The sequence below is a fragment of the Cavia porcellus genome, unplaced genomic scaffold, assembly GCF_034190915.1.
Source record: "Cavia porcellus strain 051 isolate PalLab524CR breed Dunkin Hartley unplaced genomic scaffold, mCavPor4.1 scaffold_7, whole genome shotgun sequence".
NCBI classification, from domain to species: Eukaryota; Metazoa; Chordata; class Mammalia; order Rodentia; family Caviidae; genus Cavia; species Cavia porcellus.
Window position 1 is genome coordinate 36,005,381 of NW_026947490.1, and position 548,915 is coordinate 36,554,295.

Here is a 548,915-nt window from a genome sequence, read left to right on the forward strand (position 1 = left end):
AGGTTCTCCAGTAGGTTTAGGTTAAACCTTCTCATAATAGACCCAATACATAAATAGACATTGACCAAACTTTGAGTGTCCTGCACTGAAACCCAAAATGGCAAGGATAAAGACATTTTGGGACAGGAACAGTGACCCATAAAAATCACAAAGAAAGCTTCCAAAATCTCGACAGGTGCAAGAAAGTTTTCCCCCAGAGAACACTGGAGAACCCTCCACTCTGAAGTCCCTTGGCTTGTGCAGAGAAATAAACTACAAATCCCCTGAGGCCAGGGATGCCCAGGTAGCTCTTGACTCAGTAGCCCCCTACACACATATTCCACTTGTGCAACTTCCCAGGGAGGTGGGACACAAAGCTTAAGTGTATTACTGTGTATTGAGCCGTTAAGTTTGTCCCTGTGCCCCAGAATAATTGGGACATGCTATAATTGTGTGTGTTTGCAATCCTGTTTGTGCCTGTGTGCCTTTATGAATGTCTATGTTTTCATGCCTATTACTCGCAGGTAGCACACGTTATCTGGTTGACCCAGCCTATTCTCCCTGATCTGTGGGGTGAGCACTGTCCATAAACTATTAAAAATCTTTAGTTTGAACACTAACTTAGGCTTTGACTTTTTTTTTTTTTAAAGGAGATCTCACTCTGTAGCCTAGGCTGGCCTCTAATTTGCAGCAATCCTCCTGCTTCAGCATCCCATGTGTTGGGATCATAGGTGTGTATCACCAAACTTGACTGCTGTTTTTGGAATCCTAGTCTACTACAGCGGTTAGGAATTTCTCCTGCTCTGTATTTGACAGTCTGGGGCCAGAATCTCATCTCAGCCACTTCCTAGCTCCGTGACCACAGGCTGGTCTCTGTCTTGACCTCCTGGAGCAGTAGAGATGGCATAGAAGAGCCATCAGGTGCCTCCACATGCCACTTGACAAAACCATCTCCTGTCCTCTTGTTGATAGTAAAGGTCCACTGGCTTCAGTGGCCTCCGTTTCCTCTGTACTCTAACAGCAGAATCATAGCACTTAGCGTGAGAACTGAGGACCTTCTCCTGCTGGTAAAAACAACCTCACAGAGATAAGAAGACAGCATTGCCTCTTCTCTGTGCTGCCACAAAAACAAAAACCCAAACGATTGCCAAGATGGTTCCCACTCTGGAGAACTGAGAACAGCTCCTGTTGGCACACAGAATCAGCCAAGAGTAGGATGAGCTGGTTTCGTTACTTCACAATGGTCCCCAGAAAAGTCCCTGGCCCAAAGGAACAGTTTAAATTTAGGAGGGAATTCTATCTTTAGAAGCATCCATGACTGGGCTGCTTGTGGCTGTCAGGACACTAAAACTGGGTCCCCACACAGGGACAGGAAGGAGGCTTTGACATAATTAGTCTTCCTAAGAATGGCACCATTCCAATCCTCACCTCCCGCTAGGGAACAGAAAGAAGCCTTCTCCCAAGGCAGAGACAGAGCCACCATGATCACAGCAAAGGGACTGGATCTGTGTGTAAAACACTTTTTCCAACGTGGGCCCAGGGGTGCACAGATGTAATCTCGGCACTCAGGAGGCTGAGACAAGAGGATCATTCCAAGTTTTCCTTTGTTTTTTGAGAGAGGGTCTTGCTACATAGTTCACGGTGGCCTTGAAGTCACAGCAACCCTCCTGCCTCAGCCTCCTAAGTGCTGAAATTCTAGGTGTGCCACCATACCTGGCTTATATTTTTACTATTATTGTACTTTTCCCATTTCCTTACCACTGTGGATTTAGGGCACACTGAGAAGTTGTCTTGGTTTTGGTATGTAGGTAGGGCGGTACACCATCCAGAGACACAGCCAAGTGTGCATAACAGGTCTGCCCTGACCACCCTCCAAGCTCCAAGGACGCAGAGTAACTGTGCTTAGGGCGGGCTGGGTGAGTCCTGTTTGCAGGGCCTGGGTCCCTTTGGCGAGTGTAATGGGTGGCAACTGCAGCCTCTAGGCTCCCGGCTACTTCTCTTCCCTCAATAACAGAGCCCTGGCTTTACTGGGGACAGAAAAGCACGAGCCAGCTAAGGACCAGGACAGCAACCCAGTCTCCTCCACAGTAAGCGGAAGCCAGTGAGCCGGCTTTGTCGGGGAACCGGTTCCGCTGAAGGCGCACATTTCCGGTCCTCCTGCCTTCTGCAGTCTTTCTTCCTGCAAGCAGATGTGACTGCTGGAGCTCCAGCACTCATACTGCAAGAGGAGCTACCCAGACCAGACAGAGAAGTGGTGGTTTCGGTGACAGGCCTCAGAGACTGCCCAGGCAGTGGAACCCTGACATCTCTGCGTGTGTGTGTGTGTGTGTGTGTGTGTGTGTGTGTGTCTTTTGGTTTGGTTTGGTTTTGCCTGTTTGAGACAGGGTTTCGTCATGCAGCCCAGGCTGGCCTTGAACTCACAGCGATCTTCCTGCCTCAGCCTCTCGTGTGCTTAGATTACAGGTGTACACCACTGTACACAAGCTATAGCCACTTGTGGTGGTCACCTTGCCATGAGCAGCCAGCTGAGTACTAATAACGACATCAGAGCACATAGCAGGTGTCTCAGGGGGACGTTTATTTCAAGCTACAGATGAGACAGATCTGATAGCTCCCAGTCCTGAGGGGATCACATCTTGGCATCCTCACTTCCAGCGACCTCCGACACGGCCCTTTCCTGCGCCTTTCCGGCTAGGGGAGGACAGGGTGTCAGGAGGGGCCCAGGAAGGTGCCCTCCCCTTCCCCATGGAAGAGGTGGCAAAGCCCTGAGGGTGGCCTTGCCAGACAGAGGGAGGAATAGGCTGGGCTGCTGGCTATGGGGCAGGACGTGAGGGGCTGAAAAGCATCGTGAGGAAGGGGAGGAGGGCACTGATGTAGGGGGACTCAAGTGTGGGGGACATTGTGCAGGAGAGCCCGAAAGCTGAGGGGCAGGGCCCAGGGCTGCGCTGCTGCCCATGGAAGATTGTCGTTCAGCCCCAAGAGGCCCCACTGCTAGATGCCAGCACCTCCCCTTCTGCTATGACAGCCAGAACTGTCCCAGGGCACCAGACATCACCAGGGACCAAGACCCCTACACCCACCCCAAGAACCAGGGATTTGGAGGGGCCCTGGTAGGGGATGGGGTGTGCTCCGGGGCACACTTACAACTTCTGGGCGTGGCTGATGCGGTTGTACAGCACATTGATCTGGGGACAGAGGGACAGGCTGGAACAGCCCTGGAGGGCAGTGCCCACCCCACCCCACCCCACTGCCCCACAGAGGCGGCTCCCACCTCGTATTTCTGCTGCTTCAGTTTGGCCATCAGATCAAACTTCTCAGACTCTAGCTGGTGGATCCAGTCTGACAGCTCTTGGGCCTTCTCCCTGGAAGGTGGGGGCAGTGACAGAGGACAGGTGGGGGCTGGGGATCTGGGGGGCTGGGAGCCTGGGGGCTGGGATGAGGGGAGGGACCGAGTCCTGTGCTGCACCTCCTCCACTTTCTCTTGGTGGGGCTGAGACAGGGATTGAACCCGAGCCTCAGCACGGAGCTTTCAGCCTTGTTTTTACCATTGCACAGGCTGGGCCGGGACTTGAGGTCCCGCTGCCTCAGCCTCTCAGAGCACTGGGATCACAAGAATGCATCAACATCTCTACAGGCGCCACACCACAGTCCCTAAATGAGAGACCTCTGCCAGAGCCCACAGGAGGAGGCCTTCCTGGCCCCAGGACAGGGAGGTGACCACGGGAGCTGGAAAACGCTCACCAGACTGCAGCTCTGACTCAGACCCAAGACGGAGCCCCAACTGCAGCCACAGCTCTGCACTAAGGAACAGTCCTCTGCCTGTGGGGGCCACACCTGTGTCCCCAGTGACACCGCTCACACAGACAGCCGGTCCACAGTCACCCAGGTCCGTTCCCCACCACCTCTCTGGAGAGGATCCCCGGCTGGGCTGCCCCAGCAGGACGCTGACCTGAGCTGCTCCTCTCCCATGTGGTCGATGTTCAGGGGCTTCTTCCGCTCTGACAGGACCCGCAGCTTCATCTCTCGCCCGGTCTGCCGCTTGCCCCGCTTCTGCTCCGCCTGAGGTGGGGTGGGCGGGGGACTGAGCCTCCAGAGCAACCGTTGGCACCCTCCAGGTATTCGTGCGAGCAGGCAGTGCCCCTAGATGCCTGCACCCCAGCCTCCCCACTCAGACCCAGGGTCCAGCCAGGCCTCCTCCACCCAGAACCCACGACCCCGGCTTCCCTCATCCCCGCCCTGAAACAGAGACTTCCCAACTCACCTTGACCAGGTAACCCCCGAAATGTGCTCCCATGTTGGACAGCACCTTCTTCTTTTTGGCGTCGTCCTCTGCGCGCTTCTTGGCCTCCTCCTCCTCCTTCCTCATCTTCTCCTCCTGCGGGAACAGAGGCTCAGCCCTGGTGCCTCTGGGAGGCCAGAGCCTGGCGATGCAGGGGTGCAGCAGCCAGGTCCAGTGTGGCTCCTTGCAAACACGGAGCTCTCTGGTCTCAGTCTCCCTCGGTGCAGTGAGATGGTGACACCGGCCCTCAGAGGCCCAGAGGCACCTGCCCCAGGCTGCAGGGCCTGGCTGGGCCCAGCCCCACGGGAGGACAGAGAGGTGGGGGCACAGTACCCTGCCCACCCAGCACCCCTGTTTTAAGTAGTTTCCCATCGTCACTGTAACTTGCACCTTTAGTGGTCAAAGACAATGCGATTTTCTTCCTTTGGTGCTGGGGGTGGGCACTAAACCCAGGGCCTTCACACTGAGCTACACCCTGGTCCTTTTTTGTTTTGACACAGGTGTCACCTGTAGTCCTCCTGCCTCAGCCTCCTAGAGTGCCAGGATGATTCACTGTTCTGCATGCTGGATCGGGGCTCCAGGCTCACACTGGGTGGGAACAGCCTGGCTCCTCCTGAACTAGAAGAAGTGCCTCTGCCCTTCTGGCTCCAGAGGCTTCCTTCCCCACCCTCCGGCCTCAAATCTCTTCAGCTCTGACCCTCCCACCTCCCTCTCAGGAGGGCCTTGTGACGATCCTGGGGTGGCCCAGATGATGCAGGGCCATCACCCCATCTCCCGTTTCCAGGCCTTCACTGGCTTGGTGACCAGGAGGGTCACACCAGTGACCCTAGCACCCTGGGAGGCTGAGACAGGAGATGGGAAGTTTTAGCCCAGCCTGGGAGGCTTACTTAGTGAGACCCAGTCTGAAAAAAAGAACTGAAATGGGCCTGAGGATGGAGCTCAGTATAAAGGCCCTGGTTCAGTCCTCAGAACACATACATACCAACACACACACACACACACACACACACACACACACACACGTACACGCATGCATGCACACAGGACCCTGAACTCACCGGACCTGCAAGGTCCCCTTTGCCGTGTGAGCAGCACACTCACATCCTGAGACTGAGGCGTGGACACCTAACGGGCCACAGCTGTGCCACCCTCACCCCCCCCCCGCCCAGTGCGGGGAGTGGGGACTCCCTCAGGCTCTGAGTGCCAAGCCAGGCATCCCAAGGCCTGAAACAATGGAGCCCCCAGGCGGCTCCCCTCACCCCACAAGGCCAGCACTTGGTCTGAAGCCTCCCAGGTCTGCACAGAGAACATTGTAAAGGCTGTTCTAGGTGGCCCCCGTAGAACCCCTGGATGTTCTGGGCTAAACCTGGGAAAGCCCCAGGCAAAGCAGGAGGACCTGATCAGCCTTCGATTACATAAACAAGGGCCAGACCAGGAGAAAAGCAGTTCCTGTGCCATCATGAGTCCTGATCCAGCCACGCCTGACGCCAGCCCTCACTTCCCACATGAGGCAAGAGTTCACCGTGCTGTAGACACCTGGGTTTCTAGCCCTTCCAACAGAAAGGTCCTTAAGTCAACAGCAGAGGGGCTTCCTTGGAAGCACAGAGGATATCAGGAAAAGAGATATAGCACCCAAAGAACAAGTAACCCCAGGGAGGAGTGGCACCCACCGCCAGTTTGGCCTGCCGCTCACGCTCTTTCTCGGTCCTGAAGCGCTGCTGCTCAGCCCTCTCTGCCCGGCGCCGCTCCTGGAGGGGAAAACGGGAGATTGAGGGGGGCAGAGCCCACCACCCGGCCAGCCCACCCTTTCTGGGTGGGTCACAAAGAAAACAGCGGGCCATGGTGGCACAGGCCTGTGACTCCAGCATTTAGGAGGCTGAGGCAAAAGAACCCCAAGTTTGAGCCCAGCTTAGGCAGTTAAACGATTTATTGAGACCTTGTCTCAAAATAAAAAATAAAAAGGGCTGGGTGTGCAGCTAGTGCAAAGGCCCTGGGTTCAATCCCCAGTACCACCAAGCACCAGGAAACAGCCCAGCGCACAGAGAAGGGGGACCCTGGGCACTCCTACTCACGATGCGATCCTTCAGTGCCACCAGCTCCTCCTCTTCCTTCTTGCGCTGCTCAAAGTGTACATCGATGAGCGTCTGCAGCTCTAGGAGGTCCTTCTCCATGCGCTTCCGGTGGATGTCCTGGGGACAGGGCAGGGACAGGCCTGTGACAAGCGCCCAGCAGAGGCAGCCAGCTTCCAAGGGCCAGTGGGGCAGGGCCTTCCCAGGACCGCCCTTCCCAGACCTGCGGCCTGTCACTGCCTGCTACTTACATCGAAGTCCACGCGCTCCCCCTCTGGGATCTTTGGGGGGATCAAGGGAGGCACTACTGGACGGCTGTGTAGACCGAAAGGGTAGAGCCCATGAAGGGAGGACCCCTGGGGGGAAATCTTCCCCACATGGGCCCTGCTCAGCGCACATGCTGTGTACACACACACACACACACACACACACACACACAGAGCATGTGCTGGTGCCCCAAGCTTTCACACCCCGGGCCTTCGGTGTCACCCAGAGCCTAGCTGCGGTCTGTCTCCTGTGTCTCCAAGCCCTGTCCCCAGCACCTCACATCAGAATGCCCAGGGACTCCTGTCCCCTGCCTGCCCTCACTCAGCCCACAATGGCCTTTCCACCCCCACCAGCTGTCATCTGCTCGCTGCCAGACTCAGCACCCTGGCTCGTCTGGGGCTCACACGGGGTGGCTCTCCCCCGGTCACAGGGAGGCCCTGGAGGCTGCAGGGGTCTCCTGACTGCACCCCCGCACCCCTTTTCCGCATCCTGTCTAGGGAGTAGGGATACTGAGGAGGATGTGATGGAGTCCCTCCGCCCCAGGCTCTCACCTGGGTTTGGGGCGCTCCTCTTCTGTTGGTGAGGGGAATAAAAGAGATCATTAGCAAAAGTCTAGGGTGCAGCCCCCTAGCCCCAGGAGCCAGGGAAAGACCCCCCAGAGCAGTTCTGGGGAAGGACACAGGGAAGTCAGGGGGTACAGACGGGAGGAGATGGGTCACACGCATCATATATACATTCAGCAGCGGTATGGGGACCCTTCTTTTTGACCCCAAGCGTCTAGGCGGCCAGACCCATCCCCATGTGCAGGGCAGAGCCCTCTGCTCCAGACTCAGTGGTGAGAGGCACCGGGCCCCTGGCTTGGTCCCGCCCGCCCCCTGGACCCGGCCCCCGTTGTCCCCAACCTTTGAATGTATATGGCGGAGGGCGCGGGGTGGCGCGTCCGCAAACGCCCAAGCCTGGCGGGGGCCGCGGGCGGGGGAGGCTTGGGCGTCGGTCCCTTTAGGAAGGGAAAGGCCGAGCCACGGCCGTTTCCCTTCGCGGCCGCCAGGGGACGCAGCGCCCGGGGCTAAAGGGCCGGCGGGAGCGGGTCGCGGAGCCAGCGGGGACCGGGCCGGGCCTACGTCGCTCCCGGAGACAAGCGCGCCGTCACCTCGCTCTGCCTCGGGCTCCGGCTGCTCGGGGGCTGGCGGGGAGAAGCGGGCGGGAGCGGGCGCCAGGCGGGAAGGAGAGAGTGACAGCGTCAGGGCACAGCCGCCGGGACCCCGCCGCCGCCCGCCGCCCGCGGCTCACCTTCCTCCTCTTCCTCGGCGGGCTCCTCCTCTGCGGACGGGCGGCGGGTGGGGGCGTCAGGGCAGGACCGGGCTAAGCCGGGGTCCCGGTGGGGGAGGGGGGAGGGAGCGGGCGGGAACCCGCGGCTGGACGGGATGGGGCGGGGTCTGTGGCAAGGGGCGGGGGTAGTGGGCGTGGCCTTTTGTCTGGATGGGCGGGGCCGGAGCCCCTGGGTCGGACTGAGAGCGGAGTCAGGTTCAGGGGCGGGACTGAGGGCCGGGGCCAGACGCTGGTTGGGGTCAGGACTGGGGTGGGGCAGAGGATGGGTCGGGGTGGGACGGGGCTGGTCCGTAATTTGAGGTGGGGGCAGAGGGTGGGGCCAGGGACCTGGGGCGGGATTGGGGGGTGGGGCCAGGACTGGAGACGTAGAATGGGGCGGGAATGGGGGCGGGGCAAAGGACCTGGGGCGGGACTAGGACCGGGGTCGTGGCATGGGGCGGGGCCTGGCTTGGGGACGAGTTTTGAGGCGGGACTGAGGGCGGGGCTTGGGAACCAGTGGAGGGCCCAGGAGAGAGTGGGCACCAAGCAGCTGTCCTGGGTCAAGACTCACTAGCAAGGGGGGGGGTCTGGGGCGGGGCCAGATACTCTGGGGCGGGGCCGAGAGCTGAGCAAGGTACCCGGGTGGAGAAGAGGTGTTCTGGTGCCCGCCCAGCGGCCAGTGTCATCCCGCCCTGGCCCGGCGTCAGATGCGTGGGCAACTTCCCCCAGCCTGACCTGCCACTCACCTTCCGCCTGCTCCCTAGGGACCAGGAGAGAGCAGAGGTCAGTTAGCCATGGAGGGGTGACAGGGACTCCACTACCCACCCCAGCCCTGTGGAAGACCGCTCACTCCTCATATTCCTGCTCCTCGGTGTCCGACATCCTGCTGGGACCTGAGGGTGACAGAGAAGAAGGGGCTGAGTGCTGGACACGGACCATGGGTCTAAGGGTGGAGGCCGGGCTCAGACCCCGAGTCTGGGGGAGGAGGCTGGAGTCACAGAGTCCTAAGCCACTCTTGACAGGGAGCTGCGCTTCTGGCCAGACACAGGCTCCCCGCCCCCTCGGCACAGCTGTCCCCCTTTGTCCTGTGACAGGTCTGTGGGAACCTGATCCTGGGGATTAGGAGTATGGATGGGGCCGTGGCCTGCAGACAATAGCTGCCCCACCCTGGTGCTATTTCTGGGCGATGTCATAGACGTGGAGCATAGGACACTTCCTAAGAAGGAACAGAAGGGGGGGGTCCTCTGGAACAGTGTTCACCGACCTGCTTTCCAGCATCCACTGCCATCCCCATGGCTGCTTAGCCTCCCTAGCTCCCCTCTTTCACCTTCACCCCTATCTGTGGACAGGTGAGCACCCTGGAAAGCAGGCTCCTTCCACAGACCTCATCCTGAACCCTCAATTTTTAGACCACAATCTCTGTAACCCCAGACCCCACAATGCCCAGGTTAACCAAACCCCAAAACCCAGTAAGCAAAGACCGTGACCATCGGCCATGTCACCACAGCTCCAGATTGTGAGCCCTAACCGGTGATAGCTCGGGATCCCGGTATCCTCATCCCCAGGTCTTAGACCCCCCCCCTTTAACTGTAAACCTCACGTTAGGAAACTCCAGTGAACCCTCTAGATACCCAAGCTTAAGCTCAGAGGCCCAACCCCTAAAACCCTGTTCTCTGAGCCCCTGGTTCTGATATGCTGAGTCTGAGCCTCCAAATCCTAACATTCAGACTGTTTGACTCCAAACCCTGATGTCTGCGACTGCCCAGACTCTGAGACCTCTGCAGTCCTAAAGACAGGCACCCCCAAATCCACGACCCACAAACCCTACAGAGAGCCCAGTACCATTACCTAAGGCTGCGTCTGCGGAGCTGGAGGGAAGACTGCCTGGCACTGGGCACTAAGCTTCCCGGACTTTATAGTGGATGCAGTCCCGCCCCGGGAAGGGAAGGGAGGGGAAGAGAGGAGAAGAGAGGGGAGAGAAGAGGGGAGGGGAGGGAATGGGAAGGGGAGGGGAGAGAAAAGGAAGGGAAGGGAGAAGAGGGGAGAGGAAAAAAGGGGAGGGGAGGGGAAAGGATTCTTCGACCAGCTCCGGATGCCTGGCTCTCCAGCCCAGATTCCCTCTCCAAGCCCCCTCCTCACCATGCCGGTGCCACCCTGGAGCCCAGGCAGACTCAGCCACCACCAGAATCATTCCTAGTGCATGGCTTTCTGTGCTGGAGCCCCTGGTTGGAAACACAGTGGGTCCTGGGACAATGCTTGGTGACCAAAGAGGCACAAGGGACGCTTCCTGCCTCCCTTTCTCTCTGTCTCCTCCTCCCGAGTCCCTCTGGCCACCTTCTCTCCTTCTCAGACCCAGCTTCTGAGCTCAGCGCTCAGGCTGCTCATCTCCTGCACGTTCCCTACCTTAAGTCCTTCCTTACCTCCTGCCTCCTCTCTCTGTACACCTCTCCAGCCCCCCTCCATACCCCCACCCCTTTGTCTGCCACCAGATTCCACCTTGGTGACAACAGGCACTAAAGTGGGGCAGCAGGTGTGGCAGGCAGGGGAGGGGGTGACCGTTAGGCTCCCCACCCCCACCCCATCTGACTCTGCTCTTGTTTGGTATCTTCCTCCCCCCAGTCCAGCCGCGACCTTCAATTCAAGGATCACAGCCCCAGAGAGGGCCCTGGCCTCAGGCCTCACCCTCCTCACACTCGGCTGCCGGCCACCGGCCTTCTTTGAACCTTGCTCTAGGCCTCATCTCTGTCACTGTTTCTGCCTCTTTTTGCCTCTGTGCCCCTGTGCCTGTCTTAGCTCTCCTACTTTTTGTTTTTTTCAGAGTTCTGGCTGTGTTTTCCAGGCTGGCCTTGAACTCCAGGTGATGCTTCTGCCTCAGCCTCCTGAGTGTGGAGGATTACAGGCCTGTGACCCTGCACTCTCGGACTCCCTGGTCCTCCTGGGGTGTCTCTCCCTGGCTGGGTGTCTTCTCAGGGGTCTCCATCATTTGTGTTCTGCCCCTTCTCTCTCTCCCACTGTTTGCCCTTCTTCCCCCACGCTAGTTCTTTCCTTTCCTTGCTCTTTGGCCTCTGCCTCAGTTTCCCCATCTCTGCCTTCCCCTCTTTTTCAGCCTTGGATGCATTGCACTGTCTGCAAATGACCAGGAACTGCCTGAGCCCTGTGTCCCCCCCGACCTTAGCCTGAGACCCAGGGAGAGAACACACAATCACATCCAGCATGAACAGTTTTTAGTTCTCAGGGTTTTGATTTCCTGGACGGGGGAAGGTAGGCTCAGCCCTCGAACTTCTTCTTCCGGCCCTCCATGCCGCTCAGGGCATCGATGTTCTTGCGCCAGTCACCAACCTCCCGGTTCTCCTGGGGAGGAAGGTCAGAGATCAGCACTCTTCCAGGCTCTGTGCCTCTGCTCACTCTCTAGCTGGCTGGGTGACAGTGCTCTGGGCGCCTGCCCAAGAATCTATTGCATGTGCCCTGAGACAAGGCCCAGTAATGGGCACCTTTGCAGTCACCCTTTGCTTGTCCTGAAGTAGTGAGGTTGGAGGAAGTACAGGTAGCCAGGTGTGGTAGCACACACCTGCAATCCCAGCACTTGAGAGGCTGAGGCAGGAGGATGGCAGTGTTCGAGCCTAGCCTGGGGAATTTAGAACTTAGTGAGACCTTGACTCAGAATAAAATAAAATAAAACAGGGCTGGGGATGCTCAGCTAAGTGGCACAAGCACCTGCCTGACAAGTGCGAAGTTGTGAGTTCAATCCTGGGTACAAAAAAAAAGGAAAACAGAAAATCATTCAGGGTCCTTCGGTGCACCCTCACAGTGCCGCCATGCTTTGCAAGTGGCCAAGCTGACCTTGCACTAGGGCAAGGCTCTGTGGCCACTTGAGTAGCATCCATTTCTTATTCTCCCTCCTTTTCTTTCTTTTTTTTTTTTTTTTTTTTTTTTGTCTTTTTCTTTTTTATCGGTACTGGGGACTCCCTCCCTTTCTAACAGTGCTGATGATAAATCTGCCTGGGCCTCACAGAGATGCACCCGAAGATTCTTTTCCTGAGCTGGGGATTTAGCTCAACAGCATAAGAGCCTGCTTGGTAAGTGCGAGGTTGTGAGTTTGATCCCTGGTGCCGGGCAGGAAAAAAAAAGAGCTTTCCCATGATGGGAGTCACGAATCAACTTAGGGTCCCCATCACCTCTTTGGGGGACCCCCTTAGATCTGCCCAGTGATAGAAGGCTCCAGTCCTTGTCTTGCACAATTCCCAGGATATGACCAGCAACCATACCACAGTCTACCATGCACATGGGACCCCTCCATGCTTCACTTTTGTTCTTTCCCGGCAAAATCCTAAAGAGGCTGACTTTTCAGTAGGACTGCACTGAAAGAAACCCCTTTCCTGACTCTGTCTCTTTCGCTTTCTGCTAACTGGACCTGTAAGAGTGGGTGGCTGAATCATGTTGTTGGGACTCCTAGACTCAGGCCTATGGCCTAGGATTCCCATAACATCCCGACAGTTCTCCTTATGCAATATTTCCTGATTCCTTCATCAATCTCTTGTCTTCTTCAAGAATTTTCTGTCTCTCTCAAGCACTTCCTGTCTCCCTTATACATTTCCTGACTTCTTTGATATTCTTCCTTTCCCTTTTACTCTTCCTCTTCCTGCATCCCTTATATACTTCCTGTCTTCTTCACATGATTCCTGTTTCCCTCATACATCCTGGTATCTCGCATATACTTCTTGTCTCTCATAAGTTACTGTCCCCCTCATGCACTTCCTGTCTCCCTCATGCACTTCCTGTCTCCTCATGCACTTCCTGTCTCCCTCATGCACTTCCTGTCTCCTTCATGCACTTCCTGTCTCCCTTATGTACTTCTTGTCTCCCTCACATATTTCTTAGGTTTCCTTTCTTGCCTCCCTCATGTACTTCTTTTCTCCATCATGGACTTCATGTAGCCCTCAGGTTTCTCTACGCTCTTTTCTTCTTCTTCCCTCCCCAAGGCACTGTCTTTCCCAGTGTTTTATTTTATTTTTTTTTGTTTTGTTTTGTTATTGTTTTGATTTGTTTTCAGTTTTTTGAGATAGGGTTTCACTATGCAATTCAGGCTGGCCTTGAACTCATGCTGACCCTCTTGCCTCAGCCTCCTGAGTGCTGGGATTACTGGTGTGTGCCACCACACCTGCCTTTCCAGTCTTTTTCAATTAAGGTGCTGGGAATTAAATCCAGGGCCTGACACATGCTAGACAAACACTGTACTCAGAGCTGTATCTCCATCCCTGGCTTCCCCTCCCACTTCCTCTCTTCCATTAGCTTGTGCTATTCCCCCTAATTCTCACTGAGGACTCCTTCCAGGCTCTCCTCTCTAAGGACAAGCTGCCTCAGGCTAGGCCTCATGTCCCTGTCAGCCCTCCCCTGAGTACCCCCTGTCCTGGCCCTGCCCCACACTCACCTTCTCGGTGTCTTCCTTCTTCACTTGCTTGAGGTGGGCCCGCAGGTCCAAGGTCTCCTTGGCCCGGGTTCCCAGCAGGGCCTGCATCATGGCATCTGCAGAGATCCTCACCCTCCGCAGCGTGGGCCGCTTAAACTTGCCACGGAGGTCAAAGATCTTCTGGTTCAGATCTGCGATCTGGGGGCGGCCGCATGGGCAGTGGACACCACCCCCACCTCTTCCTCCCTCTTCTAGCTCCCTGCCCGACACACCGAGCCTGGTGCCCGCTCCCCACTGCCTGAAGCTCCTGACAGCCCAGCCCGTCTCTCAGAACCTCCGACCCGTGCTCTCCAGCAACCTGTGAGCCACAGCTCCTATCTCCCCAGACGCCTCTTCCAAGGCTCCTGTTCCAGCACCCCTGCCGCCCAAGCGTGCATCTCGCGCTTCCTGCTCTGGCCTGGCCTGACCTGGCCTTCTCTTTTGTGGGAAACCGCATCAAGGACTCATCCTTCTGACCCGCCCCCTCAGACAGTGCCCTTGGGCTTCAGTGCTCCAAACCCAGGCTGGCCCTTCACACTCTGTGAGGGCGCCCAGCCAAGTGCCCTGGGCTCCCACCTCTGTGATATTCTTGGTAACTTTAGCCTCTATGTCGTATCTCTCTTCGTCCACCTTGTCCACCCGGGTATGGAGTTGTCGGCATAAGTCCTGGTGGAGAAGCCCGATGTGTGCTGTGGGGGAAGGGCTGGAGTCTGGACCCCAAGGTCCGAAGGAGGAGGCCGGTCAGGGACCTCAGGGTCTGAGGGAGAGGGCTGAGGCGCTAAGATCTGGCGCTGAACTAGTAGAGTCCACGTGGACTCCAGAGAACAGCACGGAAGGGTGGGTGGCATCCAGGAGTCCTGAAATCTGGCAGCTCTGGGTCTGGAGGACCTGCGCCTGGGTCTGGCTGTGGTGCCTACCTGGACACTTTGCATTCCCCAGGCTAAGGGCTGCCATACTGGACCCTAGGTGCTCATGAGCCCAAGCAAGGCAAGGACGCCGATAGGCGGGACCGCCTACGTCGGTACCTGCAGCTCCCCGGAGCCCAGGCCAGCCAGCTCCAGGGGCTGGCACCGTGTACTCAGCACGCGCCCCTTCTCTCCGCGCCGCTCCTCCGCCTCGCGCTCCAGCTCCTGCTTCGCGATCTGCAGCATAAGAGTCTGCAGGGCGGTGAGAAGCGTCGAGCACCAGAGATCAGAGATAAAGCCCTGTCCTGGAGACCTGAACCACCATCACTTCAAAGCTCTGCCCTGCCCTCCGAGGGGCGCCCAGAGCAAAGCTCTACCCCGACCACGCCCACCTCCCGAAAGCCCCGCCCTCTCCGCTTCACCTTCAGCTGTAGCTTTCTGGAGGCGGAGATCTTACACTTTTTCTGCCAGGATGCATAGAGAAAGAAAAAAATCCAGAAGGGGAATGCAAGAGTCTGGGAATGCTTTCAACTCGACCCGTGAATGCAGGGAAAGCCACGCCCCTCGTCCTCTTCCACCAATCTCGGGCCCTGACTCCAGCTAGGCCCCGCCCACCATCCCCTAAGCAACAGCGGGAACAGAGCTCCGCCCACAGGCAGCCCTCACCAATCATAAGCTGATCCTTTCTGAAGCCCCGCCCAGCATAAGCCCTGCTCCTCCCCGCCCTTGTCCCCAACCTTGGCGTGCGGCTCCGTGGCGTAGGCGCGGTAGTTGGCCGAGGAGCGACGACGCACGGGGGCCGGTGCGGGGCGTGGCTCCCCCGCCTGGGGAGGAGGGGCGGCCGCGTCACCACCGAGACCCCGTCCTTCCCAGTCACCTCTCTAAGGCTGCATCCTCTGCTCCACCCTGCCCTGCTGCGCCACCCCGGCTCGGGGATCCCAGTCCGCGCCTCTGAGCGAGCATTCTCACCGCATTGCTGCTCCTGCGGGGAGAGAAGCCGAGGAGAGCATTAATAGTAGGCCTGTGTCCTGGCTGACCTCTAGGAGACTAGAGGATGGGGTCATCAGCTGCCCCTGCTAAGGTCCCAGGAGTCTGATCCCACATTCTTTATATTTTACTGTGAGACAGGGTCTCCATAAATCAAGTTGCTGAGGCTGGGCTCAAACTTTGGGAGCCTCCTGCCTTCAGCCTCCAATTTGATTTCCAAATTCTTACCTCATTTCCACCCAGGATTCCTACACTACCTCTTTCTTCGGACCAGTGTCCAGCTCCAACCTTCGGGGGAACCCTGGACCCCCTCCGGGCCTCAGATATCAGGGCCACCAAGATGCACTCACCCATCCGCCATAGGAGAGACTAGGGCTGGGATGTGAGAGATAGAGAGCAGACAGAGGCTCCTGGAGGTCCGTGAGGGGCGCGAGGGTGACCTTGGAGGTCTCAAGCCCTTGGGGTTCCACTGTGCTGCTCTGGCTTCACTAGGACACTGAGATAAAGGGCAAGGACAGGGACTAAATATATTGCGGTCCCCTCCTCCAGGACCAGGACAGAGATAACTCGCATGAGGGGCGGGGCGGCTGGCTCCCTGATCACCAGGTCACCTTGGCATTCAGGGATCAGACCCTTCCTCCCTCTGGCCTGGAGTGCTATAGCCCTCCACCTTCAGAACAGAAACAGGCCAGGCACGGGGACCCTCTCCTCTCAGACCTGGGTCGGCCTGGTCTCCTCCCTCACACCGGGGGTCCAGGCCTAGGTTCCAGGAGTTTAGGCCTCCTACCCCTTTACGAGTTTTAATTCTGCATGAAGGTTAGGACTTTATCTTTCTCGCTGCATAGAGTTAGCTTCAGCACCCAAAGTGTGAGCTGCTGGATGCATATTATTTTTATATTTTATTTATTTATTATAGAGACAGGATCTCCATAGGTAGCCCAAGTTGGCCTCAAGCTCTAGATAACCTTCTTGCCCTAGCCTCTGCTCATTACACCGGGCTATTTCACATTACTTAAACTGAGGCTCAGGTTTGGGCCTCTGCCCTAGGGCCACAGCATGGGAACAGCCACCCAGAGCCTACTTGCAAACCTAGAAGTCTGTTTCCAGCCTTCTGGACCCTTCCCACCCCCATGGGTGGAGCCAAACGAGGATAGAGGACATGGACACAGGGACACGCAGAAAAGGACACAAGATTTTACTGAGCTGCTTGGTGCCTCCCCAATCCCAGCTGAGAACAGAGGGCAGGAGGCTGGGAGGGACTGGAGGCTGGGGCCTCAGCCCAGGTGGATCTCATCTGGGATAAGTCTTGGGTGTGGCAGGGGGTGAGAGACACTGTATAACTTGGAATGGCACACAGAGCCCCAGGGAGGGCATGGGAAGGCTCAGTCTGCAGGGCTCTGGGGCTGAGTGCAATGCCGGGTGGGAACCTCGAGAAGCCCCAAGTGGGTCAAAATCCTGTAGGTGGCTCCTAATCTCCGGAGTCCCCGTTAGAAGTCAGAGAGGGGCACTTGGGCTCCAGGTCGGCTCCCACTCTGACGTGTGAGGCGGGTTTGCTGTGAGTGTGGTCAGATCTTGGGGTGGAGTCCCCAGCACTGGAAGCATGGGATGTGCACCCGAGACTGGAGGCATCAAGAGAGGGGCTCCGGGGCACGTGTCCAGATCCTGAGCCTTCGGCCATCAGCTTGGTGAAGCGAGAGAAGGTCTCCACAGGCCCAGTCGTAGTGCGTGGGGTGAAACCAGCCACTCCAGCCAGCTCCCCGACCCGGTTGTTGAAGTCCTGAAGCTGCTCAGAGCGCAGGTCCACCAGGAACCTGGGCAGAGCGGCAGTGAGACCCGAGTGTGCGTGCATGGACCACCCCAGCCACCTCAACCCACCCCGCGCCACACGGGCTCACCGGGCGGACTCCACCACCAGGTGCCCTCCAGGGGCCACGCAGGCAGCGAGCTCAGGGCCAAGCAGGTGCACCATGCTGCAGAGAGAGAGAGAGTGGTGAGCGGCGGCAGGGGGCGCATGACCCAGATCTGCCCGCGCAACCACGTTCCTCACCCGCAGGCGATGTAGAGGAGCTGGAAGTGGCCCTGGTAGCAGCCTTTGTGGTGCAGCAAGTGCGCGGATCCGAGGGGAAGAAAGTGAAGCGTGAAGGATTCTCGGGCCAGGTCTCCTGGGGAGGGCGGCAGGGCGTCACCTCTCCACAGGACAGCCACCAGAAACAGGCAGAGCAGTGAGGCCCTGGGCGTGGAGAGGGTGAGCCCGGGCCTCCTCTGGGCCTGCCTGCACCTCCTCTGGATTCGTGCAAGAGGCTGGAGAGTCGCCCGGCAAGCAGAGAAGCAGTTTACGGTGGGGGGGAGAGGGGGGCCCAGGGCTAAAGAGCCGAACCCGTGCAAAGGGACAGACACCGAGGAGCAACAGGGCAGGTCAGAGGACAGGGCCAAACTCCAGGTGGGAGCTGAAAGCTCCCAGTGATAACGAATTTCTGAAGGGCCAGGTGACTGCAGCCTGGGCAGCCCAGCGAGACCCGGGCCATAATAATAAACAAAACGGGCCTGGAGACGTAGCTCAGTGAGGATGGCCCTGGGTTCGAACCCCGGCTCGGAGGGGGTGAGGAGAGGTTGTTTTCGGCCAGCCAAGGCCTTCACGGAATCCTGAGGACGGGGTCAGGATTCAGGACAGGGAGACCGGAAGAGATGAGGAGGCAGAATCTGAAAGCCCGGTCCCTGCCTTGGCACTGCAAACCCGCGCATCCACGCTGGGATTCGAAATCCGTGGGGCCCGAAGACGGGCTTACCAGGGTCCACGCCGACCCGAGTCCACAGTTGATGTGAGCCCACGCTTACCTGCGGAATCCCCTCACCTAGGGTCTTCTGCTCCGAGTTGTCCTCCGGCTCCAGCCGCTCCCCCTCGGGGTTCCCCTGCGCGGCTCTCGGGCGCCCCCAGGCGGCCAACTCTCGAAGCACCTCGGTCAGATTGTGCTGGGCGATCTCTCCCGCAGTCTGTGAAAGAGCGAGCGGGTGGGGTTGGACGCCAAGGCTAACAGCGCTGTGGGGGCTGGTCTTAGCCCATGGGGCGGGGCTTAGCTGTCGGGGCGGAGCTTGTCCTTCGAGGGCGGGGCTTAGCCAGCGGGGCGGGGCCTGGTCCTGATCCCAGCACCAGCTTCCCCAGGCCTCACACCTTGACGGGCTGCCCGTTCCTGGTCTGCAGGAGGCTCTGGTCGTCCGCCTCGATGCCAAAGGCCACGAAGGGCCCCGTGGCGATGTCCCCCCAGTACCCGCGCGCCACCACGCGCTCCCCGTGCTGGGAAAACAGGAGAGAGGAGGCAAGTGAGGCTGATGTGGGCCGGGACTTAAGGACTGGGCAGGGAGTGATACCCACGTGGATCAAGAGGCGGCCAGACGCCAGGGTCCGGTTGGGCTCCTGGTAGGCGCTAGAGTCTCTGAGTTCAAAGGCGACACCTGTGTCCCTCCAGCGACGGAATTCCTGGGTATGGATGACTCGGGCCTGGGTGGCCGGAGGGAGGAAGTCAGGTCTAGGTGAGCTCCACCCTCGGACCCAGGCTCTAAGGACGGCCTCCGCCCCTGCCCCCCAGCCTCACCCCGCGGTCGTGCAGCTTCATGCGCAGGTCCCAGTCGCTGACCCCGCGCCGGGCGTCGTAGCGGGAGCCCAGGTAGTGGCGCACGCGCGCATCCCACAGGCGACCCACGGGGAAGGCCTCAGGGCCCCGCTCCCCTCCAGACCAGAAGCGGAGCACGGCCTCCAGCGCGTCGCGCTCTCGGAACTGCAGCCACGCGTGTGGGAGAGCAAGGCCCAGGATGCACAGGCGCGCCCCGCCAGCTCTCCTTGACTCCGGGCCCAGCTCAGGGGAGACACTGAGGCCCCGGGAGCCAAAGCCCCTGCTCAACGCCCACGGGGCAATCAGAGCAGGATACCCGCACCCGTAGCCCGGTCACTGTCAATCTGCCCGTCCTCCCTGCACCACTGCCTGGGACGCGGACCCCGCGCGTAGGACACCTTGAGCGCGCAGAGGCGGAGCCAGGGCAGCTCCCGCGCCAGGCGGTCGGGCTCCGGGACCAGAGGCGCCAGGCGGGCTGCCTGCGAGCGCACGAAGGCGGCCACCGGGGCCCGCAGCAACGTGTTCCCCCACACCTCCAGGAAGGTCTCGCTCCGCTCTGGGGGAGGGGAAGGGAGCGATGGGAAGGAGGAGCCCCAAGAACAACTCCCTCCTAACCCTGGTCACCCTTGCTCCTGTCCCTCGGGGAGCTCCCACCGAGTCGCATGTTTAAAACCTCCCCGTCTTTAAAATGGCAAATAGGACCTCGACCAGAGAGACAGAGAGATGCACCTTTGTAAATGTTATAGCATTAAAATGCTTGATTTTGCTTTTGGTTGTGATTTTGTCTTTGTGGTGCTGGGAATGCACCAGGGCCTTTGCACTGAGCTGCGTCTGCAGCCCTTATGCAGTTTTATTTATATACTTCAAGTTAGGGTTTTGCTAAGTTGCTCTGGCTGAGTTCCAACTTGCCCTCCTCCTGCCTCGAGTTTCAGAATGCTGGGACTACAGGCACGCGCTGCCATAGTGCTCTAGCTTTTTAACAATCTTGTGGGAGAACATACATATACATGTAATAGCATGCATGTGGATTGTGAGAGATGAGACATGTATGAAGATTTCAGCTGAGTTCAGAACTATCTGGGTTTAGTTAAATAGATTAACTTAGTCTAAAAACCGCAAGGAAGGTGCATTATGCAATACATTGTGAATGCCCAGGGCAATGGCCACCGGTTCTCCTGATAAAATGCAAAAATTGCTCAAATATATGGTGCTGACATCATATACCACAGTGCTATGAATCATCAGGGGAATTCTACTGGGGGAGGAACTTTTTATTTCCTTACCACACAGAGGATTAAGCCCAGGGCCTTCACACTGAGCTACATTTCCAGCCCCTTTTTAAAAAGAATTATTTTGAGATAGGGTCTTACTAAGTTGCCCAGGCTGGGCTCAAACTTGTGGTCCTCCTGCCTCTGCCTCCACTTCTGCATCCCATAGTGCTTGGATCAGGACCTGTACCACCACAACCTGCTGTGGGAACTTTAATGAGGCCCAGAAAGGGGTAGGTTCCTACTCCAGGCCACACAGCAAGCAAAGCAGGATGCCAGCTGCTGCCGGTGTGAGTTCGAGGCTTTGCTCTAGGCACAAGCTGGAACTGCTCCCCACCCCGCACTTGTGGAACCACTTGTGGAACCCCGGCTCTGCTGCACACAATGAGGGGGCGTGACAGCCCTGGGGACCCTGCTGAGCCCTGCACCAGCCTCTCCACAGCGACCTCACAGCATTCATTTGGTGTCCTCCTGTTCTGAGATGTCCTGTGGGTTTTCTCCTAGAATTAATTATCTGTGGTTCTAGGAGGGATGACATGAGATCTCATTTTGCAGGTGGGAAAAGCTGAGGCTGGCTATGAAACTGGGGAGCCAGGCCCAATAGTGCATGCCTGTGAACCCAGCACTCTGGGAGGCTGAGGTAGGAAGATGGGAAGTTTGAGTCTAGCTTGGGAAACTGACAGACTGAGTGAGACCCTGTCTCAAAATAAAACATTCAGCCATGCATGGAGGTGGTGCATACCTGTAATCCCAGCACTTGGGAGACTGAGGCAGGAGGAGTGCTACGAGTTTGAGGCCGGCCTGGGCTACACAGTGAGTTCAAGACCAGCCTGAACTAGGGAATGAGACCCCATCTCGAAAATAAATGTTAATAAACTAATTAATTAATAAGGGGTGGGAATGTAGCTCAGTGCAAAGGCCCTGGATTCAATCCCCAGTATTGGGGGGACAAGGGAGGAAAGAGAGAAAAAAGAAACAGAACAAGAAGAGGGGAAATAATGAACTTTTTTTGATTTCTTTCGTTTTGTTTTTGACTTTGAGGCAGGATCTCCCTATGTACTTCAGGCTCACCTTGAACCCAACACAGAGCCCAGGCTGTTCTCACACTCTGGGCGATCCTTTCTGCCTCAGCCTCCCTACTGCTGGGATTACAGGGTGTGCACCACCACACCCAGAGATCAAAACTTCTAATGTTACCACTGAAAGACGAGAGAGAACCCCGTAGGGAGACTGGGGGGGGTGTGGAATGCCTGGACTGTCCCCACTGACCTTGTAGCCCCATCTTCTCGGGGTCCTCCAGAGCAAGGCTGAAGAGAAGCATATGTCGGGCAACAGCCTCTAAGTTGTGCTCTAGCATATAGAACTGGAAGGATGAGGTGAGGAGCGTCCTGAAACTTGCACCCCTGGCCCTCACCTGCCAGGTCCCCTCCTCCACGTAGAGCTTGGGCGCGCAGAGCCCTCCTCCCCGATGCTCCTGGGGTCCCGAGACTTAGCAGGACCTCAGGTTCTTCCTTCCCAGGACTTCTTCCTACCCTGGCATCCAGCCCCTTTCTCCCAGGCCCCACAGGTGTAGAATCCCACCCCGCTCCCGGCAAAAGTTCGGCGGCCAGGGTCCTCCTCTGCCCCACCCCCTCACATTGAGCCTCCTGCGTGGCCAGTGAGCCGCCCGGGCCAGGGTGCGCAGCAGATGGCGCCCGTCCACCGAGCCCAGCAGCAGCACATTGAGCTCGTCGTTGTCCGCGACCGCGTCCGAGTCCGCGTGCACTTCAGGGCCTGGTGAGACCACAAGGGCTGGGCTGCGTCGCCGCAGCGCCCTCTGCCGTCGACGCGTGCAGCGCTACGGCCCGGCCGGCGGGGGTTGGGTGAGGCACAGGGACACCGGGAGACTCACTCTCCTCCTGCAAGTCCAGCGCCGGGGACAGGCCCCACCAGGATACCGAGCCGAAGCCCGCACCCGAGCCCGCCGGGGTGGTCATCCCTGCGGGACAGACACCTTGGGAACCCCACACTTGTGCATCCCCGTCGCCGCTCATCATTCCTTACTTCTTGGCCTTTCTCCTCCACGCAACCCTCCTCACCTTTATCCTCCAAATACCCGGGATGGCCGGCGTCTCGCTCCCACTCAAGGCTGAGTTGCTGTCCGGTGCCCCCAACCCTGCTCAGCTGCTGCCCAGAAACCCGCCCCCTTTGAAAAAACCAGCCAATGAGAACGCAGAGGATTGCCCCGCCCAGCTCAACTGACCAACAAATGTGAAGTACAACCTCCCTCTGTGAACTTTCGACCAATAGGAGCACTGAGGGACGCCTCTGGACTTGCCCGAGGGGAGGCTGTGCGGACGCGTTGTCAGAACAACCGTTGGGAGAAGGGGGTGCCTAACTAGGCTGGCTTAGCAGAGGCAAGAGGATTGGCCGAGTTCCAGGCCGCCTGGGCTACTTGACGAGTTCAAGACCAGCTTGAATGACACAGACTCCTTCGAGAGAGATAGAAAGATAGATGGATAGATAGATAGATAGAATTAAGACAGGACAGAATGGAACCTTGATGAATCCAAATTAAAGTGAGGTAGCCCAGGCTACACACCTCTGAGTCCGCTTTCCGGTCACGGCCTTTAGCTGCGCACAAGGGGCGCTCTCGCTTCTTCTGGCGGTTGTATGGTTCCGCACAGTCATTACTTAAAATTGAAGTTTTTTTGTGCACAGCGTTAAACACCTGTAATCCCAGCTATTCGAGAGGCTGAGGAAGGGTAATAGCAACTTTGAGTCCAGCCTGGGCAACTTAGTGAAACCTTGTTTCAAAAAATAAAAAGGCCTGGCATAGGGGCTGGAGATTTAGCTCAGCGGCATAAGCACCTGCCTTGCAAGCAGGCTGTCGTGAGTTCGATCCCTGGTACCGAAAAAAGACAAAAAAAAAAAAAAAAAAAAAAAAGGCCTGGCATATATATCAATGTGAAGCCCTGGGGTCTATCCCCAATATGGGGGAGGAACCCTATAAATATACAATTAAATACAATTACCTATACAACTAAATAGATCAAAATAAAAGTAAAATATTCCAAACTCTTCATTTCCCATTTTACTTATTTTATTACTACTAATCCACTTGAGGCTATTTGTATGGGGTTTTTTTGGTATCAAGAATTGAACTCATGATCTTGCACTTGCCAGGCAAGCACTTTGCTGTTGAGCTAAATCCCCAGCCCAAGGTTTTGTTTTGTTAACTTTTAGTATTTTATCCATTGTAGTGTTTGTTTGTATCAGGAGTTGAACTCATGACCTCATACTTTCCAGGCAGGCACTGCACTGCTGAGCTAAATCCCTGGCCCCACTGTAGATTTTTATGATTAATTTTTTAATGTTGTGCTGAAAAAAATATTGCACTGAAGCAGTACTGATTGCTGAGCTCTGTGTGGCTTTACCTTAAACTCTGGACCCTGCTCGGGCCCTGGGACTGCCAAGACCAGATGCTGTGCTAGTTGGCAGGCCTCTCTTCTTCACTCAGTATCAGTGTCTGAGTTACCACCTCATTGCTGGGACAAAATGCCCAACACCCACAAACAGAGGGAAGGAAGGTTTATTTCAGCTCTCAGTCCATCCTCTGCAGGCCCCAAGGCAGAGAGGGCTCAAGGGAAGAGGAAGAAGACCCTTCCAGGGATCACCATCTCCCCTCAGGCCTCACCTCCTAGCATCACCCCCAGCTATAACTCATCCTCCAGCTATAACTCATCCTCCAGCTAATGTAGAACCACATTTTCCAAAAATAAGACCTAGCTGAAAAATAATTAGTCTTGAAATCGAGACCGGTTGTTTTCCAGCTGGGCCTTATTTTTGGGGAAAGGCACTACCACACACCCATGATCGAATCACCTCTCAAAGCCCCACAGAGGAGCACATGAGACTTTGGGGGGCTTTAGCTATAAACCATAACATTCCATGACTTTAGCTATAAACCATAACATTCCATGACTTTGTGTCTGTCTCATGATGTCAGCCCTGACGGAGATATTTACAGGGTGGGAAGAGGTGAACCAGGCCCCTGGGTGCAGAAGTGGGCTCACTATGGGCGCTGTGGCCTTTGCCTTCTACGATCAGCATTGCCCTCCAGCAGTGCACGGCCTCATCCTCCCCTGGGAAAGTCCTGCTCAGTCATCCAACCCCACTGGGGAGCTCCTGCTCTGAGCCCTGTTGTGAACGACCACAGCTTGCTACCCACTGTTCTGTTTTTGGGGGCCCGGACATCAGCATCCCTGGGTACTCAGGCTCGGTGTTGGGTGCCCTTGGGCTTGTGTGGTGTGGTGCAGTGCGGTGCTTGCCAAGCATCCCCTGGGCCACACAAGCTCCCATGGCAGCCCTTAGCTGCCGGCCTCACCCAAGGTCCTCACCCTGCTTACAGCCTGTGAGGGGACAGCAGTCTGCAGGCACGGCTCACCCTCCACCCCTTCTTCAGACCCCAGAATGGCAACTACTCACCTTGGGGGCACAGCAAGGGGTCCCCCCATAGGTGGGTGTCCTTAAGCATGCACAAGATACTTTAAAATAGTAAATTACAGAGAAAACTTGGAAGAAGGTGCTTAAGAAAAATTATGAAAGCACAGTGAAAGCTGTTCAGGGAGACTTTGTCTCATTTTTGTTTTTCCAAGTTATAAGGAGTTAAATGTCTCTGGGGAAAGGATTCACCCTCTATCAAAGCAAGCTATTAGACCTGTTCATTTTACTTACTAGCAAAATGCAAAACTGCCCAATCAGAAATGAATAAAATGAGCACCGCAAATATTTATTTTGCAAATATTTGAGTTATTTCTTTTTTTTCCCATTACCATCCTGGGGATTAAATCCTCAGTACTGAGCTATAATCCTACATTTTTTTTTTTTTTTAAATTTTGAGACAGGGTTTCACTAATTTGCCCAGGGTAGGCTAAAACTTTCGGTCCTCCTGCCTCAGCCTTCCACAGTGCTGGGATTGCTGGGCGACTCAGCATTCAGACTTTCTTCCTTCTAAATGAAGCCAGCCCTCAGGCATTGGCTGCCTCCCCCCACCCCCTTTTGAACCAGCCTCATGCTCCCTTCCCTGTCTGCTTTCTGGGTACCATGGAGGACATAGGACCCAGGCACCATCATCTCAAGTGGAGCAGGTTTTTTTTTACAATTTTTTTTTTTTTGTCTTTTTTCGTTTTTATCGGTACCAGGGATTAAACTCATGACTGCCTGCTTGCAAGGCAGGCGCTTATGCCGCTGAGCTAAATCCCCAGCCCCAAGTGGAGCAGTTTTAACCCCAGGCTTAGACACAAACTTCTTAGCTATGCCATCTTGGGCAGATCAAGTGAGGTCACTCCCTTATTTGCCAACTAGGAAAATAATTGTGTTTTTATGTATTTTGTTGTTGTTGTTGTTGTTTTGAGGCAGGATCTCACTACTGACTGGCCTTGAATTCACTATGTAGCCCAAGCTGGCTTCAAACTCATGGCAATCCTGCCTCAGCCTCCTGAGTGCTGGGATAACAGGTATTCACCACACACCGAGTTTAATAACTGAATTTCCTTAATTAGATTGTGGTGAGGATTATTTTGTTCATTTTTTTTGAGACCGAGTCTCACTATGTGGTACAGACTGGTCTGGAATTCATAGCAATCCTTCTGCCCCAGCCTCCTGACTCCTGGAATTAAAGGGCCCACCCCAGCCCATAGTGAGGATTACTGGCAGTGGCAGTAATCGTAACAGTACGTGGTGCTGTCCTCACAGCTCTCCATACACACAAATTACTGCATTCCTTTGGGGAAATTTTTAAAAATCTCATAAATGTCGTAACCAACATAACTGATGTGATTCCCTTTTCTGCTGGTTCCCAGGAAGCTCAGGCTGAACCAGAACTCCACTGCCCCCACCCAGCACTCAGCCCATTCCCCACTTACTCCACCTGACACAGCTCACAGACCTTCGCCCACCACCCCAAGGCCTGCCTGGGATGAGATGGGGCCAGTGAAACAGTGGAGGGACAAACGAGCAGGTGATGCTTGTGGAGAGCATGCTGAGGGGAACGTGGGCCCCTGGCTTCCTCCTGAGACTGTGCCCTGCCTCCCAGACCCTGGGATTTCAACCAACGGTTCCAGAATCCAGTCTCCTCCATGAGAGTGGGCAGCTTGGGCTAAGCTCTGGGTTTGCATTTATTCTGGCTCCACAACACCCAACTGAACCCTAGCACACAAGGAATTTGGAGTGGACGCTGAAGAGTGAAGTGGGAGAAGCATGGGGTGTGGTGGTGCATACCTGTGACCCCAGCACTTGGGATGCCAAGCAGGAGGATCACTGTGAGTTTGAGGACAGCCTGGGCCACATAAGTGAGTGCAAGGCCAGCCTGAACTGCACAGTGAGACCCTGTCTCAAAAAGGAAGAAAAAAGAGGGGGTGGAAAGAAGGAAGGAGGGAGATAGAAGAGGAGGAGAGATGCAAACTGAGTATGGAATCCTATGTGTACATCTGTGATCGCAGCTCTCAAGAGGCTGAGGCAGAAAAAGCCCAAGTTCTAGGCCAGCCGGGGCCACTTAGGAGACACTGTCTTAAACCATAATGTGTGGAGGGCTGGGTAACGGCTTAGTGGTACAGCGCTGGCCTAGAATCCAGCTGAAAGAGCGAAGCTGCGTGAAAAGAGAGCTTTTGTGTGAGTGGGAGGTGGGGGAACGTACGAATAAGGAGGGCACTCTCCTTGACCCCTGCAGCCACAGCGCAGGCCCGTTATTATTCCAGGAAAGGAGGTGCGGGGATAAGTCAGCACATGGCAGGAGGCTCCTGGAGCTCACGGGCCGGCAACCCTCCCGTCCCATCCAGGCGCAGGCCAGGCCAGGCTGTGGAGCATTTATTTGGCTGGAGTAGTATGGGCTGTGAGGGAGGAGGGCTGATTGTCCAAGCAAAGGGAGACCTTGGGTCAGGCAGGGGCCAGACTGCTTCCCCAGGAGCTGGGACTTCGGGGTGTGGGCAGGGTTGCCACAGCGATGCAATGGACACGGTGAGAGGGGATGGCTCTGGGGCAGAGGTCAGGGCGCAGGTGGTGGCCTCACGTGGTCAGGGGGCCGCAGTGAGTGCCACTGGGCGATGGGCCGCCGGGGGTTGGCCAACATGTCTGCCCAGTGCCGCAGGCCAGCCCCACCAGTGGCCGTGCCCACTGCCACCCGCCCGATGGCCTCATTCTTGCCCAGCTTGTCGTAGTCCAGCACGGTCAGCTCCACCTGCACCTTCTGGAGGCGGGGGAAGAGGGCCATAAGGGAGGGGGCCAGGGGACTGGCAGTGGTACTGCTATGGCCACACTCTGCCAGCAGGGCTGGGGACACAGCCCTGGGGTGAGAAGCTACTCCAAAGATTTTCTTCCTTCAAAGGCAGACTTCTTTCTTTTTGGCAGGGTAAAGGCTCGAACCCCCCAAGGCCCAGTGAACACTGGGCAGGCACCCTGTGCTGGACTCCATCCCCAGGCCCAAACTGCAGATTTCTGAGGAGACAGCCCCTCGAGACAGCTGTGGCTGGTCAGGGACCCTCAGGTCGGAGCTGCTGCCCGGCTGGGTCCTGTCCACAGAGGGCCCAGGAGGCCTCTTTCTCTTAGAAACGCCCAAGGATCACATCACACCTGGCTTCCCAAGCCCGGTGGTTAAAGGGCCCCTTCTTGCAGGGGGCTGGCCTGTGACTCCCCAGGAGAGAGCAGAGGGAGGGGTGGCTGGCAGCTCACCTGGACTTGGTCAGAGGGCACCTCGAAGCTGAAGGCCTCATTGTAGTAGGGGTTCAGCGTGTTCTTCTTGATGGTGGTTTTCTTCTTGCGCACCTTTTTGCCGCCCTGCAGCAGGTGGACCTTCACGTAGGGATCTGGGTGGGAGAGGGTGGTGTCTCAGAGCCCCTTCAGGAGCCTAGAGGAGGCGGGAGAGGGGCAAGTGTGGTCTGCACGGCCGTGGAAATCCCCCACGTACTTTCTGCCTCTCTAGGCGTGCGACAGAATCTGTACCCTCTCACCGAGGCCCGGGCCACCCTCTGCACCAAAAGGCCCCAAGTCCCAGGCCAGAGCCCCAACCGCCCCCAAGCCACCTAGCTTCACACACCCGACAGTCCGCCTACATCCATCTTCTTCAGGTTTTTGGCCTCCAGGACAATGACTGTGAGCTTTCCTGCCGTGGGGACGTAGCGGAGAGAGAAGCAGATGTCCCCCAGTTTCTCCAGCTAAAACGACAGCAGGAGCCATGACCAGAGCCCGCTCTGTCTACTCCTTCCTATCCTTGACTTGAAATAGAAGTGTCCAAACTCAAGCACTCAGGTGTCAATCTAGTCCCAGGAACTGGCCCTTGGCATAGCTGCTAGAGATCTGATTGGTCCAGGGTAAGGATGGGTGGGGCTTCAAGTAGAAATGGGCGGGGCCCTAGATAGGGGTGGATGGAGCCTCGGGCAGGGATGATGGGGGCTGCACCTGCTCACCTCCTCCCTTGGAGCAGCCTGCAGTTCGCGCCAGTCCTGCACGGGCCGCCCCAAGTCCACCGAGCTCATGGGGACCCGCACCTCCCCAATGGCATCGTTGCGGGAAAAGCGGTCGAAGTCGTACACCGCCATCACCAGCACTCTGCCCCCCAGCTCCACATAGGGGACCTGTGTAAGGGGCACCGGGAGAATGAATACAAAGCAGAGGGCAGAAAATCAGTGGGGAGGCACAGGATACAGTAGGTTCGGGTAAGAGGTGTGAGTGGGTGGTGAGGGTCCAGGGAAATCAGTGGGAAATCGGGAACCCACCCACGGGGGTCAGCGGAATCCTAATGGGACCGCGCAGGGCCTAGGAGTCAGTAGTGCCCCAGGGTGCTGCAGCTCCTCCAGGGAAAACAGGTGGGGCACTCACCTTGAAGGCAAAGGTCTCCCCAAAGTGAGGGTTCAGTGTCTGCCGATGCACCTTCGTCTCATGTCGCCTGCGCTTGTCTGGCAGCAGGTAAACGCGCACATATGGGTCCGAGGAGCCACCCAGGTCCAGGGCTGCCAGCCCCTCCGCTCGCAGGATGCCCACCAACAGCTGCAGGTGCTCAGGTTCAGTTGCAGGGACCCCGATCTTAGCCTCTCTTTTAGGGCTGTCCTGGGAACACACCCCTCCTCACACCCACCTGACCACTCTGGAAGTCATAGTCCAGCGAGTACTGCAGTCGTCCTAGATCATGCTTCTCTGCTACTTGCTGCCCAGGCCCGGCTGGCATGGGCTCCAGCTCCTCTACTTCTGGCTGCACCTTAGGGAGCCAGGGGCAAGGGCAGGTGAAGTCTTCCAGATAGCAGCATCCTCCAGGTTCAAAATCATGGAGGCTCCCAGATCCCTTGAGCTATACATGGTCACTTGGAGGCCAAGCAGAGTCATGGTTTGATTAGTGATGTCTGCTCCTCAACTAGGCATGAGTGCGTAAGTTTTGTCAGTGTTTGATTAGTGCTGTCTACCACAAACAGGAACTAGACAATGCACACAGGTGCAGGACATTTCTCAGTATTTGATTAGTGATGGCTGCTATGGGCAGGGAATTGGTATAGTGGAACAAACAGTGTTTTCATGCTTAGACTAGAACAAGTGTCCATGGGAAAGATGTCAAAGGCTATTTTGCATGCTAATGGACATACTGGGGTAGCAATCCAAATTGCCACATTGGTTGGTGATCATCCCACCATAAAATGGGGAAAAGAAATGACATAGTTACTGTGTCCTTCACAGTCTAAAGCAAAACAAGAGTACCAGAAAGCTTCTCTGAGCCCAGGCCATCAATTCTCAAGATTCATTGTGAATTGGAATTCCTGAGTCTTGTGGTAAAATGTGGGGTCACTTCTTAAGGAAGTTCTGATTTGGCAGATCTGTATGACATTCCACCCTGAATTAACATGCAACAACTACTGCAGAAGACCTGATGCAGACAGACACTAGGTGCTTAGGGACACAGAGGGGACCATCCCTCTTGCTCAAAACCTTTCCTAAACTCCCGATTGCCCTCATTACATGGCTGCAGCTAAGCTGACCAGGTGTCCCACCCTAGTACTCAGCAATTTGTACTCTGCTCCCAGCCATTGTGAAAAATGACTCTTTGGTCCCCAAATGAAGTCAGGCCCAGGTATATCCCTCTCTTTGATTTGAATGCCTCTCCTTCCATGTTTTTTGTTTTTTTTTAAGACAAGGTCTTTTTATGTAGTGGAGGCTGGCCTTGAGCTCACTTTGTAGCCCGGGCTGGACTCAAGCTCATGGTGATCCTCCTGCCTCATCCTCCTGAGTGATGGGATGATAGGCGTGCACCACCATGCCTGGAAAATTGTCCTCTTTGGTCTGGGCTAACTCTGTCCCTTGTTCTCATAAAAGAAGCCACCTCTGCCAGGAAGCCTCTTATGACCCTCTAGGGCAGTGGTGGTGAATCTGTGGCACATACACTGCAATAGGTAGTTTGTTATCATTGAAAGCTCTGAAAGGCTCGCCGTCCCTGCTGTAGGCTGTCAGGTGCCCTCTCCCATCCTGCAATGCCCTGTTTTGGCCCTCATGGGACACACACCAGCCTGCATTGTGAGCCTCTGACACTCCTACCACACTCTGGTGCTCTTGTGAACAGCACCTAGATCTGGCCCATCTTCAGGCTCTGAGCTCTCAGCTGGACACACGGAAATAGAGGGACACACTGGGGTCTGGGGGAAGGTGCAAGGACTGGGACCCGCTGGGCCACCCAGAGTGCAGGGTGTACACAGGGAGGGTGCGCAGGCCCGGCCAGGCCGCACCTTGTCTATGTAACTCCGGCCCAGCTCCTTTACTTCCTGAAGGTGGACCTGGGCTTGTGCCTGGCTCTTCTTTCCCATCCGCTTCCGACAACGCTTCCGGCAGAGACAGAAACCACAACTGAAGAGCAGGAGGCCAGAGACCAGCAGGATGGTGGCCAAGGCCCAGGGCGGCACTGCGGGACGGAGGGGACTTGCATTGGTGTCCTGGGAGGCCGAAGACCAGCTCAGCTGGGACTCCGGGGAAAGCTGCAGCCCTAGCCCTGTTGACCCCTGCCACCGCCACCTTCTACATGACCTTACCTGGAAAGCCAGTAGGTGCCTCACCCAAGGCTGATGCTACTTTGCTTATGTGTTAGGCCCATACCCTTCCCACCCTAATTCTGCTCCACACCTGACATTCTTAGAAGAAGCCCTACCCCTTCCTGGACCTCAGTTTTTCTGTATGTAAAATAAAAGAGAGGACCATCCCATTCATGGACCCCAGATTCCATTCCATGCTGCACCCCGATCCCATTCTGGTCCTAACCTATTCCATCCTTTCCCTATTTCTTTCAAATTCCAGCAGAAGAACTCCCAGCTTTATCCCCAGGGGTCCGCAGCCCCGTGGAGTCAGCTCACCTGCACCACGGCCAAGGCGGCTGGAGTCGGGGGGCGCGTCGGCAGCTGGAGGCCCCGGGCTCGAGGGCTCCGGGAACATGGCGGTAGGGTTCCGCACACCTTGATGCTGAGACACGCGAGTTCCCTAGGCCCTCACTCCCACCCCGGCATCCAACGAGTTCTCCACTGCGAAGACGGCCGACCGCATGGCTTTTAGGGCCTGCTGGGAGTTGCAGTCTCAGCCTTCCCGCGATGCCAAGGAGGGCAGGGCTTTGGGATCCAAGTTCCACCCCACGGGACGCCTCCTCTCCAAGGCATCCCTGGCATTGCAAAGTCTTCTGCCTCTTCCAGGCCTGAGCCGGAAGTGGGCAAAAGGCGGGCGTGGGAACCAACAGGGCAACCACCTGGCTCTGCACCGGCTCCTCCCCGACCAGTGCGAGTACGTCTGGTTGCCAGGCAACTGTCTGTTGCCAGGACAACGGGCGGAGCTGACGCACGCAAGTGGAGTCGGGGCGGGGCCGGCTGACTCCCAGTGCTGTGCAAGCCTAGGACCCCAGCCCTGGGACCCAGACCCAGACCCCCAGCCCAGTGAGGCAGGCGAGCAGCGAGCGCCCGCCCTCTCCGTATCTGACCCTCCCCCGTTCCTGCTGGGGGTGGATTGGGGTTCCAGCTGCCTCTGCTGCGTCCCCATGTTCTCTTTGTCTGTGGGTCTCTCCCTCCCGTGCACCTCGAACCCTTGTCTTCGCACCTGCTCTCGCCACCCTCAGTTTCGTCCCTCTTGACCCAAATAGGTGTGGCCCGTCTCCCTCCTCTCCGGATCCAGTATTCCTGCCCTGCCTGTGGTCTGGCCTGGCATCTGCGGGGTGCTCCCCTCCCCCCCCCCCCAGCTCTTTGTCTCCAGCCCGGGTCTGCACGGTCTGCAGGGTTCAAGCTCCCTCTCCCATGTCCTCCCCCGCTTCTTCCCACTGTCCCCCACCCGCCCCGCGCACCTGCCCTTTTGGGATGGATGTGCCGAAGACGGGTTTGGCAGGATCCGCCGCTCCTACCTGCTTGCTGGGCGCCCGGGCAGGACTTCCGAGCTGCCTTGGCTCCCGACCCCTCCGCACGTGGGCGGCGCTGTCCCGGGTGCTGAGCGCCAGGCGGAGGGGGGGGGACCGCTCCGCCCCTCGGCCCAACCCACCCGGGAACCACAACGCTGATTCCCGCCCAGCCAGCACGGCTCCAGGGCTCCCCAACGCACAGGAGCCACACGCCTCCCACCTGGGGCTGGGACTCACGAGAATCCCTTCTGGAGATCCTGTGTCCGGCCCGCTACCACCCTGCTCTGACACAGCCCAGGAGGCGCTGACACACACACACACACACACACACACACACACACACCCGCCTCACATGCGCATGCACTCCACATGTGCGCTAGTGCCCACAGCCCAGCCCTTGGACGTAGAGGCCCTCCCTAGGCTTCAGCCGCCTATGCCTGCCAGTCTCAGGCAAAGACCCCGACCCCTCCTCTGGGACACCTGCTCCAGAGCCCAGGGCAGGAACCCGCCATCCCTCCCCCCACCCCCAGTGTCCTCTCTGGGCCCAGAAATCACTGGAGCAGCCTCTGGGGACATCCATGATTTAATAAATTAGGGTATAGCAGGAAAACAAGTGTGGTAAGGAGACCACAGGCAGGGAATCGACTTGGGCCACAGATCCTGGAAGCCTGCCTTGGCTTCCAGGAAAGGCAGAGAGGTCCGCTTGCCCATGCGCAGAGACCTTTCTGAGAGCCCTGGTGCACCCTCAGGCCACAGTGCTCTTCCAGGAGCCACCTCCCCTCGGCCTCTGCCCGGGGCCAGAGGCCGGACGTGCCGGTGCCCGGCACAGGAGGAGCCCGTGCTGCGGCCTCCCCACAGGGCCTCCCCACAGGGCCGGGAAGCCAGGGTCCAGGAACCCAGGCCCGGGACCCAGAGCTGGGGCGTGACGAGGCTGCAGGCCTGGCCCCAGGCTTAGACCTGCAGTTCGTAGGCCCCTATGGCGTTCACATTCTCGTAGATGACGTTGGCCACGTTTTCGTACTCCACCTCCTGGGTCAGCGCTTTGGCCGACAGCTCCACGTGGCGCAGAACACACTGGTGCAGGAACACGTACTGCGCCTGGGAGCAAGCAGGCGCGGGAATGAGTGCTGCTCCCGGAGCCTGTAGCCCATTGCCCATCGCCCATCGCCCATCGCCCACCGCCCACCGCCAGCCCTGGCCCGCAGCCCGGAGGGCCACCCTCACCTCCGTCTGCACCATCAGCGGCCGGCTCCGCCTCATCTTCCTCACAAAGTCGAAGGGCCCCACGAGGCCCTCACCCTCCAGCTGCCGCAGCAGGACGTCCAGAGCAATGAAGGTACCCGTGCGGCCCACGCCAGCGCTGGGCATGACAAGGTGAGGGTTAGGCGGGGTGTGCCGGGCACGCCCAGGGATCGGGGTACTCATGAGGGCCCGGAAATGGGGGTCGCCTAGCTCAGCAGAGAGCAATGACACAGCCTCCCCTGCGGCTTGGCCCCACTAAGCGCCCCACGGCTGCCTGCCCCTCGCCGGCCTGAGAAGAGGTCTGTTAGCTGGACCTGTGCTGATGCCAGGGCGGGGCTCAGACGCAGGAAGAGGAGCTCCTGGATGAGGGCTTGCAAATCTTTTTAAACCACTTTAATGGATAAATCCAGTGGTATTTTGTACATTTACAATGCTGTGCAAAACACTTCCATTGCCCCAAGAGGAGACCCTGCACTCATGAAGCAGTTACTCCTGTTCCCCTTCTCCCTCCAGCCCCCGGAAATCTGTCTTCTGTCTCTGAGGAGTTAGCTGTTCTGGATATCACATTAGTACAACTGGGCACTATGTGTTTTTCATTCTGTTTGGTTTCTTTCACTGACATAGTCTCCTCTTCTTTTCTTTTCTTTTCTTTTCTTTTCTTTTCTTTTCTTTTCTTTTCTTGAAACAGCCTCACTGTCTAGTCCAGGTTGGCCTAGAGCATGTCCTCCTGTCTCAGCCTCCCTAGTGCTGTGACTACAGGCGTGCACCGCCATGCGTGGCTTCAAATAATGTTTTCAATCTTTCCTTTTCTTTGAGACAGGTTGTCAATAAATTGCCGAGACTGGCCTTGAACTTGCAATCTTCCTGCCTTAATTTCCCAGAGTGCTGGGATCATAGGTATCACACCACCTTGTTTGGTGTGATAATCACCTTAATTAACTATTCCCTAACTGGATTAGGGAGAAAGAACCGCAGGGTGCAGGGGCTCTCTCCAGAGGGTTCCCCTGGGGATGGGGCCAGAGCCACAACCCAGCACAGCCCACAGCCACCTTGGACACCAGGCAGGAGCCACTCCAGCTTGGTTGCTTGCTGCAGGCTTTGAACCTGAGAACCCAAACTTCCTGATCTGGTTTCTTCTAAAATGGGAGGAAAGCCCTTTGTCCTGAGGGTGCTAAGGACCAGTAGACTGCTGTGTGAATTCCCTAAGCATTGCTTAAGACTGAAACCGCACCCCAGTTTCAGGGGCCAGCACCTAGGAGACGCCCCCTCCTCATCCTGACCCCGGAAGGCTGAAAGGAAGCCTTGGCAGGGAGGCACCCTGGGCTGCAGCTCCTGCTCCCTGAGCTCTGCTCCCCTGCTCCTCATCCAGGTTCTGCCCCCACCTTCCGACTCCCCTTCTGTCCTCCCTGTCCGTCCTCCACCCTCGGTGGGTGGCACTGTGCTCTTTCTCATCTGTGGCCTGATCTCCATGGCTCACCTGCCTCTCCCCTTCCTCCTTTGTAGTTCCAGGGACCCAGGGCTGTCATTCACATTTCCCAGGGCGGCAGGCAGACTCCAGACTGACTCACCTGCAGTGCACAATGGGTGGGCCCCCTGCCGGGGTCTGGTCCAGCCACTGCCTCACCATCTTCCAGAAAGCCAGCAAGGGGTCTGGGGAGGGTGGCACACCATGGTCTGGCCAAGCCAGGTAGTGGAAGTGTCGCACATGAAGGGTCTTCCGCTCCTCTATCTGGAAGGAAAGAGTTCATGGGCCCAGAACACCTGGGGGATCCCCTGGAGACCTAGGAGACCCCTGGAGACCTGAGCAGACCCTAGGAGACCTGGGTGGCCTCTTGGAGATCTGAGTGGACCCCTGGAGACCTGAGTGACACCCTGAAGACCCAGAAAGCCCCCTGGAGCACTGTGAGGAGCCAGAACTCACGTGGAGCAGCTTCAGGTCCCGCACCGCCCAGTTCTCTGTCACCTCATCACCCACCAGGGCCACCTGAAGGTTCCCGTGGGTGCAGGGCTGGCTGTCCACAGGCCAGTACTGCTCACACTTCACCTGCAGAGGACACAGCTGTCAAGAAGCAGTTCACAGGTCTCCTGCTTTGGTTGGCAAAGACTCTGCCCTGGCACTGGGGAGGAACCTGTGGGTGGAGGGGCCCAGACTCATGCCAGTTGCAAAGACCCTGCCATCCTGAGTGTGACCAGCTCACCCCCTGCTGTGGCTGTGTCCCCTGAAGTCCATGTGCTGGAAATGTCATCCCCAAAGTCCCATGTTAATTGCACCTGGAGGTGGGGCTTTGGGGAGTGGCTGGGATTCCATGAGGTGATGAGGGGGGCCCGTGGTGGAATCTGTGGCTTTCTGAGAAGAGGAAGAGAGCCCTGAGCCTGCAGCTGGTTCTGTCTCGAGGGTGATGCCTCTGCCACAGAGTGACACAGACTGCTATCCCTGGCCAACACCCTGACATCCACTTCTCAGCCTGGGAGGGTCAGTATCCCTGGCGGGGGTAGGGCCAGGTGACAGCGCCAGGACAGGACAGGCCCCACGCTCACCCGGCTGGACTCCAGGCAGTTGGTGAGCATCACAATGGTGTGACTCTGCTGCTCCCATACCAGGCGCCAGAAGTCAGGTACAGTCTGTGGCAGGGGGCCCTGGGTTGCGATGAAATCCTGGGGACTCTGGAGACCCTGGGGGAGGAAGGCAGGCAGGGGCGGGGCATGAGCCGGCTCCTCTGGCCCATGTCCACAGGTTCCCATTCCCCCAAGCCAAACCCCAACCTTACAGGCACAAAGCTGGCATTGATGTAGTTGGAGCCTGGCTGGTCCTCGAGGGGCTGCAGGGGCACCCGTGACCAGTCATCTGGGAGCAGGCACAGAGAGGGTGAGGGATGGGTCAGACCCAGGGGAGGTCATGGCCACAGGCAGAGGGACACAGGGCTGACCAGAAAGACTGAAATCTGCGCTGGGACCGGAGAAAGTTGCAGGGTGCAGGGCGAGGGCTCGGGGCATGGGGTGTGGGCACTGGTGGGCAGGAAGCCAGGACTCACAGGGCAGCACATTTCTGTAGCGGTTCTTGGCCTTGTTCTCCAGGGCCGAGGCCGTTGTCTGCGACTGGCCCTCGCCCTCCTGGCACAGTCGCTGTGGGAGAGCAGAGCAGTGTGTGTGGGCTTTCTCCATGGGCCCAAGTACGCCCTCTGCAGCACCCACAGAGACACCTGGCTGCTACTCCAGAGAGCAGCCGAGGGCACAGGGGCCTGCTGCGGATGTCAAGCGAGCAGGGCCGGGAGGCCCCACAGGCAGACCACTGCCTTGGGGAACCAGAGCAAGCGCGGGGCTGTGCTTGACCGGAAGGAAGGGTGAGGGGAAGCCGCCTCACCTGGTACTCCTCTGAGAAGCCCCGGTTACTGTCCTTCTCGTTTCTCCTGACATGGTCAGCGAAGTCCTTGGCCAGAATGTCCCCTGGGAAGAAGCTGTAGAGGGAGAAGGGGAGAGAAGTTCAGAACTCCCTTCTCCTGTGCTTTTGGGGTAAATAAAAAGGGGATTCTGATCTAGCAATGCCACTTTGGGGTAAACATCCCAAAGAAATGAAAGAGGGGATCAGTGAGGTGCTTGTGCCCCTGTGGTCTTCATAGCATTATTCACAGCAGCCCAAGGGGGAAGCAGTCCCAGCCCCATCACAGATGAGCGCATAAAGAAAACATGGCCCATCTATGCCGTGGAGTATTACTCAGCCACAAAAAGGACAGGAATGCTGACACGCACTAAATGAATTAAGCTAGTCCACACACACATACACACACACACACACACACACACACACGCGCGCGCGCACTCATGTATATACCACACACACACACAAGATGATGTTCCACTCATTTGAGGGACTTCTGGGAATCAAACTTAAGAGACACAAAGAGAATTGGTGGTTGCCAGGAGCAAGGGGCTCATCACCTAATGGACATGGAGTTTTGCAAGAGGAAACAGTCCTGGAGATGAGCAGTAGTGGTGGCCACACAGCTATGTGCTTAACCTTGCTGCATGGCAAACTCTAAAATGGTCAAGGTGCCAGGCTTGAACCTGTGATCCTCCCACCTCGGCCTCCTTTGTAACTGGGATTACAGGTGTGTGCCACCACATTCAGTTGTAATTTGAAAGATACTCTCTCCTCTCCCTCTGCCTTCAGTGTGGAGGTGTGCTGGCTCCCTTGGCCAGGCCCCAGGCACACTGAGTCGTCAATACCGTTGAGGCCTGAGCCTATGCTCCATGTTTGCTCCGCAGTAGCCTGGAGAAGCCTTGGCCCACAGCTCCACCCCACCTCCTCCTCCTGCCCAGCCCTTGGGGCTTCCCTGCCCGGTGCCTCAGGGTGGGCTGCGGCCATTGCCTCAGGGTGGGCTGCGGTGTGACCAACCCAGGCACCTCGCACTGGCATCAAACTCACAATGATCTTCCTGCCTCAGCCTCTCAACTGCTGAGATTATGTCCTGGGCTTTTGTCCTTGGCTGTAGTTTTGTTTTCTCTCGACAGAATATCACCAATTCCTACACCCAGGTCACCTGAACTTTGAAGCCATTTTCCCACCCACAGCCTAGGTGTCCTGGGAGGTCCTTGTGCTGACAGGCAAACATTCTTTGTTGGAGAGAGAACTAGGGATTGCACCAAGGGCCTTTCCACTGAGCTGCATCCTCAACCTTGGCTCTTGGGTTGTGTTTTTTGTTTTGGGGTTTTTTATCTTTTTGTGACAGGGTCTTGCTATGCAGTTCAGGCTGGTCTTGAACTTACTCTGTAGTCCAGGCTGGCTTCGAACTTATGATGATCTTCCTGCCTCAGCCTCTTGAGTGGTGAGACTACAGGTGTGCGCATCACCACACCCAGCACCCAATCTCTTTTAAAAATTGTTGTTGTTGTTTTACAACAGAGTCTTCCTAAATCACTAAGTTGCCCAGGCTGGGCTCAAATTTGTGATCCTTCTGCCCCGCCTCCCAGAGTTCTGGAGTTATACACATGCACCACCACAAGGATTCAAACACATGTACTGAAGTTGTGGGTAGCAAGTGTTCAACGGAGTGGGGTCAACTCTGTGCAGTAGGATGTGGCTGATGCTGCCCACGGCCCAAGGCCCAGGACTCCCTGGGGACCCAGTGAGGGTCCCAGCTTTCATGGTAAAGAAGAAACAGGACCCACTTCTGCCCACACCCGTGCGTACTGCTGTGCACATCCACAACCCAAGCCCACATCTTGGTCTTTAGCTCGTCCTGTGGTTGCCTGGGCTCCCCACCCCTCCTCCTCCACCTAACGTAGGGGTCTGGGCCTGAGTTACCAAGGAACCTGCTCTCCATGCCACTGGCTCCCCGGGCCACAGAGGCGCGTCCAGCTCACACTCTCCCAAGGCCGCATGCTCCCCAGCTCTGGCCTCCTCAACAGCTAGCTGGCACGTGGGACTGCCCCTACCCTGCCCTGTGGCCTTGCTGATCCCGGAGTCACCCCTGAGCCACCCACCCAACAGTCCCCCACTGCCCCATCTCCAGCAGAAGCTCTCTGAAATCCAGCCACCTCAGCCCCCAGCTGGCCACTGTCACACTCCCACCTCTGTCTCTTCTTCACCATGGTGGGTTGTGTCACTGGTCTCCCCCAAACCTCCAAGTCTCCATGTCAGAATATGCCTTTGCCCCTTGCTTCCACCCACAGGCTCTGCCTGACCTGGCCACATCTGGTCCCCTAGGGTCCCTTCCTCAGGGCCTCCCTCCCCCTGCTCATGCCTTGCGTGGCTGGCCTCTTTCCCAACGCCTTCCCCGGGTGTCAGGACTCCTCTCCTCACTGCCTCTGGGGCAAGTCTCCTCTTAGGCCTCTCATTTGATTGACTGATGCTTGAGTTTTGTGAGACAGGGCCTCGTGACGTAGCTTAGGCTGGCTTCAAACTCAAAATCTTCCTGCCTCAGCCTCCAGATGGTGGGATTACAGGACCTTGTTATAATGTTCCTCTACATCCTGTCCTTTGCTCTTGCTTTGCCAACAAACATAGTTCCTAATCCAAATTATTCTGCCTAGTAATGTCTTCTCTTGGTGGAATATAAACATCACAAGGGCAAGCCTCTTTAACTTACTGTTTCCTGGCAGAGTGCCCGATAGACTTTAGTGCTCAGTGGAAAGCTGATGAATAGAGGAATGAGTGAAGGAATGAGTGGAAGGCCTTGCTGGTGAGACAGGAACTGACTCTAGGCACCAGCTCAGGGCAGTGGGTGCGGAGCGGCCCCGTCCTCTGCCCTGTCAGAGAGCAGCAAACACAAAGACTGCCGGAAGCCACTAGCTTCCTAGGCCTCTGCTCACCTGAATGCCAAGTCCTGGGGCGTTTCCTGCTTCTGGTGCTTCCTGTTCCTGGGAAGGATAGTGGGGCAGCGGAAGGTGAGGCACAGGCTGCAGGCTTCCTTGCAGGCCTGCGGTCTCTCAGCGGCCAGCCCCACACCACATGGAGTCTCACCTCTTCTTCAGGAACAAAACCAGCAGGCCCACGAGGATGAGGATCAGGAGCACACCCACAACCACTCCAGCGATGACACCTGGGGAGGAGCCGGGGAGCCCTTAGAGCCCAGCCCTGGCCTCCTGATCTCCTGCCCCAGCCTCCCCAGCTCTGCATAGTAAAGACATTGAGGCAGAGAGGGACAGGAAACACTCTAGACAAAGCCCTGGCTCCCTCACTTTCCCTCTGCAGGTCCCCCAGGCCTGATCAAAACAATAAGGGTGAGGGGTGCATTGCAGCCGCTCCCCCGTCCTTGGCCTGGACAGAGGTTCTTGGTCCCTGGCTGTAGGGTAGACTGGCGCCCACGGCCCAGGTCCATCTCTGCACAGGCCCAGGCCGCTCGACAGTCCCCAGCAGCGCCCAAGGCCTGCTCATCCTCTTGTCCTCATCTTCTCATGGCCAGTCCTATACCCCCAAAAGAGAAGACGGTCCCCTTGGAACCTGGGCCTAAGAGACTGAGCTGCCCCAGGCCACGGAGCCTGGCGAGGTGCACTGGAAAGCACCCACTTATCCTTGCCACGGCCTCCCCCAGTCTCTCCACCCTGGACACCCAGTGTTCCAAGAGGCTCTGCCTCCAGGGAAGGGATGAACAGGACAAAGTGAGGTCTGCAGCCAAGGCACATGGTCAGAACTTTCCAAATTCAAGCTCCACACCTCTTCAGGCATCCCACTGATAAATGGTATGGCCACATTTGGTAAAAATCTGGCAAACAGCCAGCTACCATACAACCCAGCAATTCTACTCTTGGGTATATGCCCCCCAAAAATAATACATTCACACAAAAACTTGTGCACAAATGTTCGTATCAGCCTTAATTCACAACAGCCCCAAAATGGAAATTAACCTCTAATTTGTTAACCTATAAGTGGATAAATAAAATGTGGTACATCCACACAATGGAATATTACTCTGCAGTAAAAAGGAAGGAAGGAATTATTCATGAAATCATGGGCTGACCAGGGCAGGGTGATGGGAATAGTGAATTAAGAGCGATGGTGAAAGGGGTGAGTTTTCTTTCTGGAGTAATGAAATGCTCTAAAACTAGCAGTGTTGATGGCTGCACAATGTTGCTAGTATACTAAATGTTATGGTTTATGTCTAGATGTCCCCCCAAAACCTCATGCAGTTATAGCCCAATGCTGGGATCAGAGTGTGAGTGCTACACTGGCCCTGGTGGGTGGCCTGCATATAATATAAAGGAGGGAAAGAGGCTTGCTCCTCCCTCTTACCCCTTTTCCTCTTGCTGCTTTTGGTGTCTTCTGCCACCATGAATTGTTGCCCTTGTGCCATGTGCCACTCCACCTTGGAGACAGCTGATTATGAAATGAAACCTCCATAAAATGTGAGCTAAATAAACCTTTCCTTCCTTCATCTTGGGCATTGGGTATTTTGTCTCAGCAATGAGAGAAAAGAAACCCACACACTAAATATCACTGTGTTGCATCATCAGTGTGTCTGTGTACTCCCAAGCTGAATTAATCACCATGAGCAGTATGTGTGTAAAGTGCTGCGTGGTACACCCTCAGGAAGTTGTCTCACAGCAAAAAGGCCCCCAAAGGCCCCCGGGGACTCCCTCCCACGAGGGCTCCCAGTGCCCCCCCTGCTCACCTGCACTCTCAGTTTGGCAGGTCACCGAGGCAGATTTAGCTCTCAGACCGTGCCAGAGGGTTACCACGGTGGCTGTGTAGGACTGAGCTGGCCCAAAGCCCAACAGATGCACGTGGTTCCCGCATGAAGAGTTGTCCTGGGTGCTCCGCTGCATGCCCACCTCCAGCTCAAAGCCTTCATACCCTCCAGAGGGACAGGACCAGTTCAGGAGGAGCCCATAGCCCCCCGAGGTGCTGACGCAGGAGACCAAGGTGACCGAGTTGGGAGCTGAGAAGGAAAGGTGGAGTGTAAAGGTGGATGTCCTAAATACTCTACAATGCTTTCATCTACTTGAATGGTGTTACACTGTCTTGATATGTTTGATGCTGTAGCATATGAAGTTATACTCAAATATTTCAAGGAAAAAGACACTATGGTAACTACTATTAAGTCGGGTTATTTGGTGGTGAAGCACTAGGTTGCTGAAAGTGTCATGCTTTAACCTGTATTGTTATGTTGTTATGCCCCCTTTTATCTCAACCTCTCCCTTATTCATTAAAAATTTATTTAATTTTTTAAATTTCTTTTTTAAACTAAGGGGAAAAATAAAAAAAACTAGCAGGATATATTATAGTAACTTTTTTGATTTCCTATTAACTTGAAGTCCTGTAATACCCCCATTATCTTGTTTTGACTGATTAGACTCTATTCTGCTCTGTATTAAAGTATCAAGTATCAGAGTATAGGTAACTACTTTAAAGGCAATAAGATTCACTATGATGCCCATTCTGGTTTGACTAGTATCCTCTTTTGAGGTTCTGTAAGATTTACAATGTTTAGGTTTTATTGGTCTTGTTCTCTACTGTTTTGTTCAACTTTATAATACCTAATGAGATAGACAATTCTTCTTAAGGAAGCAAGAGGCATTATGGTAACCATTGTTGATAACCTTGTACTCTGTTTTTACATCATGTGCTATGTCTATCCTTGGTTTTGACTGACAACTTTGTTTTATCATGCTTGATTTTATTCTCTTACAAAAAAAAGTAATAAGATCTAAGGGAGCAATAAAACCCAAAATGTGTAAATTTTGTTGTAATAAAGAGAGGGAAAAAAAGTGCCCTAAAGGATACAACAGCAAGGGTGTTTAGGTGTGTTAAATAGAAGACCATATTAATATTTTTGATTGGATTACTGAACACAACTATTTGCAGTCTCACTGTTTGAATGTTCACTTTGTATGCTTTGATCCTGTGACCTGAAACATCGTTTCTAAGATGATAGCGTGTAATCTATTAACTGGTGATAGCTTACTGGGTTTTTTTTTTTTTTTGTAGTTCTGAATTACTTGTACCCTTACACTGTTTTGTTTTGTTCTGCTTTTTTTCTATTTTTCCTTTTAAATTAAAAAAAAAAAAGGTGGATGTCCTCAGAGGGTCTGCTCTTCCCAGCAATGCCAAGTGGCCTGGCCATCCCAGGCCCTGGCAGATGGGACGAAGCCACAAAGAACCTAGAAACTCAAGACCTGGCAAGGACCAGCACCGTCTGAGCTCTCTCTGACCCCCGAGCCTCACCTACCACCTTCCTGTTCTCGCACAGTAGACACATGTTCCCTCCCACTGCAGTCCGAGGGAGCCCTCTGTTTCTACATTCTTGCAGCCTGTGCAGTTCTGAGACCCAGACGTTGCATTACTTGAAGTGCACTTACCTCCCAGCCCACAGAGCCTGGTCTGTCTCTGGCCCCTCCCATCCCATTCCTAGATACACTGTGTCGCTAGAGCGGCTTCCCACTTGAGTCTGCTTGGCCAAGAAGGCCAAGAGAGATGCCCAGGGCCCATGTGCCCACAGTGAAACCAGTCTCTGGAGCAATTCTGATTCTGCTGGTACCTGGAACCCGCACGTGTGGGCTAAGAGATGACTTAGTGGAATCACCTGCTGACCAGGGTCCAGTGAGTGAGGCGGTCAGTCCCTGGCAGGTGGTAGTAACTCTCCTCCCTGACCCCAAATGGACCCAGGGTTTGGGACCCAGAGAGAGCCCCATGGTTTGGAAATCCCTGCCTGCTAAAGAATGACAGCTCCCAGAAGCAGCACATACCATCCAAACTCTAGGGGGATCATCAGGGTCCCCAAGCTCTCTCATTCCCAGCAATCTCCTAAAGCCCCCGATTCTTTCCCACTGCCATCCTAGTCAGACTGCATCACGCTGGGGCCTTGCTGAGCGTGCACTGGCACCACCCCGGCTGTGCCTCTTAGTCCCGCCTGCAGCACCCACAGCGTCTGTAGAGCTTTGGGTCCCAGTGGCAAAACTGCCCCTTGACGCGTGAGGTCCCATAGGTGCACAGGGAAGACTGGAGCACAGTGGAGCTGTCCTGCCCAGAGTGATGGAGCCATCAGGTTGGTGCTACAGCCCAAGGCTGGTTACAGCATTAGGGGACTGGTAAAGGGAGTAGGGTCAGGACCTCCAGGACACTGTGATGGACCCTGCTTCATGCAGCCTGGTCCCCGAAGCTTCTTAGGAACAGAATCCTGCAGTCACGGTCTGGCAGCAGCACAGACCGCCTTTCCTCTTCAGGGCACAATCACCCACTCCATGTGTGTGGCTCCCCCAGAGGGAGGAAGCTGTGTATTAAACAGCCAGCTCCTACCACACATAAGCCCATACTAGGCAACTTGGTGACTAGCAAGATCCTGGCTCACAATGAAAAGTAAAAGGGGCTGGGGAAGATGTAGATCAGTGCAAAGGCCCTAGGTTCCATCCCCACCACCCTAAATAAAAGTGCCCTTTGCCTTCCCATGAGTGGGAAGAGCTGAGAGCCAGCAAGGAAAACCAGAAGAGTGGAACAGCTTCAGGAAGCACGCAGGGTTTCGGAAAAGCTCGAATGCACAACAGACAGGCAAAGCAAGGAAAGGTGAAAAGTGTCAGTGCTGCCTCTCCAAGGACACAGAGAGGATGGGACCAGGGCTGGCTTTGAGAAGAAACCCACTGTGGCCTCCACATAACTGGGGTTGGAGGCAGAGCCAGGGCCACTGTGCTGGGGCTCGCTGTTGGGGCTCAGCCACCCCAGGCCTCAGCAGCCCTGGCATAGCCTCTCTTTGTTGTGGCCGGCTGGGAGACAGTACCGGAGGGCAGAGTTGGTGGTGAAGCCTCTGGGAACGCAGGTAGTACTAGGTAGTACTAGGGTGCAGAGGGCAGGTACAGATAGCGCCTACCCTGCAAGGATGAGGCCCCTCCTGCGAGGTTCTCTGAAGGGTTGGGTCTGAAAGTGCCGATGAGCCTAGGGTACTGCTGGGCTGTAGTCTCTGAGCCCTTCAGCCCAGAACTAGCAGTCTCTGCCATTTGTTCAGGGTTACACCTCTGCTTGGATGTTTGCCCCATCCAGCGGCAGGGCACAGGGCCCTGTAGAGCAACCAGGCACCTCACCAGCTCCTGAGCCACCCAGGCAGCTCAGGACAGCAGAGGCTGGGGGCAGGGGCAGAAGGAAATAAACAAATGATCAAGAGGTGTGGAGGGAACACAGCCCTGAGGTGACAGCATACCACAGACCAGCCTGGCCCACCAGAAAGGTGGGGCCCGTCAGGAGAGCATGGGCAGGCACACACAGGCACAGCGTGAATCCCGAGTGACCCCTTGGCTGGAGATTTCAGGATTACGGGTTGGGGAAGAAACCATCAGCCCAGAGGAAGTCTTTTTACTCATCTTTCTTTCTTTCTTTCTTTCTATGTGTTGTTTCTTCCTCTTTTGTCTAATTTTATTTACTTTTTATTTGGATTTATTTCTCACTCTTTGTGCCTCCTCTTTCTCATCTTCCTTTTCTTTGTTAAGCTCTTGGATTTTCTTCCATTTTTCCTTTCCCTACCCCTTTCACTTTTATTATTATTACTTTAACATTATTGCTTTTCCCTTTCTCAATTTTTAGTCTTTTAGTTTATACTTCTATTATTACTGCCCTTTCTCTTCTATTATTAACAGGGATATAGTTGTTGCTTTCAACTAGTTTTTATTATATTTCAGTATCTGGCTTGTCTTTGCGTCACTGTTTTTTCTACTCTGAGTGGCACTGGAGATCCAGGCCTCAAAGGAAGGTGGGTAATTAAGAATACCTTCACAAAAAAGTAGAAGAGATATCCACCCCAACAGAAGCACCAATCACAGCAGAGAAATACAAGACATCCAAAACCCAGGCAACATGATTCCTCCAAACCCCATAACTCATCAGTACCTGAATGCAAAGATACTGAAATGGACAAAATGCCAGACAAGAATTCAAAAGACTATTTTTAAAATAACCTATGACTCCACAGAGAATACAAACAAACATTTAAATGAATTCAAGAAGACAATATAAGCTATGAAGGAGCAATTCAACAGAGATGGAGATTCTGAAAAAGAACCAAACAGAAACCTTGGAAATCAGCTCAATAAGTCAAATCAAAAACCTAGTGGAAAGCTTCACCAATAGACTGGATCGAGCAGGTGATAGAATTTCAGAGGTTAAAGAAAAGGGTGATGAATTATTATTACTCTCTAAGAGTAATAAAAAATCATATACCAAATATTCACAAACTCTAGGACACAATAGACCAAGCATGAATTTTTGGTATAGAACAGGGTACTGAGGTACAGGTGAAATGCATAGAAAATGTATTTAGTAAAATAATAACCAAAAATCTCCCAAATCTCAGGAAAGATTTGAACATCCAGGTACAGGAAGCATTTAGAACCCCAAATAGGTTATGACCAGAGAAGAACCTTCTCCTGTTGCATTACAATTAAAATGCCAAAAGTACAGAACAAGGAAAGAATATTAAAAGCAGCAAGAAAAAAAATGGCAAAAACATCATTATAAAGGCAAAGACTTTAGAATAATTGTAGATTTTTTAGCAAAAATTCTAAAGGCCAGGAGGCTTTGGAATGATGTATTTCCAACCTGATAGGAAATGTCAACCTAGATTACTATCTCCAGGCAAGCTATCTTCAAAATCAAATGACAAATACATATCTTCCAAGATAACCATAAACTAAAGGAACTCAGAACTACTAAGCCAATACTGAAGAAGAAGCGTGAAGGAATAATGCACATGGAAGACAGAGTAGACAAGAAAATGAGAATTAGAAAAGGACCAAACAGTACAAAAACAAAATGGCAGGAATTAAGACATACTTTTTATAATAATTCTGTATGTAAATGATCTTAATTCTCCAACTGAAAGATAGACTCGCAGAGTGGATTTAAAAATTTAAAAAGCGACCCAACTGTTTGCTAGCTATAAGAAACACATCACCAATAAAGACACATGTACAACGACTGAAAGTATAAGGGTGAGAAAACAGTATTCCATGCAAATGGAATCTAAGCAAGCAGGAGCAGCTATACTCACGTCCAACAAAACAGACTCAAGCCCAAATTTTGCCAGAGGAAAGAAAGGCCACCATATACTGACAAAGAGAACAGTTCACCCAGGAGATACAATTGGATTGTGACCTTATTTTTCTAGATGCCAGGAAGTAAGGATGTCCATCAGTTAACTCCTCCCCCCCCCTTTTTTTTTCTGTACCAGGGATCAAACCCATGACCTTAGGGTTGCCAGGGAGGCGCTTATGCCACTGAACTAAATCCCCGGGCCCAGGAGATATAATTGTAAATATATCAAGCTGATTTCATTGCACTAGAGTTCATAAACAAACACCACTCCTCGTGAAGGGACAGGAAACCTCAATACAGCTGTAGTGGGGTCAACTCAATATATCACTCTTGCTTCTGCTGCAGCAACTATTGAAGTGCAGCAGCCATGGCTCTGCGCTAGCCCATGGCCATGGGCCTCAACAAGGGGACAAGGTGACCAAGAATGTGAGCAAACTGAGGCACAGTCCCTGCGGTGGATGTCTCACCAAGCACACCGAGTTCATGCGGGTCATGACCCAGGAGGTATGCGGCTTTGCCCTCTGCGAGCTGTGCACCTTGGAGCTGCTCAAGGTCTCCAAGGACAAGTGGGTCCTCAAGCTCATCAAGAAAAGGGTTGGGATGCACATTTGTGCCCAGAGGAAGCAGGAGAAGCTAAGTAACAAGGTGACCACTGAGGAAGGCAGCTGCAAAAAGGACTGCACCATGTTGAGTAAAACTTTGCAGGAAAAAAATAAAAAATAATAGATCACTCACACCAACTCAGACCTTCACTCCTAAAATCAATAAACAGATATTAAAGTTAAACTGTATAATCACTCAAATGAACACAGCAGAGAGCTACAGAACATTTCACTCAGCAACTGCAGAATATACATGGTTGCAAGAGCACATGAACTTTCCACAAAATAAATCATATTTTAAACCATAGAATCAATCCCGGGGCTGAGGATACAGCTCAGAGACACAGTGCCTACCTGGCAAGTGTGAAGTCCTATGTTTGACTCCCCTTACTTCCTCCCAATAATTCAGTATTAACAAATACAAAAAATGGAAATAATTTCTTACATCTTTTCAGATCATAATGTAACGAAACTAGAAATAAATAGAAAGAGAAACCTCAGAAACTGCACAAACACATAGAGATTGAACAATGCATTTTGAATGGCCAATAGAGCATTAAAGAAATCAAGGGGGAAATTTAAAAATTCATAGAATCGAATGAAAGCATTGGGTATAATTCAGTACTTATTCATGATAACAGCCCTAAGAAACTAGGTGTAGAAGTATTGCACCTCAACATGATAAAGCCATATATCACAAAATGACAGCTAACTGATACTGAATGGGGAAAAACTGAAAACATTTTCTCTAAAATCAAGAATAAGATAATAACACACATTGTAACTACTCTCATTCAATATAGTGCATGAAATTCTAGCCATAGCAATTAGATAAGAGAAGGAAATAAAAAGAAAAAGTAGGATACATTATTCTTATTTGTAGACGATACAGCTTGCACTTAGAAAACTGTACATATGCCGGGAGAACATGGCGGACAGATAACAGCAACTACCGGAGGCTCTCTGAAAAACTAGGCTCAGAAGCCAGGTATGGTGCGGACTAAAGAGACATAAGCAGGTGGAGTTATGCTCTGCTGACTCAGGAATGAACTCGGCTGAGAGAAACCAACTTGGAATGCAGTCCTGGTGCTAAAACAGGAACAGAAAAGCCTCGCTGCTGAGGCTGGACCCCGCGCCATTGGAAGCCGCGATTTGGGTTACCCGCTGCGCAGTGGCTGGCTGCCTCCACAGCGGCTCGGCAAGGAGAGAGACACACGGAAACTCTGAGAACGGGAGTCTGCGAACGGAGTCGAAAACAGGACAGGCAGGGAGGCATGTACTGACTTGTGGCAAGGTGAGTGAGAGAAACTGACACTCCACCACAGTTTGACTCCAGCGGACTTTCTGGGCCCGAGCAGTCCTGCAGGAGCAGGGCGCGGTGGCGACTCCAGCCACACATCCCCCTCTCGGGCGGGATTGCTGAAAAGTGCCTGGCCTGTGTGACGCCGCTGCCGGCGGCCCCGTAGGCTGGCCCAACCCAGATCCCAGAGCCTGACGGAGGCTGGGAGGGGCGGGCCCCGCCTAGGCTGCCTGGTGTGCAGCGTTGAGTGGGAACTCCTAACCGGCGCAATTCGATCAGGCTGTGGCTGACAGGGAGAGAAGCTGGGCCTCTCATATAAGCTTGCATATATAAGGAACAGAGAATATGGGAAGAGGCAGCAACAAGAAAGGCTCCTCGGCCCCCAATTCTGAGAAACAGGCAATAGTGGACACCGCACCAATACACATAAGGCGCCATATAGAGAGCCTCATAGACCAATTCAGGAATGAAGTTATCAACGACCTGAAGCTAGAAGTATGCAAAATACTTAGAGAAATGCTAAGCACCACCCAAGAAAAAACAGATGGTGGAATGGAAGAACAGAAAAAGAGGGGAGAATTGTTTGATGGAGAAAACAGGGAAAGCATAGAATACGTGAAGCAGGTTCAAAGGGACTACCAAGAAACTAAGAAGTCTATCGAAGACTGGCATAACAGCTTGAAAGAAACTAAGGACAGACTATCTGAACTGGAGGGCAGAATTGTAATATGGGAGAATGAAATGAAAAACTTCTTAAAAATAACAAAGAAACAAACAGCAATAATACAAAGACAAGAAGATGATAAGAGGATCCATAACTTAAGGATTAAGAACATAAAAGAAGAAGTAGGGACACAAACAAATGAACTACAAAAGCTACTCACAGAAATAATCCAGGAGAATTTTCCTAATTTAGCAAAAGGTAAAGATACTCAGATGTATGAGGCATACAGGACCCCAGCCACCTACAACCCAAACAGAGCAACACCCAGGCATATAATAATAAAAATTCCAGAAATTCAATACAAGAACAGAATATTAAAAGCTGTCAGAGACAAGAAACAGACCACTTACAAGGGAGCACCCATCAGAATTACAGCAGATTTCTCTGCACAAACCATCAAATCACAAAGAGCATGGGGGGAAATAACTCAAGCTTTAAAAGATAATAATCTCCAGCCAAGATTGAGATATCCTGCGCAACTGTCCCTGGAAATTGATGGAAAAACAAGGTGCTTCCAGGATAAAGAGGAACTGGGGGAATTTGCAACCACCAATTCAACTCTACAGAGAGTATTGCAGGATATTCTAAAAAAAGAAAAATACAAAGAATCCAGAAATAGTGGAGGCCACAACGAATGGAGCAGAGAACAAAATGAAGAAGACAAACTGACAGCTACTGACAGAATAAGAGCTCAACAGAAATGAGGCAGAGAAGATTGGATGATAGGAACAGCTATTTTGGAGAAAATGACATCTTAATAGGTAATACTGATTTAGTATCATCTTGTTTTGAAGTCTCATCTAGCTTTTGTCCTGTCTCCAATGGTCTAAATAGGCTGTATCTTACTGGATTTTATTATGTACGATAGTATAAGCAAAAAACCTTTTAAAGACAAGGAGATTATACAGAAACCATTGTTCATTTTCTGTTAGTCGATTCTAAATACTCTGTAATGCTGTCATTCTCTTAAATGGTTTTACATTGTTTTGATATACTTAATGCTACAGTATACGAAGTTATACTCAAGGATTTCAAGGAAAGAGACAATATGGTAACTACTTTTAGGTCAGGATTATCTGGTAGTGAAACACTATTCTGCTTAAATGGTTATGTTTTGATCTGTGCTATTTCGTTGTTATGCCATCTTTTATCTCAATCTCCACTCCATTATTTACTTTTTTATTTTTATCCTTTTAATTAAAGGAAAAAAATAGCAGGATATATTATAGTAACCCACTTTGACTTTCCATTACCTCGATTTAAAGCCCTGTATTACTCTTACCATCTGGTTTTTAACTGATGTTCCCCTATTCTGTTTTGCTGGATAGTATCAGGTTCGAAAATTTAGGCATCAGCTGTGAAGATAATGAGATTCATTATAACGCCCATTCTCGTTGACTTTTATCTACTTTTGAAGACCTACAATGTCTCCAATGTTTTGGTTTTGTCGGTTTTATTCTTTACTGTTTTGTTCAATTGTATTATAACTAACGATATAAGCAATTCTATTAGAGATAGCGGGAGGCATTATGGTAACCATTGTTGATCACCCTGTATTATGTTTTCACATTATCTATTATGTCCACCCTTTTGACTTGACCGATTCTGTTCTGTTATGTCACATTTGGTTTTACTCTCTTCCAAAAAAGTAATAAGAACCGTGGGAGCAATGAAACCCAAAATGTGTAATAGTCATTGTACAAAAGAGAGGAAAAGAAAGTGCTCTAAACTATATAACTGCATGTATATTTAAGTGTATAAGATAGAAAATGATATCACAGTTTTATTGGATCATTGAACAGAACTGTTTGCAGTATCATTGATGGAATGTCCACTTTACAAGCTTTAATTTTGTGACTTGAACAATTATTTCTAAGATGACAATATGTAATCCATTAACTAGTGATTTCCTACTGTTCAATTTTTTCTGCAAATCTGTATAACTTGTACCCTTTCTCTGCTTTTTTTTTTTCTTTTCTCCTTAAATAAAATTAAAAAAAAAAAAGAATCTAAAAAAAAGAAAACTGTACATATGCCACAAAAAGATTTCTAGATTTGATAAACTGATTCAGAAAAGTGTCGTGATACAAAATCAACATTAAAAATAAATAGATTTTCTGGGCATGGTGGCACGCCCCTGTAATATTAGCTTGGAGGAGGCTAAGCCTAGAGGATTGCTTTAAGTTTGACTCCAGCATGGGTGTGATAATAAGCTCAAGGCCAGGCTGAACTACATAGCAAGACCCTATCTAAAAATGAAAAAAAAAAAGGTTTTTATACACCCATAATGAATGCAGCTTAAGACCATACTCAAAAGAAAAATACATGAAACTCACATGGAAAAATAGAGAAGAGTTACCCTAGTGTAACAAATGCAAAGAATACATGAAATAATGTGGTAATCATGATTCCCCATTACATTCCTTTCAAATCTTAAGATGCTTTCATTCCTTCAATGGAATGATTTCATTCTGGGCTGTTTGATTTTGTTGTTTGTGATGATATCAACAGTTATTTTGAAGAAAACAAAACATTATAATGCCCAGTGCTGATTTACTATGATCTTGTTTTGACATCCTAACAAGTTTTGTGCTTCTGTCTTCCCTGGTTTTATCATGATGTAACTTATTGGATTTTATTATATGTGATAGTATAAACAAAATTTTTTATAGACAAGGAAATAATACAGTAACCATTGTTGCTCTTTTGTTAGTTGGTTATGAATACCCTGTGATACTTTCATTCTCATGAGGGGTTTTCCACTGTCTAATTATGTTTGATACTATAGTATTTAAAGGTATATTAAAATATTTCAAGGAAACAGACAGTATAGTAGCTACTGTAATGTCAGGTTATCCTGTGGTGACACACTATGTTCCTTAAATTGTTCTGTTCTGACCTGTGTGGTCATGTCTTCATTTATCTTAATCTTTCTTCAAATAAAATAAAACATAAAAAACAAGCTAGGACCACAAAGCCTCATTCATGCTTTCGCTTTCTATGTAAATTACAGGTTGAAAGGGAACTGCTTCACATTGTCACACTCCATCATACATGCTGTGGTGATTCACTTTGGCTCATTTTCGTTTTCCACATTTTTGTGTGGCTCACAGAAAGCTGAAGTTTCTGTGTGTGTTTTTTGTGTATTTCTATTGAATCACCATACTTGCCACTTTCTCCTGTCTGTTCTCAAGCACTCAGTACCAATCCATACAAAAGGAGGGCCCAACAGCCAAGTGTCCTGTTGTATCCCCAACCCCAGAATCTAGGAGGCTGGGAAAGGAGGATCTCAATTCAATTTGTGCTGGGGAAATTGAGCAAAACATTTCCTTAAAACAAGCAAACAAACACAAACACGATGCAGAGAAAAGATCGGTGTGAAGATTCATCAGTGAATCTCCAGTACCATGGAACTGAGGAGCTTAAAATACTGGCTGCTAGGTTTCAGCTAGATTTAGGGGAAAAGGACACAGTGGTAGGCAGCAGACAAAGACCCTCTCTGAGTCTCGCTGTGCAGACACTGGAAGATACCTATGACAGGAAGAAATGAAACAGGGAAGTTGTCCCCTGGACCCAGGAAAGATCTGAAGCAAGATTTGAAGACCATGGTTTGAGGCAACAGAGAAACTTCAACAAAGAAGAAGCGAGTAGTGGGCTACCCTTTCTCCTAGTGTTGCATCTCATTGTGTGAAAAGAGCTGTACTAATTTAGAGACACACAGGGACTGTCGGGAACCCCAGAGGCCTCCACACAGATATGCAGCAATGGGACGAAGCATTAGAGGCCAAGAACTGTACTAGCTGCCGTGACTGCTTCTCCTGTGGGCCTGGATGCCCCACGGGGGACAGTGATTGGCTGTGACCCGTCTTGGACAGGGGCCAAATGAGCTTCAAATGCAGAACAGCCCTTGGCCCCATTTAGCAGCTTCAGCTCAGTCAAGCATTTAGAAGACCCCTGATTTCTAAAGGGGCAGGCTTGCTGAGATTATCCACTACCTGGCCATGAATCCACTGCAGGGTTGCTGGGATAAGTCAGCACACTGCTGGACTTTGTCTCCACACATTATCTACCAGTGACAGCAGAGAGAAACCCGCAAGTGATTTTTTTCAATCTGTCTTCTCTTATTGCTTTGTTTTACTCTTAATGGTTTGATCTTATTTTTATGTGAATGTGAGTGTAGTTTTTAGTCTTTCTCTGGCTGTTGTTCTAGGGTTCTTTTCTTTGCTTGTTTGTTTTGGTACTGGGAACCAAACTTACAAGAGCAGCCTGAAAGTCCGGCAGTTATGGTGCTGAGCTAAGTCCCCGGCCTGTTTTTTTTTTTTTCTTTTCTTCCTTTTCTCTTTCCGTCCTATCTTCTGCACAAATCCCCCAAGGTATTGCATGATCTACCTTTACCCTCCAGCCTTGCTTCTAATCTTTTACTCTTCTTCAATTTCTATGCTTTTTCCAAAATAACATTTTAATTTTTCTCCTCTGAGAGTAAAATTTACATAAGGTAGGCTTTTGCTTATTGGCTACAGTTTTCCAATTTGGGTTAGATTTTGTTACTACAATTCTGCTTCTTAAAGCTAAAGGTGGCACATTAGTGATTACCTCAGTTTGCAGTTTTCTGTGCTTGTTTCATGCTACAGTTACTGCTAATTGTACCACTTCAGCCAAAGTGACATAACTGTTCCAACCAACTGTTCTTCCAGGTGTAAAGCAGGACTGAGGTTGCCTAAGGGCCATACAAAACACTGTGGGCCGGTAACAAAGAACCAAGTGCTCGACCAACCAGGCAGCAATTTCTTATCCCCAATAAACTGAAGTGTTGGATCTTGAAACACTCACAATCTAAGAGCCAGCTCCACCTGCATGATGTCCCTGACAAAGTCATTTTCTAAGGGTTCTAAATACAACCAATAAAACTGTACCCAATATGCAACTGAAAAACATCAACCTAGTAATTCAATTGAAAAACTAAGAAAATGAGGCACAAACCATTCAGGACCCCTCCTCCTGGCTCTCAGGAGCTCTTCCTATTCCAATTCTAATTCCCCAATACATTTTCTGACTCTTAAGAAAGAAGAAAACAGAACATGAGAAAATGCGTAAAGAAAATGCAATCCCAGTCATCCAGTGCACCAAAGACAAACCCAGGGGACAAAGAGGTGGGACGACCTGAAATCCAACCCCCCCCCCACTCCCAGGCTCTCGGAAGTCATAAAACAAAGCAAATGAATGAAGTTCTAGAAAAAGTCAACTCAGAAATAAGTTCTCACATAACTACAGAGATGGTGACCATGGTGAAAAATATGCTGAGTAACTCTAGAGCAGATACAGACAAAACATAAAATTTTTAGAAATGATGGAAATCAGGACTGCCCCAAATAGGAAAGAAACACAATCCATAAAATGAATTTGAGCCTACATCCAGGACAGTAAAACTTATACTGAAAGTATCTGTAGTAGAATATCCCAACATGAGGACAGAATCTCAGACACAAAAGACAGGCTTCATGTACTGATCATAAGAAAATCTTCATGTGGCACAGTACCATGAGATATCAATCCAGCAGATTCTAGGTCATGTAAACAATTGATTGCGAAGCCGGGCATACAGTTCAGTGGCAGAAGCAACCATCCGGCAAACCTGAGGTCATCAGTTCAATTCCCACCAACGAAAAAAAAAAAAGAATAAAAAAACTGATTGGAGAAACTGAAAAAGCAGGAGGTGCTATGCATGATACAAAAATCCATTCACAGACAGAAAGGCAAAACACTTCCCGGACGGGGAAATAACACTCGGAAACCCAGATAAGTAAGGGATATAAAACATGATCAAAAAAATCTACAACCAAGCACATCATAATCAAGATTCCAGAAATTCATCACAAGAACAGAATACTAAAACCCACCAGAGAAATAAATAAATCATCTATAAAGAATTGGCCATTCAGAAACACAGCTGACTGTTGGGAGCCACCACATTGCCGAGCCGCCTCATATAGCGATCATGCGGCCTGTGGTAAAGAGTAAAGCCTGAGTTAGATTACCCCTCCCATCGAGCACGTTAGTTTCCTGCTTACCGCGTAAACAACCCGCTCAATAATATGTTAGCCAATCAGCTTGCCTTGCTTACTTTAACATGATTGGACACTGTATCCGTATATATACTGGTGCCACCCCTGGGGGAAAGTAGAAGCCCAAAAGGAGCCGCAGAGAGCGGACCGGTAGAGGCTTCAGAGAGAAGCCCAAAAGGAGCCGCGGAGAGCGGACCGGTAGAGGCTTCGGAGCGAAGCACGAAAGGAGCCGCGGGGAGCGGACCAGAGGAGGCTTCGGCTGGGAGCGATCCCAGGACAGGCTGTACAGAGAGAAAATAAAAAAAAAGGTTGTCCACTGCCAGACTTTGTCGTGTGTCCTTCCTGCCGGCCGGGAGCGACATCGACATTTGGTGGCCCGTACGGGGAACAACTGATCACCCCCGAGACGTGGTAGTGGACAACGTTCCTTGATACAGCACTGCGAGACAGGTGAGTAGGGGATAAACCTGGGCCCTGGGTGGTGCGCACCTACAGGGTTTTTAGACTCCCCTCAGGCTCACGCGTAAGTGGCGGATTTTTGGGCCTCACGCGGTGAGTAACATATTAAATATGGGTAACGTACCGAGTAACGACACCCAGCCCTTGGTACAGGTCCTCCGGAAGCTCTTAAAGTCCAGAGACCTCAAGGTGGGACACAAAACGCTGGAGAGCTTTTTTGAGGAGATTGATAGTTTCGCTCCCTGGTTCTTGCCCACAGGGCACTTAAACCTGCCCTCGTGGGAGAAGTTGAGCAGGGATCTTTCTCTAGCGGAAAGGGAGGGCGGGGCTTCGGTCTTCGCTCGGCCACTGTGGGAAATGATATATGCATGCTTAAAGAGCGAGGGTGGTTGCAGGGAAGGCTCTCAAGAGCTCATTAAAGTGCGTAGGGCATTCAAACAGGCCCAGTCAGGGAGCTCCCGGGAGGGGTCCGTCAAAGGAGACAAAGATATAAAGGAGGAAGACGGGGCTCAGGCCTCGGAGTCGTCTGACTCCGAGAACGAAAAAGGCTTAGACAACGATGAGACCAAGGAGCCTAGATGCCAAGAGGATAGGCCGCTCGATAAGGAGTCGCAGGGTTCTTTCCCAGCGTTGCGCCGTGAATTGCGCTCCGCTCAACTTGGTCTGCGGAGGAGTAGAGAGCTCCTGAGCGCCCCCTGGCGCGAGAGGGAGGCGAAGCCTTCCGCCCCACCTTGGGGACTGTTCCCGGAAGCGATCCCTCGCCACGAGGCGGCCACGTGGGAGCTCCCTCCCCTTTCGCCAAAACAGGAAGTGATGCACGGGCCCCCATTTTCCGCCCAATCACGGCCGCCGTCTTATGCTCCGCCGCCGGCGGGTCGGTATTTTTACAGGCGGCTTTGGCAGGGGGGACGTTTGTCTCATGAGGTACATCCACCACCTGGGATAGATAGTGGCCCCTACGGGATATTTCCTGTACAAGTAGCTATGGGCCAGGGACGTAATACATGAGAGCCTTTTGAGATAAAACAGATTAAAAAACTTAAAAATGCAGTTACAACCTTTGGGCCGACTGCGCCTTACACCATTGCCATGCTGGAGAACCTGTCTTCTGGGCCCCTCACCCCCGCGGACTGGATTCAGCTGGCAAAGGCGTGTCTGCCCTCGGGTAGTTACCTAGATTGGCGAGCCTGGTACACAAAGTTCTCTGCCGAGCAGGCTAAAAAAAACGCCGGTCGAGGAAATGGGGGCTGGGGATTTAGCTCAGCGGCATAAGCGCCTGCCTTGTAAGCAGGCAATCGCCAGTTCGATCCCTGGTACCAATAAAAAAAAAAAAAAAAAAAAAGATAAAAATAAAAAATAAAAAATAAAAAACAAAAAGGGGGAGTAAGCCAAGGCCTGCCTCCAAAGGCGCGGTTATCTATGGCATGACAATGGATGGGCCCGGATCCGGTAATCAGCTGGAACCGAGGCGCGGTTTGTGTTTTTCTGCAGGAATCGGGACGAGAACCACTGTGGGTACCGGAGAGACTGACACGGTCGACAAAGCCCTCGACTAAAGATCAGACCTGCCCTACCGGAGATCCATCACAGACCAACCAACAAGATAAATAAAAATAGCGGTAGCCCAAAATAGACAAAAAGATCCTCAGGCATATGCATGGCTCGCTCGCCTAGCCTACAACGGAGTCTAGGGACGGTGAGCTTCCCACACTCCTCCTCTAAAAAATTATGATATAGCAGGGTAGATGAGTCAATGACGGATAAGAGCATGCCTCCCCAGCATGACTCAACCTAAGACAGGCCCTACCCCATACCGCACAAAAGCCGCTAAATTACTAGGTTCCGCCCAAACCAAATGTCGCCCCGGGGGGATCATGCGGAGCGACATGAGTATATGCCTGTGTGCATCCAGGTTCCGTCCGGTTCCTTCCTGGCCCTGGAAAAAGGACGAGGGCCTCGGGGCCTCGGCAGACTCGGGGACGGCCGACCCGGGCCGACGCCGAGAGCCCTTGGTGGGCCTCCTATCAGGGCATAGGCCTCTACACTCAATTCAGGACGGGCTGCGATGCATAGACTTATTTAAAATAAAAAAGGGGGAGATGTTGGGAGCCACCACATTGCCGAGCCGCCGCATATAGCGATCATGCGGCCTGTGGTAAAGAGTAAAGCCTGAGTTAGATTACCCCTCCCATCGAGCACGTTAGTTTCCTGCTTACCGCGTAAACAACCCGCTCAATAATATGTTAGCCAATCAGCTTGCCTTGCTTACTTTAACATGATTGGACACTGTATCCGTATATATACTGGTGCCACCCCTGGGGGAAAGTAGAAGCCCAAAAGGAGCCGCAGAGAGCGGACCGGTAGAGGCTTCAGAGAGAAGCCCAAAAGGAGCCGCGGAGAGCGGACCGGTAGAGGCTTCGGAGCGAAGCACGAAAGGAGCCGCGGGGAGCGGACCAGAGGAGGCTTCAGCTGGGAGCGATCCCAGGACAGGCTGTACAGAGAGAAAATAAAAAAAAAGGTTGTCCACTGCCAGACTTTGTCGTGTGTCCTTCCTGCCGGCCGGGAGCGACATCGACAGCTGACTTCTCAACACAAGTCAAGATCCTGGAGAGAAGCATTTCAAGTCCCACAAGAAAACAACCTCCAACCCAGAGTGATGTACTCCACAAAACTATCTTTCAGAACTGATTGAGAAATAAGACCCTGCTATGTGAATGAACACCTGAGGAAATTCATGAGCACCAGTCCAGCACTCTAAAATATTCTGAAGGACACTCTAGGAAGAGATACCAAAGACGACAGTTCCATCAATCCCAGCACAATGAATCCACCAGGGAGGCAAACAGTGACATAGGACTTGAGAGAGACAAGGCAGTGAAAAAACAGGAAAATTACATGACAAGGATGAGTCAATACTATCACTTATAATCATCCAGGTGAATGCTCTCAATTCACCAATCAAAACAAACAGACTGGCAGAATGCATCAAGAAGCAAGATTCAACAACATGCTGCATGCAAGAAACACACTGACCTCTAAGGAAATTCACAGACTGAAAGTCAAGGCTGGAGAACAACCCTCTATGTGACAAGAACCTGGAAAAAGAAGGGTAGTTGCTCTACTTGCAGACAAAGTGGATTTCAAGCCAAGATTAAGTGACAAAGAAGGTTACTACAGCTGGGAAACGGAATAATCCAAAAGGGAGAGAGGGCAATCAAAAATACATATGCACCAAACACCAATGCATTCAGCTAAATGAGACCAATATTAAAGGACATGAAAAATCAATTAAGCACTAATACAGTTGTACTGGGGGACCTCAATACCCCACATTCCTAAACACACAAAACTAACAGAAAATCAACAATGAAATATTAGAATGGAACCCAACTTTGGAGCAAATGAGCTACGCAGATGTCTACACAGCGATCTCCTCTCAACCTTTACAATATGCATTGTTCTTAGCTGCAAATAGGATGCTCTAGAAAATAGACGACTTACCAGCACATAGAACATGCTTATTCAAATTCAAAGAAATTGAAATTCTCCTGTGCATACATTATCAGACCACAGTGCGATGAGATTGGAAAGCGATGGCAAAAGAAATGAAAAGAATTTCGTAAGTGCACAGAAATTAAATAGCATCCTCCTAAAATCCTTGCTGCCCTCACCTGTAGTAGCATTGAGAGTCTCCCTGGTGCTGTTGACTCCGTCTTTTTCCACCCACACAGAAAACTCATATGAAGTCCCAGAACGCAGTTCCTCCACGGTGACACAGGTGTCTGTGGTCCTCTGGGTCTCAATTGTGTTGCTGTCTCCAGTCCACTGCACATAGTAGGTGAGGTTCTGGGAGTCTGACTCCTCGGGCCGCTCCCAGCACAGTCTGATGGACCTGTTGGTCTGACTTTCCACTCGCAGGCTGCTCACTGGGTTGGGGGCTGAGCACAGGGACAGAAGGAAAATCAGGTTCATTTTCCCAGTCCTCACATTTGCCTGCCCTCTACTCGTGGACTTGGAAGACTTGAGAAGCTCAGACCTGCACCGAAGAACAGGACAGCACAGGGCCCGAGGGACTCAGGAGCTCTGTGACAGGCTCCTGCCAGGTGCACAGTGAGGACGCGGGAGGTTGGCACAGTCAGTATAAAGCTGGGACCACAAATTTTATACACTGGAGTACTACTCAGCTATAAAGAATGATCACATTGAGATATTTATAAATAAATGGACTCAGATTAACAGAATACTCATAAGTGAAATAAATCAAACTCACATGGAAAAATACACAAGAGTTTCCCTAGGGTAACAAATGCAAAGAATACATGAAATTATGTGGTAATCGTGATTCCCCATTACATTCCTTTCAAACCTTATAATGCTTTCATTTATTAGTTGGAATGATTTTATTCTGGGTTCTTTGATTTTGTTGTTTGTGATGATATCAACAGTTATTTTGAAGAAAACAAAACATTATAACGCCTAGTGCTGATTTACTATCGTCTTGTTTTGACATCCAACCAAGCTTCTGTGCTTCTGTCTTCCCTGGTTTTACCATGCTGTATCTTATTGGATTTTATTATATGTGATAGTATAAACAAAATTTTTTATAGACAAGGAAATAATACAGTAACCATTGTTGCTCTTTTGTTAGTTGGTTATGAATACCCTGTGATACTTTCATTCTCATGAGGGGTTTTCTACTGTCTTATTATGTTTGATACTATAGTATTTAAAGGTATATTGAAACATTTCAAGGAAACACACACTGTGGTGGTTACTGTTACGTCAGGTCATCTGGTGGTGACACACTATGTTCCTTAAATTGTTCTGTTGTATCCTGTGTTGTGATGTCCTCATTTATCTTAATCTTTTTTCAAATAAAATAAAACATAAAAAACAAGCTAGGACCACAAAGCCTCATTCATGCTTTCGCTTTCTATGTAAATTACAGGTTGAAACGGAACTGCTTCACATTGTCACACTCCATCATACATGCTGTGGTGATTCACTTTGGCTCATTTTCGTTTTCCACATTTTTGTGTGGCTCACAGAAAGCTGAAGTTTCTGTGTGTGTTTTTTGTGTATTTCTATTGAATCACCATACTTGCCACTTTCTCCTGACCTTTCTCAAGCACGCAGTACCAATCCATACAAAAGGAGAGCCCAACAGCCAAGTGTCTTGTTGTATCCCCAACCCCAGAATCTAGGAGGCTGGGAAAGGAGGATCTCAATTCAATTTGTGCTGGGGAAATTGAGCAAAACATTTCCTTAAAACAAGCAAACAAACACAAACACGATGCAGAGAAAAGATCGGTGTGAAGATTCATCAGTGAATCTCCAGTACCATGGAACTGAGGAGCTTAAAATACTGGCTGCCAGGTTTCAGCTAGATTTAGGGGAAAAGGACACAGTGGTAGGCAGCAGACAAAGACCCTCTCTGAGTCTCGCTGTGCACACACTGGAAGATACCTATGACAGGAAGAAATGAAACAGGGAAGTTGTCCCCTGGACCCAGGAAAGATCTGAAGCAAGATTTGAAGACCATGGTTTGAGGCAACAGAGAAACTTCAACAAAGAAGAAGCGAGTAGTGGGCTACCCTTTCTCCTAGTGTTGCATCTCATTGTGTGAAAAGAGCTGTACTAATTTAGAGACACACAGGGACTGTCGAGAACCCCAGAGGCCTCCACACAGACATGCAGCAATGGGAGGAAGCATTAGAGGCCAAGAAGTGCACTAGCTGCCGTGACTGCTTCTCCTGTGGGACTGGATGCCCCACGGGGGACAGTGATTGGCTGTGACCCGTCTTGGACAGGGGCCAAATGAGCTTCAAATGCAGAATAGCCCTTGGCCCCATTTAGCAGCTTCAGCTCAGTTCAAGCATTTAGAAGACCCCTGATTTCTAAAGGGGCAGGCTTGCTGAGATTATCCACTACCTGGCCATGAATCCACTGCAGGGTTCCTGGGATAAGTCAGCACACTGCTGGACTTTGTCTCCACACATTATCTACCAGTGACAGCAGAGAGAAACCCGCAAGTGATTTTTTTCAATCTGTCTTCTCTTATTGCTTTGTTTTACTCTTAATGGTTTGATCTTATTTTTATGTGAATGTGAGTGTAGTTTTTAGTCTTACTCTGGCTGTTGTTCTAGGGTTCTTTTGTTTGCTTGTTTGTTTTGGTACTGGGGACGAAACTTACAAGAGCAGCCTGAAAGTCCGGCAGTTATGGTGCTGAGCTAAGTCCCCAGCCTGTTTTTTGTTTTATTTCCTCCTTTTCTCTTTCCGTCCTATCTTCTGCACAAATCCCCCAAGGTATTGCATGATCTACCTTTACCCTCTAGCCTTGCTTCTAATCCTTTACTCTTCTTCAATTTCTATGCTTTTTCCAAAATAACATTTTAATTTTTCTCCTCTGAGAGTAAAATTTACATAAGGTAGTCTTTTGCTTATTGGCTACAGTTTTCCAATTTGGGTTAGATTTTGTTACTACAATTCTGCTTCTTAAAGCTAAAGGTGGCACATTAGTGATTACCTCAGTTTGCAGTTTTCTGTGTTTGTTTCATGCTACAGTTACTGCTAATTGTACCACTTCAGCCAAAGTGACATAACTGTTCCAACCAACTGTTCTTCCAGGTGTAAAGCAGGACTGAGGTTGCCTAAGGGCCATACAAAACACTGTGGGCCGATAACAAAGAACCAAGTGCTCGACCAACCAGGCAGCAATTTCTTATCCCCAATAAACTGAAGTGTTGGATCTTGAAACACTCACAATCTAAGAGCCAGCTCCACCTGCATGATGTCCCTGACAAAGTCATTTTCTAAGGGTTCTAAATACAACCAATAAAACTGTACCCAATATGCAACTGAAAAACATCAACCTAGTAATTCAATTGAAAAACTAAGAAAATGAGGCACAAACCATTCAGGACCCCTCCTCCTGGCTCTCAGGAGCTCTTCCTATTCCAATTCTAATTCCCCAATACATTTTCTGACTCTTAAGAAAGAAGAAAACAGAACATGAGAAAATGCGTAAAGAAAATGCAATCCCAGTCATCCAGTGCACCAAAGACAAACCCACGGGACAAAGAGGTGGGACGACCTGAAATCCAACCCCCCCCCCCACTCCCAGGCTCTCGGAAGTCATAAAACAAAGCAAATGAATGAAGTTCTAGAAAAAGTCAACTCAGAAATAAGTTCTCACATAACTACAGAGATGGTGACCATGGTGAAAAATATGCTGAGTAACTCTAGAGCAGATACAGACAAAACATAAAATTTTTAGAAATGATGGAAATCAGGACTGCCCCAAATAGGAAAGAAACACAATCCATAAAATGAATTTGAGCCTACATCCAGGACAGTAAAACTTATACTGAAAGTATCTGTAGTAGAATATCCCAACATGAGGACAGAATCTCAGACACAAAAGACAGGCTTCATGTACTGATCATAAGAAAATCTTCATGTGGCACAGTACCATGAGATATCAATCCAGCAGATTCTAGGTCATGTAAACAATTGATTGCAAAGCCGGGCATACAGTTCAGTGGCAGAAGCAACCATCCGGCAAACCTGAGGTCATCAGTTCAATTCCCACCAACGAAAAAAAAAAAAGAATAAAAAAAAATGATTGGAGAAACTGAAAAAGCAGGAGGTGCTATGCATGATACAAAAATCCATTCACAGACAGAAAGGCAAAACACTTCCCGGACGGGGAAATAACACTCGGAAACCCAGATAAGTAAGGGATATAAAACATGATCAAAAAAATCTACAACCAAGCACATCATAATCAAGATTCCAGAAATTCATCACAAGAACAGAATACTAAAACCCACCAGAGAAATAAATAAATCATCTATAAAGAATTGGCCATTCAGAAACACAGCTGACTGTTGGGAGCCACCACATTGCCGAGCCGCCTCATATAGCGATCATGCGGCCTGTGGTAAAGAGTAAAGCCTGAGTTAGATTACCCCTCCCATCGAGCACGTTAGTTTCCTGCTTACCGCATAAACAACCCGCTCAATAATATGTTAGCCAATCAGCTTGCCTTGCTTACTTTAACATGATTGGACACTGTATCCGTATATATACTGGTGCCACCCCTGGGGGAAAGTAGAAGCCCAAAAGGAGCCGCAGAGAGCGGACCGGTAGAGGCTTCAGAGAGAAGCCCAAAAGGAGCCGCGGAGAGCGGACCGGTAGAGGCTTCGGAGCGAAGCACGAAAGGAGCCGCGGGGAGCGGACCAGAGGAGGCTTCGGCTGGGAGCGATCCCAGGACAGGCTGTACAGAGAGAAAATAAAAAAAAAGGTTGTCCACTGCCAGACTTTGTCGTGTGTCCTTCCTGCCGGCCGGGAGCGACATCGACATTTGGTGGCCCGTACGGGGAACAACTGATCACCCCCGAGACGTGGTAGTGGACAACGTTCCTTGATACAGCACTGCGAGACAGGTGAGTAGGGGATAAACCTGGGCCCTGGGTGGTGCGCACCTACAGGGTTTTTAGACTCCCCTCAGGCTCACGCGTAAGTGGCGGATTTTTGGGCCTCACGCGGTGAGTAACATATTAAATATGGGTAACGTACCGAGTAACGACACCCAGCCCTTGGTACAGGTCCTCCGGAAGCTCTTAAAGTCCAGAGACCTCAAGGTGGGACACAAAACGCTGGAGAGCTTTTTTGAGGAGATTGATAGTTTCGCTCCCTGGTTCTTGCCCACAGGGCACTTAAACCTGCCCTCGTGGGAGAAGTTGGGCAGGGATCTTTCTCTAGCGGAAAGGGAGGGCGGGGCTTCGGTCTTCGCTCGGCCACTGTGGGAAATGATATATGCATGCTTAAAGAGCGAGGGTGGTTGCAGGGAAGGCTCTCAAGAGCTCATTAAAGTGCGTAGGGCATTCAAACAGGCCCAGTCAGGGAGCTCCCGGGAGGGGTCCGTCAAAGGAGACAAAGATATAAAGGAGGAAGACGGGGCTCAGGCCTCGGAGTCGTCTGACTCCGAGAACGAAAAAGGCTTAGACAACGATGAGACCAAGGAGCCTAGATGCCAAGAGGATAGGCCGCTCGATAAGGAGTCGCAGGGTTCTTTCCCAGCGTTGCGCCGCGAATTGCGCTCCGCTCAACTTGGTCTGCGGAGGAGTAGAGAGCTCCTGAGCGCCCCCTGGCGCGAGAGGGAGGCGAAGCCTTCCGCCCCACCTTGGGGGCTGTTCCCGGAAGCGATCCCTCGCCACGAGGCGGCCGCGTGGGAGCTCCCTCCCCTTTCGCCAAAACAGGAAGTGATGCACGGGCCCCCATTTTCCGCCCAATCACGGCCGCCGTCTTATGCTCCGCCGCCGGCGGGTCGGTATTTTTACAGGCGGCTTTGGCAGGGGGGACGTTTGTCTCATGAGGTACATCCACCACCTGGGATAGATAGTGGCCCCTACGGGATATTTCCTGTACAAGTAGCTATGGGCCAGGGACGTAATACATGAGAGCCTTTTGAGATAAAACAGATTAAAAAACTTAAAAATGCAGTTACAACCTTTGGGCCGACTGCGCCTTACACCATTGCCATGCTGGAGAACCTGTCTTCTGGGCCCCTCACCCCCGCGGACTGGATTCAGCTGGCAAAGGCGTGTCTGCCCTCGGGTAGTTACCTAGATTGGCGAGCCTGGTACACAAAGTTCTCTGCCGAGCAGGCTAAAAAAAACGCCGGTCGAGGAAATGGGGGCTGGGGATTTAGCTCAGCGGCATAAGCGCCTGCCTTGTAAGCAGGCAATCGCCAGTTCGATCCCTGGTACCAATAAAAAAAAAAAAAAAAAAAAAAAAAAGATAAAAATAAAAAATAAAAAATAAAAAACAAAAAGGGGGAGTAAGCCAAGGCCTGCCTCCAAAGGCGCGGTTATCTATGGCATGACAATGGATGGGCCCGGATCCGGTAATCAGCTGGAACCGAGGCGCGGTTTGTGTTTTTCTGCAGGAATCGGGACGAGAACCACTGTGGGTACCGGAGAGACTGACACGGTCGACAAAGCCCTCGACTAAAGATCAGACCTGCCCTACCGGAGATCCATCACAGACCAACCAACAAGATAAATAAAAATAGCGGTAGCCCAAAATAGACAAAAAGATCCTCAGGCATATGCATGGCTCGCTCGCCTAGCCTACAACGGAGTCTAGGGACGGTGAGCTTCCCACACTCCTCCTCTAAAAAATTATGATATAGCAGGGTAGATGAGTCAATGACGGATAAGAGCATGCCTCCCCAGCATGACTCAACCTAAGACAGGCCCTACCCCATACCGCACAAAAGCCGCTAAATTACTAGGTTCCGCCCAAACCAAATGTCGCCCCGGGGGGATCATGCGGAGCGACATGAGTATATGCCTGTGTGCATCCAGGTTCCGTCCGGTTCCTTCCTGGCCCTGGAAAAAGGACGAGGGCCTCGGGGCCTCGGCAGACTCGGGGACGGCCGACCCGGGCCGACGCCGAGAGCCCTTGGTGGGCCTCCTATCAGGGCATAGGCCTCTACACTCAATTCAGGACGGGCTGCGATGCGTAGACTTATTTAAAATAAAAAAGGGGGAGATGTTGGGAGCCACCACATTGCCGAGCCGCCGCATATAGCGATCATGCGGCCTGTGGTAAAGAGTAAAGCCTGAGTTAGATTACCCCTCCCATCGAGCACGTTAGTTTCCTGCTTACCGCGTAAACAACCCGCTCAATAATATGTTAGCCAATCAGCTTACCTTGCTTACTTTAACATGATTGGACACTGTATCCGTATATATACTGGTGCCACCCCTGGGGGAAAGTAGAAGCCCAAAAGGAGCCGCAGAGAGCGGACCGGTAGAGGCTTCAGAGAGAAGCCCAAAAGGAGCCGCGGAGAGCGGACCGGTAGAGGCTTCGGAGCGAAGCACGAAAGGAGCCGCGGGGAGCGGACCAGAGGAGGCTTCGGCTGGGAGCGATCCCAGGACAGGCTGTACAGAGAGAAAATAAAAAAACAGGTTGTCCACTGCCAGACTTTGTCGTGTGTCCTTCCTGCCGGCCGGGAGCGACATCGACAGCTGACTTCTCAACACAAGTCAAGATCCTGGAGAGAAGCATTTCAAGTCCCACAAGAAAACAACCTCCAACCCAGAGTGATGTACTCCACAAAACTATCTTTCAGAACTGATTGAGAAATAAGACCCTGCTATGTGAATGAACACCTGAGGAAATTCATGAGCACCAGTCCAGCACTCTAAAATATTCTGAAGGACACTCTAGGAAGAGATACCAAAGACGACAGTTCCATCAATCCCAGCACAATGAATCCACCAGGGAGGCAAACAGTGACATAGGACTTGAGAGAGACAAGGCAGTGAAAAAACAGGAAAATTACATGACAAGGATGAGTCAATACTATCACTTATAATCATCCAGGTGAATGCTCTCAATTCACCAATCAAAACAAACAGACTGGCAGAATGCATCAAGAAGCAAGATTCAACAACATGCTGCATGCAAGAAACACACTGACCTCTAAGGAAATTCACAGACTGAAAGTCAAGGCTGGAGAACAACCCTCTATGTGACAAGAACCTGGAAAAAGAAGGGTAGTTGCTCTACTTGCAGACAAAGTGGATTTCAAGCCAAGATTAAGTGACAAAGAAGGTTACTACAGCTGGGAAACGGAATAATCCAAAAGGGAGAGAGGGCAATCAAAAATACATATGCACCAAACACCAATGCATTCAGCTAAATGAGACCAATATTAAAGGACATGAAAAATCAATTAAGCACTAATACAGTTGTACTGGGGGACCTCAATACCCCACATTCCTAAACACACAAAACTAACAGAAAATCAACAATGAAATATTAGAATGGAACCCAACTTTGGAGCAAATGAGCTACGCAGATGTCTACACAGCGATCTCCTCTCAACCTTTACAATATGCATTGTTCTTAGCTGCAAATAGGATGCTCTAGAAAATAGACGACTTACCAGCACATAGAACATGCTTATTCAAATTCAAAGAAATTGAAATTCTCCTGTGCATACATTATCAGACCACAGTGCGATGAGATTGGAAAGCGATGGCAAAAGAAATGAAAAGAATTTCGTAAGTGCACAGAAATTAAATAGCATCCTCCTAAAATCCTTGCTGCCCTCACCTGTAGTAGCATTGAGAGTCTCCCTGGTGCTGTTGACTCCGTCTTTTTCCACCCACACAGAAAACTCATATGAAGTCCCAGAACGCAGTTCCTCCACGGTGACACAGGTGTCTGTGGTCCTCTGGGTCTCAATTGTGTTGCTGTCTCCAGTCCACTGCACATAGTAGGTGAGGTTCTGGGAGTCTGACTCCTCGGGCCGCTCCCAGCACAGTCTGATGGACCTGTTGGTCTGACTTTCCACTCGCAGGCTGCTCACTGGGTTGGGGGCTGAGCACAGGGACAGAAGGAAAATCAGGTTCATTTTCCCAGTCCTCACATTTGCCTGCCCTCTACTCGTGGACTTGGAAGACTTGAGAAGCTCAGACCTGCACCGAAGAACAGGACAGCACAGGGCCCGAGGGACTCAGGAGCTCTGTGACAGGCTCCTGCCAGGTGCACAGTGAGGACGCGGGAGGTTGGCACAGTCAGTATAAAGCTGGGACCACAAATTTTATACACTGGAGTACTACTCAGCTATAAAGAATGATCACATTGAGATATTTATAAATAAATGGACTCAGATTAACAGAATACTCAAAAGTGAAATAAATCAAACTCACATGGAAAAATACACAAGAGTTTCCCTAGGGTAACAAATGCAAAGAATACATGAAATTATGTGGTAATCGTGATTCCCCATTACATTCCTTTCAAACCTTATAATGCTTTCATTTATTAGTTGGAATGATTTTATTCTGGGTTCTTTGATTTTGTTGTTTGTGATGATATCAACAGTTATTTTGAAGAAAACAAAACATTATAACGCCTAGTGCTGATTTACTATCGTCTTGTTTTGACATCCAACCAAGCTTCTGTGCTTCTGTCTTCCCTGGTTTTACCATGCTGTATCTTATTGGATTTTATTATATGTGATAGTATAAACAAAATTTTTTATAGACAAGGAAATAATACAGTAACCATTGTTGCTCTTTTGTTAGTTGGTTATGAATACCCTGTGATACTTTCATTCTCATGAGGGGTTTTCTACTGTCTTATTATGTTTGATACTATAGTATTTAAAGGTATATTGAAACATTTCAAGGAAACACACACTGTGGTGGCTACTGTTACGTCAGGTCATCTGGTGGTGACACACTATGTTCCTTAAATTGTTCTGTTGTATCCTGTGTTGTGATGTCCTCATTTATCTTAATCTTTTTTCAAATAAAATAAAACATAAAAAACAAGCTAGGACCACAAAGCCTCATTCATGCTTTCGCTTTCTATGTAAATTACAGGTTGAAACGGAACTGCTTCACATTGTCACACTCCATCATACATGCTGTGGTGATTCACTTTGGCTCATTTTCGTTTTCCACATTTTTGTGTGGCTCACAGAAAGCTGAAGTTTCTGTGTGTGTTTTTTGTGTATTTCTATTGAATCACCATACTTGCCACTTTCTCCTGACCTTTCTCAAGCACGCAGTACCAATCCATACAAAAGGAGAGCCCAACAGCCAAGTGTCTTGTTGTATCCCCAACCCCAGAATCTAGGAGGCTGGGAAAGGAGGATCTCAATTCAATTTGTGCTGGGGAAATTGAGCAAAACATTTCCTTAAAACAAGCAAACAAACACAAACACGATGCAGAGAAAAGATCGGTGTGAAGATTCATCAGTGAATCTCCAGTACCATGGAACTGAGGAGCTTAAAATACTGGCTGCCAGGTTTCAGCTAGATTTAGGGGAAAAGGACACAGTGGTAGGCAGCAGACAAAGACCCTCTCTGAGTCTCGCTGTGCACACACTGGAAGATACCTATGACAGGAAGAAATGAAACAGGGAAGTTGTCCCCTGGACCCAGGAAAGATCTGAAGCAAGATTTGAAGACCATGGTTTGAGGCAACAGAGAAACTTCAACAAAGAAGAAGCGAGTAGTGGGCTACCCTTTCTCCTAGTGTTGCATCTCATTGTGTGAAAAGAGCTGTACTAATTTAGAGACACACAGGGACTGTCGAGAACCCCAGAGGCCTCCACACAGACATGCAGCAATGGGAGGAAGCATTAGAGGCCAAGAAGTGCACTAGCTGCCGTGACTGCTTCTCCTGTGGGACTGGATGCCCCACGGGGGACAGTGATTGGCTGTGACCCGTCTTGGACAGGGGCCAAATGAGCTTCAAATGCAGAATAGCCCTTGGCCCCATTTAGCAGCTTCAGCTCAGTTCAAGCATTTAGAAGACCCCTGATTTCTAAAGGGGCAGGCTTGCTGAGATTATCCACTACCTGGCCATGAATCCACTGCAGGGTTCCTGGGATAAGTCAGCACACTGCTGGACTTTGTCTCCACACATTATCTACCAGTGACAGCAGAGAGAAACCCGCAAGTGATTTTTTTCAATCTGTCTTCTCTTATTGCTTTGTTTTACTCTTAATGGTTTGATCTTATTTTTATGTGAATGTGAGTGTAGTTTTTAGTCTTACTCTGGCTGTTGTTCTAGGGTTCTTTTGTTTGCTTGTTTGTTTTGGTACTGGGGACGAAACTTACAAGAGCAGCCTGAAAGTCCGGCAGTTATGGTGCTGAGCTAAGTCCCCAGCCTGTTTTTTGTTTTATTTCCTCCTTTTCTCTTTCCGTCCTATCTTCTGCACAAATCCCCCAAGGTATTGCATGATCTACCTTTACCCTCTAGCCTTGCTTCTAATCCTTTACTCTTCTTCAATTTCTATGCTTTTTCCAAAATAACATTTTAATTTTTCTCCTCTGAGAGTAAAATTTACATAAGGTAGTCTTTTGCTTATTGGCTACAGTTTTCCAATTTGGGTTAGATTTTGTTACTACAATTCTGCTTCTTAAAGCTAAAGGTGGCACATTAGTGATTACCTCAGTTTGCAGTTTTCTGTGTTTGTTTCATGCTACAGTTACTGCTAATTGTACCACTTCAGCCAAAGTGACATAACTGTTCCAACCAACTGTTCTTCCAGGTGTAAAGCAGGACTGAGGTTGCCTAAGGGCCATACAAAACACTGTGGGCCGATAACAAAGAACCAAGTGCTCGACCAACCAGGCAGCAATTTCTTATCCCCAATAAACTGAAGTGTTGGATCTTGAAACACTCACAATCTAAGAGCCAGCTCCACCTGCATGATGTCCCTGACAAAGTCATTTTCTAAGGGTTCTAAATACAACCAATAAAACTGTACCCAATATGCAACTGAAAAACATCAACCTAGTAATTCAATTGAAAAACTAAGAAAATGAGGCACAAACCATTCAGGACCCCTCCTCCTGGCTCTCAGGAGCTCTTCCTATTCCAATTCTAATTCCCCAATACATTTTCTGACTCTTAAGAAAGAAGAAAACAGAACATGAGAAAATGCGTAAAGAAAATGCAATCCCAGTCATCCAGTGCACCAAAGACAAACCCACGGGACAAAGAGGTGGGACGACCTGAAATCCAACCCCCCCCCCACTCCCAGGCTCTCGGAAGTCATAAAACAAAGCAAATGAATGAAGTTCTAGAAAAAGTCAACTCAGAAATAAGTTCTCACATAACTACAGAGATGGTGACCATGGTGAAAAATATGCTGAGTAACTCTAGAGCAGATACAGACAAAACATAAAATTTTTAGAAATGATGGAAATCAGGACTGCCCCAAATAGGAAAGAAACACAATCCATAAAATGAATTTGAGCCTACATCCAGGACAGTAAAACTTATACTGAAAGTATCTGTAGTAGAATATCCCAACATGAGGACAGAATCTCAGACACAAAAGACAGGCTTCATGTACTGATCATAAGAAAATCTTCATGTGGCACAGTACCATGAGATATCAATCCAGCAGATTCTAGGTCATGTAAACAATTGATTGCGAAGCCGGGCATACAGTTCAGTGGCAGAAGCAACCATCCGGCAAACCTGAGGTCATCAGTTCAATTCCCACCAACGAAAAAAAAAAAAGAATAAAAAAAAATGATTGGAGAAACTGAAAAAGCAGGAGGTGCTATGCATGATACAAAAATCCATTCACAGACAGAAAGGCAAAACACTTCCCGGACGGGGAAATAACACTCGGAAACCCAGATAAGTAAGGGATATAAAACATGATCAAAAAAATCTACAACCAAGCACATCATAATCAAGATTCCAGAAATTCATCACAAGAACAGAATACTAAAACCCACCAGAGAAATAAATAAATCATCTATAAAGAATTGGCCATTCAGAAACACAGCTGACTGTTGGGAGCCACCACATTGCCGAGCCGCCTCATATAGCGATCATGCGGCCTGTGGTAAAGAGTAAAGCCTGAGTTAGATTACCCCTCCCATCGAGCACGTTAGTTTCCTGCTTACCGCATAAACAACCCGCTCAATAATATGTTAGCCAATCAGCTTGCCTTGCTTACTTTAACATGATTGGACACTGTATCCGTATATATACTGGTGCCACCCCTGGGGGAAAGTAGAAGCCCAAAAGGAGCCGCAGAGAGCGGACCGGTAGAGGCTTCAGAGAGAAGCCCAAAAGGAGCCGCGGAGAGCGGACCGGTAGAGGCTTCGGAGCGAAGCACGAAAGGAGCCGCGGGGAGCGGACCAGAGGAGGCTTCGGCTGGGAGCGATCCCAGGACAGGCTGTACAGAGAGAAAATAAAAAAAAAGGTTGTCCACTGCCAGACTTTGTCGTGTGTCCTTCCTGCCGGCCGGGAGCGACATCGACATTTGGTGGCCCGTACGGGGAACAACTGATCACCCCCGAGACGTGGTAGTGGACAACGTTCCTTGATACAGCACTGCGAGACAGGTGAGTAGGGGATAAACCTGGGCCCTGGGTGGTGCGCACCTACAGGGTTTTTAGACTCCCCTCAGGCTCACGCGTAAGTGGCGGATTTTTGGGCCTCACGCGGTGAGTAACATATTAAATATGGGTAACGTACCGAGTAACGACACCCAGCCCTTGGTACAGGTCCTCCGGAAGCTCTTAAAGTCCAGAGACCTCAAGGTGGGACACAAAACGCTGGAGAGCTTTTTTGAGGAGATTGATAGTTTCGCTCCCTGGTTCTTGCCCACAGGGCACTTAAACCTGCCCTCGTGGGAGAAGTTGGGCAGGGATCTTTCTCTAGCGGAAAGGGAGGGCGGGGCTTCGGTCTTCGCTCGGCCACTGTGGGAAATGATATATGCATGCTTAAAGAGCGAGGGTGGTTGCAGGGAAGGCTCTCAAGAGCTCATTAAAGTGCGTAGGGCATTCAAACAGGCCCAGTCAGGGAGCTCCCGGGAGGGGTCCGTCAAAGGAGACAAAGATATAAAGGAGGAAGACGGGGCTCAGGCCTCGGAGTCGTCTGACTCCGAGAACGAAAAAGGCTTAGACAACGATGAGACCAAGGAGCCTAGATGCCAAGAGGATAGGCCGCTCGATAAGGAGTCGCAGGGTTCTTTCCCAGCGTTGCGCCGCGAATTGCGCTCCGCTCAACTTGGTCTGCGGAGGAGTAGAGAGCTCCTGAGCGCCCCCTGGCGCGAGAGGGAGGCGAAGCCTTCCGCCCCACCTTGGGGGCTGTTCCCGGAAGCGATCCCTCGCCACGAGGCGGCCGCGTGGGAGCTCCCTCCCCTTTCGCCAAAACAGGAAGTGATGCACGGGCCCCCATTTTCCGCCCAATCACGGCCGCCGTCTTATGCTCCGCCGCCGGCGGGTCGGTATTTTTACAGGCGGCTTTGGCAGGGGGGACGTTTGTCTCATGAGGTACATCCACCACCTGGGATAGATAGTGGCCCCTACGGGATATTTCCTGTACAAGTAGCTATGGGCCAGGGACGTAATACATGAGAGCCTTTTGAGATAAAACAGATTAAAAAACTTAAAAATGCAGTTACAACCTTTGGGCCGACTGCGCCTTACACCATTGCCATGCTGGAGAACCTGTCTTCTGGGCCCCTCACCCCCGCGGACTGGATTCAGCTGGCAAAGGCGTGTCTGCCCTCGGGTAGTTACCTAGATTGGCGAGCCTGGTACACAAAGTTCTCTGCCGAGCAGGCTAAAAAAAACGCCGGTCGAGGAAATGGGGGCTGGGGATTTAGCTCAGCGGCATAAGCGCCTGCCTTGTAAGCAGGCAATCGCCAGTTCGATCCCTGGTACCAATAAAAAAAAAAAAAAAAAAAAAAAAAGATAAAAATAAAAAATAAAAAATAAAAAACAAAAAGGGGGAGTAAGCCAAGGCCTGCCTCCAAAGGCGCGGTTATCTATGGCATGACAATGGATGGGCCCGGATCCGGTAATCAGCTGGAACCGAGGCGCGGTTTGTGTTTTTCTGCAGGAATCGGGACGAGAACCACTGTGGGTACCGGAGAGACTGACACGGTCGACAAAGCCCTCGACTAAAGATCAGACCTGCCCTACCGGAGATCCATCACAGACCAACCAACAAGATAAATAAAAATAGCGGTAGCCCAAAATAGACAAAAAGATCCTCAGGCATATGCATGGCTCGCTCGCCTAGCCTACAACGGAGTCTAGGGACGGTGAGCTTCCCACACTCCTCCTCTAAAAAATTATGATATAGCAGGGTAGATGAGTCAATGACGGATAAGAGCATGCCTCCCCAGCATGACTCAACCTAAGACAGGCCCTACCCCATACCGCACAAAAGCCGCTAAATTACTAGGTTCCGCCCAAACCAAATGTCGCCCCGGGGGGATCATGCGGAGCGACATGAGTATATGCCTGTGTGCATCCAGGTTCCGTCCGGTTCCTTCCTGGCCCTGGAAAAAGGACGAGGGCCTCGGGGCCTCGGCAGACTCGGGGACGGCCGACCCGGGCCGACGCCGAGAGCCCTTGGTGGGCCTCCTATCAGGGCATAGGCCTCTACACTCAATTCAGGACGGGCTGCGATGCGTAGACTTATTTAAAATAAAAAAGGGGGAGATGTTGGGAGCCACCACATTGCCGAGCCGCCGCATATAGCGATCATGCGGCCTGTGGTAAAGAGTAAAGCCTGAGTTAGATTACCCCTCCCATCGAGCACGTTAGTTTCCTGCTTACCGCGTAAACAACCCGCTCAATAATATGTTAGCCAATCAGCTTACCTTGCTTACTTTAACATGATTGGACACTGTATCCGTATATATACTGGTGCCACCCCTGGGGGAAAGTAGAAGCCCAAAAGGAGCCGCAGAGAGCGGACCGGTAGAGGCTTCAGAGAGAAGCCCAAAAGGAGCCGCGGAGAGCGGACCGGTAGAGGCTTCGGAGCGAAGCACGAAAGGAGCCGCGGGGAGCGGACCAGAGGAGGCTTCGGCTGGGAGCGATCCCAGGACAGGCTGTACAGAGAGAAAATAAAAAAACAGGTTGTCCACTGCCAGACTTTGTCGTGTGTCCTTCCTGCCGGCCGGGAGCGACATCGACAGCTGACTTCTCAACACAAGTCAAGATCCTGGAGAGAAGCATTTCAAGTCCCACAAGAAAACAACCTCCAACCCAGAGTGATGTACTCCACAAAACTATCTTTCAGAACTGATTGAGAAATAAGACCCTGCTATGTGAATGAACACCTGAGGAAATTCATGAGCACCAGTCCAGCACTCTAAAATATTCTGAAGGACACTCTAGGAAGAGATACCAAAGACGACAGTTCCATCAATCCCAGCACAATGAATCCACCAGGGAGGCAAACAGTGACATAGGACTTGAGAGAGACAAGGCAGTGAAAAAACAGGAAAATTACATGACAAGGATGAGTCAATACTATCACTTATAATCATCCAGGTGAATGCTCTCAATTCACCAATCAAAACAAACAGACTGGCAGAATGCATCAAGAAGCAAGATTCAACAACATGCTGCATGCAAGAAACACACTGACCTCTAAGGAAATTCACAGACTGAAAGTCAAGGCTGGAGAACAACCCTCTATGTGACAAGAACCTGGAAAAAGAAGGGTAGTTGCTCTACTTGCAGACAAAGTGGATTTCAAGCCAAGATTAAGTGACAAAGAAGGTTACTACAGCTGGGAAACGGAATAATCCAAAAGGGAGAGAGGGCAATCAAAAATACATATGCACCAAACACCAATGCATTCAGCTAAATGAGACCAATATTAAAGGACATGAAAAATCAATTAAGCACTAATACAGTTGTACTGGGGGACCTCAATACCCCACATTCCTAAACACACAAAACTAACAGAAAATCAACAATGAAATATTAGAATGGAACCCAACTTTGGAGCAAATGAGCTACGCAGATGTCTACACAGCGATCTCCTCTCAACCTTTACAATATGCATTGTTCTTAGCTGCAAATAGGATGCTCTAGAAAATAGACGACTTACCAGCACATAGAACATGCTTATTCAAATTCAAAGAAATTGAAATTCTCCTGTGCATACATTATCAGACCACAGTGCGATGAGATTGGAAAGCGATGGCAAAAGAAATGAAAAGAATTTCGTAAGTGCACAGAAATTAAATAGCATCCTCCTAAAATCCTTGCTGCCCTCACCTGTAGTAGCATTGAGAGTCTCCCTGGTGCTGTTGACTCCGTCTTTTTCCACCCACACAGAAAACTCATATGAAGTCCCAGAACGCAGTTCCTCCACGGTGACACAGGTGTCTGTGGTCCTCTGGGTCTCAATTGTGTTGCTGTCTCCAGTCCACTGCACATAGTAGGTGAGGTTCTGGGAGTCTGACTCCTCGGGCCGCTCCCAGCACAGTCTGATGGACCTGTTGGTCTGACTTTCCACTCGCAGGCTGCTCACTGGGTTGGGGGCTGAGCACAGGGACAGAAGGAAAATCAGGTTCATTTTCCCAGTCCTCACATTTGCCTGCCCTCTACTCGTGGACTTGGAAGACTTGAGAAGCTCAGACCTGCACCGAAGAACAGGACAGCACAGGGCCCGAGGGACTCAGGAGCTCTGTGACAGGCTCCTGCCAGGTGCACAGTGAGGACGCGGGAGGTTGGCACAGTCAGTATAAAGCTGGGACCACAAATTTTATACACTGGAGTACTACTCAGCTATAAAGAATGATCACATTGAGATATTTATAAATAAATGGACTCAGATTAACAGAATACTCAAAAGTGAAATAAATCAAACTCACATGGAAAAATACACAAGAGTTTCCCTAGGGTAACAAATGCAAAGAATACATGAAATTATGTGGTAATCGTGATTCCCCATTACATTCCTTTCAAACCTTATAATGCTTTCATTTATTAGTTGGAATGATTTTATTCTGGGTTCTTTGATTTTGTTGTTTGTGATGATATCAACAGTTATTTTGAAGAAAACAAAACATTATAACGCCTAGTGCTGATTTACTATCGTCTTGTTTTGACATCCAACCAAGCTTCTGTGCTTCTGTCTTCCCTGGTTTTACCATGCTGTATCTTATTGGATTTTATTATATGTGATAGTATAAACAAAATTTTTTATAGACAAGGAAATAATACAGTAACCATTGTTGCTCTTTTGTTAGTTGGTTATGAATACCCTGTGATACTTTCATTCTCATGAGGGGTTTTCTACTGTCTTATTATGTTTGATACTATAGTATTTAAAGGTATATTGAAACATTTCAAGGAAACACACACTGTGGTGGCTACTGTTACGTCAGGTCATCTGGTGGTGACACACTATGTTCCTTAAATTGTTCTGTTGTATCCTGTGTTGTGATGTCCTCATTTATCTTAATCTTTTTTCAAATAAAATAAAACATAAAAAACAAGCTAGGACCACAAAGCCTCATTCATGCTTTCGCTTTCTATGTAAATTACAGGTTGAAACGGAACTGCTTCACATTGTCACACTCCATCATACATGCTGTGGTGATTCACTTTGGCTCATTTTCGTTTTCCACATTTTTGTGTGGCTCACAGAAAGCTGAAGTTTCTGTGTGTGTTTTTTGTGTATTTCTATTGAATCACCATACTTGCCACTTTCTCCTGACCTTTCTCAAGCACGCAGTACCAATCCATACAAAAGGAGAGCCCAACAGCCAAGTGTCTTGTTGTATCCCCAACCCCAGAATCTAGGAGGCTGGGAAAGGAGGATCTCAATTCAATTTGTGCTGGGGAAATTGAGCAAAACATTTCCTTAAAACAAGCAAACAAACACAAACACGATGCAGAGAAAAGATCGGTGTGAAGATTCATCAGTGAATCTCCAGTACCATGGAACTGAGGAGCTTAAAATACTGGCTGCCAGGTTTCAGCTAGATTTAGGGGAAAAGGACACAGTGGTAGGCAGCAGACAAAGACCCTCTCTGAGTCTCGCTGTGCACACACTGGAAGATACCTATGACAGGAAGAAATGAAACAGGGAAGTTGTCCCCTGGACCCAGGAAAGATCTGAAGCAAGATTTGAAGACCATGGTTTGAGGCAACAGAGAAACTTCAACAAAGAAGAAGCGAGTAGTGGGCTACCCTTTCTCCTAGTGTTGCATCTCATTGTGTGAAAAGAGCTGTACTAATTTAGAGACACACAGGGACTGTCGAGAACCCCAGAGGCCTCCACACAGACATGCAGCAATGGGAGGAAGCATTAGAGGCCAAGAAGTGCACTAGCTGCCGTGACTGCTTCTCCTGTGGGACTGGATGCCCCACGGGGGACAGTGATTGGCTGTGACCCGTCTTGGACAGGGGCCAAATGAGCTTCAAATGCAGAATAGCCCTTGGCCCCATTTAGCAGCTTCAGCTCAGTTCAAGCATTTAGAAGACCCCTGATTTCTAAAGGGGCAGGCTTGCTGAGATTATCCACTACCTGGCCATGAATCCACTGCAGGGTTCCTGGGATAAGTCAGCACACTGCTGGACTTTGTCTCCACACATTATCTACCAGTGACAGCAGAGAGAAACCCGCAAGTGATTTTTTTCAATCTGTCTTCTCTTATTGCTTTGTTTTACTCTTAATGGTTTGATCTTATTTTTATGTGAATGTGAGTGTAGTTTTTAGTCTTACTCTGGCTGTTGTTCTAGGGTTCTTTTGTTTGCTTGTTTGTTTTGGTACTGGGGACGAAACTTACAAGAGCAGCCTGAAAGTCCGGCAGTTATGGTGCTGAGCTAAGTCCCCAGCCTGTTTTTTGTTTTATTTCCTCCTTTTCTCTTTCCGTCCTATCTTCTGCACAAATCCCCCAAGGTATTGCATGATCTACCTTTACCCTCTAGCCTTGCTTCTAATCCTTTACTCTTCTTCAATTTCTATGCTTTTTCCAAAATAACATTTTAATTTTTCTCCTCTGAGAGTAAAATTTACATAAGGTAGTCTTTTGCTTATTGGCTACAGTTTTCCAATTTGGGTTAGATTTTGTTACTACAATTCTGCTTCTTAAAGCTAAAGGTGGCACATTAGTGATTACCTCAGTTTGCAGTTTTCTGTGTTTGTTTCATGCTACAGTTACTGCTAATTGTACCACTTCAGCCAAAGTGACATAACTGTTCCAACCAACTGTTCTTCCAGGTGTAAAGCAGGACTGAGGTTGCCTAAGGGCCATACAAAACACTGTGGGCCGATAACAAAGAACCAAGTGCTCGACCAACCAGGCAGCAATTTCTTATCCCCAATAAACTGAAGTGTTGGATCTTGAAACACTCACAATCTAAGAGCCAGCTCCACCTGCATGATGTCCCTGACAAAGTCATTTTCTAAGGGTTCTAAATACAACCAATAAAACTGTACCCAATATGCAACTGAAAAACATCAACCTAGTAATTCAATTGAAAAACTAAGAAAATGAGGCACAAACCATTCAGGACCCCTCCTCCTGGCTCTCAGGAGCTCTTCCTATTCCAATTCTAATTCCCCAATACATTTTCTGACTCTTAAGAAAGAAGAAAACAGAACATGAGAAAATGCGTAAAGAAAATGCAATCCCAGTCATCCAGTGCACCAAAGACAAACCCACGGGACAAAGAGGTGGGACGACCTGAAATCCAACCCCCCCCCCACTCCCAGGCTCTCGGAAGTCATAAAACAAAGCAAATGAATGAAGTTCTAGAAAAAGTCAACTCAGAAATAAGTTCTCACATAACTACAGAGATGGTGACCATGGTGAAAAATATGCTGAGTAACTCTAGAGCAGATACAGACAAAACATAAAATTTTTAGAAATGATGGAAATCAGGACTGCCCCAAATAGGAAAGAAACACAATCCATAAAATGAATTTGAGCCTACATCCAGGACAGTAAAACTTATACTGAAAGTATCTGTAGTAGAATATCCCAACATGAGGACAGAATCTCAGACACAAAAGACAGGCTTCATGTACTGATCATAAGAAAATCTTCATGTGGCACAGTACCATGAGATATCAATCCAGCAGATTCTAGGTCATGTAAACAATTGATTGCGAAGCCGGGCATACAGTTCAGTGGCAGAAGCAACCATCCGGCAAACCTGAGGTCATCAGTTCAATTCCCACCAACGAAAAAAAAAAAAGAATAAAAAAAAATGATTGGAGAAACTGAAAAAGCAGGAGGTGCTATGCATGATACAAAAATCCATTCACAGACAGAAAGGCAAAACACTTCCCGGACGGGGAAATAACACTCGGAAACCCAGATAAGTAAGGGATATAAAACATGATCAAAAAAATCTACAACCAAGCACATCATAATCAAGATTCCAGAAATTCATCACAAGAACAGAATACTAAAACCCACCAGAGAAATAAATAAATCATCTATAAAGAATTGGCCATTCAGAAACACAGCTGACTGTTGGGAGCCACCACATTGCCGAGCCGCCTCATATAGCGATCATGCGGCCTGTGGTAAAGAGTAAAGCCTGAGTTAGATTACCCCTCCCATCGAGCACGTTAGTTTCCTGCTTACCGCATAAACAACCCGCTCAATAATATGTTAGCCAATCAGCTTGCCTTGCTTACTTTAACATGATTGGACACTGTATCCGTATATATACTGGTGCCACCCCTGGGGGAAAGTAGAAGCCCAAAAGGAGCCGCAGAGAGCGGACCGGTAGAGGCTTCAGAGAGAAGCCCAAAAGGAGCCGCGGAGAGCGGACCGGTAGAGGCTTCGGAGCGAAGCACGAAAGGAGCCGCGGGGAGCGGACCAGAGGAGGCTTCGGCTGGGAGCGATCCCAGGACAGGCTGTACAGAGAGAAAATAAAAAAAAAAGGTTGTCCACTGCCAGACTTTGTCGTGTGTCCTTCCTGCCGGCCGGGAGCGACATCGACATTTGGTGGCCCGTACGGGGAACAACTGATCACCCCCGAGACGTGGTAGTGGACAACGTTCCTTGATACAGCACTGCGAGACAGGTGAGTAGGGGATAAACCTGGGCCCTGGGTGGTGCGCACCTACAGGGTTTTTAGACTCCCCTCAGGCTCACGCGTAAGTGGCGGATTTTTGGGCCTCACGCGGTGAGTAACATATTAAATATGGGTAACGTACCGAGTAACGACACCCAGCCCTTGGTACAGGTCCTCCGGAAGCTCTTAAAGTCCAGAGACCTCAAGGTGGGACACAAAACGCTGGAGAGCTTTTTTGAGGAGATTGATAGTTTCGCTCCCTGGTTCTTGCCCACAGGGCACTTAAACCTGCCCTCGTGGGAGAAGTTGGGCAGGGATCTTTCTCTAGCGGAAAGGGAGGGCGGGGCTTCGGTCTTCGCTCGGCCACTGTGGGAAATGATATATGCATGCTTAAAGAGCGAGGGTGGTTGCAGGGAAGGCTCTCAAGAGCTCATTAAAGTGCGTAGGGCATTCAAACAGGCCCAGTCAGGGAGCTCCCGGGAGGGGTCCGTCAAAGGAGACAAAGATATAAAGGAGGAAGACGGGGCTCAGGCCTCGGAGTCGTCTGACTCCGAGAACGAAAAAGGCTTAGACAACGATGAGACCAAGGAGCCTAGATGCCAAGAGGATAGGCCGCTCGATAAGGAGTCGCAGGGTTCTTTCCCAGCGTTGCGCCGCGAATTGCGCTCCGCTCAACTTGGTCTGCGGAGGAGTAGAGAGCTCCTGAGCGCCCCCTGGCGCGAGAGGGAGGCGAAGCCTTCCGCCCCACCTTGGGGGCTGTTCCCGGAAGCGATCCCTCGCCACGAGGCGGCTGCGTGGGAGCTCCCTCCCCTTTCGCCAAAACAGGAAGTGATGCACGGGCCCCCATTTTCCGCCCAATCACGGCCGCCGTCTTATGCTCCGCCGCCGGCGGGTCGGTATTTTTACAGGCGGCTTTGGCAGGGGGGACGTTTGTCTCATGAGGTACATCCACCACCTGGGATAGATAGTGGCCCCTACGGGATATTTCCTGTACAAGTAGCTATGGGCCAGGGACGTAATACATGAGAGCCTTTTGAGATAAAACAGATTAAAAAACTTAAAAATGCAGTTACAACCTTTGGGCCGACTGCGCCTTACACCATTGCCATGCTGGAGAACCTGTCTTCTGGGCCCCTCACCCCCGCGGACTGGATTCAGCTGGCAAAGGCGTGTCTGCCCTCGGGTAGTTACCTAGATTGGCGAGCCTGGTACACAAAGTTCTCTGCCGAGCAGGCTAAAAAAAACGCCGGTCGAGGAAATGGGGGCTGGGGATTTAGCTCAGCGGCATAAGCGCCTGCCTTGTAAGCAGGCAATCGCCAGTTCGATCCCTGGTACCAATAAAAAAAAAAAAAAAAAAAAAAAAAGATAAAAATAAAAAATAAAAAATAAAAAACAAAAAGGGGGAGTAAGCCAAGGCCTGCCTCCAAAGGCGCGGTTATCTATGGCATGACAATGGATGGGCCCGGATCCGGTAATCAGCTGGAACCGAGGCGCGGTTTGTGTTTTTCTGCAGGAATCGGGACGAGAACCACTGTGGGTACCGGAGAGACTGACACGGTCGACAAAGCCCTCGACTAAAGATCAGACCTGCCCTACCGGAGATCCATCACAGACCAACCAACAAGATAAATAAAAATAGCGGTAGCCCAAAATAGACAAAAAGATCCTCAGGCATATGCATGGCTCGCTCGCCTAGCCTACAACGGAGTCTAGGGACGGTGAGCTTCCCACACTCCTCCTCTAAAAAATTATGATATAGCAGGGTAGATGAGTCAATGACGGATAAGAGCATGCCTCCCCAGCATGACTCAACCTAAGACAGGCCCTACCCCATACCGCACAAAAGCCGCTAAATTACTAGGTTCCGCCCAAACCAAATGTCGCCCCGGGGGGATCATGCGGAGCGACATGAGTATATGCCTGTGTGCATCCAGGTTCCGTCCGGTTCCTTCCTGGCCCTGGAAAAAGGACGAGGGCCTCGGGGCCTCGGCAGACTCGGGGACGGCCGACCCGGGCCGACGCCGAGAGCCCTTGGTGGGCCTCCTATCAGGGCATAGGCCTCTACACTCAATTCAGGACGGGCTGCGATGCGTAGACTTATTTAAAATAAAAAAGGGGGAGATGTTGGGAGCCACCACATTGCCGAGCCGCCGCATATAGCGATCATGCGGCCTGTGGTAAAGAGTAAAGCCTGAGTTAGATTACCCCTCCCATCGAGCACGTTAGTTTCCTGCTTACCGCGTAAACAACCCGCTCAATAATATGTTAGCCAATCAGCTTACCTTGCTTACTTTAACATGATTGGACACTGTATCCGTATATATACTGGTGCCACCCCTGGGGGAAAGTAGAAGCCCAAAAGGAGCCGCAGAGAGCGGACCGGTAGAGGCTTCAGAGAGAAGCCCAAAAGGAGCCGCGGAGAGCGGACCGGTAGAGGCTTCGGAGCGAAGCACGAAAGGAGCCGCGGGGAGCGGACCAGAGGAGGCTTCGGCTGGGAGCGATCCCAGGACAGGCTGTACAGAGAGAAAATAAAAAAACAGGTTGTCCACTGCCAGACTTTGTCGTGTGTCCTTCCTGCCGGCCGGGAGCGACATCGACAGCTGACTTCTCAACACAAGTCAAGATCCTGGAGAGAAGCATTTCAAGTCCCACAAGAAAACAACCTCCAACCCAGAGTGATGTACTCCACAAAACTATCTTTCAGAACTGATTGAGAAATAAGACCCTGCTATGTGAATGAACACCTGAGGAAATTCATGAGCACCAGTCCAGCACTCTAAAATATTCTGAAGGACACTCTAGGAAGAGATACCAAAGACGACAGTTCCATCAATCCCAGCACAATGAATCCACCAGGGAGGCAAACAGTGACATAGGACTTGAGAGAGACAAGGCAGTGAAAAAACAGGAAAATTACATGACAAGGATGAGTCAATACTATCACTTATAATCATCCAGGTGAATGCTCTCAATTCACCAATCAAAACAAACAGACTGGCAGAATGCATCAAGAAGCAAGATTCAACAACATGCTGCATGCAAGAAACACACTGACCTCTAAGGAAATTCACAGACTGAAAGTCAAGGCTGGAGAACAACCCTCTATGTGACAAGAACCTGGAAAAAGAAGGGTAGTTGCTCTACTTGCAGACAAAGTGGATTTCAAGCCAAGATTAAGTGACAAAGAAGGTTACTACAGCTGGGAAACGGAATAATCCAAAAGGGAGAGAGGGCAATCAAAAATACATATGCACCAAACACCAATGCATTCAGCTAAATGAGACCAATATTAAAGGACATGAAAAATCAATTAAGCACTAATACAGTTGTACTGGGGGACCTCAATACCCCACATTCCTAAACACACAAAACTAACAGAAAATCAACAATGAAATATTAGAATGGAACCCAACTTTGGAGCAAATGAGCTACGCAGATGTCTACACAGCGATCTCCTCTCAACCTTTACAATATGCATTGTTCTTAGCTGCAAATAGGATGCTCTAGAAAATAGACGACTTACCAGCACATAGAACATGCTTATTCAAATTCAAAGAAATTGAAATTCTCCTGTGCATACATTATCAGACCACAGTGCGATGAGATTGGAAAGCGATGGCAAAAGAAATGAAAAGAATTTCGTAAGTGCACAGAAATTAAATAGCATCCTCCTAAAATCCTTGCTGCCCTCACCTGTAGTAGCATTGAGAGTCTCCCTGGTGCTGTTGACTCCGTCTTTTTCCACCCACACAGAAAACTCATATGAAGTCCCAGAACGCAGTTCCTCCACGGTGACACAGGTGTCTGTGGTCCTCTGGGTCTCAATTGTGTTGCTGTCTCCAGTCCACTGCACATAGTAGGTGAGGTTCTGGGAGTCTGACTCCTCGGGCCGCTCCCAGCACAGTCTGATGGACCTGTTGGTCTGACTTTCCACTCGCAGGCTGCTCACTGGGTTGGGGGCTGAGCACAGGGACAGAAGGAAAATCAGGTTCATTTTCCCAGTCCTCACATTTGCCTGCCCTCTACTCGTGGACTTGGAAGACTTGAGAAGCTCAGACCTGCACCGAAGAACAGGACAGCACAGGGCCCGAGGGACTCAGGAGCTCTGTGACAGGCTCCTGCCAGGTGCACAGTGAGGACGCGGGAGGTTGGCACAGTCAGTATAAAGCTGGGACCACAAATTTTATACACTGGAGTACTACTCAGCTATAAAGAATGATCACATTGAGATATTTATAAATAAATGGACTCAGATTAACAGAATACTCAAAAGTGAAATAAATCAAACTCACATGGAAAAATACACAAGAGTTTCCCTAGGGTAACAAATGCAAAGAATACATGAAATTATGTGGTAATCGTGATTCCCCATTACATTCCTTTCAAACCTTATAATGCTTTCATTTATTAGTTGGAATGATTTTATTCTGGGTTCTTTGATTTTGTTGTTTGTGATGATATCAACAGTTATTTTGAAGAAAACAAAACATTATAACGCCTAGTGCTGATTTACTATCGTCTTGTTTTGACATCCAACCAAGCTTCTGTGCTTCTGTCTTCCCTGGTTTTACCATGCTGTATCTTATTGGATTTTATTATATGTGATAGTATAAACAAAATTTTTTATAGACAAGGAAATAATACAGTAACCATTGTTGCTCTTTTGTTAGTTGGTTATGAATACCCTGTGATACTTTCATTCTCATGAGGGGTTTTCTACTGTCTTATTATGTTTGATACTATAGTATTTAAAGGTATATTGAAACATTTCAAGGAAACACACACTGTGGTGGCTACTGTTACGTCAGGTCATCTGGTGGTGACACACTATGTTCCTTAAATTGTTCTGTTGTATCCTGTGTTGTGATGTCCTCATTTATCTTAATCTTTTTTCAAATAAAATAAAACATAAAAAACAAGCTAGGACCACAAAGCCTCATTCATGCTTTCGCTTTCTATGTAAATTACAGGTTGAAACGGAACTGCTTCACATTGTCACACTCCATCATACATGCTGTGGTGATTCACTTTGGCTCATTTTCGTTTTCCACATTTTTGTGTGGCTCACAGAAAGCTGAAGTTTCTGTGTGTGTTTTTTGTGTATTTCTATTGAATCACCATACTTGCCACTTTCTCCTGACTTTTCTCAAGCACGCAGTACCAATCCATACAAAAGGAGAGCCCAACAGCCAAGTGTCTTGTTGTATCCCCAACCCCAGAATCTAGGAGGCTGGGAAAGGAGGATCTCAATTCAATTTGTGCTGGGGAAATTGAGCAAAACATTTCCTTAAAACAAGCAAACAAACACAAACACGATGCAGAGAAAAGATCGGTGTGAAGATTCATCAGTGAATCTCCAGTACCATGGAACTGAGGAGCTTAAAATACTGGCTGCCAGGTTTCAGCTAGATTTAGGGGAAAAGGACACAGTGGTAGGCAGCAGACAAAGACCCTCTCTGAGTCTCGCTGTGCACACACTGGAAGATACCTATGACAGGAAGAAATGAAACAGGGAAGTTGTCCCCTGGACCCAGGAAAGATCTGAAGCAAGATTTGAAGACCATGGTTTGAGGCAACAGAGAAACTTCAACAAAGAAGAAGCGAGTAGTGGGCTACCCTTTCTCCTAGTGTTGCATCTCATTGTGTGAAAAGAGCTGTACTAATTTAGAGACACACAGGGACTGTCGAGAACCCCAGAGGCCTCCACACAGACATGCAGCAATGGGAGGAAGCATTAGAGGCCAAGAAGTGCACTAGCTGCCGTGACTGCTTCTCCTGTGGGACTGGATGCCCCACGGGGGACAGTGATTGGCTGTGACCCGTCTTGGACAGGGGCCAAATGAGCTTCAAATGCAGAATAGCCCTTGGCCCCATTTAGCAGCTTCAGCTCAGTTCAAGCATTTAGAAGACCCCTGATTTCTAAAGGGGCAGGCTTGCTGAGATTATCCACTACCTGGCCATGAATCCACTGCAGGGTTCCTGGGATAAGTCAGCACACTGCTGGACTTTGTCTCCACACATTATCTACCAGTGACAGCAGAGAGAAACCCGCAAGTGATTTTTTTCAATCTGTCTTCTCTTATTGCTTTGTTTTACTCTTAATGGTTTGATCTTATTTTTATGTGAATGTGAGTGTAGTTTTTAGTCTTACTCTGGCTGTTGTTCTAGGGTTCTTTTGTTTGCTTGTTTGTTTTGGTACTGGGGACGAAACTTACAAGAGCAGCCTGAAAGTCCGGCAGTTATGGTGCTGAGCTAAGTCCCCAGCCTGTTTTTTGTTTTATTTCCTCCTTTTCTCTTTCCGTCCTATCTTCTGCACAAATCCCCCAAGGTATTGCATGATCTACCTTTACCCTCTAGCCTTGCTTCTAATCCTTTACTCTTCTTCAATTTCTATGCTTTTTCCAAAATAACATTTTAATTTTTCTCCTCTGAGAGTAAAATTTACATAAGGTAGTCTTTTGCTTATTGGCTACAGTTTTCCAATTTGGGTTAGATTTTGTTACTACAATTCTGCTTCTTAAAGCTAAAGGTGGCACATTAGTGATTACCTCAGTTTGCAGTTTTCTGTGTTTGTTTCATGCTACAGTTACTGCTAATTGTACCACTTCAGCCAAAGTGACATAACTGTTCCAACCAACTGTTCTTCCAGGTGTAAAGCAGGACTGAGGTTGCCTAAGGGCCATACAAAACACTGTGGGCCGATAACAAAGAACCAAGTGCTCGACCAACCAGGCAGCAATTTCTTATCCCCAATAAACTGAAGTGTTGGATCTTGAAACACTCACAATCTAAGAGCCAGCTCCACCTGCATGATGTCCCTGACAAAGTCATTTTCTAAGAGTTCTAAATACAACCAATAAAACTGTACCCAATATGCAACTGAAAAACATCAACCTAGTAATTCAATTGAAAAACTAAGAAAATGAGGCACAAACCATTCAGGACCCCTCCTCCTGGCTCTCAGGAGCTCTTCCTATTCCAATTCTAATTCCCCAATACATTTTCTGACTCTTAAGAAAGAAGAAAACAGAACATGAGAAAATGCGTAAAGAAAATGCAATCCCAGTCATCCAGTGCACCAAAGACAAACCCACGGGACAAAGAGGTGGGACGACCTGAAATCCAACCCCCCCCCCACTCCCAGGCTCTCGGAAGTCATAAAACAAAGCAAATGAATGAAGTTCTAGAAAAAGTCAACTCAGAAATAAGTTCTCACATAACTACAGAGATGGTGACCATGGTGAAAAATATGCTGAGTAACTCTAGAGCAGATACAGACAAAACATAAAATTTTTAGAAATGATGGAAATCAGGACTGCCCCAAATAGGAAAGAAACACAATCCATAAAATGAATTTGAGCCTACATCCAGGACAGTAAAACTTATACTGAAAGTATCTGTAGTAGAATATCCCAACATGAGGACAGAATCTCAGACACAAAAGACAGGCTTCATGTACTGATCATAAGAAAATCTTCATGTGGCACAGTACCATGAGATATCAATCCAGCAGATTCTAGGTCATGTAAACAATTGATTGCGAAGCCGGGCATACAGTTCAGTGGCAGAAGCAACCATCCGGCAAACCTGAGGTCATCAGTTCAATTCCCACCAACGAAAAAAAAAAAAGAATAAAAAAAAATGATTGGAGAAACTGAAAAAGCAGGAGGTGCTATGCATGATACAAAAATCCATTCACAGACAGAAAGGCAAAACACTTCCCGGACGGGGAAATAACACTCGGAAACCCAGATAAGTAAGGGATATAAAACATGATCAAAAAAATCTACAACCAAGCACATCATAATCAAGATTCCAGAAATTCATCACAAGAACAGAATACTAAAACCCACCAGAGAAATAAATAAATCATCTATAAAGAATTGGCCATTCAGAAACACAGCTGACTGTTGGGAGCCACCACATTGCCGAGCCGCCTCATATAGCGATCATGCGGCCTGTGGTAAAGAGTAAAGCCTGAGTTAGATTACCCCTCCCATCGAGCACGTTAGTTTCCTGCTTACCGCATAAACAACCCGCTCAATAATATGTTAGCCAATCAGCTTGCCTTGCTTACTTTAACATGATTGGACACTGTATCCGTATATATACTGGTGCCACCCCTGGGGGAAAGTAGAAGCCCAAAAGGAGCCGCAGAGAGCGGACCGGTAGAGGCTTCAGAGAGAAGCCCAAAAGGAGCCGCGGAGAGCGGACCGGTAGAGGCTTCGGAGCGAAGCACGAAAGGAGCCGCGGGGAGCGGACCAGAGGAGGCTTCGGCTGGGAGCGATCCCAGGACAGGCTGTACAGAGAGAAAATAAAAAAAAAGGTTGTCCACTGCCAGACTTTGTCGTGTGTCCTTCCTGCCGGCCGGGAGCGACATCGACATTTGGTGGCCCGTACGGGGAACAACTGATCACCCCCGAGACGTGGTAGTGGACAACGTTCCTTGATACAGCACTGCGAGACAGGTGAGTAGGGGATAAACCTGGGCCCTGGGTGGTGCGCACCTACAGGGTTTTTAGACTCCCCTCAGGCTCACGCGTAAGTGGCGGATTTTTGGGCCTCACGCGGTGAGTAACATATTAAATATGGGTAACGTACCGAGTAACGACACCCAGCCCTTGGTACAGGTCCTCCGGAAGCTCTTAAAGTCCAGAGACCTCAAGGTGGGACACAAAACGCTGGAGAGCTTTTTTGAGGAGATTGATAGTTTCGCTCCCTGGTTCTTGCCCACAGGGCACTTAAACCTGCCCTCGTGGGAGAAGTTGGGCAGGGATCTTTCTCTAGCGGAAAGGGAGGGCGGGGCTTCGGTCTTCGCTCGGCCACTGTGGGAAATGATATATGCATGCTTAAAGAGCGAGGGTGGTTGCAGGGAAGGCTCTCAAGAGCTCATTAAAGTGCGTAGGGCATTCAAACAGGCCCAGTCAGGGAGCTCCCGGGAGGGGTCCGTCAAAGGAGACAAAGATATAAAGGAGGAAGACGGGGCTCAGGCCTCGGAGTCGTCTGACTCCGAGAACGAAAAAGGCTTAGACAACGATGAGACCAAGGAGCCTAGATGCCAAGAGGATAGGCCGCTCGATAAGGAGTCGCAGGGTTCTTTCCCAGCGTTGCGCCGCGAATTGCGCTCCGCTCAACTTGGTCTGCGGAGGAGTAGAGAGCTCCTGAGCGCCCCCTGGCGCGAGAGGGAGGCGAAGCCTTCCGCCCCACCTTGGGGGCTGTTCCCGGAAGCGATCCCTCGCCACGAGGCGGCCGCGTGGGAGCTCCCTCCCCTTTCGCCAAAACAGGAAGTGATGCACGGGCCCCCATTTTCCGCCCAATCACGGCCGCCGTCTTATGCTCCGCCGCCGGCGGGTCGGTATTTTTACAGGCGGCTTTGGCAGGGGGGACGTTTGTCTCATGAGGTACATCCACCACCTGGGATAGATAGTGGCCCCTACGGGATATTTCCTGTACAAGTAGCTATGGGCCAGGGACGTAATACATGAGAGCCTTTTGAGATAAAACAGATTAAAAAACTTAAAAATGCAGTTACAACCTTTGGGCCGACTGCGCCTTACACCATTGCCATGCTGGAGAACCTGTCTTCTGGGCCCCTCACCCCCGCGGACTGGATTCAGCTGGCAAAGGCGTGTCTGCCCTCGGGTAGTTACCTAGATTGGCGAGCCTGGTACACAAAGTTCTCTGCCGAGCAGGCTAAAAAAAACGCCGGTCGAGGAAATGGGGGCTGGGGATTTAGCTCAGCGGCATAAGCGCCTGCCTTGTAAGCAGGCAATCGCCAGTTCGATCCCTGGTACCAATAAAAAAAAAAAAAAAAAAAAAAAAAAAAGATAAAAATAAAAAATAAAAAATAAAAAACAAAAAGGGGGAGTAAGCCAAGGCCTGCCTCCAAAGGCGCGGTTATCTATGGCATGACAATGGATGGGCCCGGATCCGGTAATCAGCTGGAACCGAGGCGCGGTTTGTGTTTTTCTGCAGGAATCGGGACGAGAACCACTGTGGGTACCGGAGAGACTGACACGGTCGACAAAGCCCTCGACTAAAGATCAGACCTGCCCTACCGGAGATCCATCACAGACCAACCAACAAGATAAATAAAAATAGCGGTAGCCCAAAATAGACAAAAAGATCCTCAGGCATATGCATGGCTCGCTCGCCTAGCCTACAACGGAGTCTAGGGACGGTGAGCTTCCCACACTCCTCCTCTAAAAAATTATGATATAGCAGGGTAGATGAGTCAATGACGGATAAGAGCATGCCTCCCCAGCATGACTCAACCTAAGACAGGCCCTACCCCATACCGCACAAAAGCCGCTAAATTACTAGGTTCCGCCCAAACCAAATGTCGCCCCGGGGGGATCATGCGGAGCGACATGAGTATATGCCTGTGTGCATCCAGGTTCCGTCCGGTTCCTTCCTGGCCCTGGAAAAAGGACGAGGGCCTCGGGGCCTCGGCAGACTCGGGGACGGCCGACCCGGGCCGACGCCGAGAGCCCTTGGTGGGCCTCCTATCAGGGCATAGGCCTCTACACTCAATTCAGGACGGGCTGCGATGCGTAGACTTATTTAAAATAAAAAAGGGGGAGATGTTGGGAGCCACCACATTGCCGAGCCGCCGCATATAGCGATCATGCGGCCTGTGGTAAAGAGTAAAGCCTGAGTTAGATTACCCCTCCCATCGAGCACGTTAGTTTCCTGCTTACCGCGTAAACAACCCGCTCAATAATATGTTAGCCAATCAGCTTACCTTGCTTACTTTAACATGATTGGACACTGTATCCGTATATATACTGGTGCCACCCCTGGGGGAAAGTAGAAGCCCAAAAGGAGCCGCAGAGAGCGGACCGGTAGAGGCTTCAGAGAGAAGCCCAAAAGGAGCCGCGGAGAGCGGACCGGTAGAGGCTTCGGAGCGAAGCACGAAAGGAGCCGCGGGGAGCGGACCAGAGGAGGCTTCGGCTGGGAGCGATCCCAGGACAGGCTGTACAGAGAGAAAATAAAAAAACAGGTTGTCCACTGCCAGACTTTGTCGTGTGTCCTTCCTGCCGGCCGGGAGCGACATCGACAGCTGACTTCTCAACACAAGTCAAGATCCTGGAGAGAAGCATTTCAAGTCCCACAAGAAAACAACCTCCAACCCAGAGTGATGTACTCCACAAAACTATCTTTCAGAACTGATTGAGAAATAAGACCCTGCTATGTGAATGAACACCTGAGGAAATTCATGAGCACCAGTCCAGCACTCTAAAATATTCTGAAGGACACTCTAGGAAGAGATACCAAAGACGACAGTTCCATCAATCCCAGCACAATGAATCCACCAGGGAGGCAAACAGTGACATAGGACTTGAGAGAGACAAGGCAGTGAAAAAACAGGAAAATTACATGACAAGGATGAGTCAATACTATCACTTATAATCATCCAGGTGAATGCTCTCAATTCACCAATCAAAACAAACAGACTGGCAGAATGCATCAAGAAGCAAGATTCAACAACATGCTGCATGCAAGAAACACACTGACCTCTAAGGAAATTCACAGACTGAAAGTCAAGGCTGGAGAACAACCCTCTATGTGACAAGAACCTGGAAAAAGAAGGGTAGTTGCTCTACTTGCAGACAAAGTGGATTTCAAGCCAAGATTAAGTGACAAAGAAGGTTACTACAGCTGGGAAACGGAATAATCCAAAAGGGAGAGAGGGCAATCAAAAATACATATGCACCAAACACCAATGCATTCAGCTAAATGAGACCAATATTAAAGGACATGAAAAATCAATTAAGCACTAATACAGTTGTACTGGGGGACCTCAATACCCCACATTCCTAAACACACAAAACTAACAGAAAATCAACAATGAAATATTAGAATGGAACCCAACTTTGGAGCAAATGAGCTACGCAGATGTCTACACAGCGATCTCCTCTCAACCTTTACAATATGCATTGTTCTTAGCTGCAAATAGGATGCTCTAGAAAATAGACGACTTACCAGCACATAGAACATGCTTATTCAAATTCAAAGAAATTGAAATTCTCCTGTGCATACATTATCAGACCACAGTGCGATGAGATTGGAAAGCGATGGCAAAAGAAATGAAAAGAATTTCGTAAGTGCACAGAAATTAAATAGCATCCTCCTAAAATCCTTGCTGCCCTCACCTGTAGTAGCATTGAGAGTCTCCCTGGTGCTGTTGACTCCGTCTTTTTCCACCCACACAGAAAACTCATATGAAGTCCCAGAACGCAGTTCCTCCACGGTGACACAGGTGTCTGTGGTCCTCTGGGTCTCAATTGTGTTGCTGTCTCCAGTCCACTGCACATAGTAGGTGAGGTTCTGGGAGTCTGACTCCTCGGGCCGCTCCCAGCACAGTCTGATGGACCTGTTGGTCTGACTTTCCACTCGCAGGCTGCTCACTGGGTTGGGGGCTGAGCACAGGGACAGAAGGAAAATCAGGTTCATTTTCCCAGTCCTCACATTTGCCTGCCCTCTACTCGTGGACTTGGAAGACTTGAGAAGCTCAGACCTGCACCGAAGAACAGGACAGCACAGGGCCCGAGGGACTCAGGAGCTCTGTGACAGGCTCCTGCCAGGTGCACAGTGAGGACGCGGGAGGTTGGCACAGTCAGTATAAAGCTGGGACCACAAATTTTATACACTGGAGTACTACTCAGCTATAAAGAATGATCACATTGAGATATTTATAAATAAATGGACTCAGATTAACAGAATACTCAAAAGTGAAATAAATCAAACTCACATGGAAAAATACACAAGAGTTTCCCTAGGGTAACAAATGCAAAGAATACATGAAATTATGTGGTAATCGTGATTCCCCATTACATTCCTTTCAAACCTTATAATGCTTTCATTTATTAGTTGGAATGATTTTATTCTGGGTTCTTTGATTTTGTTGTTTGTGATGATATCAACAGTTATTTTGAAGAAAACAAAACATTATAACGCCTAGTGCTGATTTACTATCGTCTTGTTTTGACATCCAACCAAGCTTCTGTGCTTCTGTCTTCCCTGGTTTTACCATGCTGTATCTTATTGGATTTTATTATATGTGATAGTATAAACAAAATTTTTTATAGACAAGGAAATAATACAGTAACCATTGTTGCTCTTTTGTTAGTTGGTTATGAATACCCTGTGATACTTTCATTCTCATGAGGGGTTTTCTACTGTCTTATTATGTTTGATACTATAGTATTTAAAGGTATATTGAAACATTTCAAGGAAACACACACTGTGGTGGCTACTGTTACGTCAGGTCATCTGGTGGTGACACACTATGTTCCTTAAATTGTTCTGTTGTATCCTGTGTTGTGATGTCCTCATTTATCTTAATCTTTTTTCAAATAAAATAAAACATAAAAAACAAGCTAGGACCACAAAGCCTCATTCATGCTTTCGCTTTCTATGTAAATTACAGGTTGAAACGGAACTGCTTCACATTGTCACACTCCATCATACATGCTGTGGTGATTCACTTTGGCTCATTTTCGTTTTCCACATTTTTGTGTGGCTCACAGAAAGCTGAAGTTTCTGTGTGTGTTTTTTGTGTATTTCTATTGAATCACCATACTTGCCACTTTCTCCTGACCTTTCTCAAGCACGCAGTACCAATCCATACAAAAGGAGAGCCCAACAGCCAAGTGTCTTGTTGTATCCCCAACCCCAGAATCTAGGAGGCTGGGAAAGGAGGATCTCAATTCAATTTGTGCTGGGGAAATTGAGCAAAACATTTCCTTAAAACAAGCAAACAAACACAAACACGATGCAGAGAAAAGATCGGTGTGAAGATTCATCAGTGAATCTCCAGTACCATGGAACTGAGGAGCTTAAAATACTGGCTGCCAGGTTTCAGCTAGATTTAGGGGAAAAGGACACAGTGGTAGGCAGCAGACAAAGACCCTCTCTGAGTCTCGCTGTGCACACACTGGAAGATACCTATGACAGGAAGAAATGAAACAGGGAAGTTGTCCCCTGGACCCAGGAAAGATCTGAAGCAAGATTTGAAGACCATGGTTTGAGGCAACAGAGAAACTTCAACAAAGAAGAAGCGAGTAGTGGGCTACCCTTTCTCCTAGTGTTGCATCTCATTGTGTGAAAAGAGCTGTACTAATTTAGAGACACACAGGGACTGTCGAGAACCCCAGAGGCCTCCACACAGACATGCAGCAATGGGAGGAAGCATTAGAGGCCAAGAAGTGCACTAGCTGCCGTGACTGCTTCTCCTGTGGGACTGGATGCCCCACGGGGGACAGTGATTGGCTGTGACCCGTCTTGGACAGGGGCCAAATGAGCTTCAAATGCAGAATAGCCCTTGGCCCCATTTAGCAGGTCAGCTCAGTTCAAGCATTTAGAAGACCCCTGATTTCTAAAGGGGCAGGCTTGCTGAGATTATCCACTACCTGGCCATGAATCCACTGCAGGGTTGCTGGGATAAGTCAGCACACTGCTGGACTTTGTCTCCACACATTATCTACCAGTGACAGCAGAGAGAAACCCGCAAGTGATTTTTTTCAATCTGTCTTCTCTTATTGCTTTGTTTTACTCTTAATGGTTTGATCTTATTTTTATGTGAATGTGAGTGTAGTTTTTAGTCTTTCTCTGGCTGTTGTTCTAGGGTTCTTTTGTTTGCTTGTTTGTTTTGGTACTGGGGACGAAACTTACAAGAGCAGCCTGAAAGTCCGGCAGTTATGGTGCTGAGCTAAGTCCCCAGCCTGTTTTTTGTTTTATTTCCTCCTTTTCTCTTTCCGTCCTATCTTCTGCACAAATCCCCCAAGGTATTGCATGATCTACCTTTACCCTCTAGCCTTGCTTCTAATCCTTTACTCTTCTTCAATTTCTATGCTTTTTCCAAAATAACATTTTAATTTTTCTCCTCTGAGAGTAAAATTTACATAAGGTAGTCTTTTGCTTATTGGCTACAGTTTTCCAATTTGGGTTAGATTTTGTTACTACAATTCTGCTTCTTAAAGCTAAAGGTGGCACATTAGTGATTACCTCAGTTTGCAGTTTTCTGTGTTTGTTTCATGCTACAGTTACTGCTAATTGTACCACTTCAGCCAAAGTGACATAACTGTTCCAACCAACTGTTCTTCCAGGTGTAAAGCAGGACTGAGGTTGCCTAAGGGCCATACAAAACACTGTGGGCCGGTAACAAAGAACCAAGTGCTCGACCAACCAGGCAGCAATTTCTTATCCCCAATAAACTGAAGTGTTGGATCTTGAAACACTCACAATCTAAGAGCCAGCTCCACCTGCATGATGTCCCTGACAAAGTCATTTTCTAAGGGTTCTAAATACAACCAATAAAACTGTACCCAATATGCAACTGAAAAACATCAACCTAGTAATTCAATTGAAAAACTAAGAAAATGAGGCACAAACCATTCAGGACCCCTCCTCCTGGCTCTCAGGAGCTCTTCCTATTCCAATTCTAATTCCCCAATACATTTTCTGACTCTTAAGAAAGAAGAAAACAGAACATGAGAAAATGCGTAAAGAAAATGCAATCCCAGTCATCCAGTGCACCAAAGACAAACCCAGGGGACAAAGAGGTGGGACGACCTGAAATCCAACCCCCCCCCACTCCCAGGCTCTCGGAAGTCATAAAACAAAGCAAATGAATGAAGTTCTAGAAAAAGTCAACTCAGAAATAAGTTCTCACATAACTACAGAGATGGTGACCATGGTGAAAAATATGCTGAGTAACTCTAGAGCAGATACAGACAAAACATAACATTTTTAGAAATGATGCAAATCAGGACTGCCCCAAATAGGAAAGAAACACAATCCATAAAATGAATTTGAGCCTACATCCAGGACAGTAAAACTTATACTGAAAGTATCTGTAGTAGAATATCCCAACATGAGGACAGAATCTCAGACACAAAAGACAGGCTTCATGTACTGATCATAAGAAAATCTTCATGTGGCACAGTACCATGAGATATCAATCCAGCAGATTCTAGGTCATGTAAACAATTGATTGGGAAGCCGGGCATACAGTTCAGTGGCAGAAGCAACCATCCGGCAAACCTGAGGTCATCAGTTCAATTCCCACCAACGAAAAAAAAAAAAGAATAAAAAAACTGATTGGAGAAACTGAAAAAGCAGGAGGTGCTATGCATGATACAAAAATCCATTCACAGACAGAAAGGCAAAACACTTCCCGGACGGGGAAATAACACTCGGAAACCCAGATAAGTAAGGGATATAAAACATGATCAAAAAAATCTACAACCAAGCACATCATAATCAAGATTCCAGAAATTCATCACAAGAACAGAATACTAAAACCCACCAGAGAAATAAATAAATCATCTATAAAGAATTGGCCATTCAGAAACACAGCTGACTGTTGGGAGCCACCACATTGCCGAGCCGCCTCATATAGCGATCATGCGGCCTGTGGTAAAGAGTAAAGCCTGAGTTAGATTACCCCTCCCATCGAGCACGTTAGTTTCCTGCTTACCGCGTAAACAACCCGCTCAATAATATGTTAGCCAATCAGCTTGCCTTGCTTACTTTAACATGATTGGACACTGTATCCGTATATATACTGGTGCCACCCCTGGGGGAAAGTAGAAGCCCAAAAGGAGCCGCGGAGAGCGGACCGGTAGAGGCTTCGGAGCGAAGCACGAAAGGAGCCGCGGGGAGCGGACCAGAGGAGGCTTCGGCTGGGAGCGATCCCAGGACAGGCTGTACAGAGAGAAAATAAAAAAAAAGGTTGTCCACTGCCAGACTTTGTCGTGTGTCCTTCCTGCCGGCCGGGAGCGACATCGACATTTGGTGGCCCGTACGGGGAACAACTGATCATCCCCGAGACGTGGTAGTGGACAACGTTCCTTGATACAGCACTGCGAGACAGGTGAGTAGGGGATAAACCTGGGCCCTGGGTGGTGCGCACCTACAGGGTTTTTAGACTCCCCTCAGGCTCACGCGTAAGTGGCGGATTTTTGGGCCTCACGCGGTGAGTAACATATTAAATATGGGTAACGTACCGAGTAACGACACCCAGCCCTTGGTACAGGTCCTCCGGAAGCTCTTAAAGTCCAGAGACCTCAAGGTGGGACACAAAACGCTGGAGAGCTTTTTTGAGGAGATTGATAGTTTCGCTCCCTGGTTCTTGCCCACAGGGCACTTAAACCTGCCCTCGTGGGAGAAGTTGGGCAGGGATCTTTCTCTAGCGGAAAGGGAGGGCGGGGCTTCGGTCTTCGCTCGGCCACTGTGGGAAATGATATATGCATGCTTAAAGAGCGAGGGTGGTTGCAGGGAAGGCTCTCAAGAGCTCATTAAAGTGCGTAGGGCATTCAAACAGGCCCAGTCAGGGAGCTCCCGGGAGGGGTCCGTCAAAGGAGACAAAGATATAAAGGAGGAAGACGGGGCTCAGGCCTCGGAGTCGTCTGACTCCGAGAACGAAAAAGGCTTAGACAACGATGAGACCAAGGAGCCTAGATGCCAAGAGGATAGGCCGCTCGATAAGGAGTCGCAGGGTTCTTTCCCAGCGTTGCGCCGCGAATTGCGCTCCGCTCAACTTGGTCTGCGGAGGAGTAGAGAGCTCCTGAGCGCCCCCTGGCGCGAGAGGGAGGCGAAGCCTTCCGCCCCACCTTGGGGGCTGTTCCCGGAAGCGATCCCTCGCCACGAGGCGGCCGCGTGGGAGCTCCCTCCCCTTTCGCCAAAACAGGAAGTGATGCACGGGCCCCCATTTTCCGCCCAATCACGGCCGCCGTCTTATGCTCCGCCGCCGGCGGGTCGGTATTTTTACAGGCGGCTTTGGCAGGGGGGACGTTTGTCTCATGAGGTACATCCACCACCTGGGATAGATAGTGGCCCCTACGGGATATTTCCTGTACAAGTAGCTATGGGCCAGGGACGTAATACATGAGAGCCTTTTGAGATAAAACAGATTAAAAAACTTAAAAATGCAGTTACAACCTTTGGGCCGACTGCGCCTTACACCATTGCCATGCTGGAGAACCTGTCTTCTGGGCCCCTCACCCCCGCGGACTGGATTCAGCTGGCAAAGGCGTGTCTGCCCTCGGGTAGTTACCTAGATTGGCGAGCCTGGTACACAAAGTTCTCTGCCGAGCAGGCTAAAAAAAACGCCGGTCGAGGAAATGGGGGCTGGGGATTTAGCTCAGCGGCATAAGCGCCTGCCTTGTAAGCAGGCAATCGCCAGTTCGATCCCTGGTACCAATAAAAAAAAAAAAAAAAAAAAAAAGATAAAAATAAAAAATAAAAAATAAAAAACAAAAAGGGGGAGTAAGCCAAGGCCTGCCTCCAAAGGCGCGGTTATCTATGGCATGACAATGGATGGGCCCGGATCCGGTAATCAGCTGGAACCGAGGCGCGGTTTGTGTTTTTCTGCAGGAATCGGGACGAGAACCACTGTGGGTACCGGAGAGACTGACACGGTCGACAAAGCCCTCGACTAAAGATCAGACCTGCCCTACCGGAGATCCATCACAGACCAACCAACAAGATAAATAAAAATAGCGGTAGCCCAAAATAGACAAAAAGATCCTCAGGCATATGCATGGCTCGCTCGCCTAGCCTACAACGGAGTCTAGGGACGGTGAGCTTCCCACACTCCTCCTCTAAAAAATTATGATATAGCAGGGTAGATGAGTCAATGACGGATAAGAGCATGCCTCCCCAGCATGACTCAACCTAAGACAGGCCCTACCCCATACCGCACAAAAGCCGCTAAATTACTAGGTTCCGCCCAAACCAAATGTCGCCCCGGGGGGATCATGCGGAGCGACATGAGTATATGCCTGTGTGCATCCAGGTTCCGTCCGGTTCCTTCCTGGCCCTGGAAAAAGGACGAGGGCCTCGGGGCCTCGGCAGACTCGGGGACGGCCGACCCGGGCCGACGCCGAGAGCCCTTGGTGGGCCTCCTATCAGGGCATAGGCCTCTACACTCAATTCAGGACGGGCTGCGATGCGTAGACTTATTTAAAATAAAAAAGGGGGAGATGTTGGGAGCCACCACATTGCCGAGCCGCCGCATATAGCGATCATGCGGCCTGTGGTAAAGAGTAAAGCCTGAGTTAGATTACCCCTCCCATCGAGCACGTTAGTTTCCTGCTTACCGCGTAAACAACCCGCTCAATAATATGTTAGCCAATCAGCTTACCTTGCTTACTTTAACATGATTGGACACTGTATCCGTATATATACTGGTGCCACCCCTGGGGGAAAGTAGAAGCCCAAAAGGAGCCGCAGAGAGCGGACCGGTAGAGGCTTCAGAGAGAAGCCCAAAAGGAGCCGCGGAGAGCGGACCGGTAGAGGCTTCGGAGCGAAGCACGAAAGGAGCCGCGGGGAGCGGACCAGAGGAGGCTTCGGCTGGGAGCGATCCCAGGACAGGCTGTACAGAGAGAAAATAAAAAAAAAGGTTGTCCACTGCCAGACTTTGTCGTGTGTCCTTCCTGCCGGCCGGGAGCGACATCGACAGCTGACTTCTCAACACAAGTCAAGATCCTGGAGAGAAGCATTTCAAGTCCCACAAGAAAACAACCTCCAACCCAGAGTGATGTACTCCACAAAACTATCTTTCAGAACTGATTGAGAAATAAGACCCTGCTATGTGAATGAACACCTGAGGAAATTCATGAGCACCAGTCCAGCACTCTAAAATATTCTGAAGGACACTCTAGGAAGAGATACCAAAGACGACAGTTCCATCAATCCCAGCACAATGAATCCACCAGGGAGGCAAACAGTGACATAGGACTTGAGAGAGACAAGGCAGTGAAAAAACAGGAAAATTACATGACAAGGATGAGTCAATACTATCACTTATAATCATCCAGGTGAATGCTCTCAATTCACCAATCAAAACAAACAGACTGGCAGAATGCATCAAGAAGCAAGATTCAACAACATGCTGCATGCAAGAAACACACTGACCTCTAAGGAAATTCACAGACTGAAAGTCAAGGCTGGAGAACAACCCTCTATGTGACAAGAACCTGGAAAAAGAAGGGTAGTTGCTCTACTTGCAGACAAAGTGGATTTCAAGCCAAGATTAAGTGACAAAGAAGGTTACTACAGCTGGGAAACGGAATAATCCAAAAGGGAGAGAGGGCAATCAAAAATACATATGCACCAAACACCAATGCATTCAGCTAAATGAGACCAATATTAAAGGACATGAAAAATCAATTAAGCACTAATACAGTTGTACTGGGGGACCTCAATACCCCACATTCCTAAACACACAAAACTAACAGAAAATCAACAATGAAATATTAGAATGGAACCCAACTTTGGAGCAAATGAGCTACGCAGATGTCTACACAGCGATCTCCTCTCAACCTTTACAATATGCATTGTTCTTAGCTGCAAATAGGATGCTCTAGAAAATAGACGACTTACCAGCGCATAGAACATGCTTATTCAAATTCAAAAGAATTGAAATTCTCCTGTGCATACATTATCAGACCACAGTGCGATGAAATTGGAAAGCGATGGCAAAAGAAATGAAAAGAATTTCATAAGTGCACAGAAATTAAATAGCATCCTCCTAAAATCCTTGCTGCCCTCACCTGTAGTAGCATTGAGAGTCTCCGTGGTGCTGTTGACTCCGTCTTTTTCCACCCACACAGAAAACTCATATGAAGTCCCAGAACGCAGTTCCTCCACGGTGACACAGGTGTCTGTGGTCCTCTGGGTCTCAATTGTGTTGCTGTCTCCAGTCCACTGCACATAGGAGGTGAGGTTCTGGGAGTCTGACTCCTCGGGCCGCTCCCAGCACAGTCTGATGGAACTGTTGGTCTGACTTTCCACTCGCAGGCTGCTCACTGGGTTGGGGGCTGAGCACAGGGACAGAAGGAAAATCAGGTTCATTTTCCCAGTCCTCACATTTGCCTGCCCTCTACTCGTGGACTTGGAAGACTTGAGAAGCTCAGACCTGCACCGAAGAACAGGACAGCACAGGGCCCGAGGGACTCAGGAGCTCTGTGACAGGCTCCTGCCAGGTGCACAGTGAGGACGCGAGAGGTGGCACAGTCAGTATAAAGCTGGGACCACAAATTTTATACACTGGAGTACTACTCAGCTATAAAGAATGATCACATTGAGATATTTATAAATAAATGGACTCAGATTAACAGAATACTCATAAGTGAAATAAATCAAACTCACATGGAAAAATACACAAGAGTTTCCCTAGGGTAACAAATGCAAAGAATACATGAAATTATATGGTAATCGTGATTCCCCATTACATTCCTTTCAAACCTTATAATGCTTTCATTTATTGGTTGGAATGATTTTATTCTGGGTTCTTTGATTTTGTTGTTTGTGATGATATCAACAGTTATTTTGAAGAAAACAAAACATTATAACGCCTAGTGCTGATTTACTATCGTCTTGTTTTGACATCCAACCAAGCTTCTGTGCTTCTGTCTTCCCTGGTTTTAATATTCTGTATCTTATTGGATTTTATTACATGTGATAGTATAAACAAAATTTTTTATAGACAAGGAAATAATACAGTAACCATTGTTGCTCTTTTGTTAGTTGGTTATGAATACCCTGTGATACTTTCATTCTCATGAGGGGTTTTCTACTGTCTTATTATGTTTGATACTATAGTATTTAAAGGTATATTGAAACATTTCAAGGAAACACACACTGTGGTGGCTACTGTTACGTCAGGTCATCTGGTGGTGACACACTATGTTCCTTAAATTGTTCTGTTCTGACCTGTGTTGTGATGTCCTCATTTATCTTAATCCTTTTTGAAATAAAATAAAACATAAAAAAACAAAGCCTTATTCATGCTTTCGCTTTCTATGTAAATTACAGGTTGAAACGGAACTGCTTCACATTGTCACACTCCATCATACATGCTGTGGTGATTCACTTTGGCTCATTTTCATTTACCACATTATTGTGTGGCTCACAGAAAGCTGAAGTTTCTGTGTGTGTTTTTTGTGTATTTCTATTGAATCACCATACTTGCCACTTTCTCCTGTCTGTTCTCAAGCACTCAGTACCAATCCATACAAAAGGAGGGCCCAACAGCCAAGTGTCCTGTTGTATCCCCAACCCCAGAATCTAGGAGGCTGGGAAAGGAGGATCTCAATTCAATTTGTGCTGGGGAAATTGAGCAAAACATTTCCTTAAAACAAGCAAACAAACACAAACACGATGCAGAGAAAAGATCGGTGTGAAGATTCATCAGTGAATCTCCAGTACCATGGAACTGAGGAGCTTAAAATACTGGCTGCCAGGTTTCAGCTAGATTTAGGGGAAAAGGACACAGTGGTAGGCAGCAGACAAAGACCCTCTCTGAGTCTCGCTGTGCACACACTGGAAGATACCTATGACAGGAAGAAATGAAACAGGGAAGTTGTCCCCTGGACCCAGGAAAGATCTGAAGCAAGATTTGAAGACCATGGTTTGAGGCAACAGAGAAACTTCAACAAAGAAGAAGCGAGTAGTGGGCTACCCTTTCTCCTAGTGTTGCATCTCATTGTGTGAAAAGAGCTGTACTAATTTAGAGACACACAGGGACTGTCGGGAACCCCAGAGGCCTCCACACAGACATGCAGCAATGGGAGGAAGCATTAGAGGCCAAGAAGTGCACTAGCTGCCGTGACTGCTTCTCCTGTGGGACTGGATGCCCCACGGGGGACAGTGATTGGCTGTGACCCGTCTTGGACAGGGGCCAAATGAGCTTCAAATGCAGAATAGCCCTTGGCCCCATTTAGCAGCTTCAGCTCAGTTCAAGCATTTTGAAGACCCCTGATTTCTAAAGGGGCAGGCTTGCTGAGATTATCCACTACCTGGCCATGAATCCACTGCAGGGTTGCTGGCATAAGTCAGCACACTGCTGGACTTTGTCTCCATACATTATCTACCAGTGACAGCAGAGAGAAACCCGCAAGTGATTTTTTTCAATCTGTCTTCTCTTCTTGCTTTGTTTTACTCTTAATGGTTTGATCTTATTTTTATGTGAATGTGAGTGTAGTTTTTAGTCTTTCTCTGGCTGTTGTTCTAGGGTTCTTTTCTTTGCTTGTTTGTTTTGGTACTGGGGACCAAACTTACAAGAGCAGCCTGAAAGTCCGGCAGTTATGGTGCTGAGCTAAGTCCCCGGCCTGTTTTTTTTTTTCTTTTCTTCCTTTTCTCTTTCCGTCCTATCTTCTGCACAAATCCCCCAAGGTATTGCATGATCTACCATTACCCTCCAGCCTTGCTTCTAATCTTTTACTCTTCTTCAATTTCTATGCTTTTTCCAAAATAACATTTTAATTTTTCTCCTCTGAGAGTAAAATTTACATAAGGTAGTCTTTTGCTTATTGGCTACAGTTTTCCAATTTGGGTTAGATTTTGTTACTACAATTCTGCTACTTAAAGCTAAAGGTGGCACATTAGTGATTACCTCAGTTTGCAGTTTTCTGTGCTTGTTTCATGCTACAGTTACTGCTAATTGTACCACTTCAGCCAAAGTGACATAACTGTTCCAACCAACTGTTCTTCCAGGTGTAAAGCAGGACTGAGGTTGCCTAAGGGCCATACAAAACACTGTGGGCCGGTAACAAAGAACCAAGTGCTGGACCAACCAGGCAGCAATTTCTTATCCCCAATAAATTGAAGTGTTGGATCTTGAAACACTCACAATCTAAGAGCCAGCTCCACCTGGATGATGTCCCTGACAAAGTCATTTTCTAAGGGTTCTAAATACAACCAATAAAACTGTACCCAATATGCAACTGAAAAACATCAGCCTAGTAATTCAATTGAAAAACTAAGAAAATGAGGCACAAACCATTCAGGACCCCTCCTCCTGGCTCTCAGGAGCTCTTCCTATTCCAATTCTAATTCCCCAATACATTTTCTGACTCTTAAGAAAGAAGAAAACAGAACATGAGAAAATGCGTAAAGAAAATGCAATCCCAGTCATCCAGTGCACCAAAGACAAACCCAGGGGACAAAGAGGGGGGACGACCTGAAATCCAACCCCCCCCACTCCCAGGCTCTCGGAAGTCATAAAACAAAGCAAATGAATGAAGTTCTAGAAAAAGTCAACTCAGAAATAAGTTCTCACATAACTACAGAGATGGTGACCATGGTGAAAAATATGCTGAGTAACTCTAGAGCAGATACAGACAAAACATAACATTTTTAGAAATGATGCAAATCAGGACTGCCCCAAATAGGAAAGAAACACAATCCATAAAATGAATTTGATCCTACATCCAGGACAGTAAAACTTATACTGAAAGTATCTGTAGTAGAATATCCCAACATGAGGACAGAATCTCAGACGCAAAAGACAGGCTTCATGTACTGATCATAAGAAAATCTTCATGTGGCACAGTACCATGAGATATCAATCCAGCAGATTCTAGGTCATGTAAACAATTGATTGGGAAGCCGGGCATACAGTTCAGTGGCAGAAGCAACCATCCGGCAAACCTGAGGTCATCAGTTCAATTCCCACCAACGAAAAAAAGAAAGAATAAAAAACTGATTGGAGAAACTGAAAAAGCAGGAGGTGCTATGCATGATACAAAAATCCATTCACAGACAGAAAGGCAAAACACTTCCCGGACGGGGAAATAACACTCGGACACCCAGATAAGTAAGGGATATAAAACATGATCAAAAAAGTCTACAACCAAGCACATCATAATCAAGATTCCAGAAATTCATCACAAGAACAGAATACTAAAACCCACCAGAGAAAATAAATAAATCATCTATAAAGAATTGGCCATTCAGAAACACAGCTGACTTCTCAACACAAGTCAAGATCTTGGAGAGAAGCATTTCAAGTCCCACAAGAAAACAACCTCCAACCCAGAGTGATGTACTCCACAAAACTATCTTTCAGAACTGATTGAGAAATAAGACCCTGCTATGTGAATGAACACCTGAGGAAATTCATGAGCACCAGTCCAGCACTCTAAAATATTCTGAAGGACACTCTAGGAAGAGATACCAAAGACGACAGTTCCATCAATCCCAGCACAATGAATCCACCAGGGAGGCAAACAGTGACATAGGACTTGAGAGAGACAAGGCAGTGAAAAAACAGGAAAATTACATGACAAGGATGAGTCAATACTATCACTTATAATCATCCAGGTGAATGCTCTCAATTCACCAATCAAAACAAACAGACTGGCAGAATGCATCAAGAAGCAAGATTCAACAACATGCTGCATGCAAGAAACACACTGACCTCTAAGGAAATTCACAGACTGAAAGTCAAGGCTGGAGAACAACCCTCTATGTGACAAGAACCTGGAAAAAGAAGGGTAGTTGCTCTACTTGCAGACAAAGTGGATTTCAAGCCAAGATTAAGTGACAAAGAAGGTTACTACAGCTGGGAAACGGAATAATCCAAAAGGGAGAGAGGGCAATCAAAAATACATATGCACCAAACACCAATGCATTCAGCTAAATGAGACCAATATTAAAGGACATGAAAAATCAATTAAGCACTAATACAGTTGTATTGGGGGACCTCAATACCCCACATTCCTAAACACACAAAACTAACAGAAAATCAACAATGAAATATTAGAATGGAACCCAAATTTGGAGCAAATGAGCTACGTAGATGTCTACACAGCGATCTCCTCTCAACCTTTACAATATGCATTGTTCTTAGCTGCAAATAGGATGCTCTAGAAAATAGACGACTTACCAGCGCATAGAACATGCTTATTCAAATTCAAAAGAATTGAAATTCTCCTGTGCATACATTATCAGACCACAGTGCGATGAAATTGGAAAGCGATGGCAAAAGAAATGAAAAGAATTTCGTAAGTGCACAGAAATTAAATAGCATCCTCCTAAAATCCTTGCTGCCCTCACCTGTAGTAGCATTGAGAGTCTCCCTGGTGCTGTTGACTCCGTCTTTTTCCACCCACACAGAAAACTCATATGAAGTCCCAGAACGCAGTTCCTCCACGGTGACACAGGTGTCTGTGGTCCTCTGGGTCTCAATTGTGTTGCTGTCTCCAGTCCACTGCACATAGGAGGTGAGGTTCTGGGAGTCTGACTCCTCGGGCCGCTCCCAGCACAGTCTGATGGAACTGTTGGTCTGACTTTCCACTCGCAGGCTGCTCACTGGGTTGGGGGCTGAGCACAGGGACAGAAGGAAAATCAGGTTCATTTTCCCAGTCCTCACATTTGCCTGCCCTCTACTCGTGGACTTGGAAGACTTGAGAAGCTCAGACCTGCACCGAAGAACAGGACAGCACAGGGCCCGAGGGACTCAGGAGCTCTGTGACAGGCTCCTGCCAGGTGCACAGTGAGGACGCGAGAGGTGGCACAGTCAGTATAAAGCTGGGACCACAAATTTTATACACTGGAGTACTACTCAGCTATAAAGAATGATCACATTGAGATATTTATAAATAAATGGACTCAGATTAACAGAATACTCATAAGTGACATAAATCAAACTCACATGGAAAAATACACAAGAGTTTCCCTAGGGTAACAAATGCAAAGAATACATGAAATTATATGGTAATCGTGATTCCCCATTACATTCCTTTCAAAACTTATAATGCTTTCATTTATTGGTTGGAATGATTTTATTCTGGATTGTTTGATTTTGTTGTTTGTGATGATATCAACAGTTATTTTGAAGAAAACAAAACATTATAACGCCTAGTGCTGATTTACTATCGTCTTGTTTTGACATCCAACCAAGCTTCTGTACTTCTGTCTTCCCTGGTTTTACCATGCTGTATCTTATTGGATTTTATTACATGTGATAGTATAAACAAAATTTTTTATAGACAAGGAAATAATACAGTAACCATTGTTGCTCTTTTGTTAGTTGGTTATGAATACCCTGTGATACTTTCATTCTCATGAGGGGTTTTCTACTGTCTTATTATGTTTGATACTATAGTATTTAAAGGTATATTGAAACATTTCAAGGAAACACACACTGTGGTGGCTACTGTTACGTCAGGTCATCTGGTGGTGACACACTGTGTTCCTTAAATTGTTCTGTTCTGACCTGTGTTGTGATGTCCTCATTTATCTTAATCTTTTTTCAAATAAAATAAAACATAAAAAAACAAAGCCTCATTCATGCTTTCGCTTTCTATGTAAATTACAGGTTGAAACGGAACTGCTTCACATTGTCACACTCCATCATACATGCTGTGGTGATTCACTTTGGCTCATTTTCGTTTTCCACATTTTTGTGTGGCTCACAGAAAGCTGAAGTTTCTGTGTGTGTTTTTTGTGTATTTCTATTGAATCACCATACTTGCCACTTTCTCCTGTCTGTTCTCAAGCACTCAGTACCAATCCATACAAAAGGAGGGCCCAACAGCCAAGTGTCCTGTTGTATCCCCAACCCCAGAATCTAGGAGGCTGGGAAAGGAGGATCTCAATTCAATTTGTGCTGGGGAAATTGAGCAAAACATTTCCTTAAAACAAGCAAACAAACACAAACACGATGCAGAGAAAAGATCGGTGTGAAGATTCATCAGTGAATCTCCAGTACCATGGAACTGAGGAGCTTAAAATACTGGCTGCCAGGTTTCAGCTAGATTTAGGGGAAAAGGACACAGTGGTAGGCAGCAGACAAAGACCCTCTCTGAGTCTCGCTGTGCACACACTGGAAGATACCTATGACAGGAAGAAATGAAACAGGGAAGTTGTCCCCTGGACCCAGGAAAGATCTGAAGCAAGATTTGAAGACCATGGTTTGAGGCAACAGAGAAACTTCAACAAAGAAGAAGCGAGTAGTGGGCTACCCTTTCTCCTAGTGTTGCATCTCATTGTGTGAAAAGAGCTGTACTAGTTTAGAGACACACAGGGACTGTCGGGAACCCCAGAGGCCTCCACACAGACATGCAGCAATGGGAGGAAGCATTAGAGGCCAAGAAGTGCACTAGCTGCCGTGACTGCTTCTCCTGTGGGACTGGATGCCCCACGGGGGACAGTGATTGGCTGTGACCCGTCTTGGACAGGGGCCAAATGAGCTTCAAATGCAGAACAGCCCTTGGCCCCATTTAGCAGCTTCAGCTCAGTTCAAGCATTTAGAAGACCCCTGATTTCTAAAGGGGCAGGCTTGCTGAGATTATCCACTACCTGGCCATGAATCCACTGCAGGGTTGCTGGGATAAGTCAGCACACTGCTGGACTTTGTCTCCACACATTATCTACCAGTGACAGCAGAGAGAAACCCGCAAGTGATTTTTTTCAATCTGTCTTCTCTTATTGCTTTGTTTTACTCTTAATGGTTTGATCTTATTTTTATGTGAATGTGAGTGTAGTTTTTAGTCTTTCTCTGGCTGTTGTTCTAGGGTTCTTTTCTTTGCTTGTTTGTTTTGGTACTGGGAACCAAACTTACAAGAGCAGCCTGAAAGTCCGGCAGTTATGGTGCTGAGCTAAGTCCCCGGCCTGTTTTTTTTTTTCTTTTCTTCCTTTTCTCTTTCCGTCCTATCTTCTGCACAAATCCCCCAAGGTATTGCATGATCTACCATTACCCTCCAGCCTTGCTTCTAATCTTTTACTCTTCTTCAATTTCTATGCTTTTTCCAAAATAACATTTTAATTTTTCTCCTCTGAGAGTAAAATTTACATAAGGTAGTCTTTTGCTTATTGGCTACAGTTTTCCAATTTGGGTTAGATTTTGTTACTACAATTCTGCTACTTAAAGCTAAAGGTGGCACATTAGTGATTACCTCAGTTTGCAGTTTTCTGTGCTTGTTTCATGCTACAGTTACTGCTAATTGTACCACTTCAGCCAAAGTGACATAACTGTTCCAACCAACTGTTCTTCCAGGTGTAAAGCAGGACTGAGGTTGCCTAAGGGCCATACAAAACACTGTGGGCCGGTAACAAAGAACCAAGTGCTGGACCAACCAGGCAGCAATTTCTTATCCCCAATAAATTGAAGTGTTGGATCTTGAAACACTCACAATCTAAGAGCCAGCTCCACCTGGATGATGTCCCTGACAAAGTCATTTTCTAAGGGTTCTACATACAACCAATAAAACTGTACCCAATATGCAACTGAAAAACATCAGCCTAGTAATTCAATTGAAAAACTAAGAAAATGAGGCACAAACCATTCAGGACCCCTCCTCCTGGCTCTCAGGAGCTCTTCCTATTCCAATTCTAATTCCCCAATACATTTTCTGACTCTTAAGAAAGAAGAAAACAGAACATGAGAAAATGCGTAAAGAAAATGCAATCCCAGTCATCCAGTGCACCAAAGACAAACCCAGGGGACAAAGAGGGGGGACGACCTGAAATCCAACCCCCCCCACTCCCAGGCTCTCGGAAGTCATAAAACAAAGCAAATGAATGAAGTTCTAGAAAAAGTCAACTCAGAAATAAGTTCTCACATAACTACAGAGATGGTGACCATGGTGAAAAATATGCTGAGTAACTCTAGAGCAGATACAGACAAAACATAACATTTTTAGAAATGATGCAAATCAGGACTGCCCCAAATAGGAAAGAAACACAATCCATAAAATGAATTTGATCCTACATCCAGGACAGTAAAACTTATACTGAAAGTATCTGTAGTAGAATATCCCAACATGAGGACAGAATCTCAGATACAAAAGACAGGCTTCATGTACTGATCATAAGAAAATCTTCATGTGGCACAGTACCATGAGATATCAATCCAGCAGATTCTAGGTCATGTAAACAATTGATTGGGAAGCCGGGCATACAGTTCAGTGGCAGAAGCAACCATCCGGCAAACCTGAGGTCATCAGTTCAATTCCCACCAACGAAAAAAAGAAAGAATAAAAAAACTGATTGGAGAAACTGAAAAAGCAGGAGGTGCTATCCATGATACAAAAATCCATTCACAGACAGAAAGGCAAAACACTTCCCGGACGGGGAAATAACACTCGGACACCCAGATAAGTAAGGGATATAAAACATGATCAAAAAAGTCTACAACCAAGCACATCATAATCAAGATTCCAGAAATTCATCACAAGAACAGAATACTAAAACCCACCAGAGAAAATAAATAAATCATCTATAAAGAATTGGCCATTCAGAAACACAGCTGACTTCTCAACACAAGTCAAGATCTTGGAGAGAAGCATTTCAAGTCCCACAAGAAAACAACCTCCAACCCAGAGTGATGTACTCCACAAAACTATCTTTCAGAACTGATTGAGAAATAAGACCCTGCTATGTGAATGAACACCTGAGGAAATTCATGAGCACCAGTCCGGCACTCTAAAATATTCTGAAGGACACTCTAGGAAGAGATACCAAAGACGACAGTTCCATCAATCCCAGCACAATGAATCCACCAGGGAGGCAAACAGTGACATAGGACTTGAGAGAGACAAGGCAGTGAAAAAACAGGAAAATTACATGACAAGGATGAGTCAATACTATCACTTATAATCATCCAGGTGAATGCTCTCAATTCACCAATCAAAACAAACAGACTGGCAGAATGCATCAAGAAGCAAGATTCAACAACATGCTGCATGCAAGAAACACACTGACCTCTAAGGAAATTCACAGACTGAAAGTCAAGGCTGGAGAACAACCCTCTATGTGACAAGAACCTGGAAAAAGAAGGGTAGTTGCTCTACTTGCAGACAAAGTGGATTTCAAGCCAAGATTAAGTGACAAAGAAGGTTACTACAGCTGGGAAACGGAATAATCCAAAAGGGAGAGAGGGCAATCAAAAATACATATGCACCAAACACCAATGCATTCAGCTAAATGAGACCAATATTAAAGGACATGAAAAATCAATTAAGCACTAATACAGTTGTATTGGGGGACCTCAATACCCCACATTCCTAAACACACAAAACTAACAGAAAATCAACAATGAAATATTAGAATGGAACCCAACTTTGGAGCAAATGAGCTACGCAGATGTCTACACAGCGATCTCCTCTCAACCTTTACAATATGCATTGTTCTTAGCTGCAAATAGGATGCTCTAGAAAATAGACGACTTACCAGCACATAGAACATGCTTATTCAAATTCAAAAAAATTGAAATTCTCCTGTGCATACATTATCAGACCACAGTGCGATGAAATTGGAAAGCGATGGCAAAAGAAATGAAAAGAATTTCGTAAGTGCACAGAAATTAAATAGCATCCTCCTAAAATCCTTGCTGCCCTCACCTGTAGTAGCATTGAGAGTCTCCCTGGTGCTGTTGACTCCGTCTTTTTCCACCCACACAGAAAACTCATATGAAGTCCCAGAACGCAGTTCCTCCACGGTGACACAGGTGTCTGTGGTCCTCTGGGTCTCAATTGTGTTGCTGTCTCCAGTCCACTGCACATAGTAGGTGAGGTTCTGGGAGTCTGACTCCTCGGGCCGCTCCCAGCACAGTCTGATGGAACTGTTGGTCTGACTTTCCACTCGCAGGCTGCTCACTGGGTTGGGGGCTGAGCACAGGGACAGAAGGAAAATCAGGTTCATTTTCCCAGTCCTCACATTTGCCTGCCCTCTACTCGTGGACTTGGAAGACTTGAGAAGCTCAGACCTGCACCGAAGAACAGGACAGCACAGGGCCCGAGGGACTCAGGAGCTCTGTGACAGGCTCCTGCCAGGTGCACAGTGAGGACGCGAGAGGTGGCACAGTCAGTATAAAGCTGGGACCACAAATTTTATACACTGGAGTACTACTCAGCTATAAAGAATGATCACATTGAGATATTTATAAATAAATGGACTCAGATTAACAGAATACTCATAAGTGAAATAAATCAAACTCACATGGAAAAATACACAAGAGTTTCCCTAGGGTAACAAATGCAAAGAATACATGAAATTATATGGTAATCGTGATTCCCCATTACATTCCTTTCAAAACTTATAATGCTTTCATTTATTGGTTGGAATGATTTTATTCTGGATTGTTTGATTTTGTTGTTTGTGATGATATCAACAGTTATTTTGAAGAAAACAAAACATTATAACGCCTAGTGCTGATTTACTATCGTCTTGTTTTGACATCCAACCAAGCTTCTGTACTTCTGTCTTCCCTGGTTTTACCATGCTGTATCTTATTGGATTTTATTACATGTGATAGCATAAACAAAATTTTTTATAGACAAGGAAATAATACAGTAACCATTGTTGCTCTTTTGTTAGTTGGTTATGAATACCCTGTGATACTTTCATTCTCATGAGGGGTTTTCTACTGTCTTATTATGTTTGATACTATAGTATTTAAAGGTATATTGAAACATTTCAAGGAAACACACACTGTGGTGGCTACTGTTACGTCAGGTCATCTGGTGGTGACACACTGTGTTCCTTAAATTGTTCTGTTCTGACCTGTGTTGTGATGTCCTCATTTATCTTAATCTTTTTTCAAATAAAATAAAACATAAAAAAACAAAGCCTCATTCATGCTTTCGCTTTCTATGTAAATTACAGGTTGAAACGGAACTGCTTCACATTGTCACACTCCATCATACATGCTGTGGTGATTCACTTTGGCTCATTTTCGTTTTCCACATTTTTGTGTGGCTCACAGAAAGCTGAAGTTTCTGTGTGTGTTTTTTGTGTATTTCTATTGAATCACCATACTTGCCACTTTCTCCTGTCTGTTCTCAAGCACTCAGTACCAATCCATACAAAAGGAGGGCCCAACAGCCAAGTGTCCTGTTGTATCCCCAACCCCAGAATCTAGGAGGCTGGGAAAGGAGGATCTCAATTCAATTTGTGCTGGGGAAATTGAGCAAAACATTTCCTTAAAACAAGCAAACAAACACAAACACGATGCAGAGAAAAGATCGGTGTGAAGATTCATCAGTGAATCTCCAGTACCATGGAACTGAGGAGCTTAAAATACTGGCTGCCAGGTTTCAGCTAGATTTAGGGGAAAAGGACACAGTGGTAGGCAGCAGACAAAGACCCTCTCTGAGTCTCGCTGTGCACACACTGGAAGATACCTATGACAGGAAGAAATGAAACAGGGAAGTTGTCCCCTGGACCCAGGAAAGATCTGAAGCAAGATTTGAAGACCATGGTTTGAGGCAACAGAGAAACTTCAACAAAGAAGAAGCGAGTAGTGGGCTACCCTTTCTCCTAGTGTTGCATCTCATTGTGTGAAAAGAGCTGTACTAGTTTAGAGACACACAGGGACTGTCGGGAACCCCAGAGGCCTCCACACAGATATGCAGCAATGGGAGGAAGCATTAGAGGCCAAGAAGTGCACTAGCTGCCGTGACTGCTTCTCCTGTGGGACTGGATGCCCCACGGGGGACAGTGATTGGCTGTGACCCGTCTTGGACAGGGGCCAAATGAGCTTCAAATGCAGAACAGCCCTTGGCCCCATTTAGCAGCTTCAGCTCAGTTCAAGCATTTAGAAGACCCCTGATTTCTAAAGGGGCAGGCTTGCTGAGATTATCCACTACCTGGCCATGAATCCACTGCAGGGTTGCTGGGATAAGTCAGCACACTGCTGGACTTTGTCTCCACACATTATCTACCAGTGACAGCAGAGAGAAACCCGCAAGTGATTTTTTTCAATCTGTCTTCTCTTATTGCTTTGTTTTACTCTTAATGGTTTGATCTTATTTTTATGTGAATGTGAGTGTAGTTTTTAGTCTTTCTCTGGCTGTTGTTCTAGGGTTCTTTTCTTTGCTTGTTTGTTTTGGTACTGGGAACCAAACTTACAAGAGCAGCCTGAAAGTCCGGCAGTTATGGTGCTGAGCTAAGTCCCCGGCCTGTTTTTTTTTTTTTTTCTTTTCTTCCTTTTCTCTTTCCTTCCTATCTCCTGCACAAATCCCCCAACGTATTGCATGATCTACCTTTACCCTCCAGCCTTGCTTCTAATCTTTTACTCTTCTTCAATTTCTATGCTTTTTCCAAAATAACATTTTAATTTTTCTCCTCTGAGAGTAAAATTTACATAAGGTAGGCTTTTGCTTATTGGATACAGTTTTCCAATTTGGGTTAGATTTTGTTACTACAATTCTGCTTCTTAAAGCTAAAGGTGGCACATTAGTGATTACCTCAGTTTTCAGTTTTCTGTGCTTGTTTCATGCTACAGTTACTGCTAATTGTACCACTTCAGCCAAAGTGACATAACTGTTCCAACCAACTGTTCTTCCAGGTGTAAAGCAGGACTGAGGTTGCCTAAGGGCCATACAAAACACTGTGGGCCGGTAACAAAGAACCAAGTGCTGGACCAACCAGGCAGCAATTTCTTATCCCCAATAAATTGAAGTGTTGGATCTTGAAACACTCACAATCTAAGAGCCAGCTCCACCTGCATGATGTCCCTGACAAAGTCATTTTCTAAGGGTTCTAAATACAACCAATAAAACTGTACCCAATATGCAACTGAAAAACATCAGCCTAGTAATTCAATTGAAAAACTAAGAAAATGAGGCACAAACCATTCAGGACCCCTCCTCCTGGCTCTCAGGAGCTCTTCCTATTCCAATTCTAATTCCCCAATACATTTTCTGACTCTTAAGAAAGAAGAAAACAGAACATGAGAAAATGCGTAAAGAAAATGCAATCCCAGTCATCCAGTGCACCAAAGACAAACCCAGGGGACAAAGAGGGGGGACGACCTGAAATCCAACCCCCCCCACTCCCAGGCTCTCGGAAGTCATAAAACAAAGCAAATGAATGAAGTTCTAGAAAAAGTCAACTCAGAAATAAGTTCTCACATAACTACAGAGATGGTGACCATGGTGAAAAATATGCTGAGTAACTCTAGAGCAGATACAGACAAAACATAACATTTTTAGAAATGATGCAAATCAGGACTGCCCCAAATAGGAAAGAAACACAATCCATAAAATGAATTTGATCCTACATCCAGGACAGTAAAACTTATACTGAAAGTATCTGTAGTAGAATATCCCAACATGAGGACAGAATCTCAGATACAAAAGACAGGCTTCATGTACTGATCATAAGAAAATCTTCATGTGGCACAGTACCATGAGATATCAATCCAGCAGATTCTAGGTCATGTAAACAATTGATTGGGAAGCCGGGCATACAGTTCAGTGGCAGAAGCAACCATCCGGCAAACCTGAGGTCATCAGTTCAATTCCCACCAACGAAAAAAAGAAAGAATAAAAAAACTGATTGGAGAAACTGAAAAAGCAGGAGGTGCTATCCATGATACAAAAATCCATTCACAGACAGAAAGGCAAAACACTTCCCAGACGGGGAAATAACACTCGGACACCCAGATAAGTAAGGGATATAAAACATGATCAAAAAAGTCTACAACCAAGCACATCATAATCAAGATTCCAGAAATTCATCACAAGAACAGAATACTAAAACCCACCAGAGAAAATAAATAAATCATCTATAAAGAATTGGCCATTCAGAAACACAGCTGACTTCTCAACACAAGTCAAGATCTTGGAGAGAAGCATTTCAAGTCCCACAAGAAAACAACCTCCAACCCAGAGTGATGTACTCCACAAAACTATCTTTCAGAACTGATTGAGAAATAAGACCCTGCTATGTGAATGAACACCTGAGGAAATTCATGAGCACCAGTCCGGCACTCTAAAATATTCTGAAGGACACTCTAGGAAGAGATACCAAAGACGACAGTTCCATCAATCCCAGCACAATGAATCCACCAGGGAGGCAAACAGTGACATAGGACTTGAGAGAGACAAGGCAGTGAAAAAACAGGAAAATTACATGACAAGGATGAGTCAATACTATCACTTATAATCATCCAGGTGAATGCTCTCAATTCACCAATCAAAACAAACAGACTGGCAGAATGCATCAAGAAGCAAGATTCAACAACATGCTGCATGCAAGAAACACACTGACCTCTAAGGAAATTCACAGACTGAAAGTCAAGGCTGGAGAACAACCCTCTATGTGACAAGAACCTGGAAAAAGAAGGGTAGTTGCTCTACTTGCAGACAAAGTGGATTTCAAGCCAAGATTAAGTGACAAAGAAGGTTACTACAGCTGGGAAACGGAATAATCCAAAAGGGAGAGAGGGCAATCAAAAATACATATGCACCAAACACCAATGCATTCAGCTAAATGAGACCAATATTAAAGGACATGAAAAATCAATTAAGCACTAATACAGTTGTATTGGGGGACCTCAATACCCCACATTCCTAAACACACAAAACTAACAGAAAATCAACAATGAAATATTAGAATGGAACCCAACTTTGGAGCAAATGAGCTACGCAGATGTCTACACAGCGATCTCCTCTCAACCTTTACAATATGCATTGTTCTTAGCTGCAAATAGGATGCTCTAGAAAATAGACGACTTACCAGCACATAGAACATGCTTATTCAAATTCAAAAAAATTGAAATTCTCCTGTGCATACATTATCAGACCACAGTGCGATGAAATTGGAAAGCGATGGCAAAAGAAATGAAAAGAATTTCGTAAGTGCACAGAAATTAAATAGCATCCTCCTAAAATCCTTGCTGCCCTCACCTGTAGTAGCATTGAGAGTCTCCCTGGTGCTGTTGACTCCGTCTTTTTCCACCCACACAGAAAACTCATATGAAGTCCCAGAACGCAGTTCCTCCACGGTGACACAGGTGTCTGTGGTCCTCTGGGTCTCAATTGTGTTGCTGTCTCCAGTCCACTGCACATAGTAGGTGAGGTTCTGGGAGTCTGACTCCTCGGGCCGCTCCCAGCACAGTCTGATGGAACTGTTGGTCTGACTTTCCACTCGCAGGCTGCTCACTGGGTTGGGGGCTGAGCACAGGGACAGAAGGAAAATCAGGTTCATTTTCCCAGTCCTCACATTTGCCTGCCCTCTACTCGTGGACTTGGAAGACTTGAGAAGCTCAGACCTGCACCGAAGAACAGGACAGCACAGGGCCCGAGGGACTCAGGAGCTCTGTGACAGGCTCCTGCCAGGTGCACAGTGAGGACGCGAGAGGTGGCACAGTCAGTATAAAGCTGGGACCACAAATTTTATACACTGGAGTACTACTCAGCTATAAAGAATGATCACATTGAGATATTTATAAATAAATGGACTCAGATTAACAGAATACTCATAAGTGAAATAAATCAAACTCACATGGAAAAATACACAAGAGTTTCCCTAGGGTAACAAATGCAAAGAATACATGAAATTATATGGTAATCGTGATTCCCCATTACATTCCTTTCAAAACTTATAATGCTTTCATTTATTGGTTGGAATGATTTTATTCTGGATTGTTTGATTTTGTTGTTTGTGATGATATCAACAGTTATTTTGAAGAAAACAAAACATTATAACGCCTAGTGCTGATTTACTATCGTCTTGTTTTGACATCCAACCAAGCTTCTGTACTTCTGTCTTCCCTGGTTTTACCATGCTGTATCTTATTGGATTTTATTACATGTGATAGTATAAACAAAATTTTTTATAGACAAGGAAATAATACAGTAACCATTGTTGCTCTTTTGTTAGTTGGTTATGAATACCCTGTGATACTTTCATTCTCATGAGGGGTTTTCTACTGTCTTATTATGTTTGATACTATAGTATTTAAAGGTATATTGAAACATTTCAAGGAAACACACACTGTGGTGGCTACTGTTACGTCAGGTCATCTGGTGGTGACACACTATGTTCCTTAAATTGTTCTGTTCTGACCTGTGTTGTGATGTCCTCATTTATCTTAATCTTTTTTCAAATAAAATAAAACATAAAAAACAAGCTAGGACCACAAAGCCTCATTCATGCTTTCGCTTTCTATGTAAATTACAGGTTGAAACGGAACTGCTTCACATTGTCACACTCCATCATACATGCTGTGGTGATTCACTTTGGCTCATTTTCGTTTTCCACATTTTTGTGTGGCTCACAGAAAGCTGAAGTTTCTGTGTGTGTTTTTTGTGTATTTCTATTGAATCACCATACTTGCCACTTTCTCCTGTCTGTTCTCAAGCACTCAGTACCAATCCATACAAAAGGAGGGCCCAACAGCCAAGTGTCCTGTTGTATCCCCAACCCCAGAATCTAGGAGGCTGGGAAAGGAGGATCTCAATTCAATTTGTGCTGGGGAAATTGAGCAAAACATTTCCTTAAAACAAGCAAACAAACACAAACACGATGCAGAGAAAAGATCGGTGTGAAGATTCATCAGTGAATCTCCAGTACCATGGAACTGAGGAGCTTAAAATACTGGCTGCCAGGTTTCAGCTAGATTTAGGGGAAAAGGACACAGTGGTAGGCAGCAGACAAAGACCCTCTCTGAGTCTCGCTGTGCACACACTGGAAGATACCTATGACAGGAAGAAATGAAACAGGGAAGTTGTCCCCTGGACCCAGGAAAGATCTGAAGCAAGATTTGAAGACCATGGTTTGAGGCAACAGAGAAACTTCAACAAAGAAGAAGCGAGTAGTGGGCTACCCTTTCTCCTAGTGTTGCATCTCATTGTGTGAAAAGAGCTGTACTAGTTTAGAGACACACAGGGACTGTCGGGAACCCCAGAGGCCTCCACACAGATATGCAGCAATGGGAGGAAGCATTAGAGGCCAAGAAGTGCACTAGCTGCCGTGACTGCTTCTCCTGTGGGACTGGATGCCCCACGGGGGACAGTGATTGGCTGTGACCCGTCTTGGACAGGGGCCAAATGAGCTTCAAATGCAGAACAGCCCTTGGCCCCATTTAGCAGCTTCAGCTCAGTTCAAGCATTTAGAAGACCCCTGATTTCTAAAGGGGCAGGCTTGCTGAGATTATCCACTACCTGGCCATGAATCCACTGCAGGGTTGCTGGGATAAGTCAGCACACTGCTGGACTTTGTCTCCACACATTATCTACCAGTGACAGCAGAGAGAAACCCGCAAGTGATTTTTTTCAATCTGTCTTCTCTTATTGCTTTGTTTTACTCTTAATGGTTTGATCTTATTTTTATGTGAATGTGAGTGTAGTTTTTAGTCTTTCTCTGGCTGTTGTTCTAGGGTTCTTTTCTTTGCTTGTTTGTTTTGGTACTGGGAACCAAACTTACAAGAGCAGCCTGAAAGTCCGGCAGTTATGGTGCTGAGCTAAGTCCCCGGCCTGTTTTTTTTTTTTTTCTTTTCTTTCTTTTCTCTTTCCGTCCTATCTTCTGCACAAATCCCCCAAGGTATTGCATGATCTACCTTTACCCTCCAGCCTTGCTTCTAATCTTTTACTCTTCTTCAATTTCTATGCTTTTTCCAAAATAACATTTTAATTTTTCTCCTCTGAGAGTAAAATTTACATAAGGTAGGCTTTTGCTTATTGGATACAGTTTTCCAATTTGGGTTAGATTTTGTTACTACAATTCTGCTTCTTAAAGCTAAAGGTGGCACATTAGTGATTACCTCAGTTTGCAGTTTTCTGTGCTTGTTTCATGCTACAGTTACTGCTAATTGTACCACTTCAGCCAAAGTGACATAACTGTTCCAACCAACTGTTCTTCCAGGTGTAAAGCAGGACTGAGGTTGCCTAAGGGCCATACAAAACACTGTGGGCCGGTAACAAAGAACCAAGTGCTGGACCAACCAGGCAGCAATTTCTTATCCCCAATAAATTGAAGTGTTGGATCTTGAAACACTCACAATCTAAGAGCCAGCTCCACCTGGATGATGTCCCTGACAAAGTCATTTTCTAAGGGTTCTACATACAACCAATAAAACTGTACCCAATATGCAATTGAAAAACTTCAACCTAGTAATTCAATTGAAAAACTAAGAAAATGAGGCACAAACCATTCAGGACCCCTCCTCCTGGCTCTCAGGAGCTCTTCCTATTCCAATTCTAATTCCCCAATACATTTTCTGACTCTTAAGAAAGAAGAAAACAGAACATGAGAAAATGCGTAAAGAAAATGCAATCCCAGTCATCCAGTGCACCAAAGACAAACCCAGGGGACAAAGAGGGGGGATGACCTGAAATCCAACCCCCCCCCACTCCCAGGCTCTCGGAAGTCATAAAACAAAGCAAATGAATGAAGTTCTAGAAAAAGTCAACTCAGAAATAAGTTCTCACATAACTACAGAGATGGTGACCATGGTGAAAAATATGCTGAGTAACTCTAGAGCAGATACAGACAAAACATAACATTTTTAGAAATGATGCAAATCAGGACTGCCCCAAATAGGAAAGAAACACAATCCATAAAATGAATTTGAGCCTACATCCAGGACAGTAAAACTTATACTGAAAGTATCTGTAGTAGAATATCCCAACATGAGGACAGAATCTCAGATACAAAAGACAGGCTTCATGTACTGATCATAAGAAAATCTTCATGTGGCACAGTACCATGAGATATCAATCCAGCAGATTCTAGGTCATGTAAACAATTGATTGGGAAGCCAGGCATACAGTTCAGTGGCAGAAGCAACCATCCGGCAAACCTGAGGTCATCAGTTCAATTCCCACCAACGAAAAAAAGAAAGAATAAAAAAACTGATTGGAGAAACTGAAAAAGCAGGAGGTGCTATGCATGATACAAAAATCCATTCACAGACAGAAAGGCAAAACACTTCCCGGACGGGGAAATAACACTCGGACACCCAGATAAGTAAGGGATATAAAACATGATCAAAAAATTCTACAACCAAGCACATCATAATCAAGATTCCAGAAATTCATCACAAGAACAGAATACTAAAACCAACCAGAGAAAATAAATAAATCATCTATAAAGAATTGGCCATTCAGAAACACAGCTGACTTCTCAACACAAGTCAAGATCTTGGAGAGAAGCATTTCAAGTCCCACAAGAAAACAACCTCCAACCCAGAGTGATGTACTCCACAAAACTATCTTTCAGAACTGATTGAGAAATAAGGCCCTGCTATGTGAATGAACACCTGAGGAAATTCATGAGCACCAGTCCGGCACTCTAAAATATTCTGAAGGACCCTCTAGGAAGAGATACCAAAGACGACAGTTCCATCAATCCCAGCACAATGAATCCACCAGGGAGGCAAACAGTGACATAGGACTTGAGAGAGACAAGGCAGTGAAAAAACAGGAAAATTACATGACAAGGATGAGTCCATACTATCACTTATAATCATCCAGGTGAATGCTCTCAATTCACCAATCAAAACAAACAGACTGGCAGAATGCATCAAGAAGCAAGATTCAACAACATGCTGCATGCAAGAAACACACTGACCTCTAAGGAAATTCACAGACTGAAAGTCAAGGCTGGAGAACAACCCTCTATGTGACAAGAACCTGAAAAAAGAAGGGTAGTTGCTCTACTTGCAGACAAAGTGGATTTCAAGCCAAGATTAAGTGACAAAGAAGGTTACTACAGCTGGGAAACGGAATAATCCAAAAGGGAGAGAGGGCAATCAAAAATACATATGCACCAAACACCAATGCATTCAGCTAAATGAGACCAATATTAAAGGACATGAAAAATCAATTAAGCACTAATACAGTTGTATTGGGGGACCTCAATACCCCACATTCCTAAACACACAAAACTAACAGAAAATCAACAATGAAATATTAGAATGGAACCCAACTTTGGAGCAAATGAGCTACGTAGATGTCTACACAGCGATCTCCTCTCAACCTTTACAATATGCATTGTTCTTAGCTGCAAATAGGATGCTCTAGAAAATAGACGACTTACCAGCACATAGAACATGCTTATTCAAATTCAAAAAAATTGAAATTCTCCTGTGCATACATTATCAGACCACAGTGCGATGAAATTGGAAAGCGATGGCAAAAGAAATGAAAAGAATTTCGTAAGTGCACAGAAATTAAATAGCATCCTCCTAAAATCCTTGCTGCCCTCACCTGTAGTAGCATTGAGAGTCTCCCTGGTGCTGTTGACTCCGTCTTTTTCCACCCACACAGAAAACTCATATGAAGTCCCAGAACGCAGTTCCTCCACGGTGACACAGGTGTCTGTGGTCCTCTGGGTCTCAATTGTGTTGCTGTCTCCAGTCCACTGCACATAGTAGGTGAGGTTCTGGGAGTCTGACTCCTCGGGCCGCTCCCAGCACAATCTGATGGAACTGTTGGTCTGACTTTCCACTCGCAGGCTGCTCACTGGGTTGGGGGCTGAGCACAGGGACAGAAGGAAAATCAGGTTCATTTTCCCAGTCCTCACCTTTGCCTGCCCTCTACTCGTGGACTTGGAAGACTTGAGAAGCTCAGACCTGCACCGAAGAACAGGACAGCACAGGGCCCGAGGGACTCAGGAGCTCTGTGACAGGCTCCTGCCAGGTGCACAGTGAGGACGCGAGAGGTGGCACAGTCAGTATAAAGCTGGGACCACAAATTTTATACACTGGAGTACTACTCAGCTATAAAGAATGATCACATTGAGATATTTATAAATAAATGGACTCAGATTAACAGAATACTCATAAGTGAAATAAATCAAACTCACATGGAAAAATACACAAGAGTTTCCCTAGGGTAACAAATGCAAAGAATACATGAAATTATATGGTAATCGTGATTCCCCATTACATTCCTTTCAAACCTTATAATGCTTTCATTTATTGGTTGGAATGATTTTATTCTGGGTTGTTTGATTTTGTTGTTTGTGATGATATCAACAGTTATTTTGAAGAAAACAAAACATTATAACGCCTAGTGCTGATTTACTATCGTCTTGTTTTGACATCCAACCAAGCTTCTGTACTTCTGTCTTCCCTGGTTTTACCATGCTGTATCTTATTGGATTTTATTATATGTGATAGTATAAACAAAATTTTTTATAGACAAGGAAATAATACAATAACCATTGTTGCTCTTTTGTTAGTTGGTTATGAATACCCTGTGATACTTTCATTCTCATGAGGGGTTTTCTACTGTCTTATTATGTTTGATACTATAGTATTTAAAGGTATATTGAAACATTTCAAGGAAACACACACTGTGGTGGCTACTGTTACGTCAGGTCATCTGGTGGTGACACACTATGTTCCTTAAATTGTTCTGTTCTGACCTGTGTTGTGATGTCCTCATTTATCTTAATCTTTTTTCAAATAAAATAAAACATAAAAAAACAAAGCCTCATTCATGCTTTCGCTTTCTATGTAAATTACAGGTTGAAACGGAACTGCTTCACATTGTCACACTCCATCATACATGCTGTGGTGATTCACTTTGGCTCATTTTCGTTTTCCACATTTTTGTGTGGCTCACAGAAAGCTGAAGTTTCTGTGTGTGTTTTTTGTGTATTTCTATTGAATCACCATACTTGCCACTTTCTCCTGTCTGTTCTCAAGCACTCAGTACCAATCCATACAAAAGGAGGGCCCAACAGCCAAGTGTCCTGTTGTATCCCCAACCCCAGAATCTAGGAGGCTGGGAAAGGAGGATCTCAATTCAATTTGTGCTGGGGAAATTGAGCAAAACATTTCCTTAAAACAAGCAAACAAACACAAACACGATGCAGAGAAAAGATCGGTGTGAAGATTCATCAGTGAATCTCCAGTACCATGGAACTGAGGAGATTAAAGTACTGGCTGCCAGGTTTCAGCTAGATTTAGGGGAAAAGGACACAGTGGTAGGCAGCAGACAAAGACCCTCTCTGAGTCTCGCTGTGCACACACTGGAAGATACCTATGACAGGAAGAAATGAAACAGGGAAGTTGTCCCCTGGACCCAGGAAAGATCTGAAGCAAGATTGAAGACCATGGTTTGAGGCAACAGAGAAACTTCAACAAAGAAGAAGCGAGTAGTGGGCTACCCTTTCTCCTAGTGTTGCGTCTCATTGTGTGAAAAGAGCTGTACTAATACACAGATACACAGGGACTGTTGGGAACCCCAGAGGCCTCCACACAGACATGCAGCAATGGGAGGAAGCATTAGAGGCCAAGAACTGCACTAGCTGCCGTGACTGCTTCTCCTGTGGGCCTGGATGCCCCACGGGGGACAGTGATTGGCTGTGACCCGTCTTGGACAGGGGCCAAATGAGCTTCAAATGCAGAACAGCCCTTGGCCCCATTTAGCAGCTTCAGCTCAGTCAAGCATTTAGAAGACCCCTGATTTCTAAAGGTGCAGGCTTGCTGAGATTATCCACTACCTGGCCATGAATCCACTGCAGGGTTGCTGGGATAAGTCAGTACACTGCTGGACTTTGTCTCCACACATTATCTACCAGTGACAGCAGAGAGAAACCCTCAAGTGATTTTTTTCAATCTGTCTTCTCTTATTGCTTTGTTTTTCTCTTAATGGTTTGATCTTATTTTTATGTGAATGTGAGTGTAGTTTGTAGTCTTTTTCTGGCTGTTTTTCTAGGGTTCTTTTGTTTGCTTGTTTGTTTTGGTACTGGGAACCAAACTTACAAGAGCAGCCTGAAAGTCCGGCAGTTATGGTGCTGAGCTAAGTCCCCAGCCTGTTTTTTTTTTTTTTTCTTTTCTTCCTTTTCTCTTTCCGTCCTATCTTCTGCACAAATCCCCCAAGGTATTGCATGATCTACCTTTACCCTCCAGCCTTGCTTCTAATCCTTTACTCTTCTTCAATTTCTATGCTTTTTCCAAAATAACATTTTAATTTTTCTCCTCTGAGAGTAAAATTTACATAAGGTAGGCTTTTGCTTATTGGATACAGTTTTCCAATTTGGGTTAGATTTTGTTACTACAATTCTGCTTCTTAAAGCTAAAGGTGGCAGATCTGGGGTGCCCTCACTGGCCTCTCTGCGTGTCTGGAGGACTCTGGATATCTGCGCCCAGACTGCTGGAGTTCCCTCAGGCTTCCAGGTGCAGTGAAGGAGAGAGGTGGGTTTGAGGTTTCCACATCAGGCTTCCCATTCCGGCTTCATTTGGAGACCTGCTGAGCTCCCGATAGGTGGGCTGGCCCACACTACCAGCCTAGCCCAGCCTGTTTAGCTGCCGCGCCTGGCCATTGGTCTGCAGAGGAGGAGCTGGGCAGATTTGGGGTGCCTGCATCGGCCTCTCCATGTGTCTGGAGGACTGTGGATATCTCTGCAACCAGGGAGGGTCCACAGGTTCCTGAAGCACTGCGGCCTGTGGTGAGTACCCTAACCCGGCTGCGATTGAAGAACTGTGGAGCTTCCAAGGGGCAGGTGGGCGCACAGTGTCCCTGAGGCCCAGCTTGTCTGGAACTGTGGAGTTCTGAGCAGGCAGAGGAGGGCCACTGGTTCTGTAGGCCTAATGGCTTGGGGTAGCGCGGCGCCAGAGTCTCAGTAGCTCCAAACATAGAAGGGGATTCTCAACAGATCCTGAGGAAGCTTTCAAATAACACTTGAAACACAGAAATATAGGAAAATGACAAAACGAAAGACCAAATTACAACCTCAAACCTCCAGCCCATCTCAAGAAACCCTAGGAGCGATGTATATAGAAGAAAATATATCCCATCCACCTCATATATCAGACACAATAGCCACTGAAATTGACAAGCAACTCCGGGAAGCTTTAAAGAAATTCAAACTCGAAATAATCTCCCAGATAAAAGAAGAAATGATAAAAGAAATGAAAGAGATTCTAAGTATATCTAAAGAAAACACAGATAAAAAATTGGAGGAACTAAACAAAAAGATAGAATCCCTAGACGAGCAATATAAGAAACAAACAGAATACATAATGCAGATGCACAGAGATATACAGGAAATAAAAAACTCCACTGAAAGTTGTAAAAACCGCCTTAATGAAAGTGAAGATAGAATTTCAGACCTTGAAGACAGGATTGCAGCTAGTGAACAGGAAAGGAAAGATCTTTTGAAAATAACAAGGAACCAGGAAACAACAATTCAACAACTGCAAGACGATGCAAAGAAGAATAACATAAGAATGATAGGGATTAATGAAAGAGAGGGAGACAACATGAAGGATGTCAGGAGGATATTTAGAGAAGTAATAGCTGAAAATTTCCCAAGCATGAGATCAGAAACTGACATCAGGATCAGTGAAGCACATAGAACTCCAAACAGTCATAACCAAAATAAAACTACACCCAGACATATAATAATCACCATCCCAGAAATCCAACACAAGAATAGATTATTAAAAGCTGTCAGAGAGAAAAGACAAATCATTATAAAGGAAAACCTATCAGAATCACAGCAGACTTCTCAGCACAAATGATAAAGTCAAGAAGAGCATGGAGTGAAGTATTCCAGATCCTAAAGCAAAATGATTTCCAACCTAGACTGATATATCCTGCAAAACTATCATTCAAAATAGATGGTGCAATACGATACTTCCATGACAAAGAACAGCTGAAGAACTTCATGAACACCAAACCAACCCTGCAAAAAATATTGAAAGACAGTTTAGATACACAAAGGAAAAAACCACTAAGCAAACAAATAATTAAACAGAACCGAAAGATAAAGATGCAACAGCAGAGAGATAACATTCCTACAATTAACCAGCATTTAACAGTAGTAACCATTAATGTAAATGGTCTCAATGCACCAATCAAAAGAAACAGACTAGCAGAATGGATCAAGAAACAAAATCCAACCATATGCTGTTTACAGGAAACCCATCTAACCCAGAAAGATACTCACAGACTGAAAGTCAAAGGATGGAAAACAATTCTTCATGCAGCAGGAATCCAAAAAAAGGCAGGAGTAGCCATTCTGTTTGCAGACAACGTGAACTTTAAACCAACAATGACCATAAAGGACAAAGAAGGTCACTACATACTCGTAAGGGGAAAACTCCAAGAGGAAGAGATAACTATCTTAAATATACACGCACCAAACTCCAGAGCACCCAGTTATATAAAACAATTATTAACAGAAATGAAAACTCAAATTATCAGTAACACAATTGTAACAGGAGACCTTAATACACCACTGACACCAAGGGACAGATCAACCAGACAGAAAATGAGCAAAGAAATAACAGAACTGAATCACACCTGTGAACAAATGGGTTTGATAGACATATACAGAATGTTCCACCCAACAACATCAGAATACACATTCTTCTCAGCAGTACATGGATCATTTTCTAAAATAGACCATATATTAGCTCACAGAACATATTTAAGCAAATGCAAAAGAGTTGAAATCATCCCTTGCATATTATCGGATCATAGCGCTCTGAAATTAGAAATTAATGACAAAGGATACTGCAAAAATTCCGCAAACACATGGAAACTAAATAACACACTCTTGAGTAATCAGTGGGTCACAGAAGAAATTAAAGAAGAAATTAAACAATACCTAAAAGAAAATGAAAATGCAGATACAACTTACCGGAATCTGTGGGATGCAATGAAAGCCGTTCTGAGAGGAAAATTTATTGCACTGAGTTCCCACATCAGGAAAACAGAACGAATACAAATAAATAACTTGATGCTACACCTCAAACAGCTAGAAAAAGAAGAGCAAGTCAAGCCCAAAGCCAAAAGAAGAGAGGAAATTATAAAAATCAGAGCAGAAATCAATGCAATAGAGACTAAGAAAACAATCCAAAGAATCAACGAATCAAAGAGTTGGTTCTTTGAAAGAATAAATAAAATCGATAAGCCCCTAGCCAACCTTATTAAAAAAAGGAAAGAAAAAGCTCAAATTCATGCAATAAGAAATGAAAAAGGAGAAATCACTACAGACCCAATAGAAATACAGAGGATCATCAACACCTATTTCGAAAACCTCTACTCTCAAAAGTTTGATAACACAGAAGAAATAGACAGATTCTTAGAAGCATATGAAGTACCAAAGCTAGATCAAGAGGATATAAAACTGTTGAATAACCCAATCTCTGCTAATGAAATTGAGAATGTAATTGGGTCCTTGCCCACCAAGAAGAGCCCAGGCCCAGATGGATTCACTGCAGAATTCTACAAAAAATATAAAGAAGACCTAATGCCAACACTCCTCAAACTATTCAATGAAATTGAAAGGGAAGCAATCCTTCCTAAGTCATTCCTGGAAGCAAATATTACTCTAGTACCAAAACCTGAGAAAGACCCAACTATAAAAGAGAACTATAGACCGATCTCCCTAATGAACACAGATGCAAAAATCCTCAATAAAATATTGGCAAATAGGATCCAGCGAATCATCAAGAAGATTATACACCATGACCAAGTGGGATTCATCCCAGGAATGCAAGGATGGTTCAACATACGCAAATCAATAAATGTAATCCACCATATCAATAAAGCCAAAAATAAGAATCACATGATCATCTCTATAGATGCAGAAAAAGCCTTTGATAAGGTCCAACACTTATTCATGATAAGAACTTTACAGAAAATTGGAATAAATGGTCTTTACCTCAATATAATAAAGGCCATTTATGACAAACCAACAGCCAGCATCATACTAAATGGCCAAAAATTGAAAGCCTTTACTTTAAAATCGGGTACAAGACAAGGATGTCCTTTATCACCACTCCTATTTAATATAGTACTGGAAGTACTAGCCAGAGCAATTAGGCAAGAAAGAGAAATAAAAGGGGTAAAGATAGGAAAAGAAGAAGTTAAATTATCATTGTTTGCAGATGACATGATACTCTACATAGAAGACCCCCTAAACTCCATTGAAATACTCTTAGATACAATAAATAAATTCAGTAATGTGGCTGGATACAAAATCAATACTCAGAAATCAATAGCATTCCTATACACGAACAACAAAATTACAGAGAGGGAAATAAGAGAAACTGGACTATTCACATTAGCAAGCAAAAAAATGAAATATTTAGGAATTACTCTTACGAAAGAAGTGAAAGACTTATACAGTGAAAATTATAATACACTGAAAAAGGAAATTGAAGATGATCTCAGAAAATGGAAAGACATCCCTTGCTCATGGATAGGAAGAACAAACATTGTGAAAATGGCCATTCTCCCAAAACTGTTATACAGATTCAATGCAATCCCAATAGAAATACCATCAACATACCTTATAGATCTAGAGAAATCACTCCTAAATTTCATCTGGAACCAGAAGAGACCTAGAATCGCAAAGGCAATTCTAAGCAGCAAAGACAAAGCAGGAGGCATCACAATCCCTGACTTGAAGTTATACTACAAAGCAACAGTAGTAAAATCAACATGGTATTGGAATCAAAACAGAGCTGAAGATCAGTGGAATAGATTAGAAGATACAACCACAACTACGAACACACTCAACCACCTTATTTTTGATAAAGGAGCCAAGCAGGTTCACTGGAAGAACGACAGTCTCTTTAATAAATGGTGCTGGAAAAACTGGCTCTCCATTTGCCGAAAACTAAAGCTAGACCCATGTCTATCACCATGTACTAAATTAAAATCTAAATGGGTCAAAGATCTGAATATTAAAACAGAAACACTAAATCTATTGGAAGACAAAATAGGTAGAAACCTTGGAGACATAGGAGTAGGTAAAGAATTCATGAACAGGACTCAAACCGCACGGGAAATACTTCCCAGAATCAATAACTGGGACCACTTCTTATTAAAAAGTTTCTGCATGTCAAAAGAAATCTCCAGCATAGTGAAAAGAAAACCCACAAACTGGGAAAAGATTTTAGTGAACTCTCTCTCAGACAAGGGCCTCTTGTCTAAAACATATAAAGAATTAAAGAAACTCAGACCTCCGAAATTCAAAGATCCAATCCAAAAATGGGCATCTGAGATGAATATGCAATTCTCAGATGAAGAAATGCAAATGGCAAATAAATACATGAAAAAATGCTCATCATCATTGGTCATTAGAGAAATGCAAATTAAAACCACACTGAGATACCATCTCACTCCTGAAAGAATGGCCAGGATCAAGAAAACCGACAACAAATGCTGGAGAGGCTGTGGGGAAAAAGGAACTCTCCTGCACTGCTGGTGGGAGTGTAGACTGGTACAGCCTTTGTGGAGATCTGTCTGGAGATTTCTCAAAAAGTTGGGACTGGAAATCCCATTTATTCCAGCTATTCCACTTCTAGGCATATTCCCAGAAGAACTGAAAGCATCATACCACAGTGATATATGTGCACCTATGTTTATAGCAGCACAATTTGTAATCGCCAGATCTTGGAAACAACCCAAGTGCCCATCAACTGAGGAATGGATAAAAAAGTTGTGGTATTTCTATACAATGGAGTATTATTCAGCTATAAAGAAGGATCACATTGAGATATTTATCAATAAATGGGCGCAGCTTGAGACCATACTCATTAGTGAAATAAATCAATCTCGCATGTGTGAATACCGAATAGTTTCCCTAATGTAAATAATGATTCAAATATATAAAAGTATGTGGTAATCATGATTCCCCATTAGGTGGCCTTGAAGCCTTATAAAGTTTTCACTCATTAATTAGAAAGGCTTTATTCTGGGCTTCTTGATATGAAAATATTTGAAGCTAGAGTATATGAAGTTTTATCCAAATATTTCAAGGAAAATGACACTATGGTAACTACTATTAAATCAGGTTATAAGGTGGTGAAGTACTAGGTTGTTGAAACAGTCATGCTGTGACCTCTATTATTATATTGTTATGTCCTGTTTTATCTCAATCTCCCCCTTATTGTTTCAAAAAAAATTATTTAGTCATTTCTTATGTTTGTCTTAATTAAAGAAAAAAATTCAAAAAAAATTAGGATATATAAATAGTAACTCTTTTCGATTTCCTATTAACTTGTTTTGAAGTCCTATAGTACTCCCACGATCTTGTTTTGACTGATTAGACTCTGTTCCATTCTATATGATAGTATCAAGTTTGAAGACATAGGCAACTACTTTGAAGACAATAAGATTCACTAAGATACCCATTCTGGTTTGACTATTGTCTTCTTTGGAAGTCCTGTAATGTTTACAATGCCTAAGTTTTATTGGTCTTGTTCTCTACTGTTTTGTCCAACTTTATAATATCTAATAAGATAGACAATTCTTTTTAAGGAAACAAGGGACAACGTTGATAACCATTGTTGATAAACTTGTACTCTGTTCTACACCATGTGCTATGTCTATTCTTGGTATTGACTGACAGCTTTGTTTTGCCATATTTGACTGTATTCTTCCCCCCCCCCAAAGAAAGTAATAAGCACTAAGGAGTAATAAAATCCAAGATGTGTAAATTTTGTTGTAAAAAAGAGAGGGAAAAAAAAAAAAGAAAAAGAGCTCTAACGGATATAACAGCAAGTGTGTTTGGGGGTGTTAAATAGCTGACTTTATCAATGTTTTTGGAACATTGAACACAGCTGTTTGCAGTCTCCCTGTTTGAATGTCCACCTTGTGTTCTTTGATACTGTGATTTGAGGAACTATTTTCAAGAAGATAGTGTGTAATCTACTAGCAGGTAATTTCTTACTGTTATGTTTTTTTGTTTTGTTTTGTTTTGTTTTGTAGTTCTGTATTGCGTGTACCCTTACGCCGCTTTGGTTTGTTTTGTGTTTTTCTCTTTTTCCTCTTAAATTAAAAAAAAAAAAAAAAAAAAAAAAGCTAAAGGTGGCACATTAGTGATTACCTCAGTTTGCAGTTTTCTGTGCTTGTTTCATGCTACAGTTACTGCTAATTGTACCACTTCAGCCAAAGTGACATAACTGTTCCAACCAACTGTTCTTCCAGGTGTAAAGCAGGACTGAGGTTGCCTAAGGGCCATACAAAACACTGTGGGCCAGTAACAAAGAACCAAGTGCTGGACCAAGCAGGCAGCAATTTCTTATCCCCAATAAATTGAAGTGTTGGATCTTGAAACACTCACAATCTAAGAGCCAGCTCCACCTGGATGATGTCCCTGACAAAGTCATTTTCTAAGGGTTCTACATACAACCAATAAAACTGTACCCAATATGCAATTGAAAAACTTCAACCTAGTAATTCAATTGAAAAACTAAGAAAATGAGGCACAAACCATTCAGGACCCCTCCTCCTGGCTCTCAGGAGCTCTTCCTATTCCAATTCTAATTCCCCAATACATTTTCTGACTCTTAAGAAAGAAGAAAACAGAACATGAGAAAATGCGTAAAGAAAATGCAATCCCAGTCATCCAGTGCACCAAAGACAAACCCAGGGGACAAAGAGGGGGGACGACCTGAAATCCAACCCCCCCCCACTCCCAGGCTCTCGGAAGTCATAAAACAAAGCAAATGAATGAAGTTCTAGAAAAAGTCAACTCAGAAATAAGTTCTCACATAACTACAGAGATGGTGACCATGGTGAAAAATATGCTGAGTAACTCTAGAGCAGATACAGACAAAACATAACATTTTTAGAAATGATGCAAATCAGGACTGCCCCAAATAGGAAAGAAACACAATCCATAAAATGAATTTGAGCCTACATCCAGGACAGTAAAACTTATACTGAAAGTATCTGTAGTAGAATATCCCAACATGAGGACAGAATCTCAGATACAAAAGACAGGCTTCATGTACTGATCATAAGAAAATCTTCATGTGGCACAGTACCATGAGATATCAATCCAGCAGATTCTAGGTCATGTAAACAATTGATTGGGAAGCCAGGCATACAGTTCAGTGGCAGAAGCAACCATCCGGCAAACCTGAGGTCATCAGTTCAATTCCCACCAACGAAAAAAAGAAAGAATAAAAAAACTGATTGGAGAAACTGAAAAAGCAGGAGGTGCTATGCATGATACAAAAATCCATTCACAGACAGAAAGGCAAAACACTTCCCGGACGGGGAAATAACACTCGGACACCCAGATAAGTAAGGGATATAAAACATGATCAAAAAATTCTACAACCAAGCACATCATAATTAAGATTCCAGAAATTCATCACAAGAACAGAATACTAAAACCCACCAGAGAAAATAAATAAATCATCTATAAAGAATTGGCCATTCAGAAACACAGCTGACTTCTCAACACAAGTCAAGATCTTGGAGAGAAGCATTTCAAGTCCCACAAGAAAACAACCTCCAACCCAGAGTGATGTACTCCACAAAACTATCTTTCAGAACTGATTGAGAAATAAGACCCTGCTATGTGAATGAACACCTGAGGAAATTCATGAGCACCAGTCCGGCACTCTAAAATATTCTGAAGGACACTCTAGGAAGAGATACCAAAGACGACAGTTCCATCAATCCCAGCACAATGAATCCACCAGGGAGGCAAACAGTGACATAGGACTTGAGAGAGACAAGGCAGTGAAAAAACAGGAAAATTACATGACAAGGATGAGTTCATACTATCACTTATAATCATCCAGGTGAATGCTCTCAATTCACCAATCAAAACAAACAGACTGGCAGAATGCATCAAGAAGCAAGATTCAACAACATGCTGCATGCAAGAAACACACTGACCTCTAAGGAAATTCACAGACTGAAAGTCAAGGCTGGAGAACAACCCTCTATGTGACAAGAACCTGAAAAAAGAAGGGTAGTTGCTCTACTTGCAGACAAAGTGGATTTCAAGCCAAGATTAAGTGACAAAGAAGGTTACTACAGCTGGGAAACGGAATAATCCAAAAGGGAGAGAGGGCAATCAAAAATACATATGCACCAAACACCAATGCATTCAGCTAAATGAGACCAATATTAAAGGACATGAAAAATCAATTAAGCACTAATACAGTTGTATTGGGGGACCTCAATACCCCACATTCCTAAACACACAAAACTAACAGAAAATCAACAATGAAATATTAGAATAGAACCCAACTTTGGAGCAAATGAGCTACGTAGATGTCTACACAGTGATCTCCTCTCAACCTTTACAATATGCATTGTTCTTAGCTGCAAATAGGATGCTCTAGAAAATAGACGACTTACCAGCACATAGAACATGCTTATTCAAATTCAAAGAAATTGAAATTCTCCTGTGCATACATTATCAGACCACAGTGCGATGAAATTGGAAAGCAATGGCAAAAGAAATGAAAAGAATTTCATAAGTGCACAGAAATTAAATAGCATCCTCCTAAAATCCTTGCTGCCCTCACCTGTAGTAGCATTGAGAGTCTCCCTGGTGCTGTTGACTCGGTCTTTTTCCACCCACACAGAAAACTCATATGAAGTCCCAGAACGCAGTTCCTCCACGGTGACACAGGTGTCTGTGGTCCTCTGGGTCTCAATTGTGTTGCTGTCTCCAGTCCACTGCACACAGTAGGTGAGGTTCTGGGAGCCTGACTCCTTGGGCCGCTCCCAGCACAATCTGATGGAACTGTTGGTCTGACTTTCCACTCGCAGGCTGCTCACTGGGTTGGGGGCTGAGCACAGGGACAGAAGGAAAATCAGGTTCATTTTCCCAGTCCTCACCTTTGCCTGCCCTCTACTCGTGGACTTGGAAGACTTGAGAAGCTCAGACCTGCACCAAAGAACAGGACAGCACCAGGCCCGAGGGACTCAGGAGCTCTGTCCTGAGGGACAGGCTCCTGCCAGGTGCACAGTGAGGACGCGGGAGGTGGCACAGTCAGTATAAAGCTGGGACCACAAATTTTATACACTGGAGTACTACTCAGCTATAAAGAATGATCACATTGAGATATTTATAAATAAATGGACGCAGATTAACAGAATACTCATAAGTGACATAAATCAAACTCACATGAAAAAATACACAAGAGTTTCCCTAGGGTAACAAATGCAAAGAATACATGAAATTATGTGGTAATCATGATTCCCCATTACATTCCTTTCAAACCTTATAATGCTTTCATTTATTAGTTGGAATGATTTTATTCTGGGTTGTTTGATTTTGTTGTTTGTGATGATATCAACAGTTATTCTGAAGAAAACAAAACATTATAACGCCTAGTGCTGATTTACTATCATCTTGTTTTGACATCCTACCAAGCTTCTGTGCTTCTGTCTTCCCTGGTTTTACCATGCTGTATCTTATTGGATTTTATTATATGTGATAGTATAAACAAAATTTTTTATAGACAAGGAAATAATACAGTAACCATTGTTGCTCTTTTGTTAGTTGGTTATGAATACCCTGTGATACTTTCATTCTCATGAGGGGTTTTCTACTGTCTTATTATGTTTGATACTATAGTATTTAAAGGTATATTGAAACATTTCAAGGAAACACACACTGTGGTGGCTACTGTTACGTCAGGTTATCTGTTGGTGACACACTATGTTCCTTAAATCATTCTGTTCTGACCTGTGTGATGTCCTCATTTATCTTAATCTTTTTTCAAATAAAATAAAACATATAAAACAAGCTAGGACCACAAAGCCTCATTCATGCTTTCGCTTTCTATGTAAATTACAGGTTGAAACGGAACTGCTTCACATTGTCACACTCCATCATACATGCTGTGGTGATTCACTTTGGCTCATTTTCGTTTTCCACATTTTTGTGTGGCTCACAGAAAGCTGAAATTTCTGTGTGTGTTTTTTGTGTATTTCTATTGAATCACCATACTTGCCACTTTCTCCTGTCTGTTCTCAAGCACTCAGTACCAATCCATACAAAAGGAGAGCCCAACAGCCAAGTGTCCTGTTGTATCCCCAACCCCAGAATCTAGGAGGCTGGGAAAGGAGGATCTCAATTCAATTTGTGCTGGGGAAATTGAGCAAAAAATTTCCTTAAAACAAGCAAACAAAAACAATCAAGATGTAAGGATTGGTATGAAGATTCATCAGTGAATCTCCAGTACCATGGAACTGAGAACCTTAAAGTACTGGCTGCCAGGTTTCAGCTAGATTTAGGGGAAAAGGACACAGTGGTAGGCAGCAGACAAAGACCCTCTCTGAGTCTCGCTGTGCACACACTGGAAGATACCTATGACAGGAAGAAATGAAACAGGGAAGTTGTCCCCTGGACCCAGGAAAGATCTGAAGCAAGATTTGAAGACCATGGTTTGAGGCAACAGAGAAACTTCAACAAAGAAGATGCGGGTAGTGGGCTACCCTTTCTCCTAGTGTTGCGTCTCATTGTGTGAAAAGAGCTGTACTAATGTGCAGACACACAGGGACTGTCAGGAACCCCAGAGGCCTCCACACCCACATGCAGCAATGAAAGAAAGCATTAGAGGCGAAGGACTAACTGGTGGTGACTGCTTCTCCTGTGGGACTGGATGCCCCACGGGAGACGGTAATTACCTGTGACCTGTCTTGGACAGCAGCCAGCTTAGCTTGGAACTCAGAACAAGTCCTGCCTCCAATTTATCAGCTCCAACTCAATTCAACCTTTTTTTTTTTTTTTTTTTTTTTTTTGTCTTTCTTTTTTTATCTGTACCGGGGATTGAACTCAGAACCACACACTTGCAAGGCAGGTACTTATGCCACTGAGCTAAATCCCCAGTCCCTCAATTCAACCTCTTAGAGTGTCTCTGATTTCTGCAGGCTGTAGCTCTCTGGTCCCAGGTTCGAGGCCACAAACCAGCCTAAACATCAGGGAATGTCAAGGTGCAGGCTTGCTGAGATTTTCCACTGGCTCACCATAAATCTATTGCAGGCTTACTGTGCCTGCAACCCAGTTCTGGACTGTGTCTCCACACATTATCTACCCATGATAGCAGAAAATCCCTTAGGTGAACTTTTTTAAATCTCTCTTTTCTTACTGTTTAATTTTTCTCTTAATTGTTTGCTCACCTTTGTATATGAGTGTGAATGTGCTCTTTAGTCTTTTTACAGTTGTTGCTCTGTTCTGTACTTTCTCTTATTTCTTCCTGTTATCTTTCCCTCCTATCTTGTACTCAAGTTCCCCAAAGTTTGCATGGTCCCCCCCCTTTGCCCTCTAGCCTTGATTCTAATCTCTTTCTCTTCAGTTTCTCTGCTTTTTCCCCTAGCACATTTTAACTTTTCTCCTCTGATAGTAAAATTTACATAATGAGGGGTTATTTCTTGCATACCATTTTCTGGTTTGTTTTATATCTTTTTATAAAACCACAAATCCGACTCTTAAAAGTTAAAGGTGGCACCTTAGTGTTTACCATAGTTTGCAATTTTCTATGCTTATTTGAAGCTATGTTTACTGTTAATTGTACCACTTCAGCCAAGGTGACTTAACTGTTCCAACCAACTATTCTTTTTTTTTTTTTTTTTTTTTTTTTTTTTTTGCTTTTTGCTTTTTTCCGGTACCGGGGATCGAACTCACGACCGCCTGCTTACGAAACAGGTGCTTATGCCGCTGAGCTAAATCCCCAGCCCCACCAACCAACTATTCTTGATGTTATACCAAGACTGAGATTGCTTAGGAGCCATACAAAATATCCTGGTCCACCAACAAAGAACCAGGGCTTGGGCCAAACAGGCAGAAATTTCTCGTCCCAAATAAAGGGAGTGGGTAGAATCCTGCAACAGACTCCAAAATCCAAAAAAGAGCTATATATGGAAGATGATTCTGAGAAATAGTCATTTTCTAAGGATTCTAAATACTACCAATAAAACTACACACTATATGCAATTGAAAAACATCAACCTAAGAATTCAAAAAATAAGAAAATCTATTCAGGACCCCTCCTCCTCCTCTCTCAGGAACTCCTCCTATTCTAATTCTTCCTCCCCAATACATTTTGTGACTCTTAAAAAAACAAAACAGTGGGGCTGTTATCTCTCGGGGATTTAGCTCAGTGGCTTAAGTGCCTGCCTGGCAAGTACGAGGTCATGAGTTTGATCCCTGGCACCAAAAAATAAAAAAATTAAAAAGAACAAAACAGAAAGTGAGAAAAATGCTTACAGAAAATGCAACCCCAGTCATCCAGTGCACCAAAGACAAACCCAGGGGACAAAGAGGTGGGACAACTGAAAGCTTTCACCCACCTGGCCTCTCTGAACTCATAAAACAAAGCAAATGAGTGAAGCTCTAGGAAAAGTCAATTCAGAAATAATTTCCCACATAACTACAGAGATGGTGACCGGAGTAAAAAGCATACTTAGTAACTCCAGAGCAGATATAGACAAAACATGGAATTTAAGAAAATGATGGATATCATGACTGTGCCACATAGGAAACAAACACAATCCCTAAAATGAGTTTGATCATATATCCAAAAGACTAAAAACTTATACACCAAAAGTATCTGTAGCTGAATGGGCCAATGTGAGGACAGAATCTCACATACAAAAGACACGCTTCATTTAATGATCATGAAAAAAACCTCTTAAGAATTGCAAAGGACTATGTGAAATCAGTCCAGCAGCTGCTAGGTAATGCAAAGAATTGATTGGGAAGACGGAGATACAGCTCAGTGGCAGAAGCAACCATCTGGCAAGCATGAGGTCATGAGTTCAATTCCTAGCAACAAAAAAGAAAAAAGAAAAGAATTGATTGGAGTCAATGAAAAAGCAGGAGGTATTATGGATGATACAAAAATCTGTTCACAGGCTGAATAGCAGAAAACTTCCCTAGCAGGGAAAAAAGAATTTGACACCCAAATAAGTGAGGCATATATCACTCAAATTACCCATGATTAAAAAAAAATGTGTAACAAGGCACATCATGATCAAGATTCCAGAAATTCAACACAAGAACAGAATACTCAAAGCTACCAGAGGAAATCAATCAATCAGTCATCTATAAAGAAAAGCCCATTAGAATCACAGCTGACTTCTTCACACAAACTCTCAAGTCAAGGAGATTTTAGAGTCAAGTATTTCAAGTCCTACAAGAAAACAGCCTCCGAGCCCCAAGCCGGGCTTGGTGGCTTATGCCTGTAATCCCAGCACTCGGGAGGCTGAGGCAGGAGGATCGTTGTGAGTTTGAGACCAGCCTGAACTACAAAGTGAGCTCAAGGCCAGCCTGAACTGCACAGGGAGACCCTGTCTCAAAAAGACAAAAAAAAAAAAAAAAAAAAAAAAACAGCTTCCGTTAAGTGCCTGCCTGGCAAGCGCGAGGTCATGAGTTTGATCCCTGGCACCAAAAAAAAAAAAAAAAAAAAGAAAACAGCCTCCAACCCACACTGATGTGCCCTATAAAACTGTTTCAAAATTGATGGAGAAATAAGACACCTTCTATGACAAAGACCACCTGAAGAAATTTATGAGCACCAAACCAGCAATGCAAAATGTTCTGAAGGACATGCTAGAAAGGGTTAACTAGGAGTACAGCTCCAAGCATCCCCAAGAGAAGGAATTCACCAAGCCAGGCAAACAATTTTATAGGAGGTGGGAGAGGCAAGGCAGCCACAAACAGGAAAATCGCAAGACAAGCATAAATCAATACACGTCAGTTATAATCATCCAGGTGAATGGCCTCAATTCACCAATCAAAAGAAACAGACTGGCAGAATGCATCCAGAAGCAAGATTCAGCAACATGCTGCATACAAGAAACACACTGAACTCTAAGGAAATTCACAGACTGAAAGTCTAAGGATGGAGAACAACCCTCCATGTGACAGGAACCTGAAAAGGCAAGGTAGCTTCTCTATTTGCAGACAAAGTGGATTTCAAGCCAAGATTAAAAGAGACAAAGAAAGTTACTACAGCTGGGAAAGGGAACAATCCAAAAGGGAGAGAGGGCAATCAGAAATACATATGCAGCAAATGCCAGTGCACTCAACTAAATAAAACCAATATTAAAGGACATGAAAAATCAAAAAAGCACTAATCCAGTTGTATTGGGGATTTCAATACCCTGCAGTCACAAACAGACAGATCAAGTGACACAAAATCAACAATGAAATATTAGAACTAAACTCAATTTTTGAATAAATGGGCAATGTAGATGTCTACACAGTGTTCCACCCTCAGCAACAGGGTAAGTATTCTCACCTGCAAATAGGATGTTTTTCAAAATAGACTAGCTCATACTAGCTCATAGAACATGCTTAATCAAAGGAGTTGAAATTATTCTGTGCATATTATCATACCATAGTGCAAGAAATTGGAAGTCAATGGCAAAAGAAACCAAAAGAAATTCGTACCTGCATAGAAATTAAATCACACTCTCCTAAAATACTGGCTGCCCTCACCTGTAGTAGCACTGACAGTCTCTCTGTTGACTCTGTCTTCCCCCCCTCCTACAGAAAACACATGTGAAGTCCCAGGACGCAGTCCCTCCACAGTGACATTGGTGTCTGTGGTCCTCAGGGTCTCACTTGAGTTGCCGTCTCCAGTCCACTGGATCAAGTAGGTGAGGTTCTGGGAGTCAGAGTCCACAAGCCACTCCCAGGGCAGGCTGATGGAGCTGCTGTTCTGAGCATCCACTGGCAGGCTCCTTGCTCCTTGGGGGTTGGGATGAGGGTCCCCATCATCAGCACTCACCATTCTTCTCCCTCCCAGCCCTCCCTGGTCACCACGCCAAGTGTACCCTGCCCCACTCCCCTGTCCTGGATGGAGAGGCCTTCATGGAGAAGCTAGAGGTTCCAGGGTGTGAGGCCCACAGTCCTAGGGGTCACTCACCAGCTGCCCTGCCCACTGTCCAGCTGCACAGACCCTGGAAAGAACCAGGCAAGTTGTTAGAGACTGGTGGTGCTGCCCAGGACATTGCTAACCCTGCCTGACAGCCACCCTGGGCTAGAGTAGCTCAGGGCTGAGCCGTGATAAAGGTCACCCCTGTATCCGCGTTCTTCCAGCAAGGAACAAGGTTAAGTAGGGTAGGGGTGGGGTTTCAGGGACACTGAAGCTGACATTGTCTCTACTGATAAGGCCTAGATAAATGGTTTCAAATTTTTAAAACTACAGGCTTGCATTGCTGGGGGTAGGGAAGTCATAAAAATCAGTAGATAGAAGGAAAATGAAACTGGAGGCTGGATCCTGATATCAGGATCAGAAAGAAGGGCCAGGCCTGGACCCCTAGGTGTAAGGGAGGAAGCCTGAACCCCGTGTCTGAGGGAGGACCCTGGGCCTGGACCCATGGGTATAAGGGAGGATACTAAGCCTGGATCCCTGGTCTGAGGGAGGAGGCCATGGCCCCCCATCTGAGGGAGGAAGTCAGGACCCTGGGCCTGAGGGAGGAGGTTTGGACCCTAAATCTGAGGGAGGACCCTGGGCCTAGACCAGGATACTAAGCCTGGATCCCTGGTCTGAGGGAGGAGGCTGGGACCAGACTTCCTCCAGGGGAGAAGGCACTAATAATGGGTCTATGTCTTGTCTGAAGGACTGTTCCCGTCCTACTGTGTCATTGTGCTAAGTCTGGGTATGGACTCTCTAGTCTTCTCAAACTAAGATACCCTTGTCATCTCCAGGGCATAACCAACCCCTCCTCCCTCCGGGTCGGTCAGGGAGCCCCATCCCTCATCCTCTGACAGTGGAGTCTAAGCCCCAGCCCCCACTCCCTGGGGCCCAGATGCCCCGGGGCAGGGGAGGACTCACCAGTAGCACCAGGCTCCCCCAGATCCCGACACCCATGGTAGCTTGAGCCATACGTTCTGTTCCAGTGAGGAACACAGGAGTCCCAGCCTGGTCCTTCCACCTGCTGGACTTTATACTCAAGAATTTCCCCTTGCTAGTCCATCTGTGTGACCCAAGCCCAGGCAGGAAGGGGAGGAGGAGGAAGTGCAGGTCCAGCGTGAGAGCTGCTGCGTCCCTGCCCTGTCCCTTGCACTTCTTCCTCACCTCCGCTTCTGCCCGACACCGCCCAGCCCTCTGGTCTCCTGGGCCCACCTAGAGGCCTCAGCCCCAGCTCACTCTGCTTCCTAGTGAATCCTGGAGATACTCAGGGCTGCTGTGCCAATGGCCACATGACTCTGAGGCACAGAGTGGGGACAGCTGGTGACAGCCTGGGGGCCCTCTGCATTCTAGGCCCACAGGGAGGAGACCAGCCTGGCATCAGTGGGCTCCTGTCTGCAGCAGGTCTAGGGCGGTCATAGACAGGAGGCCTGCTATCTTCAGGCCTCTGCGTGTACCGTCTCCCCACCAGGTGCGCCTGCCTTGCACCCCACAGCCTCCTCCTCCTTCAGGACTGGGCTCCAATGTCACGCACCCTGGGCTGATCCCTTACCCTCACTCCTGTGTTTGTATTTATATAGCCACTTGGCCACCATTGTGACCCCAGGCAACTCAAACTCAGGGTGACCCAGCTGAGTCTTCTGGAAAGCAGGGTGACAACCCCTGGAAAAGGCAGTGAGGGATGACACAGCCGCAGTGCAGTGCAAGGCCTAGCCTGTGTGAGTCTGCAGGAGCCTCGGCAGCAGTTCCACCATTCAGAGGGCCTCCCATGACGACTCAGGGTCCTCTGCAGATATCCTGACCACCTGCCTGTGAGCCAGGCACCTGGCCCCAGTTGGTCTCCTGGCTTCGGTTTTCAGCTCCTTTGCTTTGGTCTGGTGTGGAACTGAGCTCAGAGCCCAAGGCCTTCACACTGAGCACTTTCAGTAAATTTCTGGGACTGGATCTTGCTTGGCTGGGCTCCAGATGGTAATTGTCCCCCCTCATCCTTGCAGACTGCTAGGTCTGTACTGCTGTGCCTGCTCATCTCCTGGTTCTTAAAGTAAATTTCAAGCACTGTTGACCTAAGAAACAAAGAAGTGACCCACTTTTGCTGGCTCCAGAGCCGTGGGTACTGCAGAACCCCTGGGGTGGACAAAGGGGTGGCCCAGAGGTCAGCTCAGTGGTGTTGGTGGAAGACCAGGTGTGTCTCTGGAGTCCTGCGCTTCTGTGTTTGAGCGTCCCAGAAATATTTTCCCAATTGATGAGCAATAACTCTGGCTATGAGATTATTACATTATTAATAAAGATCAAAAGAAGAGAGGAAGTACCAGCTACGAAGCTCAGCCGGAGCCACGCTGAGGACCATGTACTCAGAAACTGTTGTCTGTGGCTGCACACAGGGCAGCTTCAGCAGTAACACACATGCCTCACCCCTGAGGTTCTACTGCTGGGAGCCCTAGGGGATGCACCCATGGCAGGGCGCCCCTATGCCTGGCGTATCCCTCCCAGCAGAGGTGTTGCTGGCGATTTGAGTGCTCTCCTTTGCCAGGAGGGAGAGTGCAGAGAGGAAGTAAGCCTTTCGGGCCATCTTGCAGGAAGTGAACCCACAGGCAGGCACCCACTGCTGCCTTCTAGATGTCCACCCCACCCCAGAAACCCCGAGACGGAGAGGAAATACACTGACTGCGCTCAGGGCTGTGGGACCTTTAGCACAGTCCCTGAGTCATGAGAGGAAGCACAGTCCCTGGGGCTGTGACCCCAGGGCTGGGCTCCACTTCCCCTGCTCCTCTGGCACACACCCTGGGGTGTGGGTTCCCTGGTCCTTGCACACTTCACCCCGGGGCGTCCCTGAACATCTTCAATGGAATAGTAGACATTTTTTTTTTTTTTTTTTTTTGGTACCAGGGATCAAACTCATGCCATTGAGCTAAATCCCCAACCCAGAATGACACACATTTTTAAAACAAGTCCTCACTATATAGCCCAAACCGACCTTGAATTCACAGGGATCTCCCTACCTCAGCAATACCTCAGCTATTACGCCCAGCCTTGGGGCCTCACTTTTCCCATCTGTACAAATTAAGATTTAGACTGAGTATGGGGGTACACCCCTGTAATCCTAGCATTCAGGAAGCTGAGGCAGGAGGATCACAAGATCAAGGCCAGCCTAGACCACACACTGGTGGGAGCCCAGGCTGGCACAACCCCCAAGTCACCTCCCTGTCACCTGCTCTCAGAAGCATGGAAAGACAGCTCCTCTAGCCTGTGGGCAAAGACCAAATGTCAGTGACCATAACAGACCCTCAGTGCCTGAGAGCAGAGGCTCAGACGGTTCCGACACTGGGGCGGGGGAGGAGGGCTGGTGTGGGTTGCATTTATGAGAAACAGCCTGGGGCAGTGCCATGGGCCAGGAGGAGGAGCAAAGCAAGGACATGACCATTGTGTCACAGATCTCTGTCCCTGGCTCCCCCAGGGTGTGTTCCTGGGCCTTCCTGCTGGGACATTTTTCAGGTTGGCCACCAGCAATTCTCTGATCAGGCATCTCTGAGCAGCCAGCACCCTGGGAGCCCAGTTGAGTGCTCTGTGCCCAAGGAGGGGTTCTGCATGGTGCATCGGGCAGCCACCATGCAGCTGCACCAGAGAACAGCCTAAGCCTGGACCTCCCATCCTGAGTCTGTCCTAGCGGTCAATTTCCAGGGTAACGGGATTAGGAGAGGAGAATGTGGGTTTGCTAACCATGGCTCTGATCCATATAATGGAGTCATCTTTGGGGACACAGGTCCCTGTGCCCTGGTCCTCTGGGACAGTCGAGCCTGTCACCTTGTGGGTTGAGCTGGGCACTCTGGGAGACTGGTTAGAAGGGCCGCAAGTTCCAGGCCAGCCTGGTTAACTCACAAAGGGTAAGATGGAACATGGTGTGAAGGCCTTGAGTCCATCCCCAGTACCACAGAGAATTTCAGAAAAGAACCCTGCATGCGTCTCGCTTCCCACACCAAGTGTACAGAGGGAAACCACGCCAGAGGTGATTCCCTGATCTTCAGTGGAAGGATCCTGATGGTGTCAAGGACAAATGGAAGTCCCTGGCTACTCTGCCTACTCCAAGTAGTCAATGCAAGGGGGGAAAGCAAGAGACTAGCAGCCCGTGAGCCTAACTGGAGCACAAAATAACCTGAAGCCCAGTGTGGTGCACACTGCGTTCCCAGGACTCAGGGAGGCTGAAGCAGGAGAATCACAAGTTTGAACTTAGCTGGGAAACCCAGCCAGTTAGTGAGACCCTGCCCCAGCATAAAATATAAAAAGGAGCTGAGGACTTGGCTCACGGAGAAGGCCCTGGGTTCAATCCCCAGCCCAAGAAAAAGAAAAACTGCAGAGGACTCTGAAAGGGCTGGGAGAGGGTGCCCCCTGGTGGAGCGCGCTGTGCTTGGAGTGCGGTCTTTCCCAGCTTCCGGAGGTTGCACCTGGACAGACAGGCAGGGGAAGGACGGAGGCAGGACGGGCTCCCTAAGGACGAGGCCTTGTGGTCTCGCCAGCTCAGTGCTCCTGGGCCGGGGAGGAAGGCAGGCTGAGCGTTGGGGTCACAGCGGGCAGCAAGGAAGGGGCTTTTGGGCAGCCGTCTAGAAAGCAGCTAGCGTTAACCCGGGACCAATCAGACACCCGGCTCAGCGCTGTCCTCAGTGCTGACGGGTCTGCTGGTGGGACCAGTGTGTGGCACCTATGTTGGAAAGGCCGCTGAGGGGAAGATGCCCGGCAATCCAGGGCTCCGAGGAGGGCAGCTGGGGGCTCTGCAGGGCCGTGGGCGGGTAGACCATGTCCATAACACCCTCCACCTCAGACCCAGGATCCATGCCTGGCCTCCACCTTCCCTGGACCGGGGTCCATGCCCGGCCTCTTCCCTTCCCCAGGCCCAGGGCCTCCACCCTCAGACCCAGAATTTCAGCCCTCTGCCCTCTTCAAAACAATGGTTCCCCATCCACTGTGTGGGCCCTGGCAGGCAGCTCTCACCCACAGCACCGGCCTCCCCCTAGGTCTGCGAGCCACAGTCAGCTCTGCGTGACATCTTCCTTGCCCACACTCTTTTGTTTCCTGCCTGCCAGCTCAAGTGCAGGCAGAGAACGGGAAGCCTGCTCATCCCTGCTCCCAGGAAGTCGAGGCAGGACAGCAAATCAGAGGCCAGCCTGAGCAACTTAGTGAGACCTTGTCTCAGAAAATAAGCAAAAACATCTTTCTGGTCTTCAATGCTGTACACCTGTCCACTGGATAGAGGTTGTCAGGCCCCGAAGGTATCAGGTAGCTCAGGGGACCAGCTCCTTCCCTGGTCCCCTCCCAAAACACTGGCAGCACTGATGTCTCCACAGCCACTTTACTTAGCTCAAGCAAGCAGACTGATGAGGGCAGGGGTTTGGGGAAGTAGCCTGGGTGGGGTGCGCTATTGCAGTGGGGAGAGGGGACCTGGCCAGCTGGTCAGTCTCAGTCGGCCTTGTTCCTGGGGCTCCTAAGCACAGACAGGGTAAAGAGAGCCTGCGCTGCGTAGTAAGTGATCATGGTCACCAGGCGGCCATGAGGCAGGGGCCACACAAAGCTGTCCCAGGCCAGCACCGCGTCAGACATTGTGAAGAGCAGCGCACCGCGGCCAGCACTCCCACCGTGAGCCAGGCCACGCCACAGCATGGCAGCCAGGAGTAGCGCATAGACCACCACAGGGCCAGCCACGGCGTGCTGCAGGTGTGGCAGCAAGAGGCTGAGGTAGGTTGCAGTGGCCAGGATCACGAGCAGCAGCAGGCCGGGCCGCAGAGGAGAGAGGCCAAAGACCCGCAGGTAGAGAAGGTGGGCGGTGGCGAAGGCAGCCACACCTGTGGGAAGGAGGGTCGAGACTGGCCTGCACCTGCCACTCTTCCTATGTAGTCATACCCTCAGCCCAAGAGCTACCCACCTGCTGTCACCCGAACATGCGTGCACTGGGCACCCTGACTGCACCCTCCCTTGGCCTTCCCCCTCCTCCTCCTCCAGGGCCCCACACTTGGGTCCCCACTCACCGTGCAGGAAGGTCTCAGGCCACACAAGGCAGGCATCCCCCATAGCCGAGCACAAGAGGGCACCCTGCAAGAGCTGGGTGCAGACCCCGGAAGAGGGCACAGTCCCCAGGAACAGCACCAGGCAGAGCACAGGCAGGCACTTGAGCAGGGCCTCGGGCCAGGATGGCTGGGGATCAGGCACCCAGAGGAAGTAGACGGAGCAGGTGAGCAGGAAGGGGCTCAGCCACCTGCCAGCCCCTGGGGGCTACAGAAAAGGGTGCTGAGCACCAGGGACAGCCCCACCCTAAGCACCCTGCTGACCCAAGCTCTGGCTCCCACCCTCCCTGCCACTTCGACCTAAGCTGTGCAGGCAGGGCCCTGTCAGGGACAGGGACAGGACCTTCAGCCTCCTAGGTGACCTATCTACAAGGGGCAGGATCTCAGCCCCACAGGGCCCACTTCTGGGAGCACTGGGACTCCAGAACCCCAGGCTGCCTGGTTTCCCAAGTGCTGAGCCCCAGCCCCACAGGCTCACTTGGCTGGAAAGCGTCTTCAGGGGCATACCCTCCTTCCTGGGGTCCATGCTGGCCTCAAAAACAGGTGGCCAACATGCAGAGCTGGTGGACTACGGGTGGAGAGGGCTCGTTATACATTAACCTGGAGTGTCCTGTGGACTCTAGGGCTGATAAGAGGCCCCAGATATGGCCTTGCCTGCCATCCCCTCCCAAGGTACCCACAGCAGCAAGGGGTCCCTCAACCTCCAGATCTCCTGCCTGGCAAACCATAGCCTGGCCAACTCCTTAGCCTACAGTGGAAGCCAATGAGGGCGCCTCCCAGAGGGCAGCATGGAACTACTCCGGTAGTCAGGGTCGCTGGGACAGGACAGGCACAGGTGGACTCCTGCCCCTACTCTGCCTGGGCGAGGGAGGCCTGTGCCAACCCGCTGGGAGCCAGGTACTTGCCTTACCCCCAGGCTGTTATGGGGGGGTCATTGGACACCCAGCCCCACCATGAGGCAGGGACTCCGGCCTCCCATCTTGGGCAGGAACCAAGCCTCTGAAGGCCATGGGCTCCCAAATTCCCCAGATTCACAGCCACCGGGCGCGAGCAGAGGATGCATCCTAACCCATGCCTGCAAAGGCAGAAGGGGGTGTGAGTCAATACCTCCCTTCCATGTGGAAGTCCCGGCCCCATCTGAACCTAACCCCCATGCCACAAGGGTTGAGGCTCAGAGGGGAGCTGCCCCACCTGAGGGTCCAAATACAAGGTCTGACCAGTGGGAACCATAAACTGTCTTCCTTTATTTATATATGCAATATGAAACAGAAGCTCGGCACAAACACACACACACTCACGCCTTTGTGGGGGAGGGAGCTGGGACAAGGCCACTTGGCAGGAGGGCTGGAGCCCCAGGCCCAGGAGAGCTGGAGGGCCCCTCTCACCGCTCCCCAGGGCTGGGCACCAGCTGAGTGCAGGTTTGGGCGAGGGTACCGCCCCTGGCCCCATTGCCCACCCGCGGTGGACCTGAGCAGAAGACTGGGCGCAAGACAGGAAGGCAGCAGCCTGGGACCGGTACTGCCCTCCCGAAGAGCCAGAGGCTGTGCTTTGGCCCACACAGCCCCCTCGGTACACGTGACACATAGCGTGCGGCTCTCTCCTCTTTCCATGTGACTCTTTATTCCAGGAGGCAAGCTCCTAATCTCTTCTCAGTGCAAACGGGGCAGGGCGGGGCCTCTCCCTGGCACAGCCTCTGGGAGTCCAGAGGAGCACGTGGGGACAGGTGCTGGGAGCAAGGGACCCACAAGGGACCGACCCTGCCCCGCCAGAGTCCATGGGGAGGACAGAGGATTGAGCCACCACAACCGCTGGGCGGCTACCTGGAACGGAAGAGGGTCAGTGAGAGTCCAGCAGCCCCAGCACCCTGGATACCACCGCCCCAGGTTGCAGCCGCACTCACTGGGAGCCTGGGGAGAGGAGTGCTACTGGGGCTGACCCATTGGGCATTAGAGGCGGCTCCAGGGCCTGGGCACTGTCAGGGGAGAGGGCACCCAGCGGTCACTCTCTGCCCCTCCAGGCCCCCACCTGAGACTGACCCACTGCTTACCTCTGGCTCGGGAGGAGCCGCAAGGGCTCTGGGCTCTTCTCCCCCTCCTTGGTCTGGGGGGGCTGAGGGGCCCCAGAGGCTGGGACAGAGGTAGAGGGGTCTCTGGTTGCACTGCGGGGAAGGGCAGTGTAGCTGAGCGTTGGCTGCCCTCCCCTGCCACCTGCAGAAGCCTTGTGGCCATCCCACCCCAAGCTGCCCAGAAAGGGGCTCCAGGGACTGAGCAGATGCTGAGCAGCTAAATGGATACCCAAGAACATGCAGATGGCAGAGCACACAGGACCACGCAGCAGGTCAGGGGTGTGTGTGTGTACCAGCAGTGAGCTACGCCCCTCATGTCTGACTCCAGAAACCATCCCCAGGGCAGGAGACACTCGCAGCCCACAGTGCCGGGTGTCCCCTTCTGCAAGTCTCTGCCCTCCGGCCACAGGGCCTTGTACACTCCCACCCCACAGACACACTTATACAAAGGGCCTACAGGCAGGGGCCATGGGGCACTCCACACATGATGGCAGCATCCCAAGGCAAACAGGAACCCGGAAGGGAGCAACAGCTCACCTGTCCACTGAGCTGGGGGCAGAGCGTATCCCATGCAGGGTGGTCTGGAGGGCCTCAACACTAACCAGGGCCTGGCAGGGGGCTGTGAAGAGGGGGGACAGGCCGCACCTCAGCCATCAGCTTCCTGCAAACTTAGACGCCCAAACCGCCAACCCGTGCCATCACCCAAGGATGGCCCTTGGCGGGCAGGTGCATGGGGCTCACCAGAGGGCTCTGCTGCTTTGCTGCCACCTTGTGGCTTGCTGCCATCTGCAGCCATCTGAGGTGCTGAAGGGGGAACAGGCTCCCGAGATCTGGGTGACAAGAGAACCCAAAGGTGTGGCTAGGTCACCACCCCAGCCTGAGAGGCCCAGAACTTAGGACCCCACCCCACCCATCCCACCTGAGCTGCAGGGCATCCGGGGTCTGAGGGCTGGATGGGTGCTGAGCAGGGGGCAGCAGCTCCTCTGCCCTGGAGTCACAGGTGCCTGGCAGAGTATCCACAGGCATAGGTGAGAAGGTGGCAGTCCAGCTCGGGCCTGGGCAGCAGTGTGGGGACAAAGGGTGAGCACAGGACAGGCCGGCACCAGGCCCTGTCCAGTATCCACACTCACCAGGAGGTGGAGGCCCAGGGCCAGGGCCAGAGGCGCCGCCGCCCTCCTCTTCCTCTTCCTCCTCGTCCTCCTCATCCTCACTGTCGGTGCTGCCTGCACTCCTGCCCCAGACAGCACCTTGTCAGGCATCCAAGCGGGGACAGCCACCGACCCACTACAGCCCAGGGCCAGGCAAAGAGACAGTGGTGCGAAGAGACAGGGACAGACTCGGGGGCCAAGAGCAAGGGAGTATGTGGGGAGAGGCCAGGTGGTAAGACTAACTGCCGTCTCCACAGCAGGACAGCCCCTCAAGGAATGTGCAGGGACTTGATCACAGACAGACAGACCCCAGCCCTGAGTCACTTGTGCCCATCACCAGCATCATCTCTCCCACAGCCTTCCTCCCAGGTCCATCCTCAGAACCCAAGGGTTTACTTTATTTACTCTTTCTCCAGGTACAAACTCCACGAAGTAGAGACACATGATTTTTGTCACCCGCACATTCTTGGCCATGAGAATAACAACTGGCACCATAGCTGCTCCAGAAACACTAGCTGAACTTCTGTGTTTGGTTTTTGAGATGGGACCTCATTATGTAGTCCCGGGGGGCTAAAGCCAAGGTGATCCTCCTGTATGAGGTCTCCAAGTGCTGAGATCACAGGCGAGCACCACCACACCTTCGACTACCTGAATGGTAACACACAACCCGTGATGGTGGAGAAAACCCTCACACCACTGACGGGAACAATTCAGCCAACAATCACCCTCAGTACACACAGGAAATGCAGGGAGCAGAATCCTTTGGACACCAAAATTCCTTCTATAAAACAGTGCAGGATCTGCATAGAACCTGTACTTTCTCCCCAACACTCAACCATCCACTCAGAGCAGCAAATGCAACGTCAAGAGTAGTTACACTGTGTTCCTTAGTGCATAACCACAAGGAAAAACCTGCACACAGGTTTAAAGCAAGGGGGCTTTTTCCCAAGCCTCTCCGAGCCACATGGGCAGATGTGAAACCCAGAAACGGGGTGGGGCCGACCACACTACCACACGCCGTTTCGACCTGGTACAATGAACTGGAAAGAAGTCCACTTGCATGCAGTCCACAGCACAACTGCAGTGTTCAACAGCTGAACAAAGAAGGGACTCCTCAGCCTGCACAGAACTGGCATGTGCCCCAACTGCAGACCACAAGCAGACTTCAATCACGCAGCGCAAGGTCAAGACCTGCTGCTCTTGACGCTTATGGTTCCAGCCAGGGCACTTACAGAAGAAAAGGAAACACAAGCACCTGCCCTGGGAAGAAGTCAAATCATCTATGCACAGAGGACATGATCTTCTGCCTTTTTTTTCCTGAGATGGAGTCTTTGCTACCCAGGCTGGCCTTGAACTTGCAATCATGCTACTTCAGCTTCCCCTCAGCTGGGCTTATAGGTATACACCACTCTGCCCCACCTACAGGACACTGTATATAAAAAAAAAACCAAAGACTGCCACTAAAACTATTAATATGTGGGTTTAGAAGGTTGCTGGAAACAAGTTTAATATACAAAAAAAAAGCTACTACTTTTCCACACACTTGGGATAATCTCAGAATGATTTCAGAACAGTTCCATTTAGAATAACATCAAACAGAATAAACTACTTAGGAATAAATTTACAAGAAAAGCAAACCTTACACTCTAAATCAAAGCACTGCAAAAAAGCATTAAAGACCAAAGTGCACCCTATGCTCATGGACCTGGAATGAAAATGTGCTATAAAACAGCAGTACTACATAAACTGCCCACCCTAGTCATTGCCCACATTTGTACTAGAACAGTAGCTGTTGATATTGATGGGCTAACGATAAAATTCAGGAATCCCAAGTCAAGACAATCTTGGAAATGAAAAACAAGGGGTCCAGCTCATTATTTCCTAACTTCAAAACTTACTACAAAGATACTGTGATACTGGTATAAGACAGCCTAGCAGAACAGAGCCAGAGCAATAAGAAACCCTCACACATGTGACCAAGGGATGTTTCAGAAGGGTGCCAAGACTGTTGAAGGGATAGTATCTTGGACACCTGGTACTGAGCATGCTGACTGCCCACACACAAAGGGTGACGCTGCCACTTACACAGCATGTAAAGATGAGCCCAACACAGAATACAACCCAAGAACCCCTCCAGTCTGTCCACTACAAAGCCAGGAAAGCCACAGGCCAGTCACAGAATGGGGCACCTGCCACAAGGTAACACAAGTGAAGTCCAGCCACCAACCAAGAGACAGATCTCTGAGTGGGTGTGGACAAAACGGTCACAAAAGGAGATACAGGACAAGTATCCCTTCTTTGAAGGTCCCAAGCACTGCAGGACCACTCCGCCTGCACTACATAGGGCAGTGTCAGGACAGCAGCCAGCAGAGGGCGCCATGAGCACTGCACACTTGCACTCCTGAGCTGGGGTGCTGCACCAGGAGGCAACAGTCTGCATTGCAAACCACAAGCAGGTACTCAAATCAGCAAATGTACACAGCATGAATGCCTTTACACACAGGCACTAGGAAGCAGAAAAACAAAAACAATGTTCTTACAAGCTGATGACAGCCCACCTCAAGGAGGGCAACATGCTTCCCCTGGAAGCCCATGGCCTGTGGGGAAGTCCACAGGAGTGCCTGGCAGAGTAGCAGCGGAGCACTGGCAGAGGAGCCCCACTTCCCAGGTTGTCTTCTGCTTTTGCAGGTTTCCATCACTGAAAACTGGGAGCTGGAGCTTCCCACTGTATACACACACACCAATCCACCTTTCTGGTTTGCTCCCTCACTTCAGTCTAGAGTCCCTACAACCCCTACCTGTGCCAGGGCAGCTTACAGAGGAGAGGCTGGGGGACTCACCGGATCCCGGGGGGCTGGCCCGAGCGAGCTGCCCTGGTCAGTTGGTTGCCCTGCCAGGCACCGTACTCTCCATCCGATTCCCCAGAGCCATGGCCCTCCTCGTCCTCTTCCTCCTCATCGTCATCGAATTGCTGGATGCGGTCCTTGTAGCATATCTCCAGCAGGTTGGCATTGGGCTGCAGGTGCAGGGTGGCAGGATGGCTGTGCTGCTACGGTCCCCATGACCCTCCACCCACCAGGACGAGGACAGCAGCACTCACGTTTTCGTCATCAGCATTGAGGGAGAAGGTGATATTGGCCGTCTTGTCGAAAGGTGCACTAAGAGAGCGGGTGCATGTGCAGTGAGCGCGTCCCTCACTCTGCACATAGCTGAGCCTTGCACGCGGAAACCCATGTGCAAGCTCTCCTCCTCCCCAGCCCCAATGCTCACAGCGCCCTGCAGCCACCTGGGGGGGGCAGACAAGACCCAGACACCCCTCCCAGCAGAAGCTGAGTCACCCTGCCATCCCAGACTTGCACCAGATACTGCACTACACACAGGACAGTCGCATCCTCCACTCGGGTTGCACCACCCCCAAGGGCAGGGGCAGGATCACCCCCAAGTCAGAGACAGAGAGGAGCTGACACCTAGGCCCAAGGTATGGCCAGCATCGTGTAGGGCGTCACCTCCTAGCTGCCTGGCATCCCCTGCATGCCAGGGCCTGCTGGGCAAAGGCTGCACACCTGCCACCACGCAGTCACAGTTCCCCCACAGGCTGGGTTCTAGACTGCTCACTTTCCCTCTTGAAGGATTCCTTGTCCCAGACACGCAGGCCTTGGAGACCAGCCCTGTGCAAGGCCTGGGGCCGGGTAGAGGCACAGTGGCCAGCAGCCCATCTCCACGCCCCACCCAGTCCCATGCCACCCCCTGCTGACTAGCTCCATCCTCCTCAACCTCCCTGAGGTAAACAGCCCCAACTCGAGCACTGGTCACGGGCACAAAGACAAAACCATATGATGGCACCTGAGAGACTCTGGCTGCTGGCTGTGTCCCTGTTCCCCTTTGGTCTGGCTTCAGGCCCCATGGCCTGCCTCTGGTGGCAATGTCTTTTTGGCTCAGTGATGCCAGGCTCACTCACAAACACTCCCTGGGCATTGCCCTTCTTTGGGCACTACCCTTCACTGTCTGCACCTTCCCAAGGCCGAGACCTAGTCTCTGTCCCTGGAACAGAATGGGACACTTGTGCCCACCCTCAAGGCCTTCCATGGGATGAGGGGTTTGCAGAGCTGGGGCTCAGTCTAACCCAGGCAGTGAGCATCCAAGGCCACACTCAATTGTGCCCCAGAGATGTCCTCACAGGGCAACAGTAACTACCCTCACACAGGGACACTCACTTCACGCTTTCTTCCTGCTCCCCAAACTCCTCGTCGTTAAAGCCAAAGTGGTCGATGAAGGCCGAGGTCATGCGCTGCATCTGGAAGTCCATGAAGGCCTGCAGCAGGCAGAGGTGGAGCTAGCAGGGAGCTGGGCAGGAAGGGCTCGCACACCTTATGCACCCCAACATGGCCCACCCACCTGCTGCAGCACAGCCTCCTCGGGGAAGTTGAACTCCTTGAGCCGGTCATCCTCGTCATCGCTGGAGGAGTGCAGGTGATGGGTGCTCACCTGGACCAGGACAGACAGGGGTCAGGGCCAGCTGCAGGCCACAGTAAGGCCAAGGCAGGTAGCTACTCGAGGGTGATAGGGCTCCCTCTGGGACAGCAGGCCTCACCAGGTCCACAGTGTTCCTCTTGTTGGTCTCAGTCAAGGGTCCCGACACAAACACTTCCCACCGCTCCAGCTGTTCCCCCGGCAGCTCTGCACATGGGAGGGCAGGGGGAGACAGGAGTGAAGTACCCGCCCAACCCGACCACCCTGCCAGCCCTCATTGCTCTGTGCCTCACCCTTCAGCAGCTGCCCCAGCTGCTCGGCATTTGGCCCCTGCTCCGAGTTCTGCACCAAGGCATTGGCCACCCGGGTCAAGTGGCCCATGTAGCCCTTCCTTGGGCCACCCCCGGACCTGTGTGAGAGCAAAGCCACAGGTGGTACCAGGCTGGATGCCAAGGCTGCCCCAGCCCAGATCTGTCTTCCTGGATCGATCCCCCCAGCACGAAGGTAGCAGGCACTCACTGGACACGATCATTCTCCTCCCAGGATGTGAGGATCCGCTCCACCAGGCGGCAGTGCTGCAGCAGCTGTAGAGGCAAGGCAGGGTCGGCCAGGCCGCACACCAGGGCAGCGAGGCCAGCCCCTCACTCAGCAAGCACCGGAGACTGGCCGGATAGGGCCTGCTGCACTCAGGTCCAGCTTCACACAGAGCACAGCCCCTCAGCCTCCTCCTCCCCACCATCCCAGCCCTTCTCCCCAGCCCAGAGCCAGCAGTAGTGCCAGATGGAAGGGGTGGTCTGCAGGGGACAGCGCTCACGTGTTTCAGCACAGGGTTCCCGCCCGGTGTCTCAGAGCTGCTGTTGGGCGGGGGGGCCAAGCTCAACATGGCACTCATGCACACCTCCACTTGTGCGTGCAGGAAGTTGTTGAAGACGTAATGGAAGAACAGATCCTGGGAAGGGGCATGGGCTGGCACCAGAGACACACAGCGCCTGCTGCCTGCTCCCCAAGCCCTGCGTCCCACACCCCTATACCAGCATGGTGTTGGGCACGTCCAGTGCCAGGAGCTCCTGGGTCAGGGAAGCATCATTGGCACTCAAGGCACTGGCCAGGAGCTTGACCACGTGCAGTCGTGTATTCCCCAGAGGTGGGGCCAGGCTGCCCCACGTCATCTGCAGTGGCTCCAGCTGCAGCGGACAGGGCATGCTCAGTTCTCAAAGGCCACCTTCCCGGCCACCCCACCTCCCTCAGAAACAGCAACCCCCAGGACTACTTACTACCTGGAGAGGCTCAAGCAGGAGCTGGTGGAAGTGGGCAAGCCGTGGGCGAAGGGCGTGCAGGGCCCCTGTGCTAGACCCAGCGCTGTCCAGGGCCCCCTGGGCCAGGAGCTCCAGCTGCCCATCCACACTGCTGAAGAAGTTGTTCATGGTCATGGACTCCGACCTGCAGCAGCCCAGATAGAGCAGTGAACCCAGGGCCTGCAGCCAGTGCCAGGTGTGCTCAGGACTCATCTTGAGCAGAGCCAGTAGTGCAGGTAAGGTGTGAGGTGAGGGTGGGCCCTGAATCTGACGCCATCAAATGTCCCCCTGCTATCCTCCAACCTCCAGCAGGGGTGCTCAATGTTCAAGGCAACAGGAGACTGGGTCTCAGTGCCACCCTGACTGGCAGGAGTTGAGTGGCAGGAAATGGGTGCTGTCCCCAACAACAGCCTCACCTGGGCCGCCGGGGCTCCAACAGAGTGAGCAGCACCTGGATCCCGCTGACAAGGACAGACTGGCTCAGCTCCCCCTCAAACATGTTGCTCAGCAGCTGCTCAATGGTTTCCTGCCTGGGGCAAGGCAGTGCAATCCGGGGTCAGGTTCCCAACACAGACACCCCTCCCCTTTCTCCCCCACCTTCAGCCAGCCCGCAGACCCACTTCTCCAGAGTGGCCAGCAACTGGTCCGGCTCCAGGCTGTCCTGGCCTTGCATCATCTGCTCCCGGCTCAGGCGGATGATGTCGCACAGAGACTGAGATGCATTGGAATGTTGCTGGGGAGGAGGAGACACGTCAGGATCCCCCGGAGAGAGACAAAAGGGCAGCCACACAGGCAGGGACATGTGTTGCCAGGACAGCACACAGAGGCACCGAAGGCTTTTAGAAGAGACATCATACACACATGACACGTGCACGACCACCAGGTGCCCGTAACCAGTGCCTGGAAGGTAAAGCATAGTCTGCCCACACTAGGGAGTATTACTGAGCCAGGGAAAGTAATGAGCCACTGCCCCTGCTACCTGAGGGTAAACCTTTTCCCTCTGGAGCTTGGGACCAAGCCCTGGCTTTAGGTAAGCATTTTCCCTCTCAGCTACATCTCCCGTCTGAGGGTGGAATGAGGAATGTCATGCCAAGGGAAGAGACCAGGCACAGACGAGGCAGCAGCTGGCTCCATTTATACAAGGTATGCAGAGGCTCACCAGAGTGACACTTCTGGCTGCTTGCAGGCCACAAGCAGCTTAGCGTGTAAGGAAGGTCATGAACATGCACATTCAGGCTCAGGGCATCCAAACGCATGTGTGGGGCAGAAACCAGGGCAAGCGCGATCTTCTAAAGAATGAGGAAGGAACAGCTGCAGAAGTGGGAGGCACTCACATTGTCATCCTTCGACGGGTGGATCTGATCTATCAGCCGCTGGACAATCTTCTCCTCATTGAGCCACTGGGGACAGAAACGCAGGGGCTCTATCAAGTGCCCAGCCCGTGCCCACCTACCCAGCCCTCCGGTGAAGGCCCAGCTCACAGTGAAGACATCCTGCCGCAGCTGGGGCCGCTCCACACAGGTGAGCAGGCGCAGCAGGAGGTCCATGATGGCCGAGGTGCCGATGTGCCGCAGCAGCAGATCCACAAAGTCATCCTTCTTTCGCAGGAAAGACACGAGCTGGGGACAGAGGGTCACGTCATACACAGGCCGGGCCCCAGCTCCATGCCCACTCCTGGCGGGGAAGGCCACACACCTGTTCTGTCTTGCGGTTGATGAGGATGCCCATGACCTTGCTGAAGAAGCTGGCCAGCAGTGGGTTGAGGCTGTCACTGCTCTGCAGGAAGCCGTAGAGCCGGTTCAGGAGGGACTCATCTGCACCCAAGGCATCATTGATCTGGGGCACATCTGAGGTGAGGATCTCACAGGCCACACTGGGGTACCTAGCAGGACAGTGCTGGTAGGGGGCTCACGGAGAACAGGACTGTTTACCCAGCCCCGCTCCTCTCCTGCGCCCTCCCCAGCCTCCCTAAGAACCCTCAAGCACTTCTTAGCACACTAAAACATCTGACCTCACCTGGTCTCTAGTTTCAATTTCCTGACCCCTTCCCCTGTTGTCTCTCCCAGTGTCTGCCCCATGCACTGGGTCACCATCTAAGCTCCCTGTCCCCAAGGCAACTTTCCTAAACCTCCCCACCTCACGTCCTTTCTGCAAACATAAGGTGTTCAGCAACCCAAGGACAAGAGCCTCTGTGCCCAGGGTGCCCTGTGAGACCACAGAGTCCGCTCTGGGTTTAAACCACAAACTCTCGAAGGCACCACAGTTACCCCTCCCTTCAAAGTAGACTCCTTGGGGAGGGGCAGGGCAGGGCCCGATGGGGGCAGCCAGGTTGCAGTGCACACTTGTAATCCCAGCTACCTGGAAGACTGAGGGTGGAGGATTCCAAGTGCAAGGCTACCCTGGGCAACTTAGCAAGCCTCACTTCAAACGCAAAGGGCCAGACTAAAGCTCAGTGGTGGGGTGCTCACCTAGCACATTCCTATCCCACTACTGTAAAGGAAAGACAGAGGGCACCTTGATGCCCACACTGTCAGAGCCCAGCCCCAGGCCACTGAACAAGTGTGACCTACGCCCTGGACAGAAAGGGTCAGGAGGTAGGAGGACCTCTGTCAAACAGGAGGCATGGGAGCACTGCTGGCCTGCAGTCTGCAGTGAAGCGCCCCCGTGACCACAAGCTTGGGGGGGCACCTGAGCCTAGGGGAGCCTCACCACACTCCCAGCCTCCAGGCAGACAGAGGCAGGGAGCCAGGCCCAAGCCACCTGCCATGGCCAGTGCCCAGACCACACCCTTCCTCTCACCTGAGAAGCACAGTGCAGGCTGCACAGCAGCTAATGTAATGGAGAATGACAGAGGAGAGACACAGCCACCACAGGGCTCCCATGGTGAGCATGGGACCTGGCCAGGAGCCGCCCTGCCAGAGCCTCGAAGAAGAAAGACAGCTGCCTTCCCCTCTGCGGCTGGAATTAGTCTCCAGAGAATTACACTGGGAAAAAGCCACTCCCTAAAGGTCCCCACTGCAAGATGCATTTTGTAACACTGTTCAAATGACAGAATCATACAAGTAGGGCTGAGGTGAGACTATCTGCCTAGAATGTGTGACACTGAGTTCATTTCCCAGGGCCAAAAAACAAAAGACAAAAAACACTGTACAAATGGGGACATGACTGCTAAAGTCAGAGGCGAGCTGGAAGGAAGGTGGGTGTGGCCATAAGCAGTGGTGACAGCATGGATGCAGAAGCCTCTGAAAAGCGAGTCACAGAAAATAGGGACTTCATCCTTCTGTAATTCTGCAAAATGTCACTACTGGAGGGGACTGGGCAGCAAGGGCTCAGGATCTACTGTTTCCTACACCTGTATTAGATTGTACAATCACCCTGACAAAGATTGCAGCTGGGAAAAAAGGAAAAACCAGTATGACGGTACGCATCTGCAATCTGAGTATACAGCAGACTGAGGTAGGACTGTCAATCTGAAGTCCCGTCTGAAAAAACGACAAACCAAAGAAACAAAAAACACACTAGGAAAAAAAGTAGGGAGGCGACTGACAAGTGAAACGATACTGGGGAGATTCAGCTTGGCAGGGGCTGCACCAGGTTTTGCCTGGAGAGCCCCGCCCAACAGAGCTTTCTACAGAACCAAGATTTGGAGCACAGTGGGATCTGCATCCAGCCCTGCAGGACTCCAGGAGGGCTCCATCCTCCCCGTCTCAGCTCCCAAGTGTGTGGAGTGTGAAGGACTCACTTGTAGCGCAGCCGCTCCTCACCACTGGCTGGAGGCTCCTGGGTGACCCAGGCCACCATGGCCTGTAGGTGCGGTGGCTGCAGCAGGAAGTCCAGCAGCTTGCGGTTGACGACCTTGCACTCCTGCAGCACGTCCTCCTCGTCCAGCAGCTCAGGCAGGCTCAGGTCCTCCCGTTCCAGCAACGTGTCCAGGTGCGAGCTCGTGTGTAGGTCAAACTTCCAAAACATGGCGCCCTGCAAACACAGGGCATCTTACATGTCACCCTCGACTCCGAGGTACCCTGTGGGGGTGCCTAGGTCACACAAGCTGGACACACCCACCAAGCTCCAAGGACCTTCACCCCACCGTCTCAGCCTTCAAGCCATCGCCTGAGGGCCTCATCCAGGGTCACTGTCCCATCTGCCCTCGCCCCATGCCTGGTGAAGTCCTTGATATGAACCATGCAGAGTCCAAAAGGAGAGGCCAGCCACTGTGAAAAGTGACCTTAGCCCCATCCCCACCAGCCTATGTCTACTGGCCCGTAATGACAGGGACATTCCAGAGACACAGCCTGAACTCCTGGCCTCAGACTCACTTCAACTTGTATTTGCTGAACAAATTCAAATGCCCCATGACCTCCAGTGCACAGCTGCTGCCTGGCCCAGCGTGTCACCCATGGCCACTGTGGGTGTGAGGCAACGGCAGGGGGAAGAGAGGAAGTCTGTGTGTCTTGAGGCCACAGCCGTTGCCTGGACACCACACACACAAACACACCCCAACCACCCTCTCAGCGCCACGAACCCAAGCCAGGCTAGAGCGGCTCCCAGAACAGCCTTAGGCCAGCACCCAAAGGAGGCAGGAAAGCGCTGTTGGCCTGGAGGAGAGCACAGCGAGCTGCGTGCACAGCACTGACAGAGGCTGGACAGTGCTGCCCTGAGCTGCAGCCACACTGCTGCACCTCCTCAAGCAACCCTGCCTGGGCCTGGTGGCCACACCTGTGACCCCAGCACTCGGGAGGCTGCAGCACGAGACTGCTAGTTCAAGGCCATATTGGGCCACACAGAGTTTGAGGACAGTCTGGGCAAAAAGACAGAGACAGAGACAGATTCACAAGACTTCTAAACCCATCAACAGCAGGCCTGACCTGTGCTCGTGGCTGCCTGCTCAACACCACGCCCTGTGCACAGCCCCACTGGAGCAGTCATCACGGCCACCTGTCCCCAGAGACAGGAAAGGCCCTGACCCCGTCTCTGCTCTTCACCTGCCTCCCAAGGGTCTCACACCCATGAGGCAGAGACCATCACTGCCCCAGGAGGCTGGGGTATCTGTTCCTGGGTCTTCGAATGCAAGTCCCCTTCTCTCAGCACCCTGAGGACCCTTCCCACTCTTGTCCTTCGGGTCCACCCTTCCCTCTGCACAGCCTCCATGGTTTTTCCCCCAGGCCCTGGCCTATGACCAGAGCAACTGCCACCCCCAGGTACGAGAGGTGGCCCCACTGTGGGCCAGGAGGTCCTGGCTGCCTCCCATTCCCACATCGCCAGGCCAGCACCAACACCACAGGGAGACTCCCTCACTCCTGCATCTGCCCATGCCAAGGGGACCACTCAGACTCTGCTCCAATCTCATTTCCAGGCAGCGCCCTCACTTTGGGAACCACAACCATGAAGGGATCCACTGTCCAGCCCCCAACGCAGTGGAGGGAAGCAGCCTTGGGCTCCCTGGAGAGCCACCTCTACCAGGGTCCCAGGTCCTAATCCACTGCACCAGGGATTCAGCCCTCAGCCCCTATGCCAGGCTGCCTTTCCAGTAACCACTCTGAAGCACACAGCCCATGCCCTGGCCTGACTGAGACCTCAGGCATAGCCCAAGGGCTCATCCTACACACACCCTTCTCAGAGACAGCAACATCCCCCCAAGTCCCACACCAGGCTCCCACGCCCTGCTGGCCTCTTCGGAGCGCAGGGCCAAGCTTCTACCATCCCCAGAGCTCCATGTCCTGCACCATGAGAGCCAAGCTAGGGTCAACCCCTTCCCCCCAGCAGCTCCCAGACCCCATTCTCCCCTCTCAGGCTGTCTCCTTCAGTAGTCCCCAGGCCCAGGTGGTACCAGCACCCCTTCAGTAGCCCCCAAGCCCAAGTAGGCAACAGAGAGCCTTAGGGTCTTTGTGAAGGGACACAATGACAAAATGGACCACCGCACACAGCTCCTCCAACACACCACCATTCTGAGGGATTCTCAGCCACCACCTCTCACATGACTGCTCCCAAGGAAGAACTGGGTCCGCAACTGGTAGCAGTGGCTCACCCACAAAGTGAACTATGGGTGTAGTTATCATGTCAGCACAGGGCTTCTGGAGCAGATGGATGAGGAGAGGAGACGGGGGCACTAGCCAGCACCTCTGACCCAGCTCTCTCACCAAGGGGCTGCTCCTTGCCAGGATGGCCTTCCTGGCCTTCAGGGCCCTTGGCACCCAGCACTTCTTCAATGCCTTCTGGGAGGAGGGTAGAAGGCCACGGGCTCAGGAACCTCACGGTGCAGCTGAAAGATCACGACCTGCCCCTGCCCACCCCAGAAACCCTACCATTCTCCAACTGGTACCAGCACCATTCAGGCACTGCTGTCCTTCCTGAGCCCACCCACACCTTGATGCACTCTCCAGCCACGCCCCTCCACATCCTCCTGCACCCAGCACCACCTAAAAGCAACCCTAGCCATGCTCACACTGGCACCAGCCATATCGGCCTTCTTGCTCCTCCTAGAGCAATAAAAGCCCAGGCACCCTCAGTGCTTGTCTCCATGCTGGCTTCTTCTCATCCTCTGGGTCCGCTGCACAGCGCTCTGCAGGGCAGCTTCCCGTCCCTGTCTACCGCCTTGTGGTGGCTCTGTGGGGTGTGACAGGGACAGCCACACTTCCTGCTGTCTGGAGCTCCTCTACCACTCAGCCAGGTTGTTGCTCCCCAGTATCTAACACGGACTTAAGGCTGCACTTCGCCAAATTCTTCCTTGCTAGGCTCCCCTGGGAGCCTGCAGGCAGCACCAGGCACAGAACTCCAACTGGGCATGAACTGCACCCAAGTGTGAGCTGGAGGACACACTCATCTCCAAACCATGCTGTTACAAGGTTCTGGCTCTCTAGGGTCTGAGAATCAAGTGAAACCCCTTCCAGCCCAGTAGCCTGTTCCCTCCCAGTCACAGGAAGGAGGCTGGGCAAGGAGGTATGAGATCACCCAGGGATAGCCTGTCCCCGGGGAAGGCAGGCCCTGGCAGACACAGCACTGGCACAAGGAAGAAACACATGTGTTGTACAAAGAACTCCCAGATCTGCCTGGCATCAGATCTCCTCCGGGACCCTTCCTTACTTCCTTAACCCACCTGGTGATGAGGACCAGGCACCCAGGTCACAGATGAGAAAACTGAGCTCCAGCCAAGCTGACTCAGTGACCCAACTCAAAGCACTCTGACAGTGGGGACGGGGCAGGGATGGGTTTCCTGGCCTGAGTGTACCTGGGACCAGAGTAATCTCAAGGGGCAACCACCAAATTAGTCATGACTGCTGACTTCCACCCGAAGCCCAGGCATCGGGAAGCACCAAGAAATGGCTGAGTGTGGCTAATGCAAGCCTCCTCCTATACAGCAGACGGCAGTCAGACAGTGGCCCTAGCCTAGGACAGAGCCAGGCACACAGAGGCCCAGCTGTGTGGGCCCACATGTATGACCTGTCAGCAGGCAAATCCACAGATACAAAGCAGAAGTTTTCAGGAACTTGGAGAACAAGAGAGTGACTGCTAATGAGGATGGTTTTTTCTTCTTTTCTTTGTTTTAAACGTGAAAAGCAAAAGATTTATACAGACTGCTAGCCAGTCTTTTCAGAGTCCCTTCTCTAAAGAGACACAAGAATTTTTTTTTTTTAAATACCAGGTATGAAACTCACGCCAGGCAGGCACTTACGCGACTGAGTTAAACCCCCAGCCTCAAGAAACAAGAATTTTTGTTGTTGTTAATGCTCTAAAGTGTGTGAGGGGCAGGGGATACAGCTCAGCAGCACAGCGCCTGCCTGGCATGAGGTCATGAGTTCTATCCCTGATTTTAAAAAAAAAAAAAAAAGTGTGCGAAAGAAGAATAAATAAATTGAACGTGGCAACAGCTCCAGAAAGTTGTAAATATACTACAAACCAGTAAACTGTGTACTTTGTAAAGGGATAAATTCTGTGGCACATGAATTGTATCTTAAGTAAAACTCTTACCAAAGAAACAAAGGCTGCCCACAGCCACCATTCTGAGGTCAGGCCCAGGCCCTGCACTCCATCCCAGCCACCCCAGTGCTGCCAAGGCGCCAGCCGGGCTAGCAGGGCTGAGGCCCAGGAGGCTCAGCTCTGGGAGCTTACACAGGTCACCTCTTCCTGCCCCATACTATCAATACCTGAGACAGAGCCCAGCCCATGCACAGCTTGGAGAGCCATGTCATGCCATGGACAGGTCACAGACACACTAGGCCCATGCCTGTGGAAAGCCCAGGGACCCATACTTGCAGCACCCCATCTCCCCTCCACGTCAGGACAAGAGCAAGAATTCTGAATACTTGGGGCTGGGGATTTGGCTCAGCAGCATAAGCGCCTGCCTTGCAAGCAGGCAGTCATAGGTTCGATCCCCAGTACCAATAAAAAGGAAAAAGACAAAAAAAAAAAAAAAAAAATTCTGAGTACTCGCATTTGACAACAGAGTTCCTCTTGGAAGAGGAACCAGCATGCAGATCCCAGAGGCAGAGCTAGGGCTCTGCACCTTCTGCACTGTACCCTGGTCCTGTGGCCCTATGTGCCCAACTCAACTCCGCAGCTCAAAGCACCCTGGGCACCCACAAGAGGGAGGCTGCACCTTCACTTGCTCTCTGAGCTGAAGAACCTGACTGGGCACCTGGCTCCCCCAAGTCTCCTTCCTCAGCTGTGAAAAAGCTGAGTGAAGGCAGGTGGTTCCGATTCAGCAGTGCCCTTCAGACTGTCCCTAGCCCTAGGCCAACAGCACTCAAAAAGCAAACAGCAGACGCCTGATGCCTGATGTTCACCCAAGTGACTCTGGTACTTTTCCTCAGACCATTGAAACATGCAGGCAGGCACACACACCTCGCCACCCCCACCCTTACAACTTTCAGCAACTTCAAGAAAACGGAAGTGGCTGCCACTGGTTTTTAGAGACTTTGAAAACCATGACTCTGGCTGCAAAAGGAAGGGGAAATTATAAGTGAGAAAGACAGCCATTAAAAACGCATACTACCCCTGCCTCTCCTGCCAGCCCTACTTTCTTGCTCTGGTATATTGTTCCAGACCTTTGACACCAGCTGCCCCCTCAGGGGCTGCCAGTCCCGGCCCAGGCCCTTCTGCCACCACGGAACTGTACCACGGCTTCCCCTGACCCTTCCCACTGCTGTCCGGTCCCTCCAAACACGGCTCTGCCTGCCAGGGAATTCATAGGTTGCTGCTATACTTGCCAACCCTCTTAATATCCACTGGCTTCCAAGCACCAAGAAATGGAGTGAAGGCACAGGGACCCTGGCAGAGCCTCCAGGGGCAGCCAGCCGAGCTACCCCAAGGCTCAGCACCTCAGGCTGGCCAGCAGTCCTGAGAGGGAGACCCAGTTACCAGCAGCAGGCCTCAAACCACCCAGATCCTTAAAGGCTGGGTGGCTCAGAGTCAGCAAAACCTTGTCCCATCAACTTCTCCCAATACCAGGCCAGCTCTCTGCCGCTGGTGGTAAGCATTCCTTTCTAAGAAGGGGGTGGTACACCAACAACTCTGCCACCCCTGAGCCCAGCACACTCAGCTACAAAACCAGATGCCACTGACAGGCCAGGAGCTGAGCATACACTTCTGGGAGACAAGGCTACTAAGAGGGGGCTGAGCCAAGGACACAGGCCCAACAGGCTGGCGATGGATCTCCAGCAGTCAGAAAGCACACAAGGTGCCTGTGCTGACCCCAAAATCACTCTCCCAAGTGGGGTGTCAGCTCTGGCCCAAATCCAGGGGATGAAGTAACTAGGAACCAGAGACCCCAAAGACACAGGCCAAGGACTGGGGAGGGGACTAGAAGGTTCACACTGGGGAGGGGACTGGAAGGCTCACAATAGGATTCACCACCTGGACTGGTCACAGGATTAGAGGAAAAAAAGGAAAAGACCAGCAAACATACCCCTTGGAAAACAGAGAGCAAAGTATCAGTGTGATCTGAGGTCCAGCCCTGGGCTCAAGTCTTTTTTTAACTTGATATGGGGGTGAAGCCCAGGGTCTTCCCACTGAGTTACAGCCTTAACTCTCCATTTACTTGCTTACTTTTTAACTGGAAGACAGAATCTCAGTCATAAAGTTGCCCAAACTTGGCTTGACTTTGTAATTTTCCTGCCTCAACCTCCCAGAGTACCAGATTACAGGATGGGTTCAAATCTTACCTCTCCAAACAGAAATCTCTAGACCAAAAACTTAACTGCTAATGAGCTCAGGCCTTCTCATCTGGAAAAACTCACAGATGGGTTACTGTAGAGCTGCACTCCCTAGTACGTGAACAAAACCCTCAGCCAGCATATGAAGGGAGCCCAAACCAGGCAACTTGGGCTGACGTCCCAGTTTTACCAGATCACCTAGGCTGCCCCGTGTCCTGCTGCAAGTCACACTCAGACTTGCACCCTCCTGATGGCCCTTGGCCTCAGCTACACTGTCTCTCCAACCTCCCACAGCTCTCTGGATCCGACCACCTCCTCCCAGTCCTCCAGGAAGCCTCCACGTGTCCTCCCATAGCATCCCCTAAGTCACCTTAGGGCAGCGTCTGAGCCTCAGCTCTGTGACAGGATCTGCCTGTTCAGGCATCTGCCTCTCCCCGGATGATGCCAGTTTCTCAGAATTTAGCATACAGCCAGGCCCAGAGCTCAAGCACTTGTTGGATAAGTGAAAACTGAAGCCAGTAGGGGAAGGTGATCTGGGGAGGTCACTTGGCCATGCGTCCTGAGGGGAGAAAAAAAAGGGAAGGGCAGATGAGCAGGTTCATAACGCTACATGATGCAAAGAAAGTGGATGGATAAGAAAAACCAAACACACAGCAGGCCACCCAACACCAGCTGCAACAAGCAATAAAGCACAATGTCCCTCCAACAGCAATGTGACATTTGGGACTGGTAGGTAGTACTTGTAGTGAGGGGACTGTCCCATGCATTTGAAGACACGAGTTGACATTCCTTGTTGGCAGTCGCCATGTCCACTCTGAGCACACTGAGTGTGTCCCTTCCCCAGCTGTGAAATGCCCCAGCTGAAAACTAACACAGTAGACACCCCAAACCAAACAGTACTCCTAAGAGTTACTGTCTGTCTGTCTGTCTGTCTGTCTGTCTCTCTCTCTCTCTCTCTCACACTCACACACACACACACACACACACACACAGGCCTCCTGTTCTGCCATAGAAATCTACAAACACTGCACTCACCCCCAGAACCACCCTCTATGGACAGCACTCCTGCCATTCCCACTTGGAGGCCAAAAGAGGCAGCACTTGCTATCTTGTGCAAGGCCCCTCCACTTGGAAAGACAGAATCAGGACTCAAACCTGGGTCTTTCTGACAACCTAAGTCACTCAAACCAGAGTCTCACTGCTTCCTCATCATCACAATCCCAAACCTAGCTCCTGAATGTAAGCAAAATGATACACAATGGACACATTCAAACATAACAAAATGAAAAACAAAAAAGGCATGGGATAGGGCTGTAAAGGCTCAGTGGTAAATCACTGGTAAATTACCAGCCTAGCATGTACAAGGACTGGGTACCATTCCCAGCACTGCAAAAGAAGAAAACAAAAAACCAAAAAAAGCACAGCTTTTTTTTCTGGTCTTTTGAAACACAGACAGGGTCTCCCTACACAGTTCAGCCCAGCCTTGAGTTCACTTTGTAACCCAGGCTGGTCTCGAACTCACTACAATTCTCCAGCCTCAGCTTTCTAAGTGCTGGGATTACAGGCGTGCGCCACCATGCCCAGCAAACACAGCACTTTAAACAGTACAAACCAACTCCAACCACCATTCCACTCTATAACCCATGCGGCAGTGGGGGCAAGCATTCCGCCGCGCGGGAAGTGTGTACAAACTACTTGAATGTGTTCTTCAGGTAACCTCAGGTCTGGACAGCCACCCAGAATAGAACTTCACCGCCAGGTGGGAAGCCAGCCCACTGTAGTTTTTTCACAACTCTGAGGCCAGCACCACATCTGACACCAACACAGCTTACTTTCCAGAAAGGTCCTGCCTCTCAGTCCAGCAGTACGGGAAAGCCCGCATCCTCAGTAAGGGCGTACAGGTGTGTTAGAGAGGTCACACCAGAGGTCACACTCAAGGCCCTGACAGGCGCCCAGTCTCGCCTGGATGTCCCGTCCCCGTCCCCCCCCCCCCCGCCCCCGCGCCTTCTCAAGACTTCCGCACTCCATGGCTCGACCTGCGGCCCTCCCAGATCCCACCTTCATGCCCTCGCACGTGCTGTTCCTCCCACCGGGAAGACCTTCCTTCCCACTCTCCATCTGTCAATCCCACTCATCCCTCTGAGACAGAGGGAGCCACCCGCCCGGCTGTCTTCCAGTGTCTCCCCGCCTTGGCGCACCCTGGTGCTCCCCACGGCGCAGTGATTGTGACCGGCCGCCCCTCCGCTACGGCTCTGCCCAGCAGCGCATCACTCTGGGAAGGTAAGCGATGCGGCCGCAGGCCGGCAAGGAGAGGGGGGTTTGAGCTGAAGACGAGGCCCTCAAAGGGAGGAAGACGGAGGGTGCGAGGGGCCAGAAGAGGAGTGACAGAAGTCCCGGCGGGCTCCGACCGGGGGATGTGAGCTGGAGAACCCGGAGAGACTGTGGTCCCGACAAAGATGGGGGCCAGGCAGAGACTCGAGGGGAAGCCGGGGCACCGAGGGAGCCTGGGGGGCAGGGAGTGGGCCCGAGCGGGAGGAACCCGGACGGCGGGTGCGCCGCTCACCTGCGCGGGGGGGCGGCGGTTCCTCGCACTCGGGGCTCATCGGGGCGCCCCCCCCCCGCGCCCCGCCGCCGGCGGCTTGGCCCCTCCGCGGGCCCGGACAGTGGGGCGGGGGCGGCGGGGCGGCACAGGCCGGGCCGGGCGGTGGCCTGGCCGGGGAGCGGCGAAAGTGGGGAGGGTGCGCCGGCGCGGCGGGGTGAAACGACCTCGAGGCCGCGCAGGCGCCTCCGCGGGCAGGGACAAGGAAGTTGCCCGGGGTTCCCCAGCCGAGCGGCGTCCACCGGCCGGGAAAACGTCCGCCTCCTCAGCCCTCCCGGCACGCAGAGCTGCGTAGCGACCGACCGAGGCCAAGGCCCGCTCCTCAGCCGCTGCCTTCCCCGAAGTACCCGGCTCTGCGGCCCCGAAGTCCGCCTCAGGGCCCGACGCCCTGCTTGCTCCGCCACTATCCCACAATACCCCGAGCGCGGGAGGACGCGGAAGCTCCGCCCTCCAGGCCTGTCTTGGTGCGCAGGTGCACCGCCAGCGACGCGCAGCAGCCCTGCAGTGCGCGTGCGCGCTGGTGCCCGGTAACACCCGACCCCCCCAACACAACGCCGCGGGCTCCAGATGCTGGCAGCCGTTGGTACCAACGGTCTCCCTGAATAAACCCAGACGGACCTGTGCGCAGGCGCCGCCGCACCCAAGGCTCCGCCACTCAGGCACTTCCTCAGCCGAAGTTCCTTGCCGGCTGCGGGATTCGGGTCGCGCTTTCGCTCCCACAGTCCCCTCCTGCTTGTGCTCTGGGTTCGAGCTCAAGACCCCATCCCGGCTTTCGCCTCGCCTGTCGGCGGAGCTTTGGTTCCACCCAGGTCCGTCGCGAGGTCACATCGGCCCTACCTCGGGTGATCTCAGTCCCCCGCCCCGCGCGCCAGTGTGTCGCTGTCGCCAGTTGCTGCGCAAAGACTCCGCGAGCAGCGTCACTGACAGGGTTCTCCTGAACCTTGTTATTCAGCCCACAGGGTTCCAGCCTGTTTTCCCGCCCTTCCTTCACAGCCTCCTCGCTGCTCCGTGCCGAGGTACGCGGTGAGAACTGGATGAGTAAATGCGTGCGCGGAGATTTCCTAACCTGCAGATCTCAGGGACCCTGTGTGGACCCATGTTTGAGTACACTGTTCTAGTTATTTGTACCCCTACCCTACCCCATACCGGGAATTGAACTCTGGGCCTTTGCACGGAGCTAGATGCCCAGCCTTCTTTTGAGATAGGGTCTCCCTAACTCGCTAAGTGGCTCACATTGGACTCAAGCTTGGAATCCCACTGTCTCAGCCTGCCAGAGTGTTGGGATTATGAGTGTGCGCCAGCCTGCCCAGCTTCTTCCATAGTTCAGGACGCCGATTAGCGTTTATCTTTCACCTCTTTTTTAGCTTCTCTTTAGCAGCCCTAATCGTTGTCCATTCCAGTTGCAGCCACTGATCCACACCTAGTAATATGGGGGTCAGAGGCAGAGTGGAAGGGCGGCAACATTCACTTCACAGCCTAATTTGCCAGGGTCCATACCTCCCTGCCGGGGTTTGCCTGTCTTCCCTGATAATCTTGAGGTCTCATCACAAAGACTCAGGCTTCACATGATTTACAGCTTGAGGTTTCTCCGAAGACACAGAACCAACAGGACATCCCCAAAGGTACACAAAGTGATTATGAGGAATCAGTCTATATGATCTGGAACTATGAAGGCCCACAGGGCCCAGTAAGGCCGGTGATGCAGTCCAGCCACACCTGAAGGGCAGCAAATCGGAGACCCAGAGGCCCTAGAATGGGTGCAGAGGTCCAAGGTAGATGGGTGGTCCCCAAAGAGTAAGTCTGCTCTCCTTCCTGTTCTGTGGTCACCCACACTGATGCCCACCCACACGGATGAGGACACATCTTCACTTGGTTTACTAATCAAATACTAATCTCTTCCAAAAACACCCTCACAGACATGTGTAGAAATTGCACTTTATGAACCCTCCGGGTATCGCTAGCCAATTGTATGGACACCCAAAATTAAACATCACTGTGATGTATGGCTTATTTGGGGACCATCTGTCTTCTATGCACTTGGTTTTCTGTGTTGTCCCACACTATAGGATAGCATTACTGCCACACTGGTTTTTGTTTCATTTGGATGTTAGTGGAGATTGAACCAAGGCCTTTCCACTAAGCTACATCCCCCACCTTTTTGGGGGGTGGGTACTGGGAATTGAATTCATGACCTTGCACTTGCTAGGCAGGTACTTATGCCGATGAGCTATATCCTATACCCCCCCCCCTTTTATTTGAGTGTATCCCTAAGTCTAAATTGCCTAGGCTGGGCTTGAACTTGTGATCTTCCTGCCTCAGCCTCTCAGAATGCTGGGATGACAGTCATGCACCACCAGCACTCCCATCTTACCACACTGTCTGAACCCAGTCTCAGGAGCAGAGAGGCAGAAGGGTGGTCATCCTCAACCATCAAATGGAACCTGAGAAGGAAAAGTTCCCTAGGATATGGTATGGCTGACAGGTGCATCTCTACCCTGAGAGATCACACAGATGCTGCTGTTGTCACTAATTAAAATTGGAACTTTTTAAAAGTGCAGGTGGAGAGCTCAGGGATTTAGCTCAGCAGCATAAACACCTGCCTGGCAAGCAGGTCATGAGTTCAATCCCTGTACCAAAAAAAAGTGGAAGTGGAGCTGGGCATAGGGTCACATGCCTGTATCTTCAGGAGGCTGACTCCTCCTGAACTCCAGACAGTATTACTGCCTCAGCCTCCTAAGTGCTGTGATGAACTTTGTAGTTCAAAACCAGCCTGAACTACATAGTGAGACCTTGTCTCAGAAACAAAAACGTGCAGCATGAGAAGACTCTTCCCACACTGCATATTTCCACTAAAAGGAAATTCTAATTCTCTTTCCTGAACTCTCTGCCTTTCCCAGGTGACTGAATGATCGTTTCTGCTCAGTAAGGCTGAAACCATTCTTTGCCAGTGCTAACCTTCATAAAAGTGCATTTGATCTCAAGTCTTAGATCCTACAGCTGCTTCTCAGTGGGCCCTGAATCTGGGACTGAAAAATGCCAGGTGTCTAGGAGTTGGGAACCCACAGAAGAGAGATATGCCTGACCCCTGGTGGAGCCCAGGGTACAGAGAGAGAAGCACAGCTTTGGACCAGCCCAGGGCTGAATCTCAGAGATTGGACTTGGCCAGAGATTAACCAATGAGTTCGGCTTACTCTGGATAAGACTATGGCAGGCAGCTTAAAGACTTAGCAAGACTTGTCTCGAAAAGGCCAACGCGGTAACTCAGTGCAATGGCCCTGGGTTCAAAACAAAATAAACCCTGGGTCTATCAGAATTCTTGGTTACAAGTGACAAAACTGCCTTTAAAAAGGGAAGGAATTGGGGCTGGGGGTTTAGCTTAGTGGCATAAGTGCCTGCCTGGCAAGTGCAAGGTTGTTTGATCCCTAGTACCAAAAAAAAAAAAAAAAAAAAAAGTGTGGGGAAAGAACATGGTGACACATATCTGTCATCCCAGCACTCAGGAGGCTGAGGCAGGAATATTGCCTGGAATTCAAGGACAGCCTGGATTAACAGCCTGGATTACATAGCAAGACCCTGATTTGGGGGGAAAAAAAAAGGAACTGAGCCAGGCATGGTAATTCCAGCACTCAGAAGGCTTTAGTGGAATGATCCTCCACTTCAAGGCCATCTCAAAAAAAAAAAAGTTTATTAAGGGGATGTGTCAGGCCCCCCAAGTCTCAGAGGGTTTCAGAGTAGGACTGACACTCTGCAATCAGAATCAAGCCCATACCCAACCATCAGCCTGCTCTTGGAACACAATGGTAACCATGAGTGGCACGCAAGCCAGAACTTGTGCCCACCCCCTCTCGAAGACAGGTGCGTGGGCTCCCGGTCTGGCCAGACACACCCAAAGTACAGCGGCCTCCATCAGCAGCCCCAGCCAGACTTACCCCTGGGCTGATTAGCAGAGCTGAAGTCACATGGGTGCCCCACTGCAAGGGATGCTGGGAAAGAAAACGGCTTCTACCTGAGGATTCCCCCAATCAAACTTTGAGAAGCTAGGGATGCTGTGTAGTCAAAAAGAACAGATGCTCCCCACATTCTCAAGAGTCTGGAGATGGAAGAGACAACAGCTTTGCGGATGATAAAGAGAACACTTTTATTACCTCTGTAAATCTATGCCTCACCCTCCCCAAGGCACCCTCTGGAGGAGGTGACAAAGGTAGCAGTGGAGGGAAGAAGAGAAACACCTTTATTGGGAGAACAGTTAAGACACAGGTTGGGGGATGAGTGAGAGCACAGGAGGGGATCCCAGGAACCAGCACCATCCTCAGGGTCCCCTCCAGGGGGGTGCCCGGAGATGGGTGGGCGCCCCAGGCCCAGGCCCGAGCAAGGCCCTGTGATCCCTTGGGAGAGGGCATGGAGGCAGAGAAGAAGGCAGGAGGCCTGGGGTTTCACAGAGAATGCAAGAGGCCACCTGGCTTCACCGATCCATGCTGTCATCCGTGGGACTGGAGAAGCAGGTCTGCAGCAGCTTCTCACAGAACTCTAGCTCCTCCTGGGGTAAGGCAAGGGTGTCCTGAGCGAGGTCCCAGCTACAGGCGCAGAGCCCCCACCCACCCAAGCGCCGCCTGCCTCGCCAGCCCTGTGGGGACCCAGGTGCTTCCCCTTCACACGGTTGCCAAGTGCTCTGTGGGAACTGGAGGCTCCCACACTGAGTGCTGGCAGCACCCAAGGCCCTTCCTCATTCCCAGATACACCTCTCATCACTCCCAACCCCAGACTCCTTCCGCAGGTACAAACCCTAAAGCCAGGAGAGGACAGACTTACACGGAAAACACTTCCATGGAGAAAGCTCCAGAGACAAAATGAACGAAAAACAAGCTAGAGGGGGAAAAAAACCCAGCCGGGGCTAGTGGTTTGGTCAGGAGGGTGGGGCAGGAGGATTACCTGTGCTCAGGTGTCAAGAGAGCCTGGGCAAAGGAGCAAACCACACCTCAAAAACCCAACGCCAGGGGCTGAGGATTTAGCTCAGCGGCATAAGCACCTGCCTTGCAAGCAAGCGGTCGTGAGTTCGATCCCAGGTACCAATAAAAAAAATTTAAAAACTACCACCAGCCACCCACCCACACACACACACACAGACACACAATAAGCGGGCACAGGACAGGAAGGAAGAGCGCACGGGGAAAACATGGCCCCCCGGGCATGGTGGCATACACCTGTGATGTCACACAGGATGGGCACGTTAACCTGCTGCGGCTGAGGAGCCTCTGGAAAACAGCTTGGCAGCTGCTCACAAAAAAGCCCTGAATGCTTTAGCTTTCACCTTTCCCATAATTTCCCCCACAGGCCCTTCTTGAAATGTGTTCTGCACAGATACATGTTCCATTAGGTGCCTGACTCACTGATGGACTGGGCACTGGGATTAAACCCAGGACCGGCTCGCACACGGCAAGGGCTCTACCACTGGTCTGCACGCCTAGCACTTTCCACTAGTCTTGAGACAGGATCTCATGGAGTTGCCCAGTTTGGGCTCAAACTTGTGATTCAACTGCCTCGGCTCCCTAATTATAGATATATGCCGTAGCGCCCAACAGAAAAGCTTGTTTTCTTTGTCACACTTTTTTTCAAGCCCATAGGTATTGGACCCAGGGCCTTCCCATTGAGCTACAGCCTCGGCCTGGCCCCCTTTTGAGCCATCCACTGTTTGTTTTTTGTTTTATTCACAGCCAAGGTTCAGGTTGGCCTTGAACTCACTGTGAAACCCAGGCTGGTCAAATTCACAGCAATCCTCCTGCTCAGGCTCCCAACTGCTGGGATTACAGAAATTGCCACCACGCTTGGCTCCCTTTTATTTTTTGAGACAGAGTCTCACTAAAGTCCCTAAATTGTCAAGGCTGGGTATAAACTTTGGATCCTCCCACCTCAGCCTCTCAGAGTACTGGGATGACAGACATGGGTCACCACGACACTCTGCTGAAATAAACAACCATGAATCTGTAAGTAACTGTGAGGGACCCACTTGCAATCTACCTATCTGAAAAGTTAAAACCTATCCACTTAACTAGATATGCATTATTGTCACCTGCTATGCATTCCCTAACCCATGAAATCACTGCCATTTACTATCAGTTCAGTGCACCTGAATGAAATCTTCCCCTGCCCCCTGCTGCCCTCCTGTACCAACCCCGCCAGAGCGAAAGGTGGGAGCCTGCGCCTGCGCACCTGGTACTCCTCACGCTGCTGCAGCAGCTGGCAGCGGTGACGCAGCAGCTCCTCCAGGCCCAGCTCTGGCTCCCGGCACTCACGCACGCCCTGGGGGAAGTCTGTCACCAGGCTGCAGGGGACAGGGGCTGCCTCAGGGACCCCTCTGCCACAGACCCCGGCCAGGTTCCCTGCCCCACCCTGCAGCTCCATGGCAGCTCGAACATGTCGCCATCCTATACTGGGCCTCAGTTTCCCCACCTGCAACATGGACCTCAGACGGCCCCACGTGGCCCCAGGGATCAGGATGAGACTGGGGACAGGCATGTGGTGCAGTGCCTAGCACAGGGTCACCCTCCAGACCCACTTGCTCCATGGCTCCATTCTGCTCTTCTTTTTCTGACAGTGTCTCACTATTCAGCCCAGGTTGGCCTTGAGGTTATAGTGATCCTCCTGCCTCAGCCTTCCAAGTGCTGGGATGCCAGGTGTACACAGCATGGAGGGCTACTCTACTATTTTCTAGAAACACTAATGTGATCATAATGGTGGCGGGAGCATAGACCTCCCTCTCCTGGGGTCCTAGGCTGGCCACATGAACTGCACAGGTAAGGAACCGAGGCCCTGTGACCCCTGTGTTCTTGGACTTCTCCCCAGCCCCACAGGGAGGCCCCACACACCTGCACAGGGCTCCAAGCACGTGCTCGTGGAAGGGGCTGTGTTCAGTTCGCACCAGGGCCACCAGCTGCTGGACCATCCCCATGGAGCACAGGGTCCCTAGGGAGGGCCACAGGTCAGAGGGCAGTCCTCCCCGTCCCTGGACTCGCCTGCCCCACTGCACCCTGTGCCCCTCACAGAGGTCGCCCCACCTTTGTGCTCGGGGTGGCCCACCAGCAGGTTCTGCAGCAGGAACGCCGACTTCACCTTGAGCTTCTGCACCTGCTGCTGCATGGCACGCATCAGCACCGAGAAGCCGTCCAGGCGGAGGAACTGCAGCAGCCCGGCCTCCTGCTCCCGCACAAGGCCTGCGGGAGGGGCAGCCCTTGAGGTCATGGTCAGGACTGCCATCACTGCTGTCACTACCATCATCCTAAGTACCACCATGTCTACCATCACCATGGCCACAACCATCGTCTCCACCATCACTGTCACCTCCACCATCCCACAATCATCGCTACCATCACCTTCATCAGCGCCACCATCCTCACAATCATCATCACTATCAGCATCATGACAACCACCATCACTGTTGTCCTGTACACCACCATCAGCATCAGCATCACAACCAATGTCGCCCTCAAGGTCACTGTCAAATACTGACACTTGCTAGGTAAGCCCTGTAATGCTAAGCTATATCCCCAGCCAGCATTATGCCTTTTAATGCTCCCAACTATCCCAGGGGTTAGTGACCTTACAGATGAGGAAGTCCACTGTCACTCAAGCCATTACCACCCATTTTACAGAAGAGAAAACTGAGGCCAAGAGCCAGGCTATGGGGCATGCAGGATCTTTATCCCAGAAGGCCTTTGTGAAGGCTTTGGCTGTGCTGCCAGGACAGATGGGTACCACTGGGACCTGACACACAGCAAGCATGTTGTTCCAGTGTGATTCACTTAACCCTAAAGACAAAACCCTGAAGAAGGGTGAGGTGTTTCCCACTAAACACAACTTTGTTGTTTGGTACAATTACACTTTACACTGACCCTTGAGAATCCTGCATCTGAGCGAAGATGTGCTCTAAGTGTGAACTAAAACTCAGATCCTGAAGATTTCGCAGGACCAAAAGACAGAAGGTATCTCATCAATATTTTATATTAATTATGCATTGAAATTGTAACAGTTTAGAGATATTAAACTAAAAATGTTATTGTAAAAAAGTAAAAGAGCCTAGCATAGTGGTACATGCCTGTCATTTCAGCACCCTGAAGGCTGAGGCAAGAGGATCACAAGTTTGAGCCCAGCCTGGGCAATTTAGACTTAGGGAGACCCCACCTTAAGATGAAAAAAGATTAAACCAGACATGGTGGTGCACACCTGTCATCCCAGCACCTGGGAAGCTGAGGCAGGAGAATCCCAGCAAGTTTGAGACCCAGCCTCGGCTACACAGCGAGACCCTGTCTGCAAACAGAACGATGCTCACTCCTCTCCACCTCGCCTCTCTCCTAGGGTATCATTGTCAGCTCTGCCCACCTCCCCCCAGTAAGGCAGAGTCACAGTCATCACCTCGGCCATGCTTCCCTTTAAGTAGGTTTTGCTCATTCAGTGTGGAAAATTGAGCTCTCATGTCACACGGCACAGAGAGGGCCCTCAAATGGCATCACTAGGACAGCAGACAAGGTTGCATGCGACAGGCTCCAGAGTCAGGCAGTGTGGGCAGAGGAGGGATCAGGGGTGAGGGCCAGGCGGAGCTCTGTGTGCTGCTATCTCGGCGGGCAGACGTGTGTCACCAGACACCTGTCCCAGACACTATGCCATGCAAGCATGAGCCCTACTGTGAGCTACATGGGCATCCATGCAAGCTCTCCAACTGGAACATATGGCCGTAATCCCTACCTGGGATGCAGAGGGCTGCAAGTTTGAGGCCAGCCTGGACTATGCATCAAGACCCTGTCTCGTAACAGCAAACAAAAACCACTTCATTCCAGTGGGTTACTTCTATCCTTAATCTCCTTAAATCTCCAAACCTACTCCTCAATTTTGCTGTGAACCTTAAAACTGCTGCTCTAAAAAAAGTCTTTAGAAAATCCTAAAACACAAGATACCTGGAGTCAGGTGAACAGAGCTTCAGTGTCTCCGCATCCTTCCCTAGGCGCTCCTGGCCCCAGCCACCTACACCCCAGAGTGACCTTGCATGTGCCCCCCACATACCCCCTCTTCGAGTCTTTCTGAATCCCCTTCTCTGTGGACACAAAGAGCCACTCAGCAGCAGAGCAGCCAGGGCATCGAGCCACTGCCTTGCAGGCAGGGAGCAGGCACATCAGAGCCCTGGGCCAGGGCTCAGCCCAAGCTTGCCCAAAGTGCAGACTCCCTGGGGACAGCCCAGCCACACCATGGCTCAGCCCAGAAGGGCACAGGGGCACACACAAAGAGCAGCTGTGGCATCTCACTGCCAAGGGAGTGGCTGGCACACCACACATCTAATACCCCACGCTCCCCACACACACCCATGCTCCATACACACTCCCCATCTTGCACACCACGCCATAGTACACACACACACACACACACACACACACTAAACACATGCACCAGGTCCACAACACTGCCACCCAGGAGCCACACCATACATGCCACACATACCCCACACCCCTCACACATTTGTGGCTCCACATCTAGTAAAATCTCGGCAGGCAGAAATGTAATGGATTGGTTCCTCTCAGAAAAGGGCCAAGTGGCTCAGGGTCACTGTCCCCGCATTCTTTGTGTTCTTTGGTTTTGGGGGTTTATTTGTTTTGGTCTTTTTTGAGACAGAGTCTCACTATGCAGTTCAGGCTGGCCTTGAACTCACTCTGTAGCCCAAGCTGGTCTAGAACTCGCCATAATCTTCCTGCCTCAGCCTCCCAAGTGCTGGGGTCACAGGTGTGTGCCCCATGCCCGGCCTCCCACCTGTCTCCACATTCTTTTGTACCTGTTGTCCTGTGAGCAATGTGACCATCTTACACTGCATTTATTTCATAAAAGTTGCTACTAGAAGGAAACACTGCTGGATCCACGCCCTGCTCTGGCTCCTGCAGAGCTGGGCCCCAAGTCCCTCTCCGTGCATGTGGTGCTGCGCACTGCTCCACCCTCCCTCAGGCTGCTCCTAACTCCTTCCTGGCCCCTCCCAGGCTTCTGTACCCCACCTGACAAGGAAAGGCCATTGGAGAGTGGGCACAGGATTAGGCTTGGAGCAGAGGAAGGGGTGTCACCATGTCACAGGGCCAGGGAAACGGAAGCCTCCACCTCACCCTGCACGCAGTTCCCAGCCTGCACAGAGCAGCAAGTGCTGCAAGAACCAAGGTGTCCAGTCACAGGGGGAAGGATGATAAATAGAATGTGTGGTGTCCACACAGTGCAAGGCTGCACAGCCATTAAAAGGGACGAGGTCCCGACATGTGCTACACAAGGATGAGTCTGAGCCCTGTGAGGAAATCCGGACGCCACGAGGGCCCCACCGTTCACACGGAACATCTAGGACTGGCACATCCAGGACTGGCACATCCGAGAGTAGCACAAACTGGGGCCGAGGGGACCAGGCAGGGCAAGGTAAGGAGGCTGGTTCCTGCGTACAAGGGCCCATGTGGGGACCAAGGAGAAGCTCTGGAAGTGGACTAAGAGGTACTAAGCTGTAAGGCTGAGTCTGGGGCTTGCGAATTTCATCTCAAAGCAGCTGTTCCAAATCACAGCACTGGAAAGGCTGAGGCAGGAAGACTGCCACAAATTCAAGGCTGGCCTGGCTACACAGTGGGACCAGCTCTCAGAAGAAGAGGGGAGCTGGGCATGGTGGCTCATGCCTGTAATCTCAGCACTCGGGTGGCTCAGGCAGGAGGATCACTAAGAGTTTGAGACCAGCCTGGGCTACAAAGTGAGCTCAAGGCCAGCCTGAACTGCATAGAGAGACCCTGTCTCAAAAAGACAAAAAAAAAAAAAAAAAAAAAAAGAGGGAAAAAGTTGCTCAGGGCACCACTCTATGCGTCCTGGTGGAGCTTCCCAGCCTGGCACCCACTGTGTGGAGGGGACATAATGGTCCCGACCTCAGTGTGCGTGTGAGGACAGGACAGGCACTCAGGGACACTGGCTCCTGGCTGCACGGGGGTTGGGGGAAGGCCACCATACAGCCCCAACCAACCCAGGTCTCTATCCTAGCTCCATCTCCAGAGGCAGATGATGAAAACGGTCACCCTCCCCCAGGCCTGTTGGAGAAGCACATTCATACAGAACCCTGGCGGCTCCAACCAAGGGGCTTTGATGTGTGATCTCTGGTCATCCTGACAGTGCAACAGGGTCCACAGTGAGTGGAGGCCAGGGACAGCTCAGCATCTCACAGGACCTAGACTGTCCCAGGCTGAGAAGGAATTGGCCCTAAGAGGGACAGAGCCAGAAGTTAGGCATGGTGGAGCACGCCTATCATCCCAGCACTCAGGAGGCTGAGGCAGGAGGCTTGCCATGAGTTCTCAGCCAGTTTGGGCTATCTAGGAGTTCAAGGCCAGCCTGAAGTACAAAGTGAGACCCTGTCTTGGGAAACAATAGGCAGGGTGCTGAGGCAAGACCACAGCAGCATCTGACATACTGTCCCACCTCACTCCCAGCTCCCCACACCCAGTGCCCGGCGCAGAGCCCCTCAAGAAATGTAGGGCTGAATGAGGGCAGGACCCAATGTAGGGACACCCTTGGCCTAGCCCTCCCGGGCCCAGGGACACTCACAGGAGATGGCAAAGAGTGCCTTGACGCGCACTGTGTCGCAGGAGTCGCGGTCCAGGAGCCGAAGCAGCTTGCGCAGGGCGCCGAGGCCCAGCACCTGCTCCTGGATGGCTGCCACGTTCTGACTGCACGTGCCGATGAGCTGGGCCGCACGCCACCGCAGCCCCGAGGCGCCTGCCTCCAGGTAGCGCCCCACCAGCAGGTGCATGCCGGACAGTTGGCAGAAATCTGCACCAGGCATGTATGGGGAGAGGGGTGAGGTCAGGGCTGTGCTTTGCCCCGCTGCAACCCCCCTGACCGCTGTTGTCCTAATGTCCAGGCCCCCAAGAGTAGAGGGGAGAAGGGGTAGTGGGCACAGGGTCCCATGGAGGGTAGCAGAGCTCTGGGCATAGATGAGAGGCAATGGCTGTGCAATAGGGGGAATAAAAGGGGCTGGGGACTTAGCTCAGCGGCATAAGTGCCTGCCTTGTTAGCAGGCAGTCGTGAGTTCGATCCCCCGTACCGATAAAAAGGAAAAAGACAAAAAAAAAAAAAACAGAAATAGGGGGAATAAACCAAATACCACAGGGCTGTCCACTCGGGAACAGTTAGCTCGATGTTCCAGGAGGGTTACCTCAATAAACCATAGCTGGGGTGACTCATGTCCCCGAACCCCATATTCACCAGCACTGTGCTAAGAAAAATGATAAACCTGGGGTGCTAGCACACGCCTGTAATCCCAGCATTTGGGAGGCTGAGGCAGGAGGATCGTTGTGAGTTCAAGACCAGCCTGGGCTACAAAGTGAGCTCAAGGCCACCCTGAACTGCATAGAGAGACCCTGTCTCAAAAAGACAAAATAAAATAAAAATAAGAGACCCTGTCTGAGAATAAAAAGTAGAAAGACATGTGGAAGGAGCTCTGTGCAAAGGCCTGGTTCACTCTCCAATACTGCAAAAGTAAACTAAAACTGAAATCTGCGGAGAACTGGACTGGAAGAGTCTGAGGGCACCCAGTCCCCAGGGAACCCGGGCTCTGAGCATGCTCGGCCCCACCTCTGGAGCTGTGCAGGGGGAAATACTCAAGGCCCTGACATCTCAGCCTCACTGCCCACAGAAACAGGAGGCAACCGGGGACGAGAAGCAGCAGCTTGGTCCAGACTGGGCACCACAGAAGTGACCCCTGCTCTCCCAGTAGAAGTGGGGTCCCATGGGTCCCTCTGTACAGTGTGGTCTCCAGAGCTCTCTGTCATTTTATATCCCTGGGAAGCTCCTCTGGGCTGCCAGGGCCTTCCTGCCATTTGTTTCACCTTGAGACCCCATGCTGCCCCTTCCTGATGCGGCAAAGTGTGCTCTTGAGAGGATCTCACAACTCCACCTCCACCCCAGGTCTCTAATCAAGTGCCACTCCTTGCCCCTCAGGAGACCCTCCCTGGCCACCTCTGCCTTCATACACCAGGGAATGGCATAGAATGCCGGTGGCCTAAGGGGGAAATGATCAGCCAAGGCTCACTGGGAAGGGGTAGACCACAGGGATCATCATGGGTTCAAGGGCCTTGGTTCTGGTGGCAACATGGGACAGGTTGGAGGCTGGGAGGGCTGGAAATGTCCTTAAGAGAACAGAGGGGACGGGACCAGGGAATACCTGCGGCATTGTCCATGTTCTCACACAGGTCAGCCAGCAGTTCCAGGGCCCCCTCTCGCTCCTGCTGGTCAGCAGCCAATTCGGTCTCCCCGGCCGCAGCAGGTGTGGGCTGGGACAGCACCCGGAGGCAGCTCTTCATCTGCTCCACCTCCTCCCGCTGGCCCCGGAAGGCAGCCGACATGGCTTCCTGCAGCCACTGCCGCCTCTGGGGATGAGGGTGGGAAAGAAGGTAGGCAACAATAATTCATTAATGAATAATAAATGACAGCTATAGCATGGTAAGGCACACCTATCATCCCAGCACTCAGGAGGCCGAGGCAAGAGGGTCACAGAGAGTTTGAGGCCAGCCTAGGCTACAGAATGAGTTCAAGGCCCATCTGAACCACACTTGACCCGTCTCAAAACAAAAACAATCACAGTGATGATGATGACAGCCGATGTGAGGGCTCACTCTTCTTTCCACCAAAAAATATCTCCAGATCACCTTTGTTATTCAGCATCTTCTAGGTACTAGGACCTCTGCCCTGAGCCAGTCGAGCCCAGTGTGGTGAGAGCTCCCGTACTGGAATGAGAGCAGATGACAGGGACAAGAACAGGTTAGCCAGAGTGGAGGACAGGGACAACTGAGGTGGGCTGCAGGACTTCATGGTGTTTGAGGGACATGTGAGTAAAGAAATACATATGTGGGGAACTGGAAGTGGTGGTATGCACCTGTATTCCAGCTACTGGGGAGACCTTGTCTCAACAGATAAAACAAAAAGGGAAAGTGGAGCTCAGTGGTAGGAGTCTTGTTGGGTTCGATCCCTAATACCACCACCACAAAACTCTATATAATAAAGTTTGCTATCAGCCTTCAAAAGGGCTCATTGTTCACAGATAAAAAAACAGGCACGGAAAAGTTGTGCTCCTGCCCAAAGCAAGATCAGAGTCAGCAATTGGCAAAGCCTAAAGTCAAACAGATATGTGTACCCTACGTGTGCAGCCCTGCTGAACTAGAACCTCAGAAGCACCCCATGAAATACTGCCATCACTATTCTTATCCTGATCCTTTTGCAGATGAATGAAGAATTTGTGGTTCTGATGAATTAAAACACCAAGGTCACACTGCTGATATTGCTGAATCCAGCTATGGAGAGCTTTTTTTACTTTATTTTTTTAAACCACAAGACTCTTCTGCCTTCCAGAATAGTGCTAGGATCCAGGAATCTGTACCCTTAGACACCTGAGACTTGACCTTTAGTCTTTAATGAGCTCCCATCCAGCACAAATACAGCCTAGCCCCCCTCCACATCTGGGCTCCGCCCACCAGGCCCCAGTCTCAAGCCACACTTTCCAAGACAGCTCTGTCCCCAAGCCCCTCAGCCCTGCTTCTTGATCTCCATACTTTATTTACCTCCTCACTCATAGGTTCTGGAGGGGGGTCTGGCTCCACCGAGCCTGCCGTGATGGCCATCTGCAGCAGGCCTTGCAGGTTGCGTGGGGGCCGGGGGTTGCCAGAGTTCTCGGCCGAGGAGCCGCTGCTGCCTCCCGAGGAGCAACCCTGGGAGGCTGGGGGCAGCGCCAGGGGGAGGCGACTCCCCCCCGAGCCTTTGTCTGCCATGGATAGGTTGTGAAGGGAAGAACGTGTTGAGGGGTAGACAGGGGAAGGTGGTCAACGCTGAGGCAGCTGTGGCGTCCTGATGGGTCAGCTCCTGGGGCTCTGCTGAGAAGGTGGCGTTTTAAGGAAGCTCTGTACCCGCCATGACCCCAAAGTATTCTTCCCGCACCCCCTCTTAAACACAGCCCTCATTCTTTCCCCTGTACCAACAGGACTCTTCTCCAAAGCCATAGATCCATCTTCCGCCCTAGGAACAGGCTCCACCCACTTTCCCTGGCAATAAGCCCTCTCCCCATCCCCACAGAGTGCGTCTCCGTTTCTTAGCAACCCGACTGCCCCGCCTCCTTTGAAATAAATCCGCCCTTCTATCTCCTTAACAACAAGTCCGCTGCCTCCTCTCCGAAGAGGAGCGCCTCAAAGAGGCTGATCTCACCTTCCGGGGCTCCGAGATGCCTTCCCACCTAGAAACAGGATCTCTAGCACCTGACTGCGCTGGGCGTCGCCATCTTGACCGGAAATGCGTACAACCTCTCCCGGAAGTCCCTGACTCACTCCTCCCCCAACTTCGCATGGTAATTACGCTGAAGCAGCAGTCCCCTTTTAAAACCTTCTTTCCGGCGGTAGCCCGCACTCCCACGCAGGCCCCACCTCCATTTGCCCCGCCCCTCACACTCAAAGTCCTGGTCTAGGTCCCGCCCCTCCGGCTGGGTTTGCTCACCTTAGCGAGCCCAGCCTCCCTGTTCTTCTTGCAGGCTCCACCCCCTGCCCCCGCGGAGAGCCCATTCACACCTTCTAGTCTCCGCCCCTGTTCTAGGCCTTTCGACCTCTCCCAGTTAAGTCCCGCCTTCCAAGAAGCCGCGCCCCTCCCAGGCCACACCCCCTTTGGTGCTTCAGGTCTGGCTAGTTCCTGCTTTCTAGCAGATTGGGCGCGTCTTCGTAGTATCTACCTTGACTTCTACTTTATGTGGAGCCCTGACGCCTCACTCAACGGCTGACCTATGCTGTTTTAGGCCCAGCTCCACCTCGCTCCCGGCCTCAGTTTCACCATTCGTTATATGGCGCTATAGTGGAGTCGTTTCCTATGTATTCTTCCTTGGCTCCGGGCGGAGAGGGGGCGATTTTGGAGGCCGAAGCCAGGAAGAGCAGAGCCTGAGTCGGGGCTCAGAGCACCACAAGTCCAAGACTGCTGGGATACCCCAGGTAGACGGAGAAAAGCAGTTCTGAATGTGGAGGGGATAGGGCCGTCAAGGAGGCACGGAGCACCGCGTGGCCCTGGCTGTGCAGGTCACGGCTTGCACAGGGTGGGCCCGGGACCGGGGTGCTGTGGAAAGGGGGGGGGGCAGTGGGAACGCTGCCATTCATTTCCTGTTGCTGCTGTTAAGGAACTACCAAAACGCCGCAGCTTACAACAACACACATTTATTATCTTGCCGTGCTGGAGAAAGAAGTCCTAAGTAGTTGTCCCTGGGCAACACCTCGCCATCAGGGTTTTCTCTGCCTTTTACAGCTGTCACAAGCCACTCTGATTCCTCAGCTTGCAGCCACATCGCTGACCTCTGCTTCATCTCCTCACCTCCGTCTGTCACTGTGACTGTTTGTTTTTGGTTTTTTTGGTGCCGGGAATTGAACTAAGGACCTTGCACTTGCCAGGCAGGCATTTGTGCCGCTGAGCTATATCCCTGCCCGGGACTGTGACTCTGATCCCTCTGAGCCTCTTGAAAGGGTCTTAAAAGACTTGGGCCTACCCGGAAATCAGGCTGGTCTCCCATCTCAGGGCCTGTAATCAAGTTAACAAAATCTGGGAAATTAGAACATGGGCATCTGCTACAATCTATGTAATTATGTTTCTCATTGTGTGATACAATGTGCCATTGTATGATACATTTCTTATATGTGAATACATAAATAATACACTGGTGGCCTTGATGAACTCACCCATGTACCTTGGAAAAGCCATCAACCAGGGCTGGGGATATAGCTCAGTGGCACAGAGGCTGCCTGGCAAACACAAGATTGTGAGTTCATCCTTGATAGAAACCAAAAAAAGCTGTCAACTTTACAATGACTTGTAAAAAGTGTGACTGTAAAACTTCTCATCTGCAGTGAGACATTCAGAGCAAAAGGCAGTTCCATTAATAATCACACAAGCCAGGCATGGTAGCTCATGTCTGCAATCCCAGGCACTTGAGAGGCTGAGGCAGGAGGGTCATAAGTTTGAGGCCAGCCTGGGCAATTCAGCAAGAAAAAACAAAAGTGGCTTAGTGATAGAACACTTACCTATCATGTGCAATGCCCTGGGTTCAATTCCTGACATTGCCAATAAACAGAGTCCTGTGATGAGTGTGGTTGGATAGACGTGGACAGATCAAGAAGCCAAGGCTCATGGGGTACGCTCCACAGGGGCTAGGGATTACAGAGGTGCCGACCACCTTTGGGCCCTGGCAGAGAGGAGCTTGTACCTACAACCTATGTGCGAATCTAGTGGGGGCCCAAGGGTTACCCATGGCTCAGCACATGTGAACCCTTGGGGACCCGTGGATTATACCAGCGCCTGCACAAAGATTTCAGGGCCTGTTCAGAAGCACTGAGCACATAAGGGTGTAGAGGAATAGACTGGCTCTCGGGGAACCCTGGAGGTGTGTGCAAGAGACTCCCACACCCCTGGGCCCTGGTGCTGACGGGGACACAAACCTTGCCCGAGGAGCCCAGAGTGGGTGAGCTTGGGGGATGTGGACAAAGAGGTGAATCTGGGCCAGCAAGTCCAAAATCTTCCCTTCTTTGCCTCCACCTGGACAACATGCCCCCAGTTTTCCTCTAAGTCCTCAGCAAGATTGTACCCCCCCCTTCCAGCCTACCTCCACTGCACTGCACTGCCTCTGTCCCTCTCAGCATCTCTCTCCTGCTGTGCCATGTTCTTCTGCTCCCATCTCTGCCCGGCTGTGACTGCCAGATCTGCATCCCATTCCACAGTCTCCCTTTCTGTATCCTATTGTCTTTCATATTGCTCAAATTAATTAGATTTTTTTTTTTTTTTTTTGGTCTTTTTGAGACAGAGTCTCACTATGTGGTTCAGACTGGCCTGTGGTTAAGCTCCCTTTGTAGCCCAGGATGGTCTCAAATTCATAGCAATCCTCCTGCCTCAGCCTCCCAAGTGCTGGGATTACAGGCATGCACCTGGCTTAAATTATTTAGAAATTTATTAAGATATTAAAAACATATTACTTTTAGCCTGGTAATTTCACTTCTGGAAATTTATCATATAATTATATCTACACATCTGTGGAATTATATATAAATTAAAAATATAATCCTTGTAATAGTAAAAGATTGAAAATGATGTAAATACATACCTATAAGTGGCTAGTACTACATAGTACAGTATCTCTAGCTACACAATGGAAAAATAGGCAGACAACTGGGCATGGTGGTGCACGCCTGTAATCCCAGCACTGGGGACGCTGAGGTAAGAGGATCACTGTGAGTTTGAGACCAGCCTGGGCTACAAAGTAAGCTCAAGGCCAGCCTGCACTGCTTAGTGAGATACTGTCACAAAAAGACCAAAAAGAAAGAAAACAAAGAGAAAAAATAGGCAGACATTAAAAAGAAAGAGGGAACTTGGAAAGCTCTCCAAGATGTAGCGTTAGATTCCAAACTATAGAACATAAGACGGTATACAGTAAGCTACCATTATAAGTAAGAGAAAGAGAAAATGTATGTGTGTGTTTGTATACACACATGCACGCGCACACACTATGTACTATGTAAGGTACAGAGTATTATACACTTTTTTCTGATGAAACTGGAGCTTGGGAAAACTAACTTTTTAACTATAGGGCAGTTAACAGAGAGCACTGAGTGAGAATCCAAGAAATCTAACCGAGGAACCCCTACTCTTTACTAACCCATGTGGCTTCTGAAGAGCAGGGACTGAACTGGCAATCTGACTTAGTGATGGTGCAAAAAATTGCACACACTCAGTAGAAACCCCTACTTTTGAGTCTTGGACTTTGCTCTTTTCCCAAGCTCATGACACACACTTGATGTCTCTCATACAGCCATGCAGCCCTGAGCCTGAGGAACTGGACTCCATGGTGCAGTGCCCCTCCATCACCTCTGCCCATCAGTAGGCTCCAGCCTGCCCTGTGTTCTGCCCTCTCCCTCTCCCTGCACCCCTCCTTGCCCTGCACCCTCCCTCCTCTCTTCCCTACACCCTTCCTTCCCCCTGCATCCCTCCCTCCTCCTGCACCCGTCTTCCCTGCACCCTCCCTTCCTCCTCCTGCATCCCTCTCTTGCCCTGCTCCCCACCATCCTCCACCACCTCTCCCGCATCCTCCCAGCGTCTTCCTAGCATCTCTCCACCCCTCCAGTTCCTAGCACCGCCCCTCCTGGGCCCCGCTCCTGGTGCCCCCTCCCCCTCCCCCTCTGAAAGGGTTAACTTTGGGGAAGGGCCCGGAGTCCCCGGATGGTGATGTCAGCGTGCCGAAGAGAAAGGACGAGGTGGCGGGGGGGAGGAGGAGAGGAGGAGGAGGCGGAGGAGAGAGGGTGCGTGGGGGGGCGGGGGACCTTGGCCTGCAGCATCCGCCGGCCTGCAGCTCAGACCACCCCCCCGCCGGGGGAGGCGCAGGAAGGGGGGGTCCGGCCAGGGACGGGCTGGGGAGGGGGGGCCCGCGCAGCCCCCCTGGGCCATGCTGACTCCCGGGGCCTGACCCCCCCCCGGGACAGCCCCCCCTCCCCCAGCTCCGCGGCCCGCCGCCGGGGGGCCCAGTGAGTCCCCCTGGGGACCCCCGGAGAGGTGGGGAGCAGCCGGGGGGGCCGGGACGGGCCTGTCGCCGGCCCCCACCGGAGGAACGGGGCGCCTGGCCGTAGGGGGGCCGGCCGGGGCGCCGGGCGGGCTGGGACCAAGGGCACCATGTCGTCCGGGGCCAAGGAGAGCGGCGGGGGCTCCCCTGCCTACCATCTCCCGCACCCCCACGCGCACCCCCCGCAGCACGCCCAATATGTGGGCCCCTACCGGCTGGAGAAGACGCTGGGCAAGGGGCAGACAGGTGAGCGGGCTCAGGAGGCGGGGACGCGGGGCGGGGGGGGGGGGCAGCCCAGGCTGAGGCGGGGGCGCCGGTCTGCAACCCGGCGTGAGAGGAGAGGCCGCGGGCTCCCGGGTGTGGGGGCGCTGGCCACCCCGGGGCGCGGGCGCCTGTCCCTGTCCGATGGGGACGGCAATGGGGAGGTGGCGTGACGCTGCGGTGCGGCAGGGGCTAGGCCGGGCAGAGGGGCCGCAGGGCCTGGCCACCCTCTGCCCCCGGGCCAAGGAGGAGTGACTGGCGGCGGCTGCTGCACGGAGCTCGGCATGCACCGGGCGGGCTAGGGCCGCAGCCTCCGCGGCGCAGAGAGGTTGCTGCCCACAGCCTTCTGCGGGCCCAGGCACGCGGGCATGAGGAGCCTGAGCCGGCACCTGAGGGCCAGGGTCCCTGCCAAGCTGAGGTCAAGGACCCGAGCTCAGGGCCCAGATCCCCACAAGAGCGGGAGGGTATTGATGACCTGATTCCTGCTGGGGGAGGGGGGAGAAAGGGTCAAGAACCTGGACCCTGCGTGCAAGGGAGCGCCGGGGCCCCCGGGTCAGTGGGACTGTGACTCTCGGGACCGCTGTCTTGGAGCTGGGGCTCCTGAGAGGCTGGGCTGGGACCCAGTGCCCTGGGCAACTGCAGCTTCCTACTACAACTGCTGTTAAAGGTCGGGAGACACGAGCTGATTTGTTCACTCAAGGAAGTGATGGGCTGAAGGGCGGACTGGGGAGACTGGGGAGCAGAGGGGCTGTGGAGAGGTGGGGAGAGGAAAGCTAGGCCTGCAAGCCCTAGGAGGGCACAGGGACTTGGGGAGGCTGCAGTGGAGGCGCTGGGCAAACAGGGATGGAGTTTGTGGCTGCCTGAGATCACAGTTAGGCAGCCTTCAGGGGAGAGAGATGGAATCAGGGTGGCCCCAGGCACTTCACTGCTGGGGAGGGAGGTGCTCCTGGAGAGCACCCCACATTTTCCACCCACCCACTCCCCCAGGGCTGGTTAAACTTGGGGTCCACTGCATCACGGGTCAGAAGGTTGCCATCAAGATTGTGAACCGGGAGAAGCTATCTGAGTCGGTGCTGATGAAGGTGTGTGTGCTGGGCCCGTGGTGGGGGTCCTTCCTTCAGGCTGAGGGCAGGGTGGGTGAGGAGCCCCAAGCACTGAACTTGTGCCGCTCCACTGCACCCTCAGGTGGAGCGGGAGATTGCCATCCTGAAGCTCATCGAACACCCGCACGTGCTCAAGCTCCACGATGTCTATGAAAACAAGAAATATTTGTAGGTATTTATAGATGCCCAGCCCTCCTACCTCGTGTCCCTTCCCAATGACTAGGGGAGACCTGTGCTCTGAGCTCCCCACAGTCACACACGCAGCCTCTGGCTGCTGTGCTAACTCAGCCTCCTGTTAGCAGCAGGACAGCAGGCCCAGGCCATCCAGAGTGGGAACCGAGACTGAACCTTCCACTGACTCCCCAGCCCTAACTCCCCAATATGCTTCGGGGAACACTTCCTCCTGGATACTCTGGATGCCCTCAGCCAAAGCCAGTCTACCAAGGCATGAGGCCTAGCAGAGCTCAAAGGGTCTTTCCATCGGAGGACCCCTGTCCTCCCCTGGATCACTCCAGGTGCCTCGGCTGGACACCCCAGCCATGGGCCTCCTTAGGGTTCTGAGCCAGTATCTCAAAGTCAGTGAACCCCCAGGAAGAAGGAAGGCAGGGTCCAGCTGTCCGAGCTTCAGAGAATGGACCTTTGTCCAGCCTGGTAGCCCAAAGGACAGCTAGGCTAGGCAGCAGGAGAGGGGACAGACCTTCTGTCCTCCACCCAGTCCCCAAAATGAATCAACTTCCACAGCCATCAGATGCTTGGGTAGGTTTCTCCAGGCAGGAAGCTGGTGCTAGTTGCTCCAGTGCTAGGTGCTCATGAGAACTGTACTTCTCAGACTTCCCCAGGTATGGACTTGGGAAGGGGCCATTGTCTCAATAAGTAAAATTGTCATCACTCCACTACCATAGTTGGGAGGGAAGACTCATGAGAATTTGTGCTTCCTATGGGGATTTTTGCTATTGAAGAGCTTACTGAGGTGGAGCTTTTGTTTTCCATGGGCTGATGGGGATTTATATGAACCTCCCAGACCCTAATGGGATTTGAAGTCTTTAGGATCCAGGTGGCTGATGGGAATTGGGACTCTTATGTCCCAGAAGGTTATGGGGGAACTAGGTTGTTGTAGTTTTGAGACAAGGTCTCACCATGTAGTTCTGACTGCTCTTGAACTCACTACGTAACCCAGGATGTCCTCAAATTTGCAGCAACCCTCCTGCCCTAGCCTTCCTAGTGCGGGGATTACAGGTGTACAATGCCACACCCAGCAAGAGCTAGGAGTTTTTGCTAATTTAGGGCTAAAGGGAGTTGTCATCTCCCATTGGTGCACATTGCATTTATTACTGCCCAAGAATGAATGAGAATTTGGGTTTCTTCATCTGGGACTCATGAGAATTAGAAGCCAGTGGAGTTGCCTGATCTCCCTGAATAACCGGCAGGCAGTCCTCTTGAGGTTGACACAGGGGTGTCTACTGCCCAGGGCTAACGGATTTGAGTCTTGGCTTTGTAGACACTGGGGGAAATTGAGTCACCTTCTCCCAGAATCCACAGGAATCGCCATGCCTCAGAGGGCCTAGAGCAGAGGGAGCCCAAGCCCTCCGGCCCTCCATGTGCCCCTTCCAGCCCTCTGCACCCTCGTGCCCTGCAGGTATCTGGTCCTGGAACACGTCTCTGGCGGGGAGCTCTTCGACTACCTAGTGAAGAAGGGCAGACTGACGCCCAAGGAGGCCCGGAAGTTCTTCCGCCAGATCGTGTCAGCCCTGGACTTCTGCCACAGCTACTCCATCTGGTGAGGGGCAGTGCGATGGGCGGGCAGTGGGGTTGGCACCAGAACTAACCTTTGTGTTTGATCTTAATTCTTGAGGTAATGACTCAAAACATACAAATCACCCTTCTTATTTTATTATTTATTTTTGAGGTCCTGAGCATTGAACCCAGGGCCTTTGCACTGAGCTACATCCTAAGTGTTCCCCCCCCCCTCACTTTTCATCTTCAGTTTTGAGACAGAATCTCCTTAAGTTGCTGAATTGCCTAACCTGGGTTTAAAGTTACAGTCCTCCTGCCACAGCTTCCTAAGTGGTAGATGGCAGGGGTTTAAAGTGTACAGTTCAACTTTTTTTTCCATGTATTGGCAGCATTGCACATCACTGCTGTGCACTTTTAGAACAGTGTACCCCTTTTACCACTTTGTACCCCTTAAACACTCATCCCCCATTCCTCTCTGCTCCCCAACCCTGGCGGCCATGCATCTGCGTGTATCTGATGGGTTTCCTGTTGCGAACATTTCTTAGAAGTAGAATCCTACAAGTGTGGGGCATTCCTGTCTGGCTCTTTCTGCTTAGCAGAATGCCCTTCACGCTGTCCCCTCCTCTAGCATGTGGCAGTGCTCCGGGCCTGGTCGCGGCTGGATAATGTTCGACTGTGCGGAATTTCCTTATTCATTCATCCATTGATGGAGTTTTTTGTTCCCTCTTCCTGTCTTATGAACTCTGGTGTGTACATGTTTGCATGTACCTCTCTGTTCAGTCTCTTGACTACGTGCCTAGGGGTATTGCCGCTGGATTCTAGGGTCACTAGACTGTCTCAGACCTTAAGAGGGGCTACCTGACTGGTTTCCTAAGTGGCTTCAGTTTGCCCCACAGGAGCAATGATTTGTGGCGTAGGGCATCTTACTACATGTTCACTGGTCATTTGTATATCTTCTTTGGGAAAATGCCTCTTCAGATTCTTTGCTCATTTTTGAGTTATTTTTAAAAATTTTTATCAACCCAGCTGTGGTGATGCATGCCTGTAATCCCAGCTCTTGGGAAGCTGAGGCAGGAGGGTCACTGTGAGTTCAAGGCCAGTTTGAACTACCTAATGAGACACTGTCTCAAAAAACAAACAGAAAAAATGGTCTATTTACAATGGACTTGTAACAGTTGTTTAATCTGAGAAGAAGCTTGACTCCAGGAGTAACTCTTTAGAATCCTCTATTCTTGGAACATCTCCCAGTCTAGATACGTTTTTTACATTTTTACAGCAATGTCTTGAAAAAAGCAATATTTTTAATATTTGGTGAACTCAAGTTGTTTGTTTTGCTGTTGCACTTCATGTTTTTTCCTACCCTTTTTAAAAAATCTTTGCCAGACCCCAGGCCTCTCCAAGCCACTGATGCTAGAAGTTTCTACAAATTAGGTAGGCTGAGTGCTTGTGCCTGGCTCCGCTTGGCTGCATTTGGAGCTACTAGACATGTGGTGCACTCGTTGGAGCTTATTTTTTGTCGTCTGAGTGTACATGTGGAGATATTATCTTTTCCTGATTGCTTTGCCTCGGCCCCCCAAACTGGGTGTTTATTGGGGAGCATTTTTATGATTACCTGAAGTGCAAAACGGCTTTCCCGGCGTCACCACCTGGGTGCGCATGCGTCTGCGTCTGGGCCGCGTGTTAAAGAGTCCGGATGGGGATCAGATGGGAGGAACCCCCCCAGCCCCGCGTGCGCCCACGAGGTGAATCTTGGCGTTGAAAAGCAGGGCCTTCAAATTTTCAACACCTCCTCATTGACAAGACCTTGTCATAACCCTGACTTTGACCTCTGGCCTCTAGGGGGCACTGGAGCGCTATGCAACATTTAATGCTCAGCGTGATCCAGTTACCGACCACACCAGTTAGTCCGCAGCGCCACCTCCGCCCAGGCCTTGGCCTTAGGGGTTTTTTTGGGGGGTGCGGGGGTGGGGGCGGGGATGAGGGGCGGTGCTGAGGATGTAACCCAGAGCCTTGCGTGTGCTTGGCAAGCCTTCTATCACCGAGTTGCTTCCCCAGCCAGAGTTTGTTTTTATTTTGGTGCGTTTTGTTCTGCTTTGGTTTTGGTTTGGGACAGGGTCTTGCTATGTAGCCCAGGCTGGCCTCGAACTAGTGGCTATCCTTCCTCAGCCTCCTGAATGCTGGGACTATAGGCCTGCACCACTATGCCCAGCCCAGAAATGGCTGTTGTATTTTGTAAAGTCTTGTGTAAAACAAAACAAGGAAAACCCAGCATGGTGGTGCGTGCCTATAATCCCAGCACTCAGGAAGCTGAGAGAGAAGGATCCTTGCAAGTTTGTTTTAAGACCAGCCTGAATGCAGTGAGCCCTTGTATCAAAAATATATATATTGGGCCAGAGATTTAGCTCAGCAGCAAAAGTGCGGGGCTGGCAGGCGTGAGGTTGTAAGTTTGATTTTCAGTACCCCCCCCAAAATTATATATATATTATATATATATATATAATATATATTATATGTATTATATATTTATTATATATATATTATATATATACACACATTTGTATGTATGTAACTGGAAAATGATTTTATGATAACATTATTCTTTTTTTCAATTTTTTATTAGTATATTCAATACATAGTATGGAAACTTTTTTTTTTTTTTTTTTTGGTACTAGGGGTCAAATTCATCATCTCGTGCATGCCGGCCAGACACTTCCACTGTTGAGCTAAATCTCTGGTCCTTTGGAAATATTTTGATATTTATTAAAAACAGTTCATATTAGTTCTGCAGACCTCAAAAGATTCTATTTTAGCCAGGGCACAGTTGTGCTCCCCTCTCGTCCCAGTACTCTGGGTGGCTGAGGCAGGTGAATCATAAATTCAAGTCTAGCCTGGGCCACTTAGTAACTTAGTGAGACCTTGTCTCAAAATGAAAGATAAATAAAAAGAGGACTGGAGATGTAGCTCGGTATAAAAGTCCTAGGTTCAGCCAGGCGTGGTGATGCGCGCCTATAACCCCAGCACTTGGGAGGCTAAGGCAGGAGGATTGCTGCAAGTTCAAGACCAACCTGGGCTACAAAGTGAGCTCAAGGCCAGCCCAAACTGCATAGTGAGACTCCAACGAAAAAAAAGAAAAGAGAGAGAAAAAAAAACTAAAAGCCCTAGGTTCAATCTCTAGTACCACCAAAAAAGCCCTGCCTCCTCCTCAGTGCCCCAACCCGCAGGGAGGGTCCCAGCCCCGGTGGCTGAGCTGACCCCGCCTGCCCATCTCAGCCACAGGGACCTGAAGCCCGAGAACCTGCTGCTGGACGAGAAGAACAACATCCGCATTGCGGACTTCGGCATGGCGTCCCTGCAGGTGGGGGACAGCCTCCTGGAGACCAGTTGCGGGTGAGTGCAGCCAGCGCGGGGCGGGGTGGGGGCGTGGCTGCAGCTCACGTGCTGTGTCTCCCTCAGGTCTCCCCACTACGCATGTCCAGAGGTGATCAAGGTGAGTGGGCCAGGAGCCCCGGGCAGGTAGGCGGAGGCAGCTGGCCGAGCCGCCCTCGCCATGGTCCTGGTCCTTCTAGGGGGAAAAGTACGATGGCCGCCGAGCAGACATGTGGAGCTGCGGGGTCATCCTCTTCGCCCTGCTTGTGGTAGGTCCCCCCTTGCCCGGTTGATGGGGAGCACAGAGGGAACCCCGTCACCTCTAGGATTGGCTCTCCCAGTTGTTGTTGTTCTGGTTTTTAAGACAGGGTCTTGCTGTATAGTTCAGGCTGGCCTTGATCTCACTCTGTAGTCCAGGCTGGATCCTCCTGCCTCAGCCTCCCAGAGTATAGGGATCACAGGTGTGCATCGCCACAGCCAGCTCAACCTTGGCTCTCTTAAGTGCTGGGCCAAGTGACTGGCATGAGGAGAAAGAGGCAGCCAGGTGGGCATTGCCTTCCTGGGCTCAGAGCCCATGGTGGAGTCAGTTGAGGTCATCCTGACCTTGGCCTTCTGTGGTCACCATGAAAAGGCTGGGTCAGGTCTCTGCTCACTCACCGTGGGTCAGCCAGTCACCTCCTCCATTCGGGCCTCAGTTTCCTCATCTCCTCAGGTTTTTCTGTAGTACCTACAGTGTGGGGGCTTAGAGCAGATGTGGCATGCTAAGCCCTTGGAAGAACTCTCAGGAAATGAACCCAGGGCTTCTGCGCTGAGCCACATCCCCAGCCCTTCTGTGGTATTTATTTTGAGATAAAGTCTTATTAATGTGTCCAGGCTGGGCTCAAGTTTTTTGACTCCCCTGCCTCAGCCTCCCTGAGTGTACCACCACACCTAACTTCTTATGTCCATTTGAGGAGAGGAAATGGAGCCTCAGGCTCTAGAGTCAAAGTCAGGCTTCCTGTCCACAAGCCTCAGATCTCAGGTGATTTGCACAGCGTGGGTGTGGTCGATTGCTGAATGCATACAGTGGCACAGGCATGCAGCGCTCCCCCAGAGGCCGCCTGCACCACGCCAGCCCACTCTGCCACGGGGCTATCAAGGGGGCATCACTACCGTTTTTGTTTCCAGAGAAGTGCTGTGACCTGCCAGGGCCACGCAGCCATCATCAGCAGAGCAGGGCACCTGCTGGTCTGAGACGAGACACCGCAGCCACATGGCCAGAGTCAGACATTACCATCTGGGCCCTGGTCTCTGTCCCCCTGTCTCTGCCTGTGGCTCCTGCCTGCAGCTGCATGCTCCAGACTCTGCCTCCATCATCACATGACTGCCTCCGATGCAGTGTCCTCTCGCTGAGGAGGACACTGCCCCAACCTAGGGCTTGACACACTCGGGCTCTGCTGTTCTCTGCAGCCCACCTGACACCCCTGAGGTGTGCAAACCCAGTGGTACACACCTTCCTGTGGAATCAACAAGGGTCAGCCCCTCCCCTGGTGCTTCTGCCAGGCGGCTGGGCAAACTACTGGACTTCACTGGGTACGGTGGCCCACGACTATAACCCCAGCACTCTGGGAGGCTGAGGCGGAGGCTGAGTTTAAACCCAGTCTGAGCCACTTAGCAAGCCCTTGTCTCCAAAGTAAAAATAAAACAGGGCTAGGACATTAGGATATAGCTCACAGTAGGTCACCCTGGGTTCAAGCCACAATACCACAAGAGAAAAAAAAACTGCAGGGCCTCTCTGTGCTTCAGTTTCCCCACCTAGTAAAAGGGGACGAGAGGCCGGAATCTAACCCCAGCTGAGTCAAGAGGTCTGGCTACTTTTTGTGCACACAGGGGGCTCTGCCCTTTGATGACGACAACCTCCGCCAACTGCTGGAGAAGGTGAAGCGGGGCGTCTTCCACATGCCCCACTTTATCCCTCCTGACTGCCAGAGCCTACTGCGCGGGATGATCGAGGTGGAGCCCGAAAAGAGGCTCAGTGTGAGTTGAGGGGACTGGCAGAGGCCGCTGTAGGAGGTGAGGAAAGAGCCCTCAGGGGAGGGCTGGGGAGGGATTTCAGTTCCAGTCCTCTGATGAGCAGCAGGCCCAGGTCCTCCCAAACCTGCTGCTCCAAAACAGCACCAGATTGAACCCGGAAGGCCTAGGAGTGAAGGGGCGCATGCGCAACTCCCCCTTTACCGCCACCCTCCACCCCGCCACTGCGCCTGCGAGAAGTTATTGCCTCGGGTCCTGAATGGTGGGACCACGAGAGGGCGTTGCTCATTTATCCTGCTTTTTGAGGGAGAAACTGATGGCTAGGGAACTCCCAAAGGTGAGCCCACCCCATCAAGTCTAATAGCGTGCCTATGATGTGTGTATAGCCTCATTTCTGCTTCTCTACACCCTCCCCACAGCTGGAGCAAATTCAGAAACATCCTTGGTACCTGTGAGTAAGGGGCACTTGGACTTTTGGGTTCCTAGGGGAGGAAGAGGTAGAAAGAAGCCAAGGGAGGATGCCTGGGTTCCTGCAAGGCAACGCCCTGGGGGCTTGGCTTCCGTGTCCTGGGGAAGGAGGCTGGACCTAGACCCCAAGTCTGAGGGAGCCGGCTGGGCCCAAGACCCCGAATCTGGATGAACTATCATCCCCACTCCAGGGGCGGAAAGCATGAGCCGGACCCCTGTTTGGAGCCAGCCCCCGGCCGCAGGGTAGCCATGCGGAGCCTGCCTTCCAATGGAGAGCTGGATCCTGATGTCCTGGAGAGCATGGCATCGCTGGGCTGCTTCAGAGATCGAGAGAGGCTGCACCGTGAGCTGCGCAGTGAGGAGTAAGACCCGGGTCCCCAACTCCAGCCCAGTCCTGGCACACACACCACCCCATCGGCACAGGGAGGCCTCTGCACCGCAGCTCCCACACTCGCCGGCAGGGGACGCCCCACGCCCACTTAGACCAAATAGCCGAGGAGATCTGGTTTCCAGATCCCTCTTGGGTGTGTTGGGATCTACCCGGAAAAAATGCAGAGATGGTCCCCAACCCCACACCCGTACTGAAGATTAGACCAGGGATCTTTACGTTGAGCTGGATCCTCGGCTCTTTTTATTTCTGGAGGTCATGGGGATTGAACCCAAAGCCTTTGCACAGACACGGACATACACACATACACACGCACACATACATGTACACCTTTATATTTTGAAACAGGGTCACTCTAAATTGCTGAATTTGCAAGTAGAACTCGACTGGCAGTCCTCCTGCCCCAGCTTCCCAGTGTTGAGATCACAAGCATTCATTACCACACCCAATTCCCACCCCTTCTTTAATTTATTTTGAAGCAGTCTCACCAAGTTGCTCAGTCTGGGTCGAATTTGGAATCCTCCTGCTTCAGCCTCCCACAGTTACAGGCCTGGGCCACCGCACATCAGAGATGCTGAGGCAGGCTTGGACAGTACCTTCCTCATGAAGTACATAGAGTATTTAGTAAGAACCCAAGTATGACACATTTATTGAGTAAAGCAAAATCATGAAATGCTCTAACCCATAAGAAACTAAACATCTGGTAGCTAGAAAATATCCCTGAGTCAGAGCTACTGAGTGGGCCTGAAGCCTAGAGAGGCTGAGTCGCCAGGAGGGGTGAGACCTTTGGCTAGCCCTCACTTAGCTGATCCCTGTGCCCATCTCAGGGAGAACCAAGAAAAGATGATCTATTACCTGCTTTTGGACCGGAAGGAGCGGTATCCCAGCTGTGAAGACCAGGACCTGCCTCCCCGGAACGATGTGGGTGAGAAACCTAGACCCAGGATGCTGGGCAGAGGAAGAACAGCACGGTTGGCCCGGTTCACCCCGGAATTAGCCAGCTGGGGATTCATCAAATCCTGTCTTGCTCTGGGCCTCAGTTTTCCCTCTGTGTAGTCTGTGAGGCAGCTGAGTAGCTCCGTGTGCAATGGGGCACATTGTCCCCTAACCAAGTGGAACTCCTGGCCCTTAGACCCACCTCGGAAGCGGGTAGACTCCCCCATGCTGAGCCGGCACGGGAAACGGCGGCCGGAGCGCAAGTCCATGGAAGTTCTGAGCATCACGGACGCTGGGGGTGGTGGCTCCCCGGTGCCCACCCGCCGGGCCTTGGAGATGGCCCAGCACAGCCAAAGGTGAGTGCCCGACCCTTGGGAGTCCTTGGTGCCCAGGAGTGCAGGGAGGAACAACATCAGTCCCTGCCCAACCTCGGATGCACTGTTTGGGGTGAGTCGCTTCCCCTCTCTGGGCCCCGGTTCCTCATCCTGAAGACTTTTGAAGCCCTCCCGATTTTTAAAACTCTCTCCCGGAAACAGGTCCCGCAGCGTCAGTGGCGCCTCCACCGGCCTATCCTCCAGCCCTCTAAGCAGCCCAAGGGTAAGGCAGGCTCCTCGGAGAATTTAGAGGGCAGGGAGCTTGGGATTGTAGCTCAAGGGTAAAGCACTTGAATAGGTTGCATGAAGCCCTAGCACTGAAAAAAGAAGCTCATTAAAAGCTGGGCGTGATGGCACACTCCTGTAATCCTAGCACTTAGGAGACTGAGGCAGGAGAATCCAAGTTCGAGACCAGCCTGGGCTACAAAGTGAGCCCAAGGCCAGCCTGAACCGTGTGGCGTGACCCTGTCTCACAAAAAAAAAAAAAAAAGAAGAAGAAAAAGCCTGTTGGCCATCTACTGTGTACCATTCCACTCAGCTGCAGTTACATATCCCGGGTGCAAACTTTGGCTAAAAGGGGATTGACTACACTACAAGTTCCAGTGTGCCTCAGGGGGGGCCCTCGAGGGCGTGTGCGGGAGTCATGCGCAGGGCCTCCTGGGAGTTGTAGTCCGGCCTCATCTTGCCCGCTCCTCCGCAGAGTCCGGTGTTTTCCTTCTCGCCCGAACCGGGGGCTGTAGATGAGGCCCGAGGCGGGGGATCCCCGACATCTAAAACACAGACGCTACCTTCTCGAGGCCCCAGAGGCGGGGGCGCCGGGGAGCAGCCCCCGCCCCCCAGCGCCCGCTCCACACCCCTGCCCGGACCCCCAGGCTCCCCGCGCTCCTCTGGAGGGACTCCCTTGCACTCGCCCCTGCACACGCCCCGAGCCAGCCCCACCGGGACTCCGGGGACTACGCCGCCCCCCAGCCCCGGCGGTGGTGTCGGGGGAGCTGCCTGGAGGAGTCGGCTCAACTCCATCCGCAACAGCTTCCTGGGCTCCCCTCGCTTCCACCGGCGCAAGATGCAGGGTACGGATTATGGGGTTCCGGGTGTAAGAGCTTCTAAGTCCAAACCTGGGGAAAACGCTCCATTTCTGGATCCAGGGAATCCCTGCAGCGACTTCAGATAGGAGATTGGCTGGCTTCCCACATCCTAAGAGAAAAAGAAGCGCAGGGTGGGTGCTGGGCACAGCAGCAGGTGCCAGGGAGGGAAGAGCTGAGCCTCACACTCTAAAGGAGAAGCCCACCCGAGGCCCCGCCCCCATTGCACTCTAAGCCTCCTCCCCATTGGACCATAATGCCGCAGGGGTGTGGCCTAAGAGGTCTGCCCTAAGGATGGGGTCAGGAACCTAGAGAAGGAGATGGCTCCTAGCCTGCAGGACGATGGAGAGAGGTGTTGACCGCGTTCTCTTTCCTCCCCAACCCAGTCCCCACCGCGGAGGAGATGTCCAGTTTGACACCAGAGTCCTCTCCAGAGTGAGTGGCATTGAAAGGGAAGAGGAGGAATTGGGGGTCACCCCACACACACATCCCCCTGACATACCACTGTCCCTCCCTCTCAGACTGGCCAAACGCTCCTGGTTTGGGAACTTCATCTCCCTGGACAAAGAAGAACAAATATTTCTCGTGCTCAAGGACAAACCGCTCAGCAGCATCAAAGCGGACATTGTCCACGCCTTCCTGTCGGTGAGGAACCTGTGACCCCACTGGGAGCTGCAAAGCTCAGCGCCTTGGGCTGAGCCACAGTGGCCTGGCCGGGCTTCCTTTTGGGGTTCATAAGCTGTGTGGTTTTCTAGTCCATGTTGGGGCAAGGAAGAAAAAAAGGGTTATTTTTCCTCAGGGCTAGGGGGTGGGGATCCCCAGTGAGTTTCCCAGGTATAAATGAAGGATGGATGAGTTGCGATTTTCCTGTTTTGCTTACCTGACACAGGGTAGGAAGGAAAGGTTCATTTAGTTCACTGTTTGTGGAGGGTTCAGTTCATAATCAGCTGGCTCCAAGGCAGGGTGGCATGGTACCAGGACAAGGTTGACTTCAAGGCAGCAGCCAACAAAAGCCCTGAAAACGAAGTGGGGAGAGCAGACCTCTTCTCCTCCCTTATATTGTAAGCAGGCTACCACCCCATAGGGTGCTTGTAGCACTCAAAAAATCTCTGTGCCCTCCTCTTGCACAGGCTGAGGATATTTACAAAGCAAGGACTCTGGCTCCCTGCTGAGTTCTTAGTTAAATTTCTAAACTTCTCAAGTTGACACAATGTATCACCCATAACACCCAAGGTCAGAGATGGCAGAAGGAGCTGCTTTTCCAGCAGGCTTTAGGGACTGCCTATAGCTGGCCCTATGCTGCTTTGGTGTGGGACTAAAGGAAACATGGTGGCTGGGACCTGTGGCTGTAGATGGGACTAGAAGAGGTGTCCTGTGGTCCTGGAGCCTGGTGCTATCAGAGTCCTCTTGAAATTGAGATTCAAATGTTCAACCACTCTTTTGATCCCTTGTCCATGTTGTAGGGCAGAAAAAACAAGTCGTCAGAATCTCCCAAGGCCTTCTCTCATGCTTTGCCCCAGTGGCTGATGGGGTTTGGAGTTCCCTGGGTAGAACCAGTTGTAGGTTGGTCATGTGTTCCACCCTACAGTCCTTCACTGAATCCCATGTCCCCACCTTTCAGATCCCCAGCCTGAGTCACAGTGTGCTGTCACAGACCAGCTTCAGGGCCGAATACAAAGCCAGTGGCGGCCCCTCCGTCTTCCAGAAACCTGTCCGCTTCCAGGTGGACATCAGCTCCTCAGAGGGCCCTGAGCCTTCCCCCCGCCGGGACGGCAGCAGTGGAGGCGGCATCTATTCCGTCACCTTTACTCTCATCTCTGGTGAGTCTGCTGACTACACTGTCCCCCAGTGCAGTGACCAGGATGTCAGAGGCCCCCAGGAGGCCAGCCAGGCCAGAGAGAGGCTACTCTGCTTTGTGAGCCCCTTCCTCACACAGAACCCAAACATCCCATCCTTCCCCAATCTTCAGTGGGTATTTATCATATAAATAGTGTTACTCCAAGCCGCCTCTGAGGTGTGGATGATCCACTTGACACACACACACACACACACACACACACACACACACACACATATATAAAAACAACTGAGACCTGGAGAGGCAGATGGGCTTGATGACAGTCACACAGTAAACCATGACAAAATTAGGATCAACCTAGGCTTCTTGCCCTCACAGGGGACACTGGAGCTCTGCCTTCTATGTTCACTTCCCCTTAGATCAAAAGGGGAAAGATAAGCACAGCGTGTGGTCCTCAAATATGACACCCCTACTCAGAACAGATATCACCAATCAATTACAGTGCTTCTTCCTGCTGAGCTATGCTATCTCAGCCACTTTTCACATCAGACAACCACAACCAATCGATAGCTGGCACAAGAGATGAGAACCACAGGAGTAACTTGCTTCGATTCTGCTGGGTTTCTGGGTCCTACTGATGGGCCTTTGGATAACAAAGAACAGCTCTGTCTTTGCCCATGTCACCCCCAGGAGATGAGCTTGTTCTGAGGGTTTCTACATCAGGTGGCAGTGAAACAGTGGGGTGTTCCTTCACTCAAATAAATTAGAGCCCTTTTTATTCTCCCCTTTAAGACTAAGTGAAGACTTTGCTTTCTCTTTTTGTGGGGGCAGTACAGGAGACTGAGCCCAGGGCCTTTGCACTGAGTGACATTCCCCAGCCAGTTTTATTTTGATCCAGGAGCTCACTAAGTTGCCTCAGCGGGGTTTGAACTCATGCCTCAGCCTCACAGAGCAGGCCTTTCTCCACCTCAAGATGGTTTTTTCTTTCACCGTTTTTTTTTTTTTTTTTTTTTTTTTTTTTTAACATCTCTGGCTTTTCACAGCCTCAACTAGAGAGGCAAAGCAGCAGCTTCTGTATAAACAGAGGCCAGTACCTGTTGTTAAAGTTGAAGGCATCTGAGTTTCAGGGTGTTTCTTTTTCTTTCTTTCTTTTTTTTAATATTCAGTTTGCATGCCTGTGGGGAGTGGTGCTAGGGATCCAATCCCAGGGCCTTGTGTGTGCAAGGCAAGACCTCTACAGTCCATTCATCTTTTGCTTCTAAACAGCATCTCACTGTACTTCAGGTCAGCCTTGTACTCACTTAAGTAGCCCAGTTGGCCTTAAATTCACAGCAGTCCTCCTGCCTCAGCTTCCTGAGTGCCTGTATTACAAGTGTGCATCACCACATTCAGCTAAGGTGTTTCCTACAGAGCAATAGGGAGATCCATTTCTAAACCGTAGATTGATGTCTGCTCCACCAGCACTGGGGAAACTTGAGTCCCAGAGGAGGAGACTCTTCACTTGGAGGAGCTGGGCTCTGCAGGCTGATGGCCTCAGCTGGCCATCAGTGTGTTTCTTGCCCGCTGTCCCCCAGGTCCCAGCCGTCGGTTCAAGCGTGTGGTGGAGACCATCCAGGCACAGCTGCTGAGCACACACGACCAGCCATCCGTGCAGGCCCTGGCAGGTGGGTGGGGCTGTGGGTGGTGGGTGGCATCCAGGCCCTGACGGGCTCCCCATGGATCTGCAGACCAGACTATAGAGATCTCTGTGAGGACTGCGGCCCCTGCTCGGGGGCAGCAGGATATCCTGCCACAGAGGTCCCAGGCCTACGCTCTGGAGTGGGTTGATGGACCAGCCCCATCCACCTGGATTCAGGACATTTGGTCTAAAGATGAGACACATTGATCACCCCCTTTGCAGGACTTAGATGTTCTTGGTACCCAAGAACTCAGGCTCCAGCAGGGCCTGTTGCTAAGGCCTATTGTCCATAGCAACCAAGGGGCAAAGCAGGGGCCAGGCCATGGCCACATTTGTCGCCAAAGTGTCTCAATCTACTCTGGCCACCGTAGGAACACAATATAAACCCAGTGGCTTACAAACAACAGAAAAGCATCACTCATCCACCGTTCACAGGCTGGAAGTCCAATGTGGAGGAGGCACCTTCTTGCTGGGCTCTGGCAGGAACATATGCAGGGAGCTCACGCAGCAGGTCATCACACATATGTATTCTGGGAATTGAGTCCAGCACCTTCACTCTGAGCTACCTCCCCAGCCCTTGTTTTATTTATTTATTTATTTATTTATATTTGTCTTTTTGAGACAGGGTCTCACTGTGCAATTCAGGCTGGCCTTGAGCTCACTTTGTAGCCTAGGCTGGTCTTGAACTCGCAAGGATCCTCCTGCCTCAGCCTCCCGAGTACTGGAATTACAGGCGTGAGCCACCACACCCAGCCCTTGTTTTTTTTTTTTATTCTGAGACAGTTTGTAAGTTGTCTAGACTGGGTTTGAACCTGCGATCCTTCTATCTCAGCCTCTGAGATCCCGAGATTACAAGGGTGTGCCAGCATACCCAGCTCTGAGGTCTCTTTCACAAGGGCACCAATTCCATCCATGAGGGCTCCATCCTTGTGAGTAATTACCTCCCAAAGGTCCTCTTTCCTAACACGACAATCTTGGGGCCGGGGGTTCAGCACGTGGATTTTGGGGGAACAACATGCCCATAATACAGCCAGAGACACAGCAGCTTCTCCTGAACAGGCCCGTGGAGTACATGAGTGCAGGTGTGAGGGCCATGGATCCCACAGGGTCTGCCATCCGCTCTGGGGCTTTTCCAGGGCCACCCAGGGGCTGTCTCCCTCCCCGTGAGAGGGCACCAGCAGAGGAGCTGGAGCCACAGCAGCCTTGTCACTGAGGACTGCTACTCAGCAGGGCAAGTTACTGCACACCTGTAATCCTCGAACCTGCGTAGGAGGCTGAGGCAGGAGGATTGCTGAGTTTGAGGGCAGCTGGGCTGCACAGGGAGATCCTGTGTCAAAAAACAAAATAAAGAATGCCATCCCAGGGTCACCCTTGGGTTAGTTCCCTGTAGCCGCCATAAACAAAAGGCCATGAACCTGGTGGCTGGAACAACACAGATTGTCATCCTTTGAGTCCTAGAAATCTGAAGGCCCTTGTGAGTCTCATGAGCAGGCCTGGTGGTATCTGAGCCTCCAACAGCAGCTGGAGACCACACATTATTCCTTTTCCTGTGGCCTCTTCCGGGCCTGAGCTTGAGACACTGACCTTAACTGGGAAAGATTCTTTTTCCCATTTTCCTGTCCCGGAGGTTAAACACAAGACCTTTGCACTGAACTATGTTCCATACCCTTCTTTAAAGAATTAAGCTAAGGTATTGTAAGTCTCCCAGGCTATGCTCTGACTTTGCCATCCCCCTGCCTCAGCCTCCCCAAGTGCTGGGATTACAGGTGAGAACCACATTACCTGGCTGGGAAAGGTTTCCCAAGGTCTCATAAGACTAAATTGGACATACCTAAGTAATCCACAATAGCTTTCCTGGCCAAAGTCCTTAATCCTAGTCACCATGCAAGCAGTCTTCATTCCCACAAATTATGTATTCACAGCTCCCCGGCATGAAGAGTGAGCTTAGGGTGAGTGACAGGACAAAGCAAGATAAAGCCAGTCATGGTGCCTCATGCCTGTAAACCCAGCACTTGGGGAGGCTGAGACAGGAGGATCTCTGTGAGTTTGAGGGCAGCCTAATGAGACCCTGTCTCAAAAAAAAGAAAGAAAGAAAAAGAGAAAAGGTAAGTACAGGCTGGAGGAGGCAGGGCAGGCTGTGATGAGGAAAGCCAGCATAGCTTCCCTGGTGGTCTTAGCCGAGGATAGCAGAAGGATTCCGTAGCATCTTATGGACAGTGGTCAGGGAAGCCATGAGAGACCCTGTAACTCACAGGACACCCCTTACCACAAAGGGTCACCCAGGCCCCAGATGTCAGCAGCAACCGTGACACCCTGCCTTCCCTTTTTGGTTGTTACGGGCAACCAAAAAGCAAATTAGGCCGACTGGGTCCCCTTGCCTCAGCAACCAGGGATCCCAAAAGGGTCCACCCTCAAAGATGCAGTACCAATAGGCAGGCCCCCTGGGGCACTTGTCTCATACTGATAATGTGGCTATAATGCCAGCACTTTTCGAGGCTGAGGCAGAAGGATCCCAGTTCGAGCCCAGCCTGAGCAAGGTACCAAAACCCTAAGGGCTGAGGATGGAGCTCAGGATGAAGGCCCTGGATTCAATTCTCCAATACTGGGGGTAAGAAACCACGGTGGGGTGGTCTGGAAGCAGGGAGCCTTTTTGGTTGCTCTTGCAACAGGCCAGCATGGCTCCTGCCCAGCACTCAGTGTCTCCAAGCAGCTGGGCCTGCAGACCTCAGGTGTCACATGGTCCCCTGGAGCTGCCCCCTGAAGGAGCCACTGCAGGTGGCCCTGTAGGGGAAGTCGGACCCACAGGAACACAGCCAGGTTAGGGAGGTTCAGCCAGGAGGGCCTGTGACCCCTAAGCCACACCCTAAAAGCTGTACCCAGCAGCCTAGCAGTAAACTCAGGGTCACTGGCCCCCAGCTGTCCCCGGGGTCCTCTGAAGTTGGGCCTGAGTCTCACCCACACTAATTTGGCCCAATTTCTGGTGCCATACAGGTTCCAAGGCTCCCATGCAGCTCCCACGAGGGAGAGCCCATCTGTGGGTGACCTGTGTCCTTTGGGTGCCCCTTCGGGGTGTGAGTACCTCGGATCGAGGCCTCAACCACCCTGGCATCCCAAGATCCATGAGAGGCACCGCAGCCTACACTAAATTCTTCCTCCTCCACAGACGAGAAGAACGGGGCACAGCCCCGGCCCACTGGCACCCCGCCCCGAAGCCTGCAGCCTCCACCCAGCCGCCCAGACCCTGAGCTGAGCGGCTCTCCCCGCCGAGGCCCGCCCAAGGACAAGAAGCTCCTGGCCACCAACGGGACCCCGCTGCCCTGACCCCAGGGGTCAGGGAAGGACGGGGTCCCTCCATCCCCCTTCCCTGTCCCCTAACTGTGAATCTGTAAATAAGGCCCAAGAAGTACATTGGGAGGGGGGGGACCCAGAAACTGGCCTGCCCCACAGCGATTGGACTCCGGGCCATGCCCAAGGGGGGAGGCGCAGGGGATGGGGGCAGGGAGCCATTTCTATTTTATTTATTGATTAATTTATTGTTTTATTTATTGATCAATCTCTGTGGGTGGGGTGGGGGAGGGACGGGAGCTGGTTGGGGTGGCTTAGCAGATCCGGACAGGGCCCTGTCCCTGTGTCGTCCCAACTCCCCTTCCTGGGCCCCTCCTCCCCTGCCTCCCACAACCTTCTGTACGGATTTGCTCTCCCGGAAGGAATTCTGGTTTCGCGTGATCCTGCCTGTGTCCATGTCTCTGATTCTGCCGGCGGCAACAACAAAAAAATAATAAATAGCCTCGATCAGGGACAAGCACTGGACTCGGCCTCTGGCTTCCTGGACGCCCCCACTGCAGAGACAGGGACAGGCGGGTGTGGGCGCAGCCTCCGCACGTGCATCCTCCAGGCTCTGAGAGTTCCTGTCCAGCCGGTTGGCTGGGGAGTCCCTGCTGGCTCATCTCGGAGGCCTCCCAGGTGGCTCTGGCCCGCTTCCTGCACAGGGAGGGAGGTGGGAGCTGAGCCCCTGCGATAACTAGACTTGCGAGGGCGCAGGGGAGCCCGGCAGGGCTGGGAGCCCTGGCTGAGGCCTCAGGCACAGGGTGCAGCCGTCCAGCTCCGAGAAGTCCACGGTGAAGAGGCCAAAGAGCATGAAGAGCAGCATGGCCAAGGCCCACTCACAGGCAGCGGCGGCCGAGCGCAGCTGCAGAAAGTGCAGGACAATCACTGGATGCCAAGGTCAAGGGCCACCTGCTTTCGGAAAGGGCCTGGAGCCCCCCTTAGGTGCCCTGGGACAGATACCCATCCTTAGCACCTGTTCCTAACCTGTGCTCAGGGGTGTTGGCCCTTGTCATCCCAGTGACCTGTCTCCATCTGTCACCAGGGATCTGTCCTGTATAGGTGTCGTTAACAGTGTAGTCCTAATAGTGCAAAACATTGTTTCTTTCCTTTTTGTTTTTTGTTTGGTCTTTTTGAGACAGAATCTCACTATGCAGTTCAGGCTGGCCTTGAGTTCACTTTGTAACCCAGGCTGGTATAGGAACTCCCAATGATCCTCCTGCCTCAGCCTCCTGAGTGCTGGGATTACAGGTGTGAGCCACCACGCCCGGCTTGTTTGATGTTTCTGAGATAGGGTCTCACTATGCAGTTCAGGCTGGCCTTGGGTGTTGGGAGCCGCGGCCGACACCGGTCGCCTTACTTGGCGGACGTAGGGCCTGTGGGTGGGAGCGGAGCCTGAGCTAGATTGCCCCTCCCATCGAGTGAGCCAAGTTGGCGCCTGCTTCCTGCCCCCTGATTGCGCTGGCGACTTAAACAACCCGCTCTGTAAGATAGTCTGCCTAGCAACAACTGATGTTAGCCAGTCAGCCCGCATCGCGCGTTTTGAACTGATTGGCTACTGTCACCCTATAAAAGTGAATGCCTCTCCCGCCACGAGAGAGGAAGCACAGAGAGAGATAGAGAAAGTCCACCGGCGAGAAAGGGCTGGTGACAGAGCGGAGGCCTCGCGGGGCCCACGCGGAGACAAATAAAGGCAAGGTTGCACACCGCCAGACTTTGTCGTGTGTCTTTCCTGCTGGCCGGGAGCGACCCCGACACTTGGGCTCACTTTGTTTGAGACCAGGCTGGTCTCAAACTCACAGCAATCCTTCTGCCTCAGCCTCCCTAGTGCAGGGATTACAGGCCTGCGCCACCACAGAGGGCTCCAAAATACTACTTGTCCAGCTGAGCTTTCCCAGTCCTCTGGTAGCTCCAGCACATCCCTCAGGACACCACTGCCACTGTTACTAGTCACAGTTCCTAAATCTGTCTCCCATGCCCTCCCAAGTCTGTCCCTCTTTCTGGTGTCCACACCACCAAGGCAGTGCCACCATCCCTTTGGTGTCAAGGCAGACCCTTAGGAGTCCCCTCACCCTCCTGTGTGCCCAGCTGGCCTCCTATTGCCCTTGTCTGATTCCATTTCATTGCCCCGTCCTTTCCCTGACTCCCCAGATATTCTAAATCTATTTCTGGGCTCACCTGGCAGCACACACCTGTGAGGTGGCAGCACCTCAGGGCCGGGAGCAGAAAGATGGAGTTCAAGGCCAGCCTGGACTACAAAGAAAGATGGTACCTCAAAAGGCAAAACCAGAAGTGGGTGTGGTGATGCCAGTATAGCAGGAGGCTGAGACAGGAAAATTGCTGTATGAGTTCCAGGCCAGCCTGGAATATACAGCGAGGCCCTGTCTCAAAACAAAACACAGAAAACCCATTTCCTACCCCTCCACTGCCTGTGTCCTCTGAGTTCTGCGACCTCGGGGCAGGCCAAAGCTGTCTGTGGGCCTCATGGGACAACTTACTCCTCAGACTTCTCCCTGGAGCATCCTCCTCCCTCCTCTGCTGCGGTCTCCATCCAGCTCGCCCTTCCCAGTCCAGCTTAGACACTGTTTCATTCATTTGAGGATTTCTAAAGTCCCTGTGTGCCAGCCATTAGGGACAAGTGGCCAACAAGACTGGCACCGCCCATGGCCCCAGCCCATGGGTCTTACAGCTCGGGAGAGGGATGAGCCCTGAGTCAGGCTCAAGCCCTTCCTGTCTCTGAAGACCTCACAGCCCCCATGAGGAGCCCAGGCCCTCTCCCTTCCTCTTGGAGAGCTCAGCACCAGCCCTTGCTTGCTTCCACCTTGTGCACAGGCCTGGCCCACTGTGTCCCAGCCTGGTCCACGGCAGCACCCACGGCGGCAGCAGGCTCCCACCAGCTCTCTGTGGGATTCTGGCCCCTGCTTAGCCCACTCGTCTGTGCAGCTCCCTGTCACCAAACCGCTTGTCAGCACAGCTGATTTGGAGGCATCTTGGGCACCAGCTGCATCTCACCACCCACTGGCCAGCTGGAAGGGACAGGCCGGTTCCACAGGCTGGGATCACTGACCACCCCTGCTGGAGGAATTAGGCTCGTCATCCTCATTCTGCCTGCAGCTGAGCCCTTTGGGTTGCCCTCAGCCTCCCTCGGCCCCAGCTTCTCTCTTCACAAATGGGAGAGGCTGCCAAGCCTGACCTACACAGAAGCAGCTTCTCCGCTCCCCTCTGCCTACCAGAGTTAGTCACTCTTGGGACCAAGGCAACTCTGTCTCACAGATGTGGAGACTGAGGCTCAAGACTCATTGAGCAGGCCGAGGGTGCCCTACGCTGGTGGAAGACACCCCAACTCTGGCAGACACTGGGCAGCTGGCTCTGGTTGGCAGCTGCTGTCAGAGGTCCTGGTGCAGACACTGCCAGATCACCTCTGTGAACAGGGACCTGGAAATTCTGTACCTCAGCTCCTCACAAGCCACCTATAGGCCACCGCTAAGCCCACCAGGACACTGGCTGGGTATAAATAAGAAGGGTGGACTGGTGGGGCTGGTCCTGCCTGTGCCCTTACATACACCCAGCATGGGGCAGCACCCCAAAATTGCTGTAAACGGATCCTGCATTGGCACCTGCTAGGCCAGGCAGAGGGCAGAACCCTTCCTGCTCACCATCCGATTTACTCTGCACAGCCTTGCCCTTGGTAAGAGGGGAAACTGAGGCACAAGAATTTAACAACCAATGAAGCACACCCCAACTAATATGGGGAAACAGGGCTCCACCCCAGAGATGCAGCCTCAGTGTGAGAACTTGCCAAGAGGCAGCTACGGCCCCATGTGGAGCCCCAGAGACGAAAGGGAAATCCACAGTGATACACCGCAAGGGCGCAGGACACTTCAACACCCGTGAGGAGCCAGCCTGACCCCTGGCAGCCCCAAGAGGATACTGGCCATGATGAGGAGGGTGCACAGGCCACATAGGCCCAGGCGCAGCGGTCGGATCCAGGGCTCCCCAGGCTGGCGTAGGCTGCTCATCCTCCAGGACTGTAGGAACTGTAGCCAGAAGTAGATGTTGCCCGGGATGAAGGCAAGGAAGGCCCCCACCAGGTGCGTGGGCTTCTGGTTCTTTTCCTGGGCAGAGGAGAGAGAGTTGAAAGGGAGATACCCAGGAAAGCAGCACAGAATAAACCTTTGGGTCCCGAAGTGGAAACAGATCCTGCCCCAGAGGGGATAGACACATCAGACAGCACAGTGGTGTTGGCCCAGAGTATCAGTTAAAGTGTTTCAATATTAAGCCTTTGCAGGGGACACTTTTGGGGGGATGAAAGTGATCACGGAAATGTCTACACACAGCTCCTCAGGGAAGCACTGTCACAGCAAGGTCAAGCTTCAGGAGTGAGGAGCATGGGAATAAACACCTGAGCAGATGGAGTGCTGTGCAAATAAGAAGGGGCAGCCTCTGAGCCCAGCATCCTGGGGGCTTCTCCAGCTCTTATTCCAGCAAGAGAGCCTCGGTGTCAGTGATGTGACAACAGAATAAAATAGCAAATAAATCGCTAAGATTCCCGTCATCATTTGGTTCATTCTACGGACAACTCAAGGTTTCTAGGGTCCAAGGATCTGAGTTGCTCTCTGACATCAGTGGACAGGGACTCTGGAACCTGCGAGGGGACAGCCCCCAGAGTGCTGGTGAAGGGATCCACAGTGTCAAGCCTGACTCCCATAAGGAAACACGCTCACAGCCAGCTTGGGGGGGGGGGGGAATCACGGTGATTTCATCGTTACATGAGAATGGGAAGGAGGCTGGGGCGAAAGCCTCCTAGCCTCTTTGGGCTCCACAAGGTCCAATGGACAAAGGGCCTCCTAAAGGACACTCGTCCCAGGAGCCAGCTTGGCAGCACTGTGGCAGCAAGTCACTAGAGGACTACAAATCCCAAAAGGCAGTGCGAGTCGGGCCCATAGAATGAGCACGCTTCGGTCGCGGGGCACACAGGGAGTTGTAGTCCACTGTGCCCTGTCCACTGTGTCTCACCTGAAAGTTGCCTACTATCGAGGTCCCCAGAGCACAGATGAGCCCGGACCACAGGGTCAGCTGGTTAAAACACGTCCCGACGCCCCAGTCCCGGAGCTGGTGATAACGCACAATGCATATCCAGGCGGCTGGGAAGAGAGGGAAGTGGGCAGCACCTGGAGCCAGCAAGGTGCTCAGCAAAGATTAAGGGAGGACAAGGACTGGGGTCCTGGACCCCGGGTTTGAGAATGGAGACCAGGACCCTTGGGTGGTGGAGGGCTGGACTCCTGGTGCCGGCACGCTCCACTTTGTTGGTTTAGGGTAGCAGTACTTGGAAAAGGATGGGAATCCTTACCCAGGGCAGCACCCATATTGAGAACCTGACTGAAAATACAGCTCTGAGGTGGGTAGGATCCGCAGATGCTGAGGAAGACAGAGGAATAACTGTCATCCTGTGGCACCTGCAAGCCAGGACCCACCACTTCCTCCTGTGGGCACCCACACACCCCAGCTACCTGATGTAGGGGAACCCTTGGCTGAGGTTCACAGTCCTGTTGGCCACAGCAATCCCGAAACTAAGGTGGGAGGAACATAGGAGAGTGAGCATGGGAGGTTCAAGGTCTTTCCCTTAACCAAACTTATACTTCATTGTGTAAACAAAACAAAACCTAGACTTCCGGCTCCCTCCTCCCTCACACCCTGGGGTCTGGGCCCAGCCCCTTCCCTCACACCCTGGCATCATCCCGCCACTGACACTTACACAATCCAAACACCAGCGATAGCCCAGAGTGCCAGGAAGATGGGCAGAAGGGTCAAGTAGCCCCACATACCGGGCAGGCAGGAGAGCAGAGGGCGGGGGCAGTCTCTGGGCCTGCAGGGAAGGAGCCAGCGCTCAGCTGTGAGGAATCTCAGCTTCCACCCAGCCTCCTGCTGCACTGGCTCCAGGCAGAAGCAATTTTCGGGATTCTGACAAGCAGACCTGCCCTTGCTGGAGGCGCTTTCCCTTTTCCCTTGGTCCTGCTACCCTCCAATTTCATCCTCTGGCCTGGACCATCACCTTCAGTGGTTTCCTTGCTTGAGGCCTGGGTGTCAGCGTGCTGGAAGGTTTGCTGGGTGCGGTGGGTGGAGAAACAGGTGGCTGTCCCGGTGCCCACAGAGGCAAAGTCCAGGTACTAGGAAAGGCAGTGGTGCTCTGCTCAGCCTTGGGTCTGACTGGCCACTTGCCACGGACCTCACCCCAAACCACCACTTCCTGTCTCCCACGAACCCAGTAGGCCACAGTTCAACTTCAGGGAGTCCCTAACTTCCTCTCCCCAACTTCGTGCAGTCAGCATGCAAACCCCTATCTCTTCTTCTCCCCAGGGCCCAGAAATCTGAGTCACTGGTGCTCTGTATTATCTAGACCCCCAGCCTGTTCCCCCCACCCATGGGGACTGAACCCAGGACCTTCCCACTGAGCTACAAACCGAGCCCTTTTTCATTTGTATGTTTTTTTTTTTTTTTTTTTTGGTCTTTTTCCTTTTTATTGGTACCGGGGATCAAAGCCACGACTGCCTGCTTGCAAGGCAGGCGCTTATGCCGCTGAGCTAAATCTCCAGCCCCCATTTATATGTTATTTTGAGACAGAGTCTTGCCAAGTTGCCCAGGTTGGGTTCTAACTCATAATCCTCCTGCCTCAGCCTCCAAGAAGCTGCCCCTCCCCCTCCCAGGAGGCCAGGGCTCCTGTGGGTGGACAGTCCTTTGAGGAGTACAACTATTATTCAGCCCACTGTGTCTAAGCCCCTTACCCACTCAGGGACAGAGTCCAGGTTCCCCCGTTCCAGATTCCTGCTTTCAGGGTGCAGTTTCGGTTCCTGCTGCTGACTTCCTCTTCCTCTTGCTCTTCCCTTCCTATTTCTGCCCCTAGCTGATTTGTGTTGGTGGAAGAGAGCCTCAGCCTCCAAAGGACATGTGTCCCCTTTCACAGCCAGAGCTGCCTCTGGATTCTGCCCGCAACAAGGCCACGCCAGATGTGGCCCCTTGACCTCAGAGTGGGACTGGGAGCCAAAGTGAACCACTTCCTGCTGAATTATCTCCAACTTGGGAGGGAACCTGGGCTGGACCCATGTTGTAGTATGCCTCTGTGCTTTGCTCCTTTCCGTGGCTGAATAACAGTCCTCTGATGTCTAGGAGGCCCTAACTTGTGAGTAATCTCTGGAGTCCCTGTGGGGAGGACTTTAGACTCCCAGGTCCTCAGAGAGGAAGATGAAAAAGTGAGAGGGACATAAACATTTGCCACTAGACACCCAGAAATGGGTGGTGGGGGAAAAAATCAAAATCCAAAGGTTTCCAATGCCATGAAGGACTTGGATATTATCCAGGGGTAATGGGGAGTCATGGAAGGTTCTTGAGCAGGGAGGAGTGAGAAGAGATGGCATTGGTGATGTGCAGAGAGGAAGGAGATAATGACCTCGAACACCCCGTGGTGCCAGGCCCTGTCCTGTGCTCTCCATAGGTTCTTGCTAATTCTCCCCAGTCCCAGGTGAGATTCACTGGCTTCTTCACTTAGCTGTAGGTCCCTGTGGGGAAGTGACTGGGGTAATCCCAAATTCCTCAGGGTCAGGATTTGAGGTGCTAGATATGCTGGTGCACGCCTGTAATCCCACCACTTGGGAGGTTGAGGAAGGGGGGTTGTAAACTTGAGTCCAGCCTAGGCAAAACAGCAACTTGTGGAGAACCAGTCTCACAATAAAAAATTTAAAAAGGGCTTAGGGTGGAGCACAATGTGGAGGCGCTGGGTTCCATCCCCAGTGCTGAAAAAAAAAAGTCAAAACCAGAGAGGAAGGCACACAGCCTGTGAAGGCTGTGTCAACTGAGCATTTTTGGCACCCTGCTGATAGACACCTTAGTACTTGGTTGGTTGGTTGGTTTTGTTTTTGGTACTGGATCTCCCTAAATTGCCCAGGCTGGCCTTAGACTCCATCCTCCTGCCTCAGCCTCCACGTGGCAGGAAGTACAGCTGTGCACCACATGTCTAGCCACTGTCCTGGGATTACAACCAGGGGCTACCATGCCCAGCTTGTTTGGTTTTTGGGAACAAGGCTTCACTTTGTGGTTTAGGACAGCACTGAGCTCACTGTGCAACCCAAGCTGGCCTCAAACTCACAGCAATGCTTCTGCCTCAGGCTCCTGAGTGCTGAGATTACAGTTGTGCAGCACCATGCCCAGCACCTTCTGTCTGGGGTAGGTGGCCTGTTCTCTCTCATCAGATTTTTCCAAAGCAGCTGCTTTGAGTGCTGGTAGCTGGAGCCCAGGAAAAGAGCCTGGTGGTGGTGGTATGTGTGTGTGAGGGGTGGGGGTGCTCCAGGGAGCAAAGTTAGAAATGCAAGACTGAGATGTGTTATATGCATGTACCAACACCCTACAGCAAGAGCAATCATTTATGCTGCAAGTGTAGACATAAAAGTCAAAAAATGCAAGAACTGAGACAGAGGAGAAAAAAATAATGGCAGGAATGGGGTAGCCCTGGGACCTGAGTCATACAGCTTTCCTTCAGGCAAATCCTGGGAAGGGGGAAAGCAGGTGAGTGGTTTCTGGAGGACAAGGGAGGGGGACTATAGACAGGAGAGTGTTCAGAGCTCAGAGAAGTGACGGCTGCATTGTGTCGGAATGGGCTGGGCTCCACCAATGGTCCACTTGAAGGTGGTTACAGCAGCGAATCTTGTATGATGTGAAATCTGCTTCAACAAGTCAAGCTAGGTGTGGTGGTGCACTCCTGTAATCCCAGAACTCAGGAGGCTGAGGCAGAAGGATCATTGCAAGTTGGACACCAGCCTGGGTTGCAAAGTGAGTTCAAGGCGGGCGTGAATTACATAGCAAGACCCTGTCTCAAAAAGACAAAAAAATTTTTATCTTTTTTTTTTTTTTTTTTTGAGACGGGGTCTCACTATGCAGTTCAGGCTGGCCTTGAGCTCACTTTGTAGCCCAGGCTGGTCTCGAACTTGAAACAATCCTCCTCCTCAGCCTCCCAAGTGCTGGGATTACAGACGAGAGCCACCATGCCCAGCCATAGCTCTCATTAGTTATTGAATAACCCACCAGGGCTTAGCCAGTGACGGGACAGCTTTTACAAGGCATCTGTTTCTCTGTTTCTTTTTTTTTTTTTTTTTTCATTTTTATCGGTACCGGGGATCGAACTCACGACCACCTGCTTGCAAGGCAGGCCCTTATGCCGCTGAGCTAAATCCCCAGCCCCTCTCTGTTTCTTTATTGTGAGTAAAGGCCATCCAAAAAGCCTTTCCAAAGTACTGAAGCCTAGGATTTGAGATGTATTTCTCACACTGGTAAATGCTAGCACTAGTGCTAGTACATTGGGGCCATCGCAGGTAGACTTCCCAGACCATTTTGCAAAAATGTCTCTCATGGGTCCCTTTCGTTTTCTCTCTTTTTTCCCAATGATTGTGGCCTCCATGTACAGTGAAGGTGATAGAGAGTGCCCGGTGCTTGTGAAAGAGGGCTCATTGTCACTTTCTCTGTTCTTAGGGACATCCAAACCTGGGGATGATTTCTAAGACCAAAACTGTCACCACCTCTTGTGCAGGTACCTCTCTGCAGCAGAAGGTACCTGCTCAGACCAATAGTTACTGGAGTCCCTTGCTCTTGGGCAGATGGGTCAAATCAAGATGTCAGTCTTTTCCAGGGTATTTACCAGGTCTCTGCTGAGCTGGGAAGGCCGTGGTCTGGTTAAGAGACTCATTCTTTTGGCCAAGCTCACATGGCCTATCTGTCAAATTGTCTAAGAGAGTCCCTGTCCTGTGAATAACTTTGGTGGGTCTTGTCCCTGCCCTAGTGAAAGCTTTGATGTAAAAAATAATTTCCCATTGACTAGCACCAGGAAGGAACATTCTGTCACCATCTGATGGTAATTATCCTGATGACAGGAATTGACCCAGGGAGAAAGCCCATTTGATTGCTGACTGAGAATGTTTAAGTCAAGTATGATCCACAGACCCTTCCCAGGTCAGGGTGCCATAAGGAGGAAGCCCTCCAGCAGCTTCTTTGAAAGCTTTTTCAGCCGGTTGGTTACCCTGAGATATTTCATGGACTCCTTTTTGGTGCCTTTTGCAGTGAATTGCTGCCACTTAGGGAGGCAAACAGAGGGATGGCAGAAGGTCTATCTCCGTATGATACTTGATGGGAGAGCTATTGACTATTAGACTGTTATAACTCGGGCCCCGGTATAAAATCCAAGGAAGCAAGAGACCGAAAATTTAGGTAGCAAAGGCTTTATTTCCAGGCCTGGCGATGAGTCTCTGGGAGCCAATTTGGAGACTGTCCCCCAAAGACTGAAGGGAGGACTTTAAAAAGAGGCTGGAGGAAACGGCGGGGACAAGGAAACCTGCAGAGCCATCAAACTTGTTGACCCGAGTCTGGAAACTGTATTGCTGTCCACTTAGCTCTGACAATCTTGGGAGTTCCTGGTGTTTCTCAAATTACTCCCATCCTACAGACTGACATTATCTCAGAGTGGCACATCTGCAGCAATATTTGGAGAAGAAAGTGGAGAGTTAATTATCCCAGGACAGCTCATTTTCGCTAGTGTGTGCAAAGGGGTCAAGAGTTACAAGAAGCTGAAACTTAAGTTTTACAAAGATCTGATATCTAACTCATTTGATGCATACAGAACAAAAGGAAAGCACCGATTGGGGTTTGGGCCATAGTATTTCCCGGTGATTTCTTTGAAGCTAAACAGTTCTTAAAATTGGGGCAGGCTCATTTTATGACAGATCATCACCGGGTCGGGAAGAGGTCACCAGAAACAAATTCTTTATGGCCTAGATAGATAGGTGAGGGGAGAGGGAGGCAATAAGGTGCCATACAGAACAGAAAACGGCGGTTATGTGTCAAGGTCAGGTAAAGGGTTAAACTCATACACAAATCTCTCTGCACACAAGCAAGTTATTTCAAACAAGTGTAAATTAGTGGGCCATCCTAGTTTTCTTTAGCTCTTTAGTGGAGAATAGAGGCGCCTAACAGTGATTAACAACCCTTGTTAGCTTGTTTTAGCACAACTTCTGTAGTTTGTAGAGGGCAACAATGGTTAACATATCAATTAGGTGAGATTCTTGTAATTCTTTACAGAGGAGAGTATTGCTCAACATATCAATTAGGTCACTTAACATATCAGTTAGGGAAAAAAGGATTTAAAAAAAACACATTTAGTAAGCCACGTTGCAGGTTTGCTATAATACACAAAATAATGAAGGTACTTTCTTAGAGTACAACAAGACAACTCCTGTCTTTCCATGTGACTACACGAGCATGCAACACTAAGAAAGCATGGTTTGAATCACTATAAATATCGACTTTTATTTTTTCAAAGTCATTTTATTTCAATGAGGAAAAAATTGAAAACATGTTAATCTGGGGGCAACAGTGGTACACACACTGGGCACTGTCATCCCTAAGCCATTCATGCAGAGCACAGGACATCTGCATTCAATTGTCCCAACAGTGTCTACACAAATCTTTCTCCTCAGTAAACTCAGAGAAGTCAGCATTACAGCGATCTTAACTTAAATATTGATCCAGTCCTTCCCTAAGTTGCAAAGCCCCTGGTCAGGGCTGTGAGTTTCGCTAGTCCCAGGGGTGAGTGAGGAACTTCCAAGTGTCTCTTGCAGTCATTACTCGGTACCCTGCCTTCCTTGCCCCATTTTCCAGGAAGGAGCTGCCAGCAAAGAAGAGGGTCAGGAAGGGTCAGGTCCTCCCTGGGTGGTCACCTGCTGCAGTCTTGTCTTTCAGTCCTAGTCTCCTCCTTTTCTGGTAGACAGGTGGCCGAGTTTAAGGAGGAGCATGTGGTTATTTGGATGGCTGGTCCTTCTAGGCAGAGCCTGGTGTTTAAGAAGGAGGTTGTCTGTCGGGTATGTAGCTCAGTGGCATAAGCGGTGTTGTACTCTAAGAAAAATAGCTTCATTATATTTGTATTATAGCAAATTACCATATATATGTTTTCCTTCTCCCTCTGGGTGACCTAATTGATATGTTAATCAATGATCTCCTCTGTAAAGAATTGCAAAATCTTACCTAATTGATATGTTAACCATTGTTACCCTCTACAAATAACAGATGTGGTGCTAAAATAAGGTAACAAAAGGTTGTTAATTACTGTTAGACTTCTCTATTCTCTGCTGAGGAAACCAGGATGTTTTCCTAATTTAAACTTGTTTAAAGGGTAATTTGCTTGTATGCAGGGAGACTTGCTTGTTAGCACAACCCTTACCTGATCTTGTTCTTCTCCCCCCCAAAAAAATGTAATCTCGCCATATTTCTGTTCTGTAATGCGCCTCCTCTTGTTCTGTATGCGCCAAAAGTGTTAAGTTTCAAATCCTTGTAAAAACTTAAGTTTCAGCTTCTTATAACTTTCGACCTCCTCTCACATGTTAGTGCTAACGAGCTGTCCCGAGATAATTAATCACCTCCCTCCAAGCTGTCCCAAAATAATTAACTTTCTACTTTCTTCTCTGAATGTTATTGCAGATGTGCTATTCTGAAATAATGCTTATCTGTAGACTGGGAGTAACTTGAAAGGCACCAAAGGCTTCTGATGTTATCAGAACTAAGTGGACAGATTTACAGTTTCCAGACTTAAGTCAACAGCTTAACAGCTCTGCGGGGTTTTTGGTTTTTTTCCCCCCTCTCCTGCTTTTAAAATCCCTTTCCTCAGTCTCTGGGGTGCGCAGTCTCCAAATTGGCTACTGGAGGCTGTGTCACCAGGCCTGGCCTAAAATAAAGCCTTTGCTCCCCAAATTTTAATTTCTTGCTTCCTTGGGTTTTATTCTGGGGTCCGAGCTATCACAGCGGCTGCCTGGCAAATGCAAAGCTGTGAGTTCAATCTCCTGTACCAAAAAAAAAAAAAGTGGGTTGTTTGATAGTCACTAACTTCCCTGGGAAGAAAGAAGTCATGCCACACCGTGAAGACTTTGCCTAGGGTCAGCTTGGATGCCTCTGGTACCAGAAGAGCCAAGGGGGCCACAGCCCTAAGGCCCACAGGCCATCCTTTTGTTATAGCATGCATTTCATGACTCAGATACCCTCAGATATAGGCTGTTGGGGGACTCCTGGATCCCGTAAGCTCTACCAGGACTCGCAAAGCCAGGCTTTACCTCTCACTGACACAACAATCCAAACAGTGTCCAGTCAGCAGGCTCAGTGCTGAGCATGCGGAGGCTTCTAGAATGCAGCTTGAGAATCAGGTTCCCAGGTTAACATTTGGGCATCTGCTTCCTAGGCTTCCTTTATAATCTGATAGAGGGGTCCTGCAATCTCACTAGGTCCTGCTAATCTAAAGTTGTAATTCCTAGGATTCCCCTAAGCATTTTAGGGTCTTGGGCTGCTGGAATGAATGTATTGGTTTAACTCTTCCTTCAGCCTTTGAGCTCCCTTAGGTATGACAAGGCTCAAATTTTTTTTTAATTTTTTTTTGTCTTTTTCTTTTTTATCAGTACCAGGGATCAAACTCACAACTGCCTGCTTGCAAGGCAGGTGCTTATGCCGCTGAGCTAAATCCCCAGCCCCAAGGCTCAAATATTTTACCTCAGGGCCTAAACCTTAGACCCAGAAATCCTGTAACCCCTGTCTGCTGGAAAATTCAGCAGGGTAAGTGCTCTGGATGGAGTGCCCTTCTGAGGAGCACAAAGCAGAACAACATATACACACTGCAGGATGGCAGCCTGGGAAAATTCAGAACAGGCCAAGTCGTGGAAAAGCACCTGTCCAGAAAGATGAGGGCTGTCTCTGAACCCTTGGGGAAGTACAGGCCATGTCAGCACGAGGCCTGGTCCAGAAGATTTTTCTTTTCTTTTCTTTTCTTTTCTTTTTTTCTTTCTTTTCTCTTTCTTTCTTTCTTTTTTAGTCAGGGTCTTGCTCTGTTTGCTATGGAGTTCAGGTTAGCCTTGGGCTCACTTTGTAGCCCAGGCTGGTCAAGAATTTGTAAGGATAAGGGCTGGAGGTTTAGCTCAGCGGCATAAGCACCTGCCTTGCAAGCAGGCGGTCATGAGTTCAATCCCTGGTACCAATAAAAAAAAGGAAAAAGACAAAAAAAAAAAAAAAAAAAAGAATTTGTAAGGATCCTCCTGGCTCAGTCTCCCAATGCTGAAATTATAGGTGTGGGACACCACAGCCAGCTCTGTTTGTTATATTTTTCAGACAGGGTCTCATGTATATTTTATGCTGACCTTGAACTCACTATATAGGCCAGGCCGGCCTTGAACTCACTATAGAGGCCAGGCTGGCCTCAAAATCAGGGCATCCCTCCCACCTCAGAAATTTGTCTTTAATCTGTCCTTCTACCAAATCAGGAGCCAGAAATGATAACTTTATCAAGGTGTCTATGAACAGTATAACAAGGTAGAGGGTTTCCTCATCATTTTCCTGATTCATAGTTGACAGTTTTGGGGGATTTTTTTTTTTTGTACCAGAGATCAAACTCATGATTTGTCGCTTGCCAGGCAGGCGCTCACACCACTGAGCTAAATCCCCAACAATAGTTGACAGTTTAAAACAAATAAGTGAAGTCTTAGTTATCATCCTCCTCAGGCCTTCAAGGCTATGTGTTTGAAAATATTTCCTATTCCAGCCTCCTGTCTGGTTTGTAGGCCAATGCAGACCTTGCATAGGGACTGCCTGGGCTCCAGTGCGAACTGGCCATTGGCCTTGGTGTCTTTCCTCTGTCCTTTAAAGTTCATGATAAATATTCATCTCCAAATGTCATAGCAGCCTGTAATGCCACCCACTACTCACTAGAAGTCAGTGTTTGACCTGAAAGCAGTGTTAATGCCTTTCCAGCCCAGTTCACAGGTCTGAGCCAGTCCCCTAAAAATCTCAGTGTGCTTATCAGGATCATCTGGAAACATCCTCAGGTCTTGGTTGAGATCACAGAGAGTAAGGACACAGCAGCTATACGGGTAGGGCTGAAATCTCCACGCACCTCCTGTAAGGAGCTCGTTGGGGAGCCTGAACAAAATCAGGTAGAAGTGAACACAGCCCACAGAGGCTTCAGACAGAGTTGGCTCGGGAGCCTCGTCCTTAGAGTTCAGAGGTCAATGGGAGGGAGTCGAGCTCAGGAATGGTAAATGCATCAGACTTACCAGCCCAACTATTCAAATACAGGAGGACTAAATATTGCCTATTTTTTGTTAATTTTTATGAGAAAGCAGGAAATATAGAATGACAATTTATTTTTTTATTTTTTTTAAATAGGTACTGAGGATCAAACTCACAACCATGTGCTTGCAAGGCAGGTGCTTATGCCGCTGAGCTAAATCCCCAGCCCCCTAGAATGAAAATTTATGAAATTTTTTCAGTACAAGAATTGACTGGTTGAAATGACACTGGCCAGAGGAATGCTCAAGAGAGTCCTTTCGATGCCCAGTGCCTGAGTGAAGCTGGGGCAAACTGTTAAGTAGGTCATGACCAGAGGTATTTGGTTTCCCAGTGACTTACAGCTGGCTACACTTTGGTCTTTTTGAGACAAGGTTTCACCATGCAATTCAGGCTTACCTTAAGCTCCGGCTGGCCTTGAACTTGCAGAATCCTCCTGCCTCAGTCTCCTGAGTGTTGGGATTACAGGTGTGAGCCACCATGCCTGGCCTTATAGCTATACTTTGAACCCAAATCAGGCTTGTCTCTCAGTACAAAGCAAGTCCAAACATAAGACACTTCTGACCATTTTCCCTCTTTCTTTTCTACAACTCTTGATTGTAAAACAGTGTTATAATCAATATCTCTGAGAGATAGGCAGGCCATGTATGGGTACAGAAGAATAGTATAGGGCTCTCCCCTCTTGTTTTTTATATGCCTTCAGGACGTCCTCTGAGGTTGTCCTGCTCCAGAGCAGGTGGCTGCTACCTGGAGAGTGACCAGAAGGTAGGTCGGGGTGGACCGACAGTCACCTTTACCAAAGCGCACACCTGCTTCCTCTGAACACTCACATTCCCTCACCAGAGGGAGCTTCTATGTAAGTGTGAGTCTCACCTAATTCCTGCTATCACAGTCCTGTTCAAGGAGGGAGGCAGCACCAGCAACCATCAGGAGACCTGAACAACTCTCAGGGCTGGGAAGAGGGGAGGAAGTCAGGGCAGGTTGAAAGAGCTCCAGCTATGTAAAAGCCCCGCCTGGGCACTAAGTTGGCTGAGACCCTCACGTGTGCCTTCTTGGATGAGCACAAATTTCGATTCACTCCTAACTCAAGCACAGGGCTTATACAGTCTATAAAGGACTGCCTATCTTCGGTGCCCTTAGAGACCAGCAACCCCTTTCCAGGGGTTCAGGAGCTGCCAATTAAAAGGAAAAAACAGTTTCGGGATTACAAAGAGAAGCATTTTTAATGACAGTGATAGCAAGTATCGTAACAGGTAAACTGCCAAAACCCGTCCCTGAGCCTCGGACATACCCAAAAGTGTGAGCTGCCAAGCAATTAGAAATTCAGGAAGCCCTTTTGAAGAGCTGCCTAAAATAAGACAACAGGCTGTCTTGTATCTGCCAAACAAGTCAAAAAAGAAATACAAGTAAATTGAGCAACCTGTGTAGAAGTCTCAGTCCAGCATATGCAAAACAGGAGTACAAGGCTTGCAAAAACAATCTCATTAAACAAAGCTAAATATGAAGACATAACAATCTTCCCATGCACTCACTTTAAATCTACCATTGTTTTTTTTTTTTTTTCACTGCCCTTGTCATCTGAGATAAATCTACCATTGTTTTTAAAAAGACAAGGCATAGTGTCAGGCATGGTGGCTCACGCCTGTAATCCCAGCACTCAGAAGGCAAAGGCAGGAGGATCACTGCAAGTTTGAGACCAGCCTGGGTTACAAAGTGAGCTCAAGGCTGGCCTGAACTGCACAGTGAGACTCTGCCTCAAAGAAAAAAGAAAGAAACCTCCCAACCTGCTAGGTGTCAGATGTGTTGAATTTCTGTCCCCAAATCAAAGAATGAATTCCTAGGAACAAGGCAAGCAAGTTAAGAGTAAGAAGGGTGCCAGGTGTGGTGGCACATGCTTATACTACCTGTACTGGGGAGGCTGAAGCAGGAAGATTGCTGAAAGTTCAAGGTCACCCCGGGCTGCATAGTGAGGTCAAGACTAGCCTGAACTATATAGCGAGACTGGTTAAAAAAAAAAAAAAAAGACTAGGAACAGTTTATTGAGAGGTGGCTCCTAAGAGACAGGAGAGGTCTCCAAAATGGATTGCCACAGAGGTCACTTCTCGAAGAATGTTTTATAGAGCAAAATCACAAAGTGAGTACAATGGAGTCAAACTATGATTATAGCCAATAGGAGAACAAGTATAGCCTCTTAGCTGACATTGATCCAATAGGAAAGCAAGCTATGTAGCAAGGGTACAGGGCAAGAACAAAGGCATTTTGGGAAGGGATGGGGCCAGACACTGTGGTCAACCACCAGGGTGATTGATGTCTATCTGGATTTACTGGACCAGGTGGTGCTTGTTACAGTTATAATCTCAAATTACTGTTTATCTGGGGCTTTGCGTTAGATATTCTTCCAGCTGGTGAAGTCTGGGAAGATCTCAGGGGGAGGTGACATTTGAGGCAAAACCTAGAGGAGGAGGGTGCAGAGGGGGATCTCCCAGATAGGTAAGCTTGTGTCCAGCCTGCTGTGCAGAAAGAACAGGCCCAGAGTGAGTTTTGGGGCTGGTGAAAAGTCACAGTTGAGTCATGGGGGAAAGATGACAGAGGTAACAGCCAAACACAGAGGTAACAGCCAAATGTGGGTTTAGGGAACCACTGTAAGCAAATAAGATTTTAATCTAGATATGCGTGACACTCCCCCACCCTGCAGTGACACAGAACTCAGCAACACTCCCCAGCCCACATAGTTGCTGTGGGGCAGGAATTGGGAATTGGGCAGCATTGTGGGCCTGGTTTGGGTTTCTCAAGAGTTCACAATCAAGATAATGCACCAGGGCTGGGCATGGTGGCCCACCCTATAATCCCAGAACTATAGGTTGCAGAAGCAGGAGGGTCACAAGTTTGAGTCCAGAGAGTCTGAAATTGAAAAATAAAGGGCTGTGGATGTAGCTCAGAGTGAAGGCCCTGGTTCATTTGCCAGTATAAAACAAACAAACAACAACAAAACACCGTTAGAGTATTCTAATGCAATAGAGAAGCAAAAGTACAAAATGAACAGGTTTGTTGAGTTGAGGATGTGGAAAAGAGCACACAACCCATGGTGGCTGGGCTGTCTCCTTTGACAGAGAGGCAGAGGGTTATACAACCTCTGATTGGAAGGGGCATATGGGGTGGATATTGATGATGTGTGAGGAACCAATTGGAATTCTCTGTGCATGCAAACAGGAAGGGGAGTTGCAATTAGGGCTGAAGAAGAAGCAGGAAGTGGTAGGCGTTCCCACTTTGGCCTTTGGCCACATGGGACCACCACCATGTTTGTACAGTAATTTATACCAGGGCGAGAACCTTTCATTCCCGTCTTTGTATTATTAGGAAAAGGGCAAAGACTCTCTCTTACTACTTCTTCTTGAACAGGGGCATCATGTTAGGGTCTAGGGGGTTGATGGGATGACAGTTGATGCCCATGTAGAAGCTGGTACCAGGTGTTTCAGCCAGGACAACTTTATCATTGGTAAATGCTCGCATGCTAGATTGGAAAATAAAACCATAAGGTGCTATGAGGAGGTAAGCCACTATCATGTTTAAAAGACCCAGGAGAGGTAGAAGGAAAGGTGCCCCTGATCCAAATGTGTCATTCCATCAGGGTCATAGTGAGGTAGAATCTGAAAAATAAGTGTGGGCTTGGGAGGGGTGGAATTATGAGATGTAACAATTCCCCCATTGAAAGGCTAAAAGTAAAAGTATAGGCAGTTAGGACTTGCATTTGGTCCAAGAGTTGAACTGGAAAGAATAAGAAGCATGAGAAATGTACAGCCTGGCATTGAGTCATGTTTGGAAATTATAGAGTAGGGGTGGGGAGGGCCATGGCTGTGTCTCGATAAGTGACATGAGATCTAAGACCTACAGAAATCTCATGTTTAACTAAATAGCTGAGGACAGAAAGAACTAAGATAGTTATAGTGAAAAAATTAACTAATACAATGTAAGGAATTAGGAACCAAATAGGATAACAAAACATGATCTAGCCTGAAAATTGTGGCTGTGGGGTCTTGGTGAGATGGAGATCGGAGATAGGAGATGAGATGACCTCTCAGAATGTTTAGAGTCAGGCAAGTTAGGGTTAGGAGGGCACTGCTTAGCTTGATGATGTGGAACCAGGATGGTAGTCCAGTGATTTTGACCACTATTGAAGCTCCAAGGAAGACCAGGTAGGGGCCCTCCATTTTGGTTGTAGTCCTATTGAGAGATCTGAAAAATAAAGCCTGAACCATTATCTGACTAGATACTCAGAGGTAGACCAAACCTGGAATGATTTCTTGTAATGGGACTTTAGTAACTATATCAGCAATCTCCCTGGTTATGGGAAAGGCTTTTATCCATCTTAAAAAAAAGTACAGACAAAGGTGAGGAGATATTTGAGAGATTTGTGGCAGGGCATGTGTGTAAAATCTACCTGCCAGTCCTGATCGGAGGTGTGTCTGCAAAATTTATGAGTAGGAAAGGAAAGGGGAGGTATGTGTCCCTGAGGAGAGGTTCTAATATAGAAATGACAGGTGTAAGCTGTTGAGTCCTGAGAGTGTCTGGGTCAGTCTACATAAACACCAAGGAATCCCGACAATCAGGGTGAAGGGGAATGGTTAAAAAAAAAAAAAAAAAAGACATCTTTAGGACTATGAAGTGAGTGGTGGACTCAGCGTCATTGATTACCCTAAGGTCATGTATCAGATGTAGGATCCATCAGGCTTGAGTACTGGGAGAATGAGAGTATTGTAGGGTGAATGGGTGATTTAAGAAAACCATTGTCTAAAGGGCACTTGATTATAGGTTTAAGTCCCTGTAAATGTTTGGGAGCTATAGGATATTGGGGAACATGAAGAAAATTGAAGGATTCCTGAGACAAATTAAAACAGGCATAGATAACATGGGCAGCACTAGTAGGGTTGGAGGTGTCCCAAACTGTGTGTTTGAGAAGAAGGAAGGGGAGGAGATGGCTTTGTGGTGCACTGTGAGGGTGGCTGGAGGATAAGAGCTGTGGGGAGGAAGAAGGTAAAGGAAAAGTTAAGCTTTTGGAGAACCCTACCTAAAAGGGATGCAGGACATGTTGGAATTATTAGAAAGCTATGGGTAAAGGAGAGAATTTGGGACCTGCATGGAATGAGCCCTGTTTGTAGAGGCTGTGTAAGTTGGCTGTCAACACCCACTACAAAGACTGAGGATTTAATATAATGGCCTGAAAACTCAGGAAGAACACTATACATGGTGTCTATGTCTACGGGTACAGAGAATGTCTTACCTGAGACCTCCTGTGAGATTTGGGGCTCTGAGAAGGACACCTTAATGGGGGCTGTGGGCCCCAAGCCCCATCAGTCTTCAGCAGCAATCCAAGCAGATCAGCCAGTGATGAATCCAGTGGTGACGAGATCTCCTGTGAGGGCAAGGAGTTAGAGGATGGCTTACCTGCTCTCTGGAGGCTGGGACAATCGCTCTTCCAATAGCCCTTAAGATTGCAAAGGGTAGGGGGGCTGGCGGTTTAGCTCAGCGGCATAAGCATGGTCCAGGAAAGCCTCGGGAAACTCTGCCTTGTCTCAATTTACCTGTCTCAGAGTTCCAAGTGTCACGGCTAAAAGATCAGATTGTTATTTTTCCTCCTTTAGATTTTTATCTCTGTTGAAAACATGAAAGCCCAAATTAAGAAGGTCTTCCCGTGGGGTTTGAAGGCCAAGTTTAGCCTTTTGTCTTGGGATCTGGCCCACAGCAGGAGGTGTCTGTCTCCTCCATGGTCCCAAGACATCTGGTCCTCTGTGCTGGCTCCTTTGAGGCCCTAACCCTGTGTGACTGCCTATAATATTTTTAACTGACTTAGCTGCCTGTAGCATTTTTCCTCTAAAGAAGTAACCCAAACTGCCATGAGGGATAATGGGCGATCCCTGATCTGCCTTCTTCAGGCTGAAGGGGGTTGAAATTGTTGAACAGCAGTCAGGGATACTCTGCAGAGCTTTTAACTAGTGGCCCTCAGTAGATACCAGGCATTTTTATCTTGGGTAGGTGTATAATTTTAAATCTAGAGGAGACAAAGGCAAAGAATCAATTAAGTATGTAGGAATAAAATAATAGAATCAACAGGGTACTTATGAATATAATGTTAGTAATGGTTTCCTATAAGGAGGATAAGGATAAGGTCCAGGGAATCTTAGAAAATGACATGTCATTCATTTGTCATACACACATTTAAGTCTTATATATATTTTTTTTTTTTTTGGTCTTTGTTTTGTTTTTATCGGTACCAGAGATCGAGCTCATGACCACCTGCTTACAAGGCAGGTGCTTATGCCGCTGAGCTAAATCCCCAGCCCCAGCACACATTTAAGTTTTACAATTGTATAAGTACCTCCTGTGCTGTTAGAATGTCTAATGCCATTTAATTTTGGAGGATGGTTTGTTTTATTAATTTTACATTTTTATTTAGGAGAGAGATCAACAGTGGTGTCATTTAAGGCCAGGTTAGTATAGTTAATTATGGCACGAATATGTGTCATAAAACTTTTTTCTGGAAAAGATCTGGTGGATCCCAGTAAAAGGAATCTAAAAGGAATTTATAATTATCTTTTACTTTTAGTTGTTGAACATCCAGAAGATTGATAACAGTACAGTTAGTAAAGGCAGTAAGCTCAATATAGAACATTAAATGGAACTACTAGTTTGTATTAACATGGGTTTTATAACATTTGAGCACTGAAGAAATTTGTGATATTGGACTACTCAGTATTTGAGTATCTCTAAGTACAACATATACATTGTTTGTTTAAAAATTATTATTTGACTGGTGACCTCATGTTGATTTGACTTCAATCTCCTGGCTGGAACACAAGCAAAAGGCAGATGTCTGGATTTGAAAGAAAATATTTGTCATCATCAACAATCCTAATTTTATATTTGAAGGTGTGAATATAGCATCAGACCAGCAACAATGAATTGTCTTAGCCATATGAACTTTAGTTGGGGTGATCCCATAAGGCTATGGAGATTATTGGGGCCTCCAATTAATGAAGAAGAGCTGGTTAAAGTTACCAGAAATCTACTTTCTTATTCATCAATTGAAGTTGTCGATGTCCGCTCCCGGCCGGCAGGAAGGACACACGACAAAGTCTGGTAGTGGACAACCTTTTCTTTTTATTTTCCTTCTCCGTACAGCCTGCCCTGGGTTCTCCCAGCTGAAGCCTCCTTTGGTCTGCTCCCCGCGGCTCCTTTTGTGCTTCAGCCTGCCCCAAAGCCTCTACCGGTCCGCTCTCCGCGGCTCCTTTTGGGCTTCTACTTCCGGGCTTCTATCTGGCTTCTTCTTCCGCCCAGGGGTGGCACCGGTATATATACGGGTACAGTGTCCAATCATGTTAAAGTAAGCAAGGCAAGCTGATTGGCTAACATCATCAGTTGCCAGGCAGACTATATTGTTGAGCGGGTTGTTTACGCGGTAAGCAGGAAACTAACGTATTCGATGGGAGGGGTAATCTACCTCAGGCCTCACTCTTTACTACAGGCCTCACGTCCGCCAAGTGAGGCGACCGGGCTCGGGGCTGCGGCTCCCAACATCTCCCCCTTTTTTATTTTTTATGAATGTGCGCATCGTAGCCCTTCCTGGACTGGGTGCAGAGGCTTATGCCCTATGCGTAGGCCCACCGTAGGTCCTTGGCTTAGACCCTGGTCGGCCGTCCCATGGTCTGCCAAGGCCCTGAGGCCCTCGTCCTTTTTCTAGGGCCAGGCACAAACTGGACGGAACCTGGATGCACACAAGCTTGCACTCATTTCCTCTCCGTAAAGAAATCCCCTCGGAGAGAAATTTAGACCTGGGCAGCATCTAACAGTCCAGCGGCTTACGTGCAGGATGGGGTAGGGCCTGGCTTAGGTCGAGTCATGCTGGGGAGGCACGCTCTTACCCGTCATTGACTCATCTACCCTGCTATATCATAATTTTTTAGAGGAGGAGTGTGGGAAGCTCACCGTCCCTAGACTCGGTCGTAGGCTAGGCGAGCGAGCCATGCATATGCCTGAGGATCTTCTTGTCCATTTCGGGCTACCGCTATTTCTATTCATCTTGTTGGTTGGTCTGTGATGGATCTCCAGTAGGGCAGGTCTGATCTTCAGTCGAGGGCTTTGTTGCCCGTGTCAGTCTCTCCGGTATCCACAGTGGTTCTCGTCCCGGTTCCTGTGGGAAAACACAAACCGCGCCTCGGTTCCAGCTGATTACCGGATCCGGGCCCATCCATTGTCCTGTCAGGACATCTTTCCACTTCACCCACCCTTTATGGTTGGGGGAAGGGTTGCAGTGCTCCACAGCTGGGGAGCGATTATCATTATTTAAATTTAAAAAATTGTGTGTGAATAGTGCCATGGATAATCGTGCCTTTGGGGCCAGGCCTTGGCCTACTCCCCCTTTTTGTTTTTGTAAAATTTCTTTGAGGCTTCTATGAGCCCTCTCAATGATTCCTTGACCTTGGGGATTGTATGGGATACCATGTTTTAATTGAACCTCCATCATTTTGCAGAACTCATTGAAGGCTTTGCCTATATAGGCTGGTCCATTATCAGTTTTTAATATTTTTGGTTTGCCCCATGCGGCCCAAGCCGCCAGGCAATGATTGATCACATTAGACACTTTTTCACCTGTTTCTGCTGTTGCAAATATGACGCGAGAACAGGTGTCTGTGGAAACATGAACATATTTAAGAGTCCCAAACTCCTGTATATGTGTGATGTCCATCTGCCAAACATCACCAGGGATCAAACCTCGAGGGTTTACTCCCATCGGTATGGCAGGTTTGTATGTGGCACAGGAGTCACATAGTCGCACGATATCTCGTGCATCTGCTCTAGAAACATGGAAATGGTTTGCTAGTGTCCTGGCATTAACATGAAATTTATCATGGAAGGCACGGGCTCGCTCGATTGGTGTTAGTAAGGTAAAAATCCATAACGGGCGAGTGGCAGTGTCAGCAGCCGCATTCCCCTGTGCCATAGGCCCTGGCAGGGATGTATGTGCTCTTATGTGGGTGGTGAAGACCTTATGGTGTCTGTTTTGAAGCAATGTCTGGATAGACAGGAACAGTCCAGCCACTGTGGAAGTGGATCTAATTAAACCGGCAGTCTCAAGCACTTGCATAGCATTGACCACATACCTAGAATCGGAGACAATGTTAATGGCCTCTGAGAACCGTTCAAGAATCATTTTAACGATCTGCAGTTCCACCACCTGAGGCTGATCTGGTTCAAATTGTATGGTAACCGGGGGCTTGCCTAGGATCACATAGGCGCCTATCCCCGTCTTAGAGCCATCTGTGTATATTGTAGTTGCTGGGACTAATGGCTCAGAGGCAGTAACCTTTGGAAAAATTATAGGGTGCTGAGTGACAAATGACAAGATAGGGTCTTTAGGGTATTGATTGTTTATATCCCCATGGAAAACACATCTCAGAATGGCCCAAGTATCTATGCAGGCAGCCAGGGTCTTGATCTGGCTGGCGGTATAGGGTACTCGGATGGCTTGTGGTCCTGAGCCAAAATGTTGGACAGCTCTATCATGCGCTTCAAGGGCCAATGAAGCGACTGCCTCCGGGTAATGCTCTATGACTTTTGCAGGTGAGACCTTAGGGTGTATCCACAGTAGTGGTCCTTTCTGCCAAATCACCGCTGTAGGCTGTAGACTAGTCTGTAGCAAACAGACATCAAAGGGTCGCCCTGGTTCAATTCTGTGTAAGGTAGCCCCACCTAAGGCTTCCTCTACTCTCTGTAAGGCAGCTCTTGCCTCAGGAGTGAGCCTCCTGTGGGAGGCTATATCTGGGTCTCCCTTCAGAAGGTCGAACAGGGGTTTGAGATCTGAATTTGGTATATGTAAATATGGCCTAATCCAATTAATGTCTCCCAATAGCTTTTGCATGTCATTTAGGGTCCTAACGCCATCCGTCCTAATGGTGACCTTCTGCGGAGAGACTAGCATAGGGGAGATTCTCGCGCCTAAGTAGGTCACCATTTCTCCTCCCTGAATCTTGTCGGGGGCAACATGTAGATTAGCTTGTCTCAGGGCCTCGACCAACTGGCTGAGCATATTATTTAGCATGTCTGGGTCCCTGCCGCTGAGCAAAAGGTCGTCCATGTAATGCATACATCTTATCTTGGGAAAGGATTTTCGTAGGGGGGCCAGTAGGGAATCAAGGTAAATCTGACACATAGTGGGACTGTTGGCCATGCCTTGGGGCAACGTTACCCACTCGTATCTGAGATCAGGGCTTTCTTGGTTAATGGTGGGCAAAGTAAAGGCAAACCTATGAGTGTCCTCTGGGTGCAGGGGAATTGAGAAGAAACAGTCTCTAAGGTCTATAACATAAACTGGCCAGGACTGAGGGATGGCTGAGAGAGCTGGCAGCCCCCTCTGGACCGCCCCCAGGGACTGCATCTGCGCGTTGACCGCCCTTAGATCATGGAGCAGCCTCCACTTGCCAGACTTTTTCTTAATTATAAAAATGGGGGTGTTCCATGGGGAGGTTGATGGCTTAATATGTCCTAATCTGAGTTGTGTACTGACTATTTCTGACAAGGCTAATAGCTTCTCCTTAGGCAGGGGCCACTGAGGTACCCAAACCGGATCATTTGATTTCCAGGTGATTTTGATCGAAGTGGGTAGGAGAGCTTCTTCAGCGGCCCCTAAGAAAAACCCAATCCTTGCCTACCTTTTTTGTTTTCTACTGGTATTGGGGATGTCCGACCCTGTAGGGCATTGCCCAAGCCTTTGCCGGGGGTATATCCCTGGTTCCTGAGTATATCCTTAGCCTGGGGGGAGCAGTTTGACGTAAGCGTGACATCCATCTGAGTGAGGATGTCCCTTCCCCATAGAGACACTGGCAACTGCAACACAAACGGTTGGAAATGGCCCTGATGACCCTCCTCATCGCACCAGAGCAGGGTTGAAGCACTAACCTGAGGAGCTGACACCATCCCCAGGCCCTGCAGCGTGTTATCTGCAGTGTTGGTGGGCCAGTTGGAAGGCCAATCCTTTCTGGAGATAATGGAACGGTCAGCTCCTGTGTCTAGGAGCCCTGTTATATTCTTGCCATTGACCTTAAGTGAGAGCATGGGCCTTTTATCAAGTGTCATATGGAGTCCCTCAAAGACTTCCCCTGAGGAACCGAAACCTTGACTTTCTCTAATTTTCTGCTTTGAGGGAAATCTCTTGTGGAGACTGGGGAGCAGCAAGAGCTGCGCTATCTTGTCTCCTTTATTAATTACCATAGTACCCACAAGAGATTGAACCATAATTTTAATATGTCCTGTGTAGTCTGAGTCTATGACCCCCGGGACTACTGTGAGACCCCGAAGGGCCGTGGAGGATCTCCCGATCACCAGACCCACGGAATTTTCGGGTAACGGTCCCTTAAAGGTGGTTTCAACCACTTGAACACCCATATCAGGCACTAATATAAGTCCTGAGGCGACACTGAGGTCCACACCTGCTGACCCAGGGGTGGCCCTTGTTGAAGGCTGCCACCCTGAGCTGTCCTGTCTCTGGGGCGGGGGCCCGCCTTCGAAGGGGGCCCCCTCTGGCCGTTTTTTGGCTCTCTAGCATCTTGTCCACAAATACGGTTGCCCTGAGCATCAAAGACCGACCTACACTCCTCAGCTTTGTGTGATCCCTTCTTGCATCGCCCACAAACATATGGTTCTTCATTCCTAGGGCGAGGCCTAGCATCTGCATTGTTTGGGCAGTGACGTTTAATGTGTCCTGGCTCCCCGCAGGCAAAACACCCTTTAGCCTTACATTCCCCTTCTAACCCGCGAGGTCCCCTCTGCTGTACAGCCGCGGCCAGGAGAGCAGCCACTCCCGAGTTGGAGAGCGGCCCCCCTATCTCTCTACATATCCTAATCCAGGCATTGAGGTCCTTGTTCTTATGAGGAGCTATCGCTGCCTTGCACTCCTTTGTACATTGCTCAAAAATCAGCTGTCTTACCAGCGGTTGAGCCACTCCCGGATCAGAAAATATCTTATCGGCAGCATCTTGCATTCGGGCCACAAAGTCAACAAATGGCTCTGTGGTACCCTGAATTATTTTTGAAAGACACAAGGAGGCTGTTCCAGCACCACTTACTTGCTTCCAGGCGCGGAGTCCTATGGCATTGATTTGCTCATAGACAGCGCCGGGGAACTGGGTCTGGTCATCAGCGTGCCGACCTTCTCCCATAAGCATTTCCTTGTTCCACCCCCGGTTTCCTCGATTGGCGTTTTTCTCAGCCTGCTCGGCAGAGAACTCTGCATACCAGGCTCGCCAATCCAGGTAACTGCCCGAGGGCAGACAGGCCTTTGCCAGCTGAATCCAGTCCGCGGGGGTGAGGGGCCCAGAAGACAGATTCTCCAGCATGGCAATGGTGTAAGGCGCAGTCGGCCCAAAGGTTGTAACTGCATTTTTAAGTTCTCTAATCTGCTTTATCTCAAAAGGCTCCCATACATTGCGTCCCTGGCCCATAGCTACTTGTACAGGAAATATCTCGTAGGGGCCACTATCTATCCCAGGTGGATGTACCTCATGAGACAAGCGTCCCCCCTGCCAAAGCCGCCTGTAAAAATACCGACCTGCCGGCGGCGGAGCATAAGACAGCGGCCGTGATTGGGCGGAAAATGGGGGCCCGTGCATCACTTCCTGTTCTGGCGAAGAGGAAGGGAGCTCCCGGGCGGCCGCCCCGCGGCGAGGGATCGCCTCCGGAAACGGCCCCCAAGGTGGGGCGGAAGGCTTCGCCTCCCTCTCGCGCCGGGGAGCGCTCAGGAGCTCTCTACTCCTCCGCAGACCAGGTTGAGCAGAGCGCAATTCGCGGGGCAACGCTGGAAAAGAACCCTGCGACTCCTTATTGAGCGATTTAGGCTCCTGACAGCTGGTCTCTTTGGCCTCCTTGCCATTCAACTTTCCCTCGTCCTCGGAGTCAGACGACTCCGAGGCTAGAGCCCCGTCCTCCTCCTTAGCATCCTTGTTCCCCTTGACAAACACCTCTCGGGAGCTCCCTGACTGGGCCTGCTCAGATACCCTGCGTACTTTTGTAAGCTCTTGAGAGCTTTCTCCACAACCACCCTCGCTCTTAGTGCCGCTACCTAACATGTTTCCCATTTTTTAATATGTTACTCACCGCGTGAGGCCCAAGGAATCCGCCACTTACGCGTGAGCCTGAGGGGAGTCTAAAAGCCCTGTAGGTGCGCGCCACCCAGAGCCCAGGCTTATCCCCAACTCACCTGTCTCGCAGCTCTGTACTGGAGCGTTGTCCACTTCCACGTCGCGGGGGTGATCAGTCCCCGGGCGGGCCTCCAAATGTCGATGTCCGCTCCCGGCCGGCAGGAAGGACACACGACAAAGTCTGGTAGTGGACAACCTTTTCTTTTTATTTTCCTTCTCCGTACAGCCTGCCCTGGGTTCTCCCAGCTGAAGCCTCCTTTGGTCTGCTCCCCGCGGCTCCTTTTGTGCTTCAGCCTGCCCCAAAGCCTCTACCGGTCCGCTCTCCGCGGCTCCTTTTGGGCTTCTACTTCCGGGCTTCTATCTGGCTTCTTCTTCCGCCCAGGGGTGGCACCGGTATATATACGGGTACAGTGTCCAATCATGTTAAAGTAAGCAAGGCAAGCTGATTGGCTAACATCATCAGTTGCCAGGCAGACTATATTGTTGAGCGGGTTGTTTACGCGGTAAGCAGGAAACTAACGTATTCGATGGGAGGGGTAATCTACCTCAGGCCTCACTCTTTACTACAGGCCTCACGTCCGCCAAGTGAGGCGACCGGGCTCGGGGCTGCGGCTCCCAACATGAAGTCTTGTCCAATCTCTCCTCACCCCAAGGGATTTTTTTTTTTTTTTTTTTTGGTCTTTTTTCCTTTTTATCGGTACCGGGGATCGAACTCATGACTGCCTGCTTGCAAGGCAGGCACTTATGCCGCTGAGGTAAAACCCCCAGCCCCTACCCCAAGGGATTTTGTTTAACCAGTTTTAGCATCATTTTGACCAGATGGCAACCTAAGTGGAAGCATGACTTTTAAATCTATAACCCAAATAAACCTTGATTAAATGATCTGAAAATGCAAAAGAAAAAAGAAAAAAGATTGTTGAGCTCAAATAAAAAGGAACAGCTATTTACAGAGCAGACAAATGGACAAGATGGACAGATGACCTGTAGAATACAAACATACTGGACAAACAGACAATAGATATACAGACTGACAAACATTTTACAAAATCAGAACTCAAATATATTTGGCCAATTTGAACTATAATAAATAGACTAGTGTGAATGTTTCTGTAGATTAATTAATAGAGAGCTCTTGGAATAAGAATAGCAGAAAAGGAACGATAAGTCATCAAGGGGAAATGAATATGAACTAGTCCCTTAGGACCTGCCTATTCCTGAAGGGGGAATAGGGACTGAGGCTGAGAAGGCTGTGGAGTGAGAGGTATAGATGGCCACTGAGCAGCCAATGCCCAGCAGGAGTCTGTGAGCAATTACCAGGTGATGGAACACCATGGGGCACGGAAGCACAAGATGGCAACTGATTACCGTGAGACCCACAACAAGATGGCTGCTGCTGGTCCCATAATGAGGGACTGCAAGATGGGGGTTGTTTACCCTGTGACCTGTTATAAAATGGTGCCACACTGTCACCTAGAGGACCACAAGATGGTGGCTGAGCTCCATAGGAGCTGCAGCAAGGTGGCTGCTGAAGACCATGTGGTTTGGGATCACAAGATGGCGGTCAAACACCACGTGGTCTGCTAGGTGGCTGAAATGCACAAGACCAAGTATGGTGAGTTGGTGGAGAAAATGGTGATGCAGAAGTAGGGGACAAAGAAGGAGAGCCATCCAATGGAATAGATGGCTTAGGTGGAGGAGATCAAGAAATCTGAGAGAGAGGAGAGAAACTAAGGGAAGAATAAGAGGTCACTGGGGGTGAAAAAGGGGGAGAGGATGATGCAGGGGGCTCAGAAACCTCTGGCTAACAGAGATATGGGATTTGGTCTTGGAGATGTGGGGGAGGAGCCGTAAAGACAGGAGACAGAAGGGGGCATGGATTTAGCTCAGTGCCATAAGTGCCTGCCTGGCAAGCGTGAGGTCATGAGTTCAATCCCCAATACCAGAAGACAAAAAAAAGTACCAAGACAGGGGACACATCATCTAAGGGATTGGTGGGGAGTGGGAGAGATTCTGGTGGAGCAGAGTAAGCCAGAAGTATTTAGGCCATTATTGAACAGAATAAGAGAAGGACTCGTCCTCAAAGTGAAAAAGGCCTAAAAATGAGAGTTTTCTGCCAACTTGCCACCATTCTGACAAAAGTAAAATAAAATACCTGCTTTTTGATTTTTATAGCCTTCTTGAGGCCAGGAGCACCTGAAAGGGTTTTGGCCCAGACAGGACACTGTAGCCAGGAAAGCCTCAACCGGAAGTAAGAAGTCCCTATCTCCCCTGCCCCTAGGAAGTTACCTGTGACGCCATCTTCCCACCCCTGGAAATTTACATATGGCGCCAAACCTAGGACCAATGGGCTACCTGTGCATCCCTAATGCCTGCCTTAGGTTCCACCCCAAACCGAGGCTATTTACTTACCCCCACGCCACGTGTCTGCTGGCGAGATCGCTGGACACCAGCTATGGGGGGAGCCGGTCATCTCTCTCTGTGTTCTCAGAATAAAGGCCGCTTTTTATTTTATATTTCTCATCTTTTGGAAATAATCCTAGCAGCACCAAGGTTATGAACAAGGCACCCAAGAAGTGTGGTTTTTGGGGAACAAGAAATGGTCCCCATGACCCAATTATAAGTGAGCTGAGAGAACAACTTCACCTCGGGATGTAAGGGCTTTAGCTCCCCCCAAGGAACGTGGAAGCTGACCTGGGTCACAACTATCAAAAGAAGTTGTCACCCATTTTGAAAGTGTGCCATGTCCAATCTGTTCTCATCAGCCATTACTGATCAGTGTGGGGTGGAGCCCCAGAGAACAAGATGGTAACAGTTTTGCCTCGGGTTGTCCTGTCCAAAGAATGTAAAACTGCTAGTCTGTCCAGGGACAGCAGGGATAGGTTTTCTGATGCAAGCTTGTGAATTTTAGGAACAGAAACAAAACCCCAGTCAGCAGCTTCCCTGTGATGAGTGAGGTACCGATAAAAAGAGAAAAAGAAAAAAAATTAAAAAAAAAAAAAAGTACACCACAGTCGCGTTAATGAAGTGTGCTGCATAATATAATGGTTGTTGTTACCTCGTTTCAGAACTCGCTCATCTTCAAAGAGCTGCTGTGCTGCTGATGGCCGCTGAGATCTTTCAGTTTGTCACCCTACAGCACTGTGATGAGGATTCTTGTGCTTAGCTCTTCTCTCTGTGTGAAAGTTCATGTACGCTTGCCCCAAGAAGAAAGGCTGGACTTGGGGGTTTTTTCCTTTTTGATACTGGGGATTGAATCCAGCCAATATGTGAAACTAACAGCAATTTATGCCAACTGATAAGTAAACGTGATACATGCATACAACAGGGTATTTACTCAGCCATACAAAGTCCTTTGTGGTAATAGGCATTGAATTTTGAGGTTCTGCACCGAGCTACATCACCAGCCCTTTTTTTTTTTTTTTTTTTTTTTTTTACCTTGAATTGTTTTCTTTTCTTTTTTTTTGTATCAGAGTCTGAACTCACGACCTTGTGCTTGCTAGGCTTTTACACTACTTAGCTAAACCCTCTGCCCTACCTTTAATTTTTAAAATGGGTTCTTGCTACTTAGTAAACTGCCCAGGCTGGGCTACAATTTGTGATCCTCCTGCCTCAGACTCCCAAGTATTGGGATTACAGGCATGCACCACCACCACGCCCGACCAGGGTTGTCTTTCTAAGTGTCAGCCAGGTTGCTGCGACTTTAGTGCCAGCCTAACTCTTCCCAAGTCTCTTCTGCCTGGGTAAAGCTGCTTTTTTTCTCTGGAGTTGACTGCCGGTCTCTCCCAGACTGGGGTCACCTTGTCACCTCATCTAAGTCCCCCTCTGCCAGCACTAGAACCTGCTGCAGTGATGGCTGCAGGGCGACTACATAGCCCCGGCATTGTGGTCGCCCTGGGCTGTTCTGCAGGGATTAGGGACGCGACCATGGCAGTCCTGGGGTGCTCTTTGTTTGCTAGATGGAAGCTTGAAGCACAGAGATGGAAAGCCACTTCCCCAAGGTCACAGAGTAGCACAGGAACTGTCAGCCCTTTCCCCATTGGCTGATCACTCGACTGACGCAGGCATTTTAATAAAACGCCTGCAGCGCACTGGGCTTCAGAACACCGAATGTACACCTGGATAAAAACGAAAGCAAAGACCGTCTGCTCTGAGCGTGGAGCATGTTGTGCTAATGCTGACGAGGAAGCAGGAACATGATCTTAATGGGGGAGGGCTGCAGCGAGCGCCCCTTAAGTCAGGGCTTCTCTCCTAAGTCAGGGCTTCTCTCCTAAGCCCCTGTTCCCAGGCTCTTCTCCTTCCGATCGGGTTATATGACAAAAAAGCCTCACAGAGTCCCCGTGTATACGTTTTTCCAAAATGAAACGTGGTAACGGTAGAGGGAGAGAAGGCGAAGCCGTTTGTAGCTAGGAAGGACTGTTAATAAAGTTTTGTCGACTTGGTAACCGCAGGCCACAAGGGAAAGGAGAGAAGGAGGTGCACTCAAAGCCACTCAACCGCCTCCGGCCCGCAGCCCTGGATTTCTCTGCCCTGTGTCTGGGGGGGGGGGAATGAGGAGGTCGCAACTATAATGACCGACAGAGATGTAGCCAATGGAAAGATAGCCCGTTTCAGCCAATCACATAAGAATTCTGGAGGGAACGGGACCCGCCCTCTTCTATTTGGACCTAGATAACCTGACCCAACCAGTATTTGCTAGGAGAGACGACGCTTTCGTCCAATGAGGGAGTAGACGTCAGGTATTAGTAGGGGAGAGGCGGGGCAATCCCCATGGTAGCGGTTGACGGAAATCTACGTGAGCCAATGACATTAGCTCACGGTCTTGCTGGCAGTGTGGGCGTGGCGGGGTTTTGTAAGGGCACAGACAAACTGGAGGGGAGGGTAAGAGTAGTGAGACTAGGTCAACAGGAATGCGGTGAACTTCATAGCAACTGAAGAATGGCGGCAGGCTTGGCCAATAGAATTTCGCAGCAGCAGTGGTAAGGCGGGGCCCGCGAGACAGAGGGGAGGTGCGACGATTCGGTCCCGCGAGAGCTAGAAGAGGCTGTGGGAGGTGGTGGCGGCTGCAGCGCGGGAGCCTGAGGAGGAGGAGGCGGAGGAGGAGAAGCAGCGGGTGAGGGGCGGCGCGGGGCCCGATCTCTGAGCCCCCTTTCGGCCCCCGCCTCGCGCCGCCTGGGCTCCCAGCCGCCCCCGCCCCTGCTGTTCCTGCCCCCGGCCCTGCCTAGCGCCTGGGTGCCCGGTCTCCCCGCTCCTCACTTCGGCCAACCCTGAGCCCCTAAGCCTCCCTGCACCCCGGAGCCTCTCCCCCACCTCTCTCTAAACCTCGAGAGCCTTTTCCGGTCCTTCTCAACGCCCAGGCCTGTCCTGCACCCCAGATCCTCACCCCCAGGCCTCTCCGTGTACCCCGAGGCCGCCCCTGACCTCGCCCCTAGCCTTCCACCTCCTGAGCCTTGGGCCGCTTTCCCTTGGGCTCCCGCTTCCTATCCACTGCCTCCTGGTATCCCGGCTTTTCTCTGCTCCTTTTTCCGTTCCCTGAGCTTCCTCTAGGTTCTCCGACCCAAGGGCCGGGGCCTTCCCTGAGCCCTTCCCTGGACCCTAGCCTTAAGGCCTCCGGCACCCCCGAACCCCTCCCTGTACCCAGGCACCCCCCAACCCCTCCCTGCGCCTAGCCCCGCGGTGCTGTGTCCCCGCCCACACGCTCTGGCCTCGCTGTTGCTCTCCATGGCACCCCCTCTGTATTTGTCGCCAGCCCTCTGGCTCCTCCAGACCCCTCTCTGGGTGATGTAGCCTATCCTGATGTCTCTGCCGCTCCCCCTTCTTGCCGGGCCCCATCCACCCTTCAGCCGGGCTCAGAGGGGCCTAAAGCACCATGATATGGGTACAGGACAGGCCCTCCCACGCTCGCTTGTATTTGGTCTCCTTTTTCTTAACCGTTTGATTTTTCTATCTTGCTCTTCATTTTCCATTTCACCTGTTCTATCTCTCCATGCCGTCCTCTCCTCTCACCTCGCCCACTTTTGTCCTCAGAGCCCCGCTCTGCACTCCTCGGAGCTGGAGCAGGTGCTGGGGTCTCTCCCGACGGACCTCTTCCTCATCCCTTGCAGGCTGTCTGATGCTCCTGGCCACTCCCTGGGGCTTTGGGGTGGAGAGGCCAAGTGGGGTGGGTACCCTGGGGCCTTCTGGCAAGTACCAACTTCCCTTCGGGACATAGCTCTTGTGTACGACCCAGAGGGTGAGCCCTTTAGGGTTGTCTCCAGCAACAGAGAATTTGCTTCCTGGACCGTGCAGGGGTGAGGGAGGTGCTGGGGCGCTGCAGGACTGGGATTTGGAGGTGCTCCACCCACACAGGCACCCTTGCAGAAGCACTTGTTGATCTCCCTGGGAGCACTGGGCTGTCAATTCACCTCCCCCTTCCTGTCTGCAGATGTGTAGACCACAGGGCCCACCTGAGTGCCACCTGGCTTCTAGGAGCCTCCTGGCCTATGCCCAGCTGTGCCCCCAGGCTGCCTGCTGTCTATGGGAGACAGCATGGTTCACAGAACAGCATGGGGCCCGACAGAGTGACAGCCCGAGAACTGTGTGAGAACGATGACCTGGCCACCAGTCTGGTCCTTGACCCCTACCTCGGCTTCCGCACCCATAAGATGAATGTCAGGTGAGCAGCCTGGGGGGCAAAGGCAGCACTCTGGGATCTCTTTCCTTGCACCTTGCCCTTCAGCCCAGCCCCCCTGAAGCTCCAGATGGGGGTTGGCAGGGCCCAGAAGGCCCTGGGACCCAGGCATGCCCTCTCTTCTAGCCCCGTGCCCACCCTGCGGCGACAACAGCACCTGCGCTCGGCTCTAGAGGCCTTTCTAAGGCAGCGGGACCTGGAGGCTGCATACCGGGCCCTGACACTGGGAGGCTGGATGGACCACTACTTTCAGAGCCGGGGCTCGAGGCAGGAGGCTGCCCTGAAGACCCACGTGAGGGACCCCTTCTTGTGCACGTCCAGCTCCTGACCACAGCCCAGGGGGCCCAAAGACAGGAGAGAAGGGGCCTGCATAGGCCCCGAGAGGGAGAACAAGGCACAGACCACACACCCAGAGTGTCCTGAAGAGGGGTCCCCTACAGCCTGCTTGCCCACGCCTTACCCCAGCCTTTACCCCACAGGTGTTTCGCTACCTCCGTGCCTTCCTGCCTGAGAGTGGCTTCACTATCCTGCCCTGTACCCGTTACTCCATGGAGACTAATGGGGCTAAGATCGTGTCCACCCGTGCTTGGTAAAGGGGACCTCCTCTGTGGCGGGGGGTGGGGGGTGGGGGGGTGGGAGGGGTGCAGAAAGGGGCTCCGGGGAGAGCACTGGGTGTGGGGACAGCCGCGGTGTCGCTCACAGTGGCCCCTGGCATTGAGCCCTGGAGGCCCTGGCAGGAAGAAGAACGAGAAGCTGGAGCTGCTGGTGGGCTGCATTGCGGAGTTGCGGGAGGCTGACGAGGACCTACTGCGGGCCGGCGAGAACGACTTCAGCATCATGTACTCCACGCGCAAGCGCAGCATGCAGCTGTGGCTGGGCCCTGCCGCCTTCATCAACCACGGTGAGGCGGGGTGTCATCCATCCCTGGGCCTGTCCCCATTCCCGTCCCTGGCTCCATCCCTTGTCCTCTGGCCCCTAACCCATGTCTCCTGTCACCATCCTTTGCTGTGCTCACTGTGTGTCTTCTGTCTCCCACCTGCTGCCCACAGACTGCAAACCGAACTGCAAGGTGAGCCCCGTGGGTTCGGGCAGAGTGGGAAGGGAGGGGTCCAGGTGGGAGGGCTGTCTGGGACAGTGAAGAGCACTCTCTGGTCCTGTAGCCCCCAGCAGCTGTTGGCCTGGGAGGGGCAGTATACAGCCTGGGCTGGGCTGGGCCCTAGAACACAGGGTGCTGTTTGAAGGAGCCGTGGTATAGCTGGGTGACAGAGTGGCAGCCGGAGTCTCCCACCAGAGCCTGGCCTTAGCTGCTGTGAGGCAGACGTAGAGGAGCAACCAGGGACCCCTTAGATTCTCTGGCAGGGGCCTGGAAGAGGAGGAGAGGAAGAGCTGTTGACATAGAACAGCAGGGAAGGGATGGGGCAGGGCGCTTCTGCTCTACTTCTCCCAGTCTCTGTGGGCACTTTATCTGGGGTAGCAGGGAGGGTGACAGAGCTGAGCATAGGCTTCAGGAGCAGACCCAGGTTTGCAAGTACTGGCCACACCGACCTGCCTGGGGCTTCTACTTCACCAACTTGGTGAGACCCCACCCCAAGTCCAGTGTAAATTGGTTTCCTGTGTGGGAGGGCCTGGAGTAAGCTTCACAACTTCTGCCACAGCTTCTGCCTCGAGGTTGGGCCATGCACAGATGCCGAGTGGCACAGAGTGCAGACAGCGGTGCACAGGGCTGCTGAAGAGGTGGCAGCCGAGTGCTGAAAGCAGGAGATAGCCGGGCAATGTGGCTCATGCCTGTAATCCCAGCACTCGGGAGGCTGAAGTGGGAGGATCGTTGTGAGTTCAAGACCAGCCTGGGTTTTGAAGAAGGTTGCAGTCAGAAAAAAAAAAAAAAGACCAGCCTGGGCTACAAAGTGAGCTCAAGGCCAGCCTGAACTGCATAGTGAGATCCCATCTCAAAAAGAAAAAAAAAAAAAACAGAAGGAGCAAGCTGTCGTCCTGGAAGCAAAGGGTGGCGCAGTCAGCCTGTCCTTGCCAGGGAGCATGGAGGAGTTGTTTCTAGGCAGCCACCAACAGCTGGTGCAGGCTGAAGCGGGGTGTGAGAGCTAGCTCTAGGTAGGGTGGCGAGGAGGAGGACATTGGTGCAGGAGGGGCATGCTAGGGAGTGGCTGGCCTGTCAGCCTGTGGGTCATCAGGTAGGCTGGCATCCAGGGCTGCTTCGGGGGATTGTCAGGTGTGCATGCAAGGGTGGGCTAATGGACAGAAGTGGTCACACCCCCGCTGGAACAGGGGCTGTGGATTAGGTGCAGGCACAGAGCAGCTATGGGAGACGTCCTCCCAGAGGCAGCACCAAGGTCTATTCCGCAGGGGCAGGCAGGTGGCCCGAGGTGTTTGGCTCTGGGTTTCTGGGGGGTAGATTTGGCCCAGCTGTGGAGGAAGGAGCTGGCATTGCCCGCTGCTGGGAGGTCAGGCGGGGACCCGTCATGGGGCACACGGAGTGCAGGCCTGGCCAGTGTGGCTGCTGCAGTGGATGGTGCTAGGAGCCAGGGGTAGAGCAGCCCCTGCTCCAGGCCCGCTGCTGAGTGGGCCTGGCCCCAGTTTGTGCCCGCAGATGGGAACGCGGCCTGTGTGAAGGCGCTGCGGGACATCGAGCCAGGGGACGAGGTGACATGCTATTACGGCGACGGCTTCTTTGGCGAGAAGAATGAGCACTGTGAATGCTACACCTGTGAGAGGTGGGCCGGGTAGTGGGGTGAGGTGACGGGGAGGGAGATAGGGGCAGAGCCGGCCCGCAGGCCCTGTGCCCAGTCTAAGCTCTCGATCTGCCGGCTCCAGGAAGGGGGAAGGCGCTTTCAGCTTGAAGCCCAGGGACCCTGAGATGCCGCCCTCGCAGACACCTGACAAGTATGCATTCCGGGAAACCAAGTGTCGGCTGCAGCGAGGCCAGGACAGCGGCAGGCAAAGCCTGCTGGGCCCGAGGGCCTGCACCCACTTGTTCCCCCTACGCTGGGACCCGTTCTGCGGTGAGCACTGGGTGGGGACCCTCGGCTGGGAACCCACCAGGTGGGAACCCTCCCGCCTTCCGCAGCCTCCATGCACCTTGCCCAGGGTGATGCCTCTCCTCCTGTCTTCCACAGCTGTCTGCCAGCCCCTGCGCCTGCTGCCCAGCATCTCCCCTCTGGACAGCCTGCCGCTCTGGCTCCAGTGGCTGCCGCAGCCCCAGCCCCGAGCACGGCCCCGGAAGCGTCGGCGCCCCCGGCCCCAGCAGGCTTTTGCGCTTCCTGTGCTCCGTGAGGCCCAGGTCTCCCTGCACCCCTGGGGAGGCTGCGGCCCCCACTGCCGCTTGCGGGGAGAGGCTCTGGTTGCCCTGGGGCTGCCCCATAGCGCCCGCTGGGCCCCCCAACAGGACTGGCACTGGGCCCGCCATTACGGGCTGCCCTCTGTGGTGCGCGTGGACCTCAGCCGCCTGGACCCACTTCCCGCCCCTGCCACTGCCCCTGCCCTGGTTACACCAGCTGCTTCTGCCCACTCCGGCAACCCCGGCTCCATCCCGGCTTCTGTCCCTGTCCCCAAGCAGGCCCTCGCCTTTGCATCCTTCTCCCCTCGCAGGCGCCTGCGGCTCGTGGTGAGCCATGGCTCTATTGACCTGGATGTCAACAGCGACGAGTTGTGATGGGCAGGGCCCAGGAGGGGTTGCCTACACATCCCTGGGGGTCTGACCCTTGACACTCTGTGATTGCTGTTCCCTGAGCCACCCTACACAACAGGGAGCCCTGCTGCCTCTTCCCCACCTCAAGACTACAGGAGCCCCCTCTCCCCTCACCCCTTCCTCCCCAGGGAGCAAAGCCATAAGAGGGTGAGGCCACCCCATGGCTGTCCCCAGAAGCCAAGCCTCAGGAGGAGGTGGAACCAAGGTTGGCTTTCGGGGACCACCTCCAGGATGGGAAGTGGGGTTTGCTCTGCTCTGCAGCTGTCTGAGGTGGGACACAGTAGGGGTGTTGGGGGTGTTGGGGTCGTAGCCCCTCACTGCCTGTGGGTCTCAGGGAGGCTGGGTGTGACCTCATCTTTCTATGGTGCTATCCCTGGTGCTACTAGGGTATGGGGGGCTCCCTCCCCTTGCCACACCAGAATGGGGTATGTTGGAGGATTGAAACCACTTGAACTTTTTATTTTATTAAAACCTTGTTATAAACAGCGCCCTTGGGACTTCTCTCTTCTGGTTCACGTCTTACAGGCAGCACAGGCCTAGCCCTGAACACTACTGTGAGAGGCTTTGAGAGGGTGAAGAGCAGTGGGTTCTGAGGACTACAGGGCATGAGGTGGAAGCTTTCTGCAAGAATACCGGCACTCTAGGAGGCTGGGCAGGAGGATCCCAAGTATGAGTGCAACCACCAGAGGAATTAAGTGACTTAGCAAGACTGTCTCAAAAAAACAGGACTGGGGATATAGTCCAGTACAAAGGCCCTGGCTGAATCCCTGTCAATGCCCAAACTGGGCTGTAGATTCTCAGCCACGTACACCTCAGCTGGGAGACTGGGACGCACCTGTCTTCCTGTCCAGTCCATGCCCTGATCTGCACCCTTCTCTCAGCAGTCGGAGAGCCTGGCTTTAAGGGAGGAAGGAAAAAGCTGGCAGGCACCTTCAGGCCCTGGTTCCCCATTCAGCATCACACAGGCAGTTTTCAGGTCACCTGTGGGTGCCCAGGGGCTTGGACGTGGTCACCCTGGAGTGAGGAGGGCAAGGCCACCAGACAGCAGAGGCGGCTTTGTAACACACAGGTGCAGATGGTCTAGAGTGGCCCCTCGGTGCTGAAAGCAAAAGGGATGATAAGGGAGAGCTGAGAGCAGGTAACCTTTTATAGTAAATTCATTTGCGTGTGCTGGTGAGCATACCCACTTCATTCCCCCAGTGAGAAAATCCCTTTCTTCAATGCTGTTCCTACAAAGCCCTGTTTGGTTTTCTGTTCCATATGAAAAATGAAGGGGCCACAGGTCTTCCCAGCAGCAATGAAGACAGGCCTCAGAGGTTCAGTGTGCCCAGGACTGTCACCTGTGGACTGCAACCCTTGGCTATGCATGGCAGGGCCCACCCTGCTGCCTGGGGTTCCCACGTTGACCGCTGGGTACAGTGGGGAAGCTCCAGGAATTGACATTGGCACTGGCCAGCCGGTGGGGCCTGGGGGACATTACTCTAGAGTCCAGGCTTGGCATCATGAGTTTACCAGGTGGCTCAGGTCTCTAGAGAGGAAGTGACCCTCAAGGAGACAGGGATTATCCTGGGCAAAACAGGAAAGTGGGGAGGAATAGGGAGATTAGCAGCCACAGGGGACCATGGGCAGAGGCAGAAGAGATTTAAAATGGGAAAGTGAGCCAGGTGTGGTGGCATGCCCCTGTAATCCCAGCACTTGGGAGACTGAGGCAGGAGGATCACTGCAAATGCAAGCCCAGCCCTGACTACAAGTAAACCCAAAGCCAGCCTAAACTGCATAATGAGACCCTGTCTCAAAAAGACCAAAAAAAAAAAAAAAAAAAGTGACTGCCTGTGTGGAAACTGCTAATGCATGCCAGGCAGGAGTGCTGTTCTCAGATGAGCACAAGTTAGGGGGCCCCTCCCCAGGAAGGCCCAGAACCTATTTCTCCCATTCAGGTGCTCTCTGACCTCTATACTGAGCACAGGTAGACCAGATGGGGTCACCCCCAGTCCCTCAGGGCCCAGCATAAAAGCTGCCAGCTGTTTCTGTAGACAAACTGCACAAGCTGGCAAGTGCCTTCCTGCAGTCACCTCTTCTCACAGAACTAGGAAACAGGTGTGTTCCCCACTGGACGTGAACCAGTGAGCCAGCCTGGTACCCAGCAGGGGAACTGTCCCAGCCCTGTGGGCTGCAGCTGGGCCTTGCCCAGGAGGCTGCTGAGAGACAGGTTGGTGCTGGGGCCTCTGAGGTGAGGCGCTGGCTGCAGAAGAGGTCCCCAGGCAGGAGGCAGAGCAGGAAGGGCAGGTACATGAAACTGTGCACACATGACAGTGGTGGGAGGGTTATGGGCCCAAGGAAGAGGGATGAAGAAAGGTCACCGGCCATGAGGAGAAAATAAATTCCAGGCACTGGACTTGGGAGAGCAAGAGACCATGGTTGGGCAGGGGTGGGCACAACAGTGTCCTGGGCTCTGGACATTGCCTGTGTGGCCTTAGGGACTCCTCAGCCAGGCTTTGGGTCCTGCTGGCTTCCTTCCCCCCAGCAATGCCATTTCTGGGGCTCTGGAGATACTGAGTAGCCTCATATTGTCCCTCTCTACATCTGTGCCCTCCCACCCCCTGCCTTTCTGCTCAGGGTCAGAGACAGAGCTAGGAAACAGGGCTTGGGGGTGGAGCCTTCCCTGGGGACAGCCTGCTTGTGCTGTGCTGCGTCCTGGCTGGCTGGGTGAGGTGGGTGACATGGGCAGTGATGGCCAGGTCATCACAGAGCAGGGGAAGAACAGAGCCTTCCTCCTGGTCACCACGCCTCCAGCCTTGTTTCCCCTGATATGGAGACTCCAAGCTATTTTGGTTTACCCCTGGGGAAACTGAGGCTTGTGCAGCACCCCGGTGAGTTGTCATGATTCATCTCTGAACCCTAGGGTTGCAAGGAGCTCAGGAGGTGGCCTGGGTGGCCTAGGGTTCTGGTGGGTGGAGCTGGGAGGCCAGCCTTGGGCAGCAGGTCCCTGGCTTTGGCCGGTTGGCCTGGGAGAGGCAACACTTCAAGGAACACCTGTGACCAGAGTGACAAGGTTGGTGGACCGGAACGAGCAAGGAATGGGTCAGATGGGGCTCAGAGTCTAAAGGACGCAGGCAGAGACAGATGGCAGTGAGTGGGGGGACTATAGGTACTGAAAGACAAGAATCCGAGGATTCCCTTTGGGACGAGGGAGGAAAATGGGGTGGGGTGGGCGTGTGGATAGCAGAGGCGGTGTCAGAGTCCGGATGGGAGGTCAGGTGGACACTGGGCAGAAAGGAGACGCTGGGCCACAAATACAGACAGGGGCGACAGGCAGGTGTAGGGGCTGCAGCGTGGGACCCCAAGCTCTGCGATTGCGGTTGGGTCCGCGGATGCCCAGTCAGTGCCTACCTTACTGCCTACAGCCCTAGCATCCCAAAGAGCGCGGTCATCCGCCCACCTCCCACCCCATCCTACTTCCCCGTTATCAGAAAGAGCACTGTGGGGCAGATGCATAGGACCCACCCTGCCCCGCCCTGTGAATCACCTGCCCAGCTGCGAGACGCACAAGCAACACACGATTTTATTTGTGCCTAATGACGAGCGTGAGGCTGATGGCCCAGGCCAGGACTCCAGGAGCCGAGGAGATGACGAACGCAGGGCCGCCTTCCTCGAAGGAGGCACCGCGCTAGGCGGCCAGATTTTGCCTGCAAAGGTCTGGTGGTGGATCTGCTGTTCCCAGCGCTGCACCTGGGGAGACAGGCCAGGAGGGGGCGCGGCTCAGCCTCAGTCCTCGCCTTCGCCCTCGCCCTTGGTGTGGCGCGCCAGGGCCCGGGATCCCGCTCACCCAGCTGATGGGGCACAGTGAGTGGTACACGCGGAAATAGTACTCGCAGGGCTGCGTGCTCTTGCCGCGGCGGGCTCATTTCCTTCACGCAGAGGTGGAAGTCTGTGGAGAGCGGGGGCGGAGCCAGGGAGACGGCGCCCACTTCAGAACAGGCCCCGCCCTCAGGGGCTTGGCCCCGCTCAGGCTCCCTCGCCCTGCCCATTTTAAGGTTGGCCCCCTCCCTTGCACATAGGGCTCCTCCCATTCTGCCTTAGGCCCGGCCTCCCCAAGGCTGAGCCCCCCCAGTAGCCAAACCAGGCCCCTCCCCTCCTCCCGGTCTCACCCGATCCAGACACAACACCCTGTCCCTTCAAGACTCGGCCCCGCCCACGGCTCTGGCCCCCACAGTGGTCCCGGGGGTCTGGCGGTGCTCCGCTTCCCGCCTCACGACCCTTGCCCTGCGCCCAGGTTGTCACCCAGGAACTTCTGGTAGCAGTTACGGGTCTGGTTCTGGTTGGGGAAGCGAGGGTCTAAGGGCGGCGGGGTCCATTTCCCCTGGGGGGCTTCTGGACTTCGCAATTCAACATCCTCAGAGACAGCCGCTCTGAGGGCGAGAGGAGGCTCGGTGGACCGGGGTGTCCCCCAATGCGCCCCCACCCTGCCCCGAGGCCCCCCCCGGGCCCCGCCCTCACCAGGCCGAGGTCCTCGCGTCGCAGATCAGAGGCTGTGCATTTCTGGGGTGCTGACTGCAGAGTCTGGGGTCCCCTCCTCCCAGGGAGAACATGACCTTCGCGCCAGATTGGCTGGGAGCCCAGGCACCGCGGCCAATGGGCGCCGCCGGACCGAGCGCCCATCCACCCCCATATTCCCTCCCACTCCAACCCCCCCCCCCCTCCCGCCAGCCGGGGCAACGCGCAGGCACTGAGGCTCCTCCAGGGCATGGAGTCCCATACTCAGGTCTTTAATTGCTACTCGGGGGCGCTCCCCGTGCGCTATATATAAATGCACACACAGGTCTGGCTTGTCGCGGGGAAGGACCCCACCAGCCTTGCCAGCCCTCCGAGGAAGGGCGCATAGCGCCCTGGGCCCGCTGGGCCTGTGGGAAGAAAAGGCCACATGAGGCCTGGCCCCTCTAGGCAGCCAAGACAGGTCCCAGGGTCTCAGGGGTACCTGGACCCGCAGGGCTCCTCCACCTCCCGCCGCCGAGCTGCACTTCCCTGTGACCCGCTACTGAGAGCTCTGGGAACGCAGCAGCCTGCAGGGAGAGAAACCTAAAGCTGTCAGGGCACTGGCATCGTGGAGGAGAATGTGCCAGCGACCTTTCACACCGGTGCACCTCGACTCATTCTGGGTCCCTGCTGCGTTCAGTGTCCAGCGACAGAGGATGGTGTGCTGGCCCTAAGGATCACCCTGCCGTGGCCTGCCATCACCCTCTCCACCTGCCCTCTGGAGCCTTAGTCTCCCACATGTCACCTCCCAGCAGGTGACCCTGTAGGTCCCAGCAGGCCAAGGCTGGGGAGGTCCCTTCTCTGTTCCCTTTCCCTAACCACCATGGCCGGCCTCATTCTCCCCACTCTGCTGACCTCCTCTTGGGTAAGAGTCACCCTGCTGCACAACCGGAGTCCCCAGATTGTGTCTCCTTAGCTCCAGATGCCTCTCTCCAGCTGTTCCCAGAATCCAGAAGTGCAAAAGGGAGCTACAGATTGCCCGAAACTTACTCCACTCAGCACAGCCTCTGAGTGTCTCAGATCTGGGACCTCTCTGCCTGCCTCAGACATCCCACGCCAACCCATAAAGCCATCTCACAGCTCACCCCACAGAGAAATGGGGGAACCTGGGGAAACCTCCACATCCTTTCATCTCCACACCTGCCCATGCCACTGGCACCTCCAGCTGCCACCCTTGCCCAGCCCCCGAGCTCTGTTGACCAATTCTGCCCCTCTGCCCAAGTCCTGCAGCTCATTGACCCCTGCACTGGGCCATCAACCCAGCACCACTGAGGTCTCTCCTTCAGGTCTTGACACAAATACTCCAGCTCCTTGGCCTTTGCTAGTGGTGTGGGACCTGCCCTGTGCTGTGCGGGTATCCCTGCCCACTAGGTGCCAGCAGTACTGCCCACCCTGGAGCCTGCATTGTTGAGTCTGTACTGTCAGGAACAACACGGCCAACTGCAAGACAAACTGAAACCACCCACCTGTCCAGAAGTCAGTCAGGTTACAGGACAGAGGTGGAGGGAATGGACCAGGTGAGATACTGACCCTCTCCACCCTCAGATGCCTAACATAGCTGACAGTGGATGGGCGCCACACACCTGGCCACAGGAAGGTGATGGAATCCCAGGTTCCCCTTTGTAATCTGTGCCGAGGTGGCTGCGTCCCTCACACTCTGGACTTCCAGGGGCACCTGCAGGATGCCTTTTGAGGATGACTCCGTGGTGGCTGGAGGGTGCTTCCTGGGCACACTCGGGGGCCGAGGCTGGGGCGCACTTCCCAGGACTTTGGCCCTCAAGCTGGAGGCTGGTGGTGGCGGGGGAGGTTGTGGCAAGTCCTCCCAACATGAGGCAGGCAGGGGGATGGAAACCACAGGGCCTGGGGACACCACTGGACTGATGGAGCCAGGCCCAGAGCACAGTGGCCCCTGGGCAGGTTGCTCGGAGCCCCACTGCATTTTCTCCTTCACCCAGGAGTCGTACTCTTGTGGCCCCCTGACCACCACTCCTGTCCCCTCCAGTAAGAACAGCCAGCTGGGGCTCAGGGGCAATGGGGCCTGGCTGTCCGCTAACACGGCTGCTGCCTGGGAAGTCGCTGAGAGCCCAGAGGGCCTGGATGCCCCAGATGGCCCTGGGCACCACTCCCTAGAGTTGGCCATGATCATTGGCTTGGCCATCATGAGCCCCTCCACAGAGAAGGCCCTGCTGAGCTCCCTGCCCAGTGCCTCCACGGCCTCCTGCTGGGTCCTCACCCATCTCTGCTCCACCTCCTTGGACCTCACAAGGGGCAGGTCCAGTGACACCTCCTCCCGCCTCCTGTGGGCCACGTCCTCCAACTTTGCCTGGCCCTGCTGCCCTGCCACAGTGACCACCTGGGTTTGGCTGAGTAGCACCCCCTTAGACTCCTTGGTGATAGTAGTGAAGGGCAGGTCCAGGGACACCTCCGGGGTGTTCCTCTCTATCACATTCCTCTCCTGGGTGCCCACCAACACCCCAGGCACCACTGTCCCCTCAGACTTGCTTTTCCTGGTTACATCTGCTTGAGGAGGTCCTGCCAGTGCCATGGGGAGCTGGGCTAGGGGCTTCCCCCAGGAGACAGGAGGGCTGACGGCTGCCTGGGGACAGGGGGGCTGGGCAGGCATCTGCTGGGACGGGGTTGGCAGGAGCAGAGGCTCCTTCTCTGGGGCAGAAGGACACTCAGCCTTCTGGGGACCCATGCATGTAGGTGGAGCTGTCCAAGCCTGAGATGGTAGCCTGTGAGGTGGAAAGAAGACAACTGGGGCCTTCTGGGATGGGCAGGGGGTGGCAGAGACAGCTGAGGTCTTCTGGGATGGGGCCAGAATAGCTAGCACCTTCTGTGACTGCCCCATGATGACTGGTGCCCCCCACTGCAGGCGACCTCCAGACCAGGCTTTCTGGGAGGGAGGTGTCCGCTGGCCCAGCTGTGGGTTCCCACACCTGGCCTTGTCCTGGGGGTTGGGGAAAGAGGGACAGGATGGACAGAGGTACATGGCAGGAGAGTGCGGAGTTGTGTCCAAGAAGGAAGGGGACAGGGTGCTGGCTTCTGTGTCCAGGAAGTCCTCAATGTCCTGCTGCCTCAGGAGCAGCTCCACAGAGTTGCCGGACCCCTTAGGTGGGTAGGCACAGTTGTCCCCAGAGACACAGTGGGAAGGGCTTTCGATCTGAGCCTCCAGGCCCGGAGCCTCTTCAGAATCAGGTGGGCAGTCCTGGTGCTGGGAGAGGGGTACAGAGTCAGCGCCAGAGCAGAGCCCCCCCGCTCGCCTGCAGACCTGAGCCAGCCCTGCCTCCACCCTCGACCCCAGCTGATCTGGCCATGGTGTTGCTTGCCTGCAGGACCGTCCTGGAGACCACGCTGAAGATGGTGCGAATGGTGATGCTGGCTGTGCCTGGTGGGGAGAGCACAGCCCAAACCCTCTGAGGACCTGAGCCTTGGGTCCGTGCTACCACAGAGGGATGGGGCTGCTCTCACCAGGACTGTGGGTTTGGATGGCATATCTGTCAGGGTTGGTACCGGGAGTGGACCTGTGGAAGCAGCACGGTGGGACTCAGTGGTGTCAAGGTCAGGGTCTCCACCTGCCTCCTGACCCCCACCAGCAGCAAGAGCTCTGGGCCACCTCTTTTCTGTGGATTTCACTCCCAGGGCATCATGCTTCTGCTGTGACAAGATGAGAGGTATGGAGTCGCCAACAGCCCGGGACTTGAACCTGCGCTGGAGGCCGGGTAGGAGTGGGGCAGTCAGGGCGGGGTGGCCCAAGTCCACCCTGGCCCCACCTGGGCCGCCTGCCCGCCTCACTTTGGCTGCCTTCTGCTTCCTTCCAGCCGGCATCATAGAAGGAAAGGTGGGCTTCGTCAGGGCGGCTAACAGAAGGGAGAGAGGAGGATCAGGGGCATAGGGACAGGGGAGAACCACGGGAGGAGGCTGAGTATTGGGGCTCTGGCCACTCCATCAGGAGAGAGTCTGAGGGGGACAAACTCGCTTACCTGTGCAGCTGCGGTGGGCCAAGTCCTGTGGACAGGCAGAGGCAGTCAGCAGGGACCCCTACCCCAGGGTCTACCTTCCATCACCCACGTGGGCAGCAGGCCGAGCTCAGCTTTCAGCCCTCACCCTTGGGCCAGCCCCACCCCTGGGGACCTTGTCCCTGTGGAATGGGCACTGTTACCTCCTATGCTCTGCTACCCTAAAGCCTGTGTGTCAGGGTCCCACCTGCAGGTGCCAAGTGGAGGCGGGCACCTTGGCCAAGGAACCTTGACCAGATGGGTGCAGGGGCCGGGAGGTCCTGGCAGTCGTGGGCTCCTGGAGCATGTGGGCCAGGCGCACCCAGCAGTCGAATAGGAAGCCTACTTCAAGGTCCGGAGCCTCCAGAGCCAGGTAGTAGCAGCGGCCAGTGATCAGCCGCAACTTCAGGCGCCGGGCAGACGAGTTGTGGACATAGAGGTGCACGAAGTCCAGGGGGATCATCCTGGGGGACAGCAGACGGTGGTGGCTAGACCCAGATGGGGGGTGGGGGAGTGGGGGCGGGGGCAGATGGGCACCTGGTCAGCTGCAGGTGGGAGCCGTCCCTGGCCTGGGGGCGAGCGATGAGCAGGATGTCTGGAAGCACCAGGCCAGGCAGAGAGGCGGCCACACCCAGGGTCAGCCGGTTAGCTCGCTGATGCAGGAACACAGGGCTCCCCACGGCTGTTACCTGGGGCGGCCAGGGACCAGGGCTGGGACCACCTGTCTCTGGCTGCCTGCAGCACCCAGCCCAAACCCCCTCAGGCCCACCTTCCAGCCCCTCCTAGCCCCCCACCCTGTGTCCTGCCCTCACCCCCCCCCCCAGGGCACAGGCAGCTGGGGACCTGCACAAAGTTACTCTCGAACATGGGCATTGGACGCAGGGGCAGGTACTCGCCCTTCTGGAGGGTCTGCTGAAGCTTGCCCAGAACAGGGACCCACTTCTGGGGGCCCCGGTGTGGCTGGGCTGGCCGGGTGTTCCAAAACCACTTCATGACCCCCATAGGGGTTCACTACATGGGGTCCCCCCACCCCACCCCAGGCTGTTGATCTTGGTCCCTGGAGCTCAACTTCCCCAGGGCTGGGGGATGACTCGGGCTGTGGCCATGGTCCTGGGGGGTGCACAGCATTGGCCTAGGGGAGGAGCCCAGAGGGGGCTTTGTGACCTCAGCTGACACACAGGGACTCATCCCAGGGGCACTCCTGGCGCCCTGAGAGCCAGAGTGGGAGAATCAGGACCCAGACCAAGGGCAGCACCTCTGCCCCCGGACTCAACTTCAGACTGCATGCCCCCCTACCCTCGGGGGGGGGGTCTGCATTGTTGTAAGTGGATAATTAATCAAAGGGCTTGAGTCACATTCCCAGCTCTGCCACTGATCCTTCCCTGGACCCTGGGTAAGACTGGAACCCATACCCAGCTTCAATGTCCTGACACCAGTTTTCAGGTGAGGCCCAACCAGAGCAGAATCTCAATTTTGCCAGGTACAGGGCCACATACCTACGAGTAATCCCAGCTACTTGGGAGGCTGAGGCAGGAGGATTGCAAATTTGGGGCCAGATTGGGCAATATCACAAGACCCTGTCTTAGAATAATGAACAAAGATGGGCCCAGCAATATAGTTCAGTGGGCAAGCACCTACCCAGCACGTGTGACACCACGGGTTCAATTCACAGTGTCAACAAGAAAGAAGGGCTGGGGACTCAGCTGAGTGGTGAGTGCTTGCCTAGCATGCCTGAGGCCCTGCATACCATCCCCTCCTCCTCCAGCAGCAAAAAAATGGAAGTAGAAGAGAATCACTATTCCATCTGTTCCCAGCTGTGTAACCTTGGGTAGCAGAGACACTGCTCTGGCTGTCTGGATGCCAGGTTCTTGGCCAGGAAAATGGGCATATTTGAGAACTCAAGAAAATTCTGGAAGTTCAAACATGTGGTGATCCTCCTGCCTCAGCCTCCTGAATGCTGGGATTGCAGGCCTGTGGCACCATACCCAGTTGGTGGGATCTCTCATTCATTTCCAAGAGTTCTTTTCAGGGGGAGGGGAAGGAAGGGCAATATTTTGTCATTCTAAAAATAGTGTTTATTGTTATTTTTAAATGTCATGCAAAATACAGTCATGGTAGAAATTCTGGAAGATACAAGTGCAAATGATATGTCACTCTGAACCCCTCCTCTCGCCTCAGCCCTCAGCCAGCCAGCAAAGTCTTGGTGTCTTTCCCTCCAGGATTTAAAAAGTCATATTTGTAGTAAGGGATGCATAGCACTGGATGAAACGGCGGCTGGGCAGCCTGTTTTTTTTTTTTTTTTTTGGTACCAGGATTCGAACTCAGGACCTCGCACTTGCCAGGCAGGCACTGTAGTAATGAGCTACGCCCCTGGCCTTGGCCTGCTGCTGGCCGTACCAGGACAGCATGTGATGCTGGGCTGTCTTCTCGCCCCCCCCCCTGGGTCTGGCAGCATGGAGACTCCGGGGATTGGCAATAGTGAACTGTTCCCACCACTGGACACCAGGTTCCTTCCCACTTGACATCGGGGAAGGCGCCAGAACCACAACCTTGAGCCCCCTGCTTAGTCCCTGCAGGTACCATCCATGGCAGGGTGACCTTCTGAAACCCTCTGCCTGTGAGGTGCCAGCTCTTGGCCCCCGGCACACAGGTCCTGGTAGAGCACAAGTACAATTCCTGCCTCTCTCTGGAGGCTTCCTCACAATTCTGTACCCGAAGCCCACCCCACCTTACAAAGTAATCCTTTAATAAATAATAATATTATGCTCCGCCCCAGCCGGGGAGAGGCTCTTTAAGAGCCTCTGGGGACCAGAGTCACCTGCTTCCCCCTCTGGTCCTTAAATAAATAAGTATAAATAAGGCACAGGTGCCCCCTCGCCCGAGTCTGTCTAACCAGGGCATGAGGAGGGGCGTCCCCTGACCATGGCACCCAGGACTGAAATAAATAAATAAATAAGACAAGGCTTGGGAGGGCAGCCGTGGTGTTGGGTCCTGGGTCACAGCCGGGTCTTCAGCAGCAGCAGGCCCCGCACAGCCCAGTCCAGGGTGAGGTGCAGCCCCCCGAGGATGGCGTGGGCCGCCCGGATGCCCCCCCAGGCCGAGGCAGGGGGTGCCAGGGGTGGGGCCGGCGGTTCCGGGGGGACCTGGGGCAAGGCCAGGCCAGACATCTGTCAGGAAAGGGCACAGGTTAGCAGTGGTGGGGGTGGGGCACAGGCCTGGCAGAGGTTTTAGGCACTTCTGTCTTGGAAGGTAGACCATGTGTCAGGGCAGGGGTCTGAGGTCTGGGGTCCAAGTCCGAGCTAGCCCTTGGGTGTAGGTTCTGGGGCTTTGGCATTGTGGAGAGATCTCAATGGTGGGGTCATTCTTGCAGCTTGGGGTTAGGGCCTGGGCCTCAAGAGAGTTTGAGCTTGTCATTGTTTGAGGGTCATGGCCTCCAAGTCTTTGGGGGGAGGATTTGGGTTCTCGAGGCACAGGGCCTCAGGACAGGGAGCTCAGGTCTCAGGCAGGGACTGGAGCTGTGGCACCTCACAGTCTCAGGCACACAAGGCTGGAACCATGGGGTGCCAGGGACACGAGGAGACAGTCTGGTCTTTTGGGGCCAGATTGTGGGGTCTAAGACCTCAGTCAGTCACAGGGCCATGGCGACTTGGGCATCTCAGGTTTGGGATCTCAGAACAGGGTTCCGAGCTGGGCTCTGGGTCTCCAGAATGACTCTGGGATGCCGGGGGCCCCGGGTTCAAGGTCTCAGGCACCAGGGTGGCAGGTGATGGGGTGCAGATAGGGCAAGACTAGTGAGGTCTGGGACCCAGGCATACCAGGAGCTGCAGCCGGCGCAGCAGCCGGTCCAGTCGGGCCTGCAGGGCACCCAGCTCGGGCTCCAGGGTCTTCAGTGAAGGGCCGCCCGCCCGGCGTAGCCACTGCACATGTCGAAGGTAGGACAGCAGGTCGGCTCGAAGCCGGGTAAGCACACCGGGCAGCTGCAGAGGGGACAGGGCATCAGGAGACCCTGCCCCGATGCCCTCCACCACCAGCTTGCACACACTTGAACATCCGGCCTGGCCCAGCCCATACCTGCAGGGCGCCAAGCGCGCCAGCGCTCATGGCCGGCGTGGGAAGGGAGTCCAGGCTGTGGTCCCCGTCCACTGGGAACTTGTCTCTCTGGAGAAGAAGAGTTGTGAGGGAGACCCCAACCCCAGCCCGGACTGGCACCAGGGTGCCCTCTCTGGGTTCTGCCCTCCAGCTGAGGCGGTGAAGACCCCTGTGGACTCCGGCCCCAGTGCCCTCTCCCTCTCCTACCAGCTGTGCGGCCAGCTGCCTCGTGTCCACCAGGAGGGAGCGGGTCAGGAGGACTGCGCTGTCCAGCTCCGCCCGGGGGTCTGGGGTTGCTCGCGAGGGACCAGGAGGCGGTCCGCGGGCAGCAGCTCTCTCTGGCCAGAGGCTCAGCACCACCAGGACCAGGTGGCAAACACCTGGGGGTACGAGGATACGGAGACCTTAGGCGGGCCCCGGGTCTGAGGGAGGAGGCCCGGCCCCAGGGAGGGCGGGGTGGCTGGGCGCGCCCAGGGCAGGTCGCCGGCCTCCCTCCAGGCGCCCCGCCCGCCGGCGCAGACGGGCCTAGGGTGGGCAGACGGGCCGGGCGTCTCCCGTCCGCCGTCCGCCCCCGGACGCCGGAATCTGGGCCCCGGGGCGGGGCGGCAGGGGGAGCGCAGGCCAGGACCTGCCCCCTCCGACCCGGAGCCCCGCAGGCCTGGGCGCGAGAGCAGAGCCGGCCGGGCCGGGACCCAGACACCTGGACCCTGCGGAGCCCCAGGTCCGCTTGGCGCCCCCCCATGGGGGCGGGGCCCTCACTCAGGTCAGGGACCGGCGCGCCCCGCCCACTGCGCGCGTCAGCCAATCAGCGGCCCCGCCCGCACGCTTTCCCCCTCCACGCCCCCGGCCCGCCCCCCGGCCCGCGTGCCTCCCGCGTCCAGCTGCACAGGCTGCTCGCAGCCCAGCCCGGCCTGCACCTTGCCGCCCTCTGTCCCGGCTAGCACCGGCCCTCCTGGGCGCGCTTCCCTCTATGGAGGCCCTGCCTCAGTTTCCCTCCCTTGCCTGTCTGCCTATCCCCATAACACCAAAAGCCCTCTTCTCAGCATCTGCCTCTGCTCCCTGGCCTCTGGTCTCGCCCTGCCCATCTGTCCTGGCCCGGACTCTGCTGCTACCGTCTTTGGACGCTGCCCTCCGCCGTGGCCCCAGCACTCCCTGCCTTCTGTGCCGTCCTGGCCCTGTCCTTGCCTGCCTCCTGCACCGTCCTCCACCCCAGGCGCTGGGACCCACTTACAGTTCATGTCCCCACAGGCAGGGGTTCCCCAGGGCAGGGGCAGGGAGCCACGGGCCTTTAACCCTTCCCTGTCCGCTGCCAGCCGGGGACCCCACAGCCCCGGGGTCAGCTGGGCCGCGGCCTGGGGAGGGGAGGCATGTGCGTGCGAGCAGCAGGCGCAATGAGGCAGTACGGGCGCCCGGGGGGTTATATAGGGGGCCGGGGCAGGCGGGCGGGGGGCAGGCGGCCGGGGAGGGCGCCTGACACATCCTGACTCACCCTCCCTCCTGCCTTTTCCATTCAGACGAGCCGGCTGCCTCTCAGGACTCACGCCGACTCGCTCAGAGGAGGGCACAGCAGGAAAAGTTGGAAAAGTTGAAAAGTGAAGAGGGGGTGGTCGGAGAGGGGCTGGTGAGGTCATTGGCGTCCCCTCCCTCCACCTCCACTGCAGGGGCAGACACAGGCAGCCCGCAGCCTGAGCTGAGCCCTGTGCTAGCTGGGTGGGGGTCTGGCCGCTGGGACAGGCAGAGCAATGTGGGGGTCCGGGGACAGAGCTGGGAGTGCAGCAGCGGACAGGCAGGGAGCACAAGTTCTGGGTCCACATCAGAACAAGGTGAAGGGGTTCATGGGGACACCCAGGGACCCATGTAGAGGGAGACAGGGACCCCCTCCCAGACCCAGAGAGGAGGCAGGCTGCAGGCTGTAAGGGCCAGCACCCTGAGCCAGGCCTAGAGCAGTGATGGAGTCCAGGCTGGATGGGGGGCCACACTAGGTGGGAATGCTGGTGGCTGACACTGAACACTGAGGTATGGAAGGCAGAGGCAGGCAGAGATATGAAGGTGGCAGAGGACCAAGACAGACACCGGGGAGTCAGAGAGGGGGCCATCAAGACACTCCCCTAGCTGGGCATGGGGGTACACACCCCAAATCTCGGTACTTTGGGAGGCTGAGGCAGGAGGATCTGAAGTTTGAACCCAGCCTGGGCATTAGTGACTTGGCCTCTGTAAGAAGGGAAGAAAGGCAGGGGATGTAACTCAGTGCAGAGATCCTGGGCTCAATCCTCAGTATCACAGGTCATGGCAGAGAGTGACCAAGACAATCTCTAGAGAGGAGGGGACTCAGCACCTGAGGCTGCCCCCATGCATCAGTTTCCCCATCTGTGAAATGACAGTAATAAGGACCAGCCTTGCCCCATACAACGCAGTGAAGGTAACTCAAGTTCACCTGGGAAGTATGACCAAGTCATGGGTGGTCATCAGCATGCCCCTTTATTAACCCCGGGAAAGATGGGGAGAGACAGAGACCAGCAGAGGCCCGGGATGCGAGCCCAGTGAGGGAGGAACTCGGTGGTAGTGATTCCAGGAGTGCTTCCCTGGAGGAGTTGGCAGAGAGCACTAGGACGGATGGAGGACGGGCAGGGGGCTCCAGAGGTCTCTGCAGACCCCAAGTGGGGCCTCTCCTGAGCTTGTGTGGGCAGGGTCTCCTCCTCCCTGCGGCACACTGCACACTGGGGAGGCCGGGGCTCAGGTCCCCAGGGAGGTGAGGTCACAGCCCCCCCTGGTGGGAGATGACTTCATCACCTCAGGTAAGAAGAACAACCCTCGTCGGTCGGCCACCCCTTTGGGGGGCCCCAGGAGCCTCCCCAGCCCTCACTCTGCTGGGACCCAGGCCTCTGACCACTGGGTCCCCACCCCTCAGGGGGCCTGTTTCCGGCTGAGTCAGTGTGGGGGGCCCTGGGCTGCGTCAGTGAGGGGAGAGCTGACGTAGCCCCCCCCCAGACCGGCAGGGCCAGCCAAGGTGACTCAGGCCACCAGCCTGGGGATGGACTGGCCTGAGGGGATGGGAGACAGGGCCTGGGGCCAGCCGAGAGCACCAAGGGATCAAGAAAGGCCAGCCACTTCCACGAGGGGACCGGCAATCCTGTCCCCACCCGCATTCCACTATGACCCCCCCCCACGGTGGGTCCAAACACAGCCTCTTCCCTCAGCCTCTTCCCCCAGCCTCTTCCCTCCATCATTTGGAGGTGACAGAAGATAACAAGGGGAGCTCCCCCCATACTCAGCGGGGGGGGGGGCTGTCTGCATGCAGAAGGTCACTGATCTGGGTCAAATGGGGGGGCACTTTTGGCCCTGTGTTGGTCCCTGCAGTGGACTCAGACTTCTCCCCTTCACTGGGGCTGCGGGAGGTCCTGGAGAGTTGGGGGCTCCCTGGTGCTCCCCCCTGCCTGGATGGAGGACAGTGGATCACTTCTCATGTGAGAGACAGAGAGGGGATATAAAAAAGACCAAGGACGCAGGGTCAGGGTTGAGGGATCCCAAGAAAATGACAATGACAGAGGAGGGCAGCAGTGCAGCCGCAGAACGAGGAAGCAGACACAAGGCTAAGTGGGCTTCAGGGAGAGCGGTTGGGGTCCCGGGCAGGGCCACCAGGCCCTCAGGGTGCTCACAGACTCCAGATGTGTACCCGGGGCCCTCAGGGCCATCAGGGGTCCCCGGTGGCTGCAGTGCTGGCCCCTGGGGAGATGTGCTGGCCACATGTGTGTCAGCAAATCCCCGGCAGTGTGTGTCCGTCTGTCTGTCCCTGGGGGGTCCCGTCTGGCCTCAGGGGGGTGACGAGGCAGGCCAGCCGCAGAGGCACTTCAAACCTGTCATTAGCGGTGAGGGCCGTGAAGGTGGCCCCCCCCCCAGTCCCAAGCCGCAGTCCAGGGAGAGGGAGCCCCGCCCCCCACCCCCTCCTTGATCCCTAAGGAATCCCGGGAATTGGGAAGTGGGTCCAGATGGTGTTGACACAGGAAATGGTCAGCAGCTGCCTGCCCTCAGCCCCACAACTCCACTGACCCCCACTCCGCGCCCCCCACCAGGCTCCCTCTGACCAGTGTCATCTCTGACGGAGGTAGCCCAGGGCCAGCTCAGCACCCACCAGGATGTTTACAAGAGACAAGGGTAGGACCAGGAGTCAGCCCTAGGCTTGGGAAATAGCTGGCTCTGACCCTTGCCCTCACACCCAGGGCCCAGGGCCTGGCTTCCCCTCTCCGACCCGGGGTCCTGGCCTGGCCTCTTTCCCCGGCCCCGGGGCTCTAGGTCCAGCCTTTCTCCTCAGATCAGTAACCCCTGGCCAAAGCCCAGGAACCCATTCTGGTCTGGAATGCTCACTCCTAGAGCTCAGTGGCGGCTGGGACTGGGTGATCTAGGTGCCAGGTGCCAGCCCAGCCCTGCTCTGGGTCCCTTCCTTTGGTGCCACACCCTTGTCAACTATGGGGAAACCAAAGGAAATAAACAAGAAGCTCTGGAGTGCAGCCCTCCTTTTCAGAGGGCTCAGTCTTGGGTGGCCCTGGCAGCAGTCATCTTCGACACCTGTGCCTCACATCCTAGGCCACCTGCCTCTGCCAGACCTGCACTGGCTCATGGTTCCCAGAGAGGAGGCCTGGTGTGGCCTTGTTGGGTGACAAGTGTGCTGGGGCACCAGGGCTTGGCCTCCAGGTCCCATCCTCCTCCAGGTCTCCTGGTTGCTGGGCAACAGTTCCTCACAATGGGGCTCAGTGAGACCCCTGGGTCCTGGCCCTTCCTCCAAGTTGCTAAGGGGAAAAACTCCCTAGCAGAAAGGGTTCTCCTTGGCCACCTGAGGCCACCTCTGCAGATATGGGGTTAGGAGCAAAGGGTCCTTGGGTGAGGAGGTCTTCGCAACGGATCCACCCATTCTGGGTTCCCAGTGATGAGAGGGAGCTGGCCCAGCCTAGGCTCTTCCTCAGCTTCTTCTTCCCTCTCTTCAGAGGCTGAAGGCGTCCCCTAAAGCCTGAGGCCCCTGACACAGATCCTTACATCTGGGCACTACAGGAACCACTTCCCAGCTGGGCACGCTGGCTTGGGCCTGTAATCCTAACACTCTGGTAGGCTGAGGCAGGAGGATCCTAAGTTCAAGCCACACTTGGTAACTGAGCAACTTAGTGAGACCCTGTCTGAAAATAAAAAACTGAAAAAGAGCCGAAGATATAGCTCAGTGCAAAGGCTCTGGGTTCAATCCTCAGTACTGCAAGGGGAGAATAAAAGTCATTTCCTAGGCCAGACATGACCAAGCCAGGAGGACCCTGCTGGCTGAGCCCGTGCTAAGGGGACCAGCAACAGAACTCAGAATTCTGGGGCTTGGGGTGGGCGGGGCCCAGCGTTGCTGGGGTGATGTCCCTAAGGCCTATCCCCACAGAGGGACCAGTGTCTGGGGAGGCAACATGGTGGGCTCAGGGATCTCAGCGTTGGGCCTGCTCCTGCTGGTGCAGGGCTCAGTCGGTGAGGGCATTGGTGGGGAGGAGGCACAGGGTCACAGAGTGGGCTGCCCAGTCCTCTGTATGGTCTCCATTATGACCTCCTTTCTCTCACAGAAGGGATCGGAATCCACGGATTCTTCTACCCATGGAGTGAGCAGAAGCTGAAACTGTGGGGACTCAGGGAGGGGACACTCTGATTAGACTATGGGGCCTCCAGGGCAGAGGCTGGGACCCTCTGTCTGAGTAGGGAGGTCGGGTCTGGGGTCCATGGGTCTGGGGAAGACTGGCCTGGTCCCTAGGTCTGGCAGTGGGGGCAGGCCAGGCTGGTCCCTGGGTGGGTGGGGACCGGGCCTGGCCCCTGGGTTGGGGGGGCAGACCTGATCCCTAGGTCTGGGGAGGGAGATACCGGGCCTGGTCCCCAGGTCTGCAGCGGGGGCAGGGAGGCTGGCCCAGGATCCCAGGTCTAAGGATGGAGGCCATGTCAGGACCCTTGAGTCTTGCATGCAGTAACTACCAGCTGAATTCCCAAAGTGTGGCCACAGGGGCCCCGAAGTGCAGGGCCAGCTGTGACCATCTGCTGGTGGCCCCCAGGCTGTGAGGGTGATGTGTGGGACCGGGAGAGCTGTGGGGGTCAGGCGGCCATCGAGAGCCCCAACCTCTGCCTGCGCCTACGCTGCTGCTACCGAGATGGGGTCTGCTACCACCAGCGGCCAGACGGTGAGGGGCTGGCCTGGATGCCATGGGGAGCGGGCAGGGGTATGGCCTGACCCGTGCAGAGCCTCCAACCCTCCCTGTGCGTGCAGAAAACATGCGTAAGAAGCACATGTGGGCCCTGGGCTGGACCTGTGGAGGCCTCCTCCTCCTCATCTGCAGCATCTGCATCTTCTGGTGAGCCGGTGCACCCGGGCCTGGCTGGGTGAGGGACAGGGGCGCAGGCTGAGCGAGGCTCCTTCTTGTTCCCACAGGTGGGCCCAGCGCCGGGACATGCTCCACTTCCCGGGCTTCTTGCGGGGCACGTGCAGCCTGTCCAGGACAGTGTCACTGCTGTCCAAGGATCGGGGGACAGGCGAGAAGACCCCTTCCACCAGCCAAGTACCCGCTACGCCCTCTGGGGTGGAAGGGGCCAGGAGTGAAGAGATGAAAGAGGGCGAGGAAACAGAAGGCGGTGAAGAGTAGGGCTGTCTGAGGAACCCCTCAATACAGACATGGCACAGGGATGCATTGTTCTTTCTGAGAGCCTGGGTATCCTGGGCCAGGTGTGAGTGCACATGTGGGGCTCAGAGACCTTTACTGAGGATCATGGGAAGCTGGGCTCCAGCAACCCCCGGACGCAAGGACGCACCCTCATCCCACCCTACGCCTGCACAGCCTGGCTAAGCACAGATGAACAGAGTGAGAGGGCAGAGCTGTTTATCCGGGGAGGGCAGCAGGGCTGAGGACATCCTGTGGCCGTCGAGATGGGGCAGCTGCAGGTCTCAGTCAGGTCCCGATCGGTGGGGCCATGTGGCAGTCTGTGGGATCGAGGGTGGGGTTAGCGGTGCTCATGCTTGGGTCACCCCCATTGTGTCTCCCACCCACTGGTGGGTCTCATATTCACAAGCATGGGTCCCTAACACTCCCTGGGATCCTTGGGTGGGAGGTAAGGAAAGGCAGAGGCAGGACAGCAGCACAGAGACGAGAAGGCAGCGGAGAAAGTGGACTCAGGAAGCCACCAGGCATAGTGGTGCAAACCCGGAATCCCAGCATTCTTAGAGGGTGGGGCAGGAGGATTCCACATTTAAACTCATCTAAGCTGGACAGCTCTCTCCTTCAAAACCCTGCTCTCCACCTTCCTGCCCTGACATCCTGACCAGCACACCCAGGCCCAAATGAGTCCTATTTAACAGACTCCTTTCTTTCCGAGAGCCCAGACTTTGGTACTTGGCTCCAGGCTCCAGCAGGTGGTCGCAGCCATGGTCACCCAGGCCGGGAGATGTGTGGGGAATGGCAAGGATTTTTCCCGGGTAACTGTAAATAGAGATGGCTGTTTTCACACGGATATGCCCAATCTCATACTAGCTCAGGCTTTACCTATGCACACAGTTACTCATCCTGTCTTAGACCTGTTTCTTTCTTAGCCACAGAACATAGAATATGGTGGAAGTGACTTCTCTTTTTCAGACCTCACAAAGAATAGCAGATCGTTCCTATCATTCTGGATGCATAGGAGAAAAGTTGACTTGTCGTGCATAGATGATGTTTTTGGCTTTTTTTTTTTTTTTTTTTTTTTGGTGGCGGTGGTACAGGGCTTTGAATCCAGGAACTTTGCATTGAGTTATGCTCCCGAGCCGCCTTTTTTATTTTTTATTTTGAGACAGGGTCTTCATAAATCGCTAAGTTGCCCAGGCCGGGCTCGACCTTGTTATCCCCCTGCCTGAAGCTAGGATAGCAGGCGTGCACCACCAGGCCCGGCTAAAAGCTGCGCCATCCTGGGCCTCGGATATCCCCACTGTGGAACGCGGGCGCAGAGGCCCAGAGCACATCGACCGAATGGGTTGGCTGCCAGGTCCCCCAGCGTGCATCCCTGTCCCCGCCCCCTCCCGGGCGCGCTCACCTGGGGCTCGCCAGCCGCACGCGCCGACGCACCGGGTCCGGCCTCCAGCGTGGCGAGCTGCAGGCGCACGCGGCGCGCTCCAGGCGGCGGGGGCGCGCGGGGGTCCGTGCGCGCTCCGCGGGGTCCGTGCGCGCGGGCGCCGGCGGCTGGCGCCGACCAGCGGCGGGACAGTTTGCGCGCCAGGCGGGCGAGCGCCGAGGGCCGCAGGCCGTAGTCGCGCTCCAGCTCCTGGCGCGAGATCTCGATGTTGCCGGTGTACCAGAGGATCCAGCCGAGCAGGCTCAGGAAGACAAGCAGGGCGCCTGAGTAGATGAGCAGGTCGCCGAAGTCGCGACCGCGCACCTGCAGCTGCGCGAATACGCCGGTCAGCAGCGCCGCCATGCCTGCCACGTCCAGCGCCACGGCTAGCAGCAGCGCCACGCGGCAGCGGCCCAGGCCCGCCGCGGCGGGGGACACGGGCGGCGCGGGTGCAGGCTGGCACGCGGGCCCCGGCGGGGCGCTTTGCAAGGCGTTGGCCGCCGCCATGGCCTGGGATCCGGGGTGCGGCGGGCTCCCGGGGCGGGGTCAGGGACGGCGCCAGGTGTGCCTGGCGTCCGTGGTCACCTGAACTGGGCCGGGCACCTGGCGGTCCCGGGCGGGGCTGCCCCTCCTGGCCCAACTTGAGGATGTAACCCCAGCACTTTGGGAGGTGGAACCAGGAGAATCGCAGGTTTCAGTCCCACCTGGGTAACTTAGGGCCTGGAGATACAGCACAGTAGTACAGCAACCCTGGGTTTGGTCCCTGGACACACACACACACACAGAGCCCTCAGGATTCCGCGAGGAGGCAGCCAGGCATCGTTTCTGTTTGGTGCCAGCTTCCCCAGACCCCAGGGGTGGGCGCAGGTGGGCCCAGAAACCACGACCAGTCAGGGTGGACATGGGAGGCTGGGGCAGGAGAATCACAAATTTGAGTTCAGCCTGGGTACCTTAGCGAGAGCCCGTGTCAAAATGACAAGGGCTGGGGACCTAGTTGAGCACGAAAGCCCTGCTTCAGTCCCCAGCACCGCAGGGAGGCGCGCCAGCTGTTTGGCAGGGTCGCCTGCCTGGGCTGGCGAGGCCCTGCTCCCCCAGGATGGCCCTGACGACAGACCACAAACTAACAGGAAGCTTTGGGGGTGACTGAGGACCTCAGGGCGGAAGGCAGCAAAGGCCTGGGAAAATCTGGACGAAAGGGAACTAGGAGCATTCAGCTCAAAGCTCTGCTCCCAACAGCTGGCCCACGCTCTCGGGGCGAAGTCGTCCAACGCAGCTCCGTCTGGATTGTCCCCAGACCTGACTTTAGCGTTTAAGGCCCAGAGGAGCACAAACTGCTAAGGGCTTATGGCCTTAGCCAAAGGATTCGTATTGCCGAGTGGGGTCCGAGTGTTTCCGAACAGACCCAAACTACACATACACCAATAGGGCAGGGTGGCTGATTGCACCTGGCAGGTTTCCAGGAAGTTCCAAAAATGTCCCAGCAGGCAAAAACCGAGGGCTTACGAAGAAAACCGGAAGTACCCGAGCTCGTTGGGGGGCTATGATTAAATGATCCTTGCATTCACACACTCATTCAAAAAACAAGTGCTTATTTACACTCATCGTGTGCCAAGGACAGTGCCAGAGGTTGGTTAAGCAATATAGGACCCAGGGTGCTGGGAAAGGTCTCGGTACTTCCGGTATGGACCCATTCGGAAATCTATCCGACGAATTCCGAAAACTTCCGAACGGCGCACGAAACGTCAGCGTTCCACGGACCGCAATTGCTGAACGTTTTCTAAGGCGCTCAGCAAGACAGAAATTGCCGAATATTACCGAGCATCCTCCGAGGGTGAGCCGAAATGAAGGCGGAGGCTCGGCTAGTTACTTCCGGCGCGCGCGCGAAGAGGAAGCGGAAATACGTTACTATACTAAAGGCGGTGCCCCGCCCCGTCCCTCCTCTTTCCGTCTTCGGCCGCAGTGAGAGGAGGTGAGTGTGCGACCCGCGTGGCTGTTGGCGTGAGCATGGCGCAGGGACCCTGAGCCACCGTATTTGGCTTTTATTCTCGACCCGCAAGCGTCTTTAGCGTCCCCCTCTCCTACGCCTAAAGTTGTAGCATCTCGCATTCCCCTGGCCCTGTCCCACCGTCTCCGCCGCCTCAGGTCGCGGTCCCTCGGGGGCGCCTCCGGCCCTTCACTGACCCCTTTGCTGGCCGGGCGCGCCTCCGGTCTACTGCTCTGATACCCTCCTCTTGCCGCCGCCCTGCAGTCGCCGCCATGTCCGCGCATCTGCAGTGGATGGTGGTGCGGAACTGCTCCAGCTTCCTGATCAAGCGGAACAAGCAGACGTACAGCACGGTGAGCCGCCCCGATGCACGGCCCTGTGGGAGAGGGCCCCAGGGCCCCAGCCTGGCATCCTCAGGCTCATCCTGGCGCCTCTTTCCCAGGAGCCCAATAATCTGAAGGCCCGCAACTCCTTCCGCTACAACGGGCTGATTCACCGCAAGACGGTGGGCGTGGAGCCGGCGGCCGACGGCAAGGGGGTCGTGGTGGTCATGAAACGGAGATCCGGTGAGCGCCCCTTCCCGCGGGGAGCTGGCTGGTTCCCAGTCGGGCAGAGGGCTCGTTCGGCAGGGGAGAGTGTTCCCAGGGGCAGGATGCTGGGGAAGCCGCTTTAGGCTTCCGCCCTAACTCTGCAAGGTTGGCGAGTCCCCGGACCTGAATCCTCACCACCACACAACTGGGTCCTACACTTGTGTGACGTTTTCAGATTTAAGTCTTTACGGAGTGATCAGATGTGGTGGCTCAGGCATGTACTGTAATCCCAGTGCCCTGAAGGTTGAGGCCAGCCTTCGCTGTGCAGAGTTAAAGGCATAGGAACTCAGTTTCGAAAACACAAAAAGTTTAAATCCTCAAGTCCTCAAGACAACCCGTTGGGGTGGACCTCTCCATCTGGGAGTTGGTAAGGTAGAGGTCAATGGGTAAGGGCTCCCTCGAACCTAGAGATCAGGTTGGGTCAGAAGCCTCTTCATTTTGCTGTGTAGCACAGACAGGCTTGTTGGGGATCTCTCCAAAGTGACTTGTGTGAGGAGTCCAGAAGAGGCAGGGCTCTTGGGACAGTTTGTCACCACTTTTGTTGTTGCTCTGCTGTGAGGGTGTGAGTACTGGGGTTTGAACCCCGAGTTTTGTCCTGACTGCAGCCCCAGCCTAGTTAAAACTATATCGAGGAAGGATCTCACTTTGTTGCCCTAGTTGGCCTTCAACTTTGGATCCTTCTGCCTCAGTGTCCCAAACAGATTGCTGGAATTCCAGGTTCACATTATGTCACCAGCTTGAAGGTTTTTTTTTTTTTTTGTATGCTGAGAATTGAACTTGGGACCTTGCGTTTGCCAAGCAAGTGCTTATGCCGCCCAGCCATATCCCCTGGCCTTGCTTGCTTTTTGATCAAGACAGGCATCCTGACTGTGCCTCCTGTGCTGCCCCACTTCTGCCCCATTCTAGCCTGTACCACAAGGTAGCTGACCCTGAAATGCTCAATCTGGTGTTTTGTGACCCAGATTGGAAACAGCAGCTCTGCTACACACAGGACCTTAAGTAAGTCTGTCTGTCAAGGCTCAGACTGGCCTCCTAAGTAGCATATGCTGGCTGAGTGTATGAGGGGGCCCCCCAGGTGCTCAGGGCCAAGTCAGTGCCCTGGTTCTTGGACTGAGGAGGTCGTTCGTAACCCTGATGGGCTGGTTCGCGTTTGTCTCCCAGGACAGCGGAAGCCAGCCACCTCCTATGTTCGCACTACCATCAACAAGAATGCCCGAGCCACCCTCAGCAGTATCCGACACATGATCCGCAAGAACAAGTACCGCCCAGACCTGCGCATGGTGAGGGGTTATGGCCAGGCAGGGAGGGACAAAGAGGTATGGGCTCTGGATGCCCCACTTCAAGGACTACCCTCCCTCATAGGCTGCCATCCGCAGAGCCAGTGCCATCCTGCGCAGCCAGAAGCCTGTGATGGTGAAGAGGAAGCGGACCCGCCCCACCAAGAGTGCCTGAGCAATAAACTTTCCTGGGGCCTTGGGCCTTGTCACAAGTTGTCAGCTCACTGGAGGGGGGGTGGGAACGGACAGGACATGACTTTCACACACACACGCACGCACGCGCGATAGGGAGTTTTGCTCCATGCCAGCCTGCAAGACCACTAAGGCCTGCTACTATGTTTGGAGCTGGAGACCTGAGAGGCCAGCGGCTGAGTAATGGAGGGGGTAGGTTTTGGGCAGCCAAGAATCTGGGTTAAAAATGGGGGGTGGTGTGGGGTGGTTTAGGTAGGTTTTCATGAGATCACCCAGTTCATTACAGGAAGGGTGGGTTGTTTTAGATGTAGGTTCCTGCGTGCTTATGTGCCAGGCGTAGGTATTTCTCTTGGGTTAGATTAACCCTAACCCATTTAGTTCTTTGGAGTACACACTGTACTGCCCACAGTGGGAGGCCCAGGTGAGGACTGGAATGGTATGAGACACCACAGTGACCCTCCCACCCTGGGTTTGGGGTGAAGAAGCCTGAAGGAGTCCTTGCTTCTGCTATGCTTGGGAGGGGGCAGAGTGAGACACTGGTGCCACCTGCTGTCTGGGTCTTGAGTTTCCTTCAGGTTTGCAGTAGAAAGCTGGGTATCAAGACTGTTACAGCTATCCTTGGGACCAGATGACGCTGGTGCAGGACTGCAGGCCAGACCCCCCCCCACCCTCAGGCCGGGCTGTAGGGTCCATAAAGCATGGGGCTTCCAGAGGGTACCCCTTTTAGGAGATGCTGTGACCCCCTTCACTGAGGACAGGTTACGGAGTATTGGGCCACCCTCTTGGTAACTCAACAGGCAGTTGCTTTTCCAACTTTATTTAGAAAACCAAATCCAGATCCCAGCCCACCCCAGCCATAATTTAAATAATTTAGAGACAGGAGGGAGGGCAGGGGCACAAAGAGGCCCTACAGCCGCCGCAGAGCCCGCTTCTTGTCCGTCTTCTTCTTGGCTGCCAGCTTCTTGTCACGCTCCCCTGCATGCTTCTTGGCCATGGGGCCCTCGGCCCCACCTGGGGCTCCGGGCTCTGCAGAGGCAGTTTCAGTAGCCTCCAAGGGGCCCCTGGCACTGGGCCCACCGGCACCACCGTGGATCTCAGTAAGCAGTCGGGCGCGCGCTGCATACTCTTCATAGTTCTCCAGCAACAGGCGGCCAGCCTCCTCATTGAGCGCAGACTCAGGGTTTGGGTGGATCAGCAGGCACTTGATGGTCTGTTGGGGGTGGGTCTGGTCAGTGCCCTCCTGCTGCCCCAGTGGCCCAGGGTTTCCCTGCCCTCCCATGTCAAGCACCCACAAAGAGGCTTAGTGCCTGGGCAAGCAGTCTTGGAGCGCCCCAGTGGGCACTAGGGGTGGCAAGGTGTCCACAGGAACTAGTGCCAACCAATAGACAGGTCTGACAGGCACCCCAGCTCAGGGCTAGAGGGGACCCTGGCAAGGCTGGGCTGTACTCCAGAAGCCAAGGCCCAGGAGAAGAGGAGGCCTGCAAACCTGTGCTCATCAGAGTGCAGAGCAGCTGGACTGGCTTGGGCACAGGGACCATGCTCCAGGTGCTAACATATTTCTTAAGAGGTACAGGGTCTGCCCTGATTCTTTTGGTTTAGGCTGCCCCTGAACTGCAATCCTCCTGCCTCAGTTTCCCAAGAGCTGGGATTACAGAGGGGTGCTACCCTGCTGGGCCTCTCCCACTTCTCAGATATCTCCAAGCTTTTAGGGTCAGGGAGGTGGGGCAGGGAGACAGGTCCAGAGGGTTGGCCCTGGAGCTGTTCTCCACTGTCCTAGGTGGGGAAACCCCAATTTCCCTCTTCCCTATCACCTGCCTCAAAGGCTCATTACAAATTTCCTTTTTGGTGGTCATCCCCAGCACTGGGGAGGCCGAGGCAGGAGGGTCACCACCCCAAAGTCAGTTTAGGTTATACACTGAGTTCAAAGTCAGTCTGAACTAAAGAAACCATCTTGAAAACAAAACCAAAACAACAAAAACCCCTGCAACTTTTTTAAGCTTCTGGGAGGGGTGGAAAAGATAGAAGAAACCTAAACTTTAAGTGGCCTTTGGAGAGCTGGCCTATACCAGGGCACCCCACCTGGGAGGCAGCAGATACCGTGGGATATGCACCTGCACCAGTCTTGACAACCAAGGTATTCTGACAATGCACAATGTCCCTGGGGCACATTCGCCCCTGTGTGAGGGACAGAGTGCAGGAAAACAACCTAGCATGCAGACAGCCTCACAGAGGCAGGAACCTAGTTAATAATTACCACTGAGCTATGGATTTGAAAATCTCTGGTATGCAAAAACAAAACCCCTCTCTAACCCTGCTCCCTACACCTCCATGTACTGCAGGACCAGGACCCCAGGCTCGGAGCAAGAATATGAGGGTGTGGGGGCGCCTCACTTCAGGCCTTCCACAATTTTTCAAAAACAGCAGGGGCCTCTGCTGTACTCACCAGCAGCACATGCCGGATACCCAGCTCAGCTGTCCAGTCCCGTTTGAGCACGTTGACACAGATCTCGCCGTTGGCGCCCACGTTGGGGTGGAAGATTTTGGTTAGGAAGTAGCCCTTGGGTGGGGAAGCGGGAAAGTCCTTTCCCAGCAGCAGCTTCATGCGGAACAGGCCCCCAGCGTACGGGGTGCCCTCTGGAGTGGAGCAAAGGGAGGCTGGGTAAGTGAGGGGGGACTCCCGGCAGCCCACAGCACCCCAAAGCCTCTCCCACAAGGTGGGGAGTTTTTTTTCTTGTGGTCCTGGGAATTGAACACAAGAGGCCAGTCATACTACACAAATACTCCACCATTGAGCTGCAGCCCAAGGCCCCCATTTTCTTTGGCATTTCAGAGCACTGAACCCAGGATTTTGCATTTGACACTGAGCTATAGTCCAATCGCCTTTTCTCAGGCTGGTCTCTGAATTGCAATCCTCACAGGGCGGGATGGCACAGCCTTGAAATTCCAGCACTTGGGAGGTTGAGGCATGAGGATTGCCATGGGTTTGTGGCCAGCCTGGGCCACACAAGACCATACCTCAGAAAACAAAATTGCTATTATTCTTCAGCCTCCTGAGTGATTACAAATATACACCATGGTGCCTGGCAGGCTGGGTTTATTTTTTCTTCTTTTTCTTTTTGGTACTGAGGATTGAACTTAAACCCTGTGCTTGCCAGAAAGGTACCTGTGCTGCTGAGCTAAAAATCCCCAGCCCCACTTAATGACAACAAGGACAGATCTCAAAGGACCAATAGCAGCAACTCCTCACTCCCTTAAGAGTTACTATGTAAGGTGTGTTGATTCACTCCTGAGTGCTGCAATCCCAGCACTCAGGAGGCTAAGGCAGGAGGACTACTGCAAGTTTGAGGCCAGCCTGGGCTACATAGTGAGTTCAAGGCCAGCCTGAGATTGAGAGACCCTGTCTTCAAAAAAAAAAGAAAGGAAAAAGAAATTTTAAAAGCCATGTTCTGCAGCCCTCTCCTGTGTCTTCATCGCTTTGTGACTGTCCCAAATGACTGTCCAAGATCTACCACTTCCAGGAAGCAGGGACCCCAGACTTGCTTGTCTTTTGTCTTCCTCGCCTTTCTATACCCCCAGGGAACAGTTCTTTGCGTGGCTCAAAAGATGTCCCACCTACTACAGCCCCCAGATCCATGACACTCTGGACAGCTGCCCCAAGTCCTCTCGGAATCCCACAGCACTACCTTCTCACCTGGCTGCTCTCCTGGCCCTCACCTCCACCTCCCAGGTTAAGGGGGAACACTGTAGGGAGTTGTCATATTCCAACAAACCCTGGACTGGCCTCCTCCCCAGGCTCCAGCAGAGGCCTAGATAAACACTGCTCCCTACTTTTTTATGTTCATTTCTACAAAGTGCCCAAGCCTGCCTGCCTGCCTGAAGTCTTTCTGGGAATCCTGGCCCCTGATCATTTGAATCCTTCACCCCCAACCTCTCCACGAAGACAGCCAGATTCCTGTTAACTGTCAACTCTTCAGGGAAGGCCTCCCCAAATCAGCACTCTTCCAGGGCAGTCCCTTCTTCCCTGGGCTCTTGGACACTTCAGCTGGCCTTGGAGGAATTTGAGCGCTGACAGAAATGTGGTTTGCAGAAAATGGAATTCGGTCACCCTCACAATACAAACCAATGCAATGGCTTCATTCTCACCTGCCTCCCCTAGAGTTTGGTATTTAGCTTGTCCCTTACCTGTCCCCAGTCAATGAAAATGACTGGCAGAACAGAAGTTCTGATCACCTGGCCCATCATTTTGACCTTTTGCTGAGGCTACTGACAGTGCCTGAAACTCTGTTCCCATGACTTTCTACCCCATCTGATGGCCTCACTCTGAGCCTAGGTAAGTTTCTGCTATACAGTTCTTTCAAGGCTCCTGTGTAGCTATGAGCCTGGCCACATGCCCAAGACTGGCAGGACCACCCTGTAAACGGTGCCGTGTGAGGCTCACAGGCGGAAGCCAGGAAGCAGGAAGTGGCCTCCCTCACTCATGCCCTCACTCACCAGGGCCCTCAATGGTGACCTGCAGGTCTGTGAGGTCCTCCTCGTTGGGGAAGACCTTGATGCCATCTGGTGGGTCGGCTGTCAGCGTTGTCACCTCCTTGTACACCAGGCGGATGATGTGGGGAGGCAGGTTCTCCACGTTGGAGTTCTGGACACGAAGGAGATCAGGGTGAGCAGCCAGCAAGAGAGGCCACCCTAGACTCGACCCTGAAGGTCCCAAGATGACCATCATCCCCGGGCTCCCAGGCCCTCAATCAGGTTTCAGGCTACCACCCCAGGGTGCTCAGATAGCAAACAGGGGGAAGGGAATCCAGGGACCTAGAGGGCTTCACTCTGGCATTCCAGATCTGGCTCCTGACCGCGAACGACGCCCCTGGATCCAAGTAGGCCTGAGACCCGGCTTTCTCTTGCCTCACCCAATCTTATTAAAACCATCCTGCAGAAGTAGGGTCAGGCCCAGTAGGTGCGACGGGTGCCAGGTTTCCACAAGCCGGCGCAGGACGCCCCAAGCCCGCCCGAGGCCCCGCGGGGCTTCCTGGCCTAGGCATCTGTGGGGGCTCCGTCGCAAGGCCTTTCGGCCCATCCCTGGCCCAGAAACTCCAAATGGGCCCTCAAATCCCTCAGGCCGCCCGGAAGAAGATCTGGGACTCCACCGCCTCCTGCCGAGAACTCCCGGTTGCCTCTTTCGGGCCCAACCGTCCGCGCTCACCATGACTATGGCCGGCCGGGGGCGGGTCCCCCCGGCCCCCTTCCTGCGTTCTTCTGGCCGCCGGCCGGGGCGGGGGGGCCCAACTGCGGCAGCTCGGTCCTGACGAGACCCCGGCAGCCCCTCTCCCTTCCCCTGTGGCTCCTTCAACAGCTTCGTGCCGCGCCCACCGCTCTGCCCGCCTGGGTACCCGACCGCACTGAACCGGTGGTGCGCGCACCACAGAGTCTTTATAGGCCCCCTCAGGCCACGCCCCCACGGCGCTCCTCGACCGTAGACGTCAGCGCGCACATTCCTCGGCGCTCGACGCGCTCGCCCATCTTTTCTCAAACTGCAGACAGAAACGAGGGAAGTCTGGAGGAAAGCCGCGCGGCCAGGGGCTGTGCATGGGGGTCAGGGCAGGAACGCCCGGGAATGGAGAATGCGAGACACCGGAAAGTAGAGAAAAAGGGGGCCCGGAAGCGGCGCGGCCGTTGATTGGGCCGTTTGAATAAGACGCCACTACCGCCCGGTGTACGCATGCGCTTCCTGATAGCGAGGAAGTCGCGCACGCGACCAACGGTTGTTTTCAGGGTTGAGGCGGGGTCAAAGGAGGCGGGACTCGGAGTTTTAAATACGTGATGGGAGGTGCTTGGGCCAATAGGGATGGCCTGTTGTGATTTGGGGGGGGGGGTCACAAGACTCCTGCGGACCAATCACTGGCCTGAAAGACGGGTCGGAGGGGAGGCGGGCAGAATTGATGATTGGCCAATGGGACTCAGGTTGGAGCGGAGGAGACTGTATCGGGCAATGAAATCACTTGATGTTTTTGTGTATGCAAATATCTTCCCTACCGTTTGCGTCCCCTCATCTGCACTTTGGTGGGGTGGGCCGGAAGTCCGGCTATAATTTCCTAGAAGGCGCCATTTTGTGGTGGAGATGACCTTTGACCCCTCGCCTTGTCGCAGAGACCCAAAGACCTGGCTGACTAACCTTGAAGTCTTGGCTTTCAGACCTCGGGTAGATGGATCTGGGACTCCTTGGGAGGCCAGAGAAAAATGTTGGAGGGTCCCAAGGCTTCATTGCTCCTGGCCAGCACCCCTTCCCTACGTCGCCACAAACACAGGATTGGACCCAGGGCTACATTGCAGCCTTTTAAAAATTATTTTTCCTGTCCGGACAGGGTCTTGCTAAAAATGGCCCACGCTCCTGTAATCCTCCTGCCTCAGCCTTTTATGGCACTGCTGGAATTACGATGTGAGCCAGTGATGCAGGAGAAATAGCGCTGGGTGTCAAATGTGGTGCCTTTCTGGCCCAAGTTGAGGAGTGAAGTTGTGAACCTAAGGGAGGCAGCAGGGAGAGATTTATTGGAAATGAGTGAAGAACAGCTTTGGGGTTTCCTGCATGGTCCTGAAAAGGGGCCCACCGAGGACCTTCGTCGAGGTAATTTATACAGCAAAATCAGTGTGGGCACAAAGAGGTCAAACTGCCTCAACCCATAGGATTGCAGCGGTAGCTGCATGGCTCCTACTGACCTAATAAGGAAAAAGAGTCTGGTAGCAAGAGTGCATGGAGAACAAAGCACTTTGGGAAGGAGTGGGTCCGGGAGCTTTGGTCCCCACCTGTGTGTGGCTGATGCCTATTTGGGCTTCCTGGACCGGGCAGTATCAATAGCCACATAATTCCAGCTTGCTGCATCTCCCTTACGGGAGTGGGTAGGTTGGGCCAGGCATGTTATCCTGAGGCCTGGCCTTCAGATGCTCCTCCAGCCACAGTTCTGAGGTCTGTAACTTAGCTGCCTATAATCCCAGGATGCCCCACGCAGCAAGCCTTCTCCTGAGGGACCATCTCATACCTCAAGGACAGTCCAGTGGCCGGAGCTCTAGGGCAGGTGTTTTAGAGATGCCAAGTGGGAGGGGACCAGAGGTTGAACGTGGCTTCCCTTAGGTCATCTGTACAGCAGATGTAGCCCACCTCAGCCACCTGGATAGTTTGTTGGCCTTCCCAGTCAGACAGCAGCCTTTTGGGTACAGGACCTTGTGAAGACCCCCCAGCCACCATCTCCCCCCTCAATGGGCCCCAGAGGTGTAAAAACATCACCCAGCACCTGTAATCTCAACAGCCTCTCTAGGAGGCTCTCAGAGGAGGACTGCAAATTCGAACCCTGCCTGGGGGATCTAGCAGTTTGATGGGCCCTTCTCAAGGAAGTTAAAAAAAAAAGAGGGTAGTGTAGCTCAGTGCCAAGCTCGGGGTTCAGTCCCTAGTACTGTACCAAAAACACTCCACCAGCACAACACTGGAGTGTGTGGGGGACTGGCCACAGGTGGGCATTTTGCACACCTGCTCTTCATTTTTGGCTTCCTGGATGTGGATGACTGCAGCTCACTAACAGGAAGGGAACCCGAGAGCTGGCAGGGACAGGGCAGCTGCTGGGAGACTGCAGCCCACCCAGTGGGCGTGTAAGGATCATGCGCATGGCTGTGGATTGTGTGACACGCACTTCCTTCTTTTTGGGGTATGAGGGATTAGACCCATGGCCTTCACACTGAGCGACATCCCCAGTCCTGTTTTAAGATTTTGACACAGAGTTTTAGTCACTGAATGGCACGGGCTGGGCTCAAAGTTCTGGTTGTCCTCCCAGAGTGCTGGAATGAGAGGTGTGCACCCTGTGTGCAGCTTCTAAGTTCTTCTTCCTCCTTCTCCTCTTTCTCTTTTCCTCTTCTTCATTTCTTTTTTTTTTTCTTTTTTGTGGTGCTGGGGATCAAATTTTTGACCTCGAGCTTGCCACTGAGCTAAATCCCCAGCCCCATCTTCTTCATTTTTTAAAGAGAGGGCCTTGCTGTGTAGTACAGCCCATCCTTGAACTCAATGTGTAGTCCAGGCTGATCTCAAACTCTCTAGCTAGCCCCAACTGGCCTCTGCCTCCTGAGCAGTGATTCTCCTGCTTCAGCCTTCCAAGTGCTGGCCTTATAGGCATGCTCTACCACACCCAGCTGGTTTCTTATTGCTTTACTACTTGATAACATTTATTCCTTGCAAGTGGATGCACTGCTGATACCTGCCAGACACCTGTGTTCTCTCACCACCCCAGGGGTCAGGAGGGTCCCAGAGGGACAGAGCCTGGGGTGCTGAAGGAGCTAGCCGCAGCAGGGGAGTCCTGGCATCAGGCCAGCCAGTGCCTGATGCCAGGACAGAAGGACAGGAAGCAGAGCTGGGCATGCCCAGGTGGCCTCTGGGTGTCACTGTCCTGGGGCAGCATCCCTAGCAGAGGTAGCAGCAGTGTCAGGGCTAAAGGGGCTGGAGCTTGGTACTGGGGATATGAGAGGAGCCCAGCAGCTTGGTGCTGGGGACATGAAGGGAGCCCAGCCAGGTCTAGAAGCCAGAAGTGAGGTGTGTCCTGCTGCTCGGGTTTGGGGCTGGGGCCGCTGAACCTCAGGTGGGCAGGGAGCAGGTCTGGGCCTCGGGCCCACAAAGGGGTCCCACTGTGCCTGCTGACCTACCCTACTCGACTATGAGGCTCCAGCGATGGGGTGGAGGGTAGGTGCCACATGGCCTGAGACCCCAGAAAATGTGGCTTCCACACACAGGCGTAGGTGCAGGGGGCTCTGGGCCACAATGTCATTCAATCACATTGAATCCAGGGCCTTCACACTGAGACAGGGTTTAAATTACTAAGTGGCCCAGGCTGGGCTCACAATTGTGACCCATCTGCCTCAGCCTCCCAGAGTGCTGGGCTCACAGGTGTGTACCACCCAACCTAGCTGTGCTTCCATCACAGATCTGAGAGGCCCCATTGCTTTTAAAAACTTTTCAAATCCTGCTTCCTGATTTTTGGTGAATGGCCACAGTGAGTTTGAGGCCAGCCTGAACTACCTACATAGGCTGTGTCTCAAAACAACAGCAGCAGGGCTGGGGATTTAGCTCAGCGGCATAAGCACCTGCCTTGCAAGCAGGCAGTCGTGAGTTCGATTCCCGGTACCAATAAAAAGGAAAAAGACAAAAAAAAAAAAAAAAAAACAGCAGCCATAAAGATGAAGCTGGGCATGGTGGTGCACATCTGTGAGTGATCCCAGCACTCTGGGAGGTTGAGGCAGTCCAGTCTGGGGAACTTAGCAAGAGTGACTGAGCAAGATCTTATCTCAAGAAATTTTAAGAAGGGCTAGGGATGCAGCTCAGTGAGAAGGCCCTGGGTTCAATTCCAGCACCCCTCTTCCCATCTGGTCCCTCTTTCCCAAGAGCTTTCCACGCCAGGCGAGGCCCCAGGGAGAGGTGCCAGTTAGGTGTTAGAGTGGGGACCCTCCTTCCAAAAGCCTGTGAAACCTCCCTGTCTGTGCTGCGGTGGGCGTGGGCAGGAAAGCGCTTCTGGGTTTTCGCAGAACCCACACTAGGAGGGAGATGAGCACCACACTCATATGCCCCGCAGAAAATATGTTGGAAGCGGATGTGGTAGCAATCGCCTGTGGTCTCAGGTATTTGAAGGCTGAGGCAGGAAGCTGGCAAGTTTGAGGCCGGCCTGGAGTCCTAGCACCCCTATATTTGGAAACAGGGTCCGAGGAGATATGCAAGATGAAGTCTGGAAGGTCCTGGTGCAGCGTGACCGGTGACTCAGAAAAGGCCATGGCAGGGGACATCCAGAATTGCCACAGCCACCAGGAGCTGCCAGAAAGGCCAGGGACCAACTCCTCTTCCCAGGCAGCAACCAATTCCCAACACCTTGGGTTTGAGGCCAAGGAGACAGCGTCTGGGGTGTAGCTCTGGGACACCTGTGCCCCTGTCACGAGGTCTGGGCCGGGAAATCACAAGGAGCGGACCGCCAGGCCACGGACACAGGCTTATGAGCTGTGGGTGCAGGGCGCAGGGAGAAGATCCCAAGGTCAAGCCCAGCCTGGGCAACTGAGCAAGACCCTGCCACAAAATAAAAAATAAAACAAGGGCTGCGGATGGAGCCAGTGCAAAGGCCCTGGTCTCAATCTCCATCGCTCAGCTTGGTGGTCAGCAATGCTGGAGGGGGTCCCAGAGCCCCAGGAACCTGGCCCTGGAGACGGCTTCCCCATAGCACTGACCTGCAGCCAATGTGGGGGCCTGTAGGGGGCCCACCTACAGGCAGGGGGCTATTCTTTCCTGGTAGCAACTCTGGAGACCACGGATCAGGAAAACATCTGTTTATTCCAAAAATACCATGTTGCAGCTCCGCTGGGGCCTGAGCAGGGCCAGTGCTGAGGGTGGCTGGATGCTGGGGAAAGGAAGGGCAGCGTGGGTGTCTTCTGGCCCAGCGCTGCTCCTGTTCTCTCTACCACGGCCCCCTAGGTGCCCAGCAGGGTGGTGCACATACCACTCTGCACAGTCTTGGGTCTCTGTGTACAGTTTGCAAGGGAGTGTGGAAGGACAGGGAGGCTGAAGGTGACCAGTTCCCGCTCAGGCCTGCCAGCACTCTTAGGCCTTTCTCCTCTGTGGCCTCTTTGAGATGAGAGTGTGGGGCCCCATCAGGCCACCTGTGCCAAATAAGAGCAAAAGGTGGGGGCTGGGCCCCCAGAGTCCAGGCAGGAGTGGGCAGGTGGAGGGGGTGTGCACCTGAACCCCACATCTGGGAAAGCTGCAGAAAGCTGAGTCTTGTGGGGTGGCAAGTGGGGCAGGGACTGTCTGGCTTCTCTCCGGGTGCACCCCAGTCTGCCTGAGCACACTGCGGGATGGGGGTGCAGTGGTGATACAAAGCTGGCCAGGGCCTGGCAGGTTTCAGGGACCCGCTCCCCACCATCCTTGTGGCAGCTGAGGCCAGTTCCTGCCCCATGCACCTCACATGGGCAGACCCAGAGGCCAGTAACTAAAGAGGTCTTAAGGAGGGGGGGTCCCCACTTCTCCTGGGGCTGGGGAACGGTGTAGCCCTTTTAAGAGTGGAGAACACTGCCCCTCAACATGGCTATGTACAGTGCCGGGGACAGGGTGGAGCCTGCCTAGATTGGGCCTCAAAACAGCACTGAGGGGACACCTGGGCCCTGAGCCCTCCAGCAGATGTGGCACCACCCAGCAACCACTGATTGTGGTGTGGCCCGGGGACCAGAAGGGGAAGGGGGCGGCAGCACCTCCTGAGGGCCTGCCTGGAGACTCCACCTCGGTAGTAATAGCATGCTGAGGTCACCCTGTCACCGATCTGATGGCTGGTGGGGGCCTGGATGCCCTCATCAGTGCTCAGGGGGAGGTGGCCATGCCCAAGTCTGGGGGGCAGGTCCTGGCATCCACCTTAGTCTAGAGCAAGGCAGTGACACTCAATGTGAGGGGTCAGAGTGGGGGATGGCTTCAGAGGGGATGCTGGCTCTCCCCAAGGGCGACAGAGGTGTGGGGCACACGTGCTGTGCTAGTTTCCCGAAGGGACCTATGAACGCCACACCACTCGGGGCACAACCACACAGCTCATCGAGGTGCCTGGCCCTAAGACGGTGGGCCCTGTGAGGTGACTGCACACAATCAGGGCGTTGCCTCGTTCATGACCACAAGACGTGTTTCCTGGGTCCTGGGAGCTGATGATGCCATGGTTGAAAAGGACTCTGGGAAATAACACCACTGGCTGTTACAGATCCCAGGAGGTGGTGATGCAGTCCTCATTGTGAATCTCAGGAGCCACGCAGATGACCATTACAAGGTCTTGGAAGGCAGTGCCATGATGGGTCCTCAGGGATGAGACATGGTGGTGACTTGAGCATGGTGGGTCTCTGGAGCTGATGATATCACTGTTGTCATGGATGTGGGGACACCAGGGTCATGGTGAATCTCAGTGCTGATGACACACATCACAGGTGTGCTGAGTGAGGGAAGCAGCGACACCAAGGCTGAAATGGACTCTGAGTGACGACACCACTGCCCACAGGCATCCGGGGACAAAGACACTATGGTTGAGTGTTCCTGGGAGGTAAAGTCACCTTTGACTCTCACGACTCCTGGGGTTGATGACACTGTGGGTTGGTGGATTCTGGGAAGCAATGAAGTCATGGCTGCGATGATCCTAGGAGGCAGATCCACCTGTCAGGGAGGTGACAGCCCTGGGATGTGACATTGCAGAGCCAGCACACATTTAGGGAGGTCGTGACTCTATGGTCTTCATGGATCTCCAGAAGACGGCATCACAAAGGAAGGGACGACACCTTGGCTGTCACACCTCTTGGATGTGAAGACGCTGGCTGGAGTGGGTCCTGGGGCTGAAGACACTCTTGGCTGTATGGCTCCTGGGAAGTGGTGACACCATGGATGTGAAGAATCGTGGTTGGTGGTGACACTGTGAGTGACAGTAGATCCTGGAGGAGGATGGAAGGCTAGTGGAGAGGGGTCACCAAATCCTGGGAAACGGGGTGGTTAATATGCCCCCATGTGCTGTTCCATCACGAATGGGGAGCTTGGTGTGGCACAGGGGACATCTGCGGCAGGGTCGAGAGCAGGCATCCCAGCCCTCTTTGCCAGAGCTTTGTCAGGAGAGTTGATGACATCTCCAGATATGGCAGAAGGAATTGGCTGGGGAGCCATCCTTGAGGAGTCCCGCACGGGTCAGACCTGGAGCTTGTCCTCCCTTGATGGGGGCTTGGCAGTTGCTGTGTCCCATCCCTGGGTACAGATGGGAGGAGGCGGGTGCTCTGCCTGAGGAGGACACCTTCAGTAGTGATGTGGCTGCAGAGGGTCATTGCCACTGCCCATTGACAGACTGGCCATCACCTCCTCAGGGGTGGCCTCTGGTGCCAGGGTGGTCTCCAGAGTGCTGGCACCAGTCAGCAACATCTCAGAACAGCACATTCACTGCCGCCCTCCCCAGCATGGGCCTGGCACCACGCACCAGGGAGAGTGGCTGCTCAGGACAAAGCACAGCAGTGGAGTATCTGCTCCTGTCACCCCCAAGGGGAGCATCTGGAAGCGACCTTGTGGAAGGTGACTCCCCTGTGGGGGTCCCAGAAGCAGTCAGTCACCTCTGGAGACACCCCAGGAGGAGGCACATCCCTCTGACCGCATCATGGGGAAAGGCACCTTCTCTGGCAATTGCGTCATAAGGGTAAGGGAGGTGGCGACCTGTGACCCTGTGGAAAGGAGGCCAAGGCGCGGGCGATGACACAGTTGCAGGGCGTTTCCCCTACACCGTGTCCCGAGGAGATGGCTTTGACCGGAGCAGTGACAGCGTCGGACATCTCCACAGCAGACACAGGAAGAAACCGACTCCACGTGAGGATGGTGCTCAGAGGCGGGGGTCAGCCGACCTGGGAGCGAGGGACTGGCCTCTGAGGCGATGTCAGAGGGCGCAATCTTAGGGGACAGACTGTCAGCGACACCACCGGAATGAGGTCTTTGTCGTGGTGCTGCAGGTAGCACACACAGCGTGGGTGATGTGCTCACGGGCGCCTGTCCCTCGGCGATGGCCTGCTGGGAAGGCAGCGTCCTCCCTGCAGTGACACTGCAGGCCATGACCCTTCTTCCGCCACCTCGCACGCAGCCCCCTCCCCTGCGGCGGCGAGGTCCGCAAGGCGGGGTCACACGGTCACCTCGTTCTTGCTGGCAGTGCGCAGGTGCTGCGGCAGGTGGTGGCCGGGGATGAACTGCAGCTGCTCCAGGGTGCCCTGGCGCTGGAAGGGCGCGCGGCGCGCCAGCGTCCCCCCGCCCTCGGCGGCCCAGGCGGGCTGCGGGGAGCCGTGCAGCGCGTGGTGGTGCAGCGGCGCGTGCAGGCCAGCTGGGGGCAGCGCGTGCAGCGGCGTGGGCGGCCCTGCGGGCCCCAGCAGCAGGTTGGAGTGAGAGGCGGCCAGGCTGGCGCGCGCCGCGGACTCGGGGGGCAGCGCGGGGCTGCGCGGCGGGGACAGCAGGTGTTCGCGGCTCTGGCGCAGGGCCTCGGGCGACGACAGCAGCAAGTGCTCCTGCGACACCAGGCGCGCGCGCGGCAGCGTGAACTCGGGGCGCGCGCGGCCGCCGTCGCCCAGCAGGTGCTCCTGGGACATCACCCGGCGCGGGTGCGGCGCGGGCGCCAGGCCCAGCGCCTCCGGGCCCCAGGCGTCCGTGCGGTAGCCGCCCCCGGTGCCCGGGCGCCGCAGCGCGTGAAGCGGCAGCGTCCCACGGGGTCCCTCGTTCAGTGGCCGCCGCTTCAGGTACGCGTCGTCCAAGTCCCTCTCGGCTGGGGACGGAGGCAGGGCGCGGGTCGCGGGCGTCCCACAGCCTGAGCCAGCCGCGCTGCACCCCAGGGCTGGGACCGGGGCGCGACCTGTGGGGCCCAGCTGCGCGAGGGGGGACAGTGGCCTTGGGGAGCCCGCCCGCTCCGCTCCCACCCACCCACCCCCGCCCAGCCCACCGCCCCGTGCACCCTCTACTCCCCACCTCCACCCCGGGCTGGGTGAAGAGTGAAATAGGACAGAAGTGTTCTGAGCCCATGGGGTGCATGAAGGAGACCCCAAAGATGAAAGGGCCTGGCCTAGTGGCTGGGATCACTTTAAAGGCTCAGGGCCGATTTAAGATCCACCGTTTCATTTTCTCTATTTTGGCAAATGTCCATAAAAAAAAAAAAAAAAAAAAAAAAAACTTCAAACTGTTCTGTAATTAAACAGTATGTGTGTATGCCTGGGCCTCGCAGACTACATATTGGAAGCGTGTATTTTTCCTCGACCTCACAGTTTAAAGTGTTTGGAGGACCCATTGTTGGTTCAGGCATCCCTGTGAGCCAGGCATAGAAGAGGCACCAGGTCTGGGATTTGTGAGATTGGGTCTCCCATTACAGCCTCCGCTGGCCTCGAACTCACCATCCAGCAGCCTCAGCCTCCCAAGAGCTGGGCTTACAGGCATGCACCCCCATGCCAGGCTCCGGAAGACAGCCTTTGGGCCCCTGCATCGAGTTACTCTGCATGGTCCTCCCCGTGGCGTTGGGACCCAGGCCTGCCCTGGCCACCCCTGTCCTCCCGGGGACTCACCGAGCCTCTTCAGGGAGGAGTATCGGTTCAGCTCCGACTTCACAGCCGCCTCGTATGAGGGGGGTAGGTGGGAGAGGTTGTGGAAGGACCGGGAACAGGACAGCGTGGAGTAGTGCAGTGGGGGGCTGGGCGGGGGCACCCCACGCCAGTCTGCGGCAGAGGGGCCAGGTCAGCCTAACATCCCCTCTAGACCCAGGGGCATCTATGCCCAACCTCCCCCAACCCAAGACTCAGGATTCAGGCCTGGCTTCCCCCACTGGACCCAAGATCGATGCCCAGCCTCCCCACCCAAGGAGGGGTCCATGCCCAGCCTCTACACCCAAGACTCAGAATACAGGCCCAGCCTCCTCACCCAAGGAAGAGATCCAGGGTCCATGCCTGGCCTCCTACCCCTGACCCAGGGCCCATGCCTGGCCTTCCCACTCAGAACTGGGGTCCAGGCCCAGCTTCCCCCCACCCTAGAACCAGGGTCCAGGCCTGGCTTCCCTCACTAGACCTGGGATACAGGCCCAGCCTCCTCCTTTGAGCCCAGTGGTCAGGCCTCAGCCCTGAGGGGCTGGAAATCTGTGGTTCCAGCCTCTCCTCCCTGAAGCAGTTCAGGGATCCCTGGAGACAGGTTCCACTGGGGAGAGAAACACCTCCCACATGAGGATCTGGCACCTGTCCACACCCCTCATCTGTGCCCTGGGTGTGGAAGGCGAAGACCACTTCCAGGTCCCCTGGAGAGCACTGAGGCTGCAGCAGGAGGCGGCAGAGCCCTCCCTCCGCGTACCCAGCGTGGCAGCGTGGTGTGTGGGGCTGCTGACGTTGAGGTGCAGGTAGTTGTGGTGCAGGTTATCTGAGGGGACCAAGAAGGGAGGCGATGTCACCACCATCGCCACCCAGCTGTGCACCCTGATCCATCCACGAGATCCTGGCCCTAAGCCCAGCTCATATCCAGAACTTTGCTGGGTCTGCCGGTGGCACCCTGCCACTAGCCTCACGGAAGACAGGCTGGGGGCTGCAGGTGGGGGCTCATGGCTGCAAGAAGAAGTGGCCCCTGTCTCCTCTCCTTGGGTCCTGCTGACCCTCTGGGACCTATCTTGGCCTCTGGGCTGCCAAGCCAGCTGTGGCTGTCTAGCCAGCCCATGTCCAGGGTTAGATCCAGGCAGCATCACTCCTGGACAAACCAGTCTGGGGACAGCAGCCAGGCAGTGCAGCCTATCTCCTGCCCCTCGCTCCAGCTGTTTATCTGAGGCTGCCCCAGGGCCTTGGCACCATCTGTCTGAAGGACTGTTTGTCCCTCAAGATCCAGCTCCTACCACACCTTATCCACTAGGCCTAGCTCTGGGCTCTCTGGCTGCCTGGTCCATCACCCCAGCTACCTGTCACGCCCCCCCCTCCTCCCCCCCCCCCCCCCCGTCCCTCCACACGGCTTCAGAGACATCTTCCCCCGGGCTGCTCACTGCTCTGGCACAAGGATGCAGCTCCTCTGCTGGCTCTGAGGCCTCGTGAGACCACTTGATCCCCGCAAACAGCTACTTGGAGCTCCCCTCACCCCAGTTTCTCGTTCAAACACCACTCCTGGGGAAGCTCGCCTTCCCTAAAGCCAGTTGAGGCCCTTCCCCTCCCGCAACTGTCGGACTTCTCCACCGAACAGGTCTCAGGGCGGGGTCAAGCGGCCAGCGCCAGTGAGAACCTGAAGACCAGGCCTAAGGTTTGGGGGAGGAGCTGCAAGGGGCGGGGCCACAGAACCGCCAGGGTTGTGCATAAGAGCACGGGGCTGGACCCAGTGGGCGTGTCCAAGGGCGGAGCACAGTCCAAAGGGCGTGTCCTTGCAGGGGCGGTGCCGAGAGATCCCACTCACCTAGGTTGGATGGCTTCATGGTGTTGTAGAGGTTCTTGGGCGTCCTGGGGCCCATACTGTCCGGACCCCCGATCCCCGGCGTCAGGGAGCTGCTTCGGGCTCGGTCTGGGCGGGTCCCGGGCCCCCCCTGATGTCGCAGAATGTCCACCAGCGCCCTGAGGGTGGCGGGGCGTGGATGGTCAGCGGCCTGGGCGGTAGTGGGCCTCGGGCTCCCGGTCCTCTCAAAGGGGAGGCTGTCAGCTCGGCTTTATTCCCCACTTCTCCCACAACCCTCCCCGGGTCATTTGGACCCCACCCCCTTGGAGGCCCCAAGGCGAATCTGGTCCTGTCCCCCGCCTCCCGCTCCCCTCCTCCCAACCCCCGTGTGCGGACCTTAAGCCTCAGGCTCACCAAAACCCCTTTAATTTCTTTTGCCTTTATGCCCTTGGGCAGCACTGGCGACTTGGCCTCCGGGACACACTCTGCCTGGGCCACACTGCCCAGCACCCCAGTGTTGCCCATGGCTCTCCTATTTCACATAGCAGTAGCCTCTGCCCAGCTTCCGCATGCGAGCTCAGGGTCCTCACATTCTCAGGAAACCTGCTCTGCCTGCACCCTCCACCTCCTCGGAAACCTCCACTGCACCGACCCTTTTCAAGTCTGGCACAGGCCACCACAGGGCCTTTGCACATGACACTTGCTGGGTCCCCTCACTTTCTGCAGAACCCTGCTCAAAAAGGCCTTCTCCGGCCACTCAGTCCAACCACCCACCTCTGACACTCCCCCCAACCCTACACAAGGCTTTGTTCCTCAGTTACCCACATCTAAAATTGCTTGTGTACCTGCTGGCTGACTGACCGAACTACTAGTATTTCATGAGCTCTCCCTGTATGCCAGGACTTGGCATGCATCAACTCAGTACCCAATCACCTGGAACCGCTGTCAGCCCTTCTGCACAGATAAGGAAACTGAGGCACCCTAGAGGCCTAAGCACTTTGCCAGGATCCGCAGACTGGGGCTGGGAACTCAAACCAAAAAGGGGCAGGACCTTGATGCTTTCCTGTGGCATCCCCAGCTCCTGGCCCAAAGAAGGTGCTCAAGAAATAGCTACTGTTGATTGAATGGGGCTTGGGCTCTCCTTCCAGTCGATCAATAGCCCGGTGCTTCCAGGCCCAGGTCATCCGATCCCCGCCCCGCCCCGCCTCAGCCTGAAGCCCGGTCTAGGTCCCCTCCGCCAATGGGTTCCAGCGAGCGCACACACACCTGGGCACGTTGATCTCCCGGTGCGCCCTGGGCGCGCGCGACGCCTTGCTGAAGGCCACCTTGGCGCCGACCCCGACGGCCAAGGCAAAGCTGATGACCCCGCACACGACATAGGCCGTGCTGCCCCCTGGGCCCTCGCCCCCACGCCCCCCGGCACCCCCCGCACGACCGCCCTCCAGCCACCCGGCCTGGCCGGGCCCGGGGCCCCCGCCCGCGCCGCCCGCGCCGCCCGCGCCCCCAGCCAGTGGCGGCGGTGTGGTGGCCCAGCGAGGCGTGTCGTAGTTGGAGCAGGACGCCTGCGCCAGGCGCATGTGGCGGTGCTCGCAGCAGAAGCGGTAGTGGCACGTGCCGCAGCAGAAGCGGTAGGAGCCTGTGCTGCAGTTGAAGGTGGCGTCGTACTGGCCCATGACGTCGTAGTATCCGTGGCACAACTCGGCCGGTGGCGGGGCGCGTGCCGCCGCGCCCGGGCTGCCAGCGGGCCCCGTCTTGGTGCCGTTGGCGCCCGCGCCCGCCGCACCCCCGCCCCCCGCCAGCGCCCCGGTCAGGCGCCGCAGGTGCGCGAGCAGCGCGGGCAGCGGGCCCGGGGGCGTGGCGTGCGTGGCGTTGGGTGGACGCGCCCCAGCAGGGCCCGCAGCCGATGCCAGCAACGCCAGCGTCGCGAGCAGCAGCAGGGCCGGCATGGCGTGCGTGGGGAGTCGCCGGGGCCGCCAGGCTGCGCAGGGGGAGAGCAGGGCCTGCGAGGGGGAAAGAGGAGGAAGAGGTAGAGAGGGTAGAGAGAAGGTGGGCATCAGATTTGGCAGCTGGGCGGCTTCTCAGCTGGCCAGTGACGCTTGGGGTCGCTTCCTGCTTCGTTAGGCAGCCCGTGCCGTGCACGGTGGGACGGTTCGCGGTGTCCCCAAGATGGTAGGGTCAGCCCCAGCCCCAGGCCTGGCCGCCGAAGACTCCTCAGGCCACCTTGGCATGGGCACTGATGCCCTGGTTGAGAAAAACTGGTTACACCTGCATGGTCCGCCGTCTGCAGATGGGATTCTTTAGGAACGCACAAGCACACACATCACACACGCGCACGCATGCACTCACACATGTATACGCAGGAACGTGTGTGCGCACACTCACAGGAGGGGAAGGGTCTGGCCACTGTCTCCATGGCAACAATGCTGCCAGGCCCAGACACACCCACCTGAGCTACCCTAGGCTGCGGACTGCAAAGCACGCTAATCTCCTGGAGGCCTGGCAGGGTGCCCAAGGCGTCCTTCTTGCCCTCTGCAGGGTGAGGACCTCAACAACTACCCCAGTCCAGCACATCGCTCCCGCCTTGGGGGCTGGACTAGGTCTATCCCGCTCCCATCCTTCTGCTCAGCGTCTGCAGAGCGTCCAGTGGGGGTGGTACTGAGGACTTGAACCCAGAATTCTCCGACTGAACTAAATCCTTTGCCCTCTTTAAAATTCTTTTATTTTCAGATAAGGTCGCACTAAATTGCTTAGTTGCCCCGGCTAGATTTGATCCTCCTGCGTCAGCCTCCCTGAGGGCTCGGAGTGCGGGTCTGAACCCCCACCCCTGTGCCTGATTCTGTGAGCACTCAGCATCATAGCCATGATGGTCTCCGGGTTCCTGCACCGGAGGGCTGACCTCTCTGTGTGGTAGACAGGCGCTGGCAGCGCCCTGAGGAGATGTCAGAGAGAGCAGGTATGGGTGGGGCCATTCGCTCCAAGAGTGTTTTTTTTTTGTCTTTTTCCTTTTTTATGAGTTCCAGGGATCGAACTCACGACTGCTTGCTTGCAAGGCAGGCACTTATGCCGCTGAGCTAAATCCCCAGCCCTCCAAGAGTGTTTTTATTCTTTGTGCACTGTGCATGCGTGTGTGCGTGTATGTAGGGACACGTGGTCCACAGAATAGCTGGCAAGGGACAGGGTCATGGGGGGTGCTGTGGGTCCAGCTCAGTTAGCTCCGCCCTTTCCTGAGTGCCAGTCTGGGATCCCCCGCTGCCGGTTGGCGCTCCCCCGTGGGTGTCCCTGGGGACCTAAAGCAGCCTGGCCCACACTGTGGAATGTAGTGAGTCCTCAAAAAGGTGAACAGAGCCACTGCTCTGGGAGGCCGAGGCAGAAGGATTGCAACTTGGAGCCCAGGCTCAGGGAAACAAGTTAAAAATAAAACAGGGCCAGAGATATGGTGCAGGACACGGCCTCGGGTTCACTACAGGTACCACAGTCAGTCCATCCACTGGGGAAGGAAGGAAGGAAAGAAGGGATGCAAACCCACACACCGGCTGCCTGGTGGCCCTGGCTGCCTCCTGCATGTAACAGCAGCCTCACCCTCCCCGCCCCCCTGCCAAGGCAGCAGCCGCCCTCACTCTCCAGGCCCCCTGCAGTGCACACTGCGCTCACCCCATGGCGTGCAGAGCCAGGATGAGGCGGACTGCCATACACACGCAGCCACTTCGGGTGAGGGCTCTGGTTCTTAGGAGGCCAGAGCATCTCCCTGAACTCGCAGTGTCTAAGGTTAGTGTTACGGCACCCAGCCTGGATGGCTTTAAAAGGTCACATAAGGGGATGTAGGTTGGTACAGGCAGGGACACACCCCTCCTAGGGGTGCAGATGGGTGCAGCCATGTGGATTTCCTCCGTGACAGTGTTGCACCTGCCTGTGATCCCTGTACTTTCTAGGAGGCTGAGACAGGAGGACTGCAAGTTTGGGTTCCAGCTTTGGGCTGCTGTGTTCAGTGGGGCAGGTTGTGCACTGCACAAGGAAGCCTGGCCTGGCTGAGCTTCAGCAAGGCTCTTCTCCCCAGGCAGATACCAGAGGGGCCTCGTCTCTCAGCTCCAGTGCCACCTGCCTGTAGGTTCTGTAGTGTTGGCTGCCGGGCACTCATGCCCCTTCCACATCATGACTCCAGCCAGACTCAGGGACACGCAGTCTCTCCCACTGTGTAGACACATGCACACACAGGCAACCTCTCCATAACCCCATGCACACAGCTCCTCCAGGTGTGGGGACTGAGACCCATCTAGATACGAGTTATTGGGGGACAAGTTCTTTCCCTACCTGAAAGACCACACAGACACAGCACAGCACACACACTTGAGGCAGCATGGCCCATGGGGACACCTGTGGCCTGCAGCCCACTCCACACGTGGACACTCAGCTCCCCCAACACAGCCGTGGGGCTCCACACAGGACTCAGCCATCAAGCCCTGCCAGCCCTGATGCTGGGCCCTGCCTGCACTCCTGTGGGCTCTGTCCCCTCTGCAGCTGCCCACCAGGGACAGGAGATGCAAGGACCAGGCAGGGGGTGCTGTGGGGCTGCTGAGCTGGACAGCCCCCAGTGAGTTCCCGCTGGGAAGACCAGGGCTGGGCCGTGGGGCTGGGCACACTGGAGGGGAACTGGGGACAGGGAACGGAACGGGGTAAGACACCAAAGTGGTCCGGGGCAGTGACTGAGAGGAGGGACAGAGAATGCAGCAAGGAGGGGACAGCTAGGCAGCGGGCCGCGCGCTCAAGGGGGCGCGCACCTAGAGAGGGGTTTTCGTGTCCCGGGAAGCCGTGGAGCCAGAGCACCAGAGAGGGGCGGAGGCGGGGTCGACAGGTGGCGGCAGAGGGCCCGGGGGTGGCAGTGGCAGTGGCGAGGGGGCGGGGTCCCTGGGACCTGGAGCTGGTGGGCAGGTTTGGCGTGGGGAGTAGGCGGCAAGTAGGAAACACGTGGGGAAGCAGAATGGAGGGGAATAAAGTATAGGGACGTCCCACCGACGCCCAGCCCTGGCCTGCACCCGTGAGTCGAACCCCGGCGTGTCCCCTGGCCCAGCTGCTCCCCCCACCCCGTGCTGCCCGAGGCCTCCGCTCTGGGCGCGGTGGCGGGGGGGGGGGGGCGCGCTGCAGCGGAGCTGCGTGTTCCCAGCGCAAAATAGACTCTGGTTGCCATGGCGACGCGGGCGCGCGGAGACGCAGGCCAGGCTGTGGGTGCGGAGGGGACACCTGCATCCGGAAGGCGGGGGACGGGGTGCCGACGCCGCCTGTCCCGGGGTTCCTGGGTCCCCAGGGCTGCGACGCCAGGCTAGGACCGGACCTGCCGGGGTCGCGGAGGGGGCGGCCGGCCGGGGGCTCTGTCCGGACTCGGGGACTCGGAACGCCAGCAGGGCGCCTGCCGCCAGGAGGGATGCAGGCTAGGGGGCCGTGGAGTCCCGAGTCCCAGTTCCCCTGGCTGCAGCATTTTTGGACTGCCAGGTGGGTCCGGCTCCCGCACCTTGAGGCAGCCGGGACTCTCGGCTGCAACTGTCTGTCTTCTCTTTTGTCCACCGTCTGCATGCCTATTCCCTCCTCCCCCACGTCCTCGTGCCTCAGTTTCCCCTCCGCACCGGGTGCGGTCGCGCTCACCTCGCCTTCTGGACGCGGGGCCCTCGGGATCGGGGGTGGCGCGTAGGGGCCGGCGGGGGAGGTGGCGAGCGCGTGTCTGCCAGCCCGCGGGCTAGGCGTGCGCGCGCCGGCGGGGGGCGGGCAGCAGCGTGGGGGACCCCGGCCGCGGAGTCGCGCGTGCAGCTGTGGACGCCGCAGCCTTCGCCTGCGCTGCGCAGGGCTCGGAGCCGGGAGGACCGCCCCCTCCCCACCTGCGGCGGACCCCTCTTTCTCCCGCCCGCGGCCCCCGGCACACCCCCAAGCTCAACAATGGTTCGGTCCAGAGTCACATCAATGTTTATTCCGCAAGCGCGGGTCCCACAATCAGTGACACGTCCCCCTCTCCTCCCTGCCGCGTGAAGTGGCCCAGGGCAGAGCCCCACCTCCACCTCGCTCTCAGCCAATTCCCACCAAGCCCGGGAGTCTCATTTGCATTTCCTGGAGCCGCTACCCAGTGAGAAGACAGAACCCCGCCTCCCTCCCCTGAGGGGGCGGTACTCCAGATGGACCGCACCACTCTTGGGATCCAGGGATGGGAGGGGGAGTGCTTCCGCCTAGGTTATGGTGACTAGAAGAGTGGGCTCTCCTCAAGTCAGAGTTCCGCGTGAATCAAAGAAGGGGGTTCTGGCCTTGGAAAAGGCCCAGCAGCCCGCTGTCCGGGGCGGGCTCTTTAATGATGTCCTGGATCTGCAGGAGGAGTTGGTGGTGCAGGGGGGGTCAGAGGAATCAAGGTCCCCATTCCATCCCGACAGATCCGAGGACACCCCTCCATCTCAGCTCCCCAACCATGGCCGGCAGCCCCGCTCCTGGGGCCTCGCTGCCATCACACCTGGCCGGCTCTCTTCCTAACCACGAGCCATATTGTTTTACCAGCTGGCTGTGTTCTGGGTTTCCTAGCCACACCTTCCCAATCCCTCCGACTTTTGGGCCTTCATCTCCCAGATCCAGCTCAGGCTTCGGTCCTATACTCTGTGCCCATCTAACGAGTTACATCTTAGCTGAGCAGAGCAGCCAGCCACACTTCATGTACCCAGGAGCCCGGCCAAGTTCATCTCCAGGACCAGACCCCACTGCCACTGCCCCAGGTGAGTCCCCAAGCAGCCTCGGAGCTGCAGCCCCCATCCTCCACACCACCCACTGGGGAGCCTCCTGCCTCATCCTCCCAGGTAGCTGGGATTACTTGTGTGGCTCTTTGTAAACTGAACTGACTGTGGCCAGCGTCCCTCTGCCAAACCCCAGTGGCTGCCCATTGTTAAACACCCCAATCTTTGCCAAGTCTTTGCTCTGCCTTCCCCTGCTTTGGCCCTGCCATGGGCTGCTTGCTGACCACTGGCCGTGTGGCTCCTCCAGTAAGGCAGCTTGGCACCTTCTTGCTCTTGTCCCTCAGGCTGCTCCCCTCCTGTCTGCAGTGTCCTGTGGACATTCCCTCCACAGCTGCAGGTCAGCATGTACCTGCCTGTGACTGGCTTTTTATGTCCTCACATTGAGGCCAGCTCTAGAGGTCTGACCTCACAGCTGCCCTGGCTGAGCCATGCAACTGGTACACACTAGGTGCCGAATAAATGCCTCACAGAACAGATGGGGTTGTGGGGAGGAAGGAGCAGGAACACTGAGCCCCAGATTTCCTCTTCATTCTCCAGGCAAGGGCCTGCAGCAGGGGCTCGGGGCTGGCCTGTCCTTGGAACCAGGAAGGCCACTCTAGAGGTGGTTGTGGAGGCCAAGAGACCGTCAAGAAAACACTAGCATTCGACGGTGAAAAGGCACAAGGGACAGCTAAGGGGTCCAGGGGCTCCCACCTCCAGGCTTTCTGCTGTCCCCCCACACTTGCCTTGCTCTCCAGAGCACATTCCACCCTGCACCCCAAGACCCCAGGTTCACACTGCATGATTTTTCCCTGCAGTCTCACCCCACATCTCTTCATTTACTTATGGCAGTGGCAGGTGAGCACCCTAGGACTTAGTTCCTAGGACTCCTAGGGGGACACAGCACCTCACCTTCTTGAACTGGGGATGGGCAGCGTCGCTCACGAGTTGCAAGATGAGCCCCTCGCTGGTGGAGAGGAAGGCCCCACTCTGCCGCATGCGGGCCAGTGCCACCAGCCGGTCCACCTGGCTGCACAGAGGAAGGAGTGCAATGTCCACACCACTGTGACAGGGCAGTGACACTCTGGGCCCACACCCACAGCCCAGGGAACCCCTCACCTTCGAGAGGAGCAGGCATCCACCACCACATGGACCTGCAGCCCCCTGTCCAGCAGATCAAGCGCTGTGTGCTGGGTCAGAGAGAGGATGCAGAGGAAGGATGCTCAGAGAAGGGCAGGCCCAGGCAAAGGTGAGTGCCCAGGCCAGGAGGAGTCCCAGGTGAGGCTGGGGCAGTGCAGGGAGCAAGAGGACCTCACCAGGATGCAGGCCTGCGCCTCAATGCCACAGAGCAGCACGGACTGCAGCTGGGGCCGGCTGTCCAGCTCCTGCCGCACAGCAGGCACCATGCTGAAGCAGGTCTTGCTAAGGGCCTGGAGGCCCTTGGCACCCAGTTCTGGCACAGTGGGACCCAGGCCTTGGGGGTACTGCTCGGTCAGCACGGTGGGGACCTCCAGCAGCTGGGCCACCTACATGAGGCGGGGTGGGGTGGACAAAAGCCAGCACTGAGAGAGGAGGCTGAATCAGGATGTGGACCCCCAGGTCTCAGGGCTGGTCCCTACCCTGAGCATCCGTGCGGCCACAGAAACGATCTCTGGGAAATACACGATGCTGCGGCGGAATTTCTCCTGCATGTCACACAGGAACAGGATGGACGAGCCCGGCAGGATGCGGCCCAACCTGGCTGCTGCCATTTCTGAGGTGACAGAGGGGCAGGGGCACAGCACCAAGGCGCATCAGCCTGTGTCTGTGCCCCTGCTCTCTTCTTTCTGCCTCTGCAGCTGGAAGCCAGCTTCCTGGATGCCTGTGTCTACCCCAGGCCCAGGGTCATCCTCCCCACCACTGGCTTCATCCTCCCTGGAGGTACACAGCATCACCGAATGTGTGAGCTCAATGTAAGTACTCTCTGCCCCTCGGTGGGGTGGTGAGTGGCCAGGCCCACCCCAGGCTTCCTTGAAGGTGTAACTCACCAACCCTAGGATAAAGGGAGCCCATGCAGTGATAGAGCTGGCTAGGGAGCTGACATGTGGCCCTGGGGAGACAGAGCCACACTTCCCTGGCCCTAGACCCCCTCCAGCAGTGCCTCAGAGCCCAGGGCCTCAGGACATTTCAGTCTGACTCCCCAGGTGGCCAATGGCTGCTGTGAAGCCTCAGTTTCCCCACCGTGAAGCACTGTGGCTGAAGGAAAGGGGCTGCTTAGTTGCATAACAGTGTGGAGCCCTGGCCAGGAGCAAAGTCCATGACCAAGGTCACATGGGGCACCGCAGAATGGGAAGCCACTGAGGTGGACAGCAGGGCAGGGAGTCCTGGGGACTGGGTGGGGAGGAACTCAGGGTAACCATACAGGGTAATGAAAGCGTGCTGGAGCTAGGCAGCAATGAGGGTTGTACAACACCATGGAGCACTGAACACCAGAGCCTGCGTTTTTAAATGGTCATGGGCTGGGCTCCCAGCTGGGGTGTGGCTCGGGGTGGACTGCTCGCCTGCCCTGTGTGAGGACGGATTCAGGATCCCATCACCAGCAGCCCCCTTGCACAGTGTCTGCTGCTTTTAATGCTGGCAGGGCTAGAGATGGAACCCAGGGCCTTCCCACTGAGCTGTAGCCCCAGCCCTTACTTTATTTTTTAGAGACAGGGTCTCACTAATTTGCTCAGACTGAGCTTAAACTTGGGATTCTCCTGCCTCAGCCTCCCTGGAGTGCTGGAAATATAATGGTGTACCACCACACCCATCCAAGAGGATAAATTTTGTTATATGTATATTTTATCACAATTCAAACAAACAAATAAAAGGTTGGGCTTTGGGCCTGGGGATTTAGCTCAGCAGCATAAGCACCTGCCTTGCAAGGGCATAGTCGTGAGTTCAATTCCCAGTACCAAAAAAAAAAAAAAAAAGGTTGGGCCTGGTGAAGCCACCTGCCCAGCTATTCTCCCAAAGAGGAAGCTGAGTTCCAGCAGAGGTGTGACTGGTTCTAGCTCTGGTGCACAGAGGGCACCCCCAACTCCCCAGAATCCCAAGTTGGGTCCCTGAAGCTGAATGGCAGGAGCTGTGGTACTGGCGGTCTGTCTGGAGCGCCCCTAACTGTGTGTGCAGCTGACCTGCCCAGGCCCATTCCCCAAGCGTGCCAGCAGGAGCATCAACTTTGGGGTCTGTTTTTCTAAGCTGGGTGGTGAGTACACAGGTGTTTATTATCATTACAACTCAATACCAGCTGCCATAGGAAAATGCAGCCTATGTGTAACTACCTCAACTTTCAAAGTCAGCAGGTGATTTACATCTGCACATTTTCCTCCCTTTTTATTCTTTTCTGCACAGGGGAAGAACTCCAGGCTACACTTGTGCTAAGAGCATGTTCCACCCAGAGCTGCAGCCCCAGCACAGTGGTGAATTTACATCGTGTGGAATTTATTCTGGCTTTTAAAAGATGGGATGCAAATACCCTCCAGTATAAAGACAGAGAGATCCAATGAATCACATCATAGCAGCGATTGTAGGGGTCTGGTTGTCTTGGGCTGGATTTGTCTGGGAACCTCTCCCTGGAAGCGGTCAGAGAGGGGGCCTCTAGGAAACATTTAACTGCTGCCCTGCTCCTGTCACAAACCGCGCTGGGCCCAGGGCAGCTCTGGCTCACTAACAAGGTACGCAGACTCCAAGGCTCCAGTGCCTCTACAGACAAGCTCCTGTGGCCCTGCCCCTGCTCCTGCACCTGCACCCCCTTCCCACCAAAGGACTGGCCAGCTCTTCTGGCCCTGCACAGGGGGCACTGCTGCAGCGCACTTGCTGGATGGGAGCCCCGCTGTGGGCTGACAGGCGGGTGGACAGCCACAACCCCAGGGGACAGCTGGGCAGCTGCTGTTCTCAGAGTGGCAGACACAGCTCCTTCGAAGCACTGCCCGGGCAGCGGCTGGCAGCTGCCCATCAGCGAGCCCTCAATGCAGGTCGCAGGGTCCACTGGAAGGCGTGGGCCACCATCTGGGTGAGCCTCACTAAGGAGTCTTCACAACAGGTGCGACGACAGGCAAGCCCTTCAGGGTAAGGACAAGAAGTAAAAGGGCAAAGAGCAGTGTGTACAGAATGCTCCGTTTGTGGCAGAAAAGAGGGGGCATGGGAGCCAGGGTTGAAGGCCACACCTGTCACCTCAGTACTATGGGAAGCTGAGGCAGGAGGGCTGCAAGTTCCAGCCCAGCCTGGGTAATACTAGTAAGACCTGTTTCAAAATAAAAGCTAAAAACGACTGGGATGTAGTGCAAGTGTGAGGGTCCCGAGTTCAATCCCCAGTACTGAAACTAAAAGCCAAAAGCAAGATTTACCCAAGGTCAGAGCCCAGCCAAACCAGTATGGGGCGACAGAGGTCCAGACAGCGGTTACTCTTGGGGCCAGAGACAGAGGGAGGCGCCCTCCAAGGCTGAAGAGGCTGTTTTCGGAGCAGGAACGACGACAGGCAGGCCCTTCAGGCTAAGGACAAGAAGTAAAGGGGCAAAGAGCAGTGTGTACAGAATGCTCCGTTTGTGGCAGAAAAGAGGAGGCATGGGAGCCAGGAGGCACGCGGGGAACCTAGTCCTCGGCCAGAATCGCTGGCTGGCGACCTCTGACAAGTCCCACTAGCTGAGCCTCAGTTTCCCCCTGGGAGAAATGGGGGCCAGACGCACGCCGGACACAGCCAGCGACCGGAGAGGCCAGGTTCGGGGCATCGTCCCTGCCAAGGGATCTCCTCGGGTGGCGCCGCAGTCTCGGTTTTCCCACCTGCACGCGGGACCGTCGGTCCCCCGCAGCACGCGCGGCGAGGGGACTCACCGGAAGTGCCGGTTCGCGCCGTGTGGCCCTCGCCAGGTGAGACTAGGACTCCAGCTACTCGGAGCCGGCGGGGTCGGGTAAGGGTCACCGTTTGGCGGCGTCCGGACACGTGGTCAGTGCGCCGAAGAGCCAATCGGCATTGCCTGGCGCTGCCCCGCCGCCCCCCGTGCCGGCCAATCCTCACGCCCCTGTGCTGTTGTTTGTGAGGGGCGTGCCCGAAGGCGGTCAGCCCATGACTGGTCTACAGTGGTGTGGGGCGGGACGGCCGCGCGTAAGACCAATGGAGAGCCGAGGCGGGCGTGAGTGGCGGGCGAGGCGTGGCGCGGCGAGGCGGTCTAGGTGAACTCTGGCTCCCCGTACGCAGCCCCGGACTCACCCTGGCCGCCCAGGTTCCCAGGTCGCGGGGCGCGCGGGGGAGGCCTTAGCTAGTTAGGGAAGCCCTGGGGCTTCGCAAAGACACCCGGGGCCTCCTCGGAAAGTTAGGACCCTGCCCCCCCCCCCGCCCGCCCGCCCTGTCCTTGGCCACGCTCAGGGCTGTCTTTATTTCCTTTCAGGTGGGGAGCCGCAGGGCCGCGCGCCCGGGGGTCATGGGCGGGGGGCAGGGCCCGGGGTGGAGGCCCTTCCCCCACTCTCCCTCTTGAGTCTGAGCCGGAGCCTGGGCTCCGGGCGTTTCCGCAGGGGCGAGTCACGGTCTCCAGGCTGCTGGGGCCCGGCTGAGTTGGCAGGTGCTGGGAGTCACGGGGGCCCCCCAGTCCTCGAGAATTCCCCGAGAACCCCAGGCACAAGATACCTCGCACCCACTCACCCAGCCCCAGGGCACAGCGCTGGTCTCGGCGCCTCCCTCCGGGGCGCGGGGCGCAAGGGGCTCGGCCCGGGTCAGGTTGGGAGCCGGCTGGATGGGCTCCGCGGTCAGGGGGTCCCAGGAAACCGGGGGACCCTCAGCGGGGAGCACGATATCATCAAACAAGTCGAGCGGGGAGGCGTCCAGGGCAGCCAGGCTCAGGCCGAGCCTAGCGTGGGGCAGCTCCGCGGGGGCCGCGGCACAGGCCACCCCCAGGAAGGGGGACGGAGAGGGTGAGGGCGGTCTTCGGGGTGGTGGTCTCTGGGCAGGCGCCTCCTGGCAGAGGATGGACAGGGCCAGACGCTGGGTGGCGGCCTCAATCTTGCTGAACTGCCTGCGGAGAGATGGGTGTTAGCAGGGAAGCTCTGAATATCTGTAGACGTGGTGCACTGCACAAGGCAGCTCATCCAGAGCAGCCCTGGGCATCTTTGACACTGTAGATTGTGACCCAGTCCAGAATTTGTGCCGGCTAGGCCTCTGCTTCACGACTCTAGCAGAGTCACACACAGTCTCAGAGTTGAGTGAGGGCAACAGACACACAAGCTAAAGTAGACCTCTTCTTCTTGGGGGCCTGGGGAACTGACTGGATGTGGCGGGGCGGGGCGGTGCCCACCGGTATCTCAGAGATCTCAGCCCTCTGGAAGGGAGGAATTTAAACCCAGTCTTTAGTGAGACCCTATATCAAAATAACATATAGGTGGCTCACTGCCGCGGCCTTGGGTTCCACGGCAAGGCTAGTGTGTGGGCTCAGTGGCCAAGCCCTCGCCTGAGGGCCCGATTTCCATCCCAGTCTTTAGAACAGGGACAAAGATGGCTTATGATCTGGATCTGTGGGGAGAAGGCTGCAGGGTGAGACTTGTTCCTAGATCTGAGTGTTAATTACACTGGTGGTTTCCTCTGGGAAATCTGCTGAGCTCTATGCCAAAGGTGTGTGTGAGACAGAGCGGGAGGGAGGGAGAGAGTTTTGTGCTAAACTTCCATAGAAGGCTGGTTTAAATTATATCCGCTTCTCTGATTCCATTTGGATGACACACTCAGATGGGCAGATGCTGGAGACCAGAAGCAGTGTTTTCTCAGGGTGGGGGTGAGGGGAGTGTGCTGGGACAGGGTGTGTGGAAGGCCATGAATCCTACACTTAAGAGTGGTGAGTCAGGGCCGGGAGTTTAGCTCAGAGGCGCAAGCACCTGCCTGGCAAGTGCAAGGTCATGAGTTGGATCCTCACCCCCAATGGGGTGGTGAGTCATAGGCCAAGTGTGTTAAAGATATATCTGAGTCTTCACTAAGCAAATGATCCCTCGGTGGGGTGGGGGCACCTGGCTGGCCCCCCAGCATCCTGGAGCCTGAGGCAGAAGGAGGAAAGTTAAAAACCAGTCTAGGCTGGGGCTGGGTATTTAGCTCAGTGGCATAAGAGCCTGTCTTGCAAGCAGGCAGTCGTGAGTTCGATCCCTGGTACTGATAAAAATGAAAAAAGACAAAAAAAAAAAAAAGAATTTTTTTTATTCCAAGGAAAATATTTATGCTTTTGGTGACCCAGGGAAAACTTATATACATAGGTTCAGTGAGAGAGAGAGAGAGAGACAGACTGACTGACTGACTGAAGAGTCCTAACAAGCAAATGCAGTGCATCACCCTTGATGGAGCCTTAACCTGAAAGGCTGGTACTTACCATTTAGGACTGAGGGTCATGATGTCTGTGATGAATTCAAGGTACTTAAGAAAATACACGAAGAGCCAGGCGTGGTGGCTCACACCTGTAATCCCATCACTCAGGAGGCTGAGGCAGGAGGATTGTTGAGAGTTCCAGACCAGCCTGGGCTACAAAGTGAGCTCAAGGCCAGCCTGAACTGCAGAGAAACCCTGTCTCAAAAAGAAAAAAAAAAAAAAAACCCACAAAGGAAACACTCCTGATGTTATCAACAGGAAAACCCAAGCGCTGGACAGATTGCAGGAATCCCATGCAGGGGCTGTGGAGCCTGGGGCCTGGCTGGAGCCCCAGTTTGAGGCTGTTTTTCTAGTGAGTTCCCAGGGGAGACTGAGAATCCTCTGCTGCTGGGGCTCTGGGACTGCATTTGAGAGCCACTGTGCAGAGGGCCCACAGACCTTTCTGCAGTCTGCAAAGGCCCATGGGAAAAATGGACAGTGCAAAAGTGGGGAGTTCTGGGAAGTGCAAAGATGGAGGAGCTCACAAAGGAGCCAGAGGACCACCCAAGCACAGGGCAGGCACCTGGGAGACAGGCACCCCGCAGTATCGGGTATCCTGTGGGAGGGAGGCTCGGCTTTTCGAAGGGGAGGAGGTCATCAGAGGGACTCCCACTGCTCAGAGTGGGTTCCAAGACCTCCCAGGGTGAGGTTTTCTGCAGCCCAGGAGAGACAAAGCATTGACAGAAAACAGGGTGTTGGTACCTCTCTGCCTCAGTCCCCTCATCTGAGAAGTGAGGATAGAAGAGCACTCACCCTCCAGGACTGGTGTGGGAGGTTCAGGAGTTAGTACACATCTAAGCAAGCACTATCCCGTTGTGGATTAATAAAGTGCTTGAAAATAAAAGGATTAATAAAGAAGAGCTTGAAAAAAAAATAAGAGTTTGGAGGGCTGGGGATACAGCTCAGCAGCACGTGTGTCTGCCTGGCAAGCATGAGGTGGTGGGTTCAATCCTCCGTAGTAAAAGAAAAAAACATGCCTGGTACATATTCAGTGCCATCCAATTATTAGCTGTCAAGACTGTCATTGTGGGCTGGGGATTTAGCTCAGCAGCATAAGTGCCTGCCTTGCAAGCAGGCAGTCATAGGTTCGATCCCCAGTACCCATAAAAAGGAAAAAAGACCAAAAAAAAAAAAAAATGTCATTGTCCCCATAATTGTCCGCCTCATCCTCCCAGGAAAGCTGCATCCGGACAGCCTGGGTCACACGTGCGGGTCGTGAGACCGCTTGTGCTGCCTTCTCTTGCTAGCTGTACAGCCTCCGTTGGTCCCTGCCTGAGCCTCTCTGAACCTCCTGGTTGTGATGCAGAGACCGAGGCAGAGTCTCCCTGAGGGAAGGGGTTTCCTGGGAGACAAAATGATGCAGCAGATGGTGGAGCTTTAGCAGGTGACCCAGCGTACAGCGTGGAGCGGGTCGCTGACCCCTGGGGAGGGAGCATATGGGGGAGGGGTGGACAGGAGGCCTGGGGCTCACAGTGGGGAGCAGCATGGGTAGGTGGATGGCGAGACTCCCTGGAGGACCCAAGGGCACTGGGGATCCCCCGGTAGTGCCAGTTGGGGGGGCAAGAAAGGCTGCTGGGGCCAGGTCATCTCCCAGCCCTGGTCAACCTGGGCTGGGCCCTACAGCTTCTGCCTTCCCACCAGGCATCCTCCCTGCTCCAGCCGAAAGCTCCTTGCTGACTGACCCCCAGGCCATTTCTGGGTTTCCTCACTCACCTCCCCTGGGACACCGCCCCACAGTGCCTCCTCTCTCCAGCATTTGCCTCTCTCCAGCATTCGCCTTCGCCACAGCTCACAGAACTTGTTAACATAGTCTTCTATAGGGCAGTCCTACTGCTTCAGCCTCCTGAGTGCTGGGATTACATACAGGCGTACACCTGTGTATGTTTTAAAACTTGGGCTAAAATACACATAAAACATTCTAAACTGGGCAGTTAATTCAGTGTCATTTAGTATATTCTCGATGTTGTGCAACCACCCCTCTAATTAGCTCCAGAACTTTCCATCACCCCAAAAAGAAACCCCGGTGCTGTAGCAGCCCTGCTCCCTGCCCTGCAGGTCCCCACGCACAGCCAAGTCTGGTGTTTCATGACCGTGTAGCCCGGAGAGCAATCGGCCTTTTCTCTCGGCCTCTTGCCCGGGTTCGCTGTGGCACTGAGTCAAGGGGGTTCCTTACCACCCATCCCCCGTAGGACCTCAGGACTCCCCCTGCCCCGCGCACTCGGTCGCACCTGCAGATCTGGTTGTGCAGGAATCTCCGGTGGTTGGGCCTTCTCTTGGAGGTCCGGGAACGTCGGGGCTGCAGGGCCCGCAGCATGTGTGCAGCCGCCCCACTCACGAAGGCACACAGCTCGAGGGGGCCGGGCTCTGAGACCCCAGGGCCTGCGGGGGCTCCGGGGTGCATGGCCGGGGTGCTCCGGGTCCCTGCTGGCCGCAAGGGGCCCCAGTCCCTGGGACCTGCACTGTAGAGGGGCCCGGCTGCCAGGTGAGGCTGATACAGGCGGCCGCGGTGGGGCTGGCCTATTAGCCCAGGGGCAATTAGCACATAGCTGGAGCTGGGATATTGAACTGAGGTGGGTGGGGCGCGCAGTGCCGGAGGTGGCCAATTAAGGGACAAAGGCCTGCAGCAGCCCGACAGCCTCAGTCAACCGCAGCGATTATGTGGAGGACTCTTAATTGGCATCGGGAAGGACAGGTGCTGGCTGCTAGCGGAGAGCGGCCATGGAGGGGTGGGGGAGGGGACAGGCCGCTGGGACTCACCCCACCCAACCCGGCTGCGGGCCCAGACCTTTAGGGGAAACTGAGGCCCAAGGTCTCTAGCCAGCGTTGGGGGGGGGTGGCTTTGGGGCAACTACCAAATTCTGAGGTTCTTGCAGGGGAAAGAGCCAGGTGGGGTAGGTGGAGAGGGTGGTGGGGCACGGGGCTCCCCAAGGCACTTCACTGTGGGCCGCTCGGCTCAGATGCTTGTGAGAGAGGGGAGAAATTTCTTCTTTTTTGTGCTAGTGAGGGAGGGAAGAGACTTTTCTTCTTTCTTTGGTACTGAGGAGTGAACCCAGGGCCTTTGCACTGAGTATACACCCCAGCCTCTCATTTCTTAATTTTGAGACATGGTCTCTTAAGTCACTGAGTTGCCCAACCTGGACTCAAATTTGCAACCCTCCTGCCTTGGCCTCCCAAAATGCTGAGGTGACCGGTTTCTTTGTTTATTGTCTCTGACTGTCGCCCACCTGCCAGGTGCATTCTTGACTCCCCCTCTGCGTCTCAGGCCAGGGGCTGAGGCTCGGACCCCAGGTCTCTAGAGAAATGGAGGGCACAGGATCAGGGCACGACCTCTGCAGGCCCTGCTGGAGTGCAGACCGGGCTTCTCACCCCTGGAGCCCCGCCAGGCCAGGTGGCTCCCAAGGGTGGTGCCAGGCGCAGGCCTCGGGTTGCTCCACCAGGGGGCATGCGGGTGCCTGCGGTGCTGGGAGCCTAGGCCCAGCCTCAGGGTACTAAAGCCCTGTTCCAAGGGTCCGAAGTTTCTCAGCCGGGATGCCCTAGCTTCTTTGTTTCAATCCCAGCCTCGCCTGGAGCTGTGGGACTGGATCTGGTCATTCAGCAAACATAGACTGAACAGCTGTGTGTTTTGTTTTGTTTTGTTTTGAAAACAGGGCTTTGAGCTAAGAGTCTAGGCTGGCCCCAAACTCGTGATGATCCTCCTGCCTCAGCCTCCGAGGGCTGGAATTACCCCCTCATCCGGTTTGAACTGCTACTGTGTGCACAGTGGAGAGTACAGAGGTGAGCAAGACGGCAGGAGGTGCCTGGAAAGGAAGCACTGGCGGGCACAGGGAGGGCACCAAACCAATGCAGGCATATAGAGCCAGGCAGGGCAGGCTGGGGTGGCTTTGGGCAGAGGCCCTCTGAGTAGGTGTCAACTGTCCTGTGATCTGCAGGCCAGGCATGCTCTGGGACCCAGATGTGGTGGTACACACCTGTTATCACAGCACTCTGGGAGGCCGAGGCAGGAGGATGGTGAGTTTGAACCCAGTCTTACTACTTAACAACTTAGTGAGATTGTCTCTGAAAAAAAAAAATTAAAACAGCAGCAGCAGCAACAACGACCAAGGGCTGGAGATGTAACTCAGTGCAATCCCCATTGCTGCCAAACCAAACCAACCGACTGACAGACACAGTGGAGGCAGACAGACACACATCCAAACACTCTCCTTGCACAGTCCAGTCACAGGCAGCCTCTGTGGCCTGCAAAGCAACACGGGAAACCCCCAGAGTAAACAGCACGATGGTCTTAAATCTTGTGCTATTCCCAGTCCTCCCTTGGTCTGGCATTCCCACCCCTGGATATCACCTAGCAGCCATCTCAGCGGGGACCTGACTGTCACCGTATCACCTAAGTGCTTATATCCCAGCCCTTGTTTTACAGCTCAGGATGGGGAGGGGCCAGAGAAGCCACCGGGTGCTTCCTCCACTGGGAGAGGCTGACGCTGTCGCTGTCCCTGTAAGGAAGAGCCGAGTGAGTGCTTAGGATTTGGTGAGGAAAATATCTCCTACCCATGGAATGGTGAAGAAAGACAAAGACTTGTGCTGGTTTTGCCTTTGCGTATCACACTGTAAACATGGGCACAGTGTGTGAAGAGCACTGGGTGAAACTAAACGGGGTACTCATGTTAGAGAAGAATCTAGTCAGGTGGGCGTGGGGGTATACCCCATAATCCTAGCATTCTGGGAGGCTGAGGCAGGAGGGTTGCAAGTGTGACCAGCCTGAGTCTAAGTCACCCCTCCTCCTCCTGATCTCCCAGATCTTCCAGGTGTCCTGTGGGTATGTGTCATCTCCCCAGTGTGACCAGGCAGGACAATGGCTTGAGGGTAAAGGCCCAATTTGGACAGAGACCCTGAAAAGTATGCAGTCTCTAGCTGGGTGTGGTGCTACATGCCTGTAATCACAACACTCAGGAGGCTGGGGCAGGAGGATCCCAGAAAATTGAAGGCCAGTTTGGGCTACACAGTGAGAGTCTGTCTCAAAAGCAAAATAAAACTGGGCAGGGTTGGTCACACCTGTAATCCCAGCACTCTGGAGTTGGAGGCAGGAGGATGTTGGGACCAGCGTGGGCTGCAAAGTGAGCTCAAGGCCAGGCTGATCTGCATAGTGAGACTCCATCTCAAAAAGACAAAATAAGTAAGGCAAAAATTAAATAAATACCAGCAAAAGTATGTCGTCTCCCAGAGGGTAGAAATACGTTGTTTACACAACAGCCCATACTCCCTTCTAAACCCTCTAAAAGCCCCCAGTCCAGTGTTGGTGAATTTAGAGACCCAACGTTCAAACTGCTTGGGGTGCTGTCACCTGGCAACACTTTTACTCTCAGAGCAGTCCAGCAGGTGCATGGGTGCAGGTACCTGAGCAGGGGTGACCTGGCTTGAGTGTGACAGAAAGGGCTCCGTGTGCAGCTGCCACAGGTACACCACCACTGCCCTGTGCTGTGGGCCCCTCCTGGCAGGCTGTGGGACCTCTACTTCCAGGCCTGTCTGTCTTTTAAATAAACTGCTTTGCACCTACCTCCTCCGTCTGTGGTTGTGCTTCTGCCCACTTGGCTGCATCCTGCAGGCCTGCATTGGCGCCCCCAGGCTTTGGAGGGACACCTGGCTCATTTCACAGGATCCTGTCTTGGGCTCCTTTGTCCTCAGTTTACTGAGGAACCCAGTGACACCCCTTGAGGAGTAACAAGAGTCTTCAGGGGAGGCTCGAGGGGCATGGGTCAGATGCCCTGCCCTCCTGTTCTGGTCCAGGCCTAGGCAGGCTGCCCCAGCTACTCCTGTCACTTGCACCCCAGGGTGCTTTGTGTGGAGTGTGCACAGCCTCTCCAGTGCCCTCCCAGCTACTCAAGGCCACTGAAGCCCGGATTTTGGTCCACTCCCAGCCCCAAAGTGAGGTGTGCTGAGTAGGCAGCCCAGCCCAACTCCTGTGGAAGGTAGAGAACCTCGAAGCTGAGCCCGGAGTTTCTCACTGTTGAAGACCCCAGAGGGCTGAGACTGGAGGGACCCAAGCAGCCTGAGGGGCAGGGATCACACCAGCTTCCCTATCTGTGAGGAGGCTATCTTCCTGCAAGAGCCCAAGTGAAAGCCCTGTGTAGACAGAGCTGGAGGGTTTTCCCTGTAGGAATTCACTGCAGGTGTCAAAAGAGACCTAAGATCTCAGGGCACGGACTGTTCCAGAACCCCAGCCTGCCCAGGCCACCCTAAGACTGTGCCTAAGAGCCTGTGAAAAGTCACTATTCCAACAAAAACACTGACTGCCTCGTATCAGCCACAGGCTGGCTGTGGGGTCACTCAGGTGGCAAGGACAGATCAGGTCTGCCCTGTCACAAGCAAAGAGATTGCCAAGCTGAGCAAGACCTGGTGCCCAGCCTGGTGCAGGAGCACAGCTCTTTCCAGGATCGGTGGGCAGGGGAGGGCCGGGAGAAAGGGACAAGATAGCAGAGCCTCAGGGAGTGTAACTGTCAGTAGGTGGGGAGGTCCCCAGAGAAAGGGACCTCAGCTCGCCCTCTCAAACACAACAATGGTTCATTTTCCACTGGGAAATATTTCAGGGTGCAGCAGTGTTGGCGAGGGGAGCTTCAATGAATGGAATCAAAGGAGCACACATGCGGGAACTGACACTTGGATGAGACACTGCAGTCCAGGGCTGGGGTAGGTAGGCATGGTTCTGGGGGTGACCCCAAGTACATCATCTAGGGTGTGTACATTCCGAGTCTGTCTGGCCACTGTAGTAGGCTAGGTTAGAATTCAAGACATTCACAAGAGTTTAAAGTTGAGAGAGAGGGTATCCAGTCGAGTGCCATTTCTTGCAGGTGGAATTTCTGCATCTACAGTGCTGGAAGGTAAGCATATGCTCGGCCCAAATTACAGGAGAAAGGCAGGCCCACTTATGCGTACTGTAGTACTGTATTTTTCTTTAACTGTATCTTTTCAGACTCTTAAGAACTTTGGAGTTGGCTGGAAGGGAAACGAGAACGCATTCAGAAACCATTGTGTACTGAAGCTACAGTTGTCTTTTTTTTTTTTTCGTTTTTTTCAGTTGTTTTAAAAGTACAAATTTTAGCTAGGTGTGGTGGTGCACGCCTATGACCCCAGCACTGGGGAGGCTGAGGCAGAAGGATTATTGTGAGTTCGAGACCAGCCTGGGCTATAAAACGAGCCGCTCCTGAACTGCATAGCGAGACCTTGTCTCAAAAAGACAAAGTACAACGTTAAAATTGCAAAGAGGTCGTGGCAGGAGGATGGTTGGAAGCCAGACTGGGCGTCACTGAGAACCCCACCTGCGTGGGCGGGGCTCTCTCCTTAGCGCCTGTGGAACCCGGTGCACTACAGGCGGGAGAAGAAGCCAGGGGCGCCCTACTTCCCCTACACGAAATCCAACGCAGGTAAAGCTCCAGGCCGCAGGCCAGTGGGCGGGGCGGGGCCGCGCGTGGGTGCGTCATGACGCGAGGCGACGTCGGGGTTGTGTGCGCAAGCGGCCGCCGATAAAGGTTGGGTGCCTCGCGCCGGGGCCGCCGGGAGGGCGCGAGCCCCCGCCCCTCCCCGGCCCTCGCTGCCGCCGCTGCTTGCCAGCCCACCTTCCCGTCGGTCCCCGCGGCGAAGCCCGGGGGCTTCCTCAGGTTCCCCCGACCGGGGCCGCAGGTGAGAAACCGGAGGGCGCGCGGGGGGAGGGGCCGGGCCGGGGGGCGGAGCATTTTGGGAAACGGTGAGCTTGAAACCGGAAGGGGCGCCTTAAAGGGGAGGTAGCTGTTTCTCCGATTTCTGCACGCCGCCCCGGCTCCGCCCTCTTAAAGGGCAAGGGCCTGCGTTTAGAGGGCGTGGCAGGGTGCACATTTTACAAAGCTTCCCTCTTTTCCTCCTCCTCCGGGGTTATTTCCTTGGAAGCCAGTGACAGTTTCCCAGACATCCAAGGGGAAACTTCAGACTCTTAGCGGCTGCGATGCGACCCCTGGTTTGTCTGAACAAAGGTGGAGATGGGTGTGCGGCCGGCGCATCCTTTTAAACAGAGTGCGGTCTGCTCCTAGGCCTGGGATGGGCCCTTGCCACGCAGGAGCGCGTACATCTCGTGCAAAGGCGATGACCGCTTCTTAGAGGCAGTGCAGATCCATTACGAGGAGCTGCTCACACTTGCGAGGAAAGCACATCTTTGAAAGGAAAAATCCTTAGGGCCGGCTGTGTCAACAGCGCCCTAGGCTATGTAGGGGCCAACATAACACAGTGGACAGACCGGAAGCCCGTTGCGTGGCGCTGACTACCCTGCCTGGGGAGGCAGCGTCAAACAGAGTAGGAGTGTTGGATGGTAGCCTTGTCCCTGGGGGCGATGATGTTCCCCAAGGGCAACAGTGCTGGAGTGAACACAGGGATTCCTAGCCAGGGCTCAGTCTGCTGCTGCCACGCTTCAGGGGTGTGGGTGGAGTTGAGGGCCACTGCTCAACGTGGGAAGAGGGGGGAACCCCTCTGACAAGGAAGGGTTGGCTCCTCGCTGTATGGTGCTTAGGCAGTGATGAGCACTTTGCAGAATGGAGTCGGGGAGAGGATGGAGAGCTGGAAGGCCTGCAGAGTCAGGTGGCGCGCAGGAGGAGGAGGGCTCGCTGAATAGTTCGCAGGGAAGATTGGGGAGCTGAGGATGTGGAGAGAGGGACACAGTCTGTCCTGCTGGGCTTGGAGGCAGTTGGCCAGGATGGGAAGGGATGAGCTGTAGGCCTCAGGAAACCACAGGCTCTGCCCAGAACCGGATCTGCGGGATGCTTTGCAGCCGAAGAATGACATGGCTTCTGGTCTTTCCTGACGGCCCCCTTGTCCATCCTGAGAACAGACACAGTGGACACATGGCGATCTGCTGGGGAGACACTGCAGCTGCCCAGGGCAGAGGTAGCAGGGCCTTCAGCCTTAGGAGAAATGCCCGGCTTGTGACTGCAGTCTGAGCAAAACTGGGGCTGTCCTGGCACGCCTGATTTTATATATATATATAGTTTTGTTTTTGTTCCTTTTTTTTGTACCGGAGATTGAACTTGCAACCTTGGGCTTGTGGGACAGGCCCAACAGGCCCTTACGCGGCTGAGCTAAACACCTGCCTCACCCCCACCCCCCCTTTGGCGTTTGATCATACAGAGTGAAGAGGTAGCGAAGTGGGCAGGGCCTTTGGGAAGGAGGCAGGCAGACATGGTGCCTGAGGGAAGAATCCTACTTCCTGTTTTCAAAGAAGACCAGTTGAGTAGAGTTACAATTTTGTCTTTTTGAGACAGGGCCTCACTATGCAGTTCAGGCTGGACTTAGACTTGCAGAGGATTCCCCTGCCTCAGCCTTTGGGTTTTAAATTTTTGATAGGGAGACAGAATCAGAAAACTGCACCTAGCTTTTGGCCACATTACTGTTGGAGTGGGTGCCATTGTGGATGCTGGGCTGTGGCAGCAGGGAGCCACTTTGTCCCAAAGGGATAGAGAGCAGGAAAATCCTGGCCGCATGGGGACACAGAGTATAGTTGTTTTGATTGCTGGGGGCTGAATTCAGGGACAGGTGCACTGTGGGAAGCTCTGTGCTGCTGAGCTACATCCTCAGACCTTTTTATTTTCAGATGAGGTCTTACTGAATTGCCCAGGCTAGGCATACATTCTCTCCTCCTCCCTCAGCCTCGGAGTAACTAGGATCACAGGCGGGGGTCACTCCCAGCAGTTCCTCTGAGAAGATGTGGGTGTGCTAGGGGACCCCAGGGAGATCCTGGGAAGCTCGAAGTCCTGGAGGGGGTCCAGAGGCACGGGGCAGGCCCCTGGGAAGGGGGTGCAGCTTTCCATCCACTTCGGACTGGGTTCTCCTGTGGAGGACTGTGCTGGGCACTGCCCAACGTGGAGACACTCACCAGGTACCAGGAGCCTCCGCTTTTCTAGGCATCACCTGCTACCCCTGGGGTGGGGGTTATGCCAGCTGAGAGACCCTGGCATTACAGGAATGTGCCAACATTTCTGATTGCTTTTACCTTCTCAGTGACTGGCATGGGTGCCATGGGGTCACTACTACTGCTTTAGGGTGTGATGGGAAATAAGTGGTGAGGTGGGGTTGGGGATAAGGTCTTTTCAAAACTATTCAAAAATGTTTTCTGGTTTTTTGAGACAGGGTCTCACTGTGTAGTCCAGGGTGGCCTTGAACTCCCTAATAGCCCAGGCTGGCCTTGAACTCAAGATCCTCCTGCTTCAGCCTCCCGAGTGCAGAATTACAGATGTGCCATGCCATGCCTGCCACGATGGGGGATGAGGAAGAAAGTCAGGAGCTTTAAGAGAGCTCAGTCCTCTTAGAGGTCACCCTGGCCTTCTCATGGGGTCTGGGGGCATGGAACAGCCTGGGTGCCCAGGGACTGAGCAGCAGGTCCTTTTTGCTGGGCAGTTTCTGTGAAAGCCCTGAAGGTCTCCTCTGGGCCACTCTCCTCCTCCCCGACCTCAAAGGCAGGTACCCTGCGGTCAAAGTGTCCCTCCAGCCCAGCTGCCCACCCTGACCCAAGGTCCTGCCCCCAGGTGTGATGGTTGGCTCGCAGGCAGACATGGCGCCCGCCTCTACCGCCGAGGGGCCCGGGGAGAAGCTGGCCCCGGCAGCTCCCACGCCAGCTGCCCAGTACGAGTGTGGGGAATGTGGGAAGTCCTTCAGGTGGTCATCCAGGCTCCTGCATCACCAGCGCACACACACCGGAGAGCGGCCCTACAAGTGCCCAGACTGCCCGAAGGCCTTTAAGGGCTCCTCAGCACTGCTCTACCACCAGCGCGGCCACACGGGCGAGCGGCCCTACCAGTGCCCAGACTGTCCCAAGGCCTTCAAGCGCTCGTCACTGCTGCAGATCCACCGCAGCGTGCACACAGGCCTGCGCGCCTTCACCTGCGGCCAGTGTGGCCTGGCCTTCAAGTGGTCCTCGCACTACCAGTACCACCTTCGGCAGCACACAGGCGAGCGGCCTTACCCGTGCCCAGACTGCCCCAAGGCCTTCAAGAACTCCTCCAGCCTGCGGCGCCACCGCCATGTGCACACGGGTGAGCGGCCCTATGCATGTGGCGTGTGTGGCAAGAGCTTCACACAGAGCACCAACCTGCGGCAGCACCAGCGCGTGCACACGGGCGAGCGCCCCTTCCGCTGCCCGCTCTGCCCCAAGACCTTCACGCACTCGTCCAACCTCCTGCTGCACCAGCGCACACATGGCCCCGCAGTGCCTGGCTGCGCCACGGCCCCGCCTGTGCCCCAAGAGTCCTTCGGAGTGGGCCCAGGTCTCGAGACTGACAGCTATCTGCAGCGGCCCCTGCCGCCCCGCAGCCCACCGGCGCCCCCTGTCCCTCCTCCCCCACTGCCCCCTGTGGTGCCTGAGCTCTTTCTGGCTGCAGCAGAGACAACTGTGGAGCTGGTGCTGCGCTGCGAAGGCTGCGAGCAGGGTTTCGGCAGCGAGGAGCTGCTCCTGGAGCATCAGCCATGCCCCGGGCCTGCTGCCCCGCCCCTGGCCGCCCCAGCTGCGGAGCCCGCCCCACCTGAGCCGCCAGCATCGCTGTCCCCACTGCCTTTGCCCCTGCCTCAGCCCCCTCCCGCCGTTGCGGCTTCAGGCCCAGTCTTCAGCTGCCTTCCGTGCGGGAAGACCTTCCGCACTTTGACCGGCCTCTCCCGCCACCAGCACAGCCACAGGGTGGCCGGGGGCCAGGCCTTCCGCTGTGGCAGCTGCGACGGCGCCTTCCCGCAGCTGGCCAGCCTCCTGGCGCACCAGCAGAGCCACGTGGAGGAGGCAGCGGCCGGGCGCCCGCCCCCGCAGGCCGAGGCGGCTGAGGTCACCTGTCCTCAGGAGCCCCTGGCACCGGCTGCACCTGCCCCGCTGCTGCCTGCCCCGGCCTCGGCAGAGCGGCCCTACAAGTGCGCCGAGTGTGGCAAGGCCTTCAAGGGATCATCGGGGCTTCGCTACCACCTGCGGGACCACACGGGCGAGCGGCCCTACCAGTGTGGTGAGTGTGGCAAGGCCTTCAAGCGCTCCTCGCTCCTGGCCATCCATCAGCGTGTGCACACAGGCCTGCGCGCCTTCACCTGCGGCCAGTGCGGTCTCACTTTCAAGTGGTCGTCGCACTACCAGTACCACCTGCGGTTGCACTCGGGCGAGCGGCCCTACCAGTGTGGCGAGTGTGGCAAGGCCTTCCGCAACACCTCGTGCCTACGGCGCCACCGCCACGTGCACACGGGCGAGCGGCCTCACGCGTGTAGCGTGTGTGGCAAGAGCTTTGCACAGACCTCTAACCTGCGGCAGCACCAGCGCGTGCACACGGGTGAGCGCCCCTTTCGCTGCCCGCTCTGCCCCAAGACCTTCACGCACTCATCCAACCTGCTGCTGCACCAGCGCACGCACTCCGCCGAGCGCCCCTTCGCCTGCCCCATGTGCGGCCGTGGCTTCGTCATGGCTGCCTACTTGCAGCGGCACATGAGGACGCATGCTCCTTCCCAGGCTGCCGCTGTGGTCCCCGCCACCAGCGCCCATACCCCAGCCTTACTGGCTGCTGCTCCTGCTCCGCTGGCCACCCAGGATGTCCACGTGCTGCCCCACCTCCAGGCCACACTTTCCCTGGAGGTGGCAGGCGGCACAGCTCAGGCCCAGCCACCAGGCCCAGCGGCACCCAACTCCCAGACCTTTCTCTTGGTGCAGACAGCCCAGGGCCTTCAGCTGATCCCCAGCAGTGTCCAACCACCGCCCCCTCCACCACCACCTGTACCCCCTAAGCTCATCCTGCTGCCCTCCCCGGGTGCAGGGGCTGGCCAAACCCAGCAGAGCTCTCGGGTTGTAGGAAAAGCTGGTCAGGGCACTGGAGTAGTTTGGCTGCCAGGACCTGGGGGCCTAGGGGTGCAGGGAGGGGGTGGTGTGGGGGCCAGTGGGGTAGGGCAGAGCCTCATTGTCCTGCAGAATGTAGGGAGTGGAGATATAGGGACTCAGGAAGTTAGTGGAGTCCAGCTCCAGCCGGCCCAGGAAATGACCACAGTCCAGCTTCAGCCTGCACAGGAAGTGACCACAGTCCAGCTCCAGCCAGCCCAGGAAGTGACCACAGTCCAGCTCCAGTCCTTGGCAGGCCAGCTGCCCAACTCCAGTGGAGGAGCAGTAACCACTGAGGCCTCCAACCTGTTGGTAGTACAGAGTGAGGCAGCAGAGGAGCTGCTTGCAGCCCCAGGGGCTGTAGAGCCTGGGGATGTCGAGGCCAGTGCGGGCATGGTGCAGGATGTGGTCTTTGAGACGCTGCAGACAGAGGAGGGGTTGCAGAGTGTGCTGGTGCTGAGCGGGGCTGATGGGGAGCAGACTCGGCTGTGTGTGCAGGAGGTAGAAACTCTTGCCTCAGGGCTGACGGAGCCACCTGCCTCGGCTCCCCCTGGACAGAAGCTGCTCATCATCCGAAGTGCCCCTGCTGCCGAGCTGCTAGACAGCAGTGGTGTGGGGGGAGGCACCGCCACACTTCAGCTCCTGGCCCCCGCAGTTCCTTGTCCAGTCTCCGTCCCGGCAGCGGTTCCCACAGCCCCTGCCTCACAGGTGGTACAAGTGCTTCCCGCAGGGGCCGGGCCGGGGGTCATGGGTCCGCAGGCCCTGCCTTCCATCCAGATCGTGCAGACGCTGCCTGCTGTCCAGCTGGTGCACACGTTTTGAGGAGAGCCGCCCAACCCCAAGGCTCCAACTCACTGCTTTGGTCGGGCTGGGGTCTGCCCAGCAGAAAGGAAACTGCTAATAAAGACTCGGACGCCTCTTTTGCTTTGTTTTTTTTGGAGGGGAGGGGGAAGGAGACAGTGATGGGATGGCCCCACCTGGGCGATTGGAGTCTAGTCTTGCTTTCTGACTCGCAGGTGACTTGCTTGTATTTGGAATCTTGGGTCAGTTGTTTCTATAGGACAGCAGCCCTGTCTTTTTTAAAGAGATGGGCGTGTGATGCCGTGGTCACTATGGCGGGAAGGCACTGGAATCGCAGTCCGGGTTCTGGCATTTGGTCGCGCTAAATTATTACGTCCCTGCCTTAGTCTGGAAAACTGGTAGGGAGAGATTCTTATCTTAGTGGAGTGGGGTGGAGAAGGACACCCGGCCCCGGCGCAGCGGAGTCGGGTGGAGGTCCCTGGGGCTGCCCGGCGAGCCTGCTGCCTGGACCCTCCGAACAGGTCCAGGCGCCAAGGAAACTCGGCCCTCACTTTGCCACCACCTCTGCTGGGAAGGGATCTTCACGGGCCGGGTGAGTACTGCTCCGCCCAGAGTCCCGGGCAGCCACCTTTCCCCATTACGCCTCCTCCAGGGGCCTGAGAGGTTTTCCCACTGAGCCCTGCGTGGGTCTCTTGCGGCTGGCTCCCGGCTGGGGAAACTTGGCAACAGTTGCTAAGGCCGAGAACTGGCTCAGCCCCGCCTTTGCGCGCCAGTCTTCACGTCACTTCCGCCAGCGACCCCCTCTGGACCCTGTGTCCCCCACACCTGGTCAAAGAATCGAAGCGACCCTTGGAGGTGCCCGCAGGCTCCGCCTCTGCGTGGTGGGGCTGGGGGGCGAGCGCGGGCAGTGGGGGGCTGCGGCAGGGCGAGGAGTGTGTGCGGAGGGGTGGTGCGTCCAGGCAGCCCTGGCGCTGGGGCAGTGCAGCGAGGTGTCAAGTCCGTGGCATTTCGGGGAGGTCGGAGGTCGCAGGGAAAGAGGATGGGAGAGGCTGGGAAGAGCGCTGGATATGGGGTGGGGGTCATCTCACTACTGGCCAAGGTGTCGTGACTGGAAAATCCTTTGAGGACCTCTGGAATAAAAGTGTCCACCTGACACTGACCTGCGTGTTTTCCCCAGGTGCAGCCAGCTCCCTGGGGGGTGGGCGGCGGCCTGGGGGCTGCTATGGCCCCCAGCCACCTGTCCGTGCGGGAGATGAGGGAAGATGAGAAGCCCCTGGTGCTGGAGATGCTGAAGGTGAGCGTTGGGATGCAGTGGGGCGCTGCAAGCGGTCTCAGCCACGCCCCAAGTCAGCTGAGACCCCTGGAGGGCACCTCCAAGGGTCTTTCCCTCCGGGGCGCCTTACCTGCCTGCACCCCAGCCCACTGGCCCTTAACAGATGGAGGGGTGCGCGCCGCTGCCCCGCGGTCACAGCATCAGTGCCCTCTCAGTTTACCCCGCAGACAGCTGAAGAGCTGCCCTGCCTCCCGCCCCTCCTGAGCCCGGCCTATGGCGTCCCGGTTCTTCCCCTTGCTCCTCACCGCGGGCGCCCCCACAGCTCCTGACTTTCTCCTCTCTGGGCCACACCCCTGCCGCCTACTCAACCCCCGTGTGCGCCCCCCCTGCCTGCCTCTGCCCCTCTCCCTGGGGCTCTGGCCAGCTGGACGGTGACCCCACGCCCCCTGCCCACAGGCTGGCGTGAAGGACACAGAAAACCGCGTGGCTCTCCATGCTCTCACTCGACCCCCAGCCCTGCTGCTCCTGGCAGCGGCAAGCAGTGGCCTGCGCTTCGTCCTGGCCTCCTTTGCCCTGGCCCTCCTGCTACCCGTGTTCCTGGCGGTGGCTGCGGTGAAGTTGGGCCTGCGAGCCCGCTGGGGCTCTCTGCCTCCGCCCGCCGGCCTGGGGGGCCCCTGGGTGGCTGTGCGGGGCTCTGGGGACGTGTGTGGGGTCCTTGCCTTGGCCCCTGGCGCTAACTCAGGGGATGGAGCCCGGGTCACCCGCCTCTCTGTCTCTCGCTGGCACCGCCGCCGGGGTGTGGGTAGGAGGCTGCTGGCTTTTGCTGAGGCCCGGGCCAGAGCCTGGGCAGGCGGCACAGGGGAGCCCCGGGCCCGGCTCGTGGTCCCAGTGGCCGTGGCTGCTTGGGGGGCCGTTGGGCTGCTGGAGGGCTGTGGCTACCAGGCTGAGGGCGGCTGGGGCTGCATGGGCTACACCCTGGTGAGGGAGTTCAGCAAAGACCTGTGACCCAGGGAGGCTGAGAGTAGGAGGGAGGCAGCATCGAGCGATGACCCAGGAAGCAAGGGAGTGGTGTCTGCTGTGTGTCCAGCACTGCTGCAGCGGGCTCAGGGCACAGAGAGGTCTGAGAATGCCAAGACCCAGCCTGCGTGCAGCCTCTGAGCTGAGGGCCCTCTCGAGCCCTGCTTCCTGTCATTCCGTGTACACGGGGAGGACTCCCTGGTCTGCCTGGCCTGGACCCACAGGGCCCTCGAGGGACATACTTGCTCGGAGCGAGGGGCCCAAGGGGCCAGACTCCATGGGAGCCAGGCGGGGCTGGTGGGTACAGGACTGCAGTCCCATCTGTTTTTTTACACCCATTTGTTAAATAAAGCCTGGAACCGCGGTGTCTCCTCTCTGATGCCTTTTCCAGTGCGACTCCGACCTCCTCCGCCCTTCTGTCTGGCTTCTCCTCCCCCTTTGACATTAATTGCAGGGGCGGTGGGGGTGCTGCAGCAGGCGGGAGAGGGGAGGCAGGCACTCAAGAGCTCAGGGGCCGCCTGGGCCCTGCCAGGCTTTCTGAGTCATCATGCTCCTCATTACCGAATTTTTTCCCTCACAGCTGGCTGGTGTGGAACACACGTGTGTGGCCCCCTCCCCCAGCCTGACCCTTGGAAGTATCCCCCTTTCTGGGAACTCCGCTGCCACCCCTCCATAGGGACACAGTGGGGGACTCCGCAAACCTCTGGGCTGGGGGTGTCTGCAAGCCCAGGCTCCCCAGCGCCTCTCCTGACCCAAAAGTACCCCCTGCTGCTGCTCCCAGCTGTGCTTCCCTAGCTAGACAAGAGGGGCCGGCGCCTGCTACCCCCAGCGTCTCCCAGCTCTGCGACTCGCCTCCCCTCCTCCCCTCGGGTGGGTGTCTGCAGCTGGACACCTCCCTCCTCCCCAGGCCTTGGCCAAAACTCGGCCGGCCCCTCCCTGGCCTTTTCCCTTCGCTTCCCGCAGCCGTTCTCCCTCCTGGCAAAGCCTCCAGCCCTGCCTGCTCCTCCGTAGGTCCCAGGCGCCTTGCTGGGCGCTGCCTCTGTCCTTCCCCTTTTTGTGCCCCCATGAGGGTCCTGGCCTGCCTCCTCGGTGAGTGACCCCTGCTGACCTGCGGCCCCTGTCTTCTGGGAGCTGCTCCCTGCAACTTTGAGACACCCTGACAGCGTACTGCCTGCCTGGCTCTTGGATGCAGCTCCTGGGTGCCCTGACCCCACCTCTTAGCACTCCAGGGACCTGACCCTGCCTGCCCCAGCCCTGACCCTGCCCCCCTGCACCACCCACCCTGGTCCCCAGCCCAACTTTGAGGCTCTATCTGCCAGGAGCTGCGCCTCCTCAGCTGGGTTCCACTCAGGCTGGAGGCATCTGTGTGCTCGCGCTGCCTCTCATCTCCTTTGCAGTAGCACTGGTGGGGATCCAGGCAGTGGGTAAGTGTCCCTGTTCTCCCCGCCCGCCACCCCTGGCCTCATCCTGCTCCCCTGCCTGGCCCTGGGCTGCCCCTGCTCTTCTGGGACCTGGACTACTGTTCCCAGCCCCTCGGGGCCACATCTGTGGACAGTCCCCTGTGAGCACCCCGAAGTCTGACCCAGTGTGTTGGTGTCCTGACGCACCCTACTGGACAGCCCTAGCCCTGCTGTCACCTGGTCCCTGGCCTCACCAGGGCCCCCAGCTGGGACCACACCTCTCCTCCACCCCCAGAGCGGCTGCGCCTGACTGATGGTCCACACAGCTGTGCCGGCCGACTGGAGGTCTGGTATGGCGGCCGTTGGGGCACCGTGTGTGACGACGGATGGGACCTGCGTGATGCCACAGTGGCCTGCCGGGAGCTCGGCTGTGGGGGGGCACTGGCTGCTCCTGGGGGCGCCTTCTTTGGGGAGGGCACAGGCCCTGTGTGGCTCAGTGAGCTGGCTTGCCAGGGCCGAGAGGGACGGCTGGGCCTCTGTCCTCACCGTGGCTGGAAGGCCCATATCTGCTCACATGAGGAGGATGCAGGTGTGGTCTGTGCAGGTGAGGCCCCTCGGCACTCCCCAGAGGGGACCCCAGAAGCCTGAGTCCTTGATCCCCTTTGGTCTGAGCTGTGCCGCCCCTCTAAAGGCAGGAGTTTCTACCTTTGGGCACCCAACCCTCCGTCGGTTATTCCTGGGGCCAGCCCTGTGCCTGTCAGGGACCCATCATGACCCTGCTCTGGTCTCCCCCTTGATAGGTCAGCGGGTGGCAGACTCCCGGGATGACTCCACCTCCCCGCTGGATGGGGAGCTGTGGCCGGTGATGTCTGCAGAGCTGAGCCCCGCCTCCGAGGAGCCTCCCATCACTCACGGTGAGCCCCAAGGACAGGGCTGCACACCTGCCCACCAAAGCCACCAGGAGAGACAACATGTGCTGACCTCCCAGCAGCAGATTGTCACCTTCATCCAGCTCCTGGCTGACAGGCAGGGTGCACGGCTTGGCTCCTGACCTATGGCTGTCTCCCCTCAGCCCCCCGCCCAGCTGGGAGCCCCCAGAATGGCCCCCGGAAGAAAAGCCCCCGGCCCCCTAAGCAGGCCAAGTCCACTCGAGCCCCTTTGCTAACAACTGGGGCCCCCCGCCAAGGTAAGCACCCTCAGGCCTCTGTTCCCCCAGCATGGAGGCTGCAGAAGGCTCGGTCCTGCTGAGCTGAGGACCAGAGGAGCTGCTGTCTGCCTGAACCCTGCCACCTCCACTCTCGCCCTTCCCTCCTCCCCCCAGACCAGCTGCGCCTGGTCTCAGGCCCCCACCGCTGTGCCGGCCGCCTGGAGGTCTGGCATGGTGGCCGCTGGGGCTCTGTGTGTGACGACGGATGGGACCTTCGAGATGCTGCAGTAGCCTGCCGGGAGCTGGGCTGCGGGGGGGCGCTGGCTGCCCCTGGGGGTGCCCGATTTGGGCCTGGCTCAGGGCCTGTGTGGATGGACGATGTGGGCTGTGGAGGAGGAGAGCAGGCCCTGCGGGACTGTCCCCGAAGCCCCTGGGGCCGGAGCAACTGCGACCACACTGAGGACGCCGGGCTGGTCTGCACAGGTAGGTCAGGGCCGGGCATTGGCCTCTCCCCTGCCTTCCTCGGCCCAGCTGGCTCGGCCTGGGGAGGCCACTGAGGGCAGGTCCTTGCCCCTGCCCCACTCTGCATGCTGGGGTGCCATCCCCCACCTGGGTCCCTGGCCTCTGTCTCTGTGGGCCAACAAGGGACAGAGGCAGAAAGAAGGGAACCAGAGCAGGGGCTAGGGTGTGGGGGAGACTGAGGCAGGACAGCAGCATTGACGGGGAGCCTGGGCCACTGCCTCTCCTTGTCGTCCAGCTGTCCCCTGGAGTCTCTGCTCTGACGGGGTGGGACTTGGCAGGGGACTGGGGACCCCTTCATGGGCGTCTTCTGCCATCCTTTAGCTTTCAGTGCCTGCTCACCATCCTGGTCCCCCAAATTCCTGTCCCTGACCTTGCCCTTCTCTCCCCAGGCCCTGCCCCGAAACTGCGCCTGGCTGATGGACCCCATGGCTGCGCTGGCCGCCTGGAGGTCTGGCACGGAGGGCGCTGGGGGTCAGTGTGTGATGATGCCTGGGACCTGCGTGATGCCGCCGTGGCCTGCAGGGAGCTGGGTTGCGGGGCGGCACTGGCTGCTCCCGGGGGCGCCTTCTTTGGGGAGGGGTCTGGCCCCATCATCCTGGATGATCTTCGGTGTCTGGGAAATGAGACGGCCTTGCGGTTCTGCCCCGCACGGCCCTGGGGCCAGCACGACTGTCACCATCGGGAGGATGCTGGGGCTGTGTGTGATGGTGAGTGCCCAGTGGAAGTGGGGGCAGGGTGGGAGGCTCCTGGCACACAGGGGCAAGGACTGGAGGCGGGGCTCTCCCCAGCTGCCCACACTCATGGTCTAGGCTCCCCAGCTCCCCCATCTTAGCTTTCTGTCTGAACCTTGGTCTGCATCCATTATTCTCAAGTGGGAAAGTTTTTGCCCCCTTAGGGGACATTGGCAGTGTTGGGAGACATTTTGACGGTCACGGCTGGGGCTGGCAGAGCTGCCGGTCCGAATAGGTAGAGGCCAGGGACACTGCTCAACATGCAACAGTTCACAGGGTGCCACCCCTAACCCAGACAGAGATGCCCAAATGTCAGCGGTGCTCAGGTGGGCCTTGGCCTGGGTGGGTCAGGCCCCCTCTTCCCTCTGCACCCTAACTGCCCCCGCCATCTCCTGGTCCCAGTCGGGCTGTGGACAAGGAGGAGGCTGGGTGGAAGGCATGGGGCAGGAAAGTTTCCCTCCTGCCCAGGCATGCCCCTCGGCTATGTGGCCCACACGACCCCTGCGGTGGACAGCAACAGCTCGGCATCCCTGAAGGCAGCACCTGGGTCCCTATCCAGCACAGTGAGCCAGGCTCCAGGAGTAGCAGGCGGCTTGCCTCCTCTAGCCGTTCCTACAGCACCTTGGGAGTCTGGGCCAGATGCAGGTGAGTCCCTAGTTCCTGGCTGTCTGTTCCTGGGGAACCCTCTTGCAAAGGGAGACATAAAGAGGAGCGGGACTTCTGTCTCTGAAGGATGCATGCTTGTTTTCTTGCTCTGACTCCTTCCTGAAGTCCATATTCCTGTCTGAACAAGGACCACCTTCTATCCCAGGCCTGGAGAGCAGTAACGGTGTGTGAGTCCATTCGAGCAAGCTTCTGGCTTCCTGTGCTCCACAGTACCCCATGGAACTGTCCCGGGGTCTTTGGACCAGCTCCAAATATCAGCTATACTAATGGATTTGCTTAGCCTTTTACTAGGGCGGCTTTCTGGTTCTTTATTTATTTATATTTGGTTGTTTTTTTTTTTTGTTTTTTTTTTTTTTTTTTGAGACAGTGCCTTGCTATGTAATTTTGTCTGGACTTGAGCTTACTGTGGAGCTCAGTTGGCCTTGAACTCCCAGAGATCCTCCTGCCTCAGCCTCCTGAGTGCTGGAGTCACAGACGCGCATCACCATAACCAGGCTGCTGCACCTTTTGCAAATGGGGGTAAATGACCTCCTGTGCACAGGTTTTGAAACGACCAGATCAGTGGTGGTTGTTTTCAAATGCATGTTCCCCATTGCTCAGGCATGGGGATATCAGAGCAGGAAACAATGGCAACTTAAGAGTCTGGTACTCGAAGGTCCCAAGAGACCTGATAGAGGTGGCATTACACAGCACTGTACTTGTCTTTCTGCGACTTATTTATTTCTCTTACCGTAATGCCCTTAAGGTTTGTCCATGTTTTCACAAATGACAGAAGTTCTTGTTAAAGGCTCTGTGTAGCCCGCATTTTCACTGTCCATTCCTGTTCATGACCATTTAGTTGTTTCCACGTTTTCGTTATTGTGAACAGTGCTGTATTGAACACAGGAGTGCTGATGTCTTTTTCAGCCCCTAAGGCTGTTGGGAATGTGTATCCAGAAGGGCGGTAGCTGGATCATATGGCAGTTCTATTTTTACTTTTGAAGGAGCCTCCATAATACACTATTCTACAGTTCCACCAAAGTCTTCAAGGGTTCTAATTTCTCCAACAACATATGTTGTCTTTTTTTCTTTTCTTTTTTGTCTTTTTGAGATAGGGTCTCTCTATGCAGTTCAGGCTAGCCTTGAGCTCACTTTGTAGCCCAGGCTGGTCTCGAACTCACAAGGATCCTCCTGCCTCAGCCTCCCAAGTGCTGGGATTACAGGCATGAACCACCACGCCCGGCCAGATTTGTTGTCTTTTAGTGATCATCCTAAGAGGTGTGAGGTGATGTCTGACTGTGCTTTTGACTTTCAGTGCCCTGATGGGTAGTTACAGTTTTTCATACACTTGTTGGTACTCTGTATGTTAGCTTTGAAGAACTGTCTGTTGAAGTCCTTAGCCCAGTTTAAATAAGGTTACTTGTGTTGTTTTTTTAAAAAACTATTGAGTTGTAAAAATTCTTTACAGATTTTGGAGATTAACCCCTTGACAAATCTATGATGTGTGGATACTTTCTTCCCTCTGTGGTTGCCTTTTTACTCTACTGTTTGTTTCCTTTGATGGGAGAAGTGTATTCATTTGGTATAGTCTTGTCTTTGTTTTTGTCATTTATGCTTTGGGGGCCATATCTATGAAATTACTGCCAAGACAAATATCACTTGTTGCTTACCTATTCATACATGGAGAGACTTTTAGAATATCGTTGAGTTATTGCGGAAAGTGCTGCTGAGAACATTTGCATGCAAATATGTTTGAATGCCTGCTTTCAATTTATGTTGGGTATATCCCTAGTAGTGGAATTTTTGGACCATATGGTAATTCTATTTGGCTGAGGAACCACCCACCCATGCCTGACTCTATCCCTCCTGGCCAGCACAGAAAGGGCAAGAAAAGACCTCAACAAATCCCTGCTGCTTGGCAGGCAGGAAGGAATGATAAAGGAGGAAAGGCCTAGATGAATGAATAGATAGATAGATGGGAAGAAGACAGAGGAAGCCAGGCACAGTGGTGCATGCCTGTAATCCCAGAAGTCAAAAGGCTGAGGCAGAAGGATTGCTGTGAGTTCGAGGCCAGCTTGGGCTGCAAAGTGAGTTCAAGGCCAGTCTGAACTACATAGTGAGATCTTGTCTCAAAAAATGAAGAAAGGGCCAAGGATATAGCTCAGTGGCATAGCACCTGTCTGGCAAGCGCAAGGTTGTAAGTTCAATTCCTGATACCAGAAAAAAAAAAAAAAAGACAGAGGGAATGTTGGATGAAGAGTTGAGGGCTGCCTTCCTTGTTTCTAATTTTTTAAGGAGGAAAGATTTATTTTGGTTCATGATTTCCAAGGCTCCAGTCCACCCTGTCGCTAATTCTTTGCATCTCTTCCACCTCAGGGTCTCCCCAGCTGCGCCTGGTGGCTGGGCCTAGCAGGTGTTCAGGCCGGCTGGAAGTGTGGCATAATGGACGCTGGGGGACGGTGTGTGATGACAGCTGGGACATGCGGGATGCGGCCGTGGTCTGCCGGGAGCTGGGCTGTGGAGGCCCTCGGCAGCCAGACCCTGCTGCAGGCCGCTTTGGCTGGGGTGCAGGCCCCATTTTGCTGGATGACGTGGGCTGTGTGGGGACGGAGGCCTCTCTGTTCAGCTGTCCTGCTGCTCCCTGGGGAAAACACAACTGCGCTCACAATGAGGATGTCGGGGTCGTGTGCACTGGTAAGGAAGCCCTTGCCATCTGCTAATGCTGGGCGGGCTTCCTGGAGGAGGGAACAAAAATAAACACTGGCACGAACATCATAGGAATGTTAGTGCCCACGCCCCAGCCCTGTGCTGGGTACCTCCCACACGTGACCACATGCAGACTTCATACATCGAGGCCGATGGATTTTTTGCCCATTTTACTAGTGAAGAGACTGGGGCACAGAGGAGTTGAGCAATTTGTTCCAAGTTACACAGCAACTAAGTGGCAAAGCTGACTCCCACAGATTCCCAGGAAAGCTTCTTCCTCTTCCTGCTTGCAGGAATCCAAGTGTCCCACAAAGAAGTGGATGTAAGTCCTTGGGAGACAGAGAAGGCAAAGCCAGCTGAGGCACTGTGTTTATGCTCATGCCCTGGCATTCACTGAGACCTCTTCTCGGCTGCCAGATGCTTAGTGGGATGCTGGGGCCTGAGACTGGAGCATGGGCAGTCCTGGTCTTTGAGAAGTCTGTGGCTCACGGAAGGAAGGACATGCACAAGCATGCATTTGCAAGCCTGCACAACACATTATAGTTTGGGGGTCCCCAAGATGCTCTCAGTTTCAATGCCTTGCTGGAAGCACCAGAAGGCCTGTTAGACTCAGGGATCTGGTTTATTCCAGTGAAAACTCAGGTGACAATCAGCACAGGGACAGGTCTGCCGGGCAGGGCTCAGGAGCCAGCAGGTGTGAGCTTCAGGTTTCCCCTCCCAGCAGAGCTGTGTGGACTGTGCTGAATTTTTCCAGCAACAGTGTGTGATAGCAGGCATGAAGTCTTGGCGGCCACGGATGTGCCCCCAAGCCTTGGTGGATCAAGCTGCCCAGGGGCGTGGTCTTGTAGATGTGGCTGATCGGTTCTGTGGCTGCCCATAAATCATGCTGTTAGCAGGGACAACAGTGCCCGACCCAAACCCCCTGAGGCACAAGGAAAATCTCTCACCAGGCATGTCATTCCAAGGCCTAGCAGCCAGGGGCAAGGGGCCAAAATTTTTTCAGGCATCGTGAATCCTTGGTTGTACACATGCTGATCAGAAAGATTTTAAGATGAACAGTGGTGACTCAAAGGATGGTGTTTTAATTCTACTTGATGTTATGGGCTTTGTCTTTCTGTCCCTGTTCCTGAGGTATGGGGAGCAACAGAAAGGTCTGAGGCTAGGGAGCAGCCTGCCAGACGTGGTACCACTCTGGTGATCGGTAAGGAAGGGCATGGAGGTAGGTAGACACATCAAAAGGCACAGAATGTGGGGCCGTTGATTCAGAGCAAAGGCTGAGGTGGTGACATGTATGAGGGGGCAAAGGAGTCAGTCACAGCTAGACAGTAAATGCCAAGAAGGTAGGCATGGTAATGGCCACGGTGGGCATGGCACTGGCTTTGGCTCACCATGGTCTCCCCAGGCTCTAACACAATGCATGGCATTTAGGAGGTACTGAATGAATTTCTGTTGCATAACTGCACTGGAATTTGGTGACTGGCTAGAGCAGGGCCCTGGACCAATGTTGTCACTGCAGTGTCTCACTCTTCTTTGACTTCTCCACCCACTTTCCAGGGAGCCCTGGTTTGGACACCATCTCAGACCCCTTCAGCTGGAGCTGGCTCCCCGGCCTGGGTAGAGATCGGGATGCTTGGCTCCCAGGAGAGCTTTCCACCAAGCCCTCTGCCAGCCTAACCTCCAGTGTTCCAGAGAAAACCACCACTAAGGCACCAGGGAAAACCCCCAAGAGTACTAAGAAGTGGGTGACCAAACATGCAAAGAGACCAACCACTCAACCTCCCAGGATGCCAACCACTAAAAACTCCAGAGGCCTGGGTACCCAAAGCTCCCTAGAGCTAACCTCACAGACCACAACCCTGACCATGGAGGCTTCCCCAAAACGAACCTCTGAGTTACCAAAAAGGCTGCTTACAGAGGCTCCCCACAGATGGACCTCACACATCACTTCCAGAACAACTCCTGAGACCCTCTGGGAATGGCCCTCAGGGACCACGACAACACTGTCCCCTCAAGACCCTCGAGAAATGACCTCTGAGACCACCACCAAGCAAATCCATCAGACCTCCCTGGAGCTATCTGCTAAGACCCCAGCCTCCTCCCCCACAGTCAGCATCCCTGGGGATTCAGGTGAGTGGGAGGAGAAGGGAGAGGGGTGTAAAGGGGAGGCTCCCCAGCTTTCTGACCTGAGGGCCTTCCACCTCCCCCAGGCCCCTTCCGGGTTCGTCTGGCCGATGGGCCCAACAAGTGTGCTGGCCGGCTAGAAGTGTGGCATGCCGGACACTGGGGGACAGTCTGTGATGACAGCTGGGACCTGCGGGATGCCACTGTGGTCTGCTGGGAACTGGGTTGTGGAAAGGTCCGGGCCCGAGTGGGCAAAACCCATTATGGCCCGGGGACTGGACCCATCTGGTTGGATGACATGGGCTGTAAGGGAAGTGAGACCTCGCTGAGCGACTGCCCCTCAGGGGGATGGGGGAAGCACAACTGTGACCACGAGGAAGACGTGGGGCTCACCTGCACTGGTACCAGGGGACAGGCAGGGAGGAAGCCAAGGGATGGAGTCAGAGTGGGGCAAGAGGATGGCACCAGGTGCTGCTCCGGGGGCTATAGTGAGGGCGCTGGGGAGCTGCTCCAGTAGGCTCTAGAAGGCAAGGGAGCAGTAGTAGCAAGGACCTCTGAGGCAAGGGATCCAGTCAACCACCACCCCATTTCTCCCAAGGCTACACGGATGATGATGATTATCCTTCCTGGACTTGGGACCCCACTTTAGGAGAAGATCTGGCCAAAGGGGCCACCACGGCACCAGGCCCTGGACACGCTCTTCCATGGGGTACCACCAGGCATCCAGGGACTCCCTCTCCAGCAACACAGCACCTTCCAGTCACAGGTGAGGGGTTTGATGGGGTGGCCATGGGGGCCCATAGGCCTCCATTCTTCCCTTTGCAGTTTCTATAAAGTCCCTTCTAAGTGGGCTGGCTCAAGCCACCATGACCCAGGCAGGCTGTCCTGGGTTCTGGAGACCCCAAGAGCCTTCTCTTCTAGAGCACAGTGGTGGCCATCTCCTTCCAGGAGCCCAGAAGAGGTATCAGGTGGCTGTGAGAGATGAGAGCAGCCTGCATTCCTTGTAAGCTCCCAGGGTCACCTGGGAAGTGGCTGTCCTCTTGACCCAGAGCTAAGGTAGAGTGGGAAACCTCCAGACCCCTCAGCCCTGGGCCACCACACCACCATTGCTCTCCCTACCCCAGGCCCCCCAAAGCAAGTGAAAGCAGAACTCAGCTGATGGCATGCGCTTGTCTAGCATAGCTGGTCTCAGGGTCACAGTTTCTCTACACTATGTCCTGTAGCCTGTTTCGTGTCACCTGTTACCTTGCATTTTGCTGTCAGCCTGGGGCCTGGACCTGCTTCGACTCCCACATTTCTTCCTGTCACCTACCTCAGTCTCCCACGCGTCCCCCAACCTTTGCTCCTGTCTCACTGTGTCATGCCCTTCCCCATTCTGCCTTCATTCACTTCCCACTTCTTCCTCTCAGTTCCCGCTGGATCCCCTTTGTCTCTTGCAGCAGTCTTCACAGGCGATTCCTTTCTCTTTCTCCCGTTTTCTTCCTCCTCTGCAGTTCTCATGGTTTCCCCACAGCTTCTCTCGTCTTTGCCCAGTTGTCTCATTTCTCTTTTGCTTTCCCAGCCTCCTCATTCCCACTTCCCACTCCGGTCCCCTCAGCCATGCCTGACCTCCTTGTCCCTTTCTGTCTCCATCGCTGCCATTTTCCTCTCTCCCTCACCCCCTGCCTCTGGCCCTCCACCTCTGTCCCTCGTCATCTCATCAGGCCATTTCCTTCATGGATGTCTCGATGCCTGCCCCTGCCCTTCCTCAGTTGCCTGGCTCGCCACCTCCTCCCTTCACTTCACTCTCTTCCTGCCCTGGTTTGTGGCTGTGTCACAGTGCCCCTCCGCCTGTACCTACTGAGAGGCCTGGCCTCCTCACCTCACAGGATCTGGTGGCTTGTGTCCATTCCAGCCCTTTTCGGGTACTCAACACGCATGCGCATGCAGGCCCGCTGTTTGGCAAGGGTGTGAATGGCGGGTGCGCCAGGTGGTCTCTGCGCATCCCATTGGTCAGCTTGTTCACTCCCGAGGTATAAAAAGGTACAAGGCGCACAAGACAAAGCAGGAGTCAGTCTTGTACCCACTGAGGGCGGCAGGAGGCAGCGTGACTCGGGTCGGGGCAATCAGGTCTGGTCAAGCTCAGCATCTGGGGTTCCAGGGCGCCACTCCGGGTCCAGTGCTGCAGGGGCTTCAGTGTCTTGCCTTTTAGCAACCCAGCACGGCGGCCTTCTTTAACCCATGGCGCCTCCTAGTGGCAGTATGGTGGTACTCTGGGCACCCGCCCTCAGGAGCCAGCGGTCCCTCTCTGGAGAGTCCTGCCAACAAATGGAGATCTGCAAGTGTAAGATAAGCACATCTGGGGAGGGGTGGCTGTAGCTCAGCGGCACAAGCTCCTGCCTGATAAGCGTGAGGTCGTCAAAAAAGCCCACAAAAAGAGGCACATCTATTATGCAGCCTTAATAACAGGTAGACTTGGAAGGGGGTGAAGCCGGAAGACCTGGTGCTTGACTGAAATTTGAATACTCTGGGAGGCCGAGGCGGGAGAATCACAAGTTCTGACCCAGCCTACGTGACTTAGTGAAACCCTGCCTGTCTCAAAAACCAAAAAATAAAACCAAACAAAAAGTTGCTATAGCGAGGGAAGAGAAAAGACAGGTACGACTTCATATCTTCAATAGCAGAAAACAAAGGACCTTGCCTCTTAGAGCCCTGTTTCTTTCTTTGGGAAAGACCTCTGCTCCAGTTCTCGGCCACACTCAAGTTGGGCTCGCTTGCTCTAGACGGTGCCATTCTGAGGACATGGTGACACGGGTGCTCTCACTAAACCCATGTGTGTGAGGGTGGGATAAGTGAGCGCGGGGAAGGTGCTCCTGACTCCGCAGCCACAGCGCGGATCCGCCTTACACACTCGTGCACCTGCTTCTGGGGCAGAAAAGGGTGTGGCTGGGCGGGTTCTGGGGCCTAGGTCCGCTCTAGGTTCCAGTCTGGGATCCAGGGATTGAAGTTGGCTGGGAGGCTACTGATGCCTGCTCAACAGCAAAAGCGCTGGTTGTTAGCACTGTTTCATGAAAACTAGCAGCAGCTGCAGGGTCCAGGATGGCGTGATTATTTACATGATTTCAGCAGCAGAGGCAGCAGGGTTTATGAGGTGTGGTTTAAAAAACAAAACATGTGTGTTTAAATTTGTAAAATTACACCAAAAGATACATTGTCATGAGTTCCCTTCAAAATCCTCACTTCAACGGGTAGGAGGGTGGACACCTGTCATCTCAGCACTCGGGAGGCTGAGGCAGGAGGATTACCACGAGTTCAAGGCCAGCATGGGTTACATAGTGAGTTCAAGGCCACCTGGACTCTCAACAAAACAAAATTAAAAAATCCTCCCCTCACTCCAAACACACTCATGCCGTCGTCATCCTTGCCATTTCCAAAGCAGCTCTGGAGCCTCTTTTTTTTTTTTGTCTTTTTCGGTTTTTATTGGTACCAGGGATGAACTCACGACCGCACACTTGCAAGGCAGGCGCTTATGCCGCTGAGCTAAATCCTCAGCAGCTCTGGAGCCTCTTTCCTGACCATCTTCAATTTCACTGTACTAATGTCCTGAACTAATGGTTGTTTTGACTTTGGGGAAGGGCAGGAAGCATATGGTGCCAGCTGCAGTTCCTGAGGCAGCTGAGGACAAAGGGCCGTGTTGTCACCAGCCTGCCTTCCAGTTGAATGGCACATGGCAGCACAGTCACATTTTTTAGTCACACCTCATGATGACACTCAGGAAGGAGGCCTTGCCCAGCTGCTGTGGAAAGTGGCAAGAATAGTGGGACAGTGTTTGAAGTGAGGGCAATAGTTTGAGGGGCCACATCCGCGGCAATGTGGCTTTCACTGTAATCAAATCCAAGAATTTGGAATTCATTGTATTTTTCTCTTTGGTACTGGGGATTGAACTCCCGACCTTATGCTAACCAGGCAGGCACTTAGGCCACTGAGCTAAATCTCTGGTCATCTCCATACTGTTTGACCACCCCTTGTGTGGGATCAGTTTAGGCCCCTTGTCTTGGAGAACCCCAGGTACTGCCTGCATCTTCTGGCCTGGACTTGTAGTGGCGCCTGCAAGGCCACCTCTGCCATCTGAGGTCCCACACTCAGGTTGTGCAGATGAGGGCGCCAGGTCTGTGTATGTGTGTGTGTGGAGGGTGCTTGCTATTCTGCGTGCCTGGAGCAGTGCATAAAACTGGACAGACTCTCACTTGTTTGTTGGATGAATGAATAAGTGGGGCAGTGACAGCAGTGTAGGTCACTGCAGGGGAGAAACCGGAGGCCTAAGAAAGTTGCGACTTCACTTTCCAGTGCTTCCAAACTTTTTTTTTTTTTTTTTTTTTGAGAGGGTCTCACTATGCAGTTCAGGCTGGCCTTGATTTTACTTTGCAGCCCAGGCTGATCTTGAATTTGCAAGGATCCTTCTGCCTCAGCCTTCTGAGTGCTGGGATTTTAGGCCTGAGCCACCACACCCAGCTCAAAACATATCTTGAGACCTGGGAGAGTCCTGTACCTGGAGAGGCACTGACAGTTGACACCAATGCGGCAGTCGCTGCCTGGAGGAGGCTTCGAGGACTGAGCAGGGAGGGGCAGGCAGGAGCCACGAGGGGCAGTGGGGAGGCTCACAGATCCCCACTGTGGTAGGCTCCAGACAGGCTTGGAAAGGCCCCGGAAAGGAGCAGAGCACCCGTAGGTCCTGTGATAGGGGCTGAGCTGATGGGGCCGCTAGGGTCAGGTGGGGGTACAGAGAGGAAGGTGGGGACCAGGACCCAGCAGTCACAGCATCAGAACACTGAGGCGGAACAGGTGGGGAGAGTGGGACTGTGCCCCAGGCCGGTGGGGTGGAGCTGGGGGCAGGCTTGGAGGCTGTGGGGAGGCCAGAGGAGCAGGAGGGGGAAGGGGGTGACCAAGGGTTTTGGAACTTCACGGTTCCTCCCCTGTGAGGTCTTGCACAGGTGAGGACCTGAGATTAAATGCGGGTTGAGGTTAGAGGTTGGATCACGGTTATTGTTACTATCACCATAAAGGTTTGCAGACTGCACTTTTTGTGCTCCGCATCGAGCATGTGCAGAGGCCTGGTCACCCTGGGCTGAGTGGGTCACCTGGCTCAATTCCCTTCCTTTCCAAGAAGCCTTCCTTCCAAGAAGCCTGAAAAGTGCCGTCCTCCATCTGCCCCATGGACAGTGTGGAAACTGAGGCTTGGGGAAGGAAGAGCTAGCCCCGGACTTCAGAGGGAGACCAGGGAGGACAGGCCTAACCTGGAGAGTCCAGGGCCACAGAGAGGGGTGGCCTGTCCTAAGGAGGGAGGGGAAGGCCCCAGAGCCAAGTGCTAAAGGGTAAATGTGCATGGCTATAATCCCAGCACTCAGGAGGCTGAGCCAGGAGGATTGCTGCCATTTGGAGGCCAGGCTGGCTACATTGTGAGACCCTGTATCAAAACTCCAAGCCTAAAAAAAAAAAAACAAAAAAAAAAAAAAAAAACAAAACTTCAAGCCTCATAAGCACCTGCCTTGCAAGCAGGCAGTCGTGAGTTCGATCCCTGGTACCGATAAAAAGGAAAAAGACCAAAACAAACAAACAAAAAAACTCCAAGCCTCCCCCAAAGGGTGAATCCAAGGTTACCAGGGAAGGATTGGGTGAGGCTGGGGGAGCTATACCTCATTTAGAATGAGGGCCTGTGTCAGCCCTACTACCAGGCACAGAAAGATCCTGGGTCCTAAACTTTTCTGGTACTGGAGACTGAACTTTGCTCAGAGTGACATCCCCAGACCTTTGGTTTTTACTTTGAGCCAGGATGCCACAGAATCACTACATCACCTGAGTGAGACTCAAACTTGTGATCTTACTGCCTCAGCCTCCCATGGTGCTGGGACGACAGGCGTGCCCCGGATTCAGAGCTCTGTGTGTATCAACAAAACACCAGCAGTAGGGGCTGGGGACTTAGCTCAGCAGCATAAGTGCCTGCCTTGGAAGCAGGCAGTTGTGAGTTCGATCCCCGGTACCGATAAAAAGGAAACAGACAAAAAAAAACACCAGCAGTAACTGAAGTGTCCACCCATGGGTGTGCGGCTCCACCCAGCTGCGTGCTTAGAGTGGGATGTTCCTGGAGGTGACTGAGAGAGGGCGGAATCCCAGGTCCTCAAGGCAGAATGCTTACCCATGCCAGCCATGCAGCCCGAGACCCAGTTGCCAGAATGAAACTATTTCACAGATGCGGGAGCTGGGTGTGTGGGGAGCTCCATGCTCGACCAGCCTGGCTAGGACAGAGCCAGGATGACTGAGGGACTTTGTATAGGCCTATCCCAAAATGAAAAGTAAAAAAGTACCAGGGGTGCAGCTCAGTGTTAACAAATTTAAAAAGAGAAGGAAACCAAGATGAGCATAGAGACGGGCCACCTGCAGGGCACCTGCATGGCAGCTCTGTGGCGCATTCCCGAGATGCAGAGAGTGGGCTGATGTTTGCTGGGAAGCAGCTTCAAGCTTCGTTCTCCATGGAGCCTTCTGGAAACGCAGCGCCTTGGAAGGAGACCTTTAGTGAATCCTCCCTGACAGACTTCTTTACCTCACTTGTGTGTTCATCTTTTCTTTTTCATCTTTTTGAGACAGGGTCTTGCTATGCAGTTCAGACTGGCCTTCAGCTCATTTTGTAGCCAGGCTGGTCTCAAACTCACAGTGATCCTCCTGCCTCAGCCTCCCGAGTGCTGGGATTGTTTTTCTTTTTAAATTGCTGGTACACTAATGGCTTGCGGATTGTCCTGAGAGTGTGACTTCCTGTGGGACACCATGGCCACCCTCCCAAGGCACTGGCTAGGGACAGGAGCAGGGCTTCATGCAGTGTGGCTAACCACAGGGAAGCCGCGGGGTCTACAGGGCTGGCTTAGAGTGGCATCAGGATGAGGTGCACCAGCAGGAGGCTGCGGGGGGGGGGGGGGCTCTGGCCGTGGGGCCAGGGCCCTGGGTGTAAAGAGGTCCTTAGGGTCAGTGTGGAGAGACAGGGTCACAGGGAAGTTGATGATGTCTGTGAGAAGGAAGGACAGGGAAACTGGCATGAAGTTTCTGTTGAGCTCATGAAAATTCCTTTTTTTGTCTTCTTTCTTTCATGGCATAGGGATGGAAATATTCTTTCTCTCTTTCTATCTTCTCTCTTGCTGTCTGTCTGTCTCTCTCTCTCCAGTACAGATTTCAGTCTTGATACATATTTCAGGCCGTTCTGAACTGCAGGTGATCCTCCTGTCTCAGCCTCCTGAGTGCTGGACTACTGGTGTGTGCCATCATGTCCAGCCTTCTTTTTTTTTTTTTTTTTTTTTTTTGTCTTTTTCCTTTTTATCGGTACCAGGGATCGAACTCACAACTGCCTGCTTGCAAGGCAGGCACTTATGCCGCTGAGCTAAACCCCCAGCCCCATGTCCAGCCTTCTTAACTTTGACTGTGTGGCTGTCATACAACCTTGTGAATATACTAAAAAATTACTGGATTACATGCTTTCATGTGAGGAATGGTACAGGATATGAGTGAATAGCTCCAAAAAGCTCTTGTTAAAATAAGCTTGTTGATCAACATAGCTAAAAGGGTGACTTGTCTTTCTGTTCTTCCTGAATAAAACATTGGATATACACCCAGGTAGAATAAGTTTAGATGTGATATGAAGTTTTTCTGTAGAGAAGACCTATGTGTATTCAGCCAAAAAACTACAAGAAATATAGTATTGCAAGACTGCGCCAGGCTATTCATTAATAAAGATAAAATAGAATTTTCTTCACCAGGAAAAAGAAGAAAGAATAGGGTCGGGTCCTAGGGAGCTGAAATAAGAAATAACTCACTTTGTTTATTTTACTTGGTTTTTGAGATACAGCCTTACTATTAGTTCAGGCTGGCTTTGAACTCAATTTGTAACCCAGGCTGGCCATATACTTCAAAGTGATCCTCCTGCCTCAGCCTCGTGAGTGCTGGGATTACAGTTATGTACCACCACACCTGGCATGAGCTCATTTTATGAGCTGGTTTCCCAGTTTCTGGTTTGGGGAATCAGGAGACCTGGATGGACAGGAAGTTGCTGTCACTCAGGGAGCAGCCACCTGGGCCATCTGCATTGCCCCAGGGAAGCACAAGGATGGTGTGACTCAGTCCTCTCCCTTGTGTTCCTGCAGGTGGCCAGGATGGTTTCCAGCCTTCCAGGACACAGGACACACCTTCAGGCAGGGGCCCAGCCCTGGGGACACCCACCCCTTCCAGTGGCACTGCCAGGCGCCTGGGACGCCCTTCTCCGGCTCCTAGGGTCCTCGGGGACATAGGTGAGCAGAAGCTGCTTGCTGTGAGGGCATGGGGGTTGGGCTTCGGGGTAGACACTTACTCAAAGGACCTGTCCTGGACATGGGGGTATCGAGGCTACAGTGCCCCATGGGGCATCTGGCAATGTTGGAGAACGTTTTGGGGGGCGGTGACTGGAAGTAGGGAGTCTCCCGATTGGCACCTAGGAGTGGAGGCTTTGGATGAAGCCAGCATCCCTCAGGCCATGTTCACAGCAAGGCCCCAGGTGTGGACAGGGCAAGCTCGAGAAAAGTCACCCAGACTTTACCCGTTGCTCCTGCAGTGGAGGAAAGGATAGGGAATCTGCAGAGCAAGCACAGACACACACAGGCGAGCCTGCCAGCCGGGGGTGTACAGAAATGTTCACACAGCCTGTCTCCTTGCACTCCAGCAGGCTGAGGCAAGAGGACCCTGGAAAATTTCACATCTTAGCCACACTCTGTCTCAGAATCAAAAATTGAAAAGGTTTGGAGATGCAGCTCAGTGCAAAGGCCCTGAATTCATTCTGTAGTACCAAAACATTTATCTCCAATGATTATTGAGATTGCTATTTAATAACCCCATAACTCCCTGCTTGTGGGATTTCTGCACCACAAGGTGGCCCCCAACATCCTCCTGCATCTATGCACATCCACAGCTGGCTACTTTCCGCCCCTCCCTCCTGTATCCTTGGTACTTTCACCCCCAGCTCCCAGTCCCCCACGTTCCTGCACCCCCAGCTCCCAGTCCCCCATGTCCCTGCAACTTCACTTGCTCGCTGTGCAGAACACCAGGTGGCGCCCGGAGCTTCCAGTCGGTGGGAGGAGGGGCCGTAGGGCCGGGTGAAGTCTGCTGGTGACCCATGACGTCACAAGCTCTGCGACCTACTATTGGCCAGTCTCGTGGGCTGAGCGAGGTGACCTCAGGCTGACCATGTTTCCCTCCTCCTGCAGGTTCCCGGCAGAAGACCGGCCCTGAGCGTCGCCTGCTGCGGCCCACTGCAGCCTGGGCAGCGCCTTCCATGCTGCCTCCCGCCCCCTCCACCTCGCTTGGGCCGCAGCTGACTTCTGACTCAGCCTCTGTCCGTCCTGGCACTTTGGCGCCTACTCCAGACCCGCCTTCCTCGACCACGCCCGGCCTCTCTACCACACAGATCCCACTGCCCACTGTGCCCCCAGAGCTGACATCAGAGTCCTCTGCAGCGCCAGGGGGGACCCCAGGAACTTACACAACCCCAGATTTAGGCACAACTACAGAAACTTCTGGATCCCTGGAGCCCTCCACAAGCCTGCTCCCCATGACTACCTCAAACTCTGCCACTACCCTGAACCCCGCTACCAGCCAGAACTCCCCCATCACCCCGAACTCCACCACCACTCCGTACCCCGCCATCGCCCTGAACCCCAGCACCACCCCAAACCCCACCACCATTCAATACCTTACCACAACCCTGCACCCCACCACAACCCTGCTCCCCACCACGACAATGTACCCCACAACCACTCATCATACCACCATCCCCAGCGGGCCTCCCGACCTCTCCTCTGGCCCTGTCATCACGGCTGAGTCCCTTTCAACCTCCCCAGGGATAGAATTCCCCTCCTCCACCTCAGCACTACGGGCTACACCCAGCCTGCACCCCGAGCTGACCTTCAGGGAGACCCCCCTTGCCCCTACATCTCAGATGCAGAGCCCAGCACCCTCTCTGGCCTCAGAAGCCAGCCCCTCTAAGTCTTCTCCTGTCTCAAACACAGACCCTCTGTCCACTGAGGACTTTGGGCTGCCCAGCAGTCAGAACCCCACACTAATGCCTCCGCAGACCCAGAGCCCAGCCCCGGCTTCGGACCCCACTGTGACCGACTTCCCCCTCCCCTCTACAGCCCCTCCCATGGATCAACTTTCCCCTGACTACCCCCCACTAGGGCCAAGTCCTGATCAGACCCTGGGCCCCCTTGGCCCCTGTGCCTCCCCAACACCCCCTGTGAGGGTTATGGCTTGTGAGCCGCCTGCCTTGGTGGAGCTGGTGGCTGCTGTGAGGGACATTAGTGCCCAGCTGCAGAGGCTGACCCAGGTCCTGGAACAGGACCAGCAGCAGCGCCACGCCCTGGGGCTAGGGCTGGCCCAGATGGTGGAGGCTGCCCGGGGCCTGGGGCAGCTGGGTGAGACAGTAAAGAGACTGGCAGAAGTGGCCTGGCCCCCCAGTACAATTGTGCCCACCCTTACAACCCCAGGGGAGGAGGAGAGACCTCTGAGGGGAGATGTGTGACCCTTGACAAGATGTAGGGATGTAAGCTACTCTCAGACAAACCAAAGAAAGTCACAGTACCTAACTAAAAACAAGGTGAAAATGACATTTCTGAGGGATGGGTACCCCAGAGAGATGGAATCACAAGATGGATTTAGATTGGTGAAAATCATAGGTACCACGCATGGTGATGATGGTGACAGTGATGATGGTGGTGGTGATGGTGATGGTTGTGATGGTGATGAGAGTGAGGGTTGTGATGATGGTGATGGTGGTGGTGATGGAGATAGTGATAGTAATGGTGGTGATAGTGGTGATGGTGATGGTGATAATGGTAATGTTGGTGGTGATGATGGTGATGGTTGTGATGATGGTGGTGATGGTGATGAGAGTGAGGGTTGTGATGATGGTGATGGTGGTGATGATGGTGATAGTGATAGTAATGGTAGTGATAGTGGTGATGGTGATAATGGTAATGTTGGTGGTGATGATGGTGGTGATGGTGGTGATGGTGATGATAGTGATGAGAGAGGGTTGTGATGGTGATGGTGATGGTGGTGATGATGGTGATAGTGATGGTAATGGTGGTGATAGTGGTGATGGTGATAATGGTAATGGTGGTGGTGATGATGGTGATGGTGGTGATGGTGAGAAGGATGGCTATGCTGGAGGTGATCTCAAGGGTGGGCAGGCAGCCCTGCTTGCTTGTAGTGTGCACCTGGGCATGGAAGTGGTGCAGAGTTCGTGGTCGCCAGCATCCCTGGGTGGATGTGTCCCCTCAGCACCTTAGAGGCCATGCTCTCAGGTGCTCTGTGTTAGCTGTCACATCCCTGCAGATGGGGGTATGGTCTGCAGCCCTTCCCATGTGACTCCCCCATCGATGGCAGGGGGAACAGGGGCCAGGCATCGGAAGCTGTGGTGTGACCCGTCCACAGCTGCCCTCTGGATGGTGATGAGTGAGGCCTGGCTCCTGAGTGCTCGCAGTGTCACATGATGTCCCAGAGGTGAGCCCAGATGAGACTGGTCACTGCCAGGGACTTTGGGACCAGTGGAGGCACCCAGTGTCTCCACCTAAAGACAGAGTGGTTCTCACCCAGAAGGGCTCGGGCCAGTGTGGCCCTGCCTCTCCCTGCCCCCTGACCATTTCCTCCTCTGTAAGACCCGGGTCCTGGGATTCTCCTGAGGATTAGGTGGGTCCATGCAGGGAGAGTGGAGCCTGCATGCGGGGCACACACCTGGGAGCCGGCCATCCCAGCCTCTCCTCATGGCACTGCTCCACAGAGCCCTCACCACAGCACTGCAGGGAGCAGCTTTGATGCTTGGCCTTGGGCTCAGAGAGGGCAGATCCTCCCACGGCTCAGCTGGATTCTGCCCAGGATGATGCTGACCTTGCCCTGGGGTCCATAGCTGCCATGAGGGAGAGGGCAGGGCAGGCCTCGGCTTGTATTGGGTGAATAGGGGTGGTGTGGAGGAGGAGGCTCCTTCACACCTGGCCCCTGCAGCCTTGGGCAGGACACCACGGCTCCTTCTCCTGCCCGAAGCCCAGGGCCAGCTCAGAGGTCACCGAAGGTGATGGAGCTGGCGCCTCTGCCGCTGCCAGGCAAAGGCCAGCAGGGTCCAGTTACTTGCTGGGGTGACCGAGCCTGGGGTCCTGACAGATGGGCTGTGCACTCTTGCCATGGGGAAGGGAGTGTGCGGAGAGTTCTCTCCCCCTCAGCTCGTTAAGCTGAGGACTTAAATAACTGCTGACCATTGCCCTGGGAAAACACAGGGGAGGTTGCTGCCACCTTCCCGTTCCTGCCCTGGGTCCCCGGGTTGTCATGGGGTAGAACCCTGATTTGGAGAACTCTCCTTTGCTACCTCCAGGTGGGAGTGGGTGCCATCCTGCTCTGTGTCACCCCCAAAATGTACCAGAGAGGGGTTCCAGCTCCTGACCCCTCTGCAAGCCTAAGGTGGATGGCTTAGGTGCCTCCACCCCCACTACTCTCTGTCAGCCCTGAACAAGTGGGTGCTTAATTCCCCAGTCACTCTACCCCGCGGGGCTGGGCAGCTAAGCCTGAACATCTGGCCCTGGGGCCCTCAGCCAGCCACCCCCACTCCGCCACCCTGGCCCTGGTCCACGGGACAGCTGAGCCACCAGCTTGCACCCAGCCCAGAACAGTAGCTGCCTCGGCCTGGCAGCACCGTGCTGTAGGAGAGAAGTGGATTTGAGCTGCACTCTTGGGTCAGGCACTTGCAGAGCAGGGCAAAGCGGGGATGCAGTGGGTCCCTGACCAGAAGAAGGCTAAGGGGGCACCCCTGTCTTCAAAGCTGGGCAGGCAGCTGGTGACCATGCTCAGTCCACTCTGCGAGCCTTCCCCGGCTCTTGCTCTGGGGAGCTTGCTCCAGGCACGGTCTTCTTATGATTCGTTTTTATTTTTCAGATATTAGGGATGAAACCCTGGGCTTTCACCATTCCTGATTATTTTTGAGGCAGGATCTCATTAAGTTGTGCAGGCTGGGCTGGAACTCATGATTCTCCTGCCTCAGCATCCCAGCAGTGGGATAACAGGCGTGTGCTCCCACACTGGTCCTCACACCCTGTCCATGAGTGCTGGTTCTGCAGAGCCTGAGAGTCAGCACAGCTTGGTTTCCCTCCACCCCCCAAGAGGGTGCAGGGCCCCCCTCAGTGCAGAGGGAAGGACACATGCCCTTGCTGCACACACAGACTTGCCTGTGCACACTGCACACTTGCTCACACCCTCACCTGTGTGCACACATGTGCCCTCTCTCCCTCCTTTATCTGCACTTTAACATGTGTGCGTGCACACACACTTCTAATGCCTGGCCCTGGCTCGGCCTCTCTTCCTGCTGGCCAGGCCGGGGACAGAGTCACCTGGGTATGAATCTGGCTACTGGGTGACCTCACACAGGTCCCTCTGGAACAGAAGCCAGCACTGCACAGGGTGTTAAGGATCTAACCATTAGCATGGGGGCGGCTTAATGAGCGTGGCACCCACCCCTGGCCTCTGGGAAGCTCCTGCCCTCCCTGGCCACTCAGGCCCTACTGGGTCATTTTTGTCACCTTCCAGTTAATCCCCAGCTGCCACACCAATTACCACATGGGCACCTGCCCTCTGCCCCCTGCCCTGTGTCACCCGCTGGGTGACACCCTCACTAGTGCCAGCAGGACACATCATGACCTACTGCTGTGGGCTACTTCAGCTTGAGGGCATGGCCCTCAAGGCGCCCCCCAGCGACCCCGGCTCCACCAGGTCCCCCGGCCGCCCAGGACAGGGATGTGGGTCTCTGCTTTTCAAGCTTGTGCCTACAGTGCAAGGGTGCTTGGGGCTGCTCCTCATGGGCACAAGGCCGGCACCAACACGGACCAGGCAACATCATTGCGAGGCCCAGCAGGGGTGCTGGGCCCCGAGGGTGACATCTGATCTAGCCCGAGTTGTAGCCTAGCTCGGGCCCTCAGCCAAGCAGGGCAAGGAAAGGAAGAGAGAGTGTTTGCAAACAAGCAGCGGCCAGCAGCCAGGGAGGCCGGAGGACGCCTGCCTGACCTTCCTCAGCCTGTGCACGCGTGCACGCGCGCATGCACACACACACACACAGGCTCAAGCATGCACAGAACCGTCAATACAAACACCACGTTCCCATCTGTGTGTGAGAGACACTCAAGCCGTGAGTGTGAGTGTGTAGACTTCTTTTTACAGCACCTTTCCCCCACCCCCAGGGTTGGAGACTGAACCTGAGGCCTTCACTCACACTGAGCTAAGTCCTCAGCCCCTTTTCATTTGGAGCAGGGTTTCACCAAGTTGCTAAGTTGCCCAGGTTGGGCTCGAGCATGCAATCCTCCTGCTTCGGCCTCCCGTGGTGCCAGGATGACCGGCATGTGTACCCACCGCCTGGGGTCCTTGACAGCATCTCTAGGGATGCAGTTTGCCACTAGAATGGCATCAAATACTCTTGACTTGGTAAAGGAAAATGATTCCTGGGCATAAACAGCCCACCTGTTCCTGCTTGGAGCCTGCAGATCACATACTCCACGAAGGAGCTGCAGACAGTGCCTGCCAGGCACTGAGGTGTTGGTGCGCTCTCCTCTCACTCAAGTCTTGGCCTCAGTAACCTCAGTGCCAGGTGGATTTTATTTGCAGAGAACAGTAGGAGCATCACAAGGGCGGGGAGAGGGACCTGAGAGGGCAGGAGGCTAAGGGGGAGGGGGGCAGGAGAAAGACAGCTGAGGATGGGGACGGCGCTCATGGGGTACTGAAGGCTGTGATGGGAGGACACAGGGATGTTGGTTCCCCTGAGACCCAGAGGCACCTGGTTCCCAGCCTACAGGCCTCACTGCCTGCCCTCCTTGAGCCCTGAGGCCTCCTCATCCTGCTGTCGCCAGGGCTGCCCCAGGTAGCCCCGGACAGCGCCCACGGGACTTCTCCTTCGAGGGTGAGGGTCCAGCAGCTCCCACAGCAGGGCATCGGCTGCAGGTGCCAGGCCAAACCAAGGCTGCGGTCGATCCTGGGCCTGGCGTGAGGCCCGCCACACCAGGAAATCCTCATAAAAGGGGTCGGTGTCCTCCAGCGGCTGGTCCCAGGGGAAGTAGCCAGTGAGCAGGCAGAAGACCAGGACGCCCAGGGCCCAGGCATCCAGGGCCGGCTGGATGGGGAGCCCCTCGGGGAGCGGTGGCAGGGCGCACAGCTCAGGGGCTGTGTAGGGGATGGGTGGCCCAGCCAGGCGCAGCAGGGTCCCCCGGGGCCGCGTGTGGCCGAAGTCAGCCAGCTTGACATGCTGGCAGGTGGGGTCACACACCAGCACGTTCTCGGGCTTGAGATCCCGGTACACTAGGCCGAGGGCGTGGATGTGCTCCAGGGCGGAGGCCAGCTGTGCTGCGCATCGCTGGGCTGCTTCGGATGGTGTGAGCCCCACCTGCAGGGATAGGACAGCCAGGTCAATGCCCACCTACAGCACTTGGCCTCAGCCCCCAAAGCAGGCCTGGGAAAACTGAGGAGGCAGCGAGACCCCAAAAAGGCAGTCTGGTGTGAGCCCCTGAGCCCTAGTAAGGTCTAGTGTGAGCTCATGAGGCCTACTGAGGCCCAGTATGAGCCTTTGCGGCTTCGCATGAACCCATAAGGCCTGTGAGCTCTGTGAGGACTAGGGTGAACCACTGAGGCCTGTGAGTCCCTAAGAGCCTAAAGACCTGGGGGTTCAACTGGGAGGACAAGGAATGTGAGCCTGGGAAAGTCAACTGAGACTGGTGAGGCCTACTGTGACCAGAGATGCTTAATGTGACCAGTGAGGCCTAGTGAGACACTAATGAGGCCTTGTGTGGCTAGTGAGGCCTTGTGTGACTAATGAGGTCTAGTGAGACTAGTGAGTCCTAATGTGACTAGTAAGGCTTACAGTAACTAAAGATGCCTAATGTGACTAGTGAGGCCTCATGTGACTAGTGAGGCCTAATGTGACTGGTGGGCCTTGTATACTAGTGAGCCTACTGTGGCTAGTGAGACTGGTGAGTCCTAATGTGACTAGTGAGACTTCATCTGACTGGTGAGGCCTAGTGTGACTGGTGAGGCCTGGTGTGAGCCTGTGAACGATGCCAGCCCCAGCATGGCTAAGTGTAATGGCGGGAGGGCTGGTAATTCTCACTGGAATCCAGTGTTAACTCTGTGAAGTCAGTGAGCCCTAAAGGGCCTAACCAGTCCAGGATCCTGGCTGCCCAGGCTGGCCATGACCTCCGAAGGCCTGATACAGTGACCATGACTCCTAGGCCGCCATGCTCGACCACTACCCACCTTGGGCTGGATGAAGGCGATGAGGTCCCCATGCAGGATGGGCTCTGTCAGGAAGCTGTAGGAATCTGCCGACTCGATGCCAATGCCATAGGCTGCCACGATGGCTGGGTGAGTGCCCAGTGAGAGGCCCACACAGAACTCATATAGGAAGCTGCGCAGGGACGTGGAGGTCTTAGGGAGCTGCTTCAGCGCCATTGTCGTGCCTGGGAGCAACAGGAACAGGTGTGGGGTGCGTGAGGGGCTAGGGCCAACAGCACGGCCCCCTCAGCCTATGCCATCTTCCTGATGAGCGGTCCCCACCTCCTGACATAGGGTCCGCTCTGCTCTCCCGTGTCTTGGGGCAGGGCATGTCCAGCTGCCCAAGCCCTGGGTTGCCCCCTACAGGGCTGCATGTGACTGAGGCCACCACCTCCAGTCCCCACCAGCCATCCTGTCCACCCCTGCAGGAGGCAGCGCTGCATCACCATGAGAGGTTTCTGTCACGGTGGCCACATCATGCTCCCCTGGACTGTGAGCTGCTCCTGACGGCCACATCACAGGCCCACAGCACCACGGGGACCCTGGTGAGTGAGGCTCTGTCCCCTTGACCACTCAGGCTGTGTTTCTACTTTACAAACTTTACCCCAGGTGTGAAGATGTAGGAAAGCAACAGTTTCAGACAGTCTGGGGGCCTGAGGTGGTATCACTGTATGATCTGGAATCAACAGTTCTTAGCCGGGTGTGATGATACACACCTGTCATCTCAGCACTCGTGAGGCTGAAGCAGGAAGATTGCCATGAGTTCAAGCTAGCCCGGGCTACATAGTGAGTTTCAAGGCCAGCCTGAACTAGATGGTGAGACAGTTCTTTGAAAGAGGAATCAGGGGCTGGGGATTTAGCTCAGTGGCATAAGCACCTGCCTTGCAAGCAGGCGGTCGTGAGTTCGATCCCTGGTACCGATAAAAATGAAAAAGACAAAAAAAAAAAAAAAAAAAGAGGAATCATTATTCATCTTAGCTGTGGCCTCTAATCAGCACTCTGGGAGACTGGGAGACAGGAGGATCCAAAGTTTGAGGCCAGGCTGGGCACTTAAGGGTTTAACCAGGCACTTAAAAAATTAAAAAAGGTCTGGGGATGTTGCTCGGGTTAAATCCTCAATGTCGAGGGGGGAAAAAAGGAACCAGTACTCATCCTTTCAAAGGAGGAAAAGGGGGCTCAGAGAGGCTAACGGGGTTTCCTAACACATGGCTCAGAAGGGGTGCTGGTGAGGCTCAACCCAGAACACTGGCCCATGACTACCTCGCACCTGTCCCCGTGCTGGCACCTTTCTGGCAGTGAGTGACCAGCACGACACGGCCGAAGCGGCCCTGGCCCAGGGGCCGAACCTCCTGGTATAGCTGCTCCACCTCGGCATGCACCAGGGTCTGTGCGCCCAGCGCCATCCTTTCCTCCAGCGCCAGTGCGGCCTCCTGGCCCTGCTGCAGCTCCTCTGGTGTGAGGCCGCCCAAGCTGTCCTTGGTGTCATGCTCAGAGGCCACTGCTGCCGCCGGCCTGGGTTCAGGCTGCTTGCCTGGCATTTCTGCTGGGATACAAACAGAGGGGGTAAGCTTGTGGCCACCAGGCCAAGCCTGGGGAGGAGGCTGGGCTGGGATTCTGGGCCCGGGTGGGGAGGCCAGGTGTGGACCCGGGTCCAGGAAGGGAGGAGGCTGGGCATGGACCCCACACCCAGGTGAGGGGGCCAGGAATGGAACCAGGGTCTGGGGTTGGGGAGAGCAGGCTGGAACCCTAGGTCTGCAGTGGCGGAGGCCAGGCTGGCACCCTGGGCCTGGGTTGGGGAGGGCAGGCATGAACCCCCAGTCCTGGAGGGAAGGAGACTGAGCTGGGACCCCAAGTTTGGTGAGGGAGGCCTGTTCTTCAAGCTAGATCTCAAGTCTGGGGTTTGGGTCCTCTGCACCTGCACCCAGGCCGCACAGTGCAGGATCCCTCGTCCCCCCTTGGCCAGTCCCACCTCACCCCTGGGGCCTGGAGCACCTGTTTGCTCTTAGGGGAAGGAGGCTGCTCATCTGTCCCCGCAAGCCAAGTCTATTTGCTTTGGAAACGAGGTGGGTGTCTCGAGTGGCGTGGTTCATCTTTCACCCTCGGGCCATCAGGTGGCAGCGGGAAGGGAAGGGGGGACAGGGACATATGTGACCTCCCTATCGACCTCGTCTGCAGGACATGGGTCTCCTGGCTCTTCAGAGGGTTTCACCAGGGTGGGTTCTGATGACACTGGTGGACCTAAGTCTCATCCGGGCCCTGTCCCCCTCGAAGACCCCTAGCCTGAGTCCTCAGCCCACTCTTGTCCTGTCTTCACAGAGCTCATAGACCTGGGCCCAGCGCCACTTCTGAGGGCTGAAGGTGCAGCTATGCCCCGTGGAAACCCAGGGCCTGGCCACTGGCTGCTCTGTACCTTGGGCTGCCCACCCCCAGCCTCCAACCTGGGCTCAGAGTCCCGGCTCACCTCTGTGAGGCTCGCCCGTCCCGTCCTGTCTCGTCCGCGGCTTGCAGTGCCCAGGGCCAGCTCCAGGGGCCCATGCCAACAGTGCTGCCTAGCCCAAGGCCCGCCCCGTCTGGGGGTCGTGAGGCCCCTCCCCCAGCCCCGCCCTTAGTGCCCCACTGGGGCCAGGGCGACACCATGCGTTGAATCCTAGAACTGGAGGTTGTTGGCAAATTCCCCAACCAGAAGCCCAGCCTCCTCCCCCTGACCCAGGGTCCCAGCCTGGCCTCCTCCCTGGCCATCGCAGAGCCCAGCTCACCCTCTCTGTTTCTATTCCGGCAGAAATGCTAAGCAGACAGCCAAGCCCGGGCCAGCAGCAGTGGTGGCGTGGCTACCTTGACCCCACTTGACCAGCTGCAGCCTAGGCTCCAGGACCACTGAGATGTGAGGGTGGGGGCTGGGGCACCATGGGTGCAGACCCGGGTCTGCAGGAAGAAGATGAGGGCAGGGATTCCAGAGCCATGCGGTGCAATGACCTCACCGCAGGGAGCAGGTGCTGGACAACTGGGTCAGGTCTCGGCCATGCTGGGCAGCTGCTCACTGCCCATTCCTCAGGGTCTCAAGGGACGATCACTGGTGTCCAGTGAGCCACTCGCTTGCTGCTTTGCAGGTCTGCACAGCAGTTGCCAGCCCTTCCCTGCACCCTCCTTCTTCTGCATGGTCCAGGGTGGCGAATTCGCCCAACACAACCCCACTCCTGCCCCCCAAGGCCCCTGTGCCAGCGGGGCCTTGCATGGTCTTCAGTGAATTCACACTTGGTCATTTATTCATTTATTTCTGTGGTATTGAGGATCAAACCCAGGATCTCCCTGAGCTGCATCCCCAGCACTTCTTTGCATTTTTTGAGACGAGGTCTTGCCTAGTTGCCTAGATGGCACTTGAACTTGTGATCCTCCTGCCTCAGCCTCCCAGAGGGCTGAGATGACCGGTGTGCACCACCTTCCCCGAGGAACCCACTTTTCAGTGAGGAAAGTGTGAGCTCCAGGGAGGGTCAGCTTCCTGGCCCAGCTCTCTGCTGGTTGTGGCTACCAAAGGACAGGGCATCCTGGCCTGGTGCTGCAGGTGACTCCAGGCACCAAGTGCTGAGGCACAGACAGGGCTGCAGGTGTTGGCCGTCTGGGCTAGGGGTGCTGGAGGAGCGGAGCAACAGAGTGGGGCCTTTGCTGGAGCAGCACCCAGCAGGGGTGAGAGAGGGAGAGAAAGCAGGCAGCCTGGAGCCACTGAGACAGGCGGCTGAGGAGTGGGGCGGGCAGAGGGGCCCCACTGAAGTGGAGACCCAATGGGGCCGAGGCCGGCTGCCTGCTCCTGGCCCTGTAGGTGGAGGTGGGGTGTGCAGATGTGGGCCTGTGGCACTGGGTGTGTGTGCACGTGTGTAAGGTCCAGCAGGGGTGAAGATTCCCATACCACCACCAGAGGTGGAGCGGAGCCCAGAGCTGAGTTTGTGCTGTACAAGGAGGAGACTTGCAGGGTCCTAGAGGAAGTGGGGATCCTGCCAGAAGTGCTAGGTGAGCCCCAGATGTGGCCCTGTGATAACAAGATGTGTGCCCAGGGGGCCAGGAGTTTCCTCAGGGGGACACAGGCTGGTCAGAGGGGACAGCAAGGGTGTGGGACCCTAGTTTGGGGGAGTCCCATGTTGAAGCCTGGCCTTCATTATGGGGAGGTGCTCTGTGTCCCCCCTGTGCTTCCGGAACAGCTGTCTTTCCCTCCAGGTGGCCACAGGGCTGGGGGAGGGGCGTTTGGCCCAGGCCTTGGCCACCTGTCTCAGTCACCTGGCCAGGGAGCTTGGCCATCTGTTCCCGACTTCCCGCCACCTATGGCTTCTTCCTCGCCCTCATCTGTTGCCTCCTCCAAGCTCGACTCCCCTGTGTCCCACTCCTCCCCGTCCTCCCAGGCCTTGCTCCCCAAGCCCCCAGGATCCTCTGCATTGGCCTCCAAGCCCCAGTCTTCTCCCAGCACATCTAGGATGGCTATCGGGGGGCTCCTGCTGTCGGGGTCCAGGTCCAGGAGTCCCTGGAGCAGGGCCAGCGCTGGAGGTGCAAAGTGGTCCCAAGGCGCAGGTGGCCGAGGGGGCTGGGGCCTGGTGGTCATCCAGCCGGCAAAGGCCTCAAACTCAGGGTCAGGGGCCAGCGGCACACCCCATGGAAAGGAGGCGGTGGCGGCACAGAAGAGCAGCACGCCCAGGCCCCAAGAGTCCATGGCTGGCCGCAGGGGCAGGGTGGCTGGTGGTAGCAGCAGGCAGAGCTCAGGTGGTGCAGTGGGCAGTGGGGCCGGGGGTGCAGGGACTGGGCTGCCCTCGGGCCTAGTCAGACCCAGGTCACCCAGGGCCACACGGCCGCAGGCAGGGTCGAAGACCAGCACATTGTCCGGCTTGACATCTGCATGCACCAGCCCCCGGCTGTGCAGAAAGTCCAGGGCCCCAGCCAGCTGGGCCGCCACGCGCTTCACCGTGGGCTCCGGGAGGCCCTGGCAGGGTGGCAAGGTCAGGCTCAGGCTCCTGTTGCCACCTCCAGGCTCCCTCAGGTTCTTCCCTTCCTCCTTCTCGTTTTTCTCCCTCCTTCCTTCCTTCCTTTTTTCCATCCTTTCCTCTTTCCTCCCCAATCCTAACTCAAAATCAACTTCCTAAAAAATACCTGCAAGCTGCCTGACCCTCAGGCTTCACGCCTGACTCAGGGTCTGTCCAGAGGAGCCCACTGCCTTGCCCTCCTGCTCCACCCCTCCAGGGGCCACCTGAGACTGAGTCCCTCCAGCCACACTGCAGCCCCAGGCCCCACCAGCCAACCCTGTCTGCTCCCAGCCACCCCTGAAGGGTCCCTGCCCCTAGGCCGGCAGCAAAGTGACTGGTGGATGTGTGTGGGGGACCAGCCTGAGACAGGGGCTGACAGTGGCCGTGGTCTGGCCTCACCTTTTCCTGGAGCAGCCCGCTGAGGTCTCCCCAGGGCGCAAACTCCTGGGTGAAGGCGAAGTGTCGGGGCGTCTGCAGGGGGAACCCCAGCGTGCACAGCAGGCCTGGGTGTGAGGACACACAGCGGCCCACGCAGAATTCTCTCAGGAAGATGGCTCTCGGGACCGAGTCGCGGCGGAGCAGCTTGAGGGCCAGGGCTGGGCCTGCTTGGGGAAGGCAGCCCGGTCCCTATCTGCTGTGCAGCCTGTGTGGGGCACCTCCCACTCAGAGCGCCCAGCCGAGAAGGGCCAGAGGACATCCCGCCATACTGCAGCACCTTGGCCCAGCCCCTTGGGCTCTCTGGGAAGTGGAGGCCCCTTGGTGTGGCAGCTGGGGCACTCACCCCCGTGGCGAGGCCGGGCCAGGAGCACCCGGCCATAGGAGCCCGAGCCCAGCTTCCGGAGCAGGCGGTACTGGACCCGTAGGCTGCGCAGCGGGGTCACCTGGGGGGCTGTCAGCTCCACCAGGCGCTGCAGGGCAGTGGCAGTGTCCTCCTGCAGTGGTCGGTGGAGGCACAGTCAGTCTGGGGTCCCCCAGAGCCGTGGGATGGGGTGGTGCAGGGCCTGCTGGGGAGGTGCCCAGGGTGCTGGGCACAGGGGTGACTGTCCCCAGAGAGAAGGATGACTCATGGTGACTCACCGGCCTCGGGCCACCTGTCTCTATGCCCCACTGGGGTTGGGGTCTCTGGCACAGAGGCCTCACTGTCCCCTCTATGTGAAGCCAGCAAAACCCCCAGCCCCTGTGGAGCTGCTGTTTGGCCCACACCACCCGGTGTCCACATCTCCCTGGACACTGTGCTGCCCGGGGCCTCTTGCCACTCCTCTGGGGGCCTCACAGTGCTTCCTTCCGGGGCCTTGGGATCCCTCGTCTGCGTCTCACCTCTGGGTCCCCATCCTCAGGGGTCTCAGGGACCCTGGACTCCATCCCAGGGACACCAGGCGTTGGGGGGCCCTTGGGCAGGGACCTTGGTGTGGGGACCCCAAGGGGCCGCCAGCACCCGGGCCCTGAGGCTGGGTCCTCACTGGGAGTTGCTCTGAGGGGTCAGCCGGCCCCTACCCTCCTCTGTCACCCTCTGCGTGTGTCACTGTCCTGTGGCCTTGTTCTAGCCTCGTCCCCCCCACCAGTCTGCTTTCTGCTCCCCTAGCTTCCTGCTTCCTGACTTGTCTCCAGGGTCCCCGTCTCCGTCCCCGTCTCTCACGTCCCTGTCTCCATCCCCGTCTCTCTTGTCTCTCTCGTGTGACACTGTCCCTGCTCTGTTCCTGTCCCCCCACCCTCCCTCTCCAGTGGGTCTCTGTCCCACACTCTCGCTGGAGCCACCCTGGTGTCCCTAGGCTCTGACCCCTGCTGTCCTCTCTGGCTCTGCCTCTCCTCCTGCTCTCTTTGTTCTGGCTGTCCAGCCTTTGTCCCTCCCTCTCTCCAGGCAGAGGTGCGTATGACAGCCCGAGACAGAGACATCCTGTGCCCCACACCCGCTCACCAAGCCCCCTCCTTCCCCCTTCCAAACTTAGACCAGCTCTGACTCCGGGCGCCAGGCCCAGGACAGAGGGGACAGAGCGCTATGAGCCCCCAAGGGCTGGGCCTGAGAGACGGAACACGGGCTGGGGGGGAGGGAGCCCATTCACAGCTCTCAGGGAGAGGCCTGGGCTCCGTGCCTTCCCGCTTCCTCGGGGGTGGAGGCCACCACGGCCGGCCGGGGGCCAGGGACTGCTCTGGAGTCCTTCTCCTCCATCTGGGGAACCGAGACCGGCTTCCCTCAGACCCAGGGTCCAGGCCAAGACTCCCCCTGCCAGCCCCAGGATCCCTGCCCTGCCTCCCCACCTCTAGACTAAGGGTACTGGCCCAGCCTCCCCCTAAACCCCCAGACCCAGGGTCCCTGCCCTGCCTCCCCACCTCCAGACTAGGGGTACTGGCCTAGCCTCGTCCTCACCCCCAAGACCTGGGGTCCCGGCCCGGGGCCCCCCAAACCCATACCCGGGTTCTGGCCTGGCCTCCTCATCCCCAGACCTTGTCCAGGCCCAGCCTCTTCCCTGGACCCCAGGTACCAGCCCAGCCTCCCCCCAACCCAGGGTTCCAGCCTAGCTTCTCCCCACAACCCCAGGGTCGCAGCTGGCCCCTCCACAGCTGGGGCGCTGGGGAAGGAGTCCCTGTGCCCCAGCAGTGCCCTGCCCTGTTTTGGGTTTCGGGGTCGGGGTTATCCCGGCGCATGGATGCGGAAACTGAGGTTCTGAGTGAGCAGGACCGTGGTGTCCCTGCGGGCCAGGCAGCGTTGGGCCAGGGCCAGACTGACTCATGCCCTGCTGGCGGGCTCGAGTTTCCACTACTACTACAGCCTGCTATTAATATGCCCTCTGAGGCCAGCCCCCGGCCGTGGCCATTGGGCGGAAAAGCAGGCCACAGGCCCGGGAACGGCTCCCTGCCCAGCTTGGGAGGCTCCCCGTCCCCTCAGCTACAGGCCGAGCCCTCTTCGGGTGCAGCCTTTGGGCAGCTCTGGGTCATTTCCTCCCCACAGCTGGTGTCCAGGTTGGCCCCTGCTCTGGAGCGGGAAGCCGTGACAAGAGCATGCCTCCCACCCAGTCCTGAGTCCCCTCCTGTCACCCACACCCCAGCAACCTGCAGCCCCTGATGGGTGCTTGCCACCGCTTCCCAGGGGCCACGATCTGCACCCACATCCCGCCAGCCTGAACCGCTCCTGCTCTGTCCACAGGATTTGGGTTTTCTCAGGCACTTGCTTGATCCTGTCCACGCTCAGAGGGACACACAGCAATACACAGAGGGCTGTGGACTCCCCCACACCCTCTTTGTCTGTCTTTACTCCTGTGAGACTGGAAGCCATCTGCCCAGCATGCCCCTCACAGGGAAACTGAGGCACAGAGACCCAGAGCTGTGGCCACAGGGGCGCAATCAGACCATGAGGGTCACCGTCCCTTGCCTGGACACCTGGGCTGTCCCTAGGTCCTCCGCCACCAGCCCACACAGCCCCAAAGGTCAGGACGCAGAGCAGCCACCTGGGTCCCCCCCCAGGCTCACTGGTGATCCAGGGAGCTTTGCACCTCTCCATTTAGCAACACCGATCCTTGGGGTCACCCGGCGTGACCTCAGCCCACAGGTGTGGCCAAGAGGTGCCAGGCCAGGCCTGGGGCACACATTCTTCCCATGACCCTCTCCTTCCTCTGTGCCCTCCAGGCTGAGTGGAGTGGGCGTGGGGGACACAGCTGAGGGTCCCCAGCTTCAGGGGCTCAGGGAGAGTAATCATTGTTCCTGCCCAGATCACCTGTGTGGAAGAACCTCTAAATATCTTTAACTTTTGCATCATGTAATATCCAATCCAAACAAATCATCTCTTACAGAATTGTAGCTGGTGGTGCACACCTCTAATCCTGGTACCCAGGAGGCTGAGTCAGGGCCGTTGCAGTGAGTTTGAGGCCAGCATGTGAGTTAAGGCCACACAGTGAGTTAAGAGATTATTCTCTTTTTTTTTTTTCATTTTTATCGGTACCAGGGATCGAACTCATGACTGCCTGCTTGCAAGGCAGGCACTTATGCCGCTGAGCTAAATCCCCAGCCCCAGAGATTATTCTGAACTATACAGTGAGGTCTTTCCCCACATCAGTATCTATATATCGCAATATAGTATATGTAAATATATGTCATATATAAAAGTATATTATGTAGCCCATTTTTATGCCACATATTGCTATGCACTGCTATACATATATTCCATGTTGTATCGCAGTATATATCTTATGTGTAATATATTTATATATTATATATGATTTATATGTCATACACTATTTTTCAAGTACACTTAATGGATAAAACATATACTGAAAGAGACCATAAAAATTAATTCAGAGCTGGGGAGTTTGCTCAGTGGTAGAAAGCTTTTGTAGCACGTGTGAAGCCCTGGGTTTGATCTCCAGCACTGCAAAAATGTTTCATTTATGCTTCAAAGATTATGTAGTTTCTTAGTGAGTATTTTCGGTAATAAAAAAAAATTAAAAAAAAAAAAGATTATGTAGTTGACAACCCACCCACCACCCATCTCATCCTTAGACCAAAGGAGGGGAGGCAGGGGGGCAGACCGGGGCCAGTCCTGCCTGGTCTGGGATAGGATCATAAACCAGCAAACAAAGCTGGAGTTCTGCCTGCTGTGGGCCATGCACATTTTATGCCACCCTCTGGGAGGCTGAGGTAGTTCAAATCTCAGAATAAAAACATAAAAAAAGGGCCAGGCACGTAGCCCCATAGGAAGGCCCTGGGTTTCACTCCGGGGGCTGTAAAACCAAGCCAGCACCATTTCTGCTTGCTGCCTTGAGAAACAACTTTCAGAATCTTATTGAAGCCCTGGGGTCTTTCTTGTCCCAGTCCTTCCCTTCTCTCCCAGAAGGGCCGGGGAGGCTTCTGCTGTGTTTGATTCAGAAACAATTCCTGCAGCATGGGTGTCAGCCTCACCCCTGGACAATCGCCTAGCAGGCCTATAAATAGCATCCGTGCATGACCTTCCACCCTTGCTTTGACCTTCAGCCACTGGCTGGGCGGGGTGCTTGTCACCCCCCTTCCTGTGAAGAGAGGGTCAGTGTCGCCCGCCTCCGCTCTTGCATGGTTCAGGTTTCCTCGAGGTGAGCCTGGAACCAGCAGGACAGCACCCACATCCGGGAGGGACATGCAGACCAGAGGACAGAGGGAGCCGGGCCCAACACTCTGGCTTTTACTCATTATTTTGAGACAGGGTCTCACTGAGGCACTAAATTGCCCAGGCTGGGCTCCGACTTTGGGAGATAGGTCTGGTTTTGTTTTGTTTTGTTTTGTTTCTGCTTTTTCCATTGTTGTTTTAGCCAAGGTCTTGTTATGATTCAGGCTGCCCTTGAGCTCACTCCATAGCCCAGGCTGGTTTCAGAACTCTCAGTGGATCCTCTTGCTTCAGCCTCCTGAGTTCTGGGATTACAGGCGAGAGCCACCACGCCCTGTGGGACTGGTTTCCTTCTTTATTTACTGTCTTAAATCTTTCCAGTCCCTGAAGCAGATCCTGTGCATTATCCATCGCAGCTGCTAGCGCCAGTGGATTTTTCCAAACTAAGATGGATCTAAGTGTAAAATAAGCTCTAGGACTGAAAGAGAGAGGAGAGTCAAGACCACCTCCTTGCTGGCTTTTATGTCAAAGGGTAACTTTCCTGATCCGTTTGCTCTGAGGCAGGGTCTTAGTCCAGGCTGTCCTCAAACTCAAAATCCTCCTGCCTCAGCCTTCCCAGTAGCTGGGACAGCAACAACTTGGCATGTGGCAACAGGCACGCCCATCTTGTTACTTGTGGGTTTTAAGTTTGGAGATTTGCTTGCTCCCTATGTCCATCTGCAATCCCCAAATTAGTGGTGACCACGTTGCTGCTGCTGCTGCCAGCCAGAAAATTGTGCTGTACCCAGGGAAGAGGCAGGAGCAGCCATGCAGGTATCCCAGCACCCTGGGAGGCTGAGGCAAGAGGGTTAAAAGTTCAAGCCCAGTCAGGACCACTTAGTGACTGAGTGAGGCTTTATCTCAAAATAAAATAGTGAAATACAGAAATGGAACATTATGCTGTCCACGGTAAACATACACAACTGGAATTTGTCAATTAAAAGCAAATCAATAATAGGTAAAACAAACAGAAAACACATCATCCCAGTGCTGCCGTGCTGTCCATCACCGGAGCGTGAGTTTCCATTCCCGATGACTCTGTGGCACGCATGGGCCCACGAGCTCCCTGAGCTCAGCGGTAGGTGCTTTTGGCAGCGGGTTTGGTGTCCTGGAATCTGCATTCAGATTTTTTTTTTTTTTTTTTTTTGAGACTGGGTCTCTTGACAAAGCCCAGGCTGGCCTCGAACTCCCAGTGATCCTCCTGCCTCAGCCTCCCCAGTACTGGGAAGATAGGAGTGCACTGCCACACCCTGTGACTAGTAGTTTGGATGTTTGTGGTGTTAAGCTTGGCTCCTTCTAGGCAAGGCTGCATCCCCAAAAGCTGGGGAAGGTGAGTCTACACTTGTAGCAATCCTGTTCTCTTTCTCCTGGGCTAATTTGATGCCCTCAGAATCTTCTGGAAGCCTCTGTAAATTCACATTTGCAGGACATGTGGCTGCATCACCTAGCGAGGTGGTGTGTATGGGGAAGGCTCTCAACTGCAACTCCACCCTTCCCTTCCTCCCCTCCCTTTCTTCCCTCCTCCTCCCCACTCCTTCCTTCTTTTTCCCTCTCCTCCCTTTCTGTACCTCTGCTACCCAGGAAGGAAACCTGTGGTCAAGGTTATTTTCACCCTGCTCTGTTTTACTTTCATGAAGATAAAAATGAGCCTGGGGTGGTGTCCCATGCCTGTAATACCAGCACCAAGGAGGCTGAGGCAGGAGGATGGTAAGTTTGAGGTAGCCTTGGCAACTTAGCACTTAGTGAAACCTTGTCTGAGTATTTTAAGAAGCGGCCGGGTTGGGTGGGGATGTGGCCCGGTGGAAAGCCCTGAAAAGACGAGGTGCACAGGCTGGCAGACACCTGGCAGCAGGAGCCTAATGGAGTCTGGAGGTGACAGGCTGAGAATCGAACCTTGCCCTCACCCCTCCCACAGCTCCTGGGTCCCTGGGATTAAAGTTCCAGCGCTCAGGCCGGTCCCGCGGGTGCCGGATTCTCTCGTCTTCCTCCCGGAAGCGCGCGCAGGGAGTGGCGGTCGGCTGCCGGAGGTGCGAGCTTTGCAGCGGCTCCGTAAAGCCCGCGTGATTAACAATGACTCTTTCCCGAGCCCTGCGTCCCTCCAGCCCCGCGCTAAGCCTCTCGGGCCCGGGGAGGCGGCGCTATTATTAGCTGTGTCTCACAGTGGAGAAAAGAGCCCGCCAGGGACAGTGGCGGGGCTGGGACTCCACAGGCCACTGCGCTTCATGTCCTTGGCCTCTGCTGTCTGTGACATCTGCCAGGGACGGAGGGAGCTGTGGGGCGCATCCGGGGGACATGGCAGGGATACGCACCATATCATCCAGCACTGAGGGAGGCTGAAGCAGGAGTTTCACAAGTTCAAGTTTCACTTGGGCAACTTAGGGAGATTCTGTCTCAAAATGTTAAAAATTATTATATACATTTATTATTATTTGATTTTTTGAGACAGGGTCTTGATATATAGCTCAGGCTGGTCTGGAACTCACTATGTAGTCCAGGATGGCCTCAACTCGTAATGATCCTTCTGCCTCAGCCTCCTGAATGCTAGAATTAAAGGCATGCACCACCATGCCTAGCTGTGTACGTGAATTAAATTTCAATAATGCTATACTAATGTCCCCGCCCTGACAGAACCCACATTCTAGCGAGAGGCCACAGTGACCATACAGGGTGGGGGGTGGGGTTCCCAGCTCATTTTACACTTTTCTTTTGTAGTGCTGGAGATTGAACGCAGGGCCTCGTGAGTGCCAGGACAGCGCTCACCACCCGGCTACCTCGCGGCCATTTTGCTGTGTTAGAAGACAGGACCTCACTAAGTTACCCCGGCTGCATTGGAACTTCGGATCCTGCTACCTCAGCCTTCGGAGTTCTGAGGTTACAGGCTTACCCATGCCCGGCTGTGTGTGGTCTGTCCAGAGAGACACAGAGACTAACTTGCCCTGATGGTGGCATCCAGGAAGTAGCCGAACCAGGGCGTCCATCCCCTCTGCTTGGTAACAGCCACGCCAGCTTGTGGTGCCTCAGTCAGGAGTCCCCGAAAGGCTGAAATCCGGGTGTGGGCGTGGCTGGGTCCCAGGGGCGGGGCTATATTCTGTGTGGGCGGGGCGGTGACCTGATGGGCGGGGCTGTACCTGTGTGGGTGGGTCTGGGCCCTGCGTGGGGCGGGGCTGTGTCCTTGTAGTCGGGTCTGTGTCCCGCAAGCAGCGAGCCTGTTTTTTGAGGGCGGGGCGGGGCCTGCTGGTCGGGGTTGTCCTGCAAGAGGCGGGGCTGTGTCCTGCACGGGGCGGGGCCGTGCCTTGCAGGCGTGGCCTGGGCTCGCTCTTGGTTTCGGAGGCCTCCACCTCCCCTACAGTGGTACCTTCTGTGGAGCGGCTCCAGGAAGAGCCCTGTTGCTTTTAGCGTTTGCCTGATTAGGTCAGGCGCAGATCATCTCCCTGTCTTAAAGTCAGCTGATCAAGAATAGCCCTCCACATCTACATCCTGGAAACCTCAGATAGAAAAACGAGGTGCCTTCTTAAATCTCTTTGGACAACAGGGGTTGAGAGAGATGGGGTGTGAGGGTTAGGGAAGGCTCCTGGGGCATCACAGGGATCCCCAGGGGAGGCTGGGGCATCCTGCAAAGAGAGCGGCCCACCGTAAAGCCGGCAGGAGGAGGGCCTGCTGGTGCCAGGAGCCGAGGCGCAGAGATCGCAGTGAAGACAGGCATGTGAGCTGCGCACTGTGCAAACACCAGCCTTGGTATCAAGGCTGACAGCTGGCAAGGCCGCAGCTCTTCTCTCCCTCCACCCCAGCACTTCCTCCCGGCCTGTGTCTCTGTGCCCCGTCTCTGCCACCCTCACGCTTTGCAGGTGATTGTAGGTGGGCCTCTCCCCGTCCTGGCCCAGGCTCCACGCTTCTTTCGTCAGGTGGGGGCGGGAGTCCAGTCTGGAGCAGCAAATACTCCTGGAGCTCAGCCGCACCCGGCACCAGCGGGACAAGAGGAAATAAGGAGCGCAGACTATGCCAGACTGGAATCCGGGCCGAAGTTCCTCTAGGGAAAGTGAGGCGCCCTGCCTCACTATCATCAGGCTGGGCTCTAGCAACTCGACACAGGGCCTCATTCCACTTGGAAGGTGGCACGCACCTGTGACCCCAGCACTCTGGGAGGCTGAGGCAAGAGGATCCCAAGTTCAAGCCCAGCTTTGGCAACCTAGCAACTTAGTGAGACCCTGTCTCAAAATAAGAAATAAAAAGGTGTTGGGCGCAGGCGCTCAACACACCCCGCCCGGGACGATAAGACCACGTCAGCTTCCGCAATGCGTTACCTCCCTCTCTAAACTAGCCACCCCGTGTGCACCTCGTGCTCACTCCGTATTCGCCCTGTGCGGACTCTGTGGCAACCCCTGATTGGCCACAGCTGGATATATTAGCCAGAGCCTGCGTCCCATTCCCGCCCTGCTTCCTCGTGGCAGCCTGTGATTGGTCACGGCCGAATATATAAACCAGAGCCCGCGTAAATAAAGCGGCAGTTCCTGTTACCGCCTGAAGCATCTCCTGTTTCATTGGGGCTGCGCCGGTCAAAAAGGACTGGGGATGCAGCTCAGGACGAAGGCTGTTTCAACCCCCGCACACACACACACACAGCGTCTCCCTGGCGATTTAGATTTTTCTCCTTCGTGCTAGGCACACACACAGGTAAGTGAGCTCAGCGAGGTAAATAACAGAAAGTGTCTGCAGGGTCTGAGAGTCCACACTGGTGCAAACAGAAGTTCAAATGAGCAGCCCAGCAGAGAGGGATCATTCTCTCTTGCAGAACCCAGAAGTGTTTACCCAGACCCTCCACGCCCTCTCTGGGACCCTTCTCAGACTTTAGCTGGAAAAGCAGAGAAAGACCTGGCCGGGTGGCCAAGACTGGCATCCCCTGGACGACACTCACCTGAAAGTGTCGGTGCACAGAAGAGCATTTTCTGTGTGACTGCTTCTTGCAGGATAGCCGCCAGGCTACAGCTCAGATGGAGTGTGTGCTGCACATGTTCAAGGCCTGGACTCCAGTCCAGAACTGGAAACCCACACATGCAAGGTTGTGCTGAGCCAAGGCACCTCCCTGCAATAGCCAAGACCCCCAAGAAGTGGAGCCAGGGGGTGCCACGGAGGGTGACCTAACACACAGGCATTGGTGCTGTGGTTCTAACATGGGCCATAGTAGGTACTGGGCAGTGGTAACGTTTGGGGGAACCGGGTGAGGGTCCGTAAGTGTCTACAATCAGTCACTCAACTGTTCTGGAAATGTAAAAGTTTCTAAAATAAAAAGCAGTTAAAAAAGAAAAACTAGTAAGGCCACACATTGTAGAGGCTGAGGCAGGAGGACTGCAAGTCAAAGCACAGGTTGAGCAGTTTGGAGATTTAGTGAAAACTTGTCTCAAATTTTAAAAAGGGCTGAGTCTTCCCTTGAGGTTGATACTCAAAGAGGGAAAAAGAATGGGGCTGTAGCTGCCACGGCACCAGTCCCTGGGTCCAGTCCTCACCACGGAAGAAAAAGGAAAAAAGAAGAAAGGAAGGACTCTAAAACCTGTTAGGTTTATGAACCTTTTGTGTCATGACCAGGAAATGATTCAGAAGCAGCCCAGAGGATGTGTTAAGAATGGGGCTTGTAAAAAAAAAAAAAAAGAATGGGGCTTGTGCTGCTACTCGCATGTGTGTGTGCGCGCACATGCGTGTGTATTGGTCTATATGAGTCAAACTCAGTTCTACTGTGAGCCTAAAAATAAAGTTTTCCAGGTGTGGTGGCCTGCATCCTTAATCCCAGCACTGGGGAGGCTGAGGCAGGAGGACTATTGTGAGCTCAAGACCAGTCCGGGCTACAAAGTGAATTCAAGAACCAGTCTGAACTACAGAGCTAGAGCCTGCCTCAAAAGAACTGAAACATAAAAAATTTTAAAAATTTTCACAATGACATATTAAAAGAAAATAAGTCAAATCCTTTCCACTCTGCATGCATCTGTCCAGTGCCCCCATCTGGCTTTACATCCTTCAGAGTCCCTGCCTGCATTGCAGCCCACAGCCCCTGTGCCCCTCTTCCATCACTGTGCCCCTTCTTGGCCACCCCCCCATCACACACCGGCCCAGGACCTCACCCAGCCCCCATTGCTGGCTTGGCCTGGCTGTGTGATCACCTCTGTCTGCGGTGATTCTGAGAAAAACAGCAGAGCCCATGTTGGTGCACTTATCTTGGAAAGCACCCGGCTCTTTCTTTCCTTTTAAAAAGGGTCCCACACATTTGAGTATGGGTAGAGTTTTTTTAATTTTAAAATTTTCTTGATATTGGGATTTTAACTCAGAACCTCACGCTTGCCAGGCAGACGCTGTGCCACTGAGCTGCATCCCCAGCCCTGGTGCCTGTTTAAATTTTACAAAAATTTAATGTGGCAAAAGATGATAACCAAAAGTAACTGTATGAAGCAGTGGGGAGTATTTGGAGTGTTCCAAGGGGGGCCCATGGCAATGTGTCTCTCACTGTATTAAATTTTATTTCATCGTTGTGTTTTGAGACAGAAATCTCACTATGTAGCCCAGGCTGGCCTTGAATTTATGGAGATTCTCCTGCTTTGGCCTCTCCAGTGTGGGGATCACAGGGGTGTGCCCCCACACCTGGGATTGTATTCCTTAAACAGCTTTATGAAAGGATCATCTGCACACCATAGACTTTTCCCACTGCAGGTGAGCTGTTCCATAGCTTGCGATGCATCTGTGGAGTTGTGTGGCCCGAGGTCCATCTGGGCTGTGTTCATCCTCCTGGGCACCTGCCCCACTACACAGTGAGTTCGAGGCCAGCCTGAGTTCCATAGGGAGGTGCTGTCTCAGAAACACAAAGCAAAGCACAAAACAAAAACCCAACAAACAAAAATTATGCACTGTGACATGTTTTACAGGCTGTTGTGAGGGTTAAGGAAACCGACCTGTGTAGTCCCCGAGACAGCTAAACACTTGGGGCCACTGGAGACCAGCGTTCGGCCTGCTTTGCATCTACAGAGCAGGGGTGAGCCTGTGGCACACAGGCCATTGTCCTTGGAAGCTCTGAAATGTTGCCATCTACCCCTCCTCCCCCTTTTTGGCACAGCACGTGCTATTATGCACACTGCACCTGGCTTTTGTTTTTGGAGACAAGATCTCACTGTGTAGTTCAAGGAGGCATGTGGCCCCACACCCGCCATGAGACTTCAGTTTGCCACCCTGGAAAGTGGGGGTGATTGCTGTGCTTGCTTGCTTTCTCTTGCTGGCAGGAAGACACCTAAGTGGCCCATGTGCTATTTACACATGGCAAGGGACAGCCATCAAAGTAGGCAGGCAAAGAGCAGGAGAAAGGAAGACTGGCCAGCAGACATTCTTCCCCCTCCCCTCCACTTCTATGGGTCTTAAAAACCAAACGGAGCCTGGTACAGTGGTGCACCCTGAGGCTGACGCAGGAGCTTGGGGAGTTCAAGTCCAGCCTGGGCAATTTAAGCCACTTAGCAAGCCCCACCACACTGGCCTGTCTTAAACAGACACTTGTGGCTAGAGGCCACCATATGAGACAGCAAAGATCTAGAACATTCTACTGCCACAAAGTGGGCTTGGGCCAGTTCAGCTGTGGAATTCTAGCTCCCTGGGGCCAGAGGACTTCCCTGTCTTCAGCATGGGTGTGGCCTGGCTGTACCTGGCACAGACCAATGTGCTGTGAATGCCAATGGGAACCCACATCCCCTTTCCCCTCAGCGCTTCTGAGCGACCCTCCTGGCTGAGGCTGCGATATGCGAGTCCCTTTACTGCCCACAGACAGCCACACATGAGTTCACCAGCTCACATTTATTCACAGACAGAGGGACAGGGACAGACCTTTGCTCACAGGAACGCCCTGCAGGCTGTTCCTAAGAGGTTTATAGTGTCCAGTGTGTGTCACGGCCTGGCCAGCTATGCCACCTGCCCGCCTCCCTCTGGCCTAGCCTCCTCCGCCTCCTATTCCAAGTCCTCCTGCCTGAAGACACACATTGGGGTGGCACCGGGGTCTGGGGAGGGTGAGGGGTAGGGTCAGCTTGGGGCCTCCGCTCCTAGGGCCAGAGCTCAAAGGGGGTCGACACAAGGGGTCCTCTCCTTCCACTGCAAACCGGGGGCTCCCATGGAGGGCGGAGGGGCTGCGTGGGTCAGGAGGCCAGGCTCCCCAAGCCACGCAGGTGGGCTTTGCTGTCCACCTCATCCTCCTCCATCTTGAAGGCTGAATGGTCTTGGCTGTCGAAGCAGGAGGCGCTGAGGAAGACTGGGGGTGGTTCTAGGGACTGGGGTAGGGTCCCTGGGGAGGGCGGCTCCTCCTTGATGTGTGCAACCGGCAGCGGGACCCCCTCAGCCTCCTGCTCAGGTGGCAGCGACTGTGCGGCCTGGGCCTGCAGGGCCTGCAATGCGGCCACCCTCTCCAGCTCCAGCTCAGCTCGGTGGCACCGCTGGTGGCGCAGGAGGCTGTAGGCGCGTGAGAAGCGCCGTGGGCACCGAGGACAGAGGTGCGGGGCTGGGCCGCCTGCGTGCACCTGTGCGTGGCGTGCCAGGTCGGCCAGGCGCTTGAACTCGCGCTGGCAGCGCACGCACTGGAAGGGGCGCGCGCCTGAGTGGGTGACGCCATGCTGGCGCAGGTGTGCGCGGCGCCGGAAGCCCTTGCCGCACTCGGGGCACCAAAAGCGGGGTTCGCCAGCCGAGGGCCGCGCGGGGCCGGCATCGCCCCCATTCTCGCCGCTTCCGTCTCCCCCTTCGGCGGTGCCTTCGCCGCCCTCGGGCCCTCGCCCTGAGTTCCGGCCACCCGTGGTTCTGTCGTCCTTCTTGGGCATCGGCACCAGCAGGCTGAGCGGGCCGTGCACGCGGCGGTGCTGGCGGAGGTAGGAGGCCAGGCGGAAGGCCAGGCCGCAGTCTGGGCACACGAACGGGCGGTCGGTGGAGTGGACCAGCCGGTGGCGCGACAGCGACCAGGGCCTGGCAAAGGCCTTGAGGCAGATGGTGCACTGGTGTCGCTTGGGGCGAGGCGGCGGCCCACCCTCGCCCTCTTGCTCGCCCTCAGGGCGCAGACATGGGTGCGCCTTGAGCTCGCCCTTGGTGGGGAAGGCCTCGCGGCAGCGCAGGCACAACAGCGTCCAGTCGGCCTGCAGCAATACCTGCTTCTCCTCCTGGCGCCCGGCGGCCAGCGCCAGCTCGGCGCGCAGCTCGGCCGCCCCAGCCTCGGCCGCCCCGGGCTCCAGCATGCAGGGCTCAGCGCTGGGGGGCGCGGCCGGCGCGGGCTCCCCCTCGGCCCACGGCTCCCCCTCCGCGCCCGCCGCGGGCTGCTCGGCGCCCCCCTCGCCCTCCTCCTCCTTGGCCGCGCGCTCCGTGGCCAGCTCCACCTCGCCGCCAGCGTGCTCCTGCGCCAGGTGACGACGCAGCTGTGCGGGCTCGGGGAAGGTGCGCGGGCAGGCGGCGCAGCGCAGAGGGGGCTGCGGCCCATGGCCCCGCAGGTGGCGCGACAGGTGCGCGGGCCGCCGGAAGGCCTTGGGGCACAGCGGGCACGCGTGCGGGCGCAGCCCCGAGTGGCTCAGCCGGTGCCTCGAGAGGTAGTAAGGGAAGCGGAAGAGGCGGCCGCACGTGGGGCATGGCAGGGGCGCGCGCGGGGCTCCGGTGCCCCCGCGACCCCGGCCCCGACCCCGGCCTCGGCCCCGGCCCCGGCCCCGGCCCCGGCCGCGGTGAGGAGGGCTGCCCTGCGCCGGCGGAGGGGGCTGCGGATCCATCCTGCGGAGAGAGATGCGGGGCCTGGGGGCGGGGAGGCGGTGGACGGGGAGGTCAGGGCAAGGCAGAGGTGCAGAGAAATCAGAGAGAAGGAGGTGGAGGAGGAGAGAGGAAGAGAAGATGCAGGACACAGATAGGTGGCGATGGAGAGACAGCGAGGGAAACAGGAGACAGCGAAGAGGAGGAAGGGGAGCGCGGGATTGGGGGTCCAGGGTGGTGCAGAGGTCAGAGCGTGGGAGGTGGAGGTGGAGACCAGCAAGACACACAGGACAGACACAGGAGGAGACACAGGAAGACAGGGTCAGACGTCTGTTTTTGCTCCAGGGACCCTGGGCTAAAAGTTTGGGGTGGGCCAGGGAAACCAACCCCAGGGCCCTAAATGGAGGGGTGGGGATTCAAAGTCTGGTCCACCTGGAAATGCAGAAGGAGTGCCACGAACAGAGGGGACAGGAGTCCAAGGAGACAGAAAATCCAAAGCCAGTCCTAGACCCAACACCTCTGCCTAATGGAAGAGGCTGGGTCCGGACCCCAGGTCTAGGGGAGGAGGCCAGGCTTGGACCCAGTGTCTGACAGAGGACAGCTGGGTCTGAACCTCGGGTCTGAAGGAGGGGGCAGGACCTGCACCCGGGTCTGATGCAGGAGGCAGAACCTGGATCAGGGTCTGAGGAAGGGGGCTGGGCCTGAACCTGGGTCTGAGGGAGGGGGCCCGGCCTGGAGGGGTGGCTGGAGTGGACGTGTGCTGTTGGGACCGAGGCTTCTTGTCCAGTGGAAGAGAGCTACACTGGGGTCCGTGCCAGGCCCGGGGACCTCCACCAAGCTGCAGCCGCCTTCTGCAGCCAGAGGGGGGTGGAGGCCTGGAAGGGCCTGGCCAGGGTGCTGGGCCTGGGTCCCCGTCCCTGCAATCCGCTGTTCCCGGTGCAGTTCCTGCAGCAGCTGGATCTACAGAGCTGGGCCCGGGCGGGCAGGGGTCCCCTCCTGCTCGGGGTCCCTCTTACCTGTGCCTCCTGCTCCTTTCTTCCTCCGGGGCCGGACGCGCGGAGCTGCTGGAGGGAGGGGGCCGCGGGAGGGGCGGGGAGGAGGTTGGGCCGGTGTCACTGCCTAAGCCTTCCCCCCGGAAACGCAGCCTGCAGCCAAGCCGGGCACTGAGGAGAACGGCTGGGAAGCCGGAAGCGGGAACCGGGCGGGCGGGGCGGCGCTGTCCAGACGGGCGAGGCGTAGCCGGGAGCCAGGTCCAGCCCCCACCGGCCCGGCAAATGCACGCATTCATTCGCCCGCACTGACTGAGTCCTGCCGGTGCCAGGCCCTGCGCAGGACCCGGCGGCTGGTGGGGGTGGGAGGAGAATCGGGGGTTGAGACCAGTGTCGGAACCTGCCTCTGGCCTTTCCTAGGCTGCCAGGACAAGTGACCTTCCCTGCCCGTGCTTCAGTTTCCCCTCTGATAAACCTCTGCATTTCTAACCCATCCCAGTGGCTGGCGTTTAGTAAGCACCTACTATGGGGTATCTCTGTCCTTGGTGCTGGAGTCCTAGTGCAGACTCAGGCTTTCAGGGCCCCTGGGGCAGGCAGATAGCCTCAGATCAGCCTCTAGAAAATGGGTGCTGTGGAGAGTGGGGAGCAGGAGGTGCGGAGCTGAGCTTACGCTGAGGGTGCGGGCTCTCTAGCCTCCCCCTTGGGGCCACTATGTTTTGGCAGAAACTTGCAGGATGCAGCCAGCATGGCCCATCCCCAAGGCCCCTGCGGAGCGGGAGGCTGCCTGCAGGCCCATCTGCCCTTGTTCTGTTCCATGCCATGCATTGTTGGCACAGTGTGGCAGACAGTCCCGCCCTGGGCATCCAGGAGGAGTGTTGCCAGGCACGGCCTCGCAGGTCAGCAGTTCCAGGCATTTCTTCTCCAGGTTGCTCGTGCCTGTGTCTCACGGCACTGCACACCACTGGGAACAATCTCAGTCCCAGTCAGGGCCAGACTTTTGTGTATTTCACAAAATACACAATACAGTGCTGAGTCACAACTGATCCTCCTGGTGGAAGGAGAATGAAGATTGCTGTGAAATACACAAAAGTCCCCAGGCAATAATGGGAGAGGGGACAGCGGGAAAGGGGACAGCCCATGTCTGCTGCCCTCACTGAGTGGCAGACGGTGCTGAGCAACTGCAAGACAGAGGGGGCTGGCAGCAGGGTCTGAGCCCAGGCCCAGGCCTCGATGCCCTCTGTCCATGTCATGCTGGGGCTAGAGCCAGAAGCCTTTGCACCGAGCTACAGCCTCAGCTGTCCTTAGTTTTTTTGTCTTTTTGAGACAGGGTCTCACTATGCAGGTCAGGTTGGTCTTGAGCTCACATTGTAGCCCAGGCTGGTCTCAAAATTACAACACTTTCCTGCCTCAGCCTCCTGAGTGCTGGGATTACAGGTGTGTGCCCTCCGCTCAGCTGGGTACGTGTTTTAACTGCTTAAAATGGGTAAAATATACATGACAATTTATAATTTTAATCATTTTTTGGTGCCAAACCTGGGAATGATAATTTTAATCATTTTAAAAGAGTACAGTTAAGCGACATTGAGCAAGTTTTGACATTGTGTGGCCACACCCACTGGCTGGTTCCAGAACTTTCCATCAGCCCGTTACCCTGTACCCACTAATCAGTCATTCCCTATTCCATAGTCCCTCCCCTGCCCCAGCAACCAGTAATCTTTTGTAGGGTTTGTTTTTGTTTTTGTTTGGTACCAGGGATCAAACTTGCAACCTGGAGGTTGCCAGGCAGGCGCTTGTGCTGCTGAGCTAAATCCCTGGCCCTGGAAACCAGTAATCTGCTTTGTGCTTCTGTGTATTTGTCGGTTTGTGGACATTTCAGACAAATGACCTCAGAGGGCACGTGCTGTTTTGTGACTAGCTGTTCTCACTTAATATAAAGTTTTTATTTGTTATTATTGTTATTTTGGTTGAGACAGATCAGGCTGGCTTTGAATTCATTACATAGCCCAGACTGGCCTCGAATCTCTGATGCTCCTCCTGCCTCAGCCACCCAAGTGCTGGTTGATGACAATTATGTGCCCCCACACTTGGCCCAGGATACTGTTTTTTTTTTTTTCCATAGACAGTCTACAGAGACAGGATACTGTTTTTAAGGTCCATCCATTTGTAGCTTGTATTAGTACTTGATTATGGCTGACTGAATTCTGCTGTGCAGTAAAATACATTGGAGTATGACATTTGGGTCATTTCTTTTAGCTAAGTTATGTGATTCTGAACATTCAAATAAACATTTTTGCTTCCACAGTTGTTTTGAGTTCTTTGGGGTCTATACCTGGGGGTGTGTGCATTGTATCCTTTTATTTGGGAGGCTGGAAACTAGTTCTTTAAAGAAATAAATTCAGGCCCAGTGTGGTAGTGCACAACTGTAGCCCCAGCACTTGGGAGGCTGAGGCAGGAGGACCAATGTAACTTTGAGTCCAGCCTGGGCTGCAAAGTGAGTTCAAGGCCAGCCTGACTGCACTTTGGGACCTTGTCTAAAAAAAAAAGAATTGAAAAATAAAATTGATTGGAAAGAAAATTGCAAGCACAGAGAACAACCAGGGGGTTGTGACTTGAGGGGCCTGGGGCCTTGGATGGGGTCCCAGGGGCAGCAGGGTGGCAGAGAGAGGTGGAGCCTAGCACTGGGGGCAGGGCCGAGTGGCCAGAGTCGCCCTCAGTGTGCCACACTGTGCTTCTGCAAACACACATCGGGCCACTGTCCCGGCAGGAGTTTCCCACCGTGGGGCTTATTTAAGAGGGCTCCAAAGTGTGTGTGTGAGTGTGTGTGGGGGAAAGTGTGCTTGGCCTGAAGATGGGGGGAAAGGTGCAAAATGAGGAGGTGGGTGCTGTGGGACTGAGGAGGGGGTCTGGAGGGGTCTCCATGGTCCTCGGGTCTGCAGCACCATGGACAGGCGTGGCTCGTGAGGGTGCTCACGGCAAAGCCCTGTGGCCCGGAGCACACTAAGGCAGCAGCCACTGTGAAGACAGAGGCAGGGAGCACCCTGCTCCTCAGAGGATGCTGTGTGTTCTTTCCTAGCCCTCACCCATTCCCCCAACAAAGACCTTCAAAGACCAGGAACATTGGCAGATTCAGGTGCACTGGCCATGGCACTCCCAAGAATCAACTAGATCAGAGAGCAAAAGCTGGAGGTAGGGGCTGGGGATTTAGCTCAGTGGCACAAGTGCCTGCCTTGCAAGTGCAGGGTTGTGAGTTCAATCGCCGGTACCAATTTTTAAAAAGCCAGACTTACTGGCTTGAAAAAAAAATTTGGGGCTCATCAGAAGCATGATTTATAGCCAGCTGTGGTATACATTCCTGTAATCCTAGTACTTGGGAGGCCGAGGTAGGAGGATCACCCTGAGTTAAAGGCCAGCTTGAGCTACATAGTAGAGACCTGTTGTGTTTTTTTAAAAATGGAAACAAGTAAACAAAAAGCATGAATCATGTTTTCTTCTGATGGAGCCAGGGAGTTAAAAGCAAAATGGCTTCACTTGTGCCCACAGGAGCCGGGGAGTGACTACAGGCAGGAAGCTTGGCATTGTCTCTGCTTTCCTTCATTCTGTGTCTGTTTCCCTGCTTGGCCCTGCTCACAAGGCTTAGTCAGGTGCAGTTTCCCTAACCTGCAGCATGCCCCTTTCAGACTGGGGACACCAAGGTAAGAGATTCTGGGGAGCTGGGTGTGCTGTAATCCTAGCACTCGGGAGGCTGAGGTGGGAGGATCACATGAATTCAAGGCCAGGATAGGCCACAAAGTGAGCTCAAGGCCAGCCTGAACTGCATAGTGACACCCTGTCTCAAACAAACAAAAAAGATTCGCGGGACACCCGGGTGCCAGCCTTTAGCCCCAGAATGGGCCCCCAGAAGTCCTCAGCCATGGCTCTAAGCTCAACCCCTTGGGTTCCAGTGGAGCCTTGCAGACCTGAACTGTGCCTACACAGAAGCAGTTGCCCGGTACTGAGCTGCCCTCTGGGCCTGAGGGCTCCTCTGGGACTGAGCCTAGGGCTGTCCTCCTCCATGAGACCTGCACCCCAGCTGGGCTGAGGCCTCCTCCCCATCCTGCTAACCGCCCAGCCCTGCCTCCAAGCCAGCCTCCGGCTCCCAAAGGGATTTTCAGGGAAAGTCTCTTGTGACAAAAGTCAAGAATGCACAGTGAAGTCTCCATCTCCTCTCTTGAGGGAGCACGTGGGCCCTGTCAGGGCCACCCCAGGAGAGGTCCTGGGTCCTGCCCTGCTCTCTCAGTGGGGTGAAATGGTACAAGGGCTGAGGCTATGTCGAGGAGGGTGAAAGGGAGGGCAGCGGAAGCGTCAGGCCCAGTCCTGCCGTTGCTATGGCAACCCTGGCACCTTTCCAGGCACCCACTTGGGGCTGAGCGGCTCCTATAGGCTCCAGGGTGGGTGGGTCTCTGGTCTAGAGGCGGGGCCTGTAACTGAGGGGCGGGCCTATTTATCGGAAGGCACCAAAGGCGAAAAGAGCTTAGAGTTAGTCTGGGCGGTCCTTGGCGGAGTAGAGAGGGTGTCTCTAAGGTCCCGGGTGCCCCTGCGGCTGGCTTTGTTCCCAAAGGGTGGAGCCTGTTCAAACTGGAAATTGTGACTGTCTGGGTGCCTTCCTTGCGGAATACACTCTTACCTGTCTTTGCCTCTGATTGTCTCCTTTCTTATTATTATTGGTACTGGGTTTGAACTCAGTACTTTTGCACTGAGCTAGGTTCTTGGCCCTTTTGATTTTGAAACAGGGTCTTGCTAAATTGCCCAGGCTGGGTTTGAGCGTCTAATCCTCCTGCCTCAGTTTCTTAGAGTGCTGGATTTCCAGGTCTGCACCACCACACTCAGCTCCCTCTTTAATTTTTTTTTCTTGAGAAATGTGAGACTGTACTGGGGATTTAGCTCAGCGGCACAAGCGCTTGCCTGGCAAGTGCAAGGTCATAAGTTTGATCCCCAGTACAAAAAAAGAAAGAAAGAAAAAGAAAGGTGAGACTCATGAAGTGCACAATACAAATTGAAAAGTCACTGTAAAATGACCTCCAGGTTAAGAAATATGACGCCGGGAGTTTAGCTCAGTGGCATAAGTGCCTTCTTGGCAAATATGAGGTCATGAGTTTGATCCCCAGCACACACACACACACACACACACACACACACACACACACACACACGATGCCCCCTGCTCTCCTGCAGTCAGCTTTACTGATGTCTGCGAGGGAACTGTCCAGCCCACTCTTTGTGCTTCCAAGAAGTTTGTTGCTGTTTCTCTGCAGGCCTTTTCCTGCCCACAGTGCACCCTACGCAATGCACCATTTCAGTTCCACTTGCCCTCAAAGGGCCTGGCCTTCTCATGCCTGGGCTTCCCATGCGTGCGTGGCTTCTCCATGATTCCACTCTGGCACCTGCAGACAGTCGCCTCACGCTCATGTACTTGCACTGGTCCGCATCCTCACAGCGGAGTGCACACCTGTCATCCCAGCACTCCGAAGGCCGAGGCAGAAGGATCACCATGAGTTCAAGGCCAGCCTAGGTTACGGAATGGGTTCCTGTCTCAAATGCACAGCAAGACCTACTCTCAAGCACAAAGCAGCCCAAGGCATATCCTAACACACCTCCATTACCACTGGCTGTGTGTGTGCACATGCACCCATGGTGTGGGATGGAGCCTCCCCCTCATCTACCAGGAGTCTGCATTGCTCCACGGTCTGCCCTGGCAGTGACCCTGCAGCGGGGCTGGGCTTTCTCTGTCTCTGACCTCAGAGCAAGATCTGGTTTACTTGGCATCTTAAATTGACAAAGCTGAGGAGCAGCTCTTTGGGGCTCAGATCAGCGCTGCTTCCAAAGAGACCACCTGACCACCCCCCACCTAAGGTGGCAGGGCCCAATCACCTTCCCAACGTGCACCACCTTTCCCTGCCTTCTGAAAAATCGTGTCTGGCTGAAACTGTCCTTTTCAGGGTGCTTTGATTCCTCTAGAATATAAATTCCAGAATCATTGGGGTCATTGTCTATGAGATGTGATAAAAAACGTGGCGTGAATCTCCATAAATACACACACACTCCCCCCCTTCCCTATCACTTTCTGGAACAGCTCTGCTGTCCTCCTTCGGTCTTTAGTTGTGGCTGCTCTGGGTCCTGAGTAACTGAAAATGTTTCCCTTCCACGGTCATCTTGACTTTGGGGAAGAGCCTGAGTCTCGCCCCGGACCCTGGGGGTAAGGTGGATGAGGACCCCTCTCCTCTCTTACCGTCTGCCTTTTCTCTGGAAGGGCAGCAGCATTCACCGTATTTTTGATCCCATCTCACCAAAGAAAACTAGAACTGCTTCAGAAAGTGGCCAATGGGATAAGCATTTTCAAAGGGGGAGGTTTAGAGGGGTTCATGCCAGTGCCTTTCACTGTAAACCCACTGTTCTCTGAGGGTGTCCTGGTTCCACGGGTGCCAAGCAGGGCCTCAGGTAGACCTGGCCAGTTCTTCCTTACCCTTTTTAGAACAACTTCAGATGCAAAAATCTTGAAAAGGGTGAGGTCTTCCTCTTCATGTCTCTGAGGAGACAGTTTGGTTCCCTAGGGAAGTGTCCTGCAGAACTGAAGGTTCTAGGTCAGTCTGTTTTCTAGGGGCCATGTCCATCTATGGGAGATGGGTCTTGTACTTAAGCATCAGAACTGTACCATTCAGGTGAAACCTAAACCATTCTAATCTAAGGGATTCAAAGCACTGCCTAAGAGTCTCAAAACCCTGAGTTACAAGCACTCAAGAGGCTGAGGCAGAGGATTGTAGCAAGTTTGAGACCAGTCCAGGCTACAAAGTGAGTGAAGGTCAGCCTGAACTGCATAGCGAGACCCTGTCTCAAAAACCAAACCAAACCAAACCTTTAGATCTGGATATGATGGCATTCCAGCTATTCAGGAGGCTGAGGCAGGAAGCTCACACACTGGATGACAGACACCAGCCTGGGCAATTTAGCCAGATCCTGGTTCGAAATTTAAAAAAAGGGTTTGATAAGTATCTCAGGGGTAGAGCATCTGCTTAGGATGTGCCATGACTTAGGTTCAATCTCCAGCACCAACAAACAAACAAAAACCCAAAAATCTTTGGAGCTGGGTGTGGTGGCATATACCTATAATCTCAGCACTAAGGAGGCTGAGGCAGGAGGATCATTGCAAATTCCAGGCCTGCCTGAAATGCATGGTGAGATCCTGCCTCAAAAAAAGACCAAAAAAAAAAAAAAAAAAAAATCTCTGAAGGGAACCATGACCCATCTCTAACTTAGAGACCTATTCTAAGACTATGAGAGATGCCTCCCCCCAACTCAAGGTCAAAGAGGAGACGGCAGTGACTCACAGGACGAAGTTTATTGGTGTCCTGGAGATAATGAGCAGGGGAGGAGGGATGAGATGGAGGTCTACGGTGGGGAGTGGGGGACCCCAGCCAACTTCCCCTTTTCCCTTGGGGTTGGGAGGGTCGCAAAGACAGACACACTGATGGAGACAGAAAAAGGCCAACAGGTGCTACAGTAGAGAGGGAGGAAAACCCCGGGCCCGCCACCTCCACCCAATGAGGTCACAGGATAGGAACTATTTGGCCGAGCGGAACTCTATGGGATAAGGGGGCATCTCTCCTACAGGCTCTAAGGAGGCGGCCAGCAGCAGCTGGGCGGGGTATGGCCTGCTTCAGTCCATTCTATGGGCCAGGGCGCTGGACCAGTCTACTCTAGTGTTCAGGGATGGGATGATGCTTAGGGTTGATCCATTCCGTGGAGGGGAGGGTCACTGAAGGTGGGGTGTCTACCCTGGTCCTCTTTTGACAGGGGAATGAAGTGGGGGAAGGCAGATTACGGCTATATCCATCTTCTGGGGCCACCAGGGACCGGTGGGTACATTTGGAGGAGACCTGGTCCTTGTAGTCCCTAGACTCAGGTCACCAGGAAGCCCCTGAGAGTGCCTGTCTAGGCACTGGAGGAGAGGTACTCTTCTTCCTCGGTCTTCATGTGTCACAGGCCTGTGCCTGTCCCTAGCAAGAGCAAGGTTCCCGGTCTCCTGGCCCAGGGCTCTGTGTGTTCCTGCGCAGGGTGGCTCAGTCCATGCCCCGGTGCAGCTTCAGGTGCCGGGAAAGGTTGCTGAGCGTGATGAAGCCCTTGCCGCACACATGGCACGGGAAGGGCCGCTCGGCGCCGTGCAGCAGCCGGTGGCGCTTGAGGTAGCACTCGTGGCGAAAGAACTTGCCACACTCCAGGCAGGGGAAGGGCTTCTCTCCAGTGTGCACCAGCACGTGCCGCTCCAGGTCACGCGGTGAGCGGAACAGCTTCTCGCACTCGGAGCAGCCGAAGATCTTCTTGCTGCGGGAGGGCGCCGGGGCGCGCTGCCCGGGCACCCGCTCTCCCTCGCGCCCCGCCCCGCCCGCCTCCTCCACGCCGCCCTGGCCCTCGCCCTGGCCATGGCTGGTACGCCGGTGCTCCTCCAAGGCGGCCAGCGCCGCGTACAGCGCCCCACAGTGGCCGCAGCCGAAGGTGGCCGGGCCGGAGTGCGCCTCCAGGTGGCCGGCCAGCGCCGCGGCTGAGGCGAAGAAGGTTCCGCAGTCGCACTGGTACAGCGTGTCCTCCGCGGGCTCGGCGGCCGCAGGGGCCTCCCCGCCACCCACAGGAAGCAGCGCCCCTAGGTCAGGCACGCCGCCCTCCGCAGGGCGCAAGAGCAGCACGCCTTCCCAGGCTTGGGGAGTGCCACCCGCCTCGGCCACGTTCTCCACCACTGCCATCCCCGGCCCCGGGGCCCAGGCCTGTGCAGGCGGCGCCACTGAGCCTTGCAGGTCGTGTGTGAGCTTGTGGCGCTCTAGCAGCGCGGGCGCGTTGAAGTCGCGCTCGCAGCGCGGGCACTTGAAGGGCTTCACGTCGGTGTGCGCCGCCCAATGAGCTGCCAGCTCTCGGCCGTGGTCAAAGCGCCGTGCACACGCACCGCATGCGAAGGGTGGCAGGGAAGAGGCGGCGCCAGCGGCCTCCGCCAGGTTCCAGCTGCCTGAGCCAGCACCCTCCAGGCCCTCGGTGCCCGCTGCGGCTGCCGAGCACGCCGCGCACGGCCCTGAGCTGCAGCAGGCCGAGCAGGGCGAGCCCAGGGCCGGGAGCCCAGGGCCCGGGGGCAGCGGTGGCGGGAGTGAGCCACGGTGCTGCCGCTTGAGGTGGCGGCCCAGGCTGGAGCGCGAGGAGAAGCGCAGCTCGCACACGAGGCAGCAGTAAGGTTTCTCACCGGTGTGCACAACCTGGGCGGGGGGGAGGGGGGTAGAGGCTGGAGCATGTGTGCACGGCCGACACCGCCCTCTCCCCTCCACTCCACGCCACTTCCCGGGCTCCGGGCTCTTCCTGTGAGCAGTTTGGGCTGGCTGGTATCCACCTTGTGCCCAAAAGGCCTTCCCTCTCCCCCAGTACTGGGATTGAATCTAGGGCGTACTCAATCCCTGGTACAGGGATTAAAAAAAAAAACAAAACCTAAGCACTCTCACTGAGCTACATCCCCCATCCTAATGTTACTATCTGCATCTCTGGCTATGGCCTACTTTACGCAGGGACTTGCTGTTACTAAGTCGCTGAGGCTGGGCTCAACCTTGCAATTCTTCTCCCTCAATCTCCTGTTCCCTGGAAGCACCTGTCCTGTTCACTAGGCCCAGTAACATCTCCTTTGGGGACAGCATTCCTGACCCCCCTTACCCTACCCCTCAGCCCTTCCACCGAAGTCCAAGTCTGGTCGGTGACTGTCCCCTCATTCTGGAAGTGCGGTTGGGCCTGGGTCTATTCTATCCTCAGCCTTTTCCCCAGAGAGCTTTCACAGTTCAGTGTATAACCCCGCGGCAGGCAGGATGGAGCCACAGTCGTTGACCATCGCAAGTGTCAAGGAGTGCCCTGCCACCGACCCGCAGGAGTGCGAAGCAGTGGGTGGCCAGAAGGGCACAGACAGGAGGTGCCCATGTACACAGCAGTATGATGCCCCCCCCCCCGCTTCAGCTCCTCCCACAACCACTCAGTCTCCTGTGTTCCCTGAACCCCTCCAACTCCTCCCATCCCCAGCCTTTGCACTTGCTGTTCTTCAGCCTCGACACCCTCCCATGGGGACTCCCTCTCTTTATGGTGTAGGCGAAAGATTCTGGCCTCAATTCCTGTCTGTGTATCCTGTACCTGGCTCCTCTCATCTCCAAAGAGATGCAGTGTCTTTGAAGCCTCGATGCTGCTGCATATGAGATAAACCTTTTTTCAACAGGCAAGGCTGGGAAGTATAAATAGGAGCTGCAGGTGCTGTGGCCGCAGCCCACTGTAAGGGGAGGGCACGAGCTAACTGCGCATGCGTGCTGCCAGGGAACCCTGGAAGGTGTAGGACTCACCTGGTGGTGCAGCAGGCCTGTGGAGTCTCGGAAGCCCTTGGGGCAGGCAGAGCAGCGGTAGGGTCGCTCGCCCGTGTGGGAGCGCAGGTGGTTGGCCAGGTTGAAGCTGTGCTTGAAGCCCTTGCCGCAGCGCGGACACGCGTGGGGCTTGAGGGCCGTGTGGCGGGCGAAGTGGCGCCGCAGGTCCGAGCGGTAGCGGAAGCTCTTGCCGCATTCACTGCAGTGAAAGGGCACCCGGGGGGCAGTAGCAGTGGGGGTTGCTGGCATGGGGGTGGGCACAGGGGCTGGGGACACGGGCAATGTGGCGTCGTCCATGGTGTGCGCTGCAGTGATGGGGTGGGCTCTTTCTGGATGGGGAGGAAACATGAGGGTGGGTGGGTGGCGGTCCTGCTGTTGCTAAGCCGGCCCAGGCCCCCCGGGGCGTTAAACTCCTCTCTGTATTGCAGATTGATTTGGAGATGCTTTGCACTTTCCCCCCAACCCCACCCACTCCGGCCTTGGCCCTTTCCTCAGCTGCTGGAGCACCCTGTACTCCCGCAGAGTGCCCTCCCCTCCAGATCGCTTCCTACTGGTCTTTGAAGATGCCCACTTAGTGAACGGAGGACAAGGGTTTAGGACTAAGCACACTGGGGTCGCTCTTGCAGTCCTGCCACCAGGGAGGTCGGGTGCAGCGATGGCTTCCAGCCTCGGAGTAGACTCCTGGTACTCTGCACCATTACCAGCCTTCACGTTCTTCCTGGCCACCTCCTCCTTCCACATGCTTTGCAGGTGGTGAGATTTTGTCGAGTTCCACCTCCATGTACCACTCGATTTCCTTCAGGCAAACCTGGCCTTTGCACAAGCCCCTGCACTCCACTCCGGTGGCTTTATGCCCTTTCATACAATGATTTCACTACAACTCTCCATTTGCCCCACAGCTGCCCCCAGTAAAGCCCACAAACCGCTTCTAAACTTCACCTCTTCTGTGCCGGTCTCCCCAGTAAGCCTCAAGGTAGCTCCCTCCACTTTGCGACTTAGGCCCCACCCACCTCAGTTTAAATCACGCCTACCCACAAAGCCCCACCCACCCACAAACTCCTCCCACTTTCTGAATTACTCCACCACCAGTCCAACCCACAACGCACCGCCAAGCCAGGCCCCGCCCCCCCCATGCACCAGGCTACATGCAGTGCACCCCCCCCTCACCCCACCCCAAAGCCCAGTCCGCGCGGGGACCCAGGCCCCAAGCCAGCCTTTTGTGCCCCTCCCCCATCCATAAAAGGTGTATCCCGGTGTCCTCAGAGTAGGGGCCGGTCAGGAGGGCTGGGGCCGGGTACAGCCTCCTCGCCCATGCGGAATAGAAGGTCTGGAGACCTGGCGCAGCCTTGAGAGGCGGGGGAAGTCAGTCGGCTTTCCTCTTTAATTACTTACACCTCCCTCTGGGCGCCGACATTTTGGGCAGCCGGGGCAGCGTCACTTCCACTCGGGGGCCCCTCGACTTCCGCTTCGGCTCACTTCTCCCCACACACACACCCTCGTCCTTTACCCCTCCCTTTTCCCTCTTTCCCTTCGCTTTCCCAGTCCTGAAGGTGACAGAAGCCAGGCTGACGCCATCTTGGGTCAGGGCAAGGGGCGGCGCTTAAGGGCATCCTGGCGCCATGCAGGCTAAGGGCACAGAGCTCAGCGCGCTGCTTCTCGCTGGCCGTGCAACGCTCGCCAGCTGATTCTCTTTCTTTAGCTTCGCAGTCTTCCTGGGTAGGACGTCCAGGTGCATCAGGAAGAAAGATTAATCGAAGTACACGAATTGCAATTCATGGGCAAGATCAGGCACCATCTTATACAATTAGCGCTCGGGGCACTTCGAAGCTGTCGGGCGCCATGTCAGTTAATGGCACCGAGCAGCCATTTCCCGTTTGTCATCTACTCTGTATTTGTGCTTGATTTCGCCGCCCAGTTGGGCTCTTTGTGAGAGAAAAGGCATTTTGATGTGGTTGGGGATATGGTAATGGGTGATTTCGCCCGAGCAGCAAACGAGGGCGACTTGTGCTCAGGCATCTGGTCGTGCACCAACGCAACGGGCCCCTAAGACCCACCACGTCCCCTTTGTTCCCCGCAGGCGGCGGCGGGGGGCGGGGCCTCCAGTTTACGTTCCCAGGGGCGGGGCCGGGCTCTCCCGCCCCCGCCCCCGCCCGCCGCCGCCGAGGGGCAGGGCCCCCTCTCCCCCTCCCCTCCCCGCGCGCCAGCCCTACGCCCCCCGTGCGCGCGCACATTCACGAGCCCAGGCGGCATGCAAATGAGGTACCCGAGGGGCGGGGGCCGGGCGGGGGGCGGGGGAGGGGCGGCCCGGGCCGTGCGCGCCCCAGCACCTGCGCCCGAGCCCGCGCGCGCCCCGCGGAGCCGGCCGGGCTCGCGCGCGCAGACCCCCTCCTGGCGCCTTCGCCGCCCGCGGGCCCTGTGCTGCTCATTGGCCGCCGTCCCCGCAGGGCCCGCCCCGCGCGTGGGCGCCGCCGCTCGGGGCTGCCGGGAACGCGCCCTCATGGAGGTGGGGGACCCTCGAAAACTCGGGCCGCTGGGTGCCTGGCCCTTCAGTGACCTGGCGGTAGTTTGGGTACCTCCTGTAGCGGGCGTATGGCTGTGGAAAAGGTGTTCGTCTCTGCTCTCGCTTGTGAAGGGGGCAAAGGTGGGCCTGGGATGCAGTGTTTCCCTCGAATACTTGGGGCCCTGCGTCAGAGCACCGCGTATTCTCGAAGGCCCAAAGCACAATCTAAAAGCGAGTGTCGGCTTGCACTACCTCCTGTGGCTGCCCCTGTGCTCCCCCTCCGGATACACTGGGTTCCTAGCTCCCAGGGTATAGTGCAGGGGTGACTAACCTGCCATGCGCACACACATCAGGTACCCCAGCAGCCAAGAATTCAGGTTTAATGGCGGCGTTGGCGCTGTGCAATAAATCAGTGGGATTTGGGTTGCAGTTTGGGCACGTGGGCCCAGGGCTTTGCCATTGCTGGTCTCGAGCTAGCTGCAGAACTACTAGTGCAAGAGTTTCTCGAAGTGCTTACTGTGCTGCAGGCTCCGTTTCACAGAGGCCAACTGCCTTGGAGGGGCAGCGTCCCTTGCTCATTGTCGCAGAGCTGGACTGAACCCAGGCCCGAGCGCCCTTGTTATGTCCCTGTATGGTGATGCCCCTTTCTTCCCCTTTCCCCTAGGGATCAGCAAGGCTGCATAAAGTCTTGGCCCTGCCCCTCACTGCTAGAAGGAACTCCAGCAACCACCTTGACTTTCCTGTGCTTCCATGTCCCCATTTTTAAGATGGGACAGGTGTACCCTCATTTAGCTGGCATGAGCCTTGGCTCCCTGGGAGGCTCCTAATAGTGCAGGTCTGTCTGTGCACGCACAGTCTATGTGGATGAGTCCTAGGACACATCTGGGCAACTGGGGAGAACCAGGTACCGTGTTGCAAAGGTTTAACTGAGCTCACAGAAGGCAACACTTGGCTCAAGGCCACACAGAGAACAAGTGACAGACTGGGATGCCCAACTTGGAGACTGGCCTCTCTGTCCCACGTACATGTTTCCTCCAGTGTGAACTAGGGCCCATCTCTGTCTTCTATCCTGAGACTTCCCCTCTTCTGCAACCAGCAAGGGTACAAGAACATTTCCAGGGCTGTTGTGGCCCTACCCAGAGTCTGATGAGTGGTTTGGAGGCCTGCACACTCCCTTTACCTCTTGTTTTTCCTTGTTTCTGCTCCTATTGACCTTGAACTATTAAATTTGGGCAGAGGCAGAGCTAGGGAGACCCAGGGACACCCGTGGTCCCCTTTCCTAGCTGGTACCAATCTGCTTGCTGTGTTGCCCACCAGCAGGGATGTGATGTGTGTCTAGGTATAACTTATGCCCAAGTTTAGAGACTTGGAGAGAAGGGTGGGTCAGATGCTAGGGACACAGGCGTCCTGACCCTGCCTGCGATGACACTGCCCCTCTCTCCTCTTAGCCAGATCCAGTGCCCAGACCCAAGCCCCGCACTGCTCCATGGACACCCCCAGCCCAGACCCGTTGCCTTCGCCTTTGCCTGGGGAGGAAGAAAAACCTCTGGCCTTACTTCCTCCTGTGCCCGGGAGCCGCAGAGGCCGACCTCCTGGGGGAGCTCACCGAAAGCTCAAGTCCTCACTCCCTCGAAAGCGGGGCCGTCCCCCCAAGTCTGGGCCCGAGCTCCCGCTGGCACAGGGGCTGCCAGCAACAGCGGTGGACAGTGATAGTCGTGGTGGTGGCAGCAGCGACCTCCTGCTGATCGATGACCAGGGTGTGCCCTACACAGTCTCCGAGGGCTTGGTGGCCACTGGGCCCCGGGTCTCTGGCCCCCGGAGGGCTCCCCACTTCTGCCCAGTGTGCCTGAGGGCCTTCCCCTACCTCTCCGACCTGGAGCGCCACAGCATCTCGCACTCAGAGTTGAAGCCACACGAGTGCAAGGATTGTGGCAAGACCTTCAAGCGGTCCAGCCACTTGCGGCGGCACTGCAACATCCACATGGGGCTGAGGCCCTTCCTGTGTGCACTCTGCCCACGCCGCTTCCGCGAGGCTGGAGAGCTGGCACACCACCATCGTGTGCACTCAGGTGAGCGCCCCTACCAGTGCCCTGTGTGCTGCCTGCGCTTCACGGAGGCCAACACACTTCGACGCCACTCCAAGCGCAAGCACCCTGAGGCCCTGGGGCTTCCTGTGTGTCACCCGGATCCGAGGCCACAGCCACCATGGGATGATGAGGGGATCCCGGCCACTGAAGGAGTCCATGAGGAGAACCCCGAGGGGAACAAGCCTGCCTGACCTGCTCCCCCCACCACAGATCCTCAGTTCAGGCCTGCAGCCCAGAGCTCAACTGGGGATGGGGATGGGGCTGGGCTTGGGCCCAGAAGGTGGCATACCCTTGTTCCTGGTGGTTCACCCGCTTTGGGAGGGGGTGGAGGGCAGGGACCAGCATGTGCTATTGCATCTTGCCACTGGCCTGTGGACTCCCAGATCTGTGGAGACACAGGCCGTGGAAATAAAGCCTGCCTACTGGCCCTGTATATTTGTTCCCAATGGTGCAGTTCATCAGCCCAGCTCCATACCTCAAAGTACTTCCAATAAATAGCCAGCCTAAGTGTAAAGCACTGACCCTGCACTGCAAAGGTGCACCCAGCCCGGTCCCCAGATAATTCACGGACTGTACTGTTGTCTCATTCTTTGTGGGGAGAACCCACTGATGGCGTGGAAAAAATGGAGTCTCAGGGCTGGGATGTAGCTCAGTGGTAGTGTGTTCCATCCCTAGCACCAAAACAGTAGAAGCAACCTGAAGGTGAGCAGTAGGGTTTAGAGGCTTGAGCAGACAAAGGCTGAGCCAAAATGGTGGAAGCTTTTTAGGTGGTTCTGTGAGATCAGGATAGGGCTTGGGAAGGGGTAAGCATTGGACAGGACTCTGATCTGCAGCACTGGCCAGCAGAAAGGCCTTTAGAGGGGATCGGTGGGGTTGAGCTAGGGCTGAGGAGAAAGGTAGGAAAGGCAGGGAGCTGGAGGGCTAGGATGTGACTATCAGAAGGTGGTGGCACTGTGCAAGAATGGGAGGGATTGCTACTGTGCTCCCAGGGAAAAAGAGGGAGGGAAGGAGGTGCCCGAGGAAACCAGAGCTCAGTGGGAGGCTCTCTGAAGGACGGGGTTTAGCTGCTTGAGGTGGGGCTGAGTTGAAAGAGGGGGTTGAGATTGCTGTTGGACCACATTCGGCGAAGCAATTAAATAAGGGAACGCTTTGGAGGCACCAGGCAGAACTAGCCTCAAGGCAAGCAATTTAGGAGAGGCGGCGCTTAAATGCTACAGGAGCCGAGGTGATGTTGAAAGAGGCGGGGCTTGAGAAGAGGCACCCCCTGGAAGGAAGGGTTGAATTACAGAGACTGGTGGCTTGGTGAGAAAACAGAACGGGAGACTCTGCAGAGGTGGAGCAAAGGACACAATTTTACCAGGGGGCGGAGCCTACAAAGATTAAGCTATGAAATGGGCGTGGCCCAAACCGGAGGGGCGGGGCCAGAGCGTGGGATCCGAGCCCAGGGTGTGCCTACACCGGATGTCCGGAGCGCCGGGGCAGTGCCCTAAGAAGCAGCGGGCGCACAAAGCGCATGCGCTCTTGCACCGCTTGCCTACCGGAAGCAGCTGAGGCTTTCCCCGCCCGCGTGCCCGACGCATTGCGCAGGCGCACTTCTATCTCTCCGCTCTCCCTCCCCGCCACGGCCGCCTCCTCTGCATCCTCCACGCCAGCGCCTCAGGAACGGGAGCAACTTCCGCTTCCGGGCGAGCGGCGCGGGGCTGCTGGGGAGGGGGTGGGGGCGGCACTTCCGGTCGGGGTCTCGGGTCTCCCCGGAGCGGCGGCGCGTCCTCCGCCTCCTCGGCCTCCTCCCGGCGGAGACCCCGGCGCCGGTGAGTGACGGAGAGCGCGACGCGAGGGCAACGGGGGCGGGGGTCCCGCCCCGGCCTGCAGCGGTCCCCAGGACGCTCCCCACCCCCACCCCCGAGCGCCAGTGCCTCTCCACCGGGCCTACCCGGGGACACCAAACACTGCTGCCCCGTACGACTATTCAGCCTTTGCCCCGGTGATCACCACCGGGGTGGACGCCTGCAAAGCGCTCTCGTTCGTGACGCCCCCCAATTGCAAGGGCCCGCGCTAACGTTTTCTCTAGGCTATCTTCCACTATCTTCCACATAGCTCCCCTCATGGCTTGGTGCAGGACAGCCCCCCCTCCCCACACACATGACAGCAGCATCGCTGCCTGTCCTAGGGCAGCTGCTGCTCGAGCCCATTACAGGGGCTGTAAGCCCTCCGCTGAAGGATGGCTCCCGGTGAGAGGTGCATTAGTGCTTGGTGCCCGAACTGTCCCCAACTACCTGTCCTTGCACGAGCTGCCCCCAGTGGCCCCTCAGTTGGTGAAAAATGCTTTCCATTCTGGTGCGTGCCAGGTGTACCTTCCCGGCTCTGCAACCTCCTTGGTGATCCTCAGACACCCCCTTTCACGCCACCCCTCAATGGAGCAGCGCCCTCTAGTGTTCCTTCTCTTAATACCCACATCCTGTCCCGGAGTGGCCTGCTGGGTGCCAGACTCTAGGAAATGCCCCCGGCCCACTCTGTCTTCAGTACTGCTGCCCCGGAATAGCGCCTGTTGCTGCTGCTGCTGCTGCTGCTGTTGCTTCCACCCCCAGACTTCGCTTTTCCTAGTCCTGACCTGGCCCTGGAGTTCCTAGAAGAAACCCCTACGCTTCCCAAGTGTGCCACTCACCCTTTTTGTAGACATTTGTCATTCACCAAATGAGTGTTCACTGTTCAATGCAGCGCGGACAGCTGTGAAGCTGAGAGAGATGCAGTCTTGCGTCTTGAGGGTCTCAGCGTAGTTGAGGCGGCAGAGTAAACGAACAGAATAACGCAGTGCGGCGGGTTCTGTGTAAAAGAGGCCAGTGAGCTGCTTCAGAGAGCTCACTTAGCCACGCAGGGATCTGGGGAGCAGATGGGGACAAGTGCCAAGGTGGCAGGGACCATGATGAGCAAAGGAGCAGCAGAGGCTGCTGAAGTTGGAGCCGTATTCAGGGAGAGAATGAGGGGAGGAAAGGTGTGGTCTCTCAGGGCCTTGGCAGCGGCAGCCTGTCTGGCCATTGTGCCAATGTCAGTTCCCCTTCGCCCTCATTCATGATTCTCTGTTCACTGCTGCAGTTTCAGTGTATGTGCTGCTCAAGCGAGCACCTTCATTCATAAACTCGAGTTCCACAGGAGAGTGCCTGGAGCACAGTAGGCGGAGCCCTGCGTGACGCAGGGTGGGCCAATGAGAGGGCTATGTAAAATCGAATCTCTAAGCGGGATGAGGGGACAGTGGGGTCGGGGTGTCAGGGAGGCCTTGGCCGACAAAGTCCTCTCTCTTGCTCCTCCAATAAACCACAGAAGAAAAAGTTAGCCTTGAGTGTCAGTTTGCCACCTTCTGAACAGCTGTGCCCCCCAGCGGTGCCATGATGGAGCCCCAGATTCTACTGAGGCTCGTATCTTCCGGAACACCAGTCCCTCTGTGCCCAGCCTCACTCACTAATTATCTCACAAACACCCATCAAGCCACATCATGGGTCATGGGGTCTGAGCAGTGAACTGAACATAAAAATCTCACCCCTGGAGGAGAAAAGCAAAGACACGACAGAAATTGGGGTGCATGGCTTGTTACAGTGCGCTGAGTGGTAAGGAGAGGAATGGAAGAGAAGGAGGTGTGTGGGCCTGGGGGACAGGTGACCGGTTGCTGAGAGCCGCATTGAGAGGACAACTGAGCAGAGACAGGAAGGGCAATGGGGGTGTGTGGGAGTGTCTGGAGCAGGCACAGGGTCTCTGGGACAGGACGCAGGGCGGGGGAGCACATTGCAGGAGCTCAGGTCACTGGAAACACTGTGGGTTCGACTTGGAGTGAGACAGTCACCTCAGGGGAGTGGGCCGAGTGGGCCATGGCTTGGTCTTAGTCCTGTCTATAAATAGGACCATTTGGTCACACTTCTGAGTTATTATGAAGCCTGAATGTGACAAGCCACCTCGGGCACCCACAGCGTTTGGAAGAGTTCAGCAAGTGTCAGTGGCCTGTCCTGGTGCTGGGTCCCACCTAGGGGCTTGGGATTTGGTGGTAGGGAGGTGGGGGAGTCATCACTCCATATGTGGGACAGATGGCAGATGTGCTTTATTTTGTACAGTGAAGTCCAGAAAGTGAAGTCCATGTTTTGGGGAGAGAGCACAGGCTCTGGGACCTGCCACCTGCCTTGTGGGTTGGAGACGGAGTCGTCCCTCTGAGAACCTGAGGTCCCCTCCTTCCTCTGGGCTTCAGAGCCAGAACTGATGCCTGTTCCCTAGGGTTGTTAGGGGGAAGATTAGGTACTGGTCTGAGGAAGCAGGCGTTGGGTGCCCCACATTACTTTCCATGACCATTACTGTGACCAAGAGGCTCCAACTGTGGCTTGAGGTAGCTCCAGGCTTCTCCTCATGGCTCTGTGGCCTTGGGGAGTGAGCTCCCCTCTGTTCCTGTTTCCCCCCCTTAAAAAGGGCCAGGAGCAGCATAGGACTCTGGGCATGAGGCGACGGTAGGGAGCAGATGTCCAATAACAGGTGGACTCTCTGAGCAGTTTCACTGTTTTCTTTCTTTTTTGTCTTTTTCGTTTTTTTCGGTACCGGGGATCGAACTCATGACTGCCTGCTTGTAAGGCAGACACTTATGCCGCTGAGCTAAATCCCCAGCCCCCAGTTTCACTGTTTTTTGGGGGAGCCAATTGCCCCAGGTGAGGGCACCTCTCCTGGTTGTGTGGCTGCCCTTAGAACCAGCATCTTAAGGCTCAAGCCCTGGGAAAAAGAGCATGTTCTGTTTCCTGTGGAAATTCCCATGAGCACCCTCTCCTGCATCTGCTGCTGTTTCCCTCAGTGCCCTTCTCATGCCACCACTGAACCCAGAATTCCTGCCCTTGGGAGAGACGGCTTGTCAGCCCTTCCCGGCTCAGTGTCCCTGCATGGGGTTCCCTGGATGTCATCAGTCACACACTCTGACAGTACAGATCAGCAGGTGCTACAGCTGTGGGTCCCCACCTGGGGTGGGTGCGGTTCATAGCCCACGTCATGCTCTTGTCCATCAAGACCGTTTTTCACTTTCCTTTCAACTTTTCTATGGACCTTCTTGTGGCTCAGCAAGGTGGCATTCACCTCCTGCACATCTATATGCAGGCACTGGACAGGGCTGGGGTTACAGCAAGACAGCCAGGAGCTGGGGTGTGGCTCAGTGGCATAGCACCTGCCTGGCCAGCTTGGGGTCATGAGTTCTATCCCAGGAACGAAACCAGACTGGCCAAGGCCCTGTCTTCTTAGTGACAGCCGAAGGAGACGCAGCACAGGGACAGGGATGGGTGAGTTAGTGGCAGCTGCACATGGTGCCACACACCTGGAATCCCTGGGTGCTCTGGGAGGCTGGAAGCTCAAGCCCAAGTTAGGTAAGACTCTGTCTCTAAAAAAAAAAAAAAAAAAAAAAAAAAAACAGGGAGTGATATAGCTTAGTGTAAAGGCCAAGGTCTAGTCTCCAGTACCACAGAGCAAAAAAGGTGGGGGTGATCTAACTGCGATGGACAGCTGGGTGCTGGGCAGGAAAGTGACAAGGTGGGGACCAGAAGATGCTCAGGAAAGAGCCTCATTGAGGTCTGGGGAGAACATTGAGCAGAGAAGAGAGAAGCTTTGTCTGTTAAAGCCATATCCAACATCCCTTCCACCAGGCCCTACTGGGAAGCTGTCATAACTTGGGGAGCACCTCCAGATGAGGCTTCTGCCACCCACTGCACCTCCACCTTCCTCTGTGAGGGGAAACACCATTGGCATTGGGAGAGGCAGGGGTCTCCTGGCCAGACCGGCAGATTGTTCTAGTATAGCCTGCCGTTCCAAGCTGGGGGGCAGAGTGGAGGGGTGGCATGCACACCTGTGATGCACAGCTGCCCCAGAGGCCGCGGCTGGAGACTGCAAGGTTCAGGCCAGCTAGGGAAATTAGGGAAAGGCTGTTCCAAGTGAAAGCGGGGACATGGATGGAGTCCGGTGGTAGAGCACTTGCCTGGCAGATGCAAGCCCAGTGCAGCCTCCAGCACCGCCAGAGGAGCAAAGAGCCGGTGGCCCTGCAAGTGGGCAGGACACCGAGCGGGTCTCCAGGTAGTGCATAGTGTAACCTGGAAGGGGAGGACACCCCACCAGGCCTCAGCAGCACCTCTCTCCATAGGGTCCTCCACTGCCGTTGAGATGGAGGGGAACCCCGCGGGGGGCGGCGGGAGCAGCGGCCTGGGTGGCGAGGACGGTGTGCATTTCCAGAGCTACCCCTTCGACTTCCTGGAGTTCCTGAACCACCAGCGCTTTGAGCCTATGGAGCTGTACGGGGAGCACGCCAAGGCCGTGGCTGCGCTGCCCTGCGCCCCAGGACCCCCGCTGCAGCCGCCGCCGCAGCCCCCGCCGCCGCAGTTTGACTACCCGCCGCCCGCCAGCTTCAAGCCCAAGGCCGAGGCTCCATCCTCAGCCTCCTCTTCCTCTTCTTCCTCGTCCTCCTCTTCCTCATCCTCCACCTCCTCCACTCAATCCAAGAAGCCTGACCCACCCCTGCCACCCGCCTTTGGGGCGCCCCCGCCCCCGCTCTTCGATGCCGCCTTCCCTGCGCCCCAGTGGGGCATTGTGGACCTTTCGGGCCACCAGCACCTGTTCGGGAACCTGAAGCGCAGTGGGCCTGCGGCGGGCCCAGCTGTGGCGCCGGGTCTGGGTGGGCCTGCGGGGACCCCGGGGCCACTTCCCGTGCCCCCACAGACCCCACCGGGCCCTGCCGCTGCAGGGGCCGCCTGCGACCCAGCCAAGGATGACAAGGGCTACTTCCGGCGGCTCAAATACCTGATGGAGCGGCGCTTCCCGTGCGGCGTGTGCCAGAAGTCTTTCAAGCAGTCCTCGCACCTGGTGCAGCACATGCTAGTGCACTCGGGTGAGCGGCCCTATGAGTGCGGCGTGTGTGGCCGCACCTACAACCACGTGTCCAGCCTCATCCGCCATCGCCGCTGCCATAAGGACGCGCCGGCCACAGGGGCTCCTCCACCACCAGCCTCTGGTGCCCCTCTTGCACCTGCGCTGGGCCTCGCCCAGGGGTCCGCTGCGCCTGCCTCCACCACTGCGGGCGTCACCCCTGCCCCAGTGGGGCCCCCTGCCGCTCCCGCACCCCCAGCTGACGGCAGCGCCACCCCCGCTCCTGCAGGTGTCGCAGCGCCCCCTGTGGCTACCGCGAGTGGAGACGGCCCGTTCGCTTGCCCGCTGTGCTGGAAGGTGTTCAAGAAGCCCAGCCACCTGCACCAGCACCAGATCATCCACACCGGCGAGAAGCCCTTCTCTTGCTCTGTGTGCAGTAAGAGCTTCAACCGGCGCGAGAGCCTCAAGCGGCACGTGAAGACACACTCGGCCGACCTGCTGCGCCTGCCGTGCGGTGTGTGTGGCAAAGCCTTCCGCGATGCCGCCTACCTGCTCAAGCACCAGGCGGCGCACGCGGGCGCGGCGGCGGGTGGGGCACGCCCGGCCTACGCCTGCGAGCTGTGCGGGAAGTCCTACTCTGCCCCGCAGAGCCTGCTGCGCCACAAGGCCGCGCACGCGCCGCCGCCTGCCTCCGAAGTGCCCAAGGACCCGGCGGCCCCAGCAGTGGCGCCACCCACGCCCACCTTCCCTGCTGGCCCCTACCTGCTGCCTGCCGAGCCGCCTGCCGGCGACAGTGAGAAGGCGGCGGCGGCGGCAGCAGCTGTGGTGTACGGGGCAGTGCCCGTGCCGCTGTTGGGTGCGCACCCGCTGCTGCTGGGTGGGCCAGGGGCCGGCGGCACGGGCGGCTCTGGGGCCGCAGCAGCGAAGACCTTCTGCTGCGGGATCTGTGGGCGGGGCTTCGGCCGCCGAGAGACGCTGAAGCGCCATGAGCGCATCCACACGGGCGAGAAGCCACACCAGTGCCCGGTGTGCGGGAAGCGCTTCCGCGAGTCTTTCCATCTGAGCAAACACCACGTGGTGCACACGCGCGAGCGGCCTTACAAGTGCGAGCTCTGCGGCAAGGTCTTTGGCTATCCGCAAAGCCTCACGCGCCACCGCCAGGTGCACCGGCTCCAGCTGCCCTGCGCCCTGGCTGGGGCCGCGGGGCTGCCAGCTGCCCAGGGTGCCGCGGGAGGCTGTGGGGCCGGGGCCTCCGGGGCTGGGGGTGCGGGCCCCACTGACACGCTCAGCTATGCCTGTTCGGACTGCGGGGAGCATTTTCCCGACCTCTTCCACGTCATGAGCCACAAGGAGGCACACATGTCGGAGAAACCCTATGGCTGCGACGCCTGTGGCAAGACATTTGGTTTCATCGAGAACCTCATGTGGCATAAGCTGGTGCATCAGGCTGCCCCCGAGCGCCTGCTTGCACCCACGGGCCAGCAGTCCTCAGAGGGCTCAGGTGGCACTGATGCGGCCCTTGTGCTGGACAACGGATTGGCTGGAGAGGTGGGCGCAGCTGTGGCGGCCCTGGCTGGGGTGTCCGGGGGTGAGGACGCAGGCGCCGCGTCCACTGCGGCTGGCGGGGGCGCGGGTGCGGGCGCAGAACGCTTTAGCTGCGCCACGTGTGGCCAGAGCTTTAAGCACTTCCTGGGGCTGGTGACCCACAAGTACGTGCACCTGGTGCGGCGGACCCTGGGCTGCGGCCTCTGTGGCCAGAGCTTCGCGGGCGCCTATGACCTGCTCCTGCACCGCCGCAGCCACCGGCAGAAGCGCGGCTTTCGCTGCCCGGTGTGCGGGAAGCGCTTTTGGGAGGCAGCCTTGCTCATGCGCCACCAGCGCTGCCACACAGAGCAGCGGCCCTACCGGTGCGGCGTGTGTGGCCGAGGCTTCCTGCGTTCCTGGTACCTGCGGCAGCACCGCGTGGTGCACACCGGTGAGCGCGCCTTCAAGTGTGGGGTGTGTGCAAAGCGCTTCGCACAGTCGTCCAGCCTGGCAGAGCACCGGCGGCTGCACGCTGTGGCACGACCCCAGCGCTGTGGTGCCTGTGGCAAGACCTTCCGCTACCGTTCCAACCTGCTGGAGCACCAGCGGCTGCACCTGGGGGAGCGCGCCTACCGCTGCGAGCACTGCGGGAAGGGCTTCTTCTACCTGAGCTCTGTGCTGCGCCATCAGCGCGCCCATGAACCGCCAAGGCCCGAGCTGCGCTGTCCGGCCTGCCTCAAGGCCTTCAAAGACCCCGGCTACTTCCGCAAGCACCTGGCAGCCCACCAGGGTGGCCGGCCCTTCCGCTGCTCCTCCTGCGGTGAGGGCTTCGCCAACACCTATGGCCTGAAGAAACATCGTCTGGTGCACAAGGCTGAGGGCCTCGGAGCCCCGGGGGCCGGAACCGGGGCCCTGGCCGGGAAGGATGCCTGAGGCTCTGGCTACTCCAACCTTGTGTCCTCTCTGGACTCTCTGGACTCCCTTCTGTAGGGCTGTTGGTCAAACTGGTTCCCCCAACTCTCTGTCCTGTCCTTCAGAACTTCAGACTGCCTGGTCTCCCTCAGGGTCTGGGCCTTGCAGACTCCAGATTGAATCACCCCCTCCTTGACCTCTCGGCACCCCCAACCAGACTCTGACTCTCGGTCCAAATCTCCTGTCACCCTCTCCAGGCACCCCCAGTGGTCCTGCATCCCAGGGAGTGAGTGCTTCGATGGAGATGCAGCTGAACTGCACACCCCTCCCTTTGGAGTCTGGCTGGGCTGTGGGATATGCAGAGCTGGGATCACGGAAGGGGGTGCTTTTAGATTGTGGGGTGGGGGGTCGGGGTGGCAAACGCCTCTTGTACAGAGCAGAGAACAATAAATCTTAACAACAGAGCCCTGACGTCTGTCCTTGCATCACAGGGAGAATGGGGCTTAAGTGTTAGCCAAACTGGTTGGGGCCTTTTGTTTCCTGGAAGAGCTGATGCCCCGCCCCTCTGCCTCCTGCCCTTCATTCAGCTGGTAGTTGCTTAGGGATTACCAGATTCCACACTTAGGTCCCCAAATTGGGCAAATAGGAATAAGATGGTGGAATTCCAAAGCCTGGGTCCCTCTCCTCTGGCAGGCTGTCAGCACTGGGTCCCAGGCTGGACCTGGTCTTCACCCTCAGCAACCAGAGAAGGCTGGCGGGTATCTGTCCAGGCTCGTGCAGACTCATTTGTCCTACAGCTTGCTCATAGCCCACAGCCCGCCAGGACCGTGGTTTGAAGAGATTCAAGTGCCCCTTTGTAGGCCTCCTTGTGGAAGAATCATGTGATATGGGAGGACTGCAACCCAGCATGTCAGCTCCGTTCCAGCCCTGCAGACCTGCCACAACACAGACCTCATGCCCATGCTCCAGAATCACACAGAAGTGAGGCACAGTCAACCTAAAAGACATGGAAGAAGCATCCCCATATATAGGTGAGAGACGGGACAGCTGGAAAGCATAGTGTGGACAGGGTGATGCCCAGACAATGACTCACAGCAGCAGGAGCTCACCAGCTCAGGTGGGCAAACTTGTAGGTAGGGAGGGTTTGGTGTGCCCAGCCCAACGCAGCTATTCTGGAGAGCTTTTGATGGGTGAGTTATTCCTGGATTCTGCAGAGTCTGGAACTCCAGGTCATAGGGCTTGGGGGACTCTTGCAAGTTGGAGACCAGAAGCTAGCATCTGCCAGATTGGATGGGAGTGAAAGGCTTTTCCCGGTCTCTGCATAAAGCAAGGACTCAGAGGACAGGGCATGGAGCTCCGTGGCAGAAGACATGCATAGCACACTCCAGACCAAGAAGACTTCTTATAAGAGCTAATGGGACTTGTGAGAACACAGAAAGCCTAGAAACCCAATCTGTACCCCCCGCAGAGGTCAAGTACCACAGTCCACTTCTGAGGGGGCAGACTCTCCAACTGGCCACACCCCGGCCACTCCTTGTGGAGCCCAACAGTGAGCCCAAGCATCCCCCGCCATTTCACCTTGCCTGTATTTCCCTCTCCTCAACCTGGACGCCTCATGGGCATTGCCACCCACTCCTGTACTCATGTTCGTGACCCCTTCTCCAAGCCCCAAGGAGCTGTGGGTCAGTGGGTAGGATGCTGGGGTTGCTGTGTGGGGCATGAAAAAGAGGGGCCTAGAACTGAGCTGCCATAGTTACCCTGTTGGCTTGGGAGTTGATGAGGGAGAAAGAGACAAAGGAAGCACAGCCCGACACAGGAATATGGACATGTTTTGGTGTGGGAGGGAATAGCTTTTATGCCATTCTGAGCCATCTGGAAGTGATGGCCGGTGAATGTTGGGGCACAGAATAACGCTAGTGGCCTATTAGCTCCATGAGCGGAGCAGGGACCTTCCTCTTCCAGAAGCCTGGCTGTCACAGGTGTCCCTTCATGTGCCAGCTCTCCTGTCCCTGCTCCTCTCCTAGGTTGGAAACACAGAACACCTTTGCAGCCTATTCACTTTTTTTTTTTTTTTGAGATGAGGTCTCCCTAAATTGCCCAGGCTGGTTGGAACTGGAGATGTCCCCAAGTAGCTGGGGACAACAGGCTTGTACCCCTCACCCCCAATTTTGGAGGTCTGAGCAGGGCCCGATGCAAGTTGCTGCTATTGGCAAGGCCACAGAGGGGCTGGTCCCCACCTCCCCAGAAGAGAACACCCCAATGCAAGAGTGAGGGACAGCAAGCCTTCAGTCAGTCCTTTAATAGGAACTGAAGACAGGGGGCTCCCCACCTTCAGCTCCCCAGTCCTCCTCCTGTCTCCACCCAGGAACTCTCCCTTCTTCAGGATTGCCGAGGCCTGGCAGTAGCTGCCTGCTTCAATTCCAAGTGGAGGAACTACAGGCTGCTTAGGGAAGGGAGGGAATGGTTTCTTGCTGGGCGAGCTTAGTGGTGTCTGAACATGGTCCTGGATGGGTTAAAGAGAGACCACTTTGGGGGTGGGGGAAGCATGGATCCTAAGGTCAGGCATCCTCGAGTGCTTCCAGCTGTGAGACTTAGGGACCCTCTGGCTTTGAATGATGGGATCCTAGTTTTTACAGGCCACCTGCTGGGCCTCTTCTGCCTTGGGGTGAGCAGTAGTAGTCCCGGTTCCAGTGCAATCAGTGAGGTAGGCAAAAGATTCCATCCTGGTTCACCTGGGGACCCCCAGACAGTCTAGGGCTCTGCAGATGGACTGGGCCAGGAGTGTGGGCCGTGGTCCTCTCCCTCTGTGACCACCAAACTGTTGTGACTCGCTGTGTCTCTCACACAAACTAAACAGGGATGCGAAGGGGGCAATGAATTTCCCGTGGTCCTTGAATGTAGCTGGGCAGCACAGGGCTGCTTTTCTTTCTCTGGGGCTCCCCCAGGCAAGCGTGGGCTTCTGGGAGTCCTTGTATCTGCCGTGTAGGAAGGCTGCTCCTGGTCTCCCTTCTTAGCTGTCGCCTCCGTTTCCAGCACCCCTCCCTTGTGACATCTCGAGTTAACTCCCTCGGTTGGCTGTATTAACCTACTGGTCAACCTCGGCCTTCACCTCGTCCCCCACCTCGTCCCCGCACCCCTCTTTTGGCGGGTGGCTCGCCGGGCTCGCGCTTCCTGCTCCGCCGGCCACCAACGCTGGGGTCCCCAGCCCGGGCCCGGGCCCGTGGAAGTGCGTGCGCTGGTGCTTGCGGAAGTTGGAGGAGTTGTTGAAGGTGCGGTCACAGAGCGCGCAACGGAAAGGGCGCTCGCCCGTGTGGATTCGCGCGTGGCCGCTGAGCACCGAGGACTGCGTGAAGCCCTTGCCGCACACGCCGCAGTGGTAGGGCCGCTCGCCCGTGTGCACCCGCTCGTGGTCCCGCATGTCGGAAGAGCGGCGGAAAGGCTTGGCGCAAAACCTGCAGGCAAAGGGTTTGCCCATCGCCGCGCCCGTCGCCGCCGCGGCCAGCACCACCTCGGCCCTCTCCGGGGGTGCCCCAGAGCCCCGCTCCCCGGCACCTGTGGGGGGGGCGCGCGATGGCCCGGGCTCCGCGCCATGGCGGTGCTGGTGCCGCAGCAGGGGCGCCAAGGCTTTGAAGGCACGCGGGCAGCGCGCGCAGCGGTGGGGCCGCTCCCCGGTGTGCAGGCTGTAGTGCGCGCGCAGGCTGGCGGGCCCCGCGCAGCTGTGGCCGCACACGTGACACCGGCTGGGGTCTCCGCCACGCCCGCCGCCGGCCGCGCCCGCCAGATGGCCGTGTTCGTGGAACAGCAGTTCCGACACCAGCCGGAAAGCGGCCGGGCACAAGGCACAGTGGAAGGAGACCCCCGGCTCTGGGGGCTCAGGAACTAGCGTGGTGTCTGCGACCTTCACCACCTGGATCTCGATGAGGTCACTCGGGGGGGTGGTGGGGCGGCCGTCTTCCGGCACCAGGACCTGGAGAAGGAAGAAGACAGAGGAGCCTGTGGCACCGCACCCCCCTCCCCAGACCTCTACTATGAGGCCCAGATCTTCCCTCTTCCACTCTAGCCAGAAGCCCATTCGTTTCTCCCCTTCACACCCTAAAAACCTGTAACGAGAACTCTTGTTCCTCCTGCACCCCATAACCCATCTCCCCGGAGCGGCCTCCAGGCCTCCTGGAAATGCAACTCCCAAGCCCCGCCGTCACGCAGTGTCCACCGAGAGCTGGCTCCCGCCTCTCTGACCACACGGTAAAGATCAGCTGGCACCCAGCTGACTGATGTCGTCTAAATTTAGCTCCCCACCCTCACTCTACCAGCTCACTTTTTATTTCCTTTCTGTAATGTGTCACAGGGAATCTCGCTCATCAGCCCTCTTCCCTCGTAGGACTGCCAGCCACGAGAGTACACAGGTCCTCTGTTCTGTCCACGGCTCTGTTTACAGAGTCCAGTCGGGGCTCAGTGAATACTGTCGAATGGATGGGCCGGGTTACTCTCCAAGCCCGAGTTGGGGGATGTGGAGGAGATTCTTGTCATCCAGAACAGCCATTTCTTGTCCTACATCCTCTCTGGGCATTGGAGAGACATCCCTTGCAGAAGCATTCCCAATCTGGTGACCTGGTCACAACCCGTCCTTTCAGGGTCACCCTCTCAACCTTTCACCTTAACTCACTGGAGCCAGAATTTCCCCGAGGCTTCGCCTCCCTGAAGGTTCCACCCATTTATGCAAATCAACCCTAGAACGCCCCTTCCAGGATGCAGCCTCCTCTAAACCCCGCCTCCATAGGCTCCGCCCCTCCATCCTCATAGGCTCCTCCTAAACTCCGCCCCAGTATAGCCCCAGAAGCCCAGTCCCCAGGGCCAGAGCCCTCGTCCACCCCCGCAGGCCCCACCCACTGCCCTGCGACCTCGGCCGCCTCGAGTGCCCCCCCTGGGCCCCTTTCTCGCCCGCACCAGGTCCGGCAGCTCCGGGGATCGCAACTCCGGGGTCGGGGATCTCGGACTCGGGGGCTCTCGGCGCTTGGCGGCCATCTTGTGCCCAAACCCGGTCCCCGAGGCCAATGATTGCTCTAGAAGGAGGCGGGGCTTGAGCCGCATAAAAGACACTGCGCAGGCGTGCTGCCAGAGGCAAGGGGCGTGGCCAGTCGGAAGAAGAGAGTTCTTTCCTGTGGTCTGAGACCCCTCTCCCAGGACCCCCGCGCCGGCCTCGCCGGCTCTGGAAGAACCGTCTATTTGCGCAGGAAGCGGTTTTGTGTCACCTTTCTGCGCAGCTCGATAGGACAGTGAGGTGACACTTCTGCATGCCAGTGTCAGGAAAGACACCGTGAGTGGCCACACGGGCGGGAGTGCGAGGACGCAGCCACGCGCCGCGGAGCGCCGGGCAGCACCACGGACAGGGGCCGCCGGCCACACCCCGCGCTCCCGAAAGGGGGCGCCCCAGACGCGCTGCCGCTGCTGCCCCGCCCAGACGGCCAGCTTGCGTTGTTCTTGGGAGCTGAGTGCGGACGCCCGCGGAGCGGCAAAGACGCCGTGGGTCTCCCGCAGTCTTCCGTTCCTGCCAGCTCAGGTCCTGGTGATGCTGAGCCTCTGGGTGCGGCGGGAACGCGATCCCGGCAGCGGGCGCTGGGGACCCGGCACGCTTGCAAGGGGCGTGGTCAGCCGCGCGACCTGTGAGCCCAGCACGTTGAATGGCTGAGGCAGGATGATCACAGTTTGAGCCCAACCTGGGCCACTTGGCCACTTAGCAAGCCCTTGTTTCAAAAAATTTAAAAACTAAAAGAGCTGGGGCTGTAGCTCAGCTTTGTGTTCAACCCTCAGTAACACAAAGTAAAATAAAATGAGTATTTGTAGTCTTAAATCACTGAACTTTGAGATTATTTCTGTAGCAAAACCTACCTTGACCAGCACACAAATGGAGTCTTTTGCTGAGTCTGCACCGCTTAGGTAGTGTTTCCTCTACATTTCTAGGGACTGAACCCAGGGATCCACATGCCGTGCTGTGGAGCCACGTCCCCAGCCCCAGCTTACACAGCCTTGAAATAAACATTTAAATCCAGTCCTCAGGAGGCTGGGGCAGTAGAATTGCCACAACTGTAAGGCCAGCCTGGGCGATATAGTGAGTTTAAGCCTTTGAAACACATACACACCTTTAAAATACACACAGCAGATGTAAACCCGTGCTCTCTCCTTTGCCTGACGTTATTTTATTTCCATCTCCTTATCGTGCCCGTGTAGGTCTTACAATTCATCGTCTCACTTAAATGAGAACTGGGCATGGGCCTCAGCATCCACTGATACAGGGGCACTCGCCCCTGGGTGCGAGGTAGCCATGGTGACTGCTACCTTGCGGGCATTTATGCCCCGTTCACGGGTTGTGCTGCTCCGAGCTTTATCACCACTGAGGCTCCACCTTACTCTGGCCGGAACTGGCCAGGCTGTAGAGCAAGGAGTCGCTGCTGCACTGTCAGTGGGAGTGTGAACTTAGGTAACCACTGTGGAAATGTGTGTGGGGATCCCGGAAAAAAAAAAAACCCAGAAAGAGCTAAAACTAGAAACTCTATTTGACCCAGCTATTCCTCCTTTGGATACTTTCCCAAAAGAGTTCAAGACCTCATGTGACAGTGATCCACGCACAGCATGTTTACAGCAGCACAGTTCATAAACAAAAGCTTGGAAGTAGCCTATATGTCCATCAGCAGGTGAATGGACAAAGAAAACAGGGTATTCACACACAATGGAGTATTGCTCAGCCATAAAGAAGAAAATGGATGGATCTGGAAAACCACAAGGCTGAGTGAAATAAATCAGACATGGTTAAATATTGGTAGCTGTAAGATGAGAAACCCCAAAAATAAATAAAGACCAAAATGAGGGGCCAGTGATACACCTCAGCAACACAGTGCCTGCCTGGCAAGTGCAAGGTCGTGAGTTGGATTCCCTGTACCCAAAAGAACAGAATGAAAGAGAGATGGTAGGAAATGGAGAAGACACTATGTAGATGACATACAGATTTGGGGAAGTAGGGGAGAAGAAGGAATAAAAGTGATGAAGATGTAAACCAGGCCTGGTGGCACATGCCTGTAGTCCCAGAACTTGGGAGGCAGAGGCAGGAAGATCACTGTGAGTTCAAGGCCAGCCTGGGCTACATAGTGAGACCTTGTCTCAAAAACATTTTTTTTCCTCCTGCCCTCTCCTGCTGTCTCAAAAACATTTTTTGAAGCATTTTAATTTTCACCCAACTGTTGGGTGTCAAGTGGTTTCTCACAGAGAATCTCTTTGTTCAGTGAGATTCGCAAACCACAGAACTCATTCTTTGTTTTCTCCATTCCCAGCTTTTTTTTTTTCTTTTGTCGTTTTCCTTTTTATCGGTACTGGGGATCGAACTCACGACTGCCTGCTTACAAGGCAGGCGCTTATGCCGCTGAGCTAAATCCCCAGCCCCCTCCATTCCCACCTTTAAGGCAAGATCTCAATATGTAGTTCAGACTGGTCTCAAACTTGTAGTGATCCTCCTGCTTCAGCCTCCCAAGACCTGGGATTACAGGTATGACCCGCCACACATTTTAGAACATGGACAGTTAACTTCCTGTGACTGCGTAGGGAAGGCAGGTGAATGCCTCAGGGTGCATGGTGAGTGAGTGGGCACGTGGACTCAGGCAGAAGAAAGAACTCCATGCATGGCCTGTGGCTGCCCGTACAGACGAGGAGGGCATTGTTCAGGGCAATGGGCAGGACCTGTCACATCAGCAGGTCCAGGTCCAAACCTATTTATCCATTGCCATACAACTTTCAGCAAGCGATATTCCCTCTCAGTCACCAGTGGGCATCAAAATGGGCACCAGATTTCATTTTAGCTGTTTGGCAGTGATAAAGCCCTAGATGGAGGCTGCCAAGGGACTAGGGTAGTATCTGGAATCAACTACGTCTGAACAAATGCCGGCTTAGTTATCTTTTTATACTGGGGATTGAAACCAGGACCTTTGCACTGAGCTACATCTCCAGTCCTACTTTTTAATTATTTGTTTATTTATTTATTGGAACCAGGAATCAAACTCGGGACCTTGCGTCTGCCAGGCAGCCACTGTACTACTCAGCTCTATCCCCGCCACCCCCCATCTTTATCTTTTATTTTGAAGTAGAGTCTCACTAAATCACTAAGTTGTCCAGGCTGGGCTCAAATTTGAGATCCTTCTGCCTCAGCTTCCCAGAGTGCTGGGATTACAGGTGTGCATTGCTGTGTCCACTAGATGTGCTGTTCTTGATTTATCACTGCTGTCTGTGAAATCCTAACCAAAATAAGATAGACCTGTGAACTTGAGAGGTTGAGCTAGCAGGGGGTGAGCATGAGGGGAGCCCGAGGTACAGAGCAAGATCCTGTCTCAAAAACCCTGGCTGCGGTGATATTTACACACACCTGTAAATATATTCATAGCTGAACTGTGTGCTTCAAATAGATGGGCCACATATGTAAACTCTATTTCCATAGAGATTAAAGATAAAAAACTAGTTTTCGAAATTAAACTCTAGGTGATTTTTTCAAATTATAAGGACAAAAAATTAAAGAATAAACTGGGCCAGGTGTAGTGGTGTGTTGGGCGCAGGCACTCAACATACCATACCCCACCCGGGACTAAGGACCACGCCAGCTTCCGCAATGCGCTATGTCCCTCTTTAAATTAGCCAATGCGTGCGCACCTCGTGCTCACTCCGTATTCGCCCCTTGCCGACTCTGTGGCAACTCCTGATTGGCCACAGCTGGATATAGTAGCCAGAGCCTGCGTCCCATTCCCGCCCTGCTTCCTCGTGGCAGCCTGTGATTGGTCACGGCCAAATATATAAACTAGAGCCCGCGTAAATAAAGCAGCAGTTAACTGTCGCCCACAAGAGCATCTCCTGTCTCATTGGGGGGCTGCGCCGGTCAACGGTGCATGCCTTTAACCCTAACACTCAGGAGGTTGAAACAGGAGGATCTCTGAGAGTTCCAGGCCAGCCTTGAGTACAAAGTGACTTCAAGGCCAGCCTGAATTGCATAGTGAGCCCCTGTTTCCAAAAAACAAAACAAACAAACAAGTAAACAGAAATGAGCAACCTCAAATAAATTTTGAAGTTACAGACCAGATCATCATGCTTGTTAGCTTTATCTCCAGGGCCCACGTTAAGGGTATGTGCTGTCTTGTGTGTAAAATCCCCAGGCTACTCTGACCACTGTAGGACACAGCACAGTGCAATTGCAAATGTGAAACCAATCAATGAACAAATAAGTAGCTAGGAGCAGTGGCTTCTGCCGCCCTAAGCCAACAGTAGTCCTCAAAGAGGTCATCCTGAGATGCTCCCTGTCATGGGTCTGAGATGATAATAATATTAGCAATTTAACTGATTTTTAATGAGTGCTCATTGAGCATGAAGGTTGAGTGTCTCTTACACAATTTTTTAAAAAAATTTATCTAAAAGGAAAAAGAGAAAAACACAAAACAAAACAAAGTGGTGTAAGGGTACACGTAATACAGAACTACCAAAAAAAAAAAAAACAGTAAGAAATCACCTGTTAATAGATTATATATTATCATCTTAGAAATAGTTGCTCAAATCACAGTATCAAAGAATACAAAGTAGACATTCAAACAGTGAGACTGCAAGCAGTTGTGTTCAATGATCCAACCAAAAACATTAATATGGTCAGCTATTTAACAAACCTAAACACACTTGCTGTTGTATCCTTTAGAGCTCTTTTCTTCCCTCTCTTTTTTACAACAAAATTTACACATTTTGGGTTTTATTACTCCTTAGTTCTTATTATTTTTTGGGGGGGGGAGAGAATAAAGTCAAATATGGCAAAACAAAGCTGTCAGTCAAAACCAAGGATAGACATAGCACATGATGTAAAACAAAGTACAAGGTTATCAACAATGGTTATCAACGATGTCTCTTGTTTCCTTAAAAAGAATTGTCTATCTCATTAGATATTATAAAGTTGAACAAAACAGTAGAGAACAAGACCAATAAAACTTAAGCATTGTAAACATTACAGGACTTCCAAAGGAGACAATAGTCAAACCAGAATGGGCATCTTAGTGAATCTTATTGCCTTCAAAGTAGTTGCCTATACCCTCAAACTTGATACTATCATACAGAATGGAACAGAGTCTAATCAGTCAAAACAAGATAGTGGGAGTATTACAGGACTTCAAAACAAGTTAACAGGAAGTCAAAAAAAGTTACTATCATATATCCTGCTAATTTTTTAATGTTTCTCCTTAATTAAAACAAACATAAGAAATAACTAAATAATTTTTTTAAAGAATAAGGGAGAGATTGAGATAAAACAGGACTTAACAATATAGCAATACAGGTCAAAGCATGACTGTTTCAGCAATCTAGTGCTTCACCACCAAATAACCCGACTTAATAGTAGTTACCATAGTGTCTGTCTTTTTCCTTGAAATATTTGGATAAAACTTCATATACTATAGCTTCAAATATTTCCATATCAAGAAGCCCAGAATAAAGCCTTTCCAATTAATAAGTGAAAACTTTATAAGGCTTCAAGGCCACATAATAGGGAATCATGATTACCACATATTTTTATATATTTGAGTCATTACTTACATTAGGGAAACTATTTGGTATTCACACATGCGAGATTGATTTATTTCACTTATGAGTATGGTCTCAAGCTGTGCCCATTTATTGATAAATATCTCAATGTGATCCTTCTTTATAGCTGAATAATACTCCATTGTATAGAAATACCACAACTTTTTTATCCATTCCTCAGTTGATGGACACTTGGGTTGTTTCCAAGATCTGGTGATTACAAATTGTGATGCTATAAACATAGGTGCACATATATCACTGTGGTATGATGCTTTCAGTTCTTCTGGGAATATACCTAGAAGTGAAATAGCTGGAATAAATGGGACTTCCAATCCCAGCTTTTTGAGAAATCTCCAGACTGACCTCCACAAAGGCTGCACCAGTCTACACTCCCACCAACAGTGCAGGAGAGTTCCTTTTTCCCCACAGCCTCTCCAGCATTTGTTGTTCTTGGTTTTCTTGATCCTGGCCATTCTTTCAGGAGTGAGATGGAATCTCAGTGTGGTTTTAATTTCCATTTCTCTAATGACCAATGATGATGAGCATTTTTTCATGTATTTATTTGCCATTTGTATTTCTTCATCTGAGAAGTGCATATTCATTTCAGATGCCCATTTTTGGATTGGATCTTTGAACTTTGGGGATCTGAGTTTTTAAATTCTTTATATGTTTTAGACAAGAGTCCCTTGTCTGAGAGGGGGTTCACTAAAATCTTTTCCCAGTTTGTGGGTTTTCTTTTCACTATGCTGGAGATTTCTTTTGACATGCAGAAACTTTTTAATAAGAAGTGGTCCCAGTTATTGATTCTGGGAAGTATTTCCCGTGCGGTTTGAGTCCTGTTCATGAATTCTCTACCTACTCCTATGTCTTCCAATAGATTTAGTGTTTCTGTTTTAATATTCAGATCTTTGACCCATTTAGATTTTAATTTAGTACATGGTGATAGACATGGGTCTAGCTTTAGTTTTCGGCAAATGGAGAGCCAGTTTTTCCAGCACCATTTATTAAAGAGACTGTCATTCTTCCAGTGAACCTGCTTGGCTCCTTTATCAAAGATAAGGTGGTTGAGTGTGTTTGTAGTTGTGGTTGTATCTTCTAATCTATTCCATTGATCTTCAGCTCTGTTTTGATTCCAATACCATGTTGATTTTACTACTGTTGCTTTGTAGTATAATTTCAAGTCAGGGATTGTGATGCCTCCTGCTTTGTCTTTGCTGCTTAGAATTGCCTTTGTGATTCTTGGTCTCTTCTGGTTCCAGATGAAATTTAGGAGTGATTTCTCTAGATCTATAAGGTATGTTGATGGTATTTCTATTGGGATTGCATTGAATCTGTATAACAGTTTTGGGAGAATGGCCATCTTCACAATGTTTGTTCTTCCTATCCATGAGCAAGGGATGTCTTTCCATTTTCTGAGATCATCTTCAATTTCCTTTTTCAGTGTATTATAGTTTTCACTGTATAAGTCTTTCACTTCTTTCGTAAGAGTAATTCCTAAATATTTCATTTTTTTGCTTGCTAATGTGAATAGTCCAGTTTCTCTTATTTCCCTCTCTGTGATTTTGTTGTTCGTGTATAGGAATGCTATTGATTTCTGAGTATTGATTTTGTATCCAGCCACATTACTGAATTTATTTATTGTATCTAAGAGTCTTTCAATGGAGTTTAGGGGGTCTTCTATGTAGAGTATCATGTCATCTGCAAACAATGATAACTTAACTTCTTCTTTTCCTATCTTTACCCCTTTTATTTCTCTTTCTTGCCTAATTGCTCTGGCTAGTACTTCCAGTAGTATATTAAATAGGAGTGGTGATAAAGGACATCCTTGTGCCTGATTTTAAAGTAAAGGCTTTCAATTTTTGGCCATTTAGTATGATGCTGGCTGTTGGTTTGTCATAAATGGCCTTTATTATATTGAGGTAAAGACCATCTATTCCAATTTTCTGTAAAGTTTTTATCATGAATAAATGTTGGACCTTATTGAAGGCTTTTTCTGCATCTATAGAAATGATCATGTGATTCTTATTTTTGGCTTTATTGATATGGTGGATTACATTTATTGATTTGCGTATGTTGAACCATCCTTGCATTCCTGGGATGAATCCCACTTGGTCATGGTGTATAATCTTCTTGATGATTTGCTGGATCCTATTTGCCAATATTTTATTGAGGATTTTTGCATCTGTGTTCATTAGGGAGATCGGTCTATAGTTCTCTTTTTTAGTTGGGTCTTTCTCAGGTTTTGGTACTAGAGTAATATTTGCTTCCAGGAATGACTTAGGAAGGATTGCTTCCCTTTCAATTTCATTGAATAGTTTGAGGAGTGTCGGCATTAGGTCTTCTTTGTATTTCTTGTAGAATTCTGCAGTGAATCCATCTGGGCCTGGGCTCTTCTTGGTGGGTAAGGACTTAATTACATTTTCAATTTCAGTAACAGAGATTGGGTTATTCAACAGTTTTACATCCTCTTAATCTAGCTTTGGCACTTCATATGCTTCTAAGAATCTGTCTATTTCTTCTGTGTTATCAAACTTTTGAGAGTAGAGGTTTTCGAAATAGGTGTTGATGATCTTCTGTATTTCTATTGGGTCTGTAGTGATTTCTCCTTTTTCATTTCTTATTGCATGAATTTGAGCTTTTTCTTCCCTTTTTTAAATAAGGTTGGCTAGGGGCTTATCGATTTTATTTATTCTTTCAAAGAACCAACTCTTTGATTCGTTGATTCTTTGGATTGTTTTCTTAGTCTCTATTGCATTGATTTCTGCTCTGATTTTTATAATTTCCTCTCTTCTTTTGGCTTTGGGCTTGACTTGCTCTTCTTTTTCTAGCTGTTTGAGGTGTAGCATCAAGTTATTTATTTGTATTCGTTCTGTTTTCCTGATGTGGGAACTCAGTGCAATAAATTTTCCTCTCAGGACGGCTTTCATTGCATCCCACAGATTCTGGTAAGTTGTATCTGCATTTTCATTTTCTTTTAGGTATTGTTTAATTTCTTCTTTAATTTCTTCTGTGACCCACTGATTACTCAAGAGTGTGCTATTCAGTTTCCATGTGTTTGTGGGATTTTTGCAGTATCTTTTATCATTAATTTCTAATTTCAGAGCGCTATGATCCGATAACATTCAAGGGATGATTTCAGCTCTTTTGCACTTGTTTAAATATGTTCTGTGAGCTAATATATGGTCTATTTTAGAAAATGATCCATGTACTGCTGAGAAGAATGTGTATTCTGATGTTGTTGGGTGGAACATTCTGTATATGTCTATCAAACCCATTTGTTCACAGGTATGATTCAGTTCTGTTATTTCTTTGCTCATTTTCTGTCTGGTTGATCTGTCCCTTGGTGTCAATGGCGTATTAAGGTCTCCTGTTAAAATTGTGTTACTGATAATTTGAGTTTTCATTTCTGTTAATAATTGTTTTATATAACTGGGTGCTCTGGAGTTTGGTGCGTATATATTTAAGATAGTTATCTCTTCCTCTTGGAGTTTTCCCCTTATGAGTATGTAGTGACCTTCTTTGTCCTTTATGGTCATTGTTCGTTTAAAGTTCATGTTTTCTGCAAACAGAATGGCTACTCCTGCCTTTTTTTGGCTTCCTGCTGCATGAAGAATTGTTTTCCATCCTTTGACTTTCAGTCTGTGAGTATCCTTCTGGGTTAGATGGGTTTCCTGTAAACAGCATATGGTTGGATTTTGTTTCTTGATCCATTCTGCTAGTCTGTTTCTTTTGATTGGTGCATTGAGACCATTTACATTAATGGTTATTACTGTTAAATGCTGGTTAATTGTAGGAATGTTATCTCTCTGCTGTTGCATCTTTATCTTTCTGTTCTGTTTAATTATTTGCTTTGCTTAGTGGTTTTTTCCTTTGTGTATCTAAACTGACTTTCAATATTTTTTGCAGGGTTGGTTTGGTGTTCATGAAGTTCTTCAGCTGTTCTTTGTCATGGAAGTATCGTATTTCACCATCTATTTTGAATGATAGTTTTGCAGGATATATCAGTCTAGGTTGGAAATCATTTTGCTTTAGGATCTGGAATACTTCACTCCATGCTCTTCTTGACTTTATTGTTTGTGATGAGAAGTCTGCTGTGATTCTGATAGGTTTTCCTTTATAAGTGATCTGTCTTTTCTCTCTGACAGCTTTTAATAATCTATTCTTGTGTTGGATTTCTGGGATGGTGATTATTATATGCCTGGGTGTAGTTTTATTTTGGTTGTGACTATTTGGAGTTCTATATGCTTCACTGATCCTGATGTCAGTTTCTGATCTCATGCTTGGGAAATTTTCAGCTATTACTTCTCTAAATATCCTCTTGATATCCTTTATGTTGTCTCCTTCTTTTTCATTAATCCCTATCATTCTTATGTTATTCTTCTTTGCATCGTCTTGCAGTTGTTGAATTGTTGTTTCCTGATTCCTTGTTATTTTTAAAAGATCTTTCCTTTCCTGTTCACTAGCTGCAATCCTGTCTTCAAGGTCTGAAATTCTATCTTCACTTTCATTAAGGTGGTTTTTACAACTTTCAGTGGAGTTTTTTATTTCCTGTATATCTCTGTGCATCTGCATTATGTATTCTGTTTGTTTCTTATATTGCTCGTCTAGGAATTCTATCTTTTTGTTTAGTTCCTCCAATTTTTTATCTGTGTTTTCTTTAGATATATTTAGAATCTCTTTCATTTCTTTTATCATTTCTTCTTTTATCTGGGGAATTATTTCGAGTTTGAATTTCTTTAAAGCTTCCTGGAGTTGCTTGTCAACTTCAGTAGCTATTGTGTCTGATATATGAGGTGGATGGGATATATTTTCTTCTAAATACATTCCTCCTAGGGTTTCCTGAGATGGGCTGGAGTTTTGAGATTGTAATTTGGTCTTTTGTTGTGTCATTTTCCTATATTTCTGTGTTTCAAGTGTTATTTGAAAGCTTCCTCAGGATCTGTTGAAAATCCCCTTCTATGTTTGCAGCTACTGAGACTCTGGCACCACGCTACCCCAAGCCATTGGGCCTGCAGAACCAATGGCCCTCCTCTGCTTGTTCAGAACTCCGCAGTTCCAGACAAGCTGGGCCTCAGGGACACTGTGCACCCACCTGCCCCTTGGAAGCTCCACAGCTCTTCAATCGCAGCCGGGTTAGGGTACTCACCACAGGCCGCAGTGCCTCAGGAGCCTGTGATCCCTCCCTGCTTGCAGAGATATCCACAGTCCTCCAGACAAAGGAAGGGGCTTCTGCAGGCACTCCAGATCCGCCCAGCTCCTCCTCTGCACACCGATGGCTAGGCGCGGCTGGGCTCGGGGGATAGTGTAGGCCTGCCTACCCGTCGGGAGCTCAGCAGACCTCCAAGTGTAGCCGGGATGGGGAGGCTGATGTAGTGGTCTCTAACCCGCTGCTCCACTTCATTGCACCCGGAAGCCACAGGCCGAGGTGCCTCAGGAACCTGCGATCCCTCCCTGCTTGCAGAGATATTAAGTCCTCCAGCTCATTAAACAGTCTTGAAAAGCAATTTTGATGAGTTAATAATTCCCTGTGGGGCCAGGGATTTAACTCAGCGGCACAGGCACCTGCCTGGCATGTGCAAGGTCATAAGTTTGATCACCGGTACCCAAATAATAATAATAACAATAATGATAATAATAATAATTCCCTGTGTATGTGTTTTACATTAAGCAGCAATTCTCTGTGAAAAATTTACGTATGAAATGTTACGCTAATATAAATAGCACTTGAATACTTTAAAATGTGGGTGCTTCCGTCACCTTAGTATAGATTTCTAAGTAAAATAACTTCAAAAACAAAACAAAAAAAAACCCCAAGCATACAGCTCCACTAGATTACAAATAGGCAAGAAAAATGACAATAAATGAAAAGAAGAGCCAGGCCCAGCAGAGGAGAACACAGGAGATGGACAGCCTACCTCTAACCTTCACAAGAAAGACCCATACTCAAGGAAGGAAAAGCGAACAATGCACTTTTTGAAATTTTAGTTCCTTAGTACTCATGCGAGTACACAGTGCTCACTGCTGTGGAGCTGGTAGCACCCCTGGTCTCTTCTCTCCTCAATCCTCCTCTTCCCCTTCCGTCCTCCTCTTGACCCTTCAGTCCTCCTTGTCCCCCCTCAGTCCTCCTCTTTCCACTCAGTCCTCCTCTGCCCCTATCAGTCTTCCTCTTCCCCTACTAGGCCTCCTCTTCCCTCCTCAGTCCTCCTCTTCTCCCCCCGCCCCGTCCTCCCTTCCTATCTACCTGTGAAGTGCATTCTCACAAGACCAGAAGTTCATGTCCACCTTCAGGAAGGCTTTGCCTGGGACTACACAGTGCAAGGTGGGGTGGGGTGTTTGTGTGTCAGGCTCCCAAGCAGTCGCCTTTCTCCCCTCACTCACAGTGGGATTTCGGTTTTGCATTTTTTTCCCATTTCTTTGGGTTAGTTCTCTTTTAGGGGGAGCCGGAGACATGGATTCTAAAGTTCTGGTTGATAAGCAAACTCAGGAATGGAGTAAGAAGAAAGCACCCCCACCCGGTGTCCAGGTACACCTGGAAGCTTCATACCCCAAGCCTCGTTCTGAGAAGTGCAGGTTGGCAAAGTCAGAGCCTGGAGAACCCGAAGAGTGAGAACTGCCACCCAGGAGCGGCTGATGGCCGTGACAGCGCTGGTGCATCGAGGGTGGAGTGGTACCCAGTACTTTGGTGATGCACCCACCTCCTACGCTGCACAAAAACAGTTTCCAAGCAGGACGGAGATGAAGTGCAGAGATAAATAAAACCATGGGAATTCGAAGAACACACTCTTAGATTCCCCTTCCAGCCAGGAGGGGACATCTTCCTTAGCAAACACTCTGAACTTCAAAGCATTAGAGAAAAGATCAGTCACACTGCACCAGCTGTGCGAGACAGAAGTAGAACAGATTCTGGTGGGACGTCTTGCTGCTCCATCCTGGGACCCGGATCCCCACCGGAAATCTGACCTGAGGAGGCCACAGAAAGGTGTGGACGCACAAGACAAGGCTTTGAGGAACAACTCAGGGCACCGAACACTGGCCTGGGGGGTGCGTCATCCACAGTGGGAAAGGACACACAGACACGGAGCAGCGCCCAGAGGGGCACACCTGCTCTAGGACCACCTGACACAGCACGGAGAGAGGCAGGTTTTCTCGAGTTGCCTGGAAGCCAGGGAAGGGTCCCCCGCGGGGACAGACATAGCCATGGCTGACTGGAAAGAGCGGAAGATGCGTTGTCTTAGGCCACTGTGAACAGAGGGCACCCATGGATGAGCTGATGGGTTTTGGGGGCTTCGGTGCCCGCAGGCAGACAGTGCCCTGGGACAGGTGCCCTGGTACAGGTGGCCAGCACTACTTGAAAGAGAAAGAAAATGGGATTCACTTTGCCCTTCTCCATTTTCTTCATGGGTAGCTGCAGATCAAACCCACATGTGGCCAGGGTTCGCTCAGCCCAAGAGAAGTTGAGCTCCTCCGGAGAGGGGTTGGAAAGACCCCAAGGTCCCACGGCAAATGAGAGTCTGGGTCCTGCCTCCATGGCCCCTGCCCAGGGGAGGAGGGGAGCATGCCCTGCAAAGCCCTCTGCCCACAGAGCAGCTGCCTGCTGTCTTGGGCCCTGCCCACCCCGCTGAGGGTGCACTCTCTCTTTGTCTCTGCCCCAGCTCTCTCCAAAGCTCTATGGACCCCTCCTCTCCCCAGGAGTTGCTTCTCCTCCATAAAACACAAAGAACCAAGGGGCATCCCTAGCTCCACTGGAGTCAGGGCTCAATTCCCAGTGACAAGGTTAGTCCTGCCCAGTCCTCTCCAGGTGCCCACATGGCCCTGACAGAGGGACTGGCCGGGCATGGTAGGGCCCAGGCATGATGCGCCACCACGGTTCTGCCACCCTTACTGTAAGAGCTGAGATGCAGGTTGCAGTGATCAGTCCTCGCTGAGCTTTGTCTTTGGGTCCCTGAGTCTCGTGCAGCTGGAAGCTGACGCACAGAGAGGGCTCCTGCCCGGGACCAGTGCCCTGGGAAGGCTGTGCAGAGCCGGCTCTGGCCTCGCAGCCAGGATCCTGGCAGTCACACATTCATGAGGCCACAGGCCCCTCTCCCACCAGGCTCTCTCCCACCTATTGGCTTCTCCTGTTTTATTTTTCAGCTGTCAGAGCTCCTGAGGCCACAGCTCTGAAGAGAAGCTGAGTGTGTGGTTCCCACCGGTGCTCAAGTGGCACCGATGCCATGCCTGGGGCCCATGCTCCGAGGACCGCTAGGGTGGGAAGGAGAGCCCAGGGTTGGCGCCTCCATGCGCACCTTTCTGAAGGTACTGTGGCCCCGGAAGTGGACCCCCATGAGCAGGGTGGAGGCGGGCTGTTGGCCATGGCTCCCTCAGTAATAAACACTTGACTGTGTCTCTAACACGAATAAACCCTGCTTTCGCTTCGCTTCCACGCCGCTGGTGTCTGAAGCTCTATCACCTCCACCCTGTGAGTGCACACATCTGTGCCAGCCCCTCGGAGCCGATCTCTGCACCCTCCAGTGCGTGCTCTTGTCACCATCATTGTCACTGTTGGTCTAGGCCGGCCAGGCCTTCTTAGCTCCACGTGCTGGGCACACTTTGCTGCTAAGTTGCCCTTTTCCCACCAGGTCTGTCTCCAAGTCTTGCTTGGCCAGGGCCCAGGGCGTGGGGCAGCCAGACTGAACTCTGGAGCCCCTGAGCCCCACCATTTGCTCGACACAAACGTGGACAAGATCCCCCAGCAGCCACGGATGGTTCCAGCTGGAATGCAGAGCATTTTGCATTTTCCCTGGCCTCCAGGCTGGGCCTCAGGAGCCAGGGGGTTCTCTAGGTGGTTACCTTGGCTGGAACCTGCACAGATCCGAAGCACCACCTGTGCCTCATTGCCGCCCATTACCCCTGTACCCCAATGCCTTCGGCTCAGGCCTGCAATGGGAAGGGTGCTGACAAAGCCAGGGGGAATGTGGCGGTCACCTGCTTCCTCCTGAGGCCCATGAGGCTTGGCGTGGTGGCCAGTGTGTTGCTTTTAGCTTTGGGAGGAGATTTTGGATGCAAGAAGCCTACTTCCCTCAGGGTGAGCAATCTGTTCTGTTCCTCTCTCCTATGCACTGTTCCCACCGCCTCATTTTCCCAATAACCAGGCCATTTGGTCCACACTGAAAGCGCAAAGCAGAGGTTAGGAATTAAGCCCTGGAAACCTGAAGCCCAGCTCTGATTGGTAAAGGCCTTGCTGGCCTCTGAAAACCAGCTTCCCAGGTTTTGAGCTGGAGTCCTACATTCCCCGGGAGTCCGGAGACTGAAGCATCAAGAAAAACCCTGAGACCAGAGCAGGGAGTGGTCACCCCAGAGCCTGGGGCAGCCACTGGCAGCTGTGGTCAGAAAAATTAAAACAGCCAGACAGGCAGGAGAAGCAAGTGTGGGGAGGAAGCCGCCAGCATGGGGTGATGCCTGTGTGGGTCCTGTCTCCCCATGAGCATCTGGGTTGACGCAGGTGGGCTTCTGTGTGGCTGGCTCCCACTGCTGGTCCCCACCGCAGAAAGTTCAGGGGCATTTGCTGCGCCAGGGAAACCTCAAAAGAAGAGAAGAGGGGAGGGGAGGGGAGGGGAGAGGAGGGGAGGAGAGGGGAGGAGAGGAGAGGAGAGGAGAGGAGAGGAGAGGAGAGGAGAGGAGAGGAGAGGAGGTAGAGTGCGCTTTGTGAAGCTTCTGGGTTTGGTGAGGCCTAAGGTGGGCAGCAGGTGTTACAACTGTTCACCTGCCCAGGATGTTTGCCTGCTCAGTGGCAAAAGCTTCTAAGGATGGAAAATGAGCCCTGGGGAGGGGGTGGAGGAAGCAGAGCTTGGCTGACCGGGATGGGAAATACGAGGGCAGCTGTGCAACACCTTAAAGGAGGACTCACCCCGCGCTCCTTCTGGGGACCCCTGTGAGCGGGGGAGCGAGGATACAGACACCTGCTCACCAGGGTCCACAAGAGGCAAGAGGCAGAACCCCCAGAAGGTCACCAACAGGTGAATAAAGGAGGTGCCACGGACAGGTGACACTGCTAGGTGCCACGGCACAGCAAGCCCGAAAAGGCTGCCCGGGGTGAAACAAGGCAGAGACAGAAGCAGAACGGAGGCCGCCAGCCACAGGGGTGGCGCGGGGGAGGAGGCGGTGTGGAGTCTCTGTTGGGGACAACAAAACATCACATCTTACGACAGAGGCCTTCAGGGGCCATCTGCACTTCTGCATCTCTCCTTTTTGTATCTTGACACCTTCAAAATGAACTTCCTGTCCCCAAAACCTTGCCAAAAGTGCTCTTAGGGGCCAGGCATGGTGGTGCAGGCCTGTAATCCCAGCACTCGGGAGGCTGAAGCAGGAGGATTTTTGCGAGTTTGAGACCAGCCTAGGCTACAAAGTGAGCTCAAGGCCTGAACTGCACAGTAAGACCCTGTTTCAAAACAGACCCCCCCTCTTGTTACAAGGTCCCCTGCAGCCCTGCACTACCAGTGCCCAGGCTGGAGTCACTCAGCTCTCAGCAGTTCTTCCTTGACTTCCAGGGTGCCCCTCACCCATGTGCCCCCCAACACCGACTTCCGTGTCTCACCCGCTTTGGGGTCCCTCTCACAGACCTCCTCCTCCACTGCGCCCAGGATCCCATCCTTGGGCTTCCTTCCTGACCTCTCCCTTAATGATTTCACTGTACCCTTGGGTTGAAATACTGTCCATCTGCTCAAAAGCTGCAAGAACACGGCCACAGTGCAGCTTCTCCCATGAATTCCAACTTCCCGTTGGATGTCTGGAAGTTTTCACTCCACACAAAACCTGCAGTTCTTGCAGTCTGCCCAGGTCCAGTAATGGTGACACCAGCCCTTCTTTTGCCTAAGCTAAAAAACCATCCTTTTTGTCGCCTTTGCAATTCTCTTTTCCAAGCCCCACATCCATGCCTGGAGAGTCTCGGCAGCTCTGATCCCCTGGATGTGAAACACCTAGAAAGGGAAATCCAGAGATGCAGGGGGCAGACCTGTGTCCCTGAGGTGCAGAAGAGGGCGTGAGGGGTCCCTGCTAGTGGGTGCAAGGTTTCCTTCAGGGCAGTTTAAAGAATCATGTGGCACCTGATGACAGGCGACATCTCAGGCGTGCGTACTGAGGCGGCTGAGCCACACAGCAATGCACGGTCACAGGGCCTAGTGTGCAACTGTCTCTGTTTAAACCACCACTGCGCAAGACGTGACTGGAAGAGGTGACAGTTGTCAGCGTGCCACAGGGTCAGACACCTCCAAATGGTCGATCTCACACTACCGGCTTTCCCCCCACGAACCTGTCTTCAGATGACAGTGGTGCCTAGGTTGACCAGTGTGAAGGATTTGGCTCACAGACAGAGGCGTTGGCAAAATTTTGTTTTGGTTTGCAAGTTGCATCAGGTGACAAAGGTGACTGCGGCCATCTTTCCCACAGGGAAGTGGCCGTGGGCCGCTTTTCCACAGTCACAGAAGGCATGAAGTTAGTGACCCAAGGCACCTCTGTGTACTCAGCGTGGTCCCTTTTCCATACCTGTGTGTCTCCTCTCCCATCCCTGGTCGCAGCTCTCGTCTCTGGCTCCTCTTTCTGATCCTGTGCTCAGCATGAGAGCCAAAGACCCCTACTGAGGATGACAGTGCTGTCAACAGTCTCTCCTCAGAACCCACCCACAGCTCCTATCCAGAAGGAGATGGAAGCTAGGGAGAGTGGTTTCCAGGGCCCCAGCAGGTGGCGCCAGCATCCCTGCTGTCACCTCAGCTGCATACCTCAGCCGCTCCCTTCCATTCACACTGATCTTAAGCAGCTCCAGGCTGCTGGCCACGGGGCCTTGACACTTGCTCTGCTTGCCCCAGAAGCTTCCCAGGATGTCTACACAGACACCCCATGACCTCCTTCCTCCCAGTAGCCTATACAAGACCTCATCTCACTGTATATGCTTTCCTCAAAGCCAGGGCTTTCCTGTTTTCCACAGTATATGTTGCCTTCTACCACATGATTTACACTTTATTTTCATCTACTGAGGTAATGAGTCTGAGAGCAAGGGGATTTTTGTGTCCCTTGTCCGCCAGCATATTTTCAGTACAAACCCCTGACAGCATGGCACCGTCTGATGTTCGGATGTTTGAGAAAGGAAGTCTAGATGATGTGCTGCGGGGTGAGGTTCATGTTGTCCTGCAGTCCCTGTGTCAGGACTCCCATCCGAGGGGATGCAGTGTTTGGAGGCAGGGCTTTGGAAGCTGGGTGGGCTGCCGGGAAAGAGCTCCCCTCTCATGACTGGGATTAGCAACCTTTCGAGCTATGACTAGGAGTGCTCGTTCCTTCTCATTCTTTCCACCCCGAGGACACGGCCAGCAGGTGACATCAGTGAGCAAGGAAAAGGCTCGCACCAGACATTGAACCTGCCAGAGTCCTGCCTGGTTTTTCATCCTCCAGGGCTGTGAGAAATAAATTCCTGCTGCTTGTAATCCACCCAGCACCTGGGCCTTGTAACAGCCTGAAGGGACCAAGGCAGGGTGGCTTATCCACATGTCACCTTGTGCATCTGTAGGAAGTCCTACAGGTGAAACCTCTGGGTCACAGCTCTCTGCACACCCCACTGGGGATGTTCCCAGAGAGGTCTTCCTGCCGGGGATCCCCGGCTGTGAACGGAAGGAGGCAAGGTGATTTAACTGCAACAGCTTCCTTGGTCCTGAGTTTTCTGCCCTGAATTTCTTTCAGTTTAAGCTCAGTGGCACAGTGCCTGCCTGCTTGGCAAGTGTGAGATCCTGAGTTTGATTCCCAGTACGAAAAACAAAACAAAGCAACAAGTAAACTGCACTCAGCGTGGCCCGGAAGTGAGCAACCATGCTGGTGCAGTGAGTAGAGATAGACCAACTTCCTGTGGCTGGGATCCATCCTGGCAGACAGTGCCTCCCACTGGGTGGGGGCAGTGCCAGCATCTTTGTCATGGAAACAAGTTCAGCTATCTGAAAGAAAACAGAAAATTTGACAAATTTAACCAGACGTGATGGTGCACCCCTGTAATGCCAGTACCCTTGGAGACTGAGGCAGGAAGATCACAAATTTGAGCTCAACCTGGGCAACTTAACAACTTAGCGGACTGTTTGAAAACTTGCAAATAAATTCACAAAAGGGCTGGGCAGACAGCCCCAGACATAGGCCCTGGGCTCACTTCCCAGTATCACACACACATACACAAATTAACATGTTTATGTAAAGATCTGGGTGTCACATAAGAAGTTATGAGGGGGGACTGGATGTGGTGGCACATACCTATAATCCCAGCCCTTGGGAGGCTGAGGCAGGAGGATTGCCACAAGTCTGAGACCAGCCTCAGCTACGTAGTGAGTTCCAGTACAGTTTGAACTAGACAGAGAGTCCCTGTCTCAAAAAAAAATTAACATTAAAGAAGTTATGAGGGCCCACAGGTAAGCAGCACAGGCAGGGAGAAGCAGCCAGCCCAGCCCCTGTGAGCACTCCAGCAGGTAGCCAGTGCGATCCAGGAGAACCAGCCAGCCATGCCTTGGAGAGGCCTCGAGCATCTAGAGAAGCTCACCCTGCACCCCACTGCCTCCTGAGGAACCTGAATTAAGAGAAACCCAGGTGCCTGACCCATACCCCTATGCTGTGGACAGGTAGCCAATTCAGGAAGCACCTGGGACCCAACAACCTGCTCATCTGGAGGAACCCAGGAAAATGTTAAGATGAAGGAGCCAAAGGCATCTCTGGCCTCCAGCCCAAACCAAAAAGGAGACGTAGACATGGAAGAAACTGGAAGTCACACACCTGAAATTTCTGGAATGATTGCTAACTGAAATAGAAAACTACTTACTGGGGCTTATGAAAGAAATCATATCAGAAATAACATCTTAGATAAAGGAAGAAATGACAAACATAATAAAAGAGTTGCTGAGCAGATCTAAGGAAGACTTAGAAAAAAAGAGCATAAGAAAATGAGAAAACCTTGAATGAACAATATAGAGAAGAACTGGAATGCGTGAAACAGACTCAAAGAGATTTCCGGGAGATTAGAAACCACACTGAAAGCTGGCAAAACCACTTGAAAGAAACCAAAGATAGACTTTCAGACCTTGGAGACAGGATGGCAGCTAGTGATCATGAAAGGAAGGATGTCTCAAAAATAACAAGGAACCAGGAAATAACAATTCAATGGCTGCAAGGTGACACAAAGAAAAATAATTTAAGAATGGTAGGTGTCAGAGAAAAAATAGGAGTCAACACAAGTGACATGAAAAGGCTATTTACAGAAGTAATAGCTGAAAACCTCCCAAGCATGGGGAAAGGACCTGACATACAGTGAGGCATAGAGAACTCCAATTAGCCATAACCAAAATCTATACCCAGGTATATAATAATCAAGATCCAGGGCTGGGAATTTAGCTCAGTGGCTCAAGCACTTGTCTGGTAAGCATAAAGTCATGAGTCTGACCCCTGGTACCAAAACAAATAAATTAATAAACAAATAAACTAATAATTAATATCCCAGGAATTCAGCATAAGAATAGAATATTAAAGGCTGTTAGAGAAAAGAGACAGATCACCTATAAAGGAAAACCCATCAGAATCACGACAGATTTCTCAACACAAACCATCAAGTCAAGAAGAGCTTGACGTGAACTATTCTATGTCCTGAAAGAAAACAACTTCCAACCCAGATTGATGTACCCTGCAGAATGGGTAAGAAAGATATAGCATTTTTATATAATGGAAAACTACTCAGCTCTAAAGAAGGATAATCGGGGCTGGGGATTTAGCTCAGCGGCATAAGTGCCTGCCTTGTAAGCAGGCAGTCGTGAGTTCGATCCCTGGTACCGATAAAAACGAAAAAGACCAAAAAAAAAAAAAAAAAAAAAAAAAAAAAAAAAAAAAAAGAAGGATAATCACGAAGTTCTTGCAGGTAAATGGATGCAACCTGAGATCATGCTCTTGGGTGAAATGGTTTGGACTCAAATGGGTGAACATCATGTTCTTTCCCTAGCATAAAAAAACCGAAGGAGTTAGTGGGAGCCAACATGTACAAAGGATATTGTGAAAGTGAAAGGGAGGAAACCTCTAAAAGGGGAAGATGGTAGCCAGTGTTAATTCCCTATTATTTTGTTTTAAAGCCCTGTATCATTTTCACTGTTTTGTTTTGACTGGTTTTATTTTGTTTGGTCTGGTTTGATTTTATTATATCTGATGAACTGGGCAGCTATTTTGAAGATAAAAAGAATAATTATGGCAGCCATTGTTGATTTCCTATTATCTTGTTTTGAAACCCTGTATCATTTTCACTGTTTTGTTTTGATTGGGTTTATTCTGCTTTATTTTGTTTGGTTTTATTCTCTTAAAAATAAAAAATTTTTTAAAACAAATAGGTTGTGGGGGGAAATTGCTAAGTTAAAAAGTTACTACAGGGGCCGGGGGTTTAGCTCAGCGGCATAAGTGCCTGCCTAGCAAACTCAAAGTCGTGAGTTTGATCCCCAGCACCAAAAAAAAAAAAAAGTTTCTGTGGAATGGAGTTGGAGGGTCAAAAATATACTGTGATGTAAAGCCTAAAATTTTATTCAATTTGAGATGATTTTTAGTCCAAATGAGGATTTCTACCTGGCCGTGTAGTTTCTAGATTGTAGATTAATTATTTTAACCTGCTTCTTTTGTTTTGTTTTGCATTTGTTTAAATTTTCATAAAAGCATTGCTATAATGCTTACCTGCTCCTCAAAAGGGAGCAGAGGGAATAAATACTGCAGAGTGGATCTGAGTCTAAACACTCATCTCTGATGCTCCCTGTTTTTGCATGGAGAGGAGATGCTTCAAGGAGAAGAGTCAAGACATGCAGTATATTCCACCAAGCGTGGCTTGAATGAATCTTTTAGGTGGTGTTCAATGTGGTCCTGGGGACTGACCCTAGGGCTTTTGCACTGAGCTACATCCCAGCCCTTCAAGATCAACTTACACTGAGACAGATCTCACGAAATTGCTAAATTGCCTGGGCTGGCTCAAGCTTGCAGACCTCCTGCCTCAGCCTCCCAGGTACTAGGTGGAGAGGCATGCACCGGCAGGTGCCACTTCTTCTCATGGTCTTTTTGGTGCCTCCACAGGTCGCACTGTACTCACTGTCTCTGCCAACGCAGAGGTGACAAGATGAGCAACAGGGCCCCCAGATCGCACTCTCTCTCTCCTCCCCGCAACCTCCCCGTCTGGCCACACATCCTCCCTGCCGCCTGGACACCCATCTGCTCCCCCCCCCCCACCGACTCCTCTGAGGAAAAAGGACTTATGCTGTACATGGCCCGCCTGAGCCAGGAGGAGCTATAGGGGCTCAAGGAGTTGTTACTGGAGGAGCAGCTCGAGCCCAGCCCGTCCCGGTCACCTGGAGCCAGCTGGGCAGAAGTGCTTCACCTCTTGGTGGAGCGGATCCCTAGCCTACGGCTTGGGACGTGGCTCGTGACATCTTCACCAAGATGGAGCAGGAGGAAATGTGCATCCAGGTGCAAAGAGAGTTCATGGGTGAGTGATGTCCAGCGACCACACAGGCGGGCTGGGGCTAAGGATCTGGCACCTAACACTAGGCACCCATGCGAGCCCCGGCCACCTGATGAGGAGGTGAACATCACCAAGCACTTGGACAGACGAGGGGAGGGGGGGCTGACGTCGCTGGGTGACATGGCTGTGGGACGCCGTGTGCATGGTCTGTGTGACCCCAAGACACAGCAGAGGGGGCAGGGCTGGCCCTGGCAAGGCCACAGTGTGGAGATGCAGGGCACGGTCCCACAGGACGACACAGCAGCCCAGACCCGGCCGCCAGTGGCACTCCGCCACCGCCATCCCTGCCCTGTCCCCCGGAGAGTAAGCTCTTCTGTTCCAGCCATTCTCCCAGCCGTGGGAACCCGGACACGAGTGAGCTTGAGAAAGAAGAGTCTGGTGATGGCTGCAGGTGACAGCGGGGATGGTGGGCTGTCCGAAGCAGAGTTCAGCTCTCTGAGCCACGGGTTATGTGGGTACTGCCAGTCTTGATGCATGAAGCTGAGGGAGGAAGTGAGAGAAGGACCCTGGGGCTGGAGGACAGCTCCAACTCACACAGGAGCCCTGGGGGTCGGCTGCAGCTCCCAGGCCCTGGGCCTCCGGGTCACTGCTGGGGGACCGGTGGGCTGCTCAGAGTCGGGGAGCTAAGAAGGGGCGAAGGCACTAAGTCCTGGCCAGCGCCTGCCACTCACCAGCCAGGGACATGGTGCAGAGCTTGCTCCGGCATGGTGCAGGGAGATGGATCTCATGTGTGGGGCTGAAGCAAGGCCAGCCCAGAAAACACAGAGAGATCAAAGCAAGCTATGTAAACAAGTTGTTCCAGCACCAAGAAGGCAAGGGGCCCAGGCCTGCCAAGCAATGGGTTGCTAGGCAGAGGGGCTGAAATTGACATCATCTTTCCCAGGATATAAGTAAAGGTGCTACAGTGGTTGAGCAGTTCCTTTCCTCCCATCAGTAGGATAAAGGCTCCACCTGACCCCAGCATTGTCTTTTTTTTTGTTTTGTTTTTCTCATCCTCTCACGGTCCTTAACCCAAGAATTTCAGGAGTTGCAAGGGTCACAGCACTGCGGCAGCACAGGGATGGAGGCTGGGGACCACCTGCCTGCTGGTCCCGGGGTAGTGCCTCCTCTGCGCAGAGACAACCCAGTCCCTGCCCTACAAGAAGTGCTTTCACCAGGGACAGCCCTGTGTTGCCCTAGCCCAGGTACCCAGCCTGGGCAACTCCAGGAGAGCAGACCCGCGCCCAAGGCTGGAAGGGACTTGGTCTCTCACCTCCCCGTCCTCACCACCCTGTCTCTCATCGCTGGCCTAGATCAAAAAGGCCTACAAATTGCGAGTGACTGCGAAGTACTCCCCAGGGTGGGACCCGACAGCACCCGGAGCCCAGGCGGACTTCCTGTTCCCAGAGGCCTACTGGCACCAGAGCTGCGTGCTGCCCGAGACCTCAGTGATCTGGGGTCGCCTGGGTGGTTGGAAGACCACGCTGGCCCAGCAGGTAATACTGGCGTGGGCCCAGGATGCCTTCTACTCCCTTCTACAAGGCCTGGCTCACTTCCTACCTCTGCTGCCTGGCAGTGACACAGGGGCCGATGCAGAGCTGCTCGGAGCTGACCGGGCGCCAGCTGCCCCGTCCCCGGCCTCACAGCCGAGGTCCTGCCCCATCCGAGCAGCTCCTGCTGCAGCTCCATGGCCTGAAGCAGCTCTCGCTGCCCCACTCCCACAGACATGGAGGCTCTGAGTGCAGAACTAACAGCAGCTGTCCTGCCCGGCCCTGCTGCTGGCGGGCCTCACTGCTGGTGGCCGTGCAGCCAGCAACCTGGTGAGCCCTGAGCCCCTGCTCCAGTGGCCCTGGTCACCCTCCAGGGTTCAATGGGATGAAGCCAGTCGAATACTTCAGGACATATTTCAGCCACACTGGGTCAGGTGAAGAGGCCCTGGGCTGAGCCGGCGGGGCAGACGGCGGGCAAGTGTGGTGCGGATGTATCCCAGTGCTGCCTCAGGCTGACGCTGTCCCTCTCCACCCTGCACCTGGAAGCAGCAGGCCCCCCCCCCCCCCCGGCTTCCTCTGAAGAGCTGTGTCACTTGGCGGCTCTCAGCATGTGGGGCGAGAAATGTGTGTTTGGCAAGGAAGACCTGGTGAGGGCCAGGATGGACTAGGCCGGCATCTCTGCCTCCATTGGCACCCACAGTCTCTGCAGGGTGGACGGGTGGGGCCTCTTCATCTTCCAGGAGCTGCTGGCCGCCCTCTCTATGCCCTCCTATTCCTGCAGACTGCAGAGCCACCACGCGCTCAGGGCCTGCAGGTCCGGAGCCTGCTGACCGGGCCATGGACGCCTGGATCTTCCTGGCCCACATGGGGCTCTTCTTATTCGGTTTTTTAAACCCCGCCTGCACCTCCATGGTGGAACTTCCCTTCCAGCACAGGTGACCTCTGGGAACCAGGCCAAGGTGCTCAGAGTCCTCGATGAGCTGCACGGGTGCCAGCTGCCCCACCTGAGCCGATGGGTTCAGCAGCTGTTCCACTGCCTGCCCAAGGCTGGGGAGGAGGCCTTTGTAAGCCGGGCCACTCTGACACTAGACAGTGACCAGGACATGCTGACCTTCTGCCTTTCCCGCTGCCAGGACCTGAAGCAGGTGGAACTGACCATCTCAGTGGCCCTTGGGGAGGCCTTGCAACCCAGGCCAGGGGACACCTCCCGATGGCCAGGTGAGTGTGGCTTCTTCCCCGGCCTCCCCAGCAGTGTCCAGGGTGTGTGGAGACCACTCCTGTGCCTTAATTGTTCCTATGCCCCCTTTCCTCCTCTCCTCCCCTCTTCAGATCCCAGCTTCACAAAATCCACCTCCTGGTTCCTACTGTCTCTTTTATTATGTTCTTTAAATTATTTATACTCTGTGTTTCTCATGTAAGAGAAACTGTGATATTTAAGCTGTGTCCCTACGTTATTTCAGTTAGCATGATGGTTTCAAGGTGCCCCCATCTTCCTACAAGTGGCTCAGGTGTATCCTTCTTGATGGCAGAGTAGTACTCCACGGTGTGTGAACACCACATTTTCTTTGTCCCTACATCTGCTGGTGGACAGACAGGCTGCTTCCAAGATTCAGCCCTGTGGTCTGTGCTGCTAAGAGCATGGGGGTGCCTGACTCACTGTAACACAATGTCTGTGAGTCCCCAGGAGGGGAACAGCTAGGTCAAGAGGAATCTCTTGTATTGGTTTTTGAGGGCTCCCAGTACTGAGATTCCACAATGGCTGCACCTCTCCCCAATCCCACCCACAGTGGAGGCCGGGCCTCCCTGGGGCTCCTCAGAGTATGACGTCTGATGCAGCCCCTGCCCTCCCCACTTTCGTGCAGGACACCAGAGCAGGACAGGCACTGTCGCTGGTGGGGGGACGGCTGCTCCGTGTCCGGCTCCAACAAGGACCTGGAGGCACTGGTGATGACGGTGTCACTGTGGCAGCTGTTCGTGGCACAGCTGGCCACCGCCCTATGGCACCCGCAGTGTCACCTGCCCAGCCTATCATGAGTTCCTCTCGGGGTCTGGGTCCTGTCTGTGGGGCTCAGGGGACCGGGTCAGGCATGCACGCATCGCTGCTTCGCATGGAATCGCCCAAGCCTTTCTCCTCCTGTCCTGAGCTGAGGGTCCCCTGCCCTTCGTGTAAACATCTCTGCTCATGTGCAGGGGCTCAGGATTAGAGTTAGGGTTAGAGGCTGCAGCAGGACTAGCAAGGCAGGCCAACACGGAATGCACTGGGCTAGTCCCCGGCCGTCAGCCTGGAGGGAAGAGCTGGCTTCCCCTTCCCTCCCCGGGAGGACGTGGCACACAGGCCTGGTCTTAGTTCCCTTCTCTCATGGCCTCTCTGTCTTTTGTCTCAAGACAAAGAACTCCATGCCCAGAGTTAAGGGAGGAAAGGTTTATTTGACTTACGGTTGTGGAGGTTTTAGTCCATAATCGACTGCTCCCAGGCAGGGTGGCTCCACAGAGGAGAAACAGCTCATAGCCACAAAGGCAGCAGGGCAGGGAGGTCGACCGCAGCTCTGCCCCTTAGCCCTTACCCAGGCTGCTCGGGGCGGGCAGCACTCGCACCCTTCGCCCCAGTGCCCTGAGCCCAGCACTGCACCCCACCCCAGCTACTGCCGCCTCGGAAAAGCCCCAGCTCATCTCTCTACTTGCTATCATCTGTCTTCCATTTTGGTTTTGTTTATCCCTTGGATTTCTCCCAGAAGAAAAACCAAGTGATATTTAAACTCAGGGTCTGATTTATTTCACTTAACTTTCTGGTCCCAATATGCATCCACATTCTTATAAAAGGCTCCAGTTTACCCTTCTTTATGGCAGAGTAGCACTCCATGGTGTAAATACCACATTTTCTTCAGGCACTTATCTGCTGATGGGCATGAAGGTAACTAACCTCTCCAATTCAGCTGTTGTGACTTGTGCTGCTGTAAACATGGGTGTGCATGGGTCACTGTGATGTGATCTCTTCAACATTTGGAGGAAGACACCTAGCAGGGGAACAGCTGGGTCAGATGGAATTTCTGGTTTCCTGAGGAATCTACACACTGGTTTCCAGTCCATACTCCTACCAGAGTGTGGAGGGCTCCTTTCCTCCATGGCCTCTCCAGTGCTTGTTACTTATTTGAGTTCTTGATGGTGGGTATTCATTCTGGGATAAGGTGGAATCTCAGTGTTGTTTTAATTTGCATTTCTCTAATGGCCATCTGTTAGAAACAGCACGACACGGGCACCAAAACAGGCAGGCGGGTGAGTGGAACAGAACAGGGGATGCAAACTCGACCGCAAACACATTCATCAGTTCAAAGAACTCAATATAGAGGCACAAAGATTTGGCCTGCTAAAGACAGCACAGGTGTCCCCAGCACAGGCAGAACCCCCTGAATGGAAGTCCAGTTGCACAGGAAATACCAAGAGTCAACAAGTGGGACCACAGTGAGTTAAAAACCTTCTGCAAGGAAAACAAACAACCACTGGAGCGAAGAGACAATCTGTGGAGTGGGAAAAATTTTACCAGTTATTCTTCAGGCAGAGGATTCATATGTAGAACATGTTAAAGAGTTCAGAAGAATTAGACCCCCAAATACAAGACCAATCAAAAACGGGCACGTGAACTGAACAGATTCTCCTCAGAAGAAATGCAGATGGCCAACACATACATAAAGAAATGTTCAACGTTGCTGGCTGTGAGAGAAACAATTCAGCATTCTGTTTTTTCCTGGTTTGGTTTTGTTTTTGAGGCAGGGTTGCACCATGTGGTTCTGGCTTGAGCTCCATGTAGCCCAGGCTGGTGTTGAACTCACAGAGCTCCTCCTGCCTCAGCCTCCTGAAGAGGCAGGATTTCCGTCTCTCCTGAGGCTGACTAGCACTCCCTCGACTGTCCCACATTTTCTTTCTCCCTCATCTGTCCAGAGGCACCCGGATGCCCCTGGAAAGGGCCAGACTGAGGTACTGGACAAGTGGTCCCCACGGAGGACCTGAGTTCCTTGTCTCAGCGCAGGGGTCTGTGTGCACTGCCCTGGCCTGCGTCCGCAGTGCGCGTCCCCCGGGTCCACCCCAGAGAATGGCGAGGACAAGGACGTAGCACGGGGCAGGGGCTGAGCTTCAGGTCAGGTCTGAGATGCATCCTCCCCGGGCCCTGCAGCGGCCTGGGCAGCCAGTGCGTCTGCGTGGCTCCTGTTCTGGGTCAGAGGGCACAGACTGCGCAAGCCGGGCAGCGATGGCCGGGGGTCCAGGACTCTACTCTCCCCGCTCCCCATGGTCACCGTGGGCCTCACTCCCAGCGCTTGCCCCTCTCAGTGACGGGAGCCCCCCGGGGAAGGAGGGAGAGCCGGGAACAAGTTCCTGGTGTCACCCGGGACGTTGGTGACCCAGAGCAGTCACTGTCCTGCCGGGGAGCTGGTGGCTGGGTTTTGCATGGTGGTTTTGCATGGTGTCCTGGCTGCTGCCCCACCACGACTGAGTACAGACGTCCCCGTGGCTCATGCGGCCCCAGGCCGGGCTTGCCATGGTGGCCAGAGCTGGAATGTGGTGCGGGGATCCAGGGGGCGTGAAGGCTCCTGCCAGCAGGGCTGGGGATGAGGGCTGGAACCTGCACGGCACGCAGGGGCAGAAGGAGGCTCGCCTTTCCCGCTAACTTTCTCCTCTGCCACACCACCCCGCCTGGGAGCTGATTGTGGACTGAAACCTCCACAAGCCGTGAGCCTCTATCTCTGAGCGTCGGGTACTTTGTTTCTGCAATGAGAGAAAAGAAATTCAGAGCTCAGCCCGTCCTCACAGTTCCCTCCCTATCCCTAGCATCCTTTGCTTTGCACCTTAAGTTATGTGTACTTTAGGTTTTCACTATGCAGTGTGTAACCTTCTCTGCTGATTTACTTCACTTAACATTATAGTCTCCAGATTCACTCTACAAATGGCTGAAATTCATCCTTTTTTTGTGGTTGAGCAATACTCCACTGTGTGTATATGCCACGCTTTATCCATCTGGGCCGAGCTCCGTGCTGCACACATTCAGGATGATTTCTTCATCCTCCTCATCTCTGTGTTTCTGGAGCAGGCTCTGTGTGACTGTGCCTCCATATTGGTCTTTAGTACCCGCAGCTCCCCAGCAGGGTCCTGCCGCTGGCGCCCGGAGTGGCAGCCACAGGGCGGCCCCGTCCCTCGACTCTGCTTCCCTGGCAGGCTGAAACGTGTGGGGCCCCACGTGGTGCAGGAAGACCTACTCCGCATCCAGGCCGAGAACTCACAGGTGACGTCCTTGGAAATACAGCACGCAACCGTGGGGGCCTGGGCCATGAGGCCCTGTACTCCCCCAGTGTGGTGTGCAGAGTCTGGGGTGAGGCGTGGGCCCTGCGGAGCTGGGGTTGGAAACCCCAGGCCGCCCTTGTCCGCCCCAGCCCAGCCTGGCTGCTTTTCCTGCACTCAAAGGTGCAGCCCGCTTCCCTTCCCCGGGAGGGCTGCTGGCGGACCACGCGCACTGGGCTTCTGGGTTTTGCATGGTGGCTGCTCCGGCCCAGCCTCACTGACCCCTGCCGCTTGCAGGCGCTGTGCTCCCCAGCTGGAGCTTCTCAGGACACAGGACCGTGATCCGGGTGTCAGGCATGGGAGACCCCCAGCCCTGGGATTTGAAAGCCACTTGTAAGCAACCTTTTAAAACTTTAATTCCTGGGACTGGGGATTTAGCTCAGCGGCATAAGTGCCTGCCTTGCAAGCAGGCAGTCGTGGGTTTGATCCCTGGTACCGAAAAAGACAAAAAGAAAAAAAAAAAAAACTTTAATTCCCACGCAGTTATATGGGGCCGAGGCCGGGGCGCACCACCGCCTACTGCTGTTTTTCACTTTGCTATCGGCCAGGCTCACGGGGACATCTGCCTGCGAGGCTGAGGCAGGAGCATTGGGAGTTCAAGGTCAGCCAGGGCAATTAGGGAGACTGAAAATAAATCAAAAGGGCTGGGGGTGGGGCTCAGTATTAGGGCACTAGGGGCTCCACGCACAAAGCCCAGGTTCAATCCCCAGCATCACACACATGCTTAAACACTCACACGCACATTCCACATCAGGGTGGCGGCCACCAGCCCCTCCACCTCCTCACTCAGCGACTTCCATGGCCGGCACCACAGAGCCCGACCGGGTGCAGCCTTCCCGGCCAGGGCCCCAGAAGCCACTGTGTGGCCCTATGCAAAGCCTGGCTTGGCCAGATGCAGCTGCAGGACTTGGAGGTCACCATGGAAGCTGGGTTTCAAGGGCCAAATGCAGCCCCTGGGGTGGGGCCGGGTTGTGGGCACTGGGTGTGGCTGAGGGGTAGGAGCTCCCCGAGTCCCACGTCCATGGAGAGCAGGGTTCGAGGTTCTGAGGACCTGGGTGCCGCTTCCCCAGCGTGGGGCGGGCTTGCATGTCCTCCTCAGGCTGGAGTCCTGCATACTGCCCCCTCAGGACTGGGTCCTCCTGGCCCAGGACTTATGAGGCAGACCCCGAATGAGGACCCTGGTGCTGAGGGGAGGCCACCTGGAGCTGGCAGTCGAGGGCTTCCTGTGGGTGGGGAAGCTCAGGAGGCTGGTGTGAGTGGGCCTGTCCTGTGCAGGTGAATTAGGGGGCACTCTGAGGGGGGACTGTCGGGGAGGGGTGAGGCCGAGGGAGCATCCACACAGCACCTGTGCACATGGCCTGAGTCCCGGGGTGCATGTGACCGAGACCCTATGCACCTGCCAGCCCTGGATGAGGCACAGCCTCACCAGCACCGGATCCCCTGCCATGGCTGGTGCATGTACACACACACCCACTCACACCCACACCCACACGGCAGCCAAGTCGAGTAGGTGGTCATCTCTCTGCACATCCACCTTTAAACAGAGTGTGTGTAGCCATTGGCCGGGCTACACGCAGGCATCACCTGCATGTCCTTCTCACTGACCAGTTTCGTGCTCCTCTATGCTGGCGGCCTCTGCGGTTGGCTCCTCTTCACTGTGGGCTGACAGTGCCGTATGAATGTGCACTGTGGTCCCCGCTGACCTGCAGCTGGGGTTTGCATTGCTTCCAGCTCTTACGCAATCACACACGCACGCCATGGGTTGTGCCTGGCTACAGTCTGTCTGGCTCCCTGGCTCTGCACCGCTGTCCCTGTCCTCCTGGCTGCTGCGTCGGGGGTGGGATCTTGTCCTTTGCTCCCAGCTTCTGCGCCCCAGCTTCTGTGGTCCCCTTTCCCACCCTGGGCCATCTGTAGCCGCTGTTTCTTGGGCAAGGCCAGGTTGCCCGCCTGGCTGGTTGGGGTGCTTCCAGTTCTGGGAACTGTACCCCAAGTGATATCACCGGTCCTTTTCTATAGAGTCAGGTTCTTCCCTGGATGCTCAGTCGCCCAAGCTGGGCTCCAGCTTACAGGTCCCCCTGCCTCAGCCTCCCAGTGTGGGTCACAGTGTGACCATAACGCCAGCCTGCACTCCCTGCCCCGCTCACCGGGGTCTCTGTCCCCAGGCTGGAGAGCTGTGGGCTCCTGAAGTTGAGCTGCTGCCTTCTTGCCTCATGTCTGGGGAGCAGCAAGCCACTGACCCACCTGAGCCTGGCTGGCAGTGCCCTGGAGGACGCAGGCACACAGCACCTCAGGGAGATGCTGGCGCCCTCGGCCAAGGTCCTGTGGCGGCTGGTGTAAGTCCCCACGCCCTCCTCACTGCCCACCCAGGTATGGCTGAGTAGGCTTCGAGGCCCTCAGCCAGGGTCAGGAAGGTGGGTGCCGTGTTTCCACCAAACAGGGAAGTTCGCTGGCAGTGGGCCTCCCAGGCCATAGCCCAAGGCACCCAGGGCCACATGGGGCACTGCAAATTGAAGCAACAGGGACGTTTGCTCATCACAGACCAGGCACTGGAGGTGGCTCATGGTGGCACTGGGAGGCTGAGGCAGGTGGGTGCCAAGTTGGAGGCTGATGATGATGGCCATTACTTATCTCCCAGAGGAAACGTCTCCCAGGGTCTCACGGCTACACCTGCTGCCAGGGACCAGAGAGGGGGTCTTGTACCCTGGTCATTCAGTGTGGGAGGAGACCCAGGCCCCATGGAGGCAGAGGCACTGCCAGCCCTGCAGATGACATCTGCACCTCTGCAGCCTGAGCTCCTCCTCGCCCCTCTCCAGGCCATCATATCCCCCCCCCCCCACCGTGCACTGGAGCTGGACGGGAGGCTGCAGGCCCTGGGGAAGGGGCAGGCAGATCACAGAGCCCTCACTGCCATGGACACAGCAGCCTCTTTGCCTTTGCATTAGTTTCACACCCAACGGCGCCCCCCAAGGGCAGAGGTCACACCTGTGTGGTCCCTGTGTGCTCAGGAGATTTCCACAAATGCTCCGAATGACACAGATACCTTAGGAACCACTAGCACCTCAAGCTTCCCCAGGAGAAGCAGGGACAGGTGCTGCAAACAGTCCTGGCCACGCCTCAAAGGGAAACGGCAGGCTCTGCACACGGGTCTTCAGTCTTACTGCTAGGTACACACACAAGAAAATAAAGCCCTGCATCCACATGCAAATCCGCACACTTGTTCACGAAGTATCATTCAGAAGAGCAAAGAGGTGGAAGCCCCAGGTGTCTGAAGACCGATGAAAGGATAGAGGGTAAAGGAAGTGTGCATGTCACCACATGGAATACTATGCAGCCATAAAAAGGAACGAAATGCTGGTTTTGAAAAGGCTATGTGATAGACAGTGTGCAAACCCCCTCACAGGACACGTCCAGAAGGAGGAAAGCTGCAGTGAAAGAGAGCAGTCACAGTTTCCCCCAGGCTGGGGGCTACAAGGAAGAACGAGGAACAGACAGTGCCATCCACAGGGCCTCAGGTTTTCCTCCGGGATGGGCAGCCACCTCCAACTGTCAGGAGGATGGAGCAGCCCTACCTGCAGGCCAGGACTGGGGCCTGCAAGCGGGTGCTTTGAGGTGGTAGAACTCGAATGTGGGACAGGGCCCTGGACTCCAGCCACACAGCCACAGGGCCATGCGCTCTGCTGTGATATGGGGTCTCATACAGGAGGGGGCAGCAGGGGTAAAGGACTCAGTGACGCCACCGATAGCTGACCTGTGCTTCTCTGCAGGCTGAGACAGTGCGCTCTGAGCCTGGCCAGCTGCCGGGACGAGGCCTTGGCTTTTGGGAGTAACAGAAGCCTGGGAGCCTGGGCCTCAGCCTCAATAGCCTGGGCGATGAGGGGGTTGCCGTCCTGTGTGAGGCCCTGGCACATCCCAGCTGTGTCTTGCAGATCCTGGAGTGGTGCTGACATGCTCCCTGGGGTGGGTGATTGTCTGTGGGGCCCTCATGGTGGGATAGGAGTCTGAGGCCTATGGAGTGGGCATGGAGGGCAGAGCAGGCGCTGAGCTCTTCTCTCCCCACAGCCTGGCGTGCCGTCTCATCTCCTCCACAGGCTGCCAGGTGGTGGGCACCAACCCGGAGCTGCAGTACCTGGACATGAGGAGGAACCATGTGGGGTAGCAGGGCCAGCTGACCTTGGCCTCTGGCCATACACAGGCAGCAGACATCCTCCTTTCTGCTGTCCTGCTCTTTCTATCTCCTGTCTTGGCCCTGCTGCCGCCCAGGCTGTGGTGGAGCTGGGCGGGGCCACCGTGATGTCCTCCAGGGTGACCACCACCTGCTCCTGCCCCGCAGTAGCTCCCCAGTCTTCTCCTAGCATTTCCAGCTCAAGGCCGGTGGGCAGCTCCCACTTGTGGGCTCTCACTTGCGCTCAGGTGAGCTGCAGACCAGGTGGTGGGAACCCTTGAACCCACATCCCAGGCCTCAGCTGCTGCCCAAGAAGCCATCAGGCCCTGCAGCTGAGGAGGACATAGGGGGCACAGAGGGGCCGAGCACACTGCTGGGCGCGGAGCCTCAGGATGACTCCTGCTCCCCTGCTCTGGGTGCTGTTCCAGGCAATGGGGGTCTCGGGAGCAGAGAGCCCACCCTGGCTATGTCCCCCAGGGAGAAGACACACAGAGGGCTGGACATGTTGGCCAGGCTGGCCAGCCCGGCTGTGAACCAGGGCTGCCTGAAGATCATCCAGGACTGGGATCTGTGGAGCTGGCAGCCAGAGCTTGGCCCTCTGATGCGGGGAGGATCCACGGGCCCGTGGGTCCAGGAGCATAGGACCTCTGGGGGGCTCTGGGGGCTCCGCAGGTCACCTGTTCCAGGGAGTGTGGAGTGAAGGGGATTAAAGTGTGCACGGGGGTAGCATGGAGCGTCCACATTCTTTATTCACCAGTGGGTGGAGGAGTGGGCATCTGCAGGGACAGCAAGGGTTGGGGAACAGGCGGGGAAAGGTAGGGACTTCATGGGGTATCTGGAAAATCCCAATTAGAAAGCACTGAACCCCAGGGAGGGAGAACATGAGGAGGCGGGAGGACAGAGGAGCAGCGGGGCTCCCTAGCAGCCAGTGGGGGATCCCACACCCCTACACCGCCCCACTCCCTCCCCTCTCCCCTATACCTCCCCACCCCTCTCTGCCCAGGCACAAGAGGCTCAGCAGGGAGGGGCTGCTCAGGGAAAACTCACTTTGTGTGTGGGATGCATGCTCTCTCAGGACACTCACACCCATGACACACATGCATGTGACCCCTCACCAGCCACTGCCCTGGAACCTGTGTGTGTCTCTTCACTACCCACCAACTCGGCCTCGAGTGTGAGGCTCTGCCTCAGATCTCACAGGGCTCCCTGATGAGACCGAGAAGCGTCCCCGAAGAATCTGCAGGCAGACAGGGGGCGGGGGGGGGGGCAGCCCCATCCAGTCAGAGCCCAGGACAGCCCACACCTTTGTGCCAGCTCTGGGGGACCCCTCCTTGCCTTGAGGAGAGGGCTCCCTGTCCAGCCCAGCGGGCAGCCGTCATCTCCACATCTCTAACTGCCTTGCTCCCTCTAAATTTATATTCCAACCCTTTAAGCCGAGTGTGGTGGCTCACACTTGTAATCCCAGCACTCAGGAGGCTGAGGCAGGACGATCCTTGCAAGTCCAGTGCCAGCCTAGGTTATAACGTGAGCTCAAGGCCAGCTTGAACCGCATACCGAGACCCTGTCTCAAACAAACAAACAAACAAACAAACAAACCCTCCAACCCTTTATATAAGTTTATGAGTCCTGAAACCAACAAAACCCACCCTCGGTGGGAGTGACAGCATCTACTATGGTGGACGAGGCACACTGCCGCGCACCCATGAGTCCCCAAGGAGTCCCCAAGGAGGCTGCAGCCAGGCAGGGACCACACCCACAGGCGACTCGGGGCTCCTCTGGGCCCGCCTGACAAGCGCTCCTCCAAGAAGTCAGGAAGGCGGAGCCAGGAGTGGTGCCAGCACTTGGGAGGCTGAGGTGGGAGGATCGTTGTGAGTACTAGACCAGCCTGGGCTACAAAGTGAGCTCAAGGCCAGTCTGAACTGCATAGTGAGACTCTGTCTCAAAAAAGACAAAAACAAAAAACAAACAGACCCTGGCCGTGTTTAAAGCACTGCAGTAGCTCCAGGCAGCGCTAGGCGCATGTACTGGCCGTTCTGATAATCTAGACGTGCTTCAGCGTCATCCGTCTACGGCTCAACGCCGCAGACACTCGCGGTTTTCTATGAGCTGGTACGGTGGCTACTGCATGGACACCCAAACTGTGTGACAACTCACAAACAACAGTGGTTTTGCCTGTGGGAACTGAGAGGAGGGCAGGTCCTGTGCCCCGCGGCCTGCAGACCCTGCCTGGGCAGGCAGATTCGGCTCAGGGAGTCTGACCTGAAGGTGGGTCCCAGGGCTTCCCCTTCCGGTCCCTTGGCGGGACTCCTTACGGGTGCAGTGTGCTGCAAGGCACGCTGGGAAATGTAGTCCAGCGGTGTCCAGGAGGAAGCAAAACCAGATCTGCAAGCTTGCTCATGCCTCAGCCAGGCTCTGCGTTGGCGGCTTCTAATGTTCCCCTCCTCAGCCCCGCTGCCACCGGGATTGGTAGCACCGTTACCCACTTCCTGGACGGTAAACTGAGTTACGAAGAAGTGAAGCGAATTGCTTAGTGGGAGGTGGGTGACCCATCACATTTGCAGCGTGCAGGAGTAAGGCAGCCACCGCCTCTGCCTTAAGTAATGGGGAACATGAGAACCCTGGCAGCGGGGCCATATGCAGTGGGAAGGGCGGAAGTTTTTTATTTTTTTGTCTCTTCAAATCCATTTTATTTCAAAGAGAAAAGGAAAAAGATGGAAAAAAACTACAACAAAATTTAAAAACACATCAATCAGGGGGCAACAATTCATATTGTCACCCCGAAATCATTCACCTGGAGCACAAGACACCTGCCTTCAGCTTCTCACACTACAGTTTAACACATATGTGTCTAATATCACTTAGGAGTGTGGTCTCAGGTTGCATCCATTTACCTATAACCTATAAAGGTCTCCAGTGTGTCCTTCTTCGTGGCTGCGTAGTACTCCATTGTATAAAAATATCACATCTTTTTTATCCATGCCCTAAATATCGACGGGCATTTAGGCTGTTTCCAAGATCTGGCTACTACAAACTGTGCTGCTATAAACATGGGTACATGTATACCACTGTGGTATGATGCTTTTAAATCTTTTGGGAAGATACCCAGAAAGGGAATAGCTGGGTCAAACCACTAGTACTAGTGTTCTGAAGAATCTCCACACTGATTTCCACAGTGGTTGCAGAGTCTGAACTTCCACCTACAGTGGGTTCCTTTTCCCCAAAGCCCCTCCAGCGTCTGTTACTGGTCAGTATCTTGATGGTGGCCATTCTTTCTGGGGTGGGATGGAAACCTTGTGAGAACTTGACTCAGAAAGGACTGGGGCCACAGCTCAGATCAAGGGAGAGCACTGCCGAGCACGGCCCAGCCCTGGGCTTTGTCCTCAGGACTGAAAAATACAAAAGCCCACTCCTTAGTGCAGCGCTGAGTCCTGACTCAGCTGACAGCCCAGTGGAAGGATGGAGAGACGCCCACCTTCCCCAGAGTCCCTGCAGCTGTCCGCAGCCGACTCTGCTCTCTCCTGCCCCTCAGCAACCCGGCCTGGGCCTATGAAAGGTGCCCTGGAGATGTCCCAACAGACTTGAGCCTCGCAGAGGGCCAGTGCAGGCCCTGGGCCTGGCTGGGGTCACAGCGGAGGGGCTGGTGGCACCATGTGGCCAGCGCTCTGCCATGCCTGGGGCTTCCACTCCTTCCTGTGGCCTATGGAGCGATTTAAGCCCACGAGGTGGTGACAGAGGGTGGAATGGGCATGGGGAGAACTTCAAGGAGACAGATGGTATCCCTGACCCATTCGGAGCACCCACCCTCCGGGCAGTGACAGCCAACAGTGTCTCCAGAGGGCACTGAGCGGCACTGGCAGGCAGATGAACCAACCAGTCCCTAGCAGCTCTCTCTCAACCGCCAGGTTTCGCTTCTATTGTTGAGGCGGCAGCTATTGGTCTGTGACGCCAGGCCCACAAGGGCCCTGTCCCCACCTGGCTCCTTTTTCCTACTGAGTAATATTCCGTGATGTGGACAGACGCCCTCTGCAATGGGGCTTGCTCCTGGGCCAGTGCGTGGTCGTGCTCCCAGCCAAGCCTGCACGGCTCTAGGCTTCTGGCTCTAAGTGTCATGAAGGAGATGCCGTCTTCGAAGCCCCAGGCGCGTAGCCAGTGACTGCGCAATTGCCGTCTCCATCCTCAGCCTTCTAGCTGACTGCCCCAGGCCCATCAGAGGAGGGCCAGGAGCCCCTGCCCGGCAGCACCCACCACAGCATCGGCACAGGGCCAGTGCGGCTGGGAGTCGGCCCAAAGAAGGGCCACCGTGCACGGTGGGCCCCAGTGGCGCCGAGGGATGGGCCAGCCATGTGCAGGCCTCTCAGGAGCAATCAAACCAGGCTGCGTGGTGACCTGGACAGCGAGGGGTGGGCAGGTTCTCTAAGTACCTCAGAAGGTTTTGCAGAGAAAGGGGACCTGGGCTGGTCAAAGACAGGCAGCATTTTCCGCTGCATCCATTCCAAAAAAAAAAAAAAAACAAAATGGTGACCAGACATTAACTTCTGGCCCAGTCCGGGCCCATGCCCAGAGGACAGCACGGGGTGGTGTCCGCGGTACTGAAGAACCCGTGGGGCACCCGAAGGTACCTGTAGACTTTTGCCCACTGAGGAAGGGGGAAGTAAAATCAGCGGGTTGGCAGCACCCCCTCCCCATGCTCAGCGTGCATCCACATGCATGTGTTCACAGGCACTGCTGCTCCAACCTATGGAGCGATTTAAGCGCAGACAGCGCCCCGTGCAGGCAGCCACACGCCCAGCCATGGTGCGCAGCGCTGCACCACCCGCCAGCCCGAGTGCAAATCCACCTCACTCCCAGGGTGCTGAACCACAGAGCCCCGTATTACCCAGCATCTCGGGAGCCTGGCCCCCTGGGATGCCACTGGATTAGCTCAGGGGCAGACGCCCAAGTCCAGGAGAACGATGCACGTGTAGGCCCGGTACCAGGAAAGGCCGGACCCAAAGGACCACACCTCCAAGGCCTAGGCCTGGTCTAGTGCCCGACTGCATTCCTGCCGCCTGGGCCTGGGCAGTGGTGTGGGGACACCCAGGCTGCACAGGCACCACCCGGACACAGCCCTTCTCCACTCCCACCCCCGATGCAAGAACCACGCACCAGGGACAACCGAATAGTGCCATTTATTGTCACACACCCTCTCCCACCTCGCTCAGTCGGGGAACAGCCCTGCCCAGCCTGCCATAGAGACCACGCTGGGAGAAGGTATGGTTCCATGTTCCTCCCCGGGCACCCCGAGTCCAGGAGTAGAGGACTTGGGCCAGAAAATCGATAGGACGCTCAGGGAGGGAGAAAGAATTGAGGGCAGGGTCAAAAAGGTGGGTGTGATTAAAAGAAAACTTGATGGGAGGGCCCCTTCCTCTTCCTGCTTCCTTCTGCTCGCCTGTCTACCCAGGTCACCTGCTGCTGCGGCGGGGCAGGTGTGCGTTCCCGAAAGCAGTGTGGCTGGAAGCTGCAGGCATCCTCGCCCCCACCACCGAAGACCTGGGTCCGTTTCTCGGGTCTCTGCATTATGTATTCTGTTTGTTTCTTATATTGCTCGTCTAGGAATTCTATCTTTTTGTTTAGTTCCTCCAATTTTTTATCTGTGTTTTCTTTAGATATATTTAGAATCTCTTTCATTTCTTTTATCATTTCTTCTTTTATCTGGGGAATTATTTCGAGTTTGAATTTCTTTAAAGCTTCCTGGAGTTGCTTGTCAACTTCAGTAGCTATTGTGTCTGATATATGAGGTGGATGGGATATATTTTCTTCTAAATACATTCCTCCTAGGGTTTCCTGAGATGGGCTGGAGTTTTGAGATTGTAATTTGGTCTTTCGTTGTGTCATTTTCCTATATTTCTGTGTTTCAAGTGTTATTTGAAAGCTTCCTCAGGATCTGTTGAAAATCCCCTTCTATGTTTGCAGCTACTGAGACTCTGGCACCACACTACCCCAAGCCGTTGGGCCTGCAGAACCACTGGCCCTCCTCTCCCTGCTCAGAACTCTGCAGTTCCAGACAAGCTGGGCCTCAGGGACACTGTGCGCCCACCTGCCCCTTGGAAGCTTCACAGCTCTCCAATCGCAGCCGCGTTAGGGTACTCACCACAGGCCGCGGTGCCTCAGGAACCTGCGATCCCTCCCTGCTTGCAGAGGTATCCACAGTCCTCCAGACACACAGAGAGGCTGATGCAGGCGCCCCAGATCCGCCCAGCCCCTCCTCTGCACACCAATGGCTAGGCGCAGCAGTGACGAGTGTGTCTTACACAATTAAGAAAACAAGAACAATAAAATACAAAATAAGATATAACCATGAATATTTATTTAGTATGAGAAAAAGAATCCCAACCAAGTGTACATAAAGGTTAATTACCACACCAGCACCCAAATGTAAAGCATGTAAACTTTTGAAAGTTAATTTACTTCCTGAGGATTTTTTTCTCCTTCTGTAATGGTTGATACATTGTGTCAACTTGAGAAGTTTAGAAGCTTAACTAAGCTATGTCAGGGGACCAGGGTCCTCACTTTGTATCGATTCTGAATCTGTGCAAGAAGAGGACACAGAGATGGTGTGAGTGCTGCACCCTCCCTAGGGCAGGTGGCCTGCATACAATATAAGGGAGAAGAGGCTTGCTCTCCCCCTTTTGCTCTGGCTGCAGCCTTGAGCTGTTGCCCCTCAGCTCCACCACTCTGCCTGGGAGCCAGCTGATGATGGACTGAAACCTCCACACACTGTGAGCTAAATAAACCTTTCCTTACTTCATTTTGAGTGTTGAGTATTTTGTCTCAGCAACAAGAGAAAAGTAACTAAGACACCTACATTTTCTTATCTATACTTCATATAAGTTTTGTGAACCATTTTGCATGGAAAATAGAAAGATCATCTTGCCTAAATACAACTGCTCAAAATGTTTACTATATTGGGCTGGGTTGCAGGTCAGTGGTGGAGCAGACATATGTGAGGCTCTGGATTTGATTCCTAGCAACACTGGTAGAAAATGGAAGTTTAGCAACATTTCGTTTCAGATCCACAACTTCTGTCGTTTTAGTATTCTTGTCAAATTTGGGAAAAATCTTAAGTTTCTTTCATGGCTGATTTTATTAGAACTTTGAGTAGTGAATGACCCTAAATAATCTTTCAGTTGTGTACACTCCTTATTTAGAGGAGTGCCCTGGGGGGCTGGGGATTTAGCTCAGCGGCATAAGCACCTGCCTTGCAAGCAGGCAGTCGTGAGTTTGATCCCTGGTACCGATAAAAATGAAAAATGAAAATGAAATAGAGGAGTGCCCTGAGGAGCCTGCAAGGTGTGAGCTTCATTACTTCATGGCAAATTCACCTCAGTGCCTATGCTCAGTCACATCTGTCCCCTCACCCTTCCTCCTTTTCCTCCTCCTTCCTCTTCTTTGCAGTACTGAGAATTGAACTCAGAGCCCTCACACTAACTACCTTCCCAGCCCCCTTTTATTTTTTATTTTGAGGCAAAGTCTGCTAAGTTGCTAAGTTGCGCAAGCTGGGCTGAACTTGCAGTCCTTTTGCCTCAACCTCCTGGAATACTGGGAGCTTAATTACTTTTTTTTTTTGTCTTTTTGGGACAGGGTCTCACTATGCAGTTCAGGCTGACCTTGAGCTTACTTTGTAGACAAGGCTGGTCTCGAATTCACAAGGATCCTCCTGGCTCAGCCTCCAGAGTGCTGAGATTACAGGCATGAGTCACCACACCTGGCAAGCTTAATTACTTTTTTTTTTTTATTGGTACCAGGGATTGAACTCACAACTGCAGGCCTGCATGGCAAGCACTTATGCCACTGAGCTAAATCCCCAGCAAGTTTAATTACTTTTTTTTTGTCTTTTTCATTTTTATCAGTACCGGGGATTGAACTAATGACTGCCTGCTTGCAAGGCAGGCGTTTACGCCACTGAGCTAAATCCCCAGCCCCATTTTAATTACTTTTAAGGGAAAAAAATATCTGCTTTGCTTGGGTGAAAGGAGACTTAGATCTATAAGACCTGGATTCAGGCTGGAAACTGATTGTGAGTGCCCTCCAAGTCCCTTCTGGAGTTTTCCTGTTAATTCCTACTCTATCTATTTTAAAACAGGAAAACACTCAGGTACGAAATACTGAGACTCAAGAGCCCATCTGGAGTCCTATTTGGTTCTTGGCTTCAAGCAAATTTTTCTCTATTCCTGGTTCTCTTCCAGTGGGTATTGCCCAGTGTCCCTGTCCATTCTAAGCTACAAAAAAGGAACAGGAGGTCTCTGCAGTCCTTGCCCAGCTTCTGCCAGAGGCTCTGTGGTCTGCAGGTGAAGAGATGGCATTTGTGGCCTTCCCGTGAAGCAAGCTCCACCACGCGGATGGGAAAGAGCCTCAACTGGAAGAGAAACCACGCTTTCCTGTGAGCCAGCTGAGGCGTGGGCTGAAAAACCAGAATATCATCCCTCCCTCCTCTGCTGGTCCGAAGGACTCAGGGTAAGATGGCAGCAACTGAGGGAAGGGAATGGCTTGAGGCCTGTACTGTTTGGTTGACTATGCAGGCCTGGGCTAGTGTCTGGGCGTCTACTTTGAGGACGGCCGTCTGCACTGTGTCAGCTGTGGGGATTTCCTCCTGTCTAGTTTTTGAAATCCAATGTTTTATTCCATTTTACTGTTTTGTTTTATCCCTGTGTCTGGTAACTTGAGCAACTGTTTTAAAGATAACAATGTGCAATATTGTTCTCACTGTTTTGTTTTGTTCTGATTTATTGTTTTGTTTTATTTAATGTTCTCTTTTGATTGATTTTATTCTGTTTTGTTTTGTTTCGCTATGTCTTATGTTATGGAGAACTATTGTGAAGATAGCAAGATATATTATGGTAGTCACTGTTGATTTCCTATTGTCCTGTTTTGAAGTTCTGTGCCACTTTCACAGCTTTGCTTTGATTGGCTTTATTCTGTTTTATTTTATTGGGCTCTATTCTCTTTTAAAATAAAAGAAGAAAAATCGATGGTGTTTGTGAAGAGCAGATGGGTGGTTGCTGCGATGGAGGGCTAGAAGCTCTCTGGTCTGTGGTCAGAAGATCCCTTGGTCTATTCTGACAGTCAGGAGCTGCAGAGTACTGAGGATAATGTCCATGACCCCACCTGATCCACATACATAGAGAAGCTCAAAATATTTACTGTGGTCCTCCAAACATGCGAAGCTCTGGCAAACCCACAATCCTGTCTTTCTGATAAATATTATTTCCTGTAGTAGGTATTTCAAATAGTTTTAAGGCTGATTGTGGTTTTCTGGCCTGCATGCTGTAAGCAGTGGATTTTTGCCAGTGCCACTACCCTTGCAGCTCTTGAGGTTCTTGGGGTAAAGGACTGTGAGAGGATGAGAAAATAAAGAAGTAACAAAAGCTTGGGTCAGGTGGAGCCCTCTCTCCAGATGGAAGGACAGGAACTGCTCCCTCACTGCAGGAGCATTTATTTGTACATTTAGCAACACATGTCACATGGTATCCTTTTTCTTAGCGACTCATTGCTTGGATTGTCTAGGGGCTTGGTGGTTTTTTTTTTGGCTGAAGCAGCTTCTTCCTTTGGTCTGCCCCAGATAACCCGTGTTCTTGGGACAGCCAAGTCCTGAACCCCGCATTTGTGATCGGTTTCCAGCTTCAACAGCTCTCTACATGCAAAGACTAGAGTTTCTCTAAGTTTTGCAATTTCCCTAAACTCCAGGGGGCACAGACTGTTGTGATGGTCCTGGTTACATACATGCTCTGTTGTTGCAATGTTGAGCTGGCTCCATGACGTGATGAGTAGATCACAAGTCAATCCAGATGCCAAGTAGATTTATTAGAGCCCATAGTCTATTTTTCTAGCCACTCCTAGGGGACTTGTTGACATGGGAATGTCCTTTTCCAGTTGAAAAGTGTACGTGTGGGTAAACGTGAAATGTGGCAACATAGTGTTGACGGTTTAAAGTATTGCTTCAATATGTAATGTTGATTTCATTGCCTATGTCATAAGAATACTTTTGTTCCTCTTGGCATGTACACGTCATGATGCATGTAATCATGTATTACAAACATGTATTTTAAAAAAGGAATCACAGAAAACTCCTCTGTGGAGAGTGACCTTTTAAGGGAGATCCTCTTATTAGGAGGGATAAGCTGGGTCCAGCTGAAAGCGGATCTTTTGCCTCTGTGCCTTGTGTTTCCAGCTGCAGGGTTTTTGCAAGGCACCGGAAACGCGCAGCTTTTCCACCCCCAAGGTTTCTCCCTAAAAGGTCCGCCTCCCACCCCCTTACCCTTTTCTAAAAGCGCTCTCTTACTGGCTGTTGTTTCTGCTCTGCAGAACCAGAGAGGCAGCCCAGATAACGGATCTTACGGGCACAGGAGACAGAAGGCTGCACACTGAAGGGCTCAGAGAACTAGCGAAGGTGACGTGCCAGGACGGACGTAGCGAGAGGGGACACCGACCATGGAGCGATAAGTGGCGATAGAAGGGGTAGGGTGGGAGGGAAACGAGAGGCATCGTGGGGATAGATGGGTAAGGAAAGAAAACCATGGAGAAGTGAGAGGCGGATAGAAGGGCCGCCCTAGGCTGTGGACTAGGGCGCTGCAAGGAGAGGGAGCAGGGAAAGAAGGGCTGTAGGGGATGGAGGTGCTGGGAGATCGTAGCTGTGTCCGTTGCTCTCAGCGTCACCTTGAGCTGCGACTTCCCGTCCTATGCCTCTTGTTTGTCACTCGTAAAGCAAGATTCTTAACCACACAGGAAAGGAAAATCATGTGGGAAAGTACCAGCCTAAGGCCTCCGTGCACAGTGTGGAACCCGTGGGAACTAGTGATGTAATTATTTTCGCATGCTGAGATCCTTCTGCAGCACTGAAATTCTACATGGCTCCGAAAACAGGCAGTTATGCATTAACAAAGGCATCTAGGGGCCCCATGGTAGTCACTCTTGAGGTTTCTCCATCTCCAGCGCCTTCCTGTAGCTCAGCCTTTATTACCTTGGTTACAGCACCAGCTATCTTCCGAGTAGCCCTCTCCAAAACACGCAGGCTGAAGAACTTCACGTACATAAAGCTGGTGTGGTGGTGCACGCCCACGCCTGTCATTCTGGCACTCCGGGAGGCTGAGACAGGAGGATCAAAAAAAAGTTCAAGCCCATCCTGGGCGATTGAACCAGCCTTATTCTCAAAATTTTAAAAAAAGGTGCTAGGGATATAACTCATTGCTAAGGCCTGGGGTTCATTCCCCAGTAAGGGATGGGAGTGGTGGGTGACATGTCTCAGATCAGATGCGTGCATCCTCCTTCCACAGCTGGAAAGGTTTGCACAGCTCTCTGTTGAGTGGAGATTAGCTGCTCCCTAGGTAACGCAGGCCCTTAGGGATGTTAGATAAGTGCTCTACCCTCTGGGCTACACCTCCAGCCCCTGGCCTGGAATTCAAGGTTTTCCAGTCTTAACTCTCACCTCCCAGACTGTGTTCTGGCTGCATACATCGTGTTACAGGTCCCTGAGCACCAGCACACTTTCATACTCATGGGTGTCCACATCAGGCTGTTACTTTGTCTAGAGTAGCTTTTCTGGTGTAACTCATTTTTTTCAAGACTCTTTTCCTTCAGAAAGCCACTTTTTTTGGTACCAGGGATCGAACTCACAACCTTGCTCTGTCAGGCAGGTGCCTATGCTGCTGAGCTAAATCCCCGACAAGAAGCCACTTCTGACTCCTGCCTGATTCCAGCTCCGGCTCCAGGCTGTGTGGGCCCTCCTTGCCTCTCCCTGCACTGGCTTCTGGCCACTGGTGTCAGGGAACCCTTCCACTACCTTCAGTTTTGTGCTCTGCACACCCCCCACTCCACGAAGCCCTGGTACCAGCAGCAGAGTCCGAGCTCTCTAGTCTGGTGCCTGTGAGAGTCTGCAGCCCCCGATGGCTCTTCCTGAGCACCTTGTGCTCAGCTGCTCTGCAGGATGCACAGTTTTTGATGGATTGGTGCAGGACAGCAGGACGCAATGACTACATTCACGGCAGGGCGCTGGCATGCAGCACATCTTAATTCTTTCCTCAGCCCTTTCTCTTCCTTCCCCCCTCCATTGCATGATCCCCTTCCCATTTGTGGAAGTTTTGTAACCACGTTTCCTGTTTTCTTTCCTGTTTTTTGCTCTTTATTTATACTTTGGGTTTGCAATATAAGAGAAACCATGTGATAGTTAAGCTTGTGTGTCTGATTTATTTCACTTAACATGGTCTCAAGGGGCACCCATTTTCCTACAAATGACTGGAATTTATCCTTCTTTATGGCGAGGGAGCTTGGGGTGTGGACACCACATTCTCTATCCAGTCCTCAGTGGACGGATGAGCAGTTCTTTCCGCTCTTGCAGCTGTGGCTTCTGCACCCATTCTTCACCCGGCCTGAACTTCTCTTCATTGCTTTCCAACTCGCTCTGCTCTTGTGTCCCCCAGGATTTAACTCAGGCAACACTCCAGGGGACTCTTTCCAATCTGTACCCACTCCATCAGTTTCCCTCTGGCCTTTTGCAGCTCTCTGCACTGTTGCCTATTCCAGTATGGTAGCCACTGACCATGTATGGCTAACGGAGCACTTGAGATGGAGCTAGAGCACATTGGGTTGGGCCACTGATGTAACAAACACACACCACATGCCCACAGGTTAGCGCAGTGAGCCAGCCTCAGGATCTGAGAACAAGGCGGCCCCTAGGGGCCCTTAGAGGAAGAAAAGAGGTAGTGGTGGTGGTGGGGTGACGGACAGATGCAGTGCAGTTTGCTGGGGCACTGACAGACAGGTGTGCAGTCCCAGGTGGCAGCAAGATCAAGTGGGTCCCTAGAATTTGTGTCAGGAGGAGGGGTGCAAATATTGATTAGGGCAAAAGTGGTTTCCCCTAATTCAGAATGTCTCTGCCTTGTATTCAGCTGATACCAGAGGATTGGGCCAATTCCTGGTGCCAGATGTGTGTGTGTGACCTCCACAGGCCCATCTAATTGTCATTCTCGGTTTGGAGTTTGCTCGTAGTCTCTGCAAGAGAAATAGACCAGGGAGTCTTGGGCATTTTCAGCAACCAGGACGCAGGATGGCTGCTGCATCACGGGAAGGCCACAGGCCTCCCCGGAAGGGGCCATGCAGAGGAGGAAAAAGTCAGCTTCTCTGGCACACTGGGCTCTGGCAGAGCAGACCCAAAGGCCCCACCTCTAGGTTCCCCTTTCCTGTCCTTGCGGGCACTGCTTCCAGTGCATGGCTGGTCTCTCTCTTTCCATCTCATGGTTCAGCAGACTGGTGTCACTCACACCATGTTTTCCCCAGCAGAGCCGTCCCTTATGTGAAAGTGTAAGCTCCCACCTCCCCCCAGGCCGGGCTGGTGTCTGACCCTGGCCCTGCTATCTGGCTGCTGTGTGACCATCATCTCTCTTTTCTTGGCCTCCGATTCTTAGTCTGCAGAATCCTAAGGCTAAATCTGAGAAATGAAATTATAGTGGCACCTTGGTTCACAAATGATTTTGTTTGGCAACAATTTGGGCCACAGAGAGAAGCATTTTGCAAAGCTGAGTTTTTGTTTGCAAAGTCTGCATCTGGTGACAGACATGACCGTTGTCATCTTCCTCACACAAATGCAAGCATGGCTGTCTTTTCCAAGATCACGGAACAGATTAAGTTCGTGAACCGAGGCACCACTGTACTTTCTCCCTTGGAATCTTTTTTTTTTTCTTTTTTTTTTTTTTATCGGTACCAGGGATTGAACTCATGACTGCACACTTGCAAGGCAGGTGCTTATGCCACTGAGCTAAATACCCAGCCCCTCCCTTAGTATCTTAATCTTTGCCGCCTCCCCCACCTCCAGCACTGAGGATAGAACTCTCCCCATGGAGCCACATCCCCTGCCCTTTTTATGTTTAAATTTTGAGTCAGGGTCTCACTAAATTGCTAAACTGACCAAGCTGGGCTTCAATTGCCATCCTCCTGTCTCAGCTTCCCAGAGTGCTGGGATTACAGGTGTGTATCACCTCACCCATTAATAGTCTTCATTTTTATAAGGTTTCTTAGTGAGGCTGAATGCAGCCTTAGCTGTGTTTGAATTTGGGCAGTATGGGGCTGGAAGCAATTTCCATATGCTGGTCTCTGTCGCCCCCACAAGGCCTAAGAGTTCTTGAAGCAGCAGCAACCTCATGAAGATCAAAGCCTCCGAAGGGAAGGCGAGGAGGCAAGGATAGCCACAAGGCTCATTCTGACTCTATTATGGCTGGAGGGTGGTGCAAGCCCGGGAAACACTGGATAAATACGCGCTGAGAGACTGAGGACCAGGTCAGTGGACCGAGAGGGGTTAAGGCTCAGGAAACAGAAGATGAAATGCATAAGCAACACAAGATGGTGGACACAGAGCCGTTCTTTAGGTGCCTCAACCTTTAGTGTATGCCTCCCTGCTGGGACAGAATGTATTTCCCCCTTCCAGTAGCTGCTCCTGTGGGTCCCAAGAGGGGCTGGGTGTACCCTCATCCAACACTGATTTCCCTCCATCAAGAACCCCGAGACGGGCCTCCGCCTCAGGTCCCAGCGCCTGAGAGAAAGCCAATCTCTCACCGCTATGGTGATGAATCAACACCTTTAGCTGCTAAACCCTGAGACTCTTCCTTCCCTCGGTCCCCAGAGTCCAGCTGGGAGGCCGCAAATGCAGAGTGGACAGGTCAGCACTGTGCCCAGGGCCGTCACGTGCAAGCCGGGATGGCCTCCAAGCTGGGCCGAAGGTGTCAGGGTGCATTAGTGGGGCGGGGGGACACATGGGATTGTGTGCACACCCTGGGTGCAAGGCAGAGAGGAACGAGCTGTTGCATTTGGAGGAGAATTTTGTTTAATCATGTCTCTTGGGTTGAGGACTCCATAGGACGGCAAATCCTGCCCCAATGCTGATGCCATACCCCAACCCCGTGACTCCTGCACCTGAATTGGCCCCTTCCCTTCCTCTGTCCCTCTAGGGACCTGTCACCCACTCTTCACTGGGAATCATACGCTTAGGTGCATGTACCTGGGAAGGACACCACGCTCACTGACACAGTGAGCTGGGGCCAGCTGGGGGCTCCCTATGTCTGAACACCACAGGGTGGCTCCACATCTGTGCTGCCGCCCCAGTGAAGCCCTCAAGGGCCCTGGCAGCGTCTCAAAGTAGTGCTTCATACTGTATCTGTCAGTCCTGCTGTCTTCCTGGTGACTGGCTCCATTAGGGTGTCTGAAGCAGGCTGTCCAGGACTACTAAGCTGGGGAGTATACACACAAGAGTGGCCCTATAGGGCACCCTGTTTCGGGTGCAGAGAGCAGAGGCATGGTCCTAGCCACACTGCTTGCTTGCTGTGTGACTGGAGGCAAGTGATTCCTGTGGACCTAGAGCTCCTCCCTTGCCATCCTGGGCAGGGGTTGGATTCTCATTGGCACCCTGGCTCTGCCATGGCCCCGCTTTCCAGACTGGAATCTCACTCAGTTTGCCTATCTGTCAAATTGGACACAGTTTCTAAACCAGAATGCGTGGGAGAAGTGGAGACATGCACCTACCAGGAGTGGTAAGCAGCATCCTGAGATCACCTGCTGCACAAAGGTGGTTGTCACGGCTTTTGACACCCTAGATCCCCCCAAGCCTGACTCACTTACAAGTGGGGCTTCTTGGAGATGGCTGGATCTAGGGTATGTGGCAACTAAATTAGCTCACTGATTGGGTCAGTGCAGTCCTGGACATGGATAATGGCTGCCATGGGCTGCCTCTCCTTTGTAGTGCCCTCTGCCATGCTGCCCTGCCTTGGTGCCAGCCATGCACTGAAATTTATAAGTGTGAGCTGTTATGGTTTAAAAACTGGTGGTCAACTTAATGCCAGCTGGATTCCATCAGCACAGCACTGAGCACAGATGTCTCACCTGAGGAAAGTTGCCAGCATAAATAGACATGGAGAAGGAGAAGTGAGGCGTTGAGGCATTGTGGGTTCTCCTACATGTTGCTGTTTGAGCCACTTGTTCTCCTGGAGAAGCTCTGGTCCTCACATTGAGCATTGCTTCCTGGTTCTGGAGGGGAAGACATGTGCTGCTTGGTCTCCAGGATGAACTCGTCACCCTGGCTTCCTGGCAGTTACTTGACTGTGATGTCGAGGAGCTCAGGGCCTCCATGTTGCTGAGGATGGCTGTGGTGCCTTTCAGGATAGCCCTGGTCTTTGTTGTGAGTGTGACTTCTCTGCTCCAGTGTAGAACCCTCATCCCACCAGCACAGCTCCTTCACCCTGCTGGCATGGACTTTCTGGCTTCCACTGCTGACCTTTGGGCCTTCCCAGCACAGATCTGTAAAAGACACTGGCATGAGTCCTTCTTGTGGGCTAAGGACCTCAGGTTGGCCTCATGAGAGGCATTGGCATGAGCTCTGGGTCTTCTTCTGGGCTCATGTGGGACATTGCTGTGGGATTCAGGCCGTTGGCTGAAAATCCTATGTTGTTGACAGATTTCTTGCACTTTCTTGTGTTAACTCTGGGTGACCAATATACAATAATATAAATTCCATGTACTGATTCTAATTGTTCTCCTCACAATCCTGACTACAACATAAGCTAAAATAAACCTTCAACTTGGGGGTGTCAGCTATTTTGTTTTAGCAATGAGGAAGTAACTAAAACAGCAGCACATAATACTCCCATGCTTATTTATAGAGTAGGTAACTCATGGTGTGATGTGTGCTGTGATAGACTCAAGTAAATATTAATTTCGATTCTTTTTATACTACTGCAGTAAGGCCAGAACCTGAATGACCTAGGAACCTTTGTTTAGCAAGGCTGTTTCTGGCTGAACTGCTGTTCTGGTACTTCCTGACTCCCCAAATGGCTCTGTCCCCAGTTTGTAGCCAGAGGTGGCTACAGGGACATCATCCCTGTAGCCACCTCTGGCCTGTCAGGCCTTATAGGTGAGTGGAGCTGCAGCATTTTGGGGATCCTGCCCAGTGGACCTGTGAGGGTTTGGGGGCATGGACAGAGTGGCCATAACGGTAGTGGGGTTTGGAGCTGGGGAATAGACAGGAAGATACAAAGCCCAGGGAGTGAATTCCCTAGAGCCCAGTTGACCCAGGGGCACAGGTTTGGGAGTAGGGGGTAGGGTGGTTACTGTGTAGGGAAACAAGATAACATAAGGCAGGTCTCAGATGTGGGCAGAGTGGTGGGAGGTCCAGGAAAGGTTTCTGAGAAGGCTTTTTGGGAGAAGGAGGAGTGGGGTCACTGCCTCTGGGCTGGAGGTCTACAGCAAGCCTCAGATCCTCCCCAAGCCCACCAGTGCTCCAGCCTGAGGGCTGTGGCATGGGCTTTGCTAGGGCTGGGCCCTGAACATGGAGTCAGGAGAATGTGGACAAGCAGACCCTGGTGAGGCTGGGCAGTGCAGCTGCTGAGGGTAGAGGAGTTTGTTTGACAGCACTGGAGGATGTGATGGGACTCCCAGATCGAGCGTGAGCCTAGGCAGAGTGGCCCTAGAATGAAGAAGTTAGAATGCCTTCTGTGGCCGGGATGGGGAGAGGAAGGACGCCGAGGCAGCATGTGAGAGGCCGTGCGTGTAGGCAAGGGGTTCACCCTGAAGGCAGAACACTAGAGGCTTTTAAATGAGGGTGGGAATGACCCTTCTGGGCCGGCAGGGTGGCATGGGGATGTGTGGGAGATGCCCAGCTAGCGTAGGAGGTCAGAGTACGAAGGATTCTTCAGGGCAAAGGCGGAGGGAGGATCATCAGGCTTTGCTGGAGGGGCAGAGCCAGCTCTGGGACAGTGAGGGAAGCAAGCTACTGGAGCTCAGGATGAAGGGTGAGGGGAAGTGACAGAACCACTTCACCAAGCTTCTCACACTCCAGGCCAAGGCACTTGGATGGCGCCACGTGACCAGTGGGGGCTGCAGAAAGCTTCTGAATGGATGCAGTTGGGGGAGGGGCTGGCGGGCCAGTGTGGGCAAGGACCTGGAGGCCAGGGCTCCAGGGAGCAGGCTGGAGCTGGAGTCCTGGGGAGGGGCGGGGACAGCAGAGACAGGGGAAGGCAGGGGAGCTGGTGCTTGTCCGGCTGTGGGGAGCAGGGAGGCAAGGAGCTGAGATGTGCACGGTTTGGGCTTGCTGCAGGTGAGGGCTCCATCAGAATTACCCCCAGGAGTGGGACAGGCCAGGTTTCTGACAGAGGGGGAGGGAATATGAGGTGACAGAGTGAGGAGCCAGTGGTGTTGCCTGCCTACCTGACCCCCTCACCACAGGCTCCAGGGACAACATGTTCTTAGAGTTGAGCTCTCAATGGCCAAAGAGGTGCCATCCCAGAGGGGCAGGGGGGGAACATCCCAGAGAGAAAGCAAACTCAATCCTCCTGCCTCAGCCTCCCAAGCAGTAGGATTACAGGTGTGTGCCACCTTCCAAGCCTGTACAGAGGCCCTTGGGAGAGGCTGGTGGGCTGAGCTGTGGAAAGGCAGCATGGCACTGAGGCCCAGGAGGTTGAGGTGGCCAGGGTCAGGTTTACGTGGGCTCCTACGGGTGTCTGGGTTGTAGATAGCACAACAAGAAAGATTTTAAGTCAGAGACTCTGTGGGTTTAAAAACGTTTCCAGGATGCCACACAGAGAAGGGTTGGTAGAGGCAAGATGTGTGGAGAGGCCCTTGCTGTGAGCTGGAGTGAACGCAGGCACGGGGTAGGGAGGAGGGTGAGGTGCTTGCCAGGGGCTCACCTGCACCAGCCCCAGGCTGTCTCTGTGCTGGCTCACCTTGGCTGTAGCACCCAACCTCTTCTGTAGAACGGGGATCCCCCAGCACTGCCCATGTGGACTTGCATTGTGGGTTCAGTGCACTCAGTAGTGGCCATCACTGAGGAAGGGCCCTCTAGATGTTGGTCACCATCACCATTTCTGGGATTGGAGTGAGGTGCCTGTCACCGTAGTGGATGCAGCTAGTTACATGAGTCTGAATCTCTAGGGGGACTGGGGTGGAGGCTCCAACTGGGTAACCACTCCTACAGACCTGCAATGCCAACCAGGAGCAATGCCACCCCCCAGGGGAGGACAAGGTGATGTTCAGAAGTGTTCTGAGTTGTGACCTGAGGGTGCCACAGGCATCTGGGGATGGTGGCCTCCATGCTGCTGAGCACCCCACAATGCACAGGATGGGCCCATTTCAGAAAGGATCCAGCCCAGAACTCCAGCAGTACCCAGGTCGAGAAGCTCTGGTGTGGACACAGAGTGTAGTTGAAGATACTGGAGAACCTCGACCCAGGGAGCAGGAAAGGGGAGCAGGAAGGGGCAACAATGTGAGTGTAAAGAGACATTGCCATGAATCTCTCTCACCACATTCCCGCTGGCTGTTATTCATGCCACTTTCTGAAGCCACCCTGAAGTTCTCTCTCCTGAGGTATTTATCGTGTGGCTGTGGCTCGCTTGATGTCCCAAATCAACTGAAAATATTTACCATTCACAGTCAGTTTGATGGGTGGAGCAGAGCTGCACAGAACAATCTGGTGACTACTCTGGATGCTGACACTCTCCACGGTTTTCCTCGCCTGCCTTTGAGTTGGGAGTCCCTGGACAGCCACATTCACTGCGTTGCTTTTTAAATCACTCATTGCTCCTGAGGACGTACCACTCGGGGTCTGCCAGAACTGCTTTGGAAATCGGCAAGGACCATGAGCTAAGTGTTTGGACTATCTTGAGGGGCATTAATGGCAATGTGTCATTTACTGTAACACATTTTTAAAATTTAAACATTCATCGTATTTTTTATGTGGCCCCAAAATTGTTTTTCAGAATATCATTTCAGTGTTTTCAAATTTTTTCTTGAAATAAAATGGATTTTCAAAAAATGTCATTTGATACAGAAGTTCTTCACCATAGCTGGCATTCTTAGGAATCCGTTGAATTTTGTACTTTTGGCATGTTATAACACAGACTGGATGCAGATCAGGCCCTCAGGGCCCTGGGCTGCCTTAGAGGACGTTGAACTTCAGCTGTGTCCTCTGGTGAAGGCGATGACCTTCTCCATTCCAGCTGATGGTGACCCTCCCCCATATATATTTAAGAATTTGAATTTGTGCATTGCCTTTGTTTTACTTTATTGCCTAGAAGCATATTAGAAAGGATACTTTGTGGTCCCAACCAAATAAGACTTTTTGGGCTGCGGCATCCAGGGCGCAGCTGGCGGAGTGTGGTGACTCCAGCTGCTCCACAGGGAGGGGCCGTTAGCCACTGGGGCAACTCGGATCAAGGAGGGTAAGTTTCATTTGGATTCAGGTCTTCAGAACTGGGGCATCATTTCCAACACCAGCAGCCCTACCTCCTGGGACTGGGCTGCCCATCTGCAAACGCAGGCCGCCCCAGGCCTCCGCATCCTCTGTGTTCAGCGGGAAACATGCCTCTTCCCACCTATGTCTGTGGCGATGCCAGGCCTTTTCCGGCCTCTGTTTGCACCCTTGAGGTGTTCCCAAGGGCCCAGCTAAGAAGTGTTGTAACATAGTTCTAGCCAGTGCGCCTTCGTCCTGTTCTGTATGCGCCGTTTCAATAAAAATTAAACTTTCATTTCCAGAAAAGACTTAAGTTTCAGCTCCTTGTAAATCCCCCTCCCCTCCCCATTCTTTTTAGGTTATGTCTCCATTTCCCGTAAAAGCTTTAAGTTTCAGTTTCTTGTAATCCCCCCCACCCCCTTCAGCCTATCTGTAATAAAATGTGCTGTTCCTTAGGAAACGTTTAACTACAAGGAAGTTACAGGAGATACCAAGAAGCCCAGATGCTATCAAACTGTGTCAAAGTTCGCAACATTCCTGTGGTTTTCGGCTTTGAAACCCAACCTTTTAGCTGTAAGGCGTGCAGTTTCCATATTGGCTCCTGGAGGCTGAGTCTCCAGGCCTGGCCTAAAATAAAGCCTTTGTTCCCTAAATTTTAATTTCTTGCTTCCTTGGATTTTATTCCGGGGTCCGAGCTATCACAAGAAGCATCCCTCTCCTGCCCTCTGTCTTGCTGGGTAGCTTTGATTGGCGTGGTGGGGAGGCTCGGCGCGGAGAACAGACCCGGCGCAGCGATACCCATGCGACCTCGGGGAACCCCCCCCCCCCCCCCCGTCCCCTTGCTCTATCCCGATCAGCGACGGAACCTTGATGCCTGGTGCACAAGTTTCCGGCCGGTGCCTTTTCCCAGGGACGCCCCCACCCTCTGTGCCCCCTTGCCCGCCGGTCCCGCTTCCCCGGCGCCGCCGGCCCAGTGCTGCCTGCAAGCTCTCCGGACCCAAGAGGCCGCTGCACCGGGTACGGGGGCCGGGAGGAGGGAGAAGCCCGGGCTGGGACCTCGCGAGCGGGCGGGGGTGGGGCAGCGGCGCCGGGAGCGGGCGCAGGGGCGAGGCCGTGCCAGGGCGGGGGGGTGGGGCGGAGGGACAGGGGCCCGAGAAGAGGGGTAGCACCGGGTTGCCTAGAGCGAGGGCAGCGGACCCGAGAGGGCTCCCGAGGAGGAACGCGTGTGTGTGTGGGGGGAGGAGGCGGTGCCCTAGGGCAGCGAGATGTCAGTGTCATTTTAGGGCAGGGGACCGCAACCCCGAGGCAATGAAGCACGAGCAGGATGGAGGCATAGAAGGCGGGCCTCCTGGGTTGCGCATGATGAGGGGTAACGTGGGGTGAGGATGGCGATCTCCTGGCGTGCAGAGTAGGGGCAGGACCGATTCCTGGGTCAAAGTGGAGAACTGGGTTAGTGGGGCTCTGGGCACGCAGGAAGATGGGGTCTGCAGACACTGGGCTGGGGAGCCCTGGGGCACCTGGCGGGATACAGAGGGCCGGGAAGAGGGGCCCAGCTGGGACGGGGTGCAGCGGCAGGAGAGGGGAGGACGCCCGGGGTCGGGTTGCCCAGAGACCTGGAGGAGAAGAGGGCGGGACGAGGGTTCCCACAGAGACTAGCAGCTGGAGCGCCAGAGGGGCCTCCTGCGGCCGACGCAGTCCCTACCGGAGCAGCTGGATGTGGGCGGGGAGGACCTGGAGTCAGTGTTCTCTGGCAGCATGCCTGGTCCGCGCCAGAGCGCTGGACGGAATGCCTCCCGCCAGGAAGAGACGCCCTTAACTTCTCTCCCCCACCACTCCCAGCTCCGCTCCAGATGCTGCTGCTGCCGCCGCGGCCGCCCCACCCTCGGTCCACCTCCCCCGAGGCCATGGACCCACCGCCCCCCAAGGCTCCCCCTTTCCCCAAGGCGGAGGGCGCCGCTTCCACGCCCTCCTCGGCGGCGGGCCCCCGGCCTCCGCGGCTGGGACGCCACCTGCTCATCGACGCCAATGGGGTCCCCTACACGTACACTGTGCCGCTGGAGGAGGAGCCCCGGGGCCCCCCGCAGCGCGAAGCGCCTCCGGGGGAACCCGGCCCGCGCAAGGGCTACAGCTGCCCGGAGTGCGCCCGGGTCTTCGCCAGCCCGCTGCGGCTGCAGAGTCACCGCGTATCGCACTCGGACCTCAAGCCCTTTACATGCGGCGCCTGCGGCAAGGCCTTCAAGCGCTCCAGCCACCTGTCGCGGCACCGCGCCACGCACCGCGCCCGCGCCGGCCCGCCGCACACGTGCCCGCTGTGCCCGCGCCGCTTCCAGGATGCGGCCGAGCTGGCGCAGCATGTCCGCCTGCACTGAGCGCCCACCCCCGGCCTCGGCCTCCCCTCCACCCGCGGGAGAAGTCTTTCTTCCGCTCCCGTCTAGCTGTGTGATGTAGACCAAAGTTGTCGCCCGCCCCCGCGCCCGGTAGCGGAGGGAGCTACGCTCCGGGCCCGCTGTGCAAGCGTGAGCCTTTTCCAGAGCCACCAACTCCAGAGCCCTGGTTTTCTGTTCTCCCAAGTGGCAAGAGGTTGTCTTCTGCGTGCAAGGCACGACAAAAGAGCGCCGGGACGGTCTGGTTGGCGTCTGTTCCCTCCTTCCGACAACCACCCCCCATCCGTTGCTCAATAAACATTCCGCAGTTCATCTGAGGCTGGCTCTTGTGTGTCGGATGCGGGGCGATGCCGGGGCTGAGGCCAGACCGCGAGCACCCGGGAACCTTCCTCTCGCTTGGTGCGTGTTTCCGGCCCGAGCCGCTTTCCAATGACCCTCCCGCCCCGCCCCCGCCGTCCGGCCCTGAATCCTCTCCTGGCTCCCTGGGTCTTTGCTTCCTTCACTCGGCGCCGACGGCCCCCGGGGACACTTAGGGGGTCCTAGATCTCCGCCGCCCACAGCTGCCAGAGCAACCCCGGGCCGTCCGGAGTCGCCCGGACCCGAGAGGCCGCTGCACCGGTACGGGGCGAGGCGCGCTGGCGCGGAGCGGGCGGCGGGGGCGGGGCCGTGCAGCACCTGCGAGGCAGCTCCCGGGGTGGTCGTGAACGGACGTCTGGGGATTGGCAGTAGGGGCTGGGGAGGAGCCCACAGCACAGGCCAGACTTGGAGGCCTCGGAGAACCTCAGAGCCCAGAAGTGATAGCCGGGCTGGAGAGGAGATTGGGGGTGGTGTGGTGCCGAGGACCGAACAGGGCATCGGGATGCCACGGAGCCCAGGAGGTGCGCTGACATCTCCACAGCGACCCCTGCTCCTCTCCATCCCTAGGCCCCAGCCACCCTCCGAATGCCGGTGCTGCCGTTCCCCTGTCCCCAGCCCCAGGACATGGAGGCCGCGCTCCCTCGGACGGGCAGGTGCCCAGAACCTGGACCTTCCTCCTCCACCGCACCTCCACAGACCTCGACTCCTTCGAGGCCCAGTCACTACCTTCTCATTGACACCCAGGGTGTCCCCTACACTGTGCTGGTGGATGAGGAGTCACAGAGGGAGCCTGGGGTCGATGGGGCTTCGGCCCAGAAAAAGTGCTACAGCTGCCCGGTGTGCTCAAGGGTGTTTGAGTACATGTCCTACCTTCAGCGACACAGCATCACCCACTCAGAAGTGAAGCCCTTTGAGTGTGACACGTGTGGGAAGGCGTTCAAGCGGGCCAGCCACCTGGCACGGCACCATTCCATCCACAGGGCGGGCGGTGGGCGGCCGCATGGCTGTCCGCTGTGCCCACGCCGCTTCCGGGACGCGGGAGAGCTGGCCCAGCACAGCCGTGTGCACTCTGGGGAGCGCCCGTTCCAGTGCCCACACTGCCCGCGCCGCTTTATGGAGCAGAACACTCTGCAGAAGCATACGCGCTGGAAGCATCCATGAGTTGCGCCGGGACCAGAGTCCCTTGAATCTCCCAGGCCCCACTAAGTTGCAGGTGGCTTTTAGGGTCCTGGACGCGCGTGCACACACACACATACACACACCCTGGCCTACTCTTGCAGTGAGTCCTGTCAGGAGGAAGGAAAAGCCATGGGTTTTGGCTGAGTCTTCACACAGAATGAAGTCCTCTGGTCTCATATTTGGGACATTCCCGGTATAGGGCTGACCAAGGGGCAGATGCTGTGTGTGTGGAAACTCCTGTCCCAGCCCCGTGGCCGGGCACCCTCAGGAACCCTTTTGATGCACATGGGCCTGAACATACGGTACATCACGTTTGCAGTGGTGCTGAGCACTTTGGAGACAGTGTCATGGATGGCTGCCCAACACTAAGTAGGAAGAGCTCAGCTGGCCTGCTGCAGAGTTGGAGGATGGCCCACCCTGCAGACTTGCGTCTTGTTGGAAGTGTCTTAAAACTTTTTAAAAAACATCCACTGTAACATACATGTTCTATATAACAACTGGTATGCAGATACACAGTGTATATCAAATTTAACAGTAGTTGCAAGACACCCCAATTTTTTGACCATAATTTTTAAAAACGTAGAGCCCATCCTACTGTATTAAATTCTTCACCCATGAACCTATCATTTGAAAAACACTGATCTAGGGCAGGTGGCTCCCCCTGGACTTTCGGACCCAGGCTGAAACTTCTCCAAAAAGCAAAGCAGGAGGGCAGCAGGTTGCAGCAGCAGGGGGAGGGGAGCGCACTCAGCTTTGCTCTGTGCTCTCCCAGATGCATGTGGCAGATCAAGGGGTGACAAACGAGTTGAGTTGAGCCTCAAGCTTAATAAACATAGGCCTTTTGATGTCTTTTCATTGCTTCTTTTATGCCAGGGCTTCTTTCCTTTTCTCTGACTTGTTTCTGGGCGGAGGAACTGATCTCAGAGCACAGGGAAAGGGCATACTGGGTCGGCAGGGTGCTGACCCTGACTTTAGGTCGAGCCCCGTGTGCGCGCCGCAGCTAGGCACTGCGCCGCGCGTTTTGGGTGCTTTCTTACTACACCCCCCACAAGGAGCCTTCGTGGCAACCCGCTCTTTCCAGTTAAAGGCTGGGCTCACCGGGCTGGGGAGGTGCACAGCGGCTGAGGCTAGACTCTAGGTCTGTTCCACAGCCAGCTGTAGTCAGTAAAGGAAGGTGGTGGTGAGCGTTCTGGGCCCCTGTCCTTGTCAGCCTAGCTGTGGACACAGTGCTAAGTTCTTTGAATGAGGGTCACTAAACGGAGTCTTCTTTGGCTTCGACTTCTCCGACGGCTTAGCCATCAGCAGCGGGATCCCCACCCCCTCCGCGCCGCTCCAGCACTGCAGGATAGGAATTTCGCGACGCTCCCTCCCTGCGATGTGGGGAGGGTGAGTGCCGCAAGGGGCCATCGCGCAAGTGCGGGCCGCAGTCCCGGCGTCCACGGCGAGCCTCACCTGGGCGCGGGGCTTCTGGAGGCTGCTCGGTGCTGGCCGGACAGGGCCACCTCGCATCCTCACCCCCGTCACTGGGCTCGTGCCCGACCCCCGCCTGCTCGCGGGTGGGCGCCCATTCCTCTCCGCTCCCCGTGACACTTTGCAGACGCTCCCCAGCGCTGGGCATGGGCACCACCGCCGTCGGTTCTCGGGCTGGATTCCGCGCGCGGGTGGGTGAGCGCGGGAACCCAAGTCCCTCGAACCCCGGGCACCCGAGGGCGGGGGATGATGGTCCTGTGCGCACCTCTGCTAGGATTCCTTTCTATGTCAGTCCACTCTAACCCGTGGGACAAAGGGCGGGGGCGGGGGCGCATCTCCACGCGCGACCTTCTTCGTACTACGCATGCGCCCAGCCTCTCGGCTGAGCAGGAGGGTCCCGCTCGCCCACGAGCGGGGTGGGGGAGGGGCGCCCAGGGCGAAGGTGCAGTGCGCATGGGCTGGACCCCTACTCTTGGCTGGGAAGTTGGGGCGCTCTCCCCACGGTGCGCGTGGCTGGCGATGAGGTCCTTCTTACTCAGGCCGGAGGTCCTTCCTGCGTTGACCCCAAGGGGAATCTGGGTTCCCAGCCAACTTCTCCCCAGGATCGAGGTGTCAGCTCCCACGCTCCCAGCTCCCACTTTCCAGAGGCACCCAGTTGGAAAGCTGGGTCCAGAGAGTGCGGGGGTCCGGCCTCGAGCTCCTTTTCCTTCCCGAGCAGTGGGGGTCCCCCCTGCCCCAGGACTGACTCCGACCATGGACACCGTTTCTGTCCGGTGCCCCCCAGAGCCGCCTGGGTCTGCAAGAAGCATGAGCCTGATCGACAGAGGCAGCCGGCGGCGCACAAGTGAGGAGCGATCCCTCCCCCTCTGGGCCCCCACCCCCTTGGGGGCCGCTGCGGTTGGGGGGGGGTGTAAGGCCCCCCCTCCCCCGCCGCCGTGAACCGCAGGCCTCTTCTCTCTAGTGAAGAAGGATGAGGAGGCCTTCGAGATCTCCATCCCCTTTGAGGAGGCGCCCCACCTAGACTCACAGATCTTTTACAGTCTGAGCCCCTCACGGAGGAGCTTCGAGGGTGAGAGGAGGGGCTAAAGAGCAGAGGTAGCTGGGGGCACCACCTTCACCCTGTGGAATAACCCAGGCCCCTTCTCACGGTCTCTAGAACCCCCAGAAGCCACGTCCCCCACGCTGGCCTTGATGAACGGGGTCAAGGCCCAGCTGCATATGGCCCTGGAGCGGAACTCCTGGCTGCAGAAGCGCATTGAAGACTTAGAAGAAGAGAGGGACTTCCTGCGGTGTCAGCTGGACAAATTCATTTCCTCGGCCAGGATGGACGCAGGTGTGGGGTGCTCCACAGATCTCTTAGACCCTGGCTCAGTTCTAGGCAGACTTCCTGAGCCTAGACTTCTGGTTTGATGTCTGATCCCTTAAGTACCTTCTCCTACCATCCAGTGGGCATCCTGATCCTCCACCAGCTTCAAACCCCTGAGCCCTCAGCTGGCCCAAGACCCTTGGGGAACTTGTGACCTTCATGGGGAGACTACCCTGCCTCTGGCCCTCTGGGCCCACCTTACATCCTATCTGTCTTCTCCAGTTCCAAGCACTCAGCCTTCTCACATCTAGCTGTTCGGGGGTCCTGCCTTTACACCTACCTCACCCTGCTTCTTGGTTAAACATAAAGCTTCTTACTCCTCATAGACGTTAGTTTAACTCTGTCAGTGGATTCAGCTTCTTCTTTGGGTGCAGATCTTATGACTGGAACTCGGGGTCCACCTGGCCTGCTTGTTTACCTCCTGCTCCTTGAAGAGGGCTTTCCTCTGCCAAATCTTGAGGGACTTAATCCCTTCTCACCCTATCCCACACACTCCAATTTGGGATCCTTGAGAGGTCATGACTGGTCACCCCCTCCCAAGCCTAGGCGGGAGCCTTTGTCTTTTTGGGGGGAGGGATCTTGTTGCTAGGGATCCCAGTGTTTGGGGATCTGGACCTATCCCCTCATAGTGGGGACCCTGGGCCTCTGGGCTTTCTGGGTGGGGTCCCTTGTTTCCCACAGGTCTGCAGGTGAAGCTTGTCACTTTCTTTAACCTTCCAGGCTGAGCCTTGGTTTCTCTTTAAGTGCCTGCCTAGGGGTCCTCAAAAACTTCCTGTAGGGAACTCCATGGGTAGATTCTCCCAAGGTCTCTGTCCTGTAGGAAAGCAATGCGTGCTAGGAACCTGGGGGCTGGCTCTGCTTCATTCCGTGGCCTGCCCTTCCTGCCCTCCTAGCTCCTTGCGGGTTCGGCCACTGCTTTTCCTTGGGATCGGGGATGTGACATTTGGTGTTGCAGTTCACTTGTGTCTCTCCCCAGAGGACCACTGCTGCATGAAGCCTGGGCCCCGGCGGGTGGAGGGGGACAGCCGGGCTGGGGCTGGGGGCGAAGCCTCAGACCCAGAGTCGGCTGCCTCCTCACTCAGCGAGGCATCAGAAGAAGGCAGTGCCAGTGACAGGAAGAGGCAGAAGCAGAAGGGAAGTGCCAGTCGGAAGCGCTTCGGGAAGCCCAAGGCCCGGGAGAGGCAGCGGGGTGAGCATGGATCAGGCTGTCAGTGTTAAGGGGCTGGGGAGTCCAGGTTTTGCAAAAGCTCCCTGCCCCATTTAAAAAACTAGACCTGGGGCCATGTCCAGCCTTACAGTGTGATCCTGGCTTCAAGTCTTTATACTTCCTTCCACTCCCACCAGCAGGGTGACTTTGGGCACCTTTTTGAGCTTCAGTGGCTTCCTCAGAAGGAGGTGGGTCCTCAGAGGAGCACCCATGCAGCTGGAGGGGAGGTGGTCTCTGCTAGGGGGGTGGTCTGGAGGCTGGGTCTCTGAATCCAGCCTCTCATTTCCTGTCTCTACCTCTTTAATTCCTGCTAATTTCTGTGTATCCTATGTGCTCACACTGTCTTTCCATTTTGTTCTCTTTTCCTGGGTTGGTTTGCTTAATCCCTGCCTCCTCTTCCTTTCCTGCCTGTGTCCCTCACTTTCTCCCTCCTCCCACATCTGCCTTTTTGTTTCTACTCTGCTTCCCTTATCACTTGGTACCCATGCGTCCTCTGTCCTCTTGACCCTGCAGTGAAGGACGCTGACGGGGTCCTTTGTCGATACAAGAAGATCTTGGGCACCTTCCAGAAGCTGAAGAGCATGTCTCGGGCTTTTGAGCACCACCGCGTGGACCGGAACACGGTGGCGCTGACCACACCTATCGCAGAGCTGCTCATCGTGGCGCCAGAGAAGCTGGCGGAGGTGGGCGAGTTCGACCCTTCCAAGGAACGCCTACTCGAGTACTCCCGCCGCTGCTTCCTAGCACTGGACGAGGAGACGCTTAAGAAGGTGCAGGCGCTCAAGAAGAGCAAGCTGCTGCTGCCCATCACCTACCGCTTCAAGCGGTGATGCTGCCCCGCTGCCCTCTGTGGACCTTCTGCCCCCCCCTCCAGGCCCGACGCACCTCCCTGCCCCAAGCCTGTGTCCTGCCTTGCCGGTGGCGTCGCCTGTTTCACCCGACCGACCTCGAGTTGGCCGGCCTCTTTCCACGTGAGACAGAATTATTCAGAGCATTTAAATTAAAGATGTGAAAATTTGGAATACCCTAGGCCCCAGATCTTCCTCGGAGGGGGCGGCCGTCGCCACGGAGACGGGGGCGGTCCGCCGGGAGTTGGGAGGACAGGGTGTAATTAGCCCCAGGAGGCGCGAGCAGGAGAGGGAGCTGCAGCTGTTCCCCTAAGTGCAAACTCCAGGGAGGAGGCGTGGACACTGCCCGCGAGGCTACCTGGGCTAGACAGGCGCCGTGGCGGAAGGCGCGACCCGAGGACCACTAGCAGAGGCAGACACCGCGGGGACGGGCGGCTTGCGGGTCAGCCGGCACGCAGTGGTGGTAGTAACGCAGGGTCGACCCTATCCCGGAAATAGCGCTACCACCATCCGCAGCGCTTACGTCGCGGGAGGGGCGAGAGTACGCTTATGCGGTTGCCAAGGCAACCAGGCGACATTGCCGCCATTATCAGTCCAGACTTAAGCACCTTCGCGCATGAGTACTGTCTACTTTAGATCTCTTTTTGGCTCTCGCAGCAGCGAGAAACCGCGCCTAAGACCGGCCTCTACGCGCAGGCGCGAAAGACCGTCCCCCTGCCTCCTTTGCAACGTGCGCAAACGCATAAAAACCGCGCTTGCAACCTCCGCAGCAGCCGCGCGCATCCCTCACCGGCTGGCTGCTATTGTCTTGCGCACCTTCGCAGGTCTTCCGAGGTCGGCCCTTTTTGTCTGCTCTCTTCACCTAGAGAGACACATGCCGAAAGCTGGGACCCCGCCCCCTTTTCTGTATCCCTTCTCCAGACCCACCTCACCTCTGTCCTCCCTCTCTATTCGGTTCTCGAAGGCGGAAGGAGCCGAATTGTAGACGGAAAAACCCGAAATTGTCCCCTCTGAGCGAAGGCTTCCCGAAGCAGTGGCGGACGGAGCCGAAGTTCCCCGGAAGGGGTGGAGTGAACGAGTGGAACCTCCGGAAAGACCCGAAGCTTGGGATCGATCGTAGTCTCTAGAGGAACCCGTGGTGGAGCTCCGGAAACCTTCGGAAAGTACTGAAGTGTTAAACGGTTAGAATAGTCGGAAGTGGCCGACTAGTGGCTCAGAGACGGCAAAGAAGAGACGCGCTAGTCTTTGGACAAACCTAAAGACTGGGAAGGTTTGAACTGTAGGAACAGGAACCCTTAGAGGGAGCAAGGCGCAGAGGAACGTGAGGACGCGCGGAACGCTGAGTCGCTAATCTCCGAAAAGTTACCGAAACCTGAGAAGCCGGTGAAGCCCTCACTTCGGGTGTTTTCGGAAGCAGCCGAAGCCTTCGCCTGCGTACTCTGGTGGATCGTCCGGAAATAGCCGACGCGCTTCGGAGCCAGGCTTGGGGGCTAGGGGCCGCTCGTTGGGGGACGGGCAGGGCGAGGGGGCGGAGCCGGGGCGGGGCGGGCCGCTTGGGGCCTTGATTAGGTAGGCGACGAAGCGCCGGCGGCGGCCGGAAGTATCCGAAGCCAGCGGCGGAAGTAGCCGAAGCGGCCAGAGCGGGCGGGCGGCAAGGCAAGGCAAGAGGTGTTCAGGCCCTACGCGGCCGCTTCAGCATGTCGGACTTCGATGAGTTCGAGCGGCAGCTCAACGAGAATAAGCAAGGTAAGGGCAGTGGGGTCGCAGGGTGGCGGTGGTGCGGCCCCTGGTCTTTCTCCCGGCCCCCCCCCGCCATTTTCCCCTGGCGTCCCCCTCCTCAGGGCCGCGCCGTGACCCCCCCCTCCGCGGCGCGCGCCTGGTTCACGTGACAGCGGCCTTCCGCCCCGCACGGCCAGGAATGGGGCGGCGGGCGCGGCCCGGGCGCATGCGCGCCGCGGCGGCCCGCACCCACGTGGATGCGGCGGAGGCAGCACGGGGGACGCAGCATGCGGTTGCTTAGGTTCACAATTTCCCCATTTTCGGGGAATAGAGAAGCTAGGTCCGTGGCTTGGCCTTTTTCTCCCGCTGTCTGGGCGCTTCCGCTTCCGGTCGGGCCTTAGGCCCTGTCTCCACGCCCCCTTTGTTTCCAAGATGGCGGCGGGGACGGCCGCTTCCCCCTTCACGTGGACCGTGCGACTCGCCTATCCCGCTCGGGCCTTACGGGCTCCCGGCCTGATGCTTCCGCCCGGCGGTGGCGGTCTCTTGTCCCTTGTGGAAGGAGGTCTCTGTATTGTTTGTGCCTCGCACAAAACGCGTGGCGATGTGCAGCCTCCGTCCCCCGTCTTCCTAGCTCCAGAAGGCCCAGAGTCTGCTCGGTCCTAGGCTCAGGGTACTTAGATTCAGCTTCTTGATCCGTCCTGCAGACAACAAGAGCCGGCCCATGGGTCTTTGTGCGGTCCTGCCGCAGGCGGACTGGTCCCATACGCTGAGAAAGTGAGGGTCATCTGCAGACGTTTTAAGCTGCCCGCCTTGTCTGTGTTTTGGTGTGAAAGTAAAAAAAAAGTTTAGGAGTAGAGTCCCAAGTTTCTTGGCGCACGAGGCTTGAGATGCCGGTGCTGCAGTGGTGGGGGCGGCGGAGAGGGACTCAGAGTCCTCCTTTCGACCCAGGCTTGAGTCGGCAGGAGGAGTGGGTGAGGAGATACTGTCTGGAGTAGGAGTAACAGTGAGCGTGTGTGAGCAGTCTTTAGGTGGTGGAATACGTAAGAAGAGTATGGGCTTTGACGTTGAATACATCTGTGTTTACGTAAATAACTGCGGTGTTGTGTAGTAGTTGTGCTCTTAAACGTTTTGGGTTTTTTTCCTCAAGATCGTCGTTCTGCATTTTGGCACAAGGCTTTGAGAGGGTTAATAAGGAGGCTGGTGGTAGTTGTAGTTAACATGTGTCAGGCAATTAAGTTCTGCGTGATTTTGTTAAGTGAATTCGCTGGGGACAAAATTTTTATTGGGAAAGGAACTAAGGCTCACAAAGTTCAATTTCGTTATTTGGTCTTTTCTGGTCAGACATAGGAGCTGAGATTAAGTGGGATAACAAGGCATGTATGTAATGGCTTTGCCCATACCAAGTTCCTAATCAGTGAAATTTGTTTTTGTAAGATGGCACATTTAGGAAGGCAGTAGAAAATTAGGTCATTGGCTCTCCCATAGGTGTAGCATTAGGGTTGGGCAAGGGCAGGGAAAGTTGCTTTCCAAACACGGATCAGCCCTCAGAACACCTAGGTGGGACACACATGATCCTAGTTTAAAGAAGAGAAAACCAAGTATTAGAGGGCAAATTGCATGGTTTTGTGCAGAGTTGTGACTGCCACGTGAAGCTGGTCCTCGAAGCTGTTGAAGGTGGATCACTTTGGTTCTCCTGGGCTGTCCCTGCCGGTGTTAGGTGGGCTGAGACTTGGCACATCTGGCTTGGTGCTTTTGCTCCCACCACCATCTGGGCAAAAGAAGCTCCCTTTGTGGTGGTCTGTATCCAGTGGCAGCTCTTGCTGCTGCAAAGGAAGTTCTGCCTCCTTGTCACCTGTCTCTGGGTGCCTCCTAGCCAGCCTCTCTTTCAGCTTCAGGCTCTTCTTTATCTGTGGTCCAGGTACCCAGTGGAGATGGTACTTTCTTTCTGTGGTTCTGAGGCTGCCAGAGCCAGAAAGGCTCAGGAGTCGCCAGCTTGTCTACAGTGACACCACAGATCCCAGTACCCCACTCTGTGGCTAGTCCCGGTCTTTGGTCTTTGAGGATAAAATTCCACTGCCAGAGGGTGGGGTGTTCTGCCTGAACTGCCTCCAGGAATACAGCCTGGGGCTTAATTGCCTACTTTGATCTTACAGAGTCTGAATTTAGGTTTTACTGCTTGTGATCTGTGTGGCCTTCCTTGGACAGGTTGTGATCTCTCTGCCTCTGTGTGTGAGTCTCCAGCAGTGTTCTCCCAAAGCAGCAATGGGGTTTAAGTGTAAATAGAACTCTTGAGTGTAGATTTAGGTTGCATGAAGCCTCCCAATGTGTGACCCTTGCCTTTGGTTTTTCTGAGTGTTAGGGATTCGAATTGAGGTGGATTTACAAGAAGTTCATGCTTGCTTCTGTCAGTGAACTGTATTGGCCTAACATTGTGGTGAAGCTGGTCTCCTTCATTATCCTCTCCTCCTGGCATTTCCTTCCCTACCCTTGTTCTTAAAAGAGTTGGACTTCTGAGCACATGCCTGATAAATAGTGAGAAGTCAGGAAGTGGCGTAACTGCTTGCTGCTTAGCTGCCACCGTGAGGAGGGCGCTTTCTGCAGAGAGCAAGGGACCTGTGGGCCCAGAGGTCTCTGTGTCAGGCTGGCAAGGCTGTGCTGTTTTCCCATGCTGCCTCAGTGAGGCTGAGGAAGCTGCATCTCGTGGATCCTGGTGGGACCTGAGTCCTTGCTGTTGCCCTTATTGCACGTGGTTTGAGGGAGTGGGGCTGAAGATTGTGTGCTATAGGATTTTGCCCTAGCTGAGGCTAAGGCGGTCTATTCTTGCAGTAGGAGACAGATTTTCGGGGGGGGGGGGGATGCTTCTGCATTATTCACCTGGCCCGGAAGGGACAGCATTGAGTTTCCCAGCTTCCTGGACTTACCAGATCCTGCCTGGCCTTCTCCCTGGGGTCTGAAGGTGGGGCTGAGGGTGCCTGCAGGTTACAGAGGTCTTTCCTGAGGGGCCATTGGGTCCCTTCAGGAGAATATCACTGGGTCTTTTGATTCCCCACTGTCTAGCCCTACCCCTCTCAGGGACGGCCCTAGGGTCAGGTCCCTCAGCCCTCGAGGGGGACCAGGAGGCTCTGTCTTCTCTGGCTCCTCAGCTCTTCTTGAGCATCCTCAGGTATACTGCACCCCTGGGGCATTTCCAGGCCCTGTCTCCTTGTCCCCTCGAGTCCTTGGGGACACCTGTGTGGTGCCAGGAGGCTATGTGTTCACTCTCCTCCTCTGCTGTATCTTGTACCCCTGGGGGGTGGCCTTCCTGGGTGCCCAGCGTGGGTTGGGCTCTTCTCGATGACCTCTGCTCATGCTCTGCCCCCTTTCCACCTGTGCCCAGAGCGGGACAAAGAGAACCGGCACCGGAAGCGCAGCCACAGCCGCTCTCGGAGCCGGGACCGCAAGCGCAGGAGCCGGAGCCGAGACCGGCGCAACCGGGACCAGCGCAGTGCCTCCCGGGACAGGAGGCGACGCAGGTAGACTGAGGGACCTGGCTAGGAGTCAGGCATTTGTCCCGGTGGGGTGTAGACCCTGGGCTCCTCTCAGGGTGCTGGTTGGGAGTGGGCAGGTACCTGCGCTGTGGTCTCGGATCTCACCTCTCTTGTGGGCACAGCCTCTTGCTGTTATTTGTAGGGTTTCCAAGGCAGTGGTCTCCTAGTTGGAGACAGGAGCAGATTCTGTCTTCAGGGCAGGGCTGTGCTTAGGGGCCTCCTCTCCCTTGTCTGCTGGGAGAGGGACCCTGTCATGCGTCCGGTCCAGGGACATGAGTTTTGTTACTCGGCAGCCTCCTTCATTGTCCCCATCTGTTCTGTCTTTGTTGGTGAGGGTGGGTGGTGGGGAGGGTGCCTTGCACTGTCTCAGTTTCTCTGGGGGGGTGGGTCTGTGCACCCTGGGCTTCTTCCTTACTTCTCTGTCCTGGAGGTGTAGGTACTTGGGCGTGCTGTGGGACAGGGCTGAGTGGGTGTGCTGAGCAGCCCTGTCCAGCTCTGGGGATCTGGGTGCTCTTGGGGGTGTGTGTGTGGCATGTGGGGAAACTAAGGGTCCCCAGTCACCCCTCCCTGAACCTTTCCTTCCCACCCCTCAGCAAACCTTTGACCAGAGGCGCTAAAGAGGAGCACGGTGGATTGATGTGAGCTTCTCCTCCTGCCCCTTCTGCCCGAGTCCACTCTCTTCTTCCTCATGTCCCCTGCACCCACCTGGCCCCATCCACCCTGGCCCAGCACAGGGGAAGAGTCCCCTGCCTGGTGCTGCCCAGTCCTCTCCCTGCTGTGGGAGTGGTGCTTCCTGGGTGGGGGGAATGGGGAAGCCTGGGAATGGGGAGGGGCTTGTAGATGGCACCCCACTTGTAGTCAGTCAGACTGAGGTGGCCCTGCCCACTCTTCCTCCCCTTCCCAGCCGCTCCCCCCGCCATGAGAAGAAGAAGAAAGTGCGTAAATACTGGGATGTGCCTCCGCCTGGCTTTGAGCACATCACCCCAATGCAATATAAGGCCATGCAAGGTAGGCCCTGGCCCAGCCGCCTACGGCCTGGTGGGTGGGAGAGCAAGGTACAGGTGGGCACACCGTGTTGGAGGCCAGGCTCAGGGCAGCAGTGGTTCCTGAGTGCTGCTCTGGTGCTGGGTCTGCAGGAGGTCCTGCAGACCTCTGCGCAGAGGAGGTAGACTTTTTGGGATGGGCCAGGGGGCCCCCAGAGCTTGGGTTGAGGGTTGTGTTTTTTTCTGCTCCTCCTCAGCTGCTGGTCAGATTCCAGCTACCGCCCTCCTTCCCACCATGACCCCGGATGGTCTGGCTGTGACCCCAACGCCAGTGCCTGTGGTTGGGAGCCAGATGACCAGACAGGCCCGGCGCCTCTATGTGGGCAACATCCCCTTTGGCATCACTGAGGTACTGCCCTTTCCCTGCCCCACCCTCTCCCCATTCCCTACCCTCTCCCCATTCCCCTACCTTGTTGCCCTCCCTTTCGTCCCCTCCCCCAACCTGCACGGGTCAGACTCTGCTCCTGCAAGACCCCCCGGCCCCCTCCCAGACGGATGATGGAGTTGAGCCAGCCAGGGGCCGGGCTGGGGGTGGCCCCTCCCTCCCTTCTCTTCCCTCTCCCATCTCCCCTCCCACCCTTCTCCAGCAACCCGGGATCAAACACACACAGAACCAACCTCCATGTGGTACCTACGTGTCGGAGAGACAGAGGGCGACTCAACACGCGCGCATGCGCGCGCACGCGCACACACACGCGCATACACACACACACACACACACAGACACAGACGCACGCCCTGCAGTGTTTCCTGATACACTCTCCTCTTCTGCCGTCTGTCCCCATCCTCTCCCCTACGTCCTCCCATGGTCGCTGTTCTTAATTTTTGATTGCCCTGACCTCCCCCTCCCCACCGCTCCTGCCCTCCCCGGCCCTCTCCCCACCCCTTCCCGTGGCACCCCTGAGAATCCCGAGATCAAAGAGTTGTTTCCATTTCTCTTTAAAGTGAAATATTGTGGGGCTGAGATCCCTCGTAGCAACAAAAAGTTTGCTACCATCGTCGAAGGCAAGTAAGGTCCATTCTGACTTTCTCAACCTGCACTTTGCTACATTTGATAAACCAGCCCCCGGACTCCAGGGCCAGGTCCCTCCACATCACTCTTTTCTCCTCCCCTCCCGCCCCGCCCCTCCCGCCCCACACTCACCTCTTCCTCCTTGCTGTCTCTCTCTTGCTTTCCCTTTGCCTGTCCTTTTCTCTGGTCTGCTGATCTCATGCCATTTCATTGTCCTGTCTGCTCTGGGCATCTATTTGTTTCTCCTGTTGTTCCTCGTCTCCTGTTCTTGCCCTGTTGTTTTCTTTCTTTTTTTATCCAAACTGTCTTTCCATCGGGCCCCTGTGGCTCCCCTCACACCTGTGTCTGCTGCCCTGTGGCTCCATCTTCTGTCCTCATCCTTTGTGATGGCTTCCTCCTGTGTCTTATTTCTCTCCTGCTTTGGTTCCCACTATTGACCTCTGCCCCTCACCTGTGCTCCACTGTCCCACCCTGCCCTGCCCGTCCCACTCCCCTCACCCCCAAACCCTCTGTGTCTCCCTCTCTCACCCTTCCCCTCCTCTCTCCACCTCCCTCCCCGCCCCCTGTCTCCTCTTCCTCTGCAGGAGGCCATGATGGATTTCTTCAACGCCCAGATGCGCCTGGGGGGGCTGACCCAGGCTCCTGGCAACCCAGTCTTGGCTGTGCAGATCAACCAGGACAAGAACTTTGCCTTTCTGGAGGTGAGCTGGGTGGTTGGCGTGGGGCCAGGTGTGTTTGGTATGGGGATCCCTTCTGTTTCTTGCTGGGTTGGTCCTCCCTTCACTGCTCCTTTCTGGTGGTCCTCTGTGGGCCATTCTCTCTTGGTGCCTGGAACTCCTCTTGCCTGCACGTCCCGTGCTGCCTCTTCTGTATCCCAGTGTTGTGCTCTGGACATGCTCATGACCTCCTGGGACATGCTGTGCCCCTCTTGCAGTGGAGCTGAGATGGGCAGATACATGTTTTCTGGAAACAGGGATTAAACCCAGAACTGTGCACTGACGCCCTCTTAAATTTTTCTCTTTGAAACCAGGGATCGAATTCATGAGCTTGCACTGTTTATACAGTGAGCTATGCCTCCAGCCCCTTTGTTTGGTTCTGTTATTTTGAGATAGGGTGCTCATAAGTTGCTCAGGCTGGCCTGGCTCAGGCTCCTGGCTACCTCTGGGAGCGTAGGGTGTCTGGCATGCATCACCAGTGTTTAACCGTCTTCCACGGTGGTGTCTCAGATTGCTGGGAGAGGGACTTGGGGTTTCAGCGTTCAGCAGGGCAGGGCACCATTTCCAGGAGAGGCCTAGGAGGCACAGTGCGGTGGGAGCTCCTTTCCACCACACACTTGCTCATCCTTGTCCTCATCATGAGCTCCTTGAGTCACACTGTTTCATAGTGTGTCACTTCTCTGCAAAGCCAGTCAGTTCTTCCCTTTGTTATTGAGCCTCCCGTGCGGCTCTCAATCTATATCCTTGCGATTGTGGTGTCACGTTGGCCACTGCTGCTGTGTTGGGTGCTGGTGTCTCTGCTGCCCAGTGTCCAGGGCAGAGCCCGTCATGGGTGACTGTTCATGGGAGTGGAAGGAACAAGGACACTCATCTCTCACTGTCCTCCTCTCCTGTACCTTCAGTTCCGATCAGTAGATGAGACTACCCAGGCCATGGCCTTCGACGGCATCATCTTCCAGGGCCAGTCGCTAAAGATCCGTAGGCCTCATGACTACCAGCCATTGCCCGGCATGTCGGAGAACCCCTCAGTCTACGTGCCTGGTGAGTAAAGAGTGGCCAGCCTGTGCCTCCGGTGTCCTCCGAGCAGACAGCCTGGCCCAGGAGACAGGAGCTGATGCATAGCTTGAAGGTGGCGGGACCAGGACCAGACCTCTGTGGTGCCCCTGGAAGGGTGGGGTTCAGCCTGGACCCTGCTTCCTCGTGGGTGTGTGGCCCTGGGACCTGTCGAGCACACCTGTCCAGGACCCCGCAGACTGTGCGCCCAGGTCCTGGGGGCGCTCTTGTGCTCTTTGGTTCCCCGTGGCTGTGGCTGGAGTCCTGGCTCTGAGCCGCCCCCCTGGGTGAGCCAGTGTTTGCTCTGGTGGAAGGGAGTGGTCGCCACTGTCCCGTGGCAGCTGAGTGAGCGCTGTGTGCGCATGGGTGTGCGTGGCTGCTGTCTCCATGCCACCTGGGAGTCCCAGAGGAGGCTTGTGGTCTATGGAAGCAGTTGTGGGCTGTGGTTTGCCCACCTGTGGTAGGCACAGCAGGCGTGAAGGGGGCCTTAGGCTCACTCAAGACCCCCTAGCCTACAGGAGGCCAGTAATGCTCTAGCCAAGAAAGGGAGGCCGGTGTCTGCCCATGGGCAGTCAGCACTGAGGGCCACTGGGAAGACAGAGGGAGCTCTTTGCTTCACAGAGCGGGTATGGGGAGTACAGAGGGAGGCCTGGCCTGGGGCCAGGTCCCAGCTGCTCATGTTTTCCATTGTGAGTTGGGTAAGTTCTGTGGTCTCTGTGAACTCAGTTCTCTGGGTGGCAAGTCAGCCTAGCACTCTGCACGCTGCCTAGGGCCCGTTTCCCAGGTCACGCTGCATAATGTCTTTGTGCCACTTCCTGTAAACCTAGTGCCCTGTGCGTGATTATATGAGAGCTGACCACTTGTCGATGTTGAGCGTGTGTCAGGTGCCTGTGCCCCGGAATGTCGTGTGGCACCTTTGTTCTTGCTGACACTCTGTACGAGGGTAGCCAGGTAGGACTTGGTAAATCTCTTGAGTGGAGATTCATGGGCAGGTGGCCAGGCCTGTCCGTTAGGTGTTGTCTAGGATGAGAGAATCAGGACAGAGTGACCCACAGACCCAACACTATTTCCGAGGTAGCTGTTTACTGAGGAAGTGTGCAGTGATGGTTTCATTTCATGAGGGGAGAAAGGGAGGGGGTGAATGATAAGGGCTCCAGGTCACGGAGTCATTTCCCAGGCCAGGCAGCTTGGCCCCGGAGTGCCCACCCAGCTGCCCTGCGGTGCTTCCGGTATGATTTATCTGGGAATAGGTGCTGCAAGCCAGGGCATAGTTGCTGGCATTGCATTTGCTGAGTTGCAGGCCTTTGCACACAGAGCCGGTACAAGTACTCCCCAGTCTCTGGGCTGTGACTGCCCAGAGATGTACCTATTTTGCCTGAGTTGGGCAGACCACTACCACTTGGTAGTAACAGGAAGTGATTCTGTAGGCAAGAGCTTGTGGTGGTGCATGCCTGGAATCTCTGCACAGGAGGAGGCTAAGGCAGGAGGATTGCAAGTGCACGTCTTATCTTGGATGGTGGTTTCTCAGAATAAGAAAGGGCTGGGCAAGTAGCTTAGTGGTAGAGTATCTCTGGGATTGGGCTGTAATGCAGCCCCCTACATGGAAACAGGTGTGTTGAGCTTCTGTTCCTTTCCTTTTCCTACTCTGTAGCTAGGACAGAGAAGAGGCATTTGGTAAAATGTAGCACACTGCTTGATTAGAAAAAAACAATTTCTGGAAACTGAAGAAGACTGACTTCCCTCCCCGTGTTGGTAAGGAGGTCCTCCGTGCACGTGACGTGGCGCAGTGTGGGAGGTGTCCCATGACGCCTGCCTTGACCTGCCTGTGTGGACACGGGGCCCTGTGCAGCCTGGGGTCATGCCTGTGCCTGTGCCTGTGCCCAGTGTAGTGAAGTTGTGTTGGTGGTGGTGCAGGTTTCACCGTACAGTTAGTCTCCTCTGTGGTGGCTGCTGTGTTCTCCCGAGAGCCTGAGGTTGGGCAGCCTCAGTGGGTGGCACTGTGACTTGGACCCAGGGAGCCAGACCAGTGCCTTGCTGATGGTGCCTCTCTGAGATGCAGTGCAGTGGTGGGGAGCCTTGACTTGGGGTGATTGCTTTGGTCTCCTACTGGGGACATAGGTGGGGGCTCAACCTGCAGTGGCACTTGTGGAGATGCTTGTCAAGGTGACTTCTGGACACACCGAGATCATAGGTGGACAGAGCTTGATGTGCCTGGTCTGTGGCCCTCACTCCGGGACACTTCTGTGTGGATCTAGGCCCAGCACCCTGCCCCACTGTGTTGCCCTCTATGCTGGGTGCAGCTCTGGTATAGCTCAGGGCCATCCAGTCTGACCCCTGCATCTGTGTGGGCCCTGGAGAAGGGTGTACTGGAGATGAGAGCCCGAAATAGGTTCCCCATTTCCTGTCTTGCTCCCCAGCACCAGGGCGGAGGTGGGATGAGCCAACAAGTGCGGGAGATTGCAGAGAAGTGGGGACAGGCTGGGGGGTGCTGGGGGCTTTCGGATCATGTCTGATGGGCAGCTCCGAGACTGCTGTGCAGTGCTAGGTTGAGTTGTGGGGTGGGCACCCATCTGTGTCAGTTCACTGGGGAGGGTAGGACGCATATGTTAGCTCACTCAGCTGAGAGGGCCACGCTGTAACATGGGAGCCCTCAGGGACTTGCTGTCAGCCAGCAGTTACCAGGGAGCTCGTTGCAGCAGCCAGACTCCAGCAGCCATGCCCCAGGGTGCTCTGTGGGATCATTCCCTGCCCTAGGAACTGTGTGCAGATCTGCAGGGTGGGATTGGGCTCCTGCAAGCAGGGGCGTGATCTGCGGCTTGAAGAGTCTCAGCTGTGTACTGGAAGCTGAGGAGACATGCTGAATCCTGCAGGGCCGGCAGCGTGTAGGTGTGAGTGGTCAGTTGCCCACAGGGCTTTCCTGCAGGATGCTGCCAGCTTGTGGGCTGGCTGGGTCTGGGCGACGCAGCATGTCTGTCATTGCACAGGTGTCATGTGTCACCCTCTGATCGTTGAGACTGCGGGGGATGAGATGGACGTGCGCTCCTGGTGTGGATGTATCTAGGTCTTGGGGATATGCCTGTGTCAGGATTGAAGTTCTTCTCCTTTCTCGCTTAGGAGTTGTGTCCACTGTGGTCCCTGACTCTGCCCATAAGCTGTTTATTGGGGGTCTGCCTAATTACCTGAATGATGACCAGGTGAGCACCTCCTTCCACCTGCCCTCCCTCCTTCCGGCTTGACGGGGCGCTGACCGCTTCCCGGCCTATTACAGGTGAAAGAGCTGCTGACATCCTTTGGGCCTCTCAAGGCCTTCAACCTGGTCAAGGACAGTGCCACGGGGCTCTCCAAGGGCTACGCCTTCTGTGAGTACGTGGACATCAACGTCACCGACCAGGTGAGCCTGGGGGTCTGGCTGCCCACCACGTCTGCCCTGTCCAACCTTGCTGTTTCCAGCTGCAGTGCCCTCCAGGGATGGGGTGGGAGGTGGCCGCCCGAAGGAAGACCGTACTCTCACCTCCTTTGCCATCCTGTTTCCCCTCCGATGCCCCGGTCTGGGGGAGGAGCCGGGCTACTGGGCTTTGACTCCCTTCTCCTGTCCCCCTGAACCCCCACCTGCCACAGGCCATTGCAGGGCTGAATGGGATGCAGCTGGGGGACAAGAAGCTGCTGGTCCAGAGGGCAAGTGTGGGAGCCAAGAATGCCACGCTGGTGAGCCCCCTGGCACGTCACCTTCATTGGCTAGGGGGCCTGGGCTGGGGGATGGTGGGGTGAGGCCTTCCTAGGTTGTCCTGGAGGGTGCTTGGGGGTTCTTGGGCAGGGATGTATAGGCATACAAGTGGAGGAGCTCGGGCCCCTGGGCAGGCCACAGAGGGGCACAGGCTTGAGCAGTGGGAGGCTGCTCGGAGCCCACTGTAATGGCCTTGCCTGCCCCTGGCCCCACAGAGCACCATCAACCAGACTCCTGTGACCCTGCAAGTCCCGGGCCTGATGAGCTCTCAGGTGCAGATGGGCGGCCACCCGACTGAGGTCCTGTGCCTCATGAACATGGTGCTGCCTGAGGAGCTGCTGGATGATGAGGAGTATGAGGAGATTGTGGAGGACGTGCGGGATGAGTGCAGCAAGTACGGGCTGGTCAAGTCCATCGAGATCCCTCGGCCCGTGGATGGTGTGGAGGTGCCCGGCTGTGGAAAGGTAACAACCCCCCCAGCACCCTTGCTCTTCCCGTGCCCTGGGCCTGTGTGAGTGGCAGGCCCAGGGCTGACACCTAGGGCTGTGTCGGGGCAGCGTGGGTTCTGAGCCTGGCCTTGCTGTTCTCTGGTGCGACCTTGTGTCTGAGCTCAGAGGAAAGTACACACAGGAAGTCCCAGTGTGTCTGTGCAGCCTTGGGGTTCGGGACCTCTGCACTGTGCCAGGTGCATGATGGAGGCAGAGGGGAGTTCGGGGAGGGGGAGGCTGGTGCTTACCTGTCCCCTTGGTGTATCTGTCAATGGCGTTCTTACTTTGCTGTGAACTGCTCTGCCCCCCTGGCAGAGGAACTTCTGGGATTGGCATGTGGGGTGAAGTGCTGCTGGGAGGGGAGGAGAGAAGGGCTGCAGTGGGCACCTCTGGAGTCAGGACTGGGAACAGGAGGAAGAGACCCATCCTGGCCTCTGGAATCGGCTTACTGGTGCTCCTTCATTGCGCCCTGCTCCTGCTCTTAGTTTAACACTAGGAATCTCAGCAGACACACTCATCAAAGGTAGTGGTGCATCCTGTATCCACACCGTCCTTGGCACGTGTTTGGCTCTTTTGGGTTTGTTGTTGATTTTCTTGTTTTATAAGACAAGGCCTCACTATAGAGTTCACATTGGGCTTGACCACTCACTGTATCTGAGGTTGGCCTCAAATGTGGGGCGGTTTCCTGCCTCAGCCTTCTAAGCGCATTTGTGAGTTACCTTTTTCTTTTTTAAAAAAGGAAGTTGCCATTTCTTCTGGTTTTTTTTTTGTTGCCTGGGGATTGAAACTGAGGCCCTGCATGGCAGCCAAGGGCCCTCACAGAGTGGCACCCCCAGTGTACCTGCTGAGTGTCCAGGCTGGCCTTAGCTTGGGGTCCTCCTGCTTCAGTCTCGGGAGCTGTTAGAACTTTGTTTCTGAAGTGAAGCCATCAGGCTGTGCAGGGTTTGCCACATAGAAGCACAGGTTCTGTGTTCTCTAAGTGGGTGGTGCAGGGGCAGGGCCTTGAGTGCAGCTTGATTTTGAGCTCGTTTGCACCCCATGTCTGGTGGCTGCTAACAGAGCAGGGGTGTAGGTGGTGGGCCTGCCCGTTTCACCACACCCAGCTATGTCTGCCTGGCTGGCTCCTTGGGTCTGGGCCTGGTGGTGCTGGGACGAGGCTCACCGCCTCGTGTTCTCTCGTTGCCGCAGATCTTTGTGGAGTTCACCTCCGTGTTTGACTGCCAGAAAGCCATGCAGGGCCTGACCGGCCGCAAGTTCGCCAACAGAGTGGTTGTCACAAAGTACTGCGACCCCGACTCCTACCACCGCCGGGACTTCTGGTAGAGGCGGCTGGAGGGATGGCGGGCGGCGGCCACAGAGGCTCCCAGCCTGAGTCACCCTCTTCGCCTCACCTGGAACAGCAGAGCACGGCATGGCACGGCAGGCAGGAGTGACAGCAGTGACGCCACAGGAGATGGAGTGGCAGCGGGGCGGGGGCGGGAAGCGCAGGCCCAGCGGGGCGCTGCGCGGGCTGGCAGGCGGGCAGGGGCAGGGGCAGCCAGGCAGCCGGCTTCCTCCCCGCGGTAGGAACCTAGCGTGTTCATAGCTCTTGGCCAAACGCCTCTGTTGTCCCCGCTCCCCGCCGCCCCGCCCCCTCTCCCTCTTCTCTCCGTCCTGGTCCTGGTTTCTTACGTAGCTGCCCTTAGTCTCCGCCCCGCCTTTCCGTCCTGTCTGGTCCTGTCTGGTCCCATCCCGTCCCGTTCCCGCCCCGCGGCCCCGGCCCGGCCCCTCCTCTGTGGCAGTTTCATAATTTGCTAAAAAGAAATTTGCTCATTAAACATTTTGTTGTATTTTACTTCACGGACTGCGGTGTGTCTGTGCGTGCGCTCTGCCCGTCGGATAGGGGCGGCTGTATCGGGGCACTGCGGAGGCCCGCGGAAGTGACGCCGAGGCCCTCGTGACGGTAGCGTTTGCGCCGGAAGTGATGCCACTGGGGCGGGTTTGGCTGCGGAAGCCGGTGCTGCCAAGGCGGGGCGCGGTGGGGTGGGCGGGGTGCGCGACTACTTCCACTTCCGGTCTATCGCCTACATCGTTTGCTTCCCGTTCCCTCTGAGGCTCCAGACCCCCGCTTGGCTCTCTGCGCCCCTCCTGGGTGCCGGGGCGGCGGAGCCGTCGGCGTGCGGCCCTCCGTGCGTCAGCGCGTGCGCCCGTGAGCGTCTCCGCCGGCGCGTGAGCGTCGCAGCCCGGCGCGCGCCCCCGACGCCGCGGCGGAGTAGGGCAGGGGGCTGGCCGCCATGACCCCCCGAAGCCCTGCGTCGGGGGCTGAGGTGAGCGCTGGCCTGGCCCATGCGGCGCCAGCCGCTCGGGCTCTGTGGCGGGGCCTGGGCCCTGTCGTTGCCGGCTTTCGGCCCTGGGCGCCGGTGTCGGCCTTTGTACCTCTGCGCCCGCCAGGCTCGCCTGGCCCGGCCCGTGGCTTTCCCCGCGGGTCTGTGTCTGTCCGCGGCCCCGCGGGCCCGCCGTCTCTGGGAAGCGTCAGCCCCGGGCGTTCGGGGGTTTTCACAGACGAGGGCTGGAGACAGGGTTGGCCTGGGGCTCTTTCCATCCCTGCCCGGCGTCCGCGTCCGCTGCCAGGGTCTGGACCCGTCTTCCGGGTTGCCGGCGTCTTTCCCCAGCCCTGTCCTCCGGGTGTGTGTCTCTGCCCCCAGCGTCGCGTCTCCCGGCTTCCTTCCCGGAATTGTCCGCTGGGTCTCCGCTCCGCAGCATCTTTCCTCCGGGCTCCGGGTCTCTGGGGAGGTGTGAAGCGCCCAGGCTCCGTCCGGGGTCAGGCCCGCGGCTCGCAGCCGTGTTGGGCTTCTGTTTGCAAAGCCTCGGGTTCCTGGCTTTTGACGTGGACGTGTTCACGGCTCCTTCTGCTCTGGGCCTCTTCGCCTCGAGCCCGGTGTGTTTGTGGAGTGCCTTTTGGTATCAGACGTGGAGGGTGCAGTTGGGACTTAGGGTTTTTATTATGTCTGCGAGATTTTGTTTCACTCAGGAAGCGTTTGATATTTATTGGTCACTTGAGTTCCCCTTGGAGAACTTTGCCATGTCATTTGTAGTTTGCTTAATTTGGTAATTTGCTTTGGATCGATTTAATTTGAAAACCAGCAAATCTTACCTTTGATGTGTTAATAGCATATTTTTTAACACTTGAAGTAAGTGCATGGTATTAAGATAGGGCATCTTCGGAGGGCGCTCTTGGAAGAGTTCTGTGTTTTGCTGATAATAATAGCAGGCAGTGTTACTGAGCCCTACTATCAGTGGGGCACAGAGCCAAGCACTCCATGTACCGTGGTACCTAATCAACAAGCCTGGCAGGTAGAAGTTCTTTTCTTTTTCATAATTGGGGACGTTTCATTTCAGAATCTCAAGGCTTGCTTTGCTGCTATCTGATGTGGTACCCAGGATTTGACCCTAAATCTTGTTTTTTTCCCCAGTATATCCTGTTTTTTCCTGTTTGTTATTTCTCAGTCCTAAAGTTTTTTTTCCATGTTGCTTGCAAGCCTGTGTCAGTCCTCACCTTACTATGTTCCCATGGTTTTGTTGGGTTTTTGTCTCACTGGGTGCCACTCTGCCCAGGTTTCTCTGTGACTTGCCTCTCCCTTTAATTGTCAGTTCCTGTTTTTTCCTTTTTTTTTTTTTTTTGTCTCGGGTATTGAACTCAGGACCTTGCACTTGCCAGACTGGCGCTGTGCCCTTGGCCCTCTTTCCTGTATTTAAGATGGTATTTCTTCATCTTAGTGCATCTTGGGGGACCTATCCTGGACCATGGCTCTTTTTCACAGGGTAATGCCTGAGCTGAGGGCAGCCTCTGGCATTCACCCAACTTTCCCTAGGCTTGGGTCTCCCTTGGGCTCAGTGAGTCCCCTCCACACCTTGGTGGAGAGGCTTGGGCAGGTGCTAGGAGTTCCTTCAGTACCCGGTGCGTCAGTTGTGAGGTGTGTGTCCCCAGGCGAGGGAGGCAGCCTTTGCAGCTCCTTCCACGCCTTGTTCTGTGCAGCAGAGCTTGCCAGGAAGCACAAGAAGGTGCTCAGTGTGAGATAGGTGCTGCAGAAGTGCCTTCCAGATCCTCCTCATTTGTTTGATCCCCACCATTCCATTCTTCATTGTCAGCAAAAGTTAACTTCACCTAGGTTAGTTTAAGAGCATAAGTTTTGAAGAGTTCAAGAGTTTCTTGGGTGGCACCTGCCGTGCCACTCCTGGGATGACCTTGATAAACTGTTTAACCTCCGGAGTCCAGCGTCTTCGTGGTGTGCAGCCTTGAGTGAGATAGTGAGCACCCACTGCCCAGCGAGCTCCTGTGCCCAGCCAGGATGCATCACCTTGGCTGTCACCTTCCTTAGCGCTTCTCCCTGTCTGTGGCTCCCAGAGTCCCTGGGGTCCCCCACCTCTTGCTGCCCTGCAATGGCTTCTTGTCTTGCTGCTGTCTCTTTAGTGCCTTCACTGGCTTGCTGTCCTTGGTGTCCTTGTTCTGCCATGGACACCCCCACCCCCCACCCCCGTTTTCCTTGTCTTGCTTCCTGCAGCATTTCTCTGTGGCTTTCCTGGCCAGCTGCTCTATAGGGAAGAGTCATATCCAGACACGTGGGGTTTCTGCTCTCGTGGGGCTGTGGGTCAGCCTGGGCTACAGAATCAGACACGTGAGTCTGAAGTCATGAGGGTGATGGGCTCTGCAGGTATGGCCCCCAGCGATGGTGCACGTTGAGCAGACTCAAGTGGAGCAATAGTAAGAGTTGCCGAGGCCGAGGCAGTCTGGTGACGTGGCCGGCCAGGCCTCACAGCCTGCCTCCTGTTTGCCAGTTCCTCAGTTCCCTGAATTGTTGTGCACGACCTCATTTGATAGAGAAAGCCAAGGTGTAAAAGCTGGAGCCCACTGTGGTCAGTCCAGCTAAGGAGTAGCTGAGCTGAGGTGGATGCCTGTGCCCATGCTGCTGCCTGTTCTGCCTCGACGAGCAGGGGCCTGAGCAGGAAGGGGCCAGGCACATTTGAGGAACTGAAAGGTGGGTGGGGTGGTTTTTAAGTGGAGGTTAGCAAGGGACCACACCTTCCAGGCCACTGTCAGCATCTGTCCTTTGTGCTGGCCAGCCTGCATCTCCTTTGTGTCTCCAAAGACCTTCTCTCCCTTCTTGGCCTGCAGATGTGGTGATTTGCCAACACCTCGTGCAACTGGCCTCTGCAGGTTGCTGTATCCGTTGATGTCCCGGGGGACCTGTGCCCCTGCGCTGTACCACCCAGCGCCATGTCGACCTCATCACTCCGGCGCCAGATGAAGAACATCGTCCACAACTACTCGGAGGCGGAGATCAAGGTCCGAGAGGCCACCAGCAATGACCCCTGGGGCCCATCCAGCTCCCTCATGTCAGAAATTGCAGACCTCACTTACAATGTGGTAGCCTTCTCGGAGATCATGAGCATGATCTGGAAGCGGCTCAATGACCATGGCAAGAACTGGCGGCATGTCTACAAGGTGAGCGCTGGATGGCAGGGCCCACCGTAGGCAGTGTCCCGTTGCAGTCAGAGGCCCTGCACTCGCATGCAGAGTCCCAAAGGCGACTGGTGGCGTCATCCACCTTGTGTTGTCCAATTGGCAGTGGCTCCTGGTCCCTGCACTCACCAGGTCAAACACAAGGGGCAACACTCAGCACGTTCTCCCTGTGCTTTGAATCAGTGATGGCGAGATGAACACCCAGAACTGCTGAGCTATGGCCAGGCACCGACACTACAGCGACCCTGAATGCCAAGGCTTTAGATTAGAAGGGACAACTCACACATGAATATCTCTGGTCTCAGAAACAAGTCATGTGTGTGCATCAGGTTTGCCACCAGTGTCTTAGCACATGCTGATGGCACTCCTTACTTGGGGAATCTGGCCCAGTGCCCTTGCTGTTCGAGGGGTCAAGGACCAGAACGAAGGTGTGCTCCATGGACCATGATGGGCTACATCTTCCCAAGCTGGGGGGCATCAGCAGGAGTCCAGTGCGTTCGCTTGGGGTCTTGGAATGTGTGGTCTCATGGTGGATTAGTGCCCTCTGGGTGCCTGTCTATCGGTACCAGGATGCTGTCTCCTCATAGCAGCTGAGCCCCTGTTCCCGCAGGCCACTGTGACCCTGAGAGGTGCCTCGGGGCTGTAGGGATCTCCAGCGCCTTGTCCCAGGCGCCAAGAGGAGTCCAGGCAAAGGCTGTGCCTGCAGCAGCTCAGGTGGTGGAGCTTGCTGCCTGCCTTCTGAGTCTCGGTTGCCAAGGGTACTGTCAGACCTAGGATGTGATCATGCTCAGGCTGGTGATTAAAGAGTAGTTTCTCCAGTGTGATGAGACCCTGGTCACACAGGGAAAGCCAGCCTTCCCTTAGGTCAGTCATGTCGCCTTCCCATTCACAGCTGCAGGGCATCCCCTACAAGGCGGTCATTGCCCCTCATTGGTCATTGGTTCCGGGTGATTGCTCTGTCCAAGGGCTTTGCAATGTTGCCCTTTTTCATGGCAGGCCACTGTGGCAGTCTGTGTATGCCTGCTGTTCTCAAGCTTAAGGTGTAGCACTGTAGGGTGTGTGGGGTCGATTGGTGAATGCAGCCCAGGATGGTTACCCTGTCCCTGCTGGTGTGGGCCTTGAGGTGTGCACCTCAGGGTTGGTGGCTGTGCAGGGCTCTCCTCTGTCTCTCTTCTGTCTCTGGGGTGGCTGGGAATGGCCTGCCCTCCCTGCTTCCTGTGCTGGCTGACCCCAGAGACTGCCCACCAAGGTGGGGTGGTCCCTTTGCTTTGGAAGCAGAAATGGCACCCAAAGGGCACCTCCTGTGAGCAGGCATAGGAATGGAGGCCGTTTACTCCCATCCCACAAGCAGGGCAGGCCAAGACTGACTCACAGCACGGCTGAGGCAGGTGCAGGTCACTCCGTGAGGAACTGGCCGCTGTTAGTCCTGCTGAGAACTGGAGAATCCGTGGGAATGGCCCTCACGGGGCCAGGGTGGGCAGGGAGTGGGGCTGAGGGTCCCAAGGGTCCTGAGAGCAGACCTTGGAGACTGGCAGTCTGGGGTGAAGGATAGCGGAGGACAACAGGTGGCCAGTAGTGTGCTATGATGGTGGCACACAGGGCAGGGAAGTGACCAGAGAGGGCAGGGCTAGGTGGGCTGGGTTGCTTCAGAGGGAAATGGAGGGTCCATGCTGGGCTGCACCTTGCATCCCCTACGTCCCTGCCTCCTTGCAGGTGGTCCTGCGTGACGGTAGGAGGCAGCTCCTGTAGGGAGGGCCAGGCTACCGGTGCAGGGAGAGGCTCGGAGCCGTGGAGCAGGGTCTGTGGGTGGTCCTGTGGCCTTGGTCGGGCCCAGCTGACTCTACTAGCCCTTTCCTTTTGAAAGGTAGATTGACGAGATAAAACTTGTCTGTGGTGAAGTCTGCTTTCTAGGTGCCATCCTGTGAGTTCCGAGATGCGTATTGTGTAGCATCTTCGAGGGCAGGCCGCCTAGTCTCCTGTGAGCCTTTGCGGTTCTTTCCTTCTTGGTTCACTTGGTACCCTGCTGCTGCCTGGGCTTGGCTGTGGCTTTGGTCCTGCTCACTCCAGCTGAATCTGAATCCTTGCAGAGCCCTGGGGGGCTGCTATGGGGGGCTACTGCTGTGTGGGACAGGCTCAGGACTGCTGGGTCTGTGGCTGCCGTGGCTTCTGACTGCCACAGCCCCCACCCCTAAAGTGAGTGGCAGGGACACAGCATCTCGGCCTAGTCGCCATCCCCTCAAGGAGGTGCTTGCCCTGTTTCTGTTGGTGTCTAGGGAGGAGGCACCAAGGTGGCTTAGGACTCCTGTGGTGCAGCTGGGGTACAGCCCCAGGAACCCTTTTGACCTTGGGCCCTCGCCTGGTTTCTCTAGGGACTGTGGCCCCTGGTTTTATCTTGAAACATAGGTCAGCAAACTCTAGGCCATGGACCAATCCTGTCTGTCTGCTTTTGTAAATAAAGGTTTATTGGAACACAGCCAGGCTGAATAGTCAAGGCAGAGGCTGTGTGGGCGGAGAGACCAAAGTATCTATCACCTGGCCCATGACGGTAAACGTGCTGATCTGTTTTAAACATTGCCTGTGCTGTGCCAGGGTGGCAGGGACAGAGCTGGGGAGTGAACGGGACTCACCAGCTTCTCCAGGTTTTGGTTTTTAAAGAGCTTGGTGATGGGCAGGCCTCACCCCAAGTGTGGGTGGGGGGATTCCTTCAGAACATCTGGGGCTTTGTCCGTGGGGCATTGTCAGGGGGCTTTGGTCCTGGTCACTTCTCTGTCTCTGTCCAGGCCAGCAGTGACCTGGGGGCTGCAGGTCGCCACTGCTTGCTGCCGCCTGTTTCTCTTGGCTGCGGAGATGGCAGCCGCTGTGTGCATGCTGGTTTCTGGATTCGGTCCCCTGTGGGTGGTATTGGGCTATTTCCAGGTCCCCTGGAACAGCAGCTCCAAAGTCCAGAGCACTCTGAGAACAGAACTTCCTCAGAATCCATCTGGTGCTCAACCCGTGCACCCGAGGTGGGGCCAAGGTGCAGCTGGTCCTGTGTGCGTGACCTTGGCCTCCCTTTGCCGTGTGCCAGACTCTCATGGGGCCTGTCTCTGCCTCTCCTGGGTGTGATGGCATGGGGAAAGGGCTGTGCTTTTCCTGTCTACTTGTTCGTGGAAGCCCTTGCAGGGCCAGTTAGTCCAGCCTCAGGTTCCTGATGTAGCCCTCCTCACATGCTGAGGAGAGCCTTGCCAAGCCTGCTCCTGCCCCTGCCCTTGCCCCCAATCCCTGGGAGCCCTGCCATCCTCTGCAGGACCCCAGTGTGCCTTTCTCTGGGATAGTGGCCAGGGCCTTCTGCAGTCTGAGAGCCGTAGCCCTGCACCTGCTCCGGATATGGGGCCTTGGCCCGGGCTGGTCCGGAGCCCATCAGGGAGGGGATCCCCTGGCAGCATCCTTGAGTCCCTGCCCAGGTGGGCAATGGTGCCACATCATCCTGGGACTCTGGCTCCTTGTGAGCTGTGACCCAAGAGCAGTGGTGTGTCTCACACTTGGGAGCAGACAGAAGCAAAGCGACTGGGCCAGAGTAACTCAGAAGGACACGAGCAGGTTGCTGACAGCTGCCATGGCCTCCTGGTGCCTGCTGAGATAGGAGAGCTCTCCTGCTGGCTGGCTGCCCTCTCAGGGTAATAGTCCAGCAGCATCTGGACCACTTGCTGTGCCGGTGACCCCACCTCTGTCTAGAAGCACAGGCAAAGTCCATGCCCACAAGTACCCTAATCGATAGTCTGCCTGTCTGGTGACAGTTCTCATGCTCTTCCTGGGGGTTCACCTGTTCTGGACACTTGCTGGGTGGCCCTCCACACCAGGGTCTGTCTGAGCACTGTATGGGGATTCTGCTGTGGACAGGGCAGAGTGGGTGGTGGCACTGAACCCAGGGTAGCCGAGTGATGGGCGTGTCCCTGCCCGCAGGCCATGACACTGATGGAATACCTTATCAAGACGGGCTCGGAGCGAGTGTCACAGCAGTGCAAGGAGAACATGTACGCCGTGCAGACGCTGAAGGACTTCCAGTACGTGGACCGAGATGGCAAGGACCAGGGCGTGAACGTGCGTGAGAAGGCCAAGCAGCTGGTAGCCCTGCTGCGGGATGAGGACCGGCTGCGGGAGGAGCGAGCCCATGCACTCAAGACCAAGGAGAAGCTGGCACAGACAGCCACAGGTACAGTCTTTCCTATGGCCTGGCTGCCCCTGCTGCCCTGTCAGGGCTGGTGTGTGAGAGCTTAGGCCAGTGTTCCCACCTGAGACTGTGTGGAGTGCTGCACTGGGCCTTGGGGAGCTTGCGGGCCAGGGTCTTTCCAGAAGGGGATGGGCCAGAGGCCAGCAACCTGGTGAGGGCTGGTGGCTCTGTCAGGGTCCTCAAAGTCTTTAGGTCTGGTTTCTAAGGGCTTTGTTCCCAAGTGGTGGATGCAGCTTGGGATTGGTGACCTGTGTTTAAAAAAATACAGCCTCAGTAGAGGGAGGGGCAGATCTGCACAGATCCCTGCTGCAAGGCATTGGTCTGTCTGGGAGCCTGCTTTGTCATCCAGGCCCGCAGGTCCTGGCCCATGCAGGGACATGCCTATCACCCTAGGAACCGATGGTGGGAAGGGAGCTGTGGGGTCAGCCTGAGGTGTGATCAAGGTGGAAGGAAGGAGGGGGGGTTGTGACGCCAGAGGCTGCTTCAGTATGGCATGTGTGGGGCCACTACTGGCTCCCGCACAGAGACTGCACCAGTGGTATGTGGGGTCCCTGCTTGGCTTCTGGGGAGCTGCTGTATCGGTTGAAGACCTGGGAGCAAAGACCCCAGGGTCGTGGCAGGCACCCCCAGCCACAAGAGTGAGCCCTGCCATGCCCTGCACATGCCTACTCGGTCCCTGAAGTTCTCTGTGTGGCTTCACGTGTCTTAACACGCTCCTATTCTGTTTCTTTCCCAGCCGTATAAAATGTAGACATAAGGCCTTGGCCATGGGCTGTAGTCTCCTGGTCCCCGTCCTAGTGCAATCTTCGAGGACCCACAGGAGTCCCATGGATACCACAACTCGTGTGGCACTTGAAGTTCCTGGGGTGAAGACTAGGAAAGTCAGGGTCAGTGGAGCCCTCTCTCCGGATGGCAGGACAGGAACTGCCCCCTCACTGCAGGGGGGGTTATTTATATATTTAAGAACTGAATGTCACATGGTACCCCTTTGCCTATTGACTCATTGCCTGGATTTTCTAGGGGCTAGGTGTTTTTCTGGGCTGATGCAGCTTCTTATGGCTTTTCCAGGTGCTCTTTGTTCTTGGGGTGGCCATTCCCCAGCCCAGCATGTGTAATCAGTTTCCAGCTTCAGTGGCTCCCAACATACCCATCTCTTTTTGTTTTGTTGAAGCACAGGGTAGGTGGTCAGTTGAAGCTGGAGGAGCTGTGTTTGAAGAACTCTGTAGGAGGCCTTTTTATTTTTGAACCATTTTCATTTTAAATGCAGTTCAAGGATTTTAAGTCTCTGCATTCCACATGAGCAATTAAAAACCTGAGCAGTCCGTTAATCCGTAACAGTGGACAATTGTTAGTGTGGCTGGGAGTTGTCAGAGGCGTTACTGATTGGCGCTTCTTCTATAGCTGACCTTTACCGTGGGGTTGTTTGATGTACCTCTAGTAGTTGTACTTTTTCTGTAGGGTGTCAAGACCAAGTTAAGGGGAGATCTGTATTAACTGCTATCTGTCAAGATCTGTTAGGTCTTAGCTCTTCCGTCACTGCCAGCTGTCTGGATGAGTCACCACTGCTGCTTGACCAAGTTGCCTTCTGTGTAGGCATGAGAAGTTTTTCTTCCTGGTGACTCTCCTTAGGCACACTACACACCCATGGTCACTTTCTCTGTGGCCTGATAATCTTGATCAGAAGACCAGGGATACACTGACTTATTGGATGACAGCAAAGGTTCCCAGGTCCTGGGTCCTCATAGACCTCAAAGAGCCGGAACTAGACTACTGGCTATTCTCCTAGTCTATTTACCTAATGTTTTTTTGGCCTCTAACCCTCAATTGTTGAACATCCAGAAGAAAAGATTGATACCAGTACAGGGGCAGTAAGCTTGACATTATTATCTTACCTAAATATGAAACACCTTAGAATATAAAATAGAACCATTATTTTTCAACAACCATGAGTGTTTTAACACCTGTAGAGTGTTAACAAACAGTTGCATATTTTACACAGAAAATTAGAAATCAAACCTATATACAACATTACAGCATGACAGTCGTGATGAGATTTTGTAACACACCTGAATTTCCATTTTGACATCAAATATTTCCTTTTAGTCAGTCATTCCTAATACTGAACACTTCCCTAACTTGCTGACTGGTAGTGGAATGTATATCTCCTAAGTATTTGTTGCAGGCTGAGATCTGATCTGAAACAAAATGCTGTCACCATAAACTTTAGTCCCTGTTTTACATTTTGGGAAACCTGTACATCTGGAAGCCTGAAATATTTAATATACTGTGAGGTTAATAACAGTTTGTCATAGTCATTTGGAAACATTTGTACGGATATCTTTAAATGAAAAACCTTATTATCTGGAAAATTTAATCTTTTGATGATGACCAATGTGAACACACCACGGTGATATATTTCTAGTAACAGTTATTGGAGCGTATCTCGTAAGGCTAGAGAGATCACTGGGTCTCTGATCAGTGAACAAGGACTGGCTAAGGTTACTCGGTAGCTGATTTCTTATTCATCAGCGGGAGTCCTATCCAGTAATTCCCCCTGACCCCAAGGGGTTTTTGCTTAATCATTTTAGTAATTTTTAAATGTCTTACGAAAAACCCAGTTATAACATTTAACCCATTCATTTTTAAACAACGAGACATCCTTAAGTTCATAATAATATACATGACATTTACACAATCAATTTAAGCATCATTTTGACCCAGCTGACAACCCAGGTGGAATCATACTTTATAAATATATGACCCAAATTAAACTTTGATTAGGGATATAGATCAGCAGCACAACGCCTGCCTTGCAAGTGTAAGGTCGTGAGTTTGAGTCCCTGTGTCAAAAAAACCACAAACCTTTAAATGATTAAATGATCCAAAAATGCAAAAGAAAAGAGAAAAAAATATTGAACTCAAGTAAAAAGAACATCTGTTCACAGAATGGACTAATAGACAGATATGGACAGATGATCTGTACAAATTGGAACAGACACAGAAACAAGCACACAGCTTGTCAGGGTCCACAAGTACTTTCTAAGTTTCTGGGGGCTACTTATACCCTTCTATGATGTCCCTTTGCTGAATAGCCCACTTCTCATGCCCTGAGTCCACTCTAGCACCCCATGCCCAATGTTTCTCAGGTGCTCCGTGCTCCTGGTCCCTCCTGTATGGGCACTTGTGCTTTAGGCTCTGCATGTGAGCAGTCACTAGCTTAGCAGCTCCCAAGAGCAGCTTCACTGACTGGACAGGCAAGACACACAGGACAGGCAGACAAACATCTTAGAAAGTCAGAGTGCACATTTGTGTTTTAGTCAAATTGAGTTACAGTCAGTTTTACGGTTGTAGAATTTGTAACTATAAGTAGACTAGTTAGATTTGTTGGAGGTCATTTAGCAGAGATCTCTTGTAAAAAGAATTTGCCAAGGACAAAATCTTATCTATAATCAACATGTTTTTGTTGTAGGACTGAGCATGCACCCTATCATCTTTTTAGATCTTTGGTTTTATTTTTGGTTACCATCTTCTGGCCATTCTGGTCAGTTAAGATTGCGTGTGGCTTCATTCTTGTCTGTCACCTGTGGCGTGGTCTCCGAGGCATCAGTGTTGTAGGACTCTGTGTCTGCTTCTTGAGGGGTGGAGTCTACTCCTTCTCTGCTTTGGGCCTGTGGCGCAGGTAGGCAACATGCTCTGGCACCCAGCTGGGCCACTCAGCATTTCCTAGGAAAACACAGGCATATTCTCAACCCCAAGTGAGTAGCAGACTGGGACCTTTTACTGTCTAGTATGAAGATGCTTCCAAAGGACCTCTCCTAAGCCTTTTTTTTTCTACCTGATTCAGTTGTCTTTCTGCTGCTTTCTGTAGTTAGGCCTGGATTCACTTCTAGCACCCTTAGTAGAATTAAAAAGTTAGTAGTATAGAGGGCTGGGGATTTAGCTCAGCAGCATAAGCACCTGCCTTGCAAGCAGGCGGTCGTGAGTTCGATCCCTGGTACCGATTAAAAAGAAAAAGACAAAAAAAAAAGTTAGTAGTGTATACTGCTCAGTTAAGTCTGTTATGAGGTGAGCCCACCCTTTTGTTTTGTAATTTAAATTGTGAGTATATTTAATGGTTTTTAGACCTGCGGATCACAAGGAATTTCTGTGGTGAGAGACACATGAAAAGTTTTGCAGAACATGTGAAAGGTAGCACTCGTGTAGACTGGGCTGTTGTCAGTCTTAAGTGCCCGTGGGCAGCCACGTGCATGAAAGGAGTCCAGGTGGTGAGTGATGGCATGCTTGGCCGCTTCCCCAGAGCGAGCAGGAGCAGAGAGAAATCCTGAGAAGGTGTCCACTGGAATGTGGCCCAGCACAGAGAGCCAAACTTGGGAGTGTGAGTGATACCTGTCTGCCAGAGGGATGGACGTGTGACCTGCGGAACTGGTGTCACACAGAAGCAGCTCACAGTCAGTCTGGCCTGTTCTCCACTGAGATGGGCTGTGGGCCAGGCAGAAGCGTCCTGATGGTGTGTGACTGGGGAGGCAGAGGCCTGTGGGTGGCAGCTGAGGGAGCAGCAGGTACAGAAGAGGGTATGCTAGGCAGGCTCCCCAAGGGTGGGTGCCCATCTCCCTGCCCTCCTGCACAGTACAAGAATATTTATAGCCCAGGGACCTCAGCCTCTACAAAGAGACTGCAGCTTCAAGTTGACACAATGTATCAACTATTCCATCCACTGTCATCAACTTGGCAGCCAGATACACTGCTTTAAACCAGTTTGCTCATTTCTAATATGACCTGCTCATTTCTAATATGTTCCAACTTGGACGTGACTGGGTTAGCAATCCTTGAGAACCAGTATTAAGTCTGTCAGCAGTATGTTATCTTAGAATCATCCTTTTGCCCTTGTAGCTGAAACAAGCAACATTGTTTCTCCATTGTCTTGGTCTGGGTCTAACTGCAGGCTCAGTGGAGCTCCCTGGTTCCCTGTCCTGGGGGAGACCTGTGCAAAGTGGTGAGAGGATCAGAAAGCAGTGTTTCTCCTGTTCAGTACCCCTTTAAAATCTGTATCAGTCCAGATAGACTTGTGTGGGTTTGTTTTTTCCCTGCCTTGCTCTGTGCTGTTTTCCCATTTCTTCCCAATGTGTGAATTTATAGTTTCTTCTTCTAGAAACAAACTCAAGAAATTTAGCAAGCTATGTAGTGTCAGTGTATTGAGAAGTAAAAATTTGGTATAAGAAAGCAAAAAGGACCTAAATAAACATAGTTACATAGATCATGAATTTGGGGCAAGTACCCCTGAAATAAACAAGTTTGAGAATTTACACTATCAGATATCCCACTGCAAAGCCGTAGTGAGACAGTGATATGCTAGAACCAGCCTATTATCAGCTCGTACTGAATGTTTAGAAGTTTCATGGGTTAGTTGTCACGTTAATTATTTGAAATTGTCTTTTGTGAGAGTATTTTGTAAACAAAAATCAGCAAACCACAAATAAGGACCATATCACCTTAGCTACTAGAAGTCTGCCGTGCAGAGCTGGGCCAGGCATCTCCTTGGCCAGGCTGTTGCAGGCCCTGATTGGACTTTTCTGGAACAGGCAGGCCTTCCACATTAGTTCTGAGTCTACATCGAGTGGCCCAGGATATCTCATCTACACTGTGCACAGAGAGAAGAGGGCTTTGCTGGAGGGACAGGTAGTTGTTGTGCTGCCCTAAAGGTGCAGCAGAGCCACCTCAAAGTGTCCCCCCACAACAAAACCAAGCAGCCTTGTTCTCCCCCTTCCCTTTAGGCCATGGGCTAATGACCCCAGTGAGAGCTGCTCCTAGGGCAATACCTGTATTTACAAGGGACCGGATCATCTCAATGTAGCACTGAGATGGGCTCTTTGTGGGCTCTTAAGGCTTCTTTACACCATTTGTTTGTGTTTTCAAAAGCCAGCTGTGGAACTGTTAACTTACTGGCTTCTTTGTCACTTAGAATTCTCTCACTGGCTCGCAGTAAGCATGCTGCCAAATCCTGAAATGGTTCCTCTGGACTCTGAGGAACAGAAGTCAAATCCAGGGAGGTCGCACTCCTCAAAGGGAGCTGCCTCCAGGCTCTCCTGGCTGCTATTCTAACTTGCTCAAATACCTAACTTGCTCAAATACTTGTATGTCAAAAGCAAGCTGTCTGCCAGTAGCAGCAAAGACACCTTTCCCAATCAACATATCTATTGTAATAGCTATGTTCTGAGCAGTATTGCGGTGGCCTGGTCTGTGCACAATTCAAAAAAATTCCTTTCCACAACAAATATTCCCTTGGATTTAAACATGTTTTAGCTACGCCTTTCCAATCATGTCCTAGGAGCTCTGTGAAACCCAAGGTAATGGAGCTGAGGATCATAGTTATTGGTAGTATGTTTTAATTCTTTCAGTGACGTGAAAGGTACCACTTCAATGCAAGGCATAGTAGCTCACACCTGTAATCTTAGCATATGGGAGGCTGAGGCAGGAGGGTTGCTGTGAGTTCGAGGCAAGCCTGGGCTATGCAGTGAGTTCAAGGCCAGTCTGAACTGCATAGTGAAACCCTGTCTCAAAAAAAAAAAAGTCACCGCTTCATGACTACGTGTAACTTGTCCCAGGTTATCAGCAGCTTGAAGTTCTGTCACTGAGAAACCCTCCATGGACTCCTCACCCATACGGCCTCACTTAGTGCCACTTACAAGGGAGACAGAGAAACCGGCTCTGCTCCCCAGAAGGGAGGTTCCCAAGTGTGCTGCAGCAGCACTTACCTGAGCCGAGGGGAAAGACCCCTCTCTCCTCCACCACTCCTGCCTCATCTAACTGAGCAAAGCCAGAGGAGGGGTTTCTGTGCTTCCACCTTCTTTGTCCTGCTCAGGACTTAGTTTTAAAATAATTCCTGAAGCCAACTCTTTTGTGGTTGTCTCAACAAATTTAGGATTATTAATCTAATCCAGGCCACAGAAGGAATGTAAATATTGGAATCAAGCATGCAGCAGACATTTCTGTAGCTTTCTGTGCTTTGTGAGAACCTGTTTGTCGCATGTTTTACACCTGATCTGGGCTCAGTACTGGACTCAGTATTGAGAATATCAGTACACAATATTGATGATACTGATGGCCTGGAAAGGCCTCCCTCCCTTTTCTGCATGCCCTGGAGGGAGGCGTCCTCACCTGTTAACCGACCTACCCCTCCTACCCTGAGCGCCTGGTCAGCTGCCATTTGCTGCCACCTGCACGGGCTTGAGGTTCCTGGGGTGAGGACCATGAAGAGCAGCAAGAAGGTGCAGAAGGAGAGATGAGACTCAGCAAGCCTGAGTCTGGTGGAACCCTCTCTCCAGGTGGGAGGGCAGGAACTACCGCTTGCTGTAGGAGTGTTTGTTTATACATTCAGCAACATGTTAGTGTCTCATGGTACCCTACTGTCTTGCAGCCCACTGTGTGGATTGTCTAGGGGCTTGTTGTCCATGGCTTCCCTAGACACTTTTTGTTCCTGAGACAGCTGTGCTCCAGCCCTGCACATGTGATGGGTTTCCATCTGCAACTGCTCCCCACTTGAGGGGATAGGGACAGGGACTTGAAGGGTTGGCATGGTTAGGGCCTCAAGATGTGCAGAGGGGCCTTAGTCCCAGCATTTGCCTGCACATGCCCAGGGCTGACCTGGCTGGGTGTAGCCTAGGACCTGGGGAGCCCAGAAGCCAGGTCCGAGCCCAATGTGCTGTAGGGAGGTGGGGCAGAAGGGGGGGCCTACCCTTGATCCGGCCCGTGGATCAAGGCCATGGTCCTCGCCTGGAGAGGGGACAGGAATGGGGGGCTGGGCAAGAGAAAAGAGAGATGGAGACAAGGTGGGATTTTATTCAGTTCTCGTTTATTCTTAAAATGGCTACAACTTATATAGGGTGGAGGTGGGCCAATGGGGCAGGAAGAGGGCATGGAGTGTTATCTGATAGGTCATCGTCATATCCGGATATATGATGTAAGCAGGAGAGGATTATGGGTAATGTAGGCAGACATGAGGATCATGGGAAATGTAGGCGGACACAGCAGAGGCCTGCAGGAGGGCGAGATAAGGTGGCAGCAGTGAGATATGCCGCTCCCTACATCTCCTCCCTTTTTATTATATTTTTTAGGAGTATGGCAGGTCCTGTGAGGACAGCGCCTGTCTTGGGTCAAGGACTCTTCATATGTACCCAATCGAGCCTTACCCATCGTGGGCCTGCAGGACAGCAGTTGGTCCTGTGCCTGTCTTAGGTGGTAGATGGCGTAACATATGTGTCCTAGTTGTCTGTCTCTGGCTGCCTGTCCAGTGCCTCAGGGCATTGGGGCCACATCATTATGTGGACCAGTGGTAGATGTTTTTTCCCGATAAGTTTGTTGTTTTGTCATCTCCAATTGATGGTAATGTACTTGAATGGGCTTTGCCATAAATGCGTCAATCCTGTTATTAAGGAGTGAAATGATCCTCTGGAAAATACAAGGGCCTACAGTAAGGAGTAGCAATAAAGCAGCCAGGGGTCCCAAGAGGGGGGCAATGTAAGGGAAGAGACTCCCCCACATGGAAGAGAAGGTCATTTCTCCGAGGCACTCCTTTTTCTCTCTTTGAGGCGCTCTCTTAGTTTAGTCATGGACTCTGATGACTCCTGAGTGGTCGGCATAAAAACAGCATTTTTCTTTGAGAGCAGCACATAAGCCACCCTCCTTCATAAATAGGAGGTCTAGTCCTCTTTTATTTTGTAGGACTACCTCAGATAAAGATGTCAGAGATGCTTGTAAAGCCACCATGGACACACTGAATGTATAAACTGAAAGTACTGAAGCAAGTCTTTAGTCTTGACCTTGATCCCTCTAATCTTGAGTGCCTCCCTGAGGCTGTGGACAAACAATTTGTGTTTACTCAGTGCTTGCCCCATGCCAGTAGAGAGATAAGATCCGTTTACCTACCGTGATTTAGGTGAGATGTAAGGTGGCCATCTGCATGGATCACAGGGACAAAGCCCTTGATTTGGTCACGCTGGCCAGCGCTTTACTCTCATGAACGGTCCCGCGTCGTTATCCCTCGTGCCAGGTTGAGCCCCAAATTGGGCGCCACTTGATCCAGCCTGCAGATCAAGGCCGTGGTCCTCGCCTGGATAGGGGACGGGGATGGGGGGGCTGGGCAAGAGAAAAGAGAGATGGAGACAAGGCGGGATTTCATTCAAGTCTCATTTATTCTTAAAATGGCTACCACTTATATAGGGTGGAGGTGGGCCAATGGAGCAGGAAGAGGGCACAGAGTGTTATCTGATAGGTCACCGTCACATCCGCATATATGACGTAAGCAGGAGAGGATTATGGATAATGTAGGCAGACATGAGGATCATGGGAAATGTAGGCGGACACGGCAGAGGCCCACAGGAGGGTGAGATAAAGTGGCAGCAGTGAGATATGTCGCTCCCTACAAACTCTGCGCAGGGCCTGGGCAGTGTAGGATGTCCCTGGAGGGGTGTTGAGAGGTGCTATTCAGAGGCAAGCACTCAGCCCTCCTGGGCCCTGGTAGACTTCTCCCTCCTGCTGGCCCCAGAGGCAGCCTGGCTCCCATGGACCTGCTGTCGTTTCTCTGCTGCAGGACCCAAGAGGCTCTTTGTCCACCCTGTTGCTTTCTGCTGGAGCCTGGGTCCCACAGTCTGGACAGCTGCTGTCCTCCCCCTGCTGGAACCCAGGCCTCCTGGACCGTGCAGGGAGCTTTCACCTCCTTGTTGCCCGGGGTACAAGGGCTCAGTCTGGGTGGGGCTTCCCTGTGTCCCCACAGTGTCACCTAACCCTACCCTAGGTGGCCTTGTGCTTCCCATTTTCTGTCTCACGGTCTCCCCTCACCCCTAGCCTCCTCGGCAGCCGTGGGCTCGGGGCCCCCACCTGAGGCGGAGCAGGCCTGGCCGCAGAGCAGCGGGGAGGAGGAGCTGCAGCTACAGCTGGCCCTGGCCATGAGCAAGGAAGAGGCCGACCAGGTACCAAAGCAGCGTAGGCCCAGGTGGTCCTGCCATGTTGTCTCCATGCCTTGTTCATCACCTCGTCTTCATGCCGCTTCCCTGCTCTCTGGGCCCTGGCTCTCTGGTCCTCTGTCCCCTCGCCTCCGTCTCTGCTGGTCCCCCTGAATTTGGGGGCTGTGGCCCCCCTCTCGGGCCCTGTGCCCCTGTCTTTCTTGCTCTCTCTCTCTCTCGCTTTTGCTCTCGCTCTCTCTTGCTCTTGCTCTGTCTCTGTCTTTCCCCATTTGCCGGCAGTGGCTCCAGCTGACCCTCTCCCACCCCTTACACTCTTCCCTCAGCCGCCGTCCTGCGGCCCCGAGGATGATGTCCAGCTCCAGCTGGCCCTTAGTTTGAGCCGAGAGGAACACGATAAGGTCAGCGTGGCCTCCCTGCTGTCCCTGTGGTCCCTCCCCCACAGTGGCCCTCAGTACCCAGGGCTGCAGGAACTGCCGGAGCCTGGGCAGCACAGAGGGCCCAGTGTCATGTGCCCCTAGATGGCCCGCCCTCCTGGTCCTCATGGTGCCCATGTTGCCCCACCCTGTGCCTCCTGCCACTCCCACCCCATACCACCCTGGGCATCCCCATCTTATTCATTCTGGTTCACTTGCCCACCTCATATCAATGTCAGTCACTGTGGTTGGAAGCTGGTGGTGGCGCAGTGCAAGGGCCCTGGCCCTGTGCTCAGCCTGGTGCTGCCACTGCTTCCGGCCTGCAGGAGGAGCGGATCCGGCGGGGAGATGACCTGAGGCTGCAGATGGCCATTGAGGAGAGCAAGCGGGAGACGGGGGGCAAGGAGGAGGTAAGTGGCTCCCTCCATCCCGCCTCTGCAGTAGGCGTCCCATGCCCCTGGCCTCTGTGGTGTGCTTTACTGGGGCTCAGGGCTCAGGGCCTGGCTGTTCCTTGGCTGGCTGCCCCCTGGCCTCCATGGGCTCTAGGTGTTTTCTGGGTGCTGTGGGTGCTGCTTGCACCCCAAGGGCAGGTGGGCCCAAGGTCAACCAGTGAGGCTGCTGGCTGGCCTTTTAAATTTGTCCTGGGGGTGGAACGCAGGGCACTCACCCTAAGCTATATCGTCAGCACCTGTTGTTTGGTTTTGAGACTGGATCTCTCTTAAGTTGCCCAGAAACAGTTTGAGCTTTTAGTCCTCCTGCCTCATCCTCCTTAGTGCTGGGATTATGGACATGCACCACTGTGCTGGCCACAGGGATGTTTCTCAGTGGCCGTGCTTCTCCCTGTGGGGCATGGCTCGGTGCTGAGGGCTGGGCCTGGGGTGGGCTTCTGCCGTCTCAGAGGCGGGGCTCTGAGCTGTGTGAGAGTCATGCTGGATGCTGCGCCCTGGGGTGAGGGCTTTGATGGTGGGGCTGGGCTGTGGGTGGTGGATGGACTTGGCGACAGGGTAGAGGACTGTGGTGTTCAGTCTCCCAGGACTGGCCCAGCCCTGTGTAGCCACCTAGGTACCCATGGTTGTCACAGGCTGTGTCTTGATACTGCTTCCCGCTCTCTCCCCAAGTCGTCTCTCATGGACCTCGCTGATGTCTTCTCTGCCCCGGCTCCTGCGCCAGCTTCGGACCCCTGGGCAGGCCCAGCACCCATCACGGTTGCTGTCCCTGCAGCTGCCCCCACGTCAGACCCCTGGGGGACACCCACTGTTCCCCCAGCTGCTGACCCTTGGGGTGGTCCGGCCCCCACGCCGGCCTCTGGGGACCCCTGGAGGCCTGTTGCCTCCTCGGGGCCCTCAGTGGACCCCTGGGGTGGGACCCCAGCCCCTGCAGCCGGAGAGGGGCCCACACCAGACCCATGGGGAGGCTCCGAGGGTGAGTCTGTGCCTGTCCTGCTGCAGCCCTGTGCTGGCGCTTGAGGAAGTGGGGTGTCTGGACACTGGGAGGCCTGATCAGGTGCCTGGGAGGGCATGGGGCCTCTGGGGGCAGAGTCCTAAGAGGAGAGACTGCCAGCCCCTCACACTACCTTCCTCACCCAGTTGGGGCCCCCATCAGTGGACCTCCAGCCTCGGACCCCTGGGCGCCAGCGCCAGCCTTCTCAGACCCCTGGGGAGGGTCACCTGCCAAGCCCAACACGAATGGCACTGCAGGTACCGATGGCAGAGCAGGGGTGGACCTCAGGGTTCTGCTTCTGGAGGCTGAGGGGCAGTGGCCTGGTGGGCACTGAGTGGGCACTGAGTAGCCCCCTGGACCCTACAGCGGTCGGAGGCTTCGATACAGAGCCTGATGAGTTCTCAGACTTTGACCGACTCCGTACGGCCCTGCCAGCTTCGGGGAGCAGTACTGGTGAGCCCCAACGCCCCCCCCCCCCGCTGGACCCTTGGGCTCTTCCAGGTGAGAGATTGGGGTCAGGATGAGAGGACCGGCTAGTGGAAGCGAAGTACTTTGGGGTGGAGCGATTCCCACAGAGTGTGACTGTCCAAGGCACCCTCTTGTCCCACTCACCCTCCTGGCTTTGGTAACCTTTCCAGCAGGATGGAAATCTGGCCCACCCCCTCCTGCCGGGCAGGGCCCCGCCACTCAGGCTGCTCAGGCCAGTCCCCCTCAGCAACTGCACGTATCCAAGGCAGCTGGTCCCTGGGCGTCCTGGAACACACGGGTTACTGCTGGAGGTGCCGTTGGCACACTGTGGATGCAGCTTTTCTGCTGCCTCTGCGCCCCACCTCTCCGCAGACCAGCAGTGGGCCTGCAGTTTCCCTGTCCCCTGCTTCCCTGTGCCACCTGAGACTTCTCCCATCAGCTGAAAGGTCAGCACCTGAGCCAGCAGAGGTTGATAGCCTGCAGGTCCCTGAGCCCAGGGTGGTATCTCCCCTGTAGTTTTCTAGAGCCCCACAACCAGTGAGCTGCATGGGGGCCCTTGGAAACTGCAGCTGGCTGTCCTGTATCCGGCACCTCTGTTCTCTGACCCCGAGCCCTCCTGCCCCTTCCAGGTGAGCTGGAGCTGCTAGCAGGAGAGGTGCCTGCCTGCAGCCCTGGGGCCTTTGACATGAGTGGGGTCGGAGGTTCCCTGGCCGAGGCTGTGGGGAGCCCCCCACCTGCAGCCGCCCCAGCCCCCACGCCCCCAACTCGGAAGACCCCAGAGTCCTTCCTGGGCCCCAACGCAGCCCTCGTGGACCTGGACTCCCTGGTGAGCCGGCCGGGCCCTGCACCACCTGGAACCAAGGCCTCGAATCCCTTCCTGCCAAGTGGTGAGCTGGGGGCAGGCGTCCCCGCCTTGCCTGCCTGAATGTCCCCAAGGTGTGGTGCCCACTCACTTCTCCCATCTTCTCTCCCCACAGGAGCCCCAGCCACCGGCCCCTCAATCACCAACCCCTTTCAGCCCACACCCCCTGCGACGCTCACCCTGAATCAGCTCCGCCTCAGTCCTGTGCCCCCTGTCCCTGGGGCACCGCCCACCTATATATCTCCCCTGGGTGGGGGCCCTGGCCTGCCACCCATGATGCCCCCTGGACCCCCTGCGCCAAACACTAACCCCTTCCTTCTCTAATCCGGGAGGGAGGGGCCTGGCGGGAGACGAGGCTCTACCCCGTCCTTGAGATCAGTGTTGTGAGTGCATGTGAATCGGGGCGTCCCAGTGCCCTCCCTCCCGGGCCCATTCACACTACACCCCTTTCCTACATCCCCATTCACCTCCCCTGAGAGACTGGACATGGGACTGGGCAGCCAAGGAGGACCCCTGTCCGTGGCATTATAAGGGGGAGGACAGCTGGGGTCCCCCATTCATTCCTCCCTCCAGATTGCCCCCAATCAGTGTTTGAGCCTCATTCCCCTTTTCACCCCTTGGTGAATCCTTGGTGATGATTTTGGCAACTTCGGGAATAAATGGCAGTTCTCATGGGCATGGCTCCCCAGCCCTTCCTGGCTTCATGTAGCAGTTCCAGGGCTAGTGGCAGTTCCAGTGGAGCCCCCAGACACCAGGCACCTTGGGCAGGGTCCTCGGGAACAAGGTGGTCCCAGGGGTAGCTGAGGAGAAAGAGGTGGCGGTGGTGCTGGTATTGTGCTCAAGCCTGTGGGCCTGACCTGTGCCCTCTTCACCCTACTGGCTGAACCCCCAGCAGCTGACCAGAGCTGCCCCAGCAGGGGTGCTGGTGTCCCCACATGCAGACTCACTACCCTCTGCTACCCAGCTGCGGCAGGGCCCCCCTGTCCTCTCTCGATGTGTGGCTGTGCCTTGAGAGGTTGCCTGCTACTTCAGGCCGGGCCATGCCTCTCCGGTGCAGCTGGGTAGGTGCCTGACCAGGGAGTTCCACTTCATTCCTGGGGAGCTAGGGACCCATCACAGACCTGGCAGCACCCAGGCCGTGAGAAGGTACCTAGAGGGTGCAAGACACCCTTGCTTCCTGGTGTGGGGTTGGGGCAGAGGTGTATGAGCCTTAGTCTTGATGTGCCCTGGGTGACACATGCAGAGTTCCACAGGGTGATGAGTGCCGGGTAGGGAAGGCTTTGGGGAGTAAATGGGGTTCGCTGGTGGCAGGGGCCAGGGGTCCGGCAGCCCAAGGCCACCTGTGTGTGCAGATCACCACGCTCAGGTGCTGTTGAGGTGCTAGAGAGTGAGGGGTTTCTTGCGAGGGGACTGTGGCGACCTTAGCGGGAGGAGTGCAGGTAGGTAGAGGAGGTAGGGCTGGCTGGGGTGGGGACAGCCAAGGCTAAAGGTCAGGGCTGCCAGGCGCTATGCCCACCCTGCCTCCTGCAGTGGCTTCCGTGTAGCCCCAGGCACACTGCTCCCTGGAGGCTGGGCCCTTCCTCCTCGTCCCGCAGGCGCTCACTGCCCTGGGCTGCGGTTCTCAGGTGCTTGCTGCTGGTGCTGTCAGGACCCCCAGAACTGGCAGAGACGCCTCAGCAGCCTCACTGCAGGGCGGTGGCATGGCCTTCCAGAGGCCACCATGCAGGTGGTGCCATGGAGATCTCTACGCCGGCACCAGCCTGCGGGTCTCTGTCAGCGCTGGGAGCTGGGGAGCACGGGCTGCTTGGAGCACCTCACTGGGGAGCCCTCTGGGGTGGGGAAGTGTCTTCTGTCCCCAAATTTGGTGTTGCCTCAGGGCCTTTAACTGGGTGAGAACTTTAGGAAGGATGAAGTTCTGATTTAAACCAGGTCCAGGGCAGGTGGGGTTTGAAAGATCCCTTCCTGGGGATCTTGCTGGGCCATGGGGTGTGGCAGCCTGAGTACTCTGTGGGCCCTGTTCTTAGGCTGCTATGAGGATTGCACACAGTGGCTTTATGGTGTCATGGTGGCCTGTGGGGTCACTCTGGGTCAAGGCCCAGCGAGCAATGAGTGTGTGACACAGGGCTGTGTTTCTGTGAAAACCAGCTGTGAGGTGTTTGCTCTCCCCATCCGCAGGCTTGTGTGTATGTAACTCTGCCTCCCAGCTGGCTGTGTCTTCAGGTTCCAGGCTAACTTTAGGGACAATACTAAAACCACGGGGATCTCTGAGATGCCTTTCCCTGGTCTCAAACTGGAAACAATCTTCCTGCCTCAGCCTCCCAAGTGTGGGGGATCACATCCCCGTGGTTTTAGTATTAGTACTTACAGTTTCAAGCAGTTAACTTACAGATTGGTCCTTAAATGCACACTTAAAAATTAGTGTATTACAGCTGGGCCTCATGGCATATACCTATAACCCCAGAACTTGGGATTGCTGTGAGTTCAAGGACAGCCTCAACTGAACAGGGAGACGCTGCATCCAAAAAAAAAAAAAAAAAAAAAAAATTAGTGTATTTTGGGCCCATGGTGATACTCGCTTTGGGGAGTTGGCTGATATACACCATGTCTTCATCATTCCAGTCTTTCACTTTTGGCCTCCTCACTTTTCTCCTTCTTTGGATCAGACTTAGGGATTTTTGGGGTGGTACTGGAGATTGTGAGGCCGCTAAGTGTCTCACCGCTGAGCTACACCCCAGCTCTACATGGGCATTTTCAAGCCCACAAAGCTGTGGACAGTGCTGGTGGAGGGCTGGGGAGAAGCTTGAGTTTTGGGTCTCTGGCCTGGGACCAGGCACAGAAGGTTGCATGGGTGGGGCAGGCATGCCGGGAAGTTCCCATGGTGGTGCCTGCCTGTGATCCCCCACACTTGGGAGGCTGAGGCAGGAGGATTGTTTCCAGTTTGAGACCAGGGAAAGGCATCTCAGAGATGCCTTTGCTCTCTCTCTGTCCTGCTGCTCTCTGCCAGAGCACTGCTCACTCCCCATCATGCTCCACATGCACCTCTCTGGGCCCCCTTTCTGATCCCACGGCATGAGCTGCGACACTTTATCCCTGCACAGATGTGTAGTTCGCACTGCCCCAAGCCCATATGGCTGTGTCCTTGGCCATGAAAAGGTAAGTGACACAGAGTGAGGCGGTTGGGAGGCTCCACCCCAGTAGGACCCATGCCTTAGGAAGAGATCAAGGCCCAGGCTTGGGGACCACCGTGTGAGGACACAGCAAGCAGCTGCGTGCCAGTCCCAGATGAGGCCTCTGAGAGCCAGCCTTGGCCACATCTTGACCTCGGACTTCCGGTCTCCAGAATTTGAGGAAATAAATTTGTGTTGTTAAATCACCTGGGCTGTGGGACTTTGTTTCAGTAGCCCTGGTAAATGGAGGTTGTTATCCGTAAGATTTGTGGAAGTGTGCATGTACTTGTGTGCATACACCCGCACTCCTGTTATCTGTTGCATCAGCTCACCCCCTCCAAGTCCCTGGGGAACCATTGGCCTTTCTCCTCATCAGGGGTTGGGCCTGCCAAACCTGGTACCCAGGCCTCGCCTTACCTCGGAGGCCTTGGCCTGGCTGGTCCTATTGGCATCTCGTGCGAGGCAAGGCAAGTGCTGTGAGTGATCAAGGTGGTACTGCGCTGTGGACTTGCCCAGCACCCTTGCCTTGCACTGTGCCCATGTTCAGGCCAGAGCTGGAAAGGTAAGTGAAGCTGAATGGGCTCATGGACGCACCGCACACTGCCAGGGCTGAGGTCAGAAGCCTTGTGGCTTAGCATCACCAACTGTGTGTGGGACTGCTTGGGACATGCAGACCCAGGAGCTAGTCTCCAGAGAGCAGCATAGGCCCAGATACGTGCATGGGGCTGGGTGAGCTCAGCCTTTGCCTCTGTCTGGACAGACCAGAAGCCTTTGCTGTTTTCTCAGTGTCTCCTATGAGAGCCAGTCTGCTCTGTGAGCTCACAACCACAGTCGCTTACCATTTTCTCCTACTTTTTAACTAAAACTTTTTGGCACCAGGAACAAAGGACCTTGGCATTTGCCAGCAGGCGCTTCTAGCCTTTTCTTTAAAAATAACGTACTGAAAATATTTCACATGGGCACAGGCTGTATCTCTTGTGCCAGTTGCTGCTGTATGGTCAGCACAGGCTGGGCACAAGTTAAGTATTCTATGGGGCTCTGTTTCCCTGTCTCAGGGACCAGTCTCTGCAGCTGGGAACAGATACAGCAGGGCCACAGGCTCCCACCCTGCCGCCATGGGTTTGTGCCATGAGCAGGTGCCTTGGTGGCAGTAAACACCCCCAACCTAGTGTAAGGGTTTTGCAGTGTTCTCACTGTGCCAGCTGCAGCCACTGCCAGTCCTCGGATACTTCCACTGTGCATGCCCCCATGTGCAGCCCCCAGGGCCAGGCTGTGAAGACAGTGAAGGCAGAACAGCAACATGCTGGGGGCCTTGAACCCCAGGTCACTGAGATGCTCCAGTTGCAATGAGGGAGGTGACTCATTGTTGAGTTTTAATTTGGGGGCAGTGTTGGAACCAGCACTCAGGTTGTCCCACAGTGTGGCTGCAGTTGCATGGCTACTGAGGACCCAAAATGGGGCTTCTGTGAACTGAGGAGCGTTGTAGGTATCAAATCCTCGTGTTGGCAATCTTGGGGAGAATGGAAGCCTCGAGCAGTTTTGAATTAACGTGACTCAGAATTGAAATAAACTTGCTTCATCATGGCTGTTAGAAAGTCTGTCATCCATGTGTGGGGATGCCCTGTTTCTATGTGGACCCTCCTGGCCTGGACCAGAAATGTTTTGCCTCTCTCAGCTGAATCTCCCTGAGCGGGAGCCCTGACAGAACCCCCTGCCTCAGCGAGGGCAACCATCTCACCGCCTGGTCCAGCTGAGTGTTTCACTTTTTCCACTGCTGGGGCAAAATACCAGACACTCCCTAGTTTACAGGGCAAGAGATTGTTCTGCTTACAGTTTGCCCAGGTTTCAGTGGACAGTACCCAGATTTTGAGCAGGCAGCCGGGCAGATGGGTGGGTAGAGGAGGCCTGCTCATGGCATGGTGGGCAGGAAGCGGAAGTCCAGTGCGAAGGGGGCCAGGTGGACCATGCTGGGGCACCCCTGCCTGTGCTTTGCCTCCTACCCATGCCACCTTCCAGCCCACACGCAACTCCACGCTCACCAGGACATGAGGCCAGTGGTAACCCAATCAGCTCCCAAAGCCCCACATATAAGGCAGCACAGGGGGCTTTGGGCAACATCTGGACACACCTGTACCACTGGGCGAGCTGTGATTTGACTCAGGAGTGCAAAGACTGTCATTTCTCCCAGCCGGGGCATCCCCCTCAGCCTCCAGGCAGGCAGATTTTAATTAAAGTCTGGCACATGAGGTTTTATGTTTGTGATGCATAATTGTCAGGATTTATGTCTGTGTCCCCCAGGCCTCATGAGTTTGCATTGTGTATTTGTGATTGGTTCATTGTCTAGTGCTTGGATTGATGGTGTCAGTTCTCCACCCACATAGGGGTAGAGCCAGGATGTGATGTAATGGCAGGATGAAGGTGTGTCTTGCTCTTTGCTGGTTCTGGTTTGCTGTTTGCGGTCGCCATGAACTGCAGCCCAGCCATGCCCGCCTGTCTTGGAGCTAATTGAGTGTGGACTGAAACCTCCAAAAACTGTAAGAAATAAAACTTTCCTTTCCGAACTTTGGGCCTCAGTATTTTGTCTCAGCGACGAGTAAAAAGTAACTAAGACAGAATTTGGTACCGAGAGTGGGGTCGTTTGCTGTGACTATATCTGACCATGTTTTTTGAGAGGCTTTGGACATGGCTTGTGGACAGAATTTAGAAAGGTTCCGACATGTCGCCTGGATGCATAGAGCTGGAGCAGCTTAGGCTGTTCTGTAGAGGAGATTCTGGTCAGAGTTCCAGAGACCAGAAGGCTGATAGCCTCATGGTAAAGACCAGGCTTGTGAAGTTTCTGCTGGGAAGAAGGACTGCATTGGTTGTTGGACTCCACATGATGTGTGTTATGGCTTGGCAGAAAGTTTGTCTGCATTTTGCTCCTGCACAGAGACTTTGCCTGAGACTGAGGCAAAGGGCAATGGACTGATTAATCTTGAAAAAGAAATTAAAAAGCAATCAGACATTGAGGCTGTGACATGGCTGTTGTTGGGGGCTTTCAGCCAGCTATATGTTTCAAATCAAGAGCAAAGAGCCCTGCAGGATAATTTACAATGCTGGGAGTTTGGCCAGAAGGAAAATTTCAAGAAGGCTGTGGATTGTAAAGACAGAGTTGAGATTTTGATTCCTGAGGAGAAACAGAGATAAGAAAGATGGCCCCGGGCATCCCAGGAAGCAGGTTCCCACCCTGTGCAGCCTCACTACAAAGGTGAAAGAATTTGCTCAGAGGGAAAAGATGCACAGCGCCATGTTCCAGAATGGCAACAGCGGCCACATGAGGTTCCAGAATGGTGACAGAGGCCACATGAGGTTCCAGAATGGTGGCAATGTAGAGAAGCTTTTTCTCACAATCAGGCAAACAGAACCCTGTGATCCAGGCAACTGACCCCTACAGCCAAGAGAGAGAAAAGCCTGGCTACTGCTTCAGCTGGCAGCAGACCTTGGTGGCATCCACAAGGTGCTGATTTTAGATGCAAGGAAAGTGCACGAGTTCTGAGGGTAAGACGGCTTCCACCTCGATTGCAAAGGGTCTGGGAGGCCAAGCAGTGTGCCCCTGAGAGGGCAATTTGTGAAGATGTAAGGGTGAAGCTGAAGGTGCAGTGGAGACCCCAGAAGTTTGGAAAAGCCAGGAACATGGGTGATCCAAGGAAAGCTGCAAAAAGCCAGCAGAGAGGATTTAAGAGAAAACCTGCAGGAGCTGATATCCCTGGAAGTGCCATGGGGGTGGAATCACCCAAGCCTTTTGGAGCTTGCAACCAGATTGCTTCAGATGCTGAGCATGGAACTCTAGGACTTAATGTTTGTCCTGCTGGATGTTGGACTTGCTTTGTTTCCAATGCTTTCTATTCCCCTGTTTGTAACTTTTGGAATGGTAATGTTTATCTTGTGCCTTTGCATTTCAGAAATGTTTAATCTTGATTCATTTGTATAGGGGATTACAGTTAAGAGTTTGCCATAGATCTTGGAGGAGACTTGGGACTTGGACTATTCAGCAATGCTGAAACTCTTAGGACTTTGGCAACTCTTGGAGGTGGACTAAATGTCTTTTGTACAAAGGATGTACATGAGTCCTGGGGGCCAGGGGTGGAATGTCATGGTTTATGTGTCTGTGGCCCCCAGGCCTCATGAGTTTGCATTGTGTATTTGTGATTGGTTCATTGCCTAGTGCTTGAATTGATGGTGTCAGTGCTCCACCCACATAGGGGTGGAGCCAGGATGTGATGTAATGGCAGGGAGAAGGTATGTCTTGCTCTTTACTGGTTCTGGTTTGCTGTTTGCGGCTGCCATGAACTGTGGCCCAGCCATGCCCGCCTGTCTTGGAGCCAACTGAGTGTGGACTGAAACCTCCAAAGACTGTAAGAAATAAACCTTTCCTTTCCGAACTTTGGGCCTCAAGTATTTTGTCTCAGCGACGAGTAAAAAAGACAATAATAAATGCATTCACCATGGGTCATTAGTACCTAAACATATCCTGTCTTAATCCTTTGCCCTACTGACTCTAGGTACAAGGAATCGAACTTGGACCTTGCACTTGCCAGGCAGGCACTATGCCATTGAGGTGTATCCCAGGCTCTCCCCTCTGCCTTCAATATGAAGTTTGTATTTCACTTCTAAATGTTCAGTTATGTAGCTCGGTTTTAAGTGACTGACAGATGATTAGGATTGGAGGGTTAGAATACAAAATTGGGAGACATAGGGACAGGAGGGAGAGGTGGAAGGGGGCTGGGCAGCATTCCAGGGATTACATTCCTCTTATTCAGTCATTGCCACAGAAATCATTTGCTACTGTATTTCCTCTTTTTTTTTTTTTTTTTTAAAGAATGACGAAAAGTATGCTTTGGGGAGCGAGTTAGGATTGCAGTCTGGGAAAACATGAATTCAAGCAATCTTGAAAATGTGCTCACACTGCACGCACCAGAGTCTGCATTATTGATTCTGTTTGTCTTGTGAAGTTGGCCTGTGGCAAGGTGAAGTGCACACCACTGTAGACTCCCACATGACTGGACATTTCTGTGCTGGTTTGGAGAACATTAGTGTGCCCTGCCTGCTGTGGTGGGGTACACCTAGAGTCCCAGCTTGGGAGCCTGAGGCAGGAGGATCATCACAAGCACAAGGCCAGCCTGGGCTGCATAGTGAGTTGAAGGCCATTGTGAATTACTTAGTGAAACCCCATCTCAAAAAAAAAAAACCCATTGTTTTTTATTCCTTATTTTAATAAACGACAATCAGTATGTTTTACTGCTCTTTCTAGAGTGTGCTCTCACTTTGGGGGATAAGTGTGCTGCTCTCCTGTTTGTCGTTTCAGTGACTTCTGCTCACAGATGTTTGGTCCCTAATACATTTCCTACTTAGCTGTGGTGAGCCAATCATGAGCAGGTCTCACGTGCTTTTTGGGAGTTCCAGCTGACCATGGCTGTAGTGAAAACCAGGTCTGCCAGTTTTCATTGGCTTCTCTTAAGGTCCTCTGAATCCTCTGGTCTGCAATTGTGGTTTTATAAGAAAGGTGGGTTTTTGACTTCCTGTGGGTCAGTACCACGTGCGGACAGTGGAGAGGACAGCCAGCTACCAGCCACATGAGTCAGCGCCATGGGAAGGAGGACCACAAGCCAGCCCCTCCCAGCACAGGTGGGAGGTAGGAAGGCCAGGGTCCCTCCTCCCCTGAGAGTGGCAGGCTGTGGGGACATGCTCAGTGATAGCCAGGGAAGCCAAGCGCAGCTGGATGCTGGTGGTTTGTGGAGTTGCACTGACCGAAGACCTGAAGCCAGTGGTCTGATCACCTGCGGGAGTGTACCAGTCAGTGCACAGTGTGGCATCTGGGAGGGTTGCCTTCCAAGGGTGGTGGCCACTGTTAAGTCCGTTGCTTTGTTTTAAAGGCTTGTGTTCTCAGGTTTGGCTATATTCTGTTTTGTTTGATTTTATCTGATGGCAGGAGCAGCTGATTCAAAGATAATGAGATACATTATGGGAGCCATTTTGATTTACTATTATCTTGTTTTAAAGTCCTGTATTGTGTTCATTGTTTTGTTTTTATTGGTTCTGTTTTGTTTTTTATTTTCCTATGTCTGACGACATGGGCAGCTATTTCTGGGACAAGAGGCGTTATAATAACCATTGTTGATTTCCTATTATCTTGCTTTGAAATCCTGAATCACATACACTATTTTGTTTCGATTGATTTTGTTTTATTTTGCTTGGTTTTATTCTCTTTAAAAAAAAAAAAAACAAACGAAAAAGTGGGTCTTAGTTCTTACCCATGGGGCTGACTGCAGGTATGTTTTACTACTCAGAATTTTCTTAGCTGGATCTTGGGGGGAGAGGACCGACTGCCATGCTGGTTCCTGGTATAGTTCCTCACTCACTGCTACTGGCTGTTCAGCATTGCAGGGCCTGCCCTGTGCTTAAAGAAACTTCTGCCTTTGGACACCTGGCTTATGGGCTGGAGTTGTCTACCTTCTGTCCACACAGGCTGACCATGGAACCCAGGCGATGATAGGTGGTCTCTCTGACCTTCCCTTGCTCAAGGTCATGGTGGCAACGAATAACAGAGTTGACGCTTAGTGTTCAGCCCTGTAAGTGCCTAAAAACGCACATACAATTTCAAAACCACTGTAAGAGACTGTAAACTATCTTCATGAGACCCTTTAAAATGGTTACCTTTTGACATGATTATATTAGCAGTTAAAGGGAGGGTTAGTTCACTGTATGTGTCTGGTAGGAAATAAATTTACTTTATATGATCTTTGGACTGAGCTGTATTTCCAGCTTTCAATTTTCTGCTTTTTAATTTTCAAGACAGTGGGGCTGGAGATTTAGCTCAGCGGCATAAGCGCATGCCTTGCAAGCAGGCAGTCATGAGTTTGATCCATGGTACCTATAAAAATGAAAAAGACAAAAAAATTTTTCAAGACAGAATCTTGTTAGGTAATTCAGGCTGGCCTGGAACTCACGGTGACCTTCCTGCCTCAGTTTCCTGAGTGCTGGGATTATAGGTGTGCAACAGCACACCCAGCGTATTTTTATGGTGAGACAGGCTTTTGCTAAATTGCTCCACCTAAGCTTGAATTTGCAATCCTCTTGCATCAGCCTCCCAAGTGCTGGAATTAGAGGTGTGTGCCACCATGCCCATCTTATTTTTATTTTAAGAAAGGGTCTTGCTATTTTAGGATGCCCTGGCACACACTGAGCTGAAATTTGCAATGCTCCTGCTTCAGCCTTCTAAAGAGGTAGTATTACAGGCATGTGCAACCATACTTGACTTAAAAATCAGACTTTAAAGTCAGTGGCCTTCAGATAAAACTTGAAGTGTTGCACTGCTAAAGGTGTAGATGTATTAGTAATTTAGACCTTGAAATGTCCATCCTGCAGTTAAAGTCTGTATACATAGAAAATGTAAGATTGATGCATTTAAAATAAACAACTAAAAAACCACAATTGGTTGATTCGTCAATAAAGATCAGTATCACTTTCAGTCTACCGAGGCTGAAAATCAGCAATTAATTGAGACAGTATAAACCATGCTTGAAAACTGACTTTAACATTTCTTCCACAGCAAATCAGCAGATGTAAAAATTTTTTTGTTTTGTTTATTTTTAACATTTTATTTAAAGATAAAAAGTAAAAATTTCAGAACAATAGGAGTGTAACAATAGTTAATACATTGTGTACTGTTATCTTCAAATTAGTTACTCAGAGTACAAGATATAGGCATTTAATTGTCCAAATAATATTAACACAAACCTTTTCAATGAACTAGGAGAAATTAATAGTATTAACTATCTTACTAGCATATATATGTACAAATTTATTTTGCTTTTCCATTTCTTTTCTCCTTCCCTCCTTCCCAGTTTCTCTTTCCTTTTGAACATCTTCTTCCCATTTTATAATATCTTTTGTACATTTTGGATCTTATTTACTCTTTCAGTTCTCACACTATAGAGACAACACAATGTTTACACATGTGAGTCTGATTTATTTCACTTATGTATATAATCTTCAGTTGCAATCACCTATAAAAGTCTTAAATTTATCCTTGTTTATGGCTGAGTAGTACTCTATTGTATACAAAGATCACATCTTTTTTATCCATTCTTCAGTTGGTGGATATTTGCATTGCCAAGATTTATTATGAAATGTTATCAACTGTGCTGCTATAAACATGAGTGCACATGTATCACTGTGGTATGACGTTTTTAATTCTTCTGGGAAGATACCCAGAAGGGGAATAGCTGGGTTAATTGGGACCTCCAATTCTAGTTTTTTGAGGAATCTCCACACAGATTTCCACAGTGGTTACACCAGTCTATACTCCGACTAATATTGCAGAAGAATCCCTTTTTCCCTATAGCCTCTCCAGCATTTGTTATTGGTTCATTTCTTGATAGTAGATATTTTTTCTGGGGTGAGATGTTGTTGTAATTTGTATTTCTCAAATGACTGGTGATATTGAACATTTTTTCATACATTTATTTGTCATTTTTATCTGAGAAGTATGTGTTAATCTCAGATGCCTATTTTTGGATTAGGGTCTTTAAATTTGGGAGGTCTGATTTTTTTTAGTTCTTTATATGTTCTTGATAGTAATCTTTTGTCTGAGGTACAGCTGGCTAACATTTTTTTCCACATTGTAGGTTGTCTTTTCACACTGTTGGTGGTTTCTCTTGCTGTGTAAAAGCTTTTTAATAAGATGAGATACCAGTTGTTGATTCTTTGTAATAGTTCCTGTGTGACCAGGGTTTTATTCATAGTCTTTGCCTACAGCACTGTCTTCAAGAGTTTTGCCTACTCTGCCTTCCAGCAGATTTAATGTTTCTGTTTTAATATTTAGATCTTTGATCCATTTTTAATTTAGTTTATTGCATAGTGAAAGATAGGAGTCCAGTTTTAATCTTCAGCATGTGCAGAGCCAGTTTTCCCAGTACCATTTATTAAAGAGGCCGTCTTTCTTCCAGTGAATGTGTTTAGCACCTTTGTCAGTGATAATGTGGCTTAGTGTGTTTGGAATGGTTTTGCATCCTCCAATCTGTTCCATTGGTCTTCAGGTCTGTTTTTCTAGTACCATGCTGTTTTTATCACTATAGCTTTATAATAAATTTCAAGTCAATTTCTGTCTTACCTTTGTTGGCCAGGATTGCCTTTGCTATTCTATGTCTTTTCCAGTTCCAGATGAATTTTATAATTGTTTTCTCTAATTCTGTGAGATTATAAGTTACTAGAATTTTGATCAAGATTGCACCGAATATGGATGACAGCTTTGGAAGTGGCCATTTTCACTATATTGGTTCCTAGAATATCTCTCCATTTTCTTTTTCTTTTTTTTTTTCATTTTTTTTTATTTAAGGAGAAAAAACAGAAAAAGGGTACAAGTTATACGGAATTTCAGACAAAATAATAGGAAATCACTAGTTAATAGATTACATATTGTTATCTTAGAAATAGTTGTTCAAGTTACAAAATTAAAGCATATAAAGTGGACTTTCAAACAGTGAGACTGAAAACAGTTTTGTTCAATGATCCAGCAAAACTCAGTAATATGGTTATCTATCTTATACACTTAAATATATATGCAGTTATATTCCTTAGAGCACTGTCTTTTCCTTTCTTTTGTACAATGACAATTACACATTTTGGGTTTTATTACTCCCATAGTTCTTATTACTTTTTTTTGAAGAGAGTAAAACCAAATGTGACATAATAGAACAGAGTCAGTCAAATCAAAAGGATGGATATAATAGATAATGTGAAAACAAAATATTAGGCGATCAACAATGGTTATCATACTGCCTCTTGCTATCTTAAAAAGAACTGCCTATATCATCATTTATAATAAAATTGAACAAAACAGTAAAGAATAAAACCAAAACATTGGAGACATTACAGGACTTTAAAAGAAGATAATAGTCAACCGGAATGGGCGTCATAATGTGCTTTTGCTTTGTTTTCCTGAGATGGGTATTCATTGCTATAAATTTTCCTCATAGGACTGCTTGTATTGTATCCCAGAAGTTCCGGTATGTTATATTGTCATTGTCATTTAATTGTAGAATCTGTCTAATTTCTTCTTTAATTTCATCTGTGACCCATGAATGGGTCATGGTTGTTCAGGGGGTTGCTATTTAATTTCCACGTATCTGTGAAGTTCTTGTGTTTTCTTTTGCCATTAATTTCCAGTTTCATTGCTCTGTGGTCCCATGAAGCACATTTTATTTTTCTTTCCTTTTCTTTTTCCTGTTGTCTCCAGGCAGTAGAGAACTCCTCAGGGGGTTTCAGTCCTCTGGAAGTACAGGACTCTAGATGATGCTCCCTGACCCGGTCCTGTAGTTACAGCCAATTCCTGAATTCCGTGCCACGGAGCCAATGACCTCCGAACAAGAGTCTTGACATTCTGCCTCTTTGCAGCGCTCTTGGCTGGCAGCACCGCACCACTAGGGCTGTGTTATGCTCAGGCGGCTTCTCAGCCAGTGTGGCCGGTGCAGGTTTGATGAAGATACCAGCCTTACTGCAGAAGTTTTCCACCCTTGTTTACACTTCATTTGTGAGGGGTCTACGGCTCGTTCCTTGTCTTACTGAAGTGAGAGAGGAGCAGGATCCTGAACAGAACACTGGGGCGCAGAGCAGGAGTGAGCAGCAGCTTCGTCCCATGGCTCTGCTGCAAGTGGAAGGAGCCTGAGGGCTGGAGCCCTTGCTTCCATCGCTAGGCTTGCTCTCTTTTATCAGGCAACCTCTCACTGCTGGGCTAGGCTAGAGGAGGTTACAGAAGCAGAACACCATTGAGGGGAGCAGGGAGCTCTAGCAGGACTTTCGGGGTGTTACACGCTCTTATGCCCAGCGCCACGCGTTGCTAGGCAACCTGAACCACAGAAGGGATGGTGGCTTCCTGGCTCACTGTCACTTCCCTCACCTGCACCATTGCACACCTGGCTTCCAGCTGAACTTTTCGTAACAGTTATGTCTCAAAGAGATCATGTGCCCTGAGCTGCTGGTAAGAAATCCTACAGGTTTTCCTAGTTCTAGATGGTTAATAGAGGTGATATAAAGGGTCAGAATGAGAAACTGCAATAATCCCTCTCTTCCTCTCTGTTCCTGTTTTCTGATCATGGGGGTTGACTCAAAGGAGCTCTGAGCCACACCCTCAACCCTTTTTTGAATTTTATTTTGTGACAGCCTTGCTAGGTTGACCACTCTGGCCTTGGCTTTGTGACCCTCCCGTCTCAGCCTTCCATGGCGGTGGGATTGCAGGCATGTGCTCGTGTGGTGATCATAGCTTTTTGATTAGATCTCCTTTTTCATGTTAGTTTGTTAGAGGCAGATTTACACTTTAGAGCCTTGGAGCATTTTCATTCACTGCTGACTTCATGTGTCTTTGTAGAGAGCTCCGTGCATCCATTTCTCATCCTTATGCTGTGTCCACCGTGGCCTGCTCCTCCATGTCCACGTCAGCAGGGTCGGTGATGCAGGTGTCATGGTTCAGTCTCTCAGCTCCTCCCTCAGATTTTAGGGGGACAACTTCAGAATCATCCCCAGGCCAGAAGCCCCAGTTCCTGAGCAAACAGGACCCTGAAGGTCGCTTTTACCTGCTCTCCATGAGGAGCGCTCACCACAGGCTGCCTTCCTCCCCTTAGTGTTTACCTTCCTCCTGGGACATTAATTCACCCAGGTGACATTAAGCACTGCTGTGAGACTTGTTCTGCTCCAGGGAGTCTTCCCTCAGCCTCATCAGAGTCCCTCCCAAAGCAGTGGAGTGGTGGAGGAGCAGTCCTTGGGGTGTGCACACCCTGCCCCTAGGTCCTGGCAGGAAGTCTCTCCCCTGCCCTGGGGCCCTAAGAGCAGCTGCTGATGGGGCGTCCACACCAGTGAGCCTGAGGGTCCGCAGAGTTTCATCTTGGTATCTGGTGGTCCTGCTGTCCTCAGAGCAATCTGGCAGGGACACTGGACTCAAGCGTGTCCGGGAGGCCCAGTGGTGCTAGCAGCGTCCTTTGCCCTTTGACGCAGTTCCTTCACTTGGCTGCTTTTACAGCTGTACAGCAGGAGTGGGGTAGTTTTCCCTGGAAACATCATGGAGGCTAAGGGTGGGCTTTTTCCAACAAGACTTCGCATTGTAATCAAGACCTCTTTTTCTTCTTCTCTGAGTTTCGAGGCCAGCTGCTCCAAGCTCTCTGCTCTTTTGCAGGGTACCAAGATGCCTTGATTTTGCCAGCTGTTTCTATTGTGGATTATCTTGGCCATTCTTCTCTGAGCAAAGTCATTCAGGATCTAGCTTGCTTCCTACCATGAGTGCAAGGCAGCCTAGACTACACAGTGAGGCCAAGGCCAGCCTAGAATACACAGCAAGATTGTGTCTAAATAAGAAGAAAAGATGATGGTGTTATAACTTGGGCCCCAGTATAAAATCCAAGGAGGCAAGAGACCGAAAATTTAGGTGGCAAAGGCTTTATTTCCAGGCCTCGCGACCAGTCTCCAGGAGCCAATTTGGAGACTGTCCCCCAGAGACTGAAGGGAGGACTTTAAAAAGAGGCTGGAGGAAAAGGGGGTGGGGGGAGAAACAAAGAAACCTGCAGAGCCATCAAACTTGTTGACCTGAGTCTGGAAACTATATTGCTGTCCACTTAGCTCTGAAAATCTTGGGAGTTCCTGGTGTTTCTCAAATTACTCCCATCCTACAGACTGACATTATCTCGGAGTGGCACATCTGCAGCAATATTTGGGGAAGAAAGTGGACAGTTAATTATCCCAGGACAGCTTGTTTTCACTAGTGGGTGCGAAGGGGTCAAGAGTTACAAGAAGCTGAAACTTAAGTTTACAAAGATCTGATATCTAACTCATTTGATGCATACAGAACAAAAGGAAAGCACCGATTGGGGTTTGGGCCATAGTATTTCCCGGTAATTTCTTTGAAGCTAAACAGTTCTTAAAATTTGGGGCAGGCTCATTTTATGACAGATCATCACTGGGTCGGGAAGAGGTCACCAGAAACCCAAATTCTTTATGGCATAGATAGGTGAGGGGAAAGGGAGGCAATAAGGCACCATACAGAACAGAAAACGGTGGTTATGTGTCAAGGTCAGGGTAAAGGGTTAAACTCATACGCAAATCTCTCTGCACACAAGCAGGTTACTTTAAACAAGTTTAAATTAATGGGCCATTCTAGTTTTCTTTAGCTCTTTAGCAGAGAGTAGAGGCGCCTAACAGTGATTAACAACCCTTGTTAGCTTGTTTTAGCACAACTTCTGTAGTTTGTAGAGGGCAACAATGGTTAACATATCAATTAGGTGAGATTCTTGCAATTCTTTACAGAGGAGAGTATTGCTCAACATATCAATTAGGTCACTTAACATATCAGTTAGGGAAAAAGGATAAAAAAAAACACATTTAGTAAGCCACTTTACAGGTTTGCTATAATACACATATAACAAAGCTATTTTCTTAGAGTACAACAATGGTCGTTACTGCTATTGACCTTCTCAAAAGATGTGGTAAAAGCCTTTGACAAAATCCAACATCCTTTTTTAAATTTTATTTTAAAGAAAATGAGACTCAACAAAACGGAACAGAGTAAAGCCAATCAAAACAAAGTAGTGAAAGTGGCACAGAATTTCAAAATAGGACAACAGGAAATCAACAATGGCTACCATAATATATCTTGCCATTGTCACAATAGTTGTCCATACCATCAGACACAGCAAAATCAAACAAAGCAAGACAGAATAAAACCAATCAAAGCATAACATTGAATAAAACAAAACAATAAGTTGAAACAAAACAAAACAGTGAGAACAACACTGCACATTGTTATCTTTAAAACAGTTGCTCAAGTTACCAGACACAGGGATAAAACAAAACAGTAAAATGGAACAAAACATTGAATTTCAAAAACTAGACAGGAGGAAATCCATGCAGTTGACACAGTGCAAACTGCCGTCCTCCAAGTAGACACCCAGACGGCCAGCCCAGGCCTACAGAGTCAAGCAAACAATACAGGCATCAAGCCATTCCCTTCCCTCAGTTGCCGCCATCTCATCCTGAGTCCTCCGGACCAGCAGAGGTGGATGGGGAGGGGAATGCTCTTCTGGGTTTTCAGCCCACACACTGGCCGTCTCATGAGAAGGCGTGGTTTCTCTTCTGGCTGAGACTCTTTCTAATCAGCATGGTGGGGCTTGCTTCGCCAGAAGGGATCCCAACATTCTTTCATGATAAATAAAAATACTAAAGAAAATACATGTGCAAAGTCCTTATCTCAATTTGATAAGAGCAATTGTTTTTTTTAATGACAAACCTACTATAAGCATCCTATTAAGTTGAGAAAACATGAAATCTCTCACTCTAAAGTCAGGAACAAGGCAAGGATGTCCACTGTTATTACTTCTGTTAAACCTAATATTTGCAACAAGAGCAAGAGCAGTAGGCAAGAAAAAGAAAAGGGGTAAGGACAGGAAAGGAAGAAGTCAGCACTGACTGTTAAAAAGGTTCTTGAAAGAAGGACCACAAAAGCTCATGGAGTGGCTGGGAAAAGGGGCAGCCTTAATCTGCTCTCGTGGGATGATTCTTCCTGCTTAAAATAAAGGCATGCAGGCTTGGCTCCAAGTAAGCACATGGTCTACCCATCCCAACTTGCTTTTCTCACTGACAAACATGAAACAGTGACTTACACAGACTATTTTCTTTTCTTTGAGTTCAGGCTGTTCTTGAACTCACTATATAACCCAGGCTGGCCTTGAACTTGCAGTGATCCTCCTGCCTCAGCTTTCCAAGTACTGGGACTACAGGTAGCGACCATCATGCCTGATCTATATGGGATATTTTCCAAGTTCAGTATGGCAAAGTTGTGAAGGTTACTCCAATGAAAAATGAAGGAAAAGTAAAGGTTGTATTTATATTATTTTTGGATAAAGATTGCACAAATTACAGCAGAGCCATAAACAATAAAGTTACTTGGTAGAGTGATAAAGGTAAGCATTGCCTTTGCAGTGAAAGATCTGCTAAGTTCATCTGAAGGGACACTATGATAGATCTAAGCATCACAAATGTGGGGAAGTGGACACTTGAGTTACATCTGTTGGAAAAATCCGGATGGAGAAGAAAGAAAAAAATGTCTCCAATGAAGAAAGAAAACAAATCCATGAACCAGAAGAAGAAATTGAGGAAGGAGGAGAGTGAAGCTGAAGGGAAAGATCCCATCAAGTCAAGGCTGAAGGAGAACAAATCGAGTGGACACCCAGCACAGGGGTCCTCAACACCAGATGGCTCCAGGTGTGTGAGGAGAAGGGAGTGTACGCTTCGGGGTGAGAAGAGCTTAGTAACTACACTTGCATGATGTCAATATCATTAAAGTAAGAAGATCTGGAATATAAAAGTATTTGTGGATTAAAACATTTAATACGAAAAGTATTTTTTACTGTAATTAGTGCATAGAAAATGAAAAATAATTTTAAAGTGATAGAACTGTGGGGGGCTGGTGGTGCCTGAAAAGATAAGAAGTATGAATTATAAATGACCTTTATTTTGAGAATGCAGGGAGAGACACCTCCGATTCCCCTGGGGCATGGCATCACCCCCTGGGGTCGGCTATCTCTCCATGGAACGGAGGCATATAAGTAGCCTAGGTTTGGGGTAGAACCTAAGGGGGAATTAGGGGTGCACATGTAGCCCATTGGTCTTTGTTTGGCACCAGAGGTAAATTCCTAGAGGTAGGGGAAAAAGGAGCTCCTTGGTTCTGCCTCTAAGGCTTCACTGGCTACAGTGTCCTGTCTGGGCCAAAACTCTTTCAAAAGTATCCTGTTACTAGTTGGGCATGGTGACACATTCCTGTAATCCCAGCACGTGGGAGGCTGAGGCAAAAGGACTGCAAGTTCAAGCCCAGCACGGGCAGCTTAGCAATTTAGTTTTAAATTTAAATTTTTGTTTTCTGTCTCAACACAGAAAACAAAAGTCATGGATGTAGAGCACACAGTTTCTTGCCGGGACCAGTGAGTAGGGCCTAGGCAAGGAATCCTGCCCCAGGAATCCCGCCCCAGTCTGGGGGAACTCTCTTTGTCACTTGGGGACCAGCGAGCGGTTTCCTGCCAGGACCAGCGAGTGGGGCCTAGGCATGGAATCCTGCATCTGGAATCCTGCTCCAGTCTGAGGGAACTCTCCTTGTCGCCTGGGGACCAGCGTGCGGTTTCCTCCTGGGCCCAGGCAGTCGGGCCTATGCACAGAATCCCGTCCTATTCTCGGGGAACACTCTTCCTCACCTGAGGGGCCAGGCCGCGGTTCCCTGTGGGCCCAGCCAGTCGGGCCTAGACATGGTCTGGGGGAACTCTCTCCCTCACTTGGAACAACACTTGAAGCTCAAAAATATAGGCAAATGACAGAGCGAAAGACCAAAATGCAACATCAAACATCCAGCCCATCCCAAGAAAGCCTAGGAACCACATGCATAGAAAAAAACACATTCCACATACCTGAAATACCTGAAATAATAGTAACTGAAATAAAGAAGCAACTCTGGGAAGCCTTAAAGGAATTCAAACTAGAAATAATCTCTCAGGTAAAAGAAGAAATGATAAAAGAAATAAAGGAGATGCTGAGCATATCTACAGAAGACACAGTTAAAAAATTGGAGGACCTAAACAAAAAGACAGAATCCCTGGATGAACAATATAAGAAACAAACAGAATACATAAAGCAGGTGCAAAGAGATAACAGGAAATCAAAAACTCCATTGAAAGTTGTAAAAATCACCTCAATGAATATGAAGATAGAATCTCAGACCTTGAAGACAAGTTTGCAGCTAGCGAACAGGAAAGATCTTTTAAAAATAACAAGAAATCAGGAAATAACAATTCAACACTTGCAAGACGATGCAAAGAGGAACAACATAAGGTTGATAGGGATAAATGAAAAAGAAGGGGACAACGTAAAGGATGTTAAGAGGATATTTAGAGAAGTAATAGCTGAAAATTTCCCAAACATGAGGTTAGAAACTGACATCAAGATCAATGAAGCATATAGAACTCCAAATAGCCATAACCAAAATAAATCTACACCCAGACATATAATAATGAACATCCTAGAAATCGAACAAAAGAATAGAATATTAAAAGCTGTCAGAGAGAAAAGACAGATCAACTATAAAGGAAAACCTATCAGAATCACAGCAGACTTCTCAGCACAAACAATAAAGTCAAGAAGAGCATGGAGTGAAGTATTTCAGATCCTAAAGGAAAACCTAGGCTGATGTACCCTGCACAACTGTCCTTCAAAATCGATGGAGAAATAAGATACTTCCATGACAAAGAACAGCTGAAAAACTTCATGATCACCAAGCCAAGCCTGCAAAGAATACTGAAAGACAGCCTACATACATTTAGGAAAAAACCACTAAACAAAGCATGTAACAGCAAAAAGGTAACATGTCAACAACAAACCAATATATAACAGTTCTAACCATTAATGTAAATGGTCTCAATGCACCAATTAAAAGAAACAGACTGGGGGCTGGGGATTTAGCTCAGCAGCATAAGCGCCTGCCTTGCAAGCAGGCGGTTCTGAGTTCGATTCCTGGTACCGATAAAAAGAAAAAAGAAAAAAAAAGTGTAAAAAAAAAGAAATAGACTAGCAGAATGGATCAAGAAACAGAATCCAACAATATGCTGTCTACAAGAAACCCATCTAACCCAAAAGGATACTCACAGACTAAAAGTCAAAGGATGGAAAACAATACTTCATGCAACAGGAACCCCCAAAAAAGTAGGGGTAGCTATTCTGTTTGCAGATAATTTGAATTTCAAACCAATAATGATCAGAAGGGATAAAGAAGGACAATACATACTGGTTAGGGGAAAACTTCAAGAGGAAGAGATAACTATCTTAAATATATATGCACCAAATTCCAGAGCACCCTGTTATATAAAACAAGTACTAACAGAAATGAAAAGCCAAATTAGCAGTAACACAATTCTAACAGGAGATCTTAACACACCATTGACACCAATGGACAGATCAACCAGACAGAAAATCAACAAAGAAATAGAAGAACTGAATCGCACCTGTGAACAAATGGACTTAATGGACATATACAGAGTATATCACCCAACAACAACAGAATACACATTCTTTTCAGCAGTACATGGGTCATTCTCTAAAATAGACCATATATTAATTCACAGAGCATATTTAAATAAATGAAAAAGGGTCGAAATTGTCCCTTGCATGCTATCGGACCATAGCGCTATGAAATTAGAAATTAACGATAAAAGATACTGCAAAAATCCCACAAACACATGGAAGCTGAATAACACACTCTTGAATAACCAGTGGGTCACAGAGGAAATTAAAGAAGAAATTAAACAATACCTACAAACAAATAAAAACACAAATACAACTTACCGGAATCTGTGGGATGCAATGAAAGCTGTCCTCAGAGGAAAATTTATTGCACTGAGTTCCCACATTAGGAAAACAGAATGAATACAAATAAATAACTTGATGTTATATCTCAAACATCTAGAAAAAGAAGAGCAAATCAAGCCCAAAGCCAAAAGAAGAGAAGAAATTATAAAAATCAGAGCAGAAATCAATGCAATAGAGACAAAAAAACAATCCAAAAAATCAACAAATCAAAGAGCTGGTTCTTTGAAAGAATAAATAAAATCGACAAGTCCCTAGCCAACCTTATTAAAAAAAGGGAAGAAAAAGCTCAAATTCATGCAATAAGGAGTGAAAGAGGCGAAATTACTACAGACCGTATAGAAATACAAAAGATCATCAACACCTATTTTGAAAACCTCTACTCTCAAAGGTTTGATAACACAGAAGAAATAGATTCCTAGAAGCATACGAAGTACCAAAGCTAGGTCATGAAGATGTAAAACTACTGACTAACCCAATTTCTATTAATGAAATTGAAAATGTAATTAAATCTTTACCTACAAAGAGGAGCCCAGGCCCAGACAGATTCACTGCAGAATTCTACAAGAAATACAAAGATGACCTAGTGCCAACACTCCTCAAACTCTTCAATGAAATTGAAAGGGAAGCAATCCTTCCTAAATCGTTCCTAGAAGCAAATATTACTCTAGTACCAAAACCTGAAAAGTACCCAACTGAAAAAGAGAACTATAGACCAATCTCCCTAATGAACACAGATGCAAAAATCTCCAATAAAATATTGGCAAATAGGATGCAGCAAATCATCAAGAAGATCATATACACCCTGACCAAGTGGGATTCATCCCAGGCATGCAGGGATGGTTCAACATATGTAAATCAATAAATGTACTCCACCATATCAATAAAGCCAAAAGTAAGAATCACATGATCATTTCTATAGATGCAGAAAAAGCCTTTGTTAAGGTCTAACATTCATTCATGATAAGAATCTCACAGAAAATTGGAAGAGATGGCCTTTACCTCAATATAATTAAGGCCATTTATGACAAACCAACAGCCAATATCATACTAAATGGCCCAAAATTGAAGGCCTTTACTTTAAATCAGGCACAAGACAAGAATGTCCCTTATCACCACTCCTATTTAATATAGTACTGGAAATACTGGCCAGAGCAATTAGACAAGAGAGAGAAATAAAAGGCATAAAGATAGGAAAAGAAGAAGTTAAATTATCATTATTTGCAGATGACATGATACTCTATATAGAAGATCCCCAAAACTCCATTGAAAGACTCCTAGATATAATAAATAAATTCAGTAATGTAGCCGGATGCAGAATCAATACTCAAAAATCAATAGCATCCCTATACACTAACAACAAAGTCACAGAGAAATAAGAGAGGCAACACCCTTCACACTAGCAACCAAAAAAATGAAATACATAGGAATTACTCTAACAAAAGAAGTGAAAGACCTATACAGGGAAAATTATAATACACTGAAAAATGAAATTGAAGATGATCTCAGAAAATGGAAAGACATCCCTTGCTCATAGATAGGAAGAATAAATAGTGTGAAAATGGCCATTCTCCCACAACTTTTATACAGATTCAATGCAATCCTGATAAAAATACCATCAACATACCTCATAGAACTTGAGAAATCACTTCTAAAATTCATCTGGAGCGAGAAGAGACCTAGAATAGCAAGGACAGTTCTAAGCAGCAAAGGCAAGGCAGGAGGTATCACAATCCCTGACTTGAAGTTATACTACAAAGCAACCATGGTAAAATCAACATGGAACTGGAACCAAAACAGAGCCAAAGATCAGTATAGAATAGATTAGAAGATACAACCACAACTACAAACACACTCAACCACCTTATCTTTGATAAAGGGGCCAAACATGTTCACTGGAAGAACGACAGTCTCTTTAATAAATGGTGTTGGAAAAATTGGCTCTCCATATGCTGAAAACTAAAACTAGATCCTTGCCTATCACCATGTACTAAAATAAAATCTAAATGGATCAAAGATCTTAATATTAATTAATATTAATCTTAATATTAATCAAAGATCTTAATATTAATTAATATTAAAATAGAAACACTAAATCTATTGGAAGACAAATTGGGTAAAAACCTTGAAGACATAGGAGTAGATAAAGAATTCATGAACAGGACTCAAACCGCATGGGAAATACTTCCCAGAGTCAATAACTGGGATCGCCTCTTATTAAAAAGTTTCTGCACATCAAAAGAAATCTCCAGCATAGTGAAAAGAAAACCCACAGACTGGGAAAAAATCTTAGTGAACTGCCCCTCAGACAAAAGCCTTTTGTCTAAAACATATAAAGAATTTAAAAAAAATCAGACCCCCAAAATTCAAAGACCCAATCCAAAAATGTGCATCTGAGATGAATAAACAATTTTCAGATGAAGAAATTCAAACGGCAAATAAATACATGAAAAAATGTTCACCATCACTGGTCATTAGAGACATGCAAATTAAATCACACTGAGATTTCTACTCACTCCTGAAAGAATGGCCAAGATCAAGAAAACTACCAACAACAAATGCTAGAGAGGCTATGGGGAAAAAGGAACTCTCCTACACTGTTGTTGGGAGTGTAGACTAGTACAACCATTGTGGAGGTCAGTCTGGAGATTTCTCAAAAAGCTGGGCCTGGAAGCCCCATTTGATCCAGCTATTCCACTTCTAGGCATATTCCCAGAAGAACTGAAAGCATCATACCACAATGATATATGTGTACCCATGTTTATAGCAGCACAATTTGTAATAGCCAGATCTTGGAAACAACCTAAGTGTCCATCAACTGAGGAATGGATAAAAAAGTTGTGGTATTTTTATACAATGGAGTACTACTCAGCTTTAAAGAATGATCACATTGAGATATTTATAAATAAATGGAAGCAGCTTGAGACCATACTCATAAGTGAAATAAATCAAATTCACATGTATAAATACCAAATAGTTTCCCTAGTGTAAGAAATGATAAGAATACATAAAAGTATGTGGTAATCATGATTCCCAATCCTATTGGTTTGAATCCATATAATGTTATCCTCATTAATTGCAATGGTTTTAACCTGGGTTGTTCGATTTTAGTATCGGTGATAGTACAAATAGCTATTTTGAAGAAAACAACACATCATAAAAGCTAGTGCTGATTTAATATCATCTTATTTTGAAGTTCCATCAAGCTGTTGTACACTTGTTTCCACTGGTTTTAACATGTGCTATCTTACTATATTTTACTATATGGGATAGTATAAACAAAATTTTTTATAGGCAAAGAGATAATATAGAAACCATTGTTCATTTTCTGTTAACTGGTTCTAAATACCCTGCAATTTCTTCATTCTCTTGAATAGCTTCAGCCTGACTTGATATGCTTGATGCTATAGTATGTGAAGTTATACTCAAATAATTCAAGGAAGGAGGCACTATGGTGACTCCTTTATGTTAGATTATCTGGGAGTGAAACACAATGATGCTTAAATTGTTCGATTCTGACCTGTGTTGTTCTAATAGAATGTCCTCTTTTACCTCAATCCCACCCTTTTTAAAAATTAACCAATTTTTTTCTTAAATTTTTTTTTCAGTTAAGGGAAAACTAAATTTAAAAATAGCAGGATATATTATAGTAACTTTTTTGTTTTCCTATTAACCTGATATGATCCCCAGTATTGCTCTCCCCATCTTGTTCTGTCAGATTTTACTATATTCTATTTTGTTTGACAGTATCAAGTTTGAGGATATAGGCAGCCACTTTGAAGGCAATAAGATTCACTAAGATGCCCATTATGGTTTGACTATTATCTTCTTTTGAAATCCTGTAAGGTCTCCAGTGTAGGTTTTATTGGTCTTGTTCTGAACTGTTTTGATCAATTCTATTATACCTGATGATATAGGCAACTTTTTAAAAAAAATAGCAAGAGGCACAATGGTAACCATTTTAGATCATCTGATATTCTATTTTTACATCATGTACTATGCCCATCTTTTTGTTCTAACCAACTCTGTTTTGTTTAGCCACATTAGGTTTTATTCTCTCCAAAAAATAAATAAGAATTGTGGGAGTAAAAAAACCCAAAAAGTGTAATTGTTATTAAAAAGAGAGGAAAGGAAGGTGGTCTAAGGGATATAACGGCATGTATGTTTGAGTGTGTAGGATGGAAATCCATATTACTGAACTTTTGTTGGATCATTGATTGACACTGTCTGCATTCGCATTGTATGAATGTTCACTTTACATGCTTTAATTTTATAATTTGGACAATTATTTCAAAGATGACAATATGTAACCTATTAACTAGTGACATCTTACTGTATTTTTTTCTTAAAATTCTGTATTATTTGTACCCTTTTACTGCTTAGTTTTTTTATTTCCTTTCTTTTTTTTCTCTTTAAATAAAAAAAAGGTCATAGATGTAGTAGCTCAGTGCCAAGGCTCAAGTCTCAGTAAGAAAACAAAACAACAAACAAAAACCCAAAAGAGAAAAAATAAAGAAAATTCCACACCAGGAAGCTATGACTTATGCACAATGTTATGAAAAACGTTATATCAGTTTCTCTTCAGGTTACGTATATGTTGTCTATGAGCCATAAATGAATTTCTTACTTGGGTCCATCTACAAAATATCACATTATGGATATGTACATATTCCAAAGTCCCTCTGTTCCCAAGTGTTTTAGAAAAGGGTTAGTCTGTACTAAGAATCTTGAACTAATTTTAGTAAAACCAAAATGAATACTAGCATAGTAATACTACTGCTGTCCCGTGAAAAGGTAGGCATTAAAATGAGAACATCACTATAAATGCTTTAATCATGTCTCATTTGTTGATAAGTATTTTTGAAATAAATTCAATCTTGAAAACAAAAACTTCATAAAAACTGAAAAATGGTTTATTGTTAATAGCACTGTTAAAAAGCTTTTTGGAGGCTATCTTTTAAAGAAGATGTTATTAGCTGGGCATGGTGGCTCACGTCTGTAATCCCAGCACTTGGGAGAGTGAGATGGGAGGATCCTTGTAAGTTTGAGGCCAGCCGGAACTGCATAGCGAGACCCTGTATGAAAAAAAGAGAGAGAGAAAAAAGATGTTATAATTTGCAGATGATGCGATCTTCTTGTAAAGACTCCACCAAAAGACTTCTAGAATTAATAAATAAATTCTGTAGTGTAGCAGGATATACAATTAAAAAGTATTAGCATTCTTGTACTCTATGATAAGATTATATCCAAAAGATGAGAAGTATAACACAAAAGAGGCCTTTATTCTGAGAACGCAGAGAGAGAAAACCAAAACACCCCCAACCCCTGGAGTCTGGCTTTCTCTGTGGCAGACATGTGGCGTGGGGGGTATATAAGTAGCCTCGGTTTGGGGTGGAACCTAAGGGGGCATTAGGGATGCACGGGTAGCCCATTGGTCTTTGTTTGGCGCCATAGGTAAATTCCTAGGGGCGGGGAATATGGAGTCACAGGTAAATTCCTAGGGGTGGGGAAGATAGGAGCTCCTTGGTTCCACCTCTAAGGCTTCACCGGCTACACTGTCTTGTCTGGGCCAAAACTCTTTCACTCTACTAATAAGCTCATAGAAGAGAAATTACGGAAGGTCTGCCTTTCACAGGAGCATCAAGAAAAATGAAATACTTAGGGATTAAGTATTTAACCGAGGAAGTGAAAGACCTGTACAATGAAAATTACGGTGCTCTGAAGAAGGAAACTGAGTAGGGCACCAGCAAATGGAACACTGTCCTCTGTTCCTCGACAGTAGAATCAGAATGACCAGACTTCTAGAACTGTCACACAGCTCTGACACATTCCCAACCAAAATATCAACTGCACACCTCACAGAACTAGAAAAAAGAATTCTAACATTCAGATGGAACCAGAAGAGACCTAGAATAATAAAAACAATTCTGGGCAAGAAAGGCGAGACACGGCACCACAATCCCTGCCTTCCAGGTTTACAACAAAGCTACCATGATATTGGCAAAAATCACATCATTAGCTAAAAACAGACTGTGGATCAATGGAAAAGGGTAGAGGAGGCAGAAAGAACTCCAGTACCTTCTGTTTGACAGGGGCCAAATTCTTTCACTGGAGGAAAGATACCTTTTTAATGAATGGTGTTGGTAGGACTGGTTCTCCACATGCTGAAGAGGAAACCTAGGCTCATAACTCTCACCATACAGATAAAATAAAAATGGGTCAGGTATTTAAATAATTTGACAGAAACATTTGCTGGAAGACAAAATAGCTAAAATACTTTTTTTTTGAGGCAAGGTCTTGCTATGTGGTGCAGGCCTTGAACTCACTTGTGTAGCTCAGCCTGGCCTCAAAATCACAGTGATCCTCCTTCCTCAGCCTCCTGAGTGCTGGGATTACAGGTGTGTGTCACCATGCTCAGCTTTGTAAAACTCTTGGAGAGATAAGCATAGGCATAGGCAAAGAATTTCTAAACAGAATCCTGGTTGCACAAGAAATAACAACAGGAAGTAGTGAATGGAATCACATCAAATTAAAAAGTACAGCAAATACATCAAAGAAAACCACTGACAGAATGAGGAAACTATAGAATGGGAAAAAATTTTTGACAACTACTCCTTAGACAAAGGAGTAATATCTAGAATATATTTAGAAAACCTAAAAAAATTAGATCCCCAAATTTAAAAGCCCAATGAAAGTGAGCATCTCAAATGAAGAAATGAATACTTGAAAAAATGTTCAACATTACTGGCTACTTGAGAAATGAAATTTCAAATGACACTGAGATTCCATCTCACTCTGGAAAGAATGGCTATTGGCAGGAAATTAAACAATAACAACAACACCAGACATTAACAAGTGATAGGCTGCAGGGTAAAAGGATCTCTTCTTTGCTGATGGCAGTGTATGGGAATCAAAATGAAGGTTCCTCAAAAAGCTAAAATTATAGATTTCCATTTGACCCAGTTATTTCCCTCCTAGGTACCTTCCCTAAAGAGTTAAAGACATCATAATTTAGTGATACATTCATAAATTTGTTTTCAGCAGCACAATTGATAATAGCTAATCTCGGAAGCAGCCTTTCCCAAGAGATGAATGGAAGATGTGGTACATATACACAGTGGAATACTACCGTGCCATCAAGAAAGATAAAGGAGTGATTTGTAGGAAAGTGGGTGCACCTTGAGACCGAAGTATGAAATGAAGTAACTCAGAAACACAAACTTAAATATCAATGTGGTTTTGCTTATATGAGAAACCCAATATATAAATAAGGTGCAAAATAAAAGACAGACAATAAGAAAAAGGGAGAAAAAATTATTGTAATCCAGTCTGGCCAATGATATGCCTACTTTGATTCAGTATAATTGTTTTATGTGTTTTATACATTATTTCTGCCTGTTAGCCTGACTGTTTTATGTAATTCTATTATTTATTTATTTACTTATTTATTTAGAAACAGAGTCTCACTACATTGTCTAGATTGGCCTTGGCTGTGGCTGGCCTCTGATTTGCAATGATCCTCCTGCCTCAGTCTCCCAAGTGCTAGGATTATAGGTGTGCACCACCACATCCAGCTTTCTATTCTAACTGTTAATCTGTGTTTATGATAACTAATTTGTTAAATATTTATAAAATAAATCTGATGCTGGCAAAAAAAAAGATAAGAGGGGTGAAAGGGAAGGGGAAAAAAAGAATTGAGATGTGTTGTGTACATGTACCAATCCCCCACAATGAATTGTAATTGTGATGTATTGAAAACATACTAATAAAAATTTAAGAAAGGATATAAATGAGGTGTGGTGGTACACACGTATAATCCTGGCACACAGGAGGCTGAGGCAGGAGGATCATTTAAGTTCAAAACCAGCCTGAACTGCATAGTGAGACTCTGTCTCAAAAAAAAAAAAGAAGAAAGAAAGGATATAGCCATTTATTCCCTTGTCTTTACAGTATTTTGACAAAAATAATGTCAACTACATTCAGCACCTATAGCTCCATTAATAATAGGAAAGAGTTCAACAACAAAAGCAAGGAGTGTGTTACATATCTAAGATTAATAAAGCTTCTTAGTAATGCTAGTAAAGTTGAAAGGAGTGGGGAGTGAGCAAATGAAGGAAGTAAAATTGAAAAATTAAGAAAAGGAAGTTGAGAAGGAAGAGAAAAAAGTGAGACTGAATCCTATTGAGGAATAGGATTAGATAAAAGCAGCAGAAAATAATAAGTAAGAAAAAGCAGAAAGAAAGAGGACACAGCAAAATAAAAAAAAGAAAAGAAACAATAAAAAAATAAAAGGTAAAGCTAAATAAAACAAAACCCAAATCTCCCTCAGAAAAGTGAAGGAAGAAAAGACCCAGATGGATTCCTCTGTGTTTCTGAGCAAATGGTTTCTTTGCTGGGCCCACAGTCTTGGAAGCCCCCAGAGGTGGGGAGGGTAGTGAGTGGGTGCTAAGATCATCTTGTTCCTATGCTCACAGTTTTGCGCGTGCAAGCTGAGTTGTGTGTGGTCCACCTGTCCTGCAGTGCATGGCTGGGGAGTGAGTTCTGCCTTGGCTTACTCATCCAGTTTCTGTGTTGCCTGGAAGCCCATGTCATGGCCTACTCAGTGTGGCTTTGCAGCCTGTGGCTCTGTGAGGCTGCCCTCAGGGCCCCTCTGTACTCGCACCTTGGGCACTGGCAGTTTCCAGCTCCAGGTGTGGCTTCCCTTGTGTTGGAGAATGGGAGAGCAAAGCCCCTGTCTTCCATGCTGGGTGTGTGCAGTGGAGTGGGGTGTCAAGCAGACCCCCACACCTCACAGCAGCTCTTTCAGATACAGCCCTGGCTGACACCTACCTTTGAGTGGCCTGGCTTCTCACCCAAGTGCATAGAGACCCTGGGTCCCCCTGGCTCACTCTTAAACTTCTCACGGGAGCCCTTGTCTAGCTTGCATCCTCTCCATGACCGTACCTTTTAGCTGTCTCCTCCCCAATCTCTGCAGTACGGGTGACCCCAGAAACGCTGAATCGTGGTTGTTCTGCAGGGCAGTCTTAAAAAAATAACTTTTTTTCCAAAATGGCTCCAGACGAAATCCTCTCTAATATGACTGGCACTCTACTGAATTTCTTTTCCACATCTGGCCTGCCATGCATTCAGCAGGAGTCACTTTCAGAGAAAAACCCTGTGAAGCTTTTGCAGTCCCCACTAGCCATGGGCTTTTCAGGGGTCACTGTTTGTCCAGTGAGAAACAGAGTTTCTTCCTGGAGCTGCTGACATGTCAGGCTGACCTGGGTCAGCAGAGGGACACTGCTTTCTGGGTTCTGGGGTGACCTTTTCAGACTTTCCTATGTTGTGATCTTTTTGGCCAGCTCCATTGTAGTTTCTAGTTTTCCTGTCAGTATCCTCTGATTCCTCGAGATATACCTTTTTTTCCCCCCTCATCGAGTTGTTCCAGGTATCTTGAGAGGGGATATTTTGCTATGGTCTCTACTCCAGGTATCATGCCTGGAGAATTATGTGTACAGGGGCACTGGGATGCTACTTATTTTTTTCTTTTATATTACTGAGCATTAAAGCCAGGGCACTCACCATGAGCTACCTCCCCAGCTCTTACTCTGTTTTTTATTTAGACTTAGAGTTGCCCAAGATCAAGTGCAGAGTGAGGTAAAAAGATGGAAGAATAGCAGCCACGTTGGTAACCTTAACTGAGCCACGAGCGACAATTTCTGCCTTCTCAGTTCAGGGTAACTTTGCTGCACCACAGGCTGCGATTTGCACCCTTTATAAAAGAGTCACCCCTTTAAGTTAGCTGTTCAACAGTTGGCCTTTGAACATACAAATCACGGTGTGAAAAGGTTTCAAGAGCCGCAAAAACCAGGCCCCCTGGCTGCCAAGATTCAAATTCACAAAGATATTGGCCTCCCTGTGTGCAGGGCCTGTCCTGGCAGCAGAGGTCACTCAGGTTATTCAGCCACAGCCTGGAGGGACACGGGAAGGACTGCGTGAGGTTTCAGTTGCAGGGGCAGAGGTGTGACACGGCCCTGCCTCCTCCATGCTGAGTCTTTAAAAAGAGCTGGGGGTCCAGGAGCCACAAGAGCCCTGCCAAGCAAAGGGGTGCCACAGCTCAGGCAGCTTGGGGTGAAGTGGTCCTAGTTTGTGGTTTACTACTTTTTGGTTAATTCTCACAAAAGACAATTTCAAATTATCAGTATGACAACAGCTAACTGTAACACTTCTAAAAATTCAACATTTGGCTTTTATGAGCTGGTAATGCCTGGCTCCAGCCCATCACTACCTCACCGTGGCTTTGTGCTGGGTCTTGGTATCTGGTAGTGTAAATTCTCCAACTCTGTTGTTTCTCAAAGTTGTTTACTTCAGGGGTACTTGTTTCGAATTCACAATCAATAAAACTCTACACTTATTTGGGTCTTTTTTGCTTTCTTATACCAATTCTTAGTTTTCAAAACACTGGCACTGCAGTTTGCTACATTTCTTGAGTTTGTTTGCCTGTTTCCAGAAAAAAAAGTGTTATAACTTGGGCCCCGGTATAAAATCCAAGGAGGCAAGAGACCAAAAATTTAGGTGGCAAAGGCTTTATTTTCAGGCCTGGCAACCAGTCTCCGGGAGCCAATTTGGAGACTGTCCCCTAGAAGCTGAAGGGAGGACTTTAAAAAGGGGCTGGAGGAAAGGGCGGGGGGAGAGAAACAAAGAAACCTGTAGAGCCATCAAACTTGTTGACCCGAGGCTGGAAACTGTATTGCTGTCCACTTAGCTCTGACAATCTAGGGAGTTCCTGGTGTTTTTTTAAATTATTCCCATCCTGCAGACTGACATTATCTCAGAGTGGCACATCTGCAGCAATATTTGGAGAAGAAAGTGGAGAGTTAATTATCTCAGGACAGCTTGTCTTCGCTAGTGAGTGCGAAGGGGTCACAAGTTATGAGACGCTGGAACTTAAGTTTTACAAAGACCTGATATCTAACTCATTTGATACATACAGAACAAAAGGAAAGCACCGATTGGTGTTGGGAGCCGCAGCCCCGAGCCCGGTCGCCTCACTTGGCGGACGTGAGGCCTGTAGTAAAGAGTAAAGCCTGAGGTAGATTACCCCTCCCATCGAGCACGTTAGTTTCCTGCTTACCGCGTAAGCAACCCGCTCAACAATATAGTCTGCCTGGCAACTGATGATGTTAGCTAATCAGCTTGCCTTGCTCACTTTAACATGATTGGACACTGTATCCGTATATATACTGGTGCCACCCCTGGGGGGGAAGAAGAAGCCCGGAAGTAGAAGCCCAGAAGGAGCCGCGGGGAGCGGACCAAAGGAGGCTTCGGCTGGGAGCGATCCCAGGGCAGGCTGTACGGAGAAGAAAAATAAAAGAAAAGGTTGTCCACTGCCAGACTTTGTCGTGTGTCCTTCCTGCCAGCCGGGAGCGGACATCGACAGATTGGGGTTTGGGCCATAATATTACCCGGTAATTTGTTTAAGCTAAGCAGTTCTTAAAATTGGGGCAGGCTCATTTTACGACAGATCATCACCGGGTCGGGGGGGGGAGGTCACCAGAAACCCAAATTCTTTATGGCCTAGATAGATAGGTGAGGGGAAGGGGAGGCAATAAGGCACCATACAGAACAGAAAACGGCGGTAATGTGTCAAGGTCAGGGTAAAGGGTTAAACTCACACGCAAATCTCTCTGCACACAAGCAGGTTACTTTAAACAAATGTAAATTAATTGCCATTCTAGTTTTCCTTAGCTCTTTAGCGGAGAATAGAGGCGCCTAGCAGTGATTAACAACCCTTGTTAGCTTGTTTTAGCACAGCTTCTGTAGTTTGTAGAGGGCAACAATGGTTAACAAGGTGAGATTCTTGCAATTCTTTACAGGGGAGAGTGTTGCTCAACATATCAGTTAGGTCACTTAACATATCAGTTAGGGAAAAAGGATAAAACAAACACATTTAGTAAGCCCCTATACAGGTTTGCTATAATACACATATAAGGAAGCTATTTTCTTAGAGTACAACAAAAAGTACATTTACATACTCAAGAGGAAGTAAAAAAGCAGACAAGAGCAAGGCTGGGGAAAACCCCAGCACAAATCTATCTGGACCTGGCCGACTTTAAAGGGTTGTGTAACCCGGAGAAACTGCTGCTGTCTGCTCCTCTCAGCTTCTTCCAGGCCCCAGGCAGGACCGGGAACCAGAGAGCTCCACTGAGCGGAGCTTGGCCCAGAGGGGAAGGTGAGAGAACAGTGTCGCTTGTGTGGGCTGCAAAGCTGAAATGTTATGCTTCTAATGGAATGGAATGTCCAGGGACTCCATACTGGTTCTTAAGGATTGTTAAACCTGTGTTACCATGTTCAAGCTATGAAAGATAAAAATAGGCCTGTCTTTGTATCTGATTTTTGAACATGTGTCTGGTGCCCAGGTTGACAAGGGGTGGGTTGGAATGGTTGATACATGGTGTCTGAAAGGGTTTTGGCCCAGATAGGAATCTGTAGCCAGAAAAGCCTCAACCAGAACCAGAACCAGAACCAGAACCTATCTCCCCCACCCCTAGGAATTTACTTGTGATGTCATCTTCCCCGCCCCTGGGAATTTACCTATGGCGCCAAACCTAGGACCAATGGGCTACCCATGCATCCCTGATGCCCCCTTAGGTTCCACCCCAAACTGAGGCTACTTACATACCCCCCACGCCACATGTCCGCCAGAGAGAAAGCCGGACTCCAGCGGTCGGGGGTGCTGGTTCTCTCTCTCCGTGTTCTCAGAATAAAGGTCTTTGTTTTATACTTCTCATCTTTTGGAAATAATCCTATCAGTGTCAACCTGAGAGGGTCAGACGCCTGGTTGAGTGACCCCTGGGGAGGCTGAGGTCCTCACTTTGTAAACATCTTTATACTGTGCAAGAGGAGGGCACAGATGGCACGTGTGCTGCCCCTGCCCTGGGGGAGCCTGCTTACAATGCAGGAGAGAAAAAGGAGGCCTATGCTTCCCTCCTGTGGACCTGCTGCTTTTCATGTCTTCCACTGCTGTGAACTGTTGGTCCCTCAGGTGCCACTGCAGGCTTCTGTTTGCCATGCCACTTCCATCAGAAGGCTTCTGCATTGCGCAAACTGCTCTATTCGACCTGAGAGCTGGCTAGACAAGTTGTCAAACAATGTTCCTCATGTGTAACACATCTTCCCTTGCTCTGTACGGGAGTTCATCCCCGAGGCTTACATGTCAATCATTTCTGGCATATGGATGTCACCCACATTCCTGAATTTGGCTGCCTATGCTGGGTCCATGTATCAGTGGACACTTTCTCGGGATTTATCTTTGCTTCTGCTCACACTGGTGAAGCAGCTAAACATGTCATTGCTCACTGTTTGGATGCCTTTAGTGCCATAGGTTGCCTGCATGCACTTAAGACTGACAATGGCCTGGCTTATACAAGTGCTGCCTTCCAAACATTTGTGAGAGTTTTCATACTTCTCCTACCAGGAGCCTTCATTCTGTATAACCCTCAACATCAAGGAACTGTCAAACACGCTCACTGTACACTTAAAAGTCAGTTACAAAAACAAAAGGGGCCCACTCCCCACAAAATTTACACCTCAGAATAGACTTCACTCGACGGTATGTACTTTAACTTTTTTTTTTTTTGTCTTTTTTGAGAAGGGGTCTCGCTATGCAGCTCAGGCTGGCTTTGAGCTCACTTTGAGCTCACTCACAATGATCCTCCCACCTCAGCCTCCCGAGTGCTGGGATTACAGGCATGAGCTACACCTGGCATGTACTTTGTTTTTAAATCTGCTAGGGATGGGACTACAATTCAAACAGGTAAAAGAAAAAAGGTAGGAAGGCTCCTTTAGAAAGATCTTTGTACCGGACAATGGAAGGGACCCAATCTAGAGCTAATTTGGGGTAGAGAGTTTGCTTGTCTCTTTCCAGGAAATATTAAACATCCTGTCTGTGTGCCAGAGCATGCTGTCCAGCTGTATCATGGAGTCAGACCCCAGAGAAGGAGTTGATGTCACCTCTCAAGAAGCAGATGCAGCCAGGTGTGGAGGATCACTGTGAGTTTGAGACCAGCCTGGGCAACAAAGTGAGCTCAAGGCCAGCCTGAACTGCATAGAAAGACCCTGTCTCAAAAAGACAAAAAAGAAAAAAGAAAAGAAGCAGATGCTTAGTCCTCTGATAGTGATGCTCTAAAGTCAATAGATAAGGATGGGGCTGGACCTAACCTGGGGCTAGTTGAAGGAACTGACCCAGAATGCCCAGGAGATGGTAACCAAAGGTAGGAGTCAAAGGTCTGAGTAGTGGGCAGAGTGCTTGGATAAAACTGAGCTGAAATTTACATGGAAGAAGGGACACAAAAGTTACCAGTATTCTTAAGACAAAAACACAAAAATTATATTTTGATTACAGATAAAAGTCTTTATTCCCTTCAGAATCTTCTGAAAAGAGATCTTGGCTAATCCACTGACAAAAAATTCTGACATGTCTATTTATAATTACAAAATTCTAAAATTATAAGAGAGCTACTGTAAGTCAGTTAGGTCAAAAATATATTTGAGTGCACTCTGATCTCATACGATGTTTGTCTAGTCTGTTTAGTTATGTTCTTGTCTGCTTGTTCATTCTGGGAGCAGCTGTTTTTCATTGGAGCTCAATAATTTTTTTCCCTTTTCCCTTTTTCTTTTGCATTTTGGAACCATTTGTTCAGAGTTGAATTCAGCTTATTGATCTAAAAAGCATGCTTCCACCTGGGTTGTCATCTGGTCAAAGTGATATCAAATTTAATTTTCTCATAGGTCATCAAAAGTTGTTAAGATAATTAAACAAAAATCCCTTAGGTTGGGGAGAAATTATTGGACAGAACTCTGATTGATGAGTAAGAAAGCAGCTGCCTGAAAACATTATCCAGTTCTTGTTCATTGGTAAGAGGCCCCAATGACCTCCATATCCTTACTGGAGACCCAGTAAATGTTATTGAAATATATTATTGTCATATGTTTACATTGCTCATTCATCAAAGCATTAAGCTTTCCAGACAATAAGGTTTTTGATTTAAAGATGCTCTGGTACAAAGGTTTTCACGGACAGTTGGTTGTGATTGTTATCATTTTTGTAGTGTATTGAATGTATTCATGCCTGAGGACGTATGGGTCTTCTAAAGTTTGGAGGGTTGCTTATAGTGATAGACTTTCTTTCAGATTCAGACCTCTACCTTTACAAAAACTAACATGATGTACATTCCATTAAAGGACAGCAAGTTAGGTAACAGTTAGGTAGAGATGACAGATTAAGATGGTTATACTGTGTTCAAATGGAAATTTATGTTATGAAATGTCATCATGATTGTTGGGCTGTAGGGAGTGGTGTGACAGCCCCATTGCTGCCTCCCTGCCTCTCTCTCCCATGGGCACATAATGTGCCTGCCTACATTACCCATAATCCTCTCCTGCTTACGTCACATATCCAGATGTGACAATGACCTATCAGAAACCACCCCATAGCCTCTTCCTGTCCCATCAGCCTGCCCTTGGCCCATAAAAGCTGCAACCACTTCCTGAATAGACGAGACTTGATTGGACTCCTCAACTTGTCTCAATCTCTCTTTGTCTCCTGCCCTGTTTTTTTTCATCCCCGTTCCCCCTCCAGGTATACCCCACAGATTGATCCGCGGGCCAGATCATTGTGCTGCAATATTATGTGTGGCTTTTGATAGCTGATTTTTTGTATAAAACATGTAACCATTAATGTCCTATAGGCATTCAAATATTTGAATATCTATGGTTGTTAGGAAATCTACTTTATGTTTAAGGTACTTGGTATTTAGACAAGATAGTAATATTAACCATTTTCCATTAATCACAGTGTAATCTCATTAACCTTCTCTTCCTTATGTTCAACAACTGAGATTTGGAGACAAAAAACTAGAAAGATAGATGGGCTAAGAGGACAGCCAATATTTTGGCCTAGCCCTCCAAGGCCAATGAGGATCCAGGACATAAGAGAACCTCTGCTGAGTCATCCTATACTTGGTGAGTCCCTGGTCTTCTGATCAGGAAGACTATGAGACCACTGAGGAAAGTTATCATCGGTGTGTGGTGTGCCTAAGGAGAGTCACCAGGAGCAAAAATCTCCCAAGCTTTCACAGAAAACAACTTGGTCAAGCAATGGCCATGACTTATCCAAACCGCTGACATTGACAGAAGAACTAAGAGGTGCTACAGCTGGTTCCAAGGTTCCTGAGGAGACCTAACTGACCTTGATAGATAGCAAAAAATTAGTTAATGCAGGTTCCCCTTTAATTTGTTCTTGAATATCCATCAGAAAAATATAACCCCAAAAAGGAAAACTGAATGCAGTGTCCTCCAAACACAGCTCCTCCTACCTCAGCTAACCATCCATTGCTTACAACTACAAAACAGGAGGGAGGGAGATGTGAGGAGCTGCTGAAGCTGGAAATTGATCACATGTGTGGAGGCAAGGGGAGGCTAGTCTGAAAAACAAGTTGTTCCAGTCCAAGGTTGCTAGGCAAAGGGTGTCACGTGACACCACCCTGAAAAAAATGTAGAAATAAACATGCTATGGTGGTTGGGCAGCTCCTGTTCCTCTCAGCTGGAGAGGCTCCACTTGACCTCAGTTTTCTGTATGTTGTCTCTTTATTTCTCCATCGTCTCTCCATCCTTCACCTGGGAACAAGAGCTGTGCTCCTCATGGCAAGAGAAAAGGTGCCTCCCAAATGCTCACCTTCAGTGACACATCACCAACAGTCAGGCTCCATGGTCTAACAGTACAGCCAGTGATGAACGCACCATGGACTAATCCACCACAAGCACTGCCCACTGTGATCCAGTCACCTTCACAAGGGCTGCCTCTGAACACACAAGTCCTTTGAGGAGCCTTTTAGGTTTACACCATCACGGTATCTCACACTGAAATGGAGCAACACTCAATCCAGAGAGCTGTTGTGGAGAGAAAACAACTTTACCTGAAATCTAGGAGAGACACTGTCTACAGGAAAGAGGGGATATGAATATTCACTCATCTGGGTGAACACAACCAGATGCCTGTTAGAAGAATTAATCTGGAATAGCTCTCAAACCAACAGAGGCAGGTTTCAGGCTTAAGGGACAGAGGAAAGATACTGAAGACATTGACTGTTCTTCACTCTGGGGAGTCTGCTGTTTGAACCTACCAACCTGGGGTTTCCGAATCTTTATCTCGGAACCCTGTATCACTAGCTGCAGTGATTTGATGCTGTTGTTCTGAGATAACATGGGTCATAAAGGACACACTACGTCTCCCTAAAGGGCCCACTACGTCTCCCTAAAGGGCCCTTATACAGTAGATTGGGAATATATCCCCATGTTTCCTCAGGCCAGATATCTGCCTGCTTCATGTGGTCATTCATGGCTGCTACTTGGTAAACAAATGGGACAGTGGAAGAGCCTGAAATTTGAGTGGTATTGGATTTTGAAAGTTTTCCTTTGTAGAGGTTGAATGAGCCCAAATTTCACACGATTCCTACTGAAGATTAATCATCATACAAATACAAAGGGTGCATGGTCCAGGTCTAGAGAGCTTTGAAGGATATGTTTGAACAAATAACTGAGCTTAGCTGAAGCAGGAGAGTCTAGTCATCTCATGGAATGATCCTGCCAGGAGGGACCGTTAGAACAGAGCAGGCCTGAATTATTTGGGGGTTAGGTTGCACTATTTCACATCTATTGAACCCCGTTTTGTAATAGTGATCAAACGGAAGACATTTAGTAATGCTGATAGTAAATGCATTTGAGAAAAGGAAAATGAAAGGGCCAAAACTAAATAATGTAATTCACTGAAGTTAATTGTCTTAGTCACTTTCTTATCTCTGGGGACAAAATACCCAATGCTCACAAATTGAAGGAGCCGAGGTTTATTTTGCCTCATGCATGGTCTCAGTTCCAAGGCAGAAAGAGGATCTCAGAGAGGCGAGGAGGAGGGAAAGATGTTCAACCCATGGCAGCCAAGAGGCCGAGGGAGAAGGGAGCAGCCAGGGACAAGCAAATGCCCTTCCAGGTCACACCTCCCTGACCCACCTCTGACAAGACTATGCCTCCTTCAGGTGCTACTGAACAAATATATAAGGAATGTCACTGTGGTGCAATCACTTGTCACGCACATGAGGCTCTGAGGGGAACTTTATGTGCAGACCGTAACACCATATACCCAGAACACTGTCACTTCCACCTCGGGGAGCAGCCCCAGAGCTGGTGCTCTAGCGAGGGGGACCATCCTGGAGGATACACACACACACACACAACCAGAGGGGTGTGGATTGGGCAGTGCGATCAGAATATCCCAGGAAGCACCCCGACTCACTATCACTATAATGAAATAAAATCAGGATGAGAATAACACACAGAGTAGTGAAGTTATTCATGTTGAGTCTAGGTACTAAAAATTGAACTATACTCATGAATCCTAAAAGCCACAGCCTGTGGGAATTTGCATGTGTGCAGTTCCTCTTTGCTCAGGAGTAATTTAATTATGGACACTGAAGCTCTCTATCTGGCTGCTTCTTAGGTACAGTTTAAGAAACCCTAAGAAATGTTTTAGAATAAAGCTCTTCAGGACTCCCTTCCCCTTCTTTGGAATCTTCCTCTCCCTTTCCCTCAAGCCATGAGCTGGGAGCCAGGGAGAAACTGCAGACCGTCCCTGACCTTGTCTACACTGTGTTGTGTTTTTTAATTTCCTGTAGGTTTTACTTTCCCTGTAAGGTCAGCTTCTCTCTCTTGTCTCCCCCAGGCTGTTTTCAGTGTCTGGATTCCAGCTCTTGGACAAACCAAGTTGTTGTTTCTTAGCACCTAGTCATGTTCCTGGAAGTCATCTTTCTAATCCCATTGATTTGTGTCTTTTATTTCATTTTTTGGAGGGGACGGGGAGTAAAATTGGCTGAGATTTTATTTTGATTATTCATTTTTATTCTTTTTTAAAAAAATTTTTTACTTAGAATGTAGTAAAAATACAACAGAACAAGATAAAACAAAGCCAATCGAGACAATGTAGTGACACTAGTACAGAACTTCACAGCAGGACACTGGGACAGTAGTAATAGGTACCATAGTATATCTCGTTATCTTCACAATAGTTGTCCAGTCAATTAGGTATAGTGAAATCAAACCAATAACAGATCATTGTAAAACCAATTGAAGAAGAATACTGAATAGAGCATAACAATCATTACAAAACGTAACAGTGAAAACAACCTTTGCCTTGAAACAGAACATAGAAGGAAATCCCTCGTATTTGCTATATTGCATAGGGTCATCTTCCCAAGAGATGCTCAGAACTCTGTCCCCAGTTGCTGATGGAGCAGGGGAGATGTTTGATTTTCAGCCTGTGTGACGGTAGGCTCACAGGAACAGCTGAATGTTTCTCCTCCTGGCCAGTACCAGGCGCGCTTACCAAGAGGGTGGGCAAACCACCTTCTTATGCAGCCCCTAAGTCCCAACATGGCTGGGTCTTGGGTGGCAGCTTCTGGTTCTGATTATTCTTTAAAAAAGAACCAGGTGTTTGATTCATTGGTTCTTTTTTTTTCTTACAGTCTTTCTTTCATTGATTTTCTACTCTGATATTTATAATTTCTTTCCTTGTACAAGTACTGGGTTTGGGTCGCTCTTCTTTCCTAGGACATTGAGATACATTACTGAATTTTTATCTGGCAGCATGCTATTTTTCTCACGTGGTCATTCACAATCATGGACTTCTCTCATCGCGCTCACTGTGTCCCATGGGTTCTGGTGTAGTGTACTGGCATTGTCACTTAGTGCTAGGAACTGTCTTGCTTAATCTTCCTTAATTTCTGCTCTGATCCACTGATTATTGAAGAGAAGGTTGTTTAATTTCCAGATGCTTGCATAACTTCTGTTCTTTCTTTAACCACCGGTTCCTAGTTGCATTGCCTTGTGATATGATAATATGTGTGGTAAATGTTTAAATCTTGGTTGTTACTTAACCGTGCTTCCTTAGCTACTGTACAGTCTGTTCTGGAGAAATGTGCAGCAGAAAAGAATGTGTATTCTGTCATTGGGGGAAATTCTGTGTATATATCTATTAAGTCCACTTGCACAAAAGTTTGATTCAGTTCTAGTAATTTCTTGTGTTGGTAGACCTGTATTTTTTTAAAAATTTTTTTGGTCTTTTTCCTTTCTATCGGTACCAGGGATCGAACTCACGACTGCCTGCTTGCAAGGCAGGCGCTTATGCCGCTGAGCTAAATCCCCAGCCCCAGACCTGTGTATTTGTATGGTGGGGTATTAAGATTCTCCACTATAACTTTGTTGATGTTTGCTTGATCTTTTACATCTATTAGTGTTTAATTTATTAAGTTAGGTGCACTGAATGGCCTTTTCAGAAAGATTTTTTATTTTAAAGAGAAAAGAAAACACAGAAAAGAAAAACAAAAAACAAAAGATATACAAACAACAACTATAAGAACAACAAAAAAACCCCAAAACAATAGCAATATATCAGCTTTCAAAACAAAATGATAGGAATTTAACAATAGTTGTGATATTGCATATTATTGTCTTCAAAAGAGTTGTTGGATTACCAGATATAGGCATGCAAAATTGATCCAATTGTATGAATATTAACTGTTCTTTTCCAAGAACAAATAGAATTACTAGTATAATCATCTTAAGTATTTATGTATATATAAACAAATTTATATATTTTTCCTTCTTTTCTCCTTTCCCCCATCCCAGTTGTTTTTTCCCCTTGAGTAGTTTCTTATCCTTTCATAATACCTACTGTACCTTTTGAATCTTATTTACTCTTTCAGTTTCTTACACTACAGATACAATACAATGTTTACACATGTGAGTCTGCTTTCGCTTATGAGTGTGGTCTCTAGTTGCATCCATTTATCTATAAAAGCTTTGAGTTTTTCTTTATAGCTGAGTAGTACTGCATTGTATAAAAATATCACATCTTTTTTGTCCATTCTTCGGTTGATGGGAATTTGGGTGGTTTCCAAGATTTAGTTATTACTAATTGTGTTAATATATTGCATTTTGTTATCTTGAAAGTAGTTGTTCAGATTACAAGATTTAGGGATAAAAGATGACCAATAAATCTGTAGGTTTTTTTTTTTATCATGAATGAAAGTTGGACTTTATCAGAAGCTTTTTCTGCCTCTATTGAGATAGTTGTGTGATTTTTGTATGTGGCTCTGTCGATGCGGTGGCTTACATTTATTGCTTTATGTATGTTCATCCCTCCCTGTATTCCTGAGCTAAGCTCAGGAATCACTTGGTCGTGGTGTACAATCTTCTTGATAATTTGCTGCATTCTTTTATTGAGGATTTTTTGCATCTATGTTCATTATTGAGATTGACCTGTAGTTCTCCTTTTTGGTTGGGTCTTTCTCTGGTTTTGGTATCAGAGTAATACTTGCCTCCAGGAATGATTTAGGGAGGACTGTTTCCCTTTCAATTTCATTAAAGAGTTTGGGGAGCATTGGCATTAAACAGTCTCTAAATTTCTTGTAGAATTCAGCTGTGAATTCATCAGGACCTGAGCTTTTCTTTGCTGGTAAGTTTTTAATTACATTTTCAATCTCATTAACTGATATTGGGTTATTTGGAATCTTTATATCTTCTTGATCCAGCTTTGGTAACTCATATGTTTCTAGAAACATGTCCATTTCCTGTATGAGAGTAAAGAATTTTGAAGTAGGTTTTGATGATCTTCTGGATCCTTCCACAGAATCTGTAGTGATTTCACCCTTTTCTTTCCTTACTGCATGAATTTGAGTTTTTTCTTCCTTTTTTGGATAAGGTTGCCTGGGGTTTTGTCATTTTTTTAATTCTTTCAAAGAACTAACTTTTCAATTTGTTAATTCTTTGTATTGTTTTCTCAGTCTTTATTGCGTTAATTTCTACTCTGATATTTATAATTTCTTACCTCCTTTGGGCTTTGGGGTTGACTTGCTCTTCTTTTCTGGTAGCTTGAAGTATAACATTAGGTTGTTTATTTTTGCTTGTTCTGTTTTCCTGATATGGGAATTCACCGCTATAAATTTCCCACTGAGCACTGCTTTCATTGTGTCCCACAGATTTCTATAAGTTGTATTTACATTTCTTCTTTAATTCCCTCTGTGACCCACTAGTTGTTCAGGAGGGTGTTATTTAATGTTTATGTGTATGGAATTTTGCTGTTTCTATTATATATAATTTCCAGTTTTATTGCACTACAGTCAGATAATGTACGTAGAATAATTTCATTCCTTTGCATTTACTTAAGTATATTCTATGGGGTAGTATATGGTCTATTTTAGAGAACATCCTATGTTCAGGTGAGAAAAATGTGTATTGTAATGTTGTTGAGCAGAACACTTTGTAAACATTCACTTAGTCCATTGTTCACAAGTTATTTCTTTGATGGTTTCTTGTCTAGTCAACTACCTCTTAGGGAAAATGGGGTGTTAAGGTTCCCCATTACAATTGTGTTATTGGTTATTTGTTATGTTAATATTTGTCTTACATAGTTAGACGCTCCTGTATTTGATGCATATATATTTATGATTGTTATCTCTTCTTATGGAGTTGTTTATTTACTTCAGTTGTTATAATTTCAGAAATTGCAGGTGTGTGACTTCTAATTTATTCTATGTTGATGTCTTCTGGACTTGTTCTGTGTGGGATGGAGGTCTGAGATGCATTTTGCTTCTTTGTCTTGACATTTGCTATTTCAAAAAATTTTTATCTTGTTTTCTGTGATGATCCGTGTGAATTTTGATGGTAGGCAGCAATATCACCTATATCAAGGCTGCTCTAGGAAAAGTCTGTTCTTCAGGGATGTCTTCTGGAAGAGACAGAAGAGGTTCTTGGTTTGTGTCTATCCCAAGGTCCTACCTTCCCAATTAATTGAGAGTGGAATGTTGGTTTCTGTTTGGCTCAGCCCCAGTTTTTTTTTAAAATTTTATTTAAAAGGAAAAAGAGAAAAAACAAAACAAAACAAAGCAGTGTAAGGGTACAAGTAATACAGAACTACAAAAAAAAAAGACAGTAAGAAATCACCAGTTAATAGATTACATTTTATCATCTTAGAGATAGTTGCTTAAATCACAGTATCAAAGCATACAAAGTGGACACTCAAACAGTGAGACTGCAAACAGTTGTGTTCAATGATCCAACCAAAAACATTAATATGGTCAGCTATTTAACACCCCTAAACACTCTTGCTGTTGTATCATTTAGAACTCTTTTTTTCCCTCTCTTTTTTACAACAAAATTTACACATTTTGGGTTTTATTACTCCTTAGTTCTTATTACTTTTGGGGGGGGGAGAATAGAGTCAAATATGGCAAAACAAAGCTGTCAGTCAAACCAAGGATAGACATAGCACATGATGTAGAACAGAGTACAAGGTTATCAACAATGGTTATCAACAATGTCTCTTGTTTCCTTAAAAAGAATTGTCTATCCCATTATATATTATAAAGTTGAACAAAACAGTAGAGAACAAGACCAATAAAACTTAAGCATTGTAAACATTACAGGACTTCCAAAGGAGACAATAGTCAAACCAGAATGGCTCAGCCCCAATCTTTTGGTGTAGGGCTGTTGTAAGGTTTTTGCCCCAGAGCTTCCCAATATTGTCACACAAGGTGGAACAACTGATTACAACAGATATCATATTCTAGCTACAGTAGTACAATGAGCAATAATGATAGTATCAAACACAATGTAGAGATGGACAAACTGTGGTAACCATGGATTGTGTACTTTAGATCATCGGAACAAACACTATAGTTATATAACAGAACCAATCATAAATTAGTAGTTTGTATGCAGTGTTTCCCTTTGCTAGAGTGGGTTTTTCCCCCTGCATTCATCTAGACAAGCTGGTTTCCAAGTCCACGATGCTTCCCTCAATGACAGCCAGTTCTGTGGTGTAGGGGAATGGGTGAGGCACCTGAGATGCCCAGGATGGTGGACAGGCAATAGGGTGTTTCTTCCCTCCCATGTGGCTCACCAAGCTTCTTGGGCTGGTAGACAGGTGACAGACCCCATGCTGTTTTTATCACAGTAGCTTTGTAGTATAATTTTAAGTCAGGGATTGTGATGCCTTCCTGCCTTGCCTTTGTTGCCCAGAATTGCCCTTGCTATTTTAGGTCTCTTCTGGTTCCAAATTAATTTCAGATTTTCTCTAATGCTGTGAGACATGCTGTTGGAATTTTGATTGGAATTGCACTAAATCTGTATAACAGTTTTGGGATTGTGGCCATTTTCATGATATTGGTTTTTTGTGTCCAAGAGCAAGGGATGTCTTTTCATTTTCTGATATACTTTTCAATCTTCTTTTTCAGCATTGTGTAGCTTTCAGTGTAGAAGTCTTTTACATCTTCACTCGATTGATTCCTAGGTATCTCTTTTTTGTGGGGTGCTATTGTGAAAAGCTAATTTTTTTCTTAGTGAGTTTGTTGTTTGCGTGCAAGAATGCTATTGATTTTTGAGTGTTGAGTTTGTATCCAACTATGCTACTGAATTTGGTTATTAAATCTTTAAATCTTTTGGTGGAATTTTCAGGGTTCTCTGTGGAGATCATGTCATCCACAAATAATGAAAATTTAAATTCTTTCTTTCCTGTCTGTATTTACGGAAACTCCTTTGGAGGCTTCAATCTCCAACCTGGCAATATGGCACATGGATGCAGAAAGAGGAAGAGAGATCTGAAGTCCCTGGAGCTCTTAGATGACCAATTTCTCTCCAAGGAACAAAAGACCAAGAGCCAGAGTGACCACAGCATTTATCAGCACTAACAAGGAGGAAGGTGGGAAGAGTGCTGGGAAAAATGACTTTACCAGCATGGCTTGTAAGGGAGGAAGAAAGGACTCTCATGCCAGGTACAGAGGTTACCCAATTAGTGGCTCAACAGACAACTTGGTGTTTGGAAAGCCAGCAGCTCTACTACTGGGAAGGAGTGCTTCTTTTTGAGTCTTTTGGCCTCAGCAGAGATGTTGCCTCATGTCTTAGCCCTGAAATTTCACAGGCTCTTGCTTGAGCCTCTGTTCCAGCTGTCAGTAGGGTGTGTGTGTGAGTTCTCACCTGTGTGCTGCTGTTTTGCTGTGAGGAGACACAATGGTATCTCTGTTGGACTCAAATCACATTCTTTTAGCCAATTAGAGAAACATTTATCTCTATGTAGCCAGCTCTGCACTTCTCAGTAAATAGGTTTGAGGTAAATGTCAGGTAAAGGTGGAGGCAAGGGGTTTTATTTCTCAGGGGCATGGGGCTTGAGGTCTCTCGCACTTATTCCCTTTATCTCTTTCTTTTGTCTAATTGATCTGGCTAAAGATTTCAGAAGTGTATTGAATATAAGTGGTGAAAGTGAGCACCCTTGTCTTATTCCTGGTTTTATCTTATTTATTTATTTTGTGTTTTTGAGACAGGGTTTCACTGTGGTTCAGGCTGGCCTTGAACTTACTTTGTAGCCCAGGCTGGCCTTGAACTCACAATAATCCTCATGCCTCAGCCTCCTGAGTGCTGGGATTACAGGCCTATGCCACTATGATTGGATATTTCTGATTTTAGAGTGAAAGCTTTCAGTTTTTGTCCATTTAGTGTGATGCTGACTGTTGGTTTATCATAGATGGATTTTATCACACTGAGATAAAGACCATCTATTTCAATTCTGTAGGTTTTTTTAAAATCAGAAATGAGCATTGGACTTTGTCAAATGCTTTTTCTGCTTCAATTGAGATGACCATATAATTTTGATCCTTGGCTCTGTTGATACGGTGGGTTACGTTATTGATTTGTGTGTATTGAAGCATCCCTGCATCCCTGGGATGAGTCCCACTTAGTCATCATGTGTAATCTTCTTGATGATCTGCTGTAGTCTGTTTGCCAGTATCTTATTGAGGAGTCTTGCATCTGTGTTTCCTAGGGAGATTGGCCTGTCATTCTCTTTCTTGGGTTCTTCTCTGGTTTTGGTATCAGGGTAATGCTTGCTTCCAGGAATGGACTTTGGAGTATTGCTTTCCTTCAGTATCATTCAAGAGTTTGAGAAGTAGTGGTGTTAAGGCTTTTTAAAATTTCTTGTAGAATTTAGCAGTAAATCCACCAGGGCCTGGCATTTTCTTTGTTGATAGGTTTTTAATTACCTCTTCAATTCCATTGGTTGATATTGGTTTATTTAGGACTTTTATATCTTCTTGATTCAGCTAGCAATCTATCTGCTTCCTCTATATTTTTCATCTTATTAGAGGACAAGTTTCCAAGCCAGGTCTTGTGGCACATGGCTGTAATCCCTTGCACTTGGAAGGCTGAGGTGGGAGGATTGCTATGAGTTCAGGGCCAGCATGAGCTACAAAGTGAGATCAAGGCCAGCCTGACCTCCATAGTGAAACCCTGTCTCAAAGAGACCAACAAACAAAACAAAGAACCCAATACAGGTTTTCCTAGTAGTATTCACAATCTTCTTGATTTCTGCTGGATGTGTTGTGATTTCACCATTTTCATTCCTAATTGCAGGAATCTGAACCCCTTTGCTAGTTCTCATGAAAGTGTAAACATTGTGAGTCTCTGAGTGGGTGGTTACTGTACATGACATAGGTCTTAGCACAGGCTGAAGGACAAAGCTCAGTGCCAGTATTAACTTGTATAGTGGGTTGATGACCAGGGGGCAATTCGTAACACCCACCTGATCTGAGTCAGGTGGGGGCTGGGCGTGGAGGGCCCACCTGAAGATACCAGCAACATGAAACGGACAGCTGCAGAGGAAGAACTGGCATTACTGGAGCTCCTGTTACCACTGGTTCTCCTGGAAGAGCTCATGAAGCTCCTTTTGATATGAACTGGGTTGTTCTCATTGTCAGGGGAGCTCAGGACCTTGGCACTGAGGATGGCTGTGTCAACACAAAGGAGCAAAATGCAGCCTTGGACCTGCTGGCCACCCAGAACAAGTCCTGGAGACATCAACATAGACTAAATTGGAACACCTGGCAGCAAAGCATAACCACAAGACAGAAAACTGTCTGCAGAGCTCTCTTGCCTTTTGCCCCTTACTGTCGATCCTGGGGGATTCTGGGTTACTTGGTTGCCGTTCTTGACCTGTTGAAAACTACGTTAAAATGCCAAATACGGAAGCTGTGTTTTATAACAGAAATAAAAATTCCCGCTTAGGACCATTTGTTATGTAATATCCACCATGATCTTGGAAAACCAACGTGTTGCTGGTGCTGTATCAGAGGCCCCAATACTCTGTAGATGAAGTTGTGAGCTCAAAAAATATCCACAGCATTACTGTCCCCCGTCTACCCATGGAGCTAAGGGAAATCTTTCTTGGGGACTCTATGAAGTTTCCACAAACTTATATCAGGGTGGGCGCTGCTAACACTGGACACACGGGTGGACTCCTCACGGGGCCCTCCAGGAGCCGTGTATTTTGTCACACGGATGAACATAAGAAACTCAGTGATGGTCAGTGGATTTTTTTAGTCTTTTCCAGCTTTAGCTCACCCACATTTCTCCCAGAATTGTATATTAAGCAGGAAACCAAAGCCTACTGGGTCACTTCTCCTTGAAACCCTCAGATTTTTTCTGCATGGCAGGACCCTCAGTAGCTGCTGTGGGGTGGGAATTGACACCAATGAGGCTGTGCAGCTGCTGTCCGTGGGTGTGTGGCCTGGGTTTTTATTTTCATCACTGAGATTTGAAGTCTGAGAACTTCATTTCCTCTTTGTTCACTCTACTGTTTCCTCTTGTTTTTAATTTCACACCCTTTGATGACAGTCTAGCATTTTTCACGGTTTTCTTTTTTAACTTAATGGTAGTAATGTGCAAGGAATCCAGGCATGATGGCACACACTTGGGATAGCCCAAGTTTGAGCCCAGCCTGGGCCACTTAGTGAGACCCTGTCTCAAAATCAAAAAACAAAAAGGGCTGCAGATGTAGCTCAGTGCAAAGTCCCTAGGTTCAATCACAGATCAGAAAAAACAATAATTTTAGTGGTCATTTTAGCCTTCATATTATGAATTATTAAAATACTGTGCCTAACCAAAACTATTATGTAATGCCCTATAGGATACACAAAAACCATAAAATAACATAAATCATACTGCTCTATTTTGTGTTTGTTTACTTTACAAATTTTAATCTCTATATAACATGAAATAAATACTACTGGTTTCCATGCTGTAGGCCACCTGTCTCCTACAGAAAGAGGAAATCAGAGGAACACACATTTTATACATGGTGGTCTACAGGACCACCATGTCCACGTCTTATAATTCATCAGATCAAACCCCTTTCCTGCAGAATAATTCACTGTCAGTATGAAGGATCCTGTTAAATTTTTGAGTGCACGCTTGCTATACACGAATCTCTGAACATTGATGCATTTACAGCACCTTAATTCTATTGGTGTTTTCCCACCTATAGTTTACAAAATATTTTTAATTTTTAAAGAGTTGGCTCTGGACTCCCAGCCTGGGCTCTCAAGGCCTCAGAAAGCCTCGCACATTCCCAGCTCCGGGTCCCTGTGGACACCCAGCTGCACTGAGCTTGGGAGAGGCTGTGTAAGGGCACGATTATAAGATAGTAAAGGCACAGTCATAAAATAACAAACTTGTGGACATGTTATAAAAGGTTGAAATAGTAGCCTCTGCTTAAGTTCCTTTCTCTGTCATATAAACAGCCAGCTGCATTCAGCCAACCCCAACTGTCTGGGTCCAGCTGCTTTTCTTCTGATACTGCACTGGGCCAATGTGACTATTCTCAGCCTATGTTTTCCTTAACTAAGAAAATACATTGCTTCTAACAGGCTTCAAGGACTTTAGTTGGGGTGAAGTAACCCAGTCAAAGATGCTTTTCATTCTTCTCTGCTGGAATCCCTCCCTTTGCCCCAGCATGCTCCTATGCTGTGATAAACAATTCCTCTGAAGCAAATGTATTTAGAGTTAGTTTTCCTGACAATACAGACCTCATTCGATCCATATAACCAATCACGGAACGCCTGGTCCTTCCTAATTGTATGCTACACCTAAACTGGCATCAAAGCTGGCTCGTGGCTGGTGATTTGGACTTGGTCCCACCAGCTTAGTAGTGTAATAAACACTGCCTTCTAGATTTCTCAAACCAAAGGATCTTCCATTCGGTTTGAAATTGGTTTCTCTTCAACAGCTGAATCAAACTTGACCCAGCATAGTGACCACGACCCATAGTGACCCTGGATGTCCTGCGCCATAAGGGATTGTGGTGAATGTGGAGGGCCAGGAGAACAGGCCGGCTGCCTCTGAGACCAAGCATGTGGCCAGTGGCATGTGCCCTTGCAGCTCCAGCAGGGAGTGCCCACCACTCTCTTGCAGGCACCTGTTGCTAACAAGACACGGAGGTAGTGGTGTTGTCCCTGCTGCCTCCTCACTCCCTGGGCAGGCGAAAGCCATGCTGAGCACCTCATTGCTGCCCCCCGTCCCACACTCCTGGGCACAGGTGCGCAAAGGGCTGAGAAGCACTTGGCGCAGCTGTGGCTCCACACCTGTGCACAGACCTCAGCTGAAGGCTGAGAGAACACCCAGGGCTGTGCTGCGGGCCCATCTTCAAGTGCAGAGGTCACAGAGAGGAACAGTATGATCCCTGCCACACTCCACGAGGTGCCCTAACTGTGGCCCTGCCTGGGCCCTGCTCTGGCCACACAATCCTATCAGGGCTGGGACTCTCGTCATGCACCTAGCTTAAACTCACCTAGCAGCTGCTAGATGGAGGCAGGTGTTGTCCTTAGTTCCAAGCTCAGCTGGCCCCTGTCCAAGGACACCCATCCGGTCAGCCTCTCATGCAGGACATCCAATCCTGCAGCACTCACCACCATCCAGGGCAGGACTCCATGTCCACTGCTCCCTCCCACTGTCGCAGCTCTCCCCGGAGGCCTTTGGGTTGCCAGTGGTCACCGTGTGTGTCTGCAGGTTTGGACTGCTCCCCTCATACAGTGTAAGTCCCAGTTTGGGGAGAAGGCTTTGCTGGCTCCCTCCTTCTTCTACACTGAAGTCTTTCTCTTTGCTCTCCCTGTGGCTTCACTTCGCTCTTCAGATCCTCCTGGGTCCAGGGAACCCACTTCTGAGTTCTCTTCCTCACACTGCTGTATTTCAGGTTCTGGACGCCCCCAGGGTGGGCCTTCCCATGATCTACATCCAGAACTCTGCCAAGCCGATCAGCAGACTCATGCAGTAATCACATACCCTTAACTTAGCATCACACCCTTAACTCCAGCCTTACACACCTAGATCCTGCCACCTGTCAGAGGGCCATCTAGACACAAGCTCCAACACCTAGGTACCTCTGTATTTGATTTATCAATGATGGCCATTCTTTCTGGAGTCCAGTGGAATTTCATTGTCATACTAACTTACAATTTTGTAGTGGCCAGTGATGATGAGCATTTCTTCATATATCTGTTGGCCTCTGTACTTGTTCTGTAAAATGTCTACTCATTCCCCTTGCCCAGAAGGTGGCAGAGTGGTAAGCAGCAGAGGAAAAGCCTCTCTGAGGTGTGGCGTCCAGAAGATGAAGAAGGGGAGGGAAAGGAGGTGAAAGGGGCTATTGGGTCATATAAACAAACTGATCAGTAAGTCTGCAGAAGACACTCATAAAAAGCTAGCTGAGACAAATAAAAAATGTAAAACTTGTATGGCCATGATATGAAAGAATTAGAGTCCATAGAAGGCTCTAAGTAGAAATTCAAGGCATGCCTATAATTCCAGCACTAGGGAGGCTGAGGCAGGAGGATTGCTACGAGTTCAAGAATACACAGTGAGTTCAAGACCAGCTTGAATGACATACTGAGACTGTCTCAAAACCCCCGCCCTCCAAAAAGAGAAATTGAAGAGGCTAAAAATTCTATGACCAATGTGAGAACAGAACATTAGAACTAGAATATGTAGTTTGTCAGTGGCCAATTAATGAGAGTGCTGTTAAATACAAGATGTGAAAATGTATCCAACATCTCCTAGGTGATTTAAATGATGACTAATTTAAGAAGACCATGAATACCAAAAACCCCGAAGACAGCACACATAGCATAAAAAACCCATATACTGAAATAATAGCAGAAAAGTTTCCAGGTAAGAGAATAGACTTTAACATACAAATAAGTGAGGCATATAGAATCCCAAGTAACCACAATTAGAAAGAGCTTCACAAGTCAGGCATGGTGGTGCCTGCCTGTAATACTACGACTCAGGAGGTTTAGGCAGAAGGATCACTACTTCTGGGCATAGTGGCACACACCTGCTATATCCCAGCACTCAGGAGCCTGAGGCAGAAGGATTGCCAAGAGCTCAAGGCCAACCTGGGCTACAAAGTGACTTCAAAGTCAGCCTGCACTACATAGTGAGGCCCTGTCTCAAACAAACAACACCAAGAACTATGAGTTTGAGGCCAGCCCAAGTTACATAATAAATTCAAGGCCAGCCTCCACTACAAAATGAGAACTTATATTAAAAAAATAACTTTTTAAACTATCATGGTCAAATATTTAAAGTCCAAGATAAGAATAGAATCTTAAAAAGAAAGAACCTGCAAAGGAAAACCTATTAGAATTACAGTATGCTTTTCAACACAAATATTAAAGACCTGGAGAGCTTGTTTGAAGCCCTAGAAGAAAACATTCTCCAACCCAGGCTGATATATCCTGCACAAGTGTCTTTTGAAATTGATGGAGAAATAAGATACTTTCATGATAAAGAGCAACTAAAGAAATTCATGTCTACCACATCTGCTTGCATCTGGGGCATCTTGCAGTGTCAGATAGTGGGGAAGTACTAAACTACATCCACAGGGATGGAGACTATCAAAGTTATACACAGCCAACTTGCAAAGATCACAGTGCTCATAGTTGGAAAATCTGAACGACAAATAATGTGGTATTGACTCTAACCTCAAAGTATGAAAGAAATATCCCCGTGTCCATATGGAAGGAAGGGAAAGCAAAGGAAAGGATAAGAATGGGTGTTGGTGTTTGTCTGACTACTTTTCTGGGCTTATTGAGACGATTGAGTGGTTTTTATCCTTGATTCTATTAATGTGGTGAATGACATTTATTGATTTGCATGTCTCGAGCCCTCCCTGCATCCCTGGAATGAATCCTACCTGGTGATGGTGTGTGATCTTTGCGATGATTTGCTGCATTCTGTTTGACAATATCTGATTGAAGATTTTTGTGTATACGCTCATTAGGTAGACTGGCTTCCAGTTCTCTGTTTTTGATTGGCTCCTTCTCCAGTTTTGGTATCAGGTAATGCTTGCTTTCAGGGATGACTTAGGGAGTACTGATTATGATGTCTTGTTTTCTCCAAAATAGCTGTTCCTACATACAATCTTCTCTGCCTCATTTCTGTTAAGCTCTTTTTCTGTCATTAGTTGTCAGTTTGTCTTCTTCATTTCACTTTCTGCTCCATTCATTGTGGCCTCTCTGCCACTCTTTCTGAAGTCTTGGTATTTTCCTTTTTTAGAATATCCTGCAGTATTCTCTGTAGAGTTGAATTGGTGGTTGCAAATTCCCCTAGTTCCTCTTTATCCTGGAAGCACCTTGTTTTTCATCAATTTCTAGGGAGAGTTGTGCAGGATATATCAATCTGGGCAGGAGGTTGTTATCTTTCAAAGCTTGAATTATTTCCCCCCACGGTCTTCATGATTTCATGGTTTGTGCTGAGAAGTCTGCTGTAATTCTGATGGGTGTTTCCTTGTAAGTGATCTGTTTCTTGTCTCTGATGGCTTTTAGTATTCTGTTCTTATATTGGATTTCTGGAATTTTGATTATTATATGCCTGAGTGTAGCTCTGTTTAGGTTGTAGGTGGCTGGGGTCCTGTGTGCCTCATACATCTGAGTATCTTTACCTTTTGCTAAATTAGGGAAATTCTCTTGGATTATTTTTGTGAATAGCTTTTGTAGTCCATTTGTTTGTGTCCCTACATCTTCTTTTATGTTCTTAATTCTTGTTATAGCTCCTCTTATCATCTTCTAGCCTTTGTATTATTGTTGTTTGTTTTCTTGTTATTTTTAAGAAGTTTTTCATTTCATGCTCCCATATTACAAAATCTACCCTCCAATTCAGATAATCTATCCTTAGTTTCTTTCAAGCTGTTATGCCAGCTTTCAATAGAGTTTTTAGTTTCCTGGTAATCTCTTTGAACCTGCTTCACATATTCTATGTTTTCTCTATTTTCTCCATCAAACAATTCTCCCTTTTTTCCTGTTCTTCCATTCTAACATCTGTTTTTTCTTGGGTGGTGCTTAGCATTTCTCTAACTATTCTACTTATATCTTGCTTTATTTCATTAAATACTACATTTTTAAACTTTTCTATGAGGCTCTGGAGATATTGCTTTATGTCTATTGGTGCCATGTCTGATATTGCATTTTTTCTGTCTTCCTTTGCGTTTCTCTTTCCTGGATCAGTGTTCTCAGGATTGGGGACTGAGAACCCTTTCTTGTTGCCTTCTCTTCCCATACTTTTTGTTCCTTCCATACAAGCGAATGTAGGAGGCCCAATTTTTTTCTCTTTTTTGGTTACAGTTTGTTTGAATTGCGCTGGCTAGGTGTTCCCACCCACTTGTATATAGAATTTATAATGAATTAAAAAAATTTAGACTTGCAAAATAAAAAGAACCAATAAAACATGGACAACTGAAAGAATAGATACTTCTTAAAAGAAGAAATGCAAGTGAGTAGTAAATACATAAAAAATGTTTTACATTTCTGACCATTTGAGAAATGCAAATTAAGACAATACTGACAGACTTCCGGGAGAACATGGCGGACAGATAGCAGCAGCTATGGAGGCTCTCTGAAAGAACCAGCTTGGAATTCAGGAATGGTGTGGAGTAAGGAGTCATGAGCAGGTGGAGATATGCCCTGCTGACCCAAGAACGAACTGGGCTGAGAGAAACCAACTTGGAGTGCAATCCTGGTACTATAACAGGAACAGAAAAGCCTCAGTGTGGAAGCTGGAGCCCGGGGCATTGGAAGCGGCGATTTGGGTTTCCTGCCGTGCGGTGGCTGCGTCTACATCGGCTCGGCAGGGAGAGAGACGTGCAGAAGCTCTGAGAACGGGAATCGGCAAACGGAGTTGAAAACAGGACGGGCAGGGAGCTGTGCATTGACTTGTGGTGAGGTGAGTGAGAGAAACTGACACTCTTCCCACGGTTTGGGAGACTCCAACAGAGGACATTCTGGGACTGGGCAGACTTGCGGGAGCAGGGCACTGCGGCAACTGCAGCCACGTATCCCCCTCTCAAGCGGGATTGGTGAGAAGTGCCTAGCCTACGTGACCCTGCTGGCTGAGACCCAGGGGGCTAGCACAACCCAGATCCCAGAGCCTGAAGGTGACCTGGAGGGGTGGGCCCCGCATAGGCTGCCTGATCTGCAACTTCCTGGTGTGCTGCGGTGGGCAGGAACACCTAGCCGGCACAATTCAATCAGACTGTGGCCAACAGGGAAGGAAGCTGGGCCTCCTATATACGCTTGCATATATAAGGAACAAAGAATATGGGAGGAAGGAGCAACAAGAAAGGCCCTTCGGCCCCCAATCCTGAGAAACAGGCAATAGCGGACACCGCACCAATAGACATAAAGCGCCATCTAGAGAGCCTCATAGATCAGTTCAGGAATGAAGTTATTAATGACCTAAAGCTAGAAATAAGCAGAATAGTTAGAAAAATGCTAAGCACCACCCAAGAAAAAACAGATGGTGGAATGGAAGATCAGAAAAAGAGGGGAGAATTGTTTGATGGAGAAAATAGAGAAAGCATAGAATACATGAAGCAGGTTCAAAGGGACTACCAGGAAACTAAAAACTCTATCGAAAACTGGCATAACAGCTTGAAGGAAACTAAGGACAGACTATCTGAACTGGAGGACAATTTGTAATATGGGAGAATGAAATGAAAAACTTCTTAAGTAACAAAGAAACAAACAGCAATAATACAAAGACTAGAAGATGATAAGAGGATCCATAACTTAAGACTTAAGAACATAAAAGAAGAAGTAGGGACACAAACAAATGAACTACAAAAGCTACTCACAGAAATAATCCAGGAGAATTTTCCTAATTTAGCAAAAGGTAAAGATACTCAGATGTATGAAGCATACAGGACCCCAGCCACCTACAACCCAAACAGAGCAACACCCAGGCATATAATAATTAAAATTCCAGAAATTCA

The 548,915-nt window shown here is 52.4% G+C and overlaps 34 protein-coding genes and 4 long non-coding RNA genes across 114 annotated transcripts; 17 read left to right on the forward strand and 21 right to left on the reverse strand.

Moving 5' to 3' along the window:
- Positions 1–2,535: 2,535 nt before the first annotated feature.
- On the reverse strand, positions 2,536–9,812 carry Tnnt1 (troponin T1, slow skeletal type). 3 transcript variants are annotated; one of them, XM_023563139.2, is made up of 14 exons: positions 9,751–9,812; positions 8,753–8,795; positions 8,649–8,662; positions 7,885–7,914; positions 7,745–7,777; positions 7,146–7,167; positions 6,579–6,642; positions 6,331–6,447; positions 5,929–6,006; positions 4,241–4,354; positions 3,929–4,038; positions 3,251–3,341; positions 3,124–3,164; positions 2,536–2,670 (listed from the first exon to the last, which is right to left on the reverse strand). In XM_023563139.2, exons 2-14 carry the CDS (start codon positions 8,782–8,784, stop codon positions 2,625–2,627), a joined length of 792 nt encoding a protein of 263 aa, XP_023418907.1. In that variant the 5' UTR covers positions 8,785–8,795; positions 9,751–9,812; the 3' UTR covers positions 2,536–2,624. The 3 variants fall into 3 exon arrangements, with proteins under 3 accessions (XP_023418907.1, XP_013003201.1, XP_063109375.1); XM_013147747.1 differs by lacking the exons at positions 7,745–7,777; positions 9,751–9,812; XM_063253305.1 differs by lacking the exons at positions 7,745–7,777; positions 7,885–7,914; positions 8,649–8,662; positions 8,753–8,795; positions 9,751–9,812 and adding an exon at positions 7,497–7,682.
- A 1,297-nt stretch (positions 9,813–11,109) lies between these two features.
- Tnni3 (troponin I3, cardiac type) lies at positions 11,110–15,758 on the reverse strand. Of its 3 annotated transcripts, XM_003465480.5 has the most exons (8): positions 15,591–15,757; positions 15,223–15,235; positions 14,991–15,077; positions 14,676–14,717; positions 14,374–14,505; positions 13,925–14,014; positions 13,331–13,507; positions 11,110–11,253 (listed from the first exon to the last, which is right to left on the reverse strand). In XM_003465480.5, the coding sequence occupies exons 1-8, from the start codon at positions 15,599–15,601 to the stop codon at positions 11,170–11,172; spliced, it is 636 nt and encodes a 211-aa protein (XP_003465528.1). In that variant the 5' UTR covers positions 15,602–15,757; the 3' UTR covers positions 11,110–11,169. The 3 variants fall into 3 exon arrangements, with proteins under 3 accessions (XP_003465528.1, XP_063109376.1, XP_023418908.1); XM_063253306.1 differs by lacking the exon at positions 14,676–14,717 and having other exon boundaries at positions 14,374–14,490; positions 15,591–15,758; XM_023563140.2 differs by lacking the exon at positions 13,925–14,014 and having other exon boundaries at positions 15,591–15,758.
- A 662-nt stretch (positions 15,759–16,420) lies between these two features.
- On the reverse strand, positions 16,421–22,292 carry Dnaaf3 (dynein axonemal assembly factor 3). Of its 5 annotated transcripts, none has more exons than XM_013147744.3 (12): positions 22,195–22,292; positions 22,008–22,094; positions 21,753–21,889; positions 21,386–21,479; positions 19,247–19,404; positions 18,831–19,013; positions 18,611–18,736; positions 18,410–18,532; positions 18,093–18,231; positions 17,288–17,402; positions 17,136–17,210; positions 16,421–17,051 (listed from the first exon to the last, which is right to left on the reverse strand). In XM_013147744.3, the coding sequence occupies exons 2-12, from the start codon at positions 22,090–22,092 to the stop codon at positions 16,709–16,711; spliced, it is 1,578 nt and encodes a 525-aa protein (XP_013003198.1). In that variant the 5' UTR covers positions 22,093–22,094; positions 22,195–22,292; the 3' UTR covers positions 16,421–16,708. The 5 variants fall into 5 exon arrangements, with proteins under 5 accessions (XP_013003198.1, XP_063109373.1, XP_023418906.1 ...); XM_063253303.1 differs by having other exon boundaries at positions 21,386–21,423; positions 22,195–22,283; XM_023563138.2 differs by having other exon boundaries at positions 22,008–22,109; positions 22,195–22,278.
- Positions 22,293–26,947: 4,655 nt separating this feature from the next.
- Syt5 (synaptotagmin 5) lies at positions 26,948–31,664 on the reverse strand. Its single transcript, XM_013147742.3, has 8 exons — positions 31,474–31,664; positions 30,856–31,028; positions 29,226–29,345; positions 28,970–29,137; positions 28,558–28,725; positions 28,188–28,305; positions 27,824–27,957; positions 26,948–27,341 (listed from the first exon to the last, which is right to left on the reverse strand). Exons 1-8 carry the CDS (start codon positions 31,550–31,552, stop codon positions 27,141–27,143), a joined length of 1,161 nt encoding a protein of 386 aa, XP_013003196.1. The 5' UTR covers positions 31,553–31,664; the 3' UTR covers positions 26,948–27,140.
- A 1,395-nt stretch (positions 31,665–33,059) lies between these two features.
- Ptprh (protein tyrosine phosphatase receptor type H) lies at positions 33,060–143,492 on the reverse strand. 3 transcript variants are annotated; one of them, XM_063253307.1, is made up of 25 exons: positions 142,789–143,492; positions 141,877–141,910; positions 141,447–141,698; positions 135,520–135,786; positions 123,482–123,748; positions 118,178–118,444; positions 112,886–113,152; positions 107,598–107,864; positions 102,311–102,577; positions 93,905–94,171; positions 85,443–85,709; positions 76,983–77,249; positions 68,524–68,790; positions 60,063–60,329; positions 41,843–42,109; positions 40,195–40,273; positions 40,044–40,091; positions 37,096–37,189; positions 36,767–36,857; positions 36,503–36,579; positions 36,273–36,407; positions 35,656–35,778; positions 35,303–35,463; positions 33,717–33,852; positions 33,060–33,590 (listed from the first exon to the last, which is right to left on the reverse strand). In XM_063253307.1, exons 1-25 carry the CDS (start codon positions 142,837–142,839, stop codon positions 33,444–33,446), a joined length of 4,632 nt encoding a protein of 1,543 aa, XP_063109377.1. In that variant the 5' UTR covers positions 142,840–143,492; the 3' UTR covers positions 33,060–33,443. The 3 variants fall into 3 exon arrangements, with proteins under 3 accessions (XP_063109377.1, XP_063109379.1, XP_063109378.1); XM_063253309.1 differs by lacking the exon at positions 102,311–102,577 and having other exon boundaries at positions 142,789–142,910; XM_063253308.1 differs by lacking the exon at positions 141,447–141,698 and having other exon boundaries at positions 142,789–142,839.
- Positions 143,493–147,186: 3,694 nt separating this feature from the next.
- Positions 147,187–148,713, reverse strand: Tmem86b (transmembrane protein 86B). Of its 2 annotated transcripts, none has more exons than XM_013147738.3 (3): positions 148,393–148,713; positions 147,879–148,044; positions 147,187–147,695 (listed from the first exon to the last, which is right to left on the reverse strand). In XM_013147738.3, the coding sequence occupies exons 1-3, from the start codon at positions 148,438–148,440 to the stop codon at positions 147,313–147,315; spliced, it is 597 nt and encodes a 198-aa protein (XP_013003192.1). In that variant the 5' UTR covers positions 148,441–148,713; the 3' UTR covers positions 147,187–147,312. The 2 variants fall into 2 exon arrangements, with proteins under 2 accessions (XP_013003192.1, XP_003465599.1); XM_003465551.5 differs by having other exon boundaries at positions 147,879–148,122; positions 148,393–148,698.
- On the reverse strand, positions 147,946–169,745 carry Ppp6r1 (protein phosphatase 6 regulatory subunit 1). Of its 4 annotated transcripts, none has more exons than XM_023563135.2 (25): positions 169,604–169,745; positions 167,411–167,599; positions 160,635–160,867; positions 158,588–158,774; positions 158,374–158,511; positions 158,227–158,292; positions 157,513–157,625; positions 157,309–157,422; positions 156,872–157,037; positions 156,629–156,781; positions 156,412–156,546; positions 156,117–156,181; positions 155,891–156,006; positions 155,719–155,804; positions 155,523–155,612; positions 155,342–155,439; positions 154,228–154,285; positions 153,968–154,143; positions 151,110–151,210; positions 150,899–151,034; positions 150,721–150,809; positions 150,517–150,598; positions 149,962–150,072; positions 148,820–148,989; positions 147,946–148,122 (listed from the first exon to the last, which is right to left on the reverse strand). In XM_023563135.2, the coding sequence occupies exons 2-24, from the start codon at positions 167,504–167,506 to the stop codon at positions 148,821–148,823; spliced, it is 2,778 nt and encodes a 925-aa protein (XP_023418903.2). In that variant the 5' UTR covers positions 167,507–167,599; positions 169,604–169,745; the 3' UTR covers positions 147,946–148,122; position 148,820. The 4 variants fall into 4 exon arrangements, with proteins under 4 accessions (XP_023418903.2, XP_013003187.2, XP_013003188.2 ...); XM_013147733.3 differs by lacking the exons at positions 147,946–148,122; positions 148,820–148,989 and adding exons at positions 149,139–149,734; positions 149,815–149,886; XM_013147734.3 differs by lacking the exons at positions 147,946–148,122; positions 148,820–148,989 and adding an exon at positions 149,139–149,734.
- Positions 169,746–173,752: 4,007 nt separating this feature from the next.
- Hspbp1 (HSPA (Hsp70) binding protein 1) lies at positions 173,753–185,254 on the reverse strand. Of its 6 annotated transcripts, none has more exons than XM_005001707.4 (8): positions 185,159–185,254; positions 184,237–184,542; positions 182,844–183,048; positions 181,226–181,450; positions 176,692–176,847; positions 176,503–176,599; positions 175,847–175,958; positions 173,753–174,176 (listed from the first exon to the last, which is right to left on the reverse strand). In XM_005001707.4, the coding sequence occupies exons 2-8, from the start codon at positions 184,441–184,443 to the stop codon at positions 174,102–174,104; spliced, it is 1,077 nt and encodes a 358-aa protein (XP_005001764.1). In that variant the 5' UTR covers positions 184,444–184,542; positions 185,159–185,254; the 3' UTR covers positions 173,753–174,101. The 6 variants fall into 6 exon arrangements, with proteins under 6 accessions (XP_005001764.1, XP_003465513.1, XP_013003182.1 ...); XM_003465465.5 differs by lacking the exon at positions 185,159–185,254 and adding an exon at positions 184,874–185,061; XM_013147728.3 differs by lacking the exon at positions 185,159–185,254 and adding an exon at positions 184,874–185,052 and having other exon boundaries at positions 184,237–184,545.
- Positions 185,255–185,334: 80 nt separating this feature from the next.
- On the forward strand, positions 185,335–187,667 carry LOC134476923 (uncharacterized). Its single transcript, XR_010048755.1, has 2 exons — positions 185,335–185,640; positions 185,948–187,667. It is a non-coding gene; the product is annotated as an uncharacterized LOC134476923 (long non-coding RNA).
- A 1,356-nt stretch (positions 187,668–189,023) lies between these two features.
- Brsk1 (BR serine/threonine kinase 1) lies at positions 189,024–208,242 on the forward strand. 2 transcript variants are annotated; one of them, XM_063253310.1, is made up of 19 exons: positions 189,024–189,485; positions 190,488–190,582; positions 190,686–190,771; positions 192,240–192,380; positions 195,608–195,724; positions 195,791–195,824; positions 195,904–195,972; positions 197,573–197,719; positions 198,133–198,164; positions 198,373–198,543; positions 199,397–199,494; positions 199,702–199,861; positions 200,042–200,102; positions 200,580–200,949; positions 201,348–201,396; positions 201,483–201,606; positions 202,583–202,781; positions 204,334–204,423; positions 207,601–208,242. In XM_063253310.1, exons 1-19 carry the CDS (start codon positions 189,350–189,352, stop codon positions 207,756–207,758), a joined length of 2,337 nt encoding a protein of 778 aa, XP_063109380.1. In that variant the 5' UTR covers positions 189,024–189,349; the 3' UTR covers positions 207,759–208,242. The 2 variants fall into 2 exon arrangements, with proteins under 2 accessions (XP_063109380.1, XP_063109381.1); XM_063253311.1 differs by having other exon boundaries at positions 189,393–189,485; positions 190,686–190,775.
- Tmem150b (transmembrane protein 150B) lies at positions 207,995–214,738 on the reverse strand. Of its 7 annotated transcripts, none has more exons than XM_063253317.1 (8): positions 214,544–214,738; positions 213,736–213,928; positions 213,517–213,627; positions 213,272–213,331; positions 213,112–213,179; positions 212,778–212,905; positions 211,693–211,876; positions 207,995–208,653 (listed from the first exon to the last, which is right to left on the reverse strand). In XM_063253317.1, the coding sequence occupies exons 3-8, from the start codon at positions 213,582–213,584 to the stop codon at positions 208,601–208,603; spliced, it is 561 nt and encodes a 186-aa protein (XP_063109387.1). In that variant the 5' UTR covers positions 213,585–213,627; positions 213,736–213,928; positions 214,544–214,738; the 3' UTR covers positions 207,995–208,600. The 7 variants fall into 7 exon arrangements, with proteins under 7 accessions (XP_063109387.1, XP_013003184.1, XP_063109386.1 ...); XM_013147730.3 differs by having other exon boundaries at positions 207,995–208,649; positions 213,814–213,928; positions 214,548–214,728; XM_063253316.1 differs by having other exon boundaries at positions 207,995–208,649; positions 214,548–214,728.
- A 25,485-nt stretch (positions 214,739–240,223) lies between these two features.
- On the reverse strand, positions 240,224–242,504 carry LOC134476924 (uncharacterized). Its single transcript, XR_010048756.1, has 2 exons — positions 242,084–242,504; positions 240,224–241,155 (listed from the first exon to the last, which is right to left on the reverse strand). It is a non-coding gene; the product is annotated as an uncharacterized LOC134476924 (long non-coding RNA).
- On the forward strand, positions 241,032–246,935 carry Kmt5c (lysine methyltransferase 5C). Of its 2 annotated transcripts, XM_063253318.1 has the most exons (9): positions 241,032–241,056; positions 242,502–242,732; positions 242,874–243,039; positions 243,227–243,336; positions 243,485–243,648; positions 243,797–243,816; positions 245,337–245,473; positions 245,574–245,761; positions 245,876–246,935. In XM_063253318.1, the coding sequence occupies exons 2-9, from the start codon at positions 242,560–242,562 to the stop codon at positions 246,409–246,411; spliced, it is 1,494 nt and encodes a 497-aa protein (XP_063109388.1). In that variant the 5' UTR covers positions 241,032–241,056; positions 242,502–242,559; the 3' UTR covers positions 246,412–246,935. The 2 variants fall into 2 exon arrangements, with proteins under 2 accessions (XP_063109388.1, XP_063109389.1); XM_063253319.1 differs by lacking the exons at positions 241,032–241,056; positions 242,502–242,732; positions 243,797–243,816.
- On the reverse strand, positions 246,878–251,116 carry LOC100712721 (uncharacterized). Its single transcript, XM_013147655.3, is given in 6 exon segments — positions 246,878–247,546; positions 249,974–250,176; positions 250,274–250,345; positions 250,347–250,375; positions 250,729–250,856; positions 251,040–251,116. Coding segments are annotated over 6 exon segments (528 nt in total). The 3' UTR covers positions 246,878–247,527.
- Positions 251,117–252,101: 985 nt separating this feature from the next.
- Garin5b (golgi associated RAB2 interactor family member 5B) lies at positions 252,102–256,087 on the reverse strand. The gene is made up of 9 exons (XM_063253325.1): positions 255,822–256,087; positions 255,516–255,667; positions 255,187–255,442; positions 254,964–254,988; positions 254,776–254,840; positions 254,597–254,691; positions 254,452–254,504; positions 254,310–254,368; positions 252,102–254,194 (listed from the first exon to the last, which is right to left on the reverse strand). Exons 1-9 carry the CDS (start codon positions 255,978–255,980, stop codon positions 252,530–252,532), a joined length of 2,529 nt encoding a protein of 842 aa, XP_063109395.1. The 5' UTR covers positions 255,981–256,087; the 3' UTR covers positions 252,102–252,529.
- Positions 256,088–257,030: 943 nt separating this feature from the next.
- On the reverse strand, positions 257,031–261,360 carry Il11 (interleukin 11). Of its 2 annotated transcripts, none has more exons than XM_063253333.1 (5): positions 260,557–261,360; positions 259,275–259,447; positions 259,050–259,136; positions 258,794–258,955; positions 257,031–258,145 (listed from the first exon to the last, which is right to left on the reverse strand). In XM_063253333.1, the coding sequence occupies exons 1-5, from the start codon at positions 261,161–261,163 to the stop codon at positions 257,975–257,977; spliced, it is 1,200 nt and encodes a 399-aa protein (XP_063109403.1). In that variant the 5' UTR covers positions 261,164–261,360; the 3' UTR covers positions 257,031–257,974. The 2 variants fall into 2 exon arrangements, with proteins under 2 accessions (XP_063109403.1, XP_003465507.1); XM_003465459.4 differs by lacking the exon at positions 260,557–261,360 and adding an exon at positions 260,299–260,473.
- Positions 261,361–263,043: 1,683 nt separating this feature from the next.
- Positions 263,044–265,778, forward strand: Tmem190 (transmembrane protein 190). 2 transcript variants are annotated; one of them, XM_003465543.3, is made up of 5 exons: positions 263,044–264,557; positions 264,650–264,685; positions 265,127–265,252; positions 265,339–265,423; positions 265,501–265,778. In XM_003465543.3, the coding sequence occupies exons 1-5, from the start codon at positions 264,500–264,502 to the stop codon at positions 265,709–265,711; spliced, it is 516 nt and encodes a 171-aa protein (XP_003465591.2). In that variant the 5' UTR covers positions 263,044–264,499; the 3' UTR covers positions 265,712–265,778. The 2 variants fall into 2 exon arrangements, with proteins under 2 accessions (XP_003465591.2, XP_063109405.1); XM_063253335.1 differs by having other exon boundaries at positions 264,653–264,685.
- Positions 265,779–265,928: 150 nt separating this feature from the next.
- Tmem238 (transmembrane protein 238) lies at positions 265,929–268,956 on the reverse strand. The gene is made up of 2 exons (XM_003465542.5): positions 267,129–268,956; positions 265,929–266,046 (listed from the first exon to the last, which is right to left on the reverse strand). The coding sequence occupies exons 1-2, from the start codon at positions 267,651–267,653 to the stop codon at positions 266,011–266,013; spliced, it is 561 nt and encodes a 186-aa protein (XP_003465590.2). The 5' UTR covers positions 267,654–268,956; the 3' UTR covers positions 265,929–266,010.
- Positions 268,957–269,092: 136 nt separating this feature from the next.
- Rpl28 (ribosomal protein L28) lies at positions 269,093–271,209 on the forward strand. The gene is made up of 5 exons (XM_003465452.4): positions 269,093–269,115; positions 269,395–269,483; positions 269,573–269,696; positions 270,882–271,000; positions 271,083–271,209. The coding sequence occupies exons 2-5, from the start codon at positions 269,403–269,405 to the stop codon at positions 271,170–271,172; spliced, it is 414 nt and encodes a 137-aa protein (XP_003465500.1). The 5' UTR covers positions 269,093–269,115; positions 269,395–269,402; the 3' UTR covers positions 271,173–271,209.
- Positions 271,210–271,990: 781 nt separating this feature from the next.
- Ube2s (ubiquitin conjugating enzyme E2 S) lies at positions 271,991–276,779 on the reverse strand. Its single transcript, XM_003465541.5, has 4 exons — positions 276,390–276,779; positions 275,681–275,828; positions 273,633–273,823; positions 271,991–272,399 (listed from the first exon to the last, which is right to left on the reverse strand). The coding sequence occupies exons 1-4, from the start codon at positions 276,390–276,392 to the stop codon at positions 272,097–272,099; spliced, it is 645 nt and encodes a 214-aa protein (XP_003465589.2). The 5' UTR covers positions 276,393–276,779; the 3' UTR covers positions 271,991–272,096.
- A 318-nt stretch (positions 276,780–277,097) lies between these two features.
- Positions 277,098–282,045, forward strand: LOC134476925 (uncharacterized). The gene is made up of 2 exons (XR_010048757.1): positions 277,098–277,808; positions 280,912–282,045. It is a non-coding gene; the product is annotated as an uncharacterized LOC134476925 (long non-coding RNA).
- Positions 281,513–293,898, reverse strand: Shisa7 (shisa family member 7). Of its 4 annotated transcripts, none has more exons than XM_063253326.1 (6): positions 293,742–293,898; positions 289,374–290,107; positions 288,132–288,286; positions 287,058–287,123; positions 286,286–286,435; positions 281,513–285,598 (listed from the first exon to the last, which is right to left on the reverse strand). In XM_063253326.1, exons 2-6 carry the CDS (start codon positions 290,051–290,053, stop codon positions 284,304–284,306), a joined length of 2,346 nt encoding a protein of 781 aa, XP_063109396.1. In that variant the 5' UTR covers positions 290,054–290,107; positions 293,742–293,898; the 3' UTR covers positions 281,513–284,303. The 4 variants fall into 4 exon arrangements, with proteins under 4 accessions (XP_063109396.1, XP_063109397.1, XP_063109398.1 ...); XM_063253328.1 differs by having other exon boundaries at positions 284,664–285,498; positions 293,742–293,897; XM_063253327.1 differs by lacking the exon at positions 287,058–287,123.
- A 140-nt stretch (positions 293,899–294,038) lies between these two features.
- LOC100735534 (isochorismatase domain-containing protein 2) lies at positions 294,039–304,748 on the reverse strand. 7 transcript variants are annotated; one of them, XM_063253330.1, is made up of 8 exons: positions 304,463–304,719; positions 300,498–300,867; positions 299,209–299,353; positions 296,461–296,594; positions 296,158–296,367; positions 295,961–296,031; positions 295,754–295,871; positions 294,039–294,446 (listed from the first exon to the last, which is right to left on the reverse strand). In XM_063253330.1, exons 1-8 carry the CDS (start codon positions 304,633–304,635, stop codon positions 294,369–294,371), a joined length of 1,299 nt encoding a protein of 432 aa, XP_063109400.1. In that variant the 5' UTR covers positions 304,636–304,719; the 3' UTR covers positions 294,039–294,368. The 7 variants fall into 7 exon arrangements, with proteins under 7 accessions (XP_063109400.1, XP_063109402.1, XP_063109401.1 ...); XM_063253332.1 differs by lacking the exon at positions 296,158–296,367 and having other exon boundaries at positions 304,463–304,748; XM_063253331.1 differs by lacking the exon at positions 295,961–296,031 and having other exon boundaries at positions 304,463–304,744.
- Positions 304,749–309,332: 4,584 nt separating this feature from the next.
- Positions 309,333–315,994, forward strand: Znf628 (zinc finger protein 628). Of its 4 annotated transcripts, none has more exons than XM_003465487.5 (2): positions 309,333–309,649; positions 312,770–315,994. In XM_003465487.5, exon 2 carries the CDS (start codon positions 312,775–312,777, stop codon positions 315,895–315,897), a length of 3,123 nt encoding a protein of 1,040 aa, XP_003465535.1. In that variant the 5' UTR covers positions 309,333–309,649; positions 312,770–312,774; the 3' UTR covers positions 315,898–315,994. The 4 variants fall into 4 exon arrangements, with proteins under 4 accessions (XP_003465535.1, XP_023418894.1, XP_013003170.1 ...); XM_023563126.2 differs by lacking the exon at positions 309,333–309,649 and adding an exon at positions 309,769–309,905 and having other exon boundaries at positions 312,375–315,994; XM_013147716.3 differs by lacking the exon at positions 309,333–309,649 and adding an exon at positions 309,774–309,905.
- Positions 309,774–318,531, forward strand: Nat14 (N-acetyltransferase 14 (putative)). 4 transcript variants are annotated; one of them, XM_013147720.3, is made up of 3 exons: positions 309,774–309,905; positions 317,054–317,170; positions 317,606–318,531. In XM_013147720.3, exons 2-3 carry the CDS (start codon positions 317,099–317,101, stop codon positions 318,152–318,154), a joined length of 621 nt encoding a protein of 206 aa, XP_013003174.1. In that variant the 5' UTR covers positions 309,774–309,905; positions 317,054–317,098; the 3' UTR covers positions 318,155–318,531. The 4 variants fall into 4 exon arrangements, with proteins under 4 accessions (XP_013003174.1, XP_013003175.1, XP_005001759.1 ...); XM_013147721.2 differs by lacking the exon at positions 309,774–309,905 and adding an exon at positions 316,158–316,468; XM_005001702.4 differs by lacking the exon at positions 309,774–309,905 and adding an exon at positions 316,530–316,757.
- A 182-nt stretch (positions 318,532–318,713) lies between these two features.
- Positions 318,714–338,079, forward strand: Ssc5d (scavenger receptor cysteine rich family member with 5 domains). Of its 5 annotated transcripts, XM_013147717.2 has the most exons (15): positions 318,714–319,036; positions 319,178–319,255; positions 319,486–319,590; positions 319,862–320,170; positions 320,367–320,480; positions 320,639–320,752; positions 320,888–321,196; positions 321,625–321,942; positions 322,435–322,611; positions 324,988–325,305; positions 326,872–327,444; positions 327,525–327,839; positions 328,037–328,204; positions 335,601–335,744; positions 336,693–338,079. In XM_013147717.2, the coding sequence occupies exons 2-15, from the start codon at positions 319,231–319,233 to the stop codon at positions 338,003–338,005; spliced, it is 4,302 nt and encodes a 1,433-aa protein (XP_013003171.2). In that variant the 5' UTR covers positions 318,714–319,036; positions 319,178–319,230; the 3' UTR covers positions 338,006–338,079. The 5 variants fall into 5 exon arrangements, with proteins under 5 accessions (XP_013003171.2, XP_023418896.1, XP_063109390.1 ...); XM_023563128.2 differs by lacking the exons at positions 318,714–319,036; positions 336,693–338,079 and adding an exon at positions 328,387–328,494 and having other exon boundaries at positions 319,051–319,255; positions 335,601–335,737; XM_063253320.1 differs by lacking the exon at positions 318,714–319,036 and having other exon boundaries at positions 319,057–319,255.
- Positions 338,080–342,095: 4,016 nt separating this feature from the next.
- Positions 342,096–357,073, reverse strand: LOC100735974 (uncharacterized serine/threonine-protein kinase SBK3). 13 transcript variants are annotated; one of them, XM_023566015.2, is made up of 7 exons: positions 356,771–357,056; positions 350,097–354,325; positions 349,561–349,711; positions 349,179–349,384; positions 345,040–345,322; positions 343,762–343,964; positions 342,096–342,895 (listed from the first exon to the last, which is right to left on the reverse strand). In XM_023566015.2, the coding sequence occupies exons 2-7, from the start codon at positions 350,139–350,141 to the stop codon at positions 342,314–342,316; spliced, it is 1,470 nt and encodes a 489-aa protein (XP_023421783.1). In that variant the 5' UTR covers positions 350,142–354,325; positions 356,771–357,056; the 3' UTR covers positions 342,096–342,313. The 13 variants fall into 13 exon arrangements, with proteins under 13 accessions (XP_023421783.1, XP_023421786.1, XP_023421785.1 ...); XM_023566018.2 differs by having other exon boundaries at positions 345,040–345,319; positions 356,771–357,055; XM_023566017.2 differs by having other exon boundaries at positions 349,179–349,381; positions 356,771–357,053.
- LOC134476926 (uncharacterized) lies at positions 355,419–358,409 on the forward strand. Its single transcript, XR_010048758.1, has 2 exons — positions 355,419–355,593; positions 356,599–358,409. It is a non-coding gene; the product is annotated as an uncharacterized LOC134476926 (long non-coding RNA).
- Positions 358,410–361,689: 3,280 nt separating this feature from the next.
- On the reverse strand, positions 361,690–364,788 carry Znf579 (zinc finger protein 579). The gene is made up of 2 exons (XM_004999791.4): positions 364,632–364,788; positions 361,690–363,660 (listed from the first exon to the last, which is right to left on the reverse strand). The coding sequence occupies exon 2, from the start codon at positions 363,636–363,638 to the stop codon at positions 362,040–362,042; it is 1,599 nt and encodes a 532-aa protein (XP_004999848.2). The 5' UTR covers positions 363,639–363,660; positions 364,632–364,788; the 3' UTR covers positions 361,690–362,039.
- A 7,169-nt stretch (positions 364,789–371,957) lies between these two features.
- Fiz1 (FLT3 interacting zinc finger 1) lies at positions 371,958–377,047 on the reverse strand. Of its 2 annotated transcripts, XM_003461658.5 has the most exons (3): positions 376,397–377,047; positions 374,987–375,333; positions 371,958–373,873 (listed from the first exon to the last, which is right to left on the reverse strand). In XM_003461658.5, exons 2-3 carry the CDS (start codon positions 375,299–375,301, stop codon positions 372,698–372,700), a joined length of 1,491 nt encoding a protein of 496 aa, XP_003461706.1. In that variant the 5' UTR covers positions 375,302–375,333; positions 376,397–377,047; the 3' UTR covers positions 371,958–372,697. The 2 variants fall into 2 exon arrangements, with proteins under 2 accessions (XP_003461706.1, XP_004999849.1); XM_004999792.4 differs by lacking the exon at positions 376,397–377,047 and having other exon boundaries at positions 374,987–376,038.
- Positions 377,048–377,108: 61 nt separating this feature from the next.
- On the forward strand, positions 377,109–380,024 carry Znf524 (zinc finger protein 524). 3 transcript variants are annotated; one of them, XM_063252358.1, is made up of 2 exons: positions 377,109–377,263; positions 378,953–380,024. In XM_063252358.1, exon 2 carries the CDS (start codon positions 378,991–378,993, stop codon positions 379,780–379,782), a length of 792 nt encoding a protein of 263 aa, XP_063108428.1. In that variant the 5' UTR covers positions 377,109–377,263; positions 378,953–378,990; the 3' UTR covers positions 379,783–380,024. The 3 variants fall into 3 exon arrangements, with proteins under 3 accessions (XP_063108428.1, XP_013010695.1, XP_003461707.2); XM_013155241.3 differs by lacking the exon at positions 377,109–377,263 and adding an exon at positions 377,358–377,507; XM_003461659.5 differs by lacking the exon at positions 377,109–377,263 and adding an exon at positions 377,497–377,645.
- A 1,065-nt stretch (positions 380,025–381,089) lies between these two features.
- Positions 381,090–389,355, forward strand: Znf865 (zinc finger protein 865). The gene is made up of 2 exons (XM_003461660.5): positions 381,090–381,402; positions 385,737–389,355. Exons 1-2 carry the CDS (start codon positions 381,105–381,107, stop codon positions 388,910–388,912), a joined length of 3,474 nt encoding a protein of 1,157 aa, XP_003461708.2. The 5' UTR covers positions 381,090–381,104; the 3' UTR covers positions 388,913–389,355.
- A 1,820-nt stretch (positions 389,356–391,175) lies between these two features.
- Znf784 (zinc finger protein 784) lies at positions 391,176–394,387 on the reverse strand. 3 transcript variants are annotated; one of them, XM_003461670.5, is made up of 2 exons: positions 393,836–394,387; positions 391,176–392,858 (listed from the first exon to the last, which is right to left on the reverse strand). In XM_003461670.5, exons 1-2 carry the CDS (start codon positions 393,977–393,979, stop codon positions 391,977–391,979), a joined length of 1,026 nt encoding a protein of 341 aa, XP_003461718.2. In that variant the 5' UTR covers positions 393,980–394,387; the 3' UTR covers positions 391,176–391,976. The 3 variants fall into 3 exon arrangements, 2 of the variants coding, with proteins under 2 accessions (XP_003461718.2, XP_063108423.1); XM_063252353.1 differs by lacking the exon at positions 393,836–394,387 and adding an exon at positions 392,992–393,198; XR_010048491.1 differs by lacking the exon at positions 393,836–394,387 and adding an exon at positions 393,207–393,821 and having other exon boundaries at positions 392,724–392,858.
- A 54,670-nt stretch (positions 394,388–449,057) lies between these two features.
- On the forward strand, positions 449,058–449,903 carry Znf580 (zinc finger protein 580). Its single transcript, XM_003461661.4, has one exon. It carries the CDS (start codon positions 449,058–449,060, stop codon positions 449,574–449,576), a length of 519 nt encoding a protein of 172 aa, XP_003461709.1. The 3' UTR covers positions 449,577–449,903.
- A 630-nt stretch (positions 449,904–450,533) lies between these two features.
- On the forward strand, positions 450,534–451,976 carry Znf581 (zinc finger protein 581). The gene has a single exon (XM_013155313.3). It carries the CDS (start codon positions 450,534–450,536, stop codon positions 451,107–451,109), a length of 576 nt encoding a protein of 191 aa, XP_013010767.2. The 3' UTR covers positions 451,110–451,976.
- A 147-nt stretch (positions 451,977–452,123) lies between these two features.
- Positions 452,124–456,194, forward strand: Ccdc106 (coiled-coil domain containing 106). 8 transcript variants are annotated; one of them, XM_013155298.3, is made up of 6 exons: positions 452,124–452,792; positions 453,316–453,441; positions 453,544–453,666; positions 453,754–453,930; positions 454,919–455,152; positions 455,684–456,194. In XM_013155298.3, the coding sequence occupies exons 1-6, from the start codon at positions 452,744–452,746 to the stop codon at positions 455,998–456,000; spliced, it is 1,026 nt and encodes a 341-aa protein (XP_013010752.2). In that variant the 5' UTR covers positions 452,124–452,743; the 3' UTR covers positions 456,001–456,194. The 8 variants fall into 8 exon arrangements, with proteins under 8 accessions (XP_013010752.2, XP_063108400.1, XP_063108401.1 ...); XM_063252330.1 differs by having other exon boundaries at positions 453,559–453,666; XM_063252331.1 differs by having other exon boundaries at positions 453,382–453,441.
- A 578-nt stretch (positions 456,195–456,772) lies between these two features.
- On the forward strand, positions 456,773–471,134 carry U2af2 (U2 small nuclear RNA auxiliary factor 2). 3 transcript variants are annotated; one of them, XM_004999796.4, is made up of 12 exons: positions 456,773–457,764; positions 461,114–461,249; positions 461,858–461,902; positions 462,169–462,272; positions 462,505–462,656; positions 463,904–464,020; positions 464,938–465,076; positions 468,203–468,282; positions 468,357–468,479; positions 468,707–468,805; positions 469,028–469,276; positions 470,489–471,134. In XM_004999796.4, exons 1-12 carry the CDS (start codon positions 457,716–457,718, stop codon positions 470,621–470,623), a joined length of 1,428 nt encoding a protein of 475 aa, XP_004999853.1. In that variant the 5' UTR covers positions 456,773–457,715; the 3' UTR covers positions 470,624–471,134. The 3 variants fall into 3 exon arrangements, with proteins under 3 accessions (XP_004999853.1, XP_003461710.1, XP_063108403.1); XM_003461662.5 differs by having other exon boundaries at positions 456,779–457,764; positions 468,707–468,793; XM_063252333.1 differs by lacking the exons at positions 456,773–457,764; positions 461,114–461,249; positions 461,858–461,902; positions 462,169–462,272 and adding an exon at positions 463,253–463,312 and having other exon boundaries at positions 462,529–462,656.
- Positions 471,135–471,465: 331 nt separating this feature from the next.
- Epn1 (epsin 1) lies at positions 471,466–492,828 on the forward strand. 3 transcript variants are annotated; one of them, XM_004999797.4, is made up of 11 exons: positions 471,466–471,606; positions 474,453–474,782; positions 478,743–478,992; positions 488,851–488,975; positions 489,293–489,367; positions 489,709–489,792; positions 490,501–490,804; positions 490,969–491,079; positions 491,189–491,275; positions 491,920–492,177; positions 492,268–492,828. In XM_004999797.4, exons 2-11 carry the CDS (start codon positions 474,555–474,557, stop codon positions 492,474–492,476), a joined length of 1,731 nt encoding a protein of 576 aa, XP_004999854.2. In that variant the 5' UTR covers positions 471,466–471,606; positions 474,453–474,554; the 3' UTR covers positions 492,477–492,828. The 3 variants fall into 3 exon arrangements, with proteins under 3 accessions (XP_004999854.2, XP_063108391.1, XP_063108390.1); XM_063252321.1 differs by lacking the exon at positions 492,268–492,828 and adding an exon at positions 491,461–491,736 and having other exon boundaries at positions 491,920–492,049; XM_063252320.1 differs by lacking the exon at positions 489,293–489,367.
- Positions 492,829–548,915: the final 56,087 nt, after the last annotated feature.

Coding starts and splice junctions, on each gene's coding strand:
- Tnnt1 (XM_023563139.2), bottom strand. CDS start 8,784: ATGTCGGACACCGAGGAGCAGGAATATGAGGA. Junction 7,778..7,884: donor CGCCGAGGAAGAGGAGGAAG/GTGAGCCGCGGG, acceptor TCTCCCCGCCAG/CCCCCGAGCAGCCGGAGCCC. Junction 2,671..3,123: donor ATCAGCCACGCCCAGAAGTT/GTAAGTGTGCCC, acceptor GTCCTCCCCTAG/CCGGAAAGGCGCAGGAAAGG.
- Tnni3 (XM_003465480.5), bottom strand. Junction 14,506..14,675: donor CCAGAAAGCTACAGCTGAAG/GTGAAGCGGAGA, acceptor ACCGCCCTGCAG/ACTCTTATGCTGCAGATCGC. Junction 11,254..13,330: donor AGAAGGAAGACACCGAGAAG/GTGAGTGTGGGG, acceptor CTTCCTCCCCAG/GAGAACCGGGAGGTTGGTGA.
- Dnaaf3 (XM_013147744.3), bottom strand. CDS start 22,092: ATGACCACCCCGGCGGGCTCGGGTGCGGGCTTCGGCTCGGTATCCTGG. Junction 21,890..22,007: donor GCTGGACTTGCAGGAGGAGA/GTGAGTCTCCCG, acceptor TGGTCTCACCAG/GCCCTGAAGTGCACGCGGAC. Junction 18,232..18,409: donor GGAACGGGCAGCCCGTCAAG/GTGTGAGGCCTG, acceptor GCTCTTTCACAG/ACTGCGGGAGAGATCGCCCA.
- Syt5 (XM_013147742.3), bottom strand. CDS start 31,552: ATGTTCCCGGAGCCCTCGAGCCCGGGGCCTCCAGCTGCCGACGCGCCC. Junction 29,346..30,855: donor GCCGGAGTTACATAGACAAG/GTGCGGCCTGGC, acceptor TGGCTCCCTAAG/GTGCAGCCAGAAGTAGAGGA. Junction 27,958..28,187: donor GGATGTAGGCGGACTGTCGG/GTGTGTGAAGCT, acceptor TCTCCCACCCAG/ATCCCTACGTGAAGGTCCAC.
- Ptprh (XM_063253307.1), bottom strand. CDS start 142,839: ATGGCTCAAGCTACCATGGGTGTCGGGATCTGGGGGAGCCTGGTGCTA. Junction 118,445..123,481: donor GACTCTCAATGCTACTACAG/GTGAGGGCAGCA, acceptor CCCTGTGCTCAG/CCCCCAACCCAGTGAGCAGC. Junction 60,330..68,523: donor GACTCTCAATGCTACTACAG/GTGAGGGCAGCA, acceptor CCCTGTGCTCAG/CCCCCAACCCAGTGAGCAGC.
- Tmem86b (XM_003465551.5), bottom strand. CDS start 148,440: ATGGACCCCAGGAAGGAGGGTATGCCCCTGAAGACGCTTTCCAGCCAA. Junction 148,123..148,392: donor TGAAGACGCTTTCCAGCCAA/GTGAGCCTGTGG, acceptor CCTTTTCTGTAG/CCCCCAGGGGCTGGCAGGTG. Junction 147,696..147,878: donor GCCTGAGACCTTCCTGCACG/GTGAGTGGGGAC, acceptor TCCTTCCCACAG/GTGTGGCTGCCTTCGCCACC.
- Ppp6r1 (XM_023563135.2), bottom strand. CDS start 167,506: ATGCTAAATTCTGAGAAACTGGCATCATCCGGGGAGAGGCAGATGCCT. Junction 158,293..158,373: donor TGCGGCAGGATGTCTTCACT/GTGAGCTGGGCC, acceptor TTCTGTCCCCAG/TGGCTCAATGAGGAGAAGAT. Junction 157,626..158,226: donor ACCCGTCGAAGGATGACAAT/GTGAGTGCCTCC, acceptor CCTCCTCCCCAG/CAACATTCCAATGCATCTCA.
- Hspbp1 (XM_005001707.4), bottom strand. CDS start 184,443: ATGGCAGACAAAGGCTCGGGGGGGAGTCGCCTCCCCCTGGCGCTGCCC. Junction 176,600..176,691: donor GGGCCACCCCGAGCACAAAG/GTGGGGCGACCT, acceptor GGCCCTCCCTAG/GGACCCTGTGCTCCATGGGG. Junction 174,177..175,846: donor AGCAGCGTGAGGAGTACCAG/GTGCGCAGGCGC, acceptor GCCTTACCCCAG/GAGGAGCTAGAGTTCTGTGA.
- Brsk1 (XM_063253310.1), top strand. CDS start 189,350: ATGTCGTCCGGGGCCAAGGAGAGCGGCGGGGGCTCCCCTGCCTACCAT. Junction 192,381..195,607: donor TGCCACAGCTACTCCATCTG/GTGAGGGGCAGT, acceptor TGCCCATCTCAG/CCACAGGGACCTGAAGCCCG. Junction 204,424..207,600: donor ATCCGTGCAGGCCCTGGCAG/GTGGGTGGGGCT, acceptor CCTCCTCCACAG/ACGAGAAGAACGGGGCACAG.
- Tmem150b (XM_013147730.3), bottom strand. CDS start 213,584: ATGTGGGGCTACTTGACCCTTCTGCCCATCTTCCTGGCACTCTGGGCT. Junction 213,332..213,516: donor ATCGCTGGTGTTTGGATTGT/GTAAGTGTCAGT, acceptor CTCCCACCTTAG/TTTCGGGATTGCTGTGGCCA. Junction 212,906..213,111: donor CAATATGGGTGCTGCCCTGG/GTAAGGATTCCC, acceptor CTCTCTTCCCAG/CCGCCTGGATATGCATTGTG.
- Kmt5c (XM_063253318.1), top strand. CDS start 242,560: ATGCCCAGCTGTGCCCCCAGGCTGCCTGCTGTCTATGGGAGACAGCAT. Junction 242,733..242,873: donor ACCCATAAGATGAATGTCAG/GTGAGCAGCCTG, acceptor CCTCTCTTCTAG/CCCCGTGCCCACCCTGCGGC. Junction 245,474..245,573: donor GAATGCTACACCTGTGAGAG/GTGGGCCGGGTA, acceptor TGCCGGCTCCAG/GAAGGGGGAAGGCGCTTTCA.
- Garin5b (XM_063253325.1), bottom strand. CDS start 255,980: ATGGGGGTCATGAAGTGGTTTTGGAACACCCGGCCAGCCCAGCCACAC. Junction 255,668..255,821: donor TCGAGAGTAACTTTGTGCAG/GTCCCCAGCTGC, acceptor TGGCCGCCCCAG/GTAACAGCCGTGGGGAGCCC. Junction 255,443..255,515: donor TCCCACCTGCAGCTGACCAG/GTGCCCATCTGC, acceptor GCTGTCCCCCAG/GATGATCCCCCTGGACTTCG.
- Il11 (XM_063253333.1), bottom strand. CDS start 261,163: ATGGCCCCCTCTCTGACTCCCCGGTGTCTGTCTTGGTCCTCTGCCACC. Junction 259,137..259,274: donor GGCAGCTGGCCGCACAGCTG/GTAGGAGAGGGA, acceptor CTTCTTCTCCAG/AGAGACAAGTTCCCAGTGGA. Junction 258,956..259,049: donor GCGCGCTTGGCGCCCTGCAG/GTATGGGCTGGG, acceptor TCCCCTCTGCAG/CTGCCCGGTGTGCTTACCCG.
- Tmem190 (XM_003465543.3), top strand. CDS start 264,500: ATGGTGGGCTCAGGGATCTCAGCGTTGGGCCTGCTCCTGCTGGTGCAG. Junction 264,686..265,126: donor CGGATTCTTCTACCCATGGA/GTGAGCAGAAGC, acceptor GGTGGCCCCCAG/GCTGTGAGGGTGATGTGTGG. Junction 265,424..265,500: donor TGCAGCATCTGCATCTTCTG/GTGAGCCGGTGC, acceptor TTGTTCCCACAG/GTGGGCCCAGCGCCGGGACA.
- Tmem238 (XM_003465542.5), bottom strand. CDS start 267,653: ATGGCGGCGGCCAACGCCTTGCAAAGCGCCCCGCCGGGGCCCGCGTGC. Junction 266,047..267,128: donor GTGCGGCTGGCGAGCCCCAG/GTGAGCGCGCCC, acceptor TCGATCCCACAG/ACTGCCACATGGCCCCACCG.
- Rpl28 (XM_003465452.4), top strand. CDS start 269,403: ATGTCCGCGCATCTGCAGTGGATGGTGGTGCGGAACTGCTCCAGCTTC. Junction 269,484..269,572: donor ACAAGCAGACGTACAGCACG/GTGAGCCGCCCC, acceptor CCTCTTTCCCAG/GAGCCCAATAATCTGAAGGC. Junction 271,001..271,082: donor ACCGCCCAGACCTGCGCATG/GTGAGGGGTTAT, acceptor CCTCCCTCATAG/GCTGCCATCCGCAGAGCCAG.
- Ube2s (XM_003465541.5), bottom strand. Junction 273,824..275,680: donor GGTCACCATTGAGGGCCCTG/GTGAGTGAGGGC, acceptor GCTCCACTCCAG/AGGGCACCCCGTACGCTGGG. Junction 272,400..273,632: donor GTATCCGGCATGTGCTGCTG/GTGAGTACAGCA, acceptor CACCCCCAACAG/ACCATCAAGTGCCTGCTGAT.
- Shisa7 (XM_063253326.1), bottom strand. CDS start 290,053: ATGCCGGCCCTGCTGCTGCTCGCGACGCTGGCGTTGCTGGCATCGGCT. Junction 288,287..289,373: donor CGGGAGATCAACGTGCCCAG/GTGTGTGTGCGC, acceptor CGCCACCCTCAG/GGCGCTGGTGGACATTCTGC. Junction 286,436..287,057: donor ACACCACGCTGCCACGCTGG/GTACGCGGAGGG, acceptor CCTCTGCCGCAG/ACTGGCGTGGGGTGCCCCCG.
- LOC100735534 (XM_063253330.1), bottom strand. CDS start 304,635: ATGCACCCCGGAGCCCCCGCAGGCCCTGGGGTCTCAGAGCCCGGCCCC. Junction 300,868..304,462: donor CTGCACAACCAGATCTGCAG/GTGCGACCGAGT, acceptor ATCTCTCCGCAG/GCAGTTCAGCAAGATTGAGG. Junction 294,447..295,753: donor CCCATCCCCAGTTCAAGAAG/GTGAGGTGCTGT, acceptor CTCCTCCTGCAG/ATCCAGGACATCATTAAAGA.
- Znf628 (XM_003465487.5), top strand. CDS start 312,775: ATGGTTGGCTCGCAGGCAGACATGGCGCCCGCCTCTACCGCCGAGGGG.
- Nat14 (XM_013147720.3), top strand. CDS start 317,099: ATGGCCCCCAGCCACCTGTCCGTGCGGGAGATGAGGGAAGATGAGAAG. Junction 317,171..317,605: donor TGGTGCTGGAGATGCTGAAG/GTGAGCGTTGGG, acceptor CCCTGCCCACAG/GCTGGCGTGAAGGACACAGA.
- Ssc5d (XM_013147717.2), top strand. CDS start 319,231: ATGAGGGTCCTGGCCTGCCTCCTCG. Junction 319,256..319,485: donor GGTCCTGGCCTGCCTCCTCG/GTGAGTGACCCC, acceptor TCTATCTGCCAG/GAGCTGCGCCTCCTCAGCTG. Junction 321,197..321,624: donor CGCCGGGCTGGTCTGCACAG/GTAGGTCAGGGC, acceptor TTCTCTCCCCAG/GCCCTGCCCCGAAACTGCGC.
- LOC100735974 (XM_013155191.3), bottom strand. CDS start 356,864: ATGGACGCCCTGGTTCGGCTACTTCCTGGATGCCACCATCAGGGCAAG. Junction 349,385..349,560: donor GGCCCGGCCTCGCCACGGGG/GTGAGTGCCCCA, acceptor GCCTTCCCCAAG/CAGGCCCAGCCCTGGCCCTC. Junction 343,965..345,046: donor AGGTGCCAGCACGGGGACAG/GTGCGAGGTAGT, acceptor TGTTGCTCCCAG/GCACGACAATGGCGCTGAAG.
- Znf579 (XM_004999791.4), bottom strand. CDS start 363,638: ATGGATCCGCAGCCCCCTCCGCCGGCGCAGGGCAGCCCTCCTCACCGC.
- Fiz1 (XM_004999792.4), bottom strand. CDS start 375,352: ATGTTTCCTCCCCATCCAGAAAGAGCCCACCCCATCACTGCAGCGCAC. Junction 373,874..374,986: donor CAGGCCTGCTGCACCACCAG/GTGAGTCCTACA, acceptor CCCCCCGCCCAG/GTTGTGCACACCGGTGAGAA.
- Znf524 (XM_003461659.5), top strand. CDS start 377,594: ATGGCTGTGGAAAAGGTGTTCGTCTCTGCTCTCGCTTGTGAAGGGGGC. Junction 377,646..378,952: donor CGCTTGTGAAGGGGGCAAAG/GTGGGCCTGGGA, acceptor CTCTCCTCTTAG/CCAGATCCAGTGCCCAGACC.
- Znf865 (XM_003461660.5), top strand. CDS start 381,105: ATGCGCTCTTGCACCGCTTGCCTACCGGAAGCAGCTGAGGCTTTCCCC. Junction 381,403..385,736: donor CGGCGGAGACCCCGGCGCCG/GTGAGTGACGGA, acceptor CTCTCTCCATAG/GGTCCTCCACTGCCGTTGAG.
- Znf784 (XM_003461670.5), bottom strand. CDS start 393,979: ATGCGGCTCAAGCCCCGCCTCCTTCTAGAGCAATCATTGGCCTCGGGG. Junction 392,859..393,835: donor CCCCGGAGCTGCCGGACCTG/GTGCGGGCGAGA, acceptor TTCCTTCTCCAG/GTCCTGGTGCCGGAAGACGG.
- Znf580 (XM_003461661.4), top strand. CDS start 449,058: ATGCTGCTGCTGCCGCCGCGGCCGCCCCACCCTCGGTCCACCTCCCCC.
- Znf581 (XM_013155313.3), top strand. CDS start 450,534: ATGCCGGTGCTGCCGTTCCCCTGTCCCCAGCCCCAGGACATGGAGGCC.
- Ccdc106 (XM_063252327.1), top strand. CDS start 452,883: ATGTCAGTCCACTCTAACCCGTGGGACAAAGGGCGGGGGCGGGGGCGC. Junction 453,667..453,753: donor CTCACGGAGGAGCTTCGAGG/GTGAGAGGAGGG, acceptor CACGGTCTCTAG/AACCCCCAGAAGCCACGTCC. Junction 453,931..454,918: donor CTCGGCCAGGATGGACGCAG/GTGTGGGGTGCT, acceptor TTGGTGTTGCAG/TTCACTTGTGTCTCTCCCCA.
- U2af2 (XM_004999796.4), top strand. CDS start 457,716: ATGTCGGACTTCGATGAGTTCGAGCGGCAGCTCAACGAGAATAAGCAA. Junction 457,765..461,113: donor GCTCAACGAGAATAAGCAAG/GTAAGGGCAGTG, acceptor ACCTGTGCCCAG/AGCGGGACAAAGAGAACCGG. Junction 461,903..462,168: donor GAGGAGCACGGTGGATTGAT/GTGAGCTTCTCC, acceptor TCCCCTTCCCAG/CCGCTCCCCCCGCCATGAGA.
- Epn1 (XM_004999797.4), top strand. CDS start 474,555: ATGTCGACCTCATCACTCCGGCGCCAGATGAAGAACATCGTCCACAAC. Junction 491,080..491,188: donor CAACACGAATGGCACTGCAG/GTACCGATGGCA, acceptor TGGACCCTACAG/CGGTCGGAGGCTTCGATACA. Junction 492,178..492,267: donor GAATCCCTTCCTGCCAAGTG/GTGAGCTGGGGG, acceptor CTCTCCCCACAG/GAGCCCCAGCCACCGGCCCC.